At 40.7% G+C, this 576,716-nt stretch overlaps 24 protein-coding genes, 3 long non-coding RNA genes and 1 pseudogene across 80 annotated transcripts in view; 20 read left to right on the top strand and 8 right to left on the bottom strand.

Moving 5' to 3' along the window:
- ryr2a (ryanodine receptor 2a (cardiac)) overlaps positions 1-38,858 on the top strand; it is a 170,245-nt gene extending 131,387 nt beyond the window's left edge. For 10 of the 16 annotated variants that reach the window (XM_074620549.1, XM_074620545.1, XM_074620543.1 and 7 more), the window contains 28 exons: positions 1-45; positions 2,482-2,499; positions 6,386-6,466; positions 7,957-8,045; positions 8,698-8,826; positions 9,821-9,925; positions 10,304-10,385; positions 10,599-10,757; positions 11,148-11,302; positions 13,079-13,294; positions 13,435-13,707; positions 14,730-14,936; positions 15,029-15,337; positions 15,512-15,582; positions 16,914-17,073; positions 18,430-18,516; positions 19,207-19,482; positions 19,738-19,868; positions 20,444-20,486; positions 21,841-21,974; positions 22,834-22,894; positions 23,891-24,037; positions 24,970-25,104; positions 30,287-30,443; positions 31,399-31,463; positions 31,617-31,717; positions 32,189-32,240; positions 33,224-38,858. The exon at positions 1-45 is cut by the window's left edge and continues 29 nt beyond it. In XM_074620549.1, coding sequence (XP_074476650.1) covers positions 1-45; positions 2,482-2,499; positions 6,386-6,466; positions 7,957-8,045; positions 8,698-8,826; positions 9,821-9,925; positions 10,304-10,385; positions 10,599-10,757; positions 11,148-11,302; positions 13,079-13,294; positions 13,435-13,707; positions 14,730-14,936; positions 15,029-15,337; positions 15,512-15,582; positions 16,914-17,073; positions 18,430-18,516; positions 19,207-19,482; positions 19,738-19,868; positions 20,444-20,486; positions 21,841-21,974; positions 22,834-22,894; positions 23,891-24,037; positions 24,970-25,104; positions 30,287-30,443; positions 31,399-31,463; positions 31,617-31,717; positions 32,189-32,240; positions 33,224-33,319 — 3,584 coding nt within the window. In that variant the 3' untranslated portion in view covers positions 33,320-38,858. The remainder of the gene's footprint in view (positions 46-2,481; positions 2,500-6,385; positions 6,467-7,956; positions 8,046-8,697; positions 8,827-9,820; positions 9,926-10,303; positions 10,386-10,598; positions 10,758-11,147; positions 11,303-13,078; positions 13,295-13,434; positions 13,708-14,729; positions 14,937-15,028; positions 15,338-15,511; positions 15,583-16,913; positions 17,074-18,429; positions 18,517-19,206; positions 19,483-19,737; positions 19,869-20,443; positions 20,487-21,840; positions 21,975-22,833; positions 22,895-23,890; positions 24,038-24,969; positions 25,105-30,286; positions 30,444-31,398; positions 31,464-31,616; positions 31,718-32,188; positions 32,241-33,223) is intronic. The other 6 variants (XM_074620550.1, XM_074620548.1, XM_074620552.1 and 3 more) reach the window with 1 other exon arrangement.
- LOC141758821 (uncharacterized) lies at positions 21,852-31,276 on the bottom strand. 3 transcript variants are annotated; one of them, XR_012591952.1, is made up of 6 exons: positions 30,676-31,276; positions 24,735-24,782; positions 23,867-24,007; positions 23,465-23,521; positions 22,703-22,870; positions 21,852-21,991 (listed from the first exon to the last, which is right to left on the bottom strand). It is a non-coding gene; the product is annotated as an uncharacterized LOC141758821 (long non-coding RNA). The 3 variants fall into 3 exon arrangements; XR_012591951.1 differs by lacking the exon at positions 23,465-23,521; XR_012591953.1 differs by lacking the exons at positions 23,465-23,521; positions 30,676-31,276 and adding an exon at positions 24,883-25,015.
- Positions 38,859-45,289: 6,431 nt separating the features above from the next.
- On the top strand, positions 45,290-60,371 carry chrm3b (cholinergic receptor, muscarinic 3b). Its single transcript, XM_074619880.1, has 6 exons — positions 45,290-45,383; positions 51,171-51,292; positions 51,466-51,638; positions 52,894-53,189; positions 54,683-55,419; positions 55,652-60,371. Exons 2-6 carry the CDS (start codon positions 51,187-51,189, stop codon positions 56,170-56,172), a joined length of 1,833 nt encoding a protein of 610 aa, XP_074475981.1. The 5' UTR covers positions 45,290-45,383; positions 51,171-51,186; the 3' UTR covers positions 56,173-60,371.
- LOC141758454 (uncharacterized) lies at positions 46,997-48,456 on the bottom strand. Its single transcript, XR_012591878.1, has 3 exons — positions 48,417-48,456; positions 48,082-48,128; positions 46,997-47,051 (listed from the first exon to the last, which is right to left on the bottom strand). It is a non-coding gene; the product is annotated as an uncharacterized LOC141758454 (long non-coding RNA).
- Positions 60,372-62,400: 2,029 nt separating the features above from the next.
- Positions 62,401-90,867, top strand: fmn2b (formin 2b). Its single transcript, XM_074619881.1, has 21 exons — positions 62,401-64,406; positions 64,437-64,936; positions 67,681-67,922; positions 68,820-69,001; positions 69,974-70,124; positions 70,511-70,522; positions 72,072-72,124; positions 72,592-73,589; positions 74,780-74,930; positions 76,240-76,327; positions 77,941-78,002; positions 78,973-79,064; positions 79,243-79,372; positions 79,943-80,089; positions 80,657-80,716; positions 81,847-81,967; positions 82,276-82,368; positions 83,070-83,121; positions 86,175-86,324; positions 87,193-87,274; positions 88,826-90,867. Exons 1-21 carry the CDS (start codon positions 63,261-63,263, stop codon positions 88,850-88,852), a joined length of 4,539 nt encoding a protein of 1,512 aa, XP_074475982.1. The 5' UTR covers positions 62,401-63,260; the 3' UTR covers positions 88,853-90,867.
- A 9,746-nt stretch (positions 90,868-100,613) lies between these two features.
- Positions 100,614-115,947, top strand: LOC141758056 (zinc finger protein 518A). Of its 2 annotated transcripts, none has more exons than XM_074619131.1 (3): positions 100,614-101,069; positions 107,779-107,830; positions 111,438-115,947. In XM_074619131.1, the coding sequence occupies exon 3, from the start codon at positions 111,459-111,461 to the stop codon at positions 115,605-115,607; it is 4,149 nt and encodes a 1,382-aa protein (XP_074475232.1). In that variant the 5' UTR covers positions 100,614-101,069; positions 107,779-107,830; positions 111,438-111,458; the 3' UTR covers positions 115,608-115,947. The 2 variants fall into 2 exon arrangements, with proteins under 2 accessions (XP_074475232.1, XP_074475231.1); XM_074619130.1 differs by having other exon boundaries at positions 107,779-107,855.
- An 11,195-nt stretch (positions 115,948-127,142) lies between these two features.
- adgra1a (adhesion G protein-coupled receptor A1a) lies at positions 127,143-147,025 on the top strand. The gene is made up of 6 exons (XM_074620419.1): positions 127,143-127,475; positions 137,971-138,098; positions 139,586-139,709; positions 142,105-142,256; positions 143,553-143,648; positions 143,738-147,025. The coding sequence occupies exons 1-6, from the start codon at positions 127,473-127,475 to the stop codon at positions 145,233-145,235; spliced, it is 2,001 nt and encodes a 666-aa protein (XP_074476520.1). The 5' UTR covers positions 127,143-127,472; the 3' UTR covers positions 145,236-147,025.
- A 5,982-nt stretch (positions 147,026-153,007) lies between these two features.
- Positions 153,008-157,180, top strand: cabcoco1 (ciliary associated calcium binding coiled-coil 1). Its single transcript, XM_074619491.1, has 6 exons — positions 153,008-153,119; positions 153,211-153,302; positions 154,558-154,727; positions 156,166-156,310; positions 156,656-156,728; positions 156,818-157,180. Exons 1-6 carry the CDS (start codon positions 153,051-153,053, stop codon positions 156,896-156,898), a joined length of 630 nt encoding a protein of 209 aa, XP_074475592.1. The 5' UTR covers positions 153,008-153,050; the 3' UTR covers positions 156,899-157,180.
- Positions 157,181-158,555: 1,375 nt separating this feature from the next.
- Positions 158,556-159,564, bottom strand: LOC141758192 (high choriolytic enzyme 1-like). Its single transcript, XM_074619348.1, has one exon. It carries the CDS (start codon positions 159,562-159,564, stop codon positions 158,767-158,769), a length of 798 nt encoding a protein of 265 aa, XP_074475449.1. The 3' UTR covers positions 158,556-158,766.
- A 970-nt stretch (positions 159,565-160,534) lies between these two features.
- On the top strand, positions 160,535-161,298 carry LOC141759017 (high choriolytic enzyme 1-like; annotated as a pseudogene).
- A 3,604-nt stretch (positions 161,299-164,902) lies between these two features.
- On the bottom strand, positions 164,903-165,700 carry LOC141758342 (high choriolytic enzyme 1-like). The gene has a single exon (XM_074619636.1). The coding sequence runs from the start codon at positions 165,698-165,700 to the stop codon at positions 164,903-164,905; it is 798 nt and encodes a 265-aa protein (XP_074475737.1).
- Positions 165,701-166,650: 950 nt separating this feature from the next.
- On the top strand, positions 166,651-167,690 carry LOC141758343 (high choriolytic enzyme 1-like). The gene has a single exon (XM_074619638.1). The coding sequence runs from the start codon at positions 166,682-166,684 to the stop codon at positions 167,477-167,479; it is 798 nt and encodes a 265-aa protein (XP_074475739.1). The 5' UTR covers positions 166,651-166,681; the 3' UTR covers positions 167,480-167,690.
- Positions 167,691-171,063: 3,373 nt separating this feature from the next.
- LOC141758344 (uncharacterized) lies at positions 171,064-176,729 on the bottom strand. The gene is made up of 4 exons (XM_074619639.1): positions 176,589-176,729; positions 173,887-174,205; positions 172,248-173,497; positions 171,064-171,271 (listed from the first exon to the last, which is right to left on the bottom strand). Exons 2-4 carry the CDS (start codon positions 174,119-174,121, stop codon positions 171,200-171,202), a joined length of 1,557 nt encoding a protein of 518 aa, XP_074475740.1. The 5' UTR covers positions 174,122-174,205; positions 176,589-176,729; the 3' UTR covers positions 171,064-171,199.
- A 4,270-nt stretch (positions 176,730-180,999) lies between these two features.
- LOC141758215 (rho GTPase-activating protein 23-like) lies at positions 181,000-252,266 on the top strand. 9 transcript variants are annotated; one of them, XM_074619398.1, is made up of 25 exons: positions 221,983-223,245; positions 229,482-229,673; positions 231,148-231,178; positions 231,449-231,544; positions 232,848-232,926; positions 233,025-233,085; positions 234,328-235,801; positions 238,499-238,663; positions 239,699-239,807; positions 240,180-240,219; positions 240,334-240,471; positions 241,059-241,367; positions 241,457-241,518; positions 241,867-241,973; positions 242,628-242,740; positions 243,175-243,327; positions 243,450-243,528; positions 244,498-244,571; positions 244,703-244,792; positions 244,891-245,016; positions 245,121-245,165; positions 245,348-245,441; positions 246,452-246,476; positions 247,673-247,704; positions 247,792-252,266. In XM_074619398.1, exons 1-24 carry the CDS (start codon positions 223,015-223,017, stop codon positions 247,695-247,697), a joined length of 3,918 nt encoding a protein of 1,305 aa, XP_074475499.1. In that variant the 5' UTR covers positions 221,983-223,014; the 3' UTR covers positions 247,698-247,704; positions 247,792-252,266. The 9 variants fall into 9 exon arrangements, with proteins under 9 accessions (XP_074475498.1, XP_074475497.1, XP_074475499.1 ...); XM_074619397.1 differs by lacking the exons at positions 221,983-223,245; positions 246,452-246,476 and adding an exon at positions 181,000-181,490; XM_074619396.1 differs by lacking the exons at positions 221,983-223,245; positions 246,452-246,476 and adding an exon at positions 201,438-201,800.
- Positions 252,267-253,421: 1,155 nt separating this feature from the next.
- On the bottom strand, positions 253,422-264,277 carry acbd4 (acyl-CoA binding domain containing 4). Of its 2 annotated transcripts, none has more exons than XM_074619486.1 (11): positions 264,013-264,277; positions 262,982-263,126; positions 262,571-262,691; positions 260,528-260,654; positions 259,859-259,979; positions 258,707-258,871; positions 257,742-257,839; positions 257,403-257,592; positions 255,751-255,962; positions 254,707-254,766; positions 253,422-254,528 (listed from the first exon to the last, which is right to left on the bottom strand). In XM_074619486.1, the coding sequence occupies exons 2-11, from the start codon at positions 263,070-263,072 to the stop codon at positions 254,400-254,402; spliced, it is 1,314 nt and encodes a 437-aa protein (XP_074475587.1). In that variant the 5' UTR covers positions 263,073-263,126; positions 264,013-264,277; the 3' UTR covers positions 253,422-254,399. The 2 variants fall into 2 exon arrangements, with proteins under 2 accessions (XP_074475587.1, XP_074475588.1); XM_074619487.1 differs by having other exon boundaries at positions 260,570-260,654.
- A 3,505-nt stretch (positions 264,278-267,782) lies between these two features.
- On the top strand, positions 267,783-296,002 carry LOC141758271 (1-phosphatidylinositol 4,5-bisphosphate phosphodiesterase delta-3-A-like). The gene is made up of 16 exons (XM_074619490.1): positions 267,783-268,195; positions 277,189-277,244; positions 277,338-277,449; positions 282,910-283,138; positions 283,407-283,536; positions 283,689-283,914; positions 284,187-284,388; positions 285,326-285,470; positions 285,736-285,888; positions 287,700-287,840; positions 287,942-288,101; positions 289,478-289,594; positions 289,781-289,959; positions 290,779-290,914; positions 291,390-291,539; positions 291,940-296,002. Exons 1-16 carry the CDS (start codon positions 268,105-268,107, stop codon positions 292,086-292,088), a joined length of 2,376 nt encoding a protein of 791 aa, XP_074475591.1. The 5' UTR covers positions 267,783-268,104; the 3' UTR covers positions 292,089-296,002.
- Positions 296,003-299,768: 3,766 nt separating this feature from the next.
- On the top strand, positions 299,769-407,815 carry galk1 (galactokinase 1). 3 transcript variants are annotated; one of them, XR_012591968.1, is made up of 8 exons: positions 299,769-300,058; positions 301,542-301,731; positions 301,949-302,068; positions 302,313-302,448; positions 303,405-303,586; positions 304,954-305,104; positions 305,206-305,908; positions 407,631-407,815. XR_012591968.1 is itself a non-coding variant. In XM_074620604.1 (8 exons), the coding sequence occupies exons 1-8, from the start codon at positions 299,894-299,896 to the stop codon at positions 313,375-313,377; spliced, it is 1,182 nt and encodes a 393-aa protein (XP_074476705.1). In that variant the 5' UTR covers positions 299,771-299,893; the 3' UTR covers positions 313,378-315,679. The 3 variants fall into 3 exon arrangements, 1 of the variants encoding a protein (XP_074476705.1); XR_012591967.1 differs by having other exon boundaries at positions 305,206-305,943; positions 407,673-407,785; XM_074620604.1 differs by lacking the exon at positions 407,631-407,815 and adding an exon at positions 313,303-315,679 and having other exon boundaries at positions 299,771-300,058; positions 305,206-305,368.
- LOC141758855 (BTB/POZ domain-containing protein KCTD21-like) lies at positions 306,067-311,046 on the top strand. The gene is made up of 2 exons (XM_074620605.1): positions 306,067-307,965; positions 310,320-311,046. Exons 1-2 carry the CDS (start codon positions 307,552-307,554, stop codon positions 310,782-310,784), a joined length of 879 nt encoding a protein of 292 aa, XP_074476706.1. The 5' UTR covers positions 306,067-307,551; the 3' UTR covers positions 310,785-311,046.
- On the top strand, positions 316,834-355,130 carry llgl2 (LLGL scribble cell polarity complex component 2). 12 transcript variants are annotated; one of them, XM_074621023.1, is made up of 27 exons: positions 316,834-317,139; positions 330,520-330,639; positions 332,997-333,094; positions 335,462-335,543; positions 335,908-336,023; positions 337,127-337,285; positions 339,961-340,123; positions 340,254-340,386; positions 340,470-340,524; positions 340,699-340,853; positions 341,559-341,770; positions 343,336-343,403; positions 343,491-343,644; positions 344,574-344,678; positions 345,305-345,400; positions 345,636-345,832; positions 346,790-346,937; positions 347,596-347,743; positions 347,826-347,942; positions 348,040-348,206; positions 348,435-348,699; positions 349,482-349,632; positions 349,733-349,761; positions 349,983-350,030; positions 351,353-351,395; positions 352,276-352,339; positions 352,859-355,130. In XM_074621023.1, exons 2-26 carry the CDS (start codon positions 330,565-330,567, stop codon positions 352,313-352,315), a joined length of 3,024 nt encoding a protein of 1,007 aa, XP_074477124.1. In that variant the 5' UTR covers positions 316,834-317,139; positions 330,520-330,564; the 3' UTR covers positions 352,316-352,339; positions 352,859-355,130. The 12 variants fall into 12 exon arrangements, with proteins under 12 accessions (XP_074477124.1, XP_074477121.1, XP_074477126.1 ...); XM_074621020.1 differs by having other exon boundaries at positions 343,333-343,403; XM_074621025.1 differs by having other exon boundaries at positions 330,520-330,643; positions 333,001-333,094.
- Positions 357,897-410,301, top strand: myo15b (myosin XVB). Its single transcript, XM_074620905.1, has 67 exons — positions 357,897-360,615; positions 360,716-360,892; positions 362,708-362,772; positions 363,113-363,176; positions 364,352-364,461; positions 364,645-364,719; positions 365,277-365,370; positions 365,500-365,603; positions 365,722-365,785; positions 367,104-367,217; positions 367,330-367,491; positions 367,549-367,680; positions 367,775-367,833; positions 367,947-368,070; positions 368,172-368,267; positions 368,580-368,711; positions 370,244-370,369; positions 370,476-370,553; positions 371,204-371,352; positions 371,721-371,766; positions 371,859-371,983; positions 373,133-373,247; positions 373,334-373,509; positions 374,456-374,549; positions 378,819-378,881; positions 378,978-379,035; positions 379,141-379,265; positions 379,626-379,721; positions 379,821-380,056; positions 381,045-381,214; positions 381,312-381,384; positions 382,558-382,740; positions 382,833-382,942; positions 386,317-386,384; positions 386,669-386,741; positions 388,299-388,328; positions 388,454-388,510; positions 390,166-390,293; positions 390,407-390,652; positions 392,240-392,318; positions 392,690-392,812; positions 393,354-393,522; positions 394,468-394,558; positions 394,715-395,006; positions 395,160-395,266; positions 396,370-396,429; positions 396,586-396,661; positions 398,129-398,247; positions 398,629-398,744; positions 399,642-399,783; positions 399,902-400,013; positions 401,348-401,678; positions 401,770-401,833; positions 402,007-402,079; positions 402,175-402,251; positions 402,365-402,441; positions 404,366-404,496; positions 404,624-404,718; positions 404,834-404,911; positions 405,009-405,105; positions 406,150-406,298; positions 406,415-406,545; positions 406,997-407,130; positions 407,217-407,350; positions 408,758-408,898; positions 409,631-409,765; positions 409,858-410,301. Exons 1-66 carry the CDS (start codon positions 358,141-358,143, stop codon positions 409,715-409,717), a joined length of 9,957 nt encoding a protein of 3,318 aa, XP_074477006.1. The 5' UTR covers positions 357,897-358,140; the 3' UTR covers positions 409,718-409,765; positions 409,858-410,301.
- A 3,588-nt stretch (positions 410,302-413,889) lies between these two features.
- tmem94 (transmembrane protein 94) lies at positions 413,890-454,856 on the top strand. 6 transcript variants are annotated; one of them, XM_074620676.1, is made up of 33 exons: positions 413,890-414,012; positions 418,186-418,605; positions 427,071-427,190; positions 428,475-428,602; positions 429,367-429,503; positions 429,862-430,067; positions 430,897-431,048; positions 432,089-432,191; positions 432,325-432,411; positions 433,063-433,179; positions 434,339-434,395; positions 434,760-434,789; positions 436,914-437,018; positions 438,516-438,689; positions 439,248-439,469; positions 439,596-439,908; positions 440,857-441,030; positions 441,432-441,534; positions 441,688-441,896; positions 441,987-442,168; positions 442,556-442,688; positions 443,503-443,609; positions 445,257-445,356; positions 445,617-445,725; positions 446,141-446,333; positions 446,424-446,501; positions 446,600-446,685; positions 446,794-446,875; positions 448,017-448,189; positions 448,347-448,441; positions 449,255-449,348; positions 450,313-450,483; positions 451,654-454,856. In XM_074620676.1, the coding sequence occupies exons 2-33, from the start codon at positions 418,582-418,584 to the stop codon at positions 451,724-451,726; spliced, it is 4,137 nt and encodes a 1,378-aa protein (XP_074476777.1). In that variant the 5' UTR covers positions 413,890-414,012; positions 418,186-418,581; the 3' UTR covers positions 451,727-454,856. The 6 variants fall into 6 exon arrangements, with proteins under 6 accessions (XP_074476777.1, XP_074476779.1, XP_074476776.1 ...); XM_074620678.1 differs by lacking the exon at positions 434,760-434,789; XM_074620675.1 differs by lacking the exons at positions 413,890-414,012; positions 418,186-418,605 and adding an exon at positions 422,337-422,593.
- Positions 454,857-456,016: 1,160 nt separating this feature from the next.
- Positions 456,017-471,325, top strand: tdrkh (tudor and KH domain containing). Of its 4 annotated transcripts, none has more exons than XM_074619641.1 (15): positions 456,050-456,116; positions 458,637-458,784; positions 461,321-461,481; positions 461,584-461,675; positions 462,585-462,786; positions 463,509-463,648; positions 464,366-464,699; positions 464,795-464,961; positions 465,222-465,391; positions 467,011-467,075; positions 467,185-467,336; positions 468,119-468,229; positions 468,781-468,835; positions 470,590-470,669; positions 470,761-470,898. In XM_074619641.1, exons 2-14 carry the CDS (start codon positions 458,720-458,722, stop codon positions 470,643-470,645), a joined length of 1,770 nt encoding a protein of 589 aa, XP_074475742.1. In that variant the 5' UTR covers positions 456,050-456,116; positions 458,637-458,719; the 3' UTR covers positions 470,646-470,669; positions 470,761-470,898. The 4 variants fall into 4 exon arrangements, with proteins under 4 accessions (XP_074475743.1, XP_074475742.1, XP_074475741.1 ...); XM_074619640.1 differs by having other exon boundaries at positions 456,052-456,116; positions 465,216-465,391; positions 470,761-471,325; XM_074619642.1 differs by lacking the exon at positions 458,637-458,784 and having other exon boundaries at positions 456,017-456,116; positions 465,216-465,391; positions 470,761-471,325.
- Positions 471,326-472,655: 1,330 nt separating this feature from the next.
- Positions 472,656-494,442, top strand: mbtd1 (mbt domain containing 1). Of its 3 annotated transcripts, none has more exons than XM_074620681.1 (17): positions 472,656-472,842; positions 475,073-475,277; positions 475,402-475,535; positions 475,624-475,738; positions 475,818-475,900; positions 475,989-476,106; positions 478,146-478,280; positions 478,382-478,470; positions 479,552-479,786; positions 481,646-481,701; positions 483,410-483,514; positions 483,670-483,817; positions 484,663-484,745; positions 486,240-486,474; positions 488,750-488,821; positions 490,472-490,627; positions 491,728-494,442. In XM_074620681.1, exons 1-17 carry the CDS (start codon positions 472,822-472,824, stop codon positions 491,844-491,846), a joined length of 2,109 nt encoding a protein of 702 aa, XP_074476782.1. In that variant the 5' UTR covers positions 472,656-472,821; the 3' UTR covers positions 491,847-494,442. The 3 variants fall into 3 exon arrangements, with proteins under 3 accessions (XP_074476782.1, XP_074476785.1, XP_074476784.1); XM_074620683.1 differs by having other exon boundaries at positions 472,698-472,842; positions 475,053-475,277; XM_074620684.1 differs by lacking the exon at positions 490,472-490,627 and having other exon boundaries at positions 472,667-472,842.
- Positions 494,443-503,194: 8,752 nt separating this feature from the next.
- LOC141758698 (high-affinity choline transporter 1-like) lies at positions 503,195-509,182 on the top strand. 2 transcript variants are annotated; one of them, XM_074620325.1, is made up of 8 exons: positions 503,195-503,403; positions 504,362-504,475; positions 506,295-506,450; positions 506,556-506,704; positions 506,796-506,939; positions 507,508-507,661; positions 507,805-508,019; positions 508,273-509,182. In XM_074620325.1, exons 1-8 carry the CDS (start codon positions 503,220-503,222, stop codon positions 508,813-508,815), a joined length of 1,659 nt encoding a protein of 552 aa, XP_074476426.1. In that variant the 5' UTR covers positions 503,195-503,219; the 3' UTR covers positions 508,816-509,182. The 2 variants fall into 2 exon arrangements, with proteins under 2 accessions (XP_074476426.1, XP_074476427.1); XM_074620326.1 differs by lacking the exon at positions 504,362-504,475 and having other exon boundaries at positions 503,217-503,403.
- A 7,485-nt stretch (positions 509,183-516,667) lies between these two features.
- Positions 516,668-522,700, top strand: LOC141758317 (high-affinity choline transporter 1-like). Its single transcript, XM_074619570.1, has 8 exons — positions 516,668-516,882; positions 517,759-517,872; positions 519,941-520,096; positions 520,213-520,361; positions 520,453-520,596; positions 521,165-521,318; positions 521,462-521,676; positions 521,929-522,700. Exons 1-8 carry the CDS (start codon positions 516,699-516,701, stop codon positions 522,469-522,471), a joined length of 1,659 nt encoding a protein of 552 aa, XP_074475671.1. The 5' UTR covers positions 516,668-516,698; the 3' UTR covers positions 522,472-522,700.
- Positions 522,701-530,299: 7,599 nt separating this feature from the next.
- LOC141758768 (uncharacterized) lies at positions 530,300-542,603 on the bottom strand. Its single transcript, XR_012591938.1, has 3 exons — positions 541,950-542,603; positions 539,743-540,165; positions 530,300-530,439 (listed from the first exon to the last, which is right to left on the bottom strand). It is a non-coding gene; the product is annotated as an uncharacterized LOC141758768 (long non-coding RNA).
- LOC141758767 (high-affinity choline transporter 1-like) lies at positions 530,353-536,498 on the top strand. 2 transcript variants are annotated; one of them, XM_074620421.1, is made up of 8 exons: positions 530,355-530,538; positions 531,415-531,528; positions 533,596-533,751; positions 533,868-534,016; positions 534,108-534,251; positions 534,820-534,973; positions 535,117-535,331; positions 535,584-536,498. In XM_074620421.1, exons 1-8 carry the CDS (start codon positions 530,355-530,357, stop codon positions 536,124-536,126), a joined length of 1,659 nt encoding a protein of 552 aa, XP_074476522.1. In that variant the 3' UTR covers positions 536,127-536,498. The 2 variants fall into 2 exon arrangements, with proteins under 2 accessions (XP_074476523.1, XP_074476522.1); XM_074620422.1 differs by lacking the exon at positions 531,415-531,528 and having other exon boundaries at positions 530,353-530,538.
- A 2,383-nt stretch (positions 542,604-544,986) lies between the features above and the next one.
- nme2a (NME/NM23 nucleoside diphosphate kinase 2a) lies at positions 544,987-552,157 on the bottom strand. Of its 2 annotated transcripts, none has more exons than XM_074619432.1 (5): positions 552,031-552,157; positions 548,013-548,148; positions 545,855-545,956; positions 545,609-545,721; positions 544,987-545,443 (listed from the first exon to the last, which is right to left on the bottom strand). In XM_074619432.1, exons 2-5 carry the CDS (start codon positions 548,142-548,144, stop codon positions 545,329-545,331), a joined length of 462 nt encoding a protein of 153 aa, XP_074475533.1. In that variant the 5' UTR covers positions 548,145-548,148; positions 552,031-552,157; the 3' UTR covers positions 544,987-545,328. The 2 variants fall into 2 exon arrangements, with proteins under 2 accessions (XP_074475533.1, XP_074475535.1); XM_074619434.1 differs by having other exon boundaries at positions 552,026-552,134.
- Positions 552,158-576,716: the final 24,559 nt, after the last annotated feature.

Genomic DNA, 576,716 nt, shown 5'->3' with positions numbered 1-576,716 from the left:
AGAACAAAGCAGAAGGACTGGGAATGGTGACAGAGGAGGGATCAGGTAAGCTCTCCCTACAGTATGATTACGCCTCATTGATTTATATTTTTGAATGGTCGTAACAATAGAAAGAAAAGTTCCATGAATATTCTGTTTACTGGAGTTGGAGTTTGGTGTTTACTGACAACATAGTTTGTGATTTTAAAATGCTTTTCTTCACCAGGTGCAGGTAAAATTCTTTTTTATTAACCTAAGGATGGTACATTTAAACCTCTCTATAAAAAAATCACTGCTTGCTGAAACCACTGGTTTCATAGAGGAATGCTAAAAGGTAGATTCTAAGGTAGCTGAAGGAAAAAACATTTTCTTCCTCCAGTTGAAAACCTCAATGTTTCCCCAAGACGAGATTGAAATCATTTCCATTTTTTGTCTTGCTTTGTCCCATTTATCCCGTCATCACTTTTGTTGAGCGATTTGTTTATTTTTATCAAGAGGTAATGCAGTACTACCTGTTTTTCATATGCATTATCAAGTTTGAATTACTAGTGTACATGTGTATGTGCTTATGATTTGCCTGTTACATCTTCTGTGTCTATACATTTGTTACGAATGGTCACAATTCTCCTTTAGATTGCATACTGATACTTTTAAGAATTCAAATCTCACATTCTCAAATCAAAGTTCTCCTTTGTTTTACTATGTTGTAGTACTAACTACCAGATAATACTAGGTTATTATGAGGTATTGGTATTGCATAACTTGGTGCATAAGCTATTATCATGTTACAGTAGGTGCAGCGATTACTTCAGAGTTTGTTTTAAGTCATTTCTGGTTTTATGAAAAGGTAAATGTAGATATTCCGTTAAAGGATGACATTTATGACTTCCTTCCACTCTTTAATTACTGCTGGAGGGGGCACCACAATTATGATCATCATCATAATGATGAATTATTTAAATTTAAGATGAAGCACATGTGCACAACTACAATTGGCATCATAAGACCATTATAGGCAATACAAAGATATACATATTTACCCCATAATAATAAAAGGAATTATGGTGCCCCCCTCCTCCATCATCCTGTGGTTTGTTCCATTGCGCCGAACAAACTTGAGCCTGGCTTGTCCACACCGCCCGTGTGAGCAGCGCGTGGCGGCTGCACCTGTTGTTTTTTATTTCGGCATCCGTGTTAACAGGTTAGAGCAGCCACACAGCCCGTCTCAGCTGCGTTTCTTATAGAGATTCGAGGTCATGCCTATTTTTAACGCGAGCCGCACGCAGTTCACATCAACAACAGACAGTGAAAGTTTGACAGTATATTGACATCATACCAGCAAGATTATCCACACCTCCTGCTTTTATTTCAAAATAAAAGCCCTCAAACGTCTTTTTTCTGTGGACAGAATTCCTTCATTTGTTACCAAAAGCAATTACGCCAAGGGCACCCAAATGGCTAGCAGCGGCCCTGCTCACAGTCCACAGTAAATGGGGTTGTGAGGTCTTTACAAGTACATGGTTAACTTTTACTAGCTTGCACCTAGGGGTCTGGAAAGTTCAGACAGAAAATGGATATTTGACAGGGACGAAAAGAAAAACAGGCGACGCTTCCGAGACGAACAAGCCAGCGTGCTCAGCTGACGGTAATCAACCAAAAACAAACAGTAGAGAAGAAAAAATGCCGAAGCCTATCTTGCTGTTGGGTTCACAGTGAATGCGTTGGGAGATGAGGAGAGACCAGTGTGTATTTTAGGTCTGAAAACTCGTATGAGACCCAACAAAATGAAGAAGACACTTTACAACATTACATTCCAGTCACGTCAATAAGTTGAGTTCTTTCAGAGAAAACTTAGGTGAATACCGTCAGCAACTTTGTGTTATCTTTGCAGCAAAGAGATTGCAAATATTACAGTTATTTATTTTCTCTTTATTTTGGAAAAAGCACACAGACTGAAAAAGCAATCTGGTGCCAAAGGGGGGAATGACAGTTTGAGAACCACTGCTGTACGTGCAGAATGACACAAAAACCCTTCATATACCAGTAATTACTAAAACTGACTGTATTAATCATTGCTGCATCTATTATAGCATTAAGTCATGACACAGCTGATTATGTCTTTCTACTCATAATTTCCTCATCATTGTCTTCAAAATACAATACAAAATAATCACACTAACCAGCTTTTTAAAAGGCCTTATTAACTAAACAGGTTCACCGTGAGTGCACGTCCACATTCAGATGAAAAGAAAAGGTCTTGGTGTTATTTATTTATATATATATAGGATTTTCTTTTAGATGACTCTTATTTTTTTTTACTGAGCTGTACAGGTTTTCTGTCAACACTTGGTTTGGTGTTTTCGGATTTTTTAAAGCTCTTTTCCCTATATGTAATCTTTTTTCTTTGTTTCTTTCTTTGTTTCTCACTTTCTTTCTCTTTCTTTCTTCCCCCTGTTTTCCTTTTCTCATTTTGGTTTTACTGCACTTTCTTCCCTTCCTCAGTCATCACTCATGAGCGTGGTAATTATGCCTTCTGCCATTTCCTTGTGTGTTGGTTGGTCTTTCTTTCTCTCTCCCTCTCTCTCTCTCTCTTTCTTTCTGGTTAGTTGTTGTGTCAGTTCTGTCCAGGTCCTGAGTGTAGACCTTCAAACCCACGTCCTTACCTGCTCTGTGCTTGTAGCTACTTTTCTGCCTTACCCTCACCATTCTAATCTCTTTTTTTTTTTTTTGCTAGGCCAATTATAACTCGCTCTCTGGTTGGTTTTGTAGTTGGTCTTTTTATACTGTTTAAAGTCTTAGTCCACTTCTGAATTTTGACGTCAAATGTGTCACGTCTTTCTCTTCCACGATAAGCAAACTGATGATGATTACGATGATTTTCTTTTGGAGTGTATCGTATAGATGTTAAGATTGAAAAATCCAGACATGTCCAGGCAGAAGAACGCAACCCATGTATGCCTCCCTCTCAGGATTTGTACAGTTTCTGGCACATTCTAAATATTACTAATACCTACCATCCATCATGTAGTCAACCTAAAGTCAGCTGGTTGTTTTGTCTCAGTAACGGAGATGGTTATTGTGCTGGTTGTTATCTGTTGTGAAGTGTACAATCCCATCTGTGATCTCAGCCTCTATCTCTGTCCTTTTCTGAATCACTCTCTTGGGGCTGCAATGAATACAAAAATACCACAATCAGCCAACCGACATAGTAGATTAAGCCTCCATTAAAGCTACACTCATCAATATTCTTCTAATCAAAATCAAAATCAAATGACTATGTGTAATGTGCATTTAAGCGTCTTTCAGCTCATCGTTTAGGTTTTGCGGTCCACAACTTTACTGTTTTTGCTTCAGTCTCAGCGCTCTCATCAACACTGTTTGCATCAGGCAGCTGTTTTCAGTGAAGAAGCTCTGATAAATCAGCCCAGTTGCACAGCTGTTCGTGAAATAGTCAGAAAATTTCAATGTACATATACACAAATTTGTATGTAATCCACGTAATTGTGAACAGGGAAGTCTAAAGAGCGGTGAACACCGCTTAGGGAGGAGGTTGGAGTGGATGGCTGGGTCAAAAAACATAGGACTTTTGCCCAGGAGACCGCTGTTTGTGTCCTGTGTGAAACCAGAAGTCAAAGTTGATTTGTTTGTCACCTAACTTCCTTACTTAAGTTACGGCACTTCCGGAGTTATTTTAACCCAAACCGCGATCTTTTCCTAAAGCTAACTAAGTAGTTTTTGTCACTTAACTTCCTTACTTAACTACGGCACTTCCCGAGTTATTTTAACCAACACCACGATCTTTTCCTAAAGTAGTTTGTAACCTAAGCCGAACCAAGTCGATCTTTTCCTAAACCTAACTAAGTAGTTGTGTTGCCTAAGCCTAGCCAAGTCGATCTTTTCCTAAACTTAAGTAGTTTTATTTTGAAAAGACAGGAGCAGAAATTGACACATGCACCACGTGTTGCTGGACATTCGTAGGAAAAAGCACGAAAAATACGCTGTTTAAAGTCACGAAAAAAAGGGAAATTTGTGTCTATTTACACAAATCAAATAGATTAAATTTTGTGACTATTTCTCAAACTGCCGTGAGACTGTGTTGAATAAACCCACTGTACACTAACTGCTCAGCAGCAAACAGCAGACAGACACATTAAGAGATTAGCTGGTCTGAATGTCAACTTTTTTTTTTTTTGGCATTTCGTCAAAACAAATGACGTAGTACAACGAGTGACGAGCATGATGTAATGTATCGAATGGTCGGAAAGTTACAAAAGTTTACGTATGAGTAAGTTTACGCTTGCTACAAAACGTAAGAAAGTCTGCTAAAGGCGGTTGTTATTTACTGACACTAGTTATGTTAATATTTATCACAAACCATGAGGTTTTTTCTAACATTATCAAAGTAGTGTTGTTGCCTAAACCTAACCAATCGTTTCACTACATTACCAGGTGGCACTGTGCGTTTCTGCAAGCGTGATACGAGGCTGGTATAATGTTAAAGAATGTATATTCTCGATGAAAGATTCTTAAGCATGTAATGTATGGAGTCATCTGCAAAAAAGAGAACTCAGAAAACAAAAATGTTGTAGTAGTTGCAGCCCTGTTTATTTCTCATCCCTCACCTTTCATCTGTTCTGTTTGGTCTACCTCTCCTCTTTTTCTCTGTAAGTGTTGCACTTTGGAATTTAAAGTGGCTTTTTTAGGCCACGCTACTCTGTGAGTGGAAGGGGGGGTGAACTCTGATCCTTTTCTCCTTCCTCCCTTCCTCCCTTCTATTCTCTGTTTACTGGCTGAGCTGTGGTCTGTAGTCAGTGTACGTGTCCTTCATGACTGTTTTTGCTTCAGTGAAAATAGTTAATTTAACCCGTCCTTATTTTATTATTTTATGTTTGACTTATTTTCACCCCAGTATTGTATTTAAATTCATGATTTGGTTATAGTTGTAGTCGTGCGTTATACTATGTGTAGTGGTTACAACCGTTTTTGATAGAGGAAATTTTCTGCACATTTATTGTACACCAAATCCTTAGCTTGTCATTTTTTTATAATCCTATTTATAATCTTTGTTAAAATATTAGGAATAAAGTAATTGTTTATATGGTCTCATCATTTTTTTCAACTGTGAAAATTGGATTCCCCTCATCTGGTTTATCACTGTGTTGTGAATAAGCCTGAAAGTGCCTTTACACAATCGAAAAATAGTCTTTTCAGCTTATTCTTACAATTTTAGAAACTAATTGTCTTTAAAAAACATTAGATATCTTTTTTTGATAAGAAATACAGTGTGAGGTTACTCACTATTTTTATAGAAAATTGTATTGGGATCCAAAGAGAAGAACTTTTGGTTGACCTAAAAAAGGTCTCGAAAAACCAACGACTTCGAATGTTACAACCGAACAATCCGAACAATCGAAATGGGTGCACGGAGGCACGAAGTAACATATAATAAAAATTGAATTCTGATATTTGTTAGCAGATGCAGTCACGTCTATTTAAGTGGACACCAGCAAAAGTCAGCACAGACGAAGTCGTTTTGGACCAGTAGTAAAACTAAACCTCTGACATCCTGGTGGGACTGATCTATAGAAAATGTTGCACATCAATTGAAAAAGAAAACTGCACTTTCAGTCTTGTTTCAGACGTACAGATTTTCCTCCCTCAGCCCAGTAGTCCAGTTTGTTGTCATATTGTATAGATGTATTCTGTCAATGTTTCTGTTAGTGTATAGTGTCTCATCTTCCTTTCTCTGACCCTTCTTTTCCTTTTGCATTCCTTGGTTCAAAGCAGCATTTTAGCACAGTCAGAGTCAGCTGTCCTCAACTTCCTCATTGTATTTGTAATATATGCAGAATCTACAATGACAAGCAGCAACCAGCTCCTTTTCTTTAAACAAACCAGCTTTGAGAAAACGTGAAAACAGCCTAAATCCAGTGCTGACTGTAAAATGCTGCACTTTAAAAACCAACCAGTCTACCACCAAGTGCTGTGGCTGCCCACTGCTCATCCAAGAGTGTGTGTGTGTGTTTGTGCATTTACGTTAGGTCAGAATGGTGTATTATGACCTTAACACCTTTCACTGACTGAAAGAAAACACTGAGGGATTTCCTCACATTAGCACCATCTCTTTTTAACACTTCCTCACTCTCCATCTTCTTGTCTGTCTATCCCTTTCCTACATGTTGTCTGCTTTTGTCTCCCCTGTTCTCTGACTTTCTTTATGTGTACGTGTGTCTGTTCCTATGAATGTGTGTGTGCGCATTCATGTGTGTGTGTTTGCACATGGCCGTGGTCTCGTGTGTACGTTTGTGCATATGTGCTCGTGCATATGTGCGTCCGCATGTGTGTCTGTCTGTGTACGTGTGTGTGTGCATGTATGTGTATGGGTGTGTTTCTTCTCTCCGGCCAGGTGAGAAGGTCATGCAGGATGATGAGTTCACCTGTGACCTTTTCCGCTTCCTGCAGCTGCTCTGTGAAGGACACAACTCAGGTGTGTGTGTGCAAGTTCTCTAGTACTTACTGGTTTGATCTGGGAATATGGCTGAGCATCTCAATTTGGAGTAAATGTATTTCTGCTGGGGGTGTTTTTAGGTGTTAACCAGTCAGATAGTGTTTATTATATTGATTGCACCATATTTTTGTGCTGATGAAATTGGAGAAAAGTGGCTCTGCCAACCCGTTCTCACTCCCAGCTCGTCAAATTCCCCCTGCTTGAACAGCGCCCTGATGCCGAGGGCACCATTAAGCAACAGTTTGTGACAAACCGGGCATTCAACTAACTCCAATGTTAACCCACCCGTGGCGTTGTTCGACGGTCGGAGCAAGTGCGTGTGTAACTAAAAGTAACGATGACTTATTTTGTCACGTCAGTTTTTAGTCACGTGACTCGCCGGTGTCGTCAGTCCTGTGAGTCGCTAGTCGTATGAATTGTTAGTATCATCAGTCACGCGAGTCGCTAGTATCATCAGTCACGTGAGTCGTTAGTATCGTGAGTCGTTAGTATCGTCAGTCACGTGAGTCGCTAGTATCGTCAGTCACATGAGTCGCTAATCACGTGAGTCGCTAGTATCGTCAGTCACGTGAGTTGGTATTATCGTCAGTCACGTGAGTTGCTAATCACAAGTTGCTAGTATCGTCAGTTCCGGGAGTCGCTCTCCACATGAGTCGCTAGTATTGTCAGTCCCGTGAGTCATTACTATCGCCAGTCCCGTGAGTCGCTAGTATCGTCAGTCCCGTGAGTCATTAGTATCGTCAGTCCCGTGAGTCGCTAATCATGTGAGTCGCTAGTATCGTCAGTCCCGTGAGTCATTAGTATCGTCAGTCCCGTGAGTCGCTAATCATGTGAGTCGCTAGTATCGTCAGTCCCGTGAGACGCTTGTTACGTGAATCGTTAGTATCGTCAGTCCCATGAGTCATGTGAGTCACTAGTCGGTGAAGTTCACGTCAACCGCGACCATTTCCTAACCCTATCTAAGTGGTTGTGTTGCCTAAACCTAACTTCTTTTGAAAACGGGAGTTTATTTTGAAAGGACACTATGCATTTAACGAGCGTATGAAAACGGCAGTATTTGACAAGTTGGGAGTGAGAATGTGTTGACTCTGCTGGTTTGTGAAAACATTCTACTGGCTTCCAGCTCAAGCCGCACTCCAGTTATTTAAATTGTTGAGCTGACAACGTTATTTAACTGCTATTTCCTCACTGAGTGTGATTGACGTTTGAAAAAATTATGAGAAGTTTGTTTCTTCAACCATGTCAGAGAACTTTTTTTCCATGTTTTAATCAACCCACTGATTAATGCAGATTTACTCCTTATATTTTTGACTCTATAAGCTTTCCTCTGTGGATTTCATTCTGATGTCCAAGGCATTACATAACATGTCATGCAATATTTTACAGAAATGTCACCAGTCATTTATTTATTCATATGAACACATTTTACAAGCGCAAAAAATGCAATCTTTTGCGATATCCTGTTTCAGACTTCCAGAACTACTTGAGGACACAGACAGGGAACAATACCACAGTCAACATCATTATCTCTACTGTTGACTACCTCCTCAGAGTACAGGTTTGCTCCTTTCGTTCACTTCTGCTGGTTCATAAAGACGTATTTCGTATGGATGTATTTTCCTAGGTTGGAACTCAAATTAAATGAGTCTTCACTGAGTCATAAAGTTCTCTGAGACTAACAACCATATAAAACCCATTCAGTTAAGTGGAATTTTGGATTTTACTAGTTGTTTCTAAAGGACAGTTCAGTGTGAACTTAAGCAACACAACCAACACTTTTATCCTTTACAAGTTAAGGCTTGTTTTTACCCTAGCCGACTGTCGGAAATGCCTTTTGCTACTGAAGCAGTTGTTGATCACTTGCAGCCCCTACCGGCCGGTTAAGAGGAGTGAGGGGTCAGCAGTCAATGACGGTATGAAACTGTCAATAAAATGTGTTTCAGTGTGAATCACTGCAATCTTGACAGGTCCTTGAGCATATAGTCATAAGTGAGCACAAAAAAATATTAGGCTGATGGGTCCAGCAGTATGCCAGATTAGCTGTGGACAGACAGACAGATACACACACACGACCGAACACATTATTGCCTGGCGGAGACAATAATAATAATCAAAACTGTACCTTCAATTTATTTACTTGTAATTAATCTGTCTCATCGATGTCTTTTTCTTTTCTTTTCTTTTCTTCTCCCCTTGTGAATCTCCCCCAGGAGTCCATCAGTGATTTCTATTGGTATTATTCTGGGAAAGATGTGATTGACGAGCAGGGCCAGAGGAATTTCTCCAAGGCAATAAATGTGGCCAAGCAGGTTTTCAATACACTCACAGAATACATCCAGGTACGAGAAGACACTGCTAGTATTACTGTTAAAGTCACTGTTGTATAGAATGAACCTGAAGATGAACCTGACACCTGCAGTTCTCAGAGTATTCTCAAAAGTTAGTGAAAAGGGCTTAAAAGGCGTATAAATGACACGATAATGTGCAAGGCGATTAACGCGCAATAAGTACGCCTTTCTTGATTTCTGTGTGTCTTTTGTACGCCATGTATCCTGTACTGACTGCAGTGTAAACGCATCAGCGTATAAATGATACGGTAAGAGTTAGTGACATAGTATAAAAAGCAAGAATGGTGGGTGAAGAGGTGGATGGGCCCAACAAACACCGGACTTTTAACCAGGAGACCCGTGTTTTAAGTTACAGTTTAAGTGTTTTTTGTTGACGTTTGTGACGTCGTTGTTTCCGTATGTGGTTGTTTTTTACGTTTGTGACGTAGTTGTTTCCGTACGTGTTTTACTTGGTTTACTTACGTATTTTAAGCCCAATCATGATGTTTTCCCTTACCCTAACTAAGTCTTTTTCATGCCTGAACCTAAGCTAGTGGTTTTCTTGCCTAAACCTAACTGCAGACGTTTGCGTGGCGTACAAATGACACGCGAAAACACTAAAATGCGTACTCATGACACACGGAATGTCCGTGTAATGTCGTACTATTTATACACCTTCCTGTGAGACCTGGTTGAATTATTAGAGGTCCTGAGCTGTCGCTTTATTCAGATGCTAAAAATAAGTAAGACAGAAAGAGATTCCTTACTTCAGATCATATTCATTTGGGGAAATATTTACAGTCACAGTAATAAGAAGAAGAAAAGAATAGGTGTGTTGGCCATGATTGTGTGTTTTGGGGTATGACAAGAAATCAGTGATCTGAAAGAAGCTTGAAAAGCAACATGACATTGATATTCTACAATATCTGTTGGCTGTAACTGTGGCAAATGCTCCCATATCTGAATGTAGTCAACCTGATTGTGATTGTTACTGATGATGTTGTAGGGTCCGTGTACCGGCAACCAGCAGAGTTTGGCCCACAGTCGACTGTGGGATGCTGTGGTTGGCTTTCTGCATGTCTTCGCACATATGCAGATGAAATTGTCTCAGGTGAGTTAAAGTCGGTGAACGGTTCGCTGAGTATCAAAAATTGCGTATTCGTAAGCATTTTCATCACTTCCCTTTTCTTCAATTAATTTGTAGTTACTTCCACCCTTGAAGCCACTTTACTTAAATTATAAATGACAATTTTGTGTTGTGAATGATGAATGTAAGACGGGGAATAATAAACAATGTTTCCTGGAATTTAAAGCAACCGACCTTCATTATGACCCCTAATTCCCTCACATTCACATCAAATATTATTCATTTTAGATAGACGATTATCAATGTGAGAAACCTTTCGGAGGTAGTTCCTCTCTGAGATGGTTAAACAAAGTGTAGATGGCTTGGAAAGTCTTAACACAACTGTTTCTTTTTCCACTTCAGGACTCCAGTCAGATTGAGTTGCTGAAGGAACTGATGGATCTTCAGAAAGACATGGTGGTCATGCTGCTGTCTATGCTGGAGGGTAGGTTTGCTTTCATGAGTACTCCTGTATTCAATATTACTTACTGAAAGAGCTGACAGAACCACAAGGTTATCCCAAGGGTATTTGCGCTGTTTACTAGGACTGGACCCGAATATTCGACTAGTTGGAAATTCGTACGTTGGGTAGGCCTGAAAATGTGTCATGTTTTGTTGTGGTTTCCTATATTTCAAATGCGTGTGTCCTGTTTGGCAGGTAACGTGGTGAATGGAACCATTGGGAAGCAGATGGTGGACATGTTGGTGGAGTCCTCCAACAATGTGGAGATGATCCTCAAGTTTTTTGACATGTTCCTCAAACTGAAAGACCTGACCTCCTCCGATGCCTTCAAGGAGTACGACCCCGACGGAAAAGGCAAGGCTCTAAAGAAACATTTCCTTTCATCATATTTTATCAGAGGGGAGGAATCAGAATCATTAGAATGTGCAACGATTTCCTGAGCTACTGTTGATTTATAGATTTATGAATGAACTCGCAGGCAGAGAGTATAGACGCAAAGAGACGGAACTCTGGTGCTTTTTTGACAACAGCCGCTAGATCAAAAATCAACTTCCCAGTACGAACACAGCTCTTATGACTTATCGGGTTCTGCCAGCTTCCTGCTAGCTGTATGTGGCTGTAATAAGTAAATAGTTATAATAGTATGCATATGCACGGAATCGTAGCTCTGCTGCTGGGCGCTGATGTTGCAATGGAACGAACAATTGGCTTTCACTTCTTAACGATATACGTTCTTTGCCGCAGGTGTCATCTCCAAGAGGGACTTCCATAAGGCTATGGAGAGCCACAAACACTACACCCAGTCTGAGACCGAGTTCCTGCTCTCCTGTGCTGAGACTGATGAGAATGAACTCCTGGACTATGAAGAATTTGTGGAGCGCTTTCATGAGCCAGCCAAGGTAACAGCCTCGATGTTTACAGATCTTTATAAAGTCTTCAAAGGGCCTTAAATTGTCCAGATGTAAACCCCTCAGTCCTTAAAATCTGTTATTAAAATCTATTCTTAGAGAATGGTCTCAACATCTCAAAGGGGGTTTAGTAAGAGAGCCCTCTTGTTATTTCTATTCACGTCTTCTTCTTTTTTTTCTTCTGCCTTTCCATTTGTTGGACTGGATAAAGGAGTTGGAGATATATTTTAGCAATATCAGAGTATAATTGGTAATTTGGTACAAATTTTTGTATTTCTCACTAATATGCCACATACACTATATGGGGAATGAACATGGAGCATCGTTGTATGGAGGACGGATCCTGCCAAAATAAAAAATATATGAATAAATATGTAAATTACTTTATAAATAAATATGTGTAAAGAAATGTATAAAGAAAAGAATACAGAAATAATTACGTTTGGGTAAATAGATAAGGGGTGAAATGCAAAGGGAAAATTGTGCATAAATACATAAATAAATACATGCATTTAAAAATAATATAAAATAAATAAACAATATATGCAATAAATGAAAAATAAATGCAAAGATAAATTAGATAAATACATAAATAAATAAAAGGGCAAATTATACAGAACAGTAAACAAATAAGGGAATTAATACAAAGATAAATAAATAAAGAAGCAAATTAAAACAGAAATATCAATTTTATGTCACATTTTATAAATTAATTAATGGCTACATTTGTTTTTAATATTTTTGTACATTTAATAATATATTTTTTATCGTGTCATTTATTTTTTTTGGCAGGTTCCGTCCTCCATACATTTGTTCTTGGGCTTCTTGATTGGCAGCTCAGTCAGACACTAATAAATCCCTTTGTTTTATATTGGTTTTGGCAGCATAAAAATGGCTCTACTTGCTTCAGTTAGAGTGAGGTGGGATAAGAAGGAGTTTGTGTTGAATTATCTGCAGATTAGCCGTTACTGGCCAGATGACATTCATGTAATATTACGTCACAACGTCTGCTATATCAGCCATGTGTTTACTGCGTGTTTATTTGCATATAGAGTGACATCCGATCACAAGTGGCCACTGGAGACGCATGTGGAGACGCATTCTAATGCCAGGTGTGAACAGACGTACTTAAAGCTGTCCACTTGTAATCGGATCACTCAGGACGCATGTTAATACCAACTCTGTTACATTACAAGGGCCTCATTTATTACAGGACTTTGGAGGTTGAGTGTTATATTACGGCATATTAGTGCCATTGTAGGTAAAAACTCGTAATAATAATTACAGAGTCAGGGTAGGGGGGTCATATTCCGAGGGGAAAAATATCATTTCCGAGAATAGGGTCATGAATTTAGAAGACAATAACTTGGATATTCTCTGAGATTAACGTGGTAAATGTACGAGAAAAAACTCACAAATTTACAGAGAATATCTGAATTTTTTCTCACAAATTTATGACTTTATAATCTTAGAGAATATTCAAGTTTTTCTTGTAAATTTGTGAGTTTTTTGTCGGAAATTTATTTAAAATGTATTGTCAGAGAATGTCCAAGTTTTTTTTGCCTAAATTTATGATTTTGATCTCGGAAATTCTGAGTTTTTTCTAGGAATATTACCCCCCTATCCTGGCTTCGTAGTTTATTGATTTTTTACCTACAATGGCCTTAATACGCTGCCATAGTTATATAGTGGGGAACATGCTGGAAAAGGCTTTTATGCAACTTTTATGCAAAAGAAAAATAAATAATTGATACTGTAATTCAAAAGGACATTGGCTTCAATGTGGCGGTTCTGCTGACCAACCTGTCGGAGCACATGCCTCACGACACGCGGCTGCAGACCTTCCTGGAGCTGGCAGACAGCGTCCTCAACTACTTCCAACCCTACCTGGGCCGCATCGAGATCATGGGCAGTGCCAAGCGCATTGAGAGGGTCTACTTTGAGATCAGCGAGTCCAGTCGAACACAGTGGGAGAAACCTCAGGTAAAGATGCTTCAGCATATGGATCAATTAATATTAACATGTGTCACACCACTTGATTTGGTTACAGTGTCGAGTAGTGACAACAAATCCCCCAAATTTGCTCCCAGGTTCTTGTTTTCACTAATATACCTTCTGCCCAGGTCAAAGAATCCAAGCGACAGTTCATCTTCGACGTGGTGAACGAAGGAGGGGAGAAGGAGAAGATGGAGCTGTTTGTGAACTTCTGCGAGGACACCATCTTTGAAATGCAGCTGGCGGCTCAGATGTCTGACGCTGGCGAGCGCATGGCGATGAAAGAGGAGAGCGAGCGGGAGAAGCCCGACGAGGAGAACCCTGAGATGGGCTTCTTCTCTGTAACCACTGTCCGCATGGCTCTGTTAGCTCTGCGCTACAACGCCATGCTGCTGATAAAGGTGAGAGCACGCACGGCACCAAACACAGATAACAATCAAAGTGCGTGAGTGTGTTTTGGAGTATTTTAACTTGTTAAGCCCTAGGCCTACCCCTCTGAAGAAAAACGTCTAAAATGACTACCCAAATTGAATTAGGAGTGGCTCTTCAACCATGAGGTTTATATGCATATATCTGGTCTCATTTGAATTGTAAGAAGCTAAGGAATATGAATAAATGTTAAGTAAACTAAACTATATTACCATTAACATATTACAATGGAGAAGCAATAAAAACAAATATACGATTTTTTTATCCTCATTCAGTATAAAATCTGAATTTCAAAGGCTAGATCACATTATAACAAAGATCTAATAGATAATGATGCAACTGAATGTATCCTACTACTCTTTACTACAACTGGGACTGTAAATTTGATGAAATACACAATTATTATACAATTTATAAAGATACACTCAGGCGCTCTCCATGTTTTGGTCATATTTATTGTTTACATATTGACTGTTCACTGGGAGTTTTACTTCAAAATACTATTTATTTCCATACAGCCATGTTACAAAATAACAAAAGAATATAAAGGAATAGTTGAACGTTGCTCTTTCAAAATGAAAAGGCGGGGAACAGTCCTTTATGCAAATTTCCCTGACAAGCGCACCACATCTGGCTCACGAAACTTGGACCAATCACGTGCATTACATTCACAAAAGCAGTGATTTTACCTCACAGAACACAGGAGTATACATACAGTATCCCACTTCAAAAAATCAAAACTAACCCTTTCAGTTATTTCCAAAATTAGCGTACTTTGGTAACCTACGCCACTGCTTTTTTCAAACATCTGAGTCTGCGTTCCCATTTGAAAAACCCGGAAAAGAACGCAGATGGAGTCGACCTTTAAGGAAACATGACTGTTGATGCTGTTTGCCAATGACACATGACAACGTATGAATGTCGGGCATTGAACAGTCCTTGTTATTCTTCAACAGTAAGCAGTAAAGTCCCACTGAAGTCCCTCTCTTTCCAGGTACTGTCCATGAAGAGTTTGAAGAAGCAGGTGAAGAAGATAAAGAACATGACAGTGAAGGACATGGTGACCACCCTGGTGTCCTTCTACTGGTCGGTGTTGCTGGGCCTCCTCCACGTGGCGTTCAGCGTGGCCCGAGGATTTTGCCGAATCTTCTACAACACCTTCATGGGAGGCAATCTGGTGGAGGGAGCCAAGACCATAAAGGTTACTAAAAAGAATTAGAAGTATTCACAGGTTATTAAAAGTAAATACAGTTAAGAGCTGTTCCTAAATACACAAACTGCCTTCCACCCCAGGTGTCAGAGCTGCTGGCCAACATGCCCGACCCCACCCAGGATGAGGTGAGGGGTGAAGGGGAGGACAGAGAGAAGAGACCCTCCGACCGCGCTAAAGAGGACCTGGCTGACCTGGCGGTCAACACCGAGGGGACCGAGCTGCTGTCAGACATTTTTGGCCTAGACTTGAGACGAGAGGGGGGCCAGTACAAGATCACCCCGCACAACCCCAACGCCAGCCTGACCGAACTGCTCAACTCCCCGGTTCCATCCCCGACCCCCCCGACCCCACCCACAGCACCCCCACCTGAGCTCAGACGGAGGCATCAGGTGAGTCTTAAGTTATTCTCACCAACCATCCCCATTAAACCCTTAACCCGCTGAGACCCACAATAGACCTAAATAGGTTTTCAGGGCCTTAAAGTCATGCAGCTAACATGGCTAAAATATACGTATATTCATTCACAAATTGGCTTGTTTGTCTGATTGTATTTTCTGTTTCAGTCCACGAGCTCTTCCTCAGAGGAGAAGGAAGCAACAGCAGAGACAGAATGTGAACCTGAGAAAACATCAGAGTATGTACACATTTGTGTTATGTAATCTCTTCGTGGTCGTTTTGCATTTCTTTGTGGTCATTTTGTGTCTTGTTTGTGACTTCCCAACAGTTAGAAGTAATGTCAAACACAGGCTCTGGCCCAGGGACCTCTAACCTGTAGGCCTGTACTACGAAGCAGGATTTGGGGTTAGCGAGGTAACTTCAGGGTTAACTCTTCAGGGTTTTCAGTCCCTACGACGGTGGTCCACTTCTTACCGGGGTAGATCGCCATGGTAACTGATGCTGAACACCTAACCTGCTCCGGATCAACTCCAATAAAAGCACCGCCTACCGACCAATCGGAGCTCGGTGTGTGGATCGTATGATAATATTTCACAAATACGAAGAAGTTACAGTCATAATCCAGGCTAAAAGCAACACAGTTTAAACTGACAAATGCAGGAATGACAGCTGGCTGTATGCTGTCGGTGCTTACCGCTTTGAATTATGTTTTTATATGTATTTTTTTACTTCCTCTAAAGCCTGTTCCACACCGCCGGAGACGGGGACGCAGCTGAAAGAAGGCTGAAATAGTCATACATGCCACATCATTACCAAAGGGCGTAATAATGTATAATCTATCCACCCATTCTATTTTGAAAGCTATTTATATATCGCTGCCCCATCTAGACGACTATATCTGACTTTTGAGTATTCCGTTAAATGAATAAGTCTTTTAATTTACGCATTCACACATCGGCATTTGTTTTCTTTTGCCAGCTGTCCTTCCTGCATTTGGCAGCTTCCAACCGTGTTACTTTTAGTCTGGATTAAGTGTTTAACTTCTTCGTATTTGTCTAATATCATAGTTTGCTCTTCCTTTGTAAAATGTGCCGCTCTGCTGTCAGTACACTTGTCCATGATTGTGATTGGTCATATGCAGCAAACACCGCCCCTTTCATGTGAACGCGCTCATATCCAGATTGAGAAACCCTGGGTTGATTTACCGAGTTGATAACCACCGCTGTAGGATTTAGTCTTAGCGGGATCACATTTGTTACGGTTAGTGAAGCCAGATAACGAGAAGATACCCTGAGTATGTTGAACTCACTTCGTAGTACAGGCCTCAGGTCATTAATCTGTCCACGATCTTATCTATTCAAAGGAAACATGGCAATCAATGGGATACGTTGAGTTAAAAATGTAGTGACATATAAAATGAACACATATTTTCAAATTATGGTTTATAGACCATTATTTTTAAAATCATTACTTGGCCTGTCCATTCACTTAGCCCTCCAAATGAAGCCACAGTGAAGCAGTATTGTATTGTTAGGTGTGTGTCAAGTGTGACTTGTTTTGTGATTTCAGGGGTGGACATATAGAGAAACAAGAGAAACAAGAGAAACAACAGAAGACTGAGAAGATGAAGCCAAAAGTGAGAAGGCATCACACCTCAAAGTCTGATGAACCGGATCTGCATGAGTCTGCCTTCCTGAAGAAGATCATCGCCTACCAGAGGAAACTACTGGTACAGGGAACCTTTCTGTCCTTTTGTTTCAACGCTCTCTGTCAACTCTGTATTCTCCATTACAACTGTAAACACATTCACATAGTTTCAGCAACTGCTGGTTGCTATGGACAGTAGTAGTGTGGACAGTTTGCATGACCAAATGGGTCAGTTGATTATTATTATTATATCATTAGGATAATGACGTCAGAGAAAATCTATTGATCGCGTGAGCAAAAGTCATTGTTTTGGATTGGGTGTGTATGGGCTCATAGAGATCAGTTCGAATTTTAAATCAAGTGCGATTTATGGTCGTGTCTAGATGGTACCCCACAATTTGCGAAACTCTCGCAAGATCATCCATTGGTTTGTGGACTGCTGTTTTGAAGCCTCGAGTTCGGCATTTTGGCCATCGCCATCTTGGTTTTTGACGTAGCCATCTTGGATTTTTGCAACCAGAAGTGACACTAGAGGAGCTAAGTACAACTGAATGCTGAATAAGACATTTTGAGGAGACTAGGGTAGCGACCTGTCAATCACAAGGAAGCCACGCCCTAAAGCATCCCCTACTTTATGGTCTATCTGACTCTAAATGGGACCATAATTTACTAAATGAACATCATGCTGTATTGAAGAAGACTTGAAACTAGCGATTGAGACCATAAACTCATGTTTACAATGTTTACTGAGGTAATAAATCAAGTGTGAAGTAGGCTCATTTTCAGATTTCTATACAATCAGACTTCTCAGACCCCGAGGTAGCCCATTGCGTGAGATAGTTAAGGTTCAGCTTTGACCTTGAATGGTTAAGGTTAGGACGGGTCGTTGGGCAGTGAGTCTGGCGAGTGTTTTTGCAAATTTTTCGCAATTTGTGGGTTACCATCTGGACACGGCTGCGATTTATTCGCATTAATTATTTGCACTTGTTCTGAGATTTCAATTTGATGGGGAACAAATTCCACTGTCCCCGTTCTGTGTAAAAGAAAATGCATTTTGGAGTTCAGCTGAAACTAATATGAGGATTAGCCGTCTGAGTTAGACAGATTTTACAGCTTTTTAAGGACCAAATTGCCTCTTTGTCTCACCATCCCTCCACTGTAGCTCAGCACGGGAACGCTAAGTGGGAAATGTCAAACAGAGAAGGCTGTAACTTTGGAAGATACCCACATAATTAACTCACATAATAAGTCCTTTTTACACAGAATGAGGACTGTGGATTTTGTTGCCCACCACTTATTGTTGACAGACAATACTCACATGCAGTTGCAGCAGCTGATTGATTCAGGAGTTTGGGTGGAAGCCCAACATGAAGTGCTCAGTCTGGAACCTCCAGACAACACATACAGTAAATAGCTCTTCTTTCTGTCTCCCCTGCAGAACTACTTTGCCAGGAACTTCTACAACATGAGGATGCTGGCGCTGTTTGTTGCCTTTGCAATCAATTTCATCCTCCTCTTCTATAAGGTAAATGGTATATATTAGATACTGGTAGTGGATAATGGTATATAGGGATGTTGTTATCAGGTAAGAGATGGACAAACACGGACTTTCACCCACGAGGCCGCTGTCCGTGTCCTGTGTGAAACCAAGTCAAGATTGATTTGACATCATTGATTGATTGATTTTGTAACTTACGTACTTAACTAACACCAGTTATATAACAAACATGATTATTTTACTAACAAACACTTATTTTAACCCAAACCACGATCCTTTCCTAAACATAACTAAGTAGTTTTGTTGCGTAAGTAAACCTTTACAGTAAATAAACCTACGTTGGAAGTTTATTTTGAGTCTGTATGCATGTAATGAGCGGAAACTGACACGCCGTCCATGATAATATGTCAGCTGCCTCCAAAAATAGTAGGGGTTGGTCACATTGTAACTGTGTCACTTTGCATCACTTCACATATACTCCATGTATGTTATAAGGATTTGGGGAATGAACCCTTCTCTGAAAAACATTTAACATGCTAAGCTTTACAAAGTTGGTATATTTTATTGTGAGGCTTGAGTATAGGATTGCACATGTTTTATAACGCCACCCATGATTTTGTTATGTGCTACATCATCAGGGTAATGACGTGTGTTTACTGTCATGATTCTTACAGCTCGATTTCCACATTTAAACGACTAATAACTCGTCCTTACCAGGTTTCTACATCCTCGTCTGTGGTTGAGGAAAGGGAAGTGGTGTACGCCAGCAGCCAACCGGACACCAGCGTCATTTGGGATCCGCTGGGAGGAGGAGAAGCAATGGAGACGACGAAGGAGGAGGTGGTGGATGAGACTGGGGAGCCCCTGAAGCCCGTCACGGTGCGTTTTGTCCTGGAGGAGAGCAGTGGATACATGGAGCCCATGTTACGGATCCTGGCTGTCCTGCACACTGTCATCTCCTTCTTCTGCATCATTGGATACTACTGTCTCAAGGCAAGATACTGACTATTAATAAGCAGAAATAATTTTAAAAAATTTGAAATCTGTATGCGGTATTTGTCATTAAAAGCTATAACAGTTCAATCCTAACACATCATTTGTTCTTACAGTACACCATTTAATGTTTTTCTGAGATATTTTCAAATATTTCAATTCCAAGGACTATAATTGTCTGAAATCAAATAATTAGTGTGTGTGTGTGTGTGTGTGTGTGTGTGTGTGTGTGTGTGTGTGTGTGTGTGTGTGTAGGTGCCTCTGGTGATCTTTAAGCGTGAAAAGGAGGTGGCGAGGAAGCTGGAATTTGATGGCCTTTACATCACAGAACAGCCATCTGAGGACGACATCAAAGGACAGTGGGACAGACTGGTAATCAACACACAGTGAGTAGGCCCTGTGTGTATGTGTGTATGAAAGTCATAGACTGTATATAAAGATGAACGACGGGTCTCCACCTCTTTCCACTGTAGAGAAGGGAAGCCAAAATATCCTGGATACGGGAGCTGCTATCCTGAGTTTTTGATATCATTTGGAGCCAAAGTCTTTATTCGAAACCGCCTACTACATACTACTGACGAACGCAGTATACAGTATACAGTACATACTTCATACTATTATTATTTGACCCATCTTATTTTGTCCCATTCACTAGGCGTTTATGGCCTATACTGCAGCCAGCCACCAGGGGGCGGTCCAGATGTTTTGGCTTCACTTTTGGGAGCTGTCATGTCGTCCATCTTTATATACAGTCTATTATGAGAGTGTGTATACATGTAGTTTGCACTATACAGTATATGCTACAAAATCCCTTGAAAAGACAAGCAGCAAGAACCGTGAGATGGTGTGAAGAAGCAGGAAGAACATGAGATGGGGGTTTTATCTTGTGATTTTTGTTGCAGTTTCTTTACATTTACATTTTTATAATAATACACCTTTATGTGTGTCCTGTGATTTTCAGATCTTTCCCCAACAACTACTGGGATAAGTTTGTGAAAAGGAAGGTAGGTGTCACTGTTTTTTGTAGACCTGGGGCCATATTCACAGATGATCTTACCTTACAGTACCACCAGGAGTCTTCCTCCAGTGACAGAAATAGTCATCAAGAATGAAAAAAAAAGAGAGCGCGTCCTCACATCCACACAGCTGACCAATCACAGTGTAAACGTCCCTCTGACGTCAGAAAGCTGTGTGTGACAAGCAGCTCTGAAGGAGTACACTGGCCCCCTTGGTGACTTTGGACAACTTTTCTCAGATTTAGGAGCTACTTTTAGCAAGAGGAGTCCTTAAGTTAGGACTGACAGATTCTCCTCCATTTCTGAGCTACTTTAAGTCTTAGGATGTTTTGTGAATACGGCCCCAGACAATTTCCTCCAGGTCCAAGTGAATTTTGAAAGTGGAGATTCGTCAAGTCATCTTTTAGTTGTGGTGCTGGGACGACTTATGGCTTAGCTACTACGAATTCAAATCAGGTTACGGGGAGAGATGTGTTTTAGATTTATATTATATTCATTTAGGTTGAGTTTAGACTAATAGAAGTCATAAGATCTGGACCAGTATTAACAGCAGGTTGCATCACACCCATGTGGAGAAACTTTCTTCTCTCCGATCAGTAAAATACAAGATCACAAAATAATTGCACATCAGACACTACATCACTACATGATCACATGGAACATAAGTTTATCTTGACAAAAGGGAGCTGTGTGCCACTTTTAGCTTTCTCTCTGACAGACATACTCTAACTCCCCTCTCTCTCTCACAAACACACACACACAGTCTCTCTCGCTCCATCTCTCTTATCTCTGTCTGTACAGTTATGTCAGACATGTTATATATAGGGCTGTCAATCGTATTAAATAGTTAATCGCGATTAATCGCACATTTTTATCTGTTCAAAATGTACCTTAAAGGGAGATTTGTCTATTATTTAATACTCTTATCAACATGGTGTATATTTACTATTAAAAATCAATAAACAACACAAAACAATGACAGATATTGTCCAGAAACCCTCACAGGTACTGCATTTAACATAAAAAATATGCTCAAATCATAACATGACAAACTGCAGCCCAACAGGCAACAACAGCTGTCAGTGTGCCCGTGTGCTGACTTGACTATGGCTGTATTCGAAACCGCCTCCTTCATAGTACTGACGAATGCAGTACTGTATACTGTATACTGCGTTCCTCAGTAGTATGAAACCGTTAAAGCGATGTATTTTGCAGTATGCTAGACGAGGCTGTAGCCTGTAAACCAGCTCTTAAAGCACTGGACAAATAAAAAAAACGAACTCGTACCACTATTACAATATTATCGAAAGTGTTTCTTCAAGAAGTCCTGCCTCTTCCTCAGGTGATGGATAAATACGGAGAGTTCTACGGCCATGACCGCATCAGCGAGCTGTTGGGAATGGACAAGGCTGCTCTGGACTTCAGCGACTCTCACAAGAAGAGAAAGCCCAGGAGAGACAGCTCACTGGCTGCTGTGTGAGTATTCAGTGTGTCTGTGGAGATGAATATGTATTAATACTTTTCCTGCACACTGAAGAGCTTGATTTTAATTAATTAGCCAATTAACCAATAACCCGATTAACACCGTGATTCCATTCATTTTAATCATTTTTTATTTTCTATACACATGAAAGCTGTATTGCCGTATTTTGCATCTGCATGCATTAAACTACCAGTTTAATCTAGGGAGTGCTCCTATGAAGGCATAAAAAACATGGAAGATGAGTATTGAAATGGACAACTTTTGGATCATTTCATGGTGGGCTTGATGATGGGCATCGTATACTGATCAGGACAGACTCCAGTCAAAGCCATAGACTGTATATAAGAAGTGGAAGTAGTCGCCTATTAGTTTGTGACACTATGGTTTTGAAGCCTCGAGTTGAAACCAGAAGTGACACGAGAGGGTGGAGCTAAGTACAACCCAACGCTGAATAAGTGTTTTTTAGATGACCAAAAACGTTATAATTAACTTTCATGAACTGAAAACACACTGTGACAGAATTAAAATTCTACGAGAAAAACACGGACAACTCCGTGGTAGCCACCTGTCAATCACAAGGTAGCCACGCCCTAAAGCATCCCCTGCTTTATGTTATATAAAGCAGCGTTACCGACCTGTTATATAATATGAAGAGGGCGCTCTACTCTGTTTTTCTTTGATTGGTATGAATAATCCCCAACACTGGTTGACCTGTACTCACTTGAAATGGGAATTGATGGTATCAGCGTTTATTCACCCTGAGAGGAAGGTCTCCTTAAGAGGCTCAGCTTCTGGTCATATGGTGTCACACATGATCGCCCCTCTGTGAGCCTCTTCTCCCTCTGTCATCAGGCTGAACTCCATTGATGTCAAGTACCAGATCTGGAAGCTGGGGGTTGTATTCACAGACAATGTGAGTATGTACTGTAGAGGCACAGCCGTGCACGTCTGGCTCCATCATGTGGAACTCCTGACTCACCTGTTCGCATATAACAGGGTTTTCCAAAAACATTTTTTCTTATTTTTAAATGTACAAATTTAGATATTATCATGATGTCCACAGTAATTCAAGTTGTTCATTAATACAAATTAAAATAAATAACATACTGTTTATGGATGATAAAAATGTAAAACTGTGGCTTAATTTGCTATCTTTAAAGATATTTAATGATTTCTAAACTTAAGAATTTAAATATTATCATGATGTCCACAGTAATTATATATAAATTAATGAATATATATATATATATATATTAATGAAATTTAATTTGTTAATTAATAAAAAATTAAATAAATAACATACTGTTTATGGATGATAATAAAATGTAAAACTGTGGCTTAATTTGCTATCTTTAAAGACATTTTCTGATTCAAATAAACTACATTATTACTACATTAAACTATATTTATATACACACACACAGTGACTTATCTGAAGTGGTTTCTAGCAGATGTGGGAATATTTAGTAAATGTATTTATTACCTGGGCACGGACAGCAACAAATAGTGAAACTAAAATCCCCAAATCTTGAAACGTCTTCTGTAGTACATAAAAACGATGTACAATTATGATTAAAAATGATGTGTACCTAAAAGATTATGTAATTATTTCAAACTTACACAAATAATGTCTTCAAGAACAAACATTTTAAGAAACATATCAATAATATATGTAAAAACCAAATGTCTTCAGTGCAGGGCTTACTTCCTGCTTTTCTGTCTTCACTGTTTTGGTCCAGTTAATGTCTAATTCTGGGATCATTAACAGTCACTTCATATCACATTTTCATGAACTGATACACTAACCTGCAAATGAAGCCACAAATTGAACAGTGATATCCACAGTTGTCCATATGTATCTGTAATCGTCACGACCTTGACTAACCTCTCCCTCCCTCGCTCCCTGCAGTCCTTCCTGTATCTGGCCTGGTATATGACCATGTCCATCCTGGGACACTACAACAACTTCTTCTTTGCTGCCCATCTGCTCGACATCGCCATGGGCTTCAAGACACTCCGTACCATCCTGTCCTCAGTCACACACAATGGCAAACAGGTAAACGACTACATACTCCGCTATAGTACCACATACTACTGTATGTGTTAATAAGACTATATAAGTGTTAATAATAATATCATAAACAGGTTTATTGTTAGATTATATATACCCTTGTTTCCATTAGCTGCAAAAGCACAGTTAACTATTAATAAGTGCATAATAAAGGATTTATTAACCTTAATAAGGCATTGTTCTTGCTTTAGATCCGGTAGCGTCAAAAAGCAAAGTTAACTGTTAATAAGTATATAGTTAACTGTTAATAAGTACATAGTTAACTGTTAATAAATGCATAATAAAGTATGTATTAATATTAATAAAGAAACAAAAAAAAGGTTTTACAATGACAACGGGTAAGTTAGTTAAACTCAGTAAATATGTTTGTAATGCCATTATAAACAATTATAGGAAACTCATTAGGCTTTTATTAACGTTCTTTAGCAGTCTATAACTCTTATAAGTGCTTATAAATGTCTTGTAATCTAACAATAAACGTGTTTATGATGCTATTATTAACACTTTTATAGTCTTAACACATAATAATGTTAATAAGCATCTTATAAGGGCCTTATTACCTATTAACTAATGCTTATTACAAGGACCTTAATATACAGTGTTACAATTTATTTGTAAAATGAACCAAATCAAATATGTAAAGTATTTGCAGCTGACATGTGAAGTTGGTCAATTTACTCACCCTGTTGGGTCTTATTTAGGTTCATTGAAGCATTCTCTGTCGTCCAAACTTCACCAAGGAAGGAAAAGTGATGCTTGTTACAGCCACCATGCTGCTAGATAAATACAACCACTATACACATTTCATAGTGTTTTACAGACCATCTCACATTTTCTTTAAAGTATGCAAAAAAATGCTGACTGATATTTTCCCACTGGAGTTAACAATGTCCTTGTGTTTCTCTCCTGTCCTCCAGCTGGTGTTAACCGTCGGCCTGTTAGCAGTGGTGGTGTACCTCTACACAGTAGTGGCCTTCAACTTCTTCAGGAAGTTCTACAACAAGAGTGAAGACGGAGAACTGCCGGACATGAAGTGCGACGACATGTTGACAGTGAGTACGAGAGGTGTAGTGCAGTCGGACACATTCTAAATGTATTGTGCTTTCCTAGAAGAGAAAAATACATTTGACTGGAACAAATACCTGATATGACATGACACATTTAGTCTTTTCTTAGGGGGGTACAGGGGGTCTTTAGGAGGAGATAGCAGGTCAACAGTAGATGTCACATAGAAGTGGTGTACATCATCTGAAAACTAGTGAAGCTGAAGATTAATTTGAGATGCAGCTCAACACTCATAAATCTGTAATAAACATTGTGTTTTGGTTAGGCTGTTATTCAAATGTGGAAGGTTAGAGTGTATAAAGGCTTAGGACATTATGATGGAAGTATATGATGGCCATCACTATGCTCTAATATATTTCATAAATTGTTGCAGCAGTTTTTGGGTTGATACCATTTGTTACACAGATTTTGTGCTAAAATTAACATTTTTTTCCTACTGGAGAATTGATAAAAATGATCAAAACTCCCTCCAAAATATCACATTAAGACACCAAGACCTTGAGAAACGCCATAGAAAAAGCCATGCTGTGATTTGGGATCAAAAAACTTGCAAGAACTGCATTTTGCGGCAATTGGATGGCGACCACTTCTGTTCTCAGAAACCCCCTTATTGTCAATCTAGCTGGGAAAGACATCCATTCTCTGAATGCTCTAGATCTGTAGTTTGTGGCTGTAAAGTTTCATGAGCTTGTGATTATCCTAGAGGTCACCACAGGTCATTTTATACAGTGAGGTCAAGTTTTAAAAAAAAAAAATGGTCTCGATACAATGAAAAGGCTACTATGGGGACTAACATCATCACACATGAATACAGTTGGGCTCATTGGATGGCATGGTTGGTACCAATGGACACCTTAGGTCATCTAGTTTCATGTGATACCAGTATCTTTACTCTAGTGAAATGTCAGCCAAGGACGCCGGCGTGCTATGGGAGTCTAAGAGGTTAACTAATGTTTAATAAATGAGCTTGAAATGGATAATTTATGGATGAAGAGTGGGTTGGTGTATGCTGCGTTTCAGCAAGTAGCACTTAGGATGTATGGACCCTGCTAGGCAACGGGTGACAGCCAGTAGTGTTGGATAGAAAGCACTGATGTGGATCATCATCATCAGTCATTCCCGGTGACTTTACAAGCAAATATTCTGAAAGTAAAAATCTGCACATTACTTTTGTTAAAATCTCTCATTTTGGTCATCTGCATGGTTGTTAAATGTTATGTATGCACGGTTTCGACTCGCTCTCTCATCAGCGGCTCACTGCTGTTCCGGCTGCTAATGTCAGTAAAGCCTGTCTCATTGAAAGTAGGAAGTATCCCGAGGAGTCTGTCTGTCAAGAGGGTCCAGCTCCATTTATGGACAGAAAGTCATGGGTCCGAGCTTTTTAGTCTGACAGTGTTCACCCTCGGGCTCTGTATGCGGTTCAGCTGAGCTGCTGTAAGATTACATGCTCTCTTTTTTTGTCAGTTTCTTTTCCAGGCATCTGTTAGCTTTTTAGGAATAGGATCAGAAAGATGGATTTTTAGGTTACCAACCTGGGCTGTTTATCATGATGCAAGCTCAATTAAAGGCTCTTTATGTACAGTAACAGTAGGGATGGGTACCGAAACCTGGTATTAAACGGATATCGATGCTACAGTATTAAGAGTATTAATAAGCTCTGACGTTATTGGTTCTTTTATCGGTACTTTTGAACGTTTTGGTGTAATTTGCAGCATGCATCTCCTCTGCTATCTGTGTCCGGGCTGACAGCACAGCGCGTTAGCTCGGCTAATAGTGAATTGTTACAAACAAGCTAAAACAAAAGCAGTCCATATGTAGTCGAACTGTTTAGCTTAGTTTGCCACGTATCTTAAAATGTTTGAATTCTTCTGGCTGAGTCAAAGCAGCCCCTCCTCTCTCTACCAGCGGTACCTGCAGCAGTGAATCACATCAGCAGAGGACAGGAGGACGGACTGATACTGACTGATGTCTCTGTTCTTCATTCTTTATCAGCTTCAGGAATATTGTTTATTTTATTGACATTCTAGATGAGTTTATATAGTGATTTACTGTTGCAGCTCTAGAAACATTTAGTTATCTTTCAAACCCACTAATCTCACGTGATAGCAGGTTTTATTATGCATTTAAAGTTTTGGTGGTATAACTACATTTACACAAAGGTGTGTGTCTTTAATGCCAAGTACACACTACACGAGAATCAAGACAATTTTCGGCCCGTTTCCCCCCCTTCCGACGATTTTTTTGATGGTTCTAAAGAGTGTTTTTTTACGTCCCCTGTTCGGGCACGGAAGTCCATCCTGGCAGCACCGATTTCAAATCGTAAATATTAAATATGTTCAATATTTACGATCGGTTATCATGTTGTTGTGTGGGGAATCCCGAGGACAGCCGATGACGCAGTCACGTGGGAAAGAACGATAGCCAATTAAGAACCATCTGACTGAAGAAGGAAGGACAACCGCGGCTAATGCATGAGCTAATGCTAAACGTGAAGCATAAAGTACGATGGAGCTCAGAAATGGAGGACCAACTTGTTGATTAGTGGCAACAACACAAGTGTTTATTTCACGTGTCTCCGTGACTTCATCCATCCATCCTTTGTAAATTTTCAGAACAAAGTGCAAAAACTAACATCGCTAATTCTTCCTGCCCGTCATTCACCTTGTTTGTTCACACTAAAGTCACGTTTGATAGCGAGAGATTCTGTGAGATTTCCATTGTTTTTTTAAGTCTGAACTCTTGTTGTTCATGAATGAATCTGTTAGTGTGTGCTGTGCTGTTTTGGCCAAATCGTTGCTCTCCACACACTATAGGAACAAAACTGTTAAATTTAACAGAACATGTCGTTATGTGTGGCGTCTCTCACATTTACAACATCTGTTAAGATCTGAAAAATCTTCCATTGTGGGCCAGCCTTTAGCCAAACAGGTATAATCAGGTAGGAAGCGTAAACATGTGTCATATAAGTCAAATATGTAGGAACATCTTGTTGGTGATGTAGGGAGGAAACAGGTAGAGACAGAGTGACTGACTGCTGTGATGAGGCTGTTTCCTGCTACCGAGCCATCTGAGAGAAATACTATATAAGGGCTCTATGGTGTGTGTTTTCTGGGGGTGGGAGGGGGGCCCTCTGTCACCCGGAAATTTCAGTACACACACTCTAATCCCCTATAGTCAGTCACCCATAGCATTCCATAAAGCTCTTCTGTTTCCTATTAAGGGGCCTCGGGTGGCAGCTCTAACTGGTGTACAGGAAGGTGACAGGGGCTTAGTGGGATGGAGGGATGGACTGATGAAGGGCCACTGCCCCCGGCAGCTTTTTGCTCTTTCCTCTCCTCCCTTAATGTGAATAAATCCCTCACAATAACACTGCTGTGAGATGATTTGAGCTGATCTCTTCTTTTCTCGTTCCTCACTTAGCCTTCATTTTTCTTTTTCTCTGTCCCTCTCTCTCTCCTTTTGCTCAGTTCTTCTCTGCATCTTGTTCTCTTTATATACACACAGTATGTCTGTTTAACCTTGTAAGTCTTTCTCTCTCTTTCCAGAGGTTTCTCATTAACACTCACTCATCATTCTCTTTCTTATACCTTAGATTTCTTCTTGTACTGGTCATACTACGAATGTTCTTTGTGGAAAAGCACACAGATCAGAAGCATTTTTAAATTTGAATGTTGAAAGAGCTGTCAAAGTTAACACGATTATAACACGTTAACGCAAATTAGTTTTAACGCCACTAATTTGGTTAATGTAACTTGTGTAATTTTTAGGTTGTAGCGGGCTCAGTTAGAGTGAAGATACTGGAATCATATTAAACTAGAAAACCTAAGAAATCTGTTGGTACCAACCACGTCCATGAATAACCTCAAGATTAGACCTCTAAACTCCAGATGTGTGAATGAAAATTAATTCTATGGGTACCCACGAGTCTCCCCTTTACAGATATGCCCACTTTATGATAATCACATGCAGTTTGGGGCAAGTCATAGTCAAGTCAGCACACTGACACACTGACAGCTGTTGTTGCCTGTTGGGCTGCAGTTTGCCATGTTATGATTTGAGCATATTTTTTATGCTAAATGCAGTACCTGTGAGGGTTTCTGCATAATATTTGTCATTGTTTTGTGTTGTTAATTGAATTACAAAAATAATTATATACATTTGCATCATTAGGCAAAAATTCCATAATAACATATTGTACACAGCATATTGTAATTCAAGTGTTCTGAGAGAAAACTAGATTTCTGCAATTCCTCATGGCTCTGTTTTCAGACTTTAGAAAAATGTAGCCCGTGACGGGAGACATTGGCCAATCACAGGTCATTTCAGAGAGAGAGGGTTCCTATTGGCTGTTCATTCAATGGAGGAAGCTGTCAATCACTCGTGAACTGCGACCAAAAGGTCAAACTAGGCAGCGCTGATCAAATATGAATCAATATTCTGTTACTGTAATGCCTATTTCTACCGTTTGATCGGAGTTTGCGAGTGATTGACAGCTGCTCAGAGACAGCACGGCTCCAGCTCGGCTCTGATTGGTTGTTTTCCTCCGGTCTGTGAAATCTTGCAGATGCCATTACGAAGACAGGAGGACACAAAGGCACATGATTTTTTTTTTCAGATTACCTGCCTCATGTACTACTGTCTGATGTAGCGACCGTTTTATAAACATAACTTTTTTTAATCATATTTGCGCCAATTCTACCCACTGCTGCTTTAACTATGGACAATCATGTGATTAATGGCGATTAAATATTTGAATCCATTGACAGCTCTAATGTTGAATGTACTAGGACATAGACCATATGACTCAAACATCCCATTCAGACCATTTTGGTTCAGGTACATTTAGGAGTGATTTATTATTTTTGGCCTTTTGACACCATGAGCTTCTCCAAAGTAATAAACTGGATTATTAAACGGCTAACTGCACAGACAAAGAGTTTTTTTCTTTTACTGAAACTAAATACATAATTATCAATGAGCTCTTTAAACGGTCACATTTCTTTGTCCCCCTGACCTGCAATTTTTTAAATATTACTGTAATTTAGTGCAAAATAACAAAAAAGGTTTGCACATTTCACATTCAGTGAAGCTGCTATAAATTCACATTTCAAATCCAGCACGTTAAATCCCCCCCTCTTCTTGTGTGTCTCTCGCCCCTCTCTCTCCCAGTGCTATATGTTCCACATGTATGTCGGTGTGAGAGCAGGAGGAGGGATCGGTGACCAGATTGAGGACCCGGCAGGTGACGAGTACGAGATCTATCGCATCATCTTTGACATTACCTTCTTCTTCTTTGTCATTGTTATCCTCCTGGCCATCATCCAGGGTGAGAGATCACACACTCACTCACTCACACACACACACACACACACACACACACACACACACACACACACACACACACACACACACACACTCACACTCACACACACACACACACACACACACACACACACACACACACACACACTGTACAGAAGGGTGCAAACCCATGGAGATGACTCCCGTTTGTTGTTCTGCTGATTTGTTATAATTATAAAAAACTAGTCCTGACCCACCTCCATCATAGTCTGGGTCAGATCCACATCTTGCAGCCGTGCCTTAGCAGTTGTTATCGCAGGTGTTGGTGGGAAGAACATATGGAATGGGAGTAGTTCATCAGGAGGGTCTGACATCTGGGGCTTGAGTTGAGTCGGCTGCTGAACGGTGAGCTTTGATGTTTGAAGCTGAAAGACATAAAAAGATGCTCCTTTTTTAACAATGTTCACCTTTGCCTATACATTTGCCATCTTTTTGTAGTAACACTCACCTCATATCCATGAATAAATGGCACATGAGCAGTAAATAAAGATTTTGTAACACACTTTAGGAAATCAACAAGCCATGAAGAGGTTTACTTCTGTGGAGCAACTTATTTTCCATAACTGCATTAGAGTGTTGCGCTTTATTCCCTCGACACTTTGACCGTACTTAAAATATAATTATTTTCATGCCTCTCAGCGTTATGTTTTCAAGTTGTCCGTCCGTCCGTCCGTCCCATTCTCGTGAACACGATACCTCAGGAACGCCTGGAGGGAATTTCTTCACTCGGACTCGAGGATGAACTATTTAGATTTTGGTGGTCAGAGGTCACTGCGACCTCACCAAACACGTTTTTGGCCATAACTCAAGAATTCATATGTCAATTTCACAGAAATGTCCAAACAGGTCTAGGACAGGTTTTCATGTGGTTGTGGTCCAGTTAGCTAACCTCTACACCAACTGTGGTCTGAACTTTCTAGGGTTGATCATTGATGCGTTTGGAGAACTGAGGGACCAGCAGGAACAAGTGAAAGAAGACATGGAGGTGAAAAGACACACTCACACCTTCTCTACCACTCATTATACAACACATGAACTGGCAGATTGTTTTACATCCAGATGCAGGTTGCAGTCGCAGGTACATGTTTTGTGTAATGATACTTCAACATCAATTAACCCTTCCATGTTTGTCTTCCAGACCAAATGTTTTATCTGTGGAATAGGTAATGACTACTTTGACACAGTGCCACATGGCTTTGAAACGCACACGCTACAGGAGCACAACCTAGCCAACTACTTGTGAGTACATTTGGAGTTTCTATGTGTTTGTATGTGTGTAGTTATACCTCTAACATAGTACCAAACTATATTTTATAATTATGTGATTTATAATGAGGTTTTTCATGTAAACACTAGTGTGGCTGTTTGAGGTTGCTTGTACTCAGTGAATGCAAGATTCTGGGAGCTGACCCATTATTTCAGTCGATATCTTAAAGGTATCAAGTACCAATACCCAGCCTAGGATTGGGTTTATTGTGATAATCCACCCCAAATCTATATTTTGTGTAATTCTTGTTTTGCCCAATTTATGGAAATGTACTGCGCTACCACCAGCTTCACAGCGTTGAGCTCTGTGTTGAAAGTACAACTCAGACATAGTAAGGGTTGGATTTTATTTAACATCAGGCTCTGTTGGTGTGCATGTGGGTGTATGTGTGATATTATTGTCAGTGGATATGTTTTTCTAATGTGTGTGTGTGTGTGTTTCAGATTCTTTGTGATGTATCTCATCAACAAAGATGAAACAGAGCACACAGGCCAGGTAAACCAGCTCATCTTCCTTTGGTCTCAGTAAATACAGTATTGTAGTATTGTGGTATTGTAATGTGGTTAGTAGCCTACAGCTCAGCTTCAAACTTTCCTCGCTGCTTGCATTGTTGAAGCCTCAGTATGCTTCAAACAAAGAGCTTGTCAGATCCTCTAACAGCATCTGAAACCCCTTTCAAATGGTGGAATCTCGCCCATCTGTATGATGGAAGGCTTTTCGCTAGGGATGTTCCAATACCATTTTTTCCTTCCCGATACCGATTCAGATACCTAAACTTGCAGTATCTGCTGATACCGAGTACCAATTTGATACCAGCGTGATCTATGTTATTATTATTATTAATTCTATTAACAGCTGCGACAAACTGCAATCAGTTCTTCTTCACTGCTCTAAAACAGCAGTTGCCAGTGGCAGCCATGATACATCCGGGGCGACAGCACAGTGAAGGCTACAGTTTTGGAGCGACGAAGAAGAATTGATTTCTGGTTAAACAAGTTGATTTTTTTTCTGAGTTGATAAATTACGGTATCGAATCGCTGCATAGACTGGTGTACTCGCCGATACCCGATCCTGAATTTTGGGCAGCATTAGACGTATTTCCGATACTGGTATCAGTTATCATAACAGCTCTGCTTTTTGCCTTGCCATTGAGTTTGGCCACTCAAAACACTTTTGCGCTGGTCTTACGACAGTTTGCTCGAAGCGTACCGAGGCCTTTAGTGGCTCAGTAGCCGTGTTTCCATTCACGCAGCCTAGTTTATTCGCTCCAAACCAGTTGATGGAAATGAGCATAATTCGCATTTCTTTTTTGCGACATTTCCAAAGTTTGCTTAAAATTCGCTTGACATTTGAATGGAAACACGGCTCGTGTTTGAAGCTTACACTGCTGTTGCTAACATCAGTAGATGACTCTAAAATATGTTGTATATGTGATGTAATCCCTTTCCTACCTCCTCCCATTCTGTGTATTCTTAAAGGAGTCTTACGTATGGAAGATGTACCAGGAGCGTTGCTGGGAGTTTTTCCCTGCTGGTGACTGTTTCCGGAAACAGTACGAGGATCAGCTCAACTGATCTATTCTTGGGAGCAGCGAACTCTTTCATACTGTAACCAGTTCAAGGCCCTCTACAGCCATCTTCCCTTTGCTTATCCCTCAAACCTTTCTTACTGCTCTCTAAGGGGGTCCCGTTCTACCGAAAACAACGGGTTCAACATTCGGCTCCACCTCCCAGGCTGGGAGGAACTACATCTCCAGCCTCGTCGGCAGGCCCCGCCCTAAGCCTTTTCTCCCAGCTCTTCCTCATCCAGGCACTCGACTCGCCGGCTCTGCCCCAACTTCCAGCACACTTTGTTTGGAATGCTTCGAAACTCTGACTCTGTACATAGAAAAATATCAGAGTATATGCTGTACAATATGTGACTGGTGGCACGTCAAAGGTTTTTGGCTCAGATGATGACTTCTTTGCTTCATCTTATTTTACATTCACAGTAACAAGCAAAAAATATACAAAGGAATAACGGAGCAAGGCAACAAAAGGAAGGACAAGATGGAGAGTGGAAAGGAAAATTCAGAGCGAATGCTTCCTGAAGGACTTTCAGGACAATGATCCGATACACAAAGAGCAGATGTTAGTATGATGATGTTTACGACTTTTCATGTGTACAATGCACGTTGCATGTAGGTGCAGGGGGTGGACACAAAAAAGGAAACACCTGTACAACCCTGCTGTAATCCAACACAACAGCTCTGCAATAATCGGACCTTAGAGAAGCGTCAGCTTTTGTTAAGACTGTCAAAGAGGTGATTAAACTCTTAAGGTATCTTTTTTTTGTAGTTTGTGACACAAGTGGGAAAATATAAGGTGCCTCTACATAATAATCTAACACCACCACCAAACTACAGTGTCCACAATTACCGCAGTCGAGTCGACACCTCTGCGACACTGTCGACAAAAACTGAACATCCTGAACAAATAGGGCCGTTGTACTGGATCGAATTAAAAGTATAGTTTACGGGTGTTAATACTGTGTCCACACCCTGTACATGCCAACACTGTGTGTGAAGGGCTCCTTAACTAAGTGTTCACATCGCTAGCAACATGGTCCATTTTGTTCCAGCGGAGCTGAGTGACCTTGGAAACTCAGCCAAAGTACGGACGTCAACAAGTCACAATCCTCCCATCAGCTTTCAAGTTATCTACATCTCTTTTTTTCTTTGGAAAGACTACAGATATAAAAATAAATGTCCCCAAAACTATGCTTGCAAAATGGGTTGAATCCATTATTGACATGTTTGTTAGCTGATTTTTTTTTTTTTTTCTCATTCAATCTTTTGCCCCCAGTAGCAGCATGGCCTTGGGATAGACATGTCTGTTCGTCCAACACTCTGGTACAGATCTACATATGTGGGCCACTACTAGAGAGATTGCCATGAATGTTACTGAGCACATGAACCTAACGCCACCATCCAGACAAACCTTTAGTCTCACTACTGGTCACGGCCATAGACATGTATACATAGAGGCCGCATTAGACGCTTCAGCCCGTTGCAGCGATACGTCAACGTGGGCGCCATATTGGACCTGGCAAGACTGGCCTGTAACCCTATACAAGTGAACGGGGGAGCTGCCGTTTCTCTGGATAAAAAGCAATAATCTTATAGCATAATTATAATAATACTAGTTTTTAATAATTACCTTATTATTTGATTGAATCCCACCGTATCGAAGGACAGACCGGTGATCCATGAACCGGAAGCAGTGACGTCAACGTATCGAGCCGTTTTCCACCAAAATCTGTGGGAAAAGAAAAAAATGTTAGCTTAACGTTACTCCTTGTAGATCAGAAACATTTGAATATAAAACGACTCTTTGAAATCGGTTGAGAAATGTAGACGTTATAGTGCTTTTTATCCAGAGAAACGGCAGCTCCCCTGTTCACTCGTATAGGGTTACAGGCCAGTCTTGCCCTATCCAATATGGCGCCCCATGTTGACGTACGATCCAGGAGTCAAAGCGGCGTCTATGTATATATTTCTATGGTCACGGCTCTAAAAAATTGCTAAATAGTCGGCGTGTTTGTTCTGTCCAATAGTATTGTGGTGTGTAAGTAACATCACTGCCTCTAGGTGTCACTAGTGGGGGTCTTTTTCCAATTAGTGTTACTTAATTAGGGCTTGCTCCGTACATTTGTTAATCAAATGATGTAGTTTCATGAAAAGCAATACCAAAAGCAGCAAAAAAAAGTGATTTGTCTGTGTAAGACTTTATAGCTGCGGACAAAGTTAGCGCGCGCTTTTAAAACTAAAGATAAATAATCAGCCAGACTGGAGCAACCCATCAGTCAAAGACAGATGATCAATGTATGGATGAAAGCAGAGGGAGGGGAGACGGGAGGATACAGTGCCTTACTAAGCCAGGGGGGAGTTATGCAAGCTGGAGGAGGAGGAGAGAGGAATGTCACATAAATACAATGTAAAGACCGAGGATGGGTGAAGTCAGAAACATGCCACAGGTATGGAGATGGACGGAGAGAGAAAAGCCCTCAGGACTTATTGGAAATATAAAATGACTGTCATGTCTCACTGGTCCTTGAACAGTTTTGGTGCAGACTTGAGTAGAAATATCACATTTGACATTTCAAATTTCAGTTGCGCTTTCTTTATAGCTTTATGCAGTGCAAAAAGGGGTGTTAAAGATTAAAAAATGTACAATTTAATATGATTTAATCAATTCTGTTTGATTATACAGCACTGTCAGATGATCTTTACTTTGTCTTTTGAAGTTCTGGGGTTTCAGTTTGAAGTGACAGCAGCAGCAAATGAGGTCACACTTCATCTTGACTGGAAATTGAGTGGGGACTTTCCACAGCAAGTGTGTGGAATGTGGCACTGGTAGTGTTCCAATAAGAGGAAACTCCCCTAAACTGAGTATAGTATTGCAGTTCATGAAATAGTCAAGAAATTTAATGTATTGATTGGCGTGCACAGACACAAATTTAACTTTTTTTAGTGATGGTCAGCACGAAATCAATTCGTATGTAATCCACGTAATTGTGAATCAAAAATTACAGAGAGCGGAGAACGTCGCGTAGGGAGGAGTTCGGGGTGGATGGTTGAGTCAAAAAACACAGGACTTCCGCCCAGGAGACCGGTGTTTGTGTCCCGTGTGAAACCACAAGTCAAAGTTGATTTATTTGTCACGTAAATTCCGTACTTAAGTTACGGCACTTCCAGAGTTATTTTAGCCCAAACAACGATCTTTTCCTAAAGCTAACTAAGTTCTTTTGTTGCCTAAGCCTAACCAAGTCGATCTATTCCTAAAACTAACTAAGTAGTTTTATTTTGAAAAGACTGGAGCGGCAATTGACACATGTGTCCCATGTTGCAGGACATTTGTAGGAAAATGCACGAAAAATACGTTGTTGAAAGTCGTGCTGAGCGTCACGAAAAAAAAAAGGGAAATTCGTGTCTATGCACACAAATCAAATGGATTAAATTTCGTGAAAATATTAGAAACACTTATGAGTATAAACAGACAAACAATAGACTATAGCAGTGGTTCCCAAACTTTTTCACAGCTGGGTTGTTAGATTAGACTGCATTAGTTTGAGCTAAGTCAACCAAATGAACTGGCAACTGAGTATGTTGAATACTTGTGTAATCTACTGCAGAACAAGCTCCATGTGTGATGGCTGCTCCAACAGCATGAACCGTTTCCATAACACTTCATCAGTTATGATGCTGCCATACCATCAACTTTAAAGTGGCAATAGACAAGTTTTTTTTTATTTATTTAACTAATAATTATGAATTAAATGTTGATTGCACAATGTAGGCTAATGGCTTTAGAATAATGACACCATCTGTGTTTAGGTTGGTTCCCTATAAGCCTTGCTTTCACTATGCAATTCTGTCTGTCTGTTTCTATGTTGGCTATGATTCATAGCAGTGGTAAAACTTACTATATTCTGTTATATCTGACAATAATACCACTTGGAAACCTTGTTGGGTTGAGTTGTCTGTTGCCACTTTTATGATGGATTCATCATGTTAGCGAAGCTTTGTTTTAGAGCACACTCTGCTGCAGACACACATACTGCATACATTCTGTTTCAAGCAATACAGGAGTCAACACCGAGAGACAGAAATCCATCATCCATTTCAATATGTCAGCCGATTAGACTGTTGTCAGGCTATTAAATAGGCGTTATCAGTCGCTATAAGCCCCATAGATGTGGGTCAGTAGGGGCCTACTACACCAACTAGTAGGTTTTTATCATCTATTCACTTGGTAGATCACCGAAAGAAGGTATAAAAGAACAGCGACCTCTAGCAACCGTAATAATTATGACAGGAGCAGAAATGGAAGTCAGGCGCCATAGTATAACACAGGGTTTTCACCCAGGAGACCGGAGTTTACATCCCGTGTGAAACCAACAATGTGTAGTTGTCTTTGTGTTCGTAGTTATTTTAACCCCAAACATGTTTTCCCTTATACTTAACTAATAATTTGTTTTGCCTAAACCTAAAGAAGTTGTAGTTTTGTTGCCTAAACCTGTTTAGTTGCCTACATCTAAAGAAGTTGTAGGTTTATTGCCTAAACCTAAAGAAGTTATGGTTTTATTGCCTAAACCTAAATAAGTTGTTCTATTGCCTAAACCTAAGGAAGTTGTAGTTTTATTGGCTAAACCTAAAGAATTTGTAGTTTTATTGCCTAAACCTAAAGAAGTTGTAATTTTATTGTCTAAACCTGTTTATTTGCCTAAACCTAAAGAAGTTGTAATTTTATTGCCTAAACCTGTTTTGTTGCCTACATCTAAAGAAGTTGTAGGTGTATTGCCTAAACCTAAAGCAGTTGTGGTTTTATTGCCTAAACCTGTTTTGCTGCCTAAACCTAAAGAAGTTGTAGTTTTATTGGCTAAACCTAAAGAATTTGTAGTTTTATTTGCCTAAACTTAAAGAAGCCTTTTTGTTTGTATTCAAAAGGTGACGTTTCATTCAGTTTTACAACATGTTAGAACGTGTTGCATTTAAGTTTCACTTTAACTTTTACAACGCAGTAGGCGTAGTAGGCCCCTACTGACCCACATCTATGGTGCTATGCTCTATAGCGACTGATGACGCCTATTTAATGGCCTGATAACAGTCGAATCGGGTGCATATGTTGGATTGTACAAGGATTTTGTTTTCTACTCTGTATTTTAATTGTTACATCCCTCACTGCAAATCAGGAAGATTAACTGACAGTGTTTAAAGCGGAAGAAAAGTCTAAACTTTCCATAAAACACATTTCATGACAAAGTTTGAGCTTGTAGGATTTGGGTGCACAGACAGGGGCCGAATGAATAATATCAGAAAATAATATCACAAACAAAATAATCTATTTAAAGCATAATTATTATTGCAGTATCGTTTGTTTAATTTTGTTTTTACTGATTCATTCCTCAGTGATAGGAAGTGTGTGTTGATTGAATGAATGCTCAGAGCTGACAAATGTTCAACAAACCTGGAAACATTTTCAAATAGGGATTGTTTATCTGAAGTTTCTTTTTTTTTTGGTGATGATCTTATGCAATACAGCAAAGGGAATTACTCTTTTTGTATAGACACTCTCAGAAAAAAAAATGCCATTGCATGTCTATTATGCGGGTTTAATTAACAAGTATAACAAAGACACTAAATCTGTGTCACCCATAAATTGTTTGATAGGATTATTTAAGATGAATTAAGATTTCTGTATTATTGTATTTAAGTGTTGTGGGCTTCATTGTAACTCTTCCAGTCATTTGCCACAAGTGCATCCCCCAGAAAAAAAAAGTGGCTCCTGCTTTTCTCTCATTTAACCATCTCTGTTTTAATATACTATGAGTCAAAGGTTTGTTTAAGTATCATTTGGTTTTAAGCTCAAGCAATAGCCCTTCAGGGAGTGTATGGGAGGTGACTGACCATTGTAAATTGCAAACAAAGGCAAAACGAATAAATGCTTGCTTAACTTTGTCTCAATTTAAAATAAAATTATTTATTCATTTATTATCTATGTATTTTATTTACTTAACAAATAATGGTAAGGAAATAAAATTGAGGTCCTGTTAAATTAGTTTACCACTTAATCTTAAATGTGCAATATACAGATATTTTGTTGGCTCTTTGCACAAAACCATTTTATCTGTTCAAAATGTATCTTAAAGGGAGATTTGTCAAGTATTTAATACTCTTATCAACATGGGAGAGGACAGAAATGCTGCTTTATATGTATATATTTATTTTTGGAAATCAATTAACAACACAAACAATGACACATATTGTCCAGAAACCTTCACAGGTACTACATTTTGCATAAAAGATATGCTCAAATCATAACATGGCAAACTGCAGCCCAACAGGCAACAACAGCTGTCAGTGTGTCAGTGTGCTGACTTGACTATGACTTGCCCCAAACTGCATGTGATTATCATAAAGTGGGCATGTCTGTAAAGGGGAGACTCGTGGGTACCCATAGAACCCATTTTCATTCACATATCTTGAGGTCAGAGGTCAAGGGACCCCTTTGAAAATGGCAATGAGAGTTTTTCCTCGCCAAAACTTAGCATAGATTTGTTATTGATCCTCCTTTGCGACAACCTAGTATGACATGGTTGGTACCGATGGATTCCTTAGTTTTTTCTGGTTTCATGTGATACCAGTATCTTCACTCTAGCTATAAAACTAAGCCCGCTACAACCTAAAAATTGTAAGTTGCGTTAAAGATATTAGTGGTGTTCAAATGAATTTGCGCTAATGTGTTATCACGTTAACTTTGGCAGCCCTGGTTTAAATAATAACGTAACTAGCGTAAATAAATAACGACTTTCTTACATAACGTTACTTAACAAGCATTTTGTCTGTATATTTATTTCATGTCTTATTAAATATTTTACATTTTGGGTGTCCATAATAAGCGACCTACAGTATGCCGCAGTTAGCCATATATGCTAGCTACCTAATGTTTGTTTTTGCTACGTGACAAATGTCAGTTTACCACAGCTAATAACTCAGCGTATCCTCATACAACAGTACGTATGATATACGGAAAGTTATTTTGTTATTTTTCTTGCGTTTTCCTACGAATGTCCAGCGATACGGGCAATCAATGCGCCTGCGCAAGCCCCAAGGCAGCAAAACTAACGGAGGTGCCATTCAGTTGTTATTATGAGGCGTTCAAAGTCTGCTTAAGTACAAACATTACGTGACAAATAAGTCAACGATGACTTCTGGTTTCACACAGGACACGAACATTGACGTCTCTTGAGTGAAAGTTCAGTGTTTTTAGACCAAACCGTCCACCCTGACCTCTTCCATACGCAGACTTTGTCGCTCTTTATGCTACATCACCTGTCCTGACTCATGATTATGTGGATTGCATACGAATTATAGTGTTGTATATCACTTTTCATGGGTATAGCTATGAACAGCGTATGAGAACAAACTGAATAACAACACATTTGAGAAAAATCATTCCATCATAGAATTTGCTTACCAATACATGCTGCCTCTAGAGGCCGCTAAAGAGCCATCTTTACTGATTGCACCTTTAATGTTGAGTGAGGATGCATGTGCGATTTACATTTAACACTCATGACTATACAAGTATGATAAAACAGTTTTACAGTTGCAACCAGTTGTATAGCCTATTGCAGTGCGCTCATTATGCCATGCTGATGTCCTGCCTATTTTTTACATTTTATTTTTATTTTCATTGTAATACCACATCAGACTGAATAATGCCATTACTTAGTGGGATTTTGCTCATGTAAAAATAAACATTTTCCATATTTACCACAGAAGGGGCATGTTTAGTTTGCCACACAGTAGTGCACTTTTTGAGTAGGCTGTTGCTACTTCTGAGAGATAAATGTATAAAGAGGGACTGAGTCTATGAGTAATGAATGGATTTGCATGATTTTGAAAATAAAACTTTATTTATTAACTTGTGAAGAGTAGAATATTCTTAATTGAAGCCTATCAATTCTTTGTGACTACTTCTCAGCGCTTGGTGGATCCTGTTGGGTCTCTAAACTATGGTGTACGGTCATAGACCTGCTCTATATATAAAGCGTCTTGAGATAACTTCTGTTGTGATTTGACGCTATACAAAAATAAATTGATTTGATTTGATTTGATATAGAACATACTGGCTATGGTCCTAAAACCCAGAGATGAGTTAGCATTTTAGCACTTCCGGTTTCCTCGTCTCAAAGTCGATGGGTTTTTAGTTTGATGCCTGAAATAAGGTCTGCGGTTAAAGTGCCAGTAGGCAGTATATTTTTGGCATCATTTCAGCATATTGTAATTCAAGTATTCTGAGAGAAATCTAGACTTCTGCACCTCCTCATGGCTCTGTTTTGCTGGCTTTAAAAAATCTAATGGCGGAGGCGTCACAAACTTTCTCATTTTACAGCTAAACAGTACACTACAAGATGATTCTGAAAACATTTGAAGCATTACAGTGACATAATATTGATTCATATTTGATCAGCACTGCCTAGTTTGACCGTTTGGACGGCGTTCGCGAGTGATTGACAACCGGCCCTCATAGACAACAGATGGACAGCAGATCCCAGATCAGCTCTTACTGCTTGTTTTTCCTCCGGTCTGTGAAATCTTGCAGATGCCGTTAGGAGCACCGGAGGACACCGGAGGACACCGGAGGACACCGGAGGACACAGAGGCACATGATTTTTTTCAGGTTACCTGTTTCATGTACTACTGTCACGATATAGCGACCGTTTTATTTGCTCCAATCTCGCCTCTTGTATTAAAGCTGAAGTAGGCGGAAAAAAAACTACTTGCCTGCCACAGTGGCAGGAAGTGAAGAAAGTTAATTTCAGACCCTGCCTTTATACCTTACCTCTGCGTGCAAATCAAGAGAGGAACGATTCCTACTCCTGAGCGAAAACAAGATTCCAAACTGAAGCAGCTGTTGATGACTTGCAGCCTTTACATTTACATTTGCATTTACTGGCTGGTTAAGAATAGTGAGGAGTCAGCACGGTATAAAACAGTCAATAAAATAGGTTTTTAAAAAAGTGTGAATCACCGCAAACATGAGCGGTCCTTGACCATACAGTCATAAACAAGGCAAAAGTGTGCATGGCTCACATATCCTCGCTCACTTTTGGGCACCCCCAATAGGCACAGCTATACCACATTGTCAACCATCATACCAAATTTGAAGTTCCTAAGTTAAATAGTTTTCGATTTCTACTCCAGAAACGGAAGTGTGACACACGAACGGACGGATGGACGGACGGACATGCGGAGCGCTATATACCCCCGACTACGTTGTTGCGGGATATAATGAGAACCAAAAACATTAGACTAATGGGTCGAGCAGTATGCAAGATTAGCTGTGGACAGATACACACACACACACACGCATGCACACACAACCGAACACATAATCTCCTCAGGCTACGAAGATAATAATCTGGCGGAGATAATTATAGCTTTATTGCTAGGCTTTAATACAGGGCTGTTGTCTTGGATTGCATTACGTTTGGGGCTCATTATTTTAAGCTTTAGTATAAAAAAAAAAGTGTGAAATGATCTGTTTATTTTGAATAATACAATTTTTTAAAGGGTGGATGAAAAATCCCTATGAAAATCTGTGTACAAATTGGATTTTAAAAATATTTGCAGCACAAGCACTGCAGCTTAGCCTTTTGCTGTTTTCCCTTTACTTATTTTGAGCAACTAAGGTGCATAATCAAGCAATAGGGAGAGACTTCGCCTCTCTATTGTTTGTGTAATCAGCACTACTATTATGTATCTGGCGATTTCATCGACGCACTTGACCTTCACTTCAGTCCTTAATCTATTCTCTGTGCTTATGAAGAGGACAACAACTGAGACGTAACTTCCTTGTTGGACACTCACTGTTCTGTGTGTGTGTGTGGGTGGGTGTGTGTGTGTGGGTGTGCGTGCATGCGTGCGTGTTTTGAGGTCATGAGAGATTGGCCATTGGCTTGTTTCCACACACACTGTATGAGAGTGGCCAATTATATGGCCTTCTTTGGTCAGGAGAACTCCTGAAGAATTCATCAAGCATCCATCCATCCAGCAACCAGTCAATCTCCAAAAGAAGGGTAATGAAGGGACCGTGTGTGTGTGTGTGTGTGTGTGTGTGTGTGCGTGTGTGCGTGCGTGCGTGCGTGCGTGCGTGCGTGCGTGCGTGTGTGAGAACGACAGAGAGGAAGAAACAGAAAGAGACAAAAGTACACATAGCTGGCCTTAGTTTGCCCTCTCTTAACCTCTTAACCATCCAGTTACCCCTCAACCTTTACAACACCACCGATATCGCAAGTGTTAAAGCAGCAGAAGGCAGAATGGAGCAAATGTGATTTTAAAAAGCTATTTTTATAAAACGGTCACTATATCGTGACAGTAGAGCATGAGACAGGTAATCTGAAAAAAATCATGTGCCTCTGTGTCCTCCGGTGCTCCTAATGGCATCTGCAAGATTTCACAGACCAGAGGAAAACAACCAATCAGAGCCGAGCTGGAGCCTTGCCGTCTCTGAGCAGCTGTCAATCACTCGTGAACTCCGATCAAACGGTCAAACTAGGCAGCGCTGATCAAATATGAATCAATATTCTGTTACTGTAATGCCTATTTCTCTCAGATGTTTTCAGAAACATCTTCTAGTGTACTGTTTAGCTGTAAAATGAGAAAGTTTGTGACCCGGCAGCCATGTTGAGACCATGGATGTCTTAAGAGAACTGGATACAGTGTTGGAGGCGGGGTCCCGGTCATTCCTATGAAAGTTGCTCAGTGGCGCATGAAGACAAAATGGCTCGACTTCCGCATGGAAAAGTACCCGGATCTTGGACACATTGAACGTGCGCAGTATCGTCCGCTCGGTCACACAACTCGGTCACGGGGTCCCAACGTCACGCCGTCGTCGCAACTTGCGCTCCAGCCTCAGTCTGGGTCTCATTCAAATGAACGGAGGAATGTAAATACCTCTGGATTCGGCTATTAGTGCATTTTACAACTTTTAGGAGCTAATGATTTAAATAAGGGCTATTAGAGTGTTCGTACTGGGAAGTTTATTTACCTCAAAAAAAAAATATCCGCTGAGTTACAGACTTATCTTTCCCAATGTAAGTCTATGGGGAAAAGTATTTTTGTTCCCAATAGCATCACGTGAAGTTGTAGTACCGCCGTTTGACCACTACGAAAGTTGGGATCAACGACCGGCGCTCTTACTGGGGGCTTGGTTGAGACCAGTTGAGGAAATACCAAGCACCTCCCACCAGCCGGAGCAACCTTTCTCATTTTACAGCTAAAGAGTGCACTACAAGATGACTCTGAACACATTTGAGGTGCGAAATGGGCATTACAATAACAGAATATTGATTCATATTTGATCAGCGCTGCCTAGTTTGACCGTTTGATCGGAGTTTGCGAGTGATTGACAGCTGCCTCCGTTGAATGAACAGCCAATAGGAACGCTCTCTCTCTGAAATGACCTGTGATTGGCCAAAGTCTCCCGTCACGGGCTAGATTTATTAAAGCCTGAAAACAGAGCCATGAGGAGGTGCAGAAGTCTAGTTTTCTCTCAAAACACTTGAATTACAATACGCTGAAAGGTTATTATGGAATTTATGCCCAATGATACCAAAAATATTCTGCCTACTGCAGGTTTAAATGAATATGGCTTCAAAAATCACCATATTGTTATTTTTGTATTATTAACTGCCAAACATATGAACAATAAGAACTACGGCAACTCTTAGCGGGCCTTCAGACCAAAATCAGCCCTACGTTGCAGCAGCACAGCTCCTATAAAACACATATATACTGTATATATACTGTAATTTTTGTATATATGTATTTTGACCAAATGATCTGCCATGTCAAAGTCTACTCAGGCTTGTCACATCCCCTATGGTCCAACTCATGTCATGTACCAGCCCAGATGTGAGAGGTTCTACTGCAGACTGTAGCACAGCAGTAGTCAAAGGCGGAGCTGGACGTTCCAGTCACACACACCAACTGAACAGTCTGAGCATCAGCAGACAGAAGCATGCTGCATGAGCAGAGCTGAGCTTCCCAGCAGGATAACATATTGGATACTGGGAACCACGAGTGGACTGGTAAGTGCATTTCATTAGAGTAACTCACCATTTGGCTTTTTGCTTTCTTGAATTATTAAATATGATAAATGCTGCAGGAGCACACACATAGTCTGACTGACAGACAGTTAGGGGCTTTAACTAAAAATAAACATCCATACCTAATTAGGAAAATACATCAAATGTATTTACCTCTTAAACTCTTCATTTTTATCTTTTTCATCTATCTATTTTAGATTCTCTAAATTAAAGAATAAACACTTTATGAGAGTATCAAATATATAATTGTAAAGTGTATCCGCTTGTTCCAACAAATGGGAATATATACATTTTCTCATTTTTTATGCTTACACGTACCATGCAAAACAAATCAAATATATTATATTATATTAAATATATATAATCAGAATGAACATATATACACATATAGTTCAGAAAATCAATTTTTAATCTGTTTTCCTGTCCAGAAAAGCGTCCTTATTGAACCACAACGGTGCAACTGGGCACTAAATATGGAGTTAGTCCCTCTGCAGTCTACTCAGTGGTTAGATTGAAGAGGTTTAAACTGTGATCATGTTCAGCTGACATTCCCGTAGCGCTAACTAATAGACTAACCTTCTATCTCTATCGTGAAGATTTTTAGAAGAGCTTTGCTAAAGCAACAAGTTGCAGCTGTTATTTCCAGCGTGTTCTAGGCTGCATTATTGTGACCTTGACACTGAAACAGGAAGCGGTTCCTGTTTAAATCTGCACACATTTTTGATGCTCAACTTCCAGTTTATTTTACCAATGACTGCTGATTTCTTCTACTCTTGTTCAACTGTTGGGATCTTTGTCTCTTTCTGTCCTGTTCAGTTGTCAGTCCGGTTGAACCATTTGGACAGCATTTTGTTCTCCATGTACAAAACCCATCCTAAAAAAATAACATCCGTTTGTAAAGAAGACTTTCTACAATATAAAAGCATGAAAGACCATTCAAAATTAAAGAGGAGTCTTAGATACTTATGTTGATAAAAACAAATCTCAATATCATTTATTTTACAGTATAGCCTTTTTGCAATTGTAGCACTACTATATACTAGGGCTGTCAATCGATTAAAATAGTTAATCACGATTAATCGCACATTTTGTATCCGTTCAAAATGTGCCTTAAAGGGAGATTGTCAAGTGTTTAATACTCTTATCAACATGGGAGTGGGCAAATATGCTGCTTTATGCAAATGTTTGTATACATTTATTATTGGAAATCAATTAACAACACAAAACAATGACAGATATTGTCCAGAAACCCTCACAGGTACTGCATTTAGCATAAAAAATATGCTCAAATCATAACATGGCAAACTGCAGCCCAATAGGCAACAACAGCTGTCAGTGTGTCAGTGTGCTGACTTGACTATGACTTGCCCCAAACTGCATGTGATTATCATAAAGTGGGCATGTCTGTAAAGGAGAGACTCGTGGGTACCCATAGAACCCATTTTCATTCACATATCTGGAGGTCAGAGGTCAGGGGACCCCTTTGAAAATGGCCATGATAGTCTTTCCTCTCCAAAATTAAAGCGGACGTTTGGAGCATTATTTAGTCTCTTTCCCAACAAGCTAGTATGACATGGTTGGTACCGATGGATTGATGATAATTCCCATAATCTTTCATGACAGCTCCCAGATCTCAGAGATCAGCTAAATCTGAAAACAACATGAGAACAACGATGAGAACACGCAGTCTAAATGTTATCTATGAAGACGTTTCAGTGAACTGGTTTGTGATATGGGTGGGTTAGATACTCAAAGTAAGGTGTAAGATTAAACACAGGGACTGAGTTGTTTAGTATTGAGTCCTGGCTGAGGCTGAGGTAATTTGGCAGTAATTCTAAAGTAATTTTAAATAGGTTACTTGCTAATTATCACCTAATTACCATGAAATTTGCAGACCTGTAAAATGAAGTGTTACTGAAAAACTTTGAGGCATCCTGACCTGTCCAGTATCCAGCTATTTATTTCACAGTCACACTGACTTTAAGAAGTCATTGAATCGTATCGTATCTTGGTCTAGATGAGCCAAATATCGTCCTTGAATCGTATCGGAACCGTGGAAATCATATCGTATTGAATCGTTGTAAAAATCTTTACACCCATACTTCCCAGTAAAAGTCCCAGAGCAAAGAGGAAGTAAAGCCAACAACATTGTCAAAAAGATTAAATAAACTGCAAATTCTATAATTAAATTAATCTAACATACTGCATTTTTCCAAACAGGCCCCACAGGTCTGCCAGTCTGGGTCTTTTAAACGTTCCAAAGACCAGGTTAAAAACTAAAGGTGATCGAGCTTTTGCAGTACTGGCTCCACGACTCTGGAACAGTCTTCCACTGAGCATTAGATCAGCAGACTCTGTCACGACTTTTAAATCCAGTCTTAAAACTCACTTTTATAGAATGGCTTTTCCAATCAGCTGAATTTTAGTCTTTTGTATGTATATGCATATGTAATTGTATGAATATGTATAGACTTGTTTCTTTATTTGCCCATTCTATTTTTTTTTTATTTAATATTTATGTCTCATTATCTTCTGCTGTCTATGATGTGAATATCCTTGGAAAGCACTTTGTGCTTTGGGCTTGAAAAGTGCTCTACAAATAAAATTATTATTATTATCATTATTATTATTTTCCATCAGAGAAATAACAAAAAAAATAGCCATGCATAAACCCACATACCTGTAGTTGTGAAGAAACAGGGTCTCTTGCAGCCATGCTTTCAGCGCCTGTGTAACATGGTGTAAAGTCACTCAGAGCTGCATGCAGCAAACAGACTCAACAGCGCCCTCTAGCGAGCTGAGCTACACAGCAGACCTGCAGCACAACACGAGCCTCGACACACTTCTGCTCTAATTAACTCTAATTAGCGGGTTAATGCATGAAAAGACATACAAACGGCGACTCTAAAGCTTAACAATGCTAATATAATGACTTTAAAATGTGTTTTAAGTAGTTTAACGTCATATTTACAACATAAACGGTGAAAATACAGAGAGAGCCGAGAACATGCTTACCTTTCAGGTGGAGCAAACCGGAAGTAAAGGTAATGGAAATGCGCAGAGTGCCGTTTGTAAAATAAGATGCTCGCTATACTTCCACTGATAACCCCCGATATTTCTCTTTATAGGAAGGTGTCTAACCTTAACCTGAGACCCAACTTACTTATGTATAGCATTTCATAATAACATATTAACGCAATATCAACAATTCTTAGGAAAACCTATAGAGGAAATGCAACCTAGCATCCTTCAAAATAAAAGTCTGTGATTTGATCCACATAGAAATCTTCCAAAATATAAACACGGAAAAAAAAGTTTGAAAATTTGTGTTTGATGGATTATTTCTCTGTTATTCCAATGCTAATTGGCATTGTATTTTACATCGTTGGAAAGCCTGTTTATTTACCTTCACAGTGATGTCCAACTTGTAAGGATCCTGCATTTGTGGGATGAGCAGCACAGCTGATTATGTGGGTAGCGCCCAAGAAAAATTTGCCAAAATGCTCTGCCAATGGTAAACAGTATATTCTCCTGTTGGTATTGACTCTTGTTGTGAGATGCTGCTGGCATCACACAAAAAATACGTTGTTGGAAGTCGTGCTTGGTGTCAAGAAAAAAAAGGGAAATTCATGTCTATGTATTCGAATCAAATAGATAAAATGTTGGGACAATTTCACAAACTGCTGTGAGACTGTGTTGAATTATTTCTCCGGCCCTTATTGGCCCTGAAGTGATTCCCTTCCTATAGGCCTTCTTAAAGCAATTTTAATGTAAGAAATGGAGGGGGGGAGGGGGGGGTAAAATCTACAGTGCAAAAAATGCATTCTCAAGTTCAGTTAAAGACTGCTGAAGCAACGTATTAGCTGAGGCTGAACTTTACAAGGTATTTTGGCACTGAGGTGCTGTGGATTTTGACCCCCATCGCTTTAGGAAGGGATCTCTTCACGGCCAGTATGGACAGGAGGAACAATTGCAGCGACCAATAAATAACCCTTTGAATGTAATGTGAGTATTGTTTTAAGATACAAATGGACCTATCCTTTAAGATGATGTACCAATTGTTTCTGGTAAGAAGGTTTCTGTCAAGAGTTGGACATCAATATGACTTGTTTTTTCATTAGTGTGGAGGCTAATGACTGCCATTAGTGAAATGTTCAGTTTTTCAAAGTCACCCGGAACAACCCATGCAGTTTGTTATATTTCATTAACCCACCTTTTCGGTCTTAACAGGAATAAGATAATTAATTCTCTCTTTTTTTCCCATTGAGTGTTACATGGAATTGTGAAATAGGAAAGAGGCTTTAAATATGCATGGGATTGATTTAATTTGTTAAATGTGTATTTGCTTTTTTGTTGTTGTTGTTTTTTTTGTTATATTTAGATTTTTATATACGTATTGTTAAGGAACCCTGAAGTGTTCAATATTAATTTGAATAAGACATTAAGTCAAATTATTATTTTGAAATGTATATATATTATTAATTTGATTATTTATTTCATAAAGTCCCCTATTTATTTAATATTGAACACTTTGGGGTTCCATATTGTTTATCACGTGTTCATTTATTTGTGTAGGAATGTAGCCTCTTTCTCTTCTCCAACATCATACATCAGAGCTGAGGGCACGGATTGAAGACATTTTCTATGGAGGAGATATGATGGTTCTGGCTTTAATTAGTACAGCCTGTATTAGTAATATCATCTATTCTTTACAGGCTATGCTAATCTATGCCAGAATCAGCAATGCAATGGAAGTTGAGGATTTACCTCGAAACAAAAAGCATGTTAGGATCATTTTCATTGTCAAACAATTGTGTCAGCTGGAGGCAGCCAACAACCTCAGTCGGACGGACTGAGGAGATGCCAGTGTGGACAGTGGGACTCATACCAAGGATGCAAGGAAGAGCCTCTATGGGTGCTGATAATGCAAGATGTTAGACAAAAAATAAAAAGAACAGATGGAATTCTTCTGTGAGATAAAGACTGATGATGGAACTGATACGATAAATCTCGACATGTGAAATGTCTTAAAAGTTTAGGAACATTAAAATGTGTAAAAAGTTTATTGTTTATTGTGTGGAACTGGTGGAGTCCGCCATGTTGCACCGCCATGTTGCACCGCCATGTTTCTACAGTAGCCCAGAACGGACGAACCAAACTCTGTTAACTTTTCCTGCTTGGGCCAAAGTCGATAACGTTACTAGCTGCCGTCGCTGCGGCTTTCTCTCTCTTGCTTCACCACTCCCTTCCTACGTACACACACACACACTCTACACACTGGCTCTGCTCCAAATGGCTCTATAGAGGGCCATTCGCGTTTTCGTGTCGGCCACCATACCTCTTCAACACGCTTGGCACACGGGAGACGCTTCAGTTCAAAGAGAACTGGACACAGCGTTGTAGGCGTGCTCCCGTTCATTCCTCCTAGAGTTGCTCAGTGGCGCAAGAAGCCAAAACACAGAAGTTGTAATTCCACGGTTTGGCCACTACGAAAATTGGCTTCAAAGCTCGGTACTCTTCCCAAGGGCCTTGGATCAGTTGGTTGCAATCTAAAAAATGCTATCCTGCCAGATCCTACACACTGGACCTTTAAGAGCGGCTCAAATGAAAATGTTGAGTCAATTATAATGCCCAACTTCATCTTTGAGTTAAATAACTATTTTTTGCCCCAAATCTCTGGTAAAAAGTGTTAAAGAAATACGTTTAACAACTTTATCCTTAATTTTTGCATCTCAAATTCTATCGTTGTTTTTTTCCCTTTTTTTCAAGATGTCCGTTGATCATCATGAACCCGACCTCCAGCTCTGATTCTATCCACTTCCTTACCAACAGTTCTCCTGGTATGAGGGACCAGCCTGTTGCCACCATGATAGCTGAGCCTTCTATCTTAGGTACTGCACTACACTACAGCACTTAGTGTCTTTATAACAACTAAGTAATGCAGATGTTGTGAAATTTTGAGCAGATTTTAAAATTATATGTGTAAATCTTTTTCAAATCTGCTTATAAAAGATTCATAGACGTGTATACAATTCTTTCTGATACTGTTTCTCCACATCTTCAGGTGGCTCTTACCAGGAGTTGGCAGTATTATCTGACACTGTTGGTGGGTGGAAGCTACATAATGTCAGTTATGTCTCAAGACAAGGAGGAAACTTCACTGATTCACCAATTAACAGGACATTAATGCAGCCAGCAAAGGATTTTGACCCATTAGGAGGACATACTATCTTGCAGGTAACAATCAGCTGTTCTACTTTTAACGTATTTTTCATTGCATCAGTTTTCGTTAGTGCTTCAGTGACACTGTAATTTTGAATAAGCCATCAACAAACCACTTTTTTTTTTAGTTATACACGTGTAAATGTTAGTATTATTTGATACCGCATATGACTTACTGCTACAGTTTTTGATACCTAAATATGCAGACATGAGACACTGCAGGTGGAGAGTATGCCAGAACAGAGCAGGCAGAGTAGTTCTGTGGCCTCACTGTGTAAATTTCATGGCTTCAGTAGCGAGGAATTCTACCCACCAGACAAAACATTTAGCTGTGCTCCTTACATGATTGCTCCAAAGCTCCTGGGAATTTATGGCTCATTTGAACCGGGCGGTCGCTTATAGTTGGTGTTCCAAGATAAACATCTCTGGAAAACTATGATACTTGTCTAAATGAATTAATGAGTTGAGTCTTTCTATGTTATATAAGTACTTCCTTAAATCTGGTTCAATTTTAGTCACCCATCCAGTTTTATTAAAACAAGCTTATGTTTCATAAGAGAAAGATAAAAATCATCAAAAGCTGACTGTCATAGCCAGATTAACCCATTTGTGCTCTCAGCTAAAGCACAAATGTAGAGAAATTTTCAAAATTGGCCAAACTGTTGGGACTACTGTTTTTGCAATAGATTCCATTATAATTTAGGAAAAACAGTAGTCCCATGTGCCCAAATAAAATAACACCGGAAGTGGCGTAACTGAAGTATGGAAGTTATGTGACAAAAACTACCTAGTTAGGTTTAGGAAAAGATCATGGTTTTAGTTCAAATAACACCGGCAGTGACGTAACTTAAGTACGGAAGTTACAAATAAATCAACACTGACTTCCGGTTTCCACAGGACACAAACAGTGGTCTCCTGGGTTAAAGTCCAATTTTTGTCCCACCCATCCACCTGGACCCCCTCCCTACGTGACCGCTCTTTATACTTCCTTGTTCACAATTACATGGATTACATACAAATTGATTTCGTAGGGATATATAGGAATTACATTGCATTTACTTTTCATATGTATAGCTACGAACGATGTATGTGAACAGCTGGTGGTTTCCAGCAATCCAGATACTTTCAGGTTGATTTGGTTAAGGTTCTGATAGCTACTTCTGTTAAGGGATTTTGAGTCACTATAACAAAATCACTAAGTATCTTACACTGTGTAATGGACTTAAACCACCCTCTTTGGTTCTTTCTCTTCTTACCTCTTCATCTTCAGGTCATCATCATTGTCTTCCTCACTGGATCACTTTCTCTTGTCACTATTGTTGGCAACATCCTAGTGATGGTGTCATTCAAGATCAACAAGGCACTGAAGACAGTGAACAACTACTACCTGCTTAGCCTAGCATTTGCTGACCTGACCATTGGCACACTGTCAATGAACCTGTATACCACCTACATCATCATGGACCAGTGGGCTCTTGGGCCAGTGGTCTGTGACTTGTGGCTTGCAATCGACTATGTGGCCAGTAACGCCTCAGTCATGAACCTCCTTGTTATCAGCTTTGACAGGTAACAGAACATGATTTATTGTATTTTTTGTTGATAAACTTAACTGAAATGAAGCTCATAGCCAGTGTTCTGAATGGATCAGAGTATCCAAATCGTAAAAAGCATATATTTACATGTGGTGTCATGATGGTTTAATATCGAGAGCCATGGGAAACAGGACATATTTAAAGTCTCTTGTGTACAATTTAAATTGTTTTGACTCTGGTGACTCTTACTGGTACTATCAGGAGAGACAGTGTGGTAGACAGTAACTCCCAAGTTGTCAAATACCGACGCTTGGTCAGTGGCCCAACACTTCAAACTATGACACTCTAGGTACCCTTCTAGCGTCAGGGACGGCGTGTCAGTTTCCTCTCGTTACATGCATAGTGTCTTTCCACAATAAACTTCCAATGTATGTTTACTTAATTTTTAGGTTTACGTGGTTTAGTTTAGGCAACAAAACTACTCGGTTAGGTTCAGGAAAACATTGTGGTTTGGGTTAAAGTTAGTATGTTTGTTCCGTAAAATAAGTAAACAAGCTTGTTACGTTCGTGGCGTTAGTTAAAGCTGCAGTCTGAAACTTTGAGCAAATATGATAAAAAGCTATTTTTATAAATATTCTAACAGCTGTACACGAGAGAGGTAATCTGTAAAAAAAAAAAAATCATGTTCCTCTTCTTCTTCTTAGTGCTGCTAATGGTATTTGCAGGTTTTCACCGCGCCCGAACCAAAACAACCAATCAGAGCCGAGGAGTCTCTACAGAAGCTGTCAATCACTGGTCAAACGGTCAAACTAGGCAGCGCTGATCAAATATGAATCAATATTCTGTTACTGTAATGTCTATTTCTCGCCTCAAATGTTTTCAGAAACATCTTGTAGTGTACCCTTTAGCTGTAAAACAAGAAAGTTTCTGACCTGGTCGCCATGTTGAAAACAGTCGAGACAAAACCAAGCACCGCCCGGAGCAAACTTTCTCATTCATCTCTGATTGGTTGGCTGTTAAATCTTGCTAATGCCATTGGGAGAACAGGAGAACACAGAGGAACATGACTTTTTTTCAGATCTCATACACTACTATCAGGATATAGTGACAGTTTTATAAAAATAACTTTTTTTCTCATATTTGCTCAAAGTTACCGACTTCGGGTTTAAGTACTAAATTACGTAACAAAAGTAAGTCAACGCTGACTTGATGTGACATGGGACATAAACAGCGGTCTCTTGGGAGAAAGTCCTTGTTTGTTTGACCCAACCATCCACCCCGACCTCCTCCCTAAGTGGACTTTCTTGCTCTTTATACTACGTCAGTTGCTCTGACCATCTAATAATAACACAGATGGGTTTACATTGGAGTTAGTTGAAAGCCCGGTGCATCTCATACAGACGCTCAAGGGTGCCTACGCGTGTCGGTATCAGACGACGAGAGGCACTGACCAAGCGTCGGTATTAGACGAGTTGACAGTTACTCTGTATGTATACAGTTGCCTACTTTCTGTCTTTGTTCTCTTAGGTATTTCTCTGTTACCAGACCTTTGACATACCGGGCCAAACGTACAACCAAGCGTGCCATGACCATGATTGGATTAGCCTGGTCCATCTCTTTCATTCTCTGGGCCCCAGCTATTCTGTTCTGGCAGTACATTGTGGGTGAGCGGACAGTCCAGCCCAATGAGTGCTACATCCAGTTCCTGTCCGAGCCCATCATTACATTCTCCACTGCCGTTGCCGCGTTCTACTTGCCTGTAAGTATTATGGCATTCCTGTTTTGGAAGATCTATCAGGAGACAGAGAAGCGTGTTAAAGATTTCCAAGGTCTCAAGGCAACTGGGTCAGGCCACAGCCAAAGCCAGGCTCAGAATCAAGGGAGCGGCAGCGGAAAAGCCGGTGGAGAAGGTGCGACTAACAGCCAGAAGAATTCGTCAGCCATGCTACGCCAAATAAGCTCTCAAAGCTGCAGCAGCTCTGAACTAAATCAGCCGGCTTCAGAGAAGAACAACAAGGACAATGCCAGCATACCAGGAGGAACGGGAAGCAGAGAGAGGTGCGGCGCGTTCTGCTTCCGGTTTTCATCACTGCTGCCGGGTCGCCGTGCATCCAAGAGGTCCATCAACACCACGACAACGACGTTGGGCGATGCCGAGCAGAGCAGCTGTGACAGCTTTAACAACAATGAAGGTGGTGCCTCTGGGGACCAGTCAGGTTCAGAGGACGATGCTGACGGTGCAGACCCATCAAGGCCTCCGACAGGTTGGACATAACCCTACTAAGTGGTCTTGTTTGCATGATATATATATCAAAATAATACAATTATCTATCTATCTATCTATCTATCTATCTATCTATCTATCTATCTATCTATCTATCTATTTATCTATCTATCTATCTATCTATCTATCTATCTATCTATCTATCTATCTATCTATCTATCTATCTATCTATCTATCTATCTATCTATCTATCTATCTATCTATCTATCTAGATGGTAAGAAGTCTAGGAAGGTGAAAAACAACAAAGATAAGCAATCATCCAACCAAAGTCGAAAAGGGTCACAATCAAACCCCGCCACCCCATCGTCCGCCGACCAATCACCCGCAGCCATCACCATGAAAGATGCGGCGATGGCCAAACGCTTCGCATCTAAGGCCAAGACAGAGATCAACAAGCGCAAGAATGAAAAAAAGGCAAATGAGAAGAAAGCGGCACGGACACTCAGTGCCATCCTCTGCGTCTTCATCACGACGTGGTTGCCGTACAACATCATGGTGTTGGTCAACACTTTCTGTCAGGACTGCATTCCGGGAACTCTCTGGGCGCTGGGATACTGGTTGTGTTATGTGAACAGCACAATCAACCCCATGTGCTACGCCCTGTGTAACAAGACCTTCCGGACAACTTTCAGGGATATTTTGATGTGCCAGTGGGATCAAAAGAAGAACAAGCCTCATTTTCATCAGCATCAGAGGAAGCCTGTGGCTTTCAAGAAAAAGGAGCCAATGTAGAATACAGTGCGTAATTATTGATAGATCTGTGTTTAAAGATGGATTTCCTGATCTATATTCAGATTTGGAATGCAGCATAAAAGCCTTATATTTCAGGGAAAAGATGCTGAAGAGAATTTTTGCTAACCAAAACAAGCTAGCAGTTGGGTCAAATGCCGGTCCATTAGTTGGTCCATATTTGGAACAACTATTAATGGTCCCACAGCATAATCGCTGACAAATTGGTGACCCCCTTCAGCTAATCTTTTCACATGGACCAGCATTTTGGCCAATGGCGCCATCGCTCAGAATCCAATGCTGGATTTTCATGATGTTTGCTGTGGATATTAATGGTCCCCCAGAGGAAGAATTACAGTGCTTTTGGTGGGCCCATGAACTTTTCAGGCTATCAAAATCAAATATTCAAATCAGATTGACTGATTGTCACCAGGACAATTTATAGCACAGCCTACATATGCCAGTTTTTCATTGTAGCTTTTTCATTTTACAGATTTGAAGTAGGGTATTTACCAAGCGGCAACCTCCGGTGCTGAGATATGAAGCCAATGCGAAAGTGCCAAAATGGCCACTTGAGGCTGGCTCCAAAAGAGAGTCAATCCCAATAGACCCCCATGTTAAAATGCCCAACGTTACAGCAGAAATAGTTGTTTACAGCCTGGTACAAAAAATGGTTTTGGTCTCTATAGCTAATTTCCCTGTTCATGACAACTATATGGGGGGGATGAATTTTTATATAATCCTACCCATTTAAATCATATGAAGGCTTAAAGTTATGCATAAGGGCCAGTTTATTTGGTACACATAGCTAAGTTATTGAAACTGTTTTAGAGATGTGTTCATTCATCTCTACGGTCATTTTGGAAGCTGTAGTTTGTGCTTCTGTTGAATAGTCTTGTTTTATTTTGAGAGGTATTAATTAATATTTACCCAACCCTGGTATAAATGGAGTGCATTAGTTTTGGTTTTAGACTTAGCTATAGGATTAGATTTAGCTATAGGTCTACCAATTAAAGTGGCAAAAAATACTTAGTAAATACACACTTATTCAGTATCACAACCACCATAATGTAGTTTAGAAATATTTTAAAATCTGTCTTGCGGTGCCATGTTCATAGGCTGTAGTTTGGACACTTACTGAAATAGAATAAACAAAATTAGTAATAGAATAGAATTGTTCAAGTATAGAAACCACCATTGAGGACATAGTAGATTCCTGTTGATACCTTGGTTAAGTCAGGCGATCAGTATTGATTGATTATTATTCAGTATTGTAGTTAGGGTGACCAGATCTCCCGAAAAATTTGGGACAGTTCCAAATTATGAGCAATTTTCCCGAATCCTGTCCTGTTTGTCCTGTCCCAAATTCTCATCTGGTTACCTTAATTGTAGTATTTGAATGAACAACAGCATCAAACGTCAGCTTGTTAAATTGCCATGCATATTGCGAGGGTAGTGCAACAGCAGCAGTGTTGAGGACTACACACAAAACACACGAAAGCACATTTGAGTTGCCAATTGAAGGGGAGAAAATCGCCAAGTTTTGATCACCTAACCTCAACTTCTACTACACTGTAGAGAGCTTACATCTAACGTTGACAGTGCCCTGCTCCGTTGGTTAAAATACAATACATAACGTACATGCAATGATGTGTGCAGACAGATGTATGTCAGTCCATTTGAAATGCTTGGAGCACTGTTGCTTTCAAATTTGAAAACTTCCATAATAGCGAGTCAAAAACTGTCCATCTATTATTAGATTCTTCATTTTCATTCTCTTTTGTGTTGTTCATATACAGCACATTCAGGAATGCTGTGATAATGCTGTGATTAAGTCTGCATGAGGGCCTTGTTTATGAATACATTTTGATAATTTCCTGTGTGAATGTATTACATAAAAACAACGTATAATGTAGTCTACAAAAGGGACATGGTATTAAGTAATTATAAACAAGATTTATTCTGTGCACGCTGTGTTCAGGGTGAGAGATTGCTCTAAATAAGTAAAAACTGTTTTGTGAGTAGAAGCCTACAGTAGTTACCGGCATTAGAAGTTTTTTTATATTCACAGATCCATCCACAGTTTTCAGTTGTTTTGAGTGAAAAGCCCCACACACTCTCTTACACACTCACTAACTAGACTTGTTTTGCCAGATGCCATCAAACACTACAGAACAGACCATCCTCTCTGAGTTACATACTGTTGTGAGATAATATATACGTGGTTTTAAAAACAAAGAGTAAATACTTTGCACTTGTGTGTTTATTCCTGTGTTAAAGGTTCCCTGTGGAGTTTTGACCTCTAGCCCCTTACAAAGTTTATTCAAGTGTGCTATTAGTATACTTCTTTCAAATTTATATGCTTCCAAGTTACTTTTTATGTACTTATCAGAGATATACTTAACAAAATTATACTTAAGCATACTTGGCTTATACCGACAAGTATACAGAAAAGTCTAAGTGTACTTGGCAAGTATACAGAAGAGTCCAAGCATACTTGGCTTATACTGACAAGTATACAGAAAAGTCTAAGTGTACTCGGCAAGTATGCAGAAGAGTCCAAGTATACTTGGCTTATACCATCAAGTAAACAGAAACGTCTAAGTGTACTTGGCAAGTATACAGAAGAGTCCAAGTATACTTGGTTTATACCATCAAGTAAACAGAAACGTCTAAGTGTACTTGGCAAGTATACAGAAGAGTCCAAGTATACTTGGTTTATACCAACAAGTAAACAGAAAACTCTAAGTGTACTTTGAAAGTATACAGAAGAGTCCAAGTATACTTGGCTTATACTGAAAAGTATACAGAAAAGTCTAAGTAAATTTGGCTAAGTACTATAAGTTAACTCAAAGGTATATTTGCATATCAAACTAGTAGTTTACTGAAAGTGTACTTTAAAGTGTACTTTCATAGACTAAAAAGTGGGCTACAACAGTATACCTATAAGTTCACTTGTAGTATAGGTCATATTATCGTTGCAGTACAAAAAACAGCTTGGATGTAAACCAAAGTTTACCACTCTTACATTTAAAGTAAACTAAAAAGTATACTTTTATAAACTAAAAAGTGGGACAATTTAGTCCCAAGAAGTATTGAAATAGTACACATAAAAGTATACTAAGTACACTTACAAGTATACTACTAGTACATTGCTATTAGTATACTTATTACATAAAGTATACTTGGTAATATACTTGAACTATACTTAAGTTTACTTTATAAAATAAACTTGAAGTATACTTCTTTTTTGTAAGGGGCAGCACTAGGAGCTGTTGTTCTATGAGTGGGTCTCTGCTTTGTTTATCTCGTGCACACGCACATTGACACTGTTGTTCTACCAGTGGTGTTACACTATTCCCCCGACCAACAGGTGGCGAGAAGGTGCCTAGATATGCTGCAATGTGCCAATAAAGTCAGGGAAGAGGAAGATGGCAAGCTAGTAAACATGGATGTAAACTGTGCTATATTTAAAATAATCTAAAAAAATGGCATTACAAATGTTTTATGAGGAAGGAAATACACTGGGGATGTGTGTTAGAGCTCAATGATGGACACAATGCGTTTAGGTAAGGAACACTGAACTTGTTTGTTTCCAAGAAAACACCACAGGGCACCTTTGATTTAGTGTTTGCAACTCAACTCTGTACACATTTATCATTTTGCATTGTTGTTCACATGAATATATGAGTTGGAAGAGCAATAAAATTAAATGTGTAACCTTTGACATAGTTACCCATGATTGCTGACATTGGTAGATTCTGACATGTTGTGTTACTCTACTGCAGGTCTGGATCAGTGTGTCACTGTGTTAATGGTGCAACAGCGCCATCAGGTGGATTCAAGATTAAACTGAAAAATTGTTATTATTGTTATATTGTATTTTGCCATACATACCATAGAGTACTACCATAAGTCCAGAAGACTGTTAAGTTTTCCCATCATGAGAGCAATTTGTATTTCAGATTATCTAAATATTCTTTTAATAACAATATATTATTTACTTTTTCTACACAGTAGTGCAAAACTTGATTTCTAGAAAAAAATATTTCACCACAGTGCAGTTCATTTTCATGATTCAAAGGCAAAGAGCAGTAAATACTACACAGTGATATACAACACTATAGTTTTCAAACATATTGATCTTGTTCGGCAATCAATGATGTCAATCAAACTAGCATTATCAATGATGATTCAATTTTTAATCAGTTTCTTTGATCTACCAGCAATGACATGACAGGAAAAGGTTGGATTAGGTGTTGTCCTTAGCTAAGGTTTAGCTCCAAATGAGTACAGGTTAAAAATGCGCAATTGTAACGAAATCTTTTTTTCAAGATGAGTTTAGGGGTTTAAAGTCGATTGTCCTCCGGGTCTGTCTTTATACTTTCATTTTTCGTGCTAGATTCAGCATGCTGAATTATGATTTGCCTTGCAATGGCGCGCTGTGCAATGGTCCATATTGACATAGGTCTGTGGAGGACAGAACCTGCCAAAATCTAAAATAAATTAATTAATTAATTAATAAATAAATAAATATGTCATTAAATGTAGCAAAAATAATATAAAACAATAATGTAGCCATTAATTAATTGATAAAATGTGACATACAGTAAATTGATATTTCTGTTTTAATTAGCTTCTTTATTTATTTATCTTTGTATTAATTCCCTCATTTATCTACTGTTCTGTTTAATTTTCCCTTTTATTTATTTATGTATTTATTTTAATTTATTTTTAATTAATTTATATATTTTTGCACTTATATTTTATTTATTTTGTATTTATTTTAGGGCTATCAATCGATTAAAAATATTTAATCGCGATTAATTGCATGATTGTCCTTAGTTAATTGCGATTAATCACAAAATAATCACACATTTTTGTGTCTGTTCAAAATGTACCTTTAAAGGGAGATTTGTCAAGTAATTAATACTCTTATCAACATGGGAGTGGGCAAATATGCTGCTTTAAGCAAACATATATATGTGTATATATATATATATATATATATACTGTATTATTGGAAATCAATTAACAACACAAAACAATGACAAATATTGTCCAGAAACCCTCACAGGTACAAGCTAGCGTTATTATGGTGTTAACTTTGACAGCCATAATTTCTTTATAAATGTGTGTATTCATTTATGTATTTATGCATTTATTTATTTATGCACGATTTTCCCTTTATATTTCACCCCTTATTTATTTCCCAAAACATATCTATTTCTGTATCCTTTTCTTTGTACATTTCTTTTTACATTTCTGCCTAATTATGCAAATGAGGAGGCTGTCACTCAACGTTTGTCATCATGGGGTCAGGGTGCATGTCTATATGCTAACCCTATATAACTGTGTCTGTTTCTGCTTATCAACTCCAGAGGTAACTACTAACAAGCACTAGAAAAGAAAAAAGTGAAGGAACCTTGGAATATAATACATCAGTTTAAACTGATGTACCATAACATTAGACAGAGACGAAATGGATAAGAAATCCATAAAGTGCTAAGAAACCAAATGGAAATTTGAACGTCTGCATTTCTGTGACTATTCCATCTGCTGAAGAAGATCATGTGATGTGATCAAAAGCCCCAGAACAGCTACTGAGGGGACCTTGTGGTGAGATTGTTTTTTTTTATTTTCAACTAAATTGATCTTAAAAGTAGATAGTCTTGTCCACGCCTGAAAGCATACCCTGCTTTATGGTCTATTTGACTCTAAATGGAACCATAATTTACTAAATGAACATCATGCTGTATTGAAGGAGACTTGAATCTAGGCCAGATACCATTAGCAACTAACGCTAGCGCTAACTTGGTTAGCAAAGTGCATCTGTATTTCCTTAATTGGGATATTAATTGGGATGCTAATTTGGGCTGGTGAAAACCAGGCTTGTTTTTAATGTACTCCTCCTTACCAGAAAACTCCGGTGACCCCTTAGTGTATTTTACAATAGTACAATTGAACGCTGGAAAACGCTGTGTTAGTCAATCACAAGGTGTCCACACCCAAAAACATCCCCTGCTTTATGGTCTATTTGACTCTCAATGGGACCATAATTTACTAAATGAACATCATGCTGTATTGAAGAAGACTTGAAACTAATGATTGAGACCATAAACTCATGTTTACAATGTTTACTGAGGTAATAAATCAAATTGAGAAGTAGGCTCATTTTCTAATAGACTTCTATACAATCAGACTTCTTTTTGCAACCAGAGGAGTCGCCCCCTGCTGGCTGTTAGGAAGAATGCAGGTTTAAGGCACTTCTGCTTTTGCTGAGATTAAGCATTATTATGTATGTGTGTTAATTGTTAAACTGAAAATGAAAGGCATTTTTTTGACACGAGAACCAATAACCTGCAGTGACGGTGAGCTGGAGTTTAGCCCACACTTAGCACGATGGGTGATGTAGGCAGGAGTCAGGGAATCATGGGAAATGTAGTGAACAACCGTGTGATTAGCTGCAGTAACAGACCATATGAGATTGCACAGCCAAGAGGAGGGTGTACATTTACACCCCCACCCCATCACCCCAACCCCAACAGCACCAGCACAGTGTCACAGCATCTTTATTCCTCTCAGGTCTTTTTTATTGTTTTTGTTTTTTCCAGCAGGCCTAACTGTGTGTCCCCATCCCAGTTGCTCTGCATCTCTCCCAGTCTGAGCTCCACTGAACACGCAGTGCCTGCGTCACTCCTTTCAGCAGATGGAGAGGAGAGGGAGGAGGAGGAGGAGGAGGGGGAGGGTAAGACAGAGAGAGAAAGGGGAGGAGGAAGAGGGGAGCTGTGTGTCTCTCCTGCATCAGCGTCAACATCACTGCCACGCCAGGCTTCGTCACCAGAAAACAACGAGGAAGATCGTTGCACAACGGAGCTTTGAAAAATACCCCACCATCAGCACCAGCAGCAGCTCCTCCTCCTCCTCCACCACCACCACCACCACCACCAGACGTGCATCCACAGATTAGGCCTAGACGGTTTCTACGTTCTTCAGGTACAGGCATCTAAAAGCTCCCCCGGGCAGGAGGAGCTCTCCCCCGGCATGACCTGAGAGGAGAGGCAGGAAGTCGTCGGACGCTCTGTAGCAACATGGGCAACCAGGAGGCTAAGCAAAAGAAAGCAGCTGCAGCAGCATCGGGTAATGGAAGCTACCCTTCACTGGATGAAGGATGGAGAGAGGGAGGAGGGGACGGCACAAAAAAGGGAGGAAAGAAACTCCACGGTAAGCATGGAGGAGGAGGAGGAGGAGGTATGCATGGCACAGGACCAGGAAAGAAGAAAAACAAATCCGAGTCCAAGTCCTCTGTTTTCTCCATCCGGAAGCGAAAGGGCAACCTGAAAGGGAAAGGAGACGCGAGTTCATCGGTGACGGGCTCAAAGGAGGACGTTTTAGCATCTCACCATGACGAACTGGACAGCACAAAAACACCTGAGATGTCCGCAGATGAGCTCGGACAGTCGGACACTGAGGTCGAGAAGAAGAAGATACCAGAGCCAGCGATAAAAAAGGTTGAAGATGGACGAGAGAAGAAGCAGCAGGAGTTGCAGCGGAAAGCCTCGACGGCAGCCACGTCTCCTACAGAGGATGGGGGGCAGAAGGGAGGGAGCTCGGGGTCGGACACGGATATCTACAGCTTCCACTCGGCGGCTGACCATGAGGATTTGCTAGCGGACATCCAGCTGGCTATAAGGCTCCAGCACCAACAGCAGCATGGGGGGGTTAACTCGATTGTGGAAACACAGGGAGGTGGCGGAAGGGATCTGAGCTGGGGAGGAGGAGGAGAGGGGAAGAGGAAGCAGAGCAATGGGGGAGTTAAATTAACTCCTCCTGAGGTGCTTGACCTGACACCGGAATTAGAGCTGGGTTCTGATGCCCTGTCATTCCTGGAGACGGGACCTCTGTCTGGCTCTGTCAAACACACGGAGCAGCCACCAACACCACACCTCCCCGTCCACACAGAGGTGCACGAGAGGAGGGAGGAGAAGGGGAAGGAGGGGGTGGAGCATCCGGAGCTAAATGGGAATGGGCAGAGGGAGAGAGAAGCCTCTCTTTGTGCTGCCACGGGCACAAAAGACCAGCATGCTTGGGTGCAGCAGCCCCCTCACACAGCTATCACCATGGCTACTGCCGGGGGGGCAGCAGTCAGCCCGGTCGCCATGACAACCGGTGGTAACAGCTTCCCCGATCTCACATTTGACAGTGCTGGGAAAACCCCAGGGGACGAAGAGGAAGAGGTAGAGGAAGAGGAAGAGGAAGAGGAAGAGGAAGAGGAAGCAGGAGAGGAGGAGGAGAGGGTGCCCGGGGTGGATGTAGATCTCAGTACTCCACACATCGCAGACAGCCACGACAAAAGTCCCGAACCCACCGAAGGGCTGAGCTCAGGGACCGTGTTCGAAGAAGGTGAGGGTCAGTTGGCCTCGGGTACCAGTGCAGAGTCCCTCGAGGACTGCCTGAGCGCTGGGTCCGAATCCAACCACTCTGCTGCCGCCAGCAGCGGTGGCTCCCCGTCCTACCAGCGGTGCAGGAGGAGCAGCGTGTGCTTCACCCCGCTGCCTCCCCAGGAGAGCCCCACATTGGCCAAACGACTCCTCAGGTCCTCCCACTCCTCCGCCTCCTCTAGCCCTGTGGTGAAACCCTACCCTCCCATCTTCCCTTCCTACATCAAGACCACAACGAGACAGCTCAGCTCCCCAGGACTCTCCCCAGCTCTGTCCCCTTCCCACAGTCCCCTATCCCCGCGCAGAGCCTACCATCACCTCCACAGGTACCTGTGGCGTTTCAACACGTTAATCATATTATTATATTAATAATTATATTATCATTACGGCTTGACTTGCCCCAAACTGCATGTGATTATCATAAAGTGGGCATGTCTGTAAAGGGGAGACTCGTGGGTACCCATAGAACCCATTTTCGCCAAAATTCTGCGTAAGTTTAGAGCGTTGTGAGACAGGTTGTGAACAAACCCCCAGGTTGGTCAAACTTGGGAAATAACATGGTAAATGATCAAATTATAAAAGTAAAACTTCCATCACAGTTTACATACCAACTTCCTGGTTAAACCCTGACCTGCTGTTCTTGTTTCTCTCCGGCTGCTCAATGAGTGATTATTAGCGACACTTTAAGTATGGTTTGGATTATTCCGACAGCCCAATAGTCTGAAAAATGCACCATTGGACCGAAAGCCCATTAGTCCGACATGCATTAAGACTGCAGTGCAGGGAGACTGTGTACTTTCGGAACAACAGGATTTCGGAACAATGGGTGTTTGTGTTCGGAATAACGGGCTGTCGGACTAATGGGCTTTCGGTCCAATTGTGCATTTTTTGGACTATTGGGCTGTCGAAATAACAGGCTGTTGGAACACTGGGCAGTGCCCCAAATGGTGCGGTTTAGATAAACTGGCTAAACTATTGGCTTGTTTACAACCTGTCTTACTGACCAACCTGTCATCATGGGAAGGAGTATAAATAACACATCATTTTAAGGACATTCCGCGTGCCATGATAACGCATGTTAAGGTTCTTGCATGTCATTTAATGCCAATGGAGTGCAATGGTCGTGGTTAAGTTTAGGCAACAAAACCACTTAGTTAGGTTTAGGAAAAACATCATGGTTGGGCTTCAAAAAAGTATGTAAACTAAGTAAAATACGTACCTAAACAACTTAAGTACGAAAAACAGGTCACTAACGTAACTTTAAAATAAGTCAACACGTTGGGACACGAACATCTCCAGTATCTCTAGTAAGTCTCCTCGAAGCCAATAAAGCCTCAAATCTGATATAAACTGGGACCAGTTTTGCACTGGGTTCCATGCAGTGGATGTTCCAGTCCTTACTTCACCTGTAACCCCACAAAAAATAATATGTAAACAAACATTTAATCCATTCTTTACACTTTTGCTCTTGTACTTTGGATTTTGGAAAGCTAAATAAAAAAAAAACGCAACCATCCAAAGTCTTAAGATACAGAGTAGCACTCTTAAAGGAATACTTCACCCTCAAAATGATCATTTGTATATCAATGACTCAGCCCGTGTTACTTTGAATTCTTGAAGAAAACGTTCTTTTTCTCGCATTCCTCCACGGAGAAAAAAAACCCCGGAGAAAAGTCTTGATGAATTGAAGTCAATAGGGGCCGCGTTTATCAACTGCAAAAACTATATAAAAACATGTATTTATGAACACTACCTTACTATTTCAAACACTTACGCGTAAACGGTACTCGCATGGTAGAGTAGTGCGCTGTTTATGCGGAAGTGTTATAAATATAATAAGGTTCCCAAATATCACAAGCACACCACTCTTCCCATAAATATCCTGTCATGTCTAGATTGTACAGAACATTAGCGTAAAAGTCACCTTTGTCTGAAAGACAAAAAGTCAGCAACTTTAACAGATAGCTGAAGCCAGCAATGTTAGGTATTTTATGCCTGGAAAGGGCTTTACAGTCTCCCTGCCTTTTCCTCTTCCAGACAGCCATTTGTTTCCATTAATCTCCATATGGTCAACTATATATAGTCAACTTACAGACAAAACATCCTTGTGATACAACACAGTCTCACGGCAATTCATGAAATGTATTGAACGTATGAAACGTATTTTTCGTGCGTTTTCCTACAAATGTCCAGCAACATGTGGCGCACGTTTCAATTTACGCTCCAGTCTTTTCAAAATAAAATGACTTAGTTAGGTTTAGGAATAGATCAACTTGGATAGGTTTCGGCAACAAAACTACTTAGTTAGGTTTAGGAAACGATCACAGTTTGGGTTGAAATAACTCCGGAAGTGCTGTAATTTAGGTACAGAAGTTACGTGACAATTAAATTAACTTTGACTTGTGGTTTCACACAGGACACAAACACCGGTCTCCTGGGCAAAAGTCCTGTGTTTTTTGACCCGACCATCCACCCCGACCTCCTCCCTACGCTCCTCTTTATACTTCCCAGTTCACAATTACTGTACATGGGTTACATACGAACTGATTTCGTGCCGCCCATCACGGAAAAATTATGAAATTCGTTTCTATGTACACGAATCAATACATTAAATTTCGTGACTATTTCATGAACTGCTGTGCGACTGGGCTGCGTGATATGCATTCCTTCACAGTCAGCATGATGCCTGTATATGTTGTTGTTGAACTAACACTATTTTGTGAAAATGCAGTGCAGATCAGTGCCCCTTTCAGTTGCATTAATGTCTAGATGGGTTACCTAACTGAAGCAGCTTTTAGGTTTTTAAAAGCAGATTTTCATGCACATGTAAATGAATGGAAACCATTGGCTGCATGAAAGTTAAAAAAATCTGAAACACCACAGCATAGCCTGAAAAATAGTTAGATGTACAAGATTCGTACTGAATATTCTGCAACATGCAAGAAAACTGGTTTGGTCCTTCATTTTTATATATTTCTATAACTTTATCATTGTAATGTGCCCTGTGATATTTAATTGTATGAGTGGTCTGTTTTCAAAGTAAAGCCAACATGTAATGTAAATGTTGCAGGACGTTGGCCGAGGGTCATCATGCCCGCAGGCAGCGCTCTCGAAGCCTCGCTGGGCCTCTGAGTCGCTCGGCCGACTGGACGGAGGAGCTTGAGAGGAGGCTGAGGAGCAGAGAGGAGGACGGAGGAGGTTCAGGAGAATATCTGGTTGGCTACAGAGGAGGAGGCAGTCAACCCCTCTGTGCTACCAGAAGATCCTCCTGTGGACAGGTTTCTACCTGCGGCTTTCAGGACATCTTCACAGGTTGAGTACACAGCGGTCTCAGTTTGAATTCAGTTGATGGTTATTGTTTCCAGGGGGGGCACGAGGAAGCACCTGATTTGACTGTTATCAGGCCATTAAATAGGCGCTACCAGTCATCAGGCACCATAGATGTGGGTCATTAGGGGCCTGAAAGTGAAACTTAAAAGCAATATATTCTAACAGGTTGTAAAACTGCAGGTAACGTCACTTTTTGAACACAAACAAAAATGCTTCTTTAGGTTTAGGCAACAAAACTACAACTTCTTTAAATTTAGACAACAAAACTACAACTTCTTTAGGTTTAGGCAACAAAACTACAACTTCTTTAAATTTAGACAACAAAACTACAACTTATTTAGGTTTACGCAACAGAACTACAACTTATTTAGATTTAGGCAATAAAACTACAACTTCTTTAGGTTTAGGTAAAAAAGTGAGTTTGTGCTGAGCATCACGAAACGACTGTGAAATGTATGTCTATGTACACAAATCAATACGTTAAATTTCATGACTATTTCACGAACTGCTGTGCGACTGGGCTGGATATATCCTTGTATTTCGTATAATTCCATTCAAAGTCCAACTAAAACTAACAAAGTAGCCTCTAGAAGTGTAAATAAGTCTGAACAGTTCGCTATTAGTTAAATACACATTCACAGACACATTCAACTTCTATGAAAAAACTGTGCTTTCGCCACAGTCTTCTTACTGTGCTATGACAGTAACAACGTACTACAGTGCATAACTGATTTGCTGTGTAACCTGTTTTCTCTCATCTGGGATTTCAGCAAATTGCTCTATAAAATGCAGCAGATTTTACTATTCTTTAAGTACTTGTGGATCATAGGTTGTCACATACATCTCACATAAGGCTTGTTTTCATCACTGGTTGACCAGGTCGAACTCTTCTGGAGAAACTGTTCCTGCAGCAGCAGCAGCAGGAGGAGCCCGAGGAGGCTGAGAGGCTCTGCTCCAGGATCCTGGCCATGGGTCTTCTGCTGCCTTTCTCTGACTGCTTCAGAGAGCAGCTGGGAGGCAGCCCCGCCCACATTACCTCCACCGCATCGGCCAAGTTCGACGTATGTAGTCCCACTTCATACATAACAAAAATGAATACAAAGCAAACGACAATAAGAACAGAGCAAAAATAATAACCATAATTTGCACATAACAGCAGTAAAAGAGTTGCAGCACAACAGAAAATAAACTTAAACTTAAAACTTAACCACCGCAAAGTCTGGGTCGCCTCTGTTTCTGAGTCTAGTTCTGGGGACATCCATGAGCATCTGATTGGTCGACCTCAGTGCTCTGACCGGAGTATGGAGGTGCAATAGTTCTGATAGATAAGGTGGTGCGAGCCCACCAATTGTTACATATAGTACCTTTAATGGAAGCATTTCACAATGACAGGGGGGTTGTGTTTGAAATGTATTAGAATTATTAACATTGCATTATAATGCAGTGTTAATAATTCAATGTGTGGATTTGCATTTTTCATGTAATAGAAGTTTCAATATAAATTCTCATCACCATCATCATTCAGTTTGTTGTGAATTTCATCCTCCCTTTTGGGCACACCGGTTTGTACTGTGGTCTGCTAATGGTACCCACCGCAGGGGCATCAATCTTTGTTTTGGCCATTAGCGATTATGGCCTTGCAAGACCAGCACTCCAACTGAGATCTGTAAGATGATGCGGGATGTGATGAGAGATGTATTAGCATCTCTGGCCCTAATCCAGTATTTTACTGTCATGGTTACAGAGTTGATTTGAATGAGTATCAGTCAGTGGTGGAGGAAGTACCCAGACACTTTACTTAAGTAAAAGTACAAATAAACAGACAAAAATGTACTTTAGTAAACATTGAAATACCTCATTAACCTTTCTACTTGAGTAAAAGTCAGTAAATACTTGCTGTACTTACAGTAGTGGAGTAGAAAGTATAGATATTTGCTGTAAAGCAAAAGTACCCAAAACTAAATCTGCTTAAGTAAAGTAACGTTACAGATATGTGGAAAAATACTTAGTGCTATACTTACTTTCCCCCGCAGCATGACCAGCTGTATACATGGGCAGCAGTTAACCAGCCGACTCACTCCCTGGATCCTCTGGAAGGGAAACTAGCAGGGCAGCTCAGGGGCCCCTGGCCTCCAACTAAGCCAGGCGAAGACAACAGGACTCGACTCAAATCCACAGAGGCTGGTAAGATCAACACTTAGGCCTACACATGGTCTATACATCACACACTGGCTAATATACAGCAAGTCTTTCTCAGTTGTCTCAGGGGGTGTGATGTCCCACCAAGGGTACTGCTACAGTCTCTGAAAGATAGTAAAGATTAACCTTAACCTTTCATCCTCTAAAAGGGGAAGTAAGAACACCAGGAGGTGAAAAAGTCATGGTGTTGTCTAGCAGGAAGAGGGGGAGCATTGTTACTAGTGGCAAAGCCAAGATATCCAAAAACTCACTGATCTCCATTCAGTTATTATGCAAGGACTCTGACCTTAGTGTTTGTTTCCTTTTCCCTTCTTTCCTTTTCCTGTCTTCATCTGATTGGGGTTTTCCATCTTCATGCTTTGGCATTATAGAAGACAATCAAGGTGAGTAATAATATCTGTATGTTGTGGTGGTATTTTTGTGCTTACTCAAAGTTCTGATGTCTCCTGGGTAAAAGTCCTGTGTTTGTTTGATCCATCCAACCTCCTCCTCCACCCACCCTATGCAGACTTTCTCATTCTTTACACTACCATCAGTTGCTTTGACCATCTAATAATGACTTTTGAAAGCCTGGTGCGTCTCATACAGACGTTAAAGGGTGCCTCGGTGCGTCGGTATCAGACGCTGAGGGGCACAAGCGATGGTATTTGATGAGTTTGGAGTAAGAACAGGTCGTTTAAAGAGCCTTGTCTTTGCTGATTTAACAGCTGTGGTCTTGCGTTGTGTTATAAAGACACCACAGGCCAGGATTCCCAGTTGAGTTGGTTTATTCTGATAATAACAGACAAACAGTGCGGTCACTGGACTGTTCTGGAACATATCTCTGCAGTAATGATGTTACTAGAAATATAGAAACACTCATGTTACCACACAACACGCAGCTTGGTATAATGAATTTGCAAATTTACAATTGCACTAAAGTCTTTGTCCATGTCTCAACTCCTCTAGGTACAGACAGTATACATTTATATGACAACATTATGAACAACAATGAACACTCTCTTAAAACAATCTGCACAGTGTTATAACTGTGACTTACAAGTTAAACTGGTGCGTCATTCCCTTAAAGGCAACCACACGTAGTTTAAAGCGACAGAACACTGAACTGAAATACACGTACAGTATATACAGCTCTGGTACAATATCAAGTAGAAGCATTATTAAACCATGTCACACCGACCTGGAGTGGTTCAATTTCTCACCTTTCTGCAGTGATGTACAGGTGTCCTCCAGGACACTGTGACATCACTGTTGGTGGGTGTGGTTTTATAGGATTGACACAAAGCCACACCCAACCACTGGGTTGAGACAGACTGAGGCAGACTGGAACCTTTCCACCAGAGAGGGCAGTAAAACACTGCTTTTAAAGCGTGGTGTTAAGACCAGCTACAGCTACGTGGCTCAAGCAGATATTCAAACTAGCCACAAGATCTGATTACAGTTACAACTGATTTTGGTCCAGTAAAAAAAAGTAATGATGATGCTGCTATTTGTACTACTTTTTAGCTTTTGGCTATATTGCTGGGAGATATTGGTACTTAGTCAATCTGGGATGCCAGACCTAACCGTGGTGTATACTGTATACTGTATATGAGTTTGATCTGGGCCGGCTTAAGGCATGGGCCATATAGATGGTCTAGGGCGCCACCTTCGGGGGGCGCTGGTTGCCCTCTAAAAAAATAATAATAATAATTTAAAAAATGTTTTAAAAATAATAGTTGGCACCCTTCCTCATTTTCTGCATTGAGGTAACAAATAAACAAATAAATAAATAAATACACTTTTTACCCCTGTAACTCTTGTTGAAGTGAAACTGACTAAACACTTTTAAGCCAACAATATCAGAGACCAGTTGTTTATTTATATCATAATGAAAAGTGTTGGTGTTGTTTCCTGCATTGTGCTGACCTGCTGATGTGTCTGTCTGTTCAGAACACCATGCAGCCGTCTTGGGTTTGGTGCAACAACAGAAGGAGAGTCAAGAGGTCAGTCACTTTCATTTTTCTCTGAAATTATTACTTACTAAATATGTATCCAGAGCACAGCATGATAGTTCATTCTGTACAGTGTTGTGAGATGTTCCATGATTTGTTGTGCTATATCAGGATCCTAAAAGAACTATTTTAAAGTTTTTTTCTCTGATATCGATACAGTATTTTCTGTTGCATTGAGTAAGAAAGGACTCTATGGACTGTGAGGAGTGTGATGGATTTGAATTAAGAAAACACACTGCAGTGTGGAATGTGTGTCGAGTGACAGCCCTACTAAATAATCATCCTATGTGTTTCTATAGCTTACGTATGCATCCTCAGTGGCTTTGTGTAGTCACATGGGGTAAATCTTTGAGAGGTGAATGTGTCAGTGACAATAAACTTTAGATGAAAGAGGGAGTAAACATATTTTACTAAACTCTGACTGTTGTTATACCTCTTGTTCCCTCTCTATTTTGCAGGAGGAATGTGTCCTTCCTTCAACAAAACTGAAGCAAAAACACGTAAATGTCATCCAACAGCTGGAACAAACCATAGAAGACCTCAGGACTAAGATCGCCGAGCTGGAGCGACAGCCCCCTCTGCTGGACAAGGACAGTATTATGAAACCCAGCACCACCTCCACCACGGACAGGGAGTGTGGAGGAGAGGAGGGCCTGCTGAGGGTGGTGTGTGACGCTCACCTGCAGACCGAAGCAGCTCCCGCTCCGGGCTGCCTGGAGGCCAAGTCGGTGCAGACCTCGCCCATGGACGACAGCTTTAAGTTCAAAGTGCCTTGTAGTGAGCCGGCGGGAGGGAACGGCTTCCTGCAGCCTCCGCCGAGGCAGGACGCCTTCCAGTGTTCGTGTCAGCTGCAGCCTCCTCCTCCACCTCCACCTCCCCTTCCAGGAGGAGCAGCACCTCCTCAGCCTTTACCGGGACAGATAGTGGCACCTCCTCCCCCACCACCTCCTCCTCCACCGTTACCAGGAGGCGCAATGCCAGCTCCTCCACCTCCACCTCCACCACCCCCTCCACTCCCATGTGGTTTTGGTCCACCTCCACCCCCTCCACTCCCTGGTGGTTTTGCTCCACCTCCTCCTCCTCCACTCCCTGGTGGCTTTGCTCCACCTCCTCCTCCTCCACTCCCTGGTGGCTTTGCTCCACCCCCTCCTCCTCCTCCTCCTCCTCTCCCTGGCGGCATTGCTCCACCTCCTCCTCCGTTACCAGGAATGGGAGCCCCACCTCCTCCTCCACCACCACCTCCAGGCTGTGGGCCTCCTCCACCACCTCCTCCACCAGGAGCCTTCTGTGTCCCCCCAGCTCTCCCAGGGAGCCTGGGATCCCTGCCTCCTCCTCTGCCGTTTGGGCTGTACGCTCTGGGTCTGACCCAGGAGAAGCCGCCCAGGAAGGCTGTGGTGGAACCTCCGAGGCCCATGAAGCCCCTCTACTGGACCAGGATCCAGCTCAACACCAAAAAGTAAAGATGGTGTAGCCCAGATAGCCTCAAGATCATGCTGAAGTTTGTTTAGCTTTACTTGCGTTTTGAGCTCAAACATGATCTATTCTACAAAGAATGAAAACATGTGATCCTGAAGAAGTCACAGTTCAAAGACGAGTTGCAATTTAATTTCAGTTTGGTGTTAAAATTAGGGTTGTCAAAGTTAACGCAATAACACGTTAACGCATATTCGTTTTAGTGCCACTAATTTCTTTAATGCATTAACGCAACTTGAAAAATGAAGGTACTAGTATCATATGAAACTATAAAATCCATTGGTACCAACCATGTCATACTAGCTTGTTGTGAAGGAGGTTAAATAACGCTCCAAAATGAACCCTAAATTTGGCGAGGAAAAACTGGCATGACCATTTTCAAAGCGGTCCCTTGACCTCTGACCTCAAGATATGTGAATGAAAATGGGTCACATGCAGTTTGGGGCAAGTCATAGTCAAGTCAGCACACTGACACACTGACAGCTGTTGTTGCCTGTTGAGCTGCAGTGTGCCATGTTATGATTTGAGCATATTTTTATTCTAAATGCAGTACCTGTGAGGGTTTCTGGACAATATTTGTCATTGTTTTGTGTTGTTAATTGATTTCCAATAGTATATTATTATACATACATTTGCATAAAGCAGCATATTTGTCCACTCCCATGTTTATAAGAGTATTAAATACTTGACAAATCTCCCTTTAAGGTACATTTTGAACAGATAAAAAAGCATCAGACCCAAAGCATCAATGTTTTAGTCCGTCTTTCAATACTTTCTGACATCCTGCCCTGTCTGTGGCCCTCAGCTCTAAGTCCATTAGTTCCTACTGAAGACATGAATCTTTAAAAACACCTCACGAAAAATATTGCTTATAGTTTCATTTTTAAAATAACAGTAAGTCCTTAAAACAGCTGAACAAACTCCAGAGTTAACACTTCTTGAAGCGATGGTTGAATGCTAGTTTAGTATAGTATCTTGACGCTGAAGGTTCACAAGTGACTAACGTTATGAAACGATCAAGGTTAACGTTGTGAAATGGTGGTGGTTAGGTTTAGGCAACAAAACTACTTCATTAGGGTTAGAAAATCATCATGGTTTGGCTAAAAAATAAGTGCGCTTGTAAGATAACGTTACATATATGTATATCTATAAGTGCTTTTTTGTGTTTCTCAGGGAGGTTTCTTCTTCTTCTTCGTTGGTGTGGGACACAATTGAGGAGCCTGACATGGACTTTGAGGAGTTTGTAGAGTTGTTCTCCAAAACAGCAGTGAAGGAGAAAAAGCAGCCGCTCTCTGACACGATCACCAAGTCCAAGGCCAAACAGGTCTGTGTGTTTAAGTGTGTTTTACATCCTGCATATACTGTATAAGGTCAACAACAACCAATCATACATTTTTAATGTATTTATTTTGATGTCATTCTTGAAACCTAAAAGTTTGATATGGCTTATTATGTGTTCTATGAAGCCCAGTCGCCAGGAAATGTTTTTTGGCATTGTGCGTTTCTGCAAACCACGGGTACGTTGAATGTCTATGTTTTTGCATTCGGTCAGAGCAAGGGATGTAGGATATCGAACGACCGTAATTAAAAGTTACGTGGTAAAATAACGAGTATAACAAGTGAGAAAGTCCTCTAAGGACGGGTGGGAGGAATGGTGGATGGTTCAAACAAACACAGGAATTTCACCCAGGAGACCACTGTTTGTGTCCCTTGTGAAACCAAGACAAAGACTTGACTTTGCACTTGTTACATAACTTTATGTAAGAACGTCCGCTAAGGGCGGTTGTTGTTTCGTGACGTTGTCTCGTGACGTTGTCTCGTGACGTTGTCTCGTGACGTTGTCTCGTGACGTTGTCTCGTGACATTGTCTCGTGACCTTGTCTCGTGACGTTGTCTCGTTGCGTTGTCTCGTTGCGTTGTCTCGTTGCGTTGTCTCGTTGCGTTGTCTCGCTGCGTTGTCTCGCTGCGTTGTCTCGCTGCGTTGTCTCGCTGCGTTGTCTCGTTGCGTTGTCTCGTTACGTTGTTTCGTTACGTTGCTTTGTTACATTGTTTCGTTACATTGTTTGTGTCCCATGTGAAACCAAGACTGAACCTTGACTTTATGCTTGTTATGTAACGTTATATAAGAACGTCCGCTAAGGCAGTAGTTGTTTATTTACGTTTGTTACGTTACGTTGTTACGTTACGTTGTTACGTTACGTTGTTGCGTTACATTGTTTTGATGCGTTGTTCTGTTGCGTTGGGCGATTGTTGTTTATTTACGGTTGTTACATTATACATACATACATACATACATACTGTATAATTTTGTATAAAGAATGCCCATAACTGTGTATGACAATACAAAGACACTTGACTGTGCAGTATTTCATGTGCAAAGTATATGATTATACATTTGAAAACTTATGATGAACTAGAACTTTTGGGCTGGATTTGCTGTGCTATTTCTAACCATTTTGGTGAGCCCTGATCTTTCCTCTCACAGCATAACCATCGGTGCCATATCAGTGAAAACGTAGCAACATCAAATGCACTGCAGCACAGCATGTGACACACAGGATGTGCTGCGATGGCAAAGCTACAGTTCATCTGAGCTGTTGAGTCTCACCTCATATCTGTGTGGTTTTTTTTAGGTTGTGAAGCTCCTAAGCAATAAGCGTTCTCAGGCAGTAGGTATCCTCATGTCCTCCCTGCATCTGGACATGAAAGATATCCAGCATGGTGAGTTCTTCACTTTCGTAACAGATGAATTGATGTTTATACTTGGTTTTTATTTGTCATGGAATATCATAATGTAGACAGGTGTATGCCACACAGGTTACACTGGGGAAAGATCCATCTCACCAAGTCTATTTTTAGCCCAAAAAGAGAATGATTCAGCTAAAAGGATGAGAAAGCTCCACTCAGGGAACATCGCACTATAATTTAACTACCGACCCATAAATCAGTAGGCATATTAAGTGGATGGATATTCATCTAGTCATGACAAAAAATCTCTGCCAATAAAAGTCTTGAAAGCAAATACATTTTGTTTCTGCTATTTGGTAAATTTTTCAAAATCAGTTGTTTTGTTATAACAATCACATCTGGTGCACATGTGCTTTTACTGTACGTAGGGTCATGTGGGGTCATTATTAGCTGACACTGGATGCATAGTAACACAAATGTGATGACTGAAATTACCTAAACATGGGGGACTGCCCATTGTTCCAACAGCACATCATTCCAAAACCCCGATAGTCCGAAAAATGTCCCATTGGACCGAAAGGCCATTTGTCCGACAGCCTGTAAACGGCCATTGCTCTGAAAATACCCACTCTCCCTGCAACAAACAGAAGCACATGGCTAGTTATTATGTAGATTGACAACCCGTTCTCATTTCCAACTCGTCAAACACCGCCGATTGGGCAGCGCCCCTTGGCATTGGAAACCGACGCACGGAGGTACCCTAGAGCAACAGTTTGTGACGAACCGGGCTTTCAACTAACTCCAATGTAAACCCACCCACGGCGTTATTCAACATAGTATTAATAGTGCCACATAGGGTGGGCAGTAGGGGTGGTGGATGGGTCAAACAAACACAAGACCTTCAGCCAGGAGACTGGTGTTCGTGTCCCGTGTGGAACTAAAAGTAACGATGACTTATTTTGTCGCGTCAGTCGTTAGTCACGTGACTCATTATCGTCAATCACGTGAGTTGTTAGTCACGTAGGTCGTTAGTCAGTGAAGTTAACGTCAACCACGACCATTTCCTAACCCTAACTAAGTGTTTGTGTTGCCTGAACCTAGCTTCCTTTGAAAACTGAACTTTATTTTGAAAGAACACTATGCATGTAACGAGCATATATTGACACGCTGTCCCTGGTCGGTCCAAAAGTAACGCAAGAGGGGCACCGACCAAACGGCGGTGTTTCACGAGTTGGGAGTGAGAATGTGTTGAGAATGACGTCATCGGACCTTCACAATGTTTTTCCTACAATGGCGAAGTTATGACACGCCCTACTCTGACTCTAAATATCTAGGTAAGCTAATCAGAGCGCCATAGTAGGAAAACAATATCACACCCGTGAAGGTCAGATGAAGTCATTCTGTGTAATAACTAGCCATGTGCTTCTGTTTGTTGCAGAGAGAGTGTGTATTTTCGGAGCAAAGGTCGTTTTGTTGTTGTCAGACAAATTGGCTTTTGGTCCAATGGGACATTTTTCGGACTATTGGAGTGTCGAAATAATGGTCTGTCGGAACAATAGCATGGCACCCCCTAAACACTGAAGTACAGGCTGATCTTTGACTATTACCGAATACACTTGTGACTTTTCCTTCTCTCTGTCTTTAAGCCATCCTGAACTTGGACAACACAGTAGTTGACCTGGAGACCCTGCAGGCCCTGTATGAAAATGTGAGCAACACACACTCTCCACAGTCAGTTTATCTTGCTTGTCTGACTATCATAGAATCTGAATCAATCAGAGCGTTTTGGGGGCTTGTATCTCTGACTACATGCATGCTAAAAATCAATTCTTACTGTATAAATTTAAATATTTTCCAAAGTAAAAGTCCCTAGAAGTGTATGATTCAACCTTTTCCCATGGTCTAGTGTTAAGAGTAATAAATGGTAATATCGAATCGCAATACTTAAAAAAATCGCAATACATATCGTATCGGCATCGTGATAGTATTGAATCGGGAGATTGGTGTCCCAGCCCTAACTTTCACCCAGGAGACTACTGTTAGTGACCCGTCAATGTTGACATATTTCACCGTACTTTTGTTATGTAACTTACGTACTTCACCAATGCCAAGTTACGTGAGTTACGTAACAAATGTAGGCTTCTTATTTGAACCCAAACCACGTTTTCCTAAACCTAACCAAGTAGTTGCCTAAACCTAAAGTTGTTTTGTTTCAATTCACAACGTTGACTTTCACTTTCACTTTCACAACGTAGTAGGCACAGTTTGGCCTGTCTGAACCAGATTGGTAGTGATAACAACTGATAACGCCCATTCAATCAGCTGATAACATTCGAAATTGGTGCGCTTACATATACTGTATGTATTGTTCTTTTTAGGGTGCCTATTGTCATCGGGCCGGGGACTACAGCTGGATATTAGCCATGTTGGCTAAAGCTGCCCTTTTTACTGTTATTGCTACAGTCAATTAATTGGGATTGTCCACGATATAATAAACTAATAAACTAAACTAAACTAATCCTTGATGTCCATTGCGAGTATGTTGCCTCAATTTTGTCCAGGGGGGGTCCCATATTGTCAGCCCTAAAAAAGAAACCCTGGTGTATACTTTCTACCGTTATGTTGAATTGTATGAATGTGGACACAGGTAGAGTCAGTCTCTTGTGTCTCTCCTTCAGAGGGCACAACAGGAGGAACTGGACAAGATTGAAAAGCACATCAAGTCCTCAAAAGACAAGGAGAACGCCAAACCTCTGGACAAACCCGAGCAGTGAGTTGGCGTTATTCCTCTGACACTTCAACACTAATGAGCAGACGTAATGGTGAAAGCTGCGCATCATTCTGTAGAGACTGTAACGTACACAAGAGGAGAATAAAAGAGTGAGTAGAGAGATGTGCAGAAGACGAGTTTGGATCCAAAGCAGCTGGTGTTTCCTCTTGTGTTGCAGATTCCTCCACCAGCTCTCCCTGATCCCAAACTTCTCCGGCAGAATCTTCAGCATCCTCTTCCAGTCCAGCTTCTCTGAGTGCATGTTGTCCATAATGAAGAAACTGGACACACTGCAGAGGGTATGCAAGGTGAGTCAGACTCTCCAAACCGAGGAGGATAAACGCCTTCCATAAGAAAGAAACTTGGTTGGTACTGTAGGAGGACTCTTGAGAAGAGAGGATTGATAACAATACGACTCAAGCCTGAAGCCGTCATCTGTGCTCTCACCAAAGCCACCAGACTCCATTGAGAAAAACAGTAATTTAACCTCGCAGAACACAGGGGTTACTGGTCTTAGTTTGTTTTATTGTGTGATTTAGATGTGAACTGATCGAGACAGAGGTCTGGTCGTACTTACTTATATTGCTTTACATATATTGTGTTTCTATTGTAGCATTATTACATGTTACTTACTCCTTTATTTCTATCTCCTTACACTTCTTTATATTTATGTAAGAGAAACTGTAACGCCCACATTTCCCCCCCGGGATCATTAAAGTATTTCTGATTCTGATTGAAGAGAGCATAGATGGATATAACGGATTCTAAATATAGGATACAATTAAACTGATATTGCATTTTTTTTGTTGGTAAGTCAAATATGTTTTACTGCTGCCCCTGTGTCTCTGATTCACACCTCTATGTCTGTGTCTCTGCAGGCGTTGCAGGACAGTGAGAAGGTGAAGCAGATTCTCGGTCTGATTCTGGCTTTTGGGAACTTCATGAATGGCGGCAATCGAACCAGAGGCCAAGCTGACGGCTTCACCCTCGACATCCTGCCCAAACTCAAAGATGTCAAGAGCAGCGTGAGTAAAGAGGGAAAGATGCTGAAACAAACTGCACTGAAACACTGATCCACTTGAGCTGGGTTTCCACCAAAAGTTCCCGAGACTTTTAGTCCCTGGAACTACTTTTCAAGTAACTAGAAGGTTTCTTCTGCTTGCTGTTGTCTGCGTTTCCACCGCGGTCTCAAGACCTGCGAAAATTAGGCAGTTTAGTCCGTTGATTAGATCAACGCTGATTGGTGACTAATCAGCGATGGTCATCCCTACAAACTCCACCCCCCAAAGTTCTTCTTTCAGAAAGTACTACCTGCTGACCAGGGCCTTTTTTGGGGGTAAAAAGGCCCCGTAAAATAACGCAAAGAGTTCCTCAAAAGGTTCTTAGTTCCGAGGGAAAGTTCCTGCGGTGGAAACGGGGCTTTGGTGGTCAGGGACTGCTTGGTTTTGCTCAAATGGGACAAAACCACAGTTAATATCTTTTTTTTTAAAAGCCAGATAATAATCACCAGATAAAGAAATGGATAAACGCTAGAAATACCTGACTTCTCCACTCTTGTAAATTTCCAATCTTTTTCTTTTCTCCACATGCAGGACGGCGTGAAAAGTCTTCTATCTTACATTGTTGCATACTACCTCAGACACTTCGATGAGGTAAGCTTTTTAGTTCTTATACATCCTCCCATACTGTAATTCTTTCTCTCTTTTAAACTCTTATCTGTGTCCATTGCTTATTTTGTCCCTATTTTTTTACTCTCATATCAGTCTTCCTCTCATATTCAGAGCTACAGGGTACAACACAGCAAACCCAAGATTAGAAACACATATTACAGACGTTTTGTATGCAACCATTTCACACTACATTTCCACATCCCTCTAGTGTTGCATCACACCGCTGTAATGCTTTTAAAGTTCATATTCATCAGTAGCTATTAAATTAAAAATGATGTGGTGGTCCTAGAACAGTCTCAGTCATTTAGTCATTTATGACTAAATGCCCTAATTGTTTATGTCATAATTGTGTTACAATTATAATTACTGTCAAAATTAAATTAACGCGATAATAACACGTTAACGCAAATTCGTTTTAATGCCACTAATTTCTTTAACACATTATTGCAACTTGAGATTTTTAGGTTGTAGCGGGCTCAGTTTTAAAGCTAGAGTGAAGATACTGGCATCATGTGAAACTATAAAGCCTAATGAATCCATTGGTACCATGTTATACTAGCTTGTCACAAAGGAGGTTAAATAACGCTTCAAATTTGCACTAAATTTTGGCGAGGAAAAACTGTCATGGCCATTTTCAAAGGGGTCCCTTGACCTCTGACCTCAAGATATGTGAATGAAAATGGGTACCCACGAGTCTCCCCTTTACAGACATGCCCACTTTATGATAATCACATGCAGTTTGGCCCAAGTCATAGTAAAGTCAGCACACTGACACACTGACAGCTGTTGTTGCCTCTCGGGCTGCTGTTTGCCATGTTATGATTTGAGTATAGTTTTTATGCTAAATGCAGTACCTGTGAGGGTTTCTGGACAATATTTGTCATTGTTTTGTGTTGTTAATTGATTTCCAATAATAAATATATACATACATTTGCATAAAGCAGCATATTTGTCCACTCCCATGTTGATAAGATTATTAAATACTTGACAAATCTCCTTTTAAGGTACATTTTGAACAGATAAAAAATATGTGATTAATCACAATTAGATAGTTTGATAATCGATGGACAGCCCTAGTCATAATGTTAATGTGTGTGTGTGTCCATCACCAGGATGCTGGTAGAGAGACGTCTGTGTACCCTCTCCCTGAGCCTCACGACCTGTTCCAGTCTTCACAGATGAAGTTTGAAGACTTTCAGAAAGACCTGAATCGACTCAAGAAGGATCTGAGAGGTAACACATACACACACACACACACACACACACACACACACGCTTTTGCTGTTGGTCAATAACATATTTGGAAGGTTTAATTACAGACGGACAAGAGTTTGTGATTTTAAACCTCTACACATAGTGGTTTAAATGGATTTAAAAAACACTTTTGTCCTTAAAGCATTTTTGTTTGCACAAAACTTACACATCTAACCACCATTGGTACCTATGTACAGTAATAACCATTCTGTTATATGTGTCCACTTTTATTTTACACTAATTGTGCTCTTGGTTGATTGTAATTTCCGTCTGTGTTCTTTAATCAGCGTGCACGTCAGAAGTGGAAAAGGTGTGCAAGGTTTCAGACGAGGATAACCTGCAGCCTTTTAAAGACATGATGGATGAATTCCTCGCAAAAGGTGACTCACAAGACAGGCCGTTATCCCGAAGAATTACTTTCATATGGAACAAATCTGCAGCTAGCCGCCAACTGTCGATCAGTGGAATAGCTTGAAACTAGCGGCGGGAATGTGTCGTCGTGTGCATGCACGATACAAACAAAACGGGAACCTTCTTGTAAAAAACATTGTTCCGTAGTGCTACTAATGGTCAAAAACTCCATAGGGTACCTGAACCACCAGTTTATCTGCCATGACCACCATCTCTCCCTGATTGTAACCATACATCCACATTTTATTTTAAAAAATCATTGCATTAAACATTAAAAGATGCTGCCATTGAACATAATCCAGGATTTTGTTCAGCATCAATGTTCTTATCTGATGATACATTTGGACAAAATCCATACATGTATTATATAAGCTGGATGCGGCACAACCAAGTGGCCAACAGCGAAAACCTGCGGCTCATAGACCGCCTTTATAAAAGAGACATCTGTAAAGCTTTTTGTCGACACCTCCAATTGTAAGTTAGGTCAATCAATAATCTTTGCATTATGAATTGTTAAACCACAAGGGTTTAATATTTGTACATTTATGTTTGACATCAAATCGATGTAAAGTCTATAGGTCAGACAGGTGGGCGGCAGTAACAACACACCCAAGTACTCTCCTGTGTTTCACTGTTGTATTGACCTATTGTATTCTTTCTCCTTCCTTAGCTAAAAGTGAACTGGAGACCCTGGAAGCTCAACTCAGCAGCACTCACAAACTGTAAGAAAAACACATTACATTACATTACATACCATACAAACAGCTTTTATCTGTTTAATGTTGAACTGTGTCCATCCCTGAGCTGGGATCTTTACACATCACTGTGGCAAATACACATCATACACCAGCTGGCTCATGTTCCTTGTGTTTAGCAGTTACAGATAGATGATAATAGATGATGACTAAGGCCTTGATCACACTTCAATACAGATGTGGAAGCTGACAGGTGCAGATGTGCACATGGTATACATACTACCATGTATGCAGACACATTCTACACATGCGCACTAGAAGACTAAGGGCCCTATCTCACACCCGGCACAAAGCGGCGCACAGCGCACAGCGCACAGCGCAACTGTCATGGCTAGTTTCAGACTGACGCGGTTGTCATTTTCACGCCCAGTGCCCATGTTGTGTAAGTAGCACATGTACGAGGTGTGGTCAGGTGCTTTGTTGGCAGATTGCTATCTTGAGGCAGCAGAAAGCGATTGCTCCATTGACCCACAAAAAGCTGGTCTAAAGTCTGGTGCAGTATTTTCTTGCTATTTCAAAAGGCATATTATTCAGATAGTAAGATGCAGCTACATAGGAAGGTTCACAACACGCGTACACTCTGCTTGTTACACACACAGGGATGAAGCGGCACTCCTCCTCATCCTCCTCCTCAGTTAAACACAGTGTCGGCTCTAGAACAATGTTCTTATTTATGTAAAGGAAAACACAAAATTCAGGCGGCAGGTGACAGTTATACAGAATATATTTGAGTATAATGAAGTAAGGCTCTCAGGCATTCTGTATTGATCAACCTGCAGCGCTCTCAGCGCTCCCTGGCATGACCGTTGTGACCAGAGAGATCACCAATATGCATTGCACCTGGCTTTTAAAGGGAACGGGAGATGACATTCTGATTGGTTTAATTCCTGTTAAGCCCAAAACACACCTATGATTAATTAAGAGACTAAATACAACCCCTTTGCCTCTTGCGCCTTACTTTGCGCCCAGATTATGCACCGTTTAACTAGCAAAAGTGGAGTTGGACACACCCTGAATGCACTTACCATGTACTTTAGACCATGCGCCATAGATCGTTAAAATAGGGCCGATAATGGTGACCTCCCCAGTGTAAGAGGAGGAGCTCCTTTGTTTGTTGCTTTTGGCTGAATAACATGAAAAAGTAAAAAAAAAAGAAGAAAACTGTGAGGCAGCTTGATGAGAATAGGACCACTGATGGGAATACAGTACATACTGTACATAGAGTGCACAAAACAAGCAGTTTACTTGTCTAGCTCATGTGCAGTCGGTGCGCTTGTAGTACAGTCCAGCACTGTCACAAATTTAGGGCTGCATATGGACGTACACAAAGGGGTCCGCAGGGACCCTCACAGACTTGGGCAGATGACGGCATTTATGTCACATGGACCCTCGCGGACACACGGATGATGAAACCATTACTTGACCCAGCTACCCAGGTACTTCTGACCATAGCACAGGCTCTGGTGGTCAAAGGGGCAAATATCACAGATCTACAGTAAAATATGTCAATAAAGTTAATCTGAGTGAATAGATAATGTGATTGTATCTTTGTACTTTGACCTGAAAGGTATTATGGCCAGTGCCTTACCAGTACGCTTGTTGTAAAACGTCTTAGACCTTGGCCACAGAACAAAACTCAGCTCTAATTGGCCAAAAGGGCGTGCATTGTTCCCTGTTAACAGCACGGCTCTGAGGCGTTCTTATCAGCGCTCATCTAAATGAATCCTCACTGCTAGAAGGCTTTCTGCTTGCAGCTGTTACTAGGCAACAGCTTCCCCTGTTGTTAGGGTAGTAGAGTCATATTTATCCCAAAGTTCCCAAAGATAGTGACAAACACAAAATTTCAATTAAAAGAGTGCATTTCCCAAAAATATGATAAAGTTCTGTTCATGACTGTGATTGCTCATAATATGATAAGAATTCCCTCAATGTTATGAAAAATAGTACATGGTCATTAGAGAGACGTAATACAGAATTTCCTACATTCTGCATTATTGGCAGAGGTGGAAGAACTTTACAAGTATCAAAACAATAATGTTAAAATGCTTCATTACCATTAAGTAAAGGTCCTTCATTTAAATTCCTACTTAAGTAAAAATACAGAAGTATTGTCAGCCAAATGTACTTAAAGTATCAAGTAAAAGTACTCGTTAATACTGATGCATCATTCATAAGTATTTTACTGACGAAGCTGGTCAAGGTGGAACTACATTGAACTACTTAATGTATACAGTTTAGTCCAGTGGTTCCCAACCTAGGGGTCGGGCCCCTCAAAACAGTCACAGGATAGATCTGAGGGGTATGGATGTCACATGGACCCATACCAAGTAGATGCCGAAATTCTTAAAACGTGACGGTACTTGTTTTTTTTACAGTACCGTAGATATCAGCGAGCATGACTCGTGACTAACGGCGTAACGTTGTCCCGGTAACGAGAGTCATAAAATCAGTTTTCTGCAACATTTAGGAATATTTAGCCCTTATTTGGTGGTTATTTTAAAAAAAGTGGTATCAAGAATCGTGGAATTTCACTGGTATTGGTATCGACTACTTAATTTCTGGTATCGTGACATCACGTCACGAGATGTTCAATGACTGAGGAAAGAAAAAAAAAATTCTGAAACACAAATCTTTTCAGATTTGGGACTTTTTTCCAATCTTTGCTTTTTTGTGAAATATTGGATATTTTCACCTGTTCAAACTTAAAACAACCATTAAAGAAAAATATAAAGTTTAGAGGGGAAATATCTCTTCGTTGGACCTGATTTATTGTAAGGGGTCACAAGCCATTGGGACATCGGGAACCACTAGTTCAATCTTTAACACTGCATTATATTTGATATGTTTTTATGTAAGATCTTAATCTGAAAAGTACCTAAGTTAACTGTCAGATACATGTAGTGGAATAAAGAGTACAATCTTTCCCTCTGAAATGTAATGGTGTATCGTCTGCATAGTTTGGCTACTCGTGGATAAAAAAGGGAATATCGATAAGTCAACATGTGATTGTGTCCTGTCAGGTTCCTGGAACTCACAGTGTTCTTCTCAGTGAAGGCCAAGTCAGGAGAGAAGGAGGCTTCACCCAACACGCTATTCTGCGTCTGGCACGAGTTCTCTTCTGACTTCAAGGACCAATGGAAGAAGGAGAACAAAGTCATTCTCAAAGAGAGGTACAGTAACACATGCTGCTCTACAACCTGCTGTTTTCTTTCTTTCTTTAAAAACAAAATATGAATGAATCTTAATCATATTAAACTCTTTACATTAAATAAACTAAAGTTAAAATGCCTTGAATGCTAAATTATCACTGGTGCGATACGGAAAATCCTATCCTACAAAATACTATGCACACCAGGTACGGTGCGAATTATCCGCATTGCCGTGTTCCATTTTCGTAAAAACTGTTTGATATGCCTTCGTACAGAGCCAGGCTAACGGTAACTGTCTAAACCAACTAACAGGCTGTTGGATGTAAACTTCTGCACGTTTCGTGAATGAGGCCCAATAACTTTCCTATCCTAAACCTATCCAGACAGAGAATGTCTAAGGGGCTAACGAAACTAATCGGAACCCAAATTTGATGCAAGCGCTAGCTGTTGTGGCTAGCCCCGTTCCGTGACCAATAACATTAGCAAGTGCATATCAGCTACATTACCATCTTCATCGTATCCCAGCTGTTGGGCGATCTCAAGCCACATATTGTCCTTTATTTGGTTGCTGAGGTAGGCGTCGCAGTGTTTGTCATATATTATTGGCTGTCGAGAAGGGGACTGTCCATTGTTCCGAAGGCCCACTATTCCGAAACACCAATAGTCTGAAAAATGGGACCAAAAAAAAGCCCATTTGTCCGACAGTCCATTACCCCGAAAACAATCCCATTGTTCCGTAGGCCAGAAATCCGTGCTTGGGGTCAAACGGCTTTTAAGACGAACCAAATGGATTACCACCATGACATTAATCTTGGCTGCTAAGTTGGTAAAAGTGGTTGATGAAATTGGTGTATTCATATTAACTGCATTAATATTGTGTGTTCCACAGGTTAAAAGCAGCAGAGGAGTGTTTCCGACAGGCCAAGGAGAAGGCTTCCTACAGCGTCAAACCCAAACATGCCACTGGCATCGTGAGTTCACTTTTCACCTTGTTTTTGTCATCACTCCGTTTATCGAAAGATGAAAAAAATTGGTTTCCCACTGCTTCATAACATACTAAGTACAACTTAAAATAAAGCTTTGAGGAAATATCCATAACACTTAATTTTAAGTCCTCCTTATTAGAATTTATAAGCAGTATATGAACATATAATGAAGGGTTTATAAAACGTAAAAAGTATTTATTAATGTATTTTATAGACTTGTTAGACAACAGTCAAGTTTTGATTGACTTTATGTTCATTCAAATACAGTGTAATGAAATGCTGAATGACTTAAAAACAGCTCAGTTATTTTTTATAATGCAGAGGTCTTTTTGTTTCCCTGGCACAAAAGGGGAATAAATAACAGCAAAAACAAAATGAACAAGACATCGGTATCGATATCAGCTATCGGCCAAATAATAAGTAGTCATTTTCAACATCGGCATCGGCCCAGAATTTTGCAATCGGTGCATCCCTAAAATAAATCAACTACTGCATGAGGGAAAGTGGAGCTAGTGAAGGTCACATGATTGAATCCGCTATCACTTGCAGAGTCTCTTCAGTGCTGGCCACTTTCATGAGACATAATGTGAGATTGTGTTACCGGTATTGAAGCCAGCAAACCCGTAACTTCCATTGTGAATGTGAGTGTTTGAAAATTGAAATTAGTCCTGATCGCTGCTATCTCTCTCTGTCAAGTCCAAAGCACTTGACCAAACAGTTGTTGACCTAAGGCCCTGTCTACACGTGTACAGGTATTTGTTTAAACTGATATTTTCCTCTACGTTTTGGCCTCTCTTCCACACGCAAATTGAATTTTGGGTCACAAAAACGGATATTTTTTAAAACGCCTTCTGAGGTGCAGCATTTTAAAAACTCTGGTTACTTTGTATCTAATTTCACGCATGCCCATTGTTGCTTTGTGTAATGACCATGCGCCAGAAACAATATCAGAGCTGCTCGGACTAATTACTACTTTACATTTGAAAAATGTTCCAGTCACAGGAGCCCAAAGCAGGGAAAACATTAAACATGTGGAGGCCGAATGGTGATTGAATGTGCTTTTGGGCGATTGAAGTTGTGGTTTGGAGCACTCAGAAGTGCTGTGGACATAAACCTGAATGAACTCCCTTTCCTCATTTATGCATGTGAAGAGACAGTTGATGATAGCAGAGTGATGATAACAGTAACTGTTATCAAACTGACTGTAATGAAGCTGAAAGAAAGAGAGAGAGAAGGGTGGTAACACAATTCCTTGACCCTCCTTAAATATTACGGCGAGCGTTTACGAGCGTTACGTTTTTACGTTCGAGTGTGGACGGAGATATTTTGTATAACGAAGGTCATGTGGACAGATTTTCTTTTTTTTAAACGGAGGGGAAAATATCAGTTTTTAAAAATATCTGTATACGTGTAGACAGGACCTAAATATTTATCCCTTCTCACTTCAAGATCAAATTACATTTTAAGTTTCCTACTCTTGTTTATGTAGACAGGTGTATTGCACTTAACCTCTATGATCCTATGTCCTTTCCACAGAAAGCCAAGCTTGGCATGAAGATTTGACCCGGTGGACTTGGAAGGCTCGTTTTCCCCAACTTTGGGCACCAGCAGTGAGTCACAGACAAAAAAACAAAGTATGGACAGAAGAGAAAAATGAAGGGATGTATGTGCAGCGGAGCCTACTCTGGACATCTCGTTTCATTGATTTATTTCTTCCACTTGAATCACTTTTGCGTGCTCTGTCAGCTTGATGCCTTATGTTGCTCTGCCCTCCAGCTGTCTGATAACTGAGTCCAACACAATCATGGATGGATGCTGCTGCAGGGCCACCAGGCGCCAAGAATCATGTGATGTTGGGATCACCACAGCTCAGAAACACTATATATAGTATACATCAGCTGGAATAATATTCTGTCTGTGCAGCCTATATGCTGAAATTGATAAAACAACAAATGTCTCACTAATGAAGAATTTTCAGCAGAATGGTAAAGGCAAACACATCTCAACTCAACCCAAGGGGCTTATATATTTAAAGTCTTTATTGTTATGACTTTTAAGCATTCCGATCCACCAGATATGAATGGTTGTTTGCAGTATGTTTCTGTGAACATAGCTCGGGAACAATGGAGATTAGAGCACAGCGCAAGGCAAAACTCAACTGGTACAGTGTTCATCTTCAGGAACACTGATGGAAGCACAAATATGCACTCGGACGTCTCCTTTCATTGTATGTTTAGTTGAGGCAACACATATTTGATTTACTTTTCTGTAAAACATACATTCAACATCTTTGTTACATAATACTTCAGCATGCAACATGACTAATGAAGTTAAACTTGATCTTTAATTCTTGACCTTGGAAGCAGCAGTTGACAAAACAATCTCAACTGGGTAGAAAGTTAGTCCATGAACCTAATGGTGTGTTCACACCAAGACCGTGGCACGATTACAAACAAAGTCAATACGAATGAATCGACACAAACACACGAAATTTGCGTCATTGTCACTATCTATGGTAGAAACAACTACGTCGCAGCCGTATTTATGCCTAGATGACTTTATCTTGAGTGTTGGTGGAGCAGCTGAATAGCCTGGAACTGATCGATCCGAACTCCATTCAGAAAACAAGTATCTTAAAAGTTGTTTGCTTGTCGTCTTGCGGACAGACCTGACAAATCATGAATTCAGACTATTTTCAAATCAGCATCATTATGTAGTTATTTCATAGCATATTTTTTTTATCTGTTTATTGCAATTAAATCACAACACAATCTGTTTATTTTGGGTTCATGCCGCAGTAGCGACATGTGTCTTGCTAGATACAGACAGTACGTGAATACAGCTCGCCGCCGGGTGATGTAATGAACCCAGACACGACGGTGTTTTGCTTTCTGACAATATCTGGGACTTCCACAACATGTACAAAGCAGCAACAGTGGTTATTTATTCCATGGTTGATGGAGGAAAGAAAAGTTGCTGGTATCTACGGAGACAAACTTCTCCTCTCTGGAGCGTCTAGTGTGAATGAACACATTAATGATACCGGCGGTACAAGGCGAAAATTTGCTTCGCTCTTGGTCTGAACACAGCTTAAGAAAGTTGTGGTCATTTATGAAGCACTTTATGTTTTGGCGCATAATTCCTCAGCTGTGAGGCGTACAAGCAAAATATATTTTTTTAATCTGTTGGTTCAGAGATTTCACCTGTTTTCGAACCATTTTGCATTTAAAAAACAAAAGTTTTTTCATCCAATCTTGAATCTACCTTTATTATATAAATGCTTTTGTTTTATGCTATAATGTTATTCTAAAACTGGCTATTGGCCTATTTCTTATTGGCATATATTATTTACCATAAATGATCATAACCCTTGAATGCATTGGACAATTGACCCCTCCTAAGTCCCGCCCCTTTTCGCTCTTTGCTCCAATAACAGTTGAGCTAGCTTGGAACCCGGCAGAACCTCGGTCAACTTGCCCCGTTCCTGTTATACTTAGATATGCTACGTCTGTTCAAAGGTAACATTAGGCTATACGTACAGTAAGTCACATTACATTGGGGTCACAATGTTCACGAACACATTATCTCGGTGCGGCTACGTGCTTTTGAGGTTATTTATTTGGACACAACGTCTAAAATCCCAATGGGAACAGTTACCTGAGTAAAAGTTATCATCGTGAATATATCCTTCCATCACATATTGTAGTCCTTGCTGTCGGCTGTTGATCTAATAGGCTGCACATCCAGCTAAACGGAACTGGCGTCGCCATGTTTCTTTTTAGACAAGCTTGTCTGACCTATCAACAGTAACTTGGTTTAGGATTGGTCAATTGCAACCAAATGTAGGACTCACTACAATAGCATACATTTAAATGGCCATGACTCAGTCACAAGTCTGACTCATGTTATGTTGTCAAATTCATCTTAGTCCAAAACTTTAATATTTAGGTACTCTCCAACATATTTGGTTACCGTCAGATATCAACATGATTGTCCATTACTATGTGTTGTTTCACTGAAACATTTTAAAACATTTTTACACGTTTTATTATTCAAATCTGTTTTAGAAGATTGTGCAGCTTTGGTGACAGTATGGAGTTTTTTTTTTTTTTTTTTTTTTTGACCTGGGAGTGGTGAGCATTCCCAGGAAATACACCGAGCTGGGACTTGCCGAAAACATGCTCACTTCCAACTTGTCAAATACCGACGCTTGGTCAGTGGCCCTACGCTTCAAACTATGACGCTCTAGCTTATTGGACGTGTCGGGGGTCAGTTTCCACTTGTTACATGCATAGTGTCTTTTCAAAATAAACTTCTGTGTTGACAGGAAATCTACAGTTTCTGCTCGTTACATGCATACAGTGTTTTTTTCCAAATTTACTTTCATTTTCACAGGAAACATACAGTTTCTGCAGATTACATCCAGAGTGTCTTTTCAAAATAAACTTCCATGTTCGCAGGAAACGAACAGTTTCTGCTCGTTACATGCATACATTGTTTTTTCACAATAAACTTCCGCGTTCACAGGAAACGTACAGTTTCCGTTCATTACATGCATAGAGTCTTTTCAAAATAAACTTCCATGTTCACAGGAAACGTACAGTTTCCGCTCGTTACATGCATATAGTCTTTTTTCAAAATAAATCTCCAACATAGGTTTACTTACGCAACAAAACTACTTAGTTAGGTTTAGGCAACAAAACCCTTTGATAAGGCTTACAACAAGATTGTGGCCTAGGTTTAAATAACTGTTTGTTACGTAAAAAATAAGTCAGTTTGTTACGTAATTGGCGTTACCTACGTAAGTTACGTAACACAGGACATGAACAGCAGTCTCCCGAGTGAAGGTGAAGTGTTGACCTGTCCACGCGCACCAACCCTATACGGACTTTCTTGCTCTTTATAATACGTCAATAGCTTTGGCCTCAGTGCATCGGTATCAGATGTCAAAGGTCACTAACCAAGCGTCGGAATTTGACGAGTTGGGATTGAGAAAGGGTTGGCTTACCTGTATAGAAATCTTAAAATCTCAGCAGCCACTGAAGTAAGAGAGGACGAGAGTGACTAGCACTTATTAGCAGCACTTGTGGACACTTGTGGATACATTCTGGGTATACTTTGCAAATATTACTGACAGCAACTTCAAAATGCTATGTGAAAAAGTGACAGGAATCTGGGTTATCCCAGACAACAGCCATGGACACATCCGTTTAAATGTTGCAGTAAATCGCCTCACATCGATATCACCACTCTACCTGGACTTTTACACACACAACTTCAATGCTGTTTTTGATTCTACATCCTGATTGTCCCATCACATTTAGCCTCTCAGTAGAAAAAGCTAACTCAGTATGCATTTGTGCAGCAGTGTCGATGGGCAGGAGAAGAATGTCACTGTAAACTTACATGTGTAATTTTAATGTATTTTATGTTCAATGATATGCCATATCATACCAGATATCCCATTGGAAGTGTGTGTGTGTGCGTGTGTGTGAATGTTCTCATCAACTGGTTGATCACATTGTTGTGGTTGATAGCTATGTGATGAAGGTGTGTGTGTGATGTGTGTGTGATGTGTATAGTGCATTAAATTACAGCTATTGAATTTTGTTGCAGAATTAATGACTTTATCAATGTAAGGTAATAAATTGTTAAAGTATTGTGAGACACGTTTTGTGTTTCATTCATTGATGTCCTTTTCTGCTGGCCGGCATGATACGCTCAACAGGAATGTTTGAACAGTTTCATATGCAATAAATGTTTATACATGTATATGAAGAGGATGCATGGGATCTGGGACCGGTGTAATTTATGTAAAATAAAGAGAATGAATTCTGCATTATTTTGGTTTCATGCAATATTTCACTATGATAAGTAGGGATGGGTACCGAAAGATAGATAACTATGACTTCTACGCTCGTTACTGTAAGTGCAATAAAACCTTCGCGAGTAAAATGCCAATAATTTATCAAAACACCTATTCAACAAGCATAAACATGATGTAAACATGTAGGAAATTTATATTTCATTCTGCTCTGTCTGCAGTCTCTCATCCATCCCTGCAATGTTAACACAAGCACAGCGCGCTGGCTCAGCTAATAGCGAATTGCAGTATGTATGTAGTCCAACTGTTTAGCTTAGTTTGCCACGTATCTTTAAAAAATTCTTGGTCTGTGTTCTTCATTTGTTATAAACTTCACTCAAGAATAATATTTATTTTATTGAGATTATTTTCCAATAAGATATTATTGAGTTTATATAGTGATTTACTGTTGTAAACTGACTGTTGCCACTCTAGAAACATCTTGTTATATTTAAAATATTAACATATTATAATCCTGTTCTGAATTTATTCCTTTTTAAAATAATATATAAAAAAGTTATTGTTTAGTAATAATAAAGAACCAAACCGATAAGGAGTATCAAAAAGAGTAGTAGTATCAATAAAATCCTAATGATAGCCATCCCTAGTGATAAGGTCAGTGATGTGACTGAAAGGTCGCTGACCAGGCTGGGAGATGAATGAGGAACTCACTCACTAAGTCAATAATATGCAATATGCAGCAATATGTTTCTTTCTGATAAACAGTAAACGACTGTAGTGTTTTCAGTCGGCAACCTCCGGGTCTGAAAAGTGAAGCCAATGCTGAATTGGCCCTGGTTGTAAAAAGAAGTCTGATTGTATAGAAGTCTATGAGAAAAATGAGCCTACTTCTCACTTGATTTATTACCTCAGTAAACATTGTAAACATCAGTTTATGGTCTCAATTGCTAGTTTCCAGTCTTCTTCAATACAGCATGATGTTCATATAGAAAATGATGGTCCCATTTAGGGTCAAATAGACCATCAAGCAGGGTATGCTTTAGGGCGTGGCTACCTTTTGTCTTACAACTTTAACCCTTTCACAGTGTGTTTTCAGTTCATTCTAACCTTTTTGTCGCCTAAAAAATGTCTTATTCAGAGTTTGGTTGTACTTAGCTCCACTCACTCGTGTCACTTGAGAACGAGGGTGCTGTAATTTATCAGTACAATGTTCACGTCCTTTTTGTAAAATAATTAGTGAACTGTTCGTCATAACTTTTTTTTATTATATTTGTGAACAAATATAATTAATGAAACATTATTCCAAAGTTTTCTGAATCTGCTCTTTTGATTTACAGTAGGAGATTTTACAGGGTAAACATTTACAGAAGAGTTGAATGTTCAGATGAAGATGTGTAAATACTGAAATAATCATTTAATTTAAATCATTTGGCTTTTTCAAACTTTAAACTACTTTTTTAACTTAATAATAATGGTCCAAAATGATGTAAAATGTAATAGTTTTAAGTCAAAAACTTTCAAATTTTCTTGGGAGAGGACCCCCAAACCCCAGTATCTTTTATTCACTGTATAAATTCAGAATGTGTCTCTGTATAACCTGAATGAATAGCTCACACTGCTCAGCTCTGCATATACACCTGCCTGTCTGACTGGCTGCTGTTGATTCCAGCCTATAAGCGTATACTTATAATATATTATAGAGCAATACTATAGGCTACAAATAACACAGGAAAGAACTTAAATATTAACAAAATATACAAACACACCACCTTAACCCTATAATGTTCCAATTGGAATATTATTGGAGTATTATAGGCCTACTATAGACGATGCATAGCCCAAGTGAAATAAATAAATATACAAATAATAATAGTAGCTTCTATAAATAGTAGCAATTCACAGGGACCACCGGTAGACAGTAACCTTATATTTAGATGCTAGTAAAATGTACCCAAATTCACAAATATGTAGGATTTTACTACAGACATACTACAGCAACGTCTGCTCTATTAGCCATGTGTTTACTACGTGTTTATTTGCATATAGAGCGGGGAAGTGAGACGTGAGAAGTGGTCACTCAAGACAAATTGAGTGGTCACTCAAGACACATTCTAATGCCAGGTGTGAACAGACGTACTTAAAGCTGTCTACTTGTGATCAGATCATCCAAGATTCAAGTTAATGCCAGGTCTGAACACGGCCTAAGTGAAACTTCTTTAAGCACTTCACATTTAACTGCAATGTCAGCTTCTTTCAGTATTTCTCATTTCTACCATTTCTTTTAATCTACAGCTAACGTGCAAAATAACAACAGTAACATTGAGTGGTGAAACCGTCAACTACAACATAATACAATATACCGGTAACGTTATTCGGCAAATTAAATTGTGACAAACATTTATGCACTTGAATTGAATCAGCAACTCAGTTTTGAAGTTATCCTATAGCAGAATAGTACTGCCAGTCCCGTTTCTGTCCTTGTTATGTTGCTGCTGCCAGCTGGTCGGTAATCCTCTGTATCCACTCGTGGAAAACGAAAGCGGGATGTGTAAATTGATCATAAATTAACATGGAAACAACATATTGACTATAACGGAAAAAATGTCAAAGTCAGTAATCCTGTATAGATCTGGGGATATATTGAATTAGAAGGCCTTGCATATAATTTATTGCTCACTTATACTTCCTTATATTTCTTACTGTGCGGAATTGTGGGGGTCGACCTTTAAAACGGCTCTAAATTCAATCGTTTTACTACAGAAACGAGCCATACGTATTATTAATAAGGCTGGTTACTGTGATCACACTAATCCACTGTTTTTAAGTTCCCATGTTATGAAATTTTATAATCTGGTATATTATAAAATAATGCAAATAATGTTCAGAGCCAAATCAAAGTCACTCCCAGACGGTGTACAAAAAAAAAAATTCACTGCGGGAGAGCAAATATGATCTAAGAGGTATTTGTCAGTTTACTGTGCAAAAAGCTAAAACAGGTATTAAAAGGAGATGTATTTCTATTGTTGGGGTCAAATTATGGAACAATGCTAATATCAATTTAATAATGTGTAATTCGCTTTTGGTTTGCAAAAGAATGATTTACAAAGTTATTTTTGAGGGTTACAAGTGTGAATGATTTTTTAATTACTGGAGCTTAATTTGATAAGAATATAGGTTAGGCATATATAAGCATTTTTCTTCTGCCTGTGCCTGTTCAGTCACTACTTAATACAGAGACTGTTGACTTTGTTAATACTGTTTGTATTGTTTATACTTATTGTATTATGTGTGATGACTGAATAAAATACTACTACTACTACTACTACTACTACTAAATCAGTCATCATGAATGTCCAAGGGGTGTAATCTATCACGGAGCGCGTTGAAGATGCCGGTATTACAGCCAATATAATTCGCTCCTCCTCATCCAACAAATTTATCTTACTTTTCAAAACAATGCGCCATGCTAACCACTATTTTACAGAGGACTTTCAACGCGTTCTCATCCCAACTCATCACGCCTCTTAGTATCACTTTATTTTTGGCATCAAAACCACTATATTTACCCATGGTGTCACTTTAGGATTAGGCAACAAAACCACTACAGTTAGGTTTAGGAAAGAACTACATGGTTGGGCTTAAAACTACTACGTTTGTACAGTGAAAACGACACTGAGCGTTGTGAACACGGGACACGAATGAACAGCTGATTGTAATGTGAAAAGTGAAACTTAACACAAGGGACATGAACAGCGGTCTCCTGGATGAAAGCCTTGTGTTTGTTGGACCCATACACCTCCTGCCCGGTGTGTCTCTTTTTGCTCTTTAAACTACGTCCCCATGGGTTTACATTGTAGTCAATGGAACACTCGGTGCATTTCATACCTGCGCTAAAGAATGCCTTGTGCGACGGTACCAAACGCCGACAGCTGTGACAAAGCTCGGTATTTGACGCCCTGGGAATGAGAGGGACTCGGGCTTTACACCTACTACAGGCTAGGTGTACAATTTAAGTTGTAACTTATTATTACTTACGTTGGAACTACTCAGCTGGTGCAACCAGCTGAGTAGATTATCCAATGATACCCAGACCGTCTGGGTCCCCACCCGTCGTCTCTACCCCCATTCACACCTCTGCCTTGGATTCTGCTCTCCTCCCCTCTATTGAAAACTTCAGACACATGGCTACTTCTCTAACCGCAAACTTCAGAGGACAACACCCCGCCCCACCCTCACCCTCTATCTCTCCTCAGCCCAACATTTCCATGACATTGGATGGCATTCTATCACAACCCCATCCCACCCCCCTCCACAACATGTCAAACAGGTTTTTTTTGTCAAAAACTCCTGCTCCAACCCTGCTCCCAGGAACACAGAACAACAGAGGTTGTTGAGGTTGCTGCCACACCTTAAACCTATAGGATGAGTCATTCACACTCAGAGGTTTTCAAAGTGTGAGACGGGCCTCCCCAGGGGGGCTCCAACGCAGTTTCAGTTGAGACTCAGTGAATGGAAGTGGAAAAATATTTCATTAATTATCAAAAGAAGATCACTTAGAATAGCCTAAATAAGTGTGATTTAAAGAGATATTTCAGAGATACAGTAGTTAGGGCAATATTAGGCTATTTTGGCTCAATTGTTGAGGGTCTATGGGATAAAATAATATAATCATGATCCCATAGACATCCAGGAATTTGAGCGAAACTAAGCAGGTAAACTATCTGAGGGGAAGCCCACATAGTCTCAGTCTTTAAAAACACTGCACAAGCAAGTACAACCAATATGTTTCCAACCATTCATATTTAGAGATTCAACATTTTGTGTTGCCTTTGGAAACACCACAAGGCCAATTTAGTAGCTGTTCCAGAGCTTTTCATCATATCACACATGGTCTTCATCATGGGATTGTACAATAGTGGCTCCATTTTTTCCCCCTGAAGTGCTCAGCTTTTAAGCCAATATTGCAGGAAGTCCTTAAAGGGACAGTGTGTACAATTTGACAGCATCTAGTAGTGTGGTTGCAGATTGCAACCAACTGAGTACCCCTCCACTCACTCCTCCCCACTAACACTACTTTAGGAGCAACAGAAGTCAGACGGCGTCTGGTGGTATCACGGTTTTGCACTCTGCGTCTCAAGTTACCGTAGTTTCACAAGTGTGTCGGAGAACTATACGGTGGCCTTCAGGTAACGTAAAAACGCAAAATGTTCTCTCTGGAGCCGATGTTTGATTGGTCCGTTCTGGGTAGATATGAAGAGCGAATTTTATGCTAACTAAAACACACCGATTCTTTCAGGTGATTATACTCTAATGACAATTTCTGCTAATAGATCCCCTGAAATGTTAACACACTGTTCCTTTAAATTTCCCCAAATAAAATTGTAAATATTAGCTCCCGCAATTCCAGAACACCTGAAAAAAGTCCATCGGCTGAAGAAGAATATCAGACATGTTCGAAAGACCAACACAGCTACAATGGAGTGCTACAGGAATGAGTCGGAAATGAGTTAGCATTTTAGCACTTCTTGATCCCCCCATGTGGAAGTCAATGGGTTTTCTGAATGGGTTTTTAGTTGCCCTGAAATAAGGTCTCTGGTTAACACAAGCTGGAGAGATTTCAACACTTGTGCATTTTGAAGCCTTTATGTGTCTTAAAAAAGGCGATTGCTAACAAGTGGATACTCACGCCCATGCGACCGTGGTGTAGTATATTTATAGCATTATATCGTTAGCTTTTTACTTCTGGCGATTGCATTTACACTTCAAAAATCATAAAAGCGGTGTTCATTTGTGAAGATTATGTTGCTGAACAAAACCTGTAAGTATCATAAACGTGTGTTTGCCACAGAGGCTTATTTTCTGCAATAATCCAAAACCCAATGGAAAAATCCCATTGGCTTTTTGTTGAGGGAACCAAGGCGATGCTAACTTCCTGGTTGGCCTACAAAAATACGTCATCCCTGGAGCACTTATATGGACTTTGTGGTTTTTCAACATTGTTTTATCTAGAAATGGGTTCTACGGGTACCCATGAGTCTCCCCTTTTCAAACATGACCACTTTATGATAACCACATGCAGTTTTTTTAATAAATGTGTTATTTTCGCCTATTCTTATATGGTGTATTTGAATATTTCTGCATACTGGGATCTCTAAACAGTCATGAATCACATTCATGTGTGATGATGTTAGTCCCCATTGTAGCCATTTCATTTTATTGAAAACATTTTTTAAAACTTGACCTCACTGTATCACATGACCTGTGGTGACCTCTAGTATAATCACAGCCTCATGAAACTTTACAGCAACAAACTACAGACCTAGAGCATTCAGAGGACGGATGGCTTTCCTATAGGTATACTGACAATAAGGGGGTTTCTGAGCAGTTTACACAACAGAAGTGCTCGCCATCTAATCGCCGAAAAATGCAATTCTTGCAGAAATCTCCAAATCTCAAAAGTTTTTGATCCCACCTCACAGCATGGCTTTTTCTATGGTGTTCATCAAGGTCTTAGTGTCTTAATGTGGTATTTTTGAGGGATTATTAATTCTCCAGTGGTCAAAAATTGTTCAATTTAGCACCAAATCTGTGTAACAAAAGAAAGAGGCACATTTAACTGACACCTTTAAATCAAACCCCCCCACTGAAGGGTATACTAATGTAGCTGATGTGAAACATTGTTGCTACCATCCATGTAACAAAGTAGGGTGATGATGTAACAATGTGTCAGCTTCACATCCTCCATAATTGTAACTTTGTGTGTGTGAGGCAGAGACAGAGAGAGAGAGAGAGAGATGATGACTCATTATACGCATTTAGAGGTGAAAATTCCTTTTTCAGGGATTAACAAAGGCATATCAGCCTACATGTGTAACGCGTTCAATAGGAAAATGGCGTATATATTCGCCATTGCTGCTCATTGCTTCTTCTTCCACCTCACACACACACACAGGCAACGAATGACGTAGGTATACTGACAATTAGGGGGTTTCTGAGCAGTTTACACAACAGAAGTGCTCGCCATCTAATTGCGGAAAAAATGCAATTCTTGCGGAAATCTCCAAATGTCAAACGTTTATATTTATTTATTTCTAACATTCTCTATAGTGGTTGAACAGACTCATAAACCAATTATCCACTTTATGGTAGCAGTCCAAATGAATATAATGTCATAATGCTCAACCAAAACACAAAGGGACCGAGAGAAAACCTTTAAATCCAATCCCCCACTGAAGGGTATACTAATGTAGCCGATGTGAAACGTTGTTGCTACCATCCATCCATGTTACAAAGTAGGGTGATGATGTAACAATGTGTCAGCTTCACATCCTCCATTATTGTAACTTTGTATGTGAGGCAGAGACACACAGAGAGAGAGAGAGAGAGAGAGAGAGAGATGACTCATTGTATTTATTTAGAGTTGGAAAAGAAAGAATTCCTTTTCAGGGATTAACAAAGGCATATCAGCCTACATGCAATAGGAAATGGCGTATATATCCGCCATTGCTGCTCATTGCTTCTTCTTCCACCTCACACACTCACACACGCGCACAGGCAGAGAATGACGTAGAGCTCATGCTGCGAAAAAACGCTGCCAGCTTCTTAAATGGGGCGTTTGTTAATATATTTCCACTGAACTGAAAAGTTGTTTTAACTGTGTTTTCAAGGAGAAAAACGAAATGCCCTTCACGGCACTATAGTTTGGTATTTTTGGGACAAGCAGTATACATATTCATCCGCTTCTACATGAGTGTGTCAAGAGCACATCTAGTAGGACCCGGATGGACTGTCATGGCCGCCGTCGCTGTGGATCCATAGAGAGGAGGAGAGAAGAGAGAAGGAAAGCAAAAATGTTTCTGCTTCTCTGTGTGTTTTTTTCTTTTACACTAACCTCCTTTTTTTTATGATGCCCGGACGTTTGACTGAGACGCCGCCTGAACTTCCATCGAGTTCCTAGTAAGAAATAACTCATTTTCTGCAACTTTAAATATCTTCGGCGTGGGTGGGTGGGCTTTATTATGGTGTTAAAATAAACTGCTTATTGAAACTCCACAGACATTAACAGCGAAGTGGCTCACAGTATGTGCACTTGTGTGTTAGATATACATCTGCACAGTGCAGGAACATAACGCAGCGTTCACTCTGGAGTCTCTTTGTTGCTTGTCTGTGTCTGTGTCTTTATAATAATGCTGCCACTGATGTTCCCTCGCGTTTCCTCTCGAAACTTATACGCGACTATGGAGCAAGTCACTCTTGAAGAAGTGCATTAAAGATGTGTGGGAACTGTTAAAGGTTAAAGCTGAGATTCACACGGGTTTTGCAACGTGTTGTACTTGTGTTGTGTTTCCTGTGAGGCTGAGTGGAGCTGCAGTTATGAGACAACTTTTCCTCTCATCTCCCAAGCTGCATTTATAGGCTATCTATGGCAAGAGCAGCCTACCTGTCTGCTGTCCAGGTGTTCACTAAAGTCCTGCTCTGTTTATTTTACACTATTAGTTTCATATATTACAGTTTTATTAGAAATAATAGTAGCATTATCTGTAGTTGAAATTGATTTGGAGAGTATAATTTCCACCATGTTTTTAATTATAACAGATTTAAAGTCAGTTTATTGTGAAGACAGTGTGTCACAATGAGCAATAATGTGTGTTAGCAGAAATTACATTTTCTCAGACTAAAGTAGCCGGTTGCAGTTAAGTCATAAAATCATGGCAGCCATTTTTTTTTGCCCCCCCCAACATGGCTTCCTCAGGGTTGACAGCTGACTGAGACATAATATGGAGTTGAAGGCTAATGCAAAGTCTCCTGCTGACCGTACGTTAACAACTTATAAGTGTAATGTTGAATCAAGGTGGTAAATACCTGAAATCAATATGTTTACAGAGCGCACCCTGTTGCATGTTGTGCTTATAGGCTTGTTTGCTTCTATCTAGATCAGGTGTACGGCACACAGGAAATAGTAGCCTACCTGTCTGCAGTCCAGGTGTTCACTAAAGTCCTGCTCAGTTTATTTTACACTATTAGTTTCATATATACAGTTTTATTAGAAATAATAAAAAGCTTAGTAGCCTTAGTTGAAATTGATTTGGAGAGTATAATTTCCACCATTTTTACAGTTATAACAGATTTAAGTCAGCTTATTGTTAAGACAGTGTTAGCAGAAATTTAATTTTCTCAAACTAAAGTAGCCGGTTGCAGATAAGTCATAAAATCATGGCAGACATTTTTTTTTGCCCCCCCCAACATGGCTTCCTCAGGGTTGACAGCTGACTGAGGCATAATATGGAGTTGAAGGCTAATACAAAGTCTCCTGCTGACCCGTACATTAACAACTTATAAGTGTAATGTTGAATTGAGGTGGTAATACCTGAAATCAACATGCACCCTGTTGCATGTTGTAATTAGGCTTCTTTTTTTGCCTCTATCTAGATCAGGTGTACGGCACACAGGAAATATCCTGCGTGCAAAATCATTTTCCTGAGTTGCAGCGTTCCCTCGCGTTTCCCCTAAACTTAAGCGACTATGGAGCAAGTCACTTGGAAGAAGTGCATTTAAAAAAAAAAAAAAAAAGATGTCAGAACTGTAAGGTTAAAGCTGAAATTCACACGTTTGCAATGTGTTGTGCTTGTCTCTCCTTGTTGTGGAACTGCAGTTATGAGACGATGCAACTTTTCTTCTCATCTCCAAGCTTCATTTATATCTATGTGCGAGAGCCAGGAGTAGCCTACCTGTTTGCAGTCCAGGTGTTCACTAAAGTCCTGCTCAGTTTATTTACACTATTAGTTTCATATATTACAGTTTTATTAGAAATAATAAAAGCTTAGTAGCCTTATCTGTAGTTGAAATTGATTTGGAGAGTATAATTTCCACCATGTTTTCAATTATTACAGATTTAAGTCAGCTTATTGAATTGAGGCGGTAAATACCTGAAATCAACATGTTGAAAGAGCGCACCCTGTTGCATGTTGTGATTATAGGCTTGTTTGCCTCTATCTAGATGAGGTGTACGGCATACAGGATATATATCCTGTGTGCAAAATCATTTTCCTGAGTTGATGAGCAGTTATTTGCCATGTATCGAGATATACATACGCACAGTGCAGTAACATAACGCAGCGTTCACTTTGGAGTTCTTTGTTGCTGTCTGTCTACTGCCTTTATTTCTCCCACTGATGCAGCGTTCCCTCGCGTTTCCCCTAAACTTAAGCGACTATGGAGCAAGTCACTCTTGAAGAAGTGCATTAAAGAAAAAAAAAGAAAAAGATGTCGGAACAGTAAGGTTAAAGCTGAGATTCACACGTTTTTGAAACTTCTTGTACTTGTCTCCATGTTCCTGAGGCTGAGTGGAACTGCATTTTTGAGAAAACTTTTCCTCTCATCTTCCCTCAGATCCACAGGGTTGACAGCTGACTGACTCATAATATGGGGTTGAAGGCTAATGCAAAGTCTCCTGCTGACCGTACATTATTATAAGTAATGTTGAATTGAGGTGGTAAATACCTGAAATCAACATGTTTAAAGAGCGCATGTTGAGTTGCATGTTGTGATTATAGGGTTGTTTGCCTCTATCTAGATCAGGTGTACGGCACACAGGAAAAATATCCTGCGTGCAAAATCATTTTCCTGAGTTGATGAGCAGTTATTACTCTGTCATTGTCTGTTTAGAAAAACATGAAAGCCACACTGCTTACTTAACCGTCTGAAACCCGTGATCTCGATTGACTTTACTGTCTTTCAGAGGCTGTAACAGAATTTAGAGCTAGAGTGAAGCTACTGGTATCATATGGAACTAGAAAACCTAATGAATCCATTGGTACCAACCATGTCATACTAGCTTGTCAGGAAAGAGGCTAAATAATGCTCCAAAGTTAGGCTAAATTGTGGCGAGGAAAAACCGGCATGGCCCTTTTCAAAGGGGTCCCCTAACCTCTGCCCTCAAGATATGTGAATGAAAATGGGTACCCACGAGTCTCCCCTTTACAGACATGCCCAATGTGTTATTGTCGCCTATTCTAAAATGGTGGCTTTGAATATTTCTGCATACAGGGGTAACCAGTCTCGAGTCACATTCATTGGGTATCACTGTAAGCCGAGACTCTTGTGGATCCAATGAGCTCAACTGTATTCATGTGTGATGATGTTAGTCCCCATAGGAGCCATTTCATTATATTGAAACCATTTTTTTAAACTTTACCTCACTGTATAAAATGACCTGTGGTGACCTCTAGTATAATCACAGCCTCATGAAACTTTACAGCCACAAACTAGAGACCTAGAGCATTCAGAGGATGGATGGCTTCCGTTGGTATACTGACAATAAGGGGGTTTCTGAGCAGTTTACACAACAGAAGTGCTCGCCATCTAATTGCCAAAAAATTAAATTCTTGCAGAAATCTCCAAATGTCAAAAGGTTTTGATCCCAAATCACAGCATGGCTTTTTCTATGGTGTTCCTCAAGGTCTTGGTGTCTTAATGTGGTATTTTGGAGGGATTATTGATCATTTTTTTATCAATTCTCCAGTGGTAAAAAATCCAAATCTGTGTAACAAATGGTATCAAACCAACTATTGCTGCAAAAATTTACGAGACATAATGGAGCATGGGAATGACCGTTACATACTTCTATCATATCTAAGCCCTTATATGCTTTTACAATTTATATTAATTAAGTAATTCATTCATGTTTATTTCTGATTTATGACTAGAACAACTTGACTCACAGTGCTGAGCTGCATCCCAAATTAATCTTCATGTTCCCAGCTTTCAGATGATGTACACCACTTCTATATGACATCTACTGTTGACCTGCTATCTCCTCCTAAAGACCCCCTGTACCCTTCTAAAAAAAGACAAAAACGGGTTAAACGACAGCTCCACAAATAGTATGTTTTTGAAATTGCCTTTTAACTAATCTGCTGAACAATAGATTAATCACTTGGTCAATAAAATGTCAGAAAAAAGTTTTAAAAAGCCAAGGTAATGTCTTCACACTGCTTGCTCTGTCTGAGTAACAGTCCAAAAGCCAAAGATATTAAAAGCGAACCAGTTTTCCACATCGAAGTCTGTTTCCATGTGTTGGGAGTACTACTGTACACGTGGAAAAAAAAAAGTAGTTTAAAGCCTTAAGTGTCTCCAGAGGGAGCTGGGAGAAATCTGATGTGATGTCATTTGATTCAGCGTTGGTTGCATCTGAGTGACTACAAGTATGAAATAGAAAAAAATCTTTATCTGTAAAATGAGAAAGTGTGCTCCGGCTGGTGGGCGGTACTTGGTATTTCCTCAACAGATCTCAACATGGCTGCCGGGTCACAAACTTTCTCATTTTACAGCTAAACAGTACACTACAAGATGATTCTGAAAACATTTGAGGATAGAAATAGTTATTATAGTAACAGAATATCGATTCATATTTGATCAGCGCTGCCTAGTTTGACCGTTTGATCAGAGTTTGCGAGTGATTGACAGCTGCTCAGAGACGGCAAGGCTCCAGCTCGGCTCTGATTGGTTGTTTTCCTCCGGTCTGTGAAATCTTGCAGATGCCATTAGGATCACCGAAGGACACCCATTCCAATCCGGCCCCTACACCCTCCCACTCCGTGATGGAGTGAACTTGTTTTCTAGTCACACTCACAGCTAAATGAAGCACCCTTCTTTAAGGTGTAGAGTATCAATACAGCGGCAACTAAGGGGACGAAGTTCCCTCTCTCACCTTTAAAATGATGAGGGCTGCAAGTGAGGATGCTGATTATCTTTTGTTAAATGAATCATTTAGCCTTTAAAGTATACAAGAAAAATAACAGCCAAAAACCTAATCACAGGTTTTTTCTGTACAGTCCAAAAAGTTGTGGACATATTCCTCACATTCTCACATTGCCGACACTGAATTCAGCAGATGTGTTATTTCTTAGTGGAAGTGAAATAGACGATTAATCCATTGTTATTAACCCTCTGAGACCCACAATAGACCTGTTTTTGACTTTTTTAGGGGGGTACAGGGGTGTCTTTAAGAGGAGATAGCAGGTCAACAGTAGATGTCTCATAAAAGTTGAATATATCATCTGAAAGCTGGGAACATGAAGATTAATTTGAGATGTAGCTCAGCACTGTGTGTCAAGTTGTTCTAGTCATTAATAAGACATATACATTTATTAAATAATTAAAATAAACTGTGAAAGTGTATAAGGATTTAGAACAGGATGATAGAAGTATATGATGGTCGTTCCCATACTTTCATAAGTTGTTGCAGCAATTTTGGGGTTGATACCATTTGTTCCACAGATTTGATGCAAAATTTAATTTTTTTTTACAACGTGAGAATTAATAAAATGATCAATAATCCATCTAAAATACCACATTAAGACACCAAGACCTTGAGGAACACCATAACAAAAGCCATGCTGTGATTTGGGATCAAAAACTTTTGACATTTGGAGATTTCTGCAAGAATTGCATTTATTGGTGAGTGGATGGCGAGCGTTTCTGTTGTGTAAACTGCTCAGAAACCCCCTTATTGTCAATCTATCTAGGAAAGCCATCCATCCTCTGAATTCTCTATGTCTGTAGTTTGTGACTGTAAAGTTTCATGAGGCTCTGATTATCCTAGAGGTCACCACAGGGCATTTTATACAGTGACGTCAAGTTTTAAAAAAAATGGTCTCACTACAATGAAATGTCTCCTATGGGGACTAACATCATAACACATGAATACAGTTGAGCTCATTGGATCCACAAGAGTCTCAGCTTTACAGTGACTCGTAGGTACCCATAGAACCCATTTTCATTCACATATCTTGAGGTCAAGGGACCCTTTGAAAGTGGCTATGCCAGTTTTTCCTCGCCAAAATTTAGCATAAGTTTGGAGCGTTATTTAGCCTCCTTCGCTACAAGCTATTATGACACAGTTGGTACCAATGGATTTATTAGGTTTTCTAGTTGCGCAAGTTGTGTTAATGTGTTAAAGAAATTAGGGGCCTTAAAATTAATTTGCATTAACACCGTATTACCGCGTTAACTCTGACAGCCTCTTTAACATCCTGCATTGTTTACATCCATGTTTACCAGTTTGCATTCTTCTTCATCCCCGTCTTTGCCGGCACATTGTAGTGTTTCTTGACTGATATCACCAACTTTAGATCTGTGGAATAGTGCTAAACTATTGCAGGAATATGTATCGCATCACCTACATGCATGTGTGCGTGCACAAATAAAAGACTGCTCTATAATGCTATAGGTCAAAAAGTCCACAGGGCACCTTTAAGTCCTGAAATCTGAAACACTACTTGGGTGGAACTATATAAAGGTGAAACATGACACCAAAATCCTAAAGTATTTGATGTCCAGCTAGCAATGTGTATGTGGGCTATATGTCACTCAGCAGCGTGGCATGAACGACGTTAGGCACAGCCAGTGTTTACTGGTTTCTGTTGATGGGAGAGATTTTCATGTTCATAATATTCAGTAACATGAGACTAATAATGATAATAATAATAATGATGTCAATATTGATAATTTGGGGTTTATTTTCACAAGATGTTCATCACAGATAAATTTTTCCACGCACAATTTAAATTTTGAAATCACCCACACAGTTAATAGTATTGAAACAGAAAGTTAAGTTGTACAGTTTGCAAACTGGTAGTTATAATTGAATGTTTCTGTCTTACAGGCACCGTGGCAACACTGCAAGCTCCTCTTCTTCAGACACGACATGCATTAATGTGAGTTTGTCCTAAAGGAGTACAGGTAATAACTGCTTATTAAATGTAATTTTACCATTTTATTCTTACCTCAGTCAGCAATGAAGCTAAAACTTCAGTTTGGGGCAAAAACCATGCAGTTTTTTGAATGCGGTATAAACGTGTTATTTTTTCCTATTCTAAGATGATGTTTGAATATTTCTGCATACTGGGGTCCTTAAACAGTCTTGGAATTACATGACTTATCACTGTAAAGTTGAGACTCTTGTGGACTCTTGTGAGCTCAATTGTATTCATGTGTGATGATGTTAGTCCCCATAGTAGCCATTTCCTTGAACCTTGACCTCACTGTATAAAACGACCTGTGGTTACCTCTAGGATAACCACAGCCTCATGAAACTTTACAGCCACAAACTAAAGACCTAGAGCATTCAGAGGATGGATGACTTTCCTAGGTATACTGACAATAAGGGGATTTCTGAGCAGTTTACACAACAGAAGTGCTCACCATCCAATCGCCGAAAAATTAAATTCTTTCAGAAATCTCCAAATGTCAAAAGTTTTCGATCCCGAATCACAGCACCGCCTTTTCTATGGTGTTCCTCAAGGTCTTGGTGTCTTAATGTGGTATTTTGGAGGGATTATTGATCATTTTTTTTTTCATTTTCACGTCGTAAAAAATGGTTAAATTTAGCACCAAATCTATGTAACAAATGGTATCAACCCAAAAATTGCTACAACAACTTATGAGACATAAGTGAACATGGGAATGAACATCATATACTTTTATCATAATGTTCTAAGCCCTTATACACTTTAACAATTAATTTTAATAAATTAATTGATAATTTTGTTATTTATCTTTATTTAATATTTATGACTAGAACAGCTTGACACACAGTGCTGAGCTGCATCTCAAATTAATCTTCAGGTAACCAGATTTCAGATGATGTACACCACTGTTATGTGGCTTATTCTTTTGACTTTGTATCTACCCTTGAACATGCCCTGTCCCCCACTCCTACCGCTCTTAAAAAAAGAAAAAGAGGGCTGAATGGTAACGGGTAAATAACATAGTAATGTTATCCCCACCCGTTTGTTCATTTGGAGGCTGCAAGTGGAGGCGTCCTTCATCTGACGCTATCAGACTCTTTTACATATAGTGTCAGACAGCTGCTAAGCCTGTTTTTACAGCTTATTGCTTTGCAAAGATCTCAAGATGATTTATTTAGTTTAATTGATGAAGAATAGCCTACAGGCCGTTAATGTTTTCATTAAAATTAGATTTTAACATTAAAGGCTGTGGATGTCAGCGGGATATATAGATATATATGTGAATATATCAACAATCGCTGTTTGAAAAATGAACATATCACCCAACCTTGTTACTCTGGCTGTCGCTAATTAACGCCGGCGTCGTTTACCTTTTTTGAAATGAAGAATATGCAGCAGAACTGTTTTACTGGATTGCATTAGGTTGTGTGGGTGTAGCTGATAAAGTGGCCAGTCTACACAGTCCAGAGCAGAGGTCTAATCAGTGAAAACACCCGTGTGGGTGGACCATGTGTGAATAGGGGCTTTAGGTTATGGCATGCATTCCATCTGTCCTTGTGTCCTTGATGCTCTAGCAGTTAGACATTGTTTCAGAACTTGTTTATTTGTTAACTCTTTGCTGGTTATCTTTAGCTGTTGTGTATTACACAAACTATAATGTCTACTCTACTGGCTCCAAAGAGAGGAAAGAGATCAGGGGTGAAGGTCAGAGAGACCGCAATAAGTGGTCAATGTAATGTCATGGGAAGCTTGAGGCTTTATTAAAGCAAAAGCAAAACATAGTCTCCAACCTTGGAGACTGTATTGAAAGGCTTAGCATGAGAGCAGGGAACAAGTCTGTAAAAAGCTCATTTGCATGCAAGTAGGGAGGAGAGACTTAGAGTATTCTGATTGGTGGGATTTGTTTCCTCTGATTTATCCTTCAGTGACCAGGCAGCATACTTGCCAAACAATGTGTCACTTCCTTCTACAATGACAACAACACTGGTATGCAGACCAGACTATATTCTGTTTTGACTAAATGTCTCTCAATATCTTTATTTTGGCTTTTTTGGTGAGCTGCAGATAGCAGCGTTTCCTCGAAGTGTGAGGGTCATTAGTGAGAGCAGAGTGGATTCTAAGTTTTTCATTATACTGTATATATGTATACAGTATATGGTAGTGATAATAATGTGTTAACGCAAATTTGTTTTAATGCCACTAATTTCTTTTAACGCATTAACGCATCTTGGGATTTTTATGGTTGTAGTGGGCTTCAGTTTTAAAACTAGAATGAAGATACTGGTATCATATGAAACTAGAAACCTTTTTGGGGCAAGTCATAGTCAAGTCAGCACACTGACACACTGACAGCTGTTGTTGCCTGTTGGGCTGCAGTTTGCCATGTTATGATTGAGCATATTTCTATGCTAAATGCAGTACCTGTGAGGGTTTGACTATGTGTCAAACCCTCACAGGTGGACAATATTTGTCATTGTTTTGTGTTGTTAATTGATTTCCAATAATAAATATATACAGACATTTGCATAAAGCAGCATATTTGTCCACTCCCATGTTGATAAGAGTATTAAATACTTGACAAATCTCCCTTAAGGTCCATTTTGAACAGATAAAAAATGTGTGTTTAACATAAATGTCGGTATATATGTGCTCTACAGTTGTAGAGTCGGCCCTTTGACCACGGCGATGAGAGTGAAAGTTGGCTTGACCGCACATTAAAGCAATACGATAACGTTTCCTGTCCATGACAGAGTTAGCATGCAGCTTTAGCCGTGATGTCTAGCTCTGCTTTTTCTGTCAATGTGTGAAACCCAAAGTGTTCCCATACTTTACAGTATGTGTAGTGTTTACCACTTTGGATTTAAAATGCGAGGGTGCAGGTCGTATCCACGTGGACCCTCCGCCGTTTTCTACATTCTCGTTTCGGCTCGCTGTGGTTTGTTTTGGTGAAGGATACGGAACGGATATGGCGTCACGTTACTCAGACTACAACAATAAAAGTGGTAACTTTCTACTACCTCTGCATAGACTCAAATGAAGCAATTATATTGATTCTGGCATTAAAAAAAACATGTCAAGGGGTGCCGTTATAGCTCACCTGATAGAGCAGGCGCCCCAATCCTAAAGCAGGATCGGCGTTCTTATTACACGCTTTTGCCTTGCGCGTTTTTTTCAGGCGACTGGGCTGCATATAGAGAAAATATGATGTATGAAATTGCATATGCTCTGTATTTTTATGAATGTCAAAGTTTTATTTAAAAAAAGTGTATTCATCTCTTGTAATGTAAGTAGTGAGAGTCTTTATTTCAAGGCAGTCCACCTCTACTATTAAATACTGCTTCAAAACCTGTGCGGTTTGTTTGAAATCATGATCAATCTGATCACCAATGGCCCTGTATCTATTTGGAACTGGGATTATAATGCACCATTGGATAGGTGTACTGTAGTACATACATAATAGGTTTATTTTGTGTTGTCTTTCTGCTCTACAGCAATGTTAAATGTATATTATAGAGTAAATGGGATCCTTCCGATTGCACTAATGGAAAAACACATTTGTTTACTTGTCTTACAGATCATCTGTAGATTTACAACTATGGAAGAAGACCTCATGATACTAAACGATTCTGCCAAAAACTGCAACATATCAGTAATTGGAGATGAAAAAGAAAAGGTAAAAGACTTTGTGTATAAGCATTTCAGAGAAGTGACGGATGGGTCACTCTTCAATAATGCAGAAGAATCTTCCATTAAGGAACATGGAAGTTCCCCCAAGAAAGATAAACAAGCTCTCAATAAAGCCCATTGCAAAATTCAGCAAGGGGCCGTTTTCTCTGGAAAGATTCTTAGTTTTGGATGCTCTGTGTGTAAAGACGATTCCACATATAGCCCCAATGATCTCCTCAAACATTTCCGAGCGGCCCATAAAGAAACCCTTCCTACGTACCCTTGTGACCTGTGTGGCTTTGTCACGAACGAGTTCCCCGCTCTTCAACGCCATCGGATTGAGCACAGGAATACTCTGGTTACATGTGAGCTCTGCGACAATGATGTTCAGTACTCTCTGCTGTTGCTCACCAGACACTACATCATGTGTCACAGCCTAAATGGACAGTTTAACTGCGAATGGTGTGAGTTTACAACTCTGGACGCAGGTACTTTCGTCCAGCACATTCACCATCATAATGAGAGTCCTTGGAAGTGTTCAAAATGCCGACACATCTGCTCGAACGAAGAGGATCACCAGAAGCATAAGAAAGCTCACTCGTGTACATTCCCCTTCACTTGTCCGGTCTGTGGATATGGTGCAGCAAGAAGCGAGAATCTTAAAAAACACATGGCTGCTGTTCACAAAGAGGAGGTTGAGAGAAGGAACGCACTGAAGGCTATCGAAGACAGCGTAACGCCAGCAAATTCATCGGCAAGCTTAAAATTTTTGCTGAAAAAAAGTGGTGACTCACAGGAGGCTCAGAGGATATCAAAACTGAACTGTCTTTCTGGGAGTTTACCAAACCAAAATGGCAGGCTAATCAAACCAGAGATATCCATCGATGAGACCCACCACTTTGTTGATGCAAAAAAGGAAAACAAACATTCTGGCAAAGGCTCTCATAATACAGAGCAGTCAATGCCAGTAATGTTACAGGAATGGGACAACTCTGCAAGTTCTGATGCTGCAAGTCACACCAGTCCTAATGGACTGACTGTTCTGATGGTTAAGAACAAAATCTCTCTACCCCCCAACTGTACAACCAAAGTGATGGGATTCAAGATGGTTGATGGCAAAAAACACTTAGTTCTCAAAGTAATACCAACATCTAAGCAAGATTCATCCACTCAGAACCATTCCTTCGTTGAAGATGTGGGCTCCTCACCACCAAATCCTGTGTTGGATAAAAGTAAAATCTCTAATGAGAATGGGGAATGCTCTAATAGCAAGAACTTAACATCACATTGTTTTGCTCTTTCGCCAAGAAGTGGATCTTGCTTACAGATGGATCAAGATGATATTATGGCAGTAAAAGTAAAGATTGAGGAGGAAGAAACCGCTGTTTGCAACCTTGATTCTACCCCACCTAGAGATGATGTTGGGGAGCAAACTAATCCTTTACTAAGTAGGTCGTCGACCTCTGCAGATACGTTATATCCCATGACAAATGAGTTTGATAATGTGGGCGACCAAAGTTACCCAAGTCAAACAACCTGCTCAGAGAGAAGTAAGTTTGGTAATAACTCAGTCTCTGCAACATCTAACTCTGATGCAACCTGCCATAGTGGTTCTCAAATGAGTAATACTTCAACCATGTGTGCTGGTAAGGTCACTGGTTTAACTTCACCTTTAAAAGTTGCTCAGGAAACATTACTTTCCAAACAAGTCTCCAAAGAAGCTATTGAAAACTGTGGGGCTGCACATGAGTTAGTAATGTCTGATGCAGAAGCAGACAAATTCATTGACGAACACAAAGACAATATCACTACAGAAAATGATGACCAATCTTCTCAGAGTACTCATGAAGAAACCGATGGGGTTAGAACTGTGATTGAACATAAAAACAGCAAGCAACATTATAAAAAGCTTTCGACTAATCCAGCGGCTCCATCAGAGTCATCCCCACACACTTCAGGTAGCCGCAGAGAAAGTGCCATGGGCTCCGAAAACTGCACACACAATTCACCAAACCAAGAAGTATTTTCTTTTCACAATTATTCCAAGGAGACATTTGGCTCTTCACCTAACACTACCCAAAACTTTGACAATATGTCTGATCATTCAGCAGACAAGGAAAGTGTTTGTGAATCATCACAGTTTAGCTTGACATTGGCAGAGTCTCCAGAACCATTCACAGAAAGCAGCAATGGGGAAGACTCAAGTCAAGAAAAGGTGTCGGATAGTGACATTGAGGTTGATGAGTGCATAGCTAGTGTTGACGATCCTGCCACCGAGGATGAAAATCCTGAGTCAGTGCTCCAAGACTTTAATATTATCAAAATCGAGGAAGAGAGCATTCCTATATGCAACAAACAGTCAGAAACAAGGAGTAGTTCAACTCTCTTGGGCAGTTTTGTGGAGGAACATTCAGATGCGATCATTACCCAACAACTTAATAAGGAAAGAGTTGGATCTTCAAGTAATGATTCTTTAAAACAAACAAAAACGACTCTACGAATTCTTCAATTGCCAGAGGGTAAGCAGTCAGTACTCCTGAGAACTACTGAGAATCGATTTGCAGTGCCGATGCAGGTCAAGGCCACTCCAGGTTTCAAACTGATAACCAATTCTGCAAATCCTCAGATCAATGTATCTTATATGAAGCCAGGATCAGAAAGAGAAAGTAACTCTACTGGAATAACCCTTACCCAAAACAGCAGAAGGATAGGTGTATCAGCGCCAAAGGCAGGAACTGCTGAAAAAGGGACAACGCTTCTCTCTGCTGTTCAACCAGGTGTTGGCACCACCGCAAATCACTACCTTATCAACAGCCCAGGTTTTAAGGGTCCCGTATTCCTTTCAAGCACACCACATAGTTCACCTACAGACAAAACAGCAAAGACACAGCCAACTTGCTACTTGGTACAGAGGTCTGTTCCATTTGTTCAGACCCCCAATGCTCCTGGCCTCAGACTGGCAAGTACACAACTCCCACTGAACTCGCGGCCAGTTCTGGCCATGCCCGTGAGCTCTGCAGACAAACCCAGCACTCTGCAGACTGGTCGCCAGGCGTTCTTGCTGCGATACATTTCTCCACCCAAATCAGGCTTACGATTGAGCAACCAAGATGCAAAGACTGGCACTCAGTGTAGCCAGACCAGTGAAAGTACTGGAAACAAAGTCATATTTAAAATTGTCTCTCCTACCGGTAGCCGTCTTACAAGTGGTGCTCACACCTCAAGCAGTCAACCTTTGTTTTTGGCCACCAGACCTCAGACCCAATGTTTTCTTGTGTCGTCAAACAAAACAAATGCAAATTCCTCTAATGGAGTAAAGAAATTAATCTCCATACAAAATACTGCACAGAAAGATGTCATGGAATCTTGCATGTCACCCTCTCGGATGAATGTAAAGCTACAAACGTGTGAAGCAGAGAAACCTATCCTAGCCCCAAGGCCAATTCGGCCTCCAAGCCAAAGGAAAAGACGCAGGAAACCATTATTTGACGAACTTCCAGCAACGGTGCATAAAGCTAGAAGACTCACAAATAGGGTAATGACTGAGAGAGAGACTGTGTTATGGAAGCCTGTAGCCAAAGAAGTTGAAAGGACACTAAGGCTTGCCCCATTCAGTTCTCTACAGGAGATCAAATGCCCTCGTAGATACCAACCTGTAGTGGTGCTCAATCATCCAGATGCTGACATTCCTGAAGTGGCCAATCTCATGAAGGTGGTTAACAGGCACAAAGGGGCTGTCACTAAGGTCTCACTGTCTCAGAAAACAATCCAAGCTCTCTCTGAGCTCGGTGCTCTGTCGGAGAATTCCTCGACCAAAGGTGCATCATCTCACAGCGATGATCCAAGACCTCGGCCAGTTCAGAGTTCTGTCCGAGAGCGATTCCTCCTGAAAATGAAGTTAAGGAAAAAAAGCAGAAGAAAGTATGAGGTAGTGGACACTCTATCAGGTCGTAGAGAAGAGCATGCGGTGTTTGACTGCTGGTTTTGTGGTCGGCTCTTCGACAACCAAGAAGATTGGATTGGCCACGGCCAGCGGCACCTCATGGAGGCAACTAGAGACTGGAATAAACTGTTCTGAAAGTTTTCTTCACCTTGAAATGGGATGACATTCTGTCCTTTTTGAGGTGGAACAAATGGTTGAAGTTGTATATTTTTTAATGACCTTCCACTATACGTTTGTTTAATTTCTGTTCCTGTAAATACATATTCTTAAATAAATCATAGTTTATCTTTTCATAGGTGCATTTTCTGGTAAATTATGTACTGCAAGCATGATTTTACATCATGCATGCACAGGTCAAATTGAACTGTGAAAATGGTACACTGTAATTAGGAGTTGTGGTAAGAGCACTATCTTAAAGAAAGGGGACAATATCAGCAAAGGTTGTAAGTAGAGCTGGATTAAATTACTCAGGTGATTTCATATTAATCTGGTTCGTCATTTTTGCTCAAATTTTTTGCTTCAATTAAGCAGAGGCCTAGTTTAAGGGACTTTTGTATCTTTTATTATCCTACACATGAGGATGGGAAACTATTTGTATAGCATAACTCTAAAGCTTGTAGTCAAATTCCTTTGTTCTGCGCGTCTGATGAAAAAATGTTCTTGTCCAAATTATTCCATTTTGTATGATGTTTTTATTTGAAGGGGATATCATTTTCCTCTATTCTATCTTCAGGATTAGTTTACAGTTTCCTCGTCAGGGTTTTGTCAACCTGTAGCAAGTGCTTGTTATAACTAGATCTGAGATTTTTCACAATCTCTTTAATCCTGTTGCAAATAGACACGGTTTTATAAAACACTTTTGCAGAGAAGAGAAATCCTGTATCTGTTCAACATGGCTCTCTGTCAGTACTAGAGAAAGACAGATTTTACAACCTATGCAGTTTCCATGCAACAATATATCTATTTTTTTGTCAGCAGCTCAGACTGTTTACTTGTGCTCATGTTGTGAATCACGAGAATCCACATTTTGATTTACCAGTTTTTCGATAAATCTTAAAGGTCCCATGAATTTGCTTTCAGATTGTTACTTTTTTGTGGGTTGCAATGTTTGTTCTTTTAAGAAGATCGTGATGCAGGATGGTAACATCACAGAGAAACATAGAAATGTTACGGTCAAGTGTTTTCACAGGGCTCGAGAATAAGATTTAGCATCCACTTCCAAACCTTCAAAATGCCAAAGTTGACACAATGGCTGCAATATTTTAATTATTTATAGGTGGAATTGCAAAGGTTATGAGAAATTATACCCAGTATGTCAATAATAAGTAATATCAATAATGGTTAAACTGGGGCTGCAAATAACAATTATTTTCACTATCTATTAATCTGTCGTTATCTTGTTGATTAATCAGTGAATCTTTTGGTCTGCAAAATGTCAGAATATAGTGAAACATGTCTGTTTTCTAAAGACCGAGGTGCTATCTTCAAATGTCTTTGTGCAGTCCGAAACCCAAAGATATTCAGTTTATTATCGCATAATAAGGAGAAGCAGAAAATCATCTCAATTTAGAAGCTGGAAAAATTATTTTAATGATTAAGTGATTGTCAGAATAGTTGCCGATTATTTTACTAATCAATAAATCGACAAATCGCTTCAGCTCTAGGTCAAACCTATTACTGTAAATTCTCAAATAAAAGCAGGTATTAAAATAATGACCAAGTCTCAAACAATAATTTAACAAAATTTCCCCCCTTTTTTTCTTTTTACTTGTTAAGTTACCATCAGTCAACACTTCCTGCAGATATTTCACATTAAAAGCCTTTCAGGAAAGAAAGGGATTATGCCCTTCAAGCCGCTGGAAGGCTGGCTGGACAGCCAAAAATGTCGAGCCCTGTGTTACTATACCACCTTCTACACAACAATGGAACATTGGAACATTGAACCTGTGTTACTGCTGATAGTGCTGGTCAGAATAAGGACTAATGTAGATTGTATGATGGGAGGGGTTGGCTGGATCACCCCAGAAGTACAATATACCTTTACAAGAATAGATGAGGGTGTATATAAAACCGTGAAACGGTATGTTTTGACATCAATTTGCTATAGAACAAAGTGCACCCAGATAACCCGGATAAAAACACAGGAAAAAGCATTTTCATACCTTTTTTTTAAGTAAAAAGTTTCTTGTTAATATCAAATACTTTCAGAGGTGATTTGATAGCTACTGTCACATTTGTTTTTTATGCTCTGTAGACATTTTAAGTGTAGTAGGAGCCCTGAACGTAACCCATGTGTTTGGACTCAACTTCCACCTGTTATTGCATTAATGTTTTACTATAAATCTGCTCACTGGCATGATCAAGTCCAGTATGTTGTACATAACATTTATTTTAATGTTACATTTGACACATTTTGTTTTCATGGCAACAGGACATGGACCTTGTTTTTCCTTCATGGTTTTAATGATTGTATTACATTATGATCGAACTGTGGAATTAATGTTTTATTCCGTTCAATATGCAAGTGACTGAACAATGCAAGCCATGCTAATGTTTTTATACTTTCAAAAATGGTTCTAAACAGCCAGCCTCCAATTAACCGAAGTTCTGACCTCAGCAGGTACCGCTTTTCACCAGCATTTGCTAAAATGTTCATTTCAATCAACAACAGGGCTTTCTATTTTACATTAGGGGAATTCTCTGAAATCATTTCCTGTAAAACTCCTAACAATGTAGCACAAGTAGTAGGAGCTACATCCACTCATATTTGTGACTTCCCAGTGAAACCAAACAAGCGTTCAACTTTCACTTTCTTCATGGGGTGTTCTCCGCTTAAAGGAATTGTTCAACATTTTGGGAAATCCACTCACCTCCTTGGTAACACTCCATAATAATCATCATTTATAAATGGTAAATTGATAGTTAACCTAAACTAATTAATAGTTATTTTACTGTTAACAGGTTATTGTTGTACACATAACATTTTATATACAGTATTATACATATTTGATAATGATTTGTAAACCTTTTAATACATTGTTTGTAAAACATATACAAACATTACATAGATCTTTGTTAACACTTGGTTTATGGTTAATATTTGGTTTGTAAACCATCTATAAACTTAGATTATTCTAATGGCTATTATCAAGTATCAACTGAAGATTATAATACTTTGTTAAATGGTTAATGAATACATTGTAAAGCATCTATAAACATTATTTAGATAGTTAATACTTTGTCAATGGTTAATAATTGGTTTCTGGTCCATCTACCTATGTAATGTTTATAGTTATTTATATGTTTTACATATGATTTCTTGAAGATTTACAAATCATTTGGTAATCATTAACAAATACTTAATATAGTACATGAAATATAATGTGTATAATATAACAAAAAGCTAGCCTGGCCCTGTCCGAAGTCAAAAATACACCTACCAACACCTCTAAAGCTCACTAATTATCTGGTACATTTAATCTGTTTGTGGTTTTAAGGAGAGATGGAACTATTTCTTGACAAAGACAGTACTTCTGTGCAATGTCTCCAGCTTCAGCGTGGGTTGCCAGATATGCGTAGGTCATGGTATAGCTCTCTGTACAGGCACAATGGTGCCAAACCTGTCAACTTCACTTAAAGACAGGACTCCTAGAAGTGTTCCAGCACTTGACTCCTCTTAAAACCACATTTTTTTGTGATATTTGGACACAGCCTGGCAAGCTGTTTCCCACAATAGAGACGCAAAGTCCCTCTCCTTCTGGTGGATCTCATGGGACCTTATTTTGGAAGAAAAAAAAAAAATACGATCCCGTTTGAATTGCGCCATGAATCACACATTCGATGTTTGTCAATTGTAAAGATAATTTTGCAAGTCCAGAAAGTCGCACAAATGAAATGTTATCTTTCCTGATGTGTTTTATCCAGTGACTCCTGGTGTTTTTATCAGACGGGAAGAAAAAGAACGATCAACCTCGTTGCTGGTGTGAGTTCATCCCAGTAGGAAACAGACAGGCATCGTAGCTTCAGAGAGAGAGAGACGTCATTTATGCGACTTTTGGGTGTGTCGTCTTCCTAATTACGTATTTTCACAGTCTGATACTTCAACAGTTTTACAACAAACTGAGACTTTCTTGACTTGCAAAATTACGTTTTAAATTGACAAACATATGTTAGATTCATGTTGTAATTCAAATGAGATCAAAAAAATATTTGTCGTTTGTCTAACTGTTCATATTTTTTTCCAAAATAAGGTCCCATAGTCCTCCGGAAAGGGGCGGGACTTCGCTACTACCATGTCCTGGCTCCAGCTCTGTACGTAGCACACATTAGATCGCTATTGATCTTCTCATCTCATTCTCCAAAAGAAAGTATTGGAGCCTAACCTGAGTAGCCTAGCTTAGCATTTAGACAGCAAGCCGGAAAAAAAAGTTCCAAAACATAACTCCCCTTTAAACCACCAATTATCATTCATACATTTCTTTTTATAAACGAAAATTATAAAATGTGTCAATTATTGAGCTTTAGATTCGTTGGTTGTTGTGTACAAAGCTAGCCTAGCTAGCCTTTAATCAAACCAGCCCTAGCCAGCTGCAGAAAGCTAACGTCCTTGTTCATAATGTCCCTTTGAATTCCAAGAATGTTGTTTTGTTCCCTTTTTGGACGTGAGAACATCCCAACCCAGTGAAAAGCTATTTAAAAATGTACTGTTCTTAACAATTCAAGGTCAATTTGCAAGTGAAGAGGGAAATAATCATGACTTGACGTCGCCTGCAAAATGTCCAACATCATAAGAATCGGTGTTATAACTGAAAGGATTGGAGTTATATCCTATCCTGAAATATTCATGTGATTGGTATTTCTCCCTTTAAACTGGTTTGGGCTACAATTTAAAATGTTGCTTTACATACACAGTACTTTAAGGTAAAATAACAGGAAGTAGAGTAATTAAAGGTTCATTGCAGTCCTTATGATGGGGGATATTCCATTTAGCTTTTTCATTCTTTAAACTCATACAGACAGCTTGAAATGATCACAGCCAAATGGATGCAAACACCAAATGAACTCCAGGTCTTATTTCAGTTTGTTTCAGATGGTTTTCTTATAAATGATGGGAAATGCACAGTGTGAAAACAGCCCTGTTGTTTCATCTGTTTTGTCTGCTTCTTCTTCTATACTGCTCTCAGGCCAAAGAACTATTTGGTTTTATCATGACATTTTTAAAAAGAAGTGTTGTTGATGGGATTTCTAACTGTACAAATGAGTTCTGCACTGTGATAAGTACAAACCACTCATTATATGGGGATACACTACTAAATCAGCTTCAGTTGTATGAGCCTAAAAAGTGAATAATTGAAATCCGTTTATACATACCACAACTTCTTACAGTTCAGCCTCCTGCTGGTCATCTTCACATTGAACTAGATTTTAGGTTTCAACCCTTAAATGCTGAACTCATCGTGTATAGTAAAGTGTTTCCTGTCCAGCAGGCTGTTCAATTCTTGACTCAATCTTTCCTCATGCGAAGTGCCTCGAATGTCCTTTTGGCAGGTTGACAATGTGTACTGTATTCTTTTTGATTGACTTAGTGGTTCACTCTCCTCTAATAAATGTACATACTGTACCTTATGGAAACATTGTGGTGGGTTTTTGTTATCAGAAATAATGGCACACCTGTTACTGATGATGCAGTTTGGTAATATTTTATATCAGGGCTGTCAAAGTAAACGTGTTAAAGGTCCCATATCATGCTCATTTTCAGGTTCATACTTGTATTTTGGGTTTCTACTACAACATGTTTATATGCTGTAATGTTATAAAAATATATATATTTTCCTCATACTGTCTGCCTGAATATACCTCTGTCTGAAACGCTTCGTTTTAGTGCATTTCAACAGAATTGCAACGGAATTGCGTTACCAGGCAACAGCTTGGGTCCATGTTTACTTCCTGTCAGCTGATGTGATTTACATACACTGCAACAGGAAACAAACTGGGACACATTTAGAATGTTTGTTTAAACCGTGTAATGGTCTAAAAATGTTATATGTGTGTCATCACAAATGGACAGAAATCGTAACGGCTTGTTTCAAACGCACAATTTCTGAATACGGGCTGTGTGTTTTTTTCTCTGTATATTGAGCGCTTTGATAGTTTACCAGTATTTATATAGCACTTAAACCTGCTTTATAATATAAGAGACATAAAAATCTCACTTTTTATAATATGGGACCTTTAACGCAAATTCGTTTTAACACCAAAAAGTTTCTTTAACGCAACTTGTGACTTTTAGGTTGTAACGGGCTCAGTTTTAAAGCTAGGGTGAAAATGAAACCTAAAGGAATCCATTGGAACCGGCCATGTCATACTAGCTTGTCGAGGAGGAGGCTAAATAACGCTCCAAACTTGTGCTAAATTTTTGTGAGGAAAAACTGGCATGGCCATTTTCAAAGGGGTCCCTTGACCTCTGACCTCCAGATATGTGAATGAAAATGGGTTCTATGGGTACCCACGAGTCTCCCCTTTACAGACATGCCCACTTTATGATAATCACATGCAGTTTGGGGCAAGTCATAGTCAAGTCAGCACACTGACACACTGACAGCTGATGTTGCCTGTTGGGCTGCAGTTTGCCATGTTATGATTTGAGCATATTTTTTATGCTAAATGCAGTACCTGTGAGGGTTTCTGGACAATATCTGTCATTGTTTTGTGTTGTTAATTGACATACATACATAAATACATTACATTTGCATAAAACAAGCATATTTGCCCACTCCCATGTTGATAACACTTGACAAATCTCCCTGAAAGGGACATGTTGAACTGATAAAAAATGTGCAACAGTCATGCAATTAATCACGATTAACTATTACAATCGATTGACAGCCCTAATTTCTATGCTTTACTGTATATAGCACAGAGGGGAAATAATGAAGTGGTCTGTCACCCCACTGTGTAACTAATGGTGATGATACTGAAAAGATCCACATGAGGGCAGCACAAGACAAAGCGTTACAATAATCTACCTGTACTTTATTCAGCTGAATATTCTTTCACTTTATGCCATAACTTATGTTTAATGTGGGCTTGAATGGAAACAAAGTATTATTGTTGGCATACTGTAAATAATTATGAACAGAACTGACTTCCTTGGAGTAATGAATAAGTTGGACAGGAAGTTATACATTTCCTAAAAAGAAATCAAACATTTAATTTGTAAAATCAATATAGATCATGTCATTATGTGCTTAACCCTCTTAAAAGTAACTGTAATGTATCTGGGGTTAGTGCATGCTTTTAAAAAATAGCAAAGCTTATACACACTCAGTTGCCTGTTTATTAGGTACACATTAAGTTTATAGCTAAAACGAATGCTGTCTAATATAGGGATGCACGATCCGACTTTTTCTGTCCCGATATCGGTAGCGATACCTGGGCTTTGGGTATCGGACGATACCGAGTATCAATCAGTGTTTTATTAATATTCGAATGCCTCACTGTGTGGAAGTGACTGAGATCATTCTTTTATGTGTAAACCAATATCAGCCCTGATATAAATATTGCTTTCATAAGTTTGTAAAAACAAAATGTAACCAATAAATACATAGATATACATTTACTGAATTATTTATTATTAAAATAATAAATCGTACACCAGTAACTTGGAAAAAAAAAACAGGAATTATAAGTCAAGTGTAAACCTTTTTAATGCAGCAACAAATTGGTCAAAACGTAAACAGGAATTAAAATTCCAGTATATAACGTACATAGTATATAAAAATAGAGTCTGATTGAATAGCTTGGCCCCATTGTCAATACCCGATCCAGCTATTTGAGACAGTATCGGCCTGATATCCGATCCGGCATCGGTGCATCCCTAGTCTAATACAACCAATAAACCTCTCTAAAACAGTTTGAACAAACACGGGAACATTTTAATCTTCATGATGAGAGGGTGTATTGCAGGACTGTTGGAGTAGAAGGCTGCACGGTGGTGGTGCCGCCTCACAGCAAGAGGATCGAAGGTTCAAACCGGGCTTCTGTGTGGAGTTTGCATGTTCTCCCCGTGTTAGTGTGGGTTTTCTCCGGGTTCTCAGGTTTCCTCCCACAGTCCAAAGACATGCAGGTTAGGTTAATGGTTGACTGTTGCATATTATAAATAAATAACCGTAACACAGTATACTGTGAAATTATGAATAGAAACTACAAAGTGTATTAATGCAAAATACAGTTTGTGACTAAATACAAAATGCACTTGAAGGCTTGTAATATCAATAAATCATAACAAAATAATGCAATTCAATCAATCAACGAATCATTTCAGCTCTTAAATCAATTTCAAGTAAATATTCAGTGACATTAATGCATACAAATGTGATAACATGTAACACAAGCACAGAAGACTAACTGTATTGTTTAGCAGTGATGTGATTTGTGTGCTCATGCATCATGCTTTGATATGTTGAAGTATCATCTATCATAAGTATGTATATTATATATACACAGTAGTGCTTCTTAAATGAAAGTGTTGGTGACTGGAAGTGGATTGAAATAAACTGTCCTTACCAATGACGTAAATGAATATAAAATAAATAAATAAAATTATGCAACATTCCCACTTAAATTTAAAATATTCTGTTGTGTTATAAATATCTAACTAAAGAATAAGTGGAAATATAATGTGGATAAAAATAGGGTCTTATGTGTAGAGAAACTGCAGAGATGTGTCCAGAGGGAACGCACTGCAGCAGAAAGACTGGACATTTGTGCAGTAAATTTGCAATAATCAGGCATGAATATTGTTATTTCAATCTAAATGACAAGCATGAATCTTTAACCATGTGTATATATAGCATGTCATGTAGGCAGGTGCAGCCAACAGGCCGACGCAGCAGGAAGACAGCCAGGTCTGCAGGCTTCTGTAGGGCTTCAAAATAGGTCATGTTCACATCAGGGACGTCTGCATAATCTTTCTGACTTCTCTGCTGCTGAAGTGGTTCAGGCCAGTGGCCCGTGGCTGTGGAGGAGAGCGCTGTGTCGGGGTGCGGGGGGATGGGATGGGATGGGATGGGATGGGATGGGATGGGATGGGATGGATGGAGGCGACCTCCACATGAAGCATTATCATCGTCAGAGACGCTGAGACACAAACACAAACACAGGAGCTGACTGAAGACTCTCAGCTGATTTCTTTATCAGTCAAATTGATGGAATTAAAGTGATAATGTTTAGTCACATGATGAGTCGATAATAAGCCCAAGCTCACGGATTCACAACTCTAAAGACTGTCCTCGTGTCACTGATATGTTAGTTATCAAAAAAGAACAATTCAAATGTGATGTTTCATCTGGCATTTAGGTAGAAGATAAATTGAGAAAAGATGTCTCGTTGCGTCTAGGGCGGGGATTCTCAAACTTTTTGGGGCCAGAGACCCCTGCTCGAGGAGAAAAATGTTCCAAGGACCCCCTCTTAATTGTAACACTGATTAAAGCTGAAGTAGGTGAGATTGAAGCAAATATGATTTTTAAAAAAAAGTTATTTTTATAAAACGGTCGCTCTATCGGGACAGTAGTACATGAAACAGGGAACCTGAAAAAAATCATGTTCCTCTGTGTCCTCCGGTGCTCCTAACGGTATCTGCAAGATTTCACAGACCGGAGGAAAACAAGCAGTAAGAGCTGATCTGAGGTCTGCTATCCATCTGCCGTCTATGAGAGCCGGCTTTCAATCACTCGTGAACTCCGACCAAACGGTCAAACTAGGCAGCGCTGATCAAATATGAATCAATATTATGTTACGTTAATGCCTATTTCTCTCCTCAAATGTTTTCAGAATCATCTTGTAGTGCACAGTTTAGCTGTAAAATTGACGCCGCCACCATTGTGAAATCTGGTGAAGGAACAGCCAATGGGAACACTCTCTCAATGAAATGACCTGTGATTGGCCAAAGCCTCCCGGGTCACGGGCTAGTTTTTTTTAAAGTCTGAAAACAGAGCCATGAGGAGGTGCAGAAGTCTAGTTTTCTCTCAGAACACTTGAATTACAATATGCTGAAAGGTTATTATGGAATTTTTGCCCGATGATGCCAAAAATGTTCTGCCTACTGCAGCTTTGATGAATTCAAACAATATAGCATCATCTTATCTAATGTTAAAAACAAAAAAAAAGATTTAAAGGGACTGTTTGTAACCTTTTACAGGTATAAATCTACCGGGTCGGGATCCCATGTGCGCTCGCATGTTGCTACGCTGTTCAGACCGCTCCTCTGCCTGCCTGCCTGCCTTCAGTCACACAACGCGCGCGTACTTGCTCTACCTCACGTGCATGCGCGCTCACTCCACACTGCAGAAGAGTTAGTTTAGCTCTGAGAATATCTGGTGAATGTAGAAATACATTCTGACGTTTTTGCAGAAATAACTGCTGCAGCTCCTCCAGACCAACAGAGGTTTCCCGTGTCTTGTGTAGTGACGGGGCTCCGCAGCGAGAAACGTTATCGTCTCCGACCGGGTGCCGGTGTCTCCCTGCGGGCGCGCTCAGAGACAATAACGTTTCTCTTCCTGCTTCAGCCCCGGAGGCTGAAGCAGGAAAAGCCAACACGAGGATCAGCATTGATTCATGGAGAGACCTTCGTCTGTTCAGCTAACATTACTGCCAAGCAGCTGAAATATAGAGTGATATTGTGGTTTTAGCTGACGTGTGTCGCCTCACTGTTTTGAACGATGCTCGTTCATGTCTATTTAGAGCGAGCACAAGTGCGAGCCCGACGCTGACTTTCGTTGACTTAACGGCCACAGGTGTCGCTGTTAACAAGCATTTCTGAAAGTTACAAATAGTCCCTTTAAAGTTCTTAAAGTCCTCATAGTTCTCATATGGGGGTCAGTCTTGGTTGTGGATGCAATACAAAATGCAATATATACATACACAATTTTTTCAATTGTCTGTGTGTTTGTACCTCTGTAAATGAGCATTTGTACAATAAAGAAAGCGTTTTAAAAACTATTAAATTTTTTTTAAAAGAGCAGCGAGTCTCGCGAGATTTTTTTTCACACGTTTTCGCAACTTGTGAGTTACCTTCTGGACACGACCCATAAGTTAACAAATGGAGCGCACCGTGGAGCCGCGTCTCTCTCTCTCCTGACCTGCCTTCACTTCCCCTGGTGACGGACAACCTGCAGGCTGTCTGACGGTCAGATGAGACGTCACACCCCCCTCCTGCCTGCACTTTACTGAACCGAGTGTCTCCTCCCTCCTCCTCTCTGCTCTCTCTACGTAACATGCGGCACATCGTTCTTCCAGGCGGACGGAGCCACTATCTCCATCACTGACCTGGATAGAAGAGGAGGGTCCGGATCAGCTGGGAGGAGAAGAAGACACCACCACCACCACCGCAGGTAACTCCTTAATTTATTGCTTCTCACTGAATGAATCGCGTTGTTATATTATATTATATCTAAACATTGTTTGTTTGTCACATTAACTAAAGGCTTAATGCAATAATGGAGACAAATAATGATCCAAATGAGTAGAGAGCGCACACGGACACTTCATCATCATCTCCTGTCGTCACCATCAAAAATATGAAATCATTGTGATCATCATCCTCACACACCGCCCACACACACTCGTGTGTCAGATGGAAGTGTGTAGGCTCGGTTATAACAGACACAGTAACAGATGATGAGTCCTCTCTGCTTGTTTCTCTGATCTGATCAGTGCCGCCGTGCAGATGGAGTCGGTACCGGGAGGCCGTGGCTGCACGTCGCCGCCGCCGCTGCTCCCGGAGCTGCAGAGCTGGAGGAAGAGCACGAAGAGCCTGCTGAACAAACAACTCCTGTGATCACATCATCATCCTCTGCTCTGTTGCACCGGGACTTGTCTGAGGAAATACTTGATTCCAAAGCGCCTCCATGGAGCCGGAGGAGGGTGCAGGTTAGGGGAGGCAGCAGGGGCCTCCAGGAGAGACCAGAGCTTCACAACTCAAGTGTAACTCCACTAAAGCTAATGGTAAGACGCTTTTTTATTCATTATGGTATCATATCTAAGGTTTTGCCTTCCATAAACCTGCTGCATGCCTGCCTGTCTGTGAGTGCTTTATAGTGACAGTTATTCAAGTCACAAGTGAAGTTGAAACTTGATTCTTAAAGCTGCAGTAGGCTGATTTATTTTTTTGCATCATTGGGCAAAAAATTCCAAAATAACTTTTCATCATAATGTAATGTAATGTAATGCCTTTAAACATGCACTATCTACCTTTAAACATTTACCTTTTAACATGCACTATCTGCCCTTAAACATCTATCTACCTTTCTGCAACCATCTTGGACTCTAACCACTGGCGCACTTTACACTATACATCCTATATACCACTTTATAGACTGCACATATGTACATAGTACATTTATTCATTGTACATATTACATCTATTTATTGACGGACTGTACACACTATGTTCACCCATTCACTCTGTATCTTTTATATCTCTATTATTGTTTTTATAATTTTTGTATAACTTTACCTCTCCTGTGTTTCACTCTGTTTGCTGATGTTGCTGCTTTGACACCTGGGGGATTAATAAAGGTTCATCTTATCTTATCTTATCTTAATTCAGTCCAAATGCAATTTGAATAAAATCACCCTCTGTTTAAAAGATATATAAGTGGTATTGACATTCAATAACATTACTAATTTCCCCCGTTGTGATAGTAATAAAGGATTATCTAATTTTATCTTATCATGATTCAAAGTGAAATGTGTTTCTGTTTATCACTATTAAAACAAGTCTGAAGTATTTAGGTTGAAAAGTTTTAGAATACAAATACTTCCAATGGCATCTAAGAGTACAAATGGTAGTAAGTATTATACTTAAAGTGGCAGTAGGCAGGATATTTTTGGCATTATTGGGCAAAAAATTCCATAATAATCTTTCAGCATATTGTAATTTAAGTGTTCTGAGAGAAAACTAGACTTCTGCACCTCCTCATGGCTCTGTTTTCAGGCTTTAAAAAAATCTAGCCCGTGACCCGGGAGACTTTGGCCAATCACAGGTCATTTCAGAGAGAGAGAGCGTTCCTATTGGCTGTGCTCCGGCTGGTGGGCGGTGCTTGGTATTTCCTCAACTGATCTCAACACGGCTGCCGGGTCACAAACTTTATTATTCTACAGCTAAACAGTACACTACAAGATGTTTCTGAAGACATTTGAGGAGAGAAATAGGCATTACAGTAACAGAATATTGATTCATATTTGATCAGCGCTGCCTAGTTTGACCGTTTGATTGGAGTTCTTGAGTGATTGATTGATTGATTCCTACGGTCCGTGAAATCTTGCAGATACCATAGGGAGCATCTGAGGACACAGAGGCACATGATTTTTTTTAGATTACCTGTCTCATGCGCTACTGTCAGGATATAGTGACAAATAGTGAAAAAAACGTTTTTAAATTATATTTGCTCCATTGCAGCTTTAAAGATTGTTTGAGTAAGGGCGCCCACCAGCGTTTTTTAAAATTATTATTATTATTTTTTATTTTATTTTAGAGGCGGCGACCAGCGCTCCCCCTGAGAATGTGGCGCCCTAGGCGACCGCCTACATGGCCTGTGCTTTAAGCCGACCCTGCAACCGATATTGACGATAACTGTGATATTTGAAAATGAAACATCGATATTGTGTTAATAATACACATATGATAATATCGTGTAAATAATCTTGCACCTCTTAAAATCATTTTATCTATACAGTTATGCTTATAGACTCTCTCTCCACCTCCCTACACTTTGAGTGTTATTAATTTTTCCGAAAAAGAGACAAAACACAATAAACAAAGTTAAAGATGAATTTGACTGATAGCATTATTTTATATTTATTTATTCAAATTTTCTATAGATATCGCGATAATATCGTTATCATGAATTCTTTTGGCCACGATAATCTAGTATTAAAAAATCTGCTATTGTGGCAGCCCTATTTCCAACCAACAGCAGAAGGACGGTTAATGTTTTAACACATACAGTATAGCTCTGCTCACTGATGCTCACTGTCAGTGTGGATGACATTAATTGAAACTGTTGCCTGCGGTTTGCTCAGTGGAACAGACGTCTTTAAGCAGGGCCGGATAAACCCACAAGGGGGCCCCCGGGGCAAAAATGAGTCCCTACTGAACCCCCTGTCTCTCCAACCTTCTGTGCATTCGTTATTAAAGAGTAAGTGGTAGTCGTAGTAGTTTCTGGTATCTGATTATAAGCGAAAATGATTAGGTAAAATTAGGGCTGACAGCTGTTGTTGCCTGTTGGGCTGCAGTTTGTCATGTTATGATTTGAGCATATTTTTTATGCTAAATGCAGTACCTGTGAGGGTTTCTGGACAATATGTTTTATGTTGTTAATTGATTTCCAGTAATAAATATATACATACATTTGCATAAAGCAGCATATTTCTCCTCTCCCATGTTGACAAATCTCCCTTTAAGGTACAGATAAAAAATGTGCCATTAATTTGCGATTAATCGCCCCAGGTAAAATACATGTAAACACATCGCATTATAACAAGATCTTTACTACAAAACGGGGCCTCAAGGTAAGGTAGTGATATACTGTAGGTGTTGCCTTAATTAAAGGGGCACTCCAATAATTGTACTTGTCAAAATCAATATACCCCTCACGCAGTGTACTACTCAGCCTGTTCTGTGGCCTTAAATTACTTAAGTGATGTCGCAACCTGATCTCATGGGAAGGCGTATAAATAGCACGACATTTTAAGCACATTCTGCGTGTCATGATCATACATTTTAGGCTTTTTGCGCGTGATTCCACGCCACGGCGTTACTGTGAAACGCTCGCTGTTATGTTTAGGCAGAAAAACTACTTAATTAGGTTTAGGAAAAACATCATGGTTGGGCTTAACATAAGAACTTACTAAAATACGTACGTAAACAACGTAACATAAGTATGGAAAACACGTCTCTAGCGTAACTTCGTAATAACTCAACAACGCTTTGGGATATAAACACCGGTCTCTTGGTTGAAAGTGTTTGTTTGACCTGCCCACTGTAAGCAGTCTTTTTATTTTACGTCACTAGCTCTGAGCGTAGTATAATCCCGCGGATGTGCAGTCAGTACTACATGGCGTTAAATGACACATCAAAAACAAAAACGGCGTTGTTATTGCACGCAAAATGACTTACATATTTCCGTGTCATTCATACGCCATTTGGAGGGACCGGGCTGGATGTCGAGTATAGGACTTGGAGACTACACATTTTTTAAAGGAACAGTATGTAACATTTCGGGGAATCTATTTGCAGAAATGGAATGTAACATTCATAACCATGTTTTCTTTAGTGTATAATTACCTGAAACTAAGAATCATGTTTTCGTTAGCTTAGAATGAGCCCTTCATATCTACATAGGGGTCTTCCCAGAGTCCGCCATGTTACTCCGCCATGTTTCTACAGTAGCCCAGAACGGACAAACCAAACACTGGCTCTAGAGAGAGCCTTTCACGTTTTAACGTTACCTGAAGGCCACCGCAGATCTCCGATACGCTTGTGAAACCGCGATAACGTGAGCCGTAGAGTGCAAAACCGTGGTTACCGCCAGCTGCCGTCTGACTTCCGTTGCTCCTAAAGTAGTGTTAGTTTGGTAAGGATGGCCTCTGAGCGAGGTGAACCACGGTTTTGCACTCGGCGGCTCACGTCACCACAGTCTTGGAAAGGGAGGAGGAGTGAGTGGAGGGGTACTTAGTTGGTTGCAATCTGCAACCACACCACTAGATGCCACGAAATCCTACACACTGTCCCTTTAACGGAAAACCTGCGTTACAAACTGGAGGAGAGTGTGATGTTTGAAAAGTATCGACAGTCAGCAGGAAGCTCGATGGGATAGCTCGATTAAAAAAAAAAAATCAGGCTTCATAGTAGATGATACTGAATAGCCCCGATACATCCAGCATATCGGATCAGGATACTAATGAAACATGTCCGATACACTCAAGATCAATAATCCTCGAGAGTGCTCTGTTTAGCTCGTACAGCTCACAGAAATGTAAACAGAAGAAAGACAATGCAAGGGATGAATGCTCCTGCCTTCGGCCTGATCAAATGTACTCAGAAGAAAACATGATTTTGTGTCTTGTAAACTGGTGTAAGCTGGTGAAAAGCTCTGATGCTCTTAAAAAAAAAGAAGTCGTGTTTACACTTAAGCACGGGCATCCGACTCAGAACAAAAGAAGCCTAATTAAAAACCCTGCTCGTGACACAGCTCGTGGTTGGTCATCGGCGATAAGTGGAGCGTAGTGCGCACAGATCTCTGCCGCTGCGTGTGCACGCCTGTATTTTCTTTTTCTTTTTTTTCATTTTATGGGATCTGCAAAGGATTTAATCAGTCATGCTCTGTCTAATAGATGGGTTGTTCAGTGGAGCGTGATGAGAGAGCATGCTGTCCCGGAGAGAGAGAGAGAGAGAGAGAGATGAGAGGAGGAAGACATGACAGTGTCTCTAAAATACAAGGCCTTGGAACACAAAGGAAAAGCGAGTTGACGCTGTCATGAAGACGGAGCCAAGTTAGCTCTTGATTCCTGCCTCCACAGGAATCTTCAGCTTGAATTATGCACATGCATGGAGTGTGTTCCAGGGAAAGAAAGGAGAAGGCCCTAACTGTTTGTTTGAAGGCACGTTTTGCCTTTTAACACGGAGGGGAATGCTCGACCTGTCCAGGAGATGCACATCACTTCCTGTATATGAGTCACTTTCTCTAAGCCTCCTCCACACTCCTCCTGCCTCCACAGCTAAGTCATCTGAGCTTAAATCATAGTAATGTAAGCGCAGTGATTCGCATTTCAAAAAAATGTATTTGTTGGTGGCTTCATGAATTTGCTTAAAGGTCCCATATCATAAAAAGTGACATTTTCATGTCTTTTATATTATAAAGTAGGTTTAAGTTCTATATAAATACTGTGAAAGTATTGAAACGCTTAATCCACAGGGAAATACACACAGCTCGTATTCAGAAACTGTGCGTTTGAAACAAGCCGTTAGGATTTCTGTCCATTTGTGATGTCACAAATCTACAATATTTAGACCACTTCAAAGTTTTAAACGTAAACATTCTAAATGGGTCACAGTTTATTTCCCGTTGCAGTGTATGTGAATGACATTAGCTAACAGGAAGTAAATATGGACCCAAGCTGTTGCCTAGCAACGCAATTCCGTTGCAATTCCATTGAAATGTACTAAAACGGAGCGTTTCAGACAGAGGGTAAATACAGGTATATTCAAGCAGACAGCATGAGGAAAATAAAGTTTTTTTTAGACATTAAAGTATGTAAACATGTTCTAGTAAAAAACCCAAAATACAAGTATGAACCTGAAAATGAGCACGATATGTCCCCTTTAAATGTCTTTTGAAAGGTCAATCAAAAGTGTACATTAAAGGAATAGTTAAGTGTTTATGTGCTTTATTACCGAGAGTGATTAGAAGATTGATATCGGTCTCATTTTTTTGTGCGACCAAAGATTTCACCACGTTTGTCGAACGGTTGTCAACTTTTTCATGGGACAGCCGAGAATGGCACAGTATGTAGAGTTTAGCAACTGTTTAAGTCACCAATGAGTGAGGAACCCACAGTTTTGCTGTTTAGTGGATTGTTTAGGTCATTAATTTTATCTTTTATAATGTCTTTTTTTTTTCATGTGAAGCAGTCATTGCATGTAATATCTTTATTGTTAAGCACTTTGAGCTGCATTTCTTGTATTAAAGGTGCTTTACAAATAAGGTTTATTATTATTATTATTATTAGAGACATCACCAGGGGCCTGTACTACGAAGCAGGATTTGGGTTTAGCAAGGTAACTTCAGGGTTAACTATTCAGGGTTTTCCGTCCTACGAAGGTGGATCACTTCTTACCGTGGGTATATTGCCATGGGAACTTATGTTGCACATACTGCTCTGTAGCAGGTTATGTGTGCATAAGCATCTATATAAAAGCACCGCCTACTGACCGATCAAAGGGCAGTGTGCAGATGGTATGATAATATTACACACACATATGAAGAAGTCACAGTCATAATCCAGGCTAAAAGCAACACGCTTTAAACTGACAAATGCAGGAAGGATAGCTGGCTGTATGCTGTCGGTGTTTACCGCTTGGAATTATGTTTTTATATATATATTTTTTTACTTGCTCTCAAGTCCCGAAGACGGGGACGCAGCTGAAAAGAAGGTTTAAATAGTCACACACGCCACAACTTTGTCAAAGGGCATTATGAGGTGTAATTAGCTCATCCATATTTATAAATCACTGCCCCATCTAGACGACTACATCTGATTTTTGAGTATTCCGTTAAATTAATAAGTCTTTTAATTTACGCATTCACACATCGGCATTTTTTTTCTTTTGCCAGCTGGCCTTCCTGCATTTGGCAGCTTCAACCGTGTTACTTTTAGTCTGGATTATGTGTTTAACTTCTTCGTATTTGTCTAATATTATAGTTTGCTCTTCCTTTTGTAAAATGTGCCGCTCTGCTGTCAGTAGACTTGTCCATGATTGTGATCGGTCATATGCTGCAAACACCGCCCCTTTCATGTGAACGCGCTCGTAGCCAGAATGAGAAACCCTGGGTTGATTTACCGAGTTGGTAACCACCGTCGTAGGACCGGTTGTTAGGGTTAGTTAAGCCAGATAACGAGGAGATACCCTGGGTATGTTGAACTCAATTCATAGTACAGGCCTCTTGCATCAAGATCAGCCTATAATGGCTTTATATTGATGTCACTATTTTATATGATATGCTACAACCCCCTCCTCACCACTTAGTAGTCAAGCAAAGGTTTACAGTTTTGATAAAATAAATGTCTTCATTTTATTAGATTTATTAAAATTCAGCGGCTCAAATTCTTTCTGAATCTCTGCAGTTGATCGTACAACAGCTCTTCACCACTGTAGCTGTGATTCCCATGTGTTTTTTTCCCCCCATGTACAGTAAATGTATGATGGCAGATGCTGATTGTTTGTGGCGGTTGACCGTGGTGATTATGCAAAAGTGACTTCATGTGCATACGCTGTAATGCAAATGGACAGTTTGAGGCTTTTCATCCGTGGATGTGAAGGTTCACACTGAGATTTGATCAATGAAGATTTCTCCATCATAAACTGTTTGTGTGCTACACTGGCTGAGTTTACTGTAACAAAGAGATATGTCATTATTATATGGCATTATAGAGTGACACCATATGTGTTTTTAATAGTTCTTGGATGACAATGGAGTTCTACGGCGTTGCAGAATGAGCTACTGTACATCAGTCTGCCTGCTTATTAGTATACTGATGAATCCATTTTCATTTTTTGGTCGCTTCAGGACATTTGCTGATGAGTTCACCCCTCCTTCAGTAGACCAGCGATATACGTGTCTTTTATATGAAAGGGATATGACACTGACTATATTTCCATGCACAAAATATTCAGTTTTTTTGCCCTTATTCTGAAAAAGACAATATTCCAAAGTTAACGCAATAACGTGTTAACGCAAATTTGTTTTAACGCCACTAATTTCTTTAATGCATTAATGCAACTTTCAATTTTTAGGTTGTAGCGAGCTCAGTTTTACAGCTAGAGAGTAGATTCTGGCATCATAATAAACTACAAAACCTAAGGAATCCAGCTACCAACCATGTCATACTAGCTTGTTGATAAGGAGGATAAATAACGCTCCAAACTTACACTCAATTTTGGCGAGGAGAAACTGGCATGGCCATTTTCAAAGAGGTCCCTTGACCTCTGACCTCCAGATATATGAATGAAAATGGATTCTATGGGTACCCACGAGTCTCCCCTTTACAGATATGCCCACTTTATGATAATCACATGCAGTTTGGGGAAAGTCATAGTCAAGTCAGCACACTGACACACTGACAGCTGTTGTTGCCTGTTGGGCTGCAGTTTGCCATGTTATGATTTGAGCATATTGTTTTATGCTAAATGCAGTACCTGTGAGGGTTTCTGGACAATATTTGTCATTGTTTTGTGTTGCTAATTGATTTCCAATAATAATTAAATACATACATTTGCATAAAGCAGCATATTTGCCCACTCCCATGTTGATAAGAGTATTAAATACCTGACAAATCTCCTTTTAAGGTACATTTTGAACAGATACAAAATGTGTATTAATTGCGATTAATCATGGGAAATCATGCGATTAATCACGATTAAATGGTTAATTGATTGACAGAAAATAATCTGCAGATGAATCAATAATGAAAACGGTCCTTAAATGCAGCCCCACTATATTAGCAGGAGGATTTGGAGCAGGCTTTTCATAATGGCCGCGATGAATTCATTATGCAGTTGGGTTCCCAAACAAGGTCTGATAATGTGCCTCTTGTTAATTTGATTTCATATTTCAGGAGACACTGAAATCCCTGTTACAATGTTTTACATGTTTAATGATGTGCACCGAGTTATTTTAAGACAGTGATGTCAGTGCAGTTAGGCAACACTACAACTACAGTAAGCAGGAGTACAACGACTATTCCTGCTTAAAGTCGACGGCAAGCTGAGAGGGTTTGCTTTATAGTAGTGCAACCAATATAATTGCAATAATTTACATTTACATTACACTACAATGCACGGCGGGGGTTTATGATCACAGTCACTCAGTGTATGTTAAATCCTGGTACCATGTCAGGAGATTTCATTACTGTAATGCACAAAGAGGCGTGAATAATTGTACAGCAGGGCTTTGGAAAACATGCAGCACAGTCCAGCCTCCAGCAGCAAAGTCTGCAGGCTTCATGTAGACATTTGGACTAGCATGAGTGAGGCTGGATGTTGGTATTTGCATAGAGGAACTATATTTTCTTTTACAAGCATTATTAAAGTGCTTTGCTTATAACAGCATTTTGGCGTCCGTATCCAGAGACTGGAGACAGACAGCAGGTTATTAAAGGAGTAGTTCTACATTTTGGGAACTGGGCTTTCTTGTTGAGACTGAGATGAAAGGTTTGAGCCGATCCTAGCTGACATTGGGCGAAGGCCAAAGGTCGCCAGACTATCACATGGCTGACACATAGAGACAGACAACCATTCATGCTCACATTCACACCTACGGGCCATTTAGAGTCAACAATGAACCTAACCTGCATGTCTTTGGACTAGGGATGTCACGGTACCAGAAATCTAGTAGTCGATACCAATAGCAGTGAATTTCCACGATTCTCGATACCAAATTTGATACCACCGTAAAAAAAAACAACAACAATAAATCCCATGTAATTCAACACGTACTCTTTTATTAAAAAACATTTGAACATTTCAAAAAACAGAGACATGTAGCCTTTAAGTAATAAATAAAAATAATTGACCCATTTTGTTCATTTTGGCATATCAACGGCATGTTATAGATCGATAGTCAGACGAAGGACACTACATACTGACCGTGAATGCATCTGGTCCGTCATCTCAGAGTAGTAGGAGCAGGAGGCAGAAGATTTATTGTCGAAGCGAAAAGCAAACGCACCTATTTGGCAATATTTCACGTTTAATCCAAATGCTATAAGGAGTCATAACGTTAATGAGGTAATCGCCGCGAGGTGGATGGAGCTATCACAGCCGGTGTGCACGGAGCAGCGGCGCCAGGTAGACCCCCGCAGCAAAAGCTCTACCGGAGAGGCCAGACACACTGCCACCCGACGGTACAGATCAGAGTCAGCGTTCTGCACATATTGACCGTCATCTTTTCTTGTACAATGTCCGGTGTAATCGGTGACACCGGTGTTTTCACAAGTTTATTTACCGGTGGGAAAATGTTCCTCACTGTCACATCACTACCAATGACCATTACAGGCATCGTACGGTACCGTCGGTACTGTAGAAAAAGAGTACCGTCACTTTTTTAAAACTTTGGCATCGACTTGGTACCGAAGTATCGGTTCTCGTGACATCCCTACTTTGGACTGTGGGAGGAAACCGGAGAACCCGAAGAAAACCCACGCTAACACGGGGAGAACATGCAAACTCCACACAGAAAGAGCCCCAAGCCGGGTCATCTACTGTAGGTAATACACTGACTATGGATGTGTGTCATACAAAACCACTTCAAAACACCTGAACTATCCCTTTAATAGGTGAGCTTTCGAGGTGTAATTTTAACTTGGGACAGAACCAAGCCAGCTCCTTCCCCCTTCTTCCGGTCTTTAATGTTAATTAACACACATAACATGAGATTGACATCAATCTGAACATCTTAAGACTCGAAAAGAAAGCGCATATATTTCCACTAAAATAATTAACTATTCTTTTTAAGCTGAACAACGTAGGCAGACAAATGCACCAACACAGGGACCATCTGGACAGTGTTGTAAGAACTTTTTGGCAACGCTAAAGCAAATCACACTGCATTGTTTTTTTCATTGAACGAGGGCGTATATCTCTCCGGGTGTTCTTTTCTATTAATCATTCTTGTGGATCTAAATATTTTCTATTTGTAAAACTTCTGTCATGATGCAGGATTTGAAGAGAGTGCTGTCCTTCCCACCGTACCCCGGGGATTACCTGCATCCAGTGGTGTACGCCTGCACGGCAGTCATGCTGCTCTGTCTGCTCGTCTCCATCATGACCTATATCGTCCACCACAGGTGAGAAGAACATTTATTGAAGGATGGTTTCACATTTTTTTTAAAGTCTATCTTAATACAATACTCACATGCCCATGTGTACGTTGAAAGAGCTATTCAGTATACTTACAAAATGCTTCTTGGAACATCTAACAGCGTCTGAAACCAGCAGGGAAGGCGTCTGACAAATTTGGTAACTGCCAAAACAGACAATCTAGCAATGGCGCCCACTTTATGTAGGGAACGGCCAGGCATGTGCTGGCGTGACAGTAGGCAAGATTTGAACTTCTCTCCTCCGCTCTGTTTTTTTTTCAATCTTCACGAACCACCGAGCGCAACACCATGAATGCCTTCAAAGAGAGATTGTCTGAAAGTTGTGCAATGTTACCCTCATTCGTATGATACAGCAGGCTTTTTGCCCCGCCGTTGAGTGTGGTCATTCTGAACACTGCGGCCTTTAGACATGGTCGGACAACATGTATGGCTACCTTACATTTGGAGACTTTGAAAAGACTTTTAAGAGACTGACACCATCTCACATCTAAAGACAATGTGTCTTAAGTCACAGAGTTTTTAAGTCACAGACTATAAGGTTTTGCAAAGACTGTGGATCTTGCAGGGTAGATCTTGCAACTAGATTCCTTTAGAGATGATGTCACATCCTGGTGGAAATAGAGAGGCGGAGTCCCTCCCATTCCGGTGGACCCCATGGGACCTTATGTCGGAAAAAAATATGCACGTTAGTCAACGGGGAGAGACAAATATTTTTTTTATCCCATTTGAATTGGGCCGTGAATCACACATATGATATTTGACAATTTAAAACTGAATGCAGCAAAGATGCTGTGTGATAGGTCATTTGATTATTTGATTTTTGTTTTAAAATACAAAAATTAATATTGAAATACAATACGTTTTTCTTTATCGGGGTGAAAAAGGGATGAACTAAACTTAAAAAAACGGGTTGATTTTTATTTCCTATTTCTAAAAACAAAAAATTTAATCTTTAGAAGACTAAAAAACGCCTGTTTTTTCATATTTTGCGACCGGAAGTTGCAATTTACAAACTATTAGTGTTTCTTTCTGCAGTCATGTCACAGCAACGTCCTCATACGCGCTCTTACTTTGTAAATGGCAACTTCCGGTCGTAGAATATGAAAAAACTGTGTTTTTTTTGTTTCTGTGTTTTAGTGATTTTATTTTTTGTTTTTAGAAATAGAAAATGAAAATTTATTTTTTAAGTTTAGTTCATCCCTTTTTGACCCTGATAATGAAAAACACATTGTATTTCAATATACATTTTTGGATTTTAAAACAAAAATCAAATAACCACTCATTTTTTGTTTTTTAATATCCGTTTGTGAAAGGAAAATCGAATGACAAAAGATACACTGAAGGTGATAGTTCACATAACTATACTGTATTCGTTTCTACAACCCACTTTTTCAGTGTGATTACCCAGCAAAAGAAAACGTTCATCTTTTTAACTTTGATCTCATTGTTTGCAGTGTAATCCGCATCAGCAGGAATGGCTGGCACACACTCCTCAACTTCCTCTTCCACACGGGGCTGACATTCGGAGTTTTCGCCGGGGGCATCAATCAGATCAACTTACCTTTTGTGTGTCAAATTGTAAGTCATGGTTTTCCTACTTTTTTTTCTCAGCACAGTGTTATTTCACAGCACTTTTAAAAATAATTTAAAAAAAAAAAAACGTTTTCCAAACAGTTCAATGATCCAAAGAGAACTGAAAGCTCCCTCAGTTGTTAGTCGAGCAGTTTCGAGGTCATTGGCAGCTATCACACTTAGAAACTGAGAGAGACATCGGTGTCCATGAGAGAGCCAGTGTTCACTGAGTGTTAAGTTAAATCACTACCATGAGTAAAAAATTGTTGAAGCTTGATAGTATTTTCTGGTTTCCTTTCAGGCTGATCATGTGTGAAATTTGTTCTGGCTCAAATATACAGAACAGGGCCTATAAAAGTTTTTTTCTTTTAGCAAGTACTTCTTGCTAATCAATGTCAAACAAGATTCTGTGAGATGGTACTTAGGCCCAGTGGTGCTGTGTTAACATGCTGATGGTATGCTAACTATAATTTAACTGAGTAAATTAGCCCAGTTAGTGGATGACAGCGGCTACAGCAAGTCCAGTCAGAACACAGAGGCAATGTCCATATTTCATTCCAAGAGTTATTTATGTGGTTCAACATGAATTAAAATGGAAATAGGCTTTCAAACTGTCAGAGTATGTCCTACTCCTTTTTCATCCCTCCATCATTATAATTTTTCCATGTTTTTTTTGTTGCCATTTTACATAAAGATACGATATAAAAGAGGGTAACCAACACGGAATATCATGAAGTCATATATTACTGTAAAACTTAGACTATAATCTATCCGTCGGTCACATTGCCGTGACACTGAGGTCAAGAGAATTTGACCTTTGACCCTCTAATGCTGCAATGAGGGCAAATTCTGAATGCCACTGCAAATGTCCTGATAACTAACGTCATATTGATCTGACGTGCCCATGTATAGTTCCAGCATAAAGAGCACAAAAAGAGCTTTAAAATGATATATTACATGAATAAAGACAATAACAACATTTCTTGTCAGAATAAACAAACTTTGTGCAGTTTGTATCTGATAGAATGTTCAGAACTCTGCATTGGATTCTGTTATTAGGGCAGTTTGTAAATGGCTTTCTAAGCAGCAGAAACACAAAATAATATAAAAACTCAAATTTTATTATTTTATTATACTAAATTAAAGGAATAGTTTGACATTTTGGGAAATATGCCAGTTCAACGTCGTGCCAGAACATGCCGATCCGGGATGCCCACCATGGAGCCAGGTCTCCGATTTACCGTTGCTGGGCCACTCCCAAGTCGTATTTCATCCATTCCACTTTCCTGCGACCGGACTTCAGCCAGGTAGCAGGCTGGATAGTGGAACAGCCCTAGATCCAAGCTGGGTTAGCGTAGCTCTTATCCTGGCTATCTTACCTGTGTCCCTGGGGCGTTCACACTGCCCTCGGTCGTACTTGGTCCGGCTGGGTGGTCGGAAAATGCCGTGGGCAGGCGGTGATCGTCTCAAGGTCCGCTGCACTCAATCCAATCCCTGTGCTTCCTTCTCCGATGTTGATGAGTGTACCTCTGTCATACGCCATACGTTACGTGCTCCAGTAACAAAGGCCAAAAGACGACAAATTAAAACATAAAATGTAGCAACGTGGACGCACTAGTGCAAAAATAATTTGGTAAACAAAGCAGTGTACCTTGTGATTCAGTGCACATCAGTCTACTGTAATGGCATTTCTATCTCTGGACCTGTTCATGTGATGGCCATGCTCATTTATTCAGTCTTTAGCCCCTTTCCCAACATTACATTGTGACTATTTAGTAAGTAAAGTATGTAGCACCTTTAAAAACACAACGTTACAAAGTGCTTCACACACAAATGAAACATCAAACAATGATAAAAACAAAGAAAAATTACAATATGAAACACAGAAACAATGAGAAACAGATCAAGCTAAAAACAGGCAAACACACACGTGGATGAGGCCTATAGAAAGGCTTGCCTATAGAGGATCGAAGTGGTCGACAGGTAGAATATGGAACAAGGAGATCAGAAATGTAACTGGGGTGAGGTCATGCAGTGCCTTATATGTAATAAGCAAGACCATAAAGTTGATTCTGAATTTTACAGGAAGCTAATAGAGCGATGCCAGAACAGGGGTGATTAGTTTATGATTCGTAGCAGATCTGGTTCTGGTGCCATACGAACAGCAGCCAGCAAGAGTTGCTCTCTGTCTTTTCCTTCAACAATTTCCCTCGGGATGACATGAATAATCGTATTTTATCTTATCTTAGCAGCATGATAACGATATAATATGATGGAGCGGTACGGTGATTACTTATCTCTGTCAAATTCACGTACACCAAACACTAATACACCCACATAATTTGGACAATGAACTCACATTGCTATTAATAAACTTTGTTTACTACTTTATCTGTGTTAGGTTGGCATTGTGCTCCACTACGCTTCTTTGTCTACCATGCTGTGGCTGACGTTTACTGCTAGAAACATCTGTAAAGATGTGTCCAAAGACCCACTTCGGGCCCAGAACAGGAATGGGCCGGCCCAGACTCGCACCAAACCAACCGTCCTCAGGTAAGCTGTGAGCTAGTAAACCAGGTCTTCATGTGCACGACAGGGCTGATCATTGTTCTGATTACATCACTAATTGACAACGTGTGAATGAATCATGACTGCTTCACTAGTTCTGTCAGCAAGCAGTATCCTACTTTTCAAAACCCATCATGAGAGCTTGATGTAAGGCAGCTTGAAAGATGTTCAACTGTGTTGCGTGATAAGGATTATAGCAGTGATACACATGCCCTTGGACCTCTGTCTCTCTTTTACAATATTTCCAGCTGATTTTGATAAAGCAAATTTTGTGAGTGTTGAGCAAACCGGTCCTCACAGAGTTCATCCTCGGGTGCCCTTGCAGACTTGTCGTTAACAATAATACTCGGCTCCTTGACGCTGCCCCTACTTGCTTACCCTGTCAGTATCAATCAAAGTCAAATGAGGACTTTGAATTTGAAATTGAACAAATAAACTGAGTTACTCAATCACATAAATGTTTTGCATCATGACACTTATTGGTTGTAGTTGGTGCCTCGTGTCCTGGTGAGTCACCACCACTGTTAATAATATCAGCTTGTTTACAGCCCAACGTTTTAGCAAAGATCAAATTTTTTCTTGACTTCAAATACATTTTAATAGGATGGCAGCATTAAGGTAGGGCCCTATAGTTTCTATGATTACACAGAACAGATAACACATTCTCACTCCCAACTGGTCAAATACCGCCGCTTGGTCAGTTCCCCATCGGCATCGGAGACCAACGCACGGGGTTCCCCTCTTGCGTTACTTTTGGACGGACCAGGGACGGTGTGTCAATATACGTTTATTACATGCCTAGTGTCCTTTCAAAATAAACTTCAGTTTTCACAGGAAGTTAGGTTTAGGCAACTCAACCACTTAGTTAGGGGTTAGGAAACGGTCATGGTTGACGTTAACTTCACTGACTAACAACTCGCGGGACTCACGGGACTGACGATACCCACGATACCCACGAGTCACCTGACTAAAGACTGATGTGACAAAATAAGTTACTTTTAGTTTCACACGGGACACGGACACCACAGTCTCCTGGTTGAAAGTTTTGTGTTTGTTTGACCTGTCTACCACCCCTCCTTCAAGATATTTCACACCAAACAAATCCAAAACAAAATGTCAATGGTGCTGGATGAAAAGTCAGGAGATCACCAAAGTCATTAGGATTCATCATGCAATAGTTATAGAAATAGAAATTAGAATAGAAATGTATTTTATCCAGCTGGATCTTCTTCTGTCTCTCTGCCAGCATTGATACTTTTTGTTTTTAAACTTTCTTTGCAGATTTTATCTTGTAAGTGATGGTATCCCTCTCCTAATTGTCGGCGTTACGGCAGCATTCGGTATGGATAACTATGGCAGCAGGGATGACGCTTTGTAGTAAGTACTCATTATTTTCTGAACAATCGTGTTTTCATTCATTCTTTCTAGTAAATACGTCTCTAAATGTCTCTGTGTGTCTTTTTCAGTTGCTGGATGGCATGGGAACCAAGCTTGGGAGGTTTCTATGCCCCCATGAGTCTTCTGGTCTTAGTCATGTCCGTGTACTTCTTGTGCACGTACATCCAGCTCAAACGTCACCCACAGAAGAAGTATGAGCTGCGAGTTCTGAGTGAGGAGCAGCAGCAGTTATCCTCCAGTGAGTCCAACCATCACTGCCACGTCGACACTATGGGAGTTTCTGGGCCTGCTGGGGACTGTCCGCCATTTCCAACGGGTGTGTCGGTTCTGGCCAATGAGCACTCGTTTAAATCTCAGCTCCGGGCCACGGCCTTCACCCTCTTCCTGTTCCTGGCTACCTGGGCTTTGGGAGCGTTGGCGGTATCGCTGGGACATTTCCTGGATATGATATTCAGCTGCCTGTATGGGGCATTTTGTGTCACTCTGGGACTCTTCCTTCTCATCCAGCACTGTGCCAAACGGGACGACGTGTGGCACCGCTGGTGGGCTTGTTGCCCGTCCAAGTCCAAGTCAGAGGACGGGAATGGGGACGGACAGAGCCAGAGGCAGGAGCTCCATCAGCCGCACTGCCACCTGAGCTCCCCATGCTCAGGCAAGCAGCCTCTACTCTCGCCTCACCTTGTGCAAAGTTCTTACCATAAAATGACACCACCTTCCCAGAGCCCCACGCCCAATCACGCGGGTCCGTGCTGCATTGCGGTGATGAGCCCCGTCTCCGCAACCCCCATCTCGCCTCTCGTCGAGCAGGTGCCCTCGTCTCTTCCGCAGTCGCTTTCCGACGAGCTCCCTCGTCCCGCTCTGCCTCTGCAGAGTTGCCTTAATGACCGAGCGAAGTCGCGCTCCTTCAACCGCCCGCGTCCATGCCTCCAGGACTACCGTTCTCACATGACTTCCACCAGCATGGATGGGAGTGTGCACAGCTCCCACCTGGACAGCCCTCACGCGGCGCACCACCTCGAAGGCTCGCCGCTGGTTTCCAACAGCCCGCACCCGGACCTCCAGCTCCCATGCATCAGTCCGCAAATGGATAAGCAGCTGGCTTCCTGCCACAGCTTGCAGCGCCAGAACTCCTGCCACAGCGTACAAGACTCAATGGCTTCCTGTCACGGCCGCGCACACAACATGCACGACAGCATCACTTCCTGTCACAGCCTCCTCCTGCCTTCCCACGGGGTGCACGCCTGCCAGTGGCACATGTACAGCTCAGCCGATCACTCTTCCGCCGCAAGCTGCTGCGAGAAACCCGATCCCTTCGCCTTGCAATATCAGCAAGACCCCGACACGTACAGCTGCATGTCGAAGACGACAGATCAAGAAAAGGATAGTCTCCCCGTAGAGGCGGAGCAGAAAGGTAACCCAAGAAATACTCTGCCTCGGCAGCACGGCACCGTCAGCCGGCGAGGTACCATCAGCCGGAACAGGAGCCTGCAGGAAGACGGCCTGTTTGGTTCAGACGCCACAGGAAACATACGGACTGGCCCTTGGAAGAATGAAACCACCGTATAGTTTTCTTATTCTTGTACCTGTACTTGCCAGACCCTTCCAGCAGCCCTGTAATTGAATTACTCTGTAAGTGTTTGGGTCTCAATGCCTTCAGCTTTTTGCCCTTAAACCACAGGTGTGAGTTTTCAGTGAGGCCTCGTATCCTGATGATATTTCAGAACCCTTTATGACATCTTTAAGTGTGTTACCAATCAGTTTTTATAAGGAATATTCAAACACAAGAGAGGTTCAATTGATGTTGAATTCATATTCTGCTCCATGCAGTTTAAAGTTGCAATCAGTACTGTATGGCTCTTTAGGGGCACAGTGGCTCAGTAGCAAGAAGGTTCCAGTTCGAGCCCCATCAGTTCCAGTTGGGGTCTTTTTTGTGTGGGGTTTGAATGCCCTCCTACAGTCCACAGACATGCAGGTCAGCTGCAAGGAATACTCCAACCTACCACAGATTTAAAACTTTGGACCTGATCCCAAACAGACTAGTGGAAAATGTACCCAAACATAAATTATTTGTCTAAAATAAGAGACCTGATTCACGAGGGACTCAAGGACAGACCCAATCTGTATAGGTGTATAGCTGTATAAGATTAATATAGAGTGCTACAGGAATGAGTCCTAAAACCCAGAAAAGAGTTAGCATTTTAGCAGATGCATTTAGCAGAAGCATTTTAGTTAGATGCCTGAAATAAGGTCTGTGGTTAACACAAGCTTAAGAGATTTTAACGTTTTATTCTACGACATAAAATGCATCAATAAATGTGAATTTTGAAGCCTTTATATGTCTTAAAAATGGCGGTTGCTAACAGGCGGCTAAATGAGACTACTAAACGTCATCACGCCGACTCGTTCTCCGTTACAGGCTTGTTGTGTATACTCGCACTACCGTGGTGTAGTTTGTTTATCGCCTAACGTCAGCTTATTACTTCTGCCGATTGCATTTACATTTCAAAAATCATAAAAGTGGTGTTCATTTGTGAAGATTATCTTGCTGAACAAAACGTGTAAGTATCACAAACGTGTGTTTGCCACAGAGCTTATTTTCTGCATTAATCCAAAACCCAATGGAACAATCCCATTGGCTTTTTGTCGAGGGAACCAGGGCAATGCTAACTTCCTGGTTGGCCTACAAAAATACATCATCCCTGCAGCACTCTATTGCAAAAAAAACAACTGTCTATGTAAAGATATAGTGGAGTAATGTCTACCTGAGCAGAGAATGAAGTCACTCTCCCTCTGTTGTTGTAATTCGAGCTTCTCCTTGCTTTGTTTACATCGCCGGGCCGGCCACGCATGCTTTTAGTGCATGTTCATACATGTGAGCGTGCCTCACTGGCTAGCTCACGGCCGACGCTCTGCCCTGCTCTCATAGGTTACAGCTGATGACGCCGTCCCGACCGACGGTGCTGCCACGGAAGCATAGTGCTAACCCACCCGTTCCCCCTCAGGGCAGCAGTGTTTTCACTGTTAGCACTGTTAATTATGAGCTGTCGCCATGTTGAGAGCTGTGCGGAGGCAATAGAAATGCTCCAAATTCTCTCATTTGGCACCTTTTAACTTAATGAGTATGAAAGTTGATGCTAATAAATACTGTTGACCAGCAGTCATAACCAAGCAAGCTGTGACAGCAGCTGTGCTGTGAGATCAGCTATGTTGACATTTAAAATAGGGCTGCAACCAACACATATTTTGTTAATCGATTGATCTGTCGATTATTCCTTCGACTAATATATATTAAAAATATATATATATGTATTTTTAAAATTATTTCTAGCATTATATTAAAAAAACAAAACGTATTCCTTGTCCATCCATCCATCTTCAACCGCTTATCCGGGATCGGGTCGCGGGGGCAACAGCTCCAGCAGGGGACCCCAAACTTCCCTTTCCCGGGCCACATTAACCAGCTCTGACTGGGGGATCCCGAGGCGTTCCCAGGCCAGAGTAGAGATATAATCTTTCCATCTAGTCCTGGGTCTTCCCCGTGGTCTCCTCCCAGCTGGTCGTGCCTGGAACACCTCCCAAGGGAGGCGCCCAGGAGGCATCCGTGCTAGATGCCCGAACCACCTCAACTGGCTCCTTTCGACGCAAAGGAGCAAGGACTCTACTCCGAGTCCCTCACGGATGACTGAGCTTCTTACCCTATCTCTAAGGGAGACGCCAGCCACCCTCCTGAGGAAACCCATTTCGGCCGCTTGCACCCGCGACCTCGTTCTTTCGGTCATGACCCAACCCTCATGACCATAGGTGAGAGTAGGAACGAAGATTGAACGGTAGATCGAGAGCTTTGCCTTCCGGCTCAGCTCTCTTTTCGTCACAACGGTGCGGTAAAGCGAATGCAATACCGCCCCTGCTGCTCCGATTCTCCGACCAATCTCACGTTCCATCGTCCCCTCACTCGCGAACAAGACCCCGAGATACTTAAACTCCTTCACTTGGGGTAAGGACTCATTCCCTACCCGGAGTAGGCAAACCACCGGTTTCCTGCTGAGAACCATGGCCTCAGATTTAGAGGTGCTGATTCTCATCCCGACTGCGTCACACTCGGCTGCGAACCGATCCAGTGAGTGCTGGAGGTCGCAGACCGATGATGCCAACAGGACCACATCATCTGCAAAAAGCAGCGATGAGATCCTCAGCACACCGATCTGCAAACCCTCCTCCACCCGACTACGCCTCGATATCCTGTCCATGAATATCACGAACAGGATTGGTGACAAAGCGCAGCCCTGGCGGAGGCCAACCCCCACCGGAAACGAGTCCGACTTATTGCCGAGGATCCGAACACAGCTCTCGCTTTGGGCGTACAGGGATTGGATGGCCCTGAGAAGTGCCCCCCTCACCCCATACTCCCGCAGCACCCCCCACAGTATCTCCCGGGGGACCCGGTCATATGCCTTCTCCAAGTCCACAAAACACATGTAGACTGGATGGGCATACTCCCAGGCCCCCTCCAGGATCCTTGCGAGAGTGAAAAGCTGGTCCGTTGTTCCACGGCCAGGACGGAATCCGCATTGTTCCTCTTCGATCTGAGGTTCGACTATCGGCCGAACCCTCCTTTCCAGCACCTTGGAGTAGACTTTACCAGGGAGGCTGAGCAGTGTGATACCCCTGTAATTGGCACACACTCTCTGGTCCCCCTTTTTGAAAAGGGGAACCACCACCCCGGTCTGCCACTCCTTAGGCACTGTCACCGACTTCCACGCGGTGTTGAAGAGACGTGTCATCCAAGACAGCCCCTCCCCACCCAGAGCCTTCAGCATTTCTGGGCGGATCTCATCAACCCCCGGGGCTTTGCCACTGTGGAGTTGTTTGACTACCTCAGTGACTTCCACCAGGGTAATTGATGATGGTCCCCCATCAGCTTCCAGCTCTGCCTCTACCATAGAGGGCGTATTGGTCGGATTCAGAAGTTCCTCAAAGTGCTCCTTCCACCGCCCGATTACCTCCTCAGTTGAGGTCAACAGTGTCCCATCCTTACTGTACACAGCTTGGATGGTTCCCCGTTTCCCCCTCCTAAGGTGCCGGATGGTTTTCCAGAAGCACTTTGGTGCCGACCGAAAGTCCTTCTCCATGGCTGCTCCGAACTCCTCCCACACCCGCTGCTTTGCCTCCGTCACGGCAGTGGCTGCTGCTCTTCGGGCCCGTCGGTACCCTGCAACTGCCTCCGGAGACCTCCGAGATAACATATCCCGGAAGGCCTCCTTCTTCAGTCGGACGGCTTCCCTGACCACCGGTGTCCACCACGGTGTTCGAGGATTGCCGCCCCTTGAGGCACCTAAGACCTTAAAACCACAGCTCACCGCCGCAGCTTCAGCAATGGAAGCTTTGAACATCGTCCACTCGGGTTCAATGCCCCCAACCTCCACAGGGATGCCAGAAAAGCTCCGCCGGAGGTGTGAGTTGAAGATCTCTCGGACAGGGGCCTCCTCCAGACGTTCCCAGTTCACCCTCACTACGCGTTTGGGCTTACCAGGTCTGTCCAGAGTCTTCCCCCACCCTCTGACCCAACTCACCACCAGATGGTGATCAGTTGACAGCTCCGCCCCTCTCTTCACCCGAGTGTCCAAAACATGCGGCCTCAGATCAGATGATACGATTACAAAATCGATCATCGACCTTCGGCCTAGGGTGCTCTGGTACCACGTACACTTATGAGCATCCTTATGTTCGAACATGGTGTTCGTTATGGACAATCCATGACTAGCACAGAAGTCCAACAACAAACGACCACTCGGGTTTAGATCAGGGAGGCCGTTCCTCCCAATCACGCCACTCCAGGTGTCTCCATCGTATTCCTTGTCTTCTTTTACAATGCTTTCTTTTTTTTTTCTAAAAAATTGAATTAAATAAATGGACAACGGCTCATCAACCAGCAAGTGGAAGAATGGGAAGCTCCTGTGTTCACTGAGGTTTTGGTTAAACTACTGTGCCGCGTGCATTATGAGTAGTTTAAGGGGGTCTGTTTAGAAAACTTGAAATCTCGGCAGCCATTGAGATCAGACCATTGATATACAGCATTATGCAAAGAAGCAGTAAAATATCACTGATTGCACCTTTAAATACTTGGATTGATCATTTTAAAAAAAGATCTATATTTGTCAATGTTATTACGTTTCTAATGGCATTGCTAGACACCATATCATTTTAAATGTGAGTGGTTCCACATGTGAAAACACTTTTGAATCAGTGTGAGCATGTGTGTTTTTTTATGTGTGCAAAAGTGCATGAGTAGGTGCATACAAATGTGGTGTGTTTTTGTGCTATATGTATTTATTATTATGGATTCACCCTTGCAGAATTTTACATTCATGAAGATCTTGATAAAGATTAATTTATGAAGCCTATGAAGATTTTCTATGGAGACACTTTATGTATGCTGCCAAATAGACTCTCGTCTGACAACTATTGCACTAGTATGTTCTATAAGTAACTCACCTGGTGAGGTATTAATTCCAAAAAAAATGTGTGCTACAAAGCACAAACTTTGTATAGTGCCAAAATGATGTGCCAGCTTTCACTGTGATGAGAAACTACCCACAACTCATTCTCAATACGTTTTGAGAGATCATATAGTTTGTAGCATTGTACAAACTTGAGCTCAGGTTTTAGAAGATCATCAGCAACCCTTTCAAGTCGTTCCAGAAACTTCCATATGTTTTCTCTAGAGAGGTGTTTCATAACGCAGCACTACCAGTTGAGCCAGGCTTACTTAGTACAAATCGGGCTTATTTTCTGTGTCATATGGAGCCTTCAAATGGGGTCATATTTACCGTGTTTACGAGACAAGTCCACATATATTGTTTTTCTTCGAGGAAAATGTTGATATTGCCGTTGCTTACCAGTGGTGTTCTCACGACTTAACCACTTGAACGCCAATCATAGGGTGTTAATGACTTCCCATGTTGTAAACACAAGCTCACGAGTTTCATTTGAAGGCACCAATAAAACCGGATTGAATAAGTCTGACCTAAGTTACCATGGAAACCTAGCCCTCCAGACTAGCCTAGTTCGGGTAAGGCTAGTTGGTAGGCTCACCTCATACACTTATTTGCTTTCTGTCGTCTGAGTGAGATGATGTCTGTGTATGGAACGAGAGCCATGGATGTATTAAGAGAACTGGATACAGCGTTGGAGGCGGGGCCCTGTTCATTCCTATGAAAGTTGCTCAGTGGCGCATGAAGCCTAAATGGCTCAACTTCCGACTGGAAAAGTAGACGGATCTTCCACATTACGTTATGCAATTTACGTATCGTAACACGATTTTTAACAACATTGCGTTACGTTAAGCTGCGTTACGTTAAGCTGCGTTACGCTACGCAATTTACGCTACGTTACACAATTTAACGTGGCGATAAGCTGCGTTATGTTAAGCTGCGTTACGTTAAACTGCGTTATGTTGCGTTATGTTAAACACAATTTACGTTACGTAACACAATTTAACGTTGCATTAGCTGCGTTGCGTTAGCTGCGTTGTGTTAGCTGCGTTGCGTTAGCTGCGTTGCGTTAGCTGCGTTGCGTTAGCTGCGCTGCGTTGCGTTTCGCAGAGTTCCGTTTCGCAGAGTTCCGTTAGGCAGAGTTACGTTAGGCAGCGTTACGTTAGGCAGCGTTACATAAGACAGCGTTACATTACTCAGCATTACATTATGCTAGTTGCGTTGCGTAAAATATTTAAATTGAGCAAAAAAAATATTTTTCTGTGCTCAATCATGAATTCAGAAATGAGACACAAATGTAATGCCACAGAGACAAATGTTCCAGAAAGAGCCAGTGAGAGTTAAGTTCATTTCGTCAAGCTTAATCCTAGTTCAGTATTCTGGAATCACTAAAACCAGGCTTTTCTCAGTAAGCCCTGCTTTTCTTCGTGTTGTTTTTTTTTGCGTCTTGAAACACCTCTCTGGTACATGGTATTTAGTGGCACATTTGGATCAAGTGAAAGTTCAAGTCTTGTGAATTTCACCTACATTTTATTCTACTTTTAGGCCATAATCAGGCCTTCGTACTGGAACAAGTGTTGATTAAAAAGGGATGAGTCATATCACTGTTATTTATTGTAAGTTAAACACAGATGTTCACTTATATGTCTGCATATCCCAGTTTGATGTAGGCGTAGGTGTGGTCATCAAACGACACTAACCCGCAGCCTGACGTTGATGACTGTGTACACGTGATGTGCTGTTGTGTCCCAGTGTTGCGACAGCTTTAAGCATCGTCCCAGGCCCGGGGCAGGGATCACCTGTTAGTGTTAGTGACACTGAAGGATGCTGTCCAAACATGAAACCATTTTAATGTGGCATTTCTTTTTATTTCTCACTTCTATCGTGGATTATTCTCAACAGTGTAAAGAAACAAAAGTGACACCTTGTAAGACAAAGGGAGTACCAATATGAGCACTGTGTGTTGTCTGCACTAGAAATAAAGATTTACTGTGATGCGCAGCGTGAGTCATTGTTCTCTTTCTGGGCTGCAGCTACCATCCTGGACCCTCACGTCATCTTCTCTCTATTTGCTTTTCCAAGGAATTTGGCAACTTTCAGACTCGATACATTAAAATTGTTTAAACTGGACTTCTTTTAGAAGACAAAAAAAAGACAGATTTAGTCTTTTAGAAGATAATATAAACTTACTGTATAAATAAACAGTTAACTGAATAAATAAAACATTCATAAAAAATTCCAAATAATTCAACAATATTTAAAACAAACGTTTCATTAGCTCTCCTACAATATCCACATAGAAAATAAAGCATGATTCATGTTTTTATGGTTTTGTTTGAAACCAAAACCATAATCTTTTTGCCTCTGAGCGTAATCCAGGCAAGAATTCCATTTTGCCTTAAATTGTATTTTGCACAACAAATTATAGTATATATATATAATGTTGAAAATAAATTTAGCCAATAACGAATTAGTAAAATGTGACATAAATTAATATTTCTGTTTCTGTAAGTTGCTTCTTTATTTTTTTTATTGTTGTATTAATTCCCTTATTATTTCTTCTTCTGTTTCTGTTTGTTTATTTATTTATGTGTGATGTATTTATTCTTTTATTTTTGCATTTTTTATTATTCATTTATTTTCACATTTATTTTTTTATTCATTTATTCATTTTTGCACTTATATTTAAACAAATAAATGAATTAAAAAATTATATCTATCTAGATATCTATATCTAGATAGATATCTAGATAGATATATATAATTTTTTAATTAATTAATTTATATAGCAGGTGCTCGAGCACCACCTGGAGTCTTGTCTGTGCACGTGCCTGTTCATTCTGGACCATGAACAGCAGTTTGATGGGCGTTGCCATGACAACCAGTCAACATGTCCAGAGGAGAGGCGCGTCGTGAAAACAAAGAGCAGCCTCAAGTAGAGGATGATACTCTACTACAGGTATATTAACTGACCGTGTGTTGTGTTGTGTTGTGTTGTGTGTTTGATCCTTTGACAGAACTAGAGCCTGTTGTTGTTTCCTTCTGGTCAGAAAGAGGAAGCTGTGTCCCTCCTCCAGTGGGAAGCGGCAACTCACCAACAGATCCAACAGCTGCTGGAGGCGACCAGAGATGAACTTGAGCTGTAAGTTACTATCATCACAATCAGTCACATGTTCATCCTGTGTCTGCAACGAGATATAGTTTACTGTAGAGGACGGAACCTGCCAAAATAAAATACAAAATAAATCATTAAATAAACAAATGTCTCGATAAATAAATAAATATGTTATTAAATGTAGCAAAAATAATGTTAAAAATAAATGTAGCCATTAATTAATTAATAAAATGTGACTAAATCGATATTGAGTTGCTTCTTTATTTATTTGTTTTTAAATTAATTCCCTTGTTTATTTATTTCTTTTTCTGTTTCTGTTTATTTATTTATGAATGTTTGTTTGTATGTATTTATTCATTTATTTTAGCATTTTTTTATTATTCTTTTATTTTCGCATTTATTTTGTTATTTATTTATTCATTTTTGCACTTATATTTAAACAAATAAATTCATTCAAAAATTGATAAAAATAAATACATAAATAAGGGAATTAATAAAAAAGATAAAATAAATAAAGAAGCTAATTAAAACAGAAATAAAATGATGTAGCATTTTTCAATTACTTAATGGCTACATATGTTTTTAATATTATTCTTGCAACATTTAATGACTTGTTTATTTATCGGGTTATTTCTTTCTTTTTTTCTTTATTTCTTTCTTTCTTTCTTCATTCATTTATTTTTTATGTTGGCAGATTCGCTAGCTTACTGTGGAGGACGGAACCTGCCAAAATAAAAAATAAATGATTAAATACACAAAAGACTCAATAGATAAATAAATATGTTAATAAATGTAGCAAAAATAGTGTTGAAAATAAATGTAGTTATTAATTAATTAATAAAATATGACATAAATTTATATTTCTGTTTTAATTTGTTTCTTTATTTATCTTTGTATTAATTCCCTTATTTATTTATTTATTTGTTTATCCATTTCTGTCTATTTATTTATGTATAAAAATATTGCTATTGAAATATACATACTGGAAATTTTATGTCCCAACACAAAGGTCAAAATAATAAAAGCCCTTCATTATTTATCATTTTGTTAACCTAAAACACGTTTAATATCCACCGAGTGTAAGTTTTTATTGTGGAATGTAAACGCTTTCTTGGTCCTTTAAAACCCACAAATTCACCAAAAAGAAGAAAACTGAGGACATCAGTATCCTCAATGGTAGCTATAGCCCAGATGTTTCATCAGCATTTAAGTGGCTCTATTTTCAATAATTAATGCTGCACTTCAATAGTAATTATCCAGATGTTCTCTCTGTTGTCTGCAGTGAAATGAAGGAGATTCTGGGCCTCAGGAACCATCACATCTGTATGAAGGAAGCTGCCCTGCTGGATTACTATGTCTGTGGTTTCTGGTGGGCGAAGGCGGCCAAGTACACCCCCATGCAGACCTCCTTCACCATGGCTGTACTGCACATGCTGCTGGATAACATAAGAGGTGGGGAAGACACACAGAAAAGGGATGACATGCAGACAGTACCTCAGTCATTATTATTATTATTATTTGGGGCTGTCAATCGATTAAAATATTTAATTGCAAATTAATTACATATTTTGTATCTGTTCAAAATGAGATTTGTCAAGTATTTAATACTCTTATCAACATGAGAGTGGACAAATATGCTCCTTTATGTATCTATTTATTTGAAAATGGCCATACCAGTTTGGAGCGTTATTTAGCACCAATGGATTCCTCAAGTTTTCTAGATTCATATGAAAATTTGTCCGCCGACGATATTTACTGCTGCATATATTTACTGATGCACGTTGGATGTCATGAATTAAATTACTGCAGAGGAAAATGAAACTAAGAGCGTCTGTCTCCACAGTAAATCATCTGTTGATTGTTTGAGGGTTATTTATTTGTGTTTCCGAACGATAACGCCGTGAAACAATCAGAAAATAACTTTTCTTTCTCTCATCCACAGCACCATCGCGCTACATCTCTCTCTCTTCTACCGCTCGCCCTCTCAGCTCACTCTCACGATCTCTCTCTGTCTTTTTTTAAATGAGTCGGGAAGCCGATAGCAGGTCCCTGCAGTCGAAACGCAACGTTCTTAGTTCTGGGGGAAAGTTCCTGCGGTGGAAACGGGGCTTCTCTCTTGCTACACCACTCACTTCCCACCTCTGCTCCAAATGACCTATGCTACTCTTACTGTTGTAAGACAGCAGTAGTACTGGCTCTAGAGAGGGCCATTCGCATTTTTCGCGTCGGCCACCGTAGCTCTCCAACATGATTGACACCACTAGATACCGCAAAAATCCTCCACACTGCTCCTTTAAAGGTCCCATATTGTAAAGTGTGAGATTTTCATGTCTTTTATATTATAAAGCAGGTTTAAGTGATATATAAATACTGTTAAACTATCAAAACGCTCAATATACGGAGAAATACACACAGCCCGTATTCAGAAATTGTGTGTTTGAAACAAGCCGTTAGGATTTCTGTCCATTTGTGATGTCACAAATATACAATATTTAGACCATTACACGGTTTTAAACATAAACATTCTAAATGTGTCCCAGTTTATTTCTTGTTGAACTGGATGTGAATGACATCAGCTGACAGGAAGTAAAACATGGACCCAAGCTGTTGCCTAGCAACGCAATTCCATTGAAATTTCATAGTATTGCGCTAAAACTGAGCTTTTCAGACAGAGGGTAAATACAGACATATTCAGGCAGATAGAATGAGGAAAATAACGGGTTTTTTTTAACATTAAAGCATGTAAACATGTTCTAGAAGAAACACAAAATACAAGTATGAATCTGAAAATTAGCATGATATGGGACCTTTAAGTGCATTACATAACTACATATCCTATCAAATATATCAGAATCACAGCCCTAATATGTGTTTTATCGTCATATTCCAGAGAAACAGATGGTTTTGACGGAGAACTTGATGGAGTTTGCTAAAGCCTTAGGTGCTGCCAGCCAGTGCTGGACGTCAGAGGAAAACACCTCTCCACTTCTAGGCAGAGAAGAAGCCATGGCACTCATAAGTTACATCAGAAACAGGTCAGAGGTTTCCTCTCTTGTATTCACAGGTAAAATCTAGATATGGATTTCTGTTCAAGCTCTCTGTAGTAGTAGTACTTGAGTACAGTAAATGCACTTATGTACCTACTTTACACCGGAGGACACAGAGGCACATGATTTTTTTTTCAGATTACCTGTCTCATGCACTTCTGTCAGAATATGAAAGTGGAGTGAAAAAATAACATTTGATTCATATTTCCTCCCATCCTACCCACTGCTGCTTTAATGTGCTGTGCTAAAAACATACTTGAAATGACGACAAGTATAATGTATATTGTGTAATTAAAGTGACGCAGCTTACCCTGTGTATTCCATCGGCTGCAGTCTCTTTCAGAAATACAGACTCTATGAGTTTCTCTTCACCACATCCAGAGAGGAGCTACTGACGGGCATGGAGGTGAGGCAGCTTGTGACTCTCATGTGTGTGTGTGTGTGTTCATGTCTATATGCATTTTTAAATCATATTTTAAACATGCTGTTTTCCAGAGGACCATTGAGGTGTTCAGCTGTCAGGATGCTCTCACTCCATTGGAGGAAGGCATTTCCTCTCACCTCGACTTTCAGTGAATGCTTCTGCCTGCTATCCAGAGAGATGAACAAGTGATGTCATCTTTGTCCTCAGTTTTGCTTTGTTTCTGTACCTTTCATACAATCCATGTTATCAGACTGCCTCACATGGATAATTGATCATTTCAGACTTTGTATTGGTCAAGTTGTATGTAACAATGACACAGAAGGTTACACATGGTAAGGTGTAACCTTTCCTCCTCTTCTTTTCTCCGTTTTCTTCCTTGCGCACCAGAGGGTTTGGACCTTTTCATTATGATGAAATAAAATGTGAAAATACTAAATATCTGTGCCTCTTGACATCTGTCCGTCTAGTGAGCCTACGTCCTGACCCGTACTCGGGCTGTTGTGATGCGCATGGCAGAAGAAAAAGTGGGAGAAAGAGAGTCAAAGTGTGTTTCTATATTATTTATTTGTTCATTTGTTACCTCCGTGCATGATGAAGGGCGCTCACCGGCATGAAAATGATTAACTTCCCCTCCATATGTTTACCATAGACTGATGTTTACAGAAGAAAGACAAGCTATCTGCAGCAACGGCTTGAGGGCACAAAAAATGCGGCATGTGTACGGCCCCTAACACATTGCCTATCATTTATTTAATCTGTACACAAACAGATATGTAAAATAGAGTAAATGAATGAAACTACTCCATATAAGGTACCAGCAATGAAGTTCTAATTGTCATAACAATATCTAAATCATAAAAAAGATATCAGAATGAATAAAATATAGTAACTCATGCTGATGGATGTTATCTCTGACCGCTGTACAGACATGCTGTAAACCTCACCACAGAGTCAGTGCATATTAATAATGCAGGCAAGAATGCATGAATATCAGATGGGATTTAACACATGTGAATAATGCATGAGCTTGCGTTCTATATATTGTTGCCAAAGTGGCATTTCAATAGTGTGTTGTCGGAATGCAATGTTTTAGCTGGATCTAAAATTGAGGGGGAAATAAAATATATAATACAATCTCTAAAACAGTCTTACTCAGTTATTGTAAATTGATCTTGAGATCAAGGCAAAATCTCAAACTGCTATGAGGAAAGGTTTGCGGAAGGATTTTGTGTCTGTATGTAGTCAGAGATGTCTTCAACTCAAATGTATTTTCCAGCAACCAAAAGTCAAAGGATAAAGACATTTCCCCTCACAATGTTGTGGTATTTTTTTTTTTTAATTGATAAGGGACAAAGGCAACATGTTTTATACTGTTTGTGAATAAGATCCTTATGTATATGTATTTCCATATGTATTTTGTATTTACCATGGTTAACACCTTAGAAACCAGACGTAGTCACATGTGTATCCTTCGGCTAAATTCAATTCAAGTCCAATTCTGTTAACCATGGATGTAAACATCCATGCTGTCATCTCGATATAACTTGTGATGTCGAGATAACAACATAAAATGTGTACATATACATATGTCTATTCAATACTATGACTTTTTTTTCTTTTTTCGACACACTATACAATGACTTTTTTAAAAGAAAAATTCAACATACTATACTATGCCTTTTTCTACACGCTATACTATAACTTTTTTTTCTTTTTTCGACATACTATACTATGAATTTTTATCATGAAATTTTCGACAGAATATACTATGACTTTTTTTCGTGAAAAAAGGGAATGAAGACAGATAAATGCTGCTAATCATTTTTATTTTTATTTAGTTTGCATTAACTTTATTACAGGTATTTTGGACATGAGGGACAGAATACTGTCACAGGAACAGAAATCTATAGCTGATGGTGGTCGCAGGTTCTAGTAGTTTTTGATGAACTACAGATAACTGGAAAACTTTTTGTTTTGTTGAATGATAACGTTGGATCTGAAGGGATGGGAAGTTCTGTTGTTAGCAACGGTAAAGCAGGTTGATCCTCTTGATGTCCCAGGAGGACAAGCCCTTCCTCTGGCCGATCTCCACGTTGGGGTCGGGGATGGGGATGATGGAGTCCTCCCCGTACTTGATGGAGAAGGCTGTTCTTCCATAGTGCATGATGGAGGAGTAGTCGTAGGGAGTGTTCAGGTTGTTGGTATTCTCCTTGTTGAAGTTGTAGGCCATCTGCGGGTTGATGTTCCCCCAGTTGATCTTGACGTAGTTGTCGCGGTCGCTCCTGGTCTGCTCGTGCTGGAAGCCCAGAGCGTGGTTGATCTCGTGCTGGATGATGCCGTGGTAGAGGCAGCCCTGCCTTTTGAGAGAGAGGACCTGTTTACCTCCCGTTCTGCCCAGATTGGAGTAACATCCGGCTCTGTTCTCGATGCTGATGTGGTCGTACTCGTTCTGACGGGGGACGAAGCGGAGGCAGGTGTTGCTGTGGAAGGCATTCATGGCGTCTTCTATCTTCTGTTTCTCCGAGCAGGTGAACTCACTGCTCATGGTGAAGGGAATCGTCACCAGGCCGTCGTAGGCTTTCCTCCACAGGCAGCTCTGGTACCAGCACTTCATGGCATTTCTGGTTCTGGGAACCACTATGTCTCCTTCCAACAGGATCTCATCGGTGGCGTTGTTGGAGGTCAGAATCATGGTGCTGATGTCAACGGTGTCATCTTCGTCCGCTTGAGCCTCGCCTCCGCTTCCTTCCTCCATGAGAGGATGTGCCTGAGAGAGGCCGAGCAGGAGCAGCAGCAGCAGGCTGGCAGAGGGAGTCATCTTCAGGGTGAGTCTGGAGGCTGTGGAGCTGCTGTGGAGAGACTCCTTGAAGCTTGATGTTTGACTCAGTTCAGTCCAGGCTCTTTATACTCTCCTCTACAGGTGTGTCTGCAGGAGGATTATGGGTGGGGGTCCACACTGCTAGGCCTACATAAACCTCTTCAGGGAGGACTCCACAGACAAACCTACTGTTTCAACATGGTTTGTTATCACTGGCCATTAGATGGATGAACACAGAGGGGTTACTGGGTGGGACGTGTTGAAGTCAGAGTGAAAAAGTAAACTTATACCATAGTTACTTTCTATAGAGAATTCAACCAGTTTAGCCAACATGTATCAAGATATTACATTAGTGGTACGCTAAACAATACTCAATAGCATTCAAATATGATCATGACATTTAAAAGCTTCTATTTATTTAACAGCTACATATTTGGCCAGTTATGGCGATAATGATAAACTGCAAGTGTGTTGTGTCTAAATTGTTTCATGAGAGAACAAGATAACAAGCAGAAATGCATTTTTTTGTTGTTTGTCCAACTCACATTAACAATATTTAGCTCTGGCTGAGAACAGTCCCAAACACTGCTCACATTTTGGACGTATATCAATTCATTGTTCAGCCCTGGTTATCTCACTTTACAAAATAAGAAAATAAAGTAGAGTTTGGTTTCGTATAGATAATGTGAAGTGTGGCTGAAAATAATTTAAGATGTCTAGTTAAGCACGTCCCACCCAGTAACCCCTCTGTGTTCATCTAATGGCCAGAGATAACAATCCATGTTGAAACAGTAGGTTTGTCTGTGGAGTCCTCCCTGAAGAGGTTTATTTAGGCCTAGCAGTGTGGACCCCCACCCATAATCCTCCTGCAGACACAGCTGTATAAAGAGCCTGGACTGAACTGAGTCAAACATCAAGCTTCAAGGAGTCTCTCCACAGCAGCTCCACAGCCTCCAGACTCACCCTGAAGATGACTCCCTCTGCCAGCCTGCTGCTGCTGCTCCTGCTCGGCCTCTCTCAGGCACATCCTCTCATGGAGGAAGGAAGCGGAGCCGAGGCCCAAGACGACCAAGATGACACCGTTGACATCAGCACCAGGATTCTGACCTCCAACAACGCCACCGATGAGATCCTGCTGGAAGGAGACATGGTGGTTCCCAGAACCAGAAATGCCATGAAGTGCTGGTACCAGAGCTGCCTGTGGAGGAAAGCCTCCAACGGCCTGGTGACGATTCCCTTCACCATGAGCAGTGAGTTTACCAGCTCGGAGAGGCAGAAGATAGAAAACGCCATGAAGGCCTTCACAGCAACACCTGCCTCCGCTTCGTCCCCCGTCAGAACGAGTACGACCACATCAGCATCGAGAACAGAGCCGGATGCTACTCCAATCTGGGCAGAACGGGAGGCAAACAGGTCCTCTCTCTCAAAAGGCAGGGCTGCCTCTACCACGGCATCATCCAGCACGAGATCAACCACGCTCTGGGCTTCCAGCACGAGCAGACCAGGAGCGACCGCGACAACTACGTCAAGATCAACTGGGGGAACATCAACCCGCAGATGGCCTACAACTTCTACAAGCAGAATACCAACAACCTGAACACTCCCTACGACTACTCCTCAACAGAACTTCCCATCCCTTCAGATCCAACGTTATCATTCAACAAAACAAAAAGTTTTCTAGTTATCTGTAGTTCATCAAAAACTACTAGAACCTGCGACCACCATCAGCCTTAGATTTCTGTTCCTGTGACAGTATTCTGTCCCTCATGTCCAAAATACCTGTAATAAAGTTAATGCAAACTAAATAAAAATAAAAATGATTAGCAGCATTTATCTGTCTTCATTCCCTTTTTTGTGTCCTCTGTATATAAAGATCTTTACAGTCTATGTTTGAGACAGACACTCGCAGTTATTTGAAGTTTTAGTTACATCTCCTCTCTCAACCGCTCAGCCGTTACCGTGTTGAGAGCCATGCGGAGGCAACAGAAAAGCTCCCAATCTCGTATTTAGCACCTTTCATGCTAAGAAATCAATCAATTCAATGTGAAATCATTAACATTAGTCTTGTAAAAACCAAAGTTAGCAGCTAATATTACTGCCTATTCATGACTTTATTTTACGGTGCTTTGTGAGGGGAAAAAATGAACTCTGTTACTGATATTTTATAATATCTTAACTTCAGTTTTGTGAGGTTACAACTATTGATACAGCTGTATAGTTGAGCTTTACATTAGTGTTTGTTTCCTGGCATTCTCAGGTGTATGTGTGTGTACGTGCTAGGTGAGAATCAGCATTAAAGAAACATGTTTACAGCCTGGTACAAACTAAATTAAGGATTTTAAAAGTGGGTTTAAAAGTGGGTGGGACTTGTCCCATTCTGGAGACGCATAATAATCCCAGGTAAATGTAATCAGGTTAAATCACATCTAGATACAATCTGGATACGAGACACATTTTTATGCAAACTGTGAAGAGAGTGTTAGATATTTGCTCCTTGTACTGCTGGCATGGTTTACGACTAGACTTCCCTGCAGATTTTAAAGACACGTTTTCATGACTGCTGATAAATTCTCAATTTGACCATCATAACGTTACACTGGAAAATATGTACAAGTTTTTAGGGAGTCCCTACCATTCAGTCAGTTTGCGTTAACCCTGTTCACATTATTAATTGTAAGGATGAACAATTTGCATTCTTTTGTCTGACCAATATTGTGATTGCGATCCTTTTAAACAAGATACTGTACATTTGTACAGAGCATAAATTCACCTACAAGAAAGCAATCACATTAAATGATGCAGATGCTTGTTGTTGAGGTCAGAGTGATGAGTGTTATTTTGTTTCTTTATGTGTGTGTGTGTGTGTGAGTGAGTATGTATCCTTTTGACCTTGTGAATAATTCAAAACATCAAGCACCGTTGACTTTGATTTAAATAGTTTTTTTTAAATGTCACCAGCATGCATACACAGTAGTTTTCTTTAGGACTGAACCAACACTACGAGACAGAAGCTTGGTTTTACTCTGTAATTTTGACAATTTCTTGTTGGGAGAGGAGGTTATTTGTTTTGCCCTGACGTATTTTTCCCGCCTACATCATTCTCAATTGACACAGAGGCTGCAGTAATGATTGCCAGGAACAGTTGACTTGGTTTTAAACACTCCTCCGTAGAGGAGCAGGAGACAGTGTTCTTTTTATGCCTCCATGCCAGCAACAGCCGTGGCCGGAGGCATTTTGTTTTCGGGTTGTCTGTCTGTACGTCCGTACGTACTTGTGAACGCGATATCCCAGGAAACGCCTGGAGCGAATTTCTTCAAATTTGGCACAAATGTCAACAACAGCATCATTTTTGGCCATAACTCAAGAATTCATATGCTAATTATGACAGTTTTACACAAATGTCTACCTGGATAAAAGGCTGAAGTGATTGGTGTCATTTTGGACACACATGGATGTAAACTGCAAGTTGACTGGTTGGCGGAGGCGTACAACAGCAAGGTGGTACTTCTAGTTTTTGAACTTTAAAGTCATTAAGGTGAAATGTGAGGGTAAAATCAGGGTTTATGCTGGTAAAAATATGTGAATAATAAGTACTGACGACTAGACGGATGGCAAACATTATTGAAGTAGCAGCACTGTAAAGGCCTTCACACACCGGAGATGTTTTTTTTCGTGCAATATATTTTTTCTAACTGTTTTTGTTGTCATGAATACTTTCACACAGAATGCGAATATTAAGCGGCGAAAAAGCGACTCACTTTTTTCACGACATACTATACTATGACATTTAATAACATACTATACTATGACATTTTTTTCGTGAAATTTTCGACATACTATACTATGACTTTTCTTTATTATATACTATACAATGACTTTTTAAAAAAAAAATGTCGACATACTATACTATGATGTTTTTTGACATTCTATTATAGGTCTTTTTTACGATTTTTTTCAAATAATACATCATGACCTTTTCTGACTTTTTTACTGACTTTTTCGACATACTATACCATGACTTTTTTTCCGTGAAATTTTATAACATACTATACTATGACATTTTATCATGCAATTTTCGACATACTATACTTGTTATGTTCTGGTTCAACAATAGCGTGGACTCAAATGCAGACACAAACACAAGTCTTTTAAAGGTGTAACAAAAATTATTTATTACACAAATATTAAATGAACAGTGAACAGGGCGGGGGTTCCTGGAGGTCCGAAACGTGGCAGTAATAAATGTCAATACTTAAATTACGGAACGGGGGGCAAGGGGAGGGGTGTCCAGGAATCCTTCCAGAGGGACAGATGAATCCACTTGAGCTCCGAGCGGTGGAATGGCGTCGGAGAGTGAACAGGCAGGTAAGTAACAAAAGTAAGGATCCAGGTCGAGGAGGAGCAGAGTGTAGGAGTGAGCAGGCAGGTTGTAACCAGGAAGCAGCAACAGCTGGCAGGTGAACAGACCTGAGCAAAGAGCAAAAACAAGGTGAGTCCAAAAATCCAAAAACACGAGCATGAGCAAAGTCAAGAGCAATAAACTAAGATAGCCTGAATGTGTCTTGTACCACTGAGGCCGACGGAACGATCTGGCGATGACTGGCAGGAAGACCGGGGTCGATATACTGCAGGTGTGTTAATTGCTGCCAGCTGCTCCAGCTGTGCCTGCCCAGGAGAAGGAGGAGGAGGAGAAAGGCCACACCTCCCAACACACTGACAGACTAGACAAACAGGGGAAAAACACACAGGAGACAAAAGGGCAGGGAAACAAAGGAAACACAAGGAAAACTGAACTGCCAAAGTGATATCATGAAAATACTATGACTTGTTTTCGTGAAATTTTCGACATACTATACTATGACATTTTATAACATTCTTGTACATGTTTACAAGACTAATGTTAATGATTTCACATTGAATTGATTAATTTATTAGCATGAAAGGTGCTAAATACGAGATTGGGAGCTTTTCTATTGCCTCCGCATGGCTCTCAACACGGCAACGGCTGAGCCGTCGAGAGAGGAGATGTAACTAAAACTTCAAATAACTGCGAGTGTCTGTCTCAAACATAGACTGTAAAGATCTTTATATACAGAGGACACAAAAAAGGGAATGAAGACAGATAAATGCTGCTAATCATTTTTATTTTTATTTACTTTGCATTAACTTTATTACAGGTATTTTGGACATGAGGGACAGAATACTGTCACAGGAACAGAAATCTAAGGCTGATGGTGGTCGCAGGTTCTAGTAGTTTTTGATGAACTACAGATAACTGGAAAACTTTTTGTTTTGTTGAATGATAACGTTGGATCTGAAGGGATGGGAAGTTGTGTTGTTAGCAACGGTAAAGCAGGTTGATCCTCTTGATGTCCCAGGAGGACAAGCCCTTCCTCTGGCCGATCTCCACGTTGGGGTCGGGGATGGGGATGATGGAGTCCTCCCCGTACTTGATGGAGAAGGCTGTTCTTCCATAGTGCATGATGGAGGAGTAGTCGTAGGGAGTGTTCAGGTTGTTGGTATTCTCCTTGTTGAAGTTGTAGGCCATCTGCGGGTTGATGTTCCCCCAGTTGATCTTGACGTAGTTGTCGCGGTCGCTCCTGGTCTGCTCGTGCTGGAAGCCCAGAGCGTGGTTGATCTCGTGCTGGATGATGCCGTGGTAGAGGCAGCCCTGCCTTTTGAGAGAGAGGACCTGTTTGCCTCCCGTTCTGCCCAGATTGGAGTAGCATCCGGCTCTGTTCTCGATGCTGATGTGGTCGTACTCGTTCTGACGGGGGACGAAGCGGAGGCAGGTGTTGCTGTGGAAGGCATTCATGGCGTCTTCTATCTTCTGCCTCTCCGAGCAGGTGAACTCACTGCTCATGGTGAAGGGAATCGTCACCAGGCCGTCGTAGGCTTTCCTCCACAGGCAGCTCTGGTACCAGCACTTCATGGCATTTCTGGTTCTGGGAACCACTATGTCTCCTTCCAACAGGGTCTCATCGGTGGCGTTGTTGGAGGTCAGAATCATGGTGCTGATGTCAACGGTGTCATCTTCGTCCGCTTGAGCCTCGGCTCCGCTTCCTTCCTCCATTAGAGGATGTACCTGAGAGAGGTCGAGCAGGAGCAGCAGCAGCAGGCTGGCAGAGGGAGTCATCTTCAGGGTGAGTCTGGAGGCTGTGGAGCTGCTGTGGAGAGACTCCTTGAAGCTTGATGTTTGACTCAGTTCAGTCCAGGCTCTTTATACTCTCCTCTACAGGTGTGTCTGCAGGAGGATTATGGGTGGGGGTCCACACTGCTAGGCCTAAATAAACCTCTTCAGGGAGGACTCCACAGACAAACCTACTGTTTCAACATGGTTTGTTATCACTGGCCATTAGATGGATGAACACAGAGGGGTTACTGGGTGGGACGTGTTGAAGTCAGAGTGAAAAAGTAAACTTATACCATAGTTACTTTCTATAGAGAATTCAACCAGTTTAGCCAACATGTATCAAGATATTACATTAGTGGTACGCTAAACAATACTCAATAGCATTCAAATATGATCATGACATTTAAAAGCTTCTATTTATTTAACAGCTACATATTTGGCCAGTTATGGCGATAATGATAAACTGCAAGTGTGTTGTGTCTAAATTGTTTCATGAGAGAACAAGATAACAAGCAGAAATGCATTTTTTTGTTGTTTGTCCAACTCACATTAACAATATTTAGCTCTGGCTGAGAACAGTCCCAAACACTGCTCACATTTTGGACGTATATCAATTCATTGTTCAGCCCTGGTTATCTCACTTTACAAAATAAGAAAAGAAAAGAAAAGTTTGGTTTCGTATAGATAATGTGAAGTGTGGCTGAAGATAATTTAAGATGTCTAGTTAAGCATGTCCCACCCAGTAACCCCTCTGTGTTCATCTAATGGCCAGAGATAATAAAACATGTTGAAACAGTAGGTTTGTCTGTGGAGTCCTCCCTGAAGAGGTTTATGTAGGCCTAGCAGTGTGGACCCCCACCCATAATCCTCCTGCAGACACACCTGTAGAGGAGAGTATAAAGAGCCTGGACTGAACTGAGTCAAACATCAAGCTTCAAGGAGTCTCTCCACAGCAGCTCCACAGCCTCCAGACTCACCCTGAAGATGACTCCCTCTGCCAGCCTGCTGCTGCTGCTCCTGCTCGGCCTCTCTCAGGCACATCCTCTCATGGAGGAAGGAAGCGGAGCCGAGGCCCAAGACGACCAAGATGACACCGTCGACATCAGCACCAGGATTCTGACGTCCAACAACGCCACCGATGAGATCCTGTTGGAAGGAGACATGGTGGTTCCCAGAACCAGAAATGCCATGAAGTGCTGGTACCAGAGCTGCCTGTGGAGGAAAGCCTCCAACGGCCTGGTGACAATTCCCTTCACCATGAGCAGTGAGTTTACCAGCTCGGAGAGGCAGAAGATAGAAAACGCCATGAATGCCTTCCACAGCAACACCTGCCTCCGCTTCGTCCCCCGTCAGAACGAGTACGACCACATCAGCATCGAGAACAGAGCCGGATGTTACTCCAATCTGGGCAGAACGGGAGGCAAACAGGTCCTCTCTCTCAAAAGGCAGGGCTGCCTCTACCACGGCATCATCCAGCACGAGATCAACCACGCTCTGGGCTTCCAGCACGAGCAGACCAGGAGCGACCGCGACAACTACGTCAAGATCAACTGGGGGAACATCAACCCGCAGATGGCCTACAACTTCAACAAGGAGAATACCAACAACCTGAACACTCCCTACGACTACTCCTCCATCATGCACTATGGAAGAACAGCCTTCTCCATCCAGTACGGGGAGGACTCCATCACCCCCATCCCCGACCCCAACGTGGAGATCGGCCAGAGAAAGGGCTTGTCCTCCTGGGACATCAAGAGGATCAACCTGCTTTACCGTTGCTAACAACACAACTTCCCATCCCTTCAGATCCAACGTTATCATTCAACAAAACAAAAAGTTTTCCAGTTATCTGTAGTTCATCAAAAACTACTAGAACCTGCGACCACCATCAGCCTTAGATTTCTGTTCCTGTGACAGTATTCTGTCCCTCATGTCCAAAATACCTGTAATAAAGTTAATGCAAACTAAATAAAAATAAAAATGATTAGCAGCATTTATCTGTCTTCATTCCCTTTTTTGTGTCCTCTGTATATAAAGATCTTTACAGTCTATGTTTGAGACAGACACTCGCAGTTATTTGAAGTTTTAGTTACATCTCCTCTCTCAACCGCTCAGCTGTCGCCATTTTTGCTCCCAATCTCGTATTCAGCACCTTTCATGCTAATAAATCGCTTTCAAAGTGAAATCATTAACATTAGTCTTGTGAACACCAAAGTTAGCAGCTATAATATTACTGCTTATTCATTCATCTTTATTTTACGGTGCTTTGTGAGGGGAAAAAATGAACTCTGTTACTGATATTTTATAATATCTTAACTTCAGTTTTGTGAGGTTACAACTATTGATACAGCTGTATAGTTGAGCTTTACATTAAGGTTTGTTTCCTGGCGTGCTCAGGTGTATGTGTGTGTACGTCCTATGTGAGAATCAGCATTAAAGAAACATGTTTACAGCCTGGTACAAACTAAACTAAGGATTTTAAAAGTGGGTTTAAAAGTGGGTGGGACTTGTCCCATTCTGGAGACGCATAATAATCCCAGGTAAATGTATGTTAGGTTAAATCATATCTAGATACAATCTGGATACGAGAGACATTTTAATGCAAACTGTGAAGGATGTGTTAAATGTTTGCTCCTTGTACTGCTTCATGGTTTACGACTACACTTCCCTGCAGATTTTCAAACAAGTTTTCATGACTGCTGATAAATTGTCAAATTGACCATCATAACGTTACACTGGAAAATATGTACAAGTTTTTAGGGAGTCCCTACCATTCAGTCAGTTTGCGTTAACCCTGTTCACATTATTAGTTGTACGGCTGAACAATTTGCATTCTTTTGTCTGACCAATATTGTGATTGCCATCGTTTTAAACAAGATACTGTACATTTGTACAGAGCATAAATTCACCTACAAGAAAACAATCACATTAAATGATGCAGATGCTTGTTGTTGAGGTCAGAGTGATGATCGTTATTTTGTTTCTTTATGTGTGTGTGTGAATGAGTATGTATCCTTTTGACCTGAATAATTCAAAACATCAAGCACCGTTGACTTTGATTTACATTTTTTTTTTTAAATGTCACCAGCATACATACACAGTAGTTTTCTTTAGGATTGAACCAACACTACGAGACAGAAGCTTGGTTTTACTCTGTAATTTTTTACATTTTATTTAAAAACACATTTCTCACAATAAAATTATTATAAAAACACACAGCCAGACAATTGTATCACCTCATAATAAATACAAATCTTTGAAAACAATATAGATTCCTAAGACTCCATGGGATTGGTAAAAAATAAAAATACAGCCTGCACAAATATCAATAATTCCATCCTCTACACTTTCCCTACACAAGCACATGATTGTACAGAAGGTTATCTCGAGGTCGAATAGAAAGTGCTGCTACACAGGTTTTCTTTTTGCAACCAAATTCTCCGCATTGATTTCATATGAAATCACATTTCCCACCCCAGGATTCAGAGGAAAGTTCATTTTTCAGTTCCTCTTACCGACGGCTGCTATTTATTTATTGGATTTCACTGTCAGTAATCACAGAGTGAGCCCTGCTAGAACATATTGACATGACATTAAGGACAGAATGAAGAAAGTGACAGCGGTAAAATCTCATGAACCATACTTTTATAAGTAATAGCACCACAATGTCAAAAAGAGCTGGTTTGGTTTGAAATCTAGTGCCGATATAATACAGAGATTTCTCCTTTTTTACTTGGTAAAAGAAGCCAAAGTTTTCAAAACAGAAGTAGAAGCACAAGAATTTTACCGAAATTAAATACTTTCTTAAACTGGTAAAAAAATGTGATCTTGATCTTGGAAACATATCAGTGACAAAACAATCTCACCACAGGGTACCCTGATAACCAGAGCGAATCACCATTTCATTTCACTTCATTCATTCAGTCTGACATTGTATTCATGCTAGACAATTTCTTGTTGGGAGAGGAGGTTATTTTGTTTTGCCCTGATGTATTTTTCCCGCCTACATCATTCTCAATTGACACAGAGGCTGCAGTAATGATTGCCAGGAACAGTTGACTTGGTTTTAAACACTCCTCCGTAGAGGAGCAGGAGACAGTGTTCTTTTTATGCCTCCATGCCAGCAGCAGCCGTGGCCGGAGGCATTATGTTTTTTTCGGGTTGTCTGTCTGTACGTCCGTACGTACTTGTGAATGCGATATCCCAGGAAACGCCTGGAGCGAATTTCTTCAAATTTGGCACAAACGTCCACCTGGACTCAAGGATGAACTGATTAGATTTTGGTGGTCACGGGTCAAAGTTCAAGGTCACTGTGACCTCACGTCTGTCCAATTCTTGTGAAAATGAGAACTCCGGTACCCCTGGAGGGAATTGTACTACATGTGGCACAAACATCCACTGGGACTCAAGGATGAACTGATTAGAATTTGGTGGTCAAAGGTCAAGGTCACTGTGACCTCACAAAACAACAACAACAGCATCATTTTTGGCCATAACTCAAGAATTCATATGCTAATTATGACAGTTTTACACAAATGTCTACCTGGAGAAAAGGCTGAATTGGTGTCATTTTGGACACACACGGATGTAAACTGCAAGTTGACTGGTTGGCGGAGGCGTACAACAGCGAGGTGGTACTTGTAGTTCTTGAACTTTAAAGTCATTAAGGTGAAATATGAGGGTAAAATTTTGGGGTTTATGCCGGTAAAGTACTGACGATTAGACGGATGGCAAAAATTATTGAAGTAGCAGCATTGTAAAGGCCTTTATACACAGGGGGCGTTTCGTGAAATATATTTTTTCTAACTGTTTTCGATGTCATGAATACTTTCACACAGAATGCGAATATTAAGCAGTGAAAAAGCAACTTTTTTTCCATAACAAGGTAGATTTTTCTTACCGTTTGCACCATGAAACATTTATGAAACAACAACATGGAGGCTCTGGTCTGAACCAAGACCGCAAACTTTATTACTCCTTTCAACCTTGACAAAGGCAGCGCAGACCAGATCTACTCATTCTGTTCTTATCTTTCACAATAAAAGCCCTAGACATATAAGATTCACAGGCAAGTATTTCTCATTTTCGTGTAGGTAATTAGTCACGCCCCCCCTCCCCCAGTGTGTAAAGGAGATAACGCTGGGAAACATTCTCTACAAACCATGGCCTGGATAAAGAAACATGACTCTGCAGTGAACTGTGTGTTGGTTTGAATGAGTGAATGTGTTTTTGTGAAGGAAGCGCCATCTCATGGTGACACCCTGCAACTGAAAGAATTAAATGGCATCTAAACAGACATTATCCAGCAACAGGACGGGGGGCGTATTTTAGATGGCTGAGACTGTGTAATCAAAGAATAAGTAATCAAGATTTTGAGTCTGACCAGACATTTAATTCCAGCTTTCAGTACTTGCTACTTGCTACAGACACATTTGACTCAGTACCAAACAAAGTACTGAGGTTTGATACCCAGTCTTAGGACAAAACTGTGAACTCCTCGTACTATCTGTGGCTCTGCATGTGACAGTCGAAAGAAGATGACCTCTGACTAAAGCTACAGCTGCACTCTTGACACTGATACCAAAACAACGTATATTGATAAGAAGTGAAGGTCAATTGGGTCGTTCCATTGCAACGTCAGCACTCAGCAGCAAAGCTACACCTCCGCCATTTTGGACTGAAAGCGACTACAGGACGCCAGTAAAACATCTGCCTACAAAGAGCAACACAACATTCTATTGTCTCTAACAAAATGGCCTGTATTGAACAATACAAATATACATATTATTATAACTATAACCAATTTATTTATTAAACTTTTTTGCCCGGAAGCTTCCCAGAGGAGCATAAAGTGAGCGATGGACATAGATGGAAGTTAGAAAACTCCAGCACACAGATTTTGAGAACAATCTCAAACTTTTTTATGTCAAGGATCCAAAATAGACCACAGACCATGGATGTATAAGAGGTTCTGTCCTTTGCTTATGCCCTGCGTGTTAGTAAATAGCCTACAACTCCATTAAATTCTGTTGATGTCATGCTGCTAGCACTACTAGCTACTGGCCGATAGCCGGTTGTTTGGGTACAGAGACGTTAATACATCCACCGGATGCTTACAGCATACAGCCCATGGTTGTATTAGAAGATAATAAAAGTGATGAATTACGGCCAATATATCCATTATTACAGCCGCATACAGCTAGCAGGAATCTGGCAGAACCGGATATGTCACATGAGCGTGCAGGGCGGTGCAGTATCGTGGGTCTGATGCACGTTCATTATGCCGAGGAAAATAACTCTGGATTCAGCTGTTAGTTCCTTTTACAACTTTTAGGACATAATGGTTTAAATGAGGGATATTTAAGTGTTCGTACTGGGAAGTTGATTTACCTCCAAAAAAATTATCCTGATTTACAGACGTCTCTTTATACATCCATGGCAACAGACCCATTGGTGTTTTCAGTCCAAAATGGCGGCAGCGCTACCGTAGCACCATCTAGCGGCTGTTTGCCAAAAAAAGCACCGGAGTTTCATCTCTCTGCTTCTATACTCTTTGTCGATATGGTTTAACTCCCGTATGTTTCCTCGTGTGAACGACCAGGTTGCCTTTCTGTGCGAATGATTTGCGACACACTGGGCACTGGTACGGTCTCTCTCCCGTGTGTATCCTCGTATGATTGACCAGGTCGGACTTCTGACAGAAGTTCCTCCCGCAAAACTGGCACTGATACGGTTTGTCCTCCGTGTGGATCCGTATGTGTCTCGCTAAAGTCTTAGTCAAGGAGAAACATTTGGTGCAACAAGGACACTTGTAGGGTTTCTGTGCCGTCCCTGCTTCGAACTGAACGATGAGCTCGGTGGGTTTTCCTGAAGGTCTTTGTGGTAGGATATTTGTTATATTGAGATGTTGGGGCTCTGTCTCACCATCACCCTGTTCACTTGGGTTCACTGAAAGGAGCAACTGATCCTCTGTGGTACTGTCTGATACTCCAACATCAGCTCCAGCTGGCTCAGTTTTTATGTGATCAACTGTAACTGCGGCTGAAGAGTCTTTATCTATATCAGCAACAGTCTGGATTTGGTAAAGACACAGGGGCTGCAGAGACTCCTGATCAAACTCACTTTTATCATAGGGAGCGATAGTAAATGGAAATGTCTTAATGTCAGACTCATCCTGTCTGCAGTCCAGCTCTTCTTCAATCTTAGTAACAGGTGTTACTGATCTGAGGTGAGTTTCCGCCTCCACCTCCACCTCCACCTTTTCACCAAAACCGCAATATGGTTTCTCCACAGTGTGTTTCTGTCTGTGAATAAGCAGACTATCCCTCTCGTCAAAGCTTTCCTCGCAGTCTTGGCACCTGTATTGTTTGGCGCCTTTGTGTGTCCTGGTGTGAATGATGAATTCCAACTTGTGGCAGAAGCAGCGTTCGCAGAACTGGCACTGGTAACGTGACGAATTGTCCTCCGGGTGCTTTTTGACGTGTCGTACCATCGTCTTTTTGGAAGAAAAGCCGCTCAAGCAGACAGGACATTTGAATGGTTTGTTCACTTTGAGGATTTTCAAAGGCATGTTCAGGTCACATTCCTGCTTCACATCATCATCATCCTCATCATCATCATCAAAATCGTCATCCTCATCAATATCAATCAGTATCTCTGGATCATTTTCAGTGACAGGAGAGGAGCCTGGATGAGTGTTGTTCATGTAGGGCTCTGACGTGGCGTTTCCCGGCTCCTCCCAGCGCACACTGACGTTCACACTGGCAGCAGGCTGCTGCAGGCCACACTGCAACTTCACATCTGTGACAGACATTTGGAGAGAGTCTGAAGCAAAGCACAAAACAATATTTATTTCACATGCAGGCGGTCTATGCTGCTTTTGACCATTCTTTTTTGCTATTTATAGGGCTGTCAATCTATTAAAAATATTTAATCACAATTAATCGCATAATTGTATGCAGTAAAAACGTGAAGACTGTCTGACAGAACGATGCATTCCAGTGCAAAAGCATAGACTGGAAAATAGACTTCTCTAATCCAAAGTTAGCTTGTGAATACAATACTGTTTGCGGACACCAGTGTCCTGCTGCTAAAAATGATAATGACCTCTATCATGGATAACTTCAACCCTCCGACATTGATCCATGTCATGATTTCCTTTACAGAAAGCAAACCTCTGATAAACTGACCTTCACAGTGGGGCTTGGCAACATCCAGCAGTCTGCGGTGGCTGTCCACCACCCACTTTGAACAGGACATTTCCTTTTCATATTCTATAATGGTCCTTTCTACAATCTTGAAGATCTCCTCGGCAGCTGCAGACAAACGCTCGCTGACGAGTGCTCTCAGCAGCTCCATCTTCACCGTTTTCACCATGCTGAGGTGTTCTCCAGAGGGGGGTGGGAGTGTTTGTGACGTAGACATGAGCCCTCGAGCCTCCTTGTCACTCCTTATCGCTCCACCTGAACTTTCTCTGTGTCCTCAGATCCCACCTTGCTCTGGCCATGTCTGCAAACACAGAATGACAACAGTTTGGTGGTTGTTAGGGCTGGGACGATACACCTATTTCCCGATGCGATACTATCACGATACTTGGGTGCAGATTCGATATGTATTGCGATTTTTCAGTATTGCGATTCGATAGCACGATTTATTGCAATTTTTTTTTTTTACTTTTTTAACACTAGACCATGGGAAAAAGTTTAATCATACACTTCTATGGACTTTTATTTTGAAAATATCTAAATTAATACACTAAAAATGTTTGATTTTCAGCATGTACGTATGTAGTCAGAGATGTCCTGAAGTCAAATATATCAGTCATTGTCAGGCATCATTTAGTACAAATTTTTCCAGCAACCCAAAAATCAAAGAATAAAAGACATTTCCCCTCAATTAGTGGTATTTTTTATATGGAACATGTAATGTTTTATACTTCTGGTGAATATAATCCAATCAATCTTATTTCCATATATGTATTTTGTAAATACAGTTCTCTTTGTTAACACCTTATTTTGAAAACCAGACGACATAGTCACACGTGTATATTTCCGATAACTTCGCCAAGTCCGTCGCTAGCTCTCCACTCTGGAATTAATATATGAAGATGCAGGTCGAATCCACGCGGACCCTCCGCCGTTTTCTACTTCTTTCTCATTTCAGCTCGCTGCGGTTTGTTTTGGTTGACGGATACGGAACGGATATCACGTCACGTTACTCAGACTACAACAATAAAAGCGGTGACTTCCTTCTGCTTCCACATACACTCAAATGGAGCAAATATATCGATTCTGGCATTAAAGGGACTGTTTGTAACTTCTTACACGTATAAATCACCCGGGTCGGTGTCCCATGCGCGCTCGCGTGTGGCTACGCTGTTCAGACAAGAATTCAACACAAACTACACAGAAGCACCAAAACCGCAAAGTTATATCTAGTGAAGCCCGTCTTGCAAAACAGTGTTGGCTGCGGTCGGAGGACGAGGGGGAGACCGTAGCTTTGGTCTCCAGGACCAGTGTCTCTGCTGTACTCTGCTTCTCTGCTCCTCTGCCTGCTTGCCTTCACTCAGCTCGCTTCACCTCAAGTGCATGCGCGCACACTCCTCACTGCAGAAGAGTTAGTTTAGCTCTGAGAATATCTAGTGAATGTACAGTGGACGTTTGTGCAGAAATAAATGCTGCAGTTCCACCAGACCAACAGAGGTTTTCTGTGTCTTGTGAAGTGACGGGGCTCAGGAAGGAAGCAGGAAAAGCCAACACTAGGATCAGATCTAAATCATGTTCATGGAGAGACCGTCGTCTGGTCAGCTTACATTACTGCCAAGCAGGTGAAATATAGAGTGATATCGTGGTTTTAGCTGACGTGTGTCGCCTCACTGTTTTGAGCGATGCTCGTTCATGTCTATATAGAGCGAGCACAAGCGCGAACCCGATTCTGACTTTCGTTGACTTAATGGCCACAGGTGTCGCTGTTAACAAGCATTTCTGATTCTTACAAACAGTCCCTTTAAATAACCAATTTCAAAATCGTAAAAACTAAATCGGGAAAAATAAATGAATCGATTTTTCCCCCACTCCTAGTGGTTGTAGAGCTTTAGCATGCAAAGTCTAAAATGAGAAGCAGTTTGTTGACAACATTTTTTGTGTCTAAAATGGTCTAAAATCCTGAATCCTGCTGGTTTTATTCTTATTTAAACTGGGACTGAATATTGTATAACATGGTTTGAATCTGGCTAGCATTGTTTGCAATATTCATGAAAAACACAATAAAGCATTCACCAGGAGAACCTGCTGCTATCACTCCCAAATACACTGGACAGGTTCATACATAGTGTCTAGTGTTTTATGCAGAACATGAAACACAGGTGTGTAACAGGTGTATACAATCTCTATATATAAACCTGTCCAGTGTATTTGGGAGTGATAGCAGCAGGTTCTCCTGGTGAATGCATTTTATTGTCTTTTTCATGAATATTGCAAACAATGCTAGTCAGAGTCAAACCATGTTATACAATATTCAGTCCCAGTCTAAATAAGTCAACAACAAAACCTACTGTAACATGAACTAGTGGTAAATTATCAATGTTTTCAGGCTGAATAAAAGACTTGTTTCATAGAAAATGCTACAAAATAATACATAACATGCTTTACTTTGGTTGAATCAGCTTTTCCACAGGCTACATGTTTACATTCATATGGTTTTACACGTTAGATGTGACTCTAAAGTCCTAAAGAAGTCCAAGGAAACGACAGGTTGTAGCTAGTTTGGTGTAATTAGCTGTTTATCTGTAGCTACACGTGGGAGATAAATTGACTATCTACAAAAACCTGAGCGAACACTGAGCTGTTTCTATCTCCTGTCAACATGAATAGGTACATATAGTTGAGCTTACCCTGCTGGAAGTGTCTCTCTTTCTGTCGGCCACTGTTGAGTAAACACAGTAAGCTTTCTCTGTTGTAAGGCTGAGCTGCTAGTTCATACAAACAGAGAAAAACAAAGTGCTAAGCTAACTGTAAAACACCAGTGTGAGCTGCTGTTTGTAGTTTATTAAGGTGTGGCCCAGTTTGCCAAACATTACCAGCTCTACAGCCACCTACAGGGTTGAGTTGACATGTCATAATGCTAAAAACAATAGCATTAGGAGGCTCCAGCTTCTTCTTCTTCTTCGGGTGCCAATAATTGTAGCTATAACTCTACTGCCATCTGCTGTCCAAACTCCAGCGTTACTTCTCTGTGTGAGGACCAAATCCTCATCAGCAGATCAGCACGTGAGCCAACACTATACATTTAAATAATCAAAAAATATGTTTCACATCATAATTTAAAACTGAGTAGTAAAATGCATGATTGTTTTAGACCCGTGGCTCCAAATGTCAGAAGTTTATTCTATTCAAGATTCAAGAGTTTTATTTGCCATTTGCACCTAATATAAGTACATTGGAATTCTGAGCAGTTTACACCGAGTCAGCTTTAAGGAAATAAAAAGGTAGAAAAAGGCACGAGGTAATTACAGTACAAAATAAGTAGCACATTCAACTCAACACAATAAATAAATAAATCAATTAAAATATAAAACGCCCTCAGTGTAGTCGATAAATAAACTAAACTACCCTCTGCAAAGGAACGATACATACACAGTATATATGCTCCATGACCATGTTAAAAGAACTTGTAGCTCTCATAAAAATATTTTAAAATTTTTTTTAAAAAAAAAAAAAATTAGATATTTCAGACAATTACACACTAGTGGAAGGCAGCATATTGCACAGCATTTCAGTCCATTCAGTTCAGGTGTACTGTGTGTCAATAATGGTATGGAGTTGAGGTGTGGTCCCTCTTTAATGTCCTTTGCCACCAGTCTTATTGTAGCTGTGGAAGAAGCTGTTGTGAAACCAGAGGTGCTCTGTGAGTGGAGATGCTCTCTGGCCTGTGGTGCCTCAGGTTGTGTCCTGATTCCCTCCACCTGAACAGAGAGTGAGCTGGGTGGTGTCTGTCCCTCAGGATGCTCTGTGCATCTATGGAGTCTATGTGCATTCAAGTCCATGTACCTGTATTGTACACTAGATGGTGGCATCGACCTTCCATAGTTTCTGTCCTGAGCAATTATTTTTACATATATCTCAAGCTTCTGAGACTCATTCATTCAACCTTTATTTTTTACTTGGAAACACATAGAGGCCTCATTTACAATATACAGCTGTAGCAGAGTTAAACTGATAACACTGTGCTCCAATTAACAATTCACTGGTAAACTCACAGGTTGTTTCAATACTCCCCAATTAAACTGAGTAATACCAAAGGTAAAGGTTGCGTGTTCAGGGCTACAATGTTCAGTAGCAATAATTAGTAGAAAAATTATCAGTAGGAAAGCCATAAATTAGTCTGGTGGATGTTTATTTTCCAGACCATGTGCCCATGAACACTAAGCTTCTGTGCAAACAGGAGTAATAAGAGTGATTTGTGAAGCCGATGTGGCGGGCCAGCCTGCCCGTTCCTGTTGTTGTGGGGTGGGAGTTTCCAGCTATACAGCTCAGGGGAAGCACCACAGGATGTCCTTTTCCTCATTCCTCAAGGATAGAATGACTCTGTGTTACTGCGTTTCACATGTGTGTGTTTCTATTAAAGTGGCAATCCTTCAAATTTCAGTCCTGGTTGATGTAGAATTTCCATTTGAGTGAAAACAATGGATTTGTGCTCAGAGTTTAGCAATCTGGAGTCTTTTTTGTTGATACATGAACATAGAAATAGAATCGAAAAAATCTATTTCTATGTACATGAGCTTCAAGTTTGCAGAATTATGTGCATAGTTCCACTTTTTCTGTGTATACAACAGCATTTTTACGGGAATGTCACCACAGAATATATAAATATTCCAATACTTTCATCAGTGGGTCATAGGATCAATCCCTATTGTATCCTGTAGTGATAGTGACTTTTTCTTCTTCTTTTTTCTTTAAATAACAGAATGTTTCAAATGCATTCATATTCTGTGATTTCTCTCAGTTGCTTTTTCAGTCAATGCAGCTACCTTGATGTACTATAGTCTGATTACATAGTTATTATACAACTGATCAATACTGCATTACTATTCAAATAAATAAAAGGAACTGAATTCTGTGATAGAACCTTTTGATGAGATTTCACACAAGGTTGCATGACTATGATTCATTTGTATAGCAGCAGTATACTAGTATTACTAGTGTATTCTTGATTTTAGAGCTAAGTCGTTCCACGGTGTGATTGCTGTTTAAAAGATTTTCCCACCGTGGGCGAGGGAACAATTCCTGAGAATATTCTGGAGCTGAACAGTCAAATTTAACTGGGCCGAAACTCAATCCAAAACAGTCTCTTAAAGGACAATTCTAGTTTATTACAACCTGTTGTAAAGCTACACACCTGCTTGGCAGTAATGTTAGCTGACCAGACGAAGGTCTCTCCATGAATTGATGCTGTTATACTGTGCTTTCCTGCTTCAGCCTCCCGACCTTGGTCAGAAGTAACAGGGGAGACACCGGAGTTTTGGTCGGAGACGATAACGTTACTCGCCCCAGAGCCCCCGTCCCTTCACTCAGCAGCAGGAAACGACACGGGAAACCTCTGTTGGTCTGGAGGAGCTGCAGCATTTTTTTCTGCACAAACGTCCACTGTACATGCACTAGATATTCTCAGAGCTAATCTAACTCTTCTGCAGTGTGTAGTGTGCGTGCATGCACGTAAGAGATGGAGCGAGAAAGCAAGTAAGAACGAGCGCGGCAGGCAGGTAGTGGAGCAGAGTACAGCATCGATTCCGGCCCTGGAGACCAAAGCTACGGTCTCTCCTGTGTCTTCTGACCACGGTCGGGAGGCCGAAGCAGGAAGAGTTGACACTGTTTGCAAGACGGGCTTCACTAGATATAACTTTGTGGTTTTGGTGCTTCCGTGTAGTTTGTGTTGGAACAGCGTAGCCACACGCGAGCCCGCTTGGGACACTGACCCGCAATGATTTATAAGAGTGTAAGTGTAAGAAGTTACAAACAGTACCTTTAAAGGGACTCTTTGTAACTTTCAGAAATGCTTGTTAACAGCAATACCTGTGGCCGTGAAATCAACGAAAGTCAGCGTCGGGCTCGCGCTTGCTCGCTCTAAATAGACATGAACGAGCATCGCTCAAAACAGTGAGGCGACACACGTCAGCTAAAACCACAATATCACTCTATATTTCACCTGCTTGGCAGTAATGTTTGCTGACCAGACGAAGGTCTCTCCATGAATCAATGCTGATCCTAGTGTTAGGTTTTCCTGCTTCAGCCCCGCTGCCTCAGCCGCTGAGGCAGGAAAAGCGGGTCGGTGCCGGGGCTGAAGCAGGAAGCGAAACGTCAACGCCTCCCAACTGCGCCCGCATGGGAGACACCGGCACCCGTCGGACACGATAATGGTTCTCGCTGCGGAGCCCCGTCACTTCACAAGACACGAGAAACCTTTGTTGGTCTGGAGGCGCTGCAGCATTTATTTCTGCACAAACGTCCACTGTACATTCACTAGATATTGTCAGAGCTAAACTAACTCTTCTGCAGTGTGTAGTGAGCGCGCATGAACGTGAGGTGGAGTGAGAACGCGTGCGTTGTGTGACTGAAGACAAGCAGGCAGAGGAGCGGTCTGAACAGCGTAGCCACACATGCGAGAGCGCACATATGCAAGCGCGCATGGGATCCTGACCCGGTAGATTTAAACCTGAAAAAAAGTTACAAACAGTCCCTTTAAGGTACATTTTGAGCAGATACAAAATATGCAATTAATTTGTTATTAATCGCGATTAACTGTGGACATTTTCAACTCAAACATTTGACCTCATCAGGGTGGGTAAATGTTGAACAGCCTTTAGACCACGGATGGTGATATGACTGTTAAACCTACAATAGCGACTAAGTATCCCTGCTCCACTGTCAGTTTAACCAACACTGGTCATCAGTGGAAGTGCATGAAGCTCATAGTGAAGCACCATGAAGGAATGAGCTCGACAGCTGCTGGGGGAATCCTACTACACTATCAGGTCACATGGTGCACACACACACACACACACACACACACACACACACACACACACACACACACACACACACACACACACACACACACACACACACACACACACACTCTCTATCCCTCTGATCCCTCCACCCCTCCTCTTCCCTCTGTCTCTCACTAATGCTGTGTACAGTGAGGGAGGGAAAAAGCAGGAGGGTTTTAGAGGAAGGAGGAGGAGGAGGGGGAGCAGCTGAGAGAGAGAGAGAGAGAGAGAGAGAGAGAGAGAGAGAGAGAGCAGAACAAGCCAGAGGAGGAGGAAAAGGAGAGGCAGTGTGTGTGGTGTGAGCCCAGATTACAACCAACTGAAGCAGGCAAAGACGAGGAGCGTGGAGGACAGAAATAAAAAAGGATATAAGCTCCTCTTGACATATTCTCTCCTTCTGTGTCAGTTGAAAGGGAAAAAAGAGGGGATTGCACGCAGGGTTGTGGTGAGGAAGAGTAAGGAGAAAGAAAGAGTACTGTATTTCCAAGAGTGAGCGTTTCAGAGGACGTCGCTGTCACAGAAGAAGAGGAGGAGGAGGAGGAGGAGGAGGTGGTGTTGATGTGTGTGTGAGCGTGTGGCTTTGCAACACACCAGCAACACCAGTGTGTGTGTGTGTGTGTGAAGTGAACTCCCCCCTCATCATCATCAAAAAACCCAGACATCACCCACCGAGAACCAACCTGAGGTTTCACAAGCCATGCTGAGGACCAGGAGCCAGCCGAAGTCCTGCTGAACACCATGGCCCAGGTAAGGAGAGGCTCACACACACACACACACACACAAACACACACACACACACAAACACACACACATAGTTTATCCAAAGCATGCATATGTTTTTGAATGCACAAGCAAACTTGAATTTTGCTGAGACAGGTATTTGAAATGCATCAACACACACATTTTGAGGTTTTTACGACCTCGTCCTTTCTTTGTCTCTCTGTCTCTCACACTGTAAAGAAGCACACATCAGGTATTATCCTGTAAACACGCAAGAGAAGTCTTCTGAGTTACTTTACTTTGACATTTCAGGCATCTCTTAAGCGGAACAACTCTTAGTGAATTGTTATTGTTGTGTCACCAACAAATTACAGAAGTGAGTTCTGTTCTTGTAGTTTGTGGCTTAATGTCTATACAACCATACCATACCATCAAATTTTAACTTTTTTTTCTAAAGTAAATACAATGATACAGCTATACTTACATTTTTCAAAATTAGGATATGACAATTTTTGGACATATTTGTGCAAAGCTTGAGCTTCTGAGTAGGTGTGTTTTCTATGCAAGGCATCAGTTGACTGACAACTGAGAGCTGACGTTGCTGTCAACCTCTGTGGTGAGCTACTAACTGTACAGACGACCATTCATACTGTACATAGCATTATCAACTTTGTTGTCCACTTGGAACGTGGAAGCTAACATTAGCCCAGATTGCTAATGTTAGCACTGATTCCCACTTTCATTTTTTGTTCATTTCATTTAAACATTGACCGAGTTGTACGGAGTCAGATCAGTGTCAATATTAATGAACGCACACAGAAGGATTCACAAATGTTTTTTGTGATTTATATATAAAGGACTCTCCACAAAAAATATTTTTCAATGCACACAAAAATAGCTGTCGATGTATGTAAATGTAAAAAAAAAAAAAATCCACAAATATATATACACATTTCTTATTTTAAATAAATGTGATATAAATATACGTATTTATATCACCATTCAACATCGTGGAAGAAACCTTCAGTCCAGTTGCTGTATCTCTTTGTTTGGATTCTTTTGGGGATCTTTACAGATGTTTCTGCCCACGTTTGATTGTTTCAACACTTAGCTGGGGTGCACAAGTCAAACGTTTGGACCACTTTACCAAAGCTAGCTAAATTTCCGCGTTGGTATGGTGTTCACTCTGTACATGATGTAAATCATACCCCGTGAGGACACAATCATGTGATTGGCTGATAAGGAGGAGGGACACATCTGATTGGCTACAGATAATTCCCTGTTGGAAAAAAATATGCATTTGTGGATCGGTGCACGTCAGGGGAGTCTAAAAAAACAAAACCATACAAATGCAATGAAGCTCACACATGACAAGCGGTTTGTAAATGCAAATTCAACAGTTTGTATAACAACATCCAAATATGTTTTGGTGAAAGTGGCAAATGCATATATTTGTGAATTTCTATTACATTTATTTAAAATAAGAAATATTTGTGTGTGCATCAGAAATATATTCGTGCACCTTATTTTTTTTATATGTGCTTTTTTTTTTTTTTACATTTATATACAATGATAACTATTTGTGTGTGCATTGAAAAATATTTTTGTGGTGAGAGTCATTTATATATAAATCACAAATTTGTGAATCCTTCTGTGTGCATTCATTAACATTGAGACTGATCTGACTCCATAGAGTCTAGCTAGTGCTAGCTGGCTCTCAAAATGACCAGTCTGTCAAAACCCACTGCAACGGTAGTCTTGTGACCTCAGCTCTCTGTAAATCAGTGACTGTCAAAGTGGAGTACGGGGATCCCCAGGGGTCCGTGGCACTCAACTCCGTGGGATCCACAACTCCACATAGGCTACACATCCAGCAAAAGTGTCCCATTCTCACCAACTGAGACACTGTAGATTTTCCCTACATGGCCCAAATGAAGTGCTTCCATCAGGTGTGGTCACTGACAGGAGATCCTCTCAACAAAGGAAATCCCAAATCCAAAGTGTAGCATGCAATACAGACTGTTAAAGGGATAGTTCGAGTGTTCTGAAGTGGGGTTGTATGAGGTACTCAGACGGTTGGCACCACAGGCGCAGTTTGAACTTTAAGGTCGGGGGTTCACAAAAAAAATCTAGAGGGAATGTAATGTGTACAACGCAGAGAGGTCTAATGTATTGCGATGTATGTAGCCTAAATATTACACCCTCCAAACAGAATGCGGCGCAAGCAAGCGTCAGTGACAAAATCAGTTGGATTGTATTGTTTTCTATTGGAATGAACTAACTGGCAGCCAGTGACGAAGCGCTGCACAGCGTGCGTGTTTGAGCTGAATTTTGTCAGACGCCCTTTTACGATACCTCCTCATTTCACTACAAACACCTAAATAAGGAGGCAGCTGGCTGGAGGGAGATCACCTGAAAGTTTACTTAGGCTATTGTTGGCTGTATTGTAATTTTCAGTAAATATCGCAGTATAAAACATGTATTCGGCGGAAGAGAGCAAGTACTACTCACCCATCTTTTAAGTGGTTACGTCTCTAGTCTGATCTGGAGCTCAAAGCTGATGGTATACATGGTTTGTTTACATGGCGTAACAGAAGTGCATATTTAACGGTGTGTGGAAGTTATTAGGCTATAAGTCAATAAAAATACCACAAATCTATATTCTTATCTTGTTGGTTTCTTATTCTGTCAATATGAAGACACAACAAGGTCGATATAATTCATCATTACAATAAATTATTAATTCTGCGTTATTCTAAAAAATAGAATAGATGCATTTCTAGGGGGTTCAGTGAACCAACGCAAACTGCGCCTTTGGTTGGCACGCCCCCAGTTTGGAGAAACAGACAGGAGCACCATCACCGGAGCAAAGCAATACAGTGCTGTGGACGGGGAAGGCAGAACAAAATGTATTTTAGCCATCTAAAAGAAAGGCCCACCTAAAACAATGAATATCCGTTTAAGTGTACGCTATATTTAGAATATTTTCACCACATTATCTTGACGTTAAACAGCCCGTTCCTTCTCCTTTCTGACTGGGAACTTAACTGAAAGGAAAATATTCTACATATAGCGTAAACGGATATAAATTTTTTAGGTGAGCCTTTCCTTTAGGTGGCTAAAACACGTTTTTCTGCCATCCACATCCACAACACTGTATTGCTTTGCTGCGGTGTCGGTACTTCTGTCTGGTTCTCTAAGCTGGAGGCGTGCCGACCGTCATCTACTGGCAGTAATAATACACCTACTATGGATGAGTACCTCATACAACTGCACTTAAAAAAAAAACAGAACTATCCCTTTAACAGTTTGTGTTGCACGCTACACTTTTGATTTGGGATTTCCTTTGTTGAGAGGATCTCCTGTCAGTGACCACACCTGATGGAAGCACTTCATTTGGGCCAGTAAAGAAAATCTACAGTGTCTCAGTTGGTGAGAATGATGCACTTTTCTGCTGGATGTGTGGAGTTCTATCCAAAGATTGCTTTTGTATTATTTATTTTTTCAATGTGCAATTTTAGGGGCCTTTCAGTGGAGGTACTGCAGTGTACCAAGTGCAACAAAAAGCCAGTGAAATGAAGAGGGGAGTATTTTGGGCTTGCCTCTATGAGGGAGAGGGCATCTCTCTGAGAGAAAGGAAGGTTGTGTATTTTTAGCCAATCGGCTCAAGTGATGCCGTTTATTCTGTCTGTGTTATGCCTGTGTGTACTGTATGTGAAGACTGTGAGACAGAGTGTGTGGTCTTTTCATAGTCGGTGACAGAGACAGACAGTAACATGGCCGGTCTGTGAGGTCTGTGCGGAGTGTGGATATAGAGGATAGTGTATCCTCTAAGACAAGGGCAGGCATTGACTGCGGTAGGGGTGGAACAAGTCATTCTGCCCGGCAGGATAACGGAGAAACTATGTAGTCAGCCCGAGTGTGAAAGGTGCATTGTGTTTTTTGGCGGTTGTGTATTTGTGTGTGTGTGGAAAAGTCAGGATATCCTGCTCTTGCTCTTGTGGACAGACAAACACATTTACTGGAACAAATAGGAGACGGGTTCAAACTGATGAACTTTCCAACAATATCTGAAACAAACTCGGATCATCAGATAGAACGGGACTCATATAGCACAATGATATTTTACCTTTATTACAATATGACTCATCTAATGCACTTTTGGCTGATTAAATATTTATTGAGGGTTGACTATGGGGACTTGAAGTGAACTTTTTAATGACATATATTGATCTGATTCTGTCTGAATACACAAGACAAGATGTGATTACTATTAATAATAGGAGTAGAAGTTGTATTAGGAGTAGTTCAGCATTTTGGAAAGTACAGTAATTAGCTTTCTTTCCAAGAGTGAGATGAGAAATCAATATCAATTTCATGTCTGTGTGTTGATGGGGAACTCCAGCGATTTTCAACATCAAAGTGCGTTTACAGGGGTTGTGGAGTACTACTGCATTTCAGTTAGGAAAGACACAAGTTAACATGAATGCAGAAGCTTTATTTGATAAAAACGTTGCCGTTTAGCCAGTCAATTAAAAAGATGTACAGGGATAGAGCCCTATAAATAGCAGCCAATCGGACATCCTGAGGACCGGAGGAAAACAACCAGTCAGAGCCGATCTGGAGTCTGCCGTCTCTGAGAGCCGGATGTCAATCACTCACGAACTCCGACCGATTAAAAAAGTTATTTTTATAAAACGGTCACTACATCCTGACAGTAGTGCATGAAACAGGTAATCTGTAAAAAAACAATGTGCAATCTGTGTCCTCGGTGCTCCTAATGGCATCTGCAAGATTTCAGAGACCGGAGGAAAACAACCAATCAGAGCTGATCTGGAGCCTTGTCGTCTCTGAGCAGCTGTCAATCACTCACAAACTCTGATCAAACGGTCAAACTAGGCAGCGCTGATCAAATATGAATCAATATTCTGTTAGTGTAATGCCTATTTCTCACATAAAATGTTTTCAGAAACATCTTGTAGTGAACTGATTAGCTGTAAAATTAGAAAGTTTGTGACCCGGCAGCCATGTTGAGATCTCTTGAGGTAATACCAAGCACCGCCCACCAGCCGTAGCACAGCCAATAGGAATGCTCTCTCTCTCTGAAATGACCTGTGATTGGTCAAACTCTAAATTTTTAAAGCCTGAAAACAGAGCCATGAGGAGGTGCAGAAGTCTAGTTTTCTCTCAGAACACTTGGATTACAATATGCTGAAAGGTTATTATGGAATTTTTGCCCAATGCTGCCAAAAAATATACTGCCTACTTTCACTTTAAGATAGCAAATACCCATTCACAGTTTCACTTTACTCTCAGCAAAGGAAACAGTGCAGCACTTTGAGTGTTCTGTTTAGTATGAAAATGCAGCAGTGTAAATTATTGCTCCAAAATAAAGGCACCATCAATCCAAAAACATCAGTATCGGTCTTCAGAAGCTTAATGTGTCAAACTCTAGTGTGAACTGTGTGGCACAGCAGCTTTAAAAACCTTCTCTAGGTAAAGGTTTTATAACTCACTGAAGTGACTCAGACTGAGCTGACCTGTCCTCTGCACCGAGGCCAGATCAGCAGCTCTGCTCTCTGAAGCCTCCAGGCATCTCCTGGGACTTTTTTTTTTTTTTTTTTATATCTTCTCTCAATTACACTGCAGCGGCCATTTGTGCTCTAATGGCCAGTGTGTGTCCTTAAATGTAGATTTCACTCAGTACATTGGCCTTACAGACTCACCCAGCCGAGGGATGGGCACAACAACAAAGCAATAAGAGGGAAGTTGGACAGAGGGCAGTTTTGTGAGCTTGGATAGACACTTTTGTTAGGTTGCAACCAATTATTTTGTACAGATAGTAAATATGTTCAAATTCAAATATCCAGCATTTCTGTAAAAATGAAAAAAAACAACTCTCTGAAAAGCCCTTCATCAATACTTCTACTACCAATACTACTACCCTTACCACTGAACAACTAAATAAAGAATTGAAACTAAGGCTGTCAAAGTTAATGAGATTATAATAATATAGTTAACGCTTATTCGTTTTAACGCCACTAATTTCTTTAACGCATTAACACACGTGCGATTTTTAGATTTGTAGCAGGTTCAGTTTTAAAGCTAGAGTGAAGATACTGACATCATATGAAACTATACAAACCTAAGGAATCCATTGGTACCAACTATGTCATACTAGCTTATCGGGAAGGAGGCTAAATAACCCTCCAAACTGACCATCACTGACAAATATGGCGACGACTGGAGCCGCCCACTTTGAGCTTCATTTTTGCTCTTCAGAAAGCTATGGGTGACGTCACGTAGACTACGTCCATATTTGCGTTCGTGGTTCAATGGGTCCTAAACCACAAAGTTGGCGGCACGAGTATGCCTTTATATTTTTTTTTTCTGGTATGTCACGTTCGACGTCACAAACGTGCCAGAAAACAGTCATCATGTTTTCATGTGTGGACATCCACTACTTAAAACTCGAACTCCAGAGCTATGGCTCGCCAGTCAATATCTTCTCTGCCATTGCGGGTCGTGTAGCTTTGGATATTTCTCGACCTCAACAACTAGTCTCTCCTTCATTCATCGAGACACGACAGAGCTGCCGCGGGAGCTGGGATGTAGCAGGAAGGGAACGAGTGGAAAAATGTATTTTATCAGGGGTGGCTGGGCTGGAAATAAGACAGTGGCGTAAAATGGCGTGAGGAGGTGCGGAACGAGTGGTGGTGGCTGTTTTGACGCGCGCCATTCGGCTGTGGTGTGTTTTGGCCTTAAGAGTAGAAATGCAAGTGTGTTAAATAGTTTTAAGGATATATTAATTTCAATTACACGTGTGTATTTTAAAGATACTCAACAAACTCTTAAAATATCTTATCCTGCTTTTTAGTCGTTTCATACTTGTTTTTAAATGTTTGTTATTGAGTTGAAACCATAGAGGCACAAACACACTCCAGAATCATCATGAAGTGAGACACAATAGCATCGCGGTCTATTCTTACATCCGGGCCTGTAATCGACTGTTATCAGCCCCCAGCAGAGGAGGGGGGAGGAGGGAGGGATGGAAGGGGGAGGAGGAGGAGACAAAAGAGAGACGAGCGGGAGGTGAGAGTGACAAATTATAATGACATTTCCCCATTACTGCATGCGTCTCGCGTGTTGTCATGTCACAGACAGATCTGTTTGATCACATTTAGTTCAGGTCCCATTTGATGAGGTTTCAGCTGCTGTAGATTTAGTCTTTGTGTAGCTGTGAAACGTATACATTATCCGCACTCATTCTCTTATTTGGAGAGTTCCACCGTGGTAAAACAAAATGCTGAAGCCACTGATTTACTGTTATTGAACAGCTTTCTATGTACTTGTAGTTTACTTTTATTTTTAGCTGTGAAGGTGTGGCTCTAGGGATGGTGATGTTAGTCATTCCACAACTTTGATCTGAGTTGAAATACTGGACAAATATTAGATGAATCACCATGAAATTTGGTAGACATTCATGTTTCCTAATGACTTTGGTGATCCCCTGACTTTTCCTCTAGCGCCACCTGCAGGTTGACACTTTCATCCTCCAACCTGTTTTCAGGTTGTCCATTTGTCAGTCAGTATGTTGGCATGTCTGTCCATATGTACAGTACGTCTGCCCGTCCTATTCTCGTGAACGTGATATCTCAGGAACGCCTTGAGGGAATTTCTTCAAATTTGGCACTGAAAAACATAGAAGAAGGTTCCGCACACTGTAAATCCCTTTAAGTGCAAGTTATAGGCACATCTTGGTTAGTGACGTTTCGAGCACAAGCTCTTCTTCAGACTTAATAAATCTGCACAGAGAAGCCATCTTAAAAGGTAAACGGTAAACGCTCTGGTCACATGATAGTCACAACTTTTCAAATTTGGCACAAACATCCACTTGGACTCAAGGATGAACTGATTATAATTTGGTGGTCAAAGGTCACTGTGACCTCACAAAACAAGTTTTTGGCCAAAACCCAAGACTTCATATGCTAATTATGACAATTTCACACAAATGTCTAACAGGATAAAATGATGAAGTGATGACATTTTGGACAGGCATGGATGTAAACTGCAACTGGACTGGTTGGCAGAGGCGTACAACCGAGAGGTTATAATTCTAGTTTAGTTTCAACTCAACAATTGTCATGAAATTAGGTTCAGACATTGATGTCCCCCGAATTGTAATAACTTTGCGCTCAATTTTGCCGAGGAAAAACTGGCATGGCCATTTTAAAAGTGGTCCCTTGACCTCTGACCTCAAGATATGTGAATGAAAATGGGTTCTATGGGTACCCACGAGTCTCCCCTTTACAGACATGCCCACTTTATGATAATCACATGCAGTTTGGGACAAGTCATAGTCAAGTCAGCACACTGACACACTGACAGCTGTTGTTGTCTGTTGGGCTGCAGTTTGCCATGTTATGATTTGAGCATATTTTTTATGCTAAATGCAGTACCTGTGAGGGTTTCTGGACAATATTTGTCATTGATTTGTGTCATTTGTACATGGTTTAATTGCAGTATTGTAATTAATAAGACCACATGCCTTTATTAAAATTCACCATTCAACATACCTCTTACCTCTGTTTTTTTTCACTGAGCGTCCAACTGTCCCAAAACTCTGTCTTCATGCAAGCAGAAAAACTGTTTTTGGGATCCATCCATTGAAGCTTCACTGATCCCGTAGGAACAGCCCTGCCTCAGAGAAACATACATGCACATTTGCGGCAGGAATGCCACGCAAGACACCACCGGTCACTTTCATTTTTAAAAATAGCATGCACGGCTCGGCCTTATAAAGCTCAGCTGCTTTGAATTTCGTTGCTGCTTGACTGCAGACCGCTCTTTCTAATTAGAAGTGCCTGGTTTGACCTCTGTCTTCTCTTTCTTTTTGCACCGCATAGAGAGGGATGTGTGCAAGAGGTCTCATTTGAAATATTTTTCCAGTAGTTCTTTCACATTAGAGCCTTTGGAGTAACTTAAATTACTTTCGGTAAAAGAACAGCAGGTTTGATGGTGATGGTGAGTATTTTTTTATTTTTTTTTAAATAGCAAGAAATTAGTGAGACGTGGAGACTAGAAGACGAGCGTTTTAGAGCATCAGACACAAAACATTTGATTAAAGATATGATGGAAATGATATGATATATTTCAAGATATTTCATTTCAGCACAACTTGGCTATCGGCAGCCGAAAATATTATCCAAAAATATCGGCATCAGTGCTGTCCGAGAATAGAACGATAGGACACTGGAATGAAGAGCCGGAAAAAAGGAGTAAATTACTTCACTTACAGTTAGAGGTTGAAGGGATGAAGAGAGGAAAAGCTCTTTAAAAAAACAACAGCAAGGCGTTGAGCGTGCAATAAGTATGCGTTTCTTGATTTCCGTGTGTCATTTGTACGACATGTATCCTGTACTGACTACAATGTAAACGCATCCGTGTATAAATGCTACGGCAAGAGTTAGTGATGTATTATAAAAAGTGAGAAAGACCACTTATGGTGGGCAGGTCCAACAAATACCGGACTTTTAACCAGTTGATGTTTGAGACCGTTGTTTTGTTACAAAGTTACTAGTGACATTTGTGACGTGTTTTCAGTAGTTGTTTCCGTACATGTTTTACTTAGTTTACTTACTTATTTTAAGTCGAACCATTATATTTTCCCCTACCTTAACTAAGTGGTTTTCTTGCCTGAACCTAAGTTAGTGGATTTCATGTCTAAACCTAACTGCGGACGTTTGCATGTTGTACAAATGACACACGAAAAGCGGTGTACAAATGATATGCAAAAACACCAAAATGCGATACTCATGAGATGGGAAATGTCCGTGTAATGTCATGGTATTTATACGCTTTCCTGTCCACTACCCCTTCAATGATCACTAATAGCAGAAGACGGAATAGCCGCACACACACACACACACACACAAAATCTGTGATTTAGCAGCTGCTCTTCATTGTTAGGCCAATGAATTCATGCATTTAGACACACTTCTCCAAACAATAGAGTGAAATCTGTGCCGCTGATTTAATGAGTGAGGAATGCGGTGGTGAAATGAAAACGATCCCTGAGCCTCGCCAGCAATTGTTCCAAACGTTTTATTTTCTCTTTGTAAGTTTCCCTTCAAAACGATTCATTTTTAGCAGCAGAATGAATGAAAAACACGTCATGCAAGAAAGAGGCTATATAATTTGGGGGAAATTAAATATTAACACAACACATACTGTATAGCTTTTAACACAATCTTCCTCTTAGAAATGAAAAGTTGTTTTCAAAGTAATAAAAGGCACATCCACTCAGGTTTTGCTGCCACAACAATACAATATTTGTCATTGTTTTGTGTTGTTAATTGATTTCCAATAATAAATATATACATACATTTGCATAAAGCAAGCATATTTGCCCACTCCCAGGTTGATAAGAGTATTATATACTTGACAAATCTCCCTTTAAGGTACATTTTTGAACAGATAAAAACATGTGTGATTAATCGTGATTAAATATTTGAATCGATTGACATCCCTAGTCTTAATCATTGTCGATTTCATATCATTAGTTATTATCCGTATGTTTCTTATGAATCAGTGCGTCCTCGCTGGAACTCCTTCCTTTCGTTTGAGGTCTGACATCATCTTTGCGCTGCCGACCCGCTCTTGTGTGACATCATCAGCGTTGCTGCATTGCTCACACCTACAGCAGGCTGATTGAACCATCTGTGCTGTGACACATACACACACACAACTCCGTGGGGATGGGCTGTGTGGTTGTGTGAATGTTGAGTAATGATGCGTGTGTATTTGACTAAGTCAGTGTGTGTGTTTGACTGTTTTGCTGCTCCGCTCTAGTTCATTCAGCTGTATCAGAGCTTTAAATAGAATGATGAAAGGCTTATTTCTGTGGTGTGTGGGTGTGTTTGTGTGTGTGTGTGTGTGTGTGTGTGTGTGTGTTTGCTCCTGACCTGATAAAAGGTTTCCTCTAGAGTGCATCTCCCCGAGGGTCCTCCAGAGAGAACATATTACGTGTTTGTGTGTGTGTATATGTCAGGTAGAAGAATAAAAGTGGCCTGTCTGATCTCTCTCTCTCGTGTGCTTTTTGATTTTACTCTCCACATGTAAATAAGGCAGTTGTTCTTGTAGCTTACACACCTTACACAATCATCCACCCCGCTGTCCTCTCAGTTCATCATCCCCACAATGTGCTTACTCACTGAAATAAGTCGCTGCACTGAACTTTGCCATAGTACTTTATCATTAAAGTGGTCATTTTCACCTCTTTATTTTGTTTTCAATTCAGGTGTTAACTATAGGGCTGTCAATCAATTAAAATGTTTAATTAATCACAAATGAATTGCACATTTTTTATCTGTTCAAAATGTACCTTAAAGAGATTTTTATTAATATAATAATAATCTCTCTCTTTAAAACTGAGCACTACAGCCTCCGAAAAAGATTGATTGTGTTAATGCGTTTAAGAAATTAGAGGCGTTTAAACAAATTTGCGTTAGTATAATGTTAACTTTGACAGCCCTGAGTCAAATACACACAGAAAAAGCAAGAATATTCTATCACAGATATGGTTTTACTTTATTTTTCCCATTTAGAATCTAGTTCTAATTTAATGGCAGCGTTGCTCGTCAGTCAGCAGTGTGAGTAAAAATTACATTGCATCTCCATCCACCTGTTTTTATATACATATTCAATTTGCACCTTAAAAAAAACATGAGTGGAATTCATAAAAAAGTCAAAATATCGTGATTATTCACATTTTCTTTTAATTCTTTTTTTAATTTGCGCTACATTTGAATGGAAACATGACTACTCTTCCTTGGATCTGGTTAGCCACAGTGGTTATCATTGCTCATTCTTGCTAACTATTCTTTTCTATGGCAATTCAAACAAACTAAAAGGTTCTAGAAAGAAGAAAATGTATGAATTCATTACTACTGTATTAACTACATGTATCTAGAATGAAGACGTTTTAATTAGTGTGTTATATATTATCATAGCAGATGGTGGTGTGTGCGTGTGTCTCATCTGTTCTATGCATGTGTTTCCAGTTGACATGTGAATTAAAAGTAATCCTGTGTAGTTAAAAGAATTGTTTGAATCGTGTCGTATCCTGTACAGATTGTAAAGCCCCCTGAGGGAAATTTGTGATTTTGGGCTATACAAATAAAATTGACTTGACTTGACTTGACACATTAACAGCAGGCCAGGTTTACTTAAGGTGACTAAGCCGAGTTGGCAGCAACAGTCCAAACAGGAGCCTAGAAAGTAAATGAGTCCTGATACCACTCACCACCATAGCACCATGAAACCCTATAGTGCTTGTAATGTATTTAGTTGGTGTGAAGGTGATGCAGTAATACACCAATTTAAAAATGCGTGGGGATATCCTTATTACATTTACAATGTAATGCAACGCCCATGAACAGTTTCTATGTTCTTTGAATTAAATCAAAGTTTTAAATAAAGTTAGTAAAGTGCTGTAAACCCTCCCAGGGATTGTATTTGACAGGATGCAGCGCAGGCCAGATAAGACTTTTTTTTGTATGTGTGTGATTGTGTGGTATGAGGGCGTACGTACTAGCTGGTGAGCGTGGTGAGTCGTGGTGGGGTTTAAATCCAGCAGATTAAGGCTGTTGTGTAACGTTATGTGGGCCTGTGCTTTGTGAGATTGACATGTGCTCTCTGTGGGGATTAAATATATTCTTCATGGATGAAATGAGGGGGGACTTCACTGCTCCTCTGACGGCCAGATGTCTTAGAGGAAGACTTCATTCATAAACATTCAATCCCTCCAAAAATACCACATAAAGACACCAAGACCTTGAGGAACACCATAGAAAAAAGCCACGCTGTGATTTGGCATCAATTCACATTTCGAGATTTCTGCATGAATTGCATTTTTCGGCATGTTGTGTAAACTGCTCAGAAACCCCCTTTATTGTCAATCTAACTAGGAAAGCCATCCATCCTCTGAATGCTCTAGGTCTCTAGTTTGTGGCTGTAACATTTCATGAGGCTGTGATTATCCTAGAGGTCACCACAGGTCATTTTATACAGTGAGGTCAAGTTTAAAAAAAGAAAAACGTCTGTGGTAGGAGATGGGACACTTCTCTGAGTTCTCTGAATCACTTTGGGACTTTAGAGTATTTTTGACAACTTGCCATTTTGAACTTTGAATTAATCTTGTCATCTCGCGTCCAGAGAAGGAAGTGCGTGGTCCTGCCGTGGCTGCGGGCGGCTGACGCTGATGCGAGGCGATGGTTCTGTAAAGTAGAGCCTCTCTCCTTGATGCCGCAGAGCTCTAATTCAATCAGCAATTTACATGTGTGAATAAGCCAGGACGTTCCATCCCTGCAAGAAAAGTTCCTATAAGACTGGACCACAGACGTCATGTACAATCACACACACACACATGTAGGGAACTGTGTTTCAAGTGTGTCTATACATGACATCTATTATATCTTTGTCTGTTCATCCACCACGTGTAGTCTTAGATTTGTTCCCCAGTTCATCCCTCTGCTCTTTGTGAGTAAAAACAAGTATTTCCCTTTCATCATCAGCAGGTTTCAACACTTAGCTCGCCCTCCAGTGGTCACTGTGCACCACTGCTTCTATCTATAGCATCAGTGGTGAGGATTAGATGGATTAGATATTTAGCGAAATCTCCCCATGCTGTTGTAAATAGACAGATGGGTGTTTGGTGTTTCCCCCCACCCGACCCCAACACGCACACACGCACACACACATACACACACACACACACACACACACACACACACACACACACACACACACCAGTCTCTCCGTTGCCATGCCAGGCCACAACATAACAGAACACTACAGAATACAGAGAGAGAGCTGTTTGTCTATTTAAGAATTTAAATCCAAAAAAGATTGCAAGATTATTTTATCCTATTTTTTTTTTTTAAAATGTCTGTTACTTATACAGTTTTTCTTTCATTCATACTAAATAGTTTTTAATTGTTGACATAATGTTTTAATGTTTTTTACAGCTTGGAAGTGACCTATAGACTCCATTGATGAAAACATTTCCAAGCACCAAGAGGGTTTTATGGGCTTACAAATGACTCATTTTAAATGCAATCATATCATACATACAGTTTATACTATACTATTACTACTATACTATTTAAGGGATAATGTACGGCAAGCCGGTCATTGTTGCGAAATAAACCCTGACAGGACCTTGACGCAAAGCAAATCAATAATTTGCCGGTAATGCTGCCTTCAAATGAAACTCGTGAGCTCGTATTTACAACATGGGAAGTCGTGTACACACGATATGCGTGGCGTTCAAGTTGTCAAGTCGTGAGAACACCGCTGCTAAGCAACGGCAATATTAACGTTACTGTCAATTTAGTAAGCTGGCAAGTGGGTAACATAATGCAGTAAATGCAAAGGCATAATGACGGAGGGAAAAGATGAGACCAGTGGGAATGTCAACATTTTCCTCGGACATATTATTATAATTTTTTGACAACAGCCACTGCCGCCATTTTGGACTGAAAACGCTTATTATATTAATGATATTTTATTGTTCAACACAATTTGGTAGACTATGACAATAGAATAGAAATATATATATTTTTTTTACTTTTGTACTGCACTTTATAGGCGGACATTTTACTGGCATCCGGTAGTCACTTTCAGTCCAAAATGGCGAAAGCGTAGCTTTGCTGCTGGGCGCTGACGTTGCAATGGAACGAACAGCTGACTTTCACTTCTTAGCAATTTACGTTCTTTGCCGTTAGCGGCTAGCCACTGGCTCAGGCGTCGCCATGTTGAGAGCCATATGGAGGCAATCCCTCTATCATAGATATGCGCTGAATTCCATAGAGAGAACCTTTAAAGAAAAGTTCATTCCTATGGTCAGCTTCCTCAGTCAGTAACAGACACTGTTGCAATGTTTTTTTCATTCATTCTCTTTATCTTATAATTATGGCCCATAGTTTTTTAGGTAACTAACTAATAGAGGCATAAAGGATGGATATAAATGCAGAAATAGAATATATTATGAATAAGTATGTTTTCTTTAGTGTATAATCACCTGATAATAAGAATCGTTGTGTTTTTGTTAGCTTAGAATGAGCCGTTTATATCGACATAGGGAGCGGCTGCTCTCCACGGAGTCCACCATGTTGCACCGGCATGTTTCTACAGTAGCCCAGAACGGACAAACCAAATTCTGTTAACTTTTCCTGCTTGGGTCGGAGTTGATAACGTTACTCGCTCCCGTCACCACCCTTCTCTCTCTCTTGCTTCACCACTCACTTCCCACGTACACACACACTCTAGAGAGGGACATTCGCGTAATTTTGCGTCGCCACCGTAGCTCTCCAACACGCGGGGAGACTTCAGTTGGTTGCAATCTCTTCACCTGACCGCTAGATACCGCCAGATCCCACACACTGCTCCTTTAAATTTAATATCTGTATTTGGAGGTAGGTATAACAGATGTAGCTCTGATTTTGAATCCTAATATTGTTGATGAAACTGAAATTGTGTTTTTGTCATCACTGGATGAAAGCAGCCTTATCGCTGAAACTTATTGCCGACCAGCTGTGAATGTGGTTGTGAAGGTGCTGGGTGGGGGCTGCAAGGTGACTTAGTATATTCCATGTCGGCCATATTGCGGTAAAAAGGTCTTTGAATGTGGCAGCTTCAAGACATTTCTAATTTTCTTGTTCTGTGTTTGGCTGCTAATTTGATCTCTGATGAATCTGATGATTTTGTGTTTGGATATGTGCTACCCTACGTCCTAACATAGCCTATTGTACCATTGTGTCGGGTAAATTTAAGATGGGGAGTGAGGACAGAGGGTTAACTGAGGGGGGAGGAGTATGGGTGGAGGTCAGATGGTTCATGAGGGGAGCGACTGGGGGATGATGGGACGATGTGGATGTTGGGTTCATCAGGCCCCCTGCAGTGAGGATGAAACTCTTTTCAGAACAAGGCCAGATTAGGGCCTCCACAGCACCCCCCCTAAACACACACACACACACACACACACACACACACACACACACACACACACACACACACACACACACACACACATAGGTCACCCTCCTCCCTCCACATCCTGACGATCATCACTTTCCAACACAATGTCTAGATTAAATCCTTAGAAGCCTTGTTTTTATTGGAGGATAAAGACCTGGTGGGCTGCTTGATTCTTGATTTAAGACATTTTTGAGAACCCTTTGTTTAGTGATGTTTTGGCATTAACAACCGCTGCTAATCTCCTCTGATGGATATAGTATTTCCAATTAATCCCCAATCCTTTCGTCTGGGGTAATATTTGAATTAAAAAAAAAAGACAAACATGGGATCAACTGAGCAGGAACTCCCAAACAAAGGCAGTATATGAAGATAGGGGCTCATTTGAGACGTACTGTATGTTTTCACTGAATTCTTTTGCACCGACACAGGTGTCATTACGTAGAAATACAGTAGCCTATATGTGCTATCTGTCCCTATAATGTATGGACAGATATAGGAAATAAAACCTTTATGTTTTCTGCTGCAGCCTCTTTGAATAGTCTGATTTGGCTGCAAGGCTAGGTCGGGGTTTTTTGTTAAAGGAGCTATATTTGACATTTCAGAACAGTAAACAACTATTGTCTATGTAAAGATTTAGAGGAGTAATGTCTACCTGAGCAGAGAATGAAGTCACTCTCTGTGCGTGTTGTAATCAGAGCTTCTCGGTTCTTTCTTTTGGTAGCCGGGCCGACTGCGTGTGCATGTTAGTGCATGTGAGTCCCTCCCTTTGAAATGGTTGCAACAAGAGTTTGACCCATATATCAAATTGCTGGTATACTGCGTTTCAGTAAACCTATATTGCAATGTTTATTCATATTTATTTATTTACATTATTGATGATTTCTATTAATCTTCTACTGTATTAATTATTCAGTCATTTAATGGGAATAATAGTAGGTCATTTTAAAACTGCCAACCTCAAAGAATTTCATGTTTTTAGGTCCCATGATGGAAAATACATGTTTTTCAGCAAGAATACTGACCCAACATACTGGCTATAGGAAACTAAATTTCAGAAATATCAAATTTATCTTTCAAAAACTTCCCATATAACTAACCGTTTGTCAATGCTACAGGGTTCTTCCTGTAGCCAATACCACATTGTGAGTTGAAGTTATTTCCTGATGATGCTCTAAACACATGATGAAGAATTAAATCAAACTTCAGTACCAAGCGAGCGCAGACAGGAAAAGCATCCAAAATCCCAATCTGACGTCATGATGTCAAACTGCTCATTGTGCTTACATAACGGAATTTAACCGTCCTCCTGTGTCCCATGATGCATCACTGCATGTCAAAGTGATGTAAGATGTCATTTTGAGAAAAGAATTGGTCTTTGTGTCCGTGTTTGAGAGTGTGTATGTGTGTATATATATTTTTATATATACATGGCCAGTAAGGATGGCCAGCGTGTGACGCCTGTGTGTGTGCGTGTGTGTTTGTGTGTGTGTGCGTGTGTGTGTGTGTATTGTCTGCAAGAGCGGTGCAAGGCCAGTAGAGGGTGTATGAGAGTGTACATCTCCACTCTCAGTTTCTCTCTTTTCTCTTTCTCCCTGATGATTCTATGCCCTGCTATTACATAATGACTCAGTGTGTGTGTGTGTGTGTGTGTGTGTGTGTGTGTGTGTGTGTGTGCATATATGTACATGTTAGCGCATGCTCTTTCCTCTGTCCTGGGGGCATTGTCGGCCAGAATCAGCACTGGGGCTGTGTCTCTCGCTTCACTGACCATGAGTGTACACACACACACACACACACACACACACACGCTCCTTCACGCCCTACAATTCTCCTATTAAATTCTTAACACAGCACAAAGACACACTGACAAAATGTAATGAAATATATCCAAGTAAAAAAAACATGTCAATACATTCATTATATACATACAGGTACATACGTGACATTTAACCTAAGCATTTAGGAGTTGTGGGCTGTCGTAGTGTAGGAGCTGGGGATCGAACCCGCCAACCATGTGGTTAAAGAACAACTCGCTCTACCCACTGAGCTACCACCACCTTCAATATACATACAATAACAATAATAACAACAGCAATACATAAGCCAACTATAAAATTGTTTATATATATATATATATATAAATAGCATTTTGCTCATGTGATTTGTCACATGACCTGGCAATGCAACCCTGTCTCCTAAAAATGATTTATTATATTTCTTCTTATTATATACTATGTATATGTATATATTCAATTATTTGATTGCGATTAATCGCATGATTGTCCATAGTATATTGCACATTTTTTATCTGTTCAAAATCTGCCTCGTCCTTCAAGCTACTGCAGACTTGTTCTACATTAAACTAAGACCATGATCTTTTCCTTAACCAAGTTGTGAGTGCCTTGGAGGGCTGTGTATTGGCAAAAATCTGGCAACACCATAGGCCAACATATCATGATACAGGGATTAAAGTTCAAGATTTTGTGATTTTTTCCGGTCCTTTATGGCAGTTTTTTTAATAATAAATAAAAAGAAAATCTTGCAGAGCTTTTACTCACCTCTCATGACTTCATAAGCAGAAGGACTTTGCTCAGTTGTCATATGACCACATGTTATCACGTCACCAAAGTTGCATACTTACGTCATAAAATGACACACAACTGAGCAAACTCTATCCTGTGATGAAGCCCATAAGATGTGCCTGAAAGCTCTGGATAAAATCTAGTAAGTGAACCGTGATTTAAATTTTTTTTTTTTTTTATCAAAACCTATTTTCAATGTCAAGAATTGACCTGCAAGTTCAATTTTAGTAGTTTGGTCAATGGATTTTAGGTGTTTCGTAAACTCATAAATTCTCAAAGGAGCACCTATAGGCCACTACTTCATGGTAAAGGGCAACTTCATAATATTAGCGTTTCCTTTTTTTTAATAATGGTTTTATATTCCAAGTAATTTATTGCATTCACTTTTCATGTTTCATGTGTTCAAGGTGTCAGACATTTTGCTTCCAGTGTTAAGAATATGATTTTTTTATAACACTTTATAATAACCGTCATTTATAAATGTTAAATTGATAGTTAATTAAAATTAGGTAATAGTTATTTTACACAGTTATTAACACAAAAATAGCCTATAAAGGTATACAGTTATTGTTCAGCTTTTTTTTTTTTTTTAACAGATTCATATTGTACTTTAGACAACACAAGAGGATATTAGGAAAAAACAAAGGAAACACTGAGAACGCTGATGTTCAGTGTGAATTTACAGGTAAATTCACTAAATAAACATTTAATTTATCTCTTATTATGTTGAGAAGCTTGTCGAGAAGGAGGTTAAATAACATTCCAAACTTAAAATTGACCTCTGACCTCAAGATATGTGAATGAAAATGGGTTCTATGGGTACCCACGAGTCTCCCCTTTACAGACATGCCCACTTTATGATAATCACATACAGTTTGGGGCAAGTCAAGCCAGCACACTGACACACTGACAGCTGTTGTTGCCTGTTGGGCTGCAGTTTGCCATGTTATGATTTGAGCATACAATGCAGTACCTGTGAGGGTTTTTGGACAATATTTGTCATTGTCTTGTGTTGTTTACTTTATTAACATGTCACCAAAACCACAAGCTTTCCCAAATCATTGTGCTGCTGTTGCCAAAAAAAAAAGAATGGATATAATTGTGGTTACAGACATTCAGGTAGTATCCACAATTGACCAACTTGAATTAAACATAATTATATTAATGTTGGGGGCATGGCAGGGAGTGATAAGGAAAAATGCACCAAGTTCAAGGTAATTAACACAAAAATAGCCTATAAAGTTTTTTTTTTATAAATAACACTGTTTATCTCTAATGCCACAAATGAGGAAACATTCTATCATGAACAGATTAATATAGTCCTATTTATTTATCAATAGCAGTGCCTAACTTAGTTAATTAATTATCAATTTACCATTTATATAAATTGATGGTTATTAGAAAAGTGTTTCCGCGCTTTTATTTTGAAATGTGGCAGACTTCCGGTACTACTGTGTCTTAATATGGCCGCGTGACGCTGCTCGTAACGGGACTGTTTACGTTGTTAGAGAGAGAGAGAGAGAGGAGCACCGCTCAGTCTGTGCAGACACAGAAGCTGCTATCAACGACAGGGCAAGAGGAAAACTGTCCACTATGTTGACAGCAGAGCAGCTTTGAACCATTTCTTTGTTCATGTTTACTCACTTCAGACTCTGAGCACCCAATGAATGGAGTTACTTTCTGCCTTGTTGGAATTCCTCCTCACTCAGAAACTAAAGTAAGTCAAAGCTGAAATATAACATAACTGTGTTGTCTCTTCTTCTCCGTCGCGACTGAACGTTTTATTTCATTACATTGTGTTTTTATCCTGCTGTACTTCTGTGTTTCCTCTTGTAAATTGCACCTGAACTTAATTAGGACACTATTTCGTTGTAGGATAAGTGTCACTTACACCTCAGTGTTCATATCAGCCTTGCAGCATGCAGCAGTCTCCTCCAGCAGAAACACACCCTGTGTGTGTTTTTAGAGGAGATGCTCTCATGCACTTGTCCAATGTCTTATGCAACTTGTCAAGCTTGAAACAAAAAGTGCAAGCTGCAGGCTGTTCACAACCACATAATGTTAAACCATGAATAAGTGATGGCTTCAAGTGCACTGTTTTGTTTGAAAGCAGAAGGGGGCAAATGCTGCATTCAAGTGCACCACACAAATCTATCTACAAAATCCAGACATGATTCAAATTCAGTTTTTTCCCACCAGCAGCAGATCATATGCTGCATTCAGCAAATGACTGAATAATAATTTCTCCATAACTTGCAGCACATATTTTTGCTGTGACAGTTTTACACCCCCTCCACTGCAGAGAGATGAGGTACGGGTGGGTGGGCAGAGAGACAATAAGAAATTGGTCTGGAATGCATGTATTTCCATATGCCAGCCCACATATGCACAGTCAGTGACAGAAGGCACATTGTGACCGTTAGTCCTCTCAGTGGAGAAAAATTTCATTCAAATGTGACACATAAATGTCTTCCTAACAATCACGACAAACATTGTGGGAATTGAATTGCATATTAATGAGTTACTAATCGTGATTCTGACATTTTTTCTTGTCATCCTCTCATCACTTTGATCACTTCCCATCACACACAGCACATTGTTCTTCGCTCGGAGCGGATGAGTTATTCTCTTCCGCTCACTGTGTGTGTGGTTTTCATATTGTTTCACAGCTTATTACTGTGGGATTGTGTCATGGACCAGCTAGCATCGAGGTCATGGGTCATCAGTGGTGGAGTTTTTCAATTTAAAGTGACATTTTTCATTTGGAACTAGATACCGTGAATGTCACCTATAGAGAGAAAGTGGGTCAGTTTATAGCTGATTTATATCCTGTTGTGAGGCAGAGGTGGGACAAGGTCATTGTTTTGCAAGTCACTAGTAAGTCTCAAGTCCCAAGTCAAGACAGGGAAGTCAAAGTTAGTCCTAAACTTTGAGTTTCGAGTCCTAAACAAGTCACAATGCGCTCTTCACCAAATGTAATGCTATTTTAACAACAGAGTAACCGCACCAACTGGCGCTCAGTAACGTGACGTTAGTTCTTCATTGTTTTCTCCTGCAAATTTTGATTGGATGCTGTCAGATTGGTTCAAATGCTACAGGGAGGTTGATCATCAAAATAGTTGTTGATTCATTTTCTGTCAATCGACTAATCGGTTAATTGACTGCGTTAATATTAAGGCTGTCAAAGTTAATGCAATAATAATGGGTTAACGCAAATTCGTTTTAAAGCCACTAATTTCGTTAACGCATTTTACGATTTTTAAGTTGTAGCGGGCTCAGTTTTAAAGCAAATTTTAAAGCTAGTGAAGATACTGGCATTATATGAAACTAGAAAACCTAAGGAATCCATTGGTACAACCATGTCATACTATGTCGACAAGGAGGCTAAATAACGGTCCAAACTTGCTAATTTGGGCGAGGAAAACCTGGCATGGCCATTTTCAAACGAGGTCCCTTGACCTCTGACCTCAAGATATGTGAATGAAAATATGTTCTACAGGTACGATTAATCGCAATCAACTATTTTAAATCGGTTAATTGACTGTGTAAATATTCATATTAATATTATTGTGTACTTTTGTATTTTGATGCTTTGGCAGCATTGTTTTTTTTAAAACTTTCACGCCAATATAAAGCCACTTTGAATTGAATTGACTCAAACGTTTCAGCATCTAATTTGAATTCAGACATATTACAGAGTTTTTCACATAACCAAAAGCTAGTTTGATTCTTAGTAGTTTGTTTTTTTCTTTTGCAGTCATTTTGACATTTTGTCATGGTAGAAAAAGCACAGGTGTTACTAGTAACGTTAATGACGGCTCCATCCCAGTAAGTCATGACAGAGTGACAGTGAGCCAGCATGCTGCTAATTCATTTTATGACTTACACCTGTGCTTTTCCTACTGTGACATGTCAAAATGTCTTCCACAAAAAGTAAGAAGTGACAGCCCTTACTGTGGAGAAGTCAAAAATGTGTTTCAATCTGTGACGTTGCTGTAGTGACCCTTATGTAAAAGTGACTCGTGGTCATGAATCTGTCATGAAATTTCTAGCAAATTTACGAATAAGAAGAGGCTTTGCAGCAATAACCACCACAGACCTCCTCCATACTTACTGGCATGTTTTTCAGATGTACGGTAGAGCACCAGAACTTTATTGTACATACAAATCAAGCCGTATAAACTAGTTCCTCATCACACTGTTAATGACCATTAGCTGTATTCTTTATCCATTCACATATTTAGTATCCTACTTTGCCACTATTTCCAAATGTGTGGGTTATCTTTCGCCCCCCCATCAGATTCAGTGTGTTCAGCGAAGCAGGCTCCTCTTGCCTTATATGTCCCGTATCAGACTGCCGAATGTTCCCCTTAGCTCAGGCAGTAACGGCCAATTAGGTTGTGCTGGTTTCACTTCACGTGATCGCATGAGTAAAACAGTGGCATTTCTCTTTCGCTGGCAGGTACTGGATTTCAGAACAGGCCTGTTTGTTCTGTAAAGAGTTGTGAAGTATTGATACAGCACACTGAATAACGTCAGCCTGTATGTCACTTCCCCTTGATTGATCCTTGATTGATTGTTTGTATAGGAAATGTTACCGACCCCTACAGAGGAGGGTCTTAGTTCATGGTCACCATACCCAACAACAACCAATGGAGATAGTAAAGATGTAGTGAGCATCTTCTGTACCAGCACTCATCATAGTGCATGGAGCCTCATTAGCCCCTATGAAAGAGTCATTCTAATGGAAGAGAGGGATGAGATGATTCAGTGGGATGGCCGTAACAGTTCCATTAGAACCGTGAGTGCTGAAGCAGTCGGCTAATGCTGACTGATGGCTGAGGTTAGGTTACATACGGGAAAAACAGTAGCCGTGATCAATATTGTTTCAGGCATTTTTTATTGATGTCTTGTTTATATACTTATGAACTTATATATTGACAGATTGACTGTCAGTTTTGTTGTTACTGTTTGTGTCACTGGCATTTCTTGATGACAGCATCTGTCAATTAAGTCTTATCTCATCCTATCTCATTTATGTTTTTGGCTGAACCGCAGTAGGGGGTGTAAGAAAATATTGCGATATTATGTTTTGTGATTATTTCATTTGCAAAGATATGTGCCCTCTCAAAGTAGTGCTATGATGTTGGATGTTACAGTTAGTGTTCTGATTGCATAAAAAAAGAAAACTTTTTGTACTCTGATTTTATGCATATGGCCGTGTGTTCTTTATACAATCACAGCTTTCCTAAAATTAGATTTAAAAATCACAATATATCGCCTTACTTACTGTATCGCAACACATTGAATCGTAACCCCTGTATCATGATATTTATTGTATCGACAGATTCTTGCAAATGCACAGCCCTAGACCGGAGAGGGCCAACCCTACAAACACAAACGTCTGTCACTAAGTGACTGAGTGAGTGATGAAGTTACACGATTGGTCGGCCGTGTACTGGAGTTTCCTCACTCACGTTTTCAAGGGGGCGTGTCAGCGGTTCCACTCGCCGGCGCGAGCCGGTTATGACTAGAAAGAATCCGTCTTGTGTAAATATGACGTCACGTTCTCGCGAGTTGGAGAGGGTCTTGAATAAAGTTGAAAAATCTCAACTTTATGTAAATGAGCCCGTCCAGCACGACACGTCCAACTCAAAAAGCTTGGACCAAGCTGTGAAACAAGGCGATCTAGTTCTAAAATGAAATGAGATTCAGCAGTGGCATCACCTAAATGTTTTCAGAAGTAGATGTTGGTGGATTGCTGAGATGGACTAACGCTTACGCGCAAGCCATCATGTTGTTTCCTGTTTGAAACGGCAAGCAGAAACCAGGGACCGATCAGGTGCATTCCACGATAGGGTTGAACATCCAGTTGAGTGGAGCAGCGTGTCCCCTAGTGTCCTCGCCGGACCTGGTGTACATGTACCGCTGGATTTAACATTATATAGACATGACCACTGACTATTTGTGTAACAATTTAGCCACAAATTCACAGACTGACCGTACACGGTCCAGACATACACTCGGTTTGGACCGAGTCTTGTTACTGCTACAGCTGTAGCTTTGGGCACATGTGTGATACTGAACAGCTTGTCAGCATCATTAAATGAGCTTGTCTTTCTCTCTCTTTCTCTCCCGCAAATACGCTCTGAGTGAAATACTGAGCTTGTTTTCGTCAGTCGTGGGGTTGTTGAATAAATTTGGTGCATGTGATGCATAAGCTGGCCTCAGGTGTAGCCTACTGACATCCTGTCAGTGTTAGTTCCTTTTTGGGTTGAACATGATGTAGACTAGAGAGCACAGACTGTTAAAGTATTTACAGTCCAATGGGCTTAGCAAGTAAATAGCCACACTCTAGTTTTCACAACTCCATCCCTGCATCTCTGTCCTTTTCTGTCTACATCCTATGTACTACCTGTTTCCCAAGTAGGGTTCAAATATGATGTCAATAATGCATTCAAATACAGCTGTAGCAAAGAGTATGGAAGCAAAGAACTCCGGTGCCTTCTCTGCCGCCATTTTGGACTGAAAACGCCAATGAGTCTGTGGCCATGGATGTATAAAGAGTATAATTTAAATCAACTTCCCAGTACGAACACTTAAATAGCCCTCATTTAAATCAGTATGTCCTAAAAGTTGTAAAATGAACTAAAAGCTGAATCCAGAGTTATTTTCCTGGGCATAATGAACGTGCATCAGACCCACGGGACTGCACCGCCCTGCACGCTCATACGACATATCCGGTTCTGCCAGCTTCCTGCTAGCTGTAATAATGGATATATTGGCTGTAATTCATCACTTTTATTATCTTATAATACTCCCAAGGGCTGTATGCTGTAAGCCTGTAATGTGGTGGATGTATTCACGTCTCTGTTCCCAAAAAACAATAAAATATTATAAATATAATAACCAGTCCAAAATGGCGGCAGCAGCTGTTGTCAAAAAAACACCGGAGTTTCGTCTTTTTGCTTCTATACTCTTTGACTTGGTTCACTTCACTGTCTCTACCGCCGCTCTCTGCTCTACTATTTGCTGACTTTGCTCCGAGCGTTCGTGTAGTTGGAGGAGCTCAGCCCCAAGAGGAGATGTGCGCTGCAGGGTGATAATAAATTATACCAAAACGTTAAAAAAGTACAGATAAAAGAACCGATAACGTCAGAGCTTATCTATACTACGGTCTTTAATAATTTAGCATCGGTGCCGTTACACCGGGCAGACACACAGCGGTCAACCTGCTAAACTAAACTAAATGTGCGGTGGAGACTTTTACTGGGAAAGTGGCTGCCCTGTCCGCGACACTACACGCAGCATCTAAGTTATCTATCTGCTAAGTTAACGCTCCTGGACGGTGAACTGGAGACAGTGAACGCAGCATACGCTCCCATACGCTCCCATACGCTCCCATACGCCCCCATACAGGTGAACTGGGGACTCAGTTGTCTGTTGTGCTCATACACTGCAGCTGGCGCACACGCTGCATTAGAGGGCACAAATCTCGTCGGTTAACGGTTAATAATTGGTTAACGAGGTTCGGTTGTCGGATAAGAAAATGTTTCAAAATTAGCATCCCTAGTTTAAACAGGTACAGGTGACTCATTGCGTTGGCTCTCTGTATCTGCTAATGGGAAGAAGTTCAGTCCAATCAGCAGTGAAGAAATTTGCTCTGAAAAAGCAATATCGCTAATTGTCTTCCCCCCCCCCATTACAATGATGGAGTGCCCATGTACTAATAAGCACTTTAACCTCCTTACATTAGGCAGTGTGTATGTGTGTGTGTGTGCATCAGGAAGCTGGTCAGGAGCGACCGGCAGCACATCGCCTGCTGCTGCAGATTGGGGAACAGTCATTGTTGTGTTTCTTTTCAGACGTGGAGGCTCCGTACTGTATGGCAGAGAGGGGTCTGTTCAGTGGGTGGGGTGTGTATGTGTGTGGGGTAGGGGGGTAGGGGGTAGGGGGTAGGGGATAGGGGGGGGTGGACAGGCTGAGACTTGCTGTGAAATATGTGACAATGGAGCTCTGTTAGGCCGTGTGTACTGCATGTTTGTGTGAGTGTGTGAAAGAGAGGAATGATGTGGGTAGACGCTGTGTGGGTCAAGGTTGAAAGGTCGGACATGAGGCCAGTACAGCCTCGTTTAATGCTGATGGTTCCCACCTAAACCCATGGGGGAAAGGTGTGTGTGTGTCTGTGTGTGTGTGTGTTACTTTGCACACACTGGACCATTCTTCTTCCAACAGGTGGGCTGATCAGGAATGTGTCATTGAAAGAGTGTTGGTGATTACACACTGCAACAATGGAATGATGTGTGTCTGTCTGAGAGAAAGAGTAAAACACTGTCAGATGTGGAAAAAAAAGAGAGGAGAAAGCAGGTAAAAGTGCAACGGAGAAAGTTTAGTGTTTAGTCCGTTGGAGCTGGATGGAAAGAGATGGATGAAACACATAAAATCCGAAGAGGCTATAGCCGTGCTCAGGAGGGATCAGGTGCAGTCAATTACTGCTGCTGGCCGCTCTTAACTTTGTGTGCGGTTATATGTGTGTGTGTGTGTGTGTGTGTGTGTAGACAGCTGTACACATGCCCCTGTTTTACCCTGCCGATCCAGAAAGCTCCAGCTGGATCTCTGGGGGAGGGTCTGGCCCCATCTGGGCACCCAGCTGCTGCCCCGTGCTGCTGGGATCAGGTACCACAGTGCAGCCCTGCTACTCCCCCCGCCCCCCAAAGACCTCGTTAACTGTCTCATGATGCATTAATAGAGATTATTACACAGCTGTGTTGAAAACTCGATTCTGATTGGTCAATCACGGCGTTCTGCGGCCTGTTATTTCTGCGTAACAGACCGTTGCTATGTATAGCAGACCGTTGCTATGTATAGCAGACCGTTGCCATGGGCGCAGTTCAGATGTCGGACTCTGGCGGACCGTTTTTGGTGTCAAAATATTGATTTCTTCATTAAGTAGCCATGTAATAAGCGGGATAATGTACAGCTAGCGGGTCATTGTTGTTAAAAAAATCCCTGACAGGGCAATGCTGCACCTTGACGCGCTTGTCTCTCATGAGCTTGAAGTCTGCAGGTGTGTTAACGTTGAGCACAAAATGTATATACTCAGCTTTGATCAAATGTTGCCTCTTGATGGGTGCATGCATAACAACTTCTCAGTTTGGGCATGAACTTGGGGCATGTATGGCATTACATTTGTGTCTTCATTCTGAGCATGCAACGGGAGCACAGGAAAAGTTTTTCTAACCCACGCATGATTAATATTTTATATAAAAAAAATAAGACAGAATAATTTAATTTGTGCAAATTAAAATGTTGTTTTTGTGTGTTTGTTGATATCCACTAACTAGGGCTCAACACGAATATCACCCCCCGTAGGCGAGATGCACTAGGCAGCGCTAATCAAATATGAATCAAGATTCTGGTAATGTAATGCTTATCTCTCGAGACGATGTTCCTATAGTGTGTGGAGAGCAACGATTTGGCCAAAACAGCACACCACACACTAACAGATTCATTCATGAACAAGAGTCCCCACTAAAAAAAATGGAAACCTCGCAAAATATCTCTCGATTAAATGTGACTTTAGTGTAAACAAACATGGCGGATGACGGGCAGGAAGAATTAGCGATGTTAGTTTTTGCACTTTGTACTGAAAATTCACAATGGATGGATGGAGGAAGTCACGTAAACACGTTAAATAAACACTTGTGTTATTGCCACAAATCAACAAGTTGGTCCTCCATTTCTGAGCTCCATCGTACTTTATGCTTCACGTTTTGCATTAGCTCATGCATTAGCCGCGGCCGCCATGGCAACGGTGGTCTTCCTTCCTTCTTCAGTCAGCTTGGTTCCCAATTGGCTATCGTTTTTTCCCACGTGACTGCGTCATCGGCTGTCCTCAGGGTTCCCCACCCATAACAGGATATCACATTGTAGATATTGAACGTGTTTTAATATTGGCAAAATTGGCTGGATTCTCGTGTAGTGTGTACCCAGCATTAGCTGTAAAATGCCAATCAGGGTAAGCAATTTCTGATTGGCTGTTTTGTCTCTAATCTGATCACTAGTAGGATTATCTGTTACTGTGGGAGAAGGGAAGCTCAGAATGTCCCATTGCACTCTCAGAACTGAGACACAAATATAAACTCCATAGAAGTTTGAATGATGTGGGCATCTACTAGGCTGGGAGGGTCATAGGAAAAAATGCTATTGGGTGCATATAGGATCCATTCTTTTTGAAGGTTGACACATAGTAGGGCCTATAATACAGGATATCTACCTCTGCTGCCTCGATTTTCTTTTTTTGTGTCTCTTGTGAGTCCCCCACTTTTATGGAAGTCAGATATTAAATTGCTGCAGTACCCCCTATAATAAGCAGTGTACTACTATACTTGATCAGGATTAACCGTGGTTTCGTCCACCAAGTTATGACATGACAATTTATTTTTCTCTAAGAAAAGCAACGTGATGATTGAAGAGTAGTAGGAGAAGATTGGTACAGTATACAGCACAGAGATACAGTATTAGCTGCCCCTCACCTGCAGTGGCTCATGTGCTGTTTACTGCTCCCTCTGATTGGCTTTACTGTAGTGGACCTGGGCCAAAGGAGTCAAACTGGCACCAGAAGCCCATCTGGCTTCATGCCCAGTGGTTGGCATAGCTAAGACTCAGCAATACTAACACCACTGAAGATGTTTGCCTCTAGGACGGGCAGCTTCAAAGACGAGAGCTCCGTCTGCTATCCACTGATTTCATCGTTTCCACAGTCTGAGCAAAACACAGATCCTAAAATAGACGAAGCGCTTGTCAAACTTGCCAGGTCAGTGGAAGGCAGAGCAACTAACGCAGCTAACCTGATTCAAAACAAGGGAAGTGAAGTGGCTTCAGATCTCATCGTTCTGTCAATAGGAATTTGCCCATAACAGGCTGATTTTTACATCTTTATCTGCCTACAGACCAAAACACACAGTGGATACAGACAGCTGATCTAGATTGTTTCTGCTGCTCATTCAGTCTCTTGTCCAGAGTCCTTTCTGTTTCACTGATGTAGAGTCCATCCACAGCTGTTGCATGTGCCCGCTCCCGTTGGCCCCGAGTGCCCCCTGGACCACATTCTGTTGGTTTTAGGACTCTGTTGTCTGTTCCTAAAAGTCTCCCGTAACAACATGAATATTGTATTTAAAACTGATGGTACGTTCACGGCAAGCGCGAAGCGAACTTTTCGCGCGGCACGATTACATGCAAAGTCAATGCAAAGACCCGAATAGATGCCAATTCACACCAGCTGCCTAGCCTGGCACTGATCGATCCAAACTCTGTTCAGAAAACAAGCATTTTAAAAGTTGCTTACTTGTCGTCTTGCGGACAGACCTGACAAAACATGAATTCAGTCTTTTTACAATTCAACATCATTATGTAGTTATTTCGGCATCCTTTTGATCTGTTTATTGCAATTAAATCACAGCAAAATCTGTTTATTTTGGGTTCATACCGCATTAGCGACGTGTGGTTTGCGAGATACAGTCAGTGCAATGGCACTGTATGTGAATATAGCTCGCCGCCGGGTGATGTTATGAACCCAGACACGACGGTGTTTGTTTTTTCGACGTATCTGGGACTTCCACAACATGTACAAAGCAGCAACTGTGGTTATTGCTTCCATGGTTGATGGCGGAAACGGCGGAAAGGAAAGTTGTTGGTATCTATGGAGACAAGCTCCCTCTCCTCTCCAGCATGTCTAGTGCGAATGAACACAAATGATACCCGCGCGAGTAAAGCGAGGCAAAAATTCACTTTAGTCTTGGTGTGAATTAGATTGTTTAGTTCCATTGTAAGATTTGGTTTTACAGAATAATAATATCCAAAGACTCAATAGTTTCTTTTGATTTAACCACGTCGGTGCATCAAGTGAAGCAGGACCAAGAGAAATTATTTTTTTTCTGGCAATTTTGGATTAGTCCTGTAAGGCAGAGGTATAAAATGATTTTATACTATTTCTGAATGACCACACTGGGGTGAAAAGCCTGCCGTCAGGTAGAAAGGGAGAAAGCGAGACACAATAATCGATAGATAATGCTGCACACGCTGGGACAATCTGGTTTTGAAAGCATTTAGTGTAACATCATCTACCTGCTGTTGGAGGCTTTACCCACATAAATGTTCTTTGGTGAGAAACATAGCACCTTACAGTGTGTCAGACTAGTTTATGGAACAATAATGCTACTGAGCCTGTATTATCAGTCAGCGTGGTATCCTCTGCTCTTGTTTCCTTCCTTTCTTCTAGTGCTGCGTACTTTGAAGCACAAACAGAGCCACTGTCTAATGTAGAACAATGGCCTTACACATCTGCCTGGGCTGGTCTGGGGTCAGTACTAGTCCACAGTAAAGGTACAGTCTTCTGAAGGCTAACTCGACCAAGCCGATCTCAGAGCAGGTCTGTTCTCAGGGCACAACAATAAAGAAACTTCGGAGGTCTGTGGTTCCAGAGCGTCCCAGGCTAGTGTCACTGACTGCTCTTCATGTTGGGTTGTTTTTGTGTTGGTTCACAGATGATGATAGGCTGAAGTCATTTAACATCATTGTCACTCTCAGCATCAGTGACTGGGTTCTTTGACCCCAAAGCCTGATCGGTATCGGCTAAAATAAAGCCGGTACAGACACTTTCTTTCCTGTACTCTACTTTGTTTTGTCCACCTCAGCCTGCTAGAGTTGCATCGCTGCTCTCCTTCACCACAGCCTACAGTCACAATGCAAGCATTTCAATCATATATGGGAGTGAAAATTAGACTGTGCGAATGTTTTTGTGTATGTTTGAGATCAGTTCAGGAAATACCAAGCACCGCGAAGAGGTCGTTCCTGAAAAGAGACATTATAACTAATGTGTATATAAGTGTTTAAATGGTGGTCATTCAGACGAGCCTATAGTGACAGCAGCTGTTTCCAATGAAAACTATTCAAAGAAATGCACAAAAGTGAATTTGTAGTTATTTTTAGCGCCGAACGATTTTCACAGCTGACTAAAAATAGGTCAATTAGAGACATTTCCCCGCCTTCGTCAGAGACACATTATGAGTGCATGTGTTCTCCTTTGATACTCATTTATGCCTCCAGACTCAATCCTACTCATGTTAGCGTATTTCGGTCAGTGCGCTATATACATTTTTCACATACAGGTCAAGTTAATGAACACTTTCATTTGATGTGACAGACATCAGGAAGATGAAGACAGTTTTAAGAGCACTTCAGCAGGACGACACCGTCTGTTTCACAATAGTATACCCATATATTATGGAGGACGGAAGCTGCCATAATAAAGAATAAATGAATACATTAAAAAATGACTCAATAAATAAGTAAATATGACATTAAAAGTAGCAAAAATAATATTAAAAATAAATACAGTCATTAATTAATTGATACAAAATTTGAATTTGCTCTTTTATTTATTTATCTTTGTATTAATTCCCTTATTTATTTACTACTCTGTTTATTTTCCACTTTTTATTTATGAATTTTTAAATGTAATTCATTTTTGTTTTTTTATTTGTATGATTTTTTTATTTGTATGATTTTTTTAATTAATTCATTAATTCATTTTAATATTATGCCCATATAATTAGCACCTGCTGACTGTATTATTGTATCAATGGAATAGGTATGGGCTTTACTTCAGTGACCATTCCTTGTGGTTGCTTGGTGGTCTAAGAAATTAAGAACATTGTAGGTTTCTCTGGATGAGAGGAGCTAACTGTCTAAAATTTCAAATTAAAATGTAAAGCCGTTAGAGACCTCTACAAATAACTTAACATGGCAGAAGTAGTACTGTATTTTGTGTCATGAGTTCAAATTTAGGTTTTGTTTGTGAGAAAAGCAGTGAGAGTTAAAAACAGTGTAAAGTGTGATTGTTTTAAATGTGCTGTATAGATGCACTGTGTGTAGAGGACTACTGTATACGTGGTTCATTGATGCCAGGGAATGGCTCTTTGTAATGCGGTGCTGCCCACTTGTGGCTGAAAAGTGGAATCAGTGAAACTCATTCTAGTCTTTTATTTTCTCTCTGTCTCTGCTGTGTGTGTGAAGTAAACAATCATCCTCATTATCACAGTTTATATTCTGTCCTGATGCCGGTAAGTCAGTGTCGGTACGATGCTTTCGTAAAATCAGATTTTGTTGCTGAAAAGCTACAAAGCTCTACTAAAGCTCTTGTGTTACTATTGGTAACCTGCCTTTCGAGTAAAATATGGTAGAAAAGGTGAAAGTATTGGTTGAAAGTTCTGAAATCATTTGAACAACTTTCTTTGGCCTACCCACAACCTTTTACCTTTAAGACACCATCTTCAGAAACATTAGGAGCGGGAGAATATACTGTATGCAGAAAGTTTCTTCCGAAAAAGTCCTACAATATGATCCCTTGAGTTAACAGTTCAAAATGAGATATTATGATTCAAAAAAAGACATAGACTACTGTAATAGGAAGGAATTTGAAGGTCAAAATTAGGTACTTTTCTTATGTCAAAATATGATGACTCGTCCAGTTTATGTTGGAGGGTTGTGGCTTGATATGGGATTTTACCAAAGAACATATATTGCTAAGAAGTGAAAGCCAGTTGTTTCTTCGATTGCAACATCAGCGCCCAGCAGAAAAGCTACGCCTCCGCTATTTTGGACTTAAAGTGACTACCGGACACCAGTAAAATGTCCGCCTAAAAAGTGCGGTACAAAAGTAAAACTAAATTATTTCCATTCATTTGTCATATATTTAATGTCTCCACCAAAATGGCCTGTGTTGAATAATAAAAATATTGTAAATATGCATACTATTATAACTGTTTAGTTATTTATTTATTAAGCTTTTTTGCCCGGCTGCTCCCCAGAGGAGCATAAAGTGAGCGATGGACATAAATGGAAGTTAGAAAAATCCAGCACACAGATTTTGAGAGCAATCTCAAACTTTTTCATGTCAAGGATCCAAAATAGACCACAGACCATGGATGTAGAAGAGGTTGTGTCCTGTGCTTTTGCCCTGCGTGTTAGTAAATAGCCTAAAACTCCATTAAATTCTGTTGATGTCATGCTACTAGCACTACTAGCTACTCGCCGATAGCCGGTTGTTTGGGAACAGAGATGTTAATACATCCACCACGGTACAGGCTTACAGCATACAGCCCATGGGTGTGTTATAAGATAATAAAAGTCATGAATTACAGCCAATATATCCATTATTACAGCCACATACAGCTAGCAGGAAGCTGGCAGAAACCGATAAGTCATATGAGCGTGCAGGGCGGTGCGGTCCCGTGGGTCTGATGCACGTTCATTATGCCGAGGAAAATAACTCTGGATTCAGCTGTTAGTTCCTTTTACAATTTTTAGGACATAATAATTTAAATGAGGGATATTTAAGTATTCCTACTGGGAAGTTGATTTACCTAAAAAAAATGTATCCTCTGATTTACAGACGTCTCTTTATGTATCCATAGCAATCGACTCATACCGCAGCGCCATCTAGCGGCTACTGTCAAAAAAGCACCAGAGTTTCGTCTCTTTGCTTCTATACTCTTTGACTTTACTCATATATTCTGGCTCTGCTCTACTGGCAAAGTGTTCAAAAAGACAAAATGTTGTGTGTTTAGATATTAATTTGACTCATTATACATCACTTTTTATTCTTGGTGATCCGTATACCTGAAAATATTCCAAACAATAATGGAAGTTGTTTATTCAAAAACAGTATTTGAAAGTTGGAGGTTGTAGTTTGATTAAAAATGGTGACAAACTTTCCCTGCATGGAAATATTCCCAGTATCATAGAATTGGACGTTGGATTTCAGCAGTTTGGTTTCCTGATCGTTCTCAGGAGAGGAAACTGATGATTTTAGAAGGAAGAGAGGAAACAGCGTGTGTTGCAGCACTTGCGTGTGTTGTGTGATCGCTGATGTGTCCCATGTGTGGTATTGTCGAGGGGCTCCAGTGTCTCTATTCAGCGTCCTCTGCTGCTGCTGTGTTGGTGAGTTTAGTACTGTCATCAGCTCCAGCCTCCTCTTTATCCCTCTATTCATCCTGCCTCTCTTTGTCTCTGTCTCTGTCACTCTCTCCTAAAAAACGGTTGTCAGTTTAAATTCATGTGATCTTTCTTGGAATGACTGAGAGAGAACATCATCAAATGTGACAATATTATACCCCGAATGAATTCCAAGTATTTGGTATTTTCTCTCATCTTATTAGGGGGAAAAAAAAAAAAAAACCTGGAACAGCATTTAGACTAACATGGCTTACCGAAAGCTGCATTAATCATTTTATATAAACAATTAATCAGATAACTGTGTGTGATGTGTTGTTTCTTCCACCCTCTAGTGGCCAAGCACTGATCAACACAGCTTTAAATGCTACTTACAGCAAGAGTTAGCATCTCGTTACAGTATGGTGACCCAACACACTTATCTAACCCCATGATAGACCCGTTTTTGTCTTTTTTATGGGGGTATAGGGGGTCTTTAGGAGGAGATAGCAGGTCAACATTAGATGTCACATAGAAGTGGTGTACATCATCTGAAAGCTGGGAACCTGAAGATTAATATGAGATGCTTATGTCATATGTTTCACAAAACTGAGCCCACTACAACCTCTTGAGGGATCTTCTTCAAATTTGGCACAAACGTCCACTTGGACTCAAGGATGAACTGATTAGATTTTCGTGATCGAAGGTCACTGTGACTGCACAAATCACATTTTCAAGAATTCATATGCTAATTATGACAATTTCACACAACTGTCTAATAGATGAGAATGATGATATGTCGGACAGACATGGATGTAAACTGCAACTTGACCGGTTGGCGTAGATCTCGGTAGACATTTGGCTGTTTGTTTCACACGTCACTGTGGCCTAAGTGACATGATTTAGTCTTCACTTCCTGCCCTACAGGGATTATCTCTCTCTCTCTGTGTTCCCGAGTCCTTCGTCTCTCTCTCTCTGTCTCCTCCTTTTAGATTTAGATTCTATCTGACAGCTCTTTATTTACTTTGCACTCTGCTTTGTTCTTCTTCCCACTCGTACTCCTGTTCTCTCCCTCGCTCCTCGTTCTCCCTAAACCTAAGAACTCACTTGACCCCCAACTGCAAAGCAATTACAAGTTTACAACTTACTTATCTAAAGTGGGTGAGTTTCATTTATATATTTACAAGACAGTGTGTATTTATTTTGCACATTTAGTTCCTTTACACCAGGGGTCTCAAACTCGCGGCCCGCGGGCCAATTGCGGCCCGCAAGACGATATTTTGTGGCCCCCACCTTGATATGAAAGTTTAATGTTAGTGCGGCCCGCAAATTTTTTTTTTTTTTATAAAGTTTTTTTTGGGGGCATTTTTTCATTTTTATTGACAGGACAGTGGATAGAGTCTTGGAAAGGGGAGAGAGAGAGAGTGGATGCGGAAAGGGCCACAGGCCGGATTCGAACCCGTGCCGCCGCGGTCAGGACCAAGTCTTGTTACATGGGCGCCCGCTCTACCAACTGAGCTAACCAGGCGCCCTCAGCCCGCGAGTTTTATGTGAATGGCAGTTTGCCGTGGAAGGTCCCTTTGTTGCGCGAGCCCGAGCTGAACGAACCTACCAATCACAGTGGGGTATATGGCTCCCGGGGGCGGGCAATCGGCCGGGCTTGATGCAAGCAGAGAAACATTTCACAACAACTATGGCGGCGCCCGTGTAACATCGCATAAACTCGATTAAAGCTTGATTTATACTTCTGCGTTGAATCGACGCCGTAGCCTGACGTGCACCTCTCCAGAAATGTAACTACACGTCGCGGCGACGCAGACCGCAACAGCTGTGATTGGTCCAGTCTCTCAGCGATGCTGAGCGGCCAGGACCAAGTTCTACTTCTCTCTGCCTCCATCTTTTCAATGTTTGTTCACACAAATCCACTCAGATATATTTTCTCTTTTCGGCGTTGCAGTAATGTCAGTAAAAGTTCTGTGGTTCAACAGTTATTAGCTCCAACTCCGCTCAGTTTCTGTTTGTAGTACAAGAAGAAGAGGAAACTCATAGAGACGCCGCCGCCAACTAGCGGTTTGGTGGTGTAATTGCAGAGCAACACAAACACAGCAGGCACAACTTTATTGCGGAGTGACACCAAGTGGAATGAATATATATCTTGTCACACAGCCCCAATCATGTCTTTTTCAAAGCCTGCAGTGAAGAGAAAGGTTGGTGACGAGCACAGACAATTTCAGGAAAAGTGGGAGACGCAATAGAGGCCATGTTCAGAAGAACCGTTCATGTTCTTCAATGTTCCATTAATGTTCAGGACAGTTCATGTTCAGAAGAACCCATTCAAGTTAAAGAACTGTTAATAATGACGTTTGAGAAGATTGTTGTTTTTTTTAACAAAGCTTTTTTTGTGGAATACCTGATGCGGCCCAGCCTCACCCAGACTCTGCCTCCAGCGGCCCCCAGGTAAATTGAGTTTGAGACCACTGCTTTACACTTTGACAACTCTCAGTATGGGATGAGTATGTTTTCCATTTTCATTGGAAAATTTTGTCAGTGATGTCATCGTACAGAATTTAAGTTGCCTGATGCAGTTTTAAGAACACGTCTGGAACATTAATTGCGATTCATTTGCAATTTTTTTTTATCTGTTCAAAATGTACCTTAAAGGGAGATTTATCAAGTATTTAATACTCTTAACAACATGGGAGTGGAAAAATATGATGCTTTATGCAAATGTATGTATATATTCATTATTGGAAATCAGTTAACACAAAACAATTACAAATATTAGCTTTAAAACTGCTCCTGCTACAACCTCCGAAAGACCCGTCGGAGGTTAATTAAAAATCGCAAGTTGCGTTAATGCATTAAAGACTGGTCCGATGTCAGGACTTTGGCTCCCTATATTGCTAATAACAGAGGTAAAGACAGTGTGACATCTAGTTTCATCATTTCAACATATATGTATTTTGTATATACAGTTCCCTTTGTTAATATTTTATTTTGAAAACCGGACGTAGTCACACATGTATACTTCCTCTAACTTCTCCAAGATCGTCGCTAGCTCTCCCGTCAGCTCCATTCTCTTTATACATCCATGTTCAGCTCCATCGGGGCCGTTTGAATGCATTTAACATAAATGTCAGTATATGGGTGCTCTACAGTTGTAGCGTCGGCCCATTTGACCAGAGATGAGAGTGACGGCCGGCTTGACCGCACGTTACCGCAATACAATAACGTTTCCTGTCCATGACGATATGACCTTACTCAGACTACAACAATAAAAGCGGTAACCTCCTTCTACCTCCGCATAGACTCAAATGAAGCAAATACATGGTATTTAAAAAAAAATCACGATACATAGGTGAATTTCTTTTCGCACTATTAATTTTTATTACAATTGTGAAAGTGATTTTGAATGAGATGAGAAGATGAGAAAGAACCTTGATGTATACTTCAACTTGGAGGCTGTGCCCTTTGTGCCCTCTGTCTTTATGAATGTTTAACTTTTGAACTGTTGATGGCATCTAGCACTGAGTATACATTCTTCATCGATAGATTTGATAATTTGATTAAATTTTTTATTTATTTTTTTGCTTTGCTGGTAGGTGCTTTGTATTTGTTTGAGCCAGAGATAGGCTTTTTTTTCCTCACAGCCATCTTGGGCTTTGTCGCCCCACAAACCAGCGGTGCTTGCCTTGAGCTCCGGCGGAGTCCTAACAGAGCCGAGGCATAAAGCATCAGGGCAGAACAGATGCATATTCTCCTCTGACTCACGCATCACATTATGTTATTTTTGTTCTGGCTTGACTCCTCCATGATTATGAGTCCTCCCAGTCAGGAAAACACTGTCAGAAGTGCACAAATTGGTCACAGAGCCTTTTCCTAAACCTACACACCTCAAACGGAGAGGCATGCACAGTAATGCCAGAATAATATTCACAGTAGTTTGTTTGGTTTCAAGGCAGCATAACTTTAGCTATGTGGGATTTGTTTTTACATTTAACGTCAAGAATGTAAAGGAAATAAATGGAAAAGAGAGAGTGTGTTGGGAGAGAAGTGGGAAATAAAGTCCTGGAGAGGAGAATAAGAAAAGAAAGAAAGGAAAAGGCCGGGGGAGGATAGGAGATGAGAGATGCAGAGGCTGCTGGATGGTGTTTGCATTGACGTCAGTCTCTTTTAGCGTCTCTGCATCCCACTTCTCCCTCTTTATCTTCATTCTTTCTTTCTGGCTGTCTGTCGTTTTAGCTTGCTCTCAGGTGTCAATGAAAAGAGGACTGAGGGGTTGACAGCCCTGCTAGAGTTGCTGTGGAGGGCTGGACACGCTGGACACGCGCTCACACACACACACACACACACACACACACACACACACAGTCTGACGTTCACATTTAGAGTTATTCAAGAAGCACAAACATTTATTCTAGTTGACAGTTTGGTTGTAATAATGTTTTGCTCTCTCAGACACACTCAGAATCAGGCACACAAATACACAGAGACATACTCATTTACACTTCTTCACAGTTTTGCTCTAATACTTACTATACACACACAGGACTACTTGATTAAAGGAACAGTTTCACATTTAAATGCACTTAGTCACTTTCTTTGCGTTAACATACTTGCAAACTCGTCGCCTTTTTTGCGACAATTTCCATTTTTAGTGTCAACCAGGACATTCACGTGAATTGTGTAGATGTGATTTTCTTTTTTTTTTTTTTATTTAATCTGAGGCAAATATTTTTACTTTTACTCCACTGCGTTTATCTGACCGCTTTAGTTACTTTGCAGATTCAGATTAACAATACAAAATATAATCAATAAATATATTATTATTAGGGCTGTCAATCGATTAAGATATTTTATCGCGATTAAATTGCAAATTAATCACAGTTTATTTTTTTATTTATCTGTTCAAAATGTACCTTAAAGGGAGATCTGTCAAGTATTTAATACTCTTATCAACATGGGAGTGGGTAAATATGCTGCTTTATGTTAATGTATGTATATATTTATTATTGGAAATCAATTAATACCACAAAATAATGACAACTATTGTCCAGAAACCCTCACAGGTACTGCATTTAACATAAAAAAAAAATGCTCAAATCATAACATGGCAAACTGCAGCCCAACAGGCAGCAACAGCTGTCAGTGTGTCAGTGTGCTGACTTGACTATGACTTGCCCCAAACTGCATGTGTTTATCATAAAGTGGGCATGTCTGTAAAGGGGAGACTCGTGGGTACCCATAGAACCCATTTTCATTCACATATCTTGAGGTTTAGAGGTCAACGGATCCCTTTGAAAATGGCCATGCCAGTTTTTCCTCGCCAAAATTTAGCATAACTTTGGAGCATTATTTAGCCTCCTTTGCGATGAGCTAGTATGACATGGTTGGTACCAATGGATTCCTTAGGATTCCTTCCCAGCCAGTATCTTCACTTTAGCTTAAAACTGAGCCCGCTACAACCTTAAAATTGCAAGTTGCGTTAAAGAAATTAGTGGCGTTAAAACGAATTTGGATTAATGATGCTCATCCTTAGTTCCCAGAAAACAAGATGGCATCTTTAAATTGCTTGTTGTGCCCAACCAAACATATCCGTTTGATATTAAACATAAAAGTATATTTGCTTGATCATTTATTGTTGATTAACGTTCTGTTGATAGTCCAAACGTTTTAGTTTTAAAACACATAGTTCATAGTGTGCCCTGGATACCAACAACAGCATCAGCCAGCAGGTTGTGAGACTAAAAGGAGGAGACAGGGAGACCCAGCACAGAGCGAGAGAGAGAGAGTAACATTGCTCACTGCTCTACCAACGGGCTGGACTGTGGAGCAAAAGGATGAGAGGAATGTGACTGAGAGAGAGAGAGAGTGCGTGGATGTCAGCAAATATACCCAAGGGAAAGAGAGAGAGAGAGAGAGAGAGAGAGAGAGAGAGAGAGAGAGAGAGAGAGAGAGAGAGGCAGGACTATACTTAGACAGCAATAAAGATAGTCAGCCACAGCCAATGCTGTACTATAGAGCATGGAGGGGGACACGCTGGATCTCTTAGCAGCAGCTTGGGATTGGATCCAATTCTAAAATCTGCTCTGACAACAAACTGCCTTCTCAGCTCAACTGGTCCAGCAGCAGAATTCAACTGGTCTGGGATGGATCCGCTGCCAAAAACCCAGAGTGGAGCACTACACGTTTAAGCCGAGTCGCACAGCAGCAACTGACCACTACTTCAGTGATGAAATGAGTGTGCTTTTTTTCTGACATCGGGACAATTCTGCTCTGAAAGCAGTGAAGAGGACTAGGTGGCATTTGAGAGGGCTGTGAGCTAACGCTGCCACTGTAGTAACCCCGGGACCAAATGCTGTTTCTAATGCCATTTCACATTGAAAAAGCCAGGATGCTATTAAAGCTTCCATCATCTAGAACTGTGAACTGGACTAAATGAAGAGGTTGAGATTTTAACGGCTGTTTTGATCATAGAAATTTGCCTTAAATGTCAAAGATCGAGTCGAACCCAAATTGCTAAAAAAAAAAAAAAATGAGGACTAGCTGGAGAAAACGTGGTAGAAAACTGGACAAAATATGTCAAATGAAGTCTAATCCAATGGATTCGAGGAACGGCATGGCTTGTTTGAGATTCAAGAAACACGATCTGATGAGTTGCCCGAAGGAAGATGTACACGAATAATGAAGCTAAATCCAACTCAAGGATTACAAATTCACACATTGAAGACTTGGTGCTCTGCATCCACGGTGCTGACTGTGACTCTTGAGTAGTTGACTTAATGTGCAGAAGTGTGTTTTCCATTGATTTACCCTCGATTGTCGCTTCTGGCCACGATGCATCAAGAAGAGATCGCGCGGAGGTGACCGTAGATCTCAGTTGTGGGGTCTGAAGCCTTGCGTGTGTGTTTAGTGTGTGTTCGCTGCACAGACTGTACATGTGTGGAGGTGCTATGCTGAGGGTGTCAGGCGTCGCACCAGCTCCGTCGGGCCACGAGTGGCGATTTCAGTGTTCTGTCGGCGTGGACTGCAGCGACGCCGAACCTCGCTGTATCTGGCTGGCGGTTTTAAGGGGTGTTTCACCTCACAGCTCACCCCGCCCGACCCCCATCGCGTCACCAAGAAGACGGGGCTCCCGGAGGGTCATCCAGCGCCATCACGTGTCCTGGGTAAGAGGGGAAACGGTAGTTTTGGGCTGAAACTGCCAATAGACGATTTCTTTGTTGCCATTATTCAGTGCTATTACATTTTATCATTTTCTGGCCAGGTGTCATTTTTATTTAGGGTCATATTTTGCCAATTAAATTGTTTTATTAGTATTGAAAATAATCTGATCATTCTTTGGATTATTCTTGGTTGGGAAGGAGGTGTTCACCCGGCTGCACCATCTGTTTATAGGATAAGTGCTCAGTGCCCGATGGGTCAACGTCACACCTAATACTTTATAGAACTTTGTCAGACTATAGGCAAAGAAGGCAAATAATTCACACTGTTGTGAGGTGTCCCAGATGCTGCAGCAGTTGTCCTTTACAATGACAAAACACACTGGAGAATAAGGAGCCCTTGTCGTGCTTGATAATGACAAGAGACCGATGCGTCAGCGCTGAGTTGGCCGCAACTCATCGCTGACTGGTTTGGTTCGGAGAGTCTGATCTCATGTGTCTTCAATGCAAGGCTCCTTGGAGCTCCTTGAAGCTTGTACGTTGTTCATTTGAATAATTAGCAGTATAATGTAGCCTGCAGCTAGCAGGTTGTTTTTGGAAAAAAAAAAACCTTGACAGGGTGATTAAAGCACTATTTTGAATGACGGCCAACTTTGTGTACTGTATCTTGTGCATGTATGCCGCTTTTGAGTTACCAAAGTTCTTAAAGCCACTTAAACCATTTTTTTGGGGCAAAAGATCAGGCAAGCTGAAAATCTAAAGTTGTGTTTCTGGCAACTTGAATAATTTAGGCTGCATCCACACTAATACGTTTTCGTTTTAAAACAAAAACGGAATTAAGCTCCACATGACCATTCAGGTACACTGGGCATGCGCGTCATGGTGTAAACAGGAAGCAGTGCTGGACACGCAAATTGATGTAAAGCGCTCAAATAATAGCTTCCCTCCTGCGCATGCAGGCAGTAGTATCCTTATAAAATGCAGAATTTGACTGCACAACAGCTGCTAGAACAGACAACAAGGTTAGCAACACTTATATCTTGTTATCCATGTTGAAAATAACCACTGGCGGTCGAGGCTGATGTTGCTTGCTGTCTTCCGGAAAAGGTTCACGTGATGGGGCGTGGCGAATCAGGAGAGGACACGCCATGACTGACGAGACCCAATCAAGAAGCGAACGTGGGTGTCTGCGTCATCGTTTTCAAAGGTCTCCGTTTCTGTCCGTCCAGACTAAAACGTAACCCCGGAGATTTAAATCTAAAATGGGGTCAGAGGCATTTTCCAACGTCTCTGTTTTAGGGGCTCGAAGTAGGTAGCTAGGCATAAATGTAGCAAAAGTTTTGCGTTTTAAAACGAAAACATATTAGTGTGGATGTAGCCTTCTGGGCTACTGTAGAAACATGGCGGACTCCGTGGAGAACCCGCTCCCTATGTAGATATGAACGGCTCATTCTTGGGTAACAAAAACACAACGATTCTTATTACCAGGTGATTATACACTAAAGATTAAAATACTTATATTATTCCATTTCTGCCAATAGATCCAACTATTTGTTACACACTGTTCCTTTTAGTGCAATATTCACTCTCCTTTTAGCTGCGTTTTGGTCTCCACCAACTCCTCAGAAAAATATCTGGCTTCTTAGCTGCTAAATGCTCCACCATGTTCACCAGCTAGCTAGCTAGCTGCTAACTTTGTCTGCTGTTTGGTGCTGAGCAGGGCTTATCTGGGTTTACCAGAGCTTTTTCACTGAAAACAGCTGCCTGCTGCATGACATTGATGGAAAACAAAAACAATGAGCTGAAAGATGTTAAACAACTCTGTGCTTAAAGGGACAGTGTGTAGGATTTGGCTGCATTTAGTGGTGTGGTTGCAGATTGCAACCAACCCTCCGCTCACTCCTGCCTTTCCACACTATGCATGTAACGAGCGTATATTGACACGCCATCCGTTATCCATCCAAAAGTAACGCAAGAGGGGTACCCCGTGCGCCGGACTCTGATGCCGAAGGGCATTGACCAAGCGGCGGTATTTGACAAGTTGGAAGTGAGAATGAGTTCCCATTTCTGCTAATAGAGCCCCCGAAATCCTACACACTGGCCCTTTAAGGGAACGTCAGAGTTGGTAATAATGGGTATGTCACCACCGGCGAGTCCTTTCACACTACACAGGCATGTGACCCATTGTTGATGTAAAGATATTGATTAGCGCAGCCTTAAATTTGAATTATCAAGAAATAATATCTTGTACTGAAACTATCTTTTCCAATTTGGCTGCTCTGTGGTATCAGTCCAGTATTGGACCAGCTTTTGACTTTGTCTGTGGTCCATCCGTGTACGTAGTAGCTCTAAAAACAGCCGTGGCTGTCATTGTTGTGAAGGGTCCTCGTCTCCTATCTGATCTGATGACTATGGACAGGTGTATTTCCTCCGGGATGCTTCTTCCGCCATCTTTGCTTTAACCTTTCCTGTCTGCTCTCAGTGCAAGAGAAGGACACCGTTATTGACCATCCACCCGTCCTTTTCCACCATGTGGGTGTCCTGGTTTTATCACACGGGGGCCAAAGTTGATGTCACTGCTATCATCAATCTTAGGCAGTGACTTTAACCTGTGACAGGGCAAGGGCTGCCCATTACCAGCCCGTCATCATCTCCAGTTTTGGAGGGAGATTCAGCACGTGGGGGTTGATTCATTCGAGGGTGTGTGTGTTATGCCTGCGTGCCTCCTTTTAGGTGTTATGTAATGCAGCACTGAGGGGGCCTGTTGACTAGCAGAGGGGAAGGGAGTTGAGGCTGATGTCCTCACTACGCACACAGAGTCGTGGAGCTTTATATGGAATATTGTGGGTGTGTGGTTGTGCTTTTTTACATCATCTGTTCAAGTATGCATCGAGCATCATACAGTCTCCAACACACACACACTGCTCCTATGTTTACATGCCGGTATGGAGTTTGTGTATCTGGCACTTTGTATTATGTGATCTGTGTATGCAATTCAGCTCATTCCGCTGTGGTCTGAATGTCAGATGAACTGAATCGTTTCAACGCTCAACAATAAAGGTCTGCAATTTCAAATCCCAAAACTGAAATGACAAGTGCAGCAGACAGAACGGAGAGTAAATTGAGTGCGTGGCCCCATGATAATGAAGAGCTATATTTGAGTCAGCACAACAAGCCCCTCGTTGTGCTAAAAAGAGCTGCACAATCAGGGCCCAGTGCTCAGGATCAGGTAAGGACTCTCATCTAGGGTCGGAGGGAGAAATACATTAAACAGTATTATAACTTCAATTATACATTTAGTTTTAAGTTTCTTTTATGAATGACTTACATTAATACAATGTAAGAGATTGGTGGTTTACTACTGTTCGCAACATTTAATGAATTTCATCCACAATACCAGTGTGACCAACATTCTGACCGATAGTAGCCGATAGTAGTTTCCATTAACGTATTTTTAAGTGCATTTTGGATTAGAAAACCTCACCTCGTTCCTTTAATGTCTTGCTATAATGTTTCTGTATAAAATCTGTGGAGAGAGGAAGCTCTGGATTAGCAGACAGGAAGGTTTGGTTCCTATGTTCCTAGGATGAATAATGCTCTAAAGTTATGCAAGATTTTGGCGAGGAAAAACTGTCATGGCCATTTTCAAAGGGGTCCCTTGACCTCTGACCTCCAGATATGTGAATGAAAATGGGTTCTATGGGTACCCACGAGTCTCCCCTTTACAGACATTATGATAATACTTTATGATAATCACATGCAGTTTGGGGCAAGTCATAGTCAAGTCAGCACACTGACACACTGACAGCTGTTGTTGCCTGTTGGCCTTGAGTTTTCCATGTTATGATTTGAGCATATTTTTATGCTAAATGCAGTACCTGTGAGGGTTTCTGGACAATATTTGTCATTGTTTTGTGTTGTTAATTGATTTCCAATAGTATATTATTATACATACATTTGCATAAAGCAGCATATTTGTCCACTCCCATGTCGATAAGAGTATTAAATACTTGACAAATCTTCCTTTAAGGTACATTTTGAACAGATAATCAAATTAACTATGGACAATCGTACGATTAATCGCGAATGTACACCAATGTTTGATATGTTCTGTTTTGTTCTGTTGTCTCTTATTTCAAGACTTTAAGAAAAGTTACAAACAAAGGAATTTAATGAACCAAGCAACAGCATATTGTATTAAAGGGACTCAGATAAGGATGATGTCAGTGTTAGTTCTGTAAAAGAGATGTGTTTACAGAGAGAGCTGGCAAAACAAATCACGACGTTCTATAAAACACACTCTGGCATGTCGGCATTTCACACTGTGAGTGGGTGGGTGAGTAAGAGAGAGAGGTAAGCATGTACAGCATCTCTCACCTCTATGTTTACATTCACTCATGTGTGAATTGTCACCTGCAGAGATGTCGGATGATGAGGAATCTAACACAACAGTGTACCCAACTATCTCTCTCACACACACACACACACACACATGCACACACAGATATGATGACTTCATGCTCTGGGGCTTCGCACAACACAACTCTCCAACACAGACACACACACACACACACACACACACACACACACACACACAGAAATGTCAGTGGGCAGGAATCAACTGAGGTTATTTCATTCTGTTTGGATAATATTTGTTATGTAAGGCTATAAGAGTGGGTCGTTTAAAAAGTTTGAAAGAGTCAGTCTGAAGTGTTCTTTCAGCACATTACGCGGGTTTATTATCAGCTACAAATCAACCAAGACTCTGTCCATTCACTGATATTAAGACACGGTCTGGCTTGTCAGTGATTTGATAAGAGTTCATATAAATTATTGTTACTTGTATTATGGAAATATTAAAGGGGAGCTTCACGAGTGGGGGTATTTACTGATGTATTTTATGTCGTAGAACAAAACGTTAAAATCTCCACAGCTTGTGTTAACAAAAGACCTTATTTCAGGCACATAACTAAAAACCCATTCAGAAAACCCATTGAATTCCAGACGAGGGAACAGGAAGTGCTAAAATGCTAACTCATTTCCAGCACTCTATTGAGGAAGATCTATTAGGAGATGAGTATACGGGTCCATTTCCTGTTCTACAACTGACAATATTACAATAGAATAAAGATCATTTGGGTATAAAAAATGAAAACAAACATTCTGTGGGTCCACAAAATGTCAAAAGTTAAGTCTCCCATTCATTGTATATGGAGCAGCTCCAACTTTATACAAGACGACATCACAAGTTTGAGACTTCTCTGGTTTCTGGCTTTGAGAGAGAGAGAGTAGCTCAGGTTCACTAACACTGATTGAACTTTCCTCGTCCATGGAAATAACATATTGAAATTATGAATTTAGATGATGTTAATCTAAACTGATTGGCTTCCCTCTGTGGAAAGTGTGCGTCTCTCTCCTGCTCTTGGGAAATATCCTTAGAGGCGAAGGATTTCCCACATCACGGCCATCCACTTCCTGTCTTAAGAAACACACTTCCTGTTGTTTTAGTGTTTTTTGTGAATAATGAATGTGCGCTTTAAGTGTTGTTGAATATTCTTTTGTTTAATCGCCCCGTCTAATGATCAAGATAAAAGTTATGTACATAACTATACTGTAGTTTCCAGGCATGATTGATCTACTGTATATATATACATTTATCAAGGTTAAACATGTGGATTAGCAACTGAATGGTGCTCAGTGTTGGAAAATCCACTGTGCGTTGGTACCTGAATCACTGGCTTCATTCTCACCTCCTGTAGCCTATAGAACTATCAGCGGGCTCTCTTTGTCTACTGCTCATCTGGTCTGTGTTTCCAGATCTATGTTTATGAGCCCTAATCATTTCCTGTTGTTCCATAACTGGTATTTATAGACCATATATATTTTTAACTCTTCCATTGTTGGCTGGAGGTAATAAATGTGATTATAGGTGGGGTTGTTGTTGAAAATAGAGCTTCCTCTTTAGAGGGAGGAAGTCTCTGAGAAATTCCTGCCATTGGTGTTAATTCTGCCCCGGTCAGATCTGGGCAGAGTCCTCAGTGAATGGGCCACATACTGTACGGCCACGTCCACCCACCCACTCTTCCCTTAAATACATTCAACTATGCTTTAGTAAACAGTCACACGCGACTTTACGAACATGTACTTTAAGATTCACAAGGTAAAGTTTTGTCAGTTTTCATGTCCTACTAAGAGGAAGCTACGCGTTGTTGATCTAAACATTTGTTTCTCTTCTCTATTAGGCTAAAGGACGGAGAGATGGCATGGTGTCGTCCAACGAGAACAGGCGCCGGCCGCTGTCGTCGGGCGAGGTGGAGGGCGTGTCGTGGCAGGGCCCGCGGACCATTTATGTCCCGAAGAACTCGCAGGGATTCGGCTTCACTCTGCGCCACTTCATCGTCTACCCACCAGAGTCCTCCCTCCACAGCCTCAAGGTTAGCCGACTTCAGCCTGGAACACAAATGTGTTACATTTTTTTTTAGTTGAATTCGACTAATTTCAGTCATTTGATACAATCTTATGATTAGGGCAACTAATTGCTTTTATAAAATCTGCATCCTCTTGTTCACATGAATGCAAGTCAGTAGCCGTGTTTCAATACACGTGTTTTTATTCCTATTTTGAAATATCGCATTAGAAAAGCTGTATGGAAACGGCAAAATTCGCTAAAACTTCCTCCAACTCAATTGAAAAAGAGTTGATGCAATAAATGGGATATGGAAACGCCTTCGCCAAATAAATTCTGACTTAGAGAACATTTAACTCACAGGACTGATCAGCTGTCAGACTGCAATATCTTGGCAAGTATTGGACGGATTGTCATGACATTTTGTGCAGATAATAACGGTTCCCATGGATGATTCATAATGACTTTGGTGACCTTTTGACCTGGCACCCATCAGCCTCAACCGGACTTTGTGTTTATTGCTAATTAGCAAGCAAAAAGCACTTTTGGTTTTATCCCATAACACCACATTTCCCTCATGACAGGAACTGTTCAACATTTTTGCCCCCCGAAACCGACACAGACAGATTAATAAGGTCGAGTCAGAGTGATGTGTGTTCAGACACCAGTCAGTGTCAAGATGGTGTACTCCCTGGATTTCGGAGCCCAGCCCCTGGAGGGATCTCATTTTTCCCCAGTAGGAATTAACGTATGAACTCAAACCACTTTGAGGATCAAATTAAAGGCTACTGAAACCTTTTCAGGTCGGCATGGTGGTGCAGTGGTTAGCTACACCCTAAAAATTGCAAGTTGTATTAATGCGTTAAAGAAATTAGTGGCGTTAAAAGGAATTTGCGTTAACACGTTATTATCACGTTGACTTTGACAGCCCTAATAAAAATAATTCCATGCTGCTACGTCAAAAAGCTGATCAGGAGAACCAAAGTGGACACCAGACAGGCTCGATTATGTACTCGTGAGCACTTTCAAAGGTGCATTTAACCTATAAGTCATTCGGACCATTTCTTCTAATGTGATACAGACCCTACAGCTACACTCTCTGATGGGTAGTGTAGTAGTGTAGACAGTACGGTGACGTCCTTCTGGCCTGGAGAGAGGTCGGTGTTGTGTAGCAGCATACCTCAGTCTGTGTGCAGAGCCCTTTTGTGTGTCCAGGTCAGGAATGAGCTAACTCAGCGAAGCATCAAAGCCTCCAGTTAGACCCAGCCAGCAGGCCTGCCAGTCAGTCAGACAGACAGACAGACAGACAGACAGACAGACAGTCCATATGTCAGTCAGTGAGACAGTCAAACACTCAGTCAAATTGTAAATCAGTCAGACAGCTGAGCAACAGTCCAAACCGCCCAGTCAGCTGGAGTCAGACCTGGGGTTGAATGTGAGCTGAGCAGCGCCCCCCTGTGGTCCTCCTCTCCTCTAACACCTGCTCTCTGTGTCTCCCAAAGGATGAAGAGAACGGAAATGCAACTGGAAAAGGTGAGTTTCTGCTGGCTTTACCGGCTACACACTATCAGCCAATGTTTAGACATCCAGCTCTGATGTATCTGTATCAAGTGTCTCTACATGCCTTCAGGACTCAGGAGGATCTATTGTATCTATTGTGTTCTGTTTCATAATGCACAATTCATCAAGATGTGTGTGGGGCGGGGAATAAATGTTTCAACTTTGTGGGTTTTGCTGATATTTTCAGTACAGGAAATGCATGCGTAAGCACATAATCTGTATGTGTGTGTTTGTTTTTTAAAGCAGGAGGTCAGCGGTCTCGTTTGGAGCCAATGGACACCATCTTTGTGAAGAATGTCAAAGACAATGGCCCCGCGCAACAAGCCGGACTGTGTACAGGTAGAAGACACACATATGAAAGACATGCAATAGACATAAGATGACTCTGACAGCAATAAACTTAACGTACAGCAACAAGTACTTTCCTGACTTTTTTTTTTACCCTGACTTTCTTCTCTCAGGCTTCATACAGGCTGCACTCTTATTGCTTAAAGAGTAATTTAACACCCCTGAAATCTTGTTTTTGCTGACCTCCAGTTGTGTAACTTCTCACCTTTCTGCAGTGATGTACAGATGTACTCCAGGACCTTGTGATGTCACTACTATGGCGCATTCACACCAAGCGCGAAGCAAACTTTTCGCATGAAGTAATTACAATACAAAGTCAATGCAAAGAGGCGACTAGATGCGAATTTGCGCCAAGCGACGCGAATGGCGCGACGCGAACACGCAACATTTGCTCCATTCACCTATTCGCAGTTGAAATTTTTCAACTGGAGCGAGAAATTCGCATCAAGCTGTGTCGCGAAAGCCTATCGGCGTTGGCATTCTCCTGCTGTCGTCGCTGACGTCCTGACGTCGTTGAATCAGAGATGGGGGATTGTGGCCGTTTGCAGGAACCCAGAGCTACGATAGTACATCATATCTGTACAGAGACCCGACCAAACTCTGTGTATAAATGGATGTGTATAAACCACAGATTATCTATGGTAGAAACAACAACGTCACTGCCGTATTTATGCCTTGATGACTTTATCTTGAGTGTTGATGGAGCAGTTGCATAGCCTGGCACTGATCTATCCGAACTCAAGCAATTTAAAAAAGTTGTTTGCTTGTCATCTTGCGGACAGACCTGACAAAGCAGGAATTCAGACTTTTTACAATTCGGCATTATGTAGTTATTTCAGCATCATTTTGATCTGTTTATTATAATTAAATTACAGCACAATGTGTTTAATTTGGGTTCATACCGCAGTAGCGACGTGTGGCTTCCTAGATACAGTATGTGAATATAGTTCGCCACCGGGTGATGTTATGAACCCAGACAAGACGGCGTTTGGTTTTCCGACATATCTGGGACTTCCACAACATGTGCAAAGCAGCAACAGTGGTTATTTCTTCCATGGTTGATGGAAGAAATGGCGGAAAGAAAAGTCGTTGCTCTCTGGCGCGTTCCAGAGCGAGTAACGCGAATGAACTCAAATGACCCCGGCGGTCCAACTCGCGCAAGTAAAGCGAGACGAAGATTTGCTTTGCTCTTAGTGTGAACGCAGCATTAGGCTTTTTTGTGCCGCCCTACTTCTTAAGCATGCAACACCTATTTCACCCTTCTTCTGAATGTGTGTGTGTGTGTGTGCTCAAGGGGACAGGCTGGTGAAGGTGAATGGGGAGAGCATTCTGGGTAAAACCTACTCTCAGGTGATCACACTCATCCAAAACAGGTAGGAGTTTTACAAGGAGGTTTATGAATCTCATTTTATGCTCCGTCTGACGCCTTATTGATCTTGTTCATATATTTGGATCTTTTTTGTTGTCGTAGTGAAAACATTCTGGAGCTCTCTATTATGCCCAAAGATGAGGATGTGTTGCAGTTGGTAAGTGTGAGTATTATCCTTCTTCTATTTTCTCTTCTTTCCTTCTTTTCACCTCGTTACTGTGTTATATGTCACAGCAGCTAGCTAGGCTGTTTGAAGAACAGCAGGGGGTTGTGTCTTTCTGTTTTAATTCACGTAGCCACTTATTCAAGTTTAACTTCAGCAATTTGGAATGGTGCATGGGCAGCGAGGATTGTGCCGTTATCAATGGGCAGATGGGTGTAAAAGAATGCATGAATGGAGGCGGTGAAACAACCAACATAAGGGTCAAAATATTAAAAACATGGATTTTCTTCATTATTTATTTTATTGTTATCATTAAAACATTTAGAAATGCAATGAAGTGGAAGATGAAATCAATTAATGCAGAATAGAATAAAATAAATGAATGTCATTGCCTATTGAAATAAATAAAAAATAATAATAATGATAAGTAGGGCTGTCAGTCAATTAAAATATTTAATAGCAAATGAATCACAAATTTTTTTATCTGTTCAAAATGTACCTTAAAGGGAGATTTGTATAAGTATTTAATACTGTCATCAATATGGGAGTGGGCAAATATGCTGCTTTATGCAAATGTATGTATATATTTATTATTGTAAATCATTTAACAACACAAAACTATGACAAATATTGTCCATAAACCCTCACAGGTACTGCATTTAGCATAAAAAATATGCTCAAATCATAACATGGTAAACTGCAGCCCAACAGGCAACATCAGCTGTCAGTGTGTCAGTGTGCTGACTTGACTATGACTTGCCCCAAACTGCATGTGATTATCATAAAGTGGGCATGTCTGTAAAGGGGAGACTCGTGGGTACCCATAGAACCCATTTTCATTCACATATCTGGAGGTCAGAGGTCAAGGGGCCCCTTTGAAAATGGCCACAACAGTTTTTCCTCGCCAAAATGTACAGTTTGGAACGTTATTTAACCTCCTTTGCGGCAGGCTAGTATGACATGGATGGTACCAATGGATTCCTTAGATTTTCCTTAGATCTTCTAGTTTTGACAGCCCTAATTACAATACAGTAATAAACTGGCCCAAATTTACAAAAGGAAAAATAAAGTTCCAGTGTTGGTTGTTTAATAAGGATTTAGCTTGTATAGGTCAAAAGACAGAAATATTGCTGCATGGTGCACGTTGCATCTGCCTCACTCTGCCCTCTCGCTGCTCCTTCCATCTCTGTTCTTTTTATCTGTCATGTTTTACATCATGTCCTAACCCCTCTGATTCCTCAGGCGTACTCCCAGGATGCCTACCTGAAAGGCAATGAGCCATATTCAGGCGTGGCCCAGAACCTCCCTGTGCCGCCGCCTCTCTGTTACCCTCCCAGCAAGCCCAGCCCGACCTCCCCGCAGCCCAGTCACAACCTCCACAGTCCCCTGGACAACTGGCAGTGCCGTCCCGGCCCCGCCGCCTCTCCTCTGGACAACCGCCCCCCTGCTGCTTCTACCCCGACCTCCGGCTGGCCCGGGGGTCCCGAGGATTCCGCCGGCCACATTGCCCCGCCGGGGCGGCACAGAGGTCGCTCCTCTTCGGCCATCAGCGTACTGGACTTTCACTTTGCTAACCACAATGCTGCCATCGCCTCTGCTACTCTGCCTCCGCCGCGGAAGAGCAGCCTGCAGGCCTCTGCCCGCACTCGCGCCGACACTCTCTGCCACCAGGCTCTGTCGGACTGGTACTACAGCCAGGCTGAGGCCGCAGAGAGCATGTCCCCCCGCCACCGCAGTATATCTCAGGACTGTTTAGCGGAGCTGGGGCTGGGGTTGGCTCTCGGCCCCGGGCCTACACCTGCTTCCACGACCTCTGCGGAGCAACGCAGAAGAGAAACCCTCCTGTGCCACCACCAGGCAGCTGCTGCTTCCCATGATTCCTATTGGCTAGGGGGCTGGGGCGGTGTATCAGGACCAGGGAGCAGGTCATGCTCAGAGAGCCTCCTGGCAGCCTACGCCGAGTACGAGCACAACTACGGGCGTTCTGTGGAAACACTGGCACAAGCCTCCGCGCTGGTGTCACCGCACTACGAAGACTCACCACACGGCTCCCAAATGGCCAAACTCAGAGAGCAGAAGGAGCAGAAAGTCTCAGCAGGTCATCAGCACAAAACCACAGTGATATCCCCCATCACAGCCTCCTCCACAGTGCCTCCTAGTGGCAGGCAGTCGGGTCAGCAGGTAGCTGAACCCCAAACAAGGCGAGTAAAAGAAGAAGAAGAGCTGGTGGGCTACAAAAGCTACAGCCCTTCTTTCTCCCGCAAAGCTGGCCACCTCCTCCAGCAGGCCCACTCCTTCAGAGAGCCCAGCTACAGCGGCCCTCACCTCAACTGGAGCCCCGGCAGCAGAGGCAGCCCTGCAGACGGCAGCGAGGACAGGGTGGTGGCACCCAGGCCCCAGTCTACCCCCGCCATGTCTGCGTCAGAGGAGGAGAGAGCCCGGCTGGGCGAGGACAGGGGTCAGGAGGACGCCTCCCCCATCTCCCTGCATCAAGAGGTGGTCCTGAGGCAGAAGCCGCCGTCCGGCCGCCGAACCCCCGTTCAGGCCGCTCGACATCCTCACTACGCCACGCCTGTGGAGTCGCCTGAGTCGCCTGGTTTGGAACCTCCGCGAGGGACCCCCTCTCCTGTCTCTGGGGGGCCCGGCCCCAACCGCAGGGCTAATGGTAGCCTGGCACAGCATGCATACAACTCCCTGTCCTCTATTCCCTTCATAGGTTAGTGACCTTTTCTCTGTAGCAACAGCTGTCACAGGATGTCACACTATAACAAAATTAACCTCAAAAAATGTCCTGATAATTCAGTGAGTGTAATGTCTTTTTACATTAATTGGTCATTATGTTACAAGCAGGGCTGTCAATTGATTAATATATTTAATTAAAAAAAATTTTAATTAAAATTAATCGTTTTTTTATCTGTTCAAAATGTACTATAGTATTTAATACTCTTATCAACATGGGAGTGTGCAAATATGCTTGCTTTATGCAAATGTATGTATATATTTATTATTGAAAATCAATTAACAACACAAAACAATGACAAATATTATGCAGAAACCCTCACAGGTACTGCATTTAGCATAAAACAATATGCTCAACTCATAACATGTCAAACTGCAGGCCAACAGGCAACAACAGCTGTCAGTGTGTCAGTGTGCTGACTTGACTATGACTTGCCCCAAACTGCATGTGATTATCATAAAGTGGGCATGTCTGTAAAGGGGAGACTCGTGGGTACCCAGAGAACCCATTTTCATTCACATATCTTGAGGTCAGAGGCCAATTTTTCCTCGCCAAAATTTAGCGCAAGTTTGGAGCGTTATTTATCCTCCTTTGCGACAAGCTAGTATGACATGGTTGGTATCATATGATACCAGTATCTTCACTCCAGCTTTAAAACTGAGCCTGCTTCAATCTAAAAATCGCAAGTTGCGTTAATGCGTTCAAGAAATTAGTTGCGATAAAATGAATTTGCGTTAACATGTTATTATCGCGGTAACTTTGACAGCCCTCGTTACAAGTGGTGTAAAATTCAAAAACGTGGTTCTGAAGATGAGATTACACTAACTCACTGTTATAAATTCCAAATCAGGCACATTTTTGTATATTTGGAACAGTTATTATGTTGTCTGTTGTTACAGAGCTCTACGATATATTCCACTTAATGTGTGTGAGCCTTTAGTAGTGCTCCTTTCCTTCTTTCTGTGTGTTTCTATCCTTTTCAACATTTCTGTATGTTTACATCTGTGTTGATGAATATTCCAGCGTGTTTTTGAATGTTTACATGTCCAAATGTTTGGAGAGTTTTGGTTCTGGAAACATTTCTTAGAAACAGAGCTGCTCTGAAGTCAGAAATAATCTTACAGGTTCAGTCAGCAGGCCAGATAACATAACTGTAGAGTGAAACGGTAAGGAGCATGAGAGGAGAACTGTTGCGACCTGATAATGCAGTTTGGCTGATACTGCTACCAATGTCAGTTAGATGGCCTAGCCTACCTTACAAGTTCAAACTGAATACCAGCCTTTCATTATCTGGGGATGAATCTCAATAATTAGTAATTGTTGTTACCTTGAAAGCAAGACAACAAAAAGAAAAGAAAAAGTAGCACATACGCCCTCTAACGAATGGAAAGTTAAACTTGAGAGCTTGAAAAGAACAAAGTAATCAAAGTAAATATTAGGTACTGGGGGGGAGAAAACTACGAATGTCCACTCAATAGAGGGCACATCTCTGTCAGGTATGTCTGCAGCACCACTGCTGTAATCTTTGCAACCACGAGAGGTCCTGGAGCATACAGTCATAAATGAGCACAAAAAAGATTAAGCAGATGGGTCCAGCAGTATGAGAGATTAGCTTGTGAACAGACAGACAGACAGACAGATGGATGCACACCCACACTCATTATGAAATAAATAGATAAATGACTCAATAGATCCATCCATCCATCCATTATCTGTAGCAGTTTATCCTATTCAGGGTCGCGGGGAGGCTGGAGCCGATCCCAGCTGACATTGGGCGAAGGCGGGGTACACCCTGGACAGGACGCCAGACTATCACAGGGCTGACACACAGAGACAGACAACCATTCACGCTCACATTCACACCTACAGGACTTTAAGAGTCAACAATGAACCTAACCTGCATGTCTTTGGACTGCGGGAGGAAACCTGAGTACCCGGAGAAACCCCACGCTAACACGGGGAGAACATGCTAACTTGCTCTAAGGCGACAGTGCTAACCACTGCACCAACTCAATAGATAAATGATATAAAAAGAAATGTATAAAGTAGGGCTGTCAAAGTTAATGCGAGAATAATGCATTAACGCCAATTTGTTTTAACGCCACTAATTTCTTTAAATTAGATACAAAATTTGCAATTAATTTGTGATTAATCGCGGTTAACTATGGACATACATGCGATTAAATATTTGAATCGATTGACAGCCCTACTATAAAGAAAATAGTAGTCAAGAGTAGATAATTAAGAGGATTAATACAAAGATAAATAAAAGCAAATTAAAACAAAAATAACAATTTATGTCACATTTTATCAGTTAATTAATGCCTGTATTTATTTTTAATATTATTTTGGTATATTTAATGGCATATTAATTAATTTATTGAGTCATTTATTTTTTATTATTATTATGGCAGATTCCATCCTCCACAGTCATTTCTCCAATGCCAATTACTTTACTGTACAGTATCATGCTTTAAAAAGGGGATCCTGTATTTGCCGTTTAGGTTTGTCAGGTAGCTATAATGTGAAAGACTGTGAGGTTATTTCTGCCTCCAGAGTAGGTCCGCCTCAGAGAGATGTCCTAACCATCTGAGGAGACTCTGTGTTTTGTCTCGTCCTGTGTGTTTAATCATCTCTCATCCCTTGTTGCTCACCTGTGATGATGACTTGCAGATGACCCCACCAGTCCTAGCACTGACCTACAGGCCTGCTATGTACCAGCCCACTCTGTTGTGTCCAGTTCCCAGGCCTCCACTATGGCCTCCCCCACTACCACCTCTGTCTCCCCCACCCTGTCCTCCGTCTCCCCCTTTGTCCGACTACGTGCTCAGGACTTCAGTGAGTCTCACTCGCCCACTCTAAAATACTGAAAGGCTTCACAAAGGGCTAGACCAATATATACAGTATGTTTCTCCAGTATGTCTGAGCTGACATTGCCAAAACATCACTGCCAATGTTCTTGAATCAAAATGACAAGCAGTTATGTAACGCTTTTATTTTGGCACACTGATATATTTGTCTAGCCTCAGACTCATCTTAAAGGAGTACAGTGACATTTACAAGAAGAAGAATTCCCTAGAATGGATCAGTTGATAAGGAAATACTCAAAACCACTATGTGTGGAATTTGAAAATTTCTGACTTTGGCACACATGAGACATGGGAGGAGCTGCTTGTTCCACAAGCACTCATTCAAACCACTGTTTGATCGTTTTCTTGAGATCCACGCGTGTTTTTTCATCAGTTTAGTAGTGCAGATGTCTGTAAAATACTACTACGCACCAGTCAGTGGTGCAAATTCAGAATGCTTTGTTGTTGTTGTTGTTGTTGTTGTTGGGAGCCATAGCAGTCCAAAAGTGAAATGACTTTAAAGTGAATGTATTATTAAAGGGCCAGTGTGTAGGATTTCGGAGGATCTATAAGCAGAAATGGAATATGATATTCATAACTATGAATATATTCAATGGTGTTAATTTCGTTAACAAAAACTATGACAAAATATGTTCATCAATGACCTTTTTTTTCCATGACTAAGATGAGACAATGACGAGACGGCGCCTGATATCAAAATTGCAATATTGTTGACGAAAAAAGGCGAGACTAAAATGTAGTTTAAAAACATAAAATACTGTATGCTGTTAGCATTGTAGGCTAAAACGTATCCAAAAACTGGGAACTAAAGATCCAAATGTCATTGTATTCCTTTAATTTGCAGTACATATGTTTAACCCCCTAACACCTGGCTAATGTTATAGTCACAGTGTGAAACAACAAATCACTTCAATCACTCATCTTTTTGTCATTTCACAAGTCATACTTGTCTCCTCCTCCTCTTCCTCTTTACCTCTCTCTGACTTGTCTTTTCTCTCTTCAGGCAGTATTAAAGGCCGCCGCTCCTCTTACTTGCTGGCCATCACCACCGAGAGATCAAAGTCCTGTGACGAGGGTCTCAACACCTTCAGGGAAGAAGGCCGCGTCTTCTCGTAAGTACTCAGAGGACACTTTAAAAGCTGCATTGTTTACTAAAATGGGTCTATATGGTCCCAGGAATGATTGTACCAGTAGCCTATACAGTATGCACCCCAAAACTTCAATGACAAACATCATTTAAATAGGCCTTTAACAAGTTATTTATTGTCATGTGCTAGCATGGCATGGTTTACCATGGATTCCTTAGATTTTCTAGTTTCATATGATATCTGTACCTTCACTGTAGCTCTACAACTGAACCTGCTACAACCTCTGATAGACAGTAAAGTCAGCTGGGATCGCCCACAATCCCGCGTGTCTCAGGGTTAAATATGTATTTTTTTTGTTGGTGATAACTTGATAGCGTTGTGCTCTCTGTTCCGCAGCAAACTACCAAAAAGAGTCAAGAGCTTTTTCACTGACGGGGTGAGTGTTCAACACAGTGTGTGTTTCCTTTATATTTCTATTTTATTCATTTTCCAGCAACCAAGCAAACACGGTCTCATCTGCAGCCCATAATAACCCTATATTGTGTTTTAGTCTCTGGAGAGCCTGCGAGCCCAGGAGGAGGCGCGGTCCAAACGCCACTCCACCTCCGAACTGGGAACCATCACCTTTAGCGATGTTCGCAAGGAGGGCTGGCTGCACTACAAACAGATCCTCACAGAGAAGGGAAAGGTACGACACACTGCTTGTACACACAGTCCCTTCCTTAAACCCTTAAGCCCCCCTTACTAAGTTACTGTTATACTGCACCTGTCACGCTTTCCATTCGACTAGAGCACATATGCATCTTACTATCATAACAGTGACTGGTTTACCACTTAAAAATCATAGTAGTTTTTTTAAGACAGAAGTAGACGAAAGCAGGTTTCTCATCTCTAGTCAGCAGCTGTCGATTTTACCGGCTGAATTGTCGCCAGCAGCTTTTAACTCTCATCCTACCAACCTATTTAAGAGATCCCAAGAATAAACTACTGTAAGAAACTACCATCATAGCAAAACTTTTACTTCTCAAAACATTCTTAGTAGGGCTATCAATTGATTAAAATATTTAATGACAAATTAATCACACATTTTTAATTTGTCCAAAATGTACCTTAAAGGGAGATTTTTGTCAAATATCAAGTGTGTCGATATTTTCTTACACCCCTAATGCCCACTGCTGGATGTGGAGAAATTGAGTGTTGCTAGGCCTGCCGTAGCTATTTACGGTTGCTAAGCTACGATGGGACGAGTGATGTTTCTATATTTCCTCATTGTAGAAAGTAGGAGGCGGCATGCGGCCGTGGAAACGCGTCTTCTCCGTGTTCCGTTCCCATTCGCTCTTCCTCTACAAGGACAAGCGAGAGGCCGTCCTTCACGGGGCTGGTGCGGGGACCAGCCAGGAAGAACACCCTCCAATCAGCATCCGCGGCTGCCTGATCGACATCGCCTACAGCGAAACCAAGCGCAAGCACACCCTGAGGCTGACCACGCAGGACTTCTGCGAGTACCTGCTTCAGGCCGAGGACAGGGACGACATGCTGGCCTGGATCAGGGTCATCAGGGAGAACAGCAAGACCGACAACGAGGTTAGATCTTCATACCAAAATTAATCCGATGGAATTCACACACAAAACGCACACATACTGAACTCATCTGTAACCTCCATTTGCTCTAGGAGATTGGTTTCTCAAGACAAGCTCTCATCAACAAGAAGCTGAATGACTACAGAAAACACAGGTCAGCACGCTGGATTATATTTAGCAGAAAGCCTTTGCTTGATCTCTACTGTCCCTTATCCTTTGTGTAATTAGGAGTCACTGCAGCTCTGGGCTGTAAGCCTGTCACAGACAATCACTCTGAATGCAAGTTTCCAAAAACCAAGAATAAAAGGACATCCATCTTTTTTTTTTGTTTTACATAAATGAGGATTTTTTACAAAGGTATTAAGACCTGAAAGACCTTCTTATTAACGGAAATCTTTATAAATCTCATCTTCAAAAAATGTACTTTTAATCACAACTGATTTTATTTTATTTGTATTATTACTTTATATTCAACTGTATTTATCTCTGTGACTCGGTGCAGTCTGACAGGTAGTAAGCCCGACTCCTCTCCCAGAGCCCACCGTATGATGCCTCCCTTCCTCCTGGCGAAGACTGACAACACCTCAGTGAACCGAGCCTCCAGAACCGGTGGGTACCTGTGTTCACCAGTATACAACAGAATGATAGCAGCTCTTTAGTCTTCAGCCATGCTAGCAGAGTGGCTCTAAGGATGGCACACATCACTCAGGTTTCCAGACTGAAACATCTCAAGAACTATTTAGAGGATGTCCATGAAATTTTAGACGGACTTTCATGATCCACAGAGGACGAAGTCTACGGACTTTGGTGATCTTCTTGTTTTTCTTCTTGTACCTCCATAAGGTCAAGATTTGTCCAATACTTTGTTTTATGACCAAATACCTGCAAAACTAATGTCATTCCCATCAGTTGTGCTTCGTGTTTGTGTTAGTTAAGTGAACTCACACCTATTTAAGGTCACAATTTTCATTAGTCAAATAGTTTGGTGTACAAGTATTCTACATCTGTCTGAGAAATTATAGCTGGCCCTAACAAAAACTACTGTAAAATTAAAGCTAAATATATAATGCACTCTGAAAACTAACTAAAAATAAATTTAATCAAAAGTCAAAACTAAAATAAAATAAAAAACAATTAAATATTCAAAAGTATTATAACCCTGGTCCATACCAAGTAATTTTTCCATGTGGATATAAATACCATATATAGATATGTGACCATGTGTGTGTGTGTGTGTGTGTGTGTGTGTGTGTGTACACACAGATGACAACAAGGCGCTGTGGGGCATCAACATCATGAAGAAGGCCAAGAAGACGGGCAGTCCGAAGGCTTTTGGCGTGCGACTAGAGGACTGTCAGCCTGCTGTCAACAATAAAGTAAGTAAGCCTTCTGGGGTTTAGGATGAGAAAATGAACAACAACACCAACAACATGATTCAGAGCATAAAAATAACAGGAATTCTACTTCTGTCTAAAAATACTCATGTAGACAAAACACGAACCACACAGCTGATACTTAACATTTCAGAAATATTGAATGAAGAAGTGGAACAGAGGTCAAAGTGGACTCTTTATTCATTTATTCAAACTGTGTAATGGTCTAAATGTTGTACAGTTGTGACATCTGCCTCTTTCTCATTTTCTTTCCTTCCAAACACCACCCCTTTTATTGCTCCATCCCTCTATTCTTATTCAATCTAATCCATCTACTTCCATCTCTTCCTCCTTCTCTTTCACCACACTTACTTCCATCTTCCTTTTTCCCTTTAATTTTTTCTCCGTGCCTCCTTCTCTCCCATCCGTCTCTTCAGTTTGTCCCTCTGATTGTGGAGATGTGCTGCGGTGTGGTGGAGGAGACGGGTTTGGATTACACCGGTATCTACCGGGTGCCGGGGAACAACGCCATGGTGTCCAACCTGCAGGAGCATCTCAACAAGGGCCTGGACATCAACACTGCTGAGGAGGTGTGCACGATACGCACTGTCTACATCACGCAGGATTTTAAGAATCATTAAGTTAAATATGTGTGTTATTGTTTTAATGCTGCACTAGAAATACTAAACCTTCACCCTTTGTGTCTCCGCAGAGATGGCAGGACCTGAATGTAATCAGCAGCCTGCTCAAATCGTTCTTCCGAAAGCTGCCCGAGCCGCTGTTTACTGATGGTGCGTCCGGTCATCTGTTTATTGTGAAGTGTAGCATAATGAATGCGTATAACGTAGAATATAAAAGCAGGGCTGCCACTGGATTACTTTTCCAGTTTGGATACAAATAATTATATTTTCAAAAATGTTTCTGCCTGTTGTTTGCATGTGAAAATGATACGATACTTAATGCTGAAATATTTAACTTTTTGCAATTTAGCCCTTTCATTAGCCATGTTTCCATTCACATACTTTTATTAGGGCTGTCAATCAATTCAAATATTTAATGATGATTGTCCATAGTTAATCACGATTAATCGCAAATTAATCAGACATTTTTCATCTGTACAAAATGTATTTAATACTCTTATCAATATGGGAGTGGGCAAATATGCTGCGTTATGTAAATGTATGTATATATCTATTATTGGAAATCAATTAACAACACAAAACATGCTTTTTTGTTTTCCCATTTCTTTTAGTGTGTTATATAAGTTTTTGTGTATGTAAAAGAATTCCAAACTGCCTGAAACGCCTTGCTTGAAGTCCCGCCTTTTCTTCCGTAACGTGGTGATGTCACCAAGTAACACATTTGCATAATACCTGCCTAGCGGCTAGTTTGGCACGACCTCAACCAAAGCTAGTTAGAGCGGAGCTGGAGTGCAGTCCGAAGAGTTAGGTTCGGTTGACCAATCACAACAGAGTGGGCCAGCTGACCAATCAGAGCAGACTGGGCTTTTTGAGAGGGCGGGGCAGGAGCTCAAACAGAGTGTTTCAGACACAGGGTGAAAAGAGGTGCTGCAGCACAGCCGGTATGAGAAAAGTAAAGCGCTTTTTGAATATTAAAGCATGTAAACATGTTCTAGTAGGAACCCAAAATACAAGTGTGCACCTTGAAAATAACCATAATAGGTCCTCTTTAAAATTCGCTTGACAATTGAATGGAAACACGGCTACTGTATGTTAGTCAAATGCCTTTTCTGTCTACAGACAAATACAACGATTTCATTGATGCCAACCGGATAGAAGACGCAGAGGACAGACTGAAGACCATGAAGAAACTGGTATGTGTCAAAGGGCAGCAGAATATGGAGCAATGAGTATGTTTGTCATAGATCCTCTCGATTTCACTTTAAAATCTAATCAACCTTCGTATCTTCTTCTTTGCAACGTGCACCCATCCTTCTTTATCCAGCTCCATGACCTCCCAGATTACTATCATCACACCCTTAAGTACCTGGTGGGTCACCTCAAGAAGGTGGCCGATCACGCTGAAAAGAATAAGGTAACCTAACTGCCTCGAATTAGCAGTTTGATTTTTTTGGGGGAAAAAATGGTCATTCGTTGAGCAAGACGTCATCATAACTTTGATCTAATTTCCAGATGGAGCCGAGGAACCTGGCTCTGGTGTTCGGTCCCACTCTGGTGAGGACGTCGGAGGACAATATGACCGACATGGTCACCCACATGCCTGACCGCTACAAAATAGTGGAGACACTGATCCTGCACGTAAGAACCAACGGTTGCTTAACTCCAATGCAAAAAAATACTGCACCATTCTTTACTAGTTATTGTGTTAACATCAGTGATACTGTGTTGTGTTACTTCAACAGCACGACTGGTTCTTCATTAACGGAGAGTTTGATAAGGAAGAGAAGGTACGTCAGACCACAGCAGCGGCTTTGTTAGTGCAAAGAGCAGAGCATGTCGTGAATGCAGGGATTGTTTGTACTCAGATGTCCTCATTTGTACTTTGCACTTTCATTTTGGGTATGGTGGTGTATTTCTGGATGTGTGTGTGTGTGTGTGTGCGCGTGTGTGTGTGTGTGTGTGTGTGCAGGCCCCAGAGGATAAGCGGGACATGCAGCCTGTGCCCAATATTGACCATCTGCTGTCCAACATCGGCAGGGCGGGCATGCCAGGGGAGGCATCAGGTTAGGACGTGTCATAATCTAATATGTTACTCTGTCATAGGGACACATGTTCACTATGAGTGGATACAATTTATCTGTCTGATTAGTTTGTCCATAATTATGAAGAGGGTGGACCGAAGTTTTGTATTGCCAAAATGAAAACAAATGGGCACATTTGTCCTAGGGAGCACCAATTTATTTAGATATATTTATACTGTCTACAGTATATATATATATAAATAAATAAAAAAAAATATATATATATATATATATATATATATAAATAAATGTCTATGTATATGAAATCATCTAGATTCACAAAATCTTTTCATTGCAACATTTTGGTAAAAGTAAATATAGAAATAGCTATCTGTGACTTTTCATAAGTGACCAGGTCCATATACATGTATCAACATTTTTTAGTAAGAATAATAAATAACATGTATCACAACCATACAGGTAAATTCATCCAACATCCAAATATCATAACCGTCATAGATATTTTAAATGCCACTCCCTAATGAGAAGCTCCAGCCCTAATATAAAACTTCTACTTCTCTCTTTTTATTATTATATGATATATGATTGTGTACTCTGCCTACATGCAGCGTATTGTTCCCTCCCCATTTTTCCAGCCTGTGCTGAATCAGTTCCTAATCAGGGGAGGTTATTTAAGAGGATGTGAGTCTCAGATCTGTTTGACTCTGATGAAGACGCACTAGAAACGTTAGTCTTTGATCAAGTTGATTACCTTAAATCCGTGTGCTCCAGTGTGCTTTGGAGCTGGTCTCTGAAGTCTCTCCTGTTACAAGATTGCCCTATTCTGTGAGCACCAAACAGGTCTACTAAATCCTTGTGAAACGGTTGAAGCGTGTGAAACCTCCCTTCTTCAGCTCAGTGTCTTTCCTCCCCAGTAGATCTCTGTACTTCTCCACCTGTTATTTCTCTACCTGTGTATATACTCATGATGTTTCCTACTTTTTCTCAATTTCTCCTTCTTGTCCGGATCTTTCTGCACTCTCTTTCTCTAGCTGAGACAGTGGATCAGCCTCTTCGGTAGGAACAGGTCTTCCTCCGTGTGTGTTTGTGTTTGGTGTTTTTTATTGCACTTGGATTCATTTGCCCGTTCATTTTCTTTCAGTCAATCTTGGTTTCCCACCAATGTACCATCATTCCTCTGTCTTGCTGATAGGGCTGTAACGGTTTGTTTTATTCGTGGCGAACCGTCGCGGTACAGGGGTCACGGTCTGGTGCACGCAGAGTACTCGGTACGTAGATTGACGCACGTAACAAGATTGACGTGCGAGTCAGCACAAATGAAACGCCGGAGCTGGAAGACCGGCCTGCGAGTTCCCGGTCAGCTACAACAGCAACAGAGAGAGAGAGTTGTGTATAAGATGAGGACGGTGTGTTTTATGTCAGCTGGTATTGGCCTTGTCACATGTTGCACATTATGGGAATATTCAGGTAGACGTCAACAGTGGAAACAGTTGATCAGGGTCGTGTCTAGAAGGGAAACTTTTGCGAGATTGTTAAGGGTAGGCATTGACCTTGAATAGTTAAAGTTAGGATAGGTCATTGGCCGTCGAGTCTTGCAAGTTTTGGCGAGTTTTTGCAGATCTCAGATCAGATTTCACAATTTGCGGACTACCGCTGATCAGTGATATGAGTTACGCCGCTACGTCAGAACTCATTCGGTAAAGGCGTTTCCATATCCCATTTAGCGCATCGACTCTTTTTTGACAAACCACACATCAAGTGAGCGGAAAACGTTTTTTGTGGAAGTTTTATCGGATTTTGTCATTTCCATTGAGCTTTTCTAATCCGATACTTCAAAACGCGTGAATAGAAACACGGCTATTGATACTTGCACTGCAGTCTGTTCAGTATAAATGAAAAGAAACATATCTTTATGCATTTGGTTTTTCTTCTACTGTACCGAACTTGCACCAAACCGTGACTCCTAAACCCGGGTATGAACCGAACCGTGACTTCTGTGTACCGTTACACCCCTACTTGCTGACGTTAAAGGTGAACTCTAGCTATTTTTGCTTCTTAAAGTAATAGCAGAGAAAGCTGCTAGCTTGATTTTAAAGGCGAATCCTCCGATAATGGCTAGAGTTCTCTTGACCGATTGCAGTGTGTGTTGTGCTTAGGCAGATATCACACCTTTGCACCACTCCTAACACCATCTACCACCGCTTGTCCAGTGATGACATGGTTTCTAATCCATATCTTTTCCTTTCTAATAGATTCCACCACCAGCGATTCTCTTAAGTCAAAGGTAAGCAAGAAATGTCTTACTTGTACCTTAATTCTGGGAATTAGGATCATGGATTCTTGAGTGACCATGACATTTTGAACCTTCCAGCTTTCTTCGCTCACCAAAAAGGACCTGAACGCCAGGGACTTCCTGCCCATGTCCATCATCTCTGCTGTGACCCGCAAACGTAAAAAATGCCTCAGCACCCACCTGCAGGACGACAGCAGCGCCGACGAGGACTCCGAGCACGAGCCGGTCAAAACCAGCAACTACGGGGGAGGAGAAGGAGGGGGAGGGGAGGAGGGGGAAGAGGATAGAGGAGAGGAAGAGGCCGTTAAGGGAGAACATACCGTTCCTAAAAAAGAAAAAAGGGATGGAAGGGAAACTGGGGTGAAAGCTAGAGAGACCACTGAGGGACAAGATTCATTGGCTGGGGAGCAAGAGGCTGAAAAGGACGTTGGGAACGGAACAGGCAGCGGTGCGAATCATTTCGAAAAGGAGAGCAGGCGAAGGAAGACCTTGCCGGGAACTGCACCGCAACTTCGTCCAAACAGTTTCCACGGCTCACACCATCAGATCCATGCCACATACCTAAGACCCCCAACGGTGTCTAATCCTTCCCATTTGAGGCCTCACAATCTGCCCAGAGGACACCCCACAGTCCCTCTCTGGATCTGCCCCACCAGGCCTCCCACCCTCTACCAGGCCTCCAGCTTTTACGGGACCCAGCAGAACCCAGACTGGAACCAGTCAGCGCCAGTCCGCTACAGGAAAACGAGAGGTGGGAGGACAAGGGCGGTTTCCATGAATCTGGACCTTGAGCTGGGCAGGAGCGAGGATGTCAGAGTCAGAGGACGGAGAGCAGAGAGGGTGGAGGTGATCAGAGTCATTGAGGGAACGCCAGGTCAGCGCGGATGTGTTGGGGTTCCTCAGGGATCAGTTGTAGGTCCTGGGTCAATTCAGCAAATAGATCCCCTCCCTCGCCTTGCCCAGGAGTCTCTCCCCTCCTCTTCCTCGGGATGGATTGATCAGACCTCCCCAGGATCTCACACAGTGGTCCTGAGGAGATCGGCCCTGGACCCTCGGGACAAGACGAGAGCGTGGCGTCGTCACACGGTGGTAGTTTAACCTCACCGTTTTCATCTACTAACGCAGTACCAAGCACTTACTCACAAACACTAGATCGACCTGTGTCGCTGCTTCTAAAGCCAAGTGTCCGTCATGTCGCTTTAGGGATCTCCGTTGTCTCAAGATTATTCCCTCTTTGGCTTTTCATTGGCACTGAAGTTGGAGACGTGATTCCGTGGTTAAAGGAGTTCTTTGACATTGTGTGCAGCTGTAGAGTTTCATTCCAAAATGAGAGATCCTCCATTTGAAAAAAATGCGAAACTCACTCGGAAATTAACATACAAATTCTACTATTCAACTACTTTTGAAGCTATTCATCTTTAATCCTTTTACTTACAATATACCTGTAGATGTAATTATCCATGTCATTATATATGTTGAAAAGAACATTCGGGCTGAACACGGCGAATTGAGATCCTGGTATTTCCGGGAAATTCTCAACAAAATCTGAAGGATTTTTTTCAGGAAAAAATACCTGTGGGATCCTGTGATGTTCACATACTACGCTTCCACACATCTAGATATAGTCCGACCTTGAACTGCCGTTATTAACCAGAAAGTGGCACGGTGAAGTTCATCCATGAGTCCTTGTGAAAATAAGTGGTGCTCGAAGTTTGGCGAGATGGTGTGTACTCGCAAGGGCTAGTTGATTTACTGCAGCTGACAAGCTAACATGCTAACACGCTTTCACGACACAGCATCAGGCGAATTTTGTCGCTCGAGTTGAAATATTGCCACTCCCGCGAATACACGAATTTCGCATCGCGTCATTTACGTCTATTCGCCTCTTTGCATTGACTTACGTAATCGCGCCGCACTAAAAGTTCGCTTCGCTCTTGGTGTAAACAAGTAGTAATAAACTACAGTAGCTTCCACTGTTCTGGATTTCCCTCCAGCTCTCCATCCCCTCAAAGGTCAGCACTGTTAAGACGGTTTACTATCGGTCAGCGGTGCAAATTCAAGTATAGAAGTTTCAGGTATTTACTTCACCCCCCCATCGATCACAACAATTCCATTGAAATGAATCGATTTTGCTGCACATTTCTTTTTATGTCGGTATGACCGGACCTTTATGGCAGTATAACTGGATACACCTGGAGGTTTTTTTTTCATGCTAATATGACAATTCACTGTGTGTATTCAGCTGTGTGGCAAAATATATATATTTTTTAGATTAAGTGAACGAAGCAGAGTGCAAAATCTGTAAGTGAAAACGATGCCATAATCCGTCACGCAGACCTCAATATCAAAAAAAGAGAAGTACGGAGAAGTAAACGGCTTTGAACGCAACTAAATGTCCAAGAACAATGTTCCTGTTCATTAAACCAGTGGTTCCCAAATTTCTTCACATCAAGGACCCCTAAATTGACACAAATTAGACCCCATTTGATGAGTTTTTTGCTTTTAGATGTTTAATTACAGAAACTGCATGAAACCCGTGACTAAAACAGTCATCAGTCTGTCATTGTGTTAGTTATGGATGGAATTATAGTGAAAATAAATGATTCCCCTTTTTGCTTTTATTCCCCCTGTGGGTCCCCCGGACCCCACGTTGAAAACCACTGCCTTAAACCACCAAAACAACATGCTGAAATAGCTGCATGTGAGGGATTTTCTTCTCAAGTTTATGATATATTGATATATTCCCAGGAAGTAATCCTTTTAAAACAACAAGAAAACCTCCCCCACCCTAATGAACAACCGTTAACCATGTGATTATAGCGTCTTTCAAACCATTCTGATGAAGTTGACAATAGAGTGCTGCAGGGATGATGTGTATTTTTGTAGGCCAACCAGGAAGTTAACATTGCCAAGCCAATTTCTGATACTTACACGTTTTGTTCAGCAATATAATCTTCACAAATGAACACCACTTCTATGATTTTTGAAGTGTGAATGCAATCGCCAGAAGTAAAAAGCTAACGTTAGGCTATAAACGAACTACACCAAGGTCGCATGAGCGCGAGTATACACAACGAGACCGTAAAGGAGGACGAGTCAACGTGATGACGTTTAGTAGTCTCGTTTAGCCGCTTGGGATATTTACTTTTGACATATTTTATGTTGTAGAACAAAACATTAAAATCTCTTACGCTTGTGTTAACTACAGACCTTATTTCAGGCCTAAACTACCTAAAAACCCGTTGACTTCCAGACGAGGGAAGTGGAAGTGCTAAAATACTAATATCATTTCCAGGTTTGCCTGTAGCACTCTATTGAAACAATCTGCGAAAATTGGTGCGTTGTTTTACAAGCGCTACTCTTGATACGACCACTAGGTGGTGCCAAAGTAAGGAGTTTTCAAATCCTATGCATACGGCCTTTAACATTTATTTCTAAAATAGTGTTTTGGAATGAAACCCTTCAATTGTGAATTTAAAATAGGAGTTAAAAAAATGAGAGAAAGCCATACGAGACATTTGAAATTCAACTCAAGAGCCCAGCTGCTGCTGCTGCTGCTGCTGCTGCAACTAACCCTCACCAGCAAACACTCCAGACCGACTGTGCTGTTCATGCTGGTGTCTTCCCCCCCCCCCCCACCACTGGTTTTCACTAACGATGTCTTTGACAATATCACATATGCACGCTTACCTGCCAGAGTACAGCACAATTCAGAAGGAAACCACACTTCAGTTTACTTCTCAGCCCTTTACAAGCTCTTCCAAAGCCTCCTGTTGGATCTACAGGGACCTCCAACAACTCCATCTCTCTGGATGATGATTGGACTTTATGGGGCATTATGCCAAAGCTTCCATGGACTAAACAAAAACAAATGGGTGCATGGGGTCAGTGACATATAAAAATATGCAAAAAGTGTTCAACACTGCCTATTGTGCTTCCCTGTGTGTGTGTCTAGTATGTTGAGGGAGGAGAGTGAGAGCTTTGAGGATTCATCGGAGGAGTAAAAGTCTTTAAAGGCAGCTATGCGAAGTCATGCCAAAATTATTTTTCTTTTTCTATTTGGGTATTTGTACAATATTTAGCAGTATGGAGCCAAGAAGAGACGCTAAGAGAAGCAACAGTGAGGCTCCAGTTCATCCATTATATCAGTGTTACTAAGCGTATCGTCATGGCAGCAGTTGGAAGCGAGTGAATAACCTCCTTAAATCCAAAAACCACAGAGTCTTACCTGAGTGATATTTTTGCATTTTCAGTATTTTTTGCTCCCGTTAAGTCTGAGAAAAAAAAAAAAAAGAAAAAAAAATGAAATGGAGCTGAACCAAACTGTAAACTGCCAACCGCTGTCCTGTCCTGTCCTCCAACCAGACTCCATGTTTGTCTTACTCATATCTAGACTCAGTCTGTCCTTCTCTCTATCTGTGCCCTTGTGCATGTACTTTATGTACGTGGGTGACTGTGCGTGGACCAATTTTGTAACAGTTGTACAAAGCCTTGTTAAGTTAACCTGTGTATATAATTATTATACATAATATATTAAATTATTTGTTTTGGAAGAGGGGTTGTGTTTTGTTTTTTTATTCAAATATGTGAATTTACCTCCAAGCTGCATGTAGAGACAGACTGGCACCTTTAGTTTCACAGCAGTATGTGAATCGGGTGTTTTTTGAGGCTTGTCGACAGACTAAAAGTCAGGATATCTCAGCCTCTGCTACTGCTCCTTATGAGTTCCCCAACTGTATCACGGCAGTTTGTGAAATAGTCACAAAATTGAATCTGTTTGATTCGTGTACATAGAATATCCCTTTTTTTTTCATGACGCTCAGCACGACTTTCAACGATGTATTTTTTGTGCGATTTCCTACGAATGTCCAGCAACATGTGAGGCACGTGTCAATTTATGCCCCAGTCTTTTCAAAATAAAACTACTCGGTTAGGTTTAGGAAAAAAATTACTTGGTTAGGCTTATGCAACAAACTACTTAGTCGAGTTTAAATAACACCGGAAGTGGCGTAACTTAAGTACAGAAGTTAAATGACAAATAAATCAACTTTGACTCCTGGATGAAAGTCCAACTTTTTGACCCACCCATCCACCCTGACCTCCTCCCTACACGGCCGCTTTTTATACTTCCCGGTTCACAACTAAGTGGATTACATACGAATTGATTTTGTGTCGACTGTCACAAAAACGTGTTGAATCAATACTTTATCAATACTCGAATCAATTCATTAAATTCCGTGACTATTTCACGAACTGCTGTGCGACTAGACTGCGTCCACTGAAACCCTCTCAAGTATCTCATTTCATTAAGTGGCTTTTTTTTAATCCAATTTTATGTGCATTTAATAAATAGCATACCTAAATGTGAAATTTGAAACAGATTGTGCCATAAAGGCAGCAGGAGATGTGTTACATTATTTAGCAGGACTGCATATGAACTGTCCTGAAACATTAAAAACTTCATCATTTCAACCCTTGTATAATATTTCCATATATCCTGTATTTTTTATGCAGTATGATTGGATTTATGGCCCAATGATGCCAAAAATATTCTGCCTACTGCAGGTTTAAGTATCTTATATTTATGTTATTAGCTATGCATATGTGACTTATTCACATTTGCATTAAATTCATAATATCATACATATGTTACTCACCATTTAACGTTGTGTGGCCTTGTGTTCTTAACACTTGACACAACGCAACCGTTCTATTCAATATAAATCTTTAATTTGAGCTCATGCATTAATATCATACATGATCGTTCATTACAGGGCAGTTTTGAAAACAGTCTTCCATCATTTGGTGACAATAGTCTCATAATCACACTCGTCATTTCAGTGTACTTTTATCATCCGATTACTCTCTCCAGAGGTAACGAAACAATCGGATGACGACGATTTGAAATTATCGGATCTACAAAATTACATATATTAAGTGCCACTGTGATCAGGAGGTGTATTCCATGTAAATTAATGTACAGTTAGCAGTCTAAGAGATAGTGCACCCGAGCACTGAAATTGAAAAGACTTTCATTAGAAGACAAAAAAGAGACGATGACAAACAATCTGAGGTCGAGAATCGAGATTCCAATGAAATGATGAGTGCAGCCTTGGAGTCATTTCAGCCAATCCAGAGAGACGGTAACGTTATTACAGCTCCATCTCTACGTTGACTTCTTCTTCCATTTGAAAGAGGAATACTTTTGTGCTGTTTTTCGACAGTGATTAATATTCTGTATATTACAAAAGACGTTGATCTTATGGCAGCAAAACCCCAAAAGTAATATGGTGAATTTACATCATGTCTCAGTAATTTGAGTAATATAATAATTGAGGTTTAATCAGTATCTCAGGCTCATGATCAGTATAAGCATTTATCCAGGTTTGGTAAAGACAATAACGTGTTCTGCTTTCCTGCTGCCCAACACCAGCCAGCTTGAATAATTTAAATCACGACGTAAGTGCTGTAGTGGATCCTGAGGTGTACGACACGACCAGGCACATCTCTCTCTCTCCAAGCAGAAAAGCAAGTCCACTGACGTGTCTCCCTCCTTCCGTTCAGTGCTCAGAGTGAGTGAGGGAGGATTCAATCCTTTTTCCTGCTGTACAAACTAAACTTCCTGCACCGGATGGTGTTAACTAAAAAGGTGAGTGGTATTTTTGAATGTCTCCCCTTCGTCCGGCTCATGAAGATATGCGACTTCTCTTCTGGGCTTTCCTCAGCAGGTAGACCACACCCTGAGCGACGAACGGCCACAGCAGGAAGAGGAGGACGGTCTGACCGGACGCGTCGAACAGCCACCACCTGTCCTCCTGTGAGAAACAGATCAAACAGGAGCTGTTACTGGAACTGTTACACATCTGACAGCTGGCTTTCACTACATTCTTCACTACATCGGTGGCTAATGCGGCCATAAAATGTCAATTACAAGATAGCTCACATACATGTAATTTCTTTTCAGAATGAGCCGACATGCTGCGTCTCTCTTACCTGCTGTTTTGAGGCGGTGGCTGCACACTGTAGACACGGTCTCCACTCTGAACTCTGGGCCTGTCACACACAAACAAACAGTGAGCTTCAGAGCACTGGCCGCTGTCTTTCAGAGGTTGTTGCTAGCTAGAGTGAAGATACTGGCATCATATGAAACTGGAAAGTCTAAGGAATCTATTGGTACCAACCATGCCAGCTTGTCAGGAAGATTGCTAAATAACGCTACGAAGTTACGCTAGATTTTCTGGTTCTATGGGTACACACGAGTCTCCCCTTTTACATATATGTCTCCGATGCAGGGACATACAACGGAGCGTTTTAAAAAAAAGAAAAAATGATGTTGGAGACGACCCTGCAGCGGTAAAAGCTCCAAAGCGTGTGGTGAGGAAAATATGACACTGAATACTTTGGATTAATGATGTCAGGCAGTGATGGGTGAGAGGAAGCTCAATATTTATGTGGGTCATTACAGCTCACAGTGGTACATATTTATGGCCCAGTTTCTCATTTATTATGGAAGGTGGTCCTCAGAAACAAATCAGAAGTGGGCCTCAAATTACAAAAGCTTGAGAACTCCTGCACTAGAGCACCTAAATGTGGATTAATCTACTACAAACTACACTGACCAGCTGTTTTAGGAAATCACTGAGCCTTTTTCAAAAAAACTAAACTACATTTGTGAGGTCTTTTTAAACATTTATCGGAGCTGAGCGCCAGACAGTAACTGGACTCGAACATTATTGGTTTAAATATTTTTACGGGATTTGCAGACAAAGAAAAAACTACAGAATAACGCTAACCTACTTTGGACCCAGGCATCTTGCTTTTCAGACATTTTCACCTCTGCACTCCTCTCCTCTAACATCAGTAAAAAATCCCAAGGCTGTAAAAATGACTCAGCCAGTTCAGTTTCCATTTGCTCAAGACGACATTGTAATGAGGCAGAAGTAAAAAATTCACTATCTACATTTACATTGAACATCAGTTGGTTTTTCCCTATAAGAATCCAACACTGTCCTGACCTACTGTCATGTTGGTGCTTACATGTGTGGCAGCGAGCCTCTCCACCACCTCCAGCCGGTCCATCACGCTCCTCATGTCCTCTCTGAGCCTCCGTAGAGCCAGGATGATCTGCTGCTGTAGCTGGGCGTCATGCAGCCTCTCGGCACCGCCCTCCGAACCGTCTCCTCCTCCTCGTCCGGACCCTCCGCCGCCGCCAGGGGCCCCCCACCTCGGACTGCCCTGAGGAACACCACCTACAGTACAGACCACGAGAAGGTGGTTAGAACCCTCAGCTAGCACAGCAACAGCACATACAGTCACAGTACCAACAGTACATACAGTCACAGTACCACTGTGTGAAAGGAGGCACTGCTGTCGTGCAAAAACGTTGCTAGTATTGTAGTGTGGAGCCCCAATGTTATATAATATATTCAATATTAAATAAATTAAAAAGTTACTATAAAATAAATAACAATATGAATAAATTGTATAATACATAATAAATATAATATATATAAAAAATATATAAACAAATTTGTAATTGGTTAAATAATAAAATAATTAAAACTCAACTCATTATTATAAAATGTTATATAATCAGTCTTTAAGCCGCTACACGCCGACAGCATTTATTTTGTGCGATTCATTTGCATATCAATATATTTTTTTCGAACTGTTGTTTTTGTCATGAGTACACAGACCGTGAATATTACGCGCTGAAAAAGCAACGTAATTTTTCTTCCGGAATGGGGTTCGACTTTCTGAGCTTTCGCACTGCGAATAAAGGCATCAACCAATCACGTTGTGCGGATTGAGTTGAGTTGCGCCTAAATTTATGAAACAACAACACGGAGGTTCCGTAGTCCGAACCAGGACGACAAACTTTATCACTCCTTTCAACCTTGACAAAGACAGCGCAGACCAGATCCACTCCTTCCGTTCTTCCCTTTCACAATAAAAAAGACAGCACTTTCACAATAAAAGCCCTAGACATATAACATTTGCGGGCGAGTATTTTGCATTTTCTTGTTGTTTGTTTGTCATGCTCCCGCTTTTACTTTTTATTTCATATTAAATTCAATGTCCTTTTTCAAAAGTCCAAATGCCATTTTAAAAAAATGTTAAATGTCTAAATGAGAATTTTTAAGGACGGAACATATTCCTCAACGTATTTGATAAAAGAATATGACATTGAATATTTATTTTACAGTTTAAAAGTGTGATTACCATCTGTGGAGATTCTGCCATAACGTTGTAGTGTTTGGACAGGAATAATAATATTTACGCTGAATGCAACATGTCAAACTATTCAGTCAAACGTCTTGATGTAAGATAAGATAAGATAAGATGTACTTTTATTGTCTCTGTGGGGAAATTTTTCCTGTCTGTTCATGTAGCGTCGCCGGCAACAACTGGACTGGTGTGACGCACTAGACTGTGTTTTATTGTGAGTATCAGACATGGTACATTGTCATAAATTAAAATGAAACTTAGTAAAACTTTTGTTATAATGAAAATTAATCAAATGGTCTCTTGAGTTTGAATCATTTCTTCGATTATTTCACAAATATTCGCTATCATGTTGACTTTGATGATTTCTGTGTTTTACACTATTCATTCATATAATTACTTATTTCATAAAGTATTTTTTACTTGGCTCTAATATTGAACACTTCCATATGGCAGCAGCTTACGTTCTCTCCAGTTGTGTTGGGAACCGTCCCGCCCGGTGTCTCGGCTCCTCCTGTTGGGACCTTGACCCTTCCCGTCCTCCGCCCCCTCTCCACCTTGACCTGCTCCCACCTGGCGGACTTGGCTCTGAACGGGAGACGCCTCCTCGGACACGTGGCCGTTGTGAAAACCATTGGTCTTCACAACTGGAATCTGTGGACGAAAGGTCTCATTATTAACATCTAGTCTTATTTGCATATAGTGAAAGTCTCACCAGGGTAGATAGCTGTACTGTGTATGATATTCTGTATTTTTGCCACGCGTGCTACATCCATCTGTCGGAGGATGTGAGCGAGTCGTACCTTGACGTTGCCGAGTTGCTCCACTGAATCCACAGAGTCACAGAAGATCTCGCTCTCCGAGTCGCTGGTCAACACCACACCCTCGCACACTCCAGAGTCTGTAGGAGCACGAGCATTTAGTATATACTTTTCGAGAGAGGGAAAGTTTTGTTTATAGAAATTCATCTATTCATAATGTTTGAAAAACACATTATTAGTGGATGATAAACAGGAACTTCCCAGTTTGTGACCGGGTATGAAACATTGTTTCATTACGTTACAATTCCACTTTGACAATTTTCGACATATCATAGTTCCACAGGTCTTACTGAACAGAATTATTTAACTCAATGCAAAATAAAAAGTCTAATAACGGCCAAATAATGTTCTAAAAACCTGCTCTATACCAAACGATTCAGTTGTCCTTTTATGGTAAAGCTAGTAAAGCTAATGATGTAATTAAAATTGTACTATTTTCTACTAAATAAATAAACTTTTGATTATTCATTGTAGTTAATACGTTATTCCATAATTTATATATATATGCCGAAATAATTTAATAAGTATGATTTTTTTTTTTTACTGTCTAAAAACATGATCTACCAAACGGTTGAATTTTTAAGATAATAAATTTACAATTTTTATGAAATAAAAAAAAACGTTCACTGTTTTTAATGTCATATATTTAATGTTATTCCATTATGTATTTGATAAAAAATGATATCGGTATGTTTTTTCACCATTTCTGAGATGTTTTCAGAGTAGCCTTCTGTAAATATAATATCTAGAATAGATACATGGAACTAATACTAGTACTGGTAATACTACTAATCCCATGGTAACAAATTGACATATGTTGGTCTATTAACCTATTACTGCATAATATCAGAACATGGTTTGTATTTTTCTTTTACCATGAAGCATCATGGTAGAGCCCTATAGTATATTAAACACAGAGGTGTGAGTGGAGCTCCGTCGTTACGTACCATTAGGGATGGTGTTGGCAGTGAGCTCTATGACCTCAGACAGGCTGAACTCCTGATCTGGATTTGCACCCTCTACTAGAGAAAAATCTTCTTCAGGGCCGCCCCGCTCCTCATCCTCATCCTTCATCTCTGCTGGCCTGTCAGCAGGCTCGCTGCCTTTAATACCTACGGTACAGAAGTGGACAAAGACTCTTACATACATGTAAACATCCAACCCCGACTGAGGTTATTATTATTGGCATTATTACTGTATAAAGTTGATATGGCTAACATGTTACAGACACAGAACAACATTAACATTCATTAGGAGTAGTCTTTGTGTCCACCTGATGAATGTAAATCCAATATTAACTCTGTTTAGCTCTGCTTTGGTCTCCACCAACTCCAAATATGAGCCTTTTGAAAACAAATACCAACATTTTTTTGTATTAAAAGGAACAGTGTGCAGGATTTAGGAGGGATGTATTGGCAGAAATGGAATATAATATCAATAATAATGTTTTCTTTAGTGCATAAATAACCTGAAGAATAGTTGTGTTTTTGTTGTCCTAGAATGAGCTGTTTATATCTACATAGGGAGCGGGTCCTCTTCACGGAGTCCACCATGTTGCTCCGTCATGTTTCTACAGTAGCCCAGAACGGACAAACCAAACACCGGCTCTAGAGAGAGCCTTTCACGTTTTTACTTTGGCCACCGTAGTTCTCTGACACGCTTGGCACACGGGAGAATTTGCAGTTGGTTGCAATCTGCAACCTCACCGCTAGATGGCACTAAATCCTACACACTGCACCTTTAAATGTCCAACAGCAAGTATATACATTTAAAGGAACAGAGATAGCCTTTCATGTTTTTACGTTACCTGAAGGCCACCGTAGTTCTCATTTTAAGAACTTGAGTGCGAAATGAACATAACAGCTTTAAGTGAAAAAATGAATAAATATAAGCTTAGCCTATATCACGATAGAAATGATACAGAAACATTTTTATATCGTTTTGACGATATATATATATATATATATATATATATATATATAAAATCATATTGCCCAGCCCTAAAGCAGATCTAATTTTAATCAGATATTATCATCATCTCACAGCAGATTATCAGCTGCTCAGTTAGTGTGCTGGTTAGAGGACTCGGGGTCACTGACCTTCTCCGGGTGCAAACAGAGACTCTGGAGGCCGCGGCATGTCATCGATCACCAGGTAAAGAGGCTGGAAGTGGTGGAAGAGCGACGCCGTTTTCTCATTCATGGGCATGGTGTCGAGGACCTGCACAGTCAGCGGAAACCTTTATTGATCTCTGGATTGCTAATTACTCATTAATCCGAGCAGGGGCAGCATGCTGCTGACGTTTTTTTTAAAGGCCTCACTTCATAGTCACAGTGGTACTGTGAACTGATTTGATCTGAGAGCTGAGAAACAAGTAGGGAACCTGACCTGAACTAAATAAAGAGTGTTAATAGCTTTAATGTCGGTTAAGTCACTATCTGTCACTGAATGAGGTTACACAATGGTGATTGAGCCGATGGCCCACTGATGACAGCCCAGTATTTGTAATATTATAACCTGGGTGTCTGTGGTGACATCCCCGGGAATTCCCGGCGCTGTTTGGATCCCTGGGAAGTGAGATACAAAAACAACCTGCAATCACCGCTTATCGCCATAGGTGCCGCCAAAGAGAATAAAACTGAGATCTTTGAGATTGTAACTTTCATTAAAATGTAAATTGATTTCTGCAGTGTGTTCAGATGCAAACAGCCCAGCTAATCCCACATTAATATAGACACATATATGAATGCAATACTTCTGTACTGTACCTCTTGTGGAACTTTCTTGAATGAAACACATCGGTCATGTACCTCTTGTGCTACTTTCTTCATCTCGTCCACGTACGCTCCCATGGCGCTCTCGCTGCTCATCTCTCCCAGGCGTCTCCAGGCATCCCTAACACATACACAAGAACTATCAGTCAAAAACAGATTAAACTAAAGTACTTCTGACCACAAAGTGTACTGTATTCCTGTGCTATGTTCATGGCAATTCTTATGTTGCATTCACACCGAGAGCGAAGCGAATTTTCGCCTCGCTTTACTCGCACAAAGTTGGACCGACGGTATCATTTGTGTTCATTCACGCTCGACGTGCCGGAAAGGGGAAGGAGCTTGTCTCCATAGATACCAGCAACTATGGTTGCCATCATCAACTATGGTTGCCATCATTTCCGCCATCAACCATGGAAGAAATAACCACTGTTGCTACTTTGTACATGTCGTGGAAGTCCCAGATATGTCAGAAAAACCAAACGCCGTCGTGTCTGGGTTCAATACATCATCCGGCGGCGAGCTGTATTCACACACAGTGCCATAGCACTGACTGTATCTCGCAAGCCACACGTCACAGCTGCAGTATGAACCCCAAAATAAACACATTGTGCTGTGAGATTTAATTGCAATAAACAGATCAAAATGATGCCAAAATAAAAACATAATGATGTTCATTTGTAAAAAAAACTCTGAATTCATGCTTCGTCGGGTCTATTTGCAGGACGACAATCAAACAGCTTTTAAATTGCTTGTTTTCTGAATGGAGTTTGGATCAGTCTGTGGCTTTATACACATACATTTATACACAGAGTTTTGAGTTTAATTGATTCATTTTAATTTACTCTAACTAAATCAGAATCGTGGGATGTTTTATCAGTTATATTCTCTACACACACACAATCAGATGTTTGCTTAGAAGCAGCCTTAAGGTCTTAAGGATTTGTGTGCACCTTCTTAATCTGTTAGAAGTGAACTGAACTGACAGGGTATGTTAGTGACAGGCCATCCAGTTCAAACCCCCACATTAGCCTCAGCGCTAGGCCAGGTGTCCAAACAAGACACTGATCCTCTCTCCATCATTATACTGTGCAAAACAACCTCTGTTGACGTCAGTGGAACTTTATATTTGCAATATAAAACACGCTGCTGCTCCTTATAAAAGAACCGAAAGGTCTTTGGCTGCAAACCTTTATTAAAAAAAAGCTCTCTACGACACGGTGGGTTGACAAGGTGTGGAGATTACCTGAATTATCTGGGACTTATACCTAAAGACTAACTAACTAACTAACTAACCCACAGAGAACATCACACCAAACCCCATGCAAAAATATTTAGCAAACTTGGCGTGTCTGCTACTGAAAACTAACCTGACTCTGACATACAACCTCACCAGGGTTTACACTAGACTTTTATTTTGACGGACGAATATGGCCGTTAATATGCAAGAATCCCGGCCATATAGAACAACTACCGGACATATTTTTTAAATAGTCGTATAATAGCCTGCATTTGACATAACTTGAAAATAAGTTAAATGAAGAAGCGGTCCAAAAAACGGTACGGTGCCACGCTCCTCGTCTCTGTAATTGTCTCAGTCCAAAGTCCAGAAGTCACAATTCATTGAAGAAATATAGATATAATCATTATTTATATCCTCATTATAGTGTCTGGGTCTGAGCCACTTTGTTTCACATTTACACAGTCAGCTGGCTGTGTATGAGGACCGGCTTTCTTTTTCAGCGTACAGAGAACGGAGAGCCAGCGGACCGTGTGGAGATATTCTCTGAATTTGACAAAAAGTGTACTGGATTAGAAGCACAGTGGAGCGGAGGCATTTAAACATTTGTATAATATAAGTTGTCTTGGCAACATATCTTACAACATTAGGCTATTTAATATGCTATTATTTTATTTATTTGGCATATTTTCCAATGGACTTTTTGGCTGTTGATCATTTAATCTGCCGGACAGCTACACCATAATACCGGCTGGCTAACGTAAACCCTGAGCCCCCCCCACCCCCACACACATACACACCATTTGTAGCGACCCACTGGGTCCCAGAAGCCGGGTCGAGGCACCGTGCAGGGTCCACACACCGCCTGCTTGTACAGACTGTAGAAACTCAGCATGACCTCGTAGGACGGCCGGTAGGAACCTGACGAAATATCCAGGAGATAATACATATTTGTTATGGTGTTACATTATGCCGGCTAAACCACCTGGTTTTTAAATGAAGTTTGGTTTTACACTCTCTCTCTCTGTGTATAAAGGAGCACAGCATGACTCACAGCTGCACTAACAGGTCAACTGCCCTGATGCTTCTGAGTTACACAGTTCAACACCACAATAATATATATCTAGAGTTTCATGAAGCGCTCCTGCAGTCTAGCCAGCAAAACAAACTGTCTGATGTGTGTGAGATAATGGGATAATGGCTGTTTATACCATTTTTGGGGAGGTTATGGATGACATCCACAGCAGCCTGGAACCGTTTCTGGTGATCAACCACAGGCTCCTCCATAGCCAGGACTGGCATGACCCCTTTGACCTTTTTATATATCGATCTGCAGGGAAGGAGGGACGAGTGCAACTGGAGCAGAGAGAGCAAACAAACACAGTTATTTATTTATTTGCATATATATAAAACTGCACAAAATCCAGTCAATGAAAAAAAAAAACATGAAATGTGTCAGGAGAGGTGAAGAAGCCACAGGCTTATACAAAAGGACCTCCCCCCAAAACCAGGAGAGAAAAAAACAATAACAAAAAAGGAAGAAAGATCTAAACTAACATAACTTTAAAAATACAACAAAAGTTAAACAACAAGTACACAAAATGTGCAGAAAAAACCTAACCAAACAGTGGAAAACAATCCAATAAAAACAATGAAATACATACAAAAAAACAGAACAGAAAAAAAAAGAAAATACATCTTAACATATCAAAAGATAATTAGACATCATGAATTAAATGTGATGATCATTTCCATTTCTAAAATGCTCTAAGGATAACATGTATTTCATATTTGTACACCATGATATCTGAGGGCATGTTTTGTTTAGTAAAAAGGCAGGGGAAGATGATTAACCTGTCTAGTATTATGGGAATGAATTTGAGAATTAGATTTGAAGAAGTTGTAGCACAAGAAATCAGTGGAATCAAAAACCTAACATTACATGACACATGCAGCATGACATTGAATTTACTGTATTTATATCACTCTGCTTTTATAATGTTATTACACACATGATATTCTGCTGCACACTTCTGCAGGTAAACACCGTATTACTAAATACAAGCTGGTTTGATGAGACAAAACAAAGAATGCCAAATGCAACATATGGGAGTTAGTTGACTTAGCTGTAGCTAACCTAGTTAGGAACCCCGGCCGGTGTAGCCTAGCTACTGTAGCTTAGCTACTGTAGCTTAGCTACAGTAGCTAGGCTACAGTAGCTTAGCTTGTTAACTTGTTTTACCTCTCTATCAGCAGCTCGATGTTAGCAGCAGCTCTTTGGGCTGTTTGTATCCACAGAGAGGAGTTCACAGAGAGAGGACTGTGTTTCCGGCTAGTTATATGCGTTTACTTTCTCTGACAGGTGAAGTTTTAATTAGTGAACTGCCCCCATGGACCTCCTGTACCTGGACTGGCTGGAGGACCGACCAGGGACAGACAGACCGGATGGGACAGACAGCATCTCCGTGTCCGTCCACTCAGGTTTATTCAGACGACTTCCGTGTGTCTAATCACGTGACACAGATTTGACCACGCCCACTTGGACATTTAAAGTGACACTAAAGAGACAAAATATATTATCATATTATATATAACATTAATTATTAAAGATGATGATTAATATAATAATAATAATAATAATAATAATAATAATAATAATAACAACAATAATATATTATTAAACAAATGATTAATGATTAAAGATGATTTAAGGGAATAATAAGAATAAGAATATATTATTATTAAATATAAGATTAATTATTAAAGATGATGATTCATATTATAATAATAAAAATGATAATGATAATTATGATGATGTCTGAAACGCTCCGTTTTAGCGCATTTCAACGGAACAACAGTTTGGGTCCATGTTTTACTTCCTGTCAGCTGATGTTATTCACATCCACTGCAACAGGAAATAAACTGGGACACATTTAGAATGTTTATGTTTAATACCATGAAATGGTCTAAATATTGTATATTTGTGACATCACAAATGAACAGAAATCCTAACAGCTTGTTTCATACGCGCAATTTCTGAATACGGGCTGTGTGTGTTTCTCCGTATATTGAACGTTTTGATAGTTTAATAGTATTTATATATCACTTTCAACCTGCTTTATAATATAAAAGACATGGAAATCTCACTTTTTACAATATGGGACCTTTAACTCATGGTCAACTTACTAGCTTTTCCCAGAGCTTTCAATCACATCACCAGAGATATAAAATCGCTTTATATAAAATTGTTTTATATATATATATACTATTGTGTGTATGTTGCATTCTAATTTACTTTTTTAGATGTTTATGGTTTATGGTAAATACTTTATATACTGTTGGGTAGTTTAATTTACAGCAAAGCATCATCTCCTATATAAGATCAACACGTATCTCTAAAACCACGTATCTCTAAAAAAAAAACCAGCTATGTTTTGAGCTTTGTGAAAAAGCATTTTCCAGATAATCCAATGTATTTTTTTTTTTTTTTTTTTTTAATAGTTTATTTAGCTAAATTAGAAGCAGGAGGGTTTTCTCAACCCATAAAGGAACACTTCATCCTCCAAATTATCAGGAAAAATTCAGATTCACTAAATTTGGAGATACATGGTTTTGACTTGACAGACAGGGTAAGAAAAAAATTGTGAATATTAACCTAATTTAAGACGTCAGACAAATATAGTGGAGTAAAAAGTACAATAGTTGTCTGATAAAACTGAATAAAATGGAAATACTCCAGTAAAGTAGGCTCAACCAGATCAACTAGAGCCATCAATTCATTAAAGAGCGTCTGCAGTCCACAGCCTGACAGGACTCACAGGCAGATTTGTGCATAAATCATTATGTAGCACCATTGCCCCAATTAGAGGATCAACTATTTCCAGTGATGACTCAGGGCATCCCCCAGACTGTGCTTTGGATCAGATAAAAATGAGAGATTTAGTAGACCGAGAAGAGGAAAGCTATTTGACGTTGGACACTTGAGCGTCTCTCCTCAGGACTATAATCCCTCTAAATTCCGTTTTTCGTGAAGGCAACAGAGACGCACACGATACAAAACCCGGAAGTGTTGAGGTGCCTTCAAAACAAAAGCATAACAATTGCCAGATTGTTATTAAGGAGATGTTTTTTTATTATTATTATTATTATTGACAGAACAGGACATAGATTGAATCAAAACTGTGGAAATGAAGAGCAATAAAACTTGAGGAAAATATTCCATTTTAATTTAGTAATATGATTCATCTTATTTGACAGGGCCTTATTTAGGAAGGCGATTTTTTTTCAGCAGAGCCTATAATACAGAGCAAAGATGAAGAAAAAAAATAAACCAAATTATTTCAGTTAGATCTAAAACAGCTCTTAAATGATGTCACCATTCAGAGGCCTGCAGTGCTACTACTATAGTGAACACTGGGAGTTTCCCAGTTTTATCGGGCCTATACATGCAGGACAGCAGGTCCCCTTTGCTAGGAGATTTTATTTTGTTAAAGCACCTATGGGGTTCTAGTGTGGGTACTAAATTCAGACTACCATCCATTTTAATTTATAGAGTTTATTACCATTTGAGAGTGACAGATTAATTCTCATAAGGAGGACCTAGACTTAGTAGATAGTAAACTATGTTGTAAATAATATAAGACGGAAATAATATAAATAAGATATAATCACCGAGAGTGAAGCTCATTCCTTGGAAACAGTAATTCCAAAAGAGCTATTTCCATAATGACAGCAAGCTCCTTCCACTGAGGAAGACCATACCAAACAGTTTTAATGACATTTTAATAAATCATATGTACAAAAATTCGTTAACACAAATTTGTTTCAACATCACTAATTTCTTTAACACATTTACTACAACTTGCAATTTTTAAGCTGTAGCGGGCTCAGTTTTAAAGCTATAGAGTGAAAAACCATGTCAAACTAGCTCGTCGCGATGGAGGCTAAATAACGCTCCAAACTTACACTGATTTTTGGCGAGGAAAATGGCATGGCTTTTTCAAAGGGGTCCCTTGACCTCTGACCTCAAGATATGTGAATGAAAAAAATTTTGGACAATCATGTGATTAAATATTTGAATTAATCGACTGCCCTACATATATAATGACCACGACTGAAGAATATTTTGTCAAATTATAATAACATTTATAATGTGCTAATATATATAAGGCTATTATCATTAGACCCACAGGATTCATAATTATTTTTTATTATCGTATCATACTATGATTGACGCTTTTCTGGAAGAAATGTGTGTTCAGTGGCTCCCTGTGGATTTTTAAAAATGGAAATGAATAACTTTTTTTTGTTTATATTTTCATTTTTATTTATCATTGTTGTAGGTCTGTGGTACGACGGAAGTATTAGAGCCACATTGAGGAAAAAATAAATAAATCAGAGATTTCGAGAATAAAGTCATAGGTTTACGTGAAGAAAATTGCAATATTATGAGAAAAGTCAGAAGTTTACGAGAAAAAAGTCGTAGTATTATGAGAATAAAGTCATAATATTATAAAGTAGTAATTTTACGTTATTTTTCTCGTAAAGTTGCGATTTTATTCTCGTAATATTACGACTTTTTTTCTCGTAAATTTATGACTTTATTCTGGAAATCACAGGATTTTTTCCCCTCAATGTGCCCCTAATACTCTGTAGTACATCAGCTCTTTGGCCCTCACTGCATTAGACTTATATACTATATACTTAGACTATAAACTTTGTTACCTTCATCACAATGAATTGCTGTGATGCAAAACAAATTTCAGACCTGTCTGACAATAAGTATTATTGTATCGTATTATCGTATCGTACAATGCTCCAATGTTTTGCGGCTCCAGACAGATTTATTATTTTTTTTTGCCTAAAATGTCTCTTTTGATAGTAAAGGTTGCTGACCCTTGACCCCTGGATCAGTGTTCATATCAGTAGCTTATAGCTGACCTCCAAACCTAACATGACTTTTATTTTGAAAGTCCCTTCAGGAAGCCTTTGTGTGTTATGGGTTAATTGACGCCTGTCTGCTTCATCCAGCTCTGCTCTGTGTTTATAAACCCTGTCGGTGGTGACATCAGCAGCAGGGCTGAAGGTTTGTCCTCCTCCTCCAGGATAAAAGCATGAGGTTCAGTCTGCAGAGCAGCTGAGGAGCTTCTCCTGTTCTCCTCCTGCTGCTGCTGGATCTCCCTGCTGCTCCTCCTCCTCCTCCTCCTCCTCCTCCTCCTCCTCTAGACCGCTTACTGTATCTCTCTGAGGAACAACACACGCAGGATCCGGACGGACCATAGGAAGGGCAGACAGAGGAAGGAGGGAAACACAGCGCAGCCTCTTGTGGTGCGTTATGTTGGGCAACAAAAAGAAAGCAGCCCCGGTGGTGAAGAATGGAGCCGGGACGTCCGAGTCAAAGGCCATCGATCCTCTGAGGAACCTGGGTGAGTGTCTGAGATACAGCTGCTGCAGTCTGGATGATCTATTCAGTGATCAAAGGCTTCCTCCTCTCACATACTGTAGTATACCACTGATACACACTGGAGACTATACCGTTATCTCCCTCTCACTGCTGGGGTGATATCTAAAATGAGCACATGAGTGGGAAATAAGAGATTTGAACCCTCATCCTAAAAAAAACTACTGTGAGAAACAATCATCATATCAAAATGTTAGCTATTTCTTCTCAAAACATTCTTATTTATGTAATTAATATCATCTGGAGAAAAACAAACAAACAGATAATTATTTATTTTTATTTACATATTGAAATATTAGAATGAAAATATCAAGATTCAAGATTCACTTTATTGTCATTTCACTGAGTATTTGCATAAACAGAGGGAAATTAAAAATTGTTTCTCCCTCTCTCAGTGCATTAAAAAGGATAGAATAAATAAGTATTAAAATTAACATACCTAAAAATATTTATAATAATAAAAAAATAAAATAAGTAAACGTTTCAGACACAATTTCACACAATTTTGCAGTCATACACCCAATTTGCAGTTGTGTTAAGCAGCTGGGAAAAGTGCAATTACGTCCATAGTAAAGTGCTGTTTGCATTACTGTTCTAAAAATGGTCTTTGACATGTGACTGGCTTTAAAAACAGTTTCTGTGTTAATGCTGGGGGGTTGGATGTGTGTGTGTGTGTGTGTGTGTGTGTGTGTGTGTGTGTGTGTGTGTGGGGAGGGGACACAGTCCAAATATGTACTTTTCTCGAATACAAATTGCAGCTTTTAGGCCAAGAATCCACATTAGTACTTTATACTTTATTCTGATATAATTTAGTTTAGTAATTTCCAACATTAACGTGGTATTTCCTCAACTGATCTCAACACGGCTGCCGGGTCACAAACTTTCCTATCTTACAGCTAAACAGTGCACTACAAGATGATTCTGAAAACATTTGAGGAGAGAAGTAGGCGTTACAGTAACAGAATATTGATTCATATTTGATCAGCGCTGCCTAGTTTGACCGTTTGGTCAGAGTTAACGAGTGATTGACAGCTCGTCAGAGACGGCACGGCTCAAGCTCGGCTCTGATTGGTTGTTTTCCTCCGGTCTGTAAAATCCTGCAGATGCCATTAGGAGCACCGGAGGACACAGAGGACATAGAGGAACATTATTTTTTTACTTGTCTCACGCAGTACTGTCAGGAAAAATAACTTTTTTTAATCATATTTGCTCAAATTCTCCCCACTGCAGCTTTAAGGATGTTGGGTTTTATTCCATTCTGAATCTCATGATGTTGTTTGTTAGGTGGGATAATAAAAGAAGAATCACTCACAGATGGCACCGTGCAGCTTCTGCTCTGTAGGTTGCTACTGTGTATTTGTCCAGACTGATTTTAAACTTCGGTGTCCCACATGGGAAAAAGTAAACATTTACCAGCTGGTTTTCCACAACCAGAGGACATATTTATGGTAGCAGGTTTTTCCAGGTGCTAGCCAGTGCTTCCACTGCTGTCTGCCTCATGCTTGTTGAGGTTAGCAGCAGTTGTGTCATCCCTGTAATCCAAAGCTAAATAGAGCAGAACATACTCACAAAAAAGCATTTGATTTCATTTGTTAAAGGTGCAATATTTTTATTTATTTTTTTTATTTTATTTGTTTACACATATAAAAAAAAGGTACAAGTTGATAAAATGAGAACAAAATATTAAATAAATGGTAAAAATAGAGAGAAGTAAAAGGGAAAAAAAGCGAAGTGATGAAATAAAATTAAGATTAGCATTATTATATCATCAATAAAAACTCATTATTAGTGAGCAATTTCCATGAATAATCCATAAGGAAAACATTGGGGAGTTGAAAACAAACCTTAAACGGCTTTCTTAAATTGTTCTGGTGCCAACTTTAAAATAAAATATGAGATGGCAGAGCGTTCCATGTCACTGAACCTCAGTAAAATCAACCAAACTGTATCTGAGATGTTCGACACATAGGAGGTCTGAGTTTGTAGTTATTTTGAGTCGAATAATTGTGGAATTGTTGATTATAGAAAAATTGTTAAATAAATATGTAAGATGTGGCCAGAATTTTAATTCAAAACATTCAAAAAAATGAACTAATATTATCAACAGAATATGAAGAGGTTACAGTGTTGACGTTATGTCCAAGACATCTATATATTGTGTTGCAGAGATATCTACTGAAATGAACATGCTAAACAGCTAGCTGTCTTGTAATACCACTTTTACCTGGAGAGGCGATAGTGATAGTGATAGCGATAGCAGCGTTATTTTTACTGCCTCTCAGAGTTTCAGTTTGGTCAAATTGGTAAATATAGGTTGTATGGACCCAGTATAGAGGTGAAACGCTGCCCCCTATTTGTGTGGAGCATGTGGCAAGATATTACACAGATATAACACACTGCACCTTTAATGCTCAGAGAACTAAAATAAAACACAGGTCAACAATGGGACACCTGTGGTGATGATGACATCAGTCAGTTCGGTCAAACTGAATGCTCAGAGAGAGATTTTGTTTTTACATTTTTAGTTAATGTCTCAACTTGTCTTGATCTTAAAGTGTCAATTTGCAGTTCGATCGGGACTATTTTCTCCCAAGTAAATTGTTCCAAATGAAAACTGGAGAAAATTCCATTCACCAACTTTGTTTTGGGCTAAATACTACAAGGGGAAAATGAGAAAATGTGTTTGGTTTTTTTTGGTAATTTGGGTAAAATGACCCTTTAAGCTGTACTAGAGTTAAGTGCTTGGAGTTAAATGTGTTATCTCAGTTGTGAGCCAGCTAACTAGCCAACAGGATAATACTCTAGTTGGAAAAACAGCAGAGAAATGAACCACGTCTACTGTTCTGTTAAGATGAACGATAGCTGTATGTTCAACCACGTGTTCATAGCTGTGATCCTTTAATATAGCTGTCATATGATACTTCACTTAGCCTAAAAACCCCCCCATAGCTTGGCCTGTCTGCCCACAGAGACGGTCCCAACAGCAGCAGCAGCACCACTGAGCCTCTGAATGTCAGAGAAAGCCTGATAATACCCGCCAAATATAGACTGTCTGTTTACAACATCCAGCTGAGTACAGTCAGACAGAGTGACTCACAACTAGGGTTGCAACAAAAGCTATCGAAATGTATTAATTTCCTATTGATTGATTGGTCAATTAATCAACTATCGCTCATAGTTACAACTGCCTTGCAGTTTGGAAAACACCCTGGTTACTTCATTACTGTTACAGGGCTTTAATCTAGCTGTACTGATGCAGGTGTTTTATATATATATATATATCCACTATGGTTTTCATTCATGCACTAGCCTAGTTCTGGCTGTGATCTGTGAATCCAACAGTGTTTAAGTCGTGTAATCCGCTATGGACGGGTACAGAAGTAAATCCTCAAAATATAAATGACAAACAGCTCCATCCTGGTGATGTTGGCGCTGCAACGGCATTACAGAGGGTGGTGAAAGCTGCTCAGCACATCCATCCATGGAGGACCTCTACACCCAGCATCCCTTCCATGTAGGAAGAAAGCATTTATTTGAGTATTTATACTCCAATAATAACTACCGAAAATAGTGTACTTTTTTAATTCACTACACATTTGACAGCTACAGTTACTTGTGACTTTGCAGATTAAAATTTCACATGCAAAACACATAAGTTCATAGAATATGATGTACTGCAAGGTTTTAAACTTAGACCAAGTGCAACTTAGACCGCCTAAAACGTTTAATTTATTTTTTACTTTTACTGGGGTATTGTTTCATTGTTTTAAAGGTATAATATGCAAGAATTAACTCAAAAACAATGTATAGACTGATACAAAAAGAATCCCTCTCAATCATCACTTATGCTCCACTAGAAGTGTGTGTTGGTGTCTGTTTCTGCAGAGACCCTGCAGCCCTCTGCCTGGATTTTCGTCTTTTCTTATTATTTTGCTTCACTCTGGACTCTTCTGGGCGTCTGCAAAGTGGCTTTGTGCCCCATGTAGGGGTGTATCCCCCAGCCAATAACAGCGCGCAGGGTGTGCAGCCCGTTCAGGTGGTCAAATGCCACCGCTCTGTCACGCCCCTTGGCTTCTGATACCGAGCCACCAGTCCCCCTTTAGCTTTAGATACAAAGCGGCTGTATTTCACGGATGAGAACGGGGCACCTTCTCACAGTTGTGCAGAGTTAGTTGTGTTTTTTATAATGTAACCGCCAGGAAACAATCAGAAAATAATGTTTTATTTCTCTGATTCGCTGCTTTGCTCTCACTAACGCCGCTCCCTTTCTTCAGTCACTCTATAGTTCGCTCTAACACCACTGCTCTCTCTCTCTCCCTCTCGGCTCGTTGAGCTGAGGAGGAGTGGCCAACTTTGAATGCGGTGTGTTTACAAACAGCAACCGACGACGGTTACGTATTATACGTTTAAGCTACTACGAGGAACTTTGATTTTGTGTTGATTTTGGTGGTCCCTGTGGATAAAAGCGGGAGTGTTTCTGAGCACCAGAATCCCTTTAGAAAACCTCTCATTTTACTGCATCAGGAGGAGCCGCTGCTGCCGGGCGCGGAGCTCTCCACCTCCCGCCAGAGCTCCGACTACAGGTCGAAGGCGGCAGCGAAGCCGGATCTGGGTCTGTCTGCGACGGGCTGGTCGCTGTCGGAGGCCCCACTAGAGTCTGAGCTGAAGGAGGTTCTGGTGAACCTGCGTGTCATAAATCGCTTTGTCTTATTTCGCGGGGAATCGGACCCGATGACCCCCATTAAGAATAACTATATAGAAATAGACTATCTTTTCGCTGATGGTCTTGTTTGCTTATGTAGGTCATATAGAGGATTCAGTATTACATTGAGACTGTTTCAGTGAAAAGACAATAATTTCAGTAACATGTTGTCAGTAGTTTTCCACTGTTGGCAAAATGGCCAATGTGTATCCAAGTGACTTCAGGTCCAGTTGGATACACATGAGAAATCACATCTACCATAATATTAGCCTACTGTTTTTTGTGTGTACTAGTGCAGCACAATGGCTTGTGTGTGTTTTGTGTGTGTCAGTGGCCTTTATCTCAACCCTCTTGATAGAGCAAATATCGCTGTAGACATGCAGTACAGCAGTTGTTGTTACCATTTGGCTCTATTTAGCAGCCTGTATCTTTAGTAAACGCACACGGTTTCATCGCTCTGTTCTGTGGTGGTGGGTCGTTTTGAGGTCAATCTTAAGAGGTCAATCGTTTTTTAAGTCACACTTCCTCCTTTCACAGACACGTACAACCACACGCCCACTGATTTTCTCCCACTGCTGCAACCTCGCTCTCCTCATTTACAGTAGCTCACTGCTGTACACAGGGGAGTGTGTGCGCGTGTGTGTGTGGGTGTGTGCCTGCATGCTTGCGTGTGTTTTCCCAGTATCAAGACGCCTCTGTGTAGTGTAGTGACCCAGCCCTTCCCAGACCACAGTGAGGCTTCTGTTTCAGCTGCTTACTCAGCGTAGGACTCAGCAGTTATCTGTGAAGGAGAGCTCAAAGGCATCGACACAGCACTTTTAAAGATTCCTTTTTGCAGAGCAAATAGTTCTTTTAGCTAGAATATATAATAACAAATGATAATGACTTCCCCTCAATAAACATGTACACACACCAAATGATAACAGAGCCACAGGGCCCCCTGACACCTCATTTTAAGCGTCTCCTCATAGGGAACTTGAGATAAGTTACATTCCACACAGTCTATTGGTCACTACAGCTACTGGATGGTCACTTATTAGACTGCTTTAAGTAGGAGCTGCAGTACACTAAGGAAACCATTCCATAACCGTTTTGCAGTCGCAGCTTAGGGCTTTTTGTCTGTTTCCACTTGACAGGAGCAAAATAAACATTATAATAAACTGTAACATTGATCTTTTTTTGGGCAGGTTGGGGGCTGTGGAACAAGTTGTAAACACAATATTGACATGTCATCTTATAAGTTGTTATGGGGAATGTGTTAGCAAACAAAGTATTTGCTTTCCAGAGTTAGATGAGAAGATTGACACCACTCATGTCTGTGCGTTAAAGGTGCTAAATTTGAAATTCAGAGAATTAATTTAAGCGGCAAATAACTATTTGCTATGTAAAGATATAGAGGAATAGTGTCAATTAAACAACAAGATGTAACATGTTAATTAGTGCGCAAAAAAATTTCATGCAGCGTTAACATTTGTTATGTTATACGTTTATTATAAATGCTAAAGCCTATTTTTCTCTATGCTAACTACGCTAATCACATTATGGCTCCAACTCTTAACGGACAAACATGAGCTTGATATTGATCTTCTTATCTAACTTTCAGCAAGAAAGTGAAAAAGTGCATTTCATCTTATATTGAGCTATTCCATTAACATAAAGAATATTTGTGTATGCATCTTTAAGAGTTTAAGACAATGAATGTCTAACTTGCTCTAGATAAAAACATTAACTAAAAATTACCAAAAAAAAAATTTACTTGTAATATATTTATCATTTATATCTGACTCATACCGATTCATGGGCCATGACTGCATTTATCACAAGACCTTTTGCATCATACACTACGCATCCACTCCTACTGAGCTCCCCTCTTCTAATCCAATAAAAGACAGCCACCGTACTAATAATCCCAGCTCTGCTTGTGAAGAAATAAACCCAAAGACCAATCATCATGTGGATGTGGGTTAACAGATGTTGCACAGTCAGACTGGGAGTATAGAAAGGAAGACGTAACTGCAGCTGGATGTATTCTAATTTCATTGTAGATCTGCAATGACATTGCAACATGAGGATGTTGAGCTATAAAAGATTTCAAGGGAAGTGTAAACTCAGATTTTCTCAGAGGAGCTTTATACCCAAGAAAACCAAAGTGAACTGCCTGAATGACTACCGGCCAGTTGCTCTAACCCCCATTATCACAAAATGTTTCGAGAGACTAGTTCTCTCCTACATTAAAACTGTCATCCCTGCCGATCTTGACCAACACCAGTTTGCTTATCGGACAAACAGATCAACAGATGATGCAATCACAACAGCTCTTCACGCAGCCCTTACACACCTGGATCACAACAACACATATGTAAGGATGCTGTTTGTTGATTTCAGTTCTGCTTTCAACACAATAATTCCACACAAACTGGTTCCAAAATTGAGCATCTTGGGCTTAGGCAGTTCACTGAGCACATGGGTGCTGGACTTCCTCAGGAACAGACCCCAGTGTGTCAGGATGGGGGACCACACCTCAGCCACTCTGACTCTGAGCACTGGAACACCACAGGGGTGCGTCCTCAGTCCTTTTCTTTATTCCCTCTTCACATATGACTGCACAACTATTCACCCCACTAACACCATGGTCAAATTTGCAGACGACACTGCTGTAGTAGGACTGATAACCAACAACAACGAGACAGCCTACAGGGAGGAGATCCAACATCTGACACAATGGTGTTCCCATAACAACCTGGATTTAAACACAACTAAAACAAAAGAAATGATAATAGACTTCAGGAGAGCCAGGCGGGTGGAGCACTCTGCCCTCTGCGTACGTGGAGAGGAGGTAGAGAGGGTGGACTGCTTCACGTACCTCGGAGTCCACATTTCATCAGACCTCACCTGGTCCAAAAACATCTCTCATCAGGTGGGGAAGGCCCAGCAGAGACTCTACTTCCTCAGGAAGCTGAAGCAGGCTCACCTTCCTCAACACCTGCTGATCAATTCGTTGTTTTCAATGACAATGACAATAAAGTCTCCATTCTATTCTATTCTATTCTATATATCTGGATTAAGGTTGCAACTAACACTTATTTTCATTATTTCATTATTGATTAAGTTGTCAGTTTTTTCAGTTATTTTTATTTTATTTATCATTTATATTATCTATAAAATTGTGTTATTGTACAGAATGATATGCAGAATAATATAATGACTTCTGATCTCATTAGTGGGGAAGTTAGTTCAGTCAGTCACAAAATATGTTTACAAGACTCATCAGACGTCTATTTAACAATCCAGGAACTGACTATCCTGTTATTTTTGCATGATCACTGTCCATTATTCCGAGGTTGATATGAAACATTATGTATTTTTTATTCAGAAATGTCGACATTCAACATTTCTTTTTGTTTGTTTTGTTTGCAGAAACATACAATGCCGACATTTTCTGGCTACTGGGTTTGATCACTAGTATTGACTGCAACATAGAGCAGAGTGTCATCTGCATACAAGTGAAATTTGATGCTGAAGCTAAGAAAAGTTGCTGAAACTAAGAATGAAATTGGTTAAGAAGTACTGGACCAAGTGTCATGCCTTCAGGGGACATCCTACCTAAGGGTGTGGAGAGATTAGCAGTTATCATTCACAGGCTAGACATACAGAAATGACATAGCTTCACATATTGCTTGCAATTGAACAAATGTGTGTATTATAAAATCTCTTTTGGCTGAAACACATCTGCATTCAGCTGGAAGGAACATCTCATTTGTTATCTTCATGAAAGGTGTGACAGGATATTGCTTTCATAACAGCCCAAAAGCACTTAGCTTATTGGAATTGGAATTTCAATCACGATACAACCTTGGTCTATCTCTCACTCCTCGTCCTTTCTCTACTTTTTCTTTCACAATGTCAAGTGCTTCTGTCTGTCTTCACGTCTCCGTCCATACCGTCTCATCTCTAGCCACACCCAACTGCTGGTTCAGCAGCAAAATGTCAGAATTACAGAGCTCCAATATGAGCCGCTGCGGTCCAACAGATGTATATAAATATACACTAACTTCTAATTCTAAGTATGCTCCACTCTTCTATTTTCTCTTTTCATCCTCCCTTTTCTCTCCTCGACCCCACCTTCTTTCAGTGCCACTGAGTTGTCAGAATTCTGTGCATACTTATTGCCTTCCTGTACACAAAAATACAAGTAAAGTTTTCATGACGTCATATCTGTCTTTCTACAACCATCTTTTTCTCTGTTTGCTTTCTAGGAGTGGAGGATGATGAAGACGTGAAGCGGATGTTGCAGGGCTCCAGTATGATAAAGGTAAAAGTATTACTAATTATAAACTACTAGTAGTTGTTAGTTTTTAGTGATCAGTCAATAAGATTTAAATGGATTTATTTATCACACGTAAAGGTCCGCTCGCCTCGCTGGCAGAAGCGACGAACTCTGAAGCTGATGGGAGACGGTGTCACTGTCTGGTGTCAGTCCCACAAGACATCCAGCTGGGCCAAGGAGCAACAATCCTGTAAGTGTTCCTTTATATGACTCAAAATCAGTTAATCGATGTATTGGAATTTGACTTCGCAGTCATTGCAAAAACATACAACCACAAAATGAGGATGATGTGCAGGTACAAGGCAGAGGACGTCTTCATGACAACCACAGATTAACAGAGGAGGATGATTTAAAAGTGAAACGATTTTGACAGACTTTGTATATAATGAATATGAGGTGTCATTTTAGAATTTGGTTTTACCATTATAGGGGAACTCCACTGATTTTACACATCAAAGTGTGTTTCCAGGTGTTGGGGATTACTACTGCATATTGTGTCTCCAGAGGGAGCTGTGAGAAAAATATGATAAATGTCCTCAAGTGATCTCCAACCGAACTGTCGGTGGTCGAGTTGCATCGTGGGTAATGTAGGATGTGTAATGTAGACACAGCGCAGTTTGAGCTCATGTTTATGCTTTTGCTCGTCACGGCCTGCAGCGCCCAAAGTTGAGCTTTGCTCGATGCAGCGAAAAGCCGTCGTGACGTGGCGCAAGCCGTTGGAAATAATGTCTGTCAGAGCACAGTGGTGATTTTTACTGGGGCTAAAAAAAACTGCATATACACGCTAATTTGGGTGGAAAAGAGGTATTAGCTGTGGTGGAATTTCTGATACACAAGTTAACTCAATAGGAAGGAAGAGGCCCCGGAGTTGTTGATGTCTTACACAGGAGGTTTATTGAAGCTTGATCAAGGAACAATTGTCAGGTCTCCACCATTGAGGTGCTCTCTGCATGAAGGCCTCACAACTCTGCCCTTCCTCCCTGGTGCTCAGTGTTTTACCCTTATCATGTTTTTACTCCGTTCCTCTGGCATCTCAGACCCTGGTTGCCCCAGCGACTGGCTCTATGGTCCTTACTACAGACACAGCTGTACTGATAACAGCGGCTCCCCTAGACAGGACTCCAACCCAATAATGTCAACAGAGGGACACTCTGACAAACACTCTGACCTCCCGACCAAGAAGAGAGGAATTGATGGAAAATTCCATCACAAGCTAACCTACCCCTCCTAACCCCACCTAACCCCACCCAGAGGTTAAGAACCATCTCCAAGTGATGATTGGTAACAAGCAGGCCTTTCCTTTGCCAGGAGGAGCTCAGTGACTGGGCGTGTAAGGTGAAACATGGATATACAGTATCTATTTTTGTGAACTTTAAATGCTACTTACTGCTCTGTACAGAGACGTAGACTTTGCTCACACAGCTTCTCTGACTCCTCCACTATCTGAGGGTCACACACGGCGCTCTGATTATAGAGCTCAACTATTCTGAGCCTAAAAGGGCAGCCGATCCTGCCGTAGTTCAAACAGTGAGATTATAGGACATTATACGGTGGTGGGAGTCTGCCCTGGATCCTGTGGTTTGGTGCTATATAGTTACCATACGACTCAACCACTACGTTAGCCTCCCGGGTGCAGTACAAGGCCTTTCATTGCCACAAGAGCTTGTGATGTGGCACAGTGTGTGTTTGGTGTGCAGGTTTGAGTGTGTGGCATTCATCTCTTGCTTTTTTAAGACCCTCTGGATCATTACAGATATGTTTCCCCGTTCTGTCTTCTACATAAGAATATAGCTTTTTAAATCAGGAACACACACTCACAAGCTAAAGATGTGCGTGTTCATGTCTTCGTTTTAAGTGAGTCGTTTGTATTCTGAAAACTGCTGAGTAGATTTAACTGGACATTAACATGTGGATATACGAGAAAGTGGAAGCTTGTCAGCCGCACCCAGTAATTTATCCCACTCATTATAGATCAAATGTGTTTGCTGTATTGTGACTGGGTGGTCTAGTAGTGCAGTAGTTCCCAACCTTTTTTTCGGTTGACCCGTTAAAATGAAGTAAAGTCTAATGCCCTTAATCCTAGAGAGTTTTATTTTAAAGAATTTCGGAGGCCAGACAAGGTGAAAGTATTAAGTATTAAGAAAAACAGAAAATATTTTTTTCCGTCCTAATCCCTTTAACCTCCTGAGACCCGCAGGATCACAGGCGATCCCGACCGACTTTACTGTCTTTCCGAGGCTGTAACAGATTCAGAGCTAGAGCGAAGGTACAGGTATCATATGAAACTACAAAACCCAAGGAATCCATCGGTACCAACCATGTCATACTTGCTTGTCATGAAGGAGGCTAAATAATGCTCAAAAGTTACACTAAATTTTGGCGTGGCCATTTTCAAAGGGGTCCCTTGACCTCTGACCTCAAGATATGTGAATGAAAATGGGTTCTATGGGTACCCACGAGTCTCCCCTTTACAGACATGCCCAGTTTATAATAATCACATGCAGTTTGGGGCAAAAAACATGCATTTTCTTTCATGCAGTATAAATGTGTTATTTTCACCTATTCTAAAATGGTGTGTTTGAATATTTCTGCATACTGGGGTCCATAAACAGTCTTGAATAACATAAATTGGGTATCACTGTAAAGCTGAGACTCTTGTGGATCCCATGAGTCCAATTATATTCACGATGTTAGTCCCCATAGTAGCCATTTTATTGTAGTGAGACCATTTTTTGGAACTTGACCTCACTGTATAAAATGACCTGTGGTGCCCTGTAGGATAATCTAAGCCTCATGAAACTTTACAGCTACAAACTAAAGACCTAGAGCATTCAGTGGATGGATGGCTTTCTCTAGTTATACTGACAATAAGGGGGTTTCTGAGCAGTTTACACAACAGAAGTGCTCGCCATCCAATCGCCAAAAAATGCAAATCTTGCAGAAATCTCAAAATGTCCAAAGTTTTTGATCCCAAATCACAGCATGGCTTTTTCCATGGTGTTCCTCAAGGTCTTGGTGTCTTAATGTGGTATTTTGGAGGGATTATTGATCATTTTTATCAATTCTCTAGTGGTAAAAAATGGGTAAATTTAGCACAAAATTTGTGTAACAAATGATATCAACGCAAAAAAGGCTGCAACAACGTATGAGACATAATAGAGCATGGGAATGGCCATCATATACTTCTATCATAATGTTCTAAACTCTTTTATGCTATAATATATTTGTGTAGAGCTCATAGTGTACATATACTCTCTGAGCATCTTCCTTAGGACCAGCATTTGATATATTTTGAGCAGAACTGCCCTCTCCCTGCTGTCTGTGTATTGTCAGGCACACACAGTCTAATAGTCCAGTAGTTGGTGTAGTTTCTAGTGAGACCACAGGCAAATAGAGATCGGCAAACACCAGCTGAGGTTTGGTCAGTAGTGATGTTTAATTTGGTTTATTCAAACCCATTAGACAGTGTCATGTGATTGTTAAAGTACACATATGGACAGGATCATAATTATGGAAATGAGCGTCAGGGTGTGCTGGATGAACAAACAGGTTGAAAATAACACACAAACTGCCCTGTTTGTGAGGGAAACCTCGCTTGATTTGTGTCAGTGTGTGTGTGACGGACAGCTCACCCCTCCACTAAAGTGTCTAAATTTAGTAGGAATTAGAATCAACAGTGCAGCACAGTCATGAGTGTTATTAGTTGCCAAGCCAGTGTCAGCACTGTCTGTTGGTATTACAGCATTCAGGGTTACCCCGATTACAAGAAAAACCCAGCCAAAACCCAGCCTGTTCTTGCCCAAACCTCATACCCTGTAACCATAATTTCCTTGTTGACACGCAGCAGAAGAAGTGTGCGTGGATATACTACACAAACTATCTAACTTTAACACAGAAAATACATTAAATTGTGGGAAGTAGTCTGACAAATATTAAAGGTACACACAGATTCCCAGAAAAACTGGAAAATCTGTGGATTAATGGGTAAGATTATTCAAACAAAATAAATAAATGAACAGAGGCATTATATTATAATTTTTTCCTAGTAGGCTGCCCAGATGTGTGTGTGTGCGTCAATATAAATCTGCATTGACAAGTTGAGGGGTTGAATGAGGACCTTATTCATAGTAGGTGTATTACCTACAGTAGATGACGGTCGGCGCGCCCCCAGCTTGGAGAAACAGACAGGAGCACCGGCACTGGAGCAAAGCAATACAGTACTGTGGACGGGGATGGCAGAAAAACATATTTTAGTCACATAAAAGAAAGGCTCGCCTAAAAAAATCTATATCTGTTTCAGTGTATGCTATATTCAGAATATTTTCTGACGGTGAACTGAGATGAATGTACAAAATGTGACTCTGTAAGTGAATGTCACAAATAGAAAGATCAGAAGCCACAGATAGGATTGTGTAATGCATTTATTCAATCATGGAGATGCACTGTAGTTGAGAGAGAGCTTTTTTTTCAAGAGACTAAAGGTTCTATTCTCCTCCAGTGATGTAAGGGTTGGGTTATGCTAGACAGTGGAGGGGGGGACTCTGGCACAATAGTTGAACCTGGCTCAACTTTTTCTGCTATGTAATGAGACATCCATTTAAGGTTTTTGCGGTGTCCAATCAAATACGTGCATGCGCAAATTCCTGGTGGGTGACTTTGTAACACGAACGTCATGTTTCCACTCCTTAGCTCTCGCAATCAACGCAATAAATGACAAAAGAGCTGTAAAATGCTGTCTCCTGTCAGTATTATAAACCAAATTTGGGCTGTCAAAGTTAACCTGATTATAACGTGTCAACGCAAATTTGTTTTAACGACACTAATTTCTTTAATGCATTAATGCAACTTGCAATTTTTAGGTTGTAGAGGGCAGTTTTAAAGCTAGAGTGAAGATACTGGTATCATGTGAAACTAGAAAAAACCTAATGAATCCATCGGTACCAACCATGTTATACTAGCTTGTCGTGAAGGATGTTAAATAACGTTCCAAACATACGCTAAACTTTGGCGAGGAAAAACTACCAGTACCTTCACTCTAGCTTTAAAACTGACACCACAAAATGAGGGAATATCTTTTGGATGAATACTGTAAAGCCTACAATAGAGTTCAGAGGCTTAGAGAATCTATGGCGAGGAGAACTGAAACCATTTTTGCGAACTCAAGGCCGGTTGAGAACATGACCTCCTCCTGACCTCTAAAACAACAACTACCAAAGTGTTATGAGCCTTATTCTTGAATAGCCCTGACCACAGAAGCTCCATTCTCTCCTTTTGCTCTTTTAACCCTCCACATCTTCTGCACAGATATTTGTCTCCTCTCTAGGATACCCACAGCAGACAGAATTCTTCAATCCTTTGATAATTTGTCATTGGCAAAGGTTGCTTCCAGAAGAAATGGCTTCTTAATGACCATGTTTGTTGTTGTGGTCTCCTTTTTAAATGTCCAATATTTTTCTGTCTAAACTCTCAGATATTTCCACTGTGATAACAAAGGTCAAGGATTGATACATACTTAATACTACCACAGCAAAACTGAGCAATAAGCACTCATAAGTTCCTCCTGGAGTGGATATCACTTGAACTGGATGGATAATTAGTTGGACACTATACTTGCTCTTTACTTAACTTGTTATTTCTTCCTCTCACACAGTCTCTGTCTTGGAGGTGGAGTGCGTTCGCGAGGGTTGCCAGTCGGAGACGTTGCGGCAGATGGTCAGCACGGTACCCGAGCAACGGTGTTTGACGGTGGTCTTCAAAGGGCCCCGCAAGAGCCTGGACCTCCTCTGCCAGAGCCAGGAGGAGGCTCAGCATTGGGCCCGCGGCATCCGAACCCTGCAGGAGAGGGTGGAAAACATGACCCAGAAGGAGAAACTTGACCAATATCCTAGTTGTTGTTTATTTGTAGAACTGTCTACACTGTTATCTGCACAGACAATAGTACCGAGAATAATCACACATCATATATACTGTACATATAAGTCATATACATTTGGAAATGTACAAAAAAAACAGAATACTAACACAAAGCATCTATAGGCAGAACTAGATTACTTCTGTGCTTCAGAACCCCATATCGCTGAAACACCACCAAACGCTGTACATGTTCTGCTCTTGCTGCTTCTTCCTTGACTATGATTGTGTTGTCACCTGGATCCATGCGTACCTGAGTCGGGCCGACCAGAACCACGACGATAAGATGAGCTATGAAGAAGTCCAGACACTGCTGCAGATGATCAATATTGACCTGAGTGACCAGTACGCCCGCAGCCTCTTCCAGGTAGCTGAACACACACACTTAAAAATACTGGACTAATATCTGGGATTCCAATAGTAATTAAAAGGGATTTATAAATTCATAATGACAGACCGGCATTAACAATGGATGAATAAACCAAACAAAGAGTGTCTCACTTACTGTTTCTCTGCTAGAAATGTGACCAGTCAGCCGACAATCGTCTGGACCACGGAGAGATCGAAGTGTTCTGCAGGGAGTTGCTGCGGAGACCAGAGCTGGATGCTGTGTTTATCCGCTACTCTGCCAACAGCTGTGTGCTTTCCACTGTTGACCTGAGGGATTTCTTGAAGGACCAGGCGGAGGACGCTTCAGTCACCCATGCCCAAAGCCTCATCCTCACCTACGAACTTAATGAGTGGGGTACGGTGCTACGTAACAATATATTGCAAAATACCGACACTTATCTGGTGTGTGTGTTCAGCACAACGGCTCTGATAAACCCATTAGACACTATCTGCCGCTACAGCACCAAATGGGGGACCAATAAAGTTAGCGACTACATGTCATATCAGCTCGTATGCTCAAAGCACATATTAAGGAGCTAAAATGGTTGGATATGTAATGGTATTTTACATACAGTATAATAATTCCCTCATTTATTGACTCGTGTTTGTGCCTTTTGCCCAGTACAGCCCAGAAGAACCAGTTCATGACCCCCAATGGTTTCACCATGTACATGCTGTCTAAGGAGAACTGTGTGTTTAACCCGGAACATGCCAGGGTTTACCAAGACATGAAACACCCGCTGGCACACTACTTCATCTCGTCCTCCCACAACACCTACCTCACTAAGGACCAGCTGACTGGGGACAGCAGCACAGAGCCATACATCAGGTAAGAGTGGACAGGACCGTACGCATACCTGTACTAGGGCTGTCAATCGATTGAAATATATAATCGCAAATTAATCACAAATTTTGTATCCTCTAAAAATTTACCTTAAAGGGGACATATCATGCACATTTTCAGATTCATACTTGTATTCTGGTTTTCTACTAGAACATGTTTACATACTTTAATGTTTAAAAAAAACTTTATTATCCTCATACTGTCTGTCTGAATACACCTGTATTTACCCTCTGTCTGAAACGCTCCGTTTTGGTACATTTCAATGGAATTGCAACGGAATTGCGACAGAATTGCGTTGCTAGGCAACAGCTTGGGTCCATGTTTACTTCCTGTCAGCTGATGTTATTCACATACACTGCAACAGGAAATAAACTGGGACCCATTTAGAATGTTTATGTTTAAAACTTTGAAATGGTCTAAATATTGTTGATTTGTGACATCACAAATGGACAGAAATCCTGACGGCTTGTTTCAAAAGCTCAGTTTCTGAATATGGGCTATGTGTATGTCTCTGTGGACTAAGCGTTTTGATACTTTCACAGTATTTATATAGAACTTAAACCTCCTTTATTATATAAAAGCCATGAAAATGTCCCTTTTTATGATATGGGACCTTTAAAGGAGATTTGTCAAGTATTTAATACTCTTATCAACATGGGAGCAGACAAATATGCCTAAAAATAACCTAAAAATTGCAAGTTGCGTTAATGTGTTAAAGAAATTAGTGGTGTTAAAACAAATTTGCGTTTATTATCGTGTTAACTATGACGGGCCTAACGTGTACATACAGAATGCACTTTGTAGCATTTTCTGAATGAATGTGATATATGAAAGATAACTAGTCACAAACTCTCAAATGACACCATTCCTCACTGAGTCATCTCTGTTTCAGAGGTTCCTAATTATGATTTTCTTCTCTTAGAGCCTTGAATCATGGCTGCCGCTGTGTGGAGCTGGACTGTTGGGATGGAGATAAAGGAGAGCCGGTCATCTATCATGGACACACACTCACCTCCAAAGTGCCCTTTGTTGAAGTCATTGCAACTATCAATGACTATGCTTTTAAGGTGAGTACTTTACTGGAATCAGAATAATTTTACTTGTCAGCTGCACCTGTCCCCTTGGTTAAAAGTTTAGACACATGGTTTCTAAATGAATTCAATTCATTTGTGTGGACAAAGATGATATACTTCTAAAATCTATACGGCATTAGAGTTATATTTACATTGACAATTTTTCTGTCAGGCCAAAAGATAATTTCCTTTTCTCTCTTCTGCTCCATGTAAAAAATCCTTTTCTCCCTGTCTTTGCATCATCGTCCCTCTCTCCCAGGCGTCCCCTTATCCTCTGATCCTGTCCCTGGAGAACCACTGCTCTGTGGAGCAGCAGGCAGTAATGGCTCGACACCTGCGATCCATCCTGGGAGACAAGCTGCTCACCAAGCCCCTCAATGGTTTAGATCCTCACCGCCTGCCTTCTCCAGAGGCAAGGACCCACTGTTCCATAATCGGATGAAAGTTCAATCCCCATAAGAACTACTATTATTGAAACTAATTGTGTCTGTGAACCACATAATAGCAGGTTTTGCAGTTGACATGATTCAGGCTGTCCTCATACACCGTTCATAGTTATGCCCACGAAAAGTACTGTAATGTGTGTATATCATACAAAATCAATTCGTATGTAATCCACATGATCGTGAACCAGGAACTATAAAGAGTGACAAATGCCACGTACAACACCAGAGTTTCACCCAAGGGACAGGTGTTTGTGAAACCAGAAGTCAACGTTGATTTATTTGTAACTTCCATACTTAAGTAACGCCACATCCGGAGTTATTTAAGCCCAAACCACAATCAAGTATTTTTTTTGCCTAAACCTAACCAAATGCCAATCTTTTCCTAAACCTAAGTAGTTTTGTTGCCTAATCCTAACTATGTCAATCTTTTCCTAAGCTTAACTGAGTAGTTTTGTTGCCTAAACCTAACCAATTTGATCTTTTCCTAAACCTAACTAAGTAGTTTTGTTGTCTAAGCCTAACCGAGTCGATCTTTTCCTAAACTCAACTGCACTGTAAGTAGTTTTTTTGCCAAGTAGTTTTTCTGCCTAAGTTGTTTCCTGTGAAGACAGAAGTTTATTTTGAAAAGACTTTATGCATGTATTGAGTGGAAATTCATATGTGCCTCACGTGTTGCTGGACATTTGTAGGAAAATGTACAAAAGATTAGGAATAACTTTTGGCAAGATATCCTATGAACCATTGTATGAGGATACGTTGCAGGATTGAATGATTTGTCCAGATAGATATGTGGACTGTAGTCGCTACTTTTCACTGGAATGTGGATGTGGTTATAAATAGCCAACGACTGGCTCTCCGACTGGCTCTCCGTCAGATTCCGATGCAAGGACTTCACTCTGACACACTTTTTAATATCCGACCTCTCCGTTTTGTACGTGCTGCACTGGTAAACGGTGTCTCTGTCTTGGTAGTGACTGTTAGGATTACGTGTAAAGCAGAGAACAAACTGTTTGTGTTGGATGGAAAATCTGGGGCCATCTGCTCCTCTGTGTCCCACTTATTCTACATTTCTACATGTGTGTAAGGGTTAGTGTGTGCACTCATGATCTGTGCCCCAGTAATCACACTCCCTCGAGGCACCTCATGTGTGCCTGTAATTACACCCAGATGATTTGATATGATTTGCTTTGAGGATTTTACTCTCACATAGGCTACTGTTCTATTCTTATCCAGCCCATTATTATATACTAGCAGTCATGATAAAAGTGTCACAAGTGGGTGAGTGTGAGGCGACGAAGGAAGGACCGAAATGCAGGTAGTCCAGGCAGACTGGAGCAGTTCAGGGATTTAACAGATACAGGTTGGCAACAGGATGGCAGTCCGAACAAACAAAGCCAAGAGGGGCACGACAGGTGAGCAAGTCAGCAACAGGCAACAGGTCAAAACCATAGAAATAGAATGAGAGTAGAATGGACATTCTCATTCAAATCAACATAGCAGGACGGTCAGAGTGGCGGACATTTTTATGTCTGTCGTGTAGTAAACTGGGTGTGTCGTGCGAGACTACAGATAAATCCTTCAACTATTTTTAATAATGTTAGTAGTAGTAGTAGTAGTAGTAGTGGGCGGCAGTAGCTGTATTACTGTAATAATAGTAGCAGGGTGGCTGTAGCTGCAGCAGTAGTACTGTAGCTCTAGTGGCATTTTAATCATGACAAAATAGTTGAAATTATTATCATTTTCAAACAAGTGTGTAATGTGTTGGTTGTGTGTGCAGGATCTTAAGGGTAAAATCCTGGTGAAGGGGAAGAAGGAGGTGGTGGAGGAGTGCTCGTCCAGCTCTTCAGACCTCAGCTCCTCAGACGAGGAGGCCAGCCGCGCCGAAGGCAAACCCACCGGAAAGAAACAGGACAAGAAGGTGAGTATAACACCAACACCAGCTCACCTGTATCCTAGCAGCAGTGGCTCTCACCATGGTTTGTTGTAACGTGATGGGTTTGTGTGTGTGTGTCCTCTCAGCCTCAGCCAGGTGTGTCTAAGATGAGTCCAGAGCTGTCAGAGCTGGTGGTGTACACTCGCAGTGTTCACTTTAAAAGCTTCGAACAAGCAGCCAAAAACCCAGCAACGGACATGTCCTCTTTCGCTGAAAGTGAAGCGCTCAGGCATGTTAAGGACTCAGGTAAGATGTGTGCATGTGATTAAACTTAAGCCCCTTTACCACTGGACAAAAATCCCACTAACACCCACTAACATCTGGCTTTTGTTTTTAGCGGGAAAGGTGTCAATCAGCATTCATTCCCGGGACAAATTTAGGGAGTGATGGAAACATGACACCCGGTTGGACACGCTAATTTCCGCCTCTTTTCTGACGTGATGCTATGTGACTTGTGTTGAAGTGAATATATAACAAACTAGATTGGCACTGCAGACCTCCGCAAAGCTGCCCGAGTACAATTGCCCCCCCTCTTCGCTCAGCTTGCGCCATCATCCACGTGTATTTTTGTTTATGTTGAGATCAGCTGTACTTAGCAAAGCATCGTAAAACTGGACAGAAACAAAATAAAACTCACCTAGACCGTCGTCGTTACTCTTTCCAACAATCACCAAGTGTTCTATGGTCGAACTCAACTGTAATTTCACCGAGTTTAATGTGAAAAAACACCAAATCTACAGTTCCCCCCCGCTCTCTCTCTGTCGCTCTCTCTGAAGGAAGAAGGCGGGGTCATGCGTCATCAAAGCGTCATCAGCTACACTGCGCATGTGTTATACCCAGAGGTCTTAATGCTCAGGCTGATCGGAATTCTTAAAATAATTCCTGAATCCGGATCATCATCCGGATCGCCACCAAAATCTAATGGATTGTTCATTGTGCCACACCCCACCCCTCCAAAAGATTTCATTCAAATCCATTGCGGACTTTTGAAGTAATCCTGATAACAGACAAACAAACCAACAAACAAACCAACAAACAAACCAACGGCGGGGAAAACATAACCTCCTTCTGAGGCCTTTAGCCTTGGCGGAGGTAATAAAATCAACAGGGATTTGAACAATTATTATAATTTTATTAAAATACAAACCATTTAATATGCTCTCCTCAAAGCCACCAGACTCCATTGACAGAAACAGTCATTTTACCTCGCTGATCATCGTAAAACGCACTTCACTCAAACTCAACACAAACAAAATAAAACTCATCAAAACCGTCTTTCCACTGTTCCAACAATCACCAACTCTGGTTTGAGAGTTTGGAAGAGTTTGAACTGTTTATAGAAAAAAAAAAGGAAGACTACTCCTCTACTGGCAATGGGAAAGAAATTTATACCCTATTTTAGCGTATATGTGCACGTTTTGGTGGAAAAAGGGTATTACTTTCTAAAAGTAAACAGAAATAGTTTGCATGCTGCCCACATATTATTAGGTCTTGGTTGTATACAGTTACCTGTTGATTCTACCTTGTTTAGGCAGCAAAAGGACAAAAGCTAAATGAGTCTTTCTTCAGCTTACCATTGGACTAACTGGACTAAACGGACATTTCTTGTCTTGCTCCTCCAGGGATGTATTTTGTTCGTCACAACAGCCACCAGCTCAGCAGGATTTACCCCTCAGGCCAACGCCTCCAGTCGTCCAACTACAACCCTCAGGAGATGTGGAACGGAGGCTGTCAAGTTGGTGAGAGCTTATTTTATGCCATTCTATTCGCAAGAGACGCAGAGAGAGTAAGCAAGAGTTGTTACTCAGACACATCTTCCTCTCTTTGGTCTACCCATACCCCCACATCCCACCCCCAGTGGCAGTATGAAAAGAACATTGTGGCAGTCGTATGACGCTAACACAGTTGTGTTGTGTTTTCTTCAGTTGCTTTGAATTTTCAGACACCAGGTGAGCAGATGGATCTAAACCAAGGCAGGTTCCTGCAGAATAGTCAGTGTGGGTACATGTTGAAGCCTCCCTTCATGTGCCAGCCTGACACCACCTTCAACCCGGAGAATGTTGGTGGAGGGCCTGGCCACAGACCTGTCCTGCTTACTGTTCGGGTAAGAAAGGTAGCAAGTAGGAAAATAGGTGAAACTGCAGGTTCCAAAAGTATTTTCACCTCTGTCAATTGGAGCATTCATTTCAGCATACATTGGAAAGATTTTCTTCAACATAGAACTACAGGAGCATTTTAAGCTTGGTGAATGATTGTTTCTTAGGGCGTTTTCTTATTAGGTACGATTGATTTACACCGTGCCTGAGTATGATTGGAGGCAATGTCAAGAACGACCCTCTCGCCTGCATTCCTACTTTAGAAATGCCTTTGCAATACTACTCGCCGACTGCTTCTCACGTTAAATAGTAGTCCACTTCTGTGTTGCGACATGATGCAAACCGTACCTGAGTACACATGAACCGTAATGGAGACCACTTTTTCAAGCGGTTCGTCGATCCATGCCCAGGTAAGGTACAGCGTTCACACTACTCTAACAAACTGGACTTTGGGGTCAAGTGTACTCGGATCCTGGCCTAGGTCCCAGATGTGAAAGCCTCCTTACTGCAATTGTTCTAGGGAGTTATAATTGGCTTCTTTCTGAACCCAAACATGAGCCATGGAGGAATTCTATACCACAAGAGTATACTCAAAGAGTGTCATTGCAGCTGAGTGTCAGAACTGTTGCTAGATAAGCTCTTCGTGCTCCATTCTACTCTAATCTAATTATTCGTGTCTAGAAGTTAGGACACAAATTGCGAAGCTCTCGCGAGATGGTTGAGGTTAGGCATTGACCTCGAAAAGCGAGACCTCGCGAGAGCTTTTTGCAAGTCTTCGAAAAAAACATGACCAATCAAATTAAGCTCTGATTTCATTTTTATTCCAGGTTCTTTCAGCGCAGCAGCTACCTAAACCAGAATGGGACAAACCCACCTCAATTGTGGACCCTCATGTGTGGGTGGAGATACACGGAGTTCCCATAGACATCGATAAGAAGAAAACTCCTCATGTCGACAACAATGGTAAATGCCCACCCTACTCACAAGAGACCCTTTGTCAGATGAAATGGCTTCAGTAGCAACATTTAGGAATTTCTACACAGCTTGAGATAGTCGAACAGTTAATATTGTAGCTAATTAACACCATGAGATGTGGTTGAAAGCTCCAGAAAAACCTAGTTGGTGGACCCTGGTTGAAAATGTCTAAGAGCTTCTGCTACTCCAAGTGGTAGTCCTAGACATTGACATTTGTTTTCTGAAAAAAAATATAAATTTTTATACAATTATTAGTGGAAATACAGTTTGAAATCAATTCAAATGAGCACATTTAGAACGTGACGGGTGGTGTTGATAAAGGGGTACTTGAGTTTATCTGACAGGGCTGTGGGACAAAAAAGGTTAGGAACCACATCCAGCATGATTTCACACGAAGTTCAACAAGTGAAATTGCACAAATGTGCAAATGAGTCTGTTAGCATGTGTTCTTTCCTGGTTTCAGGCTTTAACCCACGATGGGACTGTACCTTCAACTTTACCGTCCATGTTCCTGACCTGGCACTGGTTCGCTTCTTGGTGGAGGACCATGACTATACCTCAAGCAATGACTTCCTAGGGCAATTCACCCTGCCGGTTACGAGTCTCCGCACAGGTACGTGTTGGGACAGTAGAGTTTGGCTATTATGGGGGGCTGTACCAACCACTTGTTGAGGTTGCCAATATATATATAAACTAGAAAAGTGCACCCAGTAGAGTGCAGATCTCACCGGCTGCAGCTAACAGCTAACAGCTACCGGCATAGAAGATGCGCTACATTGTAGTCAGCGCTAAATTCAGGTGGTCATTTTCTAAGCGATAGTTATATATACATACATACATCCACATACATGCAATTGTCTTACCTTGGCGTGCAAATCAAGAGAGGAACAATACCTAATCAATGGAGATTAGCCGTGGACAGACAGACACGCACACATACGACCAAATACATAATCTCCTGGCGGAGATAATAACCATTTGCTCTCCTAACCTTCTTTCCTTTGTCTCTGCAGGTTATCGCCATGTCCGACTGCTCAAGGTGGATGGCTCCAGCCTCTCGCCGTCCTCCCTCTTCGTCCATCTTAAGATCACCCCGTGTCAGAGCAGTCCCTCAAAATCATCAGCTAAATCACCGGCCATGTCTTCAACCAAGAAACCCTAATCCCATCTCCACCCCATACAGTAGCACCATGAAGCAGGGAAGCCACCATGGGAAGATCCCCAGGTATATCTGCATGGATCTAGGAAAAAAAAAAGATCTGGGCCCTGATTCATAAAACGCAATGGTTATAACCTTGTCTTACAAACGTTGCAGCTATATCCTCAACCTGTCTATATTTTATGGAATAAGAGGATTGGGTTGTGTCTCCTTAATCCCTTGTTTAATGGAGGTTTGAATTTACTGACAACCAATTGAACCAGCCTGCAGAAGTCTATTAATCTACTAGACTATGACCAAAGTTTGGTGCTAGATTTTGTCTCAATATTTTAAACATATATGACTTCGAGATAACCTGTCAAACTTGCTAAATCTCACACCTTCTGAAGGCAGGACTTCTTTATAACTACAAGTATCTGTCAACAATCTACATGCGACTACTAGGAAGTATTTCTCTGCTGCAGGGCTAATCAAACTAAAATTTCTGTAAATTTGGAAGATACCCATTTGATTTGTCTAACTTATTAGACAGCCTCATATTAGCTTTGGACTTCTTACAGTGGAGTCACATTAGGAAGGATCTATTCACAGCCCGTATGAACAGGACGAATAATTACAACAACAACCACCAACATACATATGGCATGCAAGTATTGTATTAGAATATGTGATAAAATAGTCTAAAATTGTAATTTCAAGGTTCACTTTTAAGCTTTGTCTGGAGCTTATGACCATATCATACTCAGTGTGTTTACATCCACCTTAGTAACCAGGTTACTCAGAGAAACCAGATTACGCAGGTAATCTGAGAACACGTTTACAACCACTGTGGTAACGGTTACTGTAAATCTGTGTATTCATGCAGCAGGACCGTTGGCCTGTCCTACTTCAGCTCTTAGTGCAAATCTGCAGGCTGTTCTCATACACTGTTCGTACCCATACCTACAAAAAGTAATGCACTATAATCTGTGTATAACCCATATAATCGATTCGTATGTAATCCAAGTAATCGTGAGCCAGGACAGGTGACGTAGTATAAAGAGAGATAAAGTCTGCGTAGGGAGGAGGACGGGGGGGATGGTTGTTTACCCAGAAGACCGCTGTTAGTGTCCCATGTGAAACCAGAGGTCAACGTTGAGTTACTTGTGACGGAACTTCCGTAGTTAAGTAACGCCCCTTCTGTAGTTGTTTTATCCCAAACGTTGATTTATTCGTTACGGAACTTCCGTACTTAAGTAACGCCACTTCCGTAGTTATTTTAACCCAAATGTTGGTTGACTTATTTGTTACGGAACGTCTGTACTGAAGTAGCGCCTTTCTGTAGTTATTTTAACCCAAACGTTGGTTGACTTATTTGATACGAAACGTCTCTACTTAAGTAGCGCCCTTCTGTAGTTATTTTAACCCAAACGTTGACTTATTTGTTACGGAACTTCCGTACTTGAGTAACGCCACTTCCGTAGTTATTTCAACCCAAACGTTGGTTGACCTATTTGTCAAGTAACTTTAGTACTCGAGTAATGACAATTCGGTAGTTATTTTAACCCGAACCACGATCTTTACTTAAACCTAACTAAGTGGTTTTGTTGGGGGTTGCGCAGGCGCACAGATCGCTCTTGTTACCGGACATTCATAGCAAAACACATGAAAAATAAACTTTTCGTAAGATATCATACAAACCGTTGTATGAGGATACGTCATAATCTGATACCGGGTTCAAATGTGGCAACTTTTCTAATGCTATCTGGCAAAAGCCATATGGAAAATAATGATTTTATGAAGATGTAACAGATGTTGCTGTAGTTCTCCATGATGAAGAACATGCTCTGCCTGTCTGACATGTGCTGTACAAATGAAGGTCGTATTGGCAGTTAAATCCCGTCCCATTACTTTTATAATGTAGCTTAGTGTGTTATGTTAAATAGAGAACATGCTTTGAAGAGATAACTTTTTTGTTAAATGTTTGATTCACAGTGACTTTATGTATTTTAGCTTGACACAATCTATTTGTTCATCCTTTTTATCAGTGAATGACCAAACTATATTATTAAGTAGCCATTTAGAGTTTTTATACTATAAATAGAATTTACAGTAGAAGTTATGCAATAGCAAAATGATGATGTGCACTAGATAAATCGGCTGCCTTACTGTTAGCTTGTTAGACGGGATATGCACGCATATGCTTCATAGATGCAATGACTTTACTTAATATTTTACTTTGTCTTTGTTTACTTTGTGTTTAGATGTGTACTGTGTAGTGCGATCCTGGCCACTGTGACATGAAGGCTTTATTATTGCCAGTGTTTCAACAGATTATAAGACACTATTTCTATGTTAGACATCACTCAGTTAAGTCATCTACTGTAGCTTATGTTACAGATAAGGTTTTATACAGTTCTTTTTATTGACATTTCATTTTGTAGAAGTTAGTTTTAGAACATTCCGGTAACACTTTATAATAGATATTATTTATAAATGGTAAATTGATAGTTAATTGAATTAAGTTAATTTTACTGTTAACAAACAATGAAATGATAATTATAAATATATAATTATTAGTAATGCTATAATTTCTGTAATTTTATCATTCATTTGTGTTATATGAATTTGTATTGTGTAATATGAATATGAATTAGTATATAAATGATATATTGTATCATAGGTGATATGAGACAATAACAATTACATATTGATTACATTAGTCATGTATTTATTATCAGTTTATTGTTGTACACATTATAACATTTTATATATTATATTAAGTATTTGTTAATAATTACAAAATGTTTTGTAAACTTTTAAGAATTCATTTGTAAAACATCTATAAACATTACATAGATAGATGGACCAGAAACCAATTAACCATTGACAAAGTATTGACTATCCATCTAAATCTAAAAGTATTATAATCATCAGTTACAACTTTATATTCCAAATAATGTTTATAGATGGTTTACAAACAATTTTTTTAAGGTTTAAAAATAATATCTTAATAATTAGCAAATAATATATAAATGTTATTATGTGTGCAACAATAAACTGTTGACATAACAGAAATTATAGCATTACTAATAATTAGTAAATATTAATTACTATTTAATTGTTTGTTAACATTAAAATAACTATTAACTAAGTTTAATTAACTATCAATTTACCATTTATAAATGATGGTTATTATAAAGTGTTACCAACATTCCTATTTTGTTGATTTACACATGACAAGAAGAACTATGAATATTTCATATTACGATAATCTCTCAGAGAATCTTATGAATTGAAGGATGTTTTAATCAGGACACGGTGCTGGGAGATGAAATTGAGATCAGTATTAAGTCTTCAAGCATCTTCTAAATGTATGAAATAATCATAATATATTTGGCATATGAGAAGACTGTTAAAGGAACATCTGCTTTGTCAATTTAACAAAACAAAGTTCTTGTAGAATTTGGGTTAAATGTGAAGTTTTGGAGCCAGTGCCAATGCGTAACGATCTCAGACTAATCCCAGTCCTGTGTCCGACAATATTGCACTTACTCACATGAATCAGGAGCTGGAAGGATAAGAATTACATACATGGTATGTTTTTTTACTGTAGCAATGATAACAAATACTGTACAATTCAAAGCATTGACATTGTTGTTGTTTATTTATTGGTTTGAAGTATTATACTCTTTGCTTTTGTCGTGCACCAGCTGTATAGTCTTCAACCTGATGTTATTTATTGAAACAGGTAATATATACTGTACACCATGACAGAATAGAAATGGAATAAAACATTCTGAGAATAGTGGAACAAAATGAAGAACCTCATAATGCCAGATAGTATTTGAGTAATGCTTTTAACCAAACTGTTTACTGACACATCCAAATGACATGTTTTTTTTTAATAGTGAAAAAAATAAATAAAAGTATAAATTTAGCATTATATTGCTCTTGCTTGTATTTTTTTTGTATCGGAACTTCCGTACTTAAGTAACGCCATTTCTGCTATTTTAACCCAAATGTTGACTTGTTTTTTACCTAACTTCCGTACTAAAGTATCGCCGCTTCCGTACTTATTTCAACCCAAGCTCTGACTTATTTGTTACGTAACTTGAGTACTTAAGTATTGTCGCTTCCATACTTATTTTAACCCAAACGTTGACTTATTTGTTACGTAACTTGAGTACTTAAGTATTGTCACTTCCATACTTATTTTAAACCAAAAGTTGACTTATTTGTTACGTAACTTCCGTACTTAAGTGTCGTCGCTTTCCGTACTTTTTTTCACCCAAATGTTGACTTATTTGTCACGTAACTTACGTACTTAAGTAACGCCACTTCCGTTGTTATTTTAACCCAAACCACGATCTTTTCTTAAGCCTAACCAAGTAGTTTTGTTGCGTAAACACCGCACAGGGTTGAGCAGGTGCACTGATCGCTCCTGTTGCTGGACATTCTTAGGAAAACACACGAAAAATATCAAAATAACTTTTTGTAAGATATGGCAAATTGCTCTTGCTTGTATTTTCCAGTCAAATCTCAGTCATGAAGCATGTTTCATTGAATCCAGTTTAAAGGGGAGCACCACCTAAATGAAAAATTCCAGTATGTTATTTCCATGGCCGAGGAAAGTTCAATCAATATTAGTGAACATCTCTCTCAAAGCCAGAAACCAGAGAAGTAAATCTCAAACTTGTGATGTCATAGAGTATAAAGTCTGGAGCTGCTCCATAGACAATAAATATATTTATATATATCCAAATGAGCTTTATTATATTTTAGTGTTGTCAGTTGTGAAACAGAAAATGTAGCCATAGTCAGAACGTTCTCCTGGGTGCTCTCTGTGTCATCTATAACATATTTCCCAATTCATTGTCTATGGAGCAGCTCCACACTTTATACTTGATGACATCACAAATTTGAATTTTAGCACTCTAGTTTTTAGATTTGGGAGAGAGTCGTTCATGTTTACTAATATTGTTTGGGCTGTCTTAGACCATAGGAATAACATGTAGGAATTTAGAAAATTAGCTTAGTTCCCCTTTAAAAACTCTGCAGAGGGGCGAAAGTAGCTCAGTCCGTGGGGACCAAATACGGAGTGTGGACTGGTAGCTGGAGAGGTGCCAGTTCACCTCCTGGGCACTTTAGCAGCGCACCGATCCCTCCGAACTGCTACCCGGGCGCTGAATAGTAGCTGCCCACTGCTCCTAATATACTAGGTTGGGTTATGTGCAGAAGCTAAGTTTCACAGTGTGCTGTGCTGTGTACATAGTGTGACAAAAGTTGATTTTCATTTTCATTTTTTATATTTACAGTGCACAGAGCCACATGGGAGACATTAGATTTTAACTTCCAGACGTTTGACCTCCAGAATGAATCAGTGTTGTTGAGTCCAGAGGAACAGGACAGGGACTTGAACATGCAAGCTTCAGTATAGGAGGTGGTCTCACTGGCTACCAGAGGTTGTGATGCATGGTGGGACGGTGGCCACCAGAGGGAGCCACACTCCATATACTTCTGGCTTCTACATGTTGAAGAAGTGATTGGAGTAACACAAATATATTTACTCAAGTACTGCACTTAAGTACAAATTCAAGGTACTACTCCACTATATCTCAGAGGTAAATATTGTACTTTTTATTCCACTATATTTGTCTGACAGCTTTAGTTACTTTTCAGATTACAATTCATTTCATATAATTTCCGTCCAGTGAAAACCATCTCCACAAAGCTGAAAACAGGTCTGCTTTCTGAGCTCATGACTTTTTAGAGATAAGTGGTTCTTACAGGACAAACATATAATGGTTTTATATATATATATATATATATATACAGAGGTGTAACAGTTTGTAAAGCAGTAAGTAAATTATATAAAGGTGAATAAAGGTAAAGTGACAACAGATGTTACACTGAAATATGTGACCGCAGAGAGCCAGCAACACATAAAGTACAGTACTTCAGTATGTTACTTTCCACCATTGTTCATCTCGCAGGGTGTATGTAGCACTACTTCTCCAACATGTAGAAGCATATGGAGTGTGGCTCTCCCTGGTGGCCACCATCCCACAATGCATCAGTGAGACCACCTCATATACAAAAGGGTTGCAGGTTCAAGTCCACTGTACCTATATTTAACTTTTTTCTTTTAGAGTTTTGTGAATATATCTTTAAATTAAAAATATTAAAATACATCTATGTTTTTCACAAATTGAGTTTTGTGTTTTTTTCACATATTTGCCTCATTGTTTATACGGGTACAGTGGGGTCACATTTTCAGTGACCTCATGTGTTGCTGGCTCTCTGCGGTCACAGATTTCAGTGTAACACCTGTTATAAGGGAAGATGCTACTTCTGCCCCACCGGCTGCATGCCAGGGGGATGTCTTCGGACACCTCTACCCATAATATCTCCAGGCTTTGAGCGGATTTGAGTGGTGCCCTTCTCCTCCTGTGCACAGGTAACCTGTGAGGGGCTTTGGAAGTTAAGGAAACGGAGACTAGATGAAATAGTTTTGGAATAGTTTGTATTTCAACTGTCAGTATACAAAATAAAAGAAGGAAACATTAGAATCACTCACAGACAGACGAGGCATAGAATAAAAAAACATTAAAAAAAAAAGCAGTGTCAAACATAAAAAGGACAAAAGAAACGAAACAAATCCAACAGAAAATAAGTAAAATAGAAAAGCACGTGAGCGAAGTCAACTTTTGAAGATATTACATACATTCATTGTTTTCATAGCTTTTTTTGTGAGAAAGCAATCTTTGACACATATTGTTCCACATATTTTCCTCATAAATACAAAGAATTGAGGCTTTCTTTTTGTAAAATTTTCATTTGTGAATGTGGACTTTGGCGAGAATTAAAAATTAAATTAATAAGGCAAGGCAAGGCAAGGAAGCTTTATTTGTATAGCACATTTCAGCAACAGGGCAATTCAAAGTGCTTTACATAAACATTCAAGAACATTGCGACAAAGTGCAAAAGAACATTAAGACATTATTAAAACAGTTTTAAAAACATAAAAACATTAAATATTAGAAATTAAAAACAAGCTAAAAATAAAAGCTAGGATCGAAGCTAAAATAGAGTATAACACACAAGAGTAAAAGCTCTAGTGCAGTATATAAGATCATTATCTGGTTTAATAAAAGGCAGCAGCAAACAGGAAAGTTTTAAGCTTTGATTTAAAAGAACTAAGAGTTGGAGCGGTCTTGCAGTTTTCTAAGGAAAACTGCATTACTGTCTTTGTCAGAGTAATCAAAGCAAACCAAATATAATATTTCTATAGTAAAATGCAAAATCTGAGTTGTGATAAGGGTTGCTTTAATGGTTGGTTTATATCTACTTTTTAACTGCGGATGGATATGTGGGTTGTAAATAAACTTGGGATGCTGTTCATATATTTAATGTGGGATGTAAATAAATCTGGGATAGTTTATATATTATATTATATTATCATTCTATATGATATACAAGTTATTAGAGGAGAAGTGAGAAAGGGGTAGGGAAATATAAGTTTTACTTCTACCTACTCCTTTTCGGACATTATTACTCTTGTTCTGTTTTTTATTATTTTATATCTGTTTTTATTTATTTTTATGTTCGAAATAAAGTCATTCATTCATTCAAAAGTGATCACAAGCTGAAAAAAGCAAGCTGTGTCACGTGACGTCCTCCCACCAATCAGAGCCTCATAACAAACTATTCGAGCACACCTCCAGGAAGTACCTGATGTCAACAGAACATTTACCTCCATCTAGCATTGTGAGAGCGTTTCATTGATATAATTGAACCTCCAGCGGTCAAAAGTGTCTATTAACTCAATGGCCAGCTGTTATCCCAGTGTAGCGGAGCTTGTCGCGGATGCTCGCCGTCTGTATGTGCAGATGTTCCAGGAGGAGGCTCCTCAGACCGCGGTGTGTGCTCCAGGAAGAGTCAACCTGATAGGGGAGCACACCGACTACAACCAGGGACTAGTGCTGCCAATGGTAACACCACCACTGTTTGGGTGAAGTGAAACACCGTTTTTATCTGTCACACCAAATCTCGTTCAAAAATCGGGTACTTTAATGTTTTAATGTGTTGCGTGTTATATATGACGTCACTCTGGGCCTCTTCACTCTACTGTAGTGTTCCCAGTGACTCATCAATATTAAAGCTGCAGTAGGCAAATTGGAGCCAATATGATTTAATAAAGTTATTTTTTATAAAACCGTCACTATATCCTGACAGTAGTACATGAGAAAGGTAATCTGAAAAAAAATCATGTGCCTCTGTGTCCTCCGGTGCTCCTAACGGCGTCTGCAAGATTTCACAGACCGGAGGAAAACAACCAATCAGAGCCGAGCTGGAGCCTTGCCATCTCTGAGCAGCTGTCAATCACTCACAAACTCCGATCAAACGGTCAAACTAGGCAGCGCTGATCAAATATGAATCAATATTCTGTTACTGTAATGCCTATTTCTCTCCTCAAATGTTTTCAGAAACATCTTGTAGTGTACTGTTTAATAATAATAATAAATTGGACTTATATAGCGCCTTTCAGAAACCCAAGGACGCTTTACAAAGGGGGCACAAAATCATACTAATAAATAACACAGAGGAGAAACTATAGCTGAGTAATTAAAATAGTGATGTGTAGGAAGAGTCAGCTGAGATCATAGGCCTTGATGAACAGGTGGTACTTGAGGTAGTTTTTGAAAGTGTCCAGGGATGAAGCATTTCTTAATTTAGCTGTAAAATGAGAAAGTTTGTGACCCGGCAGCCATGTCGAGATCAGTTGAGGAAAATACCAAGCACCGCCCACCAGCCGGAGCAAACTTTCTCATTTTACAGCTAAACAGTACACTACAAGATGAAACATTCGAAGAGAGAAATAGGCATTACAATAACGGAATATCGATTCATATTTGATCAGCGCCGCCTAGTTTGATCGGAGTTTGAGACTGATTGACAGCTGCCTCCGTTGAATGAACAGCCAATAGGAACGCTCTCTATCTCTCTCTGAAATGACCTGTGATTGGCCAAAGTCTCCCGTCACGGGCTAGATATTTTAAAGCCTGAAAACAGAGCCATGAGGAGGAGCAGAAGTCTAGTTTTCTCTCAGAACTCTTGAATTACAATATGCTGAAAGGTTGTTATGGAATTTTTGCCCAATGATGCCAAAAACTTTATGTCTACTGCAGGTTTAAAAAAACATTTCAGAAAACTTGTAATACAAAACAATAACCTCCAATGTAAGTAATCAACTGGGGACGTTTCATGGTGATATATCTATTAGTTCAAATGTTTAGATATGCACATGAACTATAAGATAAGATAAGAGAGTATTCCTTTATTAGTCCCACAGTTGGGAAATTTGTACTTCCTTTTTTTTTTCTTTTTTTTTTTCCATGAAGTTTATTTCCACTGTGTCAAAGAGGAAAGATAACCACCCTGCTGCATTGTGTCTGTTTGCGTTTGGTGAGCCAGGCGCTGCCCCTGGTGACTGTGGTGGTAGGGAGGCAAACCTCTGGCCAGGATGTCACCGTGGTAACAGCGACAAAGGATGCTGATGAGCCTCGGAGGGTGGACTTCAGCCTGCCCAGTGACGGATCACCGCTGTCTCCAGGGCTACCCAGCTGGGCAAACTACGTGAAGGGTGTTATACAGCATTACAGAGGTAAACAACTATACATATTACTAGTAATAATACTACAGGATCTTATTTGTCATTGTTCACCTCGTACGTTGAATCTAGTCCTGTCAAAGTGAATGAGAACAGATATACAGCAGACGCTTGTTGATCTCACAAAATGTCATCTTATCCTGCCTCGGTTGGACACCACATGATATTTATTTAATGTGGACTGTCTCTGTGTCTGTCTGCTATGCTTCAGCTCCTCCTGTCCCAGGTTTCAGGGCGGTGATAGTCAGCAGTGTCCCCCTGGGAGGAGGTCTGTCCAGCTCAGCCTCTCTGGAGGTGGCTTTCTACACATTCCTGCAGCAGCTCAAGCCAGGTCAGAATCTTGATTACAGTGTGACTCTGATACTCAGTGCATTAGATTAGAGATAGGTGATGCGCAGTGATTTTCCAAGGACATTACAATAACTAATATTGCTTAATTTCAGCCTAAGGTTCTGCTGCAGCTGAGGCTCAAAGTTCAATAAAACACTTTGTTTCTACACCCCGTCTGGTTGATCTTCAGGTATATGAGCCTGGATTTGTTGGTATTTTCCTCTACATCTTTCTTCATCTTTCAGATGACGGAGACAAGGTGTCCACAGCGGTGGCCTGTCAGAAGGCAGAACACACTCATGCTGGTGTCCCCTGTGGCATCATGGATCAGTTTGTTTCTGTTCTCGGCAGGGAGGGTCACGCTTTGCTCATTGACTGCAGGTATGTACTGTAAACCAGAGGTTCTCAATCTTTTTTCAGCCAAGGACCCTTTACATTACAAGATAGAGAATATACCAGGGGCCGCCTCATGTATGTTCCTTTGAATAATTTGAAGTAGCCTATTTTTTTTACACTTCTATAGTTGTGTGAAAGAACAACACAAGACAAATGTATTAGAAAGATATTAGACACGTAGTAAAGATATGCAGATTCTAAGTTATAGATTTGTTAGATTAGAACATAATCTATGAACTGTTATATTACCAACCCAGTCGTCAGAAATCTTTTGCATTGTACCTTTCTGCAAACCACGGGATACGATGAATGTCGACGTTTCTGAACCAAAATACGTTTCATATTAGCCTCGCATCACGCACAGTGCCACGTGTTCAACGTTGTGAAAGGTTTAGGCAACGAAATTACTTGGTTATGGTTAGAGAAAAGATCATGGCTTGTGTTAAAATAATAACATAACATATGATATAGTAATTAGACCACAATGGAAACAAGTTATCCTTTAACTTTAGTGTGTGTTATCCTAGACATTTTCTCAATGAATATGTATTTGTATTTTACATATATAATAACACATATATACATATTAAGGATGTCAATCGATTGAAATATTTAATTCCGATTGATTGCATGATTGTCCGTGATTAATTGCAATTACTCTCACATTTTTTATCTGTTCAAAATGTCCCTTAAAGGGAGATTTGTCAAGTATTTAATACTTTTATCAACACATATTCACATATCTGGAGGTCAGAGGTCAAGGGACCCCTTTGAAATGGCCATCCACTCTTACCCTTTTCCCTCCAAAAATGGCCGACTTGCTGTCAATGACATCACATTCCCATTGCCTATTGGCATGTTTTGGCAAAACGCTTTCATAGTCGGAAGAACTTCTACACATTCACATCCAACATTGACTTCTTCTTTGTGGTTGGACTCAGGTCTCTGGAGGCCACCCTTGTCCCTCTGGCAGATCCAGGCCTGGTCATCCTCATCACCAACTCCAATGTCAAACACTCTCTGACGGGCAGCGAGTACCCCATGAGACGCAGGCAGTGTGAGGAGGCTGCCTCCATCCTGGGAAAGGACAGTCTCAGAGATGCCACCATGAAGGACCTGGAGGGTGTGTGAAGTATATAGTTTTATTATCCTGTGCTGATCCACTCTGTCTCATTTTATTATTCCCCATCCTGCTCTGTCCTGGGTTAGTTTGCTGTCCTATTTCCTGCCCTATCCTATCCTCTTCCATTCCATTAATGTCACTCTGCCTCGTCTTGTCTTCATGTGATTCGTACGTTGTGTTCTGTCCCAGTGATCTAGTGCTGGCCTGGCTCTGTTCAAAGTTCAGATATACACCCACAGACACCTCAGTAAAAACTTGAAATGTTTTTGAGATGCAGCCAGAAATTCCCGTTTAGCCTCCAGGCTATGGAGTCTGTAGAATCTCGTGCTTTTTTCGCTGATAGCTGAGTTGACAGTGGCGCGGGGACAAAATGTAAACCGACTTGTTCTCATAACTGTAGCCTATAAGTCCGAGGACAGACAGTGCGGTGTAATGTTAGCAGTGGTGCTGAAGAAAAAGAGAAAAAAGCCCTCACCATTCTCCTTCTGAACTGACATTTCCTGGTACATTTTAAGCAGGTCAGTGGTTCTACAGCTGAGTAGCTCACTAGCTATAATGTCTGCAAAATGGCAGTAGTTTCTCCATCAGGAGATCTCTCTGTTTCTTGACCACCCACTCGCTACACACACATTACATTACGCTACTCTTATACCAACGTAATATGTAAACGTGTGGATTTCATTATGATGCATTCATGCTCTATTCAGTAAAGATGAGTATTGGGGGAAAGTAAATTCTAATCATCATGATGTGTTCAAATGTAATCTTGTAAAATTACGTTTTTGGTGAGAAACTTGAATAAATACAGATGTTTTCACAGCAATATAAATAGATAATAGAGAGGGAATTATAACTTCATAACAAAAAACTGTTTGCAAACGGTAATAAAGGAGGGTAGGTTGAAGTACAGGGTATTTAATGTTTTACTCTTGTTTTGTTTTTTTACCGTGGTATCAAATTGGTATCGAGAATCATGGAATTTCACTGGTATTGGTAGCAACCAGCTACTAAATTTCTGGTATGGTGACATCCCTAATGTAGGCCTATGGGAACTGACAAAAACGCTTAAAATATATTTTTGCAGCACCAGAAGGAACAGGGAAAAAATTTGGGTGCACCTAAATTATGTGCTGGTGCGCCTAAATGAAAAAGTTAGGCACACCAGAGCAACCAATGTAAAAAGTTAGTCTGGAGCCCTGGGCTATGAGCAAAGAAGCTGTTTCCCCCTTTTGTTATTTTTCCTCAAAGGGAAGACAAACAGCGTGTAATGCACCAATCAGATCTTTAGACTTTAATTAACATCCAATGCTATTCACGCCCACTGAAGCCTGGCGTAGCGTGACGTTTTGACCCTTCCTTCATTTCAGAGGCAAGAGACAGACTGGATGATGTAACCTTTCGAAGAGCTCGGCATGTGATAGAGGAGATAGAAAGAACCGTCCGAGGTGCTGAAGCCCTGAAGAGAGGAGCCTACAGAGAGTTTGGCAAGCTGATGGTGGAGAGCCACAACTCCCTCAGGTACTGTTAAAGCAGCTGTATCACACCTGTTTATCCTCAGAGTCTCTGTTTCAGGTCAGAATGTGGGAGAGGTGTGAGGTAACTGGGTGTCCCTGTCACAGAGACTTGTACGAGGTGAGCTGCAGGGAGCTGGATGAGCTGGTGTCTGCAGCCATGGAGGTGGAGGGGGTGTTTGGCAGCCGGATGACCGGCGGAGGATTCGGTGGATGCACCGTGACCTTGCTGCAGGCCCACGCCATTGACAGGACTATACTCCACATACAGGTTAAAACACACACTCGTTCATACACGCACACACTGTATACTTTAGAGATCACGTGACTGTATAGGGGTGTCACGATTTCCATCCTGAATCGGAAATCGCTTGAAATTAGTTTCTGATTTCGACCATCGAAATCAAAAGCTTGATTGGTGATTTATTTTTTTTCTCTCCATCCCCGCCTGCTGTTATCAGGCAAAAGCGTCCCTTATTTAAAGGTGCTATTAATAACATCGATAACATTCAGCCACTAGATGTCGCATTCTCCCTCCCGTTCCATTACATTCACTTCACAACAAGTCTTTATCCGTTATCCGTTTTTTCCACACGGCCCAGACATACCACGTGATACCAACGTCGTTTTACTATTGGCTCACAAGCCTTGTTCGAAGTGGAAACCAAAAGTCAGATATCTTCCACAGAGATAAACAAAACATTAATTTTGGACCCGCCAAAATTTTTTAAATGATTAATTCACAATCATACTTTTTTTTTTTCAGGAAAAGCCATACTTTTATTTGGCACCTTTGTGGATGCACCAGGATGTATATATATATATATATTTTTTTTTTTAATATTTGTCTACATAAAAATGTTATCAATAATGCCTTTAAAGGTGCAATGTGTAAGATCTGGCCAGAATTTTAGTTTAAAACACTATCAACAGAATGTGAAGAGGTTACAGGGTTGACGTTATGTCAAAGACGTCTATGTATTGTGTTGCAAAGATATCTACTGAAATGAGCATGCTAACCGGCTAGCCCCGACCCATCCTGTCCTGTAATACCACTAATTTAAGTTTAACATGCAGAGCAGTTTTTATGCTGCCAGCGACAGCCGCAGACAGAGGCATTATGTTTTTGGGTTGTCCGTCCGTCTGTCCGTTTCCATTCTCATGAACACGTATCTCAGGAACGCCTGGAAGGAATTTCTTCAAATTTGTCACAAACCTCCACTCAAGGAGGAACTGATTAGAAATTGGTGGTAAAAGGTCAAAGGTCAAGAGCACTGTGACCTCACGTCCGTCCTACTCTTACTCTTGTGAAATCTCGGGGACCCCTCTTTCAAATTTCTTCAAATTTCGCACAAATGTCCACTTGGACTCAAGGAGGAACTGATTAGAATTTGGTGGTAAAAGGTCAAATGTCAAGGTCACTGTGACCTCACAAAACATGTTTTTGGCCATAACTCAAGAATTCATATGCTAATTATGACTATTTCACACAAATGTCTGACAAGACAAAATGATAAAGTGATGAGGGTGACCTCCTCCCAAGCCCTGTGATTCTTTCTCTCATTCTATTTAGTATAATTTACTTTAGAAGATCATGTTTGAAGGAGTAATGGACTTCTGAAATATTTAGCTTAATTATTCTCATCCTGCAACATAATTCAGCAGGAGCAACAAAGTCAGCTGCTGTCGTTTAGTTGGGAAACTGAACTTTTTCTATTTTTATGATTCTGTTTTCTCGTGAACAATGTTTGCATTCCGAAGGGTATTTGAAATGAAAAGTGTCTGAGGTCATTGTTCATTTGTTCGCAGGGGATGAAAAGCACTTTCAGTGTTCTGTCTGTCACTTTAAGGGGTTCATTTCAGACAAATTGCCCAGTCCCCCGTGTCTTGCTCAGACAGCTCCAGTGTGTGTGTGTGTGTGTGTGTGAGAGAGAGATCAGGGGGTATGAGCTGAGAATAAAAGGGAGCTTCGTGGAGCCAGAAGTGTCCAGTTATTAGCATGCTGGTCTGGTCACTGTGGCCCTGCAGTCAGACTGTAGGCCTGCTGTTAGCTGACACCATTCCGAATCCTAAAGGAGATACATCAACAAAGATGTAAATCTAACCGCAAGAAAATCACAGGAATTTATAAGGATGAAACGTTTGCTTGGCAACAACGAGAAGGAAAAGAGCAGCGGCCTTTTATGTGTTTGAAAACTCCGCTTTTATAAATCTTCAGCTTTGGAAACAGACTTGGCAGCTTTCCTCGCATCTTTCCTAACTTGGCCGTATCCTGGCTACTACTGTGGCTCGCTACCCGTCAAAGGAAACAACTCTTTCTTGGATACAAAAGAAGCACTCGAAACCTCCACATCCCTCAGTCCTCAGCATTCCTGACCGGAGCAGAAGGATCCTTGTCCTCCCAATAACAACATCAGAGAGGGACCGTAAAACCCACACAGCTTCGCCTCCAACATGCTGAACCTCAACTCACCGGACGACAACAGCAACAGGAACTCTCTCCAGGACCCGGTGTCGTTGAACGTCGGTGGAGAGATTTACACGACGACCCTGGACACTCTGACGCGCTGCCGGGACTCCATGCTTGGCGCTATGTTCACCGGACAGATCCCCGTGCTGAGAGATAACGGAGGGAATGTTTTCATAGACCGTGACGGCAAAGTGTTCAGGTACATTCTGAATTACCTGCGCTCTAGCTCCCTGGACTTGCCGGATGGCTTTTCAGAGCTGCCGCTGCTGCGGAGAGAGGTGGATTTCTTCCAGATACGCCCCCTGCTGGAGGAGATTTGCCGCTACGAGGCATCGGTGCCCCTCAGCCTTAAAGGAGGGCCGCTAGGAGCCATGATTGTGGTGAATGTGGAATCCAAGGTATGTTTTTTTTTTTGTAAAAGTTGTGTTTACGGTGGCGTTGCTCCCGCATACTGCTTTGTTAGTGGCAACAGAAGTTGGCATATGAGGCGCCAGGTGTGACATTTGAATCTTTATCAGCCGATGATAAAACGACAGGAGGTTGAGGATATGGTGTGCTTATCTTTTCACAGCTTCAAGGTGCAGTACAGCAGCTTTTCCATCTGGTTTCAGTCACAAGAATCAGTGTGAAATATATGTTTATTAGTGCTGTTGGTACATGTGTTAAACTGTTTACGTGCAGCACAGTGCCATAGATTCAGGTCGGCAAAAGTGCCAATTTGAATTTGAGCCGAAACCACATCCAACCCACAATAACCAATTGGGGTTTTGGAGCTCACCCATTGGAAGCAATTGAGGCGGCTGCAGCAACCGCTCTCCTTCTGAAAGTACCTTAATGGGTTTCTAAATGTAATTTCCAGAAAATGTAATACCTCAAAAACAGTTTATCCATATAGAAGTGACGGTGACTTGTGAGATTAAGGAGAATTTAAATAGTTTGACATTTTGGGAAACACGCTTATTCGCTGTCTTGCTGGGAGAGTTAGATGAGAAGATTGACACCACTCTCTGCGTGTCAGTAAGCTAAATATGAAGCAACCGCCAGCAGCCGGCTAATTTAGCTTGGCATAAAGACAGGAAGCAGGGGGGAAACGGCTAGCCTTGCTCTGTTGAGACATAACACAATCCACCTTCTAGCACCTCTAAAGCGCACTAATTAACACGTTATGTATTGTTTGTTTAATCCATACAAACAAGTGTAAAGGTCTTTACACACCGGGGTCTTGACAAATAACCAACACCAAAATACAAAATACTCAGCTGTGATTATTTCACATCAAAACTATTCATACTGGCAGCAATGCAAATTTGTGCCAATTTTTCACTAAATGGTTTGAATAGATTTGCACAGACAGAGGCCAAAACCAGGATCCTATTGACCCAGAGCAGCGTCTGGCAGTCTGTCTGAGGTAAACTGTTGTATAGCCTAAACTACTGTAACCTATTTTATTGAGTTTCCTTTTAGTGAAATACCCTGAATTTTCCTCTGGTAAACAGTTATGCAATATAAAGAGTATGTCTAGGGCTTTTATTGTGAAAGGTAACAATGAAAGGAGTGGATCTGGTCTGCGCTGCCTTTATCAAGGTTGTAAGGAGTAATAAAGTTTGCCGTCTTGGTTCGGACTAATGGAGCCTCCGTGTTGTTGTACATTATAGTGTACGTATTGAATATTTCCGTTCTCCACAGCGTGATTGGTCGATGCTTTTATTCACAGTGCGAAAGCTCGGAAAAAAACTTACCTTGTTTTTTCGCAGTGTAATATTCACGTTCTGAAAGTACTCATGACAAAAAAAACTGTTTGAAAAAAATGTATGACGTGCAAATTAATTGCACAAAAAACCCCGCCCCCAGTGTGTAAAGGCCTTAAAAATGACAAATCACAATCCCAACCAAGAAATAGTTCTGGCACATAACCCCGCGTAAAAACAGTGATTTGATGTTTATACTTCTTGGTTGTTGTACAGATTAAACAAGAAAGAAAGAGAGAAAGATTTCAAAGAATTAAGATTTGGCTTCCCTTCTTACATCACATGCAGGCTCATTAGAATATACATCATATTTTTCTCAAAGGCCAATCAGAGCAGACTGGGCTTCTTCGGGAGGGGCTCTTAAAGAGACAGGCGCTAAAAACGGAGCGTTTCAGACAGAGGCTGAATACAGGGATATTCAGACAGACACTATGAGAAAAATAATGTGTTTTTTTAACATTAAAGCATGTAAACATGTTCTAGTAGAAACCCCAAATACAAGTATGAACCTGAAAATGAACATGATATGTCCCCTTTAATTAGTCTTAACATTTTAAAATCGAGTTAAAATGGTGGTAGGCAAGTTTTGGCCAGGCTAGCTGTTTTCCCATTCCTAGTCTTTGTGCTTAGCAACGTTAGCTGGCTTCTTGACAGTAGCTTCATATTTAGCATACAGACTCAAGAGTGTTGTCAATCTTCTCCTCTAACTTTTGGTAAGAAATTCAATCAGCGTTTTCCTCAAAGTGTCAATTTTTTTCCTTTGACCTGAATTGTCTATCAGCTTTGCTTTCAGTGGAGAATTCTAAAACTATAGAAAATACTGGCATTCACTAACCTTTTGAGAGTCAGTTGATGTTTACCATACAGTATGTGAGCAGAGGATGTGTGTGTGTGTGTGTGCGTGTGCATCGGTTTACACATTCAGAGACATGGACAGACCGATTCTTTGTTTGTGTACGCTCTGGAGAATGGTGTTGTCAGCGTATTCTGCCCTGTCATTCCAGGTCCGCGTTCTCCACTTTAACTTACGCCACGGGCCAGAAAACTATGAGCTTCGCACATGCTCTGTGCGAGCCTTCACCGTCGACCTCTTTTGTACCTGGGGAGCCTTCCTCGCCCTTCTTTGTGAGCGCTTCTCCTACAGAACATCCCGGGGTCTCACCAGCCCCCATCCGTGCAACCCGACGCAGAACAGGCTGAAACTGGAGTGGGTGCCGAAGCCCGACCAACTCCCACAGGACCAGTACGACAAGCAGCGCTACCGGGAGTTAACTGTCTCCAACCCCGAGGTCACGCCGTTGGATGACGTCACGAACGTGCACCGGAACCCGTGTGATGTCACAGACATGCAGGGGTTTGTGGAGGAGCTGCTGAAGGTGTCTTTGGCTGAAGGGTTCAAGGTCGATCTGGTGACTCCTGACCCAGCGGAAATTCTGAACTGCTCCTCACTTCGGCTTGTCAAGTGCTGAGCTCTGGGCAAAGAACACAAATTAAAAGTACCACAACATGCCATGTTGATGAAGGATGGTTTGTTCTCTCTGGTCACAACTGAACCAGTTATCCAGTTAGTTCGAGTTGGGGGTTAACTCTTTCAATCTGGAAATCAAAAGGATACCGACTTGCTTTTTGTCTGTAGTCTCTGTGTCTGAGCTCCTGTCATAGAGGTCACCAAAATAGTAAATATTAAGCTGGGCTAAAGGCACAATGAGTAGGATTTTCCTAAAAAAAACATTGTATAGACTCATACAAAAAAAGCCCGCTGCCTGGATTTTCTTATATTGCTGTGTTCGGGATGTTTTGGGGCGTCAACCTCTATTAAAAACATAACGACCAAGTGCCAAAGATTGTAGGCATGCATCCAAGGGGAAACTACAAAAATGGCGGACACAGCGCCGGAAAGACGCAAATATAGCGAGGCGAAACGCCAAGAAAACTAGAATGAATCTGGAGTTGGCTTTCACCCGCTGCCGAGTACGGATGTCACAGAAATTAAGTAGTCGGTTCCGATACCAATGAAATTTACTGATTCTCGATACCCACTTCAATACCACGATAAAAAAACAAAACAATAATCAAATGTACTTCAACATCCACTCCTTTACCATTAGCATACTGGATTTTGTGAATTCATCATTAATCCCTGATGACCCGCCTTAAATTTTCTTGCCAAAAATTACATTTTACAAGATTGCATTTGAACACATCATGATAACGATAGAAATGACCTTCGCCCGATTTTATGGAATAGAGCTTGAACGCATCATAATGTAACTCAATGCAACCTCCGTACATTAGCTAGCCCTCCTCCTGCAGATTTCAACGCAGATTTGTTGTTTACAATGTAGCATCATCAGGGAAGTTTACTGTCGTTACCGAGATGAAGGGACGACGTTAGTCTTGAGCCCTGATCCCTGATCCCTGATACCTACGGTACGTGACGTACTGTAGAAAAACAAGTACCGTCACATTGTCAGAACTTATACCACCAATAAAATCTTTCATGAGTTTCCTCATTTGTTACATTAAGATTTATTACGTTAAGATGAGAGGATCGATACCACACTCGTGACTCTGCCCTGTGGACTTTTCCTGTAAAAAAAAAAGGTTATGTTTCTCACCTAAATGCATTGTGTGTTTCCTTGAGGCCTAACAGATGTGTTGTGTGCATTTCCTACCTCACAAAACATTTGGAAGCAGATGTGACGTCACATGCTGGAACTATTTTTTCTGTGGACACTTTCTGGACTCCCGTCGTCGCCATGAGGTTGCTGAGCTAGCTGTCTCCAGTCTTTATGCTGAGTTTAGATAATTAGCTCCCGACTCTAGCTCCAGTAATGCACACAGACATGAGTGTCACCTAACTATCAGCAAGAAAGCAAATAAGCGTGCTTTCCAAAATGTGTAACTTTCCCTTTAAACTCAATGTATATTTACAAGGCAAAGACCATGTCTTATTATTGAGACAAGACAAAAAACACAAGCAGCCAAAGCTGACCAATCACAGTTCTTGGAGTCCACACGTGGTAATCTCCAAAGCCGCCGCAGCCCAGACATGTAGTTAAATTTTTGAGGTGGTGTAGTAGTAGGCGTAGTGGCCACATGCATAGGCTCAGTAGCTAGGCCGTAACCTCTTTAACAACTACAAATCCAGCCTTAGATCTAAAACACAGAACATGTGTCAAAGTTACAATTTGTCTCTTGTAACCAGGCGCGACAGCGTGTGGAAGTACCACAGTGGAGGTTTTTGAGTACTTTGCCAGGTGTTTTTTTTTTTCTGTCTGTGGACAGACTTTGTCACCACGATAGCATCGTAACTGTACAAGATGCAGTCATGAAACATTACAGATGTGTAATTGAGTTTAAAATGAAGGTTGAGTCGAAGGTGGGCGGGGGGGGGCAAAGGGGCCATTGCCCTCCTCCCCCCACTTCACACACCTGAAACTTGAATTTTGGTTAGACTTGGCTAATGATTAATGTGTTTTTCTAGTTTTTTTTTTCTCATTTGTCAAATACTAAAAAAATAATCTGCACCTATTCTACACATTAGAATTAGCTTAGTCACAGTATTTCATGATGAATTAAACTGACTGCATTTCCTTGTGGGCGGGTTATATCTGTTTGCCCTTTAAATGACTTACAGGGGGAGTCCGATGAGTTATGAACTTTAATTATAGTCTGAAGAAGGAAAAGATGCGTCTCGGCTGAAGAGGAAAGGTGTCTAGTAGCGAAAACAAACCCAGTGGTTGTTTCGTCTTGCTCCCTCTTTGACCTTCCTTCCTCGTCCTGTGAGGAGACGTGAGGAGCATGAATGGCTTTGAGCCTTCTGGATGTATACTGACTGGTTATATAATGGTTACTCACATTCTGCACTCATCAGTGTGCTCCCATAACTCTCAGATTTAGTGGCTATAGTTTCAGATATGTTATTGGTTACCATGGTTTTATGTACTCATTGTGTGTGTGTTTGTATATTTTTTTCCTCAACAGGAGCGATACAGTGGAACCCCGACTTTCTATGTGACAACTCCTTCAGAGGGAGCTCGGGCTCTCAGTCTGCCCTGACCTTTGTCAACACATCTCTGCTGTAGAAACACATTCAATCCTCTTTATAGGCCTTTTCTATTTGATTTTTCTTTCAATTTTCGCTATTAAGATTAAAATGATATACTGTTATGCATATCTGGAGCTGGCTGAACAGCATCCCGTTAATGTAGGAAAAGTGCCTTCACAGTAAACCGTTTTCTATTATGAGATTTTATGCACTGATTTATCAGCTAGATAACTTGTATCAACTGTTTGTATAAGTATGACCTGTGATGATGAAGTTGCTCTGGAAGGAAGAAAATGGTCTGTGAACACATTAGCTATAATAACTTTGTAAGGCAATAAAATATCAGTACTGTAACAGCTAGAGTTCTTCTGCCCAGTAGTGGCCAAAAATGAAGTAACATTAATGCTTTAAAGGCCCAACACACAAAAAACACAAGTGTTTTAATTATTCTGGCTAATTAGATGTCTGCTTGGTGTTGGGCAGAGCTATGATGAGAATTATGTGATGTCTGTAAATTTAATATACTAATAAAGCTGATAATGCATCTTATACTGAAGGCGTTAGTTGCCCCACCCATAGAGGGTCAGCTAGATGTCAGTCAACACAGGCTGTACTCACCCATACATCAGACCGGCAATACGTAATCCAGAGTATAGGCGCTCATGACCACGCCCCCTTTTGGGGGTTGAAACATGTCTCCAAATCAAATTTCTACTTTAAAGGTCCCACATTATAAAAAAGTGAGATTTTCATGTTTATTTATTATAAAGCAGGCTTAAGTCCTATATAAATACTGTGAAAGTATCGAAACGCTCAATCCACAGGGAAATACACACAGCCCGTATTCAGAAACTCTGCATTTGAAACAAGCTGTCAGGATTTCTCTCCATTTGTGATGTCACAAATACACAATATTTAGACCCTTTACACAGATTTAAACGTAAAAATTCTAAATGTGTCCCAGTTTATTCCTGGTTGCAGTGTATGTGAATGTCATCAGCTGACAGGACGTACACATGGACCCAAGCTGTTGCCTAGCAACGCAATTCTGTTGCAATTTCGGCGCAATTCCGTCGAAATGCGCTAAAACGGACTGTTTCAGACGGAAGGTAAATACAGGCATATTCAGACAGACCATATGAGGAAAATAAAGTTTTTTTTTAACATTACAGCATGTAAACATGTTCTAGTAGAAACACATAAAAGTATGATCCTAAAATTGAGCACGATGTGGGACCTTTATACAAACCGGTAATAGTAATACTGAGATTTAAGGCACATATGAAACTTGAATATTCCCCGTTAGGGTGCTAAATGGCTAAATGATGCTGGTGCCAGTGACTAGCATGGCTAGCTAACATTAGCTTGAGTGGGAGGATGCTGCAGTAATACAGTCATACATTAACGTTATAGCAGCATCAGACTGTCGTCTCCAACTAAAACGTCTGTATAACAAGAGATGAATGCATATGACTTTTTGCAAAGTACCCGTATGTGCCGGTCTCATGTATAAGAAGAGGTCTAATCAGGCAGATAAATTGAAAACACCTGTGAGATGAGCTATGGGTATGAAGGGGATTTAAATGGTTTGCTGAAGTTTATTTTAATGAAGCTGTTGTTTTTAGATAAATAAAGTAACTGTCTTACTGTTTTCTTTTAAAAGGCTATACTGGAAGTCTTATTTCTAATTTATTCTGGTTATCTGAATCTCAAATCATACTTTTCTTTTGGTATCTTGATTAAAAATGAATAAATAAAGCTTCCTGTCTTATTTAAATTTTCTGCTGTAAGGAAGCGCTGCAGAAGCTGTCGAATTTCTGTATGTTTCCGTAAACCTTCCTTTTGACCGAAAGGACAGGTCAGATCAAATTATTGCCTTTATCAATGGGATTTTTTTTCTAATAGCATTCTTCAGTTTACAGTTTGTTTCCACTCATTGCCTAACAGTCCAACATTTACCCAGAGTGGTATGTTCTCTTGTGAACAGGATGTGATTTGTGAAAAAAATCAGAGGGGGGGTGTTTTTGAAATGTTTTTATTCATGAAAATAAATCACGAACGCCAGTGGGCCTGTATAGACGATTAAGCATGTTAGGCTAATTTCTTACAGCTGTTAAAGTAACATTTATAGGATAATTGTAACTTTAATAAAATAATGTTGGAACTTGAACTTAACCACTGTAGTTGCATGATTATTTGAATCATTTTTTTCATCAATTGGCGCAATATTTTCACTCTCTTGCTTTGTCCTTTACTCATGTGGACACATAGGGCATGCGATCCTACACAACAAAATAAAAGGTTAAAGGCTAATTTAACATACCTGAATTGAATCCCTCTTTTTTTTTACATTTTTAAATTTTATTGTTGTGTCCACTTGAGACTGTTCTCACGTTTCAGCGCTTTACTTATATATTTTAAAATATTTTTATTTTAGGTATTTTATATGATCTATTGGTTAAGTAGCATTAATCACTATGCAAATGTTGCTTGTTATTGTTGACACTGCTAGGTTGCTGTTTTAAAATGCTGTCAAGAGGTAAACAGAGGTGATGGTTTGACAACCCAACAAAGTGATAACTCTTCTCCTGCATTTTAGTTGGCATTTAACAATTTTGAGAAAATGGTAAGAATTTGCTAACAAACTTAAAGTCTACAAAAATGTTCTGTCCATATTCTGTATGTATGTATGTGTGTGTATAATATAAACACCTTGTTAGCATCCAACAACCACATTTCCCAACAGACACGCTCAAAGCCTCATGGGCGCTGTAGTTGTGGAATTGTTATCAAAATAATTGTTTTTCTTTATCCTTGTTAAAACGGCGTCATGTTTACATTTTACAAGCCATACAGAAGTAAATAACCATTTTTACATAAAAGAGTGATAAAAGATGACTGATACCTAGTGATGTGTCGGTTTTTCCTTATATATATATATATATATATATATATATATATATATACATACATACATATATTATTCCTTTATATTTTGTTTTTCTTTTTTTTTTGTTTTTCTTCCTTTTCCTCATAACCATATAATAAAATAAAATGAAATATGGATAAAACAAAATGGAGAGAAAATCAATTTAATAATAATTAAAGAAAACAAAAATTTAATAAATTAATTTAATAAATTAAATTGAATTATTATTATTATTTATTAAATTATTAAATTTAATAAATAAATTAATAAATACAAATAAATAAACAGATAAACAAATAAATAACATGGGAGCTGTAGTTTGTGGAATTAAATAATTGTTTTTTTTATCCTTGTTAAAACTGGTCATGTTTACATTTATACAAGCCATACAGAAATAAATACCCATTTTACAAAGAATAATATGTTTTCATAGAGAATGATGAAAAGATGCCTGCTAACGCGGAAGTGTGGGCGGGACTTGATCTGTGTTGGTAGCAGTTTTAACGAGGTGCTCTTGAACGCATCACCAGGGAGGAGTTATAGCAACAGTGAAGTTTAGCTTAGCAGGAAACACCGAGGAGGCTACCAACCAACAACCACAGTGGAAAAAGAAACAGCACCTAGCCACAGTTTTTAGTTTTTAACCGGGGCTCAGTCGTGATATTTCCTCGGCAAAACACGCTTACGGATTCTGGGAGTACTCGGGTCACATTTCCTCCCCGACTTTATCCGAGGAGAGGAGCTCTAGCCAACTAAATCACCCCGACACTGGCCGGGGGAGGACTCCCATCCAGCGGCTGAGAACTGAGGACATCATCGGCTGAGAGACGGCTGTTTGAATCAGGTGGGTTGCTTAGTGCCCCACAGGTGTTTTGCTTTGCGAGGCTAACAATTAAACAACCCGTGCTCATCCACAGCAACTCATATTATCTGTTCAACACTTGGCTCCAACTCAAGCTAACTAACTAGTTCAGCCAGACATCCTTCTTCCACTTGGCTAGCTGGCTAATCTTTACTCCTGATATTCCTCCCAGAAATCAGACATATATTAGCTAATGTTGCACATTTAGTAGACTCAAGAGTTTAATACATACATTCTTCTATTCCCTATGATAACTAACAGTTGTTTACCTAACAGTGCATGTTAAACTTTCCAGGAATTTGCTCTAAGTTAACCTTCTATATCTCACATAACGTTACACTATGCATTTGTGTTTTAATAGTTTGCTTGGTGAATTTCTTCCATGCCGAATATACCATATTTAACACAAAAACTCAGTCATGTTAAATAAAAAAAAGATAGTCTGTCTACAATGCCGCCGACGTTAAATTTACGTTTTTTTGTACAGAGTTTGGTGAGGACGAGTTGTTATCCAAACTCATTCTGCTTTGCTTTAAATTAATCTTCTGATCTCACATAACGTTGCACTATACATTTATGTTTTATTGTGCTTTAATAGTTTGCTTGATGAATATCTTTCATGCCGAATGTACCATATTTAACACAAAAACTCAGTCATGTAAAATAAATACAAAAAGAGTGTCTATAACGCCGCCGACATTAAATTTAGTTTTTTTTTGTACAGAGTTTGGTGAGAACGAGTTTTTATCCCAAACTCATATTCTGCTTTGCTAAAACAGCTGGCCAGCTTGTTGTCAACTGTAAAAAAAAAACACAGTAAACAATGCGTCAATTCAAAACTAACTTCAGTAGGCGTTAGCACACACCTGGGCACAATGAGGGCAACTTGAAGCCATTCATTTAACTAGACTTGAGTCCAGAGCCTCAGTGTGCAGCCAGGTGAGTATAGTAGCAGCAGCAGGTAGTGTTGCATAATTGCGGAAACGTAGAACTTCTCCAGCAAGGTGTGTCCCCACTAGGTATGTTAGTAAGGTGCCCTTTGAGTCAACGGTCTGGTTTCAAGCATGAGTAATTGGAGTGTTTGGTGGAGGCGGGGTGTGTATGTGTGTGTGTGTGTTTCACCGGTTTGGCTAGTTTCAGGAAAAACCACAACAAAATAACAACATGTGGAATAAAAATACTACATTACATTACACTCAGCATTGTATCTATTCTACCAAACTCTCATAGAGCTCAGTTGTAGTACTGAACATGTGACATGTGAGTCATCCTGTGTCAGCTGCATGTCATCGAATAAACTCTGTAAATATAACTTAGTCCTCCGCCTCTGTAGATCTTAGTATGATTAACTTTGACACTGTAGAGCACAAGCAAGCAAGGACACCGGCCGTGTCCTTCCAACTCCACCTGCATCAGCACAAGACTAGCTAAACAAAAAGCCTTTTGTTCTCAGTAAACTTGGTGCTATTACACCTGCACGGCAAAGTCCACCTGTAACTATTATGGAGGCAAAACAATGGCCGCTCCCAAATCAAATGTTGTGTAGAGGAGCAAAAAGCAGGATTTTCAACTTTATTTTTGTCCCCGGAGGGCAATCGGTTCCACAGCAAGGCCTTATTATAATACATGAATGATCATAGACATACAGTACAGTAAGGGGGAGGAGAGATACTGGCATCATATGAAATTAGAAAAACCTAAGGAATCCATTGGTACCAATGTCATACAAGCTTGTCAGGAAGGAAGAAGGCTAATCAGAGCTTTCAAGGGGTCCCTTGACCTCAGACCTCAAGATATGTGAATGAAAATGGGTTCTATAGGTACCCACGAGTCTCCCCTTTACAGACATGCCCACTTTATGATAATCACACACAGTTTGGGGCAAGTCATAGTCAAGTCAGCACACTGACGCACTGACAGCTGTTGTTGCCTGTTGGGCTCGAGTTTGCCATGTTATGATTTGAGCATATTTGTTATGCTAAATGCAGTACCTGTGAGGGTTTCTGGTTTATTGATTTCCATTAATGCATATATACATACATTTGCATTAAGCAGCATATTTACCCACTCCCATGTTGATAAGAGTATTAAATACTTAACAAACTCCCTTTTAATGTACATTTTGTACAGATAAAAAATGATATAAATATGTATATGATTGAGTGATACATATTATCCTACACACAACCCACTCCTGTCTGATACATATTATCCTACACACAACCCACTCCTGTCTGATACATATTATCCTACACACAACCCACTCCTGTCTATCTATATGACAACATGAAATACAACGAATAAGAATGTAAGAGATTATTGATATAATAATTTGCCATTTGCAGCTGTAAACATCATGTCACAATTAAAGCAGGTGAAATGTATGTAGCCTACATTCAAGGTAAAAACGTCAGTAATATCAAGGTGAAAATTTCATTAAGGAATGCGGTTCGAATGGCACCTTAAAACTGTTAATTAATTATTTAAATCGATTAACAGCCCTACTAAAAAATTTGAAAAATTCAAGTCCGATAGAATAAATAGCGGCAGAGTTTGACCATATAAATACAAATACACAGGGAGAGTAAAGTGTAGGGTGACCAGACATGTTGGATACATGATCAAGATATCTACCATCATAATACAGTTGTCATCATCAGTGGCATAGACCTCATCATCATCATTTTTTCAGCTATCTTAGTTGTACAAACAATACAGGCAAGACTGTCAGTGTTGCATTCAAAGGCCCCCTTTTTTAAACTTTGACCAGGAAAGTTAATTTGTCTAACCGTACACGGTTGAGATGACCAAGAGGCGTACTTTGCTTGTAAACTTCAAACAAAGCACTTGGCTCAGACTGTCACGCTGTGTTTAGCGCTGGTAACTGTTAACTTGATTCCTGTTTTTACCTCTCCCAATGTGCAACACATTATCTGGCAGGAAAAGAAGCTTTTTGTTTCTGTGGTTTGCTAATGAGATGGCATAGGAAGTAGAGATGCTGTAGAACATCCTCTTCCTCATCGGGCTTTACAGCAGATATATGCCAGGACATCGTCAGAATGTGTGTATGAGTGTATAAAATGGCTTGGTCATAGTGGATGAATTGTTATTTTCAAAAAGGTCCCCAAATCAGAGGATAAATCATCTCCTCATGTAGCATGATTCTCAAATCAAAGTCCACATTAAAACCCCCAGGCTGCAGAGAGCCTGATGTGTATGTGCATACCCAGTACATTTCTCTTTGGCAATGTTTTTTTTTCTCTATGCACATGTTAAAAACCCAGAAGAAGGGCTGAATAATTTGAGGAAAATATCTGATTGTGATTTAAATCACAATTATTTTCTATATATTAAATATGAGCTGCAACAATTGGTGGATATTGCCAAAAATCTGATGGTTCCAGCTTCTTAAATGTGAGGATTTGATGATTTTCTGTGTCATATACTGCATGTAAACTAGATTATGTTTGGGTTTTGAACAGGTGGCAGAATAAAACATGCAGTGCTTTGAATAAATCACCTTGAGCTGAGGGAAATAACAATGGGCATTTTCACAATTTTAGTACAAATTCTAAACCAAACGACTAAATAATGAATGGAGAAAATAATCACAGATTAATAAATAATGAAATTAAGTGCTAAATGCAGCCTTTCTACAGGTCTGTATTTGTAAGCAGGGCTGGGCGATATGGAGAAAATCAAATATAACAATATTTTTGACCAAATACCCATCAATATTGTGACGATATTTGACTCGTCTTTGACGACAAAGAGGAGTTGTAGCATTTATTCATAGAGAAATAAACTGTACACACACTGTCTGCTACACCTACGCACACATATACACACACACACACACACACACACGGTCTGGCAGAAACTCGCTAAAATTACACCGCGCTGACAGACTGTATGTGTATGGCAGGAAGCCGCCGGCAACGCTGGTTGTTGGTTAATTTTCTTTTTTTAAATTAGCATCCCCAGTTCCCTAGTAATGTGGCTGAATGTCTTTTTGGTGACACACTCAAGTTATGGGTATATTTTGACATCTTAATGAGAAAAGACAACAATATTCACAATAACTGCTCAATATTACCTCATGTTTTCAACACTTGTGTTCAAGCAAACACCGACACACATTCAGTCACCAGTTAATTGAGCCGCTACCTGATCCATAACATCAGTGCTCTGACTTTCCCCTCATCATCAGTCCTATCCTTCTGCAGAAGTTGTCCTGTATTCTTCGTTGTCAGACCTGATGTTTACCACAACTCGTTGATGTGAATCGTGTTATTTCTGCTGTTCCAATCACAGTTCACTGTGATGCAGTAAACACAAATAGGTTATATTTTTGCCAGGCCTGTCAAAGTTTGTTTAATGCCACTAATTTCTTTGACACATTAATGCAACTTGCAATTTTTAATTAACCTCTTAAAAATTTGAAGGACCGCCATCTGGCGTTGCTACTAATCGATCCTTCGGACGTTGTAGCAGGCTCAGTTATAAAGCTAGAGTAAAGATACTGGCATCATATGAAACTATTGGTACCAACCATGTCATACAAGCTTGTCGCAAAGGGGGCTGACAAATGCTCCAAACTTACGCTAAATTTTGGTGAGGAAAAACTGGCGTGGCTATTTTCAAAGGGGTCCCTTGACCTCTGACCTCAAGATATGTGAATGAAAATGGGTTCTATGGGTACCCACGAGTCTACCCTTTACAGACATGCCCACTTTATGATAATCACATGCAGTTTGGGGCAAGTCATAGTCAAGTCAGCACACTGACACACTGACAGCTGTTGTTGCCTGTTGGGCTGCAGTTTGCCATGTTATGATTTGATCATATTTGTTATGCTAAATGCAGTACCTGTGAGGGTTTCTGGACAATATTTGTCATAGTTTTGTGTTGTTTATTGATTTCCAATAATAAATATATACGTACATTTGCAGAAAGCAGCATATTTGCGCACTACCATGTTGATAAGAGTATTAAATACTTGACAAATCTCTCTTTAAGGTACATTTTGAACAGATAAATAATTTGCGATCAATCGTGATTAACTATGGGCAATGGACATCGATTGACAGCCCGAGTTATATTTTTGCAGTTAGCCTAACTTCCCCACTGATTGTGAGTTTGACTAGTGTAAACGTCCTGATGATCCCCCCCGCCCCTCTTCTCTGTGTCTCCTGGCTCTGATTACAGGAAAGAGGGAGTGAGTTGGTGGGAGATATGATATCCTTCCAGCCACGCCCAAAACTGACAAGATCTCATGTGTGTTTTGTTAGGGACAGTGGAAGAGGAAGCATTTCTGTAATGACAGACTCCTCCTGCTCCGTCTTGTTAGCTGCATTCTTCAGTCTAGTTACGCAGGAAAGCACTTTCTATTTCACACACATTCACCCGTGCTTGGTCATCAGCCAACACACCTGATGGTTTCTGTTTCATACCCCCACCCCACCTGCACTGAGCTGACACAAATCACACCACCCAATGCCGACTTGAGAGGACTCATTTCCATCACCACATCCAAGAATAGCTCAGTGATGTCCAGCTCCAGATCACAGAGGGGTGCCAAGGCCATACACGTAGAGTTTTATTTGGTGCCTTATCAACTGTGTGCTTGTGTGTGAGAGAAAGTTGTGATCAGACCATGTGTGCAGGCCATTTCTCTCAGGCTGTAGAGGCTAACAGGAGCTGTCAAACAGGTTTCTGCTCCACCTGTGTGCATACTTGGCAACCTTGAGACCTTAAAAAAAAGGGAGGATTTCAAAACCAAAGCGTGGGGGCTAGGGGTTCTCCCTCGGAAAAAATTAGCTTCAGAGCCTTTTTTTCCTGCATTCTGGTGATTTTAAAAGACTGAAAATAATAAAATAACAATCTACTCTGCACACTGCAACAGCGTTTTTATGTTAAACTTTTGATTTTACCTTTAATTCTCAGGAAAGAATACTGAATAATTTGCCGCTCTGGCGTAAACTTGTACGGCAATAAATGTAAATATCTGACATAAACTAATATTCATCAGGTTTTTATTCATTTTTTGCCCCTGCTTTAGTATTTCTTTCTCTCAGTTCTCTCCACTTCTCCCTCCATCTCTCACTCACTGAAGGCCATTTCAGATACAATGTGACAACGACACCACCGCGCTCCGAAACCCGTTATTTCCAAAGGTTTGCGCCACGTCACGACGGCTTTTTCGCTATGTCGAGCAAAGCCCAACTTTGGACGCTGCACGCTGTGATTTTACCGCAATACGATGACATTTCCTGTCCATGAAAGAGTTAGCACGCAGCTTTAGCCATGATGTCTAATTCTGCTTTTCCTCCACATAGACTCAAATGAAGCAAATATATTGATTCTAGCTTTAAAAAATCAATTTCAAAATCGTAAAAAAAAAAAACGCGACACACATAGGTGAATCGATTTTTTTTCCCACCCCTAATAAATATGAATCTATATATGAAGTTCATGACTTGATCAGATTCCACTCGGGGAGGGGCTGATTATCTCTGCACCTTTTTACTTCCCGTCTTGCAGCAAGCTGCAGCCTAGATGCTGCTTGGCGTCCGTAAGAAGAATGTTGTGGATGCCAGGCATTTCCTCCTGGCCATTCATTGTTCCTCTGAAGTACTATGCTAGCTATGTGGTTGACAGATGCAGCCCATGCAGCAGCTCTGCTGGTCTCTTCAGGCTCTTACTGTCCTGTCCAGGCATGTTTATGCACTTTTTTTTCTCCCTCCACTGACTTCCAGCTAAATGGTTCGGTTGATATGCTGGGAATTTGATGACATCACAGAACTTTCGGATGAAAGATAACGCATTTCTAAGTGAAGGACATTAGGGACGGTGCATTGGATAGCCGAGACAACACATTTTGACTCTGTGAGAAGAGTCAATAGGGCAGTTTAATTCGCTATCAAAGGTAAATACTGTTAGCTTATCCTGCTGAGAGATGAGCTCACTGATCAAACAATGTGACGAAAGACGCAGCGTTCACTCACTCACTGTTAACTTGTTTCTCAACACGAGTCCATTGCTTACCCACTGCCAAGGTAAATTCCATATCTGACAGTAGTACTAGACACGTCACTCTGCTGGAAGTGCTCTGCTGGAAACTGTGTCACTCTCTTCTGCCCTGCCATTGTTCTTCTGATTAACCTGAAACTAACAAGCTACTTCCCTGTCACAATAACAACCTTGTCTACAGTCGTGTCAATGTGAATGAAGTCTGTGTGTGTGTGTGTCAAACTGACTGTTTCCCCCCTGACAATATGGCAAACTTGAAAAATTCCACACATTAATAATAAGAGTATTAATACCCATGAATGACTCATAATTTAGGGAAGTTGTTTTTATTCCAAGATAAGATTAGGTGGAACATAAAGAGAACTTTTTATGAAAACAAAGCACAGTTCATGATTGTATTGGACTTGTAAAGTTTAATATCTTGTAAAATGCTATGTTAATGGGGCAGTGTCCTCTTTTCTTTCTTTCTTTTTTTTGTTACTTAGTCAACTTGCTAAACAAATGTGGTATATATGTGCCAACTGGACACACGCAAAATTCTACAATCTCTCAGCATATTGTAATTCAAGTGTTCTGAGAGATAACTACACTTTTGCAACTCCTCATGGCTCTGTTTTCAGGCTTTAAAAAAAATCTAGCCTGTGACGGGAGACTTTGACCAATCACAGGTCATTCCAGAGAGAGAGAGAGAGCTTTCCTATTGGCTGTTCATTCAATGGAGGCAGCTGTAGCAAGCTATGTGGTTTAGCCTGGTTCGCCAGGTTAATCAAGGTCAATTGACAAAGATCTGTGTCAAACTGTATGCCGACACTGTTAAACTGAAATTTTGATCTATATATATATATATATACCATAATATTATACCATAATATCTTGATACCGCCCAAGCCTAGCAAGCAAGGTCACACAACAAGTGTGTCCATCACTGTCCATGTGCCCTTGAGCCAAACACAGGTCTACTTTCTACTCCAGAAGCACCACTTTTGGCCACTACTGCTTTGTGACCTGCCCTCTGATAGAAGTCATCGATGCGTCTCATAGAGAATAAACAAAGACACCTATTCCTTGCAAACTGTTGTATGGTGCATAATCATTTAAAAGTACATGTGTTAGCTCAGTTTGCTGAATATTCAGTTGGTTCTTCTTGGCTACAGCCAGAAGGCCTGAACAAGACTTTGAGAGAGAGCCGAGGAGGAGGAGGAGGAGGAGGTTAATCTAACTGTCTGAACTGACAGCCTTAATCATCACTGCAGTTCACATAATTGTGATGTTCATTCCCAGCCTCGGCTCTTGATAAGTAGCTGGTGTAGAAATAACACTCGAGTGTATTTAATGAATGTGTAATTTGTGCTCTAATGTCTGTCAGGTTACTTGAAAGGCCACAATTAATCTGGTGGGAGAGAAACAACTGTGGGATTAGGATGTCTGAAAGGCTGCGGAGAGGAACTCACAGCTGACATGTACTGTAGCATGCACTGTCTTTAAGAGACTGAACTCAAAGCTTTTCCATACTGGTTGTTTAGCTTCACTGTTTACATGTGTGCGCACATGCGAGGGTTGTATATTCCTACTCTGGTTTTCCATCAGCAGATTCCTCTCGTAGTCCGTAGAAGCCGTAGTGTTGGTGAAGCAGACCTCCCACCCGGCAATTGTGAGCAGAGCTTACGGCTTTTGAGCTCCCTCTTTCTGCTCCGCTGCTTCTCCTGGGACCGTCACACGCACACAATGTCTACAAGGACTACAAGCTTGTAACCTGCGGCAACACCAAGCATGTTAGCTGTTGATCAACCTCCAGTTGTAAACTTTGAAGTGCATTTTACCAGTGAGAGTTGTAATAGGCTGCTCAGTTGTTGCAGTACTCGCAGTCTCCGCAGTCTTAATTATGGCTGAATATTTTTGCTAACTCAGAGCTAGTATTGTCATCGGAGTAACAGAAATTAATTTATGTATAGAAATCAAGATGTATCCTTATGTTATAAATCTATTTTTCTGCAGTGATTTCTGCCTCTGTGTTCTCTAGTAGGCCTGACTTTTTGGTGCCGACTGATGACGTCGACACCGCAATTTGATTGGCGCAACATCTGTGTGTGCGTCTGGCACTAAAATATTGAATTATTAGGGCCGTAAATCGATTAAAATATTTAATCATGATTAATCGCATGATTGTCCATAGTTAATCACAATTAATCGCAATTTTTTTTTATCTGTTCAAAATACACCTTAAAGGGAGATTTGTCAAGTATTTAATTCTCTTATCAACAAGGGAGTTGACAAATATGATTGCTTTATGCAAATGTATGTATATATTTATTATTGGAAATCAATTGACAACACAAAAAACAATGACAAATATTGTCCAGAAACCCTCAAAGGTACTGCATTTAGCATACAAAATTATGCTCAAATCATAACATGGCAAACTGCAGCCCAACAGGCAGCAACTTTTTTCAGTGTGTCAGTGTGTTGACTTGACTATAACTTGCCCCAAACTGCATGTGATTATCATAAAGTGGGCATGTCTGTAAAGGGGAGACTCGTGGGTACCCATTGAACCCATTTTCATTCACATATCTTGAGGTCAGAGGTCAAGGGACCCCTTTTGAAAATGGCTGAGAGTTTTCCTTGACAAAATTTTGTGTAAGTTTGGAGTGTTATTTAACCTCCTTGGCGACAAGCTACCAATGGATTCATTGAGGTTTCTAGTTTCATTTGATACCAGTATCTTCACTCTATCGCAAGTTGCATTAATGCGTTAAAGATATTAGTGGCGTTAAAACAAATTTGGGTTAATGTGTTGTTATCGTGTTAACTTTGACAGCCCTATAGGGCTGTGTATTGCCAAGAATCTGGAGATCTGATACATATGATACTGGAGTTACAATTCAATATATTGCGATGCAGTAAGCAAGGTGATATAGTACGACTTTTTTTCCCCCCTAATTTTAGGAAAGCTGTCATGGTATAAAGAACACACCGCCATATGCATAAAATCAAAGTACATTTTTTTTCCTTTTTTATGCAATCAGAACAGTGGGATCTACATTTACATTTATCACTGTAACTGTAACATTCAACATCATAGCACTACTTTGAGAGGGCACATACACTGAGAGGGTGCATCTCTTTCCCAATGAAAAAAAAATATTGACTGAGTTAATCTTTGCATGTAAACTATTCATTAAAAATCGATACAGTATCACAAAACATAATACCGCAATTTTCGATATTGTCTTACAGCCCTTGTTATCAACTATTAAATTAATCGTGAACTATTTTGATAATTGATTAATCGGTTTGAGTACTCTTAAGTTTCTTAAATATGAATATTTTCTGGTTTCTTTATTCCTCTATGAGAGTAAAGTTGTGAAATTAATGAATGAAGTTGTGGACAAAACAAGACGATGTTCAAGAATTTGTCACCATTTTCTGACATTTTATAGACCAAACGACTAATCGAGAAAATCATCAACATATTAATTGGCAATGAAAATAATTGCAGCCCTCCTCGCATGCAGTGTAAAAAAGTTGAAATATCATAACTATGTTAAAATGCTCAGTACCATTACAGTTAAGAGTGATGCAACAAATATTCACAACAATTTGTCCTGTTGAGAAATCCATCTTTCCTCAAAACCGTTGAGACCAGTAACCTCCCCCAGTCAGCCTGCTGTGTGCTTCTGTGTAGTGTTTATAATGTGTGTTTTATAGGAGGAAGCTGGAGTTGGAAATGTGTGTCACAGCCCAGCAGTGAGTCAGGGCAGCGCCGCTGATACGAGGGCAATAACTGCAGAACTGTGTCTCCATTTGGACCGAGGCAAATGAGCTGGTTCAGACGGAAAACCGTGACTCACGGCGCAGGCCTTTTGTCACAGACTTGTGACACTGCAGGATCATATGTCTGGCTGCAGTTATGAGTTTTCCTGTCCCACCGTCTGAAATATTGTGCTTTCTTTTCCATAGTTGAGTGTCAGCGAGTGAAGGAGCCAATGAGGCCTCACAGAGCATGCAGCAGACGACGAGGCTTAGCAGGCCTCTGCTGCTGCTCTTGTGGTTCAACCTCTCCTTCACGTGACGGAGTAGCAGCGTTCAGCCTTTAGCCACCAGTTTACTGCTGATAAATGTGCTCTTTTACAGAGCTCAGTCTTGTGACTCGTCGCTGCTTTAGTTGACTTCCTATGCGTTACTTAAAGACAGAATGCAAGGATGATAATTTTTTCCTTTCTTTGTCTTCCTGCTTCCCCTTTTCCTTTCCTTCTTTCTCTGAAGTGGCCTCTATGAAATCCGCCTTTGTGTGTCACAGGTGTTTTCATCAGCCGTTGCTAAGTAGGGCTGACTGTGTGTGTGTGTGTGTGGTGGCCAAACAATGGTTTCTTAGTTGTGCCCTGACAGACCTCTGGCCCTTATCTTTTGTTTTGGGAGGGGGCAGCAGGACCCCACCCACTCATGTTCGTTTGTTCGTTCTCTGATGACAAGAGATGCCAGACTCCGCCTCTAGAATTCCTTTCTGTCATCTTCAGTGTTTCAGCTACCTGAGGCTCCATAGATTCTAGGCTTAGGGGCTGGGTGATATGGCTTATAAATAATATCTTATTATCTCTCTTCGATATACAATATACATCTCAAAATGTTCACATTTGCTTCTAGAATAACTAGGGATATTAATAATTAACCGTGAACCGACATTAAGCATTTTAACCGATTAACGCTATCGGTTAGAATGGTTAAAAGCAGTGTTAATAATGAATTAAAAAGCTGAGGAAAAACTCGTCACTTAAAGGAGAAAAGCTGGTCCAGCTTAAGAGAGACTTAGCCGGAGTTACAGATACAGGAAGTTGGCTCGGGTCTTGAGCTCGCTTGAGCGGAGCGAGTTGTAGCCTCGTAGCATTTATTCACCGACAAAATAGACTGTACACACACTGTCTGCTACACCTACATTCACAGCTATTACGCCACCGACAAACCCACACTCACCGCCGCCACACACACGGTCTGTCGGAAACTTGCTGAAGTTACGCCGCGCTGACAGACCGTATGTGTGGGACTACGGTGAGCACAAAGCTACCAGCAGAGCTACAGATTTTAATGTAGTACAAACACACACACTGTTTGTCAGGGTAATCGCTATTGTTAATCCGGACAGACAGAGTATCGTTAGGCCGGGCAGACGCACAGCGAACAACCAGCTAAACTAAATGTGCGGTGGAGACTTTTACTGGGAGAGTGGCTGCATGTCCGCGACACTACACGCAACATCGTGGCTTCTAAGTTAACGCTCCCGGACAGTGAACTGGAGACAGTGAGCGCAGCATTGTGGCTGCTACAGTAGCTCTCCTGACGGTGAACTGGGGACTCAGCTGTCTGTTGTGCTCCTGCAGCTGGCGCACCGCTGCATGCGAGGCACAAATCTTGTCGGTTTACGGTTAATAATCAGTTAATGAGGGTCGGTTATAACTTAAGAACATTTTTCAAAATTAGCATCCCTAAGAATAACATAACTATAAAAAATGTGCGATCAATTTGCAATTGATTGTGATTAATATATTTTAATCGATTGACAGCCCTACTTTGTGCTTATTTATTTATTTATTTATTGTTGACTGACTGATTGAATGAATGTGAAATTGCCGATCATGTTCACAGAAAGGTCTCTTTTATTTTGTCACTTCTTATGTGTTCTTATCGTAATGCCTAGTATATACACACATACCGCAAAACAACTTTGGGGGGCTAGTTTGATTGTCTTTCAAAGAGAAGGCTTGACTGCAGTGTTCTACACTGGGTGGTGTTTTAGGTGATTTTGCAGAGGATAGTAGTCCACATCTGCTCTCCTGGAACCGAATCACCTCTTTTTCTTCGGAAATGATTCTTCTGTTCTTGGCTCCTCTCCAGGATCCTCCTCCGTTTTGAATTGACTTGAACTCAGGACAATGATTGATGTTAAACTGGTGGACGTGGTTGTTCAGTTTGGTGTGTGTATGTGTGAGATGGAGAGCGAGTCTCCTGCATGTCAACACAACCTGCTGTTACTCCATAAATATATTACTAAAAATGCACAAGGAATATCTCGATATAATGATACGGTCAACCCACCGCCACATCACACGTAAAATTATATTCAGATATATCTGATATATTCGATGCATCGCTCGCATATAGACGGGACTGAAATAAAGTTTCAGTGTTGCTTTCTTGCTCTTCCACTTTTTCCTCTCTCATACTATCCCTAGATTTAACTAGGAAGCAAGTAGGACAACACTTAATTTGTGGGAGGAATGACGGGAGGTTTTCATAATGTAACACTTCTCTCCCCTCTTCTTTTCCTCCCTGCAGCGTGCGTCAGTGGGCCCGCAGGCTCCACGCCGGTGCTGAGTCAGGATGAAGAGGTTCAGGCGACACGGCCAGGAGTCCCAGAGAGATCGACTCAAACAGGAGCTCTTCCAGTTCAACAAGGCAAGTGAGCCCCGACGGGACACAACACAACACGACAGCAGCAGCAGATGTGAATCTGGTCCTCATTAGTTGCTAGAATAGAATGTATACCATTTAACTGTACTTAAACAACTAAAAACCTGCTGCCTCGGCGTAGTTTCCCCTCAGCTGTTTCTCTGTTTGGTTGCATTTGCACTGCAGAAAGGTGCACAGCTTTATCAGTTTCCACACAGGATTTTGCCAAGTGTTACGTGATGTTAATAACAGCTTGTGCAGCTACTGTTTTGTCATTTTTTGTTTACACCTACACACCTACTTTGACCTTTAAATAAACTAGTAAGAGATTGTGGTTACATGAGCTGATTTCCTCCTTTCAGACCAAGCATACACGGTTTAAGAGCAAGCCGAGGGCAATATGATAAGGTGGAGATGAAAAATATAGTCTTGTGATGAAACTGTATTCTTTTTAGGTTGTTGGCAAATTTAACTAGTTGTGTTTGGATTTTATTTTTGTCAGAAATCTTATTTATAAACCTAATTTTGATTAATTAATTCTGTGCGCTCCTGTGTTAATTTTTTTGCACGGGATTATGATCTTTTCATTTTGGCTTTAATTGTGAAGCACTTTTTTAAAGTCAGAATTTTTAAACTGGGTGATTGATCTCTCTGACTTTAGTGATGATGGCTGTCATGTCACTGCTGCTGGTGGTTTATAGGTACGTGTGATGAATTAATGATAATTCAGATGCTATATATAGGCACACATAGCTGTGTGTAGGGATGTCACGAGAACAGATACTTTGGTACCAAGTCGATGCCAAAAATTTAGAAAATGTGACGGTGCTCGTTTTTTTACAGTACCGCAGGTCACGTCAGGGCTCGAGACTAACGGCGTGCCGTCATCCCGGTAATGATAGAAAATGTCCCTGATGATGCTACATTGTGAACAACAAATCTGTTTTGAAATTGGAAGGAGAGCTAGTAACGTTAGCAGCTAGCAGCACAGTCCTGCTAAATAATGAAGCCAATGTACGGAGGTTGCATTGAGTTACATTATGATGTTCACGCTCTATTCAGTAAAAATGAGTATTGGGCGGAGGCATATTTCAAAGCTATCATGATGTGTTCTTGTGCAATTTAGTTTTTGGCGAGGCGAATCATCAGGGACTAATGATAACTTCACAAAATCCAGAATGCTAACGGTAATGTGTATGTTAAAGTACATGGGTTTGTAACTGTGGTATATCGAATCGGTCCTGAGAATCGTGGAATTTCACTGGTATTGGTTATCAACTACTAAATTTCTGGTATTGTAACATCCCTAGCTGTGTGTAATGGTCGTGTACAATGGCGGCTGCTGTTGCCTTGTTGGTGAAACCGCGCTTCTTCTTTGCCGTTCTCTTTTTGACAGGTATAAAGGCTGGTGGATCATACAGAGGTATTGATTGCCTATGCACATTTCTGTCATTGTGCGTACTCAGAGTTTTATATATCTGGTCTGTGGAGAATACTAAACATGCAGAAAAAGTTTACTACGGAGGTTCCTATAAAGAGTGATCGGCATGAAGTATTTTTATCCTGATCGATTACTCAACAATAGACCCTTCGCTAAGCCCCGCCCCTCCACCCCCGCTGCTATTCCAAATTTTTTGTTGAAAGCGATTTCAGAAAGAAGCAGACAGAAGGGTTTACAATATGCATTCGGAGGATATATCCAGGTTGTCAAACTCACTCAGCAGCAGATTAAAAACACAAAGATAGAAGCCTCCAGATCACAGTGTAAAAGTGAACCACCATCACCTGGTGATCGAGACAGAAGACAATGACATTAAGGAACAACACTGTTCCTGTAAAGCCGGGTCGGTCGTTATTCACTGTTACAATCATTACAAAGCAGCATGTGTATACCTTCAGTAGTTTGCATAGTATTGTGCTAAAGCTAGTTCTGCTATTGCTGGCTCCACAGGTTTTTACGTCTAAACGTAAAGTTTTAGAAACGTGTACCTCCTTCCAGCTGCTCCAAGTAACGAGTAGCACTATTACACAAAGTTTAACCACTACTAGCTCTAAATCCACAAAACCAGCCTGAAAATTAAGAAAATCTGTCTGCTAGTCTGCGTTCGAGGGGCGGAGACTTAGTGTAAGGTCACTTAACTAAACAAGAAGTCCTCCTTCAAAAACATATCAGTAACACGTCACAGTCATGACAGAGGAAGTGACAGAGGGGGGGGGGGCTTTGACACAGCAGGATTCATGTTTCTATGTTATCTGTAACCCTTCCTATTCCCTGTCCACATGCTGTTATCTGCAGTGTCTTGTCTCCATCCTGTCCTGACATTGTCTCTGCTATCTCCGTCCGTCCTCTCTCTCCTCTCCAGACAGTGGAGCATGGGTTCCCCCACCAGCCCAGCGCCCTGGGCTACAGTCCCTCCCTGCAGCTGCTGGCCATCGGGACCCGCTCCGGGGCCATCAAACTGTATCCTTCCCTCCGCCTCACTGTGTGTGTGCGAAATAGTTGTCAGGGAGGAATCTGTCATGTTTGAACTTGAGGCAGGCGGTGCTAATGAGACGGCTGCTAAATCCTCGTCTGCGGTTCACATGGCTACCTGGTTCAGGTGCTTTCGTTTTTTCCCACGCTGTTGCTCAACGCCGCCCGCCGTTCTCACACAGTGGAGTCTGTGCTGCCACGGCTGTTCACACACAATTCCGCTCATTGACAGTGCAGCGGAGCCAGTCGGTACTCTCTCCCCATTGACACAGAAGAGATAACCACGGTACCTTCTCTCATTAGGATAATCCATTCATACAATGCAGCAGATTGTTCCTGGATAAAAAACTGCAAGAGAGCACAGATGAAGGCAAATGTTTGAATGAATAATACGAGTCAAAGAACAGAGCAGCTTCTGTTCTTTTTATGTAGCACACAAATCATTTGATAATGGGGATGAACTGTATGAGAAAAATATCTTCTTTTTTTTTTTTCAGACCTATATTGCAATTAAGATTCAGTGAGTTCAACTGGAGTTCTGCATTTGTGGTATACATAATACCACAGAAGATGTGGTTGTACCAATCATAATCACAATCTTTACTTGTTCATACATGACTTGAATCAGATAAAATAATGCAGCTGCCTGTTTCTTTAGGTCCTCGCAGGGTTCTTTTTTTTAAGACACAGTGAAATGGAAAAATACATCTCCAATCCTGTGTCCTTGTGTGAGCTGTTCATTTATCTCTTGTTAAATGCTATATGATAAATTCTTGTTAAATGCTATGCTAAAATGTGTTTATTTTTTTTCAATATCAAAATGTCCCTTAATTCTCTTCCTTTTAAAGGGACCGTTTGTAACTTCTTACACATATAAATCACACGGGTCGGTGTCCCATGCACACTCGCATATGCGCTTGCATGTGGCTATGCTGTTCAGACAAGACCCCAACACAAACTACACGGAAGCACCAAAACCACAAAGTTATATCTAGTGAAGCCCGTCTTGCAAAACAGTGTTGGTCGGGGGACGCGGGGGAGACCATAGCTGTGGTCTCCAGGGCCGGAGTCTCTGCTCCTCTGCTCCTCTGCTTGCCTTCACTCAGCTCGCTCCACCTAACGTGCATGCGCGCACACTACACACTGCAGAAGTCTTCGTAGCTCTGAGAATATCTAGTGAATGTACAGTGGACGTTTGTGCAGAAATAACTGCTGCAGCTCCTCCAGACCAACAGAGGTGAAGCAACGGGGCTCCGCAGCAAGAAACGTTATCGTCTCCGACCGGGTGCCGGTGTCTCCCTCCGGCCGCGGTCGGGAGGCTGAAGCAGGAAAAGCCAACACTAGGATCAGCAGTGATTCATGGAGAGACCTCTCGCTGTTAACAAGCATTGCTGATTCTTACAAACAGTCCCTTTTTAAAATATAGAAATATATGCCCCATTCATTTGAACATAACAGATGGAAATAAAAAGAGCTGTGAAATTAATGTGTTATTAGGAAATAAATGTCCCCTGAAATTAAATTAAAATAGGCCTTTGAAAAACATCCTTTTTAAAATAAATTATAAAAAAATTTATTTAACTATATTGACTCATCTATATTTATATTTACATTTATTTATGACAGGATTTATTTCATAGTCATGTTCATTTCCTGGGCATATTTCTTTATTTAATTATGTATTCATTTAGACGTGACATTCCATTCTTCAGTGCTCACAGTATACAGGAATTCAATCTTTCACGTTTTTTTATGTTCCTATGCACAGATGTGCTTTAGATAACACTTAGTTTACTTATTCATTGTTAAACTATTATTCAGAGTTTGAATAATAAAATAGTCAAATAAATCACAAATATCACTAAATATTACTCAAAAAATCAGCCGAAATTAGGGGAACATATTGAAAATACCAACCTCATTTTAAAAGGAACACTACATAGCCTTACTTGTAATACTTGGATATTATTCCTACTGTTTCTTCAGGTTCTTATTCTGCAATCCATTTATATTGTGTATATTTCACCTCACTATAAATCACTTTTTGTCCTGCAGCAATAACCATATTTCCCCGCGAGTAACACTCTTTCATCTCATGTCATTTTATCTAACAGTACTCCTAATTTGTTCTGATGATGGTGCATGCGATTGACTTGTAATCGAGAAGAGTTCGAGTTCTCTGAGCCAGCTTATTACCAGCCTTTGATAACCAGGATCACCAATGTTACGCTCTGGTGAAGCCAGCTAATCCAAAGCTATGAAATACAGGATCCTGGTGTCTTTTATCACTGTATGTCCAATAGGACTGTATGTGTCTGTCATCACAAATCCAGTGTGTCCTTGACCAGTGCCCAGGTATGGAGCTCCAGGTGTGGAGTTCATGGGTCTACATGATGAGAATGCTGCCGTCACACAGGTGCACTTCCTCCCCCACCAGGTACAGTCAAAGAACATATACAGCAGCATTTCTGCTTTTTAAAGTTACTATGAGGAACTGTTAACTGATTATGAAACGGTCTCAATTTAATACTGATGCCTTTTATATGACCTACATAATTAAACGAGACCATCAGCGAGAAGATTGGCTATTTATATATAGTTATTCTTAATGCTGCTTTTGTCCTCAGGGACTTCCAAAATCAACACAAAATGAAAGTTCCTCGTAGTAGCTTTAACGTAGCCTGCCTTGTTTATCATGTAGGAGACAGTCTTTTGTATGGAACATTGTTAGCCACTTGTGAATGCCTTTTTAATTGCTTTTTTTGGACAGTATTGATTGATTGATTGTGGCTTATGTTTAGCTTGAACTGGTGACTCTGCTGGATGACAACAGTCTGCACATGTGGACTTTAAAAGCTCACAAGGGACTCTCTGAACTGCTGGAGATAGGACGCTTCACACTCACTGGACCACCTGGGTAAAACACGCAGTACACACTCATACAGATGTCCCCCTTTTTTTTACCCTTTTCCAGTGCAGGTAGTTTACAAGGAACTATTTTAGGAACTTCTGAAATGTATCTACTAGAGCGGTCAAATTTAACGCGATAACGCATTACTGCAAATTTGTTTTACGCTGTTGTTGCCTGTTGGGCTGCAGTTTGCCATGTTATGATTTGAGCATATTGTTTATGCTAAATGCAGTACATGTGAGGGTTTCTGGACAATATTTGTCATTGTTTTGTGTTCTTAATTGATTTCCAATAATAAATATATACATACATTTGTATAAAGCAGCATATTTGTCCACTCCCATGTTGATAAGAGTATTAAACACTTGACAAATCTCCCCTTTAAGGTACATTTTGAACAGATAACAAATGTGATTAATTTGCAATTAATCGCGATGAACTATGAACAATCATGCGATTAATCTTAAATATTTGTATCGATTGACAGCCCTAGTATCTACATTTCAACCAAAGAACACTACTTCCAGTTGTGGTTGCTGGGATGTAGTTAGTTTCTGTCCCCCAAACAGAAGCCTCCAGACTGGTACAACATGTCCTGGGGCTCCTAAGTTCTTGAAGTAATTTGGTTTAAAAGGCATATCCATCAAGGCACTACATACCTATCCAGTTTGATAAATCCTGTATAAACATGCATTATACTACAGATGCAACGATTAGTCGACAAATCAATTTGGCAATCGGCAGAAAATTATTTTGATGATTAATTCATCGTTTCAGTCGTTTTTTCAAGCATGAAATGTCAAACAAATTTCCTGGTTCATTTTCTCAAATGTGAGTATTTGATGCATTCTGTTGTCATATATGATGGTAAACTGAATATCTTTGGCTGAAGAAAACAAGCTAATACCTCCGGCTGTGAGAAATTATAGCTGGCATTTTTCACTTTTTTCTGACATTTTTATAGACCAAACAATTATCGAGAAAATAATCTGCAGATTCATAGAGAATGAAAATAATCGTTAGCTGTAGCCCGGCTTTATACAAACTGCAACTGTTCATCAATCCTCCAAATGATCTCACTTCCCTCTTCTTCTTCTCCTCATCCTCAGTGCCCCTCCCAGTGTTACCAGGGTGACAGCAGTGCTGGCTCACTCCTCAGGGGAGCTGCTGCTGTTGGGGACAGAAGGAGGACATGTCTTCATCGTTGAAGTCCCAGGGTTCAGAGAGCTGGAAGAGAGGAACATTAGTCTCGACCAAGTGGCCAGCAGGTCAGCAACCACAACACAGTGCACATAGTTTATAGCCTTCATTTCACAATATCACCACACTGAGCCAGGGAGGGGAGATTTCTGTGTAACAATAGTCTACAAATCAACAGCATTTATAGCATCCATTATCAATGTGTCCAGCATCTCACTCAAATCTTCACTCAAATCTACAATATACCAGAATTTATTCATATGAAATGGAGCTCGAGGCTAAATAACGCTCCAAACTTGCGCTAAATTTTGGCGAGGAAAAACTGGCATGGCCATTTTCAAAGGGGTCCCTTGACCTTTGACCTCAAGATATGTGAATAAAAATGGGTTCTCTGGGTACCCACGAGTCTCCCCTTTACAGACATGCCCACTTTATGATAATCACATGCAGTTTGCGGGCAAGACATAGTCAAGTCAGCACACTAACACACTGACAGCTGTTGTTGCCTGTTGGGCTGCAGTTTGCCATGTTATGATTTGAATATATTTTTATGCTAAATGCAGTACCTGTGAGGGTTTCTGGACAATATTTGTCATTGTTTTGTGTTGTTAATTGATTTCCAATAATAAATATATACATACATTTGCATAAAGCAGCATATTTTTCCACTCCCATGTTGATAAGAGTATTAAATACTTGACAAATCTCCCTTTAAGGTACATTTTGAACAGACAACAAATGTGATTAATTTGCAATTAATCGCAGTTAACTATAGACAATATTGTGATTAATCATGATTATATAATTTTTTCATCAATTGACAGCCCTACAAAATTAGCAATGAATCAAATTACTACAAAGAGGTTGCCGCACAGACAACCTGGGGCCCCAGACACCACTTTCACACTAAACACACATGAGCTATATAGTTGAGTCCTCCGTAGTGTGTTGAATGAAGTGCAGCGCTTAATCCTACAAAACGGTGAACTACAGTAGGATGCTACAGACCACATCGGAAACAAACAACCACAATATAAAGATTTGTAACCTGTTGATATTATCTGCCATGCTTGAGATATTTTACCTGGTAGGATAGAACGGTAGAGAGATACATAACTGGAAATCAGAGACCCACAAAAGTGTATTTGGGGTCAAAGTTAAATTTAGTTGAACTTTGGCTTCGAGACCTGGTGCAGAATTGGGCCTGTTGTGGCTCATGTGGCTGCTGGTGAGAGTGCAGTCACTCTCTCCATTGGAAATAATGGCCAGGCTCTTAGTAGTGTTGAACTGGAACTGAGCCAGTGAGGGTCTGGGGCCCTTATTAATCCAACGTTGGTGGCTGTATGAGAGCACATGTTGAGATGTGAGACCACTTGTAGTTTGTGATCCCTAAATCCAATTTATTAACTGTACCTCTGTTGTACAAGACACAACTGCCTATATATAAGGAACAAAGTTAAAAGGACAGTTTTATGTTGTTTATGGTTAATCCATTTGAAATACTGTGAACTGCTGTGCGTTTCCAAAGGGAAAAGTAAATCTGAAAAAGTCAAAGCTACAGAGTATTACTGTAAGCTTGAGTTGTTTTTTTCAAGCATTTGTGTTGAGTGCATCCGGGGAGACACCCTTAAAGGGATAGTTCGGGTTTTGAAGCTGGGTTGTATGAGGTACTTATCCATAGTCAGTGTATTACCTACAGTAGATGGAGAAACAGGCAGGAGTACCAGCACAGGAGCAAAGCAATGTACTGCTGTGGACGGGAGCAGCAGCAAAATGCATTTTAAAACATATTCAAAATTATAAAAAAAAAAAAATCAATAACAATTTAAGTGTACGCTATATCTAGATTATTTTCACCGCTTTACCTTGCTGTCAGACAGCCCTTTCTGACGGGGAACTGAAGCCTTTTATCTATGCTCTTTTCAAAGCCAATAGATTCCTTTGAGAAAAACAGTAATATTACCTCGCAGAACACAGGACTTGCTGCGTCGATCAGTTAGTTTGTTTGTATTATTGTGAGACTTTGGTGAATCCAAACTTTAAAACACCAAAGTCACACAATAACACAAACAAACTAACCGATCAAGGCAGTAAACTGACTTGTTTTGTCAATGGAGTCTGGTGGCTTTGAAGAGACCACAGATGGATATAACGGCTTTGGTTACCCGTCAGAAAGGGCTGTCTTACCGCAAGCTAAAGCAGTGAAACTATTCTACATATAGCTTACACTTACTCTGATATTGTTTTTTTTTTTTTTCTAATTTTGAATATGTTTTAAAATCCGTTTTGCTGCTGCCTCCGTCCACAGCGGTACATTGCTTTTCTCCTGTGCTGGTACTCCTGTCTGTTTCTCTGTGTCTCCAAACAATTGGTGTGCCGACCGTCATCTACGTACTGTAGGTAATACACTGACTTTGGATAAGTACCTCATGCGACCCCACTATAAATCCGAACTATCTCTTTAAGGGTGTCTCCCCAGATGCACTCAACAGTAATACTCAGTAGCTTCTCAGATTCTCTGTGGACAGCAGTTCCTTATTTCAAGTGGATTGACCATAAACAACCTAAATGTGTATTGATCGTTCAAACTAAACCGCTGTCACACACAATACAATATATCCCTGTGTCATCAACAAATGTGCTCTGAGTCTCCACAGATCAGATTGATGTTCTGTCTCCCATCTCCTTTCACTCATTCTTTCCTCTCTCCTGTGTTTTATCCTCTTCCTCCCGTCTCCTCCAGCGTGCCAGACGACTACATCGGCCGCAGGAATCTGGAACACGCAGAGGCCTTACAGGAGAACCCGATCAACCCAAACCAGGTCGTTATCGGCTACGGACGCGGTCTCATGGTCATCTGGGATCTGGAGAAACAGTGTGCCATCCAGCACATCCCCGCCACACAGGTAAATGTTCTGTAGCTCAGTATAAAGCCTCTGACCTGAATAGAACACCAGCCAGGCCTGGATTAGCTGCGGTTACAACCGGTATGCTTAATCATGGTATTCGCCTTGTGTATTTTCCACGTAACCATAGCAACTGGAGAGTGTGTGGTGGACAGAGGACGGAGCATACATTCTCAGTTCACACAGCGATGGAAGTTACTGTCGATGGATGGTGGGTCGCGAGGACGTGAACGAGGAAGAGGAGAAGTCCGACATTCCTTACGGTGAGGATAAAGAGGTCTCCGCTGCATATTTGGCTTTTTACTGCATGAAATGTGTGATGATAACTCGTCTTTTATCGCTGCAGGCCATTTCCCCTGCAAGGCCATTTCTAAAATAGTCCAGCTACCTACAGAAGAAGGGTGAGTTCACTTCATTCACCAGTGAGATTAATTTGTGACATCCGTCAGTGAAAGTGCTTCTTACGTCCTCACCGTTCTAATGTTTAACTCTATTCACGTGACCTATTGTTACACATTAATCACTGTGCAAACTGAACTGAACTTGAACCTATATGTGTGTGTGTGTGTACGCAGGCCTCCGTTCCTGCTGTTCAGCGGTGGCATGCCCAGGGCCAGCTACGGGGACAGACACTGTATCACAGTGATCCACAGTAAAACACACGTGGCCCTGGACTTCACCTCCAGGATCATCGACTTCTTCGCCATCAATGCCGGACCGCAGCACACAGGCAGGCGACACACACACACACACACACACACACACACACACACACACACACACACACACACACAGAGAGAGAGACTTCATTCTCTGCTCAGGTAGACGTTACTCCTCTATATCTTTACATAGACAATAGTTGTTTGCTGCTATATTAATGCTCTGGATATCGTATAGAGCATCTTTTAAAATCTTTGCTTAATCCGTACAGTGCCTGCCCGGCATACGGTTCCACTCTGCCAATTATAACACGTTAAACTCCTCAGTTTGCTATCAGACAGGCACAGCTATCAAGAGTCTTCATCTAGCATTGAAACGCATTGTGTGTTTTTCTCCTGTAATCTGATCTCTCCCAGTAAACTGGTTTCTTGTGTGCATGTAAAAATGCTCATTGTTGAGCTGTCACTGTTGACCTGGGGAGGGTGCAAACAGCCTGAAGACGTGTCATCTCTGATACAGTGCAGTGCAATGCAAAATGTTAAAGCGGACAATCCAGGTGTGCTCACTTTAGGTTTTGAGAGCGGTTTAGATAATTTGTTTAAACTGGGTCTTTGTTTCAGTGTGATTTCACTAGAGAGATTTACAACCCAAGAACGTTTCCAGACACAGGCACAGCACTATAGAGACCTGTCTAGACAAGTGAGACTAACCTAACCCAGGTCAGTGTGTACACTATATATAACTACTGTTATTGCTCCTCTCTGTCCGTCTGCAGGAGATCCCAGTGCGCTGGTGGTCCTGGTAGAGGAGGAGCTGGTAGTGATTGACCTGCAGACGGAGGGCTGGCCGGTCATTCAGACACCGTACCTGGTTCCCCTCCACAGCTCCGCCATCACCTGCTCCCACCACGTCTCCGCCATCCCCCTCAAACTGTGGGAGAGGGTCATCGCTGCTGGAGACCTGCAGAGCACACACTACTCCAAAAAGGTACGCCTTGAGTAGATGTCACCAAGAGCTGTGAAGTTTTTCCTCTTCAAATAACAATGAACTTCACTGTCTTTGATTTTTAAAAAACAGTTCCATTGAGTTTGTAATTTTATTAATTTCCTGCCATCCCTTTTGTGTTTGTCATGATCATTTTTCACTGCTTTTGTCACATCACAAGGAATTTCTAAAGACATATTATGGCTGTCATGACTTTCACTACAAGGTTATCGTGGCCAAAAGAATTCACGATAACTAGAAATGACTTTGATTTTAGTCCCATCTAATCAACATTGACCTTATTAGAAATGTCTTTCTGTGTCTCAGACTTTGACACTAAGCTCAATACTTTTTGACCAGAACCACGGGTTAGAGTTTACCACGGGTGTAAATAAATGGACATTATGATTATGCCTCTGCGCCAGCGACAGCAGTGGCCGGAAGCATTATGTTTTTTAGATTGTCCGTCTTTTCCAGTCTCATGAACGCAATGTCTCAGGAATGCCTTGAGGGAATTTCATCAAATGTGTAACTGATTAGATTTATGTGGTCAAAGGTCGCTGTGACCTCACAAAACATGTTTTTGGCCAGAACTCAAGAATTCATGTGCTAATCATGATAATATCACACAAAAAATCTAACAAGATAACATGATGAAGTGATGACATTTTGGACAAACATGGATGTAAACTGCAACTCGACTGATTTGCGGAGGCATACAACCGCGAGGCGGTAATTCCAGTTTTCCAACTAGGCATCAAGGCTATATTAACATCTAATGCATCATTGCATGGCTAGACTTGCCTCAACTCACTTTTGGTACCAGGTCCTTTTCTATATATATTTTTCCGCTGCGGATAGTACTCCCTCAGTGTAGGCGGGACCCAGTGTAAGCATACGGGTTAAACTGTTTGTCATCTTAAACGGGACACTCGCTGAAACCTTTCGGCAACCAAACAGAGGAACATCTGCACTTTGTTGTCGTAGTAATTGTACGGTGTAGTGTACAGCCTAATTTTGCGGGCTGCCAATTTGTAAAAAAATCTGGTCGAGTGAATAAAATGATTGCAGTTGCTATTGACAGTAGCTTGGCTATTTAAAAACGGCGGGTTTGGCTTTGTGCAGGACGTCCCATTTTGCGCAAGTTACGATTCTAGTGATGGTTCTCTCTGACCAATCAGTGGTCTGCAGTGTTTTAACTCCACCTTGTAGTATCGGCTCAGCTCGCTTGGAACCCCAACCGAGGTGGTACTAAAAAGCACCAGGTACTATCCACAACTTTATGAAAAACAAAAAAATTGCGAGCCATGCCGTACCATGCAGTGGAAATGTGTCATGTTTAAACACATGTTGGTGCACGTCACAGTCTGAAGTACAGTACAAATCTGCTGAGCCCACAACATTATAATGGTACCTCTGCTGAGAGACATTTACCCAACTCTAAAGCTGTTCATCATACACGTATACACGGTATGCTGAATATGGACACATTCCTTCATTCCTGGTCGAACAGGTGGCATTAAGTTGGTATTATTGTTAAACTTTCATTTCCTTCTCTCTCCTAGCAGCCTTGGCCAATAACAGGAGGCCAGAACATGGCCCCAGACCCTCCCCAGAGAGACCTGCTGCTCACAGGGTCAGTTCTAAACTCTGGAAAAATATCTATTGGAACATTTCGTTGACAGATTTAACAATATCCTCTTTATTTGTGTGCGTTTTGTAGGCACGAGGATGGGACGGTGCGTTTCTGGGATGCATCAGGAGTCTGTCTGTGTCCCATGTATAAGTTAAGCACAGCCGGAGTGTTCCACACAGACGCCGACCCCAATGATAACCTGAACCAGGGCACCGAAGGAGAGTGGCCGCCATTCAGAAAGGTGAGCGTCTGTTATACACTTTCAACATCGAAAAGGTATTGATGAACTAAACCTCCGTTCTTACTAATATTTCTGGAGCTTTCAAGCACAACTTGCTGTTGAAAAAGCTCCGGAAACATCTAAGTAAGACTTTTCTGTCAAACTAAGGTCAAGAATGTAATGTGTCAATGAACTGTCCCAATTAAAACTGAAGTGGGAAAGCTGCTGACTGATTCACATACTATTATTATTTGTCTTTAAGGGCCATCCGCCAGTCTTAAACATAAAGATCTGTTTACTCTTCACAGTAGTGATTTAGGGGTGCGAATCTTTCGGTATCTCATGATTCGATTGAAAATCGATTCTGGATTCAGTACATAGGGGTAATAATTTCAGGATCTACTCCAGTCCGTTGTGCGCTAGTATAGGCGGTGTGACAAATTATGGCATGAAAGCAAAGTAAAGTGTGTCTAAGATTATGGAGTTTTTGCACTTGAAAACGTTTCTATCAACTGATTGCAATAATGTAAACACACAAAGATAAAATGTAACATTTATTCATGCTAAACTTGCACAAATAAACTATTTAATAAAACGTTTTTAGTATATATATTTTTTTTTATTACTTATATTTCTTTAAATATATTAAGTTTATAATGTAGTATTGTACATATTGTAATGTTACGTACATGATTTACATTTTACTTACTCCTTAATTTTTATTTTCTTAAATTTTTTTACTGTAACACCCCAATTTCTCCCCTGGGGATCAATAAATTATTTCTGATTCTGATTCTGACTTGGTGTTTATGATTATCGTCCATCAGTAGTAATATATATATATAGGTTCTTAAAAAAAGTTTTTAAAAAATGTAAGTTGTGAATCGATTCAGAATCGTCGTTTGTACAAGTACGATACTAAATACCTATAATTTTTTCCTTTTGTCCAGGTTGGCTGTTTTGACCCCTACAGTGATGACCCAAGGCTCGGCGTTCAGAAGATCCACCTCTGTAAATACAGCGGTTATCTGACTGTAGCTGGCACTGCTGGACAGGTGAGATGACCGGTGAACATTAACAGTAATCAATAACACAGTATGTGTATGTACAGTATGTATGCTGTGAACTTCTAAATGCATTCCTAAAGACGGATCATCTTCTATGAAATTGATATTTTTTTAAAACTGATGCATGCATACTGTATATGTAGAAGCAGACGAGGGGTAAAGTGATGTTTTCCCTCCTTTATTTTAAAGGGTAATTCTGGTTTATTACAACATGGGTCTGTCATTTTTATCAGTTAAAATACATGAGACAGATAATCTGTGAAAAAAATCTGGTTTCTCTACTACTGTCAGGATAAAGTGACAAATGTGATAAAACGTTTTTTTTATAAAAATGACCAAATGCAGCTTTAAATTTCTGTGCTGTTTCCTCAATTCTCTGACATGTACACCTCTGTTAAGGGTTTAATAGAGTATGAGAGGTCAGTCCGGTGTAGACTTGCTATCAGACGTTCACCATTAACCCTCCACACAATTGCACCAACATAGGCGGAGCTCACAGGGTGAGGGTGTAGTGGCCAGAATGGGACTGATTGGTGTCATCTTGTTCTCGATATCAGTTTTGCTATATTCTACTTATTCACTTGCATTCCACTGTGTCTGGTGTTTGTCTCCAGATCCTGGTGCTGGAACTGAACGACGAGGCAGCGGAGCAGACGGTGGAGGCTAAAGTTGTGGATTTGCTGCAGGGTCAGGAGGGCTTCCGCTGGAAGGTAATGAGCAGTGTTGGGACGTGTTACAGCAAAAACAAATGCGTTACTCACGACTTCACCATTTTAATGCTTTACTCATCACTCCCTGGAAGCTGGAATGTCTTACAGTGCTAGTTTACAGTACATTACTTTACATTACATCCCCTTGTATTTTTGAATGTGCTGTACCACCCAACAATAGAGCTATGCCAGCAGCAGCAGCACAGAGTTAAAGCGATCGATTTGTTGGTTTTAGGGCCACACTCAGCTGGATGTGCGGGAGGAGCCGGTGCTGTTTCCTCCAGGCTTCCAGCCTTTTGCTCTGGTCCAGTGCCAGCCTCCCGCCGTGGTCACCGCCCTCACCCTGCACTCCGAGTGGAAGCTGGTCGCTTTTGGCACCAGCCACGGCTTCGGCCTCTACGATTACCAACAGAAGAACGACGTCCTCGTCAAGTAAGGAGACGCACAGAAAGAGATTTAAAGCTGTATTTTTCAAGTATTTACTTTTCATCAACACCCTTAATGCAGATGGAGTAGTAGGACTTCATACGCACACACCATCCTTAATTCTCGGCTCCACAATCTCATTTGCTAAATTCTATGGTCAGGATACCAAAATTCTGACTTCGATACGATACCCTGCCATCTTGATACCGATACTGAAACGATACCAATGCAAAACTCTAAAACGTCAGGAAAAGTAATGGAATAATAGATGACAGAACATGGAGCTTACTTTCTTTTTTATTAATTAAAAATGTAATTAAAATAATAATACAAAAATAAATAATATGCAGTAATCTGATGCCCCTTGTACTTAAGTTTATGTGATTTCTTTGATAGTTAATTTTATATTTTCATTTATTTTTGATAATGTATTTAATAATAATGTATTTAATCTCTATTGTTATTTCTATTTTTCTTAAAAATTCTCTGTTTATGTATATTTTTATTGTAAAATGGAACAACTGTAATTTCCCCCCTTCATCTAGTATGGGTATACCGTGCAGCAAAAATAATCATAAAATTCATTGGCATTTCTTTTGTTTTATTTATAATAGTATTATCTTTTACAAATTAATTAGGATTGTCTGTTTTTAATGATGCTGTGAAGCACTATCCATGATCCTAGAGTATTACTCCTATACTGCTCCAATAGTTTGTTCGTATAATATTTATTCATTTATTTTGATATATATTGTATTTGTTTTCTGCTTCTTTTGATTTTTATTGTATCATCAGTTTTGTGACTTCCAGGACTGTTGTTGGGATCTGCTGCTCAAAGACATTTCAGTTACTCTGAGAGAAGGCTTTAAATGGGTTATTCCTTTTTAAACGATTGGAAGAGTTTTGGGTTATTTTACATCACTAGTACATTCATTTATTAACTCGGTGTTCTCCTAATCGTAGGTGCACCCTAAACCCCTGTGACCAACTGGCCATGGAGGGTCCTCTGTCCAGGGTGAAGAGCATAAAGAAATCCCTCCGACAGTCCTTCAGGAGAATCAGACGCAGCAGAGTCTCGTTGAGGAAACATCACGTCAACAACGCTGCCAAGGTAGCTCTCTAGCTCTCTGATTGGTCTTTGGAAATATCGTCTTTATTATTAAGTTTGATTAATAATTCACAATTCAATTTTTCTCTCTGAAATAGCTTACAGTTTGCAGGCACTATTTTTTTTAATTATCATTTTATTTATAATTTAGTTTTATTTATTTATTTAAATTGTATGTATTATAGACAGACTGGCTGACATATTGAATTACAGTGGAAACCCCTAATAGTGATCACGATTACAGTGATCAACCGCTTATAGTGATCAAAAAGCTTGGGACAGAATCATTCCTTATACAAACGCTGTTTAAATGATTTGCTTAGTAATCAAGTAGTCCGCTTACAGTTTTCATTTTGTGTCTTTTCATACACGAAAACATCTGGAAAAACATTTTAAAACTGTTAGACTAACGTTAGTTGAATTTTTGTTTTGTTTTATCACTTTACTCCCGTGATAATTTGGCTGTTTGTACTAAATGTTTGCGATATAGTCATTTACTACATCCCACGTAGAACGAACCACAATACACGGAGTGTATTTGATGTATCGCCCACCCCCTAATTGATAGTCAACAGAAGCAGTGCCGAGGGAATCACAGGTGACAGAAAGTGGACTGCTTTGACACGACATGGCATTACCTTCCTCTCTTCTCTCTGAGCAGCTCCAAGAGGCGAACGCTCGTCTGGAGGCTGAGCTGGCAGAGATGGAGATTGCTCCGGTCCAGAGGAAGATCGAGGCTCGCTCCTCTGACGACTCGTTCACCGGTCTCGTACGGACGATCTACTTCGCCGACACCTTCCTGTCTGACAGTGAGTCCGGCACTGAACGCAGCCCTTACATTTACTGTACTGTACCTCAGGGTTTTTCACACGTCTCCTCATTGTCTTGTAGGTTCACATAACACACCCTCCCTATGGGCAGGGACCAACGGCGGCTGCGTGTTTGCATACATGCTCCGCCTCCCTCCCGTAGAGCACAGAGCAGACGAACCGGTCACCGCACAGCCGGGTGAGAAACGGGAGTTGTTGATGTTTGGGGGTTGGACTGCTTTCTCATCTCTGCCCTCTTGTTGTAAACGTTGTTTTCCTCCTTTTTTTTATTCCAGCCAAGGAGATCCAGCTCATGCACCGGGCTCCCATTGTTGGTATAGTGGTGCTGGACGGTCACGGGGCTCCTCTCCCCGAGCCCCTCGAGGTGGCCCACGACCTGGCTCGCTCACCCGACATGCACGGCTCGCACCACCTCGTGGTCATATCTGAGGAGCAGTTTAAGGTCAGCATCACACACACTCCACAAACACCTACTGTACACACTCCAGCACACAGGTAACTGACATGACACAAGGAGATTGGTATATAGAACTTATATAGTGATAGCGGTATACCACTTTATGATAATCACTTGCAGTTTGGGGCAAGTCATAGTCAAGTGACTGACACACTGACAGCTGTCGGTCTGGAGAACATCGTTCTTCATCTGACCGCGTTCTTGTGCGTTCAGGTTTTCACCCTGCCGAAGGTGAGCGCTAAGATGAAGCTGAAGCTGACGGCCATGGACGGCTCCAGAGTACGGCGGGTAGGCGTGGCCTGGTTCGGCAGCAGTCGGTCGGAGGACTACGGCGAGAGCGGCCTGGTGGTCCTGACCAACCAGGGCGACGTCCACGTGGTGTCGCTGCCGGCAGTCAAGATGCAGGTTCATTACCCCTGTGTGCGCCGAGAGGACGTCAGCGGCATCGCTTCCTGTGTCTTCACAAAGCACGGCCAGGGTAAAGACATGGCTACACACACACCTCTATACTTCTATACTTGTGAGGACCCTCAGCCTTTACCATCGCAACTACAGGCCTAACCCTAGCATTTACTCACAAAGATTTTTAAGTACAAGAATACACACACAGGCCTCCAGTTTCACAGTAGTAAACTGGCCATCGTGTGTGTGTGTGTGTGTGTTGTCCACCTGTGTCAGACAACTGGCAGACACATCTGTTCCTCTGGACTGACAGCCACAATAATGCTATGCTCATACTATATAATAAAGATATCATAAACTCATATATGTAATTTATATGTGAGTTAAAGGTCCCATATTGTAGAAAGTGAGTTTTGGATTATAAAGCATGTCAAGGTGCTATATAAATACTGTGAAAGTATCAAAACGCTCAATCCACAGAGAAATGCACATAACCTGTATTCAGAAACTGTGCCTTTAAAAAGAGCCATCAGGACTTCCGTAAGGTTGTGATGTCACAACTATACAGTCATCTGTAGAATTGCCGTCAAACTCGGTGTAGATGACACACACACATTGAGTTTCCGGCTGCAGGGTCACTGTTAGTTTTGCGTCTCTGTAGTTTATTTTTGTGTCTCTTTGTAGTTTCTTTGTGGTTGTTTTGCCCCTTCTCATAGTTGTTGTGAGTCTCTTTGTAGTTGCTTTGTGTCTTTTTCTGTCTTTCTCATAGTTGTTGTGAGTGTCTTTGTCTCTTTGCAGCTGTTTTGCCAAATGATGGTCGTGTCTTGAAACCCTCTGTGTGCTGTTGTCTTCCTTCAGGCTTCTACCTGATCTCTCCATCTGAGTTTGAACGGTTCTCTCTGTCCACCCGCTGCGTGGTGGAGCCTCGCTGTCTGGTGGAGCTTCCTCTTCGTTCAGGCTCCTCCACCCAACGCAGGCCACAGCCTGATGGAGCTTCATCTACCTATAGGTAGAAAAACCCTCTTTGTTTTTTACATATTCTACTCTGATTGAAACTCACAATTTCTTCAGTACTCATGAGTTTTTGTTTGTCTTTGTCCTTCTTCTAGAAACACCAGACAGAACAGTGAGGATGCAGGTAAAATGTCTTGTCAGAGACATCTAAATGCTAAAAGCCCAGCATCATACTTATTAATCATGCATGTGCCACTGGCTGACAGAACACTACATATCCACTTGTAGTGTTTGATGTTGTTAAACTCTGTGCTTGTGCTGTCTGTCCTGTTTTTTTTTTTACCCACACACCTTGTTTGTGGCTGACTGTACTGACGTGTCCTCTGCCTGCTGCCTGTGTTCCAGAAAGTGCAGCTAGACGTGTTATGGAGCATGCTTTGCTGAATGACGAGAGTGAGTACTCGAGAGACAGAACTATGAAGTAGTAGGAAACCCTCTCTGTTACTGTGCTTGAACCCTTAAAGGCATAGTGAAGGTGTTTTGAAGTGGAGTTGTATGAGGTACTTATCCATAGTCAGTGTATTTCCTACAGTAGATGGCGGTTGGCACGCCCCCAGTTTGGAGAAACAGACAGGAGTACCAGCAAGGGAGCAAAGCAATGTTCTGCTGTGGACGGACGCAGTAGCAAAACATATTTTACTCGCCTAAAAAAATCAACATCGGTGTACGCTATATTTAGAATATTTTCCCCGATTTATCTTACCGTGAGACAGCCATTTTCCGATGGACAACTGAAGCCGTTATTTCCATCTATGCTCCCTGAAGGCCACCACACTGGTCTACCACTGCCTCGATTGGTTAGTTTGTGTCAAGACTTTGGTGAATCCAAACTAACCCTTTAAAAACACCAAAGTCTCACAATAACACAAACAAACTAAACCGATCGAGGCAGCGATAGATCAGCAACTCCCGTGTTCTGCGTGGTATATTTCCTGTTTCCATCAATGGAGTCTGGTGGCTTTGGCGAGACCCTGGATAAGGGCTTCAGTTCCCCGTTGGAAACAGACTGTATAGCTATCTGACTGCAAGGTAAAGCGGTGAAAATATTAGTATACTTAAAGTCGTTTCACACTAAGCATGGATTTAAGTCCGAAAAATTCGAACGGAAATTTATAAAAACTGATTTTGTGGGTTCTTATGAATGCTTGCACACCCCTGCAGAACATTCTTGCAGAGAATAAATATTCGGATTTTGATTTCAGCATTCCCGCAACGCATTTCGCACTGCACTGGTGAGAAACGGCTTTTAAACTGATACTGAATTTTTTAGGTTTCTAAAATAAGTTTTGCTGCTGCCATCGTCCACAGCAGTACATTTCTTTGCTCCCTCTCTGCTCCTCTAAACTGGGGGGGCGTACCAACTGTCATGTACTGTAGGTTATACACTAGTACTTCATACAACCCCACTTCCAAAACATGCAAACTATCCCTTTTAAAGTCTGACTTGAGCTAGTAACAGTACCATGTGCTGCCTCTCCTAACTGGTATGTCAGCTTTCTGCTCCCATTGTCATCAAGACACACCCACATCAACAGGTTGGGAACCTGAAGCGTTTACCAAAACCTCATCCCGACGCATGATTTGCATAACTTCCCTTTGATCCCAGCAAGCTGTATCCTAATGTGACTGAACTGCCCGCTACAGGTCTCGTATGAAGTGTGGAGTGTTGCATTGAGAACACTGGTTAGTTACTGTCGTGTTTTATTGTCTCGCAGAAGTACTTCAAGAGATCCAGAAGTCACTAGAAGGAGACCAGACGTAAGTATCCGCCATTGCTAATTCAATCAGAGAATTCTAAAAGCAAATGATCTGTAATTTATTAATTAACTAATTAATTAATTAATTAATTAATTAAAATAAATTGTATAAGTGTGTAAGGGTTAAGAACATTATGATCGAAGTATATGATGGCCATTCCCATGCTCTATTATGTCTCATAATTTGTTGCAGCAATGTTTTGGTTGATACCATTTGTTACACAGATTTGAAGCTAAATTTAACAATTTTGTTTACTCAAGAATTAATAAAAAATGATCAATATTTCCTTCAAAATACAACATTAAGACACCAAGACCTTGAGGAACACCATAGCAAAAGCCATGCTGTGATTTGGGATCAAAAACTTTTGACATTTGGAGATTTCAGCAAGAACTGCATGTTTTGGCGATTAGATGGCGAGCACTTCTGTTGTGGAAACTGCTCAGAAATCCCCTTATTGCCAATCTATCTAGAGAAAGCATCCATCCTCTGAATGCTCTAGGTCTCTAGTTTGTGGCTGTAAAGTTTCATGAGGCTGTGATTATACTAGAGGTCACCACAGGTCATTTTATACAGTGAGGTCAAGTTTTAAAAAAAAAAATGGTCTCACTTCGGGACTAACATCATCATACATGAATACAGTTTGGCTCATTGGATCTACAAGAGTCTCATCTTTACAGTGATACCCAATTTATGCAATTCCAAGACTGTCTATGGACCCCAGTATGCAGAACTATTCAAACACACCATTTTAGAATAGGTGAAAATAACACATTTATATTGCATGCCAAAAAAAGTGTTCTTTTCTGTCAGTTCGGTGTGTCTTGGCCTAAAAGCTGGTAAAGTCATGTTGATGGAAGCTGTTGTGTGTTTGCCGCAGGTCATTCCTAGAGAATAATGTGAACAGTGCTGTAGCTTGAAAGACTTCTCTCTGGACAGTTGAGGTGAGACTAATGCCGGGTACACACTACACGAGAAACGAGCCCATTTTGGGTCTGATTTGTGGCAACAACACGAGTGTTTATGTAATGTGTCTCCATTTAATGTGTCTCCGTGACTTCATTCATCCATCCGCTGTGAATTTTCAGTACGAAGCAAAAACTAACATCGCTAATTCTTCCCGCTCGTCGTCCGCCATGTTTGTTTACACTAAAGTCACGTCTGATCGACAGAGATTTCGCGAGATTTTCGAGGGAGTTTTGACTCGGGACTTGTGTTGTTCATGAATGAATCTTGTTAGTGTGTGGTGTGCTGTTTTTGCCAAAATCGTTGCTCTCCACACACTATATGAACCAAACTGTTAAATTTAACAGAACATGTCGTTATGTGTGGCGTCTCTCACATTTTATACATCTGTTAAGATTTGAAAAATCTTTTAGTGTGGGCCAGCCTTGAGGTAGAGGCACATTTTACCTTTTGAAAACTGACCTGGCCGCTGACTGCTTTGTAATGTGTCTCCTCAGAGTGAACTGACTTGTCGATGTGTATGAAGCGTACTGCAGTCCTGTAGCAGCACTCGCCTCCTGCTCGGCCGACACAACCACTACTGACCCCTGACCCCTGGCCTCAGTGACTGACCTCCCCCCACTCTCAGCTCACAGACGCCCCCCGGTGGAGAGACACCACACGGCTCCCGGCAGTCGTGCAAGACTCACTCACGGTGCACACGGAGGGCGGAGGAGGAGACGACACCACCACCTGTGCCTAAAGACCACACGGTCACAAACCATTTAACCCAAAGCTACATGAAGCACATTCCTGACATGTGACCAATGCCAGAATTCATCACATCAAGATCAACGCCAGCATCGCAAATCTGCCACAAGATGCCACTCGTTGAAGCTGTTTGACTTAAGTAGCAACCATACCCACTTCACTCTGAAAGCCTTTCTCACCGCCAGCCTTCTCATGTGCTCCGCCAGCGGAAGCGGATCGTCCAATCACCACGCTCTCTGCTGTGCAATCACTGGTCTTCATCTCCCCACATGGACACACAGCTGGAAGGAATGTGGGGGGATGATTTGCATAATGTTGATGAAAATATTTTAGAGCTTAAATTTGATGTGATTTGTGCCTAATTTTAAAAAAAATTTTAATTTGAAGAAACCTCCGATTTATGATATGGAAGCTCATTTCTGCCAGGACAAGAAAAAAAAAAACAGATGATTAAGTTAGAAATGATAATAAATGAAAAAAAGTCTCAGTGAATCAAAACTGTCAATATTATGACATACTATGTTGAATTTTAGTCAAACATATTTAGATGGTAAGTAAAAAAAAATCTGGACTCTCACAATTTTGACTTACACAATATAAGTAAGTAATATATTAATTTTGAGGTAGTATTATCATTTATACAAAACAGCCAAAGTCATAATTTAAATTTAGAATCTCAAAGTTTTGACTTAGCATCTTGTCATTTTGACGTAATACAATTTTTACATGTTATTTTTAAATATTTTTATTTAGTAAATCTCATACTTACTACTCGACTAAATATGACTTACTATTATAATTTTGACTCAAGTCATACCTTTTACCTAGTATCCTGTAATTGGACTCAATTTTTGTAAATATATATATATTTTTTAATTTGGTCAATTTATTTCCACCCAACTAATTTTTCATCTCATAATTATGACGCAAAACAAGTTACTATTTCATAATCTTACTTTGGTAGTAGGCATGGATGTTTTTATTTTTATTTATTTAAACTATGTAATAAGTCAATATTATGACATACTATGTTAAATTATAACTTATAGAGGACTTTTTTAGTCAAAATATTTAGTAAGTAAAAAAAAAATCTGGACTTTCTCACAATTTAGACTTTGATTAATAATACAAGTAAGTCATATCTTAATTTTGAGGTAGTATTATAATCTTTAACCACCAAGGTCATTACTTAGTTTTAGAATCCCATAGTTTTGACTTACTCAGTTAATTTTGACGCACAAAAGTAACTATTTCATAATCTGACCTTGGTAAGTCAACACTTTGACCTAGCACAGATGTTTTTATTTTTGTGAATCCTGTCATCATTCATGTCGTCATTTTTTTTTTTGGCATAAATGAGCTTCCATACCATTCAAATGTAATGGCAAAGACAATGTTTTCAGTGATGCCCCAGAATAAGAAGAAGAAAAAAAAAAGATGCAGAAATTGTTTAATGTATGTTGAACCACACTGGTGTTCAATTGTTTTTATTTTTCAGTCATTTACTAAATTAGCCAGAGCATTACAAACTATACTGTACCGCTGTACACTGCTAACGCAGCCCTCTCCCCTCCCGTCCACTCTCTACTTTGTAACCGGCCATAGGTACTTCTCCACTACTGCGGAGCTCACAGTGCTGTACTTTTTTTGGGGGGAACAGCTTTCTATGGGGTTTGGTTTTTAATTATTTTTTATGTAAACCATTTTTTTTATGCCAGCAAATGAATAATGTAATTTAGGAATGTAATTGTAAGCTATTGTAGTGAAATGTTTTTAATATATACAGTATGTATGTGACTCAGTCTGTACCTGTGGGCCTGTTGTAACTGGGGTTGGCTGCTATTTAGATCGTACAAGGAAATATTTTGGTACTGTGTCTCAGAATGCTGGGTATTTAGCATCAGCCTAGAATATATTTTTGTAGTGAACTGATTAAGAACCCTAATTTTTTTTTTATTATCTGTAACTTCACACTACAGTTTTCTTTTGGATAATTATTACATGTTTTTTTCCCAAGAATCCATGCGTATGTTTTTATTTTCTCAGCACACTGACGTCTTTATTTTCCACAGCATTCATGTCCGCTGTACCGCAAAGAAATCCTCGACAGTGTCTGAATGCTGTTTCAGTCTCCGTATGCTCCACTGAAACCTGAAAACATTTAGATTCCCACCCCATCATTTTCAGTCCGATTATCTTCCGTGCTCTTTTTTTTCAATTCCTGCTTTCTTGTTAAAGCCCAGCATATAATCTTGGTCTTTGTGAACTGCAGCGGCCGGGCCATCTCTGGTGAAGTGGATAAAAAGAGGGATCGGTTGTCATACATGCACAGCCAAGAGTTTTGATCATCCATTATAGAATGAGGCGCTTTGTCCTCTAATTGCCTCGAGCCACGGTGGCTTCGCTGCAACCTGAGCTCTCTAAGGATCTGGCTGAGGTCGGGCCGGCTAACAGCCTGCCGCTCTGTTAAGAGGATGACCCTCATTGTCATTTGCAACCTGAAGACGTTAAATGAGCTAGAAAATGGTGCCAGGATACCTGGGACTTCGGTAATGAGCTTAATGTGTTGTTATGGAGTCGCCAGCTAGGCTCTACTTCACACACACAGATGAGTTTGAGATCAGCCTTCTCATCTCATTCTCTGACAGAGTGTGTGTGAAAAAGTGATTCCCAAAAGGTTGAACCATTCATTTAGCATAAAGTTAAGTCATTATATTTAATTAGGGCTGTCAATCGATTAAAATATTTAATCGCGATTAATTACAAGATTTTCCGTAGTTAATCCTGACTAATCGCACAGATTTGTTAAGTATTTAATACTCTAATCAACATGGGAGTGGGCAAATATGCTGCTTTTTTGCAAATGTATGTATATATTTATTATTGGAAATCAATTCACAACACAAAACATTGACAAATAATCTCCAGAAACCCTCACAGGTACTGCATTTAGCATAAAAAATATGCTCAAATCATAACATGGCAAACTGCAGCCCAACAGGCAACAACAGCTGTCAGTGTGTCAGTGTGCTGACTTGACTATGACTTGCCCCAAACTGCATGTGATTATCATAAAGTGGGCATGTCTGTAAAGGGGAGACTCGTGGGTACCTATAGAACCCATTTTCATTCACATATCTGGAGGTCAGAGGTCAAGGGACCCCTTTGAAAATGGCCATGCCAGTTAAGAGTGTTATTGTTCCAACCCAGAGGTGGTCTAGGGGTAAGGAAAGCAACATAAAAACTGTGTATTGCAGTGGTTGAAAATAAAGGAAATAAAAGTTACAACTTGTGCTTACGGGTACTCAAAGAACAAAAAAACAAGGGCTTTGGGTGGCGCGAAACCGTGAGACAAAGAAAACAAAAGCACACCTCCTAACCCTGCAGATCCCTTAACAATTAAATAGACTTAAGACAAACTCAAATCTACCCCCCTAGATCCCCACAACAAAAACCACAAAACTAGGGCCTCTTACAAGTTAATATCTACCACAAACTAAGGTTAACTGACTCCAGTTACACAGTCAAACGAGTTAACAATATCACAATTCAGAGGGAGGCACAGACATGACAGTTTGGAGCGTTATTTAACCTCCTTCGCGTAAGATAGTATGACATGGTTGGTACCAATGGATTCCTTAGTTTTTCTAGTTTCATATGATACCAGTCTCTTCCCTCTAGCTTTAAAACTGAGCCCACTACAACCTCTGAAAGATCGATTGCGTTGAAGAAATCAGCGGCGTTAAAACAAATTTGCAATAACGCATTATTGATTTAACTATGACAGTCCTAAAAAAAATACATAAAAAACAAAAGAAAATCCTCAAAGGAAAGTGAAAGTCAGCACTTACACCATTTAGTCATTTTTTTAAATGCTATTTGCTGGAACACAGAGCCAATACATGAAAAACGTGTCACTTTCTAAATACATCTGGTCTGCAACCGACAGTTTAGAAATGATGCTTTGTCCAGAATTCCAGCACACACACTGACGGAATCTCCCTCTCCCGGGTAATGAACCCTCTGTCGTTCTCTCCCTCTCTCATCCGTCAGCACCTATTGTTGATCACTCCAAGCAGCGCCTCTCACCTTTCCTCCCAAGCATTCACCAGCTGGCCTTATGAGCGGCAGCAGAGCTGTACGACCTGCCAGATACGGCTGTATTATTCAGAAGGCACCTTGTGTTTGTGTTTGTGTTTGCGTGTGCGTGCGTCGGGTGCGCACGCCAGCTCACCTTTGTCGACGGGGGCATTGCGTGCATGCATGAACCACACGCAAACTTTTGGTGGGTGTGTATTGCATATTTGGCCTTGTGCCTTCCTGTATAATGTTAGTGGGTGGGATATTGGTGTGTAACCTCCCTTCAATTCTACCTCATGAGCATGGGTGCACGTTTGTATCGTTGACACCAGCTCTCGAGGACAAGCCGGAGCACTTTGCAGCCCCCCAGCCATGCCTGGGTTTCACCTGAGAAGCCTGGTAAGCTATATTACACTGAAATGAGCTCTCGTTGCTTTCCCCCCAGGGCGCACAGGCTATACAACTACATTTAGGCGGATCTAAAGATAGCCTTTCACTTGCCGTTTAGATTTAACCTGCAGATAATAGCTGTTGTTTGCTGTTACAAAAGGAAAAGGAGTTTTCTTCCAGCATGGAAAAAAAGTCATAGCCACTGTTGTATTGTTTGTCTTGATGGAGATACATTGCAGCCCTCAATAACTTGTGGCAATAACTTGTGGCTAAACTAGGTCTGACCTGGGTGTCTTTAGCCTCAGAACAAGGATCAGGAACTTAAGGTGTGAAACCTGGTATAGATGCTGATGGATTGAGCCAAGGACCTGGTTTCACTAAGTTTGACAGACACGTTACTCAACTTACAGCCTGTGATTGTTCATTTTATTGAGTGGCTGTAACTTGTCTATGTTGTTGATGGATTGAAATTTTCTAATGCTTGACCTCAACTAAATGCAGACAATTCATACAACTTTGTTAATTCTCTAGGTAATTTCAACTCCGAAGAATTGACAGCATGTCACCGGTCGAGTCCCAAGGTAGAACAAATGCCACGAAGCAGAAGGCTGAGGCAGCTAAAAAAGGACATCAGCAGAAAAATGTGAGACAGAATGGTTCCAAAGCATCTCCCTCCAAAGTGCCTAATGGGAAACAAAAAGCTAGAGGGAATTCCCCACCTCTGGAGGACAGAAAGGCAGATGAAGTGAAGAGCAATAGAAGGAATAAAGTAGATCAAAGTAAAAAGAGAAGTACAGAACCCCAGAAACAAGTGGGGAGCACACTAGGAAACGGAACACCTGGAAATATTAGATCACAACCTCAACGGGACAAAGATAGTAAGGTGGTCATGAACAAGACCACCAAACCCAAGTCTCCACCAAAAGCAGCCCCAGCCATACAAGGGAGGACCAACAACAAGATCCCCACCAAGCCTGTCAACAAGAGAAGTGACAAAGTGACAGAGAGCGAGGAGGAGGAATCAGAGAGTGATACAGGAAGCTCAGCGGAGGTGACGGAAGTGGAAACTAGTAACGATGAGAAAGAGGAGGAGGAGGGAAGTAACGAAGAGCCATCTGAGACACATGGGAGTGAGGAGAGCAGCGAGGAGGAGGCTGAGGCATCAGATACTCAAAGAGATACAGAGCAGACGGCAAACGAGGAATCGGACAAAGAGCTTTCAGAGGAAGCCAAATCCAGAAGTGAAGCAGTCACATCCAGTGAAGAAGAAGAAGAGGGAAACGAGAAGGAAGTTGAAGTGTCTGAGGGGGTCGTCAGTGATGTGGGTGAAGACGAAGAGATAAACCAGGAGGACACGTCTGAAAAGCCGACAGACGATAAAGCCCGCAGACGACGCAGACAGACTCCGCACGCCTCGAAGCCTGCGCAAGGATCGAAGAACAAGATGTTTAAGAAAACAAAGGCAGATAAGCAAGCGGAGAAGGCCGAGAAACAGAGAGCCAAAGCAGAGAAGCAGAGGTTAGAAAAGGAAGCCAAACAAAAAGCCAAGGAAGAAAAAAAGAACAAAAGAAAAGCACAGAAAGAGGACAAACCCAGTTCTGCAACAGAGGAGATTCAACCACCAAAAGGTCTGTCCGTCGACAAGGTTGACACCGCAAAAGGCAAGACCCAGTTAGTGAACAAAACAAAAAGTATCAATGAGAAAGATGCTCCTATAGAAGCTGATCCAGATGAGGAAAAGGAGGAGGCTGAACCAACATTGACCAAAGCCATCAAAGGCCAAAACCGGATTATGCTTCTCAAAGCCAAAGGTAAAGACCTCAAAGCCATTCTGGAGCCTGAGGAGCAACCGGACGCCGCTGGAAGTGTCGTCAAAGGGCCGCCCCGGGGCTTGCTCCTGGGGAAGGTCAAGTTGGCATCTCTCCGGCACAAAGGAAATACAGTGGTAGCGAAGCCTGACGAGGAAACACAAGAGAGTGAGGGTGTTGACGGGGGTTCGAGCAAACCCAAGGAACGTTTGATAGCGAGAAGAAAAGGTGTGACCACTCTTCGCCGAGTGTCTGGTTGGATTCAGAAAAGCATGCCACGAGGGTTAAACATGAGGAAGAAGCTTTCTGCTTGGACTAAAGCCATCGGGGTCTCCAACTGGCTCTCCCTTCGGAGGATAAAACAGAATCAAGGCCCCAGAAAAGCTAAGGGCAATATCTTCAAACATAGGATGGCCATGAGAGTTGCCAGTAAAACCAGCCTGACCGGTAAGAAAAATAGGAGCTCCTCTGCGGACAAAACGGATAAAGAGGATGCCAGCCTGCAGGGAAAGGCGGGGGAGGGAGGGGAGGAAGCGGTCCCAGCTGGGGAGAAAGAGGTAGAGGCCAAATACGCTGTGGTATTCCCCAGGATGAACAAACTGGGCAAAGCAAAGACAGCCGAGGTGCCCCAGGCAGTTCCTGGACCTTCTACTCCAGCAAGTACCACTGGACCACCAGGAGAACCCACTACATCGCAGCCAAAACCCCCTAAACCAGGTGCCAGGCTCGTGCTCCCTGTCAAGCCAGATCTCAGTCTCTTGAAGTCCATCAAGAAGTCCTTGCCAGTGGGGTCAGGTGCAGATGTGGCAGAGAGGAGCCCTGGGTCCAGTGGTACACCGGAGGGAACATCCAACACTGAGGATAGAAACAGGAGAGCTGCCCTAAACAACCAAGATGGAGTCAGTGTGCTACAGGCTGCAAGAGGGAAACTTGTCCCCTCCCAGATCAACCTGACCAAGCTGTCCTTATCAGGGGGAACAATAAGTAGTGGGCTGAATCGGACCAAGGGACCAGATCCAGAGAGAGAGGCTGCTGGGATACCCAGGTCCACCACTCAGCCTTTTCCAAATGGGGAGGCGAGTGCTGTGATGTCGGGTGTCCGGTCCCTGTATGAAGAAGAGGCAGACAGGGAAGTGGCCCAGCTGATGGGTGAGGGGGGTATATATACGATCGCCCAACCAGAGGTGCACTGGGCTGGTAACCCACGGATGAGTGGAGACCCTCAGGTATGTGTTACATTTTTGGTTGTAGACTCTTCACTAAAAACACTATGAAATTATTAAACTGCACTCATCAATCATCTGTCTTTGCTGTATGCGGGATCAGGACTGGCTGCGTGCTGAGAACCTGTTGCCCCACCAGACAGTGGAGAAGCTAACCAAGTGGACAGTCTATGATGATGAGGACCAGGCCAGGACCGTTCCTGCCCACAATGGCAGGGGTCCCTGGGAATCAGAGGACCCCACCCAGGAGATGCTGGAGAGTCGACTGGTCAGCACACAGGTATTGATACCGCATTATGAAAAGTTCCTGTTAGCGCCCCAGGCTTTGAGGATAGAAAATAAATCATACTGATTTAGCTATTGTTTAGGCACATTCAGATTAAACACAAAGCAAATTTCAGCCAAGCTTTACTCACCCCCCCTTAGCCACTGGATTGATTGTGCAGTTCATTATTATTCACCATTGACTGTACAGACATAATCTGGAGCTGGCTAGCAATGTATGCATTGCCCAGACTCTGATGACTGAGCTAACCTACTGGAAATTTCTTTCAGTTATTTTCCTCCATATCCCTCTCCTTTTAGCTCTCAATTTTCGAGAATTGGAGGCATAAAGCATTGGATTATTCCCGCAGAAGTAGAATAGGAGTACAACGGATATTCCCATTCAAATCAACGAAACAGGATGGTCAGAGCGGCAGCCATTTTTATGTGTACCATTGCCATTCTGACCGTTGTAGCGGGCTTACTTCTGTATAAACTAATCCGTTTTACGGCAAGTCGGGGATTCACTGCAGGTGAGGTTTTGCGGTAACAACTCAAACGAGCAGTAGAGTAGTCACGTTAAGGAGCATATAGAGCTGGAATAAATGAGACAACAATCACCAATTTCTTTTGTACCAGTCAAATGACCACAGAAAACGGTTCGATGTCCATTCTACTCCAGTTCTATTTCTATGATTACTCCTTTATTCAAATCATTGGCTTAAGTTGAAATATTTTCGAATCAAGCAGACATCTTGTCTTGTCTCTGCCTCAGTTCGCACCGCCTTCATTAAAATTTGCATCTGTTCACGTTCACTTCTACAAACTGTAGTTTATACTCATGGGAGTATGAATGGTGATGATGATAAGCTGCAAAGCTGTGCTTCATCCTCTGGGGACCTTCTTGGAAATCTTAGTTTTCAGAGTTGACATTTTTTGCCTGCATGAATTTCTGACGTCAGAAATTTTGGTCGGACGTCCACAGGCCCTTGCACAGTTGAAGCAGAGCCACGAGCAGATCCCCCAATGTCGGTGCCTTTTTTTCTACTTTTCTTACAATAATCAGAGCGTAACTATCAAGATAACAATGTAGGCTACAATAGATATAGTAAAACGTAGCTAGCTTACCTTCAATTCTCTCTGCAAAATGGACAAGCCATACTGTCCATACCTTCCTCGCCACCTGCAAGTCCATATACACCGGCGCCTCTTATTTTAAAAATCTTACAGTGTATGCCCAGCTTTAAATGTAGCATTTTCCTATAAACCAAAGGAACAAACATTACCTCCAATTCAGAAAAGTTAAACTATTGCTGTTTAATGTCTAAGGGCTGGGATGTCAAGCATATCAGTTCTACTTCATCACTTCTAGCCGGTGTGCACACAAGACAATAGGCCATAAAAGACTTACTGCTGGTTTATTTATTTCCTTGTCTGTGCACATACAATAGAGCATACAACGCAGCGCAGCACGCCGCTATGAGATTGCAGTATATCATCTATCACACCGCTCCGCCGCTGCAAGTGGATTGGTTACCTGCTGTGGAAAGGTTACCGGTGGAGTGGACCATTAAGCAGCAGGGAAGTGCAGAAACAAAGCACATCTTAAACCATAAAGGGCTCTGGCGAAGGCTTGTTAACTTTTTTGAAAAAACTCATTTAAATCAATGTTAGCCAGAGTAGAAGATGGCTGTGGAGAGAAGGTAAGGGCAAAGTCGTCTGGAGTTCATGGTCCTGACTGAAGGGATGCTTCAAATGGAGGGTGGCAGGGCTTTAATGTTGACTTAAATGTCCTCACACTGGAGCTGCTCATGTCTCTGCTTTTTTACAGGTGGTGATGCCTGGCTGCAAAAGAACTATAGAGGTGGATGAGGTGGAGGATCTGTCCCAGCTGGAGTGAGTTTCACACACATACATGTTGTGTTTCCATCACTTTAGAGGACATTACATTGACTTACATTCATTTCCTGGAGGCTTATCCTTACCCTAACCATAACCGCTACTTGACTAATCCTAACCCTTACCCTAACCTTAACCTATACGTAATTATGGGGACTTGCATGTTGTCCAAAAGGAAGGCAAGTCCCCATACTGTGATTGTGTAAACAGATTTATGTCCCCACAACGTAAGTAATACAGACACACACACACACACACACACACACACACACACACACAGTACTTACAGTACAGTATAAATATGCTCTTTTTCAACCTGTTTGCCTCCTGTTCTTAGAGAGGTGTGCGAGAGCTCCGTGCTTCTGAATCTGAAGAAGAGGTTCCACCGTGACTGTATTTATGTAAGTTTCATTGCTGACCTCACACTCTGATGTTAATGGATAACTTTGGTATTTTTCAACCTGGACCCTTTTTTCCCATGTTTTTGTTTCTAAGTGACTAATGGGTACAACAATTTCTGAAATTGGTCCAGTACTGAGGGAGAACGCTGTAACTAGCAGCCGCTAAACGAGCTATGAGAGCAAGTGAGCAGCGTCAATGTAACGTCAATGTAACGTTACCTTCACTAAAAGTGCTTGTTTTTGTCACTGACAGGCTCACATTGTTATTATAATTGTCTGACAAAATTATGGAAAGGAGAATCTTGATCCGGTCTGTTTGTTATTGTGTCCAAGTCCCACTCAAGGAGAAGTCTCGTTGTGAAATCTGAATATCCGTGTACTCTGCCTCAAATAAATACGGGTGGGCATCGAATTCATAGACATCATCCACATTGTCGAAATCATCTAAATATTCAGCCATGACATTAAAAATCTTTTAGATAACACTAAGCTATGCTTTCTGTACTGTACGCGAGATTTCAGAACAAGACTTTGCCTTGAGCGACTCTTTCCATATTGTTGTCAGACACTTATAATAACAATCAGAGCCTGTCATGGCAAAACCAAACACTTTTAGTGGAGGTAAATGACGGTGCCAGCTTGCCCCAAAAGGATTATATTGCAGCCCGTGAGCAGCTGCCGTCTACAGCGTTCTCCCTCAATACTGGACCAATTTCAGAAATTGTTGTCCCCATTAGTCACTTAGACAGAAAAACATGGGAAAATAGGGTTAAAAATGTAAAAAAAAAAAAATACTGAAGTTACCCTTTAAAGCGTTTCAAAGCGGCTAAAATGTTCTATCATTTTGATGAAATGCTTCCATGCTGCAACTGTAATTTTATGTAAAAAGAGGTTTTGGTTACAGATTACATGTATATTTAAACAAGACAGAATAAAATGAGCAGAAACTGTGTACACTCCATCTACTGAGGAAGACCATGAGATTTGGTTGAAAGCTCCAGAAAAACTAGTAAGGGGGACCTTGAGTTAAGGTTTTCGTAGCCAAATAACGGTGATCGTCTTGGTAGATAAAAAACAACAATAAAGAGTTTTGCAGACACCTATCAATACCTGTTATCTTTGCTAAATGCGATTTTTTATTCTCTGAATGCCCGTGTAATTTTCTTTATTTCCAGACTTACATTGGAAACATGCTGCTGTCCATTAACCCCTTCAAGCCCCTTAACATCTACACAGAGGAGCTGAGACAGAAATACCAGGGCAAAGAACAGCACAGAAACTCACCGTGAGCAAACAATTCTCACACAGCTGTGCCTTATTCTGCTTACTTTTATTGTACTTATAATTACAACTGGCAGCATGTTGTCTCACCAAAAGGTGTCAGTCCCTTCAGGACATCTGTCCACCTTACATTTTTCCATTTGTTTTTCATTACTAATGTTTGATTTTCTGTTGTTCTCTGCTTCAGCCATGTGTATGCCATAGCCGACGCCGCTTTCAGTCAGTCTCAGGCCTCCACACAGGAGCAGTGCATCATTATAAGGTATTGACAGGAACACCAATATCATAATGTGTAGTCTATTTCTATGCAATTTTGTCAAATTTATCTTTCCGGCCTCAGGTTTTAAACAAAAGACCTTGCTCTTGAAGGACTAAAGATTTCCATCTTTAGTCCTTCCAGGTGCTAAATTCCAAATTCAGAGCATTTATTGTAGCTCGCTAGAGTCTCGAATCACAGTTTGTCATCTCAAATGTATGGAATATCGATATTGGCACCCAACAACACAGCAAGATGACATTTTAGATGTGTAACTTTGGTCCGCTACTCTGAGATGCTTCGTGTTTGCATCCAGTCTTTCCTCTGTTTTGCCTTTAGCTAACACCGTGACGTAATCATGACGCTGGCAGTAAAATTCCATGCTACACTGGTATAAATAAAAAGCCATGTAATTGGATGCCCTTGGTGTGGACTCGGTGTTAAGGTGCCAACCATGAGCCGCAGCATTACTGGCTCTGGTTTGAGACAATTGGGAGCTTGTTGCATGTCATCTCAATTTTTAAGCTGTGTCATATTTCAGGTCATTTTTATTTCTTGTGTAGTGGCCAGAGTGGTTCAGGGAAGACTGAAGCTACCAAGCTGTTAGTCCACTACCTCAGCTCCATGTATCAGGGCAGGAACAACAACCTGCGACAGGTAATTCACTTTGGAAAACAAAAACGCCTTCCTTAATGTAAAGTTTTATCAGTTAGCAACACTGCAAAGCGTTGGTGTTTCAGTCATGCATACCCTTTTTGACTTTGATTCACTTTCTTTCTCCTCCAGCCCATGGAGGTCTTTCCCATCCTGGAGAGTTTCGGCAATGCCAAGACCATCCTCAACAACAACTCCAGCCGCTTCGGCAAGTACCTCCACATCCACATTCTCCAGTGAGTCCGCCTGATGTTAGAAATGTCTTTTGATATTTCACCATATGTTCCTTTATTTGCTCCTCCCCGGACGAGATTGGCTGCAGCTGTTTTACTTGTCTCTCATCTTGGTTGACAGCGGCGTTGTTGTGGGGACATCGTTGTCCAAATATCTCCTTGAGAAGTCCAGGGTTGTCTTTCAGGTGAGGACATTGAGTGGGTGTGCTGTGTGCTCAAACAGACTTCATGGAGGAGTCCATGATGTTACATTTACTGGAAAAGCAATTTGTCACTGTGTAAATGATTGTTTAATCGGCATGATGTACATGTATCACATTTGGCTCGCTTTTGTTGGCTTGTAGGAAAAAGTCTCAAGTTCCTTTTCTGGTTGAGTGCTTTTGCTTCTTGGTAAATCAACAGTTTGGATACAGTTTGGCTTGCATGGCAGCTTTCCCAGCTTGATAGAGGATACCTCCATCTATACAACAGATCAAATAGCTTTTCAAACATCAGTTTTTAGCCATGCCAGCAACGTGGCGCAATGGATAAAAATGTTGGTTGGTTGGTTTCTCCTCTACTTTGGTCCAGAATTCAATTTTGGCAAATGTCAAATGGACAATCATGATCCTCAGAGGTGGAATTACAGGTAACACTTTACAATAACCATCATTTATAAATGGTTAAATTGGTAGTTAATTAAAATTAGTTAATAGTTATTCTACTGTTAACAAACAATGAAATGATAATAAATAAATGTTTACTAATTATTAGTAATGCTATAATATATGTTATTTTAACAGTTTATTGTTGCACACATTATAACATTTTATATACTATCATTAATGTTAATGATAACGAAATTATTCGTAAACCTTTAACAAATTGTTTGTAAAGCATCTATGAACATTACATAGATAGATGGACCAGATATTTGTAACGCTTTGTTAATGGTTAATAACTGCTTTGTTAACCATCTATAAACATTATTTAGATGGCTATTATAAAGTTGCAACTGATGATTGTAATACATTGTTAAAATATTTTGCAAAGCATCTATAAACATTATTTAGATAGATAGTTAATACTTATAACAAATAATTTGTTAAAGGTTTACAAATAAGTTGGTAATCATTAACAAATACTTATATATATTATATAGTAATATAGTATATAAAATGTTATAATGTTTGCAACAATAAACTGTTAGTAAATACTTAACTAATGTAATCAGAATGTATCTTATCAGCTATGATACAATTTATTATTTATAAACTAATTATTATAATTAAACATTATTAATTTTCATTCAGTTTGATATAACAGTAAAATAACTATTAGCTAAGTTTAATTAACTATCAATTTACCATTTATAAATAATGTTTATTATAAAGTGTTACCAAATTACAATGATTTTGGTGATGCTGTTGATGTGATGGTGTGTTGTTGTTTCTGGTAATTTATGCTGTAGGTAATGAACTCAGTTAATGTCACTGCCTAGTTCTTGTCTCATTTCCCTTGCAGGCCAATGAAGAGAGGAACTACCATGTGTTCTATGAGCTGCTGGCAGGTATGAACGACTGGGACAAACAGGAGCTCTACATACAAGGAGCCGAGACCTATTACTACCTAAACCAAGTACATCACACATCAGTGAACACAGAACTATTCTCCATCTCTGTTTTTTTTTGTAATGTTTTCCCTTTCTCTTCACTCGTTATACATGTTACACATTGATGTCCTCCTCCAGGGTGGTGCCTGTGACTTGAAGGGGAAGCAGGACAAGCAGGACTTCCAGCTTCTGGTTCAGTGTTTTGAGACCATCGGTCTGCATGCTGACCAGATCTCCACCGTCTGGGCCATCCTCTCCTCCATCCTGCAGCTCGGCAACGTCTGCTTCAGCTCATACGAGGTGTGTGTGTGTGTAGGAGAGAGAGTGAGACTTACACAGATCACATATTGATATCAGTTTCTGTTTTTGTTTCAGAGCGAGTCGTTTGAGGTGGCTCGTATCTTCAGCGAGGCCGAGGCCAGGAGGGTTGGCTCCTTGTTGCAGATTTCCTCCGAGGCCCTGCAGACTGTCATCACTCACAGAGTCACAGTCAGTAGCCTCTCATGCACCGGTCATGACTCTTACTGGGTTATCAGCCATATTTCTGCACGTGTGCACACTTATTAGCTTTTCTCTCCCACAGGAGACGACCTACGACAGGATCTACTGCCCTCTGTCTGTAGAAAGTGCCATAGAATACAGGTAAGAAAATGTCCTCTAATGTCGATGCAGGATGTTGCACAAATAGCAGACAAGTCTTTTTTTTCTGTAAAACATTTGCACTCCACTCCCCTCCTTGTCTTCTTCTCCTGCAGAGATGCCATTGCCAAAGCCTTGTATTCAGTGCTGTTTGACTGGTTATTGGAGCAGATCAATGACTGGCTGAGCCCCACAGAGATGGACAGCACGGTGGGCATAGTTGACATCTACGGGTTTGAGGTTGGTATTCTGCCTGGACTGAGAACTGGAAACTTAAAAGTAACTAGGCTGATGGTGTGGTGATGGATGTGACGTACCAGTGCTTCTGTGTTCCTCTGCAGGACCTGGGAGTGAACAGCTTCGAGCAGCTGTGTATCAACTTCGCCAATGAGCAGCTGCAGCACTATGTTAACAAGGCGGTGATCTCCCAGGAGCAGGTCAGTGGGCTGAACATCAACTGAAACCTCAAGATACCACTTTTAAAAGGTCACCCTTTTTAATGAATAGTTGATGAGTCATTTACTAATGCCCTATAGATCAGTTGTAAGCCAGTACCAAGATAAACTTTTGGGGTTGCCATGTTGTGAGACGTCCCTTTGACTGCAGGAATCCAAATCCAAATTTTGCATATAGGGCACCAAAAGGGCTAGAGCCAGCCCTGGAGCACCTTCAATAAATTCCTTCACAGACTTAAACTGAGTGCTCTCTGCAGTATTACGTATGTGACAGTATGTGTGTGTTGCCTGCAGGAGGAGTACAGTGCAGAACAGATCCAGTGGTACCCGATGCAACTCAAGAACTTCCACTCCTGTCTGGAGCTGATCTCCTCCAGACCACACGGCATCCTCCGCATACTGGACGATCAGACCTGCCTCCCTCAGGTACACACACACACACACAAATATATGTACCTCTATACTTCTGAGGACCCTCATTGACTTAATGTATATCCTAGCTCCTAACCCTAAATGCAGTGGCGTGAATATCGACGGTGCACATTGTCCCAGAAGCTGTCAGGGGCCTAAAAATCACTGTCCTACACCGTGCCCACACTGAATCCGTTATCTAGAAAACACACATTCAATATTGTGATATTTACTGAAAATGGCATTCAAGATAGCCAGCAGCTGCAGGAAACTTTTAGCTCCCTGGTGATCTCCCTCCAACCAGCTGTCACCTTATTTAGGTTTTTGTAGCGAAATGAGGTATCGTATAGATAACTCCTCATTTCAACTTCACCAATCAGCCACTTCTGGTCCATTGAGGTGATTTCAAGGCGAGCGACACAAATTAATATAAACTGCTGGACGTCTGACAAAAGTTCAGCTCAAAACGGCGTGCTACATCGAGCTGCGTCGCTCACGAACAGAACAGTCCAATAAAAAAAGGGCATGGTTCTTAAGCAGTGTTGTTAGTGACTTTGCGGAGCACAAGACCTGTAGAATAAACTTCTAATGGGTGAGTACTGGTTTCTTTTTTTTAAATTATTTAAATCTATATAGCACAGTAATTGTTACATCTCATATGTTGGAAAATGTGCACCTACTGTAATCTCTGTCTATGATAGCATTTGGTCATTGAGTCCAGGACAGACTGTTAAATTAGCGTTGATAAATTTGGCGCTCTGGCTGCTGTCCGTGGTGCTGATCTGAGGCTGGTTTGCAGTCTGGGAGTTGCATGGTGAGCCTCTCCATGGTGGCATAGCAGTTGTCTGCTTTGAAATTGTCTGGAGTGGTTGTGTGTGTACGTGCGTGCGCTTGTGTTTGGGGCGAGGACCCTAAGAAAAAACATTTGCACCGGGGCCAATCACAATTATGTTACGCTGCTGCCTAAATGCCTAACCCCAACCCTACCCACCTTGGGCTAGTTAATATGACGATATATATCGTCAAAACTATAGAAAAATGTCTATCGCATAAAATGTTCTATATCGTTTCTATCGCGATATATCATTATTTATATTTTCTCGATAATTTCACTGAAAACTGTTATGTTCTTTTTGCACTCAAGTTCATAAAATGAGAAAATACACAGTTCTTTTCATCTGTAAAGTATTCACACAGGAGTATACAGAAATAGGCATTTCCATGTGGTTATTTAATATAAACTATTTATTGAATTATCAAAAGAAAATGCTACATCGTAATATACAGTATATCGTTATCGAGATATGAAATTGCCTATATTGTGATAGAAGAGTTTGGCCATATTGCCCAGCCCTACACCTACCTCTACAATGCAGAAATGTCCTCACCATAACGGTTAAAAACTGAAATAGGTCCTCACAAAGATAGAAATACAAGAAGTGTTGAGACAAAATGTTTCCATTCCATCTGACCTTGAGAGAGTGTAAAATATTGAAAAGTAAACCTGTATATGTTTTTGGTATTGTTCTTCTTTGTCTTTCCATCAGGCCACTGACCACACCTTCCTCCAGAAGTGCCACTATCACCATGGGAACAGCCCCTACTATGCCAAGCCCAAGAACCCACTGCCAGTCTTCACTGTCTATCACTATGCTGGAGCCGTCACCTATCAGGTATCAGGCACAGCACACTGCTACTCTATGTACAGCAGATCTGTCAGACAGCAGCCAATGATGCGGGAATATTTGTATTTAAAAAAAAAAAAAACTCTTTTTCCAGGTTCATAATTTCCTGAATAAGAACCACGACCAGTTCAGGACAGAAGTGGTGGAGCTTTTTGCCAGGAGTCGGTTAAAGGTGAACCAACTGGCATTAGACCCGTACTGGGTGCTGATGATATGGGTCTTTTTGCATAGCATAGCATAGCATAGCATAGCATAGCATAGTATAGTATAGCACAACATAGCATCTAACGAGATTTTCATCACAATATGTAATCTGATTACACAGGTTTGTGCACCAATCGTGCCTGCCAGACTAGCCGCTAGGAAAAATGTGTTACTTGGTGACATCCCCACGTTACGGAAGAAAAGGCGGGACTTCAAGCGAGGTGTTTCAGGCAGTTCAGGATCAGTATTTCTGTGGGGGAGAGTAACTTCCTTTGGTGTGGACTTTGGGTTTTGTAACTTTACAGACCTTTTACATGCACGAAAAACTATATAACACAATAAAGGAAAGGGAAAAAAACACAAAAGCATTATGGGTCCCCTTTAACAAGCACAAGACAATGACATATAAAAGGGTAAATGTTTTATTAGGGGTGACGTTACTGGTGGTAGTCATGAGAGTACAACTTTAGGGGCATTGCTGAATACAAACGTGATCAGTTTGAAGATATTGTATACCAACATAAAATATATCAGTTGCTCCAAAAACATTGGTAGGCTTTAAAAAACATACTTACACATTGTATGTGATTTTTACCAGTGAATTTGCGTGTTTGTCAGATGGTGTCGGAGCTGTTCCGTAAGGTTCAGGATGGTTACATTCAGCAGAGAGAGCTGGGCTGGAGAGGGAAGGGCCTCCGCCAGCAGCCCTCTACTGCCGCCTCACACTTCCTCCAGTCCCTGACGGAGCTCACCACCCGCCTGGAGAGGTACCAACACACTGACCACACTCACTGTACTGTGCTGTCATTACCAAAAGCTGTGGATCAGCGCGAAACGCCAACTGAGTGTCATATGGTTTTCACTGCATGTGTTTGAAATCAAATAGCTGTGGTTTGTGGAGAATGTGGGTTTAGTAAATGTCATGGAAAAGAAATATGAGCTTCATGATATCTAGTCTGAGTTCATAATGTTTTCATTTGGTGTAAATCACCACTGAAATAAATTATAGGCTACAGGAGATTTCCAACCCGGTCTCACTCCCAACCTTGTCAGATACCGCCGTTTGGTAAGTGCCACTCGGCATCGGAGACCGACACAAGTGGTGTTTTATGGTGTTTTGTTTTTTAACTCTTAGATGCAAGACCACTTTTATTCGTTGTCTGAAGCCAAACTACGTCAAGGTAACACCAGATACTTTATACTGATGCTAACTGGTATCCTAACATCAGCCGACAATGTATGACTGTAATGTATCTTGCATGTCATCTGTCAGCTTCCTGGGATCTTTGACGTAGACTATGTGTCGACCCAGCTGAAGCATGCTGGGATGATGGAGACCATCCACATCAGGAAAGAGGGTTTCCCCGTACGGATACAGTACTCCTACTTCATTGAGAGGTGCTGCAAACATACATAGCATCCCTTCCTGCACCATCACAGCAGTACTTTAATGTTTATTATGCTTTCACTCCCTTAAAGGGGACATATCATGCTCATTTTCAGGTTCATACTTGTATTTTGTTAAAAAAATACATTATTTTTCTCATAGTGTCTGCCTGAATATACCTGTATTCACCCTCTGTCTGAAACGCTCCGTTTTAGCGTCTGTCTCTTTAAGAGCCCCTCTTGAAAAAGCCCAGTCTGCTCTGATTGGCTTGCAAGAAAAATATGTTGCACCTTTGCAAAGGTAGTTCTCAAGCTGTGGACGGTATATTCTAAGGAGCCTGCATGTGACATAGGAAGGGGAGCTAAACCTGATTGGTTTGTTGAATCACATGTTTTCTGATCTAGGCAGCCCACAAATATCTGACTGGGTTGTCCTACAGTTTACCTGTTATTTTATACTCTACCCCATAATGTTCCCTCCACAACCAAAAACGTGACTTTGTTGGAAGTAAAGTTTAGGAGTTGTGTCATGATGCATCCACCAAGAAATCCCTGCATTGTCTACATCAGAGCTTTTCAATATTTCTTTCAGCCCCTCCAAGACGAATATTCCAGGGACCCATTCTTGTATGTCCCTTGGAATAATTTGATGTAGCCTGTGTTTTACCCTTCTATAGTCTTAGTTATGTGAATGTTAACGATTCTGAACCAAAACATTTTTTCCTCGTATCACACTTGCAGAAAAGCACAATGCCACGTGGTTAACACTATGAAACGATTGGTTAGGTTTAGGCAACAAAATTACTTGGTTAAGGTTAGAAACGTAACAACGCAGCGTAACGTAACAAGTTAACGTAACAAGGTAACGTAACAAGGTAACGTAACAAGGTAACGTAACAAGGTAACGTAACAACGTTAAGTAACGTAACAACGTTAAGTAACGTAACAACGTTAAGTAACGTAACAACGTAACGTAACAACGTAACAACATAATGTTGCATAACGTTGCATAACAAGCGTAACGTTACTGGGCCGATTATACTGTTGATTTAAAAATTAAAATATTAATTTTTGAGTGCCACGGACCCCTGTCATCATCTAATTTTGGATTTATGAGCTTCTGAGAAAAGCTCGTCAGCAGCATGTGATGTGTTTTCACAGATACGGGGTTCTCCTGAGCCAGCGGCTGAGTGAGGCGTCAGACAGAGAGCAGTCGCTGGCTCTGCTGGACATGGTGGATGCAGAGGAGGGACAGTACCAGCTGGGACTCACCAAGGTACCACACAGCCCACTCATGACACTGATAAAAAGGTTTTACCGTACATATCAACATGTTTAGATGTATGTGTGTATCTGTGTTAGCTGTTCCTCAAGGAGCTCCTGTACCAGCAGCTGGAGGAGAAGTGGACCAGCACCCAGACCTGGGCTGCCATCACCATCCAGAGGAACATCAGAGGCTTCCTCTGCAGGAGGAACTTCAGGTTCTTCAAGGAGAAAGCCATCGTCATCCAGAGCCACATCCGAGGACACCAGGCCAGGTACAGAGAGGAGAAGACAAAACTACGTAATAAAATACAGGAAATGCTGTTTTTAAGTCCTGAAATCTATATTTTACTAAGGTAAACAAGTATAATAAGTAGAAAAGTAGAAAAACCATGTATCTCCAGTCAGGGATTTTTTATTTAGGAAGTTTGCTCCGACTGGTGGGCGGTGCTTGGTATTTCCTCAACTGATCTCAACATGGCTGCCGGGTCACAAACTTTCTCATTTTACAGCTAAACAGTACACTACAAGATGATTCTGAAAACATTTAAGGAGAGAAATAGTCATTACAGTAACAGAACATTGATTCATATATGATCAGCGCTGCTTAGTTTGACCATTTGATCGGAGTTCGCGAATGATTGACAGCTTCTCAGAGACGGCACGGCTCCAGCTCGGCTCTGATTGGTTGTTTTCCTCCAGTCTGTGAAATCTTGCAGATGCCGTTAGGAGCACCGGAGGACACAGAGGCACATGATTTTTTTCAGAGTACCTGTCTCATGCACTACTGTCGGGAGACACGTTTTTATAAAAATAACTTTTTTAAATCATAGTTGCTCCAATTCTACCCACTGCAGCTTTAAAATATAGGGCTACGTCCATAATAACTGGAGGACAAGATGTCCCTCTAAAATGTTGCAGAGGAAAAGTAGAAAAGTAGAGACTGAAGGAATTGAAAACTCAAATAAAGCTCCATACCTCAAAACTACTGAAGTACTATACCTGAATGAGTGTACTACTACTACGTCACCTCTGCATGCTACCACATTCACTCACTTCCACTGAGAGATGGAGAGTCTCCACATGTTGCCATACACAGTTAACTCCCATGAAGAGAGGGAGTTAGGTTTCACCTGCAGGCTGAAATGAGGTCAGAGAGTGATGTACTAACGTGAAGCACTATGTGTTTGTGTGTTGCTGCTGCCCCCTCTCTCGTTCTAGGAAGTACTACAAGCGTCTGAGGCAGTCCTTCACCCAGTTCTGGGCGGTGATGATGATAACCAGGGACACCATCAAGAGACGCCATTGGAGGAAGGTAGATATGAGAGAGAGAGAGAGAGAGAGAGAGAGAGAAACTCTTGGCTTGGTTTCTTGGCAACCTTATGTTTGCTGACTTTATTATGCTATAAATCTCTTACACAATACCAGCAGATTAACACCACAGCATGAGTTGTAATAGGAAAAATGTGTCCATGCTCTCTCAGTGATAACACCCTGACATCATGTTTGGGGTCAAAGTGTATTTTTTATTATCAGAATCTCTTTTATTTTCCATTTCCTGCCAAAGAACTTTACCTATGGCACTGCTTGTATTGTTGTGTCAATGCTCTGTATTAACAATTCCCAATTTTTGGCATATTATATAGAATGACTGATTAGTTTCTTCACCCAAAAAACAACTTTGTCTTGTAATCTCTAGTTGTATCTACCAACTCAATACAATTAACATGAGGGGAATTTTATTTATGGTGCTCAAAACATAAGTAATATGATATTTAAAGCTGCACTAATCAAAATTCTGTATTTCAAAAAATGATTAAAGTCACTCGTAGTGACAAACTCTGTTCACCTTTACGGAGCATTATACCCTCTAATACATTCATCAACGTCATTTCCAGCAGCAGCAGGCAGCTGTTTTCAGTGAAAAAGCTCTGATAAACCCACCATACACTAACTGCTCAGCAGCAAACAGCAGACAGACACAGTTAGAGACTAGCTGGTGAACATAGTGGAGCTTTTAGCAGCTGAAGAGACAGATATTTTTCTCAGGAGGTGGCAAAGGCCAGACCTATGTATTGCTGCCACACCAGAAAAAGAAAAAACGGATCAGTATCACGTTATAACGTGAAAAAGTTTATTGTTATAACAAGATGTTTTTCACGTTATAACATGATATTTTCACGTTATTACAACTAACAAACGTATCACTTAATAAAAATAAACTTTTCTTGTTATAGCAATATACTATTTATCTTGTTACAACATTAAATGTGTTATAACGTGATCACTTAGCCTATATGGTCACAATGTGAAACTCATGTTTGAATGAGGAAACAGTGCGTGGAGAACGGATACATTTAGGAATATGGCTCATTTACACGATTTGATTAGCCTAAATTCTAGGCACGCCGTCTGGGGACGTCTTATTAGGTGGCTAATATTGCTCTATCTGTTGTGCTCTATCTACTCTATGTGAACAGACAACTTTATAAGATGACGATATGGACGTGTTGTTCTTGTTTTTGTTTTTTTATCTCTGTAAATCAGTTGAAATAATGTCTTTAATTTAAGGGAGAGTTCCAACTAAAGTTCCAAGATAAATCATATAATCAGGTCAAGACTTTTCCAAAGCATTTTCTTCTGAAGGCCCTGACTGGATTGTGTAAAAAATGAAAGCTATAGAGGTAAACATGTTTGACTGATGACTGTTGTGCCCTTGTATAATCTACTGGGTGTGTTCATTCTCGCACATATTTCAGCGCTGGCAACAACTTCCTTTATTAAGATCTCATCTCTTTCCTTTAACTAGCTTTCTTATCTTGCATTAATCATGTCACCTGGGCACACACACACACACACACACACACACACACACACACACACACACACACACACACACACACACACACACACACACACACACACACACACACACACACCCTCAGCCAAACTCCAGTCTTGGACTTCAACCCTCACGCTCAGTGAAATTTGAAACAGTGCTGCATCTCTCCTTCCGCCTTCTAGAACCGGTCTATATGTGACTTGCAGCTCCACGGCTCTAAACAGGTAGGCTGCCTTTCTGTTTACCCTCTGCATCACAGCAGAGGCAAAAACTGGCTTCAGTCTGTTAGTTTATTTTACCTGAGGAAATAGTTGGCACCATGAATAATAGTGGGATTGTGACGGTCTGTATCAGGTTTCACAACAGTCCAGAGACTCCTCTTTCAGCTGGTCTTCCTCCTGCATTTCATCTCTTCATCTTCTCTTGCCTCAGCCGAAAAACTAAACTGATAATTCTTGTTTTTTTTGTTCGTCCTTTTGCTTCAGTAGTGCCATTCTGTGTGGTGTTACTGTTTTATGAGGTTTGGACTATGAACAGTGGAGCTGTCAGGCTCCTGCTGACAGGCTGCCAGCTGAGCTGTATCTTAGAGTAGTAAGTGTAAGTAACTACAAAAAAAACAAGATTTGGAGTTTGACTGATGGATTTGGGGTTAAAGGTGACATAATTTAATTTTTGTCTCGTCTGTGACATGACCTAACATTTAGTTAAATTCCACTCAAAGTCTATGGATGTACAGTATACTCCTATTTTCATTCTTAGCTTTAGAGTCCTATATAATTCCTTAGAGAGGAACTGATATGTAACTGTAATTTCTTAGGAAGCTTCCTATATTATTATGTAACTGTATGGTTATGTATGTGGTATGGTTGCATATGAAGAGCAATAATGCAAACATATTTACTTGGTTTTAAATGGATCTCTAAAGGGCATTAAAGGGAGGAGGTTTAAAAGTCTGAGAAAATCACCGGGATGATGTCATAGTGATGATATTAGGGTTATCTTATCTTATGTTTGGAGCTTAGACTGTATAACATATGGACGCAGTCTCCATAAACAGGTTTGTTTGTAATGTACCTACCGGAAAAAAATGAACAGCCGACTCCTTCGTGTGTGTTTTAGTACAGCGAGCTAAGCTAACAGACCAGGTACGGTGAGTGTAGACACCGATACCAGCTAATTAGTGCTAACATAAACAAAATAATACTAGAATTTCACTCACAGAAAAAAACTGGAGCACAGATCAGTCAATTTATTTGTCCTATGAAATCGTACAAGGTACAACTGCAGTGAAATGCAATCCCATCAGCTCCTTCAATTTGTGCATTAACGTTAACGTCATTCACCATAAAGCACAGCCTCCTCCATTTTTCTTAGAGTCCTCTGTTCCGTCACATTGGCAAGTAGAACAAGAGTCCAATGGCGCGGTCCGGTATCGTTATTCCAGGATTTGGCCAAGTTTCGATGAAACAAGGACATTATAGTTCCTGATATCCCGTTGGAAAGTGATAGGGGCACGGAGGAACTGCACGGAGGAACTGGACGGAGGAACTGGAGTTTTTGGCACTTTGGCTTCAATTTTCAGCCCCGGAAGCTGCGCTTGGTTTTGAGAGTACAATATTTTATCAGATGACCTATGTTATAAACTGTGCATGTGGAGTTTGAAAGATGTTGTCTTTTACCAGGCAGAGAGGGTTTAACATAAGATGCTATAGAGTTGCATTATGGGAAATGTAGTCCTGGGTGTGAGGGTGCTTAGGGACTTAAAGTCAGGATATCTGGGACTCTGCTGCTTCGATTTTGACCATTCTTTTTTTGGATAATGTCTTTCATGAGTCCCCCAGCTTTTTGTGCAATACTAAATCTCTGGAGTACCCTTTAATTTACAGTTTGGTTGTTTATTCTATAACAATGTACCATATTTTATGCTTAAGTTGATTGTTGTTATGTAAATAATACACAAAGTAACAAGTCTCTAAAGCTTTGATATAGTGAGCCCGAGGGTGCGTTTTGATCAAACATGATTTGTGCCACACTTGTTTGGTTTGGGAGGGTCAGTCATTGTAAATCCTAGATCCATAGAGCAGGGTTGGGCTGCCTGTGCGTTGGTACAGACCTTTTCTCCTGACTTATTTGATTTCATTTAAGTGGTATTATTGAAGTGAGGCCGTGATAAAAGAGGAGTATTTGCTGCATGAATGCGTGGGCACACCCATGTTGAATCTGAATTTAAGTCTTCTACATTTGTTTAGGCATTTTTCTGATACCTGTATCCAGTTACATAAACAGCAGAATAAACTACTAACCATGGAATACAGATGTACAAATACTGTAAACACTGGGAAGGACTGATGCTTGGGATAGTTTTGATCATAATCATATCTGAGTGACGCTGCTCTGATGCATTGAGGTGACTCCTCTCTATAAGTTGTAAAACTTGTGATAAATAACAAACCTTCTGGACTCTTGGAACTGTGTGCCGTGTTGTATGAGGCGGGGCGACAGGCCTGTGGGTGTTCCAGGAGTATATAACAGGACGTGTATCTAAGAATAGGTCTGATTGCTCCTCAGGCAGAGATGAGGGAGTGTTGAGTGTGCTGGATGTACCTGGATAACAAGCGGATTACTCACTGAATCGGCAATAAGCTTGAGGTGAAAGACGCTAAATCGCTAATATGACTTTTAAGATGAAGAGATGAAGTCACAGTGTGATCGACTAACTGGCTGCTTGTGTGTCAATTTCAGGAATTTCACGAGAAGAACAAAGTAAAGGCAGTGACCAAGACCAAGTCTGTCTCTCCAGGAATGGTAAGGGGATATAATCGAATCCTGTATCAGCAGGGCCAACCGTCTGGTTTCTCCTGTGGTAACCATACTGTAATGTTTGCTTTTTTTACCGGTTAGGATGTGGGGATGTTGGAGATCCCTGCTGAGCTGTCAGCCAGACTTCGCAGTGCAGCAGGTCAGCTTCATATAATATTATAGTCTGCACATACAGTACTGTATGCCACTCTGCTGCCGCAGTGTTTTGCCAGTTTGTGATTGTTGTTCCGTCTCCGTCCACTAGGGCACCAGCGTGGGTCAGGGGTCACAGAGGTCGCACCACCACAGGTGAAGGCAGAACACAAGCTCGCCCTGCCTCTGGATGTAGACAGATACCCTTTCTCTCGCTATGCCAAGTCCATATTAAAGGTAAGCAAGGTTTGGACACATATATGCACATATTCCTGGTTTATTACACTGTAAATCCTGCTCCTCATCACGCTTCAGATGGTTGCCATCACACTGCGAAAACATGTCCATTTTAATAATCCAGAGTCATATTCAGACATTTGTTGTGCAGAAATACAGTTTGTACATACAGTTGTACTTGTTGTTAAAAAAAGAAAACAAGCAAGGAAATTACTAAATTACTTAAAATGGCTTTAAAAGGTGTATCCTTCTTTACAATGCTCATACAAAGACATCCAGCAGACTCACACCAGAATGGATGAAAGGAGATGGATTGTATTTCCTGTATTTGTGAGTTCCCTCATGTTGTGTTCTCCTCAGGATACATGGAGCCAGCCTCAGGGATACCCCCTCCAGAGATCCCTCACCCCTCTGGAGCCTGAAGATGCCAGAACTGCCCTGGATATTTACAAACTGGTATATATATGGGAGTGATTAGATTTACATCACATTAGATTAGTTCTATTGTCATTTGTTGAATTTCATTGTTGATTTTCAGTCCTTTTTTCTCCTCAGATCTTGCGGTTTACAGGTGAGTCCGACCTCAGCGGCTGGCAGGAGCAGATGCTGGGTAACTACATAGTGGAGAGGGGTCAGAGCCGGCCAGCCATGAGGGACGAGATCCTGGCCCAGCTGGTTTACCACACGTGGGGCCTGCAGGAGGAGCAGGACAGTCTGAGGGGCTGGCTGCTGCTGGCCTGCTGCCTCAGTGCCTTCACCCCCTCACCAACACTGGACAAACCTCTGCTCAAGTAGGTGTTACGCTTCGGTTAGCCTTCTACTACCAAAAGGGGTTGGTGGAGGATATACTGAGCATCTCTATGGGCTAACCTCAATCTTAATGGTGTACATCATAGTCTGTATATATGGATTGACGACGCGTCTCCACTTCCTCCCACTGTACAAAAGTGAAGCCAAAATATCGCGGATATGGGAGCTGCCATCTTTAGATCTTGACGTCATTTGAAGCCAGAGTCTGCGTTTTTATGTTGTGATCTTTTGTTGTGCTTGTTTTTGTAGTGAATGTTCTCTAGTGGCGGCTGTTATTTAAAATCATATTGCAGGATCCGTCATTTCCACGCCTCCCATTCATTTTCCATGTAAGCAGCTATGCAATGCATTCTGGTAGCGCTACGTTGCGTTTCAAGCGACGGACCGTCACGTTGGCCGTTCCTCATTTTCATACAGTTGAGGTCAAGGCTACTTTATGCAAATCAGGGGCGTCCAGCACGACTCGCCACCTCTGGAAACTCCCGAAAAACTTTTAAAGAAACCATTGTCGATCCAAAATAACCTCAATAGTTTTCAGAAATGTATTTCGGTGAACTGTTTTCGTAATATAAGAGAAGAAAGTTTCCAAATGAGCCGCCATGTTGGTCCGGTTTGAAATCCGGGAGCAGAGCCCACGAGGGAAAGCGTTCATCCAATCAGGTTCCTGGTGTCTAGTGGCAGCCCATCAAGCGTCCAATGCTGGGAAGCGGCAAAACCCCTCACGTCCAAAAACGCCCCTGTGGACACGTACCTTGACTGAGGCTTTATTCTTGCTCTGTGCTTTTGAAGAAAACGTTAAATGACAGTATGGAAGGCGTGGATGTGCGAGTGAGGACTTGTGTTCATATACTGTCACAAGTCTATAGTGTGATTTCCCTTTTTTTTTTTTTTTTTACTATACCCTGCCTGAAAAACTCTTTGAAAACACTTTCTCCAAACATGACTCAGTCTCCAGTGCTCCCTGTGCAGGTATGTGTCTGACCAGGGTCCAGGAGAGTACCGCTCACTGTGCCAACACAAGCTGCTGACATCTCTGCAGCTCCCAGCTCCCACTGCCCGCATCTACCCCCCCACCCAGCTGGAGTGGACCACCAACCAGAGGAAGGGCACCATGCTGCTGGACGTACACACCTTCAACGGTGAGACGTAACATGGACACATTTTGTTATTGGCGTTATCCAGTGTATAAATATCTGCTGTTATAAACCCATAACATTTTGGTTTTTTTCTTGTCAGATGAGAAGCTGACAACTGAAGTGGAGTCATGGACCACAGGAGAGCAGCTGGCCTCGTGGCTCCTTCATTTCAGGTACTTGGGAACATGCACCTCCATTTACTTGTTAATGTGTCCACGTATCCATATTATATCTTACTACATGTGCTGGTTTCCATCCATCTCCTGTGCGTTGATGTGTCACAGCAGTAGGGCCGGGACGATACACCTATCTCCCGATTCGATACTATCACGTTACTTGGGTGCCAATTCAATATGTATTGCAATGTATTGCAAGTTTTGCGATTCTACAAGTATTGTGATTTGATATTACCCTTTATCTGATTTTTGTTAACTTTTTTTAACACTCGACCCTGGGAAAAAGTTGAATCATACACTTCTAGGGACTTTTACTTTGGAAAATATCTAAATTAATATAGTAAAAATGTTTGATTTTCAGCATGTATGTAGTCAGAGATGTCCTGAAGTCAAATATATCGTATATATTGTCATTGTCATTATTTAGAAAAAAAATTCCGGCAACCCAAAAATCTGAGACATTTCCCTCACTAATTAGTAGTATTTTCTATTTAATTTATAGGAGACATGTAATGTTTTATACTTCTGGTGAATATAATCCAATCAATCTTATTTCCATAGATGTATTTTGCATATACAGATCCCTTTGTTAACACCTTATTTTGAGAACCGGACGTAGTCACACGTGTCTACTTCCTTTAACTTCGCTAGCTCCTGTCAGCTCCGTTCTCTTTATACATCCATGGTCAGCTCCCTCAGGGCCGTTTGAGTGCATTTAACATAAATGCCGGTATATGGGTGCTCTACAGTTGTAGTGCTGGCCGCACAGAGTTTCCTGTCCATGACAGAGTTAGCATGCAGCTTTAGCCATGATGTCTAGCTCTGCATTTCCTGCAATGTGTGAAACCCAAAATGTTTCCATACTTCCATACCACTTTGGATTTAACATGTGAGGATGCAGGTCGTATCCACGTGAATCCTCCGCTGTTTTCTACTTTCTCGTTACGGCTTGCTGCGGTTTGTTTTGGTTGAGGGATACGGAACGGATATGATGTCACGTTACTCAGACTACAACAATAAAAGCGGTACCTTCCTTCTACCTCCGCATAGACTCAAATGAAGCAAATATATTGATTCTGGCATTAAAAAATATTTCGAAATCGTAAAAAAAAAAAAAAATTCATGATACATAGGTGAATCGATTTTTTCCCCCCCACCCCTATGTCATAGAGGTGTGTCGGAGGCGGGGCAGGGCTGGTCGGTGTCTCTGCTGACTGATGACGGCTGGTCAGATCTGGCTGGCTCAGACTTTGTAATGGATCTTCTGGCGGGAGCTGAAGCTGAAGTGCTGCCACCACCAGGGACTCCCTCCTCTACAAACTCTGACTACCTGTTCAGCAGCCAGGGAGACAGGTGGGTTCACTGAACAAGTGGCCAATCCATGATTGTTTTTTAAAGAATTTGCTAGCACAATGAGCATCTGTGTGCCTCTCTTTCCCCTCCAGGATGCCAGCTACAGATCTGGACGACTTCATTCCACCAGCACCTCCCATGCAAGCTCCTGGGCTGCCTCCTTATGAGGGAAACACCTGGGGGAGAGATTATCCACAGGAAGGTAGGTGTGAAATGTTAAAGTCTGGGTTAAGTCAAATCAGAGATTTACTTCTGAACACATTATACATGTTAGAAAATAAGTACATGTGAAAAGACTGTGACGTATGTAGTTCTGAATTGAGACCGTTAAACTGTTTTTTCCATTTTCGTGTTGAAGATTTTTTTGGGCGGCCCTGAAATCATGGCACGATGACGCACTGGCACCATCCTTAGCATAACCCCTCACCTAACACTGTATAAGCACATAGCATCAGTGGTTCTCCGATTCAATCACCAGTTACAACACTTATTTACCACAGCCAGTGGCGTACTGGCCATCCGGCATAGGAGGACAAATCCCAGTGAACCGTCAAAAAATCCATAAAGTTTTTACCGGCCGTCCGGCCCTGTCTGTCTTTCACCGACACTCTCTATGTGCCTGTCATTCAGGGCGTGCATGAGAGCGGGCTGCTGCGGCCAATTACTACCAAGTTAGTTAACGTGTGCTTACGTTATAGGCTCCGTCATAGCCTACTTTGATCTATTTGGTCCAATAATATTTGTTAAAGCTGAAGTAGGTGAGATTGGAGCAAATATGATTTAAAAAGTTATTTTTATAAAACGGTTGCTATATCCTGACAGTAGTACACGAAACAGGTAACCTGAAAAAAATGATGTGCCTCTATGTCCTCCGGTGCTCCTTACGGCATCTGCAAGATTTCACAGACCGGGGGAAAACAAGCAATCAGAGCTGATCTGGGATCTGCTGTCTATGAGAGCCGGCTGTCAATCACTCGCGTACTCCGACCAAACGGTCAAACTAAGCAGTGCTGATCAAATATGAATCAATATTCTGTTACTGTAATGCCAATTTCTCTCCTCAAATGTTTTCAGAAACATCTTGTAGTGTACTGTTTAGCTGTAAAATGAGAAAGTTTGTGACGCGGCAACCATGTTGAGATCTCTTGAAGGATCGCCAACATGACATCAGCGCTGCCTAGTTTGACCGTTTGATCGGAGTTTGAGACTGATTGACAGCTGCCTCCATTGAATGAACAGCCAATAGGAACGCTCTCTCTCTGAAATGACCTGTGATTGGCCAAAGTCTCCTGTCACGGGCTAGATTTTCTAAAGCCTGAAAAACAGAGCCATGAGGAGGTGCTGAAGTCTAGTTTTCTCTCAGAACACTTGAATTATATGCTGAAAGGTTATTATGGAATTTTTGCCCAATGATGCCAAAAAATATACTGCTTACTGCAGCTGTAATTTAGCATAAGGCTAACTGGAAGTCTCTGTTAAACATTCTGCGAAAGTAGCGTGCAGCAGTGAGATGGTCCACAAGAAGTCTCGTATATATACTGTAACTCAACATGTGTAATCAACCCTCACCCGTGATTGGGCGTGGTTTCGGCGCCATCAGCGACACGCCCCCCAGTGATTCAGAGCAGAGAATACAGCTTATTTTTTCACGATTTTGAAACCTAATTTTATATACCTGGCAATTTTTTTAATTATTTAAATTTGGCTGGGTGGTTAATTACTCAGTTTTTACTGTGGTGTGATAGACTCAGAACACATATTTATCATTATACATATACGTATATAGCGCTCCGTCCGTCCGTCCTTCCGTCCATCCTTCCGTTCGTCCGTTCGCATGTCACACTATCGTTTCCGCAGCAGAACTCGGAAACTATTTAACTTAGGAACTTCAAATTTGGTCTGATAGTTGACAGTGTGGTCTAGTTGTGCCTTTTGGGGGTTAGAAAAAAGGCAAAACCTTTGGCCCTACTTTAGTAGGGGTCAAGCAGTGAGCGGGGGTATGTGAGCCATGCTCACGTTTGCCTTGTTTCTGCTGTACCCGGACTTTAAGGCATCAGTATGCTTCACAGAAAATGCTTATTGGATCATCAAACAGAGTATGAGCACGGACGTTCAGTTCTTCTGCCTTCAGAGGTGTTCAGATAACCCTTCATACAAACCAGTTGTTTGAAGCACGCTGAAGCATCTCTCAGGTGTTTTTTCATCTATGTTAAATGATGAATCAGACCTGTCCCCCTACACGTCTGAAGTCAGTGATGACCCTCCAATCTCTTCTCTACACACACACCCTAATCTTCTAAACTAAAAGAGTTGTCTTAACAACAGAACTGTCACATCATTCATTCTCCAACTACAGCAAAACAAGCTGCTGGTCTATCAGTTACTCTGGATTAACTTTCACTCGATTGTGTTCCAAGTGACTGTGCTCACACCGGCTGACCTTCAAGGTCATGTAACTGAGACTGCTTTGAACTCAGGCACAAATGTAATCAAGTGACTTTGTATTGTCCCAACGACAATCGAGGCTCGATTACCGACTGGGCAAAGCAGACGACTGCTCCCAAGAGGTCCTCGTCCCTCAGAGCGACCCAAAGGCCACGCTCTGTTTGGTCTGTGGTGATTTAATTCATCGCTAATTTGTTTGACAACGTGTTCCACTACATTAAATATCAACTCAAATGACAAAGGTTTTTAACCGGGTCCTTCATTTATTATCTGATCCTGAGGCCCAGTCTTGTAGAAGTAACTTTGATCCAGACCTCTTGTTCAGCAAACAGGTCTTACAAGCGTAGATGAGGTTGACACTGACGCTGTTCAGGTTGTTGTAAGTTGACTAACAGAAATAACTATCAAATGGCATAATAGAGTGCTACAGGAATGAGTCCTGAAACCTAGAAATGAGTTAGCATTTTAGCACTTCCGGTTCCCTCGTCTGGAAGTCAATGGGTTTTTAGTTAGATGCCTGAAATAAGGTCTGTGGTTATAACACAAGCTGAAGAGATTTCGACATTTTGTTCTACATTATTACACGGCTGTGTTGAATACTCGATTCTGATTGGTCAATCACGGCGTTCTGCGGTCTGTAATTTCTGTATTACAGACCGTTGCTATGCATAACAGACCGTTGCTATGGGCGCAGCTCTGATGTCAGACTCTGGCGGACCGTTTTTGCATCAAAATATTGATTTCTTGTAATTTGGTGTGATAATAATAATAATAAGTCCAGGAGGCCCAAAATTAACAATTGTGATTTTTTTCGACTTCAATATCGTTTCCGGAGAATAACTCCTAAACTATTTAACTTAGGAACTTCAAATTTTGTCTGATGGTTTACAGTGTGGTCTAGTCCTGAGGAAGGTGAACTAATAACAAGCTAGATTGTGCTCAATAGACTAATTCTATTATTTCCAAAAAGGGCAATTCCTTTGGCCCTAGTAGGGCTCAGTATGTGTATGAGCCATGCTCACTTTTGCCTTGTTTATACAGTTTATGGTCACATGCAGTGTCTTTTCAAAATAAACCCCGCCCAGCTACATCCTCACGTTGTTCCAATCTCTCTCCTCCACCTGTTTGCAGGCCGTGGTCGACAGATGGACGCCTACGTTGATGACCTGTTTGACCCTGTACTGGACCAAGGACCTCCGGTCAGTGATGTCATCAGATTTATTGTATTATTTCAACAGTAACTGTAATGAATGTAAAAGGCTGTATTTGCCTGTCCCTAGAAAGAGTTAACGTTTTATACCATGGGGTGTACTGAGCATGCTCGCTGGTCTCTGGTGGATGGGGTATCTCTGAGTGTATCTCATTACTGAGTGTGTGAAGTCACTGGGTTGTGTTTCTTGCTGTTCTGTGTGTGTGTGTGTGTGTGTGTGTGTGTGTGTGTGTGTGTGTGTGTGTGTGTGTGTGTGTGTGTGTGTGTGTGTAGGACATGGAAAGAGTAGCCATGCTGAACCGCAGGATGAGAGGAGGAGGAGGGATTGGACCCATGTATGGAACTGGTAGGAAAGACTGGATGTCCTCCATCTCCACACCACAGTGGATTATAGTCACTTAGTGTACTGTATGATGCATTATAAACATTCCTAAACAAACATTCTTCAACCTGAAAAAGGTCTATTTAAAAAAAAAAAAAAACATCACTTGCATTATATTTAAAAAATGAAATACATATTACCAGTTTTCTTTTGCCCTTAGAGGTATAACTGTTTCGTCAGTAAGGGCTCAGAATTTTAGTTGGTCAAGCCTATGGAAGACTATTTGTGTCATTATTTGAGTATATTAACGGAAAATTTGAACACAGAAAAATATTTTCCAAGCACATAAATTATTGATTGAGAAATCAGGAAGAGCAGCACAGAAGTAATTCCTTCTTCCAGAACGGACAGACATATAATAGATGTCGCATATACCAGTGGTTCCCAAACCTTTTCACGTCAAGGACCCCTAAAATGACGCAAATTCGACCACGGACCCCCATTTGATAAGATTTTGTAAGTTAAGTGTTACGGAACGTACTAACCTTAAAATAAGTCAATGTTGACTTTTGGTTTCACACGGGACACAAACAACGGTCTCCTGGGTGACGGTCCGGTGTTTGTGTGACTCATCCACCACTCTGATCTCCTCCCTACATGGACTTTGTCACTCTTTATACTACGTCACCTGACTTCCGGAGCAGTTGCTCTGAGCGTCTAATATTACCACGGGTTTACATTGGAGTTAGTTGATAGCCGGGCGTATCTCATACAGACACTAAATGGTGCCTTGTGCGTCGGTATCAGACGCTGAGTGCCGTGACAACACATTGGTATTTAAGGCCCTGATAGTAAGACCAGCACTGATACAGAATAGACAGAAGTAGCCTTGAAAAGTCTTAAAACACTTTGAGTTCAGTTTCCTCAAAAAAGGCATTAGAAGCTATTCAAAAATGTAAAATTGAATTTAGAAAAGTTTTAGATATTCTCCCCTGCGTGCTGTAAGCATGTGTTGTTAGTTATAATATGCTATTGGTGTCTGATTGCAGGCTGTAGGGAGACGTTTTACACTTCTAAACTAAAAGACAGTGGATTCCTCTCCAGGTGGCTGCTCAAACTTTTGTGGAGTTGTCAGCACCATCCCAAAAACCATCCATTTTTGCAAGGCCACATTGATTTAATTACATATTAGGAAGTAATAAAAAAAAAAAAGTAATGATGATTCTAGGCTATATTGTACTCTCATACTTTCATCAGTATGATTGTGGAACAGGTTTGAAACTGCATTCTATGTGGTATTAAACAAGTCTTAAATTTAACTTGTTGAATCCTGCAGACATATTGTACAATACAATTACAATACAATACATACATTATACAACCAAGAACTACATTACCAATACTACAAAGTATTAAGAATAGAGAATAAAAATAAGTTCAGTAAAGTAAAAGTAACAGAGCCGGTAGCTGGTACAGTACTTTTTCTTCTTTTTGTAGATTTTTTTTTTACTTTTCTTGTCTCATTTTGTAATGAAGTGTCTCTGTCTCTGTTATTATAACTGAAATCATTCTGTTTTTCAGGTATACCCATGACAATGCCAAGCTATATGGGTAAGTGACCAAGAACACAACCTTTTGCGTCCTCAAGCCTTGAATTATTTTCATATCAAGTGGCAGAAAAGGTGACGATCTTCTGCTTTTTCTAATCTCTACATTACTGTGTTGCCTCTGCTCAGGACCGGTTAACCCTTCAATGCCCGGCTATGGGGCTCCCATGATGCCAACCATGCCAGGTAATCGCCCTACACAAGCCTGTCATCCAGTTAATTCAGTAAATGCAGAGTCCACTCAAAGAGCTTATTTAATACCATGTACATTAAAAGGCCAGTGTGTAGGATTTCAGGGGATGTATTAGCAGAAAATGGAATATAATAATCATAACTATTAGGGCTGTCAAAGTTTACTTAAATTTGTTTTAATGCCACTAATTTTAGGTTGTAGGGGGCTCAGTTTTAAAGCTAGAGTAAAAATACTATCATATGAAACTAGAAAACCTAAGAAATCTATCGGTACCAACCATGTCATACTAGCTTGTCGTGAAGGAGGTTAAATAACGCTCCAAACTTACACTAAATTTTGGCGAGGAAAAACTGTCATGGCCATTTTCAAAGGGGTCCCTTGACCTCTGACCTCAAGATATGTGAATGAAAATGGGTTCTATGGGTACCCACGAGTCTCCCCTTTACAGACATGCCCACTTTATGATAATCACATGCAGTTTGGGGCAAGTCATAGTCAAGTCAGCACACTGACACACTGACAGCTGTTGATGCCTGTTGGGCTGCAGTTTGCCATGTTATGATTTGAGCATATTTTTTATGCTAAATGCAGTACCTGTGAGGGTTTCTGGACAATATTTGACATTGTTTTGTGTTGTTAATTGATTTCCAATAATAAATATATACATACATTTGCATAAAGCAGCATATTTGCCCACTCCCATGTTGATAAGAGTATTAAATACTTGACAAATCTCCCTTTAAGGTACATTTTGAACAGATAAAACATGCGATTAATTTGCGATTAATCACAATTAACTATGGACAATCATGCGATTAATCGCGATTCAATATTTTAATTGAAACTATGTTTTCATCAGCTTAGAATGAGCCCATCATATCTACATAGGGAGCGGGTCCTCTTCACAGAGTCCGCCATGTTGCTCCGCCATGTTTCTACAGTAGCCCAGAGCGGACAAACCAAACACTGTCTCTAGTGAGAGCTTTTCACGTTTTTACGTTACCTGAAGAAGACCACCGTAGTTCTCCGACACGCTTGTGAAACCACGGTAATGTGAGCCGCATAGTGCAAAACCGTGTTGGCGTTAGCGGACTCCATTTCTAACTGAGCGTCAGCTATCGTTGCACACTGTTAAACCCTGTAAGTGGAGCTGAAATTAAAGGCACGTGCAAGCGCGCACGATGTAAGATCCGTTGGATTTTCCCAGATTAACCGGCCCGGGTTCTCACATTAAAAGCAGTCTACAGTCTGATAGAGGAAACCCAGAAAGGTCTAATTCTTACAGATTAAATTACAACCTGTTCATACATTGGCAATACAAAAAAAATATTAAAACACGTTTATACATGTAAAAACTTACATACAATCCCTTTAATGAACTGGAAAATACAAGGACCGGTGGCTCAAAAATAATATGCATGTAATAGCAATGGAGCAAGCAGCTTATTATGCCCTCCAACTAAATCATGCTGGACAAATTAATTTGTGGTCACAAATATAGGCATATACATATAATTGGTAAGGAGGAACATGAAAAAGGATATGGACATTATACCCCCCCACACCCCCCAAAATTTTGTCTCATAGTATATGTATTATGTGTTGAATGTTATGATCTAAACATAGCTGATTTCTACCTGAAAAACAGTCAGTCATATTCATCCCTACACAGCCATGATGATGCCTCAGACTGCCATGCCTGCCCAGTCCATCGCTGACCCCATGCAGATGGCAGCATCACAGCAGGCCCTCATCAACCAGCAGGCCTTTCTCATGGTGAGGACAAGCACACACATATGTTTCATCCTGTTATTTGCCCCCTCCACCCACATCTTCCTTTCCTAACTCCTTCTCCTACCTGTCCTCCTCCTCTTCCTCCTCCTCTTCAGGCCCAGCAGATGACCATGCAGGCCATGAGTCTGTCCCAGCAGCAGACCAAGGAGCAGCAGAGGAAAGAGCAGAAGGAGCAGGATAGAATGCAAAAGGAGGAGGAGAGGCAGCGGAGACGTCAGCCCGAGCGACGGTCCAGGGAACACTCACGCTCACCCCCACCTCGATCTCCCTCGCCCCCACCTGCCCGGCCTAAAACATTTGCACCTAAACGCACCCCCACCTACAGGCAGCCTGAACCAGAGGTATAACTGTATACAGTATACATTTTTGTAGTGTACTCTACTACTTTTTTTTTTACACATCCTTTTTCTTACTATGCTTGATTTTTTTCGCTGCTTTATATCATAGATTTCTACAAACTGTCCCTTTTTATGTCCAGGTCTATACCGTCGCATTTGGTTTTTGGTTTCTTCGTGTTGTAACCTCGAACACAGGGGTGGTAACCGTAGACACGCCAATGGTGATATACAATGACGCACTAGCAGTAAATGTTGAAGTGCCTTCTCATCTGCATGCCAAATTACCTCTGTCACAGTCATACTCATAATTTGAGTTTCAGAGACTTTGTTTCCGGCATTTTGCTGACTTTTAAAGAATGAAAATAACTGCAACAGTATTTTTATTCTAAATAGGCCTACTTTTAATTTTGCTTTTTATTCTCAGGAAAGAAAAACTGAATAATTCGCCACTCTGGTGTGAATTTGTGTGAATCTCTGGCATAAACAAATTCATATTTATCAGTTTTTATTCATTTATTCATTTTTTGCCCCTGCTTGCTTGAGTATTTCTTTCTCTTAGTACTCTCACTGAAGGCCCTACCCCTTTCATACACAACGCAACAATGCATTTCCAATGGCTTGTGTCGCTGCAAAGCACGCTCTGATGTGTGGCGAAGGCGCAGCTCAAACCGCGTTGGGTCATGAACAGCTTTTCCACAGGAAAACGACATTTGATGTCGCTTTATTGTCATCCAAGTGTAAAACAGTAGGACTTACTAACTCTGTACATTGTCAGAAACAGATTGATATAACGAAAAAGGATAAAGGGTGTGAAAATTTGCCATAAATCGGGACAAAATGCAGGAGAATTGTGACCCTGGGAAAATTTAGTGTAAGTTTGAAGCGTTATTTAGCCTCCTTCCTGACTAGCTAGTATGACATGGTTGGTACCAATGGATTCATTAGGTTTTCTAGTTTCATATGATACCAGTATCTTTATCACGTTGTTATTATTGCGTTAACTTTGACAACCCTAGTTTTCATCTGTCCGTTCCATTCACGTGAACGGGATATCTCAGGAACGCCGTGAGGGAATTTCTTCAAATCGGACTCCTTTACCCTGTCTAAGCCCACTGGTTCCTATACTGAAGACATAAATGCTTAAAAACAGCTCACAAATATAAAGTTTAATTTTTTTAAGAAAGGCTCAGTAATTTCCTAAACAGCCGGTCACTTTAGTTTTTACTCAAACAAGAGGAAACAGTGCATTTGTGTGTGGGAATCCACATTCGGTGCTCTAGTGAGTATTTGGGGCAGCAGGACGGTGTATGTAGGATTGAGTCAAATTAAATCTGAGTGTATGTGTTTATGGTAATGAAGGATCATGTCACCCAGTGCGACAATACATATTAGTAGATACATATCCATTCACATGAGATTTGTTGATAGTACATACATAAGATACAGAATACCGCAGTATTCTTTACCTCATCCTTTAATTCCCTGGATGTGAAGCACTGATATCACTGAGTTTGTTTCCTCCTCATGTGGTGACATGTTGTGTGCTCATGTCCATTTGTTCTACAGCCGGAAAGAGAAGTTGTTCTACAGCCGGAAAGAGAAGTGGACTTAGCAGATCCAGATGACCTGCATTCTTTCAGAGACAAGAGGGAATACTTCCAGCAGATTGGTGAGTGGAGCTGACCAAGCAACCATTAGTAATACATGTAGCTTCACTAAAGGGCTAAGGCCAGACTGGACGCTACAGTGACTACCTATCACCTCTCCAGGTACAAGTGGTATTACAAGACAGCTAGCTGGTTGGCATGGTCATTTCAGTAGATATCTCTGCAACACAATACAAAGACGTCTTTAACATAACGTCAACACTGTAACCTCCTCATATTCTGTGAATGATGTTAGTTCATCTTTTGAATGTTTTAAACTAAAATCCCGTCCAGATCTGACACATTGCACCTTTAAAATCATCACGCTTATAATAATTTTCCTCATTCCTCACGATCTCTCTCCTCTACTGTCCTCCAGGCTATCAGCCCCGAGGTGGATCCAAACCTCAAAAGCCTCAGCCAGCCCCCGCCAGCCCACCGAGACAGCAGCGACGCTCCCCGCCGTCACCACGTCCATCCCCTCCATCCCCCCCACCTACAGCACCAAAGCCTGAGGGTGAGAAGATTCAAGATTCAAGATTCAAGATGTTTATTGTCACGCCAGTTATACAAGTACAATCGTGTGAAATGCTTTTTGCTGGGAAGCTCCATTAAAAATAATAACTTATAATACAATTATAAAAGGAAATACTTTGTACAAGGCATATTAAGAACATATACATTAAGAACATATACAGTATATAAAGTATAAGATATATGATTGAGGTACTTTTTGTGTGAGAAGGTGTCGTATGAATTATCTATTTAAATCTATTATCTATTTTATCTGATGGCCTGGGGGAAAAAACTTGAAACACAAGTTCAATGGACTAGATCATATTTTGTGGAATTTATAAATATTAAGGATATCTGTCCCCCCTTTACTTTCTGAGAGCTGTTATAATATATAGTATATAGATCATAATTCATGGGCCCAAAAGGAAAAGGAGCACACAGCTAAAAATTTCTATTTTGTGTGAGAAGACATAAGCTGATTTTATCGGAAATGAATTGCATGAAGAGCTTGGTATATAGATTCTGTCTCTCATCTCCCGCAGTGAAGCGTCTCCGCCCCCCACCTGCCAGAGAAGTGGATCCCCCAAAAGCAACACCTACCCCAGCTCCACTCACTAAGCATCAGCCCGAACCCACCTCCAACATCCGGGAAATCATCAAACAGTACAACAGCCGACCCCAACAGGAAGCCAAACCCTTTGAGCCTGTCAGGTCAGTTCCAACGCCGCTCCCTGTGAGCTCTTTACCAACACATTCTCACTCCCAGCTCGTCAATTTACCACCGCTTGGTCAGTGGCCCTTGGGGACGGAGACTGACGCATGGGGGCTTTTTTGGACGGACCAGGGATGGCGTGTCAATAAACGCTCGTTAGTGTCCTTTCAAAATAATCTTCCGTTTTTACAGGAAGCTCTTCCTGTAGGGAACACAACCACTTCGTTAGGGGCACTGACCAAACGGCGGTATTTGATGAGTTGGGAATGAGAACGGGTTGTCTATACTCACTTTCCCCAACATTTTAACAAAGTTTCATCTGATCTAATATCCTGCTGGATCCTGCTTGGACACCTTTTCTCCCTGAATGGATTAAAAATTGTTGAATGGGAGTCAATATCATGCTGTGGGTTAAAGAAACATAGGAAAGGCATAGTGTCTCTGACCTTTTGAACTTTATTGTCACATTGTTGTGCAGCCAGTATGAGGTGAAATCACGCTCACAATTCTTGAAATTGAAAATAAGGTTTGACTGTAACGGAGGCGGGCCAACCAGGCAACCGGAAATCCCATAACAAATTCATGATTACTTTTTCCGTGAATCGTTAATGTGTTTTCCCCTCATCTGGCCAGAGACTAAGATAAGATAAGATCAGATATATTCCTTTATTACTCCCGCAGTGGGGAAATTTGCAATGTACAGCAGCAAAGGGGATTGTGCAAAAAAACAAGATGCATCAGCTAACACAGTAAAAAAAAAGAGCTGAACAAAGTGTAACAAAATATGAACCATTTAAATAGAAGAAAGTATAAAAATAGGAGCAGTATATATCCTAGTGCTTGACATGCCTGAGAGTAAATTGATCCCACAATGGCTTCATCCTCTAGAAAAACTAGAAACTTCTGCAATGTTTGTGATTTGCTGTTTTTTTCCCTCTAAACAGACATCATGCACGGCATTTTGTAAAGAAGAATGACCCCAAAGAGGAAGCTCTGGCCAAACTCAAAGACAAAGCACCAGTGCCACAACAGAAGGTCAGGATGTAAAGTCTAACTGCACCTACAAATAAAAAGAAAATCTACCTAAACTTCTCTAGAAAATACAAGTTATTTTATTGTTAGGTTTATTATTCTGTCTCACATTGAGTATCTCTGTCTGAAATGTACTGTGTGCTACATCCTCACTTGCAGAAACAGTGGGTTCCTCCTCCAGTCAAGCCTAAGTGGGAGCCGCCTCCTCCCAGGACCCCGTCCCCACAGCCCTCTCCCCCCTCCAGCACGGGGCCCCGCGTCATCTCCAGTAACATGAGGCAGAAGCAGCGCTCCCTGGGGGACCTGTTCGGCTCGCAGCGCTCCCGCAACTCCCTGCCGCCTCCACCCGACTCCCCGCCGCCTCCACCCGACTCCCCGCCACCTCCTCCGCGCCCGGCACCCATCTTTCAGAACATCCCCGACCCGCCGCCCGTGGCTGCCCCGTCTCTCAGTGGGTGTCGCTCTTGTCATCATGTTCTCCAGACATAATGTTTAATCGATGTATTTTAGCCAACAGTTGCTGCTAACTACCATTTAAATCCAATGTTATCGAATGTGAGGTCAGTCAGTGGCCTTCATCTTGCTGTTTATTCATTAACTGTAGATGGGGTGCCAGATGTGGAGGGCATTCGCTCCAAGCTCCACCGCTTCTCTGCTGGGGTTTACTTCTCTTACTCCAACATGCCGGGAAAACTGTTCCTGCGAAAAGAAGTAAGACACACACACACACACACACACACACACACACACACACACACACACACACACACACACACACGCACACGCACAGGACATTTATCAGGAGACCAGTGATTTCACTTAAATCAATGTTTTTATTATGGCTGTCAAGTTAACGCGATAATAACCACCGCCACTAATTTCTTTAATGCATTAAGGCAACTTGCGATTTTTAGGTTGTAGCGTGCTCAGTTTTAAAGAGTGAAGAAACTGGTATCATATGAAACTAGAAACCTAAGGAATCCATTGGTACCAACCATGTCATACTAGTTTTGTCATGAAGGAGGTTAAATAACGCTCCAAACTTATACGCAAAATTTTGGCGAGGAAAAACTGTTGTGGCCATTTTCAAAGGGGTCCCTTGACCTCTGACCTCAAGATATGTGGATGAAAATGGGTTCTATGGGTACCCACGAGTCTCCCCTTTACAGACATGCCCACTTTAGGATAATCACATGCAGTTCCGGGCAAGTCATAGTCAAGTCAGCACTCGGACATCGGAGTTTCAAAGTCCCGGGCTGAATTTCAGTCCCAGTCTGCCCCCTGTTTGTTACCTAAAAGAAGTACGCATGTTACACAAACAGCGGACCAAACGCAGACTTTCTTGCTCTTTATACTACATCAGTTCCTCTGACCGTCTAATGGTGACACGGATGGCTTTACATTGGAGTTAGTTGAAAGCCTGGTGCGTCTCACACAGGCACTAAAGGGGGGCCTCGGTGTGTCGGTATGAAGATGCCGAGGGGCGCTGATCCCTGAATGATAATTCCAGCTTTAGGAGCTGCAGCCACGACCAACTATTGTTAAGTGCTTGGCCTAATGGCACCTCAATGGTAACCACTGAGGAAGAGAGTGTTATTTCTTTGCTCTTTTTCGATCATAGAATGTGTATTATGTTGTTACATATTGTAGCTTATATTATGTGTTGGCAGTTTAGACTGAATTGGAAAGAAAAATGTATTATTGAATGTTTACTGGCAACTTTTCATCCACTCCTAACAGTAGAAATAACAAGGAAAGAGGGGATTTGAACTGGGAATCTTCTTGTTAAAGAAGTATCATTTATCTGTGTGCAGGTGTTTTACCCCAAAGAGATGTTCAACCGGCCCTACATCCTCAATCTGTTATGTGAACAGGTTAGTATATTTTACAGGTGTCCTCACATTTAACCTGATATACTGTGGTTATTCTATTTATCTACAGTACCCTCTGATTCATTGCTCATTATATCCATTTTACACTTCAGAGGCAGTACACATCAAACTCTTCATGTCGTGTGATGTGTTTTTTAGATCATGAGGGACACCTACTCTGACAGCTGTGTGAGGATCAGCAGAGAGGAGAGGAGGAAGATGAAGGACCTGCTGGGTAAGAGTTTTGGAAAGATCACCATAATGCTGGATGCTACAATATTTGTTATAATGTTGATTAAAATGTTACAAGCTGAAGTCATTCACAAGTGGTTGGAATCATAGACTGTATATAAAGATGGATGACGCGTCTCCACTTCATTTCATTTTCATTTAAAAATGTATTTCGAACATGTAGAATACAAAAAAAATAAAGAAAAAGAATGATCGTACCAACAAGTGGACAGTCAGAAACAAGTAGTATTTACATACAATGAAAAGCATAAGAAAAATAAATTGTTAAACACTTGATGCCTTGATTTACATATTCGAAAAGGAGTGAGAAGAAGTATAAACATATTTAATCCCACCCCTTCTCCATAAATCAATTATTAATTATTAACCAGCTTCCTTATTGAGCCATACATATACTCTAATTCAATTTTCCTAAATTTTTCTAACTATAATTATTATTATTTATTAACTATAATTATTACCTTTAATCTGTGTCATACAGAAAGATAAATTAATTACTGATATAATTATCCTTATCAAAATATAAATTTCTTATCAATCCAGAATACCAATTCATTACTTATGAATGTACTTTACCCGCCCGTACTTAATGTGTGGGCGGGTATTGAGGTCCCGCCCACACATTCGTCCAACCCAATTGCGAATGACGGTCGCAGTTTGCTTGCATGAGCTACCTAGCGGCTACGTTAGCACCACGGTAGCTGTTTGGCTAGAAAGACACAACAACTAACCATAATATCTCTATAAATACATTCATGATCAAATTGACACGTGCTACTACACAGACTCGTGATTCGTGTTTCAGAAACGTTATTCGCGTGTGGATATGAACACACTATGGTCCGACAGCGCTGGCTAACTTTCAGTGGATTTGTTGCTAAGCTAGCTGGCAACACGGTCAGCGACTGTATGAACCATAGACTGTACTGTCTATACAGATATTTATGTTTGAAACAGACAATCATAGTTATGAAAAGTTAAACTCTCGACTTTCCTAGTCTACGTACAATTCCCGAGCTTCCGGCTCCACGACTACCTCACTCAGAGCAGCTGTCAATCATGATGTCTCTTCCCCTTCCTATAGCATCAAATAAGTAATTAAAACCAAACTTATCAGAAAAAAATGAACACTTGAACACACATCAGCGTGATAAGAACTACTTAAAATGACAGAAACCATCTTTGGGAAAAAATTATTTGGCGTGTCCTTTGACTTTTTTGATCTGGTCCATGTTCCATCCGCTAACATGGAGGGGGCGGGGTTTATGACCTATACTGCAGCCAGCCACCAGGGGGCGATCAAGATGTTTTGGCTTCACTTTTGGGGAGCTGCCATGTCGCCCATCTTAACATACAGTCTGTGGATGGAATGAACAATCACTCAATCACTGAATACAAACTATATCACATTTTTCTGACCGTTATCCCGTTTTCCCCATTTGTACTCCAGCAAATTTCAATGTGGGAATGACTATAAGCACCATCCAGAATGACAACATGAAGAAGAGGATTGTCATTGCTGCTCGAGACAACTGGGAAAACTACTTTACCCGCCTGTTCCCGGTGAAGGTGAGCATCACAAAAAAGAGTTATGGCAAAGTTGGAAATACTGTCAAGTGTAAAGCACATCTCAGTGTTTTATGACATTGCAAGACGAGGTGAAACCACGCAGATTTATTTGCAGCACATTTCAAACACAGAGGCAACTCAAAGTGCTTTATACAGGAAAACAAAAGCATTAGAACAACAGTCAAAACGATGAAAACCAGAATGTAATAAATTAAGACAGAATAAAATAAGAGAGTGGACAAGGTCAAACTTATTTTATTGTGACAACATATACAATATTGTCAGGGCTATACTGGCCGTCTCGTTTCAAGCGTCAGTTTTTGCCGGACCACGAACCACTTACAAATATTAACAAGCATCTTCTCTGTGTATCTGTTGAAGGCGGACAGTGGGGATGCTCAGGTTATGGGTGTGTCTCATCGTGGCGTCCGTCTCCTGAAGGTGGTCAGAGCATCAGGCATCAACCCCAAACACCTCCGGCTGCTCAGGAGCTACAGGTAAACATGCAGCCTACATACACAAACAGCAGAAACTACGCAGAATCACTTAGACAGTGGGTCAGCTAGGCTGAAATACTCATAACAATTGTCCATTTTGTGATAAAAGCAACACATTTGGCACAGATATAGGCTTATATGTTATGATGAAGATATAGATATTGGGGCGCAACCGTGAATAGGCGCTAAATATAACACAATGTTGCAGAAAACTGATTTCATGAGTCTTGGTGATTTCCAAGGTGTGTTCAAGCTGATTAGATCAGATGTCAGAAGATCACAAACATGTTTTTTCATTCGAATCCATTGCGAACTTTTGGACTAATCCTGATAACAGACAGACCAACAAACAAACAAACCAACGCCGGTGAAAACACAACCTCCTTGGCCCAAGGCCTTTGGAGGTAATAAAAGTGATGAATTACAGCCAATATATTCATTATTACAGCATACAGCTACTGTAGCAGGAAGCTGGCAAAACCAGATATGTCATATGAGCGTGCAGGGCGGTGCAGTCCCGTGTGTCTGAGGCACGTTCATGATGCCGAGGAAAATAACTCTGGATTCAGCTGTTAGTTCATTTTACTACTTTTAAGACATAATGATTTAAATGAGGGATATTTAAGTGTTCGTACTGGGAATTTGATTTACCTACAAAAAAACGATCCTCCGATTTACAGATGTCTCTTTATACATCCATGGCCACAGACTCATTGGCGTTTTCAGTCCAAAATGGTGGCAGCGCTACCGTAGCGCCATTATAGCAGCTGTCCAAAAACAACCACAATAAAAATAGAAGCTTTGAATGTAACGAAATGACATTCGGTGCAGCCCCACCTATCTGATGTAGTCACTTTAAGCTTCACAGGATGTTTACTCAGGTGTGCGTGAATGTAGTTTTGCAGAGTTGCTGTCAGTCGACCTCCAGGGTGCAGACCGAGTGGAGCTGGAGCTGAAGAGTGAAACGATGGTGCTGCAGTCATCCAGAGCTCCTCAGATCACTGCCATGATCCGACTCTTCCTCCAGGAGCTCACCAGGGTAGCTCTTTGCTCTTAAAATCATCATCATTCATTTCATCATCTTTCCTTTCTGATGCTCTGTAGCATCTTTTTCCTATGCTTGTGTTAGAGCCCATCTTTCTCCCTGCTCTCTATAGAACTCAGGCCATGTGGTTGCCCTGAAGAGTTTCGTGACAGATGACAAAAGTCTGCTCGGCTTCAGCAGGGGTGACATCATCAAACTGCTACCAATGGAAGGACTCCAGACAGGTGATGATTCATTATTTGGATGCCAGACTTACTCCGATCAGCCATAACATTATGACCACCTGCCTAATATTGAGTAGGTCCCCCTTTTGCCGCCAAAACAGCCCTGACCCGTCGAGGCATGGACTCCACTAGATATCTGAAGGTATGCTGTGGTATCTGGCACCAAGCCGTCAGTAGCAGATCCTTTAAGTCCTGTAAGTTGCGACATGGGGCCTCCGTGGATCGGACTTGTTTGTCCAGCACATCCCACAGATATTCGATTGGATTGAGATCTGGAGATTTTGGAGTCAACATCTCAAACTCGTTACCATCCACATGATGTAAAAGAAAACGTGATTCATCAGACCAGGCCACCTTCTTCCATTGCTCCGTGATCCAGTTCTGATGCTCACGTGCCCATTGAAGGCGCTATTGGCGATGGACACGGGTCAGCACGGGCACCCTGACCGGTCTGCGGCTACGCAGCCCCATACGCAACAAACTGCAAAGCACTGTGTGTTCTGACACCTTTCTATCAGAACCAGCATTAACTTTTTCAGCAATTTGAGCTCCAGTAGCTCTTCTATTGGATCGGACAACACAGGCCAACCTTCGCTCTCCACGTGCATCAATGAGCCTTGGGTCTGACCCTGTCGCCGGTTCACCGGTTTTCCTTCGTTGGACCACTTTTGGTGGGTCCTCCTAACACCGCAGACCGGGAACATCACACAAGAGCTGCAGTTCTGGAGATGTTCTGGACCCAGTCGTCTAGCCATCACAATTTGGCCCTTGTCAAAGTCGCTCACATCCTTACGCTTGCCCATTTTTTCTGCTTACGACACAAAGTTCAAAATGTTCTCTTGCTGTCTAATGGACTTGGACTTATATAGCGCTTTTCTAGTCTTCCGACCACTCAAAGCGCTTTACACTACATTCACACACACATTGATGGCAGAGGCTACTAAGGTGCCAACTTTGCCCATCAGGATTTAATCTAAATACTCATTCACACACCGATGGCTATGCCTCCAGGAGCAATTTGGGGTTAAGTGTCTTGCTCAAGGACACATCGACATGTGACCCGGAGCAGCCGGGGATCGAACCACCGACCTTCCGATTGGTGGACAACCTGCTCTACCCTCTGAGCCACAGCCGCCCCTAATACATCCCATCCACTGACAGGTGCCATTATAACGAGATAGTCAATGTTATTCACGTCACCTCTCAATGTTATGGCTGATCGGTGTATGTTTGTGGTAGTTTTTAGGGTTAGATGTTCTTTATTATGGTCATTGTTTTAATGCATATCAAAATCTCCTTCTCATCACATAACATTTTTGTGTGCGTTCCACCAGGCTGGCGTTTTGGTACCATGGGAGGGCGCTCTGGTCTGTTCCCAGAGGACCTCACCCAGCCATCTGCGGCCCCGGACTACCACTGTCTACACCTCGACCGGAGAGATGACAGGAGGAAAAGCATGAGGGACGCTAGACCTGTCGGTCCACCCAAGGGCCCGTCTCCAGGTCCCATCAGCAGACGCATGGGCAGCGGTGGTTCAGAGCTGCTCGGCAAAGAGGCTTGGGTCCCGGGATCGGTCCAGAGATCGGTCCAGAGCTCAATCCAGGGCTCAGTCCATGAGCTGGAGATCATGCAGGGCATGGCTGAGTTTGCCATGAAGTACTTCAGGTATGATAGAAGACTGATTTTTGTCGATTACGTTCAGAAGGTTTGTGTTTATAATGGCTAATTTTGTGCTACCGTTTTTTGTTTATTATAGAGTTGGGACTACAGGTCTGCCAGCAAGTGGAAGGAACTTTTCTGAGGCGGTTCAACACACAGAAGTAAGACTGTACAAAAAATAAAAAAATAATGATTGTGAATTAATCATTTTAAAAATGTTGACGGGTCCAAAATGAATGTTTTGTTTTTATCTGTGGAAGATATTTGATATATGATGTCAATTAGACCTGAATATAATCAACTCAACTAAGTGTATTGGGTTTTGTTCATCCAGGTTCCCATACAGGAGTCCCTCATTCTCTACAATGATCCTGAACTCAATGATTTATCCGTCCAGTGCTTCACGAGTGAGTACCAATACCAATACCAATACCCAATACACACTGAGACCACTGTTACCCTGTTCTTCCATCATCCTCCCATCTATCTGTCCCCCCCCCAGACCTGATGCAGTTCATGGGTGACATGCCAATGAAGAAGAATAACACCCAGCCAGCCTGCCTGAGCCACATCTTACTGGTCGGTGCTCTTTCAAACAGTGTATCTGCATCTATATGGTGCTTTTGAGTTTCTGTGTGTCTCTGAGTTTGATAGACTTCAATTAGACTTTATGGTTTGTCTGTTGTGTTCAGTTAGGGAAGGAAAAGGAGCTGCTGAGAGATGAAATCTACTGCCAGGTCATCAAGCAAACCACCAACAACCCAACTAAGTGAGTGCCACATTTATTTAACTTTTTTTTTTTTTTTAAAGTTATTTTTTTTGGAGAGATTTTTCAAGCATTTTATTGATAGGACAGTGGATAGAGTGTTGGAAAGGGGGAGAGAGAGAGGAATGACATGCGGAAAGGACCACAGGCCGGATTCGAACCCGGGTCCACCGCTGCTAGGACACAGCCTTGGCAATACATGGGCGCTCGCTCTACCGACTGAGCTAACCAGCCGCCTATTATTTAACTTTTTGATAACATTTTCAAGTATAAGTATAAAGTATAAAATAGAAAAAATCAGGTTCCTCCACCTCCTTTTAGTTCTCCTAATAGTATTTGCAAGATTCCACCGCGCCCGAAGAAAAACAACCATTCAGAGCCGAGGAGTCTCTAACGCAGCTGCTCATAAAGCTTGTGAACTCTGCACTGATTCTGTTACTGTAATGCCTATTTCTCTCCTCAAATGTTTTCAGGAACATATGAGAAAGTTTGCTGCGGCCGGTGGGCAGTACTTGGTTTTTACAACATAGCAGCTCAGTCACAAGAAGTGAGCAGCGATTGACAGTTGCGTTAGAGACTCCTCGGCTCTGATTGATTGGTTGTTTTTACTTCAGGCGCGGTAGAATCTTGCAAATGAGATTCTCTCGAGTCAGACTCGAGTCACAAATCTGATGACTCAACTTGACGAAATAAAACTTGCAACTCGACTTTAACACCAGTGACTTGTGACTTCACTTGGACTTGAGCCTTTTGACTTGAAAATACTTGATACCTCCCCCTAAGCCCAAAGGTTAAAAAGTATGCTATTTAAAAAGTGTGTGCACAAACACGATCAATTGCCCGGTACCGGAGGGACAGCGTCGGAGATGTTGGGTTTATTTACTTTTTGAGAGATCTTTTATTGATTTGTTTGGAAAGAGGATTTTCTCGTTGGGGGGAAAAACTGAACTGAACACACTTCATTTCTATCTTTTGTTGTTTATTGCCGAATCCCTGAAAAGTGGTATTTTTTTGTTGAACTCTGGACTCTTTATTTTTGTTGAATATTATTGGGACTTGTATGGAGCCCCCCTAGAACCTTAGGAGAAAATTGTATTAATTTGTTCCCTCAAGTTAGTAACTTATGCCCTCAAGTCAAGTCATTGACTTTGGTAAAGTTGGAAAGATATTGACAGATTCAAACTTCCTGGCTCAATAACTCATAACCGAAATGTTGTTAAAACAAAAACGACGGCTCTTTTTAACCATAATAAGGTAGACAACGAGCTACAACCTCATTTTAATCAAAACGAGCCTTTAGTCCTCCGAGTTGGACACATAACATTGGTCTCTATGTGCAGCCGGCTGGGAGACGAGTGGTCAGGGAACGTCTACAAAGTGCAACGCTGAAAAGAGATGCTATAAAAAATATTCAAGAAACTTCACTGTTATACAGTGTAGTGCCACCAAATTACTACACACATCAATGATCTCCTCATGGTTGTACTACAACATTTAGTTGTTGGGAGTTGAAGGATTAAACCATGAAGAACTAACGTTACCTTACTGAGCGCCAGTTGGCGACAGTTACTCAAAAGCTAGCTGGTGAACATGGTGGAGCATTTAGCAGCTAAAGAGACAGATTTTCTTAGGAGTTGATGAAGACCAAACCAGAGATACTGTACACATTAAGAAACACAGATCAAAAGTAATCCAATGACAGGATCACAGTCTAGTTTAGAAATGCAGAAAGCATCTGCATTATTGATTCATCAACCACAGAATAGTGGCAGAACTTGGCTGCACTGTTGCTTATAATACGTAGAATAAAAAAGAGTTACAAAGTGAACTGAGCCACTGTTTCCAGAGGTGTTTCCCACTGTAATTTTGCATTTTAAGGGTAATTAAAATGCTAAATTGTATTTGCCCCGTTGTGTTCCCCTCACAGATCTATCTGTACCCTCGGCTGGCGGCTGCTCAACCTGGTGACCGGGTTCTTCCCCTGCTCTGGTACCCTGCAGACGTATGTCACACGTCACCTACACGACATCTCTCAGGACAACGAACACCCATACCAAGGTAGAACAATACCACAAAACTTGCTAATCTTTATGAATTGTAATGTTTAAAAAATGGCAGCTGCATATTCAGATGTATATAATGGCTGTTTTGGTTCGCACACTCTTTATAACATATGTGTCCTCAGAGCTGGCGTGTGTGTGTCAGGATAACCTTCAGAGATCTCTCAGCTTTGGCGGTCGCCGTAACATTCCCTCACATATAGAGATGGATGCCATTCTGGCAAGTTAACCTACACACTCAAGCAAATAAGAGCATGACTTTCATGATGTATTTAAACTGTTACATTATCTGCATTTACAGCTGAACTGATCTTGAGTGTCTTGGCTTTCTGCAGGCTGGCAAAACGTCTCGACGTGTTCCTATCCAGCTGCCAGGAGGAGTGGATTTCCCCATCAAGATACGCAGCTTCAGCGTAAGACTTATTTATACCTACTTATCTATGAACAAAACCAGTGTCTTTTTGTTTATTATCAATATATTTGTGGTTGTATTTTTATGTCTTCCTCTAGATGGCAGCAGAAGCAGTAACAGAATTCTGTAAAGAAATGGGCATCACAGATCTCACAGAAATCAAAGAGTTCTCCATCCTTGCCAACCGACATCAAGGTAAATCAAACCGATGCTGCAGTCTTTGGACTTTAGTTGAAAACTATGGAGGACGGAATCTGCCAAAATAATCGAATAAATAAATAAATGACCCAATAAATAAATAAATATGTCATTAAATGTAGCCAAAAAAAAGCATAAATTGATATTTGTGTTTTAATTTGCTTCTTTTTTTATTTATCTTTGTATTAATTCCCTTGTGTATTTAAGCTTCTGTTTAAATTTATTTATTTATTTTTGTATTTATTTTGTATTTATTTATTATTATTATTATTATTATTATTATTATTATTATTATTATTATTATTATTTATTATTATTATTTTTATTTATTTCAAAAATTAATTGAAAAATAAATAAAAGGGGAAATTAAACAGAAGAGTAAATAACAATATAAAGATAAATAAATAAAGAAGCAAATTAAAACAGACAACATCAATTTATGTCATATTTTATCAATTAATTAATGGCTGCATTTATTTTTAATGTTATTTTTGCTACTTTTAATGATATATTTATTTATTGAGTCATTTATTTATTCATTTAATTTAATTTTGGCAAGTTCCGTCCTCCATCGAAACAGCTTTGTTCAGCTAGTTGTATACAATAAGCTGTTATCATGTTTGCTTTACAGGTAGAATTGCAACTTGGGCTCCAGTCAGATTTGAGTTATGAATCTGATGACTTAACTTTTTTTTTAAAAAATAACTTTATTCGTCGCTTTTTGATTTAACAACATATACAAGAGACATGACAATCATTATCCTTATCTAATAAGGATAATTTATACAAAATAGGCTTTTGACCACAGTGAAAATGTTGTTTTTGAAAGGCTAAACGCCAACAAATATGGATTGAAGCAGAATATTTTGTTAGATTTTGCTACTAAGTAGCAAAACAATATATATATTTAAATATTTTTAAATACAGACTTTTGTATGAATTATTCAGTAAGCGTGTTATTATGATTTTATGATTTTAGATGCAATTTAAACAGATAAAACAGATTAACAGATCATTGTCCTGCTGCTCCTCCTCTGTCAGATGGGATTGTGCGTCCCCTCCATGCTGAGGAGTATATGTTCGACTTCCTGCTGGATGACGGCTCCATCTTCTTGTCCCTGAGGAGAATGATGTGGAGAATCCCTCTGTCCTTCAACAGTGACCTCTATGTGGAGTTCCACTACCAGCAGGTGACCTCATCAGTTCACAACAGCCAGGAGCGGCAGTAGTAGTAGTACATTTCTAGGCACTGGTCCAGCTTCCATCTCACTGTTTATCTGTAATGTGTGTGTGTTTGTGTGTGTAGCTCCTGGGTGAATACCTGAGTGGGCGGCTGATGCTTCCTCCTGCTGCAGGTGGTTCCGCATCAGTCCAGCAGATAGCAGAGCTGTCAGCCCTGCAGCATCTGGCTCAAGGCCTGAAGAACCAGCCCTCACTGTGAGTCACACGCACTGACAGCCAACGGAACAAAATATTTTGGGATATTGGACAGTTAAACAGAAAAGAATCCAACTGAATCACTGAGATATAAAATACCTTAATGGCAATTAATCCAAATTAACTATGGACAATCATGCAATTAATCACAATTAATTATTGACAGCCCTAGATATAACAAAAAAATGTTTTGAAAGAAGATTACCAATCCTAGCTTTAAAGTGAAGGCCCGAGATTGATATTGATCTTTTCATCTCACTCACGGACAGAAAGCGAATGTTGAACTATTCCTTTAAGTTCCCCAGCTTCATGGAAGTCCAGTTCTAAATTGTGGCATATGCATTATTTTGGTCTCTATGTTGTCATCATTAACACCTAAGTTGACCAAAAGGCCAAACTCTAATTGTAAGTATGTGTATATTGACACTTGCTGATTGTATTTCTCTTCAAGGCCAGAGATAAAGGAGTACCTGCCCTCACAGGATGGGCTCAGCAGTAAAGTTGAAGAGATCCACTCCTTCTGTCAGGGCCAGATTGCTGCCATGCACGCCTTCAGCCCTCAAGACGCCAAAATACAATTCATTGGTGGGTAGCTTCTCTTCTCTTCTTGTCTCTTCTCTTCTCTTCTCTTCTGATGATAACTGTATTTGTCTGAATACTCCGTCTTTCAGAGTTTCTGAGCACCATTCCCCTGTTTGGCTCCAACACTTTCTTGGCCCAGAAGGTCAGCCAGCGTGGCTGTCCCTCCCCATGCTTGGTCAGCATCAGTCAGGACGGGGTGCAGTTCATTCACCCCAAAACACAGGTACTTTCAACAAACGTAGTACTAAAACATGAATATATTACTTTATCAGTATTAAAGAATTCATTTTACTGGAGTTATACTTGGTCTAAGTTCAAATCTGTGAGTTCAATCAACAGTCAACATTGGTGTTGGACATTTTGCCATATTCATAATATTCAGATGTAACCTTTTTCAAACTAATGTATTTATTAATTAATTATTTTATAAGGTATTAATTTTTCTGCGGAAATGTATCTCTTTAAAGGTTTTATTGATTTTTATTGTCTACATTTTTATGTAGACAAATATTATTTGAAAAATAATACATCCATAGAGCTTTTAGAAAGGTGCCAAATAAAAGTATGGCTTTTCCTGAAAAAAAATATTAGGATTATGAATTGATCAAAAATGTTGGCAGCTCCAAAATTAATGTTTTGTTTATCTCTGTGGAAGATATCTGATGCTTGATTCCCACCTGTAACAAGGCAAAAGTGAGCATGACTCACATACCCCTGCTCACTGCTTGACCCCTGCTAAAGTAGGGCTAAAGGTTTTGCCCTTTTGGAAAAAATAAAAAAAATGTTGGCCACCTTCTAAACCCCAAAAGGCACAACTAGACCACACTGTCAACCATCATACCAAATCTGAAGTTCTTAAGTTAAATAGTTTTCAAGTTCTGCTCCGGAAACACGAAAGTGTGACAAGCGAATGGCCGGAAGGACGGATACGCGGAGCGCTATATACCCCCGACTACGTTGTTGCGGGGTATAACAAAGCTTGTGAGCCAATAGTATAATGACGTTGGTATCCCGTGGTATCTCTGGGTCGTCAGGTAGTGTGGAAAAAACGGATAAATGCCCGAGATTAACGGTACGTGCCTGGCAACGACTTGTTGTGAAGTAAAACGCGATTGAACAGGGGAGGGAGAATGCGACATCTAGTGGCTGAATGTTAACAATGTTATCAATTTTACCTTTAAGGATGTCACTGTAATTTAATTTTTTAAGTGTAAAATCATTTGAGGCCTCTAATATAATAAAATTAAACATTTTATCCATGTACAACCATATTTCCTTGCACTGTTTAATCTGAGATAGATTAATTCAGAACAGGTTCTCGGGTACAATTTTCTTCCAACTTGCTTTGCTTGACAGAGTTGGAATTCATGCCCCTTAAGAGATGATTTTTGTCCTTTTTTCAGGGATTTTAGTATTTTTTCAGTCAGAAACAAGTTCTACATAAAGTCCGTCATGTCAGGTTGGCAAAGCTTCAATCTGAAGCAGCATTTGGCCTGTGTTTGGAACCCAAATGTTTCTACTATTGTAATACTAAAACCATTCCAGCAGCTGAAGTGAAGCTGAGGCAGACAGTGTATGACACTCATGCCCAACATGCAGTTGTTAATAATAATGTTTCTTTCTTCTGCAGGAGCGAGTGTTTCTGATCCCTCTGGAGGACGTGCAGTCCATGCGCACCATCCGCCCCAAGAAACAAGGCAAAGTGCCATCTGTGGACATCAATTATAACATTCCAGGCCGACCCAAAAAAGTCACCATTCAACTCAAACAGGTACCGACTTACAGTTGTGAATACATCTTCATGTTGTGTAGTACTGACAGGAAAATTCTGTTTTTTTACAATATAGGTCTTGTTTTTGTGTACTTTTGGCTAAAGCATAAAAAAAAAAGCTTCAGGAACTAAAATTGGATATTTTACAACAACAAAAAGATTCCATGACGAGCAGTGGAAAAATGCATTTATAAATATCGGGCTGTCAAAGTTATAGCGATAATAACCGTTAACGTAAATTTGTTTTAATGCCACTAATTTCTTTAACACATTAATGCAATTTGCGATTTTTAGGTTGTAGCGGGCTCAGTTTTAAAGCTAGAGTGAATTGGCATCATGTAAAACTAGAAAAGCTAAGGAATCCATTGGTACCAACCATGTGATACTAGCTCGTCGATATGGAGGTTAAATAACGCTCCAAACTTTCGCTAAGGAAAAACTGGCATGGCTACTTTCAAAGGGGTCCCTTGACCTCTGACCTCAAGATATGTGAATGAAAATGGGTTCTATGGGTACCCACGAGTCTCCCCTTTACAGACATTCCCATTTTATGATAATCACATGCAGTTTTTGGGCAAGTCATAGTCAAGTCAGCACACTGACACACTGACAGCTGTTGTTGCCTGTTGGGCTGCAGTTTGCCATGTTATGATTTGTCAATATAATCTATTGGTAATAATCCTGGAGATGTATGCAGTCACGTCTGATTTAATCTGTCGATCCCTCTTTCAGGCTAAGGAGTTGTGCCACGTCCTTGCTCTGATAATGCAAGAGTTGATCCGTCCATCAGTCACCAGCTCCATTTCAAGTCGCCAGTAGACACACACACACACACACACACACACACACACACAAACACACACACACGCACATACACGCACACACACGCACACACACACACACACACACACACACACACACACACACACACACACACACACACACACACACACACACAGAGTATTGAGACTTTTTGTTAATCACTGGCTTCTGGAAGTGACCTTTGTATTTACCCTTTTTGTTAATTTATCTTTTGTTCTGTGTAACTTCATGGATAGTGTGTCAGTGATGAAATGGACTGAATAGAAACATGAATTTGCACACACAATGGCGATATTCTCTCCAGTGTTATGTTATGTTATCTGAGATGAAACGCGCTGACACATAATATACTGCTCTGATCAAAGAACATAAGTGAATTCAGGACGGATTAGAATAATTTATAATTTATTGTATGAATAAACTAATGCCTTAAAATGATTGCTTTTTTGTGCATTAAAATTCTATGACATAATTCTTGAAATGTAAAGATTGTTAATCATTATTGGAAGTTATTAATGCTGTAATGATGTGATGTAATATAAGTGAATACTTTATAAGCATTAAAGAAATATGTTGATTAATTCAGTATCATGAATTAATTTTTTTATATATATATTTTTTCTTTCAAGGAGGCTGCCACAAGTATAAATGACGTCCAGTAAGAAAGGTGTCTTTGTCCACAAAGCACAGAAAAGCTCAGATTACAACACACACAGAGGGAGAGTGACTTCATTCTCTGCTCAGGTAGACATATCTCCTCTATATCTTTACATAGACAATAGTTGTTTGATGCTATATTAAGCATAAGCATAATAAATACCAAGCAGATTTGTTTATACCAATTGCAGTACCTGTGAGAGTTTCTGTGACAATGTTTGTCATTGTTTTGTGTTGGTAATTGATACATTTCCATTAAATCAAGCATATTTGCCCACTCCCATGTTGATAAGAGTATCAAATACTTGACAAATCTCCCTTTAAGGTACATTTTGAACAGATAAAAAATGTGATCGATCGCGATAACTTTGGACAATCCTGTATAATCGCGATTAAAATATTTAATCCACACCAGAGACCTCTTTCTCTCTTTACTGGCCCTGAGATCAGAGGTTCTGTTTCTATGCAGCACATCTCCATCATCAGCTTCTCTTCTTTTCAGTCCTGACCGAGCACGGCTCTCGTCCTGGGCACTGGTTGAAGCATGTGCGCTGTTGTGGCGGTGGTGCCAGTATTTGTTTTGCAATTAGAATTTTAATTTTAATCAATACATTGTACTCTTTCAGATCATTTAAAGGCAAGATAATAAAGAATTATGGGTTACATGTAATTGTTTCATTACATTTGAAGAGTATCCCCAACAGAGGACTGAACAATACATAAGCTCTGAAATATACAACCAAAACAAATTAAAAAAAAACAAAGTCTGAGTTCAGACTTTGTTCATGTGATCTGTTTTGCAGGAGAAAATAATGAATCCATAATGTGGATTATAACACACAATTAATGTTGCTTTTGGGGAACTTGAGGTCAAAGTCAGTATGGTACACTTTTAATATTTCATTTTCAAGAACACAGAGTGAGCTTGAAGCTAAGTTGATTATATATAATATAATACAATCTTTCACACCAATTCAAAATGTCCCTATGTCATTCTGTGTGGGCCAGGCCCCATCTTTCTTTGGATCCCACAAACAGGACTCATATTAAAGACCCAGTATGAGGAACAGTCATCTTTGGAAAGTTGGAAAGCAGTCCAGCCAGGGCTGACAGGTATTGATTTATACACCGAGTGAAATTACACCGTAGAGGCAGCCAGGCATCCGGACCACAGTGTCTATTGACGCAGTACTGACTGCAGGGAGGACGCAGCCTGAAGGTTACAGGAGAGCAATTGCATGTGTGTTTGTCAAAACTATCAAAAATCAAGTGCAAGAATACTAGACTAAGTCGCAACCAATGGCTTTATTAAAGAGGACCTATTTTGCTTAATTTCAGGTTCATACTTGTATTTTGCGTTTCTACTAGAACATGTTAACATGATTTAATGTTCAAAAAACACTTTATTTTTTCTCATACCCTGAAAAGGAAAGGCTAACGCGGTCATGTTTAACCCTCAAATGCGAAAATTTGAGCTAACCGCTATCAGTCACACCGGAGGCTCCAATGTTTTGAATTTTGACAGCTGTTACCCAATTTAAGCGCTAGCTGTCAGTGCTACATGTTGCTCCTTTAAACCTTATTACCATGTTGTAATAACCTAATCTACATGTGTGATTATATTTACTACTAAAGCAGGTATAAACATTAGTACGTCATTATTAGGACAATGGGTCCACATTTTAATATACCATCTGCAGTTGCAAATGTTAATAAAATCATTAATAAAGGATCACAGGTTTCTCACTTTTACCAAACCAACAGAAAAGTAAATTTTATACATTCTTTTACATTTACGGTAATGAAAGAGGAGGAGTGAAATGATTCAAAAAAGTTATTTTTTATAAAACTGTCACTATATCCTGACAGTAGTGCATGAGACAGGTAATCTGAAAAATGTGCCTCTGTGATGTCAAAAACATTCTGCCTACTGCAGGGTTAAGTAAAGGGTCTGAATACTTCTTCCACCGCTGCTTATGTGTGATAATACTGCCAAAATCTGCAGGCAGGAAAGGTAAAGACCACAAGTTAATGTATGCCAGACTGGCAGAATGCAATTTCTAACCAGCTTCATTACCTACTCTTTAACAACAAGTTAAAATGTATAAGAGCAAATCCTAAGAAAAACACATGAAAATAAACTATAACTTTTTGAAGTCTCTGTGTTTGAATGGGACTGCTGACAGATGATAGTGTCAGCCTCTTTGTGGCTATTTGGCTCTTACATAAAATGCGTTGGACTAAACACATCTAGTTAAACTGAGAAAATTGCTCCAGAAATATGTAAGCCTAATATCCAACATTTATGCATTTTTTATGAAACTTCTATACATTTGAACTTTTGTTCCAGGTCTGGCTTTCGTGGTTTTGACTAGGGGTCTTAATTCAATGAAGGGAAATCTTACAGTGCTACAATTATATTTTGACAATAGTGTGCTTCCAACTACTGTTGCTATAATGGTTTGTATTTGTCCCTTTCCTGGTTCAACATGACAATGCCCCCCATGCACAAAGCCTGCTCCATACAGAAATGGTTTTCCAAGTTTGGTGTGGAAGAACTTGATCAATAACCATATATGTGGGTGTAACTGTGGTTGAATTGAAGCAACACACTGCTGCTTTAAGTAAAAATAGCAATATAATAATGTAAAATTACTCCATTCCAAATAAAAGTCCTGGAATCAAGATTTCATCATTAGAAACATGCATTTTTTCATATTCTTCTCTCATCTCCACTCATACAGTTTTTGCATTCATATCAAATGGGACAGTAGGATTAACATACAGGTTGAACAGGAAACACAGTACAGTTCCCTCTTTATACATCCATGCAATGTTCACTAACATTCAGAGATTTGATCATAAAATGAACATCATGTCATCACGTGATTTCTGGATTTTCGTTTGGGTTTATCAATGCTATATTCTGTGTGCTGTGTTGTAATGTGAAAAAAAGCTGATGAGTGATAGGCAAAGGCAAGGCAAGGAAAGGCAAGGCAGCTTTATTTGCATAGCACATTTCAGCAACAGGGCAATTCAAAGTGCTTTACATAAACATTCAAGAACATTGAAACAAAGTGCAAAAGAACATTAAGGCATAATTAAAACAGTTATAAAAACATTAAAGATTAGAAAATAAAAACAAGTTAAACATAAAAGCTAGGATAGAAGCTGAAGTAGAATATAACACACAAGAGTAAAAGCTGTAGTGCAGTATAAGATCATTATCTGGTTTAATAAAAGGCAGCTAATAGTTGTAGTTATAGCTAATATATTATTTGTACTATATCATTGTTGAGTTATTGTTGTAATAACTATTATAACACAATATTCCAAATTCATTTTCTTTGAGGGTCATGAAATCTTGTAGCTACTCCTCAGTAAAGTGTTGAGGTTTCCTATTTCAAAACAGAACCCGTAAACAGTCTTAGAAAATAAAGCTCCGCCCACTCTAGTCTCAGCCAATCAGACGACAGGAGTGCTCAAGCGCCGACCAATCACAACGCACTATTCCTTCTTCCCCAAGCAGGCAGAACGCTCCTCACAACATGGCTGCGGAGTGAAAGCTCAGAAGTGCATTTTAAATTCGACATAAATTGATAAAGGATATAAAATAACGACCTGAAAACTACGAGGTGAGTTCACAGACTAACACCGTGCATTGACGGGGCTGTGTAGCGAATATTACAGCAGTGTTAGGTCGAAAGCCTCTTGTTCTGTCAGCGTGTATTATGCCTTTGACATCAATGGAAGAGGACGTCTAACGTTAGCATCGATGCTAGCGGTTCTCTATGAGAGGATGCTAACGTGAACTCTTTTAAGCTAGCTAAATGTGTTACCACGGTTACGTTCCTCTCATGGCTCGTGATATGTTGTCAATATAAGGATACAAGGTTTAAAGACATTAGACAAAAGTCATTTTAGACCTTTGACGTCTTACACCTCAAGTGCAAATACCTTTTGTTTACATTTTATTTATTACATCTACCCTACCTATTTTACAAGTGCAATTACCTCTGTTTACATTACATCTATTTTATATTTTATACTTCTAGTGTAACACTTCTGTTTATATATATTTATTTATTACATCTACTTTACCTGTTTTATTTGCTTTATAACTGTGTGTGTTTTGACCTGTTATATGTTTTAGCTGCTTGTCAAGTATTTGTTTTAAAGCACTGACCAGAAGTGGCAACTGTGAATCTTGTTGTCATTAATACAATGACAATAAAGCTTTCTATTCTATTCTATTCTATTCTATTATAAATACATACAAACAAATCAATCCAAAGTCGTTGAGCTCGGCTGACGAGGATTAGCTCGCTAAATTTACTTAGCTAGTAGTAGTAGACCTATTGGGAAACTGTATGTCACCCACGCAGTAGTTAACTAGCTAGATGACAGGTCTAGGCGGGGATAGCAGGGTGAGGTTTGTTTTCAGAACTGGAAACACCTGCTTTCAGGTGTCTGATGCTGTGCCACTGTGGTTCAGACTGGTAATACCGTTTCCTAACGACAGGTGCTGCTTGAAAGTGGTAGGTCACTGTCAGACTGTCACTCCAGCACGGGGCTCCTGATAGTTGTTCTGTCTTTATTAACAACCTAACTTAAATAAGTAAGCAGTTTTTTTGACTGATGCAGTTCTGTTAGGCACCTTGGGTCACTGCAGGTGTATTATGTTGCTTTGAAAACTCACAGGAGACACTGTATGCAGTAGGGCTGGGACGATTCATCTCCCGATTCCATACTATCATGATACTATAGAGTCGATTCGATATTATTTTTATTTTTTAATTTAACCTTTATTTAACCAGGTTAGTCCCATTGAGATTAAGAACCTCTTTTCCAAGGGAGACCTGGCCAAGACGGTCAGCAGCAAGGACACAAAGTTGCAGACACAGACAAAATAGAGATAAAATACAATTCACAAACACTAAAAGCACTAAAATTTGCATTAAAGAGAATTATTTAAAGACAAATGGGGGGACAAAAGGGAACTTTTCTGGGAGTCAGCTGTACAACAAGGGGGCTAAAAACATTGGCATGCCATAGAGTGTGCTTCTAAAGCCTTCATTTTAGATTTAAAAATATTTAATGATACCAGCTCCTTGATTTTTAGGTAATTTTGGAGCAAATTCCAGGCTGAGGGTGCAGAATATGCAAAAGCCCTTTCCCCAATTTTTGTCCGAGCTTTTGGGACAGAGAGCACCAAAAGGTCCTGTGAACGCAGTGAATACTGTCCACAATTTTTTTGTGTAGTAAAAACACTTAATATGTATTGCGATTCTACAAGAATTGCGCTTCGATATTACAATTTATTGCGATTTTTGTTAACTTTGTTAACTAGACCATGAGGAAAAAGTTGAATCAAACACTTCTAGGGACTTTTATTTTGGAAAAATCTAAATTAATACATTAAAATGTTTGATTTTCAGCTTATATGTAGTCAGAGATGTCTTGAGGTCAAACATATCAGTCAAATAAAAGAATAAAGACATTTCCCTCACAAATTAGTGGTATTTTCTTTTTAATTTATAAGGGACATGTAATGTTGTTTTATACTTCTGGGGAATATAATCCAATTAATTTTATATATATATATATTTATACAGTATATACATATAGTATATGCTGTTCCCTTTTGTTAACACCTTATTTGCAAAACCGGACATGGTCACACCTGTATACTTCCGCTAACTTCGCCAAGTTTGTCGCAAGCTCTCCCGTATCCATGCAGACCCTCCACCGTTTGTCGTCTTGGCCGGCTGCCGTTTGTTTTGGTTGAAGGACACGGGACGGATATGATGTCAAGTTACTCAGACTACAACAATAAAAGCGGTAACTTCCTTCTACCTCTGCATAGACTGGATAGTGAAATATTTGAAGATCATGGTACATATTTGTGAATTGTCTTCTGTGAATTACAACTATTATCTACAGATCTGCTGCAGTACGAATTGGACAAAATTCCGTAAACAAACAGGAGGAAAGTTACAAATGTCACGTGGCCCATAAATCCACAGGATGCGATCTGCAAATGCGCAAATATCATTCCACGTGTAGAAATGGATGCACAAATGCGTATATATCACTTCACATGTAAACCTTAAAATACATATTTACAGAGTAAGTTATGCATATTTGCAAATAGCCCTTTATTTTTGTGGATGTGACTTTACACAACACAAATACAAAAATACATGTTGGTGGATAGTGAAATATTTGTAGATCATGGTACACATTTGTGGATTGTCTTCTGTGGATTACAAGTATTAAAGTCCAATAAAAACTTCCACAGATGGCTAACTTGGCACACCTGTGGCGCATTTGAGCATGGAGTCACGGCTGTGACAATCATGACTTATCAAATTCACTACTTTCACCCCCTTTAATCAAAGGACTATCCCCCTCATGACGCACTGACCGTTTGGGAGTCCTGTAGTGAGTTTTCCTCAGAGGAAACGTATTGTTTACTGGGCATTGGTACCGGAAATAATTTTTCAACTTTAGTTTTGAACCCGAACAATGCAAGAAGTGGGGCTCTGCAACCACTGTGCTGGTTTCAATGATTCTAAGCCAACCAGAATTTGATAACTACATTGCCTCCACTTTCAAAGACCACCTGAAGACACCACCACAGGGAGGTTGCACCATCCCCAGGTTCTTGACTTACTTGAGGTTATTTAGGTGGTAATATAGTATTAATTTTGACGGAGAAAATCTGGGGTGCCCCTTTTCTCCTTAAACATGAATGCTGGAGCTCTCAGGGCCACCTTAGTGGGCAGCAGTGTGTTGTCTCCTTGGGTGATGTGGGTTTACTTCGGGTGCCCCGGTTTCCTCCCACTTTACTTAAAACAATCAACAATTTGTAATAACTGATTAAATCAATAACAGCTATTTATTCATTTTTATAGATAGCAAAGCCTATATAGAATTCATATGATTGGAATAGATATAACATATGTATGGATACCGACACATATAGGACTTTATAGGAAATTTATTAGCTGACTGAAGTGTGCAAAGGAAACAAAAACAGCTTGTTGGGAAGATAAATAACACTCTAGATATGTGTGTGAATCCTGCTGGACGTTGCTTGCATCACCTACACTCATTCTGACCCTTCAATGGTTCTGTTTTTGGGTTTAATCTTACTCGAACGGTCTTACTTAGTCAGTACACTCTCTCACCTTTCAGCCTGTCTGGCTCTTTTCTCTTCTGTTTGGCTGAGCGCTGTCAACTCTTTGCCAATGGAGACTGCTGACTCTGGGTTTCAGTGGGTTTTTGTGCCAGAGGAAGCTGCTTATGTGGTCAGAGTGAGTGGTGAGCCTGGTGTCAGTAGATTCAGGGCCTCGGTTTGCTTTTCAATGGAGTTATTATGCTAACATCTGGGTTCTCTCACTGTAGTCCCAACATCATACAATAGGGCTGGGATGATACACCATATCGTGATACTATCACGATACTTCGGTGCCGATTCAATATGTATATATATCGATTCGATATGTACGATTTATTGCGATTTTTGTTAACCTTTTTAACAATGGACCATGAGAAAAAGTTGGATCATACACTTCTAGGGACTTTCACTTTGGAAAATATCTAAATTAATACAGTAAGAATGTTTGATTTTCAGCATGTATGTAGTCAGAGATGTCCTGAAGTCAAATATATCAGTCATTGTCCCTGTCACTGTGATGGTATTAATGGAACCTGGTCTGCATTACAATATAGTGCAATGTAGGTGTCATTCCAGTTAAAACTTTCTTTTTAATTGATTCCTGTAATTTGTCATTTATCCACAGACCTCTATATGAATGTTATGAAGAGGATCCCTGTGCCGCACCTGAGCAACAATTAATCCTCCAAAAAAAAAAAAAAAATCCCACAGTTCCCTGCTTCCCTCTGCTGATACCTGCAGGTGTGGGCGTGCCTCCTGTCACACTGGCAGAGGAGGCGGGGCAGGAGGTGTTGCCAGGTGGGGGACCAAGGCTGCACCCGCCTGCCTTCTCCATCTTCCTCCGTCCAATTCGGAATTACTTCGTCTGCAGCCTCCACAGGCAGCGGGCCGAGAGGGATCGGGCCGAGAGCCTCCAGCGCGCGCCGTCCAGATTCGGACATTGCAGAGCGGCGCTGACGAGGCTCTTCCGGGTGGCGTTGGCTGGTTGAGGAGCAGAGCATGTTGAGTGGTTGTGGTTGCCATGGAGCACCTGGATAAGAAGCAGGTGAGTTTGGTCGCTTAGTTCAGCATCTGTCTGTGCAATCTAACTGTCCCTGAGGTGGAGAGTTGTTTACTGAGCAGATAGGGCTCCTGGGATTCAGACTGCCCTGAGGGGAGTGCTAAGCTGTGCTGCTGTGTCTCCTAGCATAGGTTCAGGCTTTCCAAAAATTTTTGCGGTACTCTTTAGGGGAAAGTTAGACTAATTTCTGAAAGAGCAGATGTGTAATTAGAAATATTGCCTAAAGACCCCTATACACTGTGATTCAGGGCTGCCTCAGACAAGCATTTACAATCATGAGAGTAGAGATGCAACAATAAGTCAGTCGATCAAAAGAATTAATTGGCAACTATTCTGATAATTGATTTAGTATTTTTTATTGAATAGACAACAGTAGAGCGATGATAGGAAATGAGAGGAGAAAGTGAGGATGAATGTCATGCAACTAAGGTCTCTGGCAGGATGTGAACCGAGGGCGTTGCAGTTCATGGTCGCACTATGGCCGGGGGCGGCAGTAGCTCAGTCCGTGGAGACTTGCCATGGGAACCGGGGGGTCGCTGGTTCAAGTCGAGGAGAAACTTCACATATCAACGGTCTCTTCCTGATTATACTTATTATAAACTAATTAAGACATTTTGACGGCACTACACTTTATAAAAGTGAAGTTATTGAATATTTTTTTCCCATTAGAATTCACCAAAATTATGCAAAAGCATATTTTTCCAAACAAAGTGTTGTAGTACAACTATGAGGAGATCATTGATGGGTGAAGTGATTTTGCTGGTACTACACTGTATAACAGTGAAGTTATTGAATATTTTTATAGCATCTCTTTTCGGCGTTGCACTTTGTAGACGATCCCTGACCACTCGTCTCACATCCGGCTGCACATAGAGATCAATGTTATGTGTCCAGCTCGGAGGTCGTTTTGATTAAAATGAGGTGTGGCTCGTTGTCTACCTTACTATGGTTAGAAAAAGCCCTCGTTTGTGTTTTAACAACGTTTCGGTTATGAGTTATTGATCCAGGAAGTTTGAATCTGTCAATATCTTTCCAACTTTACCGAAGTACATCATCTAGGGGGGCTCTGTACATCAGCAATGCGTGGACTGTCAGGAATGATTGGAGGAAGTGCACTATGAAGTAATTCGAGGGAACGAGTTACTAACTTGAGGGCACAAATTAATAAAAATGTTCTAGGAGTTATAGGGGGGCTCCGTACTTTCCAAATAAGTTTGGCTAAGCTGGGGATTTGTCTACAACATGTCTTATTATCTTTGATAAGCCCAGTGTTATCATAAGCGACAGAAAGGAAAGTCAAAAGTCCGAAAATAAGATCCAAGCTGTGAGGAACCATGATTATCTTTTAATACTGCAAACAGTAAAATGTACAAAGTCACCAGTAGCAAAGGAAATTCAAGAGCTACACTGAAATACAGCACCACTTCACATTCTCCCATATTCACTCTTTCACATTCACTCTCATTGTCCTTGATCATTTTCGGTCATTTCAGTTAAACCCATCTGAAGGGTCAAATGATCAAACGTCTCGAGTTAAACATAGATGTGTAGGAGAGGCATTTCACAACCGGTTAGGAACGAAAACGTGGCTGCCCCTGACCTATTGCTCAAGAGGCTCAAAGAAAAGCGTTCTACCTCTTCTATCTTAGTGTTCCCACCTATGTGCTGCGTTCTGTTATATAATCATTGACTCATAACAGTACAATCAGAAGCATGGAGCCGCCCTCCTTCTAATGGACACATGAATGTCCCAGAAGTGTTAGAGGTAGAGTAGACCTTTCCTTTTATACATTTGAAATACATGACAGTGTTGATGCTAACTCTAAGATGCACAGGAAACGTTATCGTACTGCGGTAACGTACGGTCAAGTCAGCTGTCACTCTCATCTCCGTGGTCAAATGGGTCGACGCTACGACTGTAGAGCACCCATATACTGACATTTATGTTAAATGCATTCAAACGGCCCCGATGGAGCTGATCATGGATGTATAAAGACAACGGGGCTGACGGGAGAGCTAGCGACCATCTTGGAGAAGTTATAGGAAGTAGACACACAAGAATACGTCCGGTTTTCAAAATAAGGTGTTAACAAAGGGAACTGTATATACAAAATACATATATGTAAATAAGATTGATTGGATTATATTCACCAGAAGTATATAAAACATTACATGTCTCTTATAAATTAAAAATAAAATAAAATAAATAATTCCTGACAATGTCTGATATATTTGACTTCAGGACATCTCTGACTACATACATGCTGAAAATCAAACATTTTTACTGGATTCATTTAGAGATTTTCAAAAGTAAAAGTCCCTAGAAGTGTATGATTCAACTTTTCCCCATGGTCTAGTGTTAAAAAAGTTAACAAAAATCACATTAAATCATCAAATTGGATCGCAAGTTGAACTTTTATGATAACCCAAAATTCACAAGTTGTGGTTAGGGCTGTCAAAGTTAACGCAACTTTGTTTTAAAGCCACTAATTTCTTTAATGCATTAATGCATCTTGCGATTTTTAGGTTGTAGTGGGCTTCTAAAATGAAGATACTGGTATCATATGAAACTAGAAAAACCTAATGAGTCCATTGGTACCAACCATGTCATACTAGCTTGTCAGGAAGGAGGCTAAATAAGGATGAAAAACTGGCATGGCCATTTTCAAAGGCCTGTTGGGCTGCAGTTTACCATGTTATGATTTGAGCATATTTTGTATGCTAAATGCAGTACCTGTGAGGGTTTCTGGACAACATTTGTCATTGTTTTGTGTTGTTAATTGATTTCGAAAAATAAATATATACCAACATTTGCATAAAGCAGCATATTTTATGCCCTCTCCCATGTTGATAAGAGTATTAAATGCCTGTCAAATCTCCCTTTTAAGGTACATTTTGAACAGATAAAAAATGTGCGATTAATTTGCAATTAATCGCGATTAATTATAGACAATCATGCAAATAATCGCAATTAAATATTTTAATTGATTGACTGACCTTGTAAATACCCCACTCGTGAATTTTGAAGTTTTTACGTGTCTTAAAAAAGGCGGTTGCTAACAAGTGGCTAAAGTCATCAAACCGACTTGTCCGCCTACACAGCCTCGTTGTGTATCCTCACGCTCATGCGGCGGTGGTGTAGTTCATTTTTAGCCTAACGTTAGCATTTTACTTCTGGCGATTGCATTTACGCTTCAAAAATCATAAAAGGGGTGTTCATTTGTGAAGATTATCTTGCTGAACAAGTATCATAAACGTGTTTTTTCCACAGAGCTTATTTTCTGCAATAATCCAAAACCCATTGGCTTTTTGTCGACGAAACAAGAGCGATGCTAACTTCCTGGTTGGCCTACAAAAATACGTCATCCCTGCACCACTCTATTCTCTCTGTCGCTGCTCTGTATGCATACCTACATCATTGCTAAATATGCTAAGCTGGCAAGAGGATAACCAGTGTTATACAGGCCTGGTTTTGCATTGTTCCTCGCATCAAAAGAGCCCCCCCACACCCACTATGTCTGGCCTCTTTCAGCCCCCACCCTTCTCTCTCTGTAGTCGGGGTTTTGTTGCCTAGTTCCCCAGCCAGCCGCTGAACTGAAATGAACTGAATGAGGCTCAGTCCACGCCAGAGAGGCACCCACACTTGGTGTGTTTGAATTAAAGTCCAGCTGGCAGCGTGCACTGACGCTGGGCTCTGTTGACTGCAGCCCAGTGACGAGGGAAATTTGGGTGAGGTCTTGCAGCATCTCCAGCTCTCTCTCCTGACTGTAGACATGAGCAGGCTCCAGTTAGGACTTCATTCACATCTTTAGAACTAGTTTCTGAAATGATTCTCGTCACGTAGCACGGCTGTCGCTGGATATTGCCCTTGTAGCCCAGCAGCAGCAATTCAGATTTTAGTGAAGCAGAGCAGAGCAGGGCCGTCATGGTGTTGAAGATGGGAGAAGGGATCTTCCTCAGGAAGAAGAGCAGTGTAAGTTGTCTCACTTGTCTCTGTCCGTCTGTGGCTGAACACGTTCTCGTCAGTGAAGGCTAAAAAAACATTTGGGTGAGTGACAGCGTCAGTCAGATATGCTGTAGTCATGGCGAGCCTTTTTAATGTCAGTAGTCGTGTTTGCATGTTGGTATAATGCTCTTGATTTGTTGGTCAGCATCCAAGGTTAATCTAGATCCTTCCTGGGTTGTAGGCGCGCTCTGCTTCACTAAGGCGGTTCAGCTCTCTCTGCTATGAGTGTTTACGTCTGTCTGGAGGATTTTTGTTGAGGCTTTGTTACTCTGGGGAAATGAGGAGATATTTATAGCTTGCCTGTGTGGGATGTAGAGCCTGAAAGCTGAACCCTGTGTGTAGACGTGTGTGAGTTTTCATATTTGTGTGTTTGTCTTTCTATGTGTATGCGTAGGCCTTTGCAGACACACACATCCTCACAGTGACATGGAGAGTGGGAAAGGTTGCTTTCCCACAAACATTAGATATGACTGTTTCCTTTTCTCTATTATTATAAACATGCTCTTTTCTTTGTTACGCAGAATAATGTAGAGTTGTTCCGATACTGACACCAGTATCGGAAATGCGTTCAAAACTGCCCAAAATTTGGTATCTGGTATCGGCGAGTACGCAGCCTATGCACAGATACGATGCCATAATTTATGAACTCGGAAAAAAATCAACTTGTTTAACCTGAAATCAATTCTTCTTTGCCGCTCCAAATCAGTAGCCTGTCGCCCTGGATGTAACATGACTGCCACTGGCAACTACTGTTTTAGAGAAGCGAAGAAGAACTGATCGCAGGTAGTTTTTCACGTGACGATATCAAACAACAACAATGCGGTGCTGGTGGAGAGTGTAACGGTAAGGGTAGTCAGTGCGAGGAAAATGTCAGCCATCTGGCAATATTTCACAGTGGAAAATCCAACAAGTAAAACTGAATAATAAAAGAATAATAACGGGTTAACGCAAATTTGTTTTAACGCCACTAATTTCTTTAATGCATTAATTAGGGCTGCACCTAACGATTATTTTTTTACCGATTAATCTAACGATTATTTTTTCGATTAGTCGATTAATCTAACGACTAATTCATCAATTATTAGAAATATTTTTTTTATAAATAAATAAATATCAAAAACTTGACTCATTATTATTTCAATACTTTATTCAAATATCTTCTCTTATAAACATATACATAAAACAAGAATATTATTATGGCATTATTTCGCAACAAAAAATATCCCAGTCTTTGCTGGTAATCTATTTTCAGTCCAACATAAAATTTCTCCAAAATAAAATTAAAACAAGAGCTTGTATTGTAAATTCATGTAAAAGGAATAAAGTGCAATGTTCTTTTTGTAGAAAAAGTCCTCCACTCTACTTTGTCTTAGAAAGCCCATTAGAATAATGATAATAGTGGCACATTTTAAAACAGGTCTAATTTCCACAGCACTGCTGTGTTATGACATTAGGCTAATAATAATAATAATAATTCTCATCAGTATTTTTACTTAAGTACTTAACTTAAAACTTTAAATGGTTTAGACATGGATTTATTTAATCACTGTAATAATATGCAGTTAAGATAAACACTAGCAAATGTACTTTTGCATCAGTGTGGAGCAAGAGAGAAATAATTGAAACTATTTATAGACTAACAGTCACAGACTGTAGAACAATATGTAACGTTACTTTAAGCCATTTTCTCACCCGTACATCGCCGTTAAAGTAAACAGAAAAAATAAAAGGCCGAATAACAACATTAGATGACGCGTGGTGTAATGTTACGTTACTATAACAGTGGTCCATAAAATACTTTTAACATGGTGGTGATAAAGAAACATTTTAAAAACAAACTTTAAATGACTGCTGCTAACAGAAACACATCCGCACTTTTACAACCTTAATATATCATGCCTGGGTGATGAAAAAGTAAACAGGACTTACGGCGGTGTCTTGCTGCTGTCTTCTTCACTCAGCGCTCTGGGATGCCTTCTTGTCAGGTGCTCGTGCATTGCACTTGTACTGCTGTAGTACGCCATCTCCATCCTGCACAACTTACAGAGCACCACATTGTTGGGTCTCTGTTTGAAGTATTCCCACACCTTTGATGAACGTTGGAGAGGTTTTTTGACGCTTCTTGCGCTCTGGGGAATCAGAATCCATGCTCGGACCGGGCGCAGCGCATTTTCATTACGTCATCCGATGCGTCGACGCACGTTACGTAAATCGACGCATTTACGTAATCGATTACGTCGACTACGTCGACGAATCACCCCAGCCTTAGCATTAATACAAATTGCGATTTTTAGGTTCTAGGGGTTTTAAAGCTAGAGTGAAGATACTGGTATCATAAGAAACTAGAAAAAACCCAAGGAAACCATTGGTGCCAACCATGTCATGCTAGCTTATCAAGAAGGAGGCTAAATAACGCTCCAGACTTGCGCTACATTTTTGTGAACTGCCATTTTCAAAGAGGCCCCTTGACCTCTGACCTCAAGATATGTGAATGAAAATGGGTTCTATGGGTACCCACGAGTCTCCCCTTTACAGACATGTGTAAACCTTTTTAATGCAGCAACAAATTGGTCAAAATGTAACGAGGAATCAAAATTCCACTATATAATGTATATGGTATATAAGCAGAATTGAATAGATATTAATAAATAGAATTGAATTGAATAGAATGGCCCCATTGTCACTGATTTCCGATCCAGCTATTTGAGTCGGTATCGGCCCGATATCCGATCCGGTATTGGTATCGGTGCATCTCTAGCTTCAACTGAATATGAAACATTTCGGTGTGTGATATACAACACCTATAAACTGAAAGAGCCATAGTTGTGACAGTGGATTGTGCTGCAGGAAGTTGAGGAGTTTCAGTCGACACCATCAGACCTGTAGCAAACAATGTCACTGCTAGCTACAGTAGCCAGGAAGCTCATCAGCTCATAATGGTCAAGTGTCAAGCTTAGGAAAATCTAAATCAAAGCTTTTACCATCAGCGAGAAGATTGTCTATTTCTATATACTGTAGTTATTTTAAATGCTCGTCATTGGTGCCACCGGGTCAGATTCCGCGCAAAATCAGAGGATATCTGAGAAAATCATGCAGGTTCACCAGAAACTCCTTCAGCCCAGACTCCGGCGGGAACGAGGTAGGGAGCTCTGCGCCCAGCAGCAGCCGCTGGTCCCCGCTGGGAGCCCACACCAACACCCATGCAGGGCACCATCTCAGCACTGGAGAGCTCCTTCAGCGACAGGCTGCTCCACCCAAAGTGTGTGAAGGAGCGCTATTGCAGGTCCACTCCACAACCAGCACTGCTCCCAGTAGACCACACACACACACCAAAAACTTACAATAACTGCACTATACTGTACACTGACTGTGCAATATCAATACTAATCAGGTTTAATTTATACCGTGCAATATTCATTCTCACTGTGCAATATTTTTCTACCGGTACAATTCTGGTAATAGCAATACAATATATATTGTTCCTATTTTTAATATTTCCCCTTGTTTATATTGTTCCTGTTTTTATATTTCCCTTGTTTATATTATTCATATTTTGTTTCACTTTTGTTTTGCTTTTTGCACCGTGTTGTATCTTGCTTTTTGTTTTTACCGATGTTTCTTATTTTTTGCACTATCCCCTTTGCTGCTGTACACTGCACATTTCCCCACTATGGGACTAATAAAGTAATGTCTTATCTTATCTTATCTTAACACCACGCTGCTGGGGGCCCAGGCCGTATTGCTGGGCCCGCTGGAGGGAAGGGTGGCACGGGAGAACTAGAACCAGGACTGCACAGGGCAGAGTGTCAGACCCTTGCTGCAGTAAAATGAGAGGTTTTCTAAAGGGAATCTGATGCTCAGAAAAACTACTGCTTTTATCCACAGGGACCGCCAAAAATCAACACAAAATTAATTACTTTAATGAATCACTTTTAATTGGTTAATCCATCCATCCAGTTTATGCTTTTATTTATCTACATCCAGGTTGTTTTTATTTTTTAATTATACCACTGGAGATTATAATTGTATACTTGCTGGGACGTAGTGAAAAAATGTGACATAATAATGAATAATTCTAGGTCGTATCGTCCCTACTGGTTTTCCATCATACGTTCATATGGTGGAACGGGTATCAAATTGCATTCCACGTGGTATTAAAACAGTGTTATAAGTATTAAATTAAACTTGGTGAACCCTGCAGTAACCCTGAACACAGACACAGCTTAGTCTCATCCCAGTTTTGCAAGGATGGCTTGTGTCAGTGGCCCAGGTCATACAACCATGCTGTTAAATCTTTTTTTAAATATGTATTATTTAATTATTCAACGAAATAATCTGATACGTCTTCAAATTATACGTACTTGGGGTTATCTTGTCAGCCAAATTGTTCATCCCTCTTGTATTTGGGTCCAGAGTGTGACAGGGTTGTTCTCTGTGTTGTCAGGACGAGGATGCTAAGACTCTGGGCCTGTCGACTGGCCAGGCTCTGTCGAAGCTGCGGGACCAGCTCAGCAGCCTGCTGGAGCAGCACCAAAGGGCTGCACCCAGACGAGCCTCTGTACAGGTACACATGCACATTCATATCAGTGGTCTACAATTATAGAAGTATTTCACTGCTGGAAAGATGTTTTTTTTCATAAATCTAGGCTCTCTATTCGGTAGAAAGGTGCAAATATTTTTGAGGTTGGTGCTTCATGACCAGAGAAAACGGAAGGGCTGTGGTATTCCCTTTAGCTCAAAAGGTAGAAAGCCTACAACACCCACAATGCACTGGGTTCATTGCCAAAGTATGATAAGAGGAGACAAAGTACGATACTATTTCAGTGATCACGTTGCGCTTACACTAACTGTTTTATGGTGACATTTAAAAAAAAAAAAACAGTTGCTATTTTTCAGACGTCCGTTTTGCCCCGTTACCTTTGGTCGATTGTTCCAGTTTCTTTTAGGGATCATGAAACATTTCTCCAGCTCTCCCCTGTCCATATGTGGCCCAAAGCTTGAGTATAACGTTACACATGTTTGTGTCCCTTCCTCTGTAACGTTGGATTCGGCAACTTCATCCAGAAGAAATTGGCCTCGCTGCAGCACAGCGACTCCACTGCAGTTTCCATCGGTGCACATTTACCACAGCGACTGTGGCGGCCTCTTCCTCCTCCATACGCCGTAATTCCTCCGCACTGTATTCTGGCTCATACAGTATAGCCCCGAATGTCCGATTCCAGTATTTCAATATTAAAGTCTTCCATATCTACAGGAACATTGCCTTCTGCCACGGTCGTCCAGTGGCTGTATTGATTTTGGAGTTGTGAGGGTGCCCTGGGGGAGGGCATACAAAAAATAGGGAAGTACGATCTGTAGTTCAAACAAACAGCCCAGATCCGGATGACACCCGACACTATTAAATAGGCCGCTGGGTGCTTGCAACATGAAGGGAAGTTCAACATTTTTCATAAGCATATACTGCCCACATTGCAATGATACAAAGCTGCAAAGTATCCCTTTAAGTACAGTCACTCTCTAAACTTAAATCCTTACTCTGACCTAAAAATGAAACCTAAAACTAACCGTAAACCCCAAATTAGCAAAGTGAGGAATGGCAACATAAGAGTTTTGTCATCATTGATTTCTTAAGTAAGTAGCCATGTAATAAGCGGGATAATGTACAGCTAGCGGGTCATTGTTGTGAAATAATCCCCTTCAGGGCAATGAGAAACCAGCAGCATCGCCCTGTCGGGGATTCTTTCACAACAATGACCGGCTCGCTGTACATTATCCCTTACATGTTAAATGCCTTACATAAAACACTGCATATTGTTTTTGCTCATGCCTTGATGTCATGTTTTCATAGGAACAGTGGGTGAATAGCTTCCTTTACCATGGCAACCGTCACTCCTGTCTCCATTGGCCGGGAGCTGCCCTCACTCTACTGGTGGTGCTGGGACTCTTCTGTTGCTATGGCAGCCAGCCAAAGGGCAGGTAGGTGGCCTCTTTTTAGCTGAACCGTCCTGTTCTGGAGCATCTGTGATACTCTAAGACACGCAGCATCAATAAAAATCTGTGCGCTGGTTCTTATTTCACTCTTTGACATTATTTCCTAAAAGCTTCTGTAGGATCTGTTTTCCTATGCTTAGACCGTTATCAGCAGTTTTTAGAAGGATTGCCCTGTCCACAGTTTCTCCATCACCATCATGCCTGAGGCTATCCCAACAGTTACACCTCCGTTGTTGTGAAAGTACATTCTTTTCAGGGGGAAACGAGGCTCGGACAAAATCTGAAAATCTTGAAATTCGTGACATGCCACCTATCTGCTTGTTCACTTAACTTTATTATTCTCATGAAACATAATCAACATGTTCAAGATGAACAGAAGTGAGAAATCGTAATGAATCAGCAGCTCCACAAACCCCAGCTGTCGTCCTACTTGCTGTGCGCCAAGGCGATCTTACACTTGCCTGGACTGTTCTTTCTGTCTAATACCATTTGATTAAATATGTATACTGAATGACCAATTAAAACACTAATTTGGTTTGAATTTAGATATATTTTCTATACGTGTAGAAGTGAGAGGGAATCAGTTAAAATTCCTGTTGCAATATTTGGTGTAACTTTAACTTTTTTTCTGATCGAAACTATTTAAAAGCTAATTTAGAAATGTGTCTCTTAAGTGCGCTTGACCTGTTGAAGACTATGTATTTAATTTATCACATATGGCTCTGCCGTTCTCCTTTGCCCATCCACAGTTCTGGTATAGAGTTTGTGAACGCTGCAGCCCTACTCCTCCTCCTCCTGCTGAACCTGCTGCTGAGCAGACGTCAGGAGTGGCTGAAGAGGAGCGAGATGGTCCGCCGTCTCAAGGACATCATCACACAGCTCAGCGGTGAGTCAGGCTTGTTGACTCACCGCTGGAAATATGGAGGAATTATAGCATTTGTACTTCCTGTACAAGATAATCCCTGTTTAACTGTTACGCTTCTCTTCTTCGCGTAACGTTATTCAGTTCATTCATACCTCAGTGACACGTTTGGAGGGTGTAGTTAGTTTGAAAGAAAATAGTTCCTACTGAATGACACTGATCAGGTCATGGAGGCTTCATAATTTTCCATAAAACATATTTCTTACCGACATTTATACGCCATAATCACATGACATTCACAGACACCATATTCATGCTTGTCATCCTCCCCTTTTCCTCTCTCTGACTTTGTCCTCCTCACTTTCTCTGCCCGTTACTCCAGACTATCTGTCAGGGTGTGTGAGTGACTTGCGGTGGTCTCCATCTATGTACCCTGATCTGTACACACCCTCATCCCCATCATGGTCCCTTCACTGGACCTACCGCGACTCCCATTTGGTTAACCTGCCCATCAGTCTGCTGGTGGAAGGAGACATCATCGCTCTGAGGCCTGGCCAAGAGGCGTTCGCATCCCTCAGAGGCATTAAGGTCAGTCTGTACATAGACACATACATGTACATTAAGGCCGCACGATGTATCGTTTCAGTATCGATATCACGATGCGCAATAGTCGACTTGCAGGACGTGCATGTTGGCAAATTAACTCAAACACCTCATGCTACAATTTTTTTTTTACTGTAACCCCACTGTTCTGTTCAGGTTACTTTGGCTGTAACTGCAATACTGTTTTATAAATATATCTTTTAGGAAATATGAAATTCAAAGTTATCAGTTATTTGCCTTAGATTTTCTTTTGGAATTGATATCAAGGTACCAAATACCAGAACTGGTATTGGTACAGAAAGCCAATATTTTATTATTGGTCCAACAAAAGCACACTAACACACACATGTACAAACTCTACAGCTGACATCATGATATGCTATTCTCAGTCCTGCTAGCACGTAAATGCTTGAATACTGATCGCTGAGGTCACTCGTTCTCTTTTGGGACTGTTGCACTCATCGTTGATGTTTTTTTTAAATATTAAGGTGATTATTTATGTGTATATGCGATAAATATTAAGTTCATTATTTAAGTTGTAGAAAGGGGTAGGACCATATGAGTGTTTATAACATTCAGATAAAAGTACACACAGTAGGCTGCTGTGTGTCATTGCAGTTATGAAGTAGGTTCATCCCAACACACACTTGATTTAAACAGCACCAGAGGTATAACCAGTAAGTTATGTCATCCGAGACCCTCCAAACAACCTACACCTTAACGTCTAAAACTCACTGCTGGTGTCAAATAAGACTGTTGGTCAGTTGGTAAAGAATGACCCATTTACCAGCTTAATCTATTCTTCTCTCCTCAGGATGATGAGCACATTGTGTTGGAGCCAGGAGATTTATTCCCCCCTTTCTCCCCTCCTCCTTCCCCACGGGGCACTGAGAAGAGAGGACCCCAGAGCCCCCAGCAACACCGTCTCTTCAGAGTGGTCCGGACTCCAGTACTGGACATAGTCAGGTAGGGAAATGGTTTGTGTGGCTTTTCTGGGTAGTTATTCATGAGAGGCAAGTGATTTAAAGAAGAAAAAAAAAGTTTCTCCCCCATTGCTATCTTAAGTATTGCTTATGTCAGTGGTTCCCAGCCTATTTTCTCTGAAGCCCCCCCTACTTGTATCTGAGAAAAGCTGAGACCCCCCCCCTCAATATTTTGAGGAAAATATTAAGAGAAACTACAAATCCTCAATGAATAGAACTCGTCCATTTCGTCAACATAAAAAAGATCATATTATGTATCTGCATTCGATAGACGAATCCGTCAAGACGTCATCACTTTATTTATAACGACATAAGTAATTATTACTATACAATTATTATAATTGTGTTAGAGCTGAAATGATTTTGTGTTATTGTGGTTAAATAAATGTAATGTAATATTTGTTAGATTTGAAAAATGTTGTTTTTGAAAGGCTAAACGCCAACAAATATGGATTGAAGCAGAATATTTCCTTAGATTTAGCAAAAAAATATATATCATTAAATAGTTTTATATACAGACTTTTGTATAATTATCCAGTAAGTAGGTTATTATGATTTTAATTCTACATGTGCAAATCTAGTTTCGACAACCTCGGAGCAGACAAATCCTGGTGCACCCCTTGAGATCTTTGGTGCCCCCCCTAAGGGGGGCCCGGAACCCAGGTTGGGAACCACTGACTTATGTCACCTATACCACAGACGACCGCCTAACACCCTCCAAGCTTGTTTGACATGTGGTTATCACACAAAGATGACACAATGAAAGCTCTATAATATTTCTGTAAAGAGTATGTTGATAAAAATTAAAATACGTAGTTTTCTTACAGGTAGAGAATGCTACCGAATTATATGAAAAGAAAATATTCTATTTCTTCTGGGTATAAATAAGTCTGTAGTTCTTTTAAGACACTCGACAGCAACACCTAGATGTTGTCAGTTCTCTATGAGAATGATAGAAAAAAGTAGGGTATTTAACTTGAATAAAGTAATATTTTTATCCCTCGTCTTCTTTTTTTTTAACAGGAACAGTTTGGAGATGGCGTTGACTCGACCAATCACAGTGCTAGATAATGAGAGGTTTACAGTGCAGTCGGTTATCGCCAAGCGAGTTTGTCCAGTTGTTCTGGTGAGCAATTAACATTTAGTTTCTAAATAGTCTCTGCAATGTATTTGGAATCACGTTTTCTCTACTTAAAACGACCCAGATATAATGTGTGCCACCTTTGCCTCACTGGTATCTTGATGATTTCTCCCTTTAGGTGGCATTCCTGCTAGTGAACACTGTCCGCTATTTTTGTGATGCACCCAGCCTCACCCCCCCCTGCTTCAATTTCTTTCAACTTCAGGTACAATCATTCAAAACTATGAATATGTATCTAACAAAGACTGGAGTGCCTACGGTATTTTGCCATCACTCTTCTTGGTTTACATTCAGGATGTCACGAGAACCGATACTTCGGTGCCAAGTCGATGCCAAAATTCTTTCTTTAAATCATACTTTTTATTGTTTCCTTAAGAAAAGAAGACTACAACAACCTAAACCACAACAAATAAAATAAAGTGTACATATAACAGATAGTAACTGTAAATTGAAAAACAAATTATTCAAAAACAATGTATAAGAGAATTTTTTTAAATAATAATAATAATAAAACAAAAAATATAAATAAGAATTATATAAAAAAAAAAGTATAATGAATTAAGCTTATGAATAAAAATTAAGGAATAAATACTAATGATAAATGAATATAAATGAATTAAATAAATTTGATGGTGAATTGGTGGATGAATTTCTGGTCAGCTGATGTTTGAATTATAGTTATATATAATAATAATCATAAGTCTTATATATTTTTATTATTATATCATTATTTTTTATTAACTTTGCCATTTTATGTTGATAATAACATTTTTTAAAGCAATGTGGTTCAAAAGAGATCACGAATGAAATGGAGATGACTGGACAGAGGTGTAAATGTGTGACCTTGTGTTTGCAGTTGATGGGTGTTCTGCCCATCTTGCCCCTGCTCTTCCCCGTCATGTGGGTGCTGTTGAATGCCTTCGGAGAGGCCAGGGTCCTCGCTGAGTTCAGCCGCGCATCCCCAGCTGGTCTGGTGAGACACACGCACACACACAAATAGGAGTTATACATCTGTGATGTGCATAGGCAGAAAGATAGCTTTAGTTACGAACATGGAGGATTGTATTTTGTGTTTTAACTTAACATCTACAGACACACACACACACACACACACACACACACACACACACACACACACACACACACACACACACACACACACACACTGTAGGGTTAGACTGATGTCTCGGTTTGATTTTACAAGGTCAATACCAACAGTAGAACACTCCCACCTGTGATATATGCTACTAAACAATGTGATAATGAATTGCATATTAAACATGAGTTTTGGACAGTACCACATTTGGCTCTGTATTCTTGGTTTTTTTTTTAAACAGTGTTTACATCCATATTTGGTGAACAATGCTGGACCTTTTTTAGTACACTGTTCCAACAAGCAAGCGACCAAAACGTTTGTAGGAGCAAAGCTGACAACTACCTGCTCAATGAGGAGAATGTTTCAGTGCTTACACAGCCCAACACAAATTAAATGTAAATGTAAAAGCAATTAGAAACATACACAGTGTTTTTCTCACACATAAACTTTACTTGGGAGGGCCGCCCATATCTTAGTGGCCGCCTAAGTATATTTGGCCTCCCATTTTAGCATTTTTCATTTTTATCAGCAGCTGGTCACTGTTGTCTGAGCCCAATTGCAACATTTAGCCGACGCAAAATTGATGCAACACAACAGATAAACATCAGCCACTGCCATTGATACAGATAGCTTTATTTATCCCGAAGAGCCCTGTACTGCAGGTCATGTATTAAATGGGCTATAATTCCTACACTGTTCAGTCAATGTGGATGTGAGCACTGTCTACAGCCCTGACACACCAAAGTAACACCAAAGCCAGAGCATCTTTGGGATGTCGTTAAGTGTCGGTGGCCAACCATTGCCGTATTTTTTACAGTGTTTTTGTGCTAATTTTCTTATTTGTTGTGTTTAAATGTTTACTGACTTCCCTTTACACTGTTTCAGAGTTTTTTTCCATGCTGGCTATTGGCACCTTCCATTCAGGAGTAGTGATAGAAACCCATATTAGTCTAACCCTAACACACTCGCACGCACACAGAGGACACAGGGCGAAGGCCTCCCTCTGTGTTTTAACTAGACTCTTCTCTTGCCCCAGCTTGCTAAATTCTCTGAGGACACTCTAAGCAGCTACACCGAAGTGGTTTCCTCCCAGGTATAACCTTTCTCGCTGTCTCGCTCTCCTCTCCTCCACTCGCTTGGCTCCCAACTCCACCTGAACCCGCCTGTCTTCACTCGCTTGCTGTCCTCGCCCCTTTGCAACTCCCCTCTCTGGATCCCCCGTACACAGCCCTCGCTACCCTTCCACCTCCACTTCCACCCCCTCAATCTCCATCACATCTTTGATTTCTTCACCATGGAAGTCTTCATGGACATCTTCTGATCAGACTCTGATTCTCCATGTGTTCACTACCTTATTTTTTTCTGCTTTCTGTTTTTTATTCATCTCGCACAACATGTTATTTTCTCTCATTTGACTCTTTGGTTTTTTGGTCGCATCTTCATGTGTGGATTATCAGTCGGCACGTCTTGACCGAACACCTCTGGATGTAAGTTTACGCTCAGATGCCTCCAGTCACCTTTGACATGTTATCTCAACAGTCAATCCTGTCTCTTTTAAGATCATTTTTCTCACTTCACGGATACAACTTCTATTTCCACGCCCTCTCACAGTCCCTGACCAATCATTGTCTTCCATTGTTGCTGGGCGCAGTGCTCAAAGGAAAACGAACAAATCAGTAGATTACCACCGATCTGTCTTTCTGAAATCATTAGTGTTTTGTCTCTGGCTTCAAATGAATGCATAGCAAGTGTTAGATATAGGGAAGAGATGATCTGAGAGGGACTTTCACTTGAATCTGTGCCTGATCTTCCACCTCTGCTTGTCTGCCTGCACTGCATGACTGGAAATCAGCCCCAATATGGCCCCATGCTGGTAATTCTCCAGGGTTTCCTCTCCTTGTGTCCCTTCCTTATCTCCTTTGGACTTACAAGGAAAATGTTTTTGACTTGGTCACAGCATCAAATGCTGATTTGAAATCTGTATTTGGCAGAACAATTTGTAATAGGACTGGACTGAGCCAGTCACATCCAGCATGCTCCTTATTGGTGCCTTTTGCAGTACTCTACTGATGCTAGTAGTGTGCAACATTTTTCACCACTGTCTGGCCGGTTAGTTTACCTTAGTTATTTGAAACATCATTTCCAGTCACTTCAAGTGAATCACAAAGTTGAATGTTGAGGATTGTGGTATTGTGATTTACATTGATGATTTTAGCTGGTTAAAAGAAAAAAATGTATTGACCTCATGTATGTACATTAGGGATGTAACTGAATTTTTCTATGCCTCCGCGACGGCCGTGGCCGAAGGCATTATGTTTTCGGGTTGTCTGTCAGTCCGTCCGTCCGTCCCATTTTTGTGAACGTGATATTTCTGGAACGCCTGGAGGGTATTTCACCTGTCAAAATCAAAAATAAATAAATGACTTGATATATATATATATATATATATAAATGTCATTAAATGTAGCAAAAATAATCTTAAAAATAGATTTAGTTATTGATTAATTGATAAAATGTGACATAAATAGATATTTCTGTTTTAATTTGCTTCTTTAGCTATTTATCTTTATATTAATTCCCTTATTTATTTACTTTTCTGTTTAATTTTCCTTTTTATTTATTTATTCTTTATTTATTTATTTATTTATTTATTTATTCACGATTTTCCTTTTGGACTCAAGGATGGACTGATTTAGATTTTGTAATTTATTTTTAATTACATTTCTTTTGTCATTTTTATCCCGACAGAAGTACATGAGACAGATAATCTGTGAAAAATAGTATTTGTCTCATGTAGTACTGTCAGGATATAGTGACAGTTTGAGCAAATATGATAAAAATATATATATATTTTTATAAAAGTCACCAACTACTGCTTTAAGGGACAGCGGTATATCCAACGTCCGTCCAGGATAAATACTAATAAATCAACTTCAGATCTTGTCTTACAGTCATCAGATTCAGACATTTTTCACTATCAGAGTAACCAAAGTGATTGTTGTCTGTGTATCCATGTTTACTGTGCAAACAGGAACTGTTTGATAGAGATAGTAGCTTTGTGTTACACCCCTAATGTACATGTTTCCTTGGCCAGAGAGATGCAAAGTTCATTTTGGATGCTGCCTGATAAAGAGAGGAGGCAAGGAAGGGCAAGTCGTGATTGCTTTCAGTTTGTCCCTTGCGTGGATTCCATCCAAAATAATCCAAATCTGCATGGATGTGTTTTTGGACCACTCACTAAATGCTACATCTTGCACTAGGCTTCACCTCCTCGCCTTGTGCCACTAGCATCGTAGTATAGCATCTTTGTCCTTTGTTTTTCTTTGCAATCAATCACAGAGCTGATTAAAGCTTATCTGTTTTGATAGCTGCTTTTGGACTTTTAGGCTGAGCTATTAACTCAATTTGCTTCTTTCTTGCTAGTTGTTTAAATTGTTTATTTTAATAACTGAATCACTATATTCTATTTCACTCATATACTCTTTGAAATTAATTGTAATAACCTGTATGTATTGACATGTTTCCATTCTCTAGTATGAAGTTGAAAGAAGTTCTCTAACTTAATTTATGTGGGTGTGTGTGTGTGTGTGTGTGTGTGTGTGTGTGTGCAGGAGTTGCTGCGTTGTGTGTGGAGACACTTTGTTGGCGTCCTGAAGGGGGAGTCTCAGACACTCTGTTATACTTCCAGCCTTTTACACACTCTGGGATCCGTCACTGTGAGTATTATGGGGGAGATCAGGGGAAGATATTGATGTTTTGCATTGTAGTTTTGAATTGGGATTATTTCCTGTAACTTAAGCGTAAATTAATACTCTTAATATCACTGCCCCATTTAGAGCATGATAGATCTGACTATAACTCCATGTGTGTATTCCGTTAAATGAATGTGCTGCTTAGGTGTCTTATTATGGCGTGAATGACAATATTTTAGATATATATAATAAGAACGTAATTCAAAGCAGTAAGTGGGCTCAATTTCATATCTTATGTAGGGCTTTATCAAATAGTTTGAATCTTCATTCATGACGTTAAAAATAAATTACTAGGGCTGTCAAAGTTAACGTGATAATAACGCGTTGATGCAAATTCGTTTTAACGCCACTAATTTCTTTAACGCAACTTGCGATATTTAAATTGTAGTGGGCTCAGTTTTATATCTAGAATGAAGATACTGGTATCATATGAAACTATAAAAAACCTAAGGAATCCATTGGTACCAACCAGGTCATACTAGCTTGTTGGGAAGGAGGTTAAATAAAGCTCCACATTTATGCTAAATTTTGGCGAGGAAAAGCTGGCAAAGCCATTTTCAAAGTGGTCCCTTGACCTCTGAACGCAACTTCTGATTTTTAAGTTGTAGCGTCAAAATTTGATTTGCTCATGTACAGTATAACTAAAATCATATTAACACACTTGGATAATATTTAGAAATGTCTGTGTATGAAACTATTTAAAAAGATATATTGTATGTCTTTGCTACTTAGTAGCAAAGTCTTCAAAATATTCAGCTTCAATCCATAATTGTTGCCGTTTAGCCTTTCAAACACAGCATTTTCACTGCGGTCAAAAACCTATTTGCTCTTCCGCTTAACCCAAAACAAACAAACAAAGAGAGGCACATACTTGCATTAACGGGGCGGTCTTGCATCAATCTAACAACACCTTAAATTACATTTATTTAACCACAATAAGAAAACATCTATTTCGGCTCTAACACTAATAGTAAATTAGTTAAGTGGTTACAAAAAAAGAGACCATATCATGTCGCGTTATATTCATTAAAGAAAGTTGATTTAATAAAAAAAGAACACTGAATCACTTCATCCAAATTGAGGATTTTGTTCATACAAGTAGGGGGGCTTAAAGGGAAATAGGTTGGGAACCACTGTGTTCGATGAAGGGCTGCACACGTCCAACTCTTCAGCAAGCTAACCATCTCCTTTTTACTGAGCCCTGCTGTTAACTGCTGTGCCTTGTGTGGAAAACTACTCCCAGCGTGCAGCATGAAATCAGATGGAGGTTGTAATTATTTCTGACTGCAAACAATGTTTGTCTGGCTGCATAGGAGACAAATACAGCAGCTGCTCCTCTGCTGTATTTCTGACAAAGCAGCTGCTCAACGACAAAAGACAAACAGTTAATATACCTACATCTCTATGTACTTAGGGGACTATTTTTTGTGTGTACGTTGTAAACGGTTTGTGTGTATGTAGGTGCTGTGTACTGTGGACAAGCAGGGCATCCTGTCGTGGCCTAACCCCAGTCCAGAGACTGTGCTGTTCTTCAGTGGACGAGTGGAGCCGCCTCACAACAGCCAGGATGATCTCAGAGACGACCTGTCTGTCAGCTCCTACTGCCGAATGGAGACGGATGATGACCGCGATGAGGTGTGTGTGTGTGTGTGTGTGTGTGTGTGTGTGTGTGTGTGTGTGTGTGTGTGTGTGTGTGTGTGTGTGTGTGTGTGTGTGTGTGTGTGTGTGTGTGTGTGTGTGTGTGTGTGTGTGTGTGTGTGTGTGTGTGTGTGTGTGTGTGTGTGTGTGTGTGTGTGTGTGTGTTCTCAGGCAGCTTTTAGCCTCACTGACAGTTGGAATTGTTAATTAAGTTTGAAAAAGAGCAAGTTGTACAGTATTAGGGTGGGGAAAAAATCGATTCACCTATGTATCGCAACTTTTTTATGATTTTTGAAATTAATTTTTTAATGCCAGAATCAATATATTGGTTTCATTTGAGTCAATGTGGAGGTAGAAGGAAGTTAATACAATACTTGTAGAATCACAATACTTAAAAATCGCAATACATATTGAATCTGCACCCAAGTATCGTGATCGTAACGAATCGGGAGATAGGTGAATCGTCCCGGCCCTATATGGTATGTGGTGAGGAATTCCTCACCTGATAATGCACAGTGTTGCATCCATCCCTGACTAGTTGTGACTGCTGTACAGGCCCAGGAGGCGGAGGCTCTGCTCTGTCTACCAGCAGAGTCCTCAGTCCAGCCTGGGGAGGGGCCCGAGCCCAGCGAGACGTCACATGACACCGCCCGCTCGACCGACACATTCCGGCTGCGGCGCGCCTGCCAGCCTGCACACACTCGCACCAAACACCACTCTGGATCCAACGTGAGCTTCAGCCATGACACTGAGGGAGGCGATGATGGCCAGGCCCAGGTAAAAACACTGGAACTGAAACTATCTCAAGTGCATGAAATACTTATGAAAGAAGGGATACTTGACTTCACGATGTATGCTGTGTTGTGACGTTCCTCTCATCATTCCTGTCCCGTACGTCTCCAGGACTATGGGATGGGCTGCCCGGAGGCGGAGGCCGACGACTTTGTGTGCGACTACCACCTGGAGATGCTGAGCCTGTCGCAGGACCAGCAGAACCCGGCCAGCATCCAGTTCGACGACCTCTCCTGGCAGTGCCACCTGCCGTCCCTCAAGCCGCTGGGCCTCAACATCATGCTGAACCTGTGCAACGCCAACGTCACCCAGCAGCTCTGCCGCTTCTCCGACCACCTGTCCAACATGGCGCTGCAGGAGAGCCACGGCACCGTGCTGCCCGTCTACGTCCCCTGGGGGCTCTGCGAGCTCTCCAGGCTCATAGGTGAGCACAGAATGATAGTGGAAGCTTTTTATACCATGGCCTGGTTTGGGTCATATGAGGACGCAGCAATCGGACCGATCTTACTCTTGAAGTTTTCTTCAGAGGGAATATCTGATCTGATGTTCCTCCCACGCAGCATGAATTATGGATTAAGTTTTATCCGAGAAGAAAGTCCTATCCCGAGAGTAAATTTCTGAGCACTATGAGCAAAGATCTACCCCTCACTTGGCTTTAAAGATAAAGTAAGGCCACAAGTTGTTGCTATTTTTGCATTATTGTACTGGAATGTCAAGTCAATTTTAGTTATATAGCGTTAAATCATAACAAGTTATTGCAAGACACTCCTCATATAGAGCAGGTCTAGACCATACTCTTAACTTACACTTCTCTGGTCAAAAAAATAATAAATGAAAGGACTTTCCTTGATGTAAAACCTGTTTACTCGTCGAACACAGAATATGTTTACATTCACAAAATATTCAGTTTTATTTAGAGCCGTCAATCGATAAAAATATTTAATCACGATTAATCACAAATTAATCACACTTTTTTTATCTGTTCAAAATGTACCTTAAAGGGAGATTTTTCAATTATTTAATACTCCTATCAACATGGGAGTGGACAAATATGCTGCTTTATGCAAATGTTTGTATATATTTATTATTGGAAATCAATTAACAACACAAAACAATGACAAATATTGTCCAGAAACCCTCACAGGTTTCTAGTTTCATATGATACCAGTATCTTCACTGTAGCTTTAAAACTGACCCCGCTACAACCTAAAAATCACAAGTTGCGTTAATGCGTTAAAGAAATGAATGGCGTTAAAACGAATTTGCGTTAATGCTAGTTAAGTTTTCAGTACTACATTACATTACTTGTTAAAATCTATTACACAACAAACCTTGTCTTTTCTGTGTGTTTTTGTGTGTGTGTGTATATCAGGATTCACTCCTGGTGCGAGGGAGCTGTTTAAACAGGAGAACCACTTGGCACTGTACCAACTGCCAACAGGAGAGAAGACGAAGGAGTTCCCGTCCCGTCGCCTTCATTACTTCATCAAACGCCAGCCTCCCATCTCCCACCTTATCTCCCTGTTTGTACGAGACTCTTCCTCCAGTGAGTCCACACACACTTCAGTCTACCCATGACATTCTGTCCCACTGGTCTGTTTCGTTTTGTTTTACAGTTTTTAATGATATAATAAGAGCTAATGTATCTTTTAAGTTACTTCAAGGAACTTTTAGCTGGTTAAGAAACAATCACATTGTGATGCTGATGCTTCTACATGACCAACATAAGTGAACGAGAAGCGAGAAAATTGGCTATTTCTATGTAGTTATATGCCTGTCATTGGGTCCAATTCCCCCTGACATCAGACAAAGCAATTTATGGCACACAAGCTCACCAGACTCTCCTTCAGCTCAGACTCCAACGGGGCCTCCGGTAGCAACCAGCCCTTCATTGTTTCAATGTTAATGTTCTTCACTCTGTCATGACCTCTGATCTTTCTGTTGCAGATAACGTCCAGATGCTGTCGCATGGCTCGGCCGACCTCATCCTGGAGGCCTGCACTGACTTCTGGGATGGAACTGACATCTATCCCCTCTCAGGCTCAGACAGGTAGCGTATCTCTCACATTGATCATATTCACTTGGCTCTACATTTCCAGTCAAACATAAAGTATCACAGAATTCATTACAAGCACATATCATCCATATTTCTAGCAGTCTTTCTCTTATTTTTTACTTTCACCCGTCCCCTCTCCTGTTACAGAAAGAAGGTTCTGGACTTCTACCAGCGTGCCTGTCTGTCAGGCTACTGCTCAGCATTCGCCTACAAACCCATGCAGGTATCCTTGTCCAGCCAGCTGAATGGGAAGTGTGTGGAGTTGGCCTCCGGTCCCTGCCTCTTCTCCGGAGTGGAGCTGCCCTCCACCACTCCCATCAAACACACCTCCTGCAGGAACAGCTGGAGCTCCGACGGTACGACTTATTCACAGAGGGGACGTATAGTTAAATTAGTGATGCAACTTTTTCCTCATTTTCCTCTCTCTTTCCCCTTCACGTCTACAGAGGGTATAGGTGAGGGAGTGGAGCGCGATGACTGTGTTCAGGCCCTGAGTGGGCAGATCTTCATGGGTATGGTATCTTCCCAGTTCCAGGCGAGGCTGGACACAGTCCGGCTCATCGATGCCCTGGTCACCGCTTGTATCCGGTTTGTTTACTTTTCCATGGAGGACGAGCTCCGCAGCAAGGTGAACACACATCATATGAACATTCTGTCGTATCTGGTTGGATAGTTTGGCCAAAATGATCTGAAATGGACATGAAATGGGCCCCTTCATTTATTTTCTCGTGTAAAAAATGCTAAAATCCCATCCTTAAGGAAGAACATACATTACAGTTTAGAAAAAAAATGTTTTAAGTGAGAAACTTACATTGTTTAAGCAGCTCTTCAGACGTAGTGTAAAAATCCTCGGTAGCACATATTAAGACAAATTAATAAATAAATGATATCTGTATGAAGAAAATGTTCAAAAAATATAAGATATATGTGTTGGAAAATCTATATAAAATTCACAAGCAGTGTACTGCACATTAGAAAAAGGGTGAGTTCTGTGGCTACTTTTGTGTCCGTGCAGGTTTTTGCAGAGAAGATGGGTTTAGAGACAGGCTGGAACTGTCACGTCTCCTTGACTCCCAACGGAGACAGTCCCTGTGATGGAGCTCCAAACAGCCCTGGTCACGGTTCCCTTCATGAAGACCTGAACCAAGGTACCAAACAAACTCAGGTTGAAGGGGAAAATAATTTGGCTCCTTCTATGTGGATGTCCAATCAGTGATGATGGTAAATGTAGTCCATTTACACAATAAATTCCTCAGCTCTGTCTCTCTCAGCTTTGCCCTGCGTGTTAGTAAATAGCCTACAACTCCATTAAATTCTGTTGATGTCATGCTACTAGCACTACTAGCTACTGGCCGATAGCCGGTTGTTTGGGAACAGAGACGTTAATACATCCACCACGGTACAGGCTTACAGCATACAGCCCATGGGTGTATTACAAGATAATAAAAGTGATGAATTACAGCCAATATATCCATTATTACAGCCACATACAGCTAGCAGGAAGCTGGCAGAACCGGATATGTCGTATGAGCGCGCAGGGCGGTGCAGTGCAGTCTGATGCACGTTCATTATGCTGAGGAAAATAACTCTGGATTCAGCTGTTAGTTCATTTTACTACTTTAAGTTCATAATGATTTAAATGAGGGATATTTAAGTGTTCGTATTGGGAAGTTGATTTACCTCAAAACAAATAATCCTCTGATTTACAGACATCTTTTTATACATTCATGGTCATTTGGCGGCAGCGATGTTGTCAAACAAAACCCTGGAGTTTTGTCTCTTTGCTGTAAAATGCTCTGAATTCCGTATTGAGCACATTTAATCAGTATGTTCCTCAAACTCAGGTGGTTATCAAATACATGTTCCTTAAATCCAGCCTCAGCGAGTGAACTGTGTGAAAGCTAGTTCTACAATTGTGATAGTGTCTCAAACTTTAGCCTGCTCTCTTCACATGTGACACAGATTCTCGGGACGAAGTGGAAGGTCCACTGCTGCCGGAGGACTGTGACCTGGCCAGTTTCCAGCCCACAGACAGCGATGTGCCCAGCTTTCTGGAGGACTGCAACAGGGTAACACTACCTTTATTAAAACCAATGAAGCTACTGCTCAGTTATCTATTATGTACAATAGAGTAAGTATTTACCTATGCGATTTTGAAATAGATTTTTTAATGGCAGAATCAATTTATATGCTTCATTTGAGTCTATGCGGAGTTTGAAGGAAGTTAGCGCATTTATTGTTGTAGTCTGAGTAACGTGGCATCATATTTGTTCCGTATCCGTCAACCAAAACAAACCGCAGCGAGCCGAAAGGAAGTAGAAAACGGCAGAGGGTCTCTGTGGATACGACCTGCACCCTCACATGTTAAATCCAAGGTGGTAAACGCTAAACATCCAGTAAAGTATGGAAACACTTTGGGTTTCACACATTGACAGGAAAAGCAGAGCTAGACATCACGGCTAAAGCTGCATGCTAACTCTGTCACGGACAGGAAACGTTATCGTATTGCGGTAACGTGCGGTCAAGCCGCCCGTCACTCTCATCTCCGTGGTCAAATGGGCCGACGCTACAACTGTAGAGCACCCATATACTGACATTTATGTTAAATGCATTCAAACTGCCCCGATGGAGCTGACCATGGATGTATAAAGAGAACGGAGCTGACGGGAGAGCTAGAGACGGACTTAGCGAAGTTAACAGAAGTATACAAGTGTGACTACATCCGGTTTTCAAAATAAGGTGTTAACAAAGGGAACTGTATATACAAAATACATCTATGGAAATAAGATTGATTGGATTATATTCACTAGAAGTATAAAACATTACATGTCCATTATAAATTAAAAAGTCCATCACTAATCTGTGAGGGAAATGTATTAATAAATAATTCCTGACAATGACTGATATATTTGACTTCAGGACATCGCTGACTACATACATGCTGGAAATCAAACATTTCTACTGGATTCATTTAGAGATTTTCTAGTAAAAGTCCCAAGAAGTGTATGATTCAATTTTTTCCCCATGGTCTAGTGTTAAAGAAAGTTAACAAAAATCCCAATAAATTGTAATATCGAATCGCAATACATATCGAATCGGCACCCAAGTATCGTGATAGTATCGAATCGGGAGATAGGTGTATCGGCCCAGCCCTAGTACTGTATCTGTTAACCCCTACAATGTTCTCTGTCCTTTGCTTTCTGCCCCAGCGGAAGATGATGTATTGCTATAAGTGGATTATTTATATGCACGGCTCATAATTTGTCTTCTAAAGAACTTAAATTACTGCAATTTAGTCTGAACATGTCTCTGAGCCCCGTTTCCACCGCAGGAACTTTCCCCCAGAACTAAGAACCTTTTGAGGAACTCGTTGCGTTTCGACTGCAGGGACAGGTAAGTTCCGGGGACATTTTCAGGGGCCTTTTTACCCTGAGTACTTTCTTAAAGTACCGAACTTTCGGAGTGGAGTTTGCAGGGATGACTGACGCTGATTGATAAAACACACACACAGCGCCACCACTTCATTCATTAACAAGGAAGTACTCTAGTATCGATTGAGGACGAGGGGACAACAGTGGGCTGAAGCAATCTTTTAGTTCCTTGAAAAGTAGTTCCTAGGACTAAGAAAAACGTATTATTAAAAACTAAAAACTTTTGGTGGAAACCCGGCTGTTATTTTTAACTGTTCCTGTTGTTCTGTCCCTGCTCTGTCTCAGGCCAAGCTACCTCGTGGTATCCACCAGGTTCGTCCTCATTTGAAGAACATTGATAATGTGCCTCTTTTGGTGCCACTCTTCACTGACTGCACCCCTGACAGTGAGTCTTCTGCATGTGTTTTATACACTATGTCATCCTCCTTATGCCACTTTGTTTTGTCATTCAAGGTGTCCTCTATCCCCATTGTCTTTATTCGCTCCTCAACAGTGAGGTAGATCCTAATAAAAGGAAAAGTAATGATAGCATTGACAACAAATACAGCCTATTTCATGAAAAGAAATGCTGATCTGAATTACTTGTCTCTGTCCTAGATATACTGATTGCTTTATAGTAATATTGACACTGTTTTTTCTTCACAGCCATGTGTGAGATGATGAAAATCATGCAGGAGAATAGGGAGGTTACATGCTGTCTGGGAAGCTCCGCCAATTTCCGCAACAGCCGCCTGTTCCTACAGAGTGACCTCAGGTATACACACGTTGATATAGTACACCCCTTAACATTTGTTTTTAATCAGTAAATGGATGTTATTGTGATTAGGGTTTGACCAGTGTTGATTTTTATCACAAAGCTTTAGAACCACTAAATTTAGATTCTTAATAACAGTGTGGGAAAGACTGACTCAGCATGAAGGCTATTAAAAACCCAAAGTCTCAATTAAAACTCATGATTATATTGATATTCCTGCATACATTTGTGAAACCCAGCTGAAAGCTATATTTTCTCAACCACCTCTAGTGGTATCCAGTGGGTTACCTCTTGGTCTAAAAAGTGGAGCCAATGTCATAGTGCCTTAAATTTGCATTAAGCAATTTCATTTAAGAGCAGAGTAGTATCATACTGATCGGCCCATGTGTGAATTTCCATCCTCCTTTCTCCACAGCATCGCTCTGGACCCTCTGTACCCCTCTCAGTGTTCGTGGGAGACGTTCGGCTATGCCACCGGAGGAGGATTTAACGACAGAGACGTCGAAGGTCTGTCTCCTCTGAGGCTCTCCGGACAGCTCAACAGTCTGGGTTGTTGCGTCACCTTCCACCAAGGAGAGAGCGTCAGCATGGTCAAGCTCATAGAGCAGGTTAGACACGACAGCACTCGCACGCTTTCATAAGTCAGAGGGAGTAATCAAATGGATTAATTAATCTGCCGTTGGGCGAATCTGTTCCAGGCACGACACACAACCTACGGCATCCGCAAGTGCTTCCTTTTCCTGCTGCAGTGTCAGCTCAGTCTGGTCGTCATCCAGGTGAGAGAGGAGACCCCAGTTGCGCTGCACTGGGCTAGACTCTTATGTCAAAATACATTTAGGATATTGATCAAATAAATGATGGCGTTTCTCTACAGTTCCTAGCCTGTCTAGCTCAACTTCCTCCTCCCATGAACACCACTGACATCCTCTGGTTGTCCTGCTTCAGCTGCCCGCTGCTAAGGTACACAAATACTGTACATACTAGGAATGTAGAAACTAATAATACAGTGTTGTGTTGCTGTGCCGTACAGGATGTCATGCTTCTGGTCCGTTTGTGTTGTGTTGACAGTGTGTCATTTTTGGGGAAGCCACCAGACAGTTCAGTCATGACGGTTGCCACGGGGAAGAACCTAGATGCAATTCCAAGGAAGGTAAGATCACAAATGAGTCAAATCTTTCAAATCTACTTCTGATCTGTAAGCTTTAGTTACTGGACTACTTCTGCTAAAGCCTAGAGAAACATACTATTAACCAGTGTATTAGACTGTACATATGTGATAATGGTAATGATCAATGTTTTTTGCCCTATCTCCACCTGGGGCCTTTGATAATGTATACATGCATTTTACTTCATTAGGTGTCTTGTTATGAATGCTGTGTTAATTTAAAATATTAATTTTCTTCATCTACTGTACAAATTCTTATTCCTTAAAAAATTTAATTTTTATATTTCTAATTAAATGTTATTTAATGTCAGTAGGTAGAATATTTTCAGCATCATTGGGCAACAATTCCATAATAACCTTTCAGCATATTGTAATTCAAGTGTTCTGAGAGAAAACTAGACTTCTGCACCTCCTCATGGCTCTGTTTTCAGGCTTTAAAAAATCTAGCCTGTGACGGGAGACTTTGGCCAATCACAGGTCATTTCAGAGAGAGAGCGTTCCTATTGGCTGTGCTCCGGCTTGTGGGTGGTGCTTGATACTTCCTCAACTGGTCTCAACATGGCTGCCGGGTCACAAACTTTCTCATTTTACAGCTAAACAGTACACTACAAGATGATTCTGAAAACATTTGAGGAGAGAAATAGGCATTACAGTAACAGAATATTAATTCATATTTGATCAGCGCTGCCTAGTTTGACCGTTTGATCAGAGTTTGTGAGTGATTGACAGCTGCTCAGAGACGACAAGGCTCCAGATCAGCTCTGATTGGTTGTTTTCCTCCGGTCTCTGAAATCTTGCAGATGCCATTAGGAGCACCGAGGACACAGATTGCACATTGTTTTTTTACAGATTACCTGTTTCATGCACTACTGTCAGGATGTAGTGACCGTTTTATAAAAATAACTTTTTTAATCATATTTGCTCCGTTACTATGAAATTACATTTATATAATCAAATAACAAAAATCTCTTTTTCCATAAGCCTCATTCGAAAACCTCAATAGAAGAGAATAGAATAATAATAATAGAATAGCTTTGAATATAAAAAAAAGACATTTGATACAGCCGTAGTGTAATATAACAATAGTGCAGTCTGAGTTGCTCATCATGTTGTCCTCTTTGACCAGACCCAGAACTACTTCCTTGGCTGTTTCCTGTTGAAGTTCGGCCTGACAGTGTGTGCCTACCTGGTAGCCTTCGGGTTCACCCTGCATCAGCTCTGCATCAGAGGCAACTCCATCTTAGCTGACAACTCCACCTTAGCTGACAACACCACCGTCAACTGCCTTTATATACCCAGGTAGGAGAAGCACTGCAGCCCCGCTGTCATTCACCCATTGTTGCATTCACAGGCTCATTTGTTGACAGTCGTCTCACGGTTCATTTCATTATGATGTCATGCTGACAATGATAGCATGGTTGTGTACAGCTCACTGTCTTTCTGTGTGTGACTGCAGCTCTTCGGACGACGCTCCTCGCTGGTTCAGTGAGCTGTCCAATGGCCTGCTGCTGACTCAGAAGGTCATGGCAGGGTTCCTCGTCTTACACACAGGTAGGAACTCACTCTAACAAATGCAGCAGCATAAATGATGGCCAAAGTCACCCGTGTTTTATCACTATTTGGGCTGTCAATCGATTAAAATATTTAATTGCAATTACTCGCACAATTTTTATCTGTTCAGAATGTACCTTAAAGGGAGATTTGTCAAGTATTTAATACTCTTATCAACATGGGAGTGGAAAAAATATACTGCTTTATGCAAATGTATGTGTATATTTATTATTGGAAATCAATTAACAACACAAAACAATGACAGATATTGTCCAAAAACCCTCACAGGTACTGCATTTAGCATAACAAATATGCTCAAATCATAACATGGTAAACTGCAGCCCAACAGGCAACAACAGCTGTCAGTGTGTCAGTGTGCTGACTTGACTATGACTTGCCCCAAACTGCATGTGATTATCATAAAGTGGGCATGTCTGTAAAGGGGAGACTCGTTGGTACCCATAGAACCCATTGTCATTCACATATCTCGAGGTCAGAGGTCGAGGGGCCCTTTGAAAATGGCCATGCCAGTTTTTCCTCGCCAAAATTTAGCGCAAGTTTGGAGCGTTATTTAACCTCCTTCGCAACCAGCTAGTATGACATGGTTGGTATCAGTGAATTCCTTAGGTTTTCTAGTTTACTATGATGCCAGTATCTTCACTCTAGCTTTAAAACCGAGCTACAACCTCCTGAAGATCGACTGTGTTAATGAGTTAAAGGAATTAGTGGAGTTAAAACAAATTTGCATTAACTTTGACAGCCCTAATCATTATGCAAATCAATCCCTTTCTTCTGTTTGTTCCATTTTCTTAGTGGTGATCTCCCTCAGCTACGTCCACCGCTCTCAGCCTCTGTGGAGAAAGAGTCCCCTCAGAAATACCTGGTGGTGTCTCACTGTCCCTGTGGTGTAAGTGATCATCTCCTGTTTGAAGTTCTGCTCCATTGGTCATTTATAGGCTCTACACTACAGATTTACTCTCTGAGGTTGTCAAAATTAGATTACAAAAAGTTTTTTTTTGCTACCTAGTAGGCCACATTGTGTTTAAACCAATTATTTCTCATTATTGAGTGTTTCAGACTTGTGTGATCCAAACATTTACAATAACTCGAGAGTGATGTAAAGTCCAAACGTCAACATTTATTGAAAAAAGATATCATCATCATCATCAATAGTTATCATTTCCAAAGTTCACAACATGTTGTAACAAAATATTCTGCTTCAATCCATATTTTTTGGCGTTAAGCCTTTCAAAAGTGTGTGCTCCCCCGCTTGCTGTACACAGAGGGAGGCACTGATGAGTTCTATTCATCAAAGAAATTTGATTTAAAAAAAGACAAATTTAATACACTGAATCACTTTACTCAAATTGAGGGTTTTGTTTGAGGAATTATAATTTTCTTTTAGGGTGATGATGTCAGAAAATATGGGGGGGTGGGCTCAGCTTTTCTTAAATACTTAGATATGCTGAAAGTTCTTAATGCACAGCTATGAATCTCTGGCATCCTCATTAACTGCAATAAGACCACTGTGTTTATGAAGCAGGCGTGCCGACACAGAGGGCTCCAACGAAAAACTTGAACCTGGCTCAACTTTTTCCGCAACTCAATGCAATATCATGCGTCAACACAGTGTTTGCCAAACAAATATCTGCAAGTGGACATTCCTGCCAGATCTGTAACGTGAACTGCGCATTTCTACTGATTACCTCACAGTCGTCAAAACGTAGGATAAAATGATTTGTCACCATGATAACGTTCTAGAGTTGTGAAATCCTGTCACATAGTTCCAAGTTGCAGCATTCATTTTAATGAAATGTGCAATATACTGTAAATCAAATGTCTTACAACCCTCACTCTCTGCTGTCCTCCAGACTGCTCAGCCAGATTGTTCAGGCCACAGTGGATTACCAGTTGTGGCGCGACCGGGGCAGCCTCCTGACCTTTCACCTGGCTGACATACCCCTGCTGGCCTGGCTGCTGGTCTCTCTGTCCCCGCTGGTGGTGGTGTTGGTCAACGAAGTGGTGAAGCTACACGAGATACGGTATGAAACCAGACACTAAACCGAACCCATGAACTCAATGACTTGGACTCATGGGAGATTCTTGAGCACAAATGGCAGAAAGAAGCAGGGATCAGTGTGGATTATTCAGTATTATTTGGTAATCAGACGAGTCTTTAGCCCCGTTTCCACCGCAGGAACTTTCCCCGGAACTTAGAACCTTTTGAGGAACTCATAGCATTTCGACCGGAGGGACCAGGGTCTAAATTAAGTTCCAAGTACATTTTATAGGACCTTTTTTACTCCCTAAAAAGGCCCTGGTTGGGGGGGTAGTACTTTCTGTAAGCACTGGAACTTTTGGGGTGGAGTTTGCTTGTTCGTTTTAAAACACAAATAAACTAGAATTGCACTCGGAAAGCATAGACCTCCGCCAGCGCGTGACTTTAAAAACAGATCACAGCTCACAGCTGGCGGTACCGTGAGGTGGTCGTCTTATTATTGACACGGTGTGTTTCCGTGTAACGTATCGGAGGATGCCTCTCTCATTCAGCAGCCTTGTTATGTCTGTATAACGTTACACTACGTTGTCCGTCATCCCGTCATCTACCGCTTTTTTCTTTCTCACCGCGGACGGCCAGCCGCTTCCGCACACACATCCACACACGTATCTCTCTGCTCTCAGAAGGAGATGGGGTCACGAGTCATCAACGCATCATCAGTTACACTGCGCATGTGTTATACCCTGTGGTTTTAATGCTAAAGGCTGATCGGAATCCTTAAAAATATTCCTGAATCCAGATCATGATCTGGATCGCCACCAAAATCTAATGGATTGTTAATTGTGCCACACCCCACCCCTCCAAAAGGTTTCATTCAAATCCATCACGGACTTTTGGAGTAATCCTGCTAACAGACAAACAAACAAACAAACCAACGCCAGTTACCTCCTAGGCCTTCGGCCTTGGCGGAGGTAATAACCATCAAACACTCAACAGATGATTTACTGTGGAAATAGCCGCTCTTAGTTAAATTTTCCTCATCTGCATTTCATTCATAACATCCAACATGCATCAGTAAATATACGCAGCAATAAGTCCCGGGAACTTTTGGTGGAAACCCGGCTTTTGATTGTCTCTCATGATGTGTTGTGAAGCAGAATAAAATGCAGCAGATTGATCATGAGCTCTGAATTGTCCCCTCTGTCCATTTCAGGGTGCGAGTTCGCTACCAGAAGAGACAGAAGCTGCAGTTTGAAACAAAGCTGGGGATGAATTCTCCCTTCTGATGCGCTCCCTCTGAGGAAATGGGTGTTGTGGCAATACTGGGAACCATTTAGTTCTGGAAACCAGGGAAGGGCAGGGTGAAAAGACACTGCATAACCCTCCGTTAACATTTCAGCCCAACAGCACTGCAACCATCAGGTGGAGCAACTAAATGTCACGGTGGGGGCTTTATGACACGGATGTTTTCTTGAAACAGTTGATATTGTATCAGTTATCTGAAGGTCAGGGAAAATTCCAAAGCATTCATTTCCATTTTAATAGAAAAGAGCCAAAAATAGGCAACTATTTATTGTCTGGTTTTTAGTTAGTTTTAACGGCATGAGGAATGTTTTCTGAAGAGGTTTATGCTTTCTCACGATCACTTCTGTTCTCCATCTCTGAGAGACTTGTGCATGGTCGCTCTCATCTCCAGAAATGTCCCAGGCCACAAACGGAGGACGTTTTTAATAAAGTTAATTTTAATGTCACCCTATGAGACACACATTGAATTGTCATATCCCGCTGACATTCACAGGAAAACACATCGAGCTGAAAAGAAAAGTAACTGTGGAGCCCCAAAGTGTTCAATATTAAGTAAACAAATGTGTAATTATAAAAATTATAATAATTGATGCTTTTATTTTTAATTCACAAATTGTTTTTAAAATTTTTATTAAAATTAAAATAAAATAAAATTAATACATTTTACACAATTAAATCATATATCTTTTTATTATTATTTAATATTGAACACTTTGGGGCTCCATATGTAACAAGGTGTTTGGTCATTGCTTGGCATCTACAGAATAGGCTGTAACACTACCTCCGGAACAAAATGTGACAAAGAAGCTTTTCTAAGCTTACTTTCTGAATTATTCTGTCATTCAGCGTTTGAGCCGCATTTTAATCTTCACTGTGATCGCCCACAAGACGACGTTCCCTATTAATTTTATTGTGTTGTGTTCTTTGTTGTTACTAAATTTCAGCCCAGTCGCACAGCAGTTTGTGAAATAAGTTGATTTATTTGTCACGTAACGTCCGTACTTAAGTTACAACACTTCCGGAGTTATTTTAACCCAAACTACGATCTTACTAAGTAGTTTTATTTTGAAAAGACTGGAACAGAAATTGACACTTGTGTCACATGTTGCTGCACATTGGAAGGAAAAAAACATTAAAAAATGCGTTGTTTAAAGTTGTGCTGAGCATCACTGAAAAAAAAAAGGAAATTTGTGTCTATGTACACGAATCAAATAGATTACATTTTGTGACTATTTCACGAACTGCTGTGAGACTGTGTTGCAAATTCCTGAGCTAAGCCGAGCCTGTTGTTACACAATACGGACTACAGATTAAGGATTGAATTTGATCAGTCACGTTTTACACGTATTTAAATATATCCTGTATACACATTTATCTAACTGAAGAATGTGCCAGCATACTACTTTTGAACCCACGCAGCTGGCTGTGCCGTGATCTTGTGAAAGGTGCTTTGTATCATTCAGTTGCCTTTCTTCTCATGCTGTCTGGCTGTTTCAGCTCTCAACACCTCAACAGACAGTTTGTTTTAAGGTATAAAAATGTGTAGATTTCCTCGATCACCACAGATTTCATATTTGATCTGCTGACCGTCATATTCCACATATTTGGATTTCTCTCCTGATCACCTTCAAGTGTCCCCATTACTCTGCTGTGTTCTGTTAATGTGCAGCATCAGCAGACGTCTGTATCACTGATGGTCTTTTTCATTCAGACCAGCCTTCTTTGTGGTGCTGTCATTATTGTCAGATGGATAATGATTTTAATATGTATACAAGTGGATACAAGGATGATGGTATTTGTTTGCAATGTATTACTTCAGAAGTAAATACCATGCTTTTATGTCACTCTTTATACAAAAACGGAGCAATGGAAATCATTGTTGTCAGTGCTGGATTAACCGCTAGGAGTTTCCCAGGTCAATAATGAGCCAATTTATTTTCCTGAAAATGTATTATATCCCGATATTTATATTGATATTGTGATAAAAAAATTATAAATAGGATTTTTTTTCTTTTTTTTTTCGATTTTATTTATGTGGGGAAGTCACATTTACATATTACTTTACAATTTTTACTCCATTTTTAGAATCTTTTTTTTTTACCCATATCGCTCAGCCCTATTCTAAATAAATTTGCAGTCAATCAAATGACCACAAAGTGAGTGGACCCTGAAGCTCTGAGGTATGTTGGTTGATTCTTGTCCACTTATAGAGAGGTGAAGTCCCTCCCCTTCCGGTGGACCCCATGGGACCTTAATTCAGAAAAAAAAAATGCACGGTAGTCAACAGCGAGAGACAATATTTTTTTGATCCCGTTTGAATTGCGTCATTAATCACACAGATGATGTTTGTCAATCTAAAACATAATTTTACAAGTTAAGAAAGTCTCAGTTTGTTGTAGGTTTGTTGTAGTATCACTTAGTTTTGTCTGACACCGCTCAGTGAACAACATCTCTCGTCACGCTTTTACATGTGTGTCTGTTTTTAGTGATTCCATTGCTACAAATGCTCTTTTAATTTCAACATTTAAAGCGGGGGGTGTATGTGAAGAGTAAAGAAGTGCAAAAGCACAATCTGGTTTTACTTGTGATCGCTTTCTGACTCGACGAAACGGTCAGCATGAAACTACTGAAGACGGATTTAAGGACAAACATCACAATGCAAGAACAGATTTATGATTTTATATTTTTACTGGCCCTGTTTCATACTTGTGTTTTATATCATGACACACATATGGACTATGCTGCATGACTACGATCCAGTGAATGCTCCGTCTTGATCAATGTACATGTTCTCTATAGTTCTACTGTTTTGTTCACAACGCGAATGGACTCAGTCAAGCATGGACTCAATACTGTATGTCACCAGGCCTCTGGTGCAACCTGCAGAGTTGATGCTATAGGCATTTTGATAAAATGACCACGCACATGCTCGGAGCTGATGCCTCTGGCAGTTGATTTGTAGGGTGGGATGGGGGGTGATGGACTATGATATAGTTGTTCACAAGATACATAAATGTATATTTTGTATTTTTTAAAGTGTCTATGTTCAGGACTTTTGACAAATTTGTTTGTGTATTGATTATGTCATGTTAATAAATACGCTTTTATTTATGAGATTGTTTTGTGGAGATATTGTTGCACACAACTAGAGTTGTTCCGATACCAATACCAGTATCGTAAATGTGTCCGATACTGCCCAAAATTTGGTAATCTGGTATCAGCGAGTACATCAGTCTATGCTTATTAACCCAGAAAAAAAAATCTATTTTTATAACCGGAAATCAATTCTTCTTTGCTGCTCCAAAACAGTAGCTTTCACTGTGCTGTCACCCATTCATAAATATGAATGATATGAAAAAGTAATATAAATTGTAGTAGGCAGTTATTGCAAATGAATAAGCTGAATGTAAACAGGAATGCAGTACTGCTTTCCTGTTTACATTCAGCTTATTAATTTGCAATAACTGCCTACACATTTATATATATGTACATTTATATACATTGTATATATGTACACATAAAAATAAATGTATGACTATATATATATAAAATATATGTATGAATATATATATATATATATAAATATAGATATTTATTTGTATTTATATATTTATTTACTTATTTTTATATACATATATTTATTATTTATTTATATTTATATATATATTAATATATAAATAATATTTGTATAAATATATATATAAAATATATGTATGAATATATATAAATATATATATATTATTTATATATATATTTATATATTAATTATTTATATTTACATATTTTTTATATATATATATTACTTATTTATATTCATATATATATTTATATATTCATATATATATATATAATATATATATTTATATATATTATATATATATATATTCATACATATATTTTATATATATGTTATTATTATTTATATTTATATATTCATGACATCATGACATGCATTCATGACATGGGTGGTTTTCGTCCCACGCGTGATTTACGGAAGTTGCCAACAACAGTGCACATGTATATGCATGGGACAGTGCATCATATCAAGTGACAAGTGTTAAGTAACTAGAATAAACAGGAAGACTTCCGGTGAAACCTTTCACAGTAAATGTCTGTATTTAAGATTTAGTTACGTTTCATAAATAAATCAACGTGCATTTTTTCTTATAGACCGTGTTCAGTGGCAATAACCATATTGCTGTTTCGATAATGTTATTAGTCACACACACACACATATATATATATATTGTTTTTTAACCCTAAATGTAAATAGTGTTCCCGGTGTACTTCCGGTGCTTCCTGCAGAGAGCTTGACTGCTGCAGAGCTGCAGACTGACGGGGTCGATTCAAAGAGAGCGAGGGTCTGTGTCTGTAAGTGTGTCCTACATTATAATAACATGTATTTACTGTTCATATTGAGTCACACGAGACATTTAAAACACACAAAGGCTGTATTGTCAGGGTTATGTGCTAAGCTAAGGACGTCTGGTTACCTTTACTTAATGTTTGACTTGCCTGCATGTGTCACCCAGCAGCTATAGCTAGTGTTAGCTTTGACCAGCTCAGAGGAGAGAAAGTGTGTTTACGGTCCTTTTGACAGCTCACTTTTTGACATACACTCTGGTCATTTGGAGGTAAAGTTCTACTGTCTTTGTCTGTCTTTGTGTTGACAAAATAATAATTATAAGTGGTCCACAATAAAAAGCCTAGAGCGCTGAAAAAGCCAAGGTTATCTATCCCGTCGAGAGACGTGACGCCAGACTCCGTTCACAAATCTCTACATTTACGCTAAAGATGCTCAAATGTAATGATAGCTTCTTGGTATAACGTGACTGAAGACACTGTACGTATGAGTGGGGAAAGCTCGTCCATTCGGCTTCATTTGGGTTCGGCTAAAATGCTATCATTAACTATATACAACTATTATTATTGAATGCACATAGACGACATAGATCAGGGGTCTGCAACCTGCGGCTAAAGAGCCACACGTGTGGAAATGAATAACTGTTTATTGTTTACATTTTCATTTTTATTTATCATTGTTGTAGGTCTTTAGTACGACGGTACGACGGGGTATTAAAACAAAAAAAACAAAACTGAGATTTCGAGAATAAAGTCAAAGGTTTATGAGAAAAAAAGTTGGAATATTATGAGAATAAAATCATAAGTTTATGAGAAAAAAAATCGTAGTATTATGAGAATAAAGTCAATATTATAAAGTAGTAATTTTACGAGTTATTTTCTTTTTTTCTCGTAAAGTTACGACTTTATTCTCGTAATATTAAGAACATTTTCTTGTAAAGTTACAACTTTATTCTCGTAATATTAAAAAAAAAATCTCGTAAAGTTATGACTTTATTCTGGTAATATTATGACTTTATTCTCGTAAAGTTATAACTTTATTCTCATAATATTACGTTTTTTTTCTCGTAAAGTTATGAGTTTATTCTGGAAATCTCCGATTTCTTTTCCCTCAATGTGGCCCTAATACTTCATCGCACATTTGCTCTTTGGCCCTCAATGCATTAGACTTATATACTATATACTTAGACTATAAACTGTGTTACCTTCATCACAATGCTCAAATGTTTTGCGGCTCCAGACAGAATTTTTTTTTTTATTTGACCTAAATGGCTCTTTTGATAGTAAAGGTTGCCGACCCCTTGAACTATATCCAAGTATTCCTACCAAAACAACGTGTTGGAGGCGGTACCAAGCAGCATAACCACTTATGACATTTGGCCTATTTTATTGACACAAATTGTTGTTTGACGGATTTTAGAAATCGCAGAATTTATCTTAACAATTTCAGAAAAGTCTCAAGTTATGTTTCCCGGTATTTGTATTTGTCTTTCAGAGAGAAACAGCACATTAATTTGCTATTTTTAAGCGAGGATCTTTAGAAAACGGCCTGTATTGCCAAGTCAACCAGTTTGCATATTTTACCACAGTGAAGAACTGTATTAAAGCTGCAGTGGGTAGAAAATGGAGCAAATATGATTAAAAAAGTTATTTTTTATAAAACGGTCACTAAATACTGACAGTAGTGCATGAGACAGGTAATCTGAAAAAAAAACATGTGTCTGCGGGATTTCACAGACCGGAGGAAAACAACCAATCAGAGCCGAGCTGGAGCCTCTTGTCTCTGAGCAGCTGTCAATCACTCACGAACTCCGATCAAACGGTCAAACTAGGCAGCGCTGATCAAATATTGATCAATATTCTGTTACTGTAATGCCTATTTCTCTCCTCAAATGTTTTCAGAAACCTCTTGTAGTGTACTGTTTAGCTGTAAAATGAGAAAGTTCGCTCCGGCTGGTGGGCTGTGCTTTGTATTTCCTCAACTGATCTCAACATGGCTGCCGGGTCACAAACTTTCTCATTTTACAGCTAAACAGTGCACTACAAGATGTTTCTGAAAACATTTTATGCGACAAAAAGTCATTACAGTAACAGAATATTTATTCATATTTGATCAGCACTGCCTAGTTTGCTCATTTGATCGGAGCTAGTGAGCGATTGACAGCTGCCTCTGTTGAATGAACAGCCAATAGGAACGCTCTCTCTCTGAAATAACCTGTGATTGGCTAAAGTCTCCCGTCACGGGCTAGATTTCTTAAAGTCTGAAAACAGCCATGAGGAGGTGCAGAAGTCTAGTTTTCTCTCAGAACACTTGAATTACAATATGCTGAAAGATTATTATGGATCTTTTTGCCCAATGATGCCAAAAACATTCTGCCTACTGCAGGTTTAAGAAAGTCTGATGATTTCTGATGAATTGATGATGATGTTTTTTGCCCTCCACAAAATGACATCAATGTGACTGACCAGTTGCTGTCATGTAGTGCTTTGAAATGCTGAAACTTTCTTCTCCTTCTACCTGTCTGTCAGTAGTCTTGAACTTGGATGTAAACAAAAAAAAACAGAGCCGGGATCGGAGAAGATTTGCGTCTTATAGTCGCGATTCTTCCGAGATGGACGTTGGAGTGTCCAAGTCCCATGTGTTTCTCAACTACAGCCCCAGAGCCCTCTTCTCCCAGTGAGACACGCATCTGCATGGTGGTGCTGTGTGCTCCTCGGCCCTGCGTCCTCCCAATACTGTTGGCTTACCTCCAGCTCATTCTGTTTCTGTGTGCGAGCTTTAGTTTTTAGCAGTGTCACACGCAAAGAATTGGCTGCAAGTGTTCGGTGATGAATGGAATGGCTGGAGGTCGCCCAACAACAGTAAATCATGGTATGCAGCCGGAGCAGCAGCAGCTTTCAGTGCATTGCGTCCTGAAGCAGTCAGGGTCACGGCCGCTGCGGTTTGGCTTGGTGCATTCATAAGAAGCGCAGTGCTGTTTGTGTATGTACAGCATAAACACTAAATGTTTAATCATTTAGGGGACTATAATGTGTGTATGTGATTGCTTGTGCACGTTTTTTGCAGGCTAATTATTTTTGGCAAGTGATGTAGTGAAAGGCTACATCGAAAGAATCTCTTGCGGTGGTTCTCAAAGTGGGGTCTTGGGACCACCAGGGGGTCCATTGAGTACCTCAGGGAGGTCCCCAACAAACACTTCCAGTTCACTATAATTTACTTAAGTGGAAATTATCTCAGTTAAATAGTCATGACTGTAGCAATGAGTTTCACTCTCACCAACTGTCATGCAGTTGAGAAAAAAATCTCATCACAAGGTCCATTTAGTAGCTGTTCTGTGGCTTTCAATCATATCACATGATCTTCATCGGCAGATGGGGATGTTTTTGTGCAGATGGTTTCTCAACCCCCACCCAGGATCACTGAGTTCTTTCACTTCCTGCCACTGTGGCAGGCAAGTATTTTTTTATTTTTTATTTTATCTGCCACTTTTGAAATCTCTGCGCTAAATGAAGGAATAACATTTTAAATCTGATGTCATTCAATGTTTGATATATTTTACACCAATAACATTATATGCATGGTAAATTCCAGCGTTCGAATTACATTGTAGCTTCCTTGGGAGCCCTATTTTTCGGAGATGGGAGGGTACTGTACACAGTACTGTATTGTACATTGTTATTGTCCTCTATAGAGGTTATTTGCATAAAAACACAATTCAGATGATTAGAAAATAAATGATTTTATTTTTATTTAAATATTTGCTTTGATTAAAAAAAAATCTTGGCATCAGTAGTTTTAATGATGTATTATAAGCTGCTTAGAGTTAGTGTTAGGAAATTGAACAGGTCATAATTTTCTCTATATATTCTATACTGCTGTGAAAACATCTCCTACAAACAACTGGATTTATTCAAGTTTCTTGCCAGAAACTACACTTTACATGATTACATTTGAGCACATCATGATAATGCTGTAATTTACCTTCGCACAATATTCATTTTTACTGAATAGAGCCATAATGGAACATAATTGAACCTCCATTAACGTTGGTAGCTCCGTTATTTAACTAAGCAGGACTTGTGCTGCCCACCGACTTCTATCGCCTAAAGCTACTAACTCTCCGGCTGTTGATTTCAACATGGATTTGTTGTTCACAGTGTAGCATTATCAGGGAAAAAAATAGGGTGCGCACCCTCAGGTTTAGTAGTAGTAGCACTACACTTCTGAGCGCTTTTTTCTCTCTCCGCCATCGCTTCGGTCAAAAACAAACTTCCGTAACTGTCGGAAAGCATCAATATAGCAGAATTAGATAGTCACAGTGGCATGAGATACCAAGGAATCTGACAGCTAGGAACCGGTTCTCAACAGGAACTGATTCTCTTTTCCCATCTCCAGCGTTTTCCCTGCCTGCCAAAGTGGCGGATGTTCCTGACGATTTTACCCGCCACTGCCAAAAATGTACATTTAGTGGGTGGCGGGTGCTAATTTCAGATCCTGCCCCCACCCCCAGCAACATGTATGTTAAGTCCTTGACGTGTCCATGACAACTTGGCAAAAAATGGTCAAACGCCCCAGAACAGCTACTCAATGGACTATTGGGGGGAATTGTTTTGTCACCTGCTGTTTTCAAGATCAAGAATTAACTTGTATCATCTAGTTTGACAAAAATTAAAATCCCTTGGTCCACTCATGGTTGAAAGCTCCATGGAAAAACAGTGAGTAAGTGGACCTTGAGTCAAAATGTATAGCTTTTTTTTTGTCAAACTAATGGTTCCAAGGTCAAGAATGAACTTTCCTGTAAATTATCATTTACCTTATGCGGTTACCAAGACAGTTAGGCTACACAAATCAATAGTGCTAAATAAATAACAAGCATCTTCTTATATATATGTCAATGGGACAGATTGTAAATCTCATTTCTAAGTGGTCTGTAACGTGGACGTGTTTGAGAACACTGGCTAATGCTTTAAGCTTTGTGCTGCATGACTGTACAACAGAACACTGAGGATTGTACATTACACCAGCTAATACATTCTGATTGCATTTCACATTTCACACACACACACACACACACACACAATAACAGGTCTGATTTAGTTGTAAAGATATTTCATAAGCAGGAGGTGATATAGAGGACTGGACATGGAAAGAAAAAGAGCAGTAACTTGCAGGACAAATTGGAAAGGAGACTTGTGTCATGTTTGTGTTTTAGGTGGAGCATCCCGCTGGGTGCACAGCGTATCATGGACGCAGTGAAGGAGGGTCACAAGAGCACCCTGAGCTCGGGCAAGATGGTGGCTCTTGCCGCGGGGCTCTCTGTCGGGGCCACGGTGGGCTACATCGTCTATCGCCATATGAGCAGCTCCAACAGCAGTGAGTATCTTGCTGCTGGAAAGTTATTGTGCCAAGAGTTTGTGTTTATTCTCTGATGACTTTTATGTGATTGACTGTTTGTGTCCATTTTGCCATCAACAGGTCCGGAGCCCAACACTGAGGTTTCCAAGATGACACTTCCAGTAGAAGTTTACAGGAACATATCCAGATACCAAGCCAAGTTTTTGGACATGGTGAGTAGTTGAATACCAGATGATGACTTTCCTTCCTCCTGGAGCTCTACATTTTTGGGTTTAGGTCCCAAATTTACTTTGTGGATTAAGCTACTATATCCGCATCCCTCAGCCTCAATTCGTACTAACTCCCAGCAATTTCGACTATTCAATTTACATCGTGGAACCCGCCAAGGGTGCCCTCTGAGCCCCATGCTTTTTGATTTGGCCATTGAACCACTTGCCACAACCTTTCGTAGTTGCAAGAAGATATCTGGTATTTGGAGGGGCAATACGGAGCATAAGGTCTCACTCTATGCTGATGACCTCTTGCTTTTTGTCTCCAACCCAAGTACCTCACTGCCCTCCGCTCTGTCGCTGCTCAGTCAGTTTGGTCGATTTTTGGGATGCAAATTAAATTTCAACAAAAGCGAGCCCTTTCCCATTAATAATGAAGCACGAAACCTTAGACCTCTCCAACCTGCCTTTTAAAATTGAAAATGACTGAGATGATTATTCCATTATCAAATAGTCACTGATTAATGTTCTTTCGATCGACTAATCAGCCAGTCAGTCAAATCAATTTATTTGCATAGCTCAATATCACAAATCTGCGTTAAAGAGCCTTGAAATCTGTATGACATACAAAACCCTCTGTGTTTAGACCCTCCATTGAGAAATATAAAAAATTACACTGAATCATTGTCCTGTTTTCATGCAATTTGTACAAATCTGAACCCCCTCTCAAATCGAACCATAGCAAGACCTTAAAGTGTGTGGTCATTGAGTGTGTCAGTAATATTAAGCAGCCTAACTCTGCATCCTGCTGTCTATCTCAATTCAATTCAATTCAAATGGCTTTATCGGCATGACGTAACACTGTACATATTACCAAAGCATATATCAAATCTCTCTCTTTCTCTCTCTCAGGTGATCCAGAAGTCTGGAGCCCATGTGAGACTTTTGTCAGATTCAGGGGAGCCTGGATGTAAGACGACTGTATGCTTCCTGCTGCAGGGCTCTAAGGAGCAGGTCCTGCTGGCCCGCTGTGTCCTGGAGAACCTGGTCACTGACTGTGAACCAGTGTCCGAGGCTCTGGAAGTTCCTCAGACGGCCTTTGGACGTATAATAGGTAGCCTCCAAATGTTGAGGATGATCACGTTGATTACCCTCAGAACCTTTATTTGCATTCAACACTGAGCTAATGCTGTAGACTGGTGGCCTATTCTTTCAATTAGTCAATATACTTTATGAATAATTGATCAATTGGCAATGTGAAAGGTGTTACTCATAGATCCAACAGAGAATTCTCACATACAGCTCCTCCTCCGGGTGATGTCTAGACAAGTTCAGGGTTGCAATGCATGTGTGAAAGGGGCTGTAAACAGACATAAATAGAAAGTGACTTACATTCATCAGGGGGGACACAAACACAACTCCAAATGAATGATATTTTTGCTTTGTGCGGATGTTTAAATAGGCAACTGTTTGCTAACATGTTGGCCATATCAACTTTATAAGGTGACAATATGTCAAATGTTGAGTTTTCGGCTTGTTCTAAGTATCCCAAAACAATCTGTTCATGTAGCTTCGAGATTCAAGTTGCAATCAAGCTCACTGATGTGTTTTAATACTTGTTGTACAGGAGCTCTATGGCAAAGAGGAATAAGATATATCAAGCTTTGGATGCACACACAATACTTAGTTAGTATGATACAGTCGTTGTTTTTTTGGCTCTGCACGTGGGGTTTGTTGACAGTAAGACAAATATAGAATTGGTTTTGGCCCCATGTACTGTTTGCCTAACCCAAGTGTCCATACCTATGTGTATGTGTGTGTTTGTGTGTGCTGCAGGCCGTGGGGGAGAGAGTTTGAAGCTGATCACCAGGACCACAGGGGCCAAAGTAGCCTGTTCCAAAGAGAAGACGCAGGGCCCTGGGGCCAAGGGCAGCGTGACAATCACTGGGACCAGACAGGAGGTGGAACAGGCCAAGGTGAGAAGGAGTCACTCATTTGGACTACCCATGTGTGCTCAGTCCACTTATAATATATATATTAAGGCTGTCAATAGATTCAAATATTCAATCACGATTAATCACAAATTAATTGCACATTTGTTTATCTATTCAAAATGTACCTTAAAGAGAGATTTGTCAAGTATTTAATACTCTTATCAACATGGGAGTGGGTAAATATGCTGCTTTATGCAAATGTGTGCATATATTTATTATTGGAAATCAATTAACAACACAAAACAATGACAAATATTGTCCAGAAACCCTCACAGGTACTGCATTTAGCATAAAAAATATGCTCAAATCATAACATGGCAACCTGCAGCCCAACATGCAACAACAGCTGTCAGTGTGTCAGTGTGCTGACTTGACTATGACTTGCCCCAAACTGCATGTGATTATCATAAAGTGGGCATGTCTGTAAAGGGGAGACTCGTGGGTACCCATAGAACCCATTTTCATTCACATATCTGGAGGTCAGAGGTCAAGGGACCCCTTTTAAAAATGGCCATGCCAGTTTTTCCTCGCCAAAATTTAGCGCAAGTTATTTAACCTCCTTCGCGACAAGCTAGTATGACATGGTTGGTACCAATGGATTCCTTAGATACCAGTATCTTCACTTCACTTATTATCGCGTTAACTTTGACAGCTCTATTATTTATAAATGTAACTCCTACTTTCATGATCTGTTTGCAGGAGCTGATTCTAGAAAAAGTCAGAGAGGACACGGTGGTGAGGACAAAGATCTCCCAGTCCTCCGCCCAGCGGCAGAAACGAGGCCACACTGCTGTGAATCAGAGGCCAGACAGCACGGGGACCGAAGCGCCAGTGGGCCTGAACAACAACGGCCCCTACGCCCAGACGGAGAAAAACGGGCACATCCATGCCAACGGGACCGCAAGAGAACCAGAACATAGTTTTGACAAGATCGAGGAGCTGAAAATCACCAACACAGACAACAAGCAGGAGGAAGAGGATTCGGAGGAGAGCGTCTCTGCAGACTCTCTCTCTGAAATTTCCAAGTTTGAAAGTGAGTTCACTTTCTCTATAGACTATCCACTCTGTAATCTGTCCTTGAACACGATCATATATTACAAAGATTATTTTTCCTCTGCTGTTGTCCAGTTCCCAGCCCGGACCTGAGCTTCCAGCCTGACGAGCATCTAGAGGTTTATGTTTCTGCGTCGGAGAACCCAAACCACTTCTGGATCCAGATCCTTGGTGTTCGGTCCCTTCAGCTGGACAAACTGACAGAGGAGATGAACCGCTTCTATAACAGTGGCAACCCCACCGTAAGGACAACTGTCTTTACTTTTGTGTTGTACCAAATGAGGCACTGAGCAACTGGAAAAAAAAAAAAAACTCTAACAGTATGGGGTTACTTCTGTTTCTTTATTATGCATCAAACACAATAGGTTTGAGAGCTTCCACACCGCAATCTAAGGAGGGGCTACAGTGTCAGAGTTTGAAAACCTCTACTCAAAGTAAAAATTGTCCCACTTGGACTCCATATTTTAGAAGTAACAAGTGTCCTCCTGTCCTCTAGGAGCAGAGGGTGGAGACCATCGTGGTGGGGGACATTGTGGCTGCTCCATACCACGAGCACGGCACATGGAACAGGGCCAAGGTGCTGGGAGTGCTGGCATCTGGTCTGGTGGACCTTTACTATGTTGACTTTGGGGACAACGGGGAGCTGCCAAGAGACAGCCTCTGCCGTATGAGGTAAGAGACACACAGATGACAGTTCATACCTCCAAAGTAGTGTCGGCTGATCCGATCACAGATCACGGGGTCTGTTTGAAGTCATTTCTCCGCGCCGCTCAACAAGCGAATCCGTTCCTCTGCTCTTTGTGTGCGTCTGTGTTCGGGGTGTAAATCACAAGTTTCATCACAATACGATATAAGAGCGATTCTTTGGACAACAATACGATATTTGCCGATATCACAAAGTCTGCTACGATACGATTTGATTCAGCTCAGGGGCCTGCGATCGATGTGAGACGATATCATATGACCATTTAACACAGTTTCAGTTACATTTAACATCACCGCACAAAAATCAACTAATTTATGATTTGACAATTTTATTCCTGGGCTCTTGCAGGCATTTAATTGAAAACAATCTTTTTTTTTATCGCTTTTTTCACTTTGCATCGATGATATTGGATCGTTGATCATTGAACTGATATATTGATCATGGTCGATGTATCGTTACAACCCTAGTCTGTGTGTGTGTGCAGGGAGAGGGGCAGGACAATCAAAAAGCTTTGGGATGGGATACATACTTGATCATTTATCAGATCATCTTATATTAAATCCTTTATATTGTTTATACTAGATTATCAGAATCGATGCGTCAGCGATCGGCTCTTCTGATCGGCCTTTATTGAGACCACCGATCAAACTATTTAGAACAAATATCGTTCGGTAACAGTCGGTGGCCGCTCGATCGGAGCACCCTTAAATAAAAGGACATGTTTTCAGTGTGGATTTGTGAGCGGCCGAGTCGACAGGATAATCAGGTGGGCATCCTCTCAGTATCTGGTGTTTTGTTGAGTTGGGCCCACGACTCTTTACTTGCAGCCACACACACAACACAACCCTTCCGTACTTTTGTCTACAACATCATCAGCTAAAAGCATGCCAGCTAACAACACCAGCTTAACACACGTTGGCCACACACAGCAGCAGGCCGAACATACTGTCTGAGTCCAAATGAGAGGAGCAAAGCATCATCAGCCCCTTGACCAGTGTAGATCAGTGTAAGTCGGCTGTTGTTCAACTGATAACAGGCACAACATGAAAACTTCAGGAGATGTGTCTTCCCTATAACATATTAAAAAATTAAGAAAAAAAAATCAGAGTTCATGATTTGCAAATTAAGATATAAGGACAAACAAATCATGTAATTTGCATATTTATTTATTTTGGACCAAAAGTATTGAAATTATGTATAACCTTTTTTGTTAGAGTTCCGATGTTTATATATCTGTGTCTTTAGGAGGGGTGGTCATCCAATACTGGTCAACTTTGAGGGTCTCCTGAATGGTTGTCTAGTGTGTACATTAGAGCTTGCTGCAGTCTGTGCCCCTGTATGATCACACTCTGAATACAGAATGAGTCACCTGACGGTAATGATTACAGTTTAGAAATGACTTTTTGCCATGATTGCCGTCTCAGAAAGGTCTTCACCTCATTGTGTATTCAAACATGATTTTTCTGTTTGTGTCTGGGACAGAATCTGCACATGAACAACGAACACACTCTTGTTTGTTCATACTTGAGGGAGCTATGGCAGGAACTAACTAACAGCTTCTGCTTTTGCTGCATTAATATTTCAGGAGTGACTTCCTCAGCTTACCATTCCAAGCTATTGAGTGCAACTTAGCAGGAGTGAGACCAAAAGGTAAAAACTTTATCACATAGGCATGTCACTAAGAAAAAGTTGAAAGTAAAAAAAGAATGATTCTGAAATTTCATTTGATTGGCCTTTTTTTTCCTCAAATGTTCGTCAGGAGAGATGTGGACTGAGGCAGCCCTGGATGAGTTTGAGCGGCTGACGTACTGTGCCTGCTGGAGACCCCTGCAGGCCAAACTCTGCAGCTACTCTCACTCTGACATCTCGTCCTGGCCCAGTGTCAAGCTCTACGACAACAGCCAGGGCAAGGTCAGCTAGCGTTTTATTTATCTGTTTTGTTTGTTTCTTATCCTGTCTTCTGTTTTCTATATTTCTGCCACAATTAAAAAAATAAATAAATAAATGACTCGATAAATTAATAAATATGTCATTAAATGTAGCGAAAATAATATTAAACTTAAAGGTAGGTAATTAATTGATAAAAGGTGACATGCTTCTTTATTTATTTATTTTTGTATTAATTCTCTTATTTATTTACCCTTATGTCTAATTTCCCCATTTATTTATTTATGAATTAACTTTTTATTAGTTTCTAAATTAATTTATTTGTTTTTGCATTTCTTATTTATTCATTTATTTTATCTTTATTTTAAATATGTTTATTTATTTATTTATTTATTTCTGCTCGATTTTCCCTTTGCATTTCACCCCTTATTTATTTTCCCAAACTTATTAATTTCTGTATTCTTTTCTTTATACATTTCTTTTTACATTTCTTTATGCATTTCTGCCTCATTATGCCAATTAAGGGGGCTGTCACTTATTCAATCAAATTAAATACATAAATAAATAAAAGGAAAGATTAAACAGAAGAGTAAATAAATAAGAGAATTAATATAAAGATAAATAAATGGAATAATTAAAATAAAAGGATCAAATAGAAATTGATGTCACATTTGATCAATTCATTTATGGCTACTTACATTTTTAATATTATTTTTGCTCGATTAAAGACATTTATTTATTAATCGAGTCATTTATTAGTTTTCTAGTTTTTTGCACACATCTGGTAAAATATCTGTCTGTTCCAGACTGTAGATATCGATGAGGAGCTCATACGGCTGGGCCACGCTGTCAGCTTTCAGGAAGCGGTGAACGGCAGAACTGAGGGCGGCAATCTTGGCTGCCTACAGAGGATGCTGGTGATTCACTGAACACACTGACATTGTCATTGGCCTCATTAACCTTCTCAGACCCACAACAGACCTGTTTTAGTCTTTTTTTGGGGGGTACAGGGGGTCTTTAGGGGACGATAGCAGGTCAACAGTAGATGTCAATTTTTGCGTTGATACCATTTGTTACACCAATTTGGTGCTAAATTTAACCATTTTTAATGCTTGAAAATTAATAGAAATCATAAAAAATCCCTCCAAAATACCACATTAAGACACCAAGACCTTGAGAAACACCATAGAAAAAGCTATGCTGTGATTTGTACCAATAGATTCTTTCGTTTTTTTAGTTTCATATGATACCAGTACCCTCAATCTAGCTCTGAAACTGAACAGACAGTTGACAGTAAAGTCTCAGGGGATTAACAGACCTTCGCAGTTACAATTTAAACATAAGATTCTTTCCACTTTTTAGATTTTGTCCTTACCAAACACAATGTAGCTTACTCAATACTGTCAGTGCAATGAGCTTTTTCTTTATTTCTTAAATACTCACATCTTTATTTCTTGTCCTCCCATAGGATGACGTAATAGGAGCATCATCAGAGCTAAGTCTCTCCTGTATCAGCTTATCAGGTGAGCACAGTAAAGGGAAATCCGTTTTTTTGTCTTTACAATGTATTATTGTCTTTTGGTGGGGTTGATTTAAAGGTGCTTGGCAATAAAGTGAAGATGGGTTGTCTGAGCAGGCATCATCATCATCATCTACATGTTCTCAAGAGATCTGCGGAGCAACATGAAACACTGCCCCTCATCTACAGTCACTCAGCTTTGCCCAAATGATTCACAGCATTGAGTCATCACCATAGAAATAGTTCCCACACTAACCCACAACACCAGCTGCCCTCATTCTGATGCTGCAGCTCACGAACTTCCACTTCCCTCCTTCACTTAAAGGGGACAAATCATGTTCATTTTCAGGTTCATACTTTTTATTGTATTTCGAGTTTCTATTAGAGCATGTTTACATGCTTTAAAGGGAAAATGTACCACCTTTTATGTGGACGTCCAATCAGCGCTGATGGTAAATGTAGTCCGCCGGAGAAATAAATTCCCCAGTGCGTTGCTGTATTGACCGAGAAAGCTGATCTCTCCTGCCGGCTGGGCCTACAATGTACCAGGATGCATTGCGCACAAGCAGCGAGTTCACTAACGTCTGTAAATATTCTTACACCTAAACAGAAAAAATACATTCGTACACCTTCTGAATTCTGGTTTCTGTCTGTCACCGGAGGCTTAAATGCCTCATTGTAAAACACACTTCAGTCAAACTGGACGGACACAAAATAAAACTCACCAAACACGTCTTGATTCTTCTTTACACTGTTCCAAGAATCAGAAACTCTGGTTCGGTCAAAATAAATCATTAATTCACAGAGAGAGATGTGAAAATATGCCATGTGTACACGCCGTTTTTCCCCGCTGTATGTCTCTGCCGTGCGGCGGCCTGTGGAGCAGCGGCTCGTTGGCGGTTCTCTCTTTCTTCGGAGGCAGACCATTAAATTAGCAGATTTAGTGACAAAAATCGCCCTTAATCGTCCTGCTGGTCTTCATTGTCTTTTCCAGTTTATCTTTGGGATCCTGAAGAAGGTCTCCAGCACACCTCTTTCACAGTGAGGAGGAAAACTTTCACGCATAGTAACTAGGGGTGTCATGATTTGATTTGACTTTCGATTTTAAGATGCCATCGTTAGACTATGGAGTCTTGATTTGTAAAGATAAGCAGATCATTGGTTTTATGCCCTGACAACTGTCATTTACACTTATCTCAGTGCATTACATCCATCCATTACGAAACGCTTATCCTATTCAGAGTTGCGGGTGGGGGGGCTGGAGCCGATCCCAGCTGACATTGGGCGAAGGCGGGGTTCACCCTGGACAGGTCGCCAGACTATCACAGGGCTGACACATAGAGACTGACAACCATTCACGCTCACATTCACACCTACGGGACATTTAGAGTCAACCTAAACCTACCTAAACCATTAACCTAACCTGCATGTCTTTGGACTGTGGGAGGAAACCTGAGAACCCGGAGAAAACCCACGCTAACACGGGGAGAACATGCAAACTCCACACAGAAGGACCCCAAGCCGGATTTGAACCTGCGACCCTCTTACTGTGAGGCGACAGTGCCACCGTGCAGCCCCACTGTATTAAATTTTCAGTGAAATTAGAGGTGTCACAAGTTATTACTCATCTGGAGGTCAATACATTGTAATTCTCTGCCAACCTTCTGCAATGTGGTGGATAAAAAAAGGAAAGTCCAGTTGTAATGTTGTTGGTAGAGTGATAGTTGAATGACCATTATTTTTCTTTTTGTACATCAGAAGCTGCTTCGATCTCAGGAAGCGTCGATGATGTCGTAGAAGATGACTTGCTCTGAGACCAAAGACGTATAAATATCAAGGTATTGTTTCCTGACATGAGTTTTAACATTCTCTAAAGAAATGGATTTAATGTGTGTAAAAGTAATGACCTCTCCTCTTCTTCTCCTCCAGCACTGACCATCCACTCCTCAGCATCCGTTCAAAATGAGACGAAGGAGACGTTTTCCTTGTCTGACCCCAAACTCAAATCCTCATCGGAAGCCTTACCAACAGTTCTTTCAGCCATATTCACTTTATTGTCGTTACTGCAGTACCATTCTTATGTTTTGCCTTTTATGCCGTTCTGTTGTACCCAACGCTGCTTTGCTTATAGTATGTGTCGTTACTATATTTTGCGTTCAAGAAATGAAAAGAGGAACAAAAACACAATGCCAGTATTATTTTTGAAAAGCACTATGATCAGTCACTGGAACGAGAAGGCAGCTGGTTCGCTGATAATGTCTAGTTTCTTTCTCGACTTATATGTATATTAAGATTTAATGGCCTGTATATTGGGCTTCACAAGTTATTCTATTTTGGAAACCATAAAGTATTATTATTGAATGTGGTCCACAGATTGTGTTCAGTATAAAAATGTGGCATCTACTGTATCATTAACTAAGGACAGAGGAAAGTGGTAGTTTGTCTTCAGAGGTGTAATAGACTGCACTATATATAATAAAGGATTTATTTTATGTCACAAGAATTGTCTGTGTCTTACTTTGAATGCTTGAAAAATTTAAACAGGAGCAATGTGTTAAATTAAGACCATTTCCCCCCCAACAATGTTGTCTTTACCAGGTACTTAGAGGGGTAAATTCTGAAGCTTACTTAACTTTAGCATACATCTTAATTGCTTGAAATCATAGGATACATCGTAGTGACATATGAGTGACAATAACCTGATATTTTCAGGTGGAATTTCATTTAATTCTCACTGTGCAATATCATTTTCCACTTGTGCAATTTTGTTAATAGTCTGTTTATTGTCAATACTGTATATACTGATCCTATTTTTTATACTTCCTTCTATTTAAATGGTTCATATTTTGTTACACTTTGTTTTTCTCTTTTTTTACTGTGTTAGCTGATGCATCTTGTTTTTTTGCAGTGTACAGCACCCTTTGCTGCTGTACACTGCAAATTTCCCCACTACGGGACTATATGTTTTTATGTTTTTTTTTATTTTTTCCCACTCACAAGGTTGTTTGAAGAAGCTTCCTTTATAGATATTTAAATCAATATCCTCCTCACAAACACTACCCATACACTTCCATACAACACACACACACACACACACACACACACACACACACACACACACATACACATCTGAAGTCTCCACCTAGAGACAAGATTAATATAAAGAATGAATATGACTACATAATAGTGATAAACAATTAGGACAAGATTTATATAATAACAATAACAATACAGTAAATATATCAAAAAAGACAAGTGTGTGTGTGTGTTGTGTGGAAGTGTATGGTTAGAGTTTGTGAGGAGGATATTGATTTAAATATCTATAAAAACTTCTGGGCAATCGTAACCAAACAACACTGTGAGTGGGAAAAAAATTAAAAACATAAAAACATACACGGGGGAAAAGCAATTACAAGACAGCAATTAAATGACCCTTTAAGCGACTTTTGAACCGTTTGACAGATGAACAGTTTATTGATAGATGTGAAAAGCTACTCCATAATATGGTTCCTCTAAATCTGCAAAAAGAAGGCCACAAAAACAATATAAAAATTAAAAAAAACACTGAAATATCAGGACACAAAAAGACACAATAAATGAGAAAAGCGATAAACTTCCCATAAATATGTGCAAACAGCTGCTAGGACTTCTTTAAATGGAACAATTGGAGTGATATGGATAAGTTTTATCATGTTGCAGTGGTCTTATTTAATAGAAGATGGCATTCATTCATTCATCTCCACTGCAGAGAGTCTCCTCTGTTTTGTTTCTGTGTGAGGTCGATGACCTCCAGTCCGGATTGACCAATCACGAGAAAGTAGGTTTACGCTCGCACATGCGCAGTAGCAGCAGAGTAATTTGTTGATATCCTGCTTTGCTAGTATTCATTTAGACTTTGGTGTTTTCAAAGCCAACATTTACCCCCAGTTCATGGGTTTTATTTGCGTCTGGCAGCACAGTTAACTAGAATATTATCTATATGAAGGGCTGATGGAAGACACAAGGGATCTGGTGAGTGAATAAGAAACATTTTAGGCCCTGTAGCCTCCCGATTGCTGAGGATTTACTGAAGCTAGCGCTGCTCCTTTGTTGTTATGATTATGCTAGTGGGGCTAGCTAGCATTCAATATGTGCAAGCTCCTCTCCAAAATAATAAACAAGTATAGGCATACTTATAAGCTTATTTTATCTACATATGTGTGTGTGCACGTTTTGCAACGCAAATGAAAAGTGTGTTTTGCTTTTTAGTGGATAAAAACAGGAGAAACAGGCTTCCGCTAGCCAGCTAGTTAGCATCAGGAGCTATTTTCTAATAAGGCCGCCCCTTTATTTCAGCTTGTGTGTTAGCCAGCTTTAATGTGTTGTACTTCATGCATTCAGCTCCTCGGGGGTGTCTTTACTGGTGCGTTGTTGTTTTGCTTGCAGCATGGCTGGGTTGGCTAAGTTTAAATGGTTATTGCAGGCTGTGTTATTGTGTTAGCAGCCTGTGAGGAGGATGTCACCTGTGATGCTCAGAGAAGAGGAAGTAGACGTGCTATAATGTCAACAGTACATGTTTCAACACTGTTCCGGATCATGTAGACATCATTTAGCAAGCTGTATTGAGCTCTCAGATTTTATATAATATAATAATCATAATAATAATTATTTAGATTTAGCTTTAATGACATACATTTTTTATTTTATTTATATTAAGTCATTTCTCATAGGCTCCCACAGCTTCCCAGGTCACATCACAACACAGAGACTGTAAAATATCATCTAGGGAAAGAGTGTAAAATAGTTACTACAATTTTTAAAATAACATTTTATCAACCCAACATTAAATTACATCAGAACATAATCACAAGATAAATTGATAAGGAAAATGTGGCAATGCAACACATATTTTACTTTCACTTTGCACAGCAGAGATATATCTTTATTTCTATTTTACTGTATTTCCATTTCTTTTATCTAGTTTAAAGTAGGAAGTCAAGGAAGTAGACGTGCTATAATGTCAACAGTACATATTTCAACACTGTTCCGGATCATGTACAGTGTAAGCTGTGTTGAGTTCTCAGATTTTATATAATAAAATAATAATCATAATAATTATGATTAGATTTAGCTTTAATGAACATCTTTTTAAAAATGTTTATTAAGCAATTTCTCATTGGCTTCCCAGGTCACATCACTAAACAGAGTTTGTAAAATATCATCTAGGGAAAAGTTGTGAATGTAAAATAGTTATTAAAAACTTTTAAAAAACTGGATTTTTTTACTTTTTCTAAGAATATTGTAGAGCTGAAGCAATTGAGTGTAATTTTTTTAAGCAAAAATGATAAAATAGTCACTGGTCCCTGCTTCTCAAAATGCAAATGTGTGCTGGTTTCTTTCCTCAGTTCTTTTTTTTTTTTCTTTTTTTTTTTTAATTTGACAATTTAAGACACTCAACATAACAAAAAATAAATTAATAATATACGGTGCAGGAAGAGGCAAAAAACCCACTGGGCTTATCTGAAGCCTCCACCTAGAGACACGATTAATATAAAGAAATAATACGATTACATAATGGTGATAAAAAATTTGAGATAGCACAGATAGCATCAAGATATATATATATAATAACAACAATAACAATACAGTAAAATAAGTGTGTTTTTGTTTGTGTGTGTATGTGTGTATGTGTGTTGCGTGGAAGTTTATGGTTAGTGTTTGTGAGGAGTCAATCTTTTCTGTTCTATGACAGCAAACTGAATGTATTTGGGGTTTTGACGGTTGTCGGACACAACAAGACATTTAAAGATGTCACCTTCAATTTTGGGAAACTATGATGAACATTTTCAGTATTTTCTGACATTTTATCAACCCAACATTAAATTACATTAAAACATAATCACAAGATAAATTGATGAGGAAAATGTGGCAATGCAACACATGTTTTACTTAAAATTTTGCACAGCAGAGATATATCTTTATTTATATTTTACTGTATTTTTATTTCTTTTATCTAGTTTAGAGTAGTTGGTACGTATATAGAGATTTGTAAATACAGTGTTTTTTTTGTACTTACCTCGTGTCATTTGTGTGAGTGATGCACGTTTTTGTGATTTATGTAAATTGTTGCTGTAACACCTCAATTTCCCTTCGGGGATCAATAAAGTCTATCTATCTATCTAAGATAATCGTTAGTTGCTGCCTTAAAGTATTCCATTTGTTCAGACTTTTATGTCTTTTAGTCATTTGCTTGATTGTAAAGGCGGAACGCACCCCACGTTCAGAGCGTAAGCGGAGAGACTCGTTCGGGATGTTTGATGGCTACGACAGCTGCAGCGAGGAGTCTACCAGCAGCTCCAGCTCCGAGGACAGCGAGGATGAGGTGGTGCCCTCCATCCCTGCCAGCCTGCCCATCATCAAGAACAATGGTCAGGTCTACACCTACCCTGACGGCAAGGCTGGAATGGGTCAGTACACAGAAATATGTTTTAGAACTTGTGCATTGTGTCTCGAATGTAATCCTGTGTGTGAGAAAAAAATAATTTGCCATCATGAGATGATTTTAACTGTTTTGTGGCCTCTGTTTCACAGCCACTTGTGAGATGTGTGGGATGGTCGGAGTACGAGATGCTTTTTACTCAAAAACCAAGCGCTTCTGCAGTGTGTCCTGTTCTAGGAGTTATTCCTCAAATTCCAAAAAAGCTAGTATTTTGGCAAGACTCCAGGTGAGTGCATATGTAAACCTATTACAACAAATTCATATTAAACTTATGTTATTACACAGATATTAATGTCTGCTTTGATTTTGCAAAGGGCAAACCACCAACAAAAAAGGCGAAAGTCTTACAGAAACAGCCTCTCATGGCAAAGTTGGCTGCTTACGCCCAGTACCAAGCAAGCCAGCAGAACCAGCCCAAATCAAAAGCAGGTATGTTATCAAAAGGCAGTAATGATGATTATGGGTAACAGATATACTCCAGCTTTCCACTGTTTCTTGTTTCTTTCAGTGGTCCCTGCAGAGAGCTTTGACTGGGGTCGGTATATCTGTAGCAATAACACAATTGGAGCTCCAGTCAGCTGTTTCAAGCATGTAAGTAAAAACTGGAGTTGAGTGGATAGCGACCACTAATGTGTTGCTTTCTAGACTGAGTAACTTCACTGCTTGCTCTGTGTTTCAGGCCCCTATGGGGACATGCTGGGGAAACATAGAGGAAGGAGTGAGGATTGAAGTGCACAACTCTGATACCAACCTCTCCACTAAGGTGTACTGGATAGCAGAAATCATTAAGCTAGCAGGTAAGACTACTTCTTTAGATAGCTGAAGGAAATTTGGTTAAAGGACAAATCCACCCTAAAAGTGTCAGCAATGTTTTATTTTTCTGCATCTGCTTTTACTTTAGAATATTTTTTTTATTCCTGTGAATAATTGGTGAGATTAGCTGATTTGGTTGAAATCAGTATCACAATCTTAAGTATGTTCTCCCAATATGGATATACTGTATATCACAATATGGCAAATGTATGTAAATATCACTTGGAATATAATCACATTGAGGTTCAATACAGTGAGCTGTGTCCCGCTGTTGTGCATTACATCAAACAGAAATCACTGAAGGGTTAGTTTGCCGATTTTTGAACCGGTTTTGAATCATTGCAGTGTGGGTGGTATGTGCAAATGAATGACGTCCGGCTTCCCTCCGTGTTACCGCCGCCCGGAGCTCACCGAGTCCGGCAATAGTCCGTCGGATGATGTCATCTGGCACGGTTCAGATTCTACCTTAAAGGGATAGTTTGGGTGTTTTGAAGTGGGATTGTATGACGTATTTATCCATAGTCGCGGTGAGGGAATTTCCTCTGCGGGGAAGGAAATTCCCCTGCGGTGATAATGATTGGCTCAACAATATATGTGGTATTATTGCAGCTTTTTTTTTTTTTTTTTTTAAATTACGTAATTTATCCTGATTTTAGTGCTATATAAATAAGCTTTATTGTTAGACTATGATTAGGTATATTGTTGCTTTTTAAATAACAAAAAAGGCAGTTTTAAAACAAATTAAATACTTGTTTGTTGTTAAATGCAGAACACAGAAGGGAAATGAGGCGCAGTGTTTTTTTCAGCCGAGGGACTTTGGTTGCGTCTGGTTGCTATGATACGGAATATCAAAATGTCGGCACAAGGTAGAGCACTTGCTCTGGATGAAGAGAAGGCTGAAGCACGTAGGGAGAGAGGTCCGACCCGCTGGTCTATGTTTATTCATTTCTCCTCCATTGTTGTTGTTGTCCAGCACTTGTAGCTACATGTAGGATGTGACGGATGGTCTTTGTGGATTTTTACCCAAAGTTGAACATTTTTCAACTCTCGACGACCAAAAAAAAAAACACCAAACTTGCAGCGGTCAGCGCAGAATAAACACTCAGCGCCTCGTCACGCTGCTGCCGTTTGTGGCAAAAATTAAAAAATGCGGCACTCAAAATGTGAACATGGCAGTTGGTTGCAATCCCCTGCTGTATTGCTAATATTGCGGTTATTGCGACAGCCTTAGTCGGCGCGCCCCCAATTTGGAGATACAGACAGGAGTACCAGCATAGGAGCAAAGCAAAGTACTGCTGTGGACGGGGGCAGTATTATAGACACCTAAGAGAAAGGCTCACCTAAAAAAAAAAAAAGTCAATATCAGTTTAAGTGTACACTATATTTATAAATATATTTATATTTGAATAGTTTTCACTGTATTTTATTTTGCTCAATTGGATCTCTTTTAGTTCAGTGCTAGCATCCCAAGAGTCCATAGTAAAATGACATTAAAACATTTTCACAAATACTGTATATACACTGTATACACACACTCAAGGTTCAAGGATCTTTATTTGTCATTTGCTAATTAATGAAAATCTTTGGTCTCAGGTTCCTTCAACAATGCTCATAAAATATGTATATATAAAAGGGGAAGTCACAATAGTAAATGTAAAAGCTAAATGATAATGTGAGGCATAAAATAGTGCAGTTAAAATAGATATGAACATAAGTAAATATAAAATAGTAATGTGAATGTACATTTACATACCCACACTCGGTTAAACTTACACACATCTAAACTACTGCACACATTCTGACAAAGCATGTTGAAGCCACAATAAGGACGTAAAGTCCACGAACCATCAGTAACGTCAGCCATGTTGTAAACACATCATTGGTACGCCGATATCTGCCGATACCCAAAACCCAGGTGTCAGAATTGGTATTGGGACTTTAATGAAGACCCATGTGATAGGGTTAAAAGTCTAGAAGAAGCAAGTAAGTGGAGGTCAACAATGTGTTCTATGTGGCTGTGCAGGGTTCAAGGCTCTCCTGCGGTACGAGGGCTTTGACAACGACACCAGTAAGGACTTCTGGTGTGATCTCTGCGTCCCCGAGGTGCACCCGGTGGGATGGTGCGCTTCAAGCGGCAAACCCCTCGTACCTCCAAAAAGTGAGTCTTGTGGCCAGACAGGTTTATTCTCTGAAATGCCTGTGCTCTTTTAGGTGGTTGGTGGTAATTGTCATTGTTATTTTTGTATTCTCCCTTAACAGGCATACAGCATAAGTACTCTAACTGGAAAGCCTTTCTTGTGAAGCGTCTCACTGGAGCTAAAACACTGCCACCTGACTTTAATGCCAAGGTGAGACCCACAAATGCCTCATCATTTTAATCATACTGTTTTTTGATCGCAAGTGGCAATATCACTATATCAGAGCAAGCCCCTGATACCCGCAGGATCATGCTATCTTTTCAGGAAGGAGGCTAAATTACGCTGAGACTCTTGTGGATCCAATGAGCCCAACTGTATTCATGTGTGATGATGTTAGTCCCCATAGTAGCCATTTCCTTGTAATGAGACCATGTTTTAAAACTTGACCCCACTGTATAAAATGACCTGTGGTGACCTCTAGGATAATCACAGCCTCATGAAACTTTACAACCACAAACTAGAGACCTAGAGCATTCAGGGGATGGATGGCTTTACTAGGTAGATTGACAATAAGGGGGTTTTGAGCAGTTTACACTTGCAGAAATCTCCAAATGTCAAAAGTTTTTGATCCAAATCACAGCATGGCTTTTTCTACGGTGTCCCTCAAGGTCTTGGTGTCTTAATGTGGTATTTTAGAGGGATTATTGATCATTTTTTATCAATTCTCGAGTGGTAAAAAAATCTTTAAATTTAGCACTTAATCTGGGTAACAAATGGTATCAACCCAAAAATTGCTGCAACAATTTATGAGACATGATAGAGCATGGGGATGACCATCACATACTTCTATCATAATGTTCTAAACCCTTATACACTTTCACAATTTAATTGAATTAATGAATTCATGTTCATTTCTGATTTATGACTAGAACAACTTGACACAGTGCTGAGCTGCATCTCAAATTAATCTTCAGGTTTTCAGATGATGTACACCACTTCTATGTGACAACTTCTGCTGACCTGCTATCTCCCCCTAAAGACCCCCTGTACCCACCTAACAAAAAAGAACGGGTCTATTGTGGGTCTCAAAGGGTTAAATAAACGTCTCCATATTTGATAATGATTTCAGAAATGGTTTGATAAAAGTACTTAGTGTTGACTCTAAACGTTCATTTGTGTTGTACCCAAAATTCCTCTCAAAAGCTTTCCATAAACAACTTATAACAACAATGAATCAGTGAATTTTTTTTAATTTTCCTTCGTTAAATCCATGTATGATTTTTCACCATAGGTACACGAGAACATGCAGTTCCCCTTTAAGAAGCTGATGCGGGTGGAGGTGGTGGATAAGAACTACCTGTGCCGGACACGGGTGGCGCTGGTGGAGCAGGTCATCGGAGGTCGCCTCAGGCTCGTCTACGAGGAGAGCCAGGACGGGTCGGATGACTTCTGGTGCCACATGTTCAGCCCCCTCATCCATAATATAGGATGGTCGCGCAGCATCGGACACCGCTTCAAACGATCTGGTGAGTTTGGAAAACACAGTTACACTTAAGTTTAAGTGGAATGTGTGTACTGGTATTGCAAATTTTTTTTTTGTTACAATTTTGAACTCTATTTTTCATGCCAGAATAGATATATTTGCTTCATTTGAGTCACAACGTCATATACGATCCGCATCCGTCAGCCAAAACAAACCGCAGCCGATAGAAGCAGAAAACGGCGGAGGGTCCGCGAGGATACGATCTGCACCCTCACATTTTAAATCCAGTGTGGTAAACGGTATTCAAACGGCCCCAATGGAGCTGACCATGGATGTATAAAGAGAACGGAGCTGACGGGAGAGCTAGAGACGGACTTGGCAAAGTTAGCAGAAGTATACACGTTTGACTACGTCCGGTTTTCAAAATAAGGTGTTAACAAACCATACAGTATATACAAAATACATATATGGAAATCAGATTGATTGGATTATATTCACCAGAAGTATAAAACATTACATGTCCCTTATAAATTAAAAAGAAAAAATAGCACTAATTTGTCTCTATTCTTTGAGTTTTGAATTGCTGGAAAAAAAATACTGATATCTTTGACTTCAGGTCATCTCTGACTACATACATGTTAAAAATCAAACATTTTTAATGTATTAATTTAGATATTTTCCAAAGTAAAAGTCCCTAGAAGTGTATGATTCAACTTTTTCCCATGGTCTAGTGTTAAAGAAGTTAACAAATATCACAATAAATCGTAATATAAATTGCAATATTTAAAAATCGCAATACATATTGACCCGGCACCCGAGTATTGTGATAGTATCAAATCGAGAGATAGGTGTATAATCCCAGCCCTAACAGCAGGTGTATTACTTGTATTACTCGGAATGCCCCCGATATTAAGATATTTGTTTAAGTGTACGCTATATTTCGAATATTTTCCGACGGTGGACTGAACTGAAAGTGAAACGTATCTGTACTCTTTCAGTCATCTGAGCCTGCTGGCTTTAGAGAGAGCATAGATACGTTTCACTTTCAGTTCAGTTCCCTGTCAGAAAGGAGAAGTAAAGGGCGGCGGTCTGACGGCAAGATAGAGCGGTGGAAATATTCTAAATATAGCGTACACTTAAACAGATGTAAAAAAAAAAATGATGTGAGCCTTTCTATTAGGTGGCTAGAATACGTTTTTCTGCCATCAGCACTGTATTGCTTTGCTCTGGTGTCGGTATTCCTGTCTGTTTCTCACTCCTCACTTTAAGGTGTTGAATTCTACTGTATATGTGAAATCTGTATTGTTTTTGACATTTTTAATGTTTCGTTCTTTTGCCATTTGTGGAATTTTAATATGTTGATTACTCAGCATGGAAAAGATTTAAAGGATAATGCTGGCGAGATTCTATATTTTTGTGTGTTAATCTGTCAGTCAGTGCTTTCTGACTTCTCTATCCTGTGGCTCTCAGCCACAACAGAGAACGTACCGAGACGTAAACCTTTAAAAACAAGTCCCAAATATATAGTTTCATTTTTAAAGGATAACTTCGGTATTTTTCGATTTTGTGATTTAAAAAAAAAAATTGATTCAGTATTCTGCGATAAATGGAGCTGAAAGTGCTTGTTGTTGCCACTGACAGGCTCTGATTTGTATTATAAGTCACAACATTATGGAAAGGACCCTACAGAGAAATGCAACCTTTTTTATATACCTTCCGCTTGGTCCTACGCTCATCTTGAATCCAATCATTCATTTATTTTCTGATCAAACCGTGTGTTCCCTGAAGCCCAGCTCGTCTGTCTGTCGTCTCTAAACCATTTAATGCTCATGGAGCTGTAGTGTGTATATTGGTTAAGCATCTTTAGCTCTGGCAAATCATTTTGATACATTTATTTTTCAGATGTCACAAAGAAAATGGATGGTCAAGTTGATGCTCCTCCACCGTTCTTCCAGAAGGTAACAGATTTGTTTTTATTTTATTTTTGCTATCCTAAATGCCTCTTTTTCAGAAAGAGTCCTACAGCTGTGGTTTGAATTGATACGCAGGTATGTCAGCATCAGTCGTTGTCACACCTGCAGCTTCTTCAAGTCAACAGTGACTATGTTTACATGCACACTAATATTCCACTATTATTCCAAATGTGATTGTGGTTCATGTAAACAGCGTATTCTGTTTGGATATTCAGAATTAGGCCTTATTCGGAATAGAGCGTTTTCTCATGAAGACATGTGGGATATGCTGATATTTCTCAGGTTTTCAGGAGCTTTTTTTTTTACATGTATACAGCACATTCAGAATATGCGTCTCAATTGTTTTTTTTTTACTGCGGTTTGTGACACACGGCCTCTCGCCTCTTTACGGCCAGCTCTGTGCGTTGTACACAAACCAACTAGCCGTCAATTTGCAGAGATGCATGGCCAAGAGAAAAGAAGGAGAAACACACCTACTTTTAAGGCCCGGACACACCAAGCCAACATCAAAGAACTAGCGGCGATGAAGACCAGCTGTTGCGTCGCCTTGCGCCGCCTTTGTCTTGGCCGACAAGTTGCATTCGAACGCACTTGCAAAGATTACAGCCGACGGCCAGTTAGCATGGACGTTCTGCGCCTGCGTGAGAGGAAACTACTCTCCCTACCAGCAGGCGGCGGTAGTCTGTATCATTCAAAAAAGAGAAACCTTAAGAGGGAGGACTGCGGATATACAAGCCGTTGTTGATGCGTACATGAAATAAAGCGGCGTTTGCCGACCATTTTCACACCACTCTCACTCACCACTTAGCTTCATTCCAGACGGCCATGCTGTTGTGAAAATATCCGTGTATTGGAATGATCAGATGAGATGAAGATCAAAAATGAGAAGAGCCTTCTCCGTGTGTCGTCTTGACTTTACTCGTTGGCTTGCTTTCCTCACTTCCATTTCTCTTCTCATGCACTGATTCGGTTAAACTGAACAACCAATCAGAGGGTTTTTTCGCCGATTCAACATGCTGAATCGGCCAAAAAGCCTCCTACACGGGCAGACTGTAGCCGACGGTGAGGGACACAATGCAAAAACTAGGCCGACAGACGCTCACCGACGGCCCCTATACTGTCCGACTGTCGGCTTGGTGTGTCAGGGCCTTTTAAACATTATAAAAGACTTGGATATCAACAGGTTTTTGGATATGTGCAAACATCGCAATGCCAACCTTTTCAAGAAGGTGGTTGAAGGAATGAAGGAGGGACGCTGTGTTTACACGGTCGAACGAGTACGCCACAGGTTACGTTAATATTAGCAGAATATTAATTTTCATCAGCCGTGTAAACAGCTTAGTAGGTCTTTTTCGGAATAAGGATAAAAATCTGAATATTTTGTGCATGTAAACGGGGTCACTGAGCCAGGACAACGGTGAGCCAAAAGCGGTCGCAGATGTGGTTACCCCCTTTTCAAAACCTAATGCAGACAACGCTCGCTGCAATATTTGTAATGCAAAGCAAAGCTATTGAGTGATGATCTATATGACTGGTTTCCCACAGTCCCTTAAAAACTTAAGTCTTCCCCAATGTCACAGTTTTTAAACATGTCCAACTGATTATTATGGCATTCTAATACAATGCCTGATTAAAATCTATATTTCAAATAATAATCCTTAATTTGTCTCTTTTCTATCTGAATGTGTATCAGGTGAAAGATGTGGACCAGAGTGGGGATTGGTTCAAAGATGGGATGAAGTTAGAAGCCATTGACCCCCTCAACCTCTCAGCTATATGTGTAGCCACTGTAAGAAAGGTAAGTGTGTGTTCTGGACTCCACATTAATGTCTTGATGAAATGCTTTTGTGTCACGGGAAAGAACTTTTGTGGGGTAAAAGCAGGATTAGTTCTTGTTGTTTATGTTAATATGCCTCCTCTGGACTGACTTCAGCCATTGTGGTTTCTCTGTAGGTGTTAGCAGACGGGTACCTCATGATCGGGATCGATGGTTCGGAGGCGGTGGATGGATCAGACTGGTTCTGCTACCACGGCAACTCCCCCTCCATCTACCCTGTCGGCTTCTGTGAAATCAACAACATTGAACTCACGCCCCCTAGAGGTACTGTACACTCATGTCTTTGTTTCTTTGAACTTGATCCCACATGAGGACCACAAAAGTATGGAAGATTTAAAATGCCTAAATAAAAACAAATCAAACGTGGAAATAAAGTTAAATGCAATACACATTGTTATATTTCCTTTTTCATGTATGCATTTACTGTGTCATGATTAAATGAAAAACACATTTTAAAAGGACAATTATTTTGATATTTGACTAGGAATGAACCAACTTTCTCAGTCGCGAGTACCGATACCAGTGTTTCATTAATAAGCTGTATGCCTCACTGTGTGGAAGTGACTGGGATCATTCTTTCATGTGTAAGGCAACATCAGGCCTGACCTAAACATTGTTTTTCTAACTTTGTAAAACAAAACATAACAAATAAATACAAAGATATGAAATTATACTGGGAAAAAAAATTCAAAATTCGTCAAATTCTTCGGTACAATGCCCATCGAAACATTGTCTTTGCAGATACTGAGTAATAAATGAGTTTTCCATGCCACATAAAAATCAAATCACAAAACAGAAAAGAAAGTGAAGAGGTGTAGCTCTGCTTATCGTCCCAATCCCAAACTGTGATTGGACAGTTGATCGTTTTTTATTTTGGCGTGAACGATGTCTCCATCTCAAAAAAAGAACATATTCCTTTGCACCTCCTGATGAAAACTAATGACTGTGCTTTGCATTTGTATTTAGGCACTTTGAGTCTTCCATACATAGCCTCTATACTATGCTATACTTGAATACCATTTCTCTTCAGGTGAAGTTGTTGGTTAGAAGTAGTTTGATGGCATCTTCTTGCATATGGTTTCTTAACGCTGTGGTCTGACTCTCCCCAGGGTACACTAAACTGCCATTTAAATGGTTTGACTACCTCAGAGAAACAGGCTCAATAGCTGCTCCTGTCAAGCTCTTTAACAAGGTAGGCAGTTTTCTCCACTGTGTTTGGGTTGAAATCTTGTCATTCTGAGTTGTAATGTCCTCTGGTATTATTTTTATGGTTATTAATAACAGTGACTAGTTGTGATTAGATGCACTGGATGAAATTCCCTACGATTAAGTGATTTCAGTCAACATTTTCAAAAATGTATTCCCTGTAACTCCAGGTTTTTGCAACAAACAATATGTTTGTGAGAAATCTTAAGTTTTCATGCAGACCATAGTTAGTTATGGGTTATGTTTACCTGTTATGAAGAAAAAAAACTAGGTTGAGGCACCGTGAGAATGTGGAAACCTTTTTTGGAAAGAAGTTCCAGCTGATTTTGAGGACCATACCAGTGGTTTTGAACGTTTAATGTTTCTGATATGCAATGCTGAATATGACATAATGTTTATATATAACATACTGTATATGTTTCTAACTCATGATAAATAATGATTTAGTTCCTGAAACAATTAGGCTATCTTCTGACTAATTTCCGGCGCAGAGGTTGCTTCTGAAATTCCATACTAACATACTATTTAGTACGCTAAAACAGTATGTGAGATATTTTAGTATGTCCAAAACCTTTGTATGAAACCTATAGGACGTGAATTGCATACTATTTCCGGTGAAATATTATAGTATGTAAACACCGGACACTATGCCGGCTTAAATATCCCACAATGCAATACAGTAGTAATGACAACATTCATAAAAGACAACAGCTCTGTAACGTCAATAATGCTTCAATTGAATTATAAGATTTCACTTTGCTATAGGCGTAATATAGTTATAAATTAGTTCGGACTTAAAGATTCTCACAAATCAACGTTTGGTCACGAGGTTTGATTCGGGTTACCATGGTTACGGGTTTCCAACCGGCAAAGAAGGCTCTTGAAGTGACATAGTAATTACAGTGCGTCCAAAAAAAGATGCATACTACTGTTTATTCACACAAAAGTATGTTAAAACGATAGTGCACATATTGGGTATGTAGTGCCAATAATATAGTTGGCCAAAACATTCTAGCTAGAAATTCTTCTTGCCCCGTCTCGCTCTGCTTTCCTCAGCACCATTTCCTTCTCAGCATACTATAAAATTATTATATTTATATATAAATCAAACTCATGTTGAGCAAGTTTAAAGTCTCTGCAAGCTGATTTTGATAAAGTAGGAAAATGCATTCTAAAATGACTGCGCCACTTGTGTGAATTGGGATATTGATGTCAAAGTACGTTAATACCACTGGTATGGTCTTTTAAAGGGTACCACTTGCTAGATTACTTATGGTTGAAAGTTGTGTTCACCACCTCCTTTTCATATAGCCTCGTATTTATTTCCCTAGTTCCGTCTGATAAATGGATTCAGGATTTATCAGTGCTTCTGCACTGTTTACAGGGACATACTGTATATTCACCAGCATTTCACTGCTTTCTGATGTTTGTGCTTTTTATTTGATGTAAATGAGTTTTTCCACTGTCCTGCGTCTCCTAGGAGGTTCCCAATCACGGTTTCCGGCAAGGCATGAAGCTGGAGGCTGTCGATCTAATGGAGCCGCGGCTGGTGTGCGTTGCCACGGTGACGAGGATTGTGCACCGGCTACTGAGGATCCACTTTGACGGCTGGGAGGACGAGTACGACCAGTGGGTGGACTGCGAGTCGCCTGACCTCTACCCTGTGGGCTGGTGTCAGCTGACGGGCTACCAGCTCCAACCCCCCGCCTCACAGAGTAAGAACATGATGCATTTCAACCACTGAGGCCTCTGATCCAATATGCCAACTTAACCCCAGAATATCTAATCATCTAAATGGCAGGTTGACCTGACAAGAGTCAGGATAGATGAATTTATTTCAAGTACATTTCAGATAACACTTCATTATGAAAATGTGCTGCATATTTTCCATGTCAATCCTTAGTCAGTTTTCTGGCTGTTAGTTTGGATTGAATGCTGTCACATTAACAGAAAAGGTAAAGCGCATACAAGGTTAAATAACACAGAGAGAGACACACTTTTATGAACTGTCTTTATGATTTATTGTTTTTTTTATTAACTACACAAAGAAAAATAAGATCTGTTTTGAAAAACAGCAAAGTTATTGTGAATGAGCCTTTCTTGAGCTGTTGAGGAGTAGAGCTCCAACAATTAGTCTATTCATCGATTACTCGATAAACAAAACAATGCATGGCAACAATTTTGATAATCAAGTCCTCATTGAAGTAAGAAATGCATATATTATCTTGTTTAAGGTTCTCAAATGTGAACATTTGCTGCTTTTCCTTGTCTTAACATTATACAGAGTTGTCTCTCTACCGCACACACCGACACTCGCTAACGTGAAGCACACAACCTATGCACTGTTACTCCTTAAAGGAGTTCGCTACCTGTATTTAGTTTATAAAACATCTTAAAAATACATAATTCTCCGATGATTAGGCCCCGCAAGTTTGCACTACACTGGCGGAGACCCTGGGGTCGGGCCGGTGTGCAAAATTTTAAAACCGGTTTGGAGCTGGATTGTCGGCACAGGTTGCTTATGTAGGCTGCAATAGTCGAGCGAACTATAGAGTGAATGAAGAGAGGGAGCAGCGTTAGTGAGAACAAAGCAGTGAATCGGAGAAATAAAAGGTTATTTTCTGATTGTTTCACGGCGGTTGCGTTCTGGAGCACAAATAAACACACGACTGACTCTGCACAAAGGGGGGGCATTGGAGCACATGCACATAAAACCCATTCTCCTCCGTAAAATACGGCCACTCTATATGTGACAGAGCTAAAGGGATGTTCATTGATGTTTAAAGCGTGTGCCTTGGTATCAGGCGTTGAGGGGCATGACAAAGCGGCGGTATTTGACAACTTGAACGTGCTGCACACCCTGCGCTGTTACGCTCCCTTATGGGGCCGAAAGTCTCTTTGCTGAAGCCCAGAAGAGTCCAGAGTAAAGCGAAATAAGAAGAAAAATGAAAATCCAGGCAGAGGGCTGCAGGGTCTCTGCAGAAACAGACACCACCACACAGTGGGGCATAAGTGATGATTGAGAGGGATTATTTTTGTATCAGTCCATACATATATATATATATATTTATTTATTTTTTTTTAGAAAATTCTTGCATATCGTACCTGTTAACTGATTAACCTGATAGATATCATCAGAGGTAGGGATCATTATTTAACTCACCGCTGTTCTCCAACAGTGATGTCATGAGAAAAAATACGAGCAGCAGCAGCTTTATTCGTAGTGGTTGCTGCTTCTGTCGTGATTGAATCGAGCCATTATAGAACATTTACATAAATAACATCTGCTGTTTGTTTGCAAGCCAAAAAAAACAAACATTAGTTCAACAGATGTTAGCGATGTTACAAATTCCATTTCTGAGGAAAGTTTAACATTTGAATATGGACGTGTCGGAATAACACTTGAATAGAATGTGTGTAGATAATATAATGTGTGATGAAAACGCACACATTTCTTGTTTCAGTGTTCACATATTCTTGTATATTGCATAACTAAGTTTTACTCAATCATTTTGTAATATTATTCATTCATATACTTGTGTATACTTTTGGGCATTTCCTCCATGAATACTTAGTCTGATACCATTCGAGGTATCTGCTGATTTCGATACCTGTGCTCTCTTCCCCCCCCCCCCAATTTGTATGTAATCTAACACAAAGCCAGGGATTGCTGTGGCACTAAAAAGTGAGTCGCCTGCCTGCCGTGACTAAATTAATACAACTGATGACATTGACAAAGGAAACTGTGTTTACTGTGGACCGGTCATGTCATTGCAGATATCCGATGAGCTTAATAAGGCCAGTATCAGCGTCGATACCGATGCTACGTATCGGGTCGATGCATCCCCAATTGTAGGTTGTGCTAGACTTTCTACAATCTAACATGCTACATTTGTGATGCTATTTGTTTTCTTGGTTAGTGCCTTCACCTCGCTGTACCCCACTGTCAACAAATGTCTCATAGTTTCCTGTCTTGTGGTCTTCTTTCAGGTAACAGAGAAATGCCTCAGTCCGTACCTAAGCAGAAGAAAAAGGCCCAGCAGTACAAAGGCCAAAAGAAAAGTGAGTAAACCCGTTTTGCACTGTCGATCTGTTTCGCTCTGTCGATCTGTTTCGCTCCTCTCCTCTCCTTCCTTTCGCCTTCTCCTTTTCCTGTTCCTCTGACTGTCACTGGCTACACTTGTGGTAGAAACTCCACTGCTGTCAGATTGGTCATCTGCTCAGTTTTGTCAGGAATATTCTCATCAGACCTCTTGTGTCACATTGCTGGGTGTCGTAGAGAGATGTCTTTTTTCCCTTTTGAGTGGTGTAGTTATTAACACACAGCCTGCATGCTTGGGTGCAAAGTGTCTTGAGATACTTCAGGTATTTGAGAGCACGAGGCCTGGTGTTGCATCTCCAATGCTGTCCACATTTTCTCATCACAAAAGCAGATGCTAATGCTAAATTGGTACCATTTTTGCTGAACACAAGCACTATATATGGAAGTCTATGGCTGCCAATATGTAAATGAAGTAATTTAATCAAATAGAAATGTTTTTATTATTATTTGTGTGCACAGTATGTTATGGCAAAACCAAAATTCTATTTGTAAAATCCAACCTTTCATGTGCAAAAAATGCATAATTACTGCCAAAAATTGAAATGACAAATAGTGTTCTGTATAATAAGCATAACATTCCCATAATGATAATGAAATTTCATGTGGAATGGGCGTGTGAAAGTTAAACTTGAAAATATTATTGCAAACTGAACTGTTGAATTTGAATTATGAGGAATTAGGATTTTAGCTCAATTCTCATCAAATTGACTTTTTCATGATAACTTTTTTTTTTTTATGAAGAGGCTTGGGAGAACTGATGTTACAAAATGTTTAATTTTCTTTAATTTTACTTGGTAAAAAAGTCTTCAAAATGAACAGGAATTACCAGAGTAAACCTTTTTAATGCAGCAACAAATTGGTCAAAACCTAAACAGGACTGTAGGATGTATATGTTTATGTACATAAACATAGAATTGAATTGAAAAGATCGGCCCTGTTATTACCGATATTCGATCCAGCTATTTGAGTATCGGCCTGATATCCGATCCGGTATCGGCGGATCCCTAAAGTTGAACATAATTAAAATAACCAAAAAAGAAAAGTCTATTCATTTTCACTAGAAATTAACCAAAAATCAGGAGAATAATTCAAAAGGCTAATTTACAAATAGTTTAGGTTGCACGGTCTTCCAATCTGAAAATGTGAATTTTTGTTCAATTAGATTTTTCTGATGGCTGTGTTATGCTTCGGTGAACAAACATTGATGTGTTGATTTTCATTATTTTCAGTTTTGCAGTAATTAGAATTTTTGGACATAAAGTAAAGTAGTAATTTTTGCCATACCTCATGGGCATGCAAATGGAAAATGCAAATGGTATTGATGTTAAATGATTTAAATATTGGCAGCCACAAGCTTCCATACATTTGGTACAGTTGCTGTAGCCTTGTTCTTGGTAACTAACCGTGCTTACTTGGGTCTGATTACAGCTTACCAGGGGCTCATTCAGATGGCTGAATACGAAATGTCACCCTAAGCTGTAACCTTTTCTTTTTTAACTTTCCTTCACAATACATAATGTGAACATGAAGAAGGCGTTCTGGTTGAATTGAACCCCTGTGTGTAACAATAAGCCCCTGGTAGCTTACCCCGAGTCTGGCTTGGTGTTTAGAGAGGAAGATTCCGGTTGGTCGACGACCCTTCAGTCAGGCAGGCAGGAGGAGGAGCAGCTTCTCCGGGGACGAAGAGCAGAGTCCGCCCCCTTACCCTGCCCAGGGGCCCTCTCGGCCCCGACCCCGAACCCACCTCCACCAAACCCACAAATCAGGTAACGTCACACTAACGATAAAACCAGCGCGGCACCCGAGCCTTCCGAGGTCCGACGGCATTTTTAACAGTCCTCCGAGTCCCGCTCGCAGGACCTCACCCTGGATCTGGATACTGCTGATGCTGCATGTTCTACTCTTAAAAATCAACCTCATTGTTGTTCTCACATGAACGTGTCCTCATGTCATTGAAGCTCTGTTCATTTTCACTTTGATGCAGTCATAAGGCATGTTTGTTTCATTTGATGTATTTTTTAATTAGTCATCTTTTTAGGGATGTTAATAATTAACCGTTAACCGACATTAAGAATTTGAACCGATTGATGCTATTGGTTAAACGAGAGAGTCTGAGCCGCTGTTTCAAGATACAGGAAGTTGGCTCGAGTCTTGAGCTGAGATTCGAGCCCCCAGGAAGAGCGCCGGTCATTGATGCCAATTTCCGTAGTGGTCAAACGGCGGTACTACAACTTCTGTGTCCGTCACGTGATGCCATTGGGCCCAAAAATGCTTTTTCCCATAGACTTATATTGGGAAAGAGACGTCTGTAACTCAGCGGATAATGTTTTTTTGAGTTAAATCAACTTCCCAGTCAAACACTCTAAAAGCCCTTATTTAAATCATTAGGTCATAAAAGTTGTAAAATGCACTAATAGCCGAATCTAGAGTTATTTCCCTTCCTCCGTTCATGTGAATGAGACCCAGACCGCGGACTGGGAGGCGGAGTTAGCAAGCCGTGACGACAGCGTGACGGCTGTGACCCCATGACCGAGCCACGTGACGGAGCGTAGTCACACTGCGCCTGCTCCATGGACCCAATGGATGCGGAAGATCCGGGTACCTTTCCACTGGGAAGTCGAGCCATTTTGGCGTCATGCACCATCTCGTCGGTTAATAATCGGTTAACGAGGGTCGGTTAACGATTAAAAAATAATAATTCAAAATTAGCATCCCTAATCTTGATGTTCATCATGCATGTGAAGTTAACATTAACACACTGGATCAGAGACGAAGGGCTCCACCAGTATTTAACTCATGAACACAACTGGCTCATCTGTGCCGCCGTTGTCTCTCTCATCTGTCTCTGCCCCCCCCCCGTCTGTAGAGTCCCTCCTGCGAATGAAGGAGGAGACGGCCGAGGTGGACGAGTTCACCTTCTCGCAGGGCACCTCCGACCAGGAGAGCAACGGCTCGGGCAGCTACTACATCAAACAGGAGCCCTGAGGTCAGGACGGACAGCGGGACGAACCGGGACAGGACGCACACCTCTGGATCTGGATCAGGAGCGCGGAGAGAGTCAAAACTAAGCCTCGAAATCACACTCAGACCAACGCCGCAGGCCTTTTCTATGGAGTCAGTACAGGAGATGCCGACGACCAGGAGAAGAAGAGGGGTCATGCTTCTGAAAAACCCTGAAGGGAAACATCCCTCTGACCATTTTCTAACCTTGTAGCTGTGTGTGCACATAATCACTCACCAAAACCTGGGTCACATATGGGCATTCTCTTTTCGTACCACCTAACGGATGACGTGACATCATTCTCTCCTCTCCTTGTCTGAAGCAGACAAAGAGATATTCGGATGGATTAAAAAAAACAAAAAAAATTCCGCAGATATGGGAGTCCTGCAAGTCGACACCAGCCCCACCCTGCCTCTGCCACAATCTGGGCCGCGCACAGAGACCTGTAGAAACTGTGATAACCATTTATTGAGCCAGGTCTTTTTTTTTTTTTTTTTTTTTTTTTTGTTGTGTTGTTGTTTTCAGGTCAGAGAGTCAGCCACTGAACGGCCTGAGGAGAGAAGAGAGGCTGGCAGTAAGAGGAACAGAGTTGTGTATATTTTGATTATTTTTCTTCTGAACAATATTGCCAGCTGGACTTATACTTTGTTAATAGTACTTGAAGTTTTTTGTTTTTTTCTCTCATTTTGTAATGATTTTTGGATTTTTTTTTTTTTTTTGTCTTAATGTACTTATTTTGCATTTACATTTTTGGTGGCTGTGTGGGAAACTTAATGTGCATTGTTTCATAAAAGTGATTATATTCATATAGTATGTGGAGACCTATTCAAATAGAACTACAGAGTATAGATATAAAGGATTGTGATTTGAAGAGAGATCTTAGTACAGTGCTGCTCAGCATTACAGATATTGGTCTTTTTTTTTATTTTATTATGTTTCTTCCGATATTGGCCAGAAGATTTCCACAGCTGCAGTCATTTCTGATTCAACCGTTACAAAAACCAAAATCTGATTCATGTTTTGACAATATCATTATGATGCTGCAAAAACGGCTGAAACTAATTGTTTATTTGTTGATTAGTACTTTGAGAAATGCCCATAACAATTTAAACATTTCAGACAGCTGTGAGGTGACATTTAACATTTCTCTCTATACATCAGACCGGCATTACGTCACCCAGAGTAGACTCACGTGACCACGCCCCCTTTTTTGGGGGGGAAAACAATCCCTCATAGACAGTAACAGAGTAAAGAGAAGAAGACGTAACATGTCTCCAAACTTCTACTTTAAACCAACCAGTAATAGTAATAACGCTGTGCTGAAGAGTGGTTGTGTAGTTGGTTGCACCAACAATAAATCCCCAAAACGCTGATTTGTTCCCCTGCCATGTCCTAAAAAAGATACAATAGAGGGGCTTTATGGCTCCAAGCTATAGACCAGACCAGCGTGGCGTCATCTCCAAGGCTGCGCTCTCTTTTGGAGGAAAAGAAACTCAATGTCACTGTGACTAGTGACTAGCATCGCTACCCAACGTTAGTTTGAGTGGGAGGCTGCTGCAGTAATACAGTCAGACATTAACGTTATAGCAGCATCAGACTATCGTCTCCAGTTGGTTATTAACACGTTGGTTATTTACAGACAACACTTAGCCTAACGGGATTCAATCAAATATGTAGAGATGTCTGGATAAGCAATATCCGGCCACTGCGTTGGACGGGGGTAGACTGAAGGGACATGGCGGCGATCAACCTTTATTAGGTATCAGGAACCCTCAAGTTACAGGCAAGATCGCAAAATCATTATTAGACGTGTATAAACGAATCGTTTTTATAACAAGAGATGAATGCATACAGACTTGTCAAGATTACAATCCAAACATACTTCAAAATGCATTGAAGTCTATGGGATCTTCAGTTTTCTATCCCTCAAAAGGAGGCGCGGCCTTGACTTTTTTGAGAAGTTCCCGTATGTGCCGTTCTGATGTATTGTAGAACCTATTTGCTGTTATAGTAAATTGAAATGGACACGCTGCAGCGTTAAATACTAATCCACCGTTACCATTGTTTTATTCAATTGCCGAAATACTCTCGGGACATTCCACTGGGCTTTCACTACTTTCCCTCAGCTATAGTACGGGGGTATTGTGGGGGAATATCTGGTTTTTGTTACGACTACTTTTTTTTTGTCCACATTTGGAGCTGTATTACTTCACAAAACTTTCATTTTACTGTCCAGCTTGTAAACCTGCCTGTAGATAACATTAGCTAGTTTAATCAGGAGATTGCATATTTAATGAGGTGACCGCGTCAGCTTTAATGTGGAGTTTTTAGTAGGGACCTATCACAGTAACCAGAACTCCCATGATACCACTAACTGGCTGTAGCGAGAATTCGACAGCGCCAATGAGCCCAGGAGAAAACAATTGTTTTCCTATGTTTAAAAAAAAAAAAAAAAAAAAAGCCTTTGCAGAAATGTCATTGTGAATATTTCGGTGTCTTTGTAATGTTGAACAGAAATGACGAAGCTGTGGAGATGAAAAGCTTTTTTTTTCCATTTAAAAAAAAAAAATCATCAAGAAATACTAAATGAGAAACAAGTTAGCATAGTGTGACTGTAAGTGAGCTGCAGGGTATGTTGTATAAAAGAGAAACCTTACTGGTATGATAGGGTACACTCTGACATGTTGTTCTCACTGTCCAACCCTAACAAGATGTACTTTGCAGTTTGGGTGTAGCTGCTGTCAGGGACGAACCTCAGTCTTATCGGAGAGACAGACGACACAAAAATGTTGGCCTCGTATGTCAGCCAAACCGGACAGTATATTAAAATATTGTAGATGCTGGCAGATGCATCACTTAACGTACTGTCAAAAGGTCGCACTACAGCAGTGATTCAGATTGCAGATGCAGGTGTTTCTGTTGTCTTTTGGACCACGTCTGCTGTATTTCTACACAGAGGAGCTTCCATCTGGAACTCCTCTTCACTTATATGGAGTCTGGAGTGTGCCATCATATTTAAAAGCTTATTCAGTATTACATTATAGTCAATTAATACATTTTAGAAAAGCAATTATACATTTTTTTTGAGAACTAACTACTACTTTGAAAAAAAAAACATTAAATTTGCAAATTAATATTTTTATTTCCTTATTCGGCCCTTAAATTCTGAATTGGAGATTGTTTTTTTTAAATGCAATGTATGCAAGACTACATTTTTATTTAAAGAAATACCAACCTACATAGCGCCTTTTATCTACGGGAGCTATAATGACGGCCTGTTGCCTCTATGCGCATTGAACTATATGTAATATTTAGGTAGCACAATGTTATTCTGTTTACTTATCTTAATTAAGCAAAGTGAAATTGAAAAAAATGGTAACACTTCATTTTACAGGTCCGCAAATTTAGGTGATCATTAACAAGTAACCTATTTGAAATTTCTTTGGAATTACTGCCAAATTACCCCATTTACCTCAAAATTGATCGAAAATTGCTGTATTATAAACTTTATTTAATAATTATATTCTGCTATTTCCCAATAGCTGGTAATTTCTTTAATACATTTATAGGAAAAGAATACAAAGTTAATTGATATGCTTTATTTCCATGTCTGCTGATAAATAGATAATATTTAGCAAATAACTTCTTTGAAATTCCTTTAAAAAACACCCTAAATATTGGGGTAATTTGGCAGTAGTTCCATAGAAATTTCAAATAGGTTACTTGCTAATTACCACCTAATTACTATGAAATTTGCGGACCTGTGTTACCCAAAAAAATAAAAAAATATATATATTTTTTTTAATGCATCACTAAAATGCAATGCAAATGTATAATTGCTTTTTTAAAATATTAGTAATGTTTTAATTGACTATAATTAAACACTGAAAAGTTGGCACACCCGAGACTCCATACTTCAGCAATTGTAGCATCAATCTTTGATTTCTGTCATAGAAAATAAGAGGTTGGACTCATTATCAAGCAGTTTTGTTGTCCAAATGCGAAAAAGAAGATATTATATTAGGGTAATATGCAAAGCATTCATGTTTTTTTTTTGTTTTTTTCTTATTGCTTGGGTTGTTCTCATGTCAGAGCCATATGTATGCAAGCTAGTTTATGATTCACCTGAGCCACAGAATAACAGGTTTTGTTGTTAATAATGGAACATGAACAATGCACTGCTTTTCCAATATTCTCTTGAGGGCAGCATTCTCATAACACGACAGGATCTAAAAGTGGCATAAATACATAGATTCTATATATATATTCTTCATGACTATGATGGTATGGAGTTACAAATCCTGATTAGTCGGAAATCCACGCTTGGCCGTGGAAAAGACAAGACTCCTTTCATTCTTCTTAGAGCTAGATCTTTGCAGCTGTTTATCTACTACCTCCTGATGCTAGCCACGTTTAGCTAAAACAAGACCGTGAAATAGACTATGGCAGTGTGTTAGCATATGCAAATGAAAAATGATTACCTAAAAAATGATCCACTTGAAGACTAGACACCAAACATGGAAGAATTTTATTACAGCACACGAGGTAGTCTTCTAATTTGAATGATATGCAATAATAATAGTTCCCATATTATTTTGCTATGTTAAATAAAACTTATAGCACCCTCAAATGTCATGATCACTACATTAATATAATTAACATATGAGATAATTTAACAAAATGCTATTGTATAACTGTGATTTTTTTTGTGAGCAAGGGTTCACATACAGAATACTCACTGTACGGCCAAAGGCTGTATTGAAATGCAGAGCAGATGTAAACTTCTCAGTGACGGTAAAAGATCCATAATTTTCTCTCTTTCTACCAGTAAGGTTCATGATTAGATTCTCAGGAAGTTTGTGTTTCTTTTTTTGGTTGTAAGGGTCGTAACTACAAGTCTGAATCAGCTGGGTTTGAAAAGCTCAAAAGGTGTCTTCAACATGTGTATCTCTTCTGTGGAAGCAAACAAGTGCCGTAATAACTGGAAAGCTTTTAAGCAACTGCATCATTGCTTGTGTAAATGTAACCACTATTTGATATATAATGCTGGAATGTAAATACCACTGAATTTATAGCAGCTGTTTTACCAGCTGTCTGAATTTAGAGAATTTTAATTCCCATCTTTGAAATTTCCATTAGCTAATTTCAAGTGGTGCAATATGTAACACTTGTTTAGTTTTTGTTCTTTTGTTAAGAAATTGTTTGTTTTAATTGTTGCATGTTTTTCTAGGGTTCACAAATTCTGGTTTCAATATTTATACCAAATTATATTATACAATTATATATTATATTATATTGAGTTAAATGTATGTATTAGCGTTGTCAAATTTAACGTGGTAATAACACCTTAGTGCTAATTTGTTTATTTTAGCGTCACTAATTTCTTTAACGCATTAACGCAACTTGCGATTTTTAGGTTGTAGCGGGCTCAGTTTTAAAGCTAGAGTGAAGATAATGGTACCATATGAAACTAGAACAATTTAAGGAATCAATTGGTACCAACCATGTCATACTAGCCTGCCGCGAACAAGGCTAAATAACGCCAAACTTGCACTAAATTAAAAGGAAAACTGGCATGGCCATTTTCAAAGGGGTCCCTTGACTTCTAGGGGCTGCAGTTTGCAAGTGTTATGATTTGAGAATATTTTTTTTATGCTAAATGCAGTACCTGTGAGGGTTTCTGGACAATATTTGTCATTGTTTTATGTTAATTGATTTCCAGTAATAAATATATACATACATTTGCATAAAACAGCATATTTGATAAGGGTATTAAATACTTGAAAAATCTCTCTTTAAGGTACATTTTGAACAGATAAAAAATTTACAATTAATTTCAACAAGGTAATCATTTATCTAGTTTGACATAACCTTAAATAAAAGTTAATATCTTTTCTCCACAAGATAAAAAAAAATAATAACATCACAAGTCCTCAAATATGTATTTTTGGACATTGGGGGCACCTTACAAGCTGAATTTGAGCAACTTGAATCTATATATTTTTTTTCAGAATATTCAACACAATTTTTGAAATCACACCATTTGAAATGAACCCGATAAATTTCAAAGACGAGAATTCCAATCACAGAAATTCAAATGGAAGTTTTTCGAGAGTAAAATAGTAATACTTTATACTATAAATTCAGTGGTATTTAAATTTCAACACAAGTATTCAGAAGTGGTTTAAATCTCACATTCAGGTATTCATTGGCTTACAATATTCTAGTTATTAGGGCCCTTATTTGCTTCCATACTATTCAAACAACAAAGGTCTTATCTCACTAACCATTTCATGTATTTTTGTCCATGTTTTGTAGCTTTTTAATCTGTCTTCATGTTAAATTCTACATTGGAGTTATGACACAAACACATGGATGTTTGTTGCTTTTTGTAGTTTGATATGCTTTTTGTGGCTTCCTGTTTTCCTTTTATTTCTTAACAGGATGTGAGATTTGTTTTCTACCAGTTTCCTGATCAGATTGGATACAAAGCTCAGCTGAAACGCTAAGCTTCTAAGACCAAATGAGCAATAAAAGACAGTGTCTCACAATCATTTGAAGCAGGTTAGGATCTGTCACAGGAGTTATTTTCCTCTGATGTTGGAGGCAGAAAGACGCATTAAAGTACTTCATGACCAAATTGCATTAATATCTTAGTACAAAAAAGAAAAAAAAAGACTGTTCTATGGACTAACTGCTGCTACCCTCTAGATTAACCCTAAATAATCAAATGCACAATCAACACTGTTTTGGAGCTTCTGTTTCTCACTTTTCCTTGTAGATATTAAACCTTTTGTTTCACCTTGATCCCCCAAATCTAAAAATGGAACAAGTTTGACCTCCATCCACGGGTAGCTGTGTATTTAAAGTGTTTGGGCATCAGTAGCTGGAGATGGAAGCAATGCGTTGATATGGGATTGGGTGCACTGATCAACTGAATGCATGTAGAACAGAACACGTTGTGCCGATGTCGTGCTGAGCTTGTTTTGTTTTTCTTATTGTAACCGTCATTGGTTGTTTCTTCAGTCTGTCTGTGTTTTTCCACTTCCGCTGTGATCGGAAAATGTATGGAAGCCCATTTCCGCCAAGAAAATACATGAAAAGTTGGGTGTGATAAAAATACTCTTTCTAAATCCACATTTTTAAGTAAAATTATGAGATACTGATTAAAAAAAAAGGAAGGAAAAATTGGTGACACGTCATTTCTCAGTGTTTAATTATATTCAATTAATACATTCCTAATTTAAAAAAAAAGCAATTATACATTGCATTGCATTTTAGTGATGCATTAAAAAATTGCAAAATTATTTTTTTGTTAACATTTCATTTTACAGGTCTGCAAATTTCATGGTAACTAGGTGATAATTAGCAATTAACCTATTTGAAATTTCTTTGGAATTACTGCCAAATTACCCCAATATTTACCTCAAAATGTATTGAACATTACTTTATTATAAACATTATTTCATAATTATATTCCGCTATTTCCCAATAGTTGGTAATTCATTTGATACATTTCCAGGAAAAGAATACAAAGTTAATTGATATGCTTTATTTCCATGTCTGCTGGTAAATAGATAATAATTAGCAAATAACTTATTTGAAATTTCTTAAAAAACTCCCTGAATCATTACATTAGCTACCAGGTTACATCTGTGTAGACAATAAGTCACACAATGGTGAGATTTGTGCCTGATCAGAAGTGTCTTCTATTAGTTTTAGTTTTCCACTTCACATGAAGAGCAGCGCACAGCTGCTTCTCAAGCCTAAGGGTCCTATTTTAATGATTGTATTCTATTTTAGCATATGATTATTAAATAATGTTTATAATAAAGTAATTTTCGATACATTTTGAGGTTAATGGGGTAATTTGGCAGTAATTCCAAAGAAATTTAAAATAGGTTACTTGCTAATTATCATCTAATTACCATGAAATTTGCAGACCTGTAAAATTAAGTGTTACTGAAACACTTAAAATTATAACATAGTCAACATTTTATCTACTTTTAGTTTAAATTTTGGCTTTTCTCAATTTTGACCAAATTGTTTGACGTATCTTAATTTTGGCATACCAAGTCAATTTTGACGTAGTTCCTCACAATTTTTCTCATAATTTCGATGTAGTATTTCAGAATGTTGACACACTGACAATTTTGATGTCCAAATGTTGAGGTATCTCATAACTGAAAACTACATTTTGACTTTCCATGTCATATGTCATAATTATAGCAGTAATGGGCTTCCATAGACAGGACTCTGTTGTGGTTGCAGAGTTCTTCCTGCACCTGAACTGGTCCTGCCAGATGTGAGCAGTGGTGAGGAGCAGGCTGGAGTTCGATTTTTTTTTTTTCTTGGATACTAACACGGGTCTTTTGTATGTGATCCCCCCCCCTTCCTCCCCCCATTATATTAAACCATTATATTGTGGTGCTATATATATTTGATAAAAATGAGTTAATGTATTGGGATTACTATTGTCTGAAAATAATTGTGAGTTGAGAGGGTTATGGTGCAAAATTTATTTTGGATACAAATAAAAAAAAAAAATATGTTAATAATTATAAATCTATTGATATTAACATTGACCCCTGAGGTACATTATTAGATTGCAGTTTAAAGTTTGTACATCTTTTTGATAGTGTATACCATTTTCCTTTCATATGGTAAATTTGTGCTGTGATCAAGCTTTGATAGACTTTGTAAATAAAGCCAAATGTTTGGATCATAATATTGGTTGTAATGGATGGCTTCTTTGTTTACAAGCATTGCAAACTGTTTCCGCATGGCTGTGAAAGTTTATCTGGTGATTTTTGTAAGATCTGACTTTTACACTGAATAAAAAGGCTTATGACTTCAAACACTGTGGGAATCTTTCTTTAGCACTTGAGTCTTCACACCAGTATATTAAATTCAGCATCATCTCTGTATAGGTTCTCATTTGACCAGGTCACTGGATATCTTGTAGTCTCACATCCAAGAGGCTTCATCACTATGGAAATGATTGATGAAAATGTCCTCTTGACCAAACAGACAAAGTCCAGTTGCTATAAATTAACTACTCCACTTGTGTCATGTAAAACTAGAGGGTTTCTGTGCTGTAAGAGACAAGTAGAATACTCAAATGATTACTTAAAGGTCACCTATTATGCAAAATGCACTTTTCCATGTCTTTTAAACATCAATATCTGTCCCCAGTGTGTCTACAGGCCACCATAGTATCATAAAAGACCATCCTCTCTCTTTTTCTCCTCCTCCGTTTGTCCGGAAATGGGTGCAGGAAAAAAAATCGCTTTTTTTCCTTCTCTTCTGACGTCATTAGAGAAATGCAAGCCATGTAAGGGTTTCCTGGTCGAACCAGAGAGAACCTTCAGTAGCTGACCCCGCCCCACAGCGCGTCACTGTCTCTCCTCCTCAACCGAACTTGAGCAAAGTCTGCAAGAACCAGCAGAACAGGCTTCATGTACTCCCATCATCTAAATATAACATGTTCTTTCACAAAGGCTTTATGTAATTACACTGTTTAAACAGATGATATTTATATATTATATATATTTGATGTCATGCATGTAGCAGAGTACAGGTAGTAAATAGTGACTTGTAAGCAACACAACACATTTCTGTTTCACAGTCAAACTTTATTTGAGTTGACAGATGACAATATTAATTATTCACAGCATTTGTAATCATCTCACCTGTTAGTTAGTTATGTTAACATGGTACAGGAGAAAGTCTTCAGCTCTGGTAAACTATGGTAAGCTAAGCTCCGGTGGTCTGTAGTCATGGTAACACAGAGACAGCTACTACTGTAAATAATATACCATTACTCTGATCTTCCATACATTTATCTTTTAGCAGAAATAATGAACTGACTACTGTTTCACATCTTCTATTTTCCACCCTGATGGTCGCTGTGTTTACACACCGTCTCATAGCGGTAGCATGTAGCTAACCCGTTAGCATGTAGCTACATGCTAACGGGTTAGCTCTGTATCTCCCATCTGCTTTCAGCTATCTGCTCTCCTCTGGGATGATTCTGTCGGTCATTTCTCACAGATGGATCTGTAAAGACAGACGTAAAACAGAGTGTATGTTTACGGTTTACAGAGTTGATGCATGAGGTAAACACTGAGTTAACTAACAGAGCTATAAATAGTATTATTTACCTGAGAGAAACCGTCAGGAAAACCTGGAATCTGGACCGCAGATGTTCATCATGTGTCGCCGATTTCTGATCAGATTCCTCCGGTAACGTGCGCTGGGTGAAGTTTCTGGTTTATAAACTTTAAAGTGGTTTATAAGCTCTATTCTAGCTGCCTCTCTCTCCACTCGTCTCTCTCTCTCTCTCTCTCTCTCTCTAGAGAGAGAGAGAGAGAGAGAGAGAGCTTCTCCGGGAGGGAGGGGGAGGGTGACGCTGTTGTTGTTGAGGAAGTTTGCTTGACAGAAAACGCTGACCAATCAGAGCAGAGTGGGAGGAGACAGGCTGTGAATCAGTGGTTTTCAGACAGAGGCTGAATTAGGCTCTGAGGCAGGCAGACTCAGGCTGCAGTATGAGAAGAATAAAGGGTTTTTTGAACATTGCAGCATGTAAACATGTTCTAGTGCAACATTAAAATACATCTATGAACCTGGAAATGAGCATAATATGTGACCTTTAAATGATTAGACTTTAGACTTTATTGTCCCACAGGGGGATATTCTCTTCCACAGCATTGCACTTGTCAAACACCAACACACACAACAACACAACAACACAACAACAGCAACAGCAACAGCAACAGCAATACAACAGCAACAACAACAGAAAATCACAGACAGCAGTACACACTCAGGCCTATTCAGCAACGCCTGTTGTTTAAGGCGGCTATGACTGCCGGTATCAAGCTTTTCCCAAAGCGAGTCCTATTGCACCACAGTATTCTTATTAACTTAATCATCTTTTTATTTTGCTAAGTTCATAATGTAATAATGTTTTGCTTAATGCTTAATTTCAGTGTCTTTGACTCATTCATGTACACATTTATTCTTCTATTGATTAGGTTTTAGCTTTGTATGTCTTGTTAACCAAATGTGGTTACAACATCTTATCATTACTGATCAGTCCAACCTAGAAGTCTCATCACTAATCAAATTGTACATAAAACAATGCAGCATAGTTGGCTTACGGAAATCAAATATGTGACTCTCTCAGTGCCGCCCCCTGATTAGTGGCTAAAAATATGCAACCAGTTTATCAAGTTTATAATTAACAAAACTGCACAGTCCTCTGTGCAGTTTTGTTAATTATAAACTGACGTGTGTAATTTAAACAACCAGCTGGAGAAGTAAACTGACAGTCACCTTCATAGTTTTAGTCAACAATGGCTCTCCATATACCAGGTGTGATAATGATGGTAGCATTCTACTTGCTTGTGTTGGGAATCGGCATCTGGGCATCTGTAAAATCTAAGAAGATGGAGAAAAACACACAAGTTGGAAGGTTAGAGGTTTCTTTTCTGGCTAACCGAAGTGTCAGCTTGATAGTGGGAGTCTTCACAATGACGGGTGAGTTTTGGCTTGATTATTTCAAATAGACAATAAGTGTCCTCACTGAGTGTTTTTTATTCATTATTATTCTAATGTGCCTGTATAATCTCTAGTCTTTTCTATTGTCCTATGCGATAAGGTTGATGGAAACATTTGTGATATTATGGTAAAGACGTGAAAGTAAACTGGTCAGATGCAAATTTGAGTATGCAAGTCTTTGTCACAATAGCATATAACAATATTTATTTTTGGATAATTGTTGGGCCATTACTGAAATCAAAACCCTTTCAATAATTACAGTAATTTTTTTTTCAGTGTTATGTGTGGGCCTTAATGTGCCACAGGGCACACTGTTGTGGGCGTGTTTTTGTTTAGCTCTCTCCTCTCCCTTCTGACGTAATTCTTTTTCAGGAGGATCACCTGAGACGGTGCACTAATTAAGGGAGGGAAGAAAAAGGCGGAGGGACAGTGCGTAATGGCGCACACTCACTGGCACTCAGGCTACCAGCTGGCAGCACTGCTGGGGAGACTTCCGTCTCCATTGTTTCATTGTTTTTGATCTCAGATGACTTTTTTTCCCAGCATTTAGTTTGTGACTTTGATTTTGGGCTGGAGATCCCTGGTAGTTAAGTTTTCATGCTTTTGGTTTAAGTTAGTCACTTTTTGAGTTTAGAGGGATGAGCTGTGAGCGACGGCTCACTGCATGGCTGGCCAGGCGACTTCCCCTTCTTTTGTTCATTTAACCAGGATCTCCAACCCTTTGTTTGCTCATTTGCATTTTTTATAGTTATTTTTGTCCTGATTTAAAATAAATTGATGGTATTATTTTCACGTAATATAATTAATCGACGTCCTTTCATATGCTTTGGTCTCTCTAGAGCCTTTGTTTGTTTGAGAGGCCGTAACATTCACCACACCCCATATTAATGATACAACCCTAATTATGCATCTATGTGTATGTATTTTTCTACTGCAGCTACTTGGGTTGGAGGTGGCTTTATCCTTGGAACTGCAGAGTCTGTTTATGATCCCACCAGGGGTCTAATCTGGGCTCTTATGCCTCTGCAAACGTCAATTTCCTTTATCATCGGTAAGTCTCTCTTCAATATAAAACTATTTAAGATATAGTGGATTAATGTCTACCTGAGCAGAGAATGAAGTCTCTCTACCTCTGTATGTGTTGTAATCTGAGCTTCTCTGTGCTATGTTGACATAGCTGGGCCAGCCGAGCGTGTTTTTAGTGCATGTTCGTGCATTTGAGCGTGCCCCACTGGCTAGCTCACAGCGGCCGCTCTGCATTGCTCTCGTAGCAGAGGTTAATGCCGTCACGGAAGCGTAGCCCTCAGGTTAACATTGTTAGCTCTGTCTCTGCACCTCAGCAGCAAGGCGCCGAGGGTAGATGAGATTTGCCCTGAGATGCTGAAGGCTCTGGACATTGTTGGACTGTCTTGGCTGACAAGACTCTTCAGTGTCGCATGGAGCTCGGGGACTGTGCCTGTGGAATGGCAGACTGGGGTAGTGGCTCCCATTTTTATAAAGGGGGACCGGAGGGTGTGCTCCAATTAATTGGGTATCCCACTGCTCAGCTTGCCCGGGAAAGTTTATTCTAGGGTGCTGGAAAGGAGGCTCCAACCAATTGTCGAACCTCAGATCCAGGAGTAACAATGCAGATTTCGTCCTGGTCGTGGACCAGCTCTTTACCCTTGCGGGGCTGTTGGTGGGTCATGGGAGTTTGCCCATCCAGTCTGCATGTGTTCTGTGGACTTGGAAAAGGGTGTCCCCAGGGGAGTTTTGTGGGGGGTACTGCGGGAATACAGGTTACCAGGGTTGTTATTATGAGCCATTCGGTCCTTGTATAACCAAAGTGACAGCTGCGTCTGTATTATCGGCACAAAGTCAAACACATTTCCTGTGGGTGTTGGCCTCCGCCAGGGTTGTCCCTTGTCACCAATCCTGTTTGTGATTTTCAAAGACAGGATCTCAAGGCGCAGCCGGGGGTAGGAGAGTGTCCAGTTTGGGAACTCAGAATTGCGTCTCTGCTCTTTGCAGATGATGTGGTTCTGTTGGCTTCATCAGACCATGACCTTCACCACGCACTGGGGTGGTTTGCAGCTGAGTGTGAAGTGGTCGGAATGAGAGTCAGTACCTCCAAGTCTGAGGCCATGGTTCTCTGCCGGAAAATGGTGGATTGCTCCCTCTGGGTTGGGAGTGAGTCACTGCCCCAAGCGAGGCAGTTTAAGTATCTCGGGGTTGTTGTCGGGGTGAGAGTAAAATGGAGCGGGAGATGGACAGGCGGTTCGGTGCGGCGTCTGCAGTTATGTGGGCGCTGTACCGTACCATTGTGGTGAGGAGGGAGCTGAGCTGGAAGCCCTGACTCTACGTTCCAACCCTCACCTATGGTCATGAGCTTTGGGTAGTGACCAAAATAATGAGATAACGGATACAAGCGGCGAAATGAGTTTCCTTCGTAGGGTGGCTGGACTCAGCATCATTGGCTTCACTTTTCAGAACTGCCACCTGTGTAAAACTAACAACGTATTGTTTTCTTTGTGTTCACATGTTGTTGTCTTTTTGTTCACAACATTAAGTTTCACTTTCACTTTAGAAACATAGTTATTTTAAGCCAAAACACAACCTTTTCCCTAAACTTAACTAATAAGTTTTGTTGCTCAAACCCTTGCTCAAGCATAGAGAAGCTGTTTTGTTTGTGTTCAAAACGCAACGTTTCATTCAGTTTTCATGTGTTGTTTTAAGTTTTGCTTTCACTTTTACAACGTAGCAGGTGCAGTTTGTACGGTGGCTGAGAAGGGTAGAATGAATGCATGTTTCACAATTTGTGTTGTAGCTTTTGCATTCGTTTGACCGTTCTCAGCTACCGTACCTTTCTTACATTTTCATCCGTTTAAAAGGTGGACTGTTCTTTGCGAAGCCAATGAGGGAGAACAATTACGTCAGTATGATGGATCCATTTCAGAGGAAGTATGGAAAAGCACTGACTGCGTTTCTTGCCATTGTTCCAGTCGTAACTGAACTTGTCTGGATTCCTTCATTGCTGACTTCCTTGGGTACATACGTACAAGTACACTCATATTAACACATTCCCTTTCGGACCCCCTCATCCATTTTCTCATTCATACTTTTTCTATATTCTTTGTACCTGTATACTACAGGAGCAACCATGAGTGTGGTTTTGGATCTGCCCTTTAGTGTTTGTGTCTGGATCTCTGCTGTGGTGGCAATCATCTACACTGTTCTTGGAGGTCTCTATTCAGTTGCTTACACTGATGTCATCCAGATTTCACTGGTGTTTCTTGGCTTGGTGAGTTTTACACAATGAAACTTAAAGATGATGTGTTTCAGAAGTATTCTTCTATATTTAGATTTTCCTGATTGATTTGCTCTTTTCACAGTGGCTGTGTGTCCCTTTTGTTCTGACAAGTGACGTTTATACTGACATCACTAAAACAGCATTCAACCACACCTATCAGGCCTCCTGGCTTGGCCAGCTTGAGTCTGATAAAGTCGGGAGATGGATTGATACTTTTCTAGTGATGGTAAGATGAATGCAATTACAGTATATCTGTGTAAAATGTCCCTTTTTGACCACATTGGGTTTTCAAGTGGTTTAAAGCCATTTTAGATTCAAATTTCTCAATCTGGTGGAAAACAGTAAAAGCTACAATTTTGAAGCCAGGATTGAAGATCTGATATAAAAGAACGCATGATTTTATGGTGTAATGGCCGTGGGATCAAAAATTGTAGTTTTAATGAGTTTCAATGGGGATATTTATGTCCTTAACTGTCTGAGTGTCTGTATTTTGGCTACACTGTTTATACTAGATTTATTATAGGAGCCGAGGTTGAACTTCCAAAATAAAAAAAACTCCCAGCCAAAATGTATGTCACATGCATTAACACAGCCAAAATTATTGAAAAATTTAAAATGAAAAAGCCATAAATGTCCCTAGTGATGCTCAAGTTTTAAACAAATCTCAAAGACACTTACATGGAGCTAAAAATGATGATGAACATAGCTATTTACCATAGTCAAGTGCATATTGTAATTTTGCAATGCATTGATTTTTTTTATCTTCATTTGTCTCACAATTTTTAATTCTCTAGACTTTGGGCAATATGGCCATTCAGGATTTCCATCAAAGGACACTCTCCTCCAGCTCCACGTCCACAGCCAGAATCATCTGTTTTATAGCAGCAGGAGCCGTCATCATTGTTGGAATCCCATCTACACTGATTGGAGCTGTTGCATCATCAACAGGTAATCTTGACAGTTTACTTGTTGGGAATCTATCATGTCAGGGTAATCGTAGTGGCCATATTGTTCGGTGTTAAAAGATATTGTTAGGGGGCCTCTCTCCAACATCATTGGTAAATCAGCATTTATTGTTGTCTATATTTCAGACTGGAACTCCACCTCATATGGTTCTCCTTCTCCATATGAGCGCGGGGAGGTGGCCATGGTGTTGCCCATCACCCTTCAGAATTTAACCCCAACCTACATTTCTGCTTTTGGCATCGGAGCTCTTGCTGCTGCAGTGATGTCATCCGCTGACTCTTTCCTTTTGTCTGTAACCACCATCTTCACCACCAATATCTACCAGACCATCAGGAGTCAGGTGAAGTACAAGGAACAGGAGTGTTGATGTGTTTTACTATTTTTGCTAACTCTTCTCTCATCACCTTTTCACTGGGTCTCACTTTGCTGTTACCAATCCCCCTCCGTTTTGTAAAGTAAGCATGTGTTGACTGCTCCTCGAGTATGTCATAAGATGAACACATCAGCTACTTTGCATTTTCTTCTGTATATATCATCCACAGATATTTCATTGAGGATGAAATACTCACACTTTTATGTTCTCTGCTTTCTAGGCATCAGATAGAGAACTGCAGTGGGTGATTCGTCTCTCCATAGTGGTTGCAGGACTTGTGGGAATATCCCTCACCTACCTGGACAGCGGCATCGTGGTGTTTTGGATCCTGGGCGCAGACCTGGCTTACACCATTTTATTCCCCCAACTGATCTGCGTCCTCTTCATTGAGGTTTCCAACGGTTACGGGGCGATCACAGGCTACCTTGTTGCAGTGGTGATGAGACTGTTGTGTGGGGAGCCGTTGTTTGGCCTCCCTGTGATCCTGCAATTCCCAGGTTGCATTTTAGAGGATGGTGTTTATATTCAGCGCTGGCCTTTCAAGACCATTTGCATGCTGTCTGCTCTGGCCTCCATTCTGATGTTTTCATATGTTGCCTCACTCCTGTTTAACAAGGGGATCCTTCCTGAGAGGTTGGATGTGTTCAAGGTGAAATCACAGGGAGCACCAACACCAGCAGATGGTGCCAGACAGGGTGATAGTAATGAAACTGATGAAAATGATAAATATGCCTCTGAACCAATGCTGGATACAAAATGCTAAGTATTTTTTTCATATTCATATTCATTGATATAATTGTAGGGTTACAGTGACAAGCTTGTCGTAATTGGTTATTGCTCATTATTATTAGAGAAGCAAATGATTTGCATAAAATACTTATTAAACATTACAGTATTTTGGGTATGCAAATGATAATTGGTGTTATGTATCTGAAGTTAGTGTCTTTAATGGAATTTCCTTAACTTTTTTCAACTCCACCCCTCTTTTTCATAGACCCATTTTTTTCTTTTCTAGGAGGGTGCAGGGGGTCTATCTGTAGCAACTCATAACATAATAACTTAAATGTAATAAAAGCTCATAATGTAATAATCAGCACATAATGTAATAAAACCTTGAGCGCATAACGAAATAACAGCTTTGTTCATAATGTAATAACTTATTACATTGTGAGAACATTATCACATTATAAACTTGGCAAAATAATAAGTTGAATATGTAATAAATTCAGCACATAATGTAATAATTTTAAAAAGGAGTACTCTACTTATCTCTTACAGCACAGGAGCCCTCTAGTTTTACATGACACAAGTGACTCTCATCCCGACCGCTTCACACTCGGCTGCAAACCGCCACAGTGTGTGCTGAAACCAACAGAACCACATCATCTGCAAAAAGCAGAGATGCAATACTGAGGTCCCCAAACCGGACACTCTCCTCCTTCCGGTTGCATCTTGAGATCTTGTCCATGAAAATCACAAACAGGATCGGTGACAAGGGACAACCCATGCGGAGGCCAACACCAACCGGAAAGGTGTTTGACTTTGTACTGAGTATACGAACACAGCTCTCACTTTAGTTATATAGTATAGTCTGTATAGTATGCCATGAAAGTCATAGTATAGTATGCTGTGAAAAGTCACATTATAGTATGTCATAAAAAAGTCAGTATAGTATACCATAAAAAGCAATAGTACAGTAAGTCATAAAAAGTCATAGTATTGTATGTCATATAAAGTCATAGTATAGCAAGTCATAAAGTCCCAGTACAGTAGGTCATAAAAAAGTCATACTATAACATGCCATAAAAGTCACAGTATTGTAAGTCACAAAGTCAAAGTATAGTATACCATAATAAGTCACAGTATAGTATGTCATAAAAAAGTCATAGTATAGTATGTCATAAAAATTAATAACACAATATGTCATAAAGTCATAGTATAATATACCGTTAAGTCATAGTATAGTAATTCAAAGTCACAGTATAGTATTTCACAAAAAAGTCATACTATAATATGACATAAAAAGTCATAGTATTGTATGTCACAAAAATTTATATTATAGTATGTCTATCAATTTCGGCAAACGCAGGCCAGGTTTTACTGCGCATGTGTTATACCCCTAAGGACATGACGCGTGCAGGACCCAGCCTCCCTTCCATAGGCCTTGACTGCGCTAATTCTTGTGTCATTTGTGGGCTATTCAGCAACGCCTGTTGTTTAAGGCGGCTATGACTGCCGGTGTCAAGCTTTTCCCAAAGCGAGCCCTATCGCACCTCAGTGTTCTGTACCAATGCCAGGAGCGGGGCATTATGGTATGATAGGTATTGAGATTGCAATGAGTACAATGGCTTTGTTGTTTAGTTCTGTGAGGTTGGGTGTGGGGAGACCAATTATCCTGGCAGCAGTGTTGGTTATGCGTGTGAGTTTTGCCCGGTTAGTGACGGATAACATGTTAAAAAAGCCGGTGGAACAGTACAGTAGAATTACATACAGAATATAACATTATGCGCTGAATTTATTAAATTAATCATCTTTTTATTTTGCTAAGTTTATAATGTAATAATTGTTTTGCTTAATGCTTAATTTCAGTGTCTTTGACTCATTGATTTACACATTTATTCTCCTATTGATTAGGTTTTAGCTTTGTATGTCTTGTTAACCATATATGGTTACGGCATCTCATCATTACTGATCAGTCCAACCTAGAAGTCTCATCACTAATCAAATTATACATAAAACAATGCAGCATAGTTGGCTTACAGAAATCAAATATGATGTACAGTGCCTCTGTGACCGTCCCTCTCAGTGCCGCCCCCTGCTTAGTGGCTAAACATATGAAACGAGAGTTACGTATGTAACTACGGTTCTATGAGTTCTGGATGACCGCCAGAGGCAGTGTTTAACACTGGATGTTATCCATCTCGCGCACGCGCAGGTCGAGTATTTAATATCAACAAAGTCACATGTGACCTGGGATGACGTAGCTTATATAAACCCACGTCATCATCAGAGATGTCCCTCCAGAATCTTCTCGCCAAGATTCCGAGTGACAGCCAACTCTGGCGGTCATCCAGAGCTCATAGAACCGTAGTTACATACGTAACTCTCGTTCTATTTCGTTCTTCCTGACCGCCAGAGGCAGTGTTTAACACTGGATAACGACTACCAACGTAGTCACGAGGAAAACCCACCTCACCGGGAACGGCCTGTGGATTCCTGAAAGGCCACCGATGCTACTGCATGGGGAGCAGCAACATTGACCCTGTAAAAATGGGCAAAGGTGCATGGAGTAGCCCAGCTGGCCGCAGCGCAGATCTCACTTAGAGGGATCCCCCGTAGCGCTGCCCAGGAAGTGGAGACACTCCTGGTAGAGTGGCCTCTGATATTAAGAGGTAAAGGCAGTCCTTTTGACCTGTATGCTTCCTCAATGGCCTGAACAATCCACCTGGAAAGCCTCTGCTTGGACAGGGTGTGCCCTTTCCTATGGCCCCCATAGCAGACAAACAGACTATCAGAGCGGCGAAAGCTCGCAGTCACCTGTATATAATGCCTTAAGGCCCTCACTGGGCAGAGCAGTTCTGCTGACTTAGCATCTTCACCCTGTAGGCATGAAGGGTCATAAGCTGCTAGCTCAATGACCTGATTAGAGTGGGCCGGAGCCAACCTCTTCGGGAAAAATGATGGGTTAGGCCAAAGTGCTACCCCTGTGCCATCCGAGTTCCAGCGAATACACGTTTCACTCACTGACAAGGCGTGAAGTTCACTCACACGTTTTGCTGATGCCATCGCCAAAAGGAAAGCAACCTTTACTGAAGACCACTCCAGCCCCGACTGCTCCAGAGGCTCGAAGGGGGGGAGACAAAGGGCTTCTAGCACCAGAGGCAGTTCCCACGAGGGAACCTTGACAGCCTGCGGGGGGTTCCGCCGCTGGGCTCCTTTAAGAAATCGGGTCACCAGAGTGTGAGACCCCACGGTCTGGTTATCCACTCTGACATGCCCGGCTGAAATAGTAGCTACATAGACCTTCAAGGTAGAAGGAGATAGTTTCTTCTACAGCAAAGACTGCAAAAATCTCAGTATTATTGGCACAGAGGCACTCTGAGGTACCTCCTCATGAACTTTACACCACTCTGAGAATATTTTCCACCTGTTGGCATACAGTGCCCTGGTGGAGGGTGCTCTTGAGTCAGAAATGGTTTGAATTACCGCCTGGTCACATACCCTTAGGAGTGGGTCCGGCTCCTCAGGGGCCATACCCAAAGCTGTAGGCGATCCGGGTTCGGATGCGGCCCCCCAGCTGTGAGAGCAAGTCTTGCCTCTTGGGCAGGCACCATGGAACTCCGTCCAGAAGCCTGTGCATCCCCGGAAACCAGGGTCTCCCCGGCCAGTTTGGGGCGACCAACAGGAGTCTGTGTTTGCCGTGCTGCATTCTGTGTAGCGTTACTGCTATCAGTGGGAATGGTGGGAAGGCATAGAGGAGGCAATCTGGCCATGGGTGCGCCAGGGCATCCTGTCCCAACGGGCTTGCTGTCTCCGTCAGGGAGAACCAAAGAGGGCAGTGCGTTGAGGCTTCTGAGGCAAACAGGTCCACCTCTGCTGCGCCATATTTGCGCCATATCTCCTCTACCACCTCTGGGTGGAGCCTCCACTCGCCCGCGGGGGGTTTCTGGCGGGAGAGAAAGTCTGCCACCACGTTCTGTGGTCCTGGCAGATACATGGCCCTGAGGCTTGAAAAACAATGGAAAGCCCATACCAGAAGTCTCCGTGCCACCTGTAGCAACCGGGTTGATCTGGTGCCCCCTTGCCGGTTTACATGGTAGACAGCTGACTTGTTGTCGGACCGTACAACAACATGCCTGCCTCTCAAATGTGGTAGGAATTTGCGAAGTGCCAAATATATAGCACGGAGCTCGAGCACATTTATGTGCTCCGCCGCTTCCTGTGCTGTCCAGAGCCCCCTTATCGCTCTGTGCTGCCATACTGCCCCCCAGCCGGAGGGCGAAGCATCGGTCACCACCACCTCGCGACGTGAGGGAATCGAACCCAATGAGATGCCCCTGGCCAGATATGCCCCGTCTCTCCATGGAGCAATGCAAGGAGGCATCGGCTGGACACCCTGACTCTCTTGGATCTGTGGGACTTTGGATCTAATTGGAGACCATTGATCCAAATTTGGAATGGCCGTAAGTACAGGAGGCCCAGTGGCACTACTGATGTTACTGACGTCAACATATTAACAGCCTGAGAAAGAGGCTGTACCTCAACCTCCTGTTCTTCCGGAACCGGAGGAGGAGCTGGAGTATGGCGTTTACTCGTCTTGGTGTTGGGAAGGCCAGCATATGGCGGGAGTCCAGAGTTAAACCAATGAACACTACCCTTTGGCTGGGTATGAGACAACTCTTGGCATGGTTGACGGTAAGGCCCAACCTCGTCACATGATGCAGAAGGGACGCAGTGTCCCGCTCTGCCTGTTCCCTGGTCAGAGCACAAATTAGCCAATCGTCCAGGTATGGGAGGATAAGCATACCCCTGGCTTGCATCGGGGCGAGTGCCGCCCTCATGCACCTTGTGAAGACCCGTGGGGCAAGGGAAAGACCAAATGGGAGCACCTTGAATTGGAAGGCCTTGCCTTCAAATGCGAAGCGCAGGTACTGTCTGTGAGGTAGTGCTATTGGGACGTGAAAGTATGCGTCCTTCAAATCGATGGATGTGAACCAACTGTGCCGTGTCACGTTTTGGAGCACATCTGCTGTACTCAGCATGTGGAAGGGCAACACCTTCAGAAATGTGTTCAGCCCTCGTAAGTCCAGTATAGGGCAAAACCCACCCTCTCTCTTTGGAATCAGAAAATAAACTGAGTAAAACCCACCTTGCTGTGTCTGCAGCCCCAGCTCTTCGATGGCACCCTTCCCCAGGAGGGTGGATATTTCTTGTCCGAGTGCCTGAGACTTTGTGGGATCGCTGACCGTGGTCAGTCTGATCCCACTGAAAACTGGGGGCCGGCGTCGGAATTGGAGATTGTACCCTTGGGAAAGCGTAGCAACAGTGCTGCTTTCCCAGCAGCTCAGTTGCTGCTGGGAGAAGCGTCCGACTGCCGGCCCCGGGGCATCAGGATCTTCCCCTCTGGCCCTTTGGGTACCTGGGGGGGCGATACCCTGACCCCCGACCCCTTCTCGCTTGAGGCACCGGCCGTGCTGGAGCCTGCGGGGTCCTCGGGTACGTATCAGGACGAGCTGGAAGCCGAGGGAGACTGGTACCACCAGCCTGTGGGGGCCGCTGTCGCCATAAAGGCGTAGGTTCCCGGAAGCTAGCAAACTGCTGCCGAGTCTGGTTCACCTGGATTCCCCGCTCCAAGGCCTGCTGTGCTGCTGGGCCAAACAGCTCCCCCGGAACCACGGGGAGAGTGCGGAGGGCTCTCCGGCACGGCTCAGAAAGCGGAGATTGGGCCAGCCATACCTGCCGGCGAGTCAGCGTAAGGGTCGACATTAGTCTGCCAAGCTCCCTTGTGATAAGAACGAACGCCTGCAGGGATGCATCACTGAGGCTCTGGACGGAAGCATCCACGCCAGCAGCTTGCAGGGACTGGGACAAGGATAGTATCAGGTGGGAAAGAGAGTTTCCAAGATAAGCCTTGACTAGAAAGTCGTCTGTGATGCGACACTGGGGCCTGGGACAGCGAGCATCAGGCCTCAAGACCTCATTGGGAAACACAATAAGGGCGGCAATAGATGGCTCCACTGCTGGCATCTTACCCAGTCCGTAAGTGTCAGCATTCTGCATGGAAGCTAAGGCCCTGCCGTCAGTGGTGTGGTGGGAAAGCGATTTCGGGTCTGGCCAGCATTTGTGGAGCTCCTCAATGTATGGCTGGGAGGGCGGAATAGAGAAACCCGCCAGGGGCGAGGCCCACCTAAAAAATGCACTGGATGAGGTGCCCGCAGTTGGGGCCTCATCCAAGCCTAAGCGTGCCAGAGCCATACGGACCACTGGCTTAACTGTCGCTGGAGCAGACTCTGAGCCTGCCCTGGACCCACTTCCTGACTGCTGGGAACAGGTGTCAGAAGCGTGGGAGGAGGCTACTAGCTCTCCCTGTCCAGGCCGGTCCTCACAGAACTGGCTACAGGAAGCCCTCGTAGACAGAGCATCCTCATCCCATCCCGGTGGGGTAGGTTTCATAGCCTGCGGGCTGTCATTCTGGGTTGCGTTCACCCTGCCTGGCTGAAGGTTAAGGAGCAGCGCTTTAATCTCAGCAAACTCTGATGTTAGCGTGTCGACCTTAGTTGCCAAACAGTCCACTTTCCTTGCCTTTTTTGTAGGTGGGGCCCCCTCAGGTGGGACGCGTCTCCGCCCACTCCGTGCATTTGAAGGTACACCCGATAGGGGCAACTGGCATTCAAGCTGCTCTTCTAGCTCAGCTAATCGAGCTATCTTCAGCTCCCGTGGCATAAAACTACAATTCATGCACTGACTGTCGGACAGCCCCTCCCTCAGGTGTACAACACCAAGGCATGTGGGGCATTCATCATGGCCATCAGTAGCTAGCAGTGGAGCCATGCAGGCACGGCAAACATGCTCTCCTAACATGGTGCTGCTGATATTTATAATAATTCTTAGTATTCATTTTATACTCTTATATTAAATTAATTAATTAATGTATTTATCTTACTTATATAATGTGTTTACTTAGTTATGCAAATCATTGGTTGCACTGGAGTGAAAGCACTCTAGTAACAGAGAGAAAAAAAACAAAACATCAATTTGCTTAACAGCAAACTGTCTCAGGAACTAGACACTAGCTTTGAACTAGGACTGTTATTATACAAAAGACAGGGAAGATAATAACTTCCCCTTTAACAGCAGCCACAAAATAAGTTAACCCACAAGCGAAATCACTTACTGGGGAGCGGTTGCTCTATCTATCAACAAAGGAGATGTCTGCTTTAACGAGCGAAATCACTCGCTGCTGAGCAATACACACTGTAAAAGGAAATTAATTAGCCGACAACAGCCCAACGGGGCTCGTTGTCCGACGGAGGCTCGCCGATACTGTAGCGCAAACACTTAGCTCAGCGGCAATAAACAATAAAGGAGACCGAAATCAGACTCCTATCAACAAACGTAACTTAAACTCTAACGACGGGAGGATATACTCACCTTGCTATCCTAGCTCACCTGTCGTTAGCCTCGCTGAATTTAACCGGCGAAAACACCGGTGTTACAGCGTCTAAAGTGTTAGAGTGTAGCCGTGATTAACTAATCGCAGCCCTTGGAGGACGAAACCGTAGCTCCAACCATGCGGTTGCAGGGCTTCCAGCGAAAAAAGTCAACGGCTTATCTTTTTAATCAACCTGCATTCGCGGATTACCTGCCACGAGAAGATTCAAGGGACATCTCTGATGATGACGTGGGCTTATATAAGCTACGTCATCCCAGGTCACATGTGACTTTGTTGATATTAAATACTCGGCCTGCGCGTGCACGAGATGGATAACATCCAGTGTTAAAAAAGCCTCTGGCAGTCAGGAAGAAGGAAATAGAACCAGTTCATCTAGTTTATATTAAACTCATAAAAACTGCACAGAGGACGTGTAATTTAAACAACCAGCTGGAGAAGTAAACTGACAGTCACTTTCATAGTTTTAGTCAACAATGGCTCTCCATATACCAGGTGTGATAATGATGGTAGCATTCTACTTGCTTGTGTTGGGAATCGGCATCTGGGCATCTGTAAAATCTAAGAAGATGGAGAAAAACACACAAGGTGGAAGGTTAGAGTTTTCTTTTCTGGCTAACCGAAGTGTCAGCTTGATAGTGGGAGTCTTCACAATGACGGGTGAGTTTTAGCTTGATTATTTCAAATAGACAATAAGTGTCCTCATTGAGTGTTTTTTATTCATTATTATTCTAATGTGCCTGTATAATCTCTAGTCTTTTCTATTGTCCTATGCCATAAGGTTGATGGAAACATTTGTGATATTATGGTAAAGACGTTAGAGTAAATAGGTCAGATGCCCTTTCAATAATTACAGTGCATTTTTTTTTCAGTGTTATGTGTGGGCCTTAATGTGCCACAGGGCACACTGTTGTGGGCGTGTTTTTGTTTAGCGCTCTCCTCTCCCTTCTGACGTAATTATTTTTCAGGAGGATCACCTGAGACGGTGCACTAATTAAGGGAGGGAAGAAAAAGGCGGAGGTACAGTGCGTAATGGCGCACACTCACTGGCACTCAGGCTACCAGCTGGCAGCACTGCTGGGGAGACTTCCGTCTCCATTGTTTCGTTGTTTTTGATCTCAGATGACTTTTTTTCCCAGCATTTAGTTTGTGACTTTGATTTTGGGCTGGAGATCCCTGGTAGTTAAGTTTTCATGATATAAGTTTAAGTTAGTCACTTTTTGAGTTTAGAGGGATAAGCTGGGTGCGACGGCTCACGGCGTGGCTGGCCAGGCGACTTCCCCTTCTTTTGTTCATTTAACCAGGATCTCCAACCCTTTGTTTGCTCATTTGCATTTTTGATAGTTATTTTTGTCCTGATTTAAAATAAATTGATGGTATTATTTTCACATAACTGTCTATTGGCGTCCTTTCATATGCTTCGGTCTCTCCAGAGACTCTCTTTTGTTTTTTTGAGAGGCCGTAACATTCACCACACCCCATATTAATGATACAACCCCAATTATGCATCTATGTGTATGTATTTTTCTACTGCAGCTACTTGGGTTGGAGGTGGCTTTATCCTTGGAACTGCAGAGTCGGTTTATGATCCCACCAGGGGTCTAATCTGGGCTCTTACGCCTCTGCAATCGTCAATTTCCTTTATCATCGGTAAGTCTCTCTTCAATATAAAACTATTTAAGATATAGTGGATTAATGTCTACCTGAACAGAGAATGAAGTCTCTCTACCTCTGTGTGTGTTGTAATCTGAGCTTCTCTGTGCTTTGTTGACATAGCTGGGCCAGCAGAGAGTGTTTTTAGTGCATGTTTGTGCATTTGAGCGTGCCCGACTGGCTATCTCACAGCGGCCGCTCTGCATTGCTCTCATAGCAGAGGTTAATGCTGTCACGGAAGCGTAGCGCCCACCCTTAGGTTAACATTGTTAGCTCTGTCAGCACTTTTACCATTGTTTACACTATTAGCTCGCTGTTGCCATATTGAGAGCCATGCAGAGGCAATAGAAATGCTCCCAATCTTGCATTTAGCACCTTTAAGTAAATAAAATAAAGAAAGAAATAGCACTTTGAGGAACTCCTGAACCCGACCAACACGTCCTCTGTAGAGGAGGCAGAGTTTGAAGACTTGGGGGAAGGCTTGTCCATATCCTTGGCAGAGGTCGCTGAGGTAGTCAAAAAGCACCTCAGCAGCAAGGCGCTGAGAGTAGATGAGATTCGCCCTGAGATGCTGAAGGCTCTGGACATTGTTGGACTGTCTTGGCTGACAAGTCTCTTCAGTGTCGCATGGAGCTCGGGGACAGTGCCTGTGGAATGGCAGACCAGGGTGGTGGCTCCCATTTTTATAAAGGGGGACCGGAGGGTGTGCTTATTACCGGAGGGTGTGTGGAAAGTTTATTCTAGGGTGCTGGAAAGGAGGCTCCAACCGATTGTCGAACATGAGTAACAACTCCAGGAGTAACAATGCAGATTTTGTCCTGGCCGTGCAACAGTGGACCAGCTCTTTACCCTTGCAGAGCTGTTGGTGGGTCATGGGAGTTTGCCCATCCAGTCTACATGTGTTTTGTGGACTTGGAAAAAGCTTACGACCGTGTCCCCAGGGGAGTTTTGTGGGGGGTACTGCGGGAATACAGGTTACCAGGGTTGTTATTATGAACCATTCGGTCCTTATATAACTAAAGTGAGAGCTGCATCTGTATACTCGGCACAAAGTCAAACACGTTTCCTGTGGGTGTTGGCCTCCGCCAGGGTTGTCCCTTGTCACCAATCCTGTTTGTGATTTTCAAAGACAGGATCTCAAGGCGCAACCGGGGGTAGGAGAGTGTCCAGTTTGTGAACTCAGAATTGCATCTCTGCTCTTTGCAGATATTGTGGTTCTGTTGGCTTCATCAGACCATGACCTTCACCACGCACTGGGGTGGTTTGCAGATGAGTGTGAAGCGGTCGAAATGAGAGTCAGTACCTCCAAGTCTGAGGCCATGGTTCTCTGCCGGAAAATGGTGGATTGCTCCCTCTGGGTTGGGAGTGAGTCACTGCCCCAAGCGAGGGAGTTTAAGTACATCAGGGTCTTTTTCACGAGTGAGGGTAAAATGGAGCGGGAGATGGACAGGCGGTTCGGCGTATGCAGTTATGCGGGTGCTGTACCGTACCATTGTGGTGAAGAGGGAGCTGAGCTGGAAGCCCTGATTCTACGTTCCAACCCTCACCTATGGTCATGAGCTTTGGGTAGTGACCAAAATAATGAGATAACGGATACAAGCGGCGAAATGAGTTTCCTTCGTAGGGTGGCTGGACTCAGCATCATTGGCTTCACTTTTCAGAACTGCCACCTGTGTAAAACTAACAACGTATTGTTTTCTTTGTGTTCACATGTTGTTGTCTTTTTGTTCACAACATTAAGTTTCACTTTCACTTTAGAAACATAGTTATTTTAAGCCAAAACACAACCTTTTCCCTAAACTTAACTAATAAGTTGTGTTGCTCAAGCCCTTGCTCAAGCATAGAGAAGCTGTTTTGTTTGTGTTCAAAACGCAACGTTTCATTCAGTTTTCACAACGTGTTGTTTTAAGTTTTGCTTTCACTTTTACAACGTAGCAGGTGTAGTTTGTACGGTGGCTGAGAAGGGTAGAATGAATGCATGTTTCACAATTTGTGTTGTGGCTTTTGCATTCGTTTGACCGTTCTCAGCTACCGTACCTTTCTTACATTTTCATCCGTTTAAAAGGTGGACTGTTCTTTGCGAAGCCAATGAGGGAGAACAATTACGTCAGTATGATGGATCCATTTCAGAGGAAGTATGGAAAAGCACTGACTGCGTTTCTTGCCATTGTTCCAGTCGTAACTGAACTTGTCTGGATTCCTACATCGCTGACTTCCTTGGGTACATACGTACAAGTACACTCATATTAACACATTCCCTTTCTGACTCCCTCATCCATTTTCTCATTCATACTTTTTCTATATTCTTTGTACCTGTATACTACATGTATGCTACAGGAGCAACCATGAGTGTGGTTTTGGATCTGCCCTTTAGTGTTTGTGTCTGGATCTCTGCTGTGGTGGCAATCATCTACACTGTTCTTGGAGGTCTCTATTCAGTTGCTTACACTGATGTCATCCAGATTTCACTGGTGTTTCTTGGCTTGGTGAGTTTTACACAATGAAACTTAAAGATGATGTGTTTCAGAAGTATTCTTCTATATTTAGATTTTCCTGATTGATTTGCTCTTTTCACAGTGGCTGTGTGTCCCTTTTGTTCTGACAAGTGACGTTGATACTGACATCACTAAAACAGCATTTAACCACACCTATCAGGCCTCCTGGCTTGGCCAGCTTGAGTCTGATAAAGTCGGGAGATGGATTGATACTTTTCTAGTGATGGTAAGATGAATACAATTACAGTATATCTGTGTAAAATGTCCCTTTTTGACCACATTGTTTTTTCATAAAGCCATTTTAGATTCAAATTGCTCAAACTGGTGGAAAACAGTAAAAGCTACAATTTTGAAGCCAGGGCTCAAGATTGAACGATCTGATATAAAAGAATGCATGATTTTATGGTGTAATGGCCGTGGGATCAAAAATTGTAGTTTTAATGAGTTTCCGTGGGGACATTTTTGTCCTTAACTGTCTGAGTGTCTGTATTTTGGCTACACTGTTTATACTAGATTTATTATAGGAGCCGAGGTTGAACTTCCAAAATAAAAAAACTCCCAGCCAAAATGTATGTCACATGCATTAACACAGCCAAAATTGTTGAAAAATTTTAAATGAAAAAGCTATAAATGTCCCTAGTGATGCTCAAGTTTTAAACAAATCTCAAAGACACTTACATGGAGCTAAACATGATGATGAACATAGCTATTTACCATAGTCAAGTGCATATTGTAATTTTGCAATGCATTGATTTTTTTTATCTTCATTTGTCTCACAATTTTTCATTTTCTAGACTTTGGGCAGTATGGCCATTCAGGATTTCCATCAAAGGACACTCTCCTCCAGCTCCACGTCCACAGCCAGAATCATGTGTTTTATAGCAGCAGGAGCCGTCATCATTGTTGGAATCCCATCTACACTGATTGGAGCTGTTGCATCATCAACAGGTAATCTTGACAGTTTACTTGTTGGGAATCTATCATGTCAGGGTAATCGTAGTGGCCATATTGTTCGGTGTTAAAAGATATTGTTAGGGGGCCTCTCTCCAACATTATTAGTAAATCAGCATTTATTGTTATCTATATTTCAGACTGGAACTCCACCTCATATGGTTCTCCTTCTCCATATGAGCGCGGGGAGGTGGCCATGGTGTTGCCCATCACCCTTCAGAATTTAACCCCAACCTACATTTCTGCTTTTGGCATCGGAGCTCTTGCTGCTGCAGTGATGTCATCTGCTGACTCTGTCCTTTTGTCTGTAACCACCATCTTCACCACCAATATCTACCAGACCCTCAGGAGTCAGGTGAAGTACAATGAACAGGAGTGTTGATGTGTTTTACTATTTTTGCTAACTCTTCTCTCATCACCTTTTCACTGGGTCTCACTTTGCTGTTACCAATCCCCCTCCGTTTTGTAAAGTAAGCATGTATTGACTGCTCCTCGAGTATTTCATAAGATGAACACATCAGCTACTTTGCATTTTCTTCTGTATATATCATCCACAGATATTTCATTGATGATGAAATACTCAAGTTTTATGTTCTCTGCTTTCTAGGCATCAGATAGAGAACTGCAGTGGGTGATTCGTCTCTCCATAGTGGTTGCAGGACTTGTGGGAATATCCCTCACCTACCTGGACAGCGGCATTATGGTGTTTTATATCCTGGGCTCAGACCTGGCTTACACCATTTTATTCCCCCAACTGATCTGCGTCCTCTTCATTGAGGTTTCCAACGGTTACGGGGCGATCACAGGCTACCTTGTTGCAGTGGTGATGAGACTGTTGTGTGGGGAGCCGTTGTTTGGCCTCCCTGGGATCCTGCAATTCCCAGGTTGCATTTTAGAGGATGGTGTTTATATTCAGCGCTGGCCTTTCAAGACCATTTGCATGCTGTCTGCTCTGGCCTCCATTCTGATGTTTTCATATGTTGCCTCACTCCTGTTTAACAAGGGGATCCTTCCTGAGAGGTTGGATGTGTTCAAGGTGAAATCACAGGGAGCACCAACACCAGCAGATGGTGCCAGACAGGGTGATAGTAATGAAACTGATGAAAATGATAAATATGCCTCTGAACCAATGCTGGATACAAAATGCTAAGTATTTTTTTCATATTCATATTCATTGATATAATTGTAGGGTTACAGTGACAAGCTTGTCGTAATTGGTTATTGCTCATTATTATTAGAGAAGCAAATGATTTGCATAAAATACTTATTAAACATTACAGTATTTTGGGTATGCAAATGATAATTGGTGTTATGTATCTGAAGTTAGTGTCTTTAATGGAATTTCCTTAACTTTTTTCAACTCCACCCCTCTTTTTCATAGACCCATTTTTTTCTTTTCTAGGAGGGTGCAGGGGGTCTATCTGTAGCAACTCATAACATAATAACTTAAATGTAATAAAAGCTCATAATGTAATAATCAGCACATAATGTAATAAAACCTTGAGCGCATAACGAAATAACAGCTTTGTTCATAATGTAATAACTTATTACATTGTGAGAACATTATCACATTATAAACTTGGCAAAATAATAAGTTGAATATGTAATAAATTCAGCACATAATGTAATAATTTTAAAAAGGAGTACTCTACTTATCTCTTACAGCACAGGAGCCCTCTAGTTTTACATGACACAAGTGACTCTCATCCCGACCGCTTCACACTCGGCTGCAAACCGCCACAGTGTGTGCTGAAACCAACAGAACCACATCATCTGCAAAAAGCAGAGATGCAATACTGAGGTCCCCAAACCGGACACTCTCCTCCTTCCGGTTGCATCTTGAGATCTTGTCCATGAAAATCACAAACAGGATCGGTGACAAGGGACAACCCATGCGGAGGCCAACACCAACCGGAAAGGTGTTTGACTTTGTACTGAGTATACGAACACAGCTCTCACTTTAGTTATATAGTATAGTCTGTATAGTATGCCATGAAAGTCATAGTATAGTATGCTGTGAAAAGTCACATTATAGTATGTCATAAAAAAGTCAGTATAGTATACCATAAAAAGCAATAGTACAGTAAGTCATAAAAAGTCATAATATTGTATGTCATATAAAGTCATAGTATAGCAAGTCATAAAGTCCCAGTACAGTAGGTCATAAAAAAGTCATACTATAACATGCCATAAAAGTCACAGTATTGCAAGTCACAAAGTCAAAGTATAGTATACCATAATAAGTCACAGTATAGTATGTCATAAAAAAGTCATAGTATAGTATGTCATAAAAATGAATAACACAATATGTCATAAAGTCATAGTATAATATACCGTTAAGTCATAGTATAGTAATTCAAAGTCACAGTATAGTATTTCACAAAAAAGTCATACTATAATATGACATAAAAAGTCATAGTATTGTATGTCACAAAAATTTATATTATAGTATGTCTATCAATTTCGGCAAACGCAGGCCAGGTTTTACTGCGCATGTGTTATACCCCTAAGGACATGACGCGTGCAGGACCCAGCCTCCCTTCCATAGGCCTTGACTGCGCTAATTCTTGTGTCATTTGTGGGCTATTCAGCAACGCCTGTTGTTTAAGGCGGCTATGACTGCCGGTGTCAAGCTTTTCCCAAAGCGAGCCCTATCGCACCTCAGTGTTCTGTACCAATGCCAGGAGCGGGGCATTATGGTATGATAGGTATTGAGATTGCAATGAGTACAATGGCTTTGTTGTTTAGTTCTGTGAGGTTGGGTGTGGGGAGACCAATTATCCTGGCAGCAGTGTTGGTTATGCGTGTGAGTTTTGCCCGGTTAGTGACGGATAACATGTTAAAAAAGCCGGTGGAACAGTACAGTAGAATTACATACAGAATATAACATTATGCGCTGAATTTATTAAATTAATCATCTTTTTATTTTGCTAAGTTTATAATGTAATAATTGTTTTGCTTAATGCTTAATTTCAGTGTCTTTGACTCATTGATTTACACATTTATTCTCCTATTGATTAGGTTTTAGCTTTGTATGTCTTGTTAACCATATATGGTTACGGCATCTCATCATTACTGATCAGTCCAACCTAGAAGTCTCATCACTAATCAAATTATACATAAAACAATGCAGCATAGTTGGCTTACAGAAATCAAATATGATGTACAGTGCCTCTGTGACCGTCCCTCTCAGTGCCGCCCCCTGCTTAGTGGCTAAACATATGAAACGAGAGTTACGTATGTAACTACGGTTCTATGAGTTCTGGATGACCGCCAGAGGCAGTGTTTAACACTGCATGTTATCCATCTCGCGCACGCGCAGGTCGAGTATTTAATATCAACAAAGTCACATGTGACCTGGGATGACGTAGCTTATATAAACCCACGTCATCATCAGAGATGTCCCTCCAGAATCTTCTCGCCAAGATTCCGAGTGACAGCCAACTCTGGCGGTCATCCAGAGCTCATAGAACCGTAGTTACATACGTAACTCTCGTTCTATTTCGTTCTTCCTGACCGCCAGAGGCAGTGTTTAACACTGGATAACGACTACCAACGTAGTCACGAGGAAAACCCACCTCACCGGGAACGGCCTGTGGATTCCTGAAAGGCCACCGATGCTACTGCATGGGGAGCAGCAACATTGACCCTGTAAAAACGGGCAAAGGTGCATGGAGTAGCCCAGCTGGCCGCAGCGCAGATCTCACTTAGAGGGATCCCCCGTAGCGCTGCCCAGGAAGTGGAGACACTCCTGGTGGAGTGGCCTCTGATATTAAGAGGTAAAGGCAGTCCTTTTGACCTGTATGCTTCCTCAATGGCCTGAACAATCCACCTGGAAAGCCTCTGCTTGGACAGGGTGTGCCCTTTCCTATGGCCCCCATAGCAGACAAACAGACTATCAGAGCGGCGAAAGCTCGCAGTCACCTGTATATAATGCCTTAAGGCCCTCACTGGGCAGAGCAGTTCTGCTGACTTAGCATCTTCACCCTGTAGGCATGAAGGGTCATAAGCTGCTAGCTCAATGACCTGATTAGAGTGGGCCGGAGCCAACCTCTTCGGGAAAAATGATGGGTTAGGCCAAAGTGCTACCCCTGTGCCATCCGAGTTCCAGCGAATACACGTTTCACTCACTGACAAGGCGTGAAGTTCACTCACACGTTTTGCTGATGCCATCGCCAAAAGGAAAGCAACCTTTACTGAAGACCACTCCAGCCCCGACTGCTCCAGAGGCTCGAAGGGGGGGAGACAAAGAGCTTCTAGCACCAGAGGCAGTTCCCACGAGGGAACCTTGACAGCCTGCGGGGGGTTCCGCCGCTGGGCTCCTTTAAGAAATCGGGTCACCAGAGTGTGAGACCCCACGGTCTGGTTATCCACTCTGACATGCCCGGCTGAAATAGTAGCTACATAGACCTTCAAGGTAGAAGGAGATAGTTTCTTCTACAGCAAAGACTGCAAAAATCTCAGTATTATTGGCACAGAGGCACTCTGAGGTACCTCCTCATGAACTTTACACCACTCTGAGAATATTTTCCACCTGTTGGCATACAGTGCCCTGGTGGAGGGTGCTCTTGAGTCAGAAATGGTTTGAATTACCGCCTGGTCACATACCCTTAGGAGTGGGTCCGGCTCCTCAGGGGCCATACCCAAAGCTGTAGGCGATCCGGGTTCGGATGCGGCCCCCCAGCTGTGAGAGCAAGTCTTGCCTCTTGGGCAGGCACCATGGAACTCCGTCCAGAAGCCTGTGCATCCCCGGAAACCAGGGTCTCCCCGGCCAGTTTGGGGCGACCAACAGGAGTCTGTGTTTGCCGTGCTGCATTCTGTGTAGCGTTACTGCTATCAGTGGGAATGGTGGGAAGGCATAGAGGAGGCAATCTGGCCATGGGTGCGCCAGGGCATCCTGTCCCAACGGGCTTGCTGTCTCCGTCAGGGAGAACCAAAGAGGGCAGTGCGTTGAGGCTTCTGAGGCAAACAGGTCCACCTCTGCTGCGCCATATTTGCGCCATATCTCCTCTACCACCTCTGGGTGGAGCCTCCACTCGCCCGCGGGGGGTTTCTGGCGGGAGAGAAAGTCTGCCACCACGTTCTGTGGTCCTGGCAGATACATGGCCCTGAGGCTTGAAAAACAATGGAAAGCCCATACCAGAAGTCTCCGTGCCACCTGTAGCAACCGGGTTGATCTGGTGCCCCCTTGCCGGTTTACATGGTAGACAGCTGACTTGTTGTCGGACCGTACAACAACATGCCTGCCTCTCAAATGTGGTAGGAATTTGCGAAGTGCCAAATATATAGCACGGAGCTCGAGCACATTTATGTGCTCCGCCGCTTCCTGTGCTGTCCAGAGCCCCCTTATCGCTCTGTGCTGCCATACTGCCCCCCAGCCGGAGGGCGAAGCATCGGTCACCACCACCTCGCGACGTGAGGGAATCGAACCCAATGAGATGCCCCTGGCCAGATATGCCCCGTCTCTCCATGGAGCAATGCAAGGAGGCATCGGCTGGACACCCTGACTCTCTTGGATCTGTGGGACTTTGGATCTAATTGGAGACCATTGATCCAAATTTGGAATGGCCGTAAGTACAGGAGGCCCAGTGGCACTACTGATGTTACTGACGTCAACATATTAACAGCCTGAGAAAGAGGCTGTACCTCAACCTCCTGTTCTTCCGGAACCGGAGGAGGAGCTGGAGTATGGCGTTTACTCGTCTTGGTGTTGGGAAGGCCAGCATATGGCGGGAGTCCAGAGTTAAACCAATGAACACTACCCTTTGGCTGGGTATGAGACAACTCTTGGCATGGTTGACGGTAAGGCCCAACCTCGTCACATGATGCAGAAGGGACGCAGTGTCCCGCTCTGCCTGTTCCCTGGTCAGAGCACAAATTAGCCAATCGTCCAGGTATGGGAGGATAAGCATACCCCTGGCTTGCATCGGGGCGAGTGCCGCCCTCATGCACCTTGTGAAGACCCGTGGGGCAAGGGAAAGACCAAATGGGAGCACCTTGAATTGGAAGGCCTTGCCTTCAAATGCGAAGCGCAGGTACTGTCTGTGAGGTAGTGCTATTGGGACGTGAAAGTATGCGTCCTTCAAATCGATGGATGTGAACCAACTGTGCCGTGTCACGTTTTGGAGCACATCTGCTGTACTCAGCATGTGGAAGGGCAACACCTTCAGAAATGTGTTCAGCCCTCGTAAGTCCAGTATAGGGCAAAACCCACCCTCTCTCTTTGGAATCAGAAAATAAACTGAGTAAAACCCACCTTGCTGTGTCTGCAGCCCCAGCTCTTCGATGGCACCCTTCCCCAGGAGGGTGGATATTTCTTGTCCGAGTGCCTGAGACTTTGTGGGATCGCTGACCGTGGTCAGTCTGATCCCACTGAAAACTGGGGGCCGGCGTCGGAATTGGAGATTGTACCCTTGGGAAAGCGTAGCAACAGTGCTGCTTTCCCAGCAGCTCAGTTGCTGCTGGGAGAAGCGTCCGACTGCCGGCCCCGGGGCATCAGGATCTTCCCCTCTGGCCCTTTGGGTACCTGGGGGGGCGATACCCTGACCCCCGACCCCTTCTCGCTTGAGGCACCGGCCGTGCTGGAGCCTGCGGGGTCCTCGGGTACGTATCAGGACGAGCTGGAAGCCGAGGGAGACTGGTACCACCAGCCTGTGGGGGCCGCTGTCGCCATAAAGGCGTAGGTTCCCGGAAGCTAGCAAACTGCTGCCGAGTCTGGTTCACCTGGATTCCCCGCTCCAAGGCCTGCTGTGCTGCTGGGCCAAACAGCTCCCCCGGAACCACGGGGAGAGTGCGGAGGGCTCTCCGGCACGGCTCAGAAAGCGGAGATTGGGCCAGCCATACCTGCCGGCGAGTCAGCGTAAGGGTCGACATTAGTCTGCCAAGCTCCCTTGTGATAAGAACGAACGCCTGCAGGGATGCATCACTGAGGCTCTGGACGGAAGCATCCACGCCAGCAGCTTGCAGGGACTGGGACAAGGATAGTATCAGGTGGGAAAGAGAGTTTCCAAGATAAGCCTTGACTAGAAAGTCGTCTGTGATGCGACACTGGGGCCTGGGACAGCGAGCATCAGGCCTCAAGACCTCATTGGGAAACACAATAAGGGCGGCAATAGATGGCTCCACTGCTGGCATCTTACCCAGTCCGTAAGTGTCAGCATTCTGCATGGAAGCTAAGGCCCTGCCGTCAGTGGTGTGGTGGGAAAGCGATTTCGGGTCTGGCCAGCATTTGTGGAGCTCCTCAATGTATGGCTGGGAGGGCGGAATAGAGAAACCCGCCAGGGGCGAGGCCCACCTAAAAAATGCACTGGATGAGGTGCCCGCAGTTGGGGCCTCATCCAAGCCTAAGCGTGCCAGAGCCATACGGACCACTGGCTTAACTGTCGCTGGAGCAGACTCTGAGCCTGCCCTGGACCCACTTCCTGACTGCTGGGAACAGGTGTCAGAAGCGTGGGAGGAGGCTACTAGCTCTCCCTGTCCAGGCCGGTCCTCACAGAACTGGCTACAGGAAGCCCTCGTAGACAGAGCATCCTCATCCCATCCCGGTGGGGTAGGTTTCATAGCCTGCGGGCTGTCATTCTGGGTTGCGTTCACCCTGCCTGGCTGAAGGTTAAGGAGCAGCGCTTTAATCTCAGCAAACTCTGATGTTAGCGTGTCGACCTTAGTTGCCAAACAGTCCACTTTCCTTGCCTTTTTTGTAGGTGGGGCCCCCTCAGGTGGGACGCGTCTCCGCCCACTCCGTGCATTTGAAGGTACACCCGATAGGGGCAACTGGCATTCAAGCTGCTCTTCTAGCTCAGCTAATCGAGCTATCTTCAGCTCCCGTGGCATAAAACTACAATTCATGCACTGACTGTCGGACAGCCCCTCCCTCAGGTGTACAACACCAAGGCATGTGGGGCATTCATCATGGCCATCAGTAGCTAGCAGTGGAGCCATGCAGGCACGGCAAACATGCTCTCCTAACATGGTGCTGCTGATATTTATAATAATTCTTAGTATTCATTTTATACTCTTATATTAAATTAATTAATTAATGTATTTATCTTACTTATATAATGTGTTTACTTAGTTATGCAAATCATTGGTTGCACTGGAGTGAAAGCACTCTAGTAACAGAGAGAAAAAAAACAAAACATCAATTTGCTTAACAGCAAACTGTCTCAGGAACTAGACACTAGCTTTGAACTAGGACTGTTATTATACAAAAGACAGGGAAGATAATAACTTCCCCTTTAACAGCAGCCACAAAATAAGTTAACCCACAAGCGAAATCACTTACTGGGGAGCGGTTGCTCTATCTATCAACAAAGGAGATGTCTGCTTTAACGAGCGAAATCACTCGCTGCTGAGCAATACACACTGTAAAAGGAAATTAATTAGCCGACAACAGCCCAACGGGGCTCGTTGTCCGACGGAGGCTCGCCGATACTGTAGCGCAAACACTTAGCTCAGCGGCAATAAACAATAAAGGAGACCGAAATCAGACTCCTATCAACAAACGTAACTTAAACTCTAACGACGGGAGGATATACTCACCTTGCTATCCTAGCTCACCTGTCGTTAGCCTCGCTGAATTTAACCGGCGAAAACACCGGTGTTACAGCGTCTAAAGTGTTAGAGTGTAGCCGTGATTAACTAATCGCAGCCCTTGGAGGACGAAACCGTAGCTCCAACCATGCGGTTGCAGGGCTTCCAGCGAAAAAAGTCAACGGCTTATCTTTTTAATCAACCTGCATTCGCGGATTACCTGCCACGAGAAGATTCAAGGGACATCTCTGATGATGACGTGGGCTTATATAAGCTACGTCATCCCAGGTCACATGTGACTTTGTTGATATTAAATACTCGGCCTGCGCGTGCACGAGATGGATAACATCCAGTGTTAAAAAAGCCTCTGGCAGTCAGGAAGAAGGAAATAGAACCAGTTCATCTAGTTTATATTAAACTCATAAAAACTGCACAGAGGACGTGTAATTTAAACAACCAGCTGGAGAAGTAAACTGACAGTCACTTTCATAGTTTTAGTCAACAATGGCTCTCCATATACCAGGTGTGATAATGATGGTAGCATTCTACTTGCTTGTGTTGGGAATCGGCATCTGGGCATCTGTAAAATCTAAGAAGATGGAGAAAAACACACAAGGTGGAAGGTTAGAGTTTTCTTTTCTGGCTAACCGAAGTGTCAGCTTGATAGTGGGAGTCTTCACAATGACGGGTGAGTTTTAGCTTGATTATTTCAAATAGACAATAAGTGTCCTCATTGAGTGTTTTTTATTCATTATTATTCTAATGTGCCTGTATAATCTCTAGTCTTTTCTATTGTCCTATGCCATAAGGTTGATGGAAACATTTGTGATATTATGGTAAAGACGTTAGAGTAAATAGGTCAGATGCCCTTTCAATAATTACAGTGCATTTTTTTTTCAGTGTTATGTGTGGGCCTTAATGTGCCACAGGGCACACTGTTGTGGGCGTGTTTTTGTTTAGCGCTCTCCTCTCCCTTCTGACGTAATTATTTTTCAGGAGGATCACCTGAGACGGTGCACTAATTAAGGGAGGGAAGAAAAAGGCGGAGGTACAGTGCGTAATGGCGCACACTCACTGGCACTCAGGCTACCAGCTGGCAGCACTGCTGGGGAGACTTCCGTCTCCATTGTTTCGTTGTTTTTGATCTCAGATGACTTTTTTTCCCAGCATTTAGTTTGTGACTTTGATTTTGGGCTGGAGATCCCTGGTAGTTAAGTTTTCATGATATAAGTTTAAGTTAGTCACTTTTTGAGTTTAGAGGGATAAGCTGGGTGCGACGGCTCACGGCGTGGCTGGCCAGGCGACTTCCCCTTCTTTTGTTCATTTAACCAGGATCTCCAACCCTTTGTTTGCTCATTTGCATTTTTGATAGTTATTTTTGTCCTGATTTAAAATAAATTGATGGTATTATTTTCACATAACTGTCTATTGGCGTCCTTTCATATGCTTCGGTCTCTCCAGAGACTCTCTTTTGTTTTTTTGAGAGGCCGTAACATTCACCACACCCCATATTAATGATACAACCCCAATTATGCATCTATGTGTATGTATTTTTCTACTGCAGCTACTTGGGTTGGAGGTGGCTTTATCCTTGGAACTGCAGAGTCGGTTTATGATCCCACCAGGGGTCTAATCTGGGCTCTTACGCCTCTGCAATCGTCAATTTCCTTTATCATCGGTAAGTCTCTCTTCAATATAAAACTATTTAAGATATAGTGGATTAATGTCTACCTGAACAGAGAATGAAGTCTCTCTACCTCTGTGTGTGTTGTAATCTGAGCTTCTCTGTGCTTTGTTGACATAGCTGGGCCAGCAGAGAGTGTTTTTAGTGCATGTTTGTGCATTTGAGCGTGCCCGACTGGCTATCTCACAGCGGCCGCTCTGCATTGCTCTCATAGCAGAGGTTAATGCTGTCACGGAAGCGTAGCGCCCACCCTTAGGTTAACATTGTTAGCTCTGTCAGCACTTTTACCATTGTTTACACTATTAGCTCGCTGTTGCCATATTGAGAGCCATGCAGAGGCAATAGAAATGCTCCCAATCTTGCATTTAGCACCTTTAAGTAAATAAAATAAAGAAAGAAATAGCACTTTGAGGAACTCCTGAACCCGACCAACACGTCCTCTGTAGAGGAGGCAGAGTTTGAAGACTTGGGGGAAGGCTTGTCCATATCCTTGGCAGAGGTCGCTGAGGTAGTCAAAAAGCACCTCAGCAGCAAGGCGCTGAGAGTAGATGAGATTCGCCCTGAGATGCTGAAGGCTCTGGACATTGTTGGACTGTCTTGGCTGACAAGTCTCTTCAGTGTCGCATGGAGCTCGGGGACAGTGCCTGTGGAATGGCAGACCAGGGTGGTGGCTCCCATTTTTATAAAGGGGGACCGGAGGGTGTGCTTATTACCGGAGGGTGTGTGGAAAGTTTATTCTAGGGTGCTGGAAAGGAGGCTCCAACCGATTGTCGAACATGAGTAACAACTCCAGGAGTAACAATGCAGATTTTGTCCTGGCCGTGCAACAGTGGACCAGCTCTTTACCCTTGCAGAGCTGTTGGTGGGTCATGGGAGTTTGCCCATCCAGTCTACATGTGTTTTGTGGACTTGGAAAAAGCTTACGACCGTGTCCCCAGGGGAGTTTTGTGGGGGGTACTGCGGGAATACAGGTTACCAGGGTTGTTATTATGAACCATTCGGTCCTTATATAACTAAAGTGAGAGCTGCATCTGTATACTCGGCACAAAGTCAAACACGTTTCCTGTGGGTGTTGGCCTCCGCCAGGGTTGTCCCTTGTCACCAATCCTGTTTGTGATTTTCAAAGACAGGATCTCAAGGCGCAACCGGGGGTAGGAGAGTGTCCAGTTTGTGAACTCAGAATTGCATCTCTGCTCTTTGCAGATATTGTGGTTCTGTTGGCTTCATCAGACCATGACCTTCACCACGCACTGGGGTGGTTTGCAGATGAGTGTGAAGCGGTCGAAATGAGAGTCAGTACCTCCAAGTCTGAGGCCATGGTTCTCTGCCGGAAAATGGTGGATTGCTCCCTCTGGGTTGGGAGTGAGTCACTGCCCCAAGCGAGGGAGTTTAAGTACATCAGGGTCTTTTTCACGAGTGAGGGTAAAATGGAGCGGGAGATGGACAGGCGGTTCGGCGTATGCAGTTATGCGGGTGCTGTACCGTACCATTGTGGTGAAGAGGGAGCTGAGCTGGAAGCCCTGATTCTACGTTCCAACCCTCACCTATGGTCATGAGCTTTGGGTAGTGACCAAAATAATGAGATAACGGATACATGCGACGAAATGAGTTTCCTTCGTAGGGTGGCTGGACTAAGCAACATTGGCTTCCTTTTCAGAACTGCCACCTGTGTAAAACTAACAACGTATTGTTTTCTTTGTGTTCACATGTTGTTGTCTTTTTGTTCACAACATTAAGTTTCACTTTCACTTTAGAAACATAGTTATTTTAAGCCAAAACACAACCTTTTCCCTAAACTTAACTAATAAGTTGTGTTGCTCAAGCCCTTGCTCAAGCCTAGGGAAGCTGTTTTGTTTGTGTTCAAAACGCAACGTTTCATTCAGTTTTCACAACGTGTTGTTTTAAGTTTTGCTTTCACTTTTACAACGTAGCAGGTGTAGTTTGTACGGTGGCTGAGAAGGGTAGAATGAATGCATGTTTCACAATTTGTGTTGTGGCTTTTGCATTCGTTTGACCGTTCTCAGCTACCGTACCTTTCTTACATTTTCATCCGTTTAAAAGGTGGACTGTTCTTTGCGAAGCCAATGAGGGAGAACAATTACGTCAGTATGATGGATCCATTTCAGAGGAAGTATGGAAAAGCACTGACTGCGTTTCTTGCCATTGTTCCAGTCGTAACTGAACTTGTCTGGATTCCTACATCGCTGACTTCCTTGGGTACATACGTACAAGTACACTCATATTAACACATTCCCTTTCTGACTCCCTCATCCATTTTCTCATTCATACTTTTTCTATATTCTTTGTACCTGTATACTACATGTATGCTACAGGAGCAACCATGAGTGTGGTTTTGGATCTGCCCTTTAGTGTTTGTGTCTGGATCTCTGCTGTGGTGGCAATCATCTACACTGTTCTTGGAGGTCTCTATTCAGTTGCTTACACTGATGTCATCCAGATTTCACTGGTGTTTCTTGGCTTGGTGAGTTTTACACAATGAAACTTAAAGATGATGTGTTTCAGAAGTATTCTTCTATATTTAGATTTTCCTGATTGATTTGCTCTTTTCACAGTGGCTGTGTGTCCCTTTTGTTCTGACAAGTGACGTTGATACTGACATCACTAAAACAGCATTTAACCACACCTATCAGGCCTCCTGGCTTGGCCAGCTTGAGTCTGATAAAGTCGGGAGATGGATTGATACTTTTCTAGTGATGGTAAGATGAATACAATTACAGTATATCTGTGTAAAATGTCCCTTTTTGACCACATTGTTTTTTCATAAAGCCATTTTAGATTCAAATTGCTCAAACTGGTGGAAAACAGTAAAAGCTACAATTTTGAAGCCAGGGCTCAAGATTGAACGATCTGATATAAAAGAATGCATGATTTTATGGTGTAATGGCCGTGGGATCAAAAATTGTAGTTTTAATGAGTTTCCGTGGGGACATTTTTGTCCTTAACTGTCTGAGTGTCTGTATTTTGGCTACACTGTTTATACTAGATTTATTATAGGAGCCGAGGTTGAACTTCCAAAATAAAAAAACTCCCAGCCAAAATGTATGTCACATGCATTAACACAGCCAAAATTGTTGAAAAATTTTAAATGAAAAAGCTATAAATGTCCCTAGTGATGCTCAAGTTTTAAACAAATCTCAAAGACACTTACATGGAGCTAAACATGATGATGAACATAGCTATTTACCATAGTCAAGTGCATATTGTAATTTTGCAATGCATTGATTTTTTTTATCTTCATTTGTCTCACAATTTTTCATTTTCTAGACTTTGGGCAGTATGGCCATTCAGGATTTCCATCAAAGGACACTCTCCTCCAGCTCCACGTCCACAGCCAGAATCATGTGTTTTATAGCAGCAGGAGCCGTCATCATTGTTGGAATCCCATCTACACTGATTGGAGCTGTTGCATCATCAACAGGTAATCTTGACAGTTTACTTGTTGGGAATCTATCATGTCAGGGTAATCGTAGTGGCCATATTGTTCGGTGTTAAAAGATATTGTTAGGGGGCCTCTCTCCAACATTATTAGTAAATCAGCATTTATTGTTATCTATATTTCAGACTGGAACTCCACCTCATATGGTTCTCCTTCTCCATATGAGCGCGGGGAGGTGGCCATGGTGTTGCCCATCACCCTTCAGAATTTAACCCCAACCTACATTTCTGCTTTTGGCATCGGAGCTCTTGCTGCTGCAGTGATGTCATCTGCTGACTCTGTCCTTTTGTCTGTAACCACCATCTTCACCACCAATATCTACCAGACCCTCAGGAGTCAGGTGAAGTACAATGAACAGGAGTGTTGATGTGTTTTACTATTTTTGCTAACTCTTCTCTCATCACCTTTTCACTGGGTCTCACTTTGCTGTTACCAATCCCCCTCCGTTTTGTAAAGTAAGCATGTATTGACTGCTCCTCGAGTATTTCATAAGATGAACACATCAGCTACTTTGCATTTTCTTCTGTATATATCATCCACAGATATTTCATTGATGATGAAATACTCAAGTTTTATGTTCTCTGCTTTCTAGGCATCAGATAGAGAACTGCAGTGGGTGATTCGTCTCTCCATAGTGGTTGCAGGACTTGTGGGAATATCCCTCACCTACCTGGACAGCGGCATTATGGTGTTTTATATCCTGGGCTCAGACCTGGCTTACACCATTTTATTCCCCCAACTGATCTGCGTCCTCTTCATTGAGGTTTCCAACGGTTACGGGGCGATCACAGGCTACCTTGTTGCAGTGGTGATGAGACTGTTGTGTGGGGAGCCGTTGTTTGGCCTCCCTGTGATCCTGCAATTCCCAGGTTGCATTTTAGAGGATGGTGTTTATATTCAGCGCTGGCCTTTCAAGACCTTTTGCATGCTGTCTGCTCTGGCCTCCATTCTGATGTTTTCATATGTTGCCTCACTCCTGTTTAACAAGGGGATCCTTCCTGAGAGGTTGGATGTGTTCAAGGTGAAATCACAGGGAGCACCAACACCAGCAGATGGTGCCAGACAGGGTGATAGTAATGAAACTGATGAAAATGATAAATATGCCTCTGAACCAATGCTGGATACAAAATGCTAAGTATCTTTTTCATATTCATATTCATTGATATAATTGTAGGGTTACAGTGACAAGCTTGTCGTAATTGGTTGTTGCTCATTATTATTAGAGAAGCAAATGATTTGCATAAAATACTTATTAAACATTACAGTATTTTGGGTATGCAAATGATAATTGGTGTTATGTATCTGAAGTTAGTGTCTTTAATGGGATTTCCTTAACTTTTTTCAACTCCACCCCTCTTTTTCATAGACCCATTTTTGTCTTTTCTAGGGGGGTACAGGGGGTCTATCTGTAGCAACTCATAACGTAATAACTTAAATGTAATAAAAGCTCATAATGTAATAATCAGCACATAATGTAATAAAACCTTGAGCGCATAACGAAATAACAGCTTTGTTCATAATGTAATAACTTATTACATTGTGAGAACATTATCACATTATAAACTTGGCAAAATAATAAGTTGAATATGTAATAAATTCAGCGCATAATGTAATAATTTTAAAAAGGAGTACTCTACTTATCTCTTACAGCACAGGAGCCCTCTAGTTTTACATGACACAAGTGACTCTCATCCCGACCGCTTCACACTCGGCTGCAAACCGCCACAGTGTGTGCTGAAACCAACAGAACCACATCATCTGCAAAAAGCAGAGATGCAATACTGAGGTCCCCAAACCGGATACTCTCCTCCTTCCGGTTGCATCTTGAGATCTTGTCCATGAAAATCACAAACAGGATCGGTGACAAGGGACAACCCATGCGGAGGCCAACACCAACCGGAAATGTGTTTGACTTTGTACCGAGTATACGAACACAGCTCTCACTTTAGTTATATAGTATAGTCTGTATAGTATGCCATGAAAGTCATAGTATAGTATGCTGTGAAAAGTCACATTATAGTATGTCATAAAAAAGTCAGTATAGTATACCATAAAAAGCAATAGTACAGTAAGTCATAAAAAGTCATAGTATTGTATGTCATATAAAGTCATAGTATAGCAAGTCATAAAGTCCCAGTACAGTAGGTCATAAAAAAGTCATACTATAACATGCCATAAAAGTCACAGTATTGTAAGTCACAAAGTCAAAGTATAGTATACCATAATAAGTCACAGTATAGTATGTCATAAAAAAGTCATAGTATAGTATGTCATAAAAATGAATAACACAATATGTCATAAAGTCATAGTATAATATACCGTTAAGTCATAGTATAGTAATTCAAAGTCACAGTATAGTATTTCACAAAAAAGTCATACTATAATATGACATAAAAAGTCATAGTATTGTATGTCACAAAAATGTATATTATAGTATGTCCTAAAAAGTCATTGTACAGTATGTCATAAAAGAGTCATAGTACATTATGTCATAAAAAGTCATAACATAATGTCATAAAATGCATAGTACAGTATGCCATAAAGTCATAGTATAGTAATTCAAAGTTACAGTATAGTATTTCACAAAAAGTCATACTATAATATGTCATAAAAAGTCATAGTGTTGTATATCATAAAAAGTCTGAGTATGTCATAAATGTCATAGTATAGTTTGCAATAAAAAAAGCCATAGTATATATAGAAGTCATACAATTCATAGCATGGTATGTCATAAAAGTCATAGTATAGTATGCCATAAAGTCACAGTATAGTAAGTCAAAGTCACTGTATACTGTAGTATTTCATAAAAAAGTCATACAATAATACAATATAAAAAGCCATAGTATGTCATAAAAACGTCAGAGTATGGAATAAAAAAAAGTCATAGTATAGCATGTCATAAAAAGTCATATAAAGTCATATTAGAGTAGGTTATAAAAAGTCATAAAACATCATAGTATAGTGTGTCATAAAAAGTCATATAAAGTCATATTGGAGTAGGTCATAAAAAGTCATAAAACGTCATAGTATAGTGTGTAATGAAAAAGTCATAGTATCGTATGCCATAAAAAGTCATAGTATAGCATGTCATAAAAAGTCATAAAGTCATGATATAGTATGTCATAAAAAGTCATAAAAACGTCATAATATAGTACGTAATAAAAAACTTACTATAGTATGTCAAAAACTAGAATCCCGCCTTGCGTTGTATGCCTACACCTAGCAATTTACATCCATGTCAGTCTAAAGTTTCATCACTTCATTATTTGACCCTGTTAGACATTTGCATTAAATTGTCATAATTAACATATGAATTTGGGTTATGCCAAAAACGTGTTTTGTGGGGTCACAGTGACCTTGACCTTTGACCACCAAAATCAGTTCAGTCTAGTTCACCCTTGTGTCCCAATGGACATTTGTGGCAAACTTGATGAAATTCCCTCAAGGCATTACTGATGTATCATGTTCACTAGAATCGGACGGACATGAGGTCACAGTGACCTTGACAATTGATCAGTGACCACCAAAATCTAATAAGTTCATCTTTGAGTCTTGCCAAATTTGAATAAGTTTCTTTTTGTACAGATGGTCGGACAACCTGAAAACATAATCCCTCGAGCCAGTACTTAAGACCTACCCCTACTCTGCATCTGATTGCCTGCTGGCTTTTAAACGCTAAGTAGCCTAGCTATGATTCTAACTGAAGCTCCGAAGTTTGAAGTTATGCTACTCGGTCCGAACACCGGTATGTATTTTTAAAAACTTTTTTTTTTTTTACAAATTTCGTTTGCGACAGACGTCTATAATTCTTTAATTCTTTTTAATTCTTTAATTTCTTTCGCACGAAACTCTTGCTCAGCAGAGATGGGAAGTACTATCAAATCGATTATTTAGATATTTATATTATTTGAATGAAATGTGTAGCCTCCTGTCTCTTGAGACAGCGGGTTATATGAGTGTGTGTACGAGTGTATTTACGAGACCGGTATTGTTCTCACAGCTCAGACTTGTTAAAATACTTTGTTAATGGTATTAATTATTACCATACCTCTATCAGATATACAGTAGCTACTTAATAAAAAAAATAATTGAAGCACAACATCAAAGAACAACAGAGAACCAAATTATTAAATATTGTAACTTGTATATTATAAATAATAATATGCGCATATAAGAAAAGATAACAAATAGTCAATATGATTAAGTTAAATATGTAAGTAATGAATTGGTATTTTGATTAAGTTATATTATAAGTAATGAATTGGTATTCTGGATTGATAACAAATTATATTTTGATAAGGATAATTATATCAGTAATTAGTTTATATTTCTGTATGACACATATTAAAGGTAATAATTATAGTTTGAATAATTATAAATAATAATAATTTTAGTTAGACAAATTTAGGAAAATTTAATTAGAGTATATGTATGGCTCAATAAGGAAGCTGGTTAATAATTAATAATTGACTTAGGGAGAAGATGTGGGATTAAATAAGTTTATACTTCTTCTCATTCCTTTTCGAATATGTAAATCAAGGCATCAAGTGTTTGACAATTTATTTTTTTATGCTTTTCATTGTATGTAAATACTACTTGTTTCTGACTGTCCACTTGTTGGTATGATCATTCTCTTTATTTTTTCTTTAATTTTTTTTTGTATTCTACATGTTCGAAATAAATTTTGAAATGAAAATGAAATGAATAAATCGCCTTACCTTTATCTGCTTGCTGATAGTGAGAGCACTTACCTGCTCCCGGCTCTCTTCGCTGCTCTTATTTGTGGAGGAGCTGCAGCCAGCAGTTGAGGGGAGGATGGAGGTGGACCAGCGGGAACAGGAGGAAACACTCGTCGCCTGGCCAGCCAAAAGTGCTGCTTTGGGGACCGCTGGATGACAGGAGAGCCAAGTCCGACATTGCCGTCATCAGCATCCTTGTCGCCCATGGTGTCGTAACCGGAGACGTCCAGGGTCTCTTTGTCCTCGTCCTCTTCATCACAGGAGAGTGGCTAGACCTCACCATCTTCAAACTGAAAAACACTCCCATCCTAATCATCAGAATCTTCAACCTCATCATCATCAGAGGACATGTAGAGAGGGAGGTCGATGCCGCTGATCAGCCGTGGAGCACCTCAGCACGTTCAGCGACGCCGTCCAAATCCTGAGAGGAGCCACCTGAGGGGAAAAGTACATACATGCATATTAATATTGTTTGTTGTATAAATACACATACGCATGAACAATGCTTTGCGATTGCTCAATGTGATGATAAGCTTTCTACCAGAGGTGTACTTTTATGCACAGATTTTCTTTTATTTGACATTATTCAGATTATTGCACTAAAATACAACCATGGGGAAGAAGATTATTGCAAGGCAATTGATCTTTTATGAGGGGATCGTCTTCACACTATCCTTTGAAACAGGTTAGAAGGGTTTTCATCTCTGGAAGTGACTCCCCAAAACAAAACTCAAATCACATTGGCTGCATTGCATAAAAGAGGACATCCAAAGGACTATTTATGCACAGCATTGAAAAGGCTATAGCTCATTGCAGCAGTGTGTAAAAACACAGGCTTGCACAGTGCCGTCACTTTCCACTGAAATGTAGTACAAAATTATATATTTCACAAGCATTAGGACACCAAAGGAAGTAAGTAGGTGGTAAGAAGTGGTTGTATTCAGTTAGATTTAGTTACATTTACGGTCAACAGTAATGTCTATCACCATAAGTGAGTGAAGAATTTCCTTTATTCCTTTATCCATATTTGCATAACATAGTTCCACATAATAATCTTTTTCTTTTTCTAAAAAATCTATCATTTGGTTGACACAGGTCAATCACATTCAGCCAAAACAATAACTCACAACTCTGCTGTATCTAATCATATTGCGATCGTGTAGTGTTTCCAAAAAGATTGGAAAGGAGAGGGCGTTGGTTCCTAGAAGATGCTTTGCTTTTAAACAACGCAAACTCAGTTCTGGAAGCAGCCTGGTTTGTTTATAGAGTTATAACGTCATGCGCTTCGATGCGACCTGCGTGACGTCAGCTTATAATTCCACTGTCTCCATGGTGCTCAAGAAAATTAAAAAAATGTTTGCATTTTTTTAAAATTAGCCCAGTCGCTATTTTGTTTGACTAAAGTTTGACGCCAAATTTGCAAAAATGGAAACCCTCAAACAAAAATAGAGTTTTCAAATCACTACATGACTGTTAAAGGTCCCATATCATGCTCATTTTCAGCTTCACACTTGTATTTTGTGTTTCTACTAGAACATGTTTACATGCTGTAATGTTAAAAAAAAACTTAATTTTCCTCATACTGTCGGCCTGAATATGCCTGTATTTACCCTCTGTCTGAAACGCTCCGTTTTAGCGCATTTTGACGGAATTGCAACAGAATTGCGTTGCTAGGCAACAGCTTGGGTCCATGTGTACTTCCTGTCAGCTGATGACATTCACATTACACTGCAACCAGGAATAAACTGGGACACATTTAGAATGTTTACATTTAAAACTGCGTAAAGGGTCTAAATATTGTGTATTTTTGACATCACAAATGGATAGAAATCCTGACGGCTTGTTTCAAATGCAGAGTTTCTGAATACGGGCTGTGTATTTCCCTATGGATTGAGTGTTTCGATACTTTCACAGTATTTATATAGGACTGTTTTATAATAAAAAAAAATTAAAATCTCACTTTTTTATAATATGGGACCTTTAAGACATTTTTTTCACCTGTCCCGGGAAATTCAAAAGATTCCAAACATGAAATACTGATTTAACCAGGACAAAACGTCGTGTAGGTGGCTATTCTCACCAAATGTGGGTTTTTTTTTTTCCACTAAGGCCCACTTAATTCTTTACCTTTAAACTCAAAATATATTCCTTTTGTACTGAAAACACCTTTAAGGGGTTTTTAGAGAGCTTAAATAATGACATAAATTAAATTTTCTTACCTCTGTTGTCGTTGTCTGACACACCTGCAGCGGCTCCAATCAGCAGCAGGTGTTCTGGCCTCGGGCGGCTAACAGCCATCTTCCCAGTTGTCCTCTTCTCCAGTAACTTAATGGTAATTATCCACTGGTCCACAGTAAGTCAAAAAGGTTAGTTTTCCAACAGGTGTTTTTCGTTTTTCCTTTCAGCTTTTCCAGCGTTCAAAGTTTTGCAATGGCTGTGTCAACAACACGTGTCAAACTCAGATGCAAAATGAGAAGTTTGGAATGATTGGCAGTTCCTCCGTCTGACGTCATCACGTTGCCATCACTTTTACCGACACGTACAAGCGTGTGCGTGAGTCATTTCATAAACTGTAGGGGCTTCTTCCCAAATCGCATACTATGCACTACAATATGTGTGCTATCGTTCAACATACCTTTTGTGTGAATAAACAGTAATATCGTGTATCTTTTCGGACGCACTGAACTATAATTTACGTCGTCACGTCCTGAGGGTCTCCTTGCCGTTTGGAGATGTGTAACCATGGTAACCCCGTCGTGTGACCGAAAACGACGGTTTGTGAGAATCAAATTATGAATGAATTAAACATTTATACTCACAATTTAATGACAGTTCAACTCTGTGTCTCAGTGGCGGCTGGTGACTCCAAAAATTGGGGAAGACAGGAGGAAAAACCAACCCATAGTGTCATGTCATTTTATTTAGTTATATCTCTTATTTTGCACTTGCACCTCCTTCTTATGTATGGGCTCAGTGCTGCTTGATATACAGTACATGCCTTAAAAATGTCATTGTATGTATGTCATAAAAAGTCATAGTATAGTATATCATAAAACAAAGTCATAAAAGGACATAGTAAAAACATAAACAATGTCATAAAAACGTTATAGTATAGTATGCCATAAAAAAAATTGTAAAAAGTCATAGTATAGTATGTCATAAAAAAATCAGTGTAAAAAAATCAGATAGGATCCATAAAAAAAGTCATAAAAAGTTATAGTACAAAAAAATCATGGTATAGTATCCCATAAATAAATGCCATGAAATAATTCATGGTATGGTGTGCCATAAAAAAATGTCATAGTATCAAAAATCATAGTATCGTATAGCATAAAACAAGTCATAAAAGGTCATAGTATAAACATAAACAATGTCATAAAAACTTTATAGTATAATATGCCATAAAAAAATGTTGTAAAAACTCAGTTTATGTCATACAAAAAATCATAGCATACTATGCCAAAAGAAATGTCAAAAAAACGGATAGGATCCATAAAAAATATCATAAAAAGTTAAAGTATAGTATGCCATGAAAAATTTAAGTCATAATTTAGTATGCCATAAAAAATCATATACGGTGCAATAAAAAATGTCAGTGTAGCATCAAATAAAAAGTGATAGTATAGTATGGCATAAAAAAGTTATAGTATAGTATGCCATAACAAAAATGTCAAAAAAGTTATTAGTATGCCATAAAAGGTGTCGTAAAAACTCATAGTATAGTATGTTACACAAAAAAAATCATAGTATACTATGCCATAAAAAATGTCGTAAAAAAATCAGGTAGGATCCATAGAAACGTCATAAAAAGTTAAAGTATAGTATGCCATGAAAAATGTCATAATTTAGTATGCCATAAAAAATTATAGTATAGTATTCCATAAAAAGTCATAGTATAGGGTGCAATAAAAAATGTCAGTGCAGTATCAAATAAAAAGTTATAGTATAGTATGCCACAACAAAAATGTAAAAAAAAGTTATAGTACAGTATGCCATAAAAGGTCATAGTATAGTATGTCATAAACAATGTCATAAAGTTATTGTAAAGTATGCCATAAAAAAAGGTCGACCAGCACCCCCCAGAAGGTGGCGCCCTCAGCAACAGCCTAAATGGCCTATGCCGCTGATCTCTATCTATCTATATACATACTTCATGACTATGAGACTATGATGGTAGGGAGAATCCTAGGGGAATCCTTATTAGTCAGTAATCCGTGCTTGGCTGTGGAACAGACAACACTCATTTATTTCTTCCTAGAGCTACATCATTACAGCAGAAATAGCACTTAGTGTAAAGGTGTGTCCTGTCCAGTCGGTCTATTACAGATGGTAGTTTACTGGTTAGTGACAATATTGGCGATCGGCATCACACAATTCATGGTTGTAATTTGTGTCCATTTTTCCCTCAAACAAATGCAACAGTACCCACTGGTTGGGTTATATGCAGTGGTGTAAAAATAACTAAGTACATTTAATAAAGTACTGCAAAGTACCGTTTGAGCCACCCCTTTTACCAGCTGCAACATTAAAGTAATACATTGATGCATCAGTACTTTTGGTTCTTGCACTTTGACTGCAGTATAGCTACATTTGCCTATATGTACATTCACCACTGCCCATATGTGCAAGTGTTATTGGCTGCCATCATTATACATGCTGGTGCGGCCAGAGAACCCGCAGCCTATCAGTAAACCTGGGACATGTTGACCTGTGTTGATTTCTTCCCACCTGAAACACACCTCCCAGCCGCTGAAAAATATTATTGCGGCGAGCCACACTTCACCACTGCCCGGTTTCGGCGTAAGACCACACACTGAGATTGAAAAATAAAATTGAGTTCTCGTTTTGTGTAAAAATGCATCAGAAAAGGAGGGGGGGGAAAAAATGCAGTCGAGTTCAACTGAAGCCAATAAGAGGCTTCTTCCAAGTCCCTACTTGATTTGCCAATTTGACTGAACACAAAAGTGCATTCTTTGTGCAGAAGGTGGAGTCGGAGGACAGACTTTAAAAACCGGTACTCAACCCACAACGGTCACCTGCCAGCCTGCTGAGGTCACAGCACAAAGCAGATCTGAAAGCAAACCACCTAATCTCAGATTACAGCTCCCTCCAATCCTGCCTGGGAGCAGATATGAACCAGCACTTCATAAACTTAGCATAACTAATCCCTTCCGTTGGAGTTCAGCAGGGCACCGTAGGATCACATGTACATTAGCGCTGTGTGTGTGTAATCTCACCAATGAATGAAGAGACCCGTTTGTATCGTGTGCATTTTATTGGAAAGCAGATCACCTTTAACAAAACACAGTCAAAGACCGTTTCAAGTCATTAACTGTACATTCAAGGATTGAATGGAATGTTTCTAAAAAGGAATAGAGCTGAGGAATGAACTGAGACTAGACCTGGACCTCAGCATAGACCCAGATCCAAGTACAGTATGACGACAAGAGGGCAGGAGGGGGTTTGCAAGGACTGAGACATGAAGAGCTTCACGTCAGTTCTTCGCCCCTCTAGGCTATGGATAAAGAAGACAGGAAATGAGGCAAAAGTTTCACTGGTCGCGACCAGTGTGAGGACTGCTGCAGGTACCCAGAGTGCTCAGTAGAGCCAGTCGAAGGCACAGCTCGTGTAGGTGGACAGCTCTTCATCTTTGAACCACAGACCGATCTCCTTCTGGGCACTGGCCACTGAGTCACTGCCGTGGATGATGTTCCTGTGACGAGGAAAAGAGTGATATGATAAGAACGCGAGAGAATTCAGTCCAAAGAAAACCAAATTTAATATCCCAAAAAAGGTTAAATCAGGGTTACCGACTGCTGTTTGCATACCGTGTCGGGAAGTTTAGCTCTCCTTTGGAGGTCAAATAAAAAGCACTCACTTGCTGACGTCGATGCAGAAGTCTCCTCTGATAGTTCCGGGCTTGGAATCAGCGGGGTTGGTCTCGCCCAGCATCACCCTGCCTGTCTTCACCGCGCCCTTGCCCTCCCACACCTGGAATACGCAAGAGAACAGAGGGATGAGGCCAGCTGCTTTGTTAGCTCTTCCTTTTTTCTTCCATGTTTAAGCCTTTCTGGTTCAACAAGACACACCACACTCTTATACAATCTGTTGGGTCTCTTCTTACCATGGCAACCACTGGACCAGAGTTCATGTACTTGATGAGGGTAGGGAAGAATGGCCTGTCCTTCAGGTCGTCGTAGTGCTTCCTCAGGTGGTCCTCAGAGGCCTGCAGCAAGGACACAATGTAGACAGATACCGACGTTAGTGTTTAATGGAAATTTCCGATTGCCTGATCTGCTTACTGATTATTTGTCCATGTTGCAAAAGCAATAGTGTCCGCTAGTATTAGCATTCATTTGGTCACAGGGGGGCTGCCAACTCACTTTTCAAAGCTACAGCCCCATGTTACCTTCCAGAAGTATTAAATCCCTGTGAGTTCATCACAATGGAGCTATACACATTTTTAAATTTGGGCAAAAGGCATCCCAAAAAATTCAGCAAAATTAATAACAGAACTAACATTGTTTTATTTCTGTCATATATAAATGTAACATTCGAGTAGGAACTGCAACAGCATTGTTCTGAACAAAATCACTGATAATGTGATAGTTAAAATGTAAAATAAATAAATACATAGTTATTTATAGTATAAGAAACGGTCACGTTTTGAGCAAATCGCTATTATAAACTATAATGTGTTGATGGATGAGGTAAGGAGGGATGAACTACGAGCTAGTCGGTCGAAAAACGGTGCATTTCTCCACGGGCTTCACTGTCAACATACTCTGTCATATACAGTAGGTCTATTACTGCAAGAAGTTCCATTATATATTTAATTTTTTATGATTCAGGGCTAGGCTTGTCGCGGTCATCGGTGTTACACGGTGGTCGCGTGAGAAAGACAAGTTGCTGCAAAGCGAAAAGCAAAAGCACCCATTTGGCAATATTTCAGATTTGAACCCAATGCTATAAAAAGGAAGTGGTGTGCACTGCGGAGCCACCCGACGCTGAAGATCAAAGTACGCGCGCACAGCCCTCGCCCGAACCTCACCGCACCTAGGCTACATGTTTTTGACAGATTGCTCGTGTTTCCGCCCTTACAAGCAAAAGACGTGTTGCACTTTTGGCAACAAGCATCGTCTCGACTGAAGTAGAACTGCGCTTTGGACTGTTTTTGCAAGATATCATTTATGTAGCCTAAATAAATAGGACATTTATTTTCTTAATTTCTAAACAAAACCGATAGCAGGACTGTTAACGTTTGAACTCATAGATACTACGGTCTTGAAAAAAAAAAAATATGGGTCTCGTTTACTACCGGGTTTTCGGTACCAATCCCTTTTCATGACAGAGCTTTACTGGCTAGAGTGTTGTCCCCATCATGATATAATAACCTAACACACTGAACAACAAGCCTCTGAGGCATGACCCTCCTCCCGTACTACATCCTATTTATTCACAGCAGGCACGACAACCTCGGTCACATGGTCAATACATCCCACTCTAATGTTAAGGCTCTGGTCACACAAGTTGAATAACCAGGAAATCCTGTAAGCAGATAACTGTGGTCTCATACTGCAGGACGACAACTACTGCTGAAATATCTGCAACAATACTGAACAAAGACAAATCTGACCAATTCAGTGTGCTAGTCATTTAAGCAAATTAATAATAAAGTATATTATAAACAGTATATTTCTGTTTAAGGTCAGATATTAAGTGTGAAGACATTTTGGGCTCTGATAACTTGAGATTTGCCTTCAACAAGATAAGGATTAAAAACACAACTTGACGCTGCATTCTATAATGAGTCCAGCTTTCTGTGCTCCTCCTCCAGACTGTACTCTGCTCCCAATTTCATTTCACTTCCGACTGCACCACTAACCTCACTGACACCAGGGTTTAATTTGAGCAGTTAGGGTTAATCTACTTCACCTCTGTTAACTGGAATGGGACATTTTTTTTCTTTGTACACGTTATATTTTACAGTAATTCTTGCATAAGGCAGGTTTGTTTTCGTGGTACAGCAGAATCCCACACGGTCAAAGATCAGATGTTAGAGGATCAGGAGACATGCGACCCTCGGTGCTAATCTATGCCACGGTCAGGAATAGACAAGTAGGCTAATCAGCTCACCAGAGGCTTTTAACAGTCACACTGCACACTCAAAAGGATCATGTGCATACCCTGTAGATGGTTCAAAATAATACCAGCGACTGTCAGCTCATTTTAAAAAACCCTCCGCCAATAAGCCTTCTAGAGAAAAATAACAGTTTACTTACATGGAGCATCTTCATGCCAACGAGTTTGAAGCCTTTCATCTCAAACCTCTTGATGACCTCTCCGATGATGCCCCTCTGCACGCCATCGGGCTTGATGGCGATGAATGTGCGCTCCAATTGTTCGTCGGACATGATTCTGAAACAAAGCAGAAGAAAAAAAGGGGATGAAGGGAGAATAAAGTACAATCTGCAAAGAGGGACAAGCCTGGAGTCACTCACGTCTCGTGGTTGCCGTTAGCGGTGGGGCCAGCTGCGGAGGGCCCCGACCCCATTGCACAGTGAATGCATAGACGACACGAGCTGGTGTGCAGCTCACAACATCAAACACCCAACCTGGACTACTGTGGCTTTGACTGCCAGCCCCGCCCCACAGAGTAGAGGCTTATCCTCACGCTGTTTCTATGATGCGCCGGACAGAGACTCAACTGTCAGTTTCACTAATCAGACCATGTCAATGACGCAAGTCACAGGAAAATTATTATTAATCTGCAACTAAATTTCATAGACTAAAACTATGAAAAGGCAACACAAGTGTTCCATATAATTTACTACAGTTAAGGCTGTCAAAGCCAACAATAAGAAAACTCAACTTAGTTTTAACGGCACTAATCTAGGTTGTGGCGGGCTCAGTTTTAAAGCTTGAGTGAAGATACTGGCATCATACGACACTACAAAACCTAAGGAATCCAACTCTGCCATACTAGCTTGTCAGGAAGGAGGTCAAATAACACTCCAAACTTGCGCTAAATGTTCGCAAGGAAAAACTGGCATGGCCATTTTCAAAGGGGTCCCTTGACCTCTGACCTCAATGAAAATGGGTTCTATGGGTACCCACGAGTCTCCCAGTTACAGACATGCCCACTTTATGATAATTCCATGAAGTTTGGGGCAAGTCATAGTCAAGTCAGCACACTGACACACTGACAGCTGTTGTCTGTTGGGCTGCAGTTTGCCATGTTATGATTTGAGCATATTTTTTTAATACTAAATGCAGTACCTGTGAGGGTTTCTGGACAATATCTGTCATTGTTTTGTGTTGTTAATTGATTTCCAATAATAAATATATGCATAAAGCAGCATATTTTCCCACTCCCATGTTGACAAGTGTTAAATACTTGACAAACCTCTCTTTAAGGTACATTTTGAACAGAAAAAAATAAGTGCTTATTCACAATTAACTATTTTAATTGATTGACAGCCCTAATTACAATTCATTATTTCCAATCAATTGTCTGTGAACCATATAAAGTCTAGAGTTAAAACATGTCAATTATATATATTTATTATTATTAGTATATGTAGTTGATAGAAACTAAAGTTATTTGAGGTTCCATCTGCTCAAATGTAAGGATTTGAGGTTCCAGCTGCTTAAATGATGGTTAACAGTCATCTCCTTGAACCCAGGTAAATTATAATGTGAATGTCACTTTTTCTGACATTTTACAGACCAAATTATCACAACATAATTGGTACATAATAAAATTAATTGATAGTTGCAGCCTTACATCAGTGCACATAAGTAGCGAGTTTCCAATAAGGAATAACTAATGAATATTTATTTATTTGCCCTATAATTAGAACCAAATTACATCGTTCTTCCAAGGAAACTAGTAGAAAATAAATGGAAATTGCAGCCAGTAAAAGAAAGTTAAATTTAAAAATAACCACATTTGATAATGACAATTCTTAACCTAGTTGCAGCCCTACATTTAATTACATTTATGCAAAAAAACACAAGTTGGAGCCCGTCATCACTTTTCTGTGCAGCTGAGAGCTCAGTGCTGCTGACTGAGCAGCATTACCTGATGGGATTCCCACAAGGGAATTCAAATTAAAGAATTAAGCCCAAAACCTAGAGATTAGCATGGAAATAGGGCTTCCCCTTCTTAGTCAATTTTTATGCTTTTTTTTCATGCTGAATGACTTATTTCCAAGAAATTTATGAGCACATCTTTGGTAAACACAAGATTTAAAGTGGTGCTTTTGTGTGATTCTATTTGGAGGAACGCAGTTCTGTCAATTAAAAAACTAATCGATAAATTGACAGAAACATGTTAGTTGACTAAGAATTACTTTGCTCAAGGGCAGCCCTAAAGGAAATAAGCCTTGGAGAATGAAGTCTACTGACAAGATGTTCCATCACCCCAATAGCTTGCATCTTAAACATGAACGTAGTCTGAATATGACAGAGCTAGACAGACATGACTTAGATGGGTAAAATCCTGCACAATTTCATACAAATTGTGACACATCTGCAAAACAGCCATATTCGCATAAGAAATTATTACTTTAATTTAGGTCTACTGCTGTTATCCAAAATCAACTTCTCCTTTATTGACCACTCCCTAAGCCTGTGGCTATTTACTTCTCTTATTAGGGCTATGCTGCCGGTCCCCACTTCCTCAACTGGCTTTGCCGGCAAATAGTCCCGATGGCGCTACACCAAACACCGAAGTTTAAAACTTTGAAAATTCATAACAAATCAGCCGTACGTGTAGGCCAAAGAGAGCAGACTGTCCAGATGCTTCAACCTGGCAGGAATTATGAAGTCCATCACTGTTTTTCTCAAAAACTGTAAAACTAATCTCCTCCCACAGTTTTTGCTCAATTGACACCAAACTTGCTCTGCTGCATCTTCAGACTGTCCTCCACAAACCATCCAGCCACATTTTTGAATTATCAAAAATTTAACCCACAGTGCATCAAAACGTTTTAGTGCAAATAGTACTGTACACAGCTACTGCAAAGTCTCTTTAAATAAAGCTCCAATGTTCATGAAAATGAAATGATAATATTTAAGTCACTGTAGGTGTACTGTGGTAAATTTCAGAATTTAAGCTCAAACTGTAAATGTAAACCATTGTAGTCAATGGAAATCAAGCATTTTTAAACATCAATTTGTCACTTGGAGCAAATCAATCTTTAGGAAAATATGATAAAATTCTCAGGTCATTGTAGATGTAGGGTGATACATTTCGAAATCTCAAACGGTATATTTGACAGTATTTTGAATTCTAACCTCATGTGAACCATTGCAGTCAATTGAAAGCAAGTATTTTCAATTAGTTCATCCCTTACAGATCGATCAATCTATTAAAATAAATTACAGGCATCTCCATGTTGTGCAGATAAAGTACGCAAATTTCTCAGAATTTTGTCTCAAACTGAATTTTTTTTTACACTAGTTTGAGCCTTTACATGCAACCCTGGCTGATTGAAAGTAGGAGTCATAGTGTGAAGTGGTAGTTTCCCACGGGCAGTGAACTCACCAACACAGTGACTTTGCTCTTGGTGTCTGAGGTTGAGTTCCACGTCCTCCTTTTACAGTTAAAACTATCATTAATACAGCTTGTGAATGACTGAATGAGCTATGAAATTTGAGGAATAGCTATTAGCATGTAGGATTATATGTCATTATTATTTCAGCTCATAAGCGAATACACATACAAGCAGCTTTTATGTGCTTTGTGAATGCACTTTAGCTCAGTGATGTCAGTGACGTTTGGTCTGGACCGGCTGCATTTGACAGCCGGTCTTTTAATCTTACACACAATCAGATCCGGCTAGACAAGAGAGGATCGTCCTCCTGAGGCTATCTCCTCATTACTGGGAACTCCCACAACATGCAGAAGCAATTAAATTAATTTGAATAAGTCACAGATCGGGGGGAACATCCAGTTCTCTGAGGAGATGACAGGCCCAGGCCTGCACACACAGACAGCCACATGGTCTTTTGTTCGCTGCTGCTGCAGAAGAAATCACTTCCAGAGTCAGGGAGGCGTCAGGAAGCACCACAAAACCACAACGTTACCTCACAGCTCCAGTTATTAACGTGACGTTACTACTGAAATCACAGTATTATGCAGAAGTTGTGCTAAAAACCCAAGTTAACTCTCGACCACACCTAAAATACACACTAAACTTCAAACTCGAGCGTGCAAACGAGGGTAAACTGGGAGTATTTATATTAATACAGACGTCACATAGTAGTAAAAGATGATAAATACACTCACATTACCTTGATAATGAGGCTTAGGCTGAGTGAAAGGTAGTGGATGCTCCGGGTGACATGGGAGAAGACCGATGGAGCGTGCGCAGCCGCGTTTTATAGCTAGGAGGCGGGGACAGGCGCGACGGCAACACACTGGGGTCAAAAAAAAAAAAAAAAAAAAGCGGTTTGTATATTAGTGTCAAGTTTCTCGATTCAACAGTAGATTAACCCATGATTACATTTAACTCCAGTTACAGTCCACACACCACATACAACCACATCATCCTTTTTTTATCCATCATTCTCTTTTAAAAAAACATCATCTTTTTATCCATCACCCTATTAAACACCATCCTTTTAGCCATCATTCTTTTACTTTATATCTATCAACCTATTCATATTTATTTTACTTCATTTTTTTATCTTATTCTTTTTAATCTTGCCTAAATTTGATTTGCACCCTGACTGACAGCCAGCGACCCCCCTCTCAAGCAGCACACACAGTCACATGATATTGATCTTGCCCAGTTATGTTGGCTTTTTAAAGTTTTCTTTTTTCTTTATTTGTTTATTTGTTTATTTATTTATTATTATTATTTTTTTCTTTCTTTGATTTATTTTTCTCTCCATTTTGTTTTATCCATATTTCATTTTATTTTATTTTGTTATGAGGAAAAGGAAGAAAAAGGAAAAAAATATATATAAAAAAAAAGTTTAAAAAAAAACTCCTCCACTGGCCGGGCATGGGCCATGATGCCTCAGCACCAACTGGGCTCCTCCTCCATCTCATCTCTCCTCCCTCCAATGATTTCCTATGGATAGAAAAGGGCATAAGCCCTGAGCTATCAAACCAGGCTTACGAAGTTACGATACGATACGATTCAACAGTAGATATCACATAGAAATCATCATCTGAAAGCTGGGAAACCTGAAGATTAATTTGAGGTGCAGCTCAGCACTGTGTGTCAAGTTGTTCTAGTAATAAATTATGGAAATATGTGATGGTCATTCCCATGCTCTATTATGTCTCATAAATTGTTGCATACATTTTTGGGTGGATACCAATTGTTACACAGATTTGAAGCTAAATTTAACCCTTTTTTTTTTACCAATTCAATTCAATTAAAACTTTATTGCAGACTCAAGGTCCAGATAAGAAAAAGGAAAAAAAACCAACAAAAATACATTACATATAATACATTACAATGCAGGAAGCGCTATAAAAAGTCAGGATTCAAAGATATTAGAAATATAAATATTAAAAATATATATACATACATCAATGCCTTACATATAAAGAACTATACCAGTGCCTCCACAGCTGTGATTGGTACCGTGTAGTGCTGAATCGGATGTTAAACAACCGAAAGATTATGTCATTCTCAGAGTGATTAAGCCGGCATATAAATTTGTACATGGGATTTCTTAATACAGTTTGAAAAGTATTTATGCCTGCAGACACAAACATTTCACTTGCACTGCAACATCTTGGTCTTTTCAGTAATATTCTCATTGCATCATTATATGCGACCTGAAGTCTCTGTAAACTCATTTTTTTATAGTTTGACCACAAATGGGCTGTATACAGTGGTGTACAATTTGCTCTGAACAGAGACATCTTCACTCTATCTGAACGCATACTAAACTTCCGTAAGAGAATGTTTGCTTGTGCGTACATCTTGCGGCATTGCCTATAAATATCATCATCATCTGTCATGTCTTCAGTAATGAAATGTCCAAGATGTTTTACCGTATTACAGACACAAAGACCACTAGAGAACTGATAACAAATTATCAATAATCCCTCCAAAATACCACATTAAGACACCAAGACCTTGAGGAACACCATAGAAAAAGCCATGCTGTGATTTGGTTTCAAAAACTTTTGACATTTGGAGATTTCTGCAAGAATTGCATTTTTCGGTGATTGGATGGCGAGCACTTCTGTTCTGGAAACTGCTCAGAAACCCCCTTATTGTCAATCTAGCTATGAAAGCCATCCATCCTCTGAATGCCCTTGGTCTTAAAGTTTCATGAGACTGTGATTATCCTACAGGTCACCACAGGTCATTTTATACAGTGAGCTCAAGTGTGTCAGTGTGCTGACTTGACTATGACTTGCCCCAAACTGCATGTGATTATCATAAAGTGGGCATGTCTGTAAAGGGGAGACTCGTGGGTACCCATAGAACCCATTTTCATTCACATATCTTGAGATCAGAGGTCAAGGGACCCCTTTGAAAATGGTAATGCCAGTTTTTCCTCTCCAAAATTTAGCCTAATTTTGGAGCGTTATTTAGTCTCCTCCCCAACAAGCTACATATGCTAGACTATGACATGGTTGTTACCAACGGATTCCTCAGGATTTTATAGTTTCATATGATATCTTATCATATCTTCACTCTAGCTCTAAAACTAAAATCTACTACAGCCTCTGACAGACAGTAAAATCTGTCGAAATCACACGTGAAGATGTGGTTAATAATTAATTAATGAATCATGTTTATTTCTGATTTATGACTAGAACAACTTGACACACAGCTCTGAGCTGCACCTCAATCTTCAGGTTCTCAGCTTTCAGATGATGTACACCACTTCTATGTGACATCAACTGCTGACCTGCTATCTCCTCCTAAAGACCCCCTCTACCCCCCTAACAAAAGACAAAAAAGGTCCATTGTGGGTCCAAGTGTTGTAGGAAATATCACTACAAGTTGAGTACAATAATTACACTTTATTGAAAGAAAGTCCAGTGTCACTCATCAACCGAATAATAACTAATAACAAATGACATGTTGTCAGCGTGTATAAAGCATTTTACTGTTGTATCCTATCAGCTAGTTTAGTCACAAATCTGATTTCTTATCATTTTTGCTTCTTTTTTTCCCGGATAATTTGACCTCTATGGGCCTCATCACAAGCCAAGATGGTTCCGAACCACTGCTTTATTCTTTAATAATGTGTTTATTTTATAATCTCATCATATGGTTTCATCCGAAAATGTTCTTAATCTGAACGGTAACTGCAGTTGCCAGATTAATAATTAAAAAGTGCAATATTTCCCTCTGAAATGTCGCCATAAATCTGCTGAACTCTTGAGCTCCTGATCACATCACTTGTCACTTTATACCATTATTTACCTTTAAATACTTTACATGCTATTTTACAAACTGTTGCTCCTCTGTGTATAAATATATACATATTTATTACTTCTCTATATATGCATACTACATTCCTGTCTACACCCCTGTATATATATATTTTAGTACTTCTCATTGTTACATACTACATTCCTGTTTACACCTCTGTGTACATATATTACCTCTCATACTTCTCATTCTATTTACATTACTATTTTACATTCACTTATGTTTATATTTATTTTAACTGCACTATTGTATGCCTTAGATTATCATTTTACTGCTTACTGCATTACATTACTTTTATATATACATATTTTATGAGCATTGTTGAAGGTACCTGAGACCAAAGATTTTCATCGCCAACGACTGCTGCTGCTGGAATTGACAAATGACAAATAAAGAACTTCGAACCTTGAGAAAATGAAACTACTCAAAGTGAAGTACAAGTTGTTTTTAAGTACAGGCCTACAGCACTTGAGTAAATGTACTTAGTTACATTTCACCACTGACAAGTCAAAATGTCTGCTGTGAAAAAAGGTCTATATGAAAACTAGTCTATATACTGGAGGTCAACAGAATTTCCCCCAAAAAAATATTTTTGGAAAGACCCTTTCACATTATAGCCAATAAACAATATTTTTTGAGAGACAGGGCTGCAATTAAATGAATGTCTAGTAATTAAAGTAGAAAGGATTAGTGGAGACTGAAAATGAATGCTATTCTGACCTCACTTGGGTCATCGCGGTCAAAACAGTGTGGACATGCCTCAGTGAACCTCCACGCTGTTATATAAAAGCTGCCCACTATACTATGATAAGATACTGCCTTGGTGGTTTGCGCACACATAAAATAAATGCATGTACACATGTACTTTAAGTGCACTCTGCAGGCTTATAGCCTATGAAAGGCCATTTTAAGAAGACTTATAGGTCAAATCTGCAGCTCATGGCTTTTATGGTTATGATACTAGTCATAAAGTCACTGGGCATTGCATGACATGAATGGAAACAACCTTATGACATAGAGGCCAACAACTGTATCTCTACCTAAAGCACTAGTATTCCCACCTCGCTCACTTCACTCCACTGTGATGGAGTTTTTCTGAGCCTGACTTCCTAGCAGTATGAAAATATTAGGTATGTGGGCTCAAAGCGACTCTCCCTCTGAGATTCAAACATTGAGTTCTCACCCTTTAGCCTTCTTGGCTGGCTGCCGCTGGCTTTAATGAATGCTGAGGCAGCGCCAGCAGTGAGGAGTGAGATAAAGAGCAGATAAAGTGTGGGTGTGTCTGGAAATTCCCATAATCTTTCACCTGTCCTTTCCTTTCCTTTCCTTTCCTCCCCTCTTTCCTCCCCTCCTCTAGCTCCTCTTGTCTCCTTTCTTTCCTTTCTCCTCTGTTCTTGTTTCCTCTCCTCTTCTCGTCTCCTTTTCTCTCCTGTTTCCTTTCCTTTCCTCTCCTCATCTGTCTCCTCCCCTCTTTCCTCTCTTCCTCGAGCTCCTCTTGTCTCCTTTCTTTCCTTTCTCCTCTGTTCTCGTTTCCTCTCCTCTTCTCGTCTCTTTTTCTCTCCTGTTTCCTTTCCTCTCTTACTGTAGCTCCTCTTGTATCCTTTCCTTTCTCCTCTGTTCTCATTTCCTCTCCTCTTCTTGTCTTCTTTTCTCTCCTGTTTCCTTTCCTCTCTTCCTCTAGCTCCTCTTGTCTCCTTTCTTTTCTCCTTTGTTCTTGTTTCCTCTCCTCTTCTCTCCTTTCCTTTCCTGTTTCCTCTCCTCTTTTCTCTCTTCCTCTAGCTCCTCTTGTCTCTTTTCTTTTTTCCTTTGTTCTTGTTTCCTCTCCTCTTTTCTTCTCTCCTTTCCTTTCCTCACCTCTCCTTTTTCCTCTCCTTTCCTCTTTTCTCTCTTCCTCTTGCCTCCTCTCCTTTCCTATCTCCTCTGTTGTCGTTTCCTCTCCTCTTCTCTCCTTTTCTTTCCACACCTCTTCTGTTTCCTTTCCCATTCTCTCCCCTCCTCTTCTCTACTGTTTCCTCTCCTCTCCTCTTTCCTCTATATCTCCTCTTGTCTCATTTCCTCTTCTTTCTCCTCTCTTCTCATTTCCTCTCCTCTTCTATCCTTTCCTTGCCTCTTCTCTACATTTTCTTCTCCTCTCGTCTCGTCTCCTCTCGTCTCTTCTTCTCTCCTGTTTCCCCTCCTCCCTTCACTTCTCCTGTTTCCTCTCCTCCACTTCCTTCCTCACCTCTTGCACCTCCAGCAGCGGATGCTCTTAGAAAACAAATGGAGAGTTAATCCCGCGGCCTAATCTCCTGCGCTCTACTGCCAGTCCTATTTTTACCAGGGTTTAAAGCCAGGATTAAACCGTCTTTTTACTCTCTCTCTCACTCACCGTGTATTCAGGAGGATGAAACTATTGACGGTTAAGTGCTGTTCACACCACTCCAGAAAGCTTGTTAGCCAAGCGTGTGTGTGTGTGTGTGCTGTCACGGAGCATCTCGTCTTACTACGAAGGCCTCCTGGGGCTCGCAGGCACGCCACACTGAGGATGTGGCATAATTGGCGTCGCCCCAACGCTTTGTGATGTTCTCTTTCTTGTGCTTAACACAAAGGGCAGGGCACATTGCTCACAGAAAATGTGGCGCAGGAAGCTGTTTGTGCCGTAATGGATTGTAATACAGAGTCATTATTTTGCTTTTAGAGGCAGCTCTCCCAGCCGGCGAGAGTGCGAAGCTGTTTTGCGGAATTGCTTCGGATGTAAAATGGTGTTGACAAAAATTTCTCGCAGGCAAAAAGGTTGGTTTATAGCCTCAAATTGCTCAAAACACGGAGGCAAATGAGTGATTTCAGGTGTCATACTGGAGGATCCTGGTGGCAGGCTGCCAACGCTTCCTCTAAATCCTCCCTGCATCCTGTAGATGGGTGAGATGGGTGTGCGGATGAGGCTGCACACACCTGCCAGCACCTAAACGTACAACTCCACACCTGCCAGCTCTATCTATCACCGCGGTCCTCGGGGTGCAGCGTTAACACCAGCTTCCCAGAGTTCACTGACAGAGATGAAAAAGTGTCATTTTTAGCCCGGATGCACTTTTATGAAGCCTGTAGATCTCTGCAGCCTCCGCCCGGCCCCAGAGGGGATTAGTACACGGCTGAGAATCATCACTGTAATATAACATGCATTGTTTTCGGGATTGAGGTTATGATGAGCACCATACTGTACTTGCCACAGTCCATTGCCTCTGACTGTGTTGCTGCATGAGCGGCGCTGTCTGGGATTGAAGAATGCAAAAAGCTCCCTTATGAAACACAGAGTTTTATGAATTCATAATTTAAAGAGAATGTCAGGTCAAGTCATTTGTATTTATATAGCCCAATATCACAAATCACAAATTTCTCGAGGGGCTTTACAACCTGCACAGTATATACGACGCCATCTACGCCTATAGACCTTGAACAAAGAGTATAGAAGCAAAGAGGGGGAAACTCCTGTGCTTTTTTGACTATACAGCTGTTAGATGGCGCTGCGGTAACGCTGCCGCCATATTGGACTGAAAATGGCAATGAGGCCATGAATGTATCAAGTAAAATCAGGGGATCATTTTTCTTTAGGTAGATCAACCTATCAGTACAAACACTTAAATAAACCTCATTTAAATCATTATGTTCATAAAGTTGTAAAATGAACTAACAGCTGAATCCAGAGTTATTTTCCTCGGCATAATGAATGTGCATCAGACCCACGGGATTGCACCGTCCTGCACGCTCATACGACATATCTGGTTCTGCCAGCTTCCTGCTATCTGTATGCGGCTGTAATAATGGACTTATTGGCTGCAATTCATCACTTTTATTATCTTATAACACACCCATGGACTGTATGCTGTAAGTCTGTACCGTGGTGGATGTATTAACATCTCTGTTCCCAAACAACCGGCTATCGGCCAGTAGCTAGTAGTGCTATTAGCATGACATCAACAGAATTGAATGGAGTTGTAGGCTATTTACTAACACGCAGGGCAAAAGCACAGGACACATCCTCTTATACATCCATGGTCTGTGGTCTGTTGGACTCCATTTTGGAGGTTTTCCTAACTTCCATTTATGTCCATTGCTCACTTTATGCTCCTCTGGGAAGTGGCCGGGCAAAAAAGTTTAATAAATAAACAAGTAAGTAAGTGAATTGTTATAATAATATGCATATTTATAATATTTTTTATTGTTCAACACAGGCCATTTCGGTAGAGATATTAAAATTATGACAATAGAATAGGTTTACTTTTGTATGGCTCTTTGCAGGCGGACGTTTTACTGGCGTGCGATAGTCGCTTTCAGTCCAAAATGGCGGAAGCGTATAGCTCTGCTTTTGGGCGCTGATGTTGCAATTGAACGACCAATTGACTTTCCTTTCTTGGCAATATACGTCCTTTGCCCTGGATGCTGAACAAGCCTCGTCCAGAGCTATTTCCTTGTCAGGTAAAATGGGTTTTGCATCGCCAACTATTTCTCAAGCTGCCACACATGACCTTGTATAGGCACACAGCCACTCTAATGGCCAAAATACTCACCACACACACACGCAAATCTATCACTGCCGTTTGAACTATCATCCCAGAATCCACTCAAGAATTCCATTACATTTTCACACACCTGAACTCGTGATTCAAAACTTCCAACAAACACACTTAAATCCGTCGCATATGAGCATACAGTACGGAAGGCAGCTAAATGATTGATGCTGTCTGTGTGTGGCGTAGGCCCAGAAATAAAACCATCTGTGACTGTCAGAGCACCCACTGAGGATGGAAAGCTTCAAACTTTAATGAGGTCCAGTGTCGACAGAGTAGAGTCAGTCATGCGAGTCCCCCACCATTCATGGACTGGCTGAGCCAAAGCTAGTGCACTGTCAAGCAATGTGACATGAGCTGTTTAGAAGACTTACAGTGCAAGGGCAGCACTTATATGTTTGTGTACAGTATAATATAGGAGTACCTGTGTTTTACCAATAAACTGTTGTATACTCGTCTAGTCTACTTAGTAAAGTGTTTTTAAAGGTGCTCAATAAAAATTTTTGCACACTGCACAGAAGTGAAGCCAAAATATCCCAGATACGGGAGCTGCCATCATGAGAATTTGACGTCATTTCAAATCCGAATTTCGCCTACGGCACCAAAAGGGCAAGAGCCGGACCTGCGTCTCATCCCCTATTTATAGCATCAAATAACGAATAAAAACCAAACTTATCAGGACACTTCAACTACCTAAAATGACCATCTTTGTACTTTGACTTTTTAGTTTGGCCCATGTCCCATCCGCTAACACGGAAGGGGCGGGATTTATGACCTATACTGCAGCCAGTCACCAGGGGGCCATCAAGATGTTTTGGCTTCACTTTTGGAGAGCTGTCATGTCGTCCATCTTTACATACAGTCTGTGGTGCTGACAAAGCTAACAGTGTTAACCTGAGGGGGGACTGAAGGGTGGGTGCTACGCTTCCGTGATGACGCCGTCGGTCTGGACAGCATTATCAGTGGTATGTCTCTTTGTGGTCATTTTGTGTCTCTTTGTAGTTGTTTTGTGTCTCTGTGTAGTTGTTTTATGACTCTTTGTGGTAATTTTGTGTCTCTTTGTAGTTGTTTTATGACTCTTTGTGGTAATTTTGTGTCTCTTTGTAGTTGTTTTATGTCTCTTTGTGGTTGTTTTATGTCTGATTGTGGTCATTTTGTGTCTCTTTGTAGTTGTTTTGTGTCTCTTTGTGATAATTTTGTGTCTCTTTGTAGTTGTTTTATGACTCTTTGTGGTCATTTTGTGTCTCTTTGTAGTTGTTTTATGTCTCTTTGTAGTTGTTTTATGTCTGATCGTGGTCATTTTGTGTCTCTTTGTAGTTGCTTTTATGTCTCTTTGTGTGCATTTTGTGTCTCTTTGTAGGTGTTTTGTGTCTCTTTGTAGTTGTTTTGTGTCTCTTTTTAGTTGTTTTATGTCTCTTTGTGGTCATTTTGTGTCTCCTTGTAGTTGTTTTGTGTCTCCTTGTAGTTGTTTTATGTCTCTTTGTGGTCATTTTGTGTCTCTTTGCAGCTGTTTTGCATCTCTTCGTAGTTGTTTTATGTTTCTTTGTGGTCATTTTGAGTCTCTTCCTGGTTGGTACGTGTCTCTTTGGGTGACATTTTATAGGTGAAGGCCAGGGGGCCCCCTAACACTTTGGTGCCAGTACCAGTGCCTGGTAGGCCTGTTCAATAATTCATCCATGAATATTTGGTGTGCTCATTGGTATGGATGGGTGCCCAGCGATAGATTGAGATGTCAGCAGTAACTGAGAGATCTTGTATTAATGGTCTGTTCATTATTTTGTGTGATTTGGATGCTTGCTCAGTTTAGCTCACCCTATGCTTACCCGGGCATGTGGTAGTTTCCAGTTAGGTGAGGCTGAGAAGGTAAAATGCCTCCCTCTGTTATTTGATTTGTTTACAGTGTCCATACGACATACTGTACCACACAGCAGCCAATCACAAATAATAATAATTTCTCCAATCTTGCCTACTGCTGCTTTAAAATGACTTGTTTGCCTTTTGAAAACACTAAAATTCAAAATGCCACACCCATGGACCAATTGGCCAATACACATGCCACCTGACTGAACACCTAACTACTTGATTGTCGACTCATCAGTCAGGATGTAAGCACTATTACGACCACAGGTGCGTACCTGTTTACAACAGCAGCGGAAGCCAACATACAGTAGCGACGAGAGGCCTGTTTTCAAAAACGAGTATTGGCAATTGAAAAAGAAATGTAATTCAAGTTTTCTTTTTTGTCTCCACAAATGTTTTTGCCGTGTATATGTACTAGGGCTGTCCATTAATGCCATTTTTTGGGCTTCGAAGCCTCTGTCGCACTACTGTACACACACGCACCTCTAAACATGACAAACAGCGATATCCGTCTGAGAATAATTAATAATATTTAATGTTGAATATGAACAATGAATAATGTTGTGGGATAATTGCTTATTTCAGGGCTATTTGGGGATTTACACTTTATTATTACATACTTAAAAAAAAACAAGCATTTGAATACTGATTTGGAGGTTGATGACCATGCTTCAAGCTTCGAAGCATTCGGGTAAGCGTACTATATTCTTTTTAAAATATGTTCTATTCTGATTTTCGGTGCAAAATGCAACCTCTGAAGATGCATGGATGGATGTATTGACCGATTTTTACAGTGTGGAGCGAAATAAATATTTTCATCAGTGTGCAGCACGACTCACGTGTGTTGTGTTCGGTCAATATATTCATGTACTTCAGCTATTCTAACAATATCTCTGAAACAATCAAACCCAGACTACATCATTAGAAAAGTAGAAATATTAAAAGGGTTTCAGATTGAGCACAGCAGTGTGTAACAGAATCAGCTACTATGAACCATGTGCATGCCATACGACGACAAAATTGGGTTTTTATAAATTATTGTATAGTTTTGAATGAAGAGTTTCGTTTTGCAAAAGATCTGAGGTGTTGTGCTACTAGTGTGTGTGGTTACGTCAAATGTGTGTAGTGTTTTGACAAAATGTGCCCCTGCTTAAGCAATCGTAAAACACTGGAAGGGAAATTTAGGGAGCTGGCCCACGAGGGATCATAGTAAACTCTGGCCCAATTCCAAACCACCCCCTACATCCTCTCCCTATATCCACTTCCACTCTGTTTGTGCGTTCGCGTGGAGGGGTCCACCATGTTAAGGGTCATTCCAAACCAATTCACGGGGAGTGGAAGTGGGTTGTAAAACCCTCCAACAGCGAGCCTGCATCGATGTCGACTTAAATTCGCAGCTGCCCTTCCGACGTGCAACGCCATTTAGTGTTCGTCATGGATCACGATCCAATGTCAGTTCCGTGTAACTACCGGTACAAATATTTACTTGTAAACTGCTCAAACTGAGAGAGACATTTAATTTATTCTACTTTATTGTCACACAGACGTCAAGAACATAAAGTAAATAGATTGTATTTAAGATCAAATATACCCTTTTCCAGACTAGAAAACGGTAGATATGTTCATTAGATTGTAAATTGCTGTGTGTGTGTGTGTGTGTGTATATATACATTATTTTTTACCCCTATCAGGAGCTATAACCCTATAATTTATTATATGTTCAACTGTGCAATACTGAAATTAACAGTACAATAATTTTGTGCAATAATCTGGTTTACTCTGGCGTTATAACACTGAATTTATTTATACAGAACATTTAAACTAATTTTCTTATTTTAAACTATTCTTGCATTTTTATAAATGCATGCATTTATATTATTTGCATAGATCCTATTTTTCAGTATTATTATTTGCACTGTTGTCATATATACAGTATTTCTTATTTATATTTTCTCATGATTTCTCTATTTTTTATATATTTATATTTATATTCTAGAACGGGATCAATAAAGTATTTCTGATTCTGATATTTATTTCCTTGCCAGAGAGATGGTCCCAAAGTGGCCTCTGTATTTCTACCCTCCACCTTAAAGAAGGGTGCTTCATATAGAGCTTTGAGTGTGACTACAAACGGAGTTCACTCCACCACGTAGTGGGAGCGTTTGAGGGGCCGTATTGGAATTGGGCCTCTATCTACTCCAGTAAAGGTTTCTACTATCCACTCTTAATAATTGAAATTTTTTAATTTAGATTTACTCAGGATAACGTGAAGCCACTACCACACCCTGCCTCAGACCAACAGCAAAGCAGATGATGAAGCATAATAGTTTCAATCTTCCACCACGAGAGGGCAGTCTGGCAGCACGCCAGGCAGCTCCTCCTTAGCCAGCCTCCCTTCCTCCCTCCCTCCATCCTCTCCTGTCGGGGTGGGGGGAAGAAAACCATGAGCAATGAGCAGCTTCCAGCACATTCACTGTCTTCTGTTCTGCTAACGAATTGTTACAGCGACAGATCCACCCTGAAATGAATTTTTGTCACACTTCCTTTGAAAGTGAATCCATATCCACGGAGGTTGCAGCTCGAGCCTCGTGAGGCCGGGATGATTGCCCCCCCACACCCCCTCCGTCCTCTGATGTGCTGTTGCAGGTGGATTTCTAGCAACAACTCCTGATTAGCATGAAATAAAATGCCCATTTTTTTCTTCCTCCCACTCACATGATACTCACACTGAACAATTTCCAGTAACATACCAAACAGCCATGTGTAAAGGCAGGAGAAGAGGATGACAGATGCACTTCTCTCTGATAGGATTTAGTGCAATAGGGAGACACTGTGAGCTGGGCCTCATCGCTACAGCATCACGGGTGTATTTATCGCTGCAATTTTGACATCGGCTCCACCGATCTCCTCAGGTGAAGGGTGTAAACAATGTGCATGGGTGTGTGTGTGTGTGTGTGTGTGTGTGTGTGTGTGTGTGTGTTTTAGTTACAGAATGAGTACTGAATGGGCCTACACAAGGACACTCAAAATGACCACAAAGAGAGGTAGAACGACTAAAAGGAGTCATAAAACAACTGCAAAGAAACCCCCAAAAAGGCCCAAAAGAGGCACACACTGACTACAAAGAGACACAAAACAGCTACAAAGAGACACAAAGCAGTCACAAAGAGATGCAAAATGATGTGGCAGTGTGGTTTGTAGTCATTTTGTGTGTGTCAGTCAGGTTGTCTGTGCCCAATTCTTCCATGGTTTTATACTAAAATATTTTACTCAAGTAAACGTCACTTTAAAGGTCCCCTACCATGCTCATTTTCAGGTTCATACTTGTATTTTGTGTTTGTACTAGAACATGTTTACATGCTGTAATGTTAAAAAAAATACTTTATTTTCCTCATACTGTTGGCCTGAATATGCCTGTATTCACCATCTGTCTTAAACGCTCTGTTTTAGCGCATTTCGATGGAATTGCGACGAAATTGCATCAGAATTGCATTGCTAGGCAACAGCTTGGGTCCATGTGTACTTCCTGTCAGCTGATGACATTCACATACACTGCAACCAGGAATAAACTGGGACACATTTAGAATGTTTACGTTTAAATCTGTGTAAATGGTCTAAATATTATATATTTGTGACATCACAAATGGACAGAAATCCTGACAGCTTCTATCAAATGTAGAGTTTCTGAATACGGGCTGTGTGTGTTTCCTTGTGGATTGAGCATTTCGATACTTTCACAGTATTTATACAGGACTTAGGCCTGCTTTATAATAAAAAAAACATGAAAATCGTACTTTTTTATAATATGGGACCTTTAAATACATTTTACTTAAGTAATAGTAAAATTACTTGTGTTAAAATGTACTCAGATAAAAGTAGAAGGTAGGTCAGTTAAAATGTACTCAGAGTAAATGTTACTGTGTTAAGGTCCTGACGCACCAAGCCGACGGTCGGCCGTAGGACAGTTTGGTGCCGTCGGTGAGCGTCCGTCGGTCTAGTTGCTAGGTGCAGTGTGTCCTGCACCGTCACCTCTAGTCACCTCTAGTCGGAGGTTTTTTGGCCGATTCAGCGTGTTGAATCTGCGGTGGAGCTTCTCGGTGAGAGAAATCACTCCGATTGGCTGTTCAGCTTAAACGAATCAGTGCACGAGAAGAGAAACGGAAGTGAGGAAAGCAAGCCAACGAGTAAAGTCAAGAGGACACACACAGAGAAGGCTCTTCTCATTTTTCATCTTAATTTTCATATGATCATTCCAACAGACGGATATTTTCACAACCACATGGCCATCTGGAATGACGCTAAGTGGTGAGTGAGAGTGGTGGGAAAATGGTCGGCAGATGCTGCTTTGATTCATGTACGTATCATAACAACGGCTTGTATATCTGCAATCCTCGGTCTTCCTGTTTCCCTTTTGGATGAATACAGACTACCGCCGCCTGCTGGTGTAGAGAATTTTTTCCCCTCACGCAGGCGCAGAACGTACGTTGTAGTTGTCCATCAGCCGTAGTCTTTGCAGTATGTTCAAGTGCAACTTGTCTGCCAAGACAAAGGCGGCATGGCAATGCAACAGGCCATCATCGCTGCTAGTTCTTTGATGACGGCTTGGTGTGTCTGGGCATTTATACTTTTTAAAGGGGGGATGTGCAGTCTTAACTGAATGTAGAACTTTCTAAGTAAATGTAGAAGTCGTTGCTGGAGCATCCACCATGAGCATTTTAGCTAGACCCATAATGCACCTGTTGGTCAGGCAACATTTGGGGTGTGTTTGATTTGGGTCACTTGGCATGCTCACCGGGTTGTGCATTAAATCAGTGATTGATTAGGGTAGATGCAATCTTTTTTTTTAACCTATGCCAAGGTACAGTGTTGCTAATCTTCTAATGTAATCTAACCTATAATCCATAATAATGATGTCGTCCTTCATTTTATTACATTGTTGTGCATTTGTACTGTTCACAAACCGATAGAGCCGACCGCACGACCTGCGCACCTCAACACTCGGCCATTCCATCCTCGCACAGTTTATCAGGACTGTTTTATGCGACTTTTGTTCTTACTCTATAACGGATGCAACTTGAATGTGGTGAAGTATTCTTGCGATAAAATCAAATCGTATCTTATTTTGACCGACTGACAGTGCTTAAGACCACTTGTATTTTGTATTTTTTGTAGTGCATGTTTTTATTTTATTTGGATGTAGTGTATTTGGGAAGACTAATAGACTTATGGCATATGAGATGTATTTCTCTCCATCAAGCTAAATTGTATGGCGTCATAAAGTGTGATTTATGTAAACAGAAATGACCATTAACAGTTAAATTGTCCATTTGTACAAAGCAAAGTTTATCAACCTATTTTACCTGCAGTTTGGGATTTATCCTAGAATTATTATTACTGTCAATGAGTACTTTATTTTTTATTATTTATTTATTTTTTATCTTATTTTATTTTATTTTTTTTCTTCTTTTTTAAAAATTTAATTCAACTTTGGTTATTGTTCTTTATCTTTTTTGCATCGGCGATGGGTGAGGGTTGGGTGGAAGGGGGCTTTGGGGGACAATCATTTACATTTGTGCTCTATTTGTATGTTTCTGTATGCCTGATGTTACTCCCAATAAATTATTATGGAAAAAGAAAATCTTAAATACAATTAAAATTTGTAATTTTTTATAAAAGTCCAAATACAAAAGTTAAAAAAGAGAGACAAAGACAAACAAATGCATTAGTACCAGTGAAAAAGAGTATTTGTAATATGTTAAAGTGCCGAGCGGCTGGGGTTACTGGCTGTGACGTTCCCGTGCAGGTTTGCGGGGGGTGAGTGATGCCGGCCTGTCAGCTCACAGCGTCTCATGCTTCCTGGCAACATCTTTATAATGTTGTTGTGACACTCAGCTTGTACTGTCAGCACCCCCCACCTTCCTTCCTTCCTTCCTTCCTACCCCTTTGGCAGGTATCAATGAAGCTAATGGTCTGTCTTTTACAGCCAGCCCTCCATCACTCCGCTGCTCCGTGGGCCTACAGGAGGGGATTGGGTAGCGGTGGACCAGTAGTTTGTTTTCCCTGCCGTGTGAGTGTGAGTCAGCCTGTGAGTGCAGCTATTTTTCTCAACGTCCCATCTGAATGATGTGTGGCGTGGCAGTCAAAAATCAATGCTCTGCTATTAGTAACAATGCCTCTTCCCCATCCCAGACTGCATATCACCAGTTTTTCCACAGCAGGGAATGACAACGCAATTACTGACAAAAGACCCACTTCTCACTTTTTTTCGTTACGGGTCAGTTCACCCAAATTATGAAGACATATACTCTCACGTACTCTATCTATAGCCAGACAGAAACGTTCTGCTAAATCTCTGACTACTTTCAATGCCAATGTTGTTATAATAACTCCTTTCTGCAATATCTGTGCTCGGCTACTACAGTGTAATTAAGGTAAGTGAACGATTGCGGTTGCTATAAATATGTGTGTGACAGGACGCAAACTTCTGTCTCCTGCATAAGAGTCGGCACAAAAGCCCCCAGGAAGAGCGCCGGTTGTTGATGCCAACTTTCTTAGTGGCCAAACGGTAGTACTGCAACATCCGTGTCCGTCACATGATGCCATTGAGCCTAAAAATACTTTTTCCCATAGATTTACATTGGGAAAGAGACATCTGTAACTCAGCGGATCATTTTTTTTGAGGCGAATCAACTCCCCAGTACGAACACTTGAATAGCCCTTGTTTAAATCATTAGGTCCTAAAAGTTGTGAAATGCACTAATAGCCGAATCCAGAGTTATTTCCATTCCTCCGTTCATGTGAATGAGATCCAGACCGAGGCTGGAGCGAGGGCTAGGAGGCGGAATTAGCAAGCGGTGCGACAGCGCAACAGCTGTCCCAATGGCTGCAAAAGATCGTTGGAGATCCAGGTACTTTTCCACTCAGAAGTCGAGCCATTTTGGCATCATGTGCCACTGAGCAACTTTCATAGGAATGAACGGGGCCCCGCCTCCAACGCTGTATCCAGCTCTCTTAATACATCCATGACCCACTGCCTTGACTTCTTTCTGCTTAGCTACATAAAATTGTGCACTACTTCCTGCATGGCACTGAATGTTGGCACTGGAAGTAAATCAATATCTGCCTTTTTCTTCAGTAAAATTCAAGTGTTCTGTGGATTATGCTGAGTAACGGGGACACAGATTCTGTCAAGAGTGCTAAACTTAAAATTTCTAAATGTCATTTTTCAGCACCCGCTTTGAATGTTATCAGCAGATTGAATGGACATTATCGGCAGCTATCAGCCTCATAGATATGCGTTAGAAGGGGTCTGCTACACCTACTAGTAGGTTCAGAAGGCCGCCACTGATATGAATACAAGAAGACGATGCTGACCTCTAGTGGCCGTGGTAATAGAGTGCTCCAGGGATGACATATTTTTGTCATGGGATTGATCCATTGGGTTTTGGATTATTGCAGAAAATAATCTCTGTGGCAAACACACATTTATGATACTCACACGTTTTGTTCAGCAAGATAATCTTCACAAATGAACACCACTTTTATGAATTTTGAAGCATGAATGCAATCGCCAGAAGTAAAAAGCTAACGTTAGGCTATAAACAAACCTCGTAGCATGAGTGCGAGTATACACAACAAGGCTGTAGAGGCGGACGAGTCGGCGTGATGACGTTTAGTAGTCTCATTTTTAGCAACCGCCTTTTTCAAGACACATTCAACCTTCCTAAGCAAAAAATACTTTTCGACTGCAGCCATGTCTTCACAGTAATATACCACCAATCTCTAACTTTAAGTATTGAGGAGCACTTTGATGATGCTTGGAGATTACAGCCCATTTCACTGGACTAGAGGGTAACTTCAGCTACATCACTGCTACATTCCAAACGCTATGAGGGTATAGAGCAAGAGCCAGCGCCACTGATCTTCCTTTTTGCAAGTCCCTTGATATCAATTTTCCTGGTGTTACTTTCCTCTTCACAAATCATAAAAGTAGGTGTGCATCCAGAGATATCCATTTGCCAGATTTTAATTGACCACGCAGAATGCATTCCAGACAGCTGTAAACTTTTAATGTCCTCTTGCTTCTTGTTAACTTTGTGTCTGGTTGTATAGTGATTTATCCAATTGTAATAATGAAACCTCTGGGAATAGCACGCTGTCTGTTGCACACTGTGGATGAAATGTCAGAATCAGAATCAGAAATACTTTTTTTATTGATCCCTGGGGGGTTAAACTGGGGCTTTACAGTTGCTCTTGTATAAACTTAAAGAAAAAGTAAGAAGATAGAAATAAAGGCGTATGTAACAATGTGTAAATTATGTACACAATGCTACAATGTGAACATAATAGGGCTGTGTGTTGGCAAGGATTTGGCGATACGATACGTATCATGATACAGGGGTTACGATTCAATATATTGCGATATATTGCGATACTTTAAGCAAGGTGATATATTGCGATTTTTAATAATCTAATTTTAGGAAAACTGTAAAGAACACACCACCATATGCATAAAATCGGAGTAAAAAAGTTATTTTTTTAATGTAATCAGAACAGTGGGATCTGTATTTGTATTTATAACAGTCCCTGTAACATGGCACTACTTTGAGAGGACACATACACTGAGAGGAAGCATATCGTTGCAAATTAAATATAGTATTGACTGAGTTCATCAAACTATTAATTAAAAATCGATACGAACATAATATTACGATATTCGATATTTTTGCTATTTTCTTACACCCCTGGTTCATAATGTGTGTAATGCTACAATATAAACACAATATATGTAAAGAAAAAAAAAAGTTTTAAAATTAAAAAATAGGAAAATGAGAATAAAAGAAAATGAAATATGTACATATAGTTGCATTAAGACGTGCAATATAGAACAAATAATCACAGTGCAAATAAGTAAATACAAAATGCTTATAAGAAAATACAAAATGGGGGGAGTGGGAATAATAATAACTGTGGTAAATATAAATGCCAGAATGGTATGAATAAGAAATGAATAAGAACATTTCTTGAATGTACAGTATAAGTAATTAACAATGTAAGTACGTCGCTTGGATTCTTCAAACCAGCATTAGGAACTTGTGCAGGGCTGTTTTGCTACGATCACATCTATATTCACAAAAGTTAAAAGCATACCTGCGTGGCTGTGAAAACCTTCTGCACATCACACCTGCAGCATGCTATACTTAAACTGTGTACATATGTATCCAACGCACTAACACGCCCACTGTGCGAGCAGCGCCGTGTCCAACCCTACGATTTGTCAAGGACGGCAGAGGTTTCCATTAACGATGCATTAGTCCCTCATCACGCATACCTCTCTACTGCACAAACCTCCCCTTTGTCTTCATTAGGCCCCCCCTGACAAGCTCCCACCATGCCTCAAAGTGGGCCATTACCGGCCCCAAGAACACCACAGGGCTCCACGCTGGGCACTAATAGCTACCTCCAGTCCAGCGGCTCCCCTGTACTCCGCTGGAGGCCAGGAGGTGGATGGAGAGTTTAGTACAGTAGATAGCAGGATGAGGTTGTTAAGTTGTCTCATAAATGCTTTTTATATGTACCTATCCAGACGTCAGCTACTCCCTGTCCTATTGTGACCACTTAAAACGTTATTTGGCACCAGCAGCGTTGGGGAGGCCGGCCAATTTGGTAGCTGTCTTGTCAGAGAGAGAAAGAGAAGGAAGAAGAATGAGGGAATGAGTTGCCGTATAAAGAGGCTCGTTGTACTACAGCAGCGCATTCAGATCACAAGGACAAAGCTGCAGGAAGTAAGTCGTTTTCAATGGGAGTCGATGACACACAGCCGCGTACACACACATCTGTGGGTCACAGCATGCAGGACTACAAAGCAGCTTATTAAAAAACATTTTTCATGCTGTACGCACCGAAGCATCCGCTAATCACAATAGTATGACCTGTTTTCATTCTCCTCCTCCTTAAGGCGCTTTAAGCGTCATGTTAACACAATTTAACACAACTGAATATATTAGTGCACCAAATCCAGATTGTCATCTAACTACAAAGCAAAGAATCTCTAGCTGGATTTCCACAAAACGTTCCCAGGACTTTTACTCCCTGGAACTACTTTTCAAGGAACTAAAGGTTCCCACTGCATTTCAAACCATGGTCTAAAGACCTGCAAAGATGAGGCAAATTAGTCCGCTGATGTATGAAAAGTACTACCCCACACATTAGGGCCTTTTTTGGGGGATAAAAAGTGCCAATAAAATGGCCCTGGAACTTAATTTAGACCCTGGTCCCTGCAGTCAAGACGCAATGAGTTCCTCAAAAGGTTCTTAGTTCTGGGGGAAAGTTCCTGTGGTGGAAACGGGGCTACTGACTGTCCCTTTGTGTGTTACTCGCATAATGCAAGAACCACTCATCTGATCCAAACATTAAACTCACACACTGACTCTAATGTGATGATATATGATAATCAGTGCCCTTGAAGTTAATGTGATTATAACGCCTTAATGCAAATTTGTTTTAACATTTTAATGCATTAATAATAATAACCATTCTTTCGGAGGATGCGGCGGGCATCATATGAAACTAGAAAAAACCTAATGAATCCATTTGTACCAACTATGTCATACTAGCTTGTCGTGAAGGAGGCTAAATAACGCTCCAAAGTTGAGCTTAATTTTGGCGAGGAAAAACTGTCATGGCCATTTCCAAAGGGGTCCCTTGGCCTCTGACCTCAAGATATGTGAATGAAAATGGGTTCTATGGGTACCCACGAGTCTCCCCTTTACAGACATGCACACTTTATGATAATCACATGCAGTTTGGGGCAAGTCATAGTCAAGTCAGCACACTGACACACTGACAGCTGTTGTTGCCTGTTGGGCTGCAGTTTGCCATGTTATGATTTGAGCATATTTTTTAATGCTAAATTTCTGGACAATATCTGTCATTGTTTTGTGTTGTTAACTGATTTTCAATAATAAATATATACATACATTTACACACAACATACATGTATACAAGCACTGTATTTTCCCACTTCCATGTTGATAAGAGTATTAAATACTTGACAAATCTCTCTTTAAGGTACATTTTGAACAGATAAAAAAATGTTCAATCAATAAAATCAACTACTTTAATTGATTGACAGCCCTAATAATGATGAAACAATGACAGGGGGCCATTCTGGGGTACATCTCGCTGACTGTAAGTCAACTTTCCTGTCACCACATACTGTAAAAGTTCTTTGCTGTACTAACTTCCTCTCAGCTTGTGTCAGACCTTTGCGTTTCTTCTCTCCTTCTCTACGTACTCTTCCAGTCTTCTCCTTGTCTCAGCGGCTTTATCTCAACCTGTCAACCTCTCTACTTCCAGCCCGCATAGATAGTAACATCACACCCAGCCCCCTCGTCTTTGACAGGTATCAATGATGGGGGTGAGATTTTTTGCCTCTGATATATCTCACGATGTGCTGTCAGAACGGAGGATCTGACTGAGATAACCCAGGTTGTGCAGAAACATCAGTGCATATGAGAGGGAGGTTTTGTGTTTGGATAGTGAGAGAGCGCAGGTATGACAGTCAGAAGATGATCGACAGAAGAGAGATGGGTAGGTAGTAGATAGTGAGAGCTGGCATGCCCTGAGCTGTACACATGAAGAGGACTACGTAATGAATGACTGATACAGCAAACTTTGGAATGTCTCCAATACAACTGAATGGATGAGCTTATTTGGCTCTGCACCCCCTGACAACAGCAAAGCAGAAACACATGCTCCTTATATGATGCTATGACTTCTTGGTATTAAAGGTCTTATTGATAATATTTTTATGCAAACGAATATTTTTTTAAAATAATACATCCACAGAGCTTTTAGAAAGGTGCTGAATAAAAGTATGTCTTTTTCTGAAAAAAATTATTATGATTGTGAATTAATCATTTTAAAATTTTGGCATGTCCAAAATGTATGTTTTGTTTATCACTGTGGAAGATATCTGACATTCGGTTCCCACTTCTAACAAGGCTTGTGAGCCAATAGTAAAACGACGTTGGCATCGTCGTGGTATCTCTGGGTCGTCAGTTAGTGTGGAAAAAAACGGATAAATGGCTGAGATTGACCGTAAGTGCCCGGCAACATCTTGTTGTGAAGTAAATGCAATGAAACGGGGGGAGGGAGAATGCAACATCTAGTGGCTGAATGTTATCAATGTTATCAATAGCACCTTTAAGTATTTTTCTAGTGAAAAAGAAACACATTTTGCAGAACTTTTGAGCGTCTGCTGGATACAGCTTCTTTATTGTGAGGTGTTGATGCTTCTCTCTTTATTATTGTAAATTTATCAGTTTGGGGCTGTTGAACAAGACATTGCTTTGAGCTAAACATTTTTGGGGGATTTTTCATGACTTTTGACAGTTTATAAATGAAATGATTAATCACTTAATTAAAAAAAAAATAATAATAATTATGAAAATTAACAAAAAAAAAGTTAATTGCTGCATACCACATATAATGCAGTTTCCGTAAATCACTTTCCTATAGTATACTTCTCTTGTTGAGTGTAAGCCCTGCATCTCCAAAATCGAAGGCAAATTCTGATTTATTATAATTACAATTATTACAAGTTATAGTCTTATTATGTCCTATCCGTAATAATGATATTGTACAGACCAATCAATATCTGAGATATATTGCTAAAAATAAGTGAGCTGTGGTTTGGCTACAGATCCAGCAACATCATCATTCATTTGGAGTCGTGTTTGTGTCCGCCTGATGAATAAGTTCAATATTCACTCTCATTTTCGGTTCGCTTTGGTTTCTAACTCCTGAGATAAATATCTGTCTCTGTAGCTGCTAAATGCCCCACTATGTGGAGTCTTTAACTGTGTCCGTCTGTTGCTTGGTGCCAAGCAGGTATAGTGTACAGACTCAGAGCTTTTTCACTGAAAACAGCTGCCTGCTGCTGCTGGAAATGAGGTTGATGAGCTCTGAGACTGAACCAAACCAGCAGAGTTGTGTGCTGCAATGAGCTGCATGATGCTAAAATGGGTACTGTATGGTTGTGTGATAATTGTCTGTGGGTTGGCTCTATAAGCGACATCTATCACACCAGCCTGGTCGCCAAGAAAAAATGTTTCTGCAAACCATGGATATGTTAAATGTGGACGTTTTTGCATTTGTGAAATAGGTGAAATAATGTATGGAACGAGATCGTTACTGAAAATGATGTGTATAATAATGAGTATAAAGAGCGAGAATGTCTACAAAGGGTGGGTGGGAGGGATTAATGGATGGGTCAAACAAACACAGGACTTTCACCAAGGAGACCGCTGTATCCCGTGTGAAACCAAAATTAAATGTTGAGTTTACGCTTGTTATATAACGTTAAGAAAGCTCGGTCCGCTAAGGGCAGTTGTTGTTTAAGTTTCACTAGTTACGGTTGTTACACTACGTTGTTATGTTATTTTAACACAAACCATGATCTTTTTTCTAACCTTAACCAAGTAGTTTGGTTGCCTAAACCTAAAGAATTGTTTCACTACATTAACCACGTGGCATTGTGTGTTTCTATTATTATTATTATTAGATAATGATGATGATATATTAATTATTTACAAAACATATTTTGCGATTCAGTTTTTTTTTTTTTTTTCTTACACTTTTGTTACATATGTACTAAAATTATTATTATTTTTTTTTTTTTTACGGAGGCAGATTGCAACCGAATGAAATGTCTCCCATGTGCCATGCGTTTAGGACGCGAAAACATGAAATAGTGAATGGTCCTATCTAGAGCCAGTGTTTGGTTTGTCCTTTCTGGGCTACTGTAGAACATGGCAGCAGGCTCCGTGAAAAAGACCCGCTCCCTATGTAGATATAAACGGCTCATTCTAAGCTAGTGAAAACACAACAATTCATACACTAAAGAAAACATACTTTATAATATTATATTCCATTTCTGTCAATAGATCCCCCTAAATGCTACAAACTGTTCCTTTAAGTCATTGCACATTGAGTCTGCCCAGCGTTGCCAGATGTACGATAATTATCAAATTCGTACGATGATTTTGCTCTGCACGATGTATGATCCATAATGCCAAAAGTGCCATAATGTACGATAATTTGTGACGCTTACGATTGGTTGTTGGTTTTAATCTGCGCTGTCTCATTTTAATTCATTTCCGGATGGATCCTTCATCTGTGTTTAGAAATCTCTTGTCATGTGACCTCTTTCCAGCCAATCACGCTCGGTGTAGGCATTGATGTTGATGAACGTTTGTCGTTCTCTCTCCCTCCTGTCTTGTAATTACATTTTTTAATAGTAGGCTACGAAAATTGTTAGACTTATGGACACATAGCCCCTTCGACGCATCATAGTAACTTCAGCAACAATCAGCTTGCTTTAAAAAAAACAACAACAAAAAACAATGTGGGTAGATTTGTAGGCGTGTCAAAAAGTTGTTTAACCACGAGTTTTGTAAAATTACACATTTACGTCTATTTGTTCTTATTGTTATGACTCGTATTATGACGCGTATGATAATTCCAATCTGGCAACGCTGAGTCTGCCTTCTATCACTTTCCGAGACCCATTAGAAAAGGCTTCTCCACACACACACACTGTTTTTTCCTCCAAATAAACTACTTGTGTTTCTTGACTTTTGGATTTCATTGCCTTGGCTGTTGATTGGTGAGTACAATGTAATCAGAATTGATGCCATCAAAACTATGAAAATAATACCCAAGATGCAATAAACTGGAATTTTTATGGAGCTTAGAAAAACAGCCTGGTTCAAAAATGTGATAATAATTCCTTTCTTTGACACTATACAATGATATTTGGAAAGGGTTTTATGAGCATAAGCAATTGTATAATTTTCTCAACTCACAGAGAAGCATGTACCCATTCAATTTATCTGAAACATGGAGATCACACATTTGATAGGTACAAGGTTATCACTAGACAGGGACAATGTGTGGAATGTAAGTCTAGGCTTCCCAGGAGGAAGGTTTGCTTTGCCGGCAGAGGCTGACATGTCATATTGTGGGAAAAAATCTTGAATTATTTTGTAGACTCACTGTGACATTTATTGGCAAATAATCTAACTTCTGGACTTTATATGGAAATGAATGTCCCACACATTCTTCATCAAAGACAAACCAGGGACCAAACCCTCAT

Source organism: Sebastes fasciatus, chromosome 20 (genome assembly GCF_043250625.1).
Source record: "Sebastes fasciatus isolate fSebFas1 chromosome 20, fSebFas1.pri, whole genome shotgun sequence".
Lineage (NCBI taxonomy): Eukaryota > Metazoa > Chordata > Actinopteri > Perciformes > Sebastidae > Sebastes > Sebastes fasciatus.
This window is presented reverse-complemented; position numbering and strand designations above follow the sequence as displayed.

Excerpts from the sequence above, each read along its gene's own strand:
- chrm3b (XM_074619880.1), top strand. The coding sequence starts at position 51,187 with ATGAACCCGACCTCCAGCTCTGATTCTATCCACTTCCTTACCAACAGT. Across the intron at positions 51,293-51,465 it reads AGCTGAGCCTTCTATCTTAG|GTGGCTCTTACCAGGAGTTG; the intron begins GTACTGCACTAC and ends CCACATCTTCAG. Across the intron at positions 51,639-52,893 it reads GAGGACATACTATCTTGCAG|GTCATCATCATTGTCTTCCT; the intron begins GTAACAATCAGC and ends CTTCATCTTCAG.
- fmn2b (XM_074619881.1), top strand. The coding sequence starts at position 63,261 with ATGGGCAACCAGGAGGCTAAGCAAAAGAAAGCAGCTGCAGCAGCATCG. Across the intron at positions 64,937-67,680 it reads GCCTACCATCACCTCCACAG|GACGTTGGCCGAGGGTCATC; the intron begins GTACCTGTGGCG and ends TAAATGTTGCAG. Across the intron at positions 81,968-82,275 it reads ACTCAAGAAGGATCTGAGAG|CGTGCACGTCAGAAGTGGAA; the intron begins GTAACACATACA and ends TTCTTTAATCAG.
- LOC141758056 (XM_074619131.1), top strand. The coding sequence starts at position 111,459 with ATGGAAGAAGACCTCATGATACTAAACGATTCTGCCAAAAACTGCAAC.
- adgra1a (XM_074620419.1), top strand. Across the intron at positions 138,099-139,585 it reads ACCTATATCGTCCACCACAG|TGTAATCCGCATCAGCAGGA; the intron begins GTGAGAAGAACA and ends CATTGTTTGCAG. Across the intron at positions 139,710-142,104 it reads TACCTTTTGTGTGTCAAATT|GTTGGCATTGTGCTCCACTA; the intron begins GTAAGTCATGGT and ends TATCTGTGTTAG.
- cabcoco1 (XM_074619491.1), top strand. The coding sequence starts at position 153,051 with ATGTCCAGAGGAGAGGCGCGTCGTGAAAACAAAGAGCAGCCTCAAGTA. Across the intron at positions 153,120-153,210 it reads AGGATGATACTCTACTACAG|AAAGAGGAAGCTGTGTCCCT; the intron begins GTATATTAACTG and ends CCTTCTGGTCAG. Across the intron at positions 156,311-156,655 it reads ATAAGTTACATCAGAAACAG|TCTCTTTCAGAAATACAGAC; the intron begins GTCAGAGGTTTC and ends CATCGGCTGCAG.
- LOC141758192 (XM_074619348.1), bottom strand. The coding sequence starts at position 159,564 with ATGACTCCCTCTGCCAGCCTGCTGCTGCTGCTCCTGCTCGGCCTCTCT.
- LOC141758342 (XM_074619636.1), bottom strand. The coding sequence starts at position 165,700 with ATGACTCCCTCTGCCAGCCTGCTGCTGCTGCTCCTGCTCGACCTCTCT.
- LOC141758343 (XM_074619638.1), top strand. The coding sequence starts at position 166,682 with ATGACTCCCTCTGCCAGCCTGCTGCTGCTGCTCCTGCTCGGCCTCTCT.
- LOC141758344 (XM_074619639.1), bottom strand. The coding sequence starts at position 174,121 with ATGTCTACGTCACAAACACTCCCACCCCCCTCTGGAGAACACCTCAGC. Across the intron at positions 173,498-173,886 it reads TGCCAAGCCCCACTGTGAAG|ATGTGAAGTTGCAGTGTGGC; the intron begins GTCAGTTTATCA and ends TGTCTGTCACAG. Across the intron at positions 171,272-172,247 it reads TTAAACCATATCGACAAAGA|TGTCAAGAGTGCAGCTGTAG; the intron begins GTATAGAAGCAG and ends TTTTGGTATCAG.
- LOC141758215 (XM_074619389.1), top strand. The coding sequence starts at position 223,015 with ATGTGTGGAGGTGCTATGCTGAGGGTGTCAGGCGTCGCACCAGCTCCG. Across the intron at positions 235,802-238,498 it reads GTCCTCTATTCCCTTCATAG|ATGACCCCACCAGTCCTAGC; the intron begins GTTAGTGACCTT and ends GATGACTTGCAG. Across the intron at positions 244,793-244,890 it reads ATCACGCTGAAAAGAATAAG|ATGGAGCCGAGGAACCTGGC; the intron begins GTAACCTAACTG and ends TCTAATTTCCAG.
- acbd4 (XM_074619486.1), bottom strand. The coding sequence starts at position 263,072 with ATGCCAGTCCTGGCTATGGAGGAGCCTGTGGTTGATCACCAGAAACGG. Across the intron at positions 259,980-260,527 it reads TCAAGAAAGTTCCACAAGAG|GTCCTCGACACCATGCCCAT; the intron begins GTACAGTACAGA and ends CTGACTGTGCAG. Across the intron at positions 258,872-259,858 it reads TCTGTTTGCACCCGGAGAAG|GTATTAAAGGCAGCGAGCCT; the intron begins GTCAGTGACCCC and ends TCTGTACCGTAG.
- LOC141758271 (XM_074619490.1), top strand. The coding sequence starts at position 268,105 with ATGTTGGGCAACAAAAAGAAAGCAGCCCCGGTGGTGAAGAATGGAGCC. Across the intron at positions 283,139-283,406 it reads CAGAAGGAGAAACTTGACCA|CTGGATCCATGCGTACCTGA; the intron begins ATATCCTAGTTG and ends TTGTGTTGTCAC. Across the intron at positions 285,889-287,699 it reads ACCGCCTGCCTTCTCCAGAG|GATCTTAAGGGTAAAATCCT; the intron begins GCAAGGACCCAC and ends TTGTGTGTGCAG.
- galk1 (XM_074620604.1), top strand. The coding sequence starts at position 299,894 with ATGGCCAGCTGTTATCCCAGTGTAGCGGAGCTTGTCGCGGATGCTCGC. Across the intron at positions 301,732-301,948 it reads TGTTATACAGCATTACAGAG|CTCCTCCTGTCCCAGGTTTC; the intron begins GTAAACAACTAT and ends GCTATGCTTCAG. Across the intron at positions 302,069-302,312 it reads CCTGCAGCAGCTCAAGCCAG|ATGACGGAGACAAGGTGTCC; the intron begins GTCAGAATCTTG and ends TTCATCTTTCAG.
- LOC141758855 (XM_074620605.1), top strand. The coding sequence starts at position 307,552 with ATGCTGAACCTCAACTCACCGGACGACAACAGCAACAGGAACTCTCTC. Across the intron at positions 307,966-310,319 it reads TGGTGAATGTGGAATCCAAG|GTCCGCGTTCTCCACTTTAA; the intron begins GTATGTTTTTTT and ends CTGTCATTCCAG.
- llgl2 (XM_074621020.1), top strand. The coding sequence starts at position 330,565 with ATGAAGAGGTTCAGGCGACACGGCCAGGAGTCCCAGAGAGATCGACTC. Across the intron at positions 336,024-337,126 it reads ACACTCACTGGACCACCTGG|TGCCCCTCCCAGTGTTACCA; the intron begins GTAAAACACGCA and ends CCTCATCCTCAG. Across the intron at positions 341,771-343,332 it reads GCACACACTACTCCAAAAAG|CAGCCTTGGCCAATAACAGG; the intron begins GTACGCCTTGAG and ends TCTCTCTCCTAG.
- myo15b (XM_074620905.1), top strand. The coding sequence starts at position 358,141 with ATGTCACCGGTCGAGTCCCAAGGTAGAACAAATGCCACGAAGCAGAAG. Across the intron at positions 379,722-379,820 it reads CCCTGGATATTTACAAACTG|ATCTTGCGGTTTACAGGTGA; the intron begins GTATATATATGG and ends TTTTCTCCTCAG. Across the intron at positions 399,784-399,901 it reads TCCTCCAGGAGCTCACCAGG|AACTCAGGCCATGTGGTTGC; the intron begins GTAGCTCTTTGC and ends TGCTCTCTATAG.
- tmem94 (XM_074620675.1), top strand. The coding sequence starts at position 422,546 with ATGGTGTTGAAGATGGGAGAAGGGATCTTCCTCAGGAAGAAGAGCAGT. Across the intron at positions 441,897-441,986 it reads GAACAGCTGGAGCTCCGACG|AGGGTATAGGTGAGGGAGTG; the intron begins GTACGACTTATT and ends TCACGTCTACAG. Across the intron at positions 448,442-449,254 it reads GTTCCTCGTCTTACACACAG|TGGTGATCTCCCTCAGCTAC; the intron begins GTAGGAACTCAC and ends CCATTTTCTTAG.
- tdrkh (XM_074619640.1), top strand. The coding sequence starts at position 458,720 with ATGGACGTTGGAGTGTCCAAGTCCCATGTGTTTCTCAACTACAGCCCC. Across the intron at positions 467,337-468,118 it reads ACGACAACAGCCAGGGCAAG|ACTGTAGATATCGATGAGGA; the intron begins GTCAGCTAGCGT and ends TGTCTGTTCCAG. Across the intron at positions 468,836-470,589 it reads CTCCTGTATCAGCTTATCAG|AAGCTGCTTCGATCTCAGGA; the intron begins GTGAGCACAGTA and ends TTTGTACATCAG.
- mbtd1 (XM_074620681.1), top strand. The coding sequence starts at position 472,822 with ATGGAAGACACAAGGGATCTG. Across the intron at positions 472,843-475,072 it reads TGGAAGACACAAGGGATCTG|GCGGAACGCACCCCACGTTC; the intron begins GTGAGTGAATAA and ends TTGATTGTAAAG. Across the intron at positions 478,281-478,381 it reads ACCCCTCGTACCTCCAAAAA|GCATACAGCATAAGTACTCT; the intron begins GTGAGTCTTGTG and ends CTCCCTTAACAG.
- LOC141758698 (XM_074620325.1), top strand. The coding sequence starts at position 503,220 with ATGGCTCTCCATATACCAGGTGTGATAATGATGGTAGCATTCTACTTG. Across the intron at positions 503,404-504,361 it reads GGGAGTCTTCACAATGACGG|CTACTTGGGTTGGAGGTGGC; the intron begins GTGAGTTTTGGC and ends TTTCTACTGCAG. Across the intron at positions 504,476-506,294 it reads GTCAATTTCCTTTATCATCG|GTGGACTGTTCTTTGCGAAG; the intron begins GTAAGTCTCTCT and ends TCCGTTTAAAAG.
- LOC141758317 (XM_074619570.1), top strand. The coding sequence starts at position 516,699 with ATGGCTCTCCATATACCAGGTGTGATAATGATGGTAGCATTCTACTTG. Across the intron at positions 521,319-521,461 it reads AGCTGTTGCATCATCAACAG|ACTGGAACTCCACCTCATAT; the intron begins GTAATCTTGACA and ends TCTATATTTCAG. Across the intron at positions 521,677-521,928 it reads ACCAGACCCTCAGGAGTCAG|GCATCAGATAGAGAACTGCA; the intron begins GTGAAGTACAAT and ends TCTGCTTTCTAG.
- LOC141758767 (XM_074620421.1), top strand. The coding sequence starts at position 530,355 with ATGGCTCTCCATATACCAGGTGTGATAATGATGGTAGCATTCTACTTG. Across the intron at positions 530,539-531,414 it reads GGGAGTCTTCACAATGACGG|CTACTTGGGTTGGAGGTGGC; the intron begins GTGAGTTTTAGC and ends TTTCTACTGCAG. Across the intron at positions 534,017-534,107 it reads CACTGGTGTTTCTTGGCTTG|TGGCTGTGTGTCCCTTTTGT; the intron begins GTGAGTTTTACA and ends CTCTTTTCACAG.
- nme2a (XM_074619432.1), bottom strand. The coding sequence starts at position 548,144 with ATGTCCGACGAACAATTGGAGCGCACATTCATCGCCATCAAGCCCGAT. Across the intron at positions 545,957-548,012 it reads TTGGCATGAAGATGCTCCAT|GCCTCTGAGGACCACCTGAG; the intron begins GTAAGTAAACTG and ends TCCTTGCTGCAG. Across the intron at positions 545,722-545,854 it reads CTGGTCCAGTGGTTGCCATG|GTGTGGGAGGGCAAGGGCGC; the intron begins GTAAGAAGAGAC and ends TGCGTATTCCAG.